We start from the raw sequence: 576,716 nt of genomic DNA on the forward strand, positions 1-576,716 counted from the left end.
CTACCGGTGTGATAGGCTGTTCCCGGAGGTAATGAGCAACTTTGTAGGTGTGCATAGAGGGGCTGGTTCATTCATTCTACGAACTGGCCGCTGGCCATGGTCCAAACAATATGCTGGGACTATATATTAAATAATTTTATGTATCCACACTACCGGTAACATAGTGTTCGTTGCTGCTGCTGCTGCTGTTATGGGCGCAGACGTGAACAAAGCTGATGTGGCTTCTATCTTCCTTTAGTTAATTTCTGAGTGGAGAAGGTAGACATTAATCAGATACCATTTAAATAATTTGTAGTAACTGCGTGGAAAGAACCCAGATTTAAAACTCGGGGGCAAGGGAGGGAGGTCAGGAGTTAGCCAGACGGAAGAGAGGCTGGTAAAGCCTGTGTGAAAGCCTTGGGTGGGGTGAAGCAGAGGAGAGAAGATTGCTCGTTGGGTAAATGGAAGATGTCCAGTTTGTCTGAAGCTTATTGTGTTGACAGAGAACAGTGTAAGTGAAATTAAAGCCAGGTAGGGATCAGATCACGGGACATTTAGTAATTCACAATAAGGATTTTAAAATTTTATGTAAAAGGAAGGCAAAGAAGGGGTGAAGGATATGGGTGATTTGACACCCGCCCCCCTCCCTTTTTTGAAGTATGATAGGAGTCGTGGGGAAGATCCTTTGAAAAAGGAAATGGCAACCCACTCCTATTTTCTTGCCTGGAAAATTCTGTGGACATAGAAGCTTGGCAGGCTGCAGTCCATGGGTTCACAAAGAGTCAGACCAAACCTTAAAAAAAAAAATAAAAGTATGCCATCTCCTATGTGGAGAATAGACAAAAGAAAGAGTGGAAGCATGGAGATTGGTTAAAACTTGGACTGGAGTGATGGTAGTGAAGATGGAAATAGATTCAAAGGACTTTTTTGAGGTAGTCAGCCTCAAGGCTTCATGGGGGAATCTAGGGGGATTCCCCAGTCTTTTAACTTAACGTGTCTGGGCCCATGAAAATGCTATTTTGTGAACTATTATCAGTATCAGTTGCTCAGTTGTGTCCAATACTTTGTGACCCCATGAACCGTAGCACGCCAGGCCTCCCTGTCCATCACCAACTCCTGGAGTCTACCCAAACCCATGTCCATTGAGTTGGTGATGCCATCCAACCATCTCATCCTCTGTCGTCCCCTTCTCCTCCTTCCCTCAATCTTTCCCAGCATCACAGTCTTTTCAAATAAGTCAGCTCTTTGCATCAGGTGGCCAAAATATTGGAGTTTCAGCTGCAGCATCAGTCCTTTCAATGAACACCCAGGACTGATCTCCTTTAGGATGGACTGGTTTGATCTCCTTGCAATCCAAGGGACTCTCAAGAGTCTTCTCCAACACTAGTTCAAAAGCATCAATTCTTCAGCACTCAGCTTTCCTTATAGTCCAACTCTCACATCCATACATGACCACTGAAAAAACCATACCCTTGACCAAACGGACCTTTGTTGACAAAGTAATGTCTCTGCTTTTTAATATGCTATCTAGATTGGTCATAACTTTCTTTCCAAGGAGCAGGTGTCTTTTAATTTCATGGCTGCAATCACCATCTGCAGTGATTTTGGAGCCTAGAAAAATAAAGTCAGCCACTATTTCCTCATCTATTTGCCATGAAGTGATGGGACTGGATGCCGTGATCTTAGTTTTCTGAATATTGAGCTTTAAGCCAACTTTTTCATTCTCCTCTTTCACTTTCATCAAGAGGCTCTTTAGTTCTTCTTCATTTTCTGCCATAAGGGTGGTGTTATCTGCATATTTGAGGTTATTGATATTTCTCCTGGCAATCTTGATTCCAGCTTGTGCTTCATCCAGTCCAGCATTTCTCATGATGTACTCTACATACAAGTTAAATAAGCAGGGTGACAATATACAGCCTTGAAATACTCCTTTTCCTATTTGGAACCAGTCTGTTGTTCCATGGCCAGTTCTAACTGTTGCTTCCTGACCTGCATACAGGTGTCTCAAGAGGCAGGTCAGGTGGTCTGGTATTCCCATCTTTTGAAGAATTTTCCACAGTTTACTGTGATCCACACAGTCGAAGGCTTTGGCATAGTCAATAAAGCAGAAATAGATGTTTTTCTGGAACTCTCTAGCTTTTTTGACGATCCAGCAGATGTTGGCAATTTGATCTCTGGTTCCATTGCCTTTTCTAAAACCAGCTTGAACATCTGGAAGTTCATGGTTCACATATTGCTGAAGCCTGGCTTGGAGAATTTTAAGCATGACTAGCGTGTGAGATGAGTGCAATTGTGTGGTAGGTTGAGCATTCTTTGGCATTACCTTTCTTTGGGATTGGAATGAAAACTGACCTTTTCCAGTCCTGTGGCCGCTGCTGAGTTTTCCAAATTTGCTGGTATATTGAGTGCAGCACTTTCACAGCATCATCTTTTAGGATTTGAAATAGCTCAGCTGGAATTCCATCACCTCCACTAGCTTTGTTCATAGTGATGCTTCCTAAAGTCCACTTGACTTCACATTCCAGGATCCAGGAACTATTATAAGGGGAATATATTGGGGGGGTGGGTCAAGAACTAAGTGTTGAACTTGTTAAATTTTAAATGTCTGTGTGTCAGCCAAATGGAGATCAAAAGATATTTTGATACAGACCTCTGGATTTTGGAAGAAAATGTCAACTATAGAAATCTAACCTAAAGAACCTTGAAGACCTATGAGACCTTCTAGAACACTAAAAAAAAGATGCCCTTTTCATCATAGGGCACTGGAATGCCAAAGCAGAAAGTCAAGAGATACCTGGCGTAACAGGCAGATTTGGCCTTGGAGTACAAAATGAGCCATGGAAAAGGCTAATAGAGTTTTGCCAAGAGAACAGCATTGGTCACAGCAAATACCCTCCTCCAACAACACAAGAGACAACTCTACAGATGGACATGACCAGATGGTCAACACCGAAATCAGATTGATTATATTCCTTGCAGCCGAAGATGGAGAAGCTCTATGCAGTCAACAGAAACAAGACCAGGAGCTGCCTGTGGCTCAGATCATGAACTCCTTATTGCAAAATTCAGACTTAAATTGAAGAGAGTAGGGAAAACCACTAGACCATTCAGGTATGACCTAAGTCAAATCCCTTACGAATATACAGTAGAAGTGACAAATAGATTCAAGGGATTAGATCTGATAGACAGAGGGCCTGAAGAACTAGACAGAGGTTCATGACATTTTACAGGAGGCAGTGATCAAGACCATCCCCAAGGAAAAAAAATGCAAAAAGGCAAAATGGTTGTCTGAGGAGGCCTTACAAATATCTGAGAAAAGAAAAAAAAGAAAAGGCAGTGGAGAAAAAGAAAGATATATCCATCTGAATGCAGAGTTCCAAAGAATAGCAAGGAGAGATAAGACAGATTTCCTAAGTGATCAATGCAAAGAAACAGAGGGAAACAAATGGGAAAGACTAGAGATCTCTTCATGAAAATTAGAGATACCAAGGGAACATTTCATGCAAAGATGGGCACAATAAAGGACAGAAATGATATGATTCTAACAGAAGCAGGAGATATTAAGAAGAGGTGGCAAGAATACACAGAAGAACTATACAAAAAAGATCTTCATGACCTAGATAACCACGATGGTGTGATCACTCACCTAGAGCCAGACTTTCTGGAGTGGGAGGTTAAATGGGCTTTAGGAAGCGCGACTACAACCAAAGCTAGTGGAGGTGATGGAATTCCAGTTGAGCTATTTCAAATCCTGAAAGATGATGCTGTGAAAGTGCTGCACTCAATATGCCAGCAAATTTGGAAAACTCAGCAGTGGGCACAGGACTGGAAAAGGTCAGTTTTCATTCCAATTCCAAAGAAAGGCAATGCCAAAGAATGTTCAAACTACTGTATAATTGCACTCGTCTCACATGCTAGCAAAGTAATGCCCAAAATTCTCCAAGCCAGGCTTCAACAGTCGTGAACCAAGAACTTCCAGATGTTCAAGCTGGATTTAGAAAAGGCAGAGGAACCAGAGATCAAATTGCCAAGATCTGTTGGATCATGGCGAGAGCAAGAGAATTCCAGGAAAACGTCTACTTCTGCTTCATTGACTACGCCAAAGACTTTGGATCACAACAAACTGTGGGAAATTCTTCAAGAGAGAGGAATACCAGACCACCTGACTTACCTCCTGAGAAATCTGTATGCAGCTCAAGAAGCAAGAGTTAGAAACGGACATGGAACAACGGACTGGCTCCAAATTGGGAAAGGAGTATGTCAAGGCTGTATATTATCACCTGCTTATTTAACTTATATGCAGAATACATCATGCAAAATGCAGGGCTGATGAAGCACAAGCTGGAATCAAGATGCCAGGAGAAATATCGATATCACCCTAATGGCAGAAAGCAAAGATAAAGTAAAAAGCCTCTTGATGAAGTTGAAAGAGGAGAGTGAAAAAGCTGACTTAAAACTCAAAATTCAAGCAACTAAGATCATGGCATCCGGTTCCATCACTTCATGGCAAATAGATGGGGAAACAATGGAAACAGTGACAGACTTTTATTTGGGGGGGCTCCAAAATCACTGCAGATCTTGACCACAGCCATCAAATTAAAAGAGACTTGCTCCTTGGAAGAAAAGCTACAACCAACCTAGACAGCTTATTAAAAAGCAGAGATGTTACTTTGCCAACAAAGGTCTGTCTACTCAAAGCTATGGTTTTTCCGGAAGTCATGTTTGGATGTGAGAGTTGGGCCATACAGAAAGCTGAACACCAAAAAATTGATGCTTTTGAGCTGTGGTGTTGGAGAACTCTTGAGAGTCTGTTGGACTGCAAGGAGATCCAACCAGTCCATCCTAAAGGAGATCAGTCCTGGGTGTTCATTGGAAGGACTCATGCTGAAGCTCCAATACTTTGGCCACCTGATGCTTAGAACAGAATCATTGGAGAAGACCCTGATGCTGGGAAAGATTGAGGGCAGGAGGAGAAGGGGACGACAGAGGATGAGATGGTTGGATGGCATCCCCGACTCAAAGGACATGAGTTTGTGCAAGCTCTGGGAGTTGGTGATGGGCAGGGAAGCTGGTGATGCTGCAGTCCATGGGGTCACAATGAGTTGGACACAACTGAGCAACTGATCCGAACTGAAGCTAAGAATGCTGTGAAAAGCAAATCACTGCACCACACTGAGGTTTGCAACAGCTGACATGCCTCAGTCCTTGGTTGTACACAGTGTACTCTCTAAAAATGTATTCCATTGAGTAGTACCACATGATGAATTGTCATTATCACAGGTTCTCGGTGAGGCCTGTGTTACCATGCAGCTTTTCTTTTATAAATGGAAAGAAAAACATAAAAACACACGCACCCTAAGCCCAAGGCCAACAATTTATTTTAAGCAAAGACAAAGTTGTACACACTCAGTCCAGTCCAGTTCAGTCGCTCCGTCGTGTCTGACTCTTTGCAGCCCCAAGAATCGCAGCACGCCAGGCCTCCCGGTCCATCACCAACTCCTGGAGTTTACTCAAATTCATGTCCATCGAGTCGGTGATGCCGTTCAGCCATCTCATCCTCTGTTGTCCCCTTACACTAGCTAGATACAAATAGCAGACCACTCTGACTTAGGTCAGATCAGGAAAGGGGAGGTTCAGACTACATCACACTACAGTGGGCATGATGATTTATCTCATCATCTCTGGCCAAAGCTGTAACATGTTTAATCCTTTGAAGGGTGTCCCATTGTATGAAACTGGCAGTCTCGATGTCTGTCAAAAAGCAATCGAAAGCCTGAGTTTCTGGATTTGTGCCAGCCAACATTACTGTTTTGGCATTTCTATGAAACAGTTAAGCCTTTCAAAGGAATGCAACAGCTTTCTACAAGAGCATGCTGTCTCTCTCATTAGTGGTACAAACATCACTTGCCGCATGGAAATGTTGTTTTTAAATGTAAGTGCTTAAATACAAAGGCATCATTTGTAAACTGCAGTTGAGTCCCCTCTTCTTTCTGCCCTCACCTCATCTGTGCCTGCCTTCATCCCACCACCTGATGTGTATTGATTTTTCTCCTACGTTAGATTAGAAAGGGCCTGCGCATCTTTGCGTTCTGGCACATAGTCGGTATTTATTGTAAAATGAGTAAGTATACCTACAGCATCTCCTTAATCATGTGAACATGATTTCCCTTGTGTTACAGAAAAGTGAGGCTCAGAGTGATTTGTCCAGGGTCCACATAGTAGACATCTGTCATTCCTTTTTGGCTGTCCAGTAGCTGAACTCGTGCCTACATTGGGGATTTCCCCATCCTGTGAACTTGCTGCCAATCAGAGCATGCCTTTCACTACAGAAGCTGAAATTGGTTTTTGTTTTGTTTTTTTTCTTTACTTTTCCACGTGACCCTGGCGCTATAAATTAAATATTCCTTGAACTTGGAATCAGAGATACAACAAAGTTGTATTTTGGAGTAATTCTCTATGGCAACCATAGCAAATGCAGCAAGATGTTTTCTGAGCAGTACTGGCTGCCGTGATAGTCCAGGGAACTGGGGCTTGTCAGGAAGCGGTGGCATCTAATCCTCAGCAAAGGTGGTGTCCTCACTGCTCCAGTTGCGTAGAGTGACAGAGGGGGATGTTCCAGTTGCCTAGTCTCCAGGCCTCCTGGTGATGCTACATATAATCCTTTTATAATGAATTACTTTTCTCCTTACACCTACCCAAACTGGATTTTGGTGTTTGCATGTTAAAAAATCTGACTCATAGAGTCACATAATAGCAGAACTGAGGACTTTGAACGGATTCTAGTGTTCCTTCCTAACATAAACCTGTACTCTTCAACAGCCCACATTTTCTACATTACATTTTGACGTCTCTGGATCACCCTTTATTCACCAAATTTATCTTTTAATGTCAGGGGGTTGTTGAATATTTCAGTCGCACAGTGAGGCAGCTGCCAAGGGAACAGTTTCAAATGTAGCAGCATCACTGTACAGTTGTTCATGTAATATTAAAATTTGTTTGTATTCTTATCCTTTATAGGCCTAAGCGGAAAATGAAAGTACTACTCATGTGACTGAGAAACAGGTGAAAATAATCAGAAGTGCTTAGAGCAGATCTTTAGGTTTAGCAGAATGCTTATTAGACTAAAGTCAGCTGTGTGTTTCTGAAGACCATTTAAGAACCTTTTAACTGAAAATATTTCATAAGGTACTTTGTTTAAAAGAGTGTGTAAGTGGTTGTGTAATGTTTTTACATCTCAACAACAGGTCGATTCAACTTTTAGGTGGTGATTTCTGTGTGTTTTGCACAAAAGCAGGCAAATGGCACCACCTAAGCCTAGCTGTAATACTGAGTACCCACAAGCAGCAACTGTTGACGTCTCCTGGGTGACGTCTATAGTAGAGTAGGGAAGAGCCTGGGTGTTTTATTTATAGTTTATTACTGTAGCCTCTAAAAAATACATTACTGAGGCTTTCTTGTGTTGCATAACTTGGAATTGCAGTATATATACCAGCCAGCAGATGTCAGGATGGGATCTCTTTCTTAAGACTGAAGTATGAAGACACGATAAACAGGAGTTCCTGAAACAATCAAAGGTCTTCTGGCTCTTCAGTGCTCAATCCCCTTCAGTCACACTTAACAGTCTTCCTTAACACATATACTTTGGCATTTTTTCGACCCCTCCTCCCCCCCAACACTTTTCCTGTTCATCCAAATCAGTGACTCCCACAGGGAACCCTCCCTGCATCTTCCCCAACCCAGGAGGCCAGGGCTCCCTTATTCCATCTTCTCACAGCCATGCTAGTTTACTCTCATAGCAGTTTACATAATGACTGAATTATTGATGGATTTAGATAATATCCAACTCCCCTGCTATTCTGTAAGCCTTTTAAGGATTGGTACAATGACTGAAATCTTCCCTTCTGTATCCCTCACCTACCACAGTGCCCGGTCCTCTGTAGTCACTGAATAAACAAGTATCTGTGAATGTGAACACCCCCACCAAGGAGACTGCGGATATTTTTCGGAGGCCTAGACAACAGGCAGTGTCTGAAAGCCACTGGTTGCTTTAAGGAATAGATTTCCTAAGCTCCATCCATAGCAGTTCTGATTCAGTAGGTCTTTGTTTAAAAGCTGCTTGTGTGGTTTGCAGCCTGCTTTGGAAAAGCCCTCTGCAAATGGTGCCCGACACTGCCGGTGTTCTTTTCCCTATCATCCTTGAACCTCTCCTTTGGCAAGAGGCATCTGTGTATGAAAAGTGCCCCTAGTATGCATTCTTTGATTCCCAAGTACCTGACACCTAGCATCCACTGACTCTTAAAATTTTATGTGAAAAAAAATCAGTTACCCATAAACATGAAGACATATTTATCGCAAGAGTCCTTTTCCTACCAAGAAATGAGTATTACAAATTTGCTATTTTAGTATCTTATTTACATATGGAATTGGAAGGAAGGAAGGAAGGAAGTGATAATCTGAGTCTACAGTATCTAGCACAGTTTCTAGCATCCCCCCTGCACCACCCCCCGCCACCCCGCCCCAAGTGCTTCCTCTGCTATTCACTGTAAACTCAGGAAAGGTGAAATTACTCAGAGTGGTCTAAGTTTGATGTGCTTAAGAAAACAGGCTGAAAAAAATTTAGCTCAGACGGTAAAGCGTCTGCCTACAATGCGGGAGACCCAGGTTCGATCCCTGGGGCGGGAAGATCCCCTGGAGAAGGAAATGGCAACCCACTCCAGTACTCTTGCCTGGAAAATCCCATGGACTGAGGTTTCTAGTAGGCTACAGTCCATGGGGTCGCAAAGAGTCGGACATGACTTCACTTTCACTTTCTGTCAGATCAGGAATAAATAAGCACCTTGCAACTTAAGGAACAATAAAGTAAAAAATACAAATTCTTTTTATGGTGATGAACTTCTAAACAGCAGAATGCTTGCTAACAACAGTGAGGTTTTGGTTAGAGGAAAAAGTAGATGTTAAATTAAATGCCCTTCTCTTCAGCTTCTTAAACAGCATCATTGTTTCACTAAGCTAACAACAATATTTTACTAAGAATGATTTTCTCAAGATTTAATAGGTTTAAGGTTTAACTTATACTTTTATTTTTATGTTCAATAAAGAATCCACGTCTTACACTTGTGACCAATGAAAACAATGGTTATTACAAAAATTGAGTGAAATTCTATTAATTGATGTGAAGGTTCAATAGTAAGCTTATTAAATTTTATTCAAAAGTATACCAAAAATATATAGGTGCTGAATTTTACTAATGATGGTAAGATGAGCAATTCATCAGATCATTTCCTGGTTCTAATTTTCATCTAGCACATTTCTAAACATTTTTTTTTATAATATCTTTCTTATTTCAAGTAATTTATATATTCTTTTTCTTCTGTCAGCTCAGATAATCAGAGACAACGCAATTTGAATTTGGGGAAGAAGAGCATCACATACGTTCCCACTGCTGCATCACACCCAGCAGGGGTCTTCATTATGTTTCCACAGTCCCATAAAAAGTAGTCTTCAGTCTCCTGGTATCACAAACATATGTGCACTTAGCTACTTTCTTCCCTCCTAAATAAACATACAAACTGGGGGAAAGTAAGTTATAGTAGGTCCACTGTGGTCCTTGTCAGATGACTGTATATACCTTAGCTGTGAAACCAGCAAGCTGACCCAATGGAACCAGCTTGAAAGGTCAGATTAGTGATACACGTCTCTTTGGAAAACAAAACTAAGGAATTCTGTTTTTTAGAACAGGGACTTTTCTCTCCACTGAAAGGAAAGGAAAGGTATTCTGGGCCAAAAGGTCAGATAGGAAAACCAAGAGTCAGTGCAGAATCTCTACTGTAAATACAGAGGACTGACGAGTGAAGCCTGGGACACCACCACTGTCAGAGGTTAGAGATGAAAAACCAGCAAAAGAATCAGGAAGGATGGGTGAGTGGAACAGAAAGGGTGGATAAGAGGAAAATCAAGAAGGCCTGCAAGGTGGTTAAAATAGTAAGGAAGTGTGTTGAATGCTGCTGAAAGGGCAAGAAAGGTTAGTTAACCTTGATAAGAGCAGTTTCAAATGATTGGTGGGGATGCAAACCTAACTGGAATGGGTTCGGGAGATAACAGGAGGAAGGAATGAAAATAGAAACAGCCTTCTTGAAGCATTTAACTGAGAGCAGAGAAGTGGGATGGAAGATGGAGAGGGGTGAGGATTCAAGAGGATATGGTGGGTGCTGTGCCAAACCACCCAGATTTCACCTTTGGATGCAGGAACTCAATCCGCCAGCAGCTACGAGGGTTGGCTACAGACGCCACACAGCTGCATCCCCCTCAGGAGATGCCTCAGCTGAAGGAAGCTGCCTGCAGACAGTACACTGGCCCAGCATCCCCTGAGTGGTGGCTAGGCAATGCAAGGGCAGAAAGGCCCTGCCTTCTGGCCTTGCTCAGCACTTCTCTGAAGGGCCATTTAGCATCAGATACCTGTGGGTGACTGCAGCCGTGAAATTAAAAGACGCTTACTCCTTGGAAGGAAAGTTATAAACCTAGATAGCATGTTGAAAGGCAGAGACATTACTTTGCCAACAAAGGTCCGTCTGGTCAAGGCTATGGTTTTTCCAGTGGTCATGTATGGATGTGAGAGTTGGACTGTGAAGGAAGCTGGGCGCCGAAAAATGGATGCTTTTGAACTATGGTGTTGGAGATGACTCTTGAGAGTCAATTTGGACTGCAAGGAGATCCAACCAGTCCATCCTGAAGGAGATCAGTCCTGGGTGTTCATTGGAGGGACTGATTGTGAAGCTGAAACTCCAATACTTTGGTCACCTCAGCGAAGAATTGACTTGTTGGAAAAGACCCTGATGCTGGGAGGGATTGGGGGCAGGAGGAGAAGATGACAGAGGATGAGATGGCTGGATGGCATCACCGACTCGATGGGCATGAGTTTGAGCAAACTCCGGAGTTTGTGATGGACAGGGAGGCCTGGCGTGCTGCGATTCATGGGGTCAGACACGACTGAGCGACTAAACTGAACTGAATCTGTGGGACTGACTAAAGCTGCTTTCTCAACCAGGGCGACTGTTCTGGCTTGCCCAGCACTGAGGTTTCTGGCTAAACTGGGACAGTCCTGCATGGCTGATCACCCTATTTGCATCTGCACCACAGTTCAACTTCTCCTCCCGCCCAGACTTGTTTCACTCGCTCTCGAAAGTGTTTCCCAGTGCCCCCAAATACTCCCCCTAAAACCTCCTGTACAAAATCTCAGCATCTCCTCCAGGGGAACAAATTTGCAACAGGGCTTTTTTTTAAAAGTCAGAGGAAATCACAGCCCTTCTGAATCCTATAGGGAATGATGCAATAAAAGAAAAGGGAGGGGGAATTGATGGGTCACGATTGTTGGGTAGCTGATGTAGGTGGGATTGAGGAGTTTGGCCTTAAATAGGAGAGGGCTTTCCAATCGAATCTTCCTGACCTAGGTATCAAACCTATTTTAAAGGTGTGTGCAAGAATGATTCCAACACTGGCTAGTGGAGCAAGTTGAGGCATGAAGGTGGTAAAGCAGAGACGAGGTGGCAGGATAAAGAGATCATGAGAGGGTCTAGTGGGGCTGAGCTGTTTGTATTGGAGGAAAGAAGTCACATCTAAATCTAGGCTATGGCTGTGGGGTTGAGTGATTAAGGAAGGCTGAGGTCTGAAAATGACTTTGCAGAGAAAGCAGATCTTGGCAGGAGGAAACTTTCAACTTTTTCCCACCAAATCTAAACCTTCATTACAAGTAGTAGGCAGAATGCCCCCACCCCAAAATGACTATTGTCCTAACCTCCAAACCTGTTAATATGTATCTCATATGGCAAGAGAGGGTTTGGAGATGTGATTAAGGATTCAAGGAAGATTCCCTAATTTGTAGTTTAAGCAGCTATGTTGATGGAGCCGTTTACTGAATTTAAGCAAAAGATTTCCAGTGAAAAGTAATGGGTCCAGTTTTGGACCTGCCAAGCTGAAAATACCTGAGATGGAGATGCTAGGTGGGCAGATGGATAGCCAAACACGGCCAACATTTCAACTGGAAATAAACTTTGGGACTTTCTTCTAGATAGATGGTAATTAAAGCCATGGTCACAGCTGAGGAAGTTTATGAAGAAAAGATAATCCAGGACCAGAAAGCACTTCAAGCCTGAAAAGTGAAAAATAAAATTCTGCCAAAGGTGGTGGAAGAGATAAAGGATTTACCCTAGATCTGAAGAGGAAGAGGCCACAGTAACAGGAAATGAGGAAGGAGTGCTATAATGCATCGGTTTGCTATTGCTGCTCTAATAAATTATTCAAACTTACAACAACACAAATTACCTTACGGTTGTGAAGGTCAGAAGTTTGAAACAGGTCTTGAGGGGTTAAAGTCAAGGTGTCTGCAGACCTGCGGTCCTTCCGGAGGTTCTAGGGGAAAATCTGTGCCCCACCTTTCCCAGCTCCTGGAACACAGAGGCGGCCCACATTCCTTGGCATGTGGCTGTATCATTCCAACCTCTGCTTCTGTTGCAACATCTCTGACTCAGCTTTCTTTCTCCCTCTTATAAAACCTGTGTGATGACACTGGGTCTACCCAGATAATCTAAGATACCCTGTACCTCCAGAGTCTTCCCTGAATTCTTTCTTTCCCCTACACTACATTCCTCCGAATCAACATGTACTGCTCTGCTCATTCCATCCTCTTTGATCTTCCCTTCAAATCTAGGCCCCACATTGCATCTAGGTTTAAGTAAGCAATTTTGAACTCCTCTTGATCAATATGATTTGAACACCGTAATCAATTCCTACCTGGCTCCCCGTTCTCTACACTTTCCCCATAAGATAACTATAGTTATTCCCTCAAATCTGAACCAGCAGCAACGTGAGGTCCTTCAGATATCCATTTGTGTGGCATCCTTTGATGAATTATAGACCCCAAAATGGCAGCCCCATGCTTCTAGCACAAGAGCATGGCATATAACAGAAACTATAACTGATAAATAAGTTATTAATCTCTGGGACTTTTGTCCATGGGATTCTCCAGGCAAGAATACTAGAGTGGTTGCCATTCTCTTCTCCAGGGGATCTTCCTGACACAGGGATTGAACCCGGGTCTCCCATGTTGCAGGCAGATTCTTTACCATCTGAGCCACCAGGGAAGCCCTTAAAAAGCCAGACCTTATGTTAAATCATCTTCCTTATAAATATTTGCAAGAGAACAAGCATCTCACTTTAAAATAATGAAACAGTTCTGTAATGTTGGAGGCTGTCTCACACTTTGCCAGATTCTGCCCTGAACTTTAGAGCAGGTGTCCCATAAGAAAATTCAGCTTGCCCCAAATAAGCCCTTTTTCCAGGAAAAACTTAAGACAAAATAGCATCCCTCATGACACTGAACACTGAACAATTTAAATACATGGCAAAAAGTTTAGCTGATTTAGTGTGGTAAGTTCAGAAAACTAAGCCTAGGAAAATCAAAAGGATATGCAGGAAAAGGCAACAACAGTGTTTGGAGTCCTAATGAAATCACACTAATAAGTACACAAAAAAGGAAGCAGAAATGAGATGTGTGAGAGACGGAGGTGAGGACAGGAAAGAGACATAGTCCTCACATGCAGGAGAAGTCAGCAGGTAACGTCCAAAACAGAAAAATCATAAAGTAACAACATAATTGTTATTTACAGACAGAAGTAAACTCAAGGTAATTCTTGAAAAACAGGTGAATGTCATGGTACCTGGGAGGAAAGTTAAGGACTCTCCCCTTCTCCCAACAAACCTGGAGAACTGCCTGACTTTAAAAATACAGCATTTTCCCCTTTGGTGTTTTTACATATTCTCAGCCTCAAGTAGTAATGCTGCCTTTCATAAAGACTGCTTAAGAATAGAACCATGTTGTTTTATCAGGACAAGCAAATTCTCCAGTCCCAAACAGGAGGAACTCAATTTAATGTGGTTTGTAATAGTCTCAATGTTACAGTAGTCTCACCAGTGATTGTTCATTTGCAACAAAAATGTGGGTTAAAGAAAAATAAAAGCCCTATTTTTCTTATTAAAAATATAGACTAACAGTCCTATGCTTAAATGACATGTTTGTGTGCTGGTTTCCATGAAACATAACTAATGGAGAGGAATTCTTCAACAAATATACTCCAAACAGAAGTAAAAAAGTACACAGAAATGACTCACAAGACAGGCCCATTGCAGACCTAATTCCCTTATAATTCATACTTGTTAGAAAATGTAGTTTGACATCATGATGTACAATTACACCAACATTCATCGAGACTGATATCACAGGTATAAGGGAATACTAGAACCGTAAAACGTCTCTTCATACTTGCCAAAAAGTCTTAGCTATAAAGGTCAGTTACCAGAGCCAGAATTGTTCTTAACAAGCAGAATTTTTATGTCCATTCAGTCGAAGAGTCTCTTCCATCTTTCTGGGCCTATTCACTTGCAGATAGGAGAAGAAACTGTAGCCAGGTTCTTCATACCATGCATTCACACGTGACACCCACTCTTCATATGCTGTCCAATTTCTTTAAGATAAAAGGAGCTGAAAGGAAAACAAACCCAGAATCTGTTTTCAGATCCAGATCATCACAAGTTACATTATGGAATTACAGGACTGGGAGATAAATTTCACAGTTCAGCACATTTTTCAAACAAATGATGGCTAAGCCTTGGCCTGTGCACCCAGCAAAAGCTAACTGCTGTCTTTCAAGGGAGCCCATCCCATCGTCGTGCAGCTACAACTATTATAAAGTTCACTTTAACGCTATATAAAATCTTCTCTTCACGTAGTTCTCCTCTTAGGACATAAAGAAGAAATCTAATCCTCCTTCAAATGACAAGTTTTTACTTTGTGATGTAACTGTCAAAGAACAAAACTCTTGACAATCCTATTTCAGTTATTATGAGTAGGGTGGTGTTGATAAAAATGGTCTAGCAAACAAGGAAGTGCTGTCATAGGGATCTAAAGAAGTGATATTATTGTTTTGTGTTAACAGTGCTATGGCCAAAATAAGCATGGGAAAAGATGCTCAGCATCATCAATCATTAGAGAAATGCAAAACAAAACTACAGGGACATACCAGTTCACACCCAAGAGGATGGCTACTGTCAAAAAACTTGGCAAGGATGTGGAAGAATGGTACTCTTGTACCCTGCTGCTGAGAGTGTAAAACTGGTATTGCTGCTATGGAAGACAGTATGGTGGTTCCTAAAATGAAAACGTGTTCTGGAGATGGTGGTGATGATTACACAATATTGTTAATGTATTTAATACATTAAATACTTAAAAAAAAACCTATTTCTTATCAGAAAAAAAAATAACAGTCATCAAAAGAATGGATAAAGTGTGGTATATCCATACAATGGAATATTATTTGGCAATAAAAAGGAAATAGTGACACATGCTACAATATGGGCAAACCTGGAAAACATTATGCTAGACATGGTCACATACTGTACAGTTCCATTTATAAAAGATATCTGGAATAGGGAAACCTCTGAAGACGAAGAGTCCCTTAGTGGTTGCCAGGGGCTAGGGAAGGGGGAAAATGGGAGAATGACAGCTAACGGGCATGGTGTTTCTTTCAGAAGGGAAGAAAATGTTTTAAAATAGATTGTGGTGATGGCTGCCCAACTCTTGACTATACAAAGAACCAATGAACTGTATACTTTAAATGGGTTAAGGGAATAACATGCAAATTATATCTCCATTTAAAAAGTGGTAAGGATCAGTATTCTGTTTTGTTTTGAAACTGATTCATCTCAAAGACAAAGGTCCCTGAAAAGCAGCCAATGTTTCACTGGCATCTAAGTCAACCAAAAAAAGGTACGAGGAGGAAATTAGTCAAGTTGAGAGTTGCAGGCTGTTGAAGGAGCAAGAGGACTTGGTAGTTTCCATTTTCCAAGGGCTCCCTCTCCTGGGGAAGCAGAGTGACACCACAGACAGTGAAAGGGACACGGGAAGAGACCCGACCTCGAGAACTCTGGCCTTAGGCTCAACAGGAGCCTTACACAGGGTGACCTTCATTTATGGTATGGCCTTCATTTATCAGCATCACCTCTGCCTCTCTATCCAGACCTATCAACAATATAGAACAAGGAACAATGAAAAGGAATACTGAACTGGCATCGAGCAACAGGGGCAATTCACTTCTAAGATTCCTGTCAGTAAAACCAGAGCACTGATCTAGAAAACTGTCTAGCTCTAGTACTGTGTGCCTATAATCCTACTACTTGGCGTTAAGTCCCCTCTGAAAGTGGAGTTCTCATTTGCAAAGAGGATATACAGAGACTTAGGCCAAGATCAGCCAATGCAAATAGTTTCTGCCAAAAGTGCAAAAAAAAAAAAAAAAAAAAGCTCAGGCATTACCATTAACCCTATCGATCCTTTCTTCTTCTTAAAAAAAAAAAAAGAAAAAGTAATTACCTACTTCACCCTCTGTACAAATAAAAGGAACAAAATCTTGTGGATTTCAGCGGTCAGCACTAATAGAAGCAAACTTGGCAGTCAGTTAAGAACTCTGGATTCTAGGTCAAGAGCATTCACCGAGTCGCTGAATGACCTTGACCCAGCTATTGCTCCACTCTAGACACCAGTCTTTCTGTTTGCAAAACGAGGGGTTGCTCCTGGAGATATAGTTAGTTTTGCTGTTTAGTCGCCAAGTCGCATCCGACTCTTTGCGACCCCATATACTTCAGCTCTCTGTCCATGTGATTTCCCGGGCAAGAACACCGGAGTGGGCTCCCATTTCCCTCTCCAGGGGATCTTCCCGACCCCAGGGGTCGCAGCCGCAAACCTGGAGAGGTTCTTTCAAGTCAATCGTCCTTGAGACGAGGAGGGGCCGAGTGATTGACCTCGTGGTCCGGCTCGCCGCGTGCACTCGCCCCCCGACCCTGAGCCGCCGACGCGGAGCCCTGCCCGCCCGCGCGCGCCGCCCTCGGCGCCCGCAGCCTCGCCCCCCGCAGCCGCGCGGCTCTGGCTCCAAGGCCCCCACAGGCCCGGGGGGACCAGGGGCGGCGAGCCCCCCGCGAGCCTCGCGGCCGCAGCCGGAGGGCGTACTTACTGACGCGCAGCAGGGCCACGTAGATGAGGAAGTTCCGTATGGAGCAGATCACATCCTCGCGCATCTTCCGCTTCATCTCCTCCGGGTCCAGCTTCGGCGCAAGGCCCTCGATCCGGAACATCGCAGCCCCTGCTAACGCTTCCAGCTGCCGCCCTCTCGGCCCTCCTCCGCAGCCTCCCGGCGCCCGGAATTCGGCCCGACCCCACTTCCTGTTCCCGCCCCTCGTTTTCACGCGTGGCGACGAGAGCCTGCGAAGGACAAACCTTCTCCTTAAGCTGAGCTGTTCCGAAGGCGGGCGGCCTGAAGAGGGTGCTCGCCGTCTTAGCGCCGCAGGACTGTTCTTCCAGGCCTTTGTCTGACACCCTCTGCCCTGGGCCCGGGGCGCGCAGCTGCAGGGAGCCCGTCAGAGGGGCAGGTTCGCACAGGCACCATCATAGCTAATAATCGGAACACTTACGGACACTCAGCACAGTGCCAGCCCATGAATTCGATGTTATAATCTTCATTTCCTAGATGAGAAAACTGATGCACAGAGACCTTTAGAGCAACAGCTTGCCCAAATTTGTTTTAAAATACCTCGGAGCGGGTAACGTATTGGGGAAGAAAGGTGAACGGATATTAGCAAACTACTGAAAATTACTTAAGCTGGTGATGGTATATCACTTTAGTTAATCCTGGTCTTCTATTTTGAGTATTTTTGGACTTTTTAATGATAAAAGATAAAGATGATGAAACTTGCTCAAGATTACACAACTAGTAAGTTGCTGAGCAGGGTTTTATACCTAGTTAGACTGATAGGGTCTGTTGACACAGAGTGTTCAACGTTTTCCACATTATTGTTGTCGTCTCATTTCTGGAGTTAACCGATCATCAAATTATAGTATTGGTCCAACACTATACTTTGACAATACTATCAAAGTGTAATATTGGACCAATAATACCTTATATATGAATCAAGTTTAGATCTGTTCAACATCTTACATGTTTACAGACTTACGGGAGAGGGTTAGAAACCACAAGTACTAAAGTCGGTCTGCTGGTGATGGGCAGAGGCAAGGTTCTAATGCAAATAATTATAATGTCAAGTTGAATTCTCTTTCCTGTGAACCCTGTTGTTCCTCTGTTAGTCTGATTAGCCATTAGCACTTGCTTAGATGGGCATCTCTGGAGTCAGAAGGAAGGAATTTAATGCAACCAGATTTCCTGTCGAAGAATCATGAAACAGTTGTTAGAAGGCTGCTGCCCCAAATTATGCACGCCAACCAGCCATATATATAATTCTTAGACACGAGCCAGATGACTGAACTGGTCACATAACTCAAAACCAGAATGCACTTTGCATAGTGACAGTGGATTTTAGACGAATTAGAGCAAGAATTTAACTACGGGAGGAACTGATAACTCTTCAGTGTTGCCGACCACCTTCCTGATTGACAGAATGGGTCAAGAAAGGGAACTCATCTGCCTATTCAGGCTTTAGTAACTTCTTGCATCTATAATTCATGCAGTGGAAGAGCAGAGACAGCTCTGAAATGGGAGGGGCTGACTCCCGAGGAAGAGCTCCACCCAACCTTTGAGAGCATTTAGAAAGCCTGCAGTGATGCCCGAAAGTAGCAGGGGCTGTGGAAAGAGCTTGAACCAGAAGACTGAAGACACAGCCTTCAGATCCGCACTACGTTATCCAGTCGTGTGAGGCGGGCCGAGTCTCTGTTCCACCGCAGCTGTGTTTCTTCAGTTATAAAGAGAGGAGATGTGATCCAATTCTCTTGAGAGTCCCTTTCGCTTCTAACAGTCTGTGCATTTGAATTATAATTGTATCATCTAGGGCGTTCTGGTCTGGAGGGTATGGACATCGAAATATTATCAGATGTGGTGAGATATCAGAATGTGTGTGTTTTCCGTGGTAGGAAGAATGTAGCATCCCACATCCATCTGAATAGTGAGGCAAAACGGATTGGAAAGGGGTGAGTTCTTTTTTTTTTTTCATTTATTTTTATTAGTTGGAGGCTACTTACTTCACAACATTGCAGTGAGTTTTGTCATACATTGACATGAATCAGCCATAGAGTTACACATATTCCCCATCCCGATTCCCCCTCCCACCTCCCTCTCCACCCGATTCCTCTGGGTCTTCCTAGTGCACCAGGCCCGAGCACTTGACTCATGCATCCCACCTGGGCTGGTGGTCTGTTTCACCACAGATAATATACATGCTGTTCTTTCGAAACATCCCACCCTCACCTTCTCCCACAGAGTTCAAAAGTCTGTTCTGTACATCTGTGTCTCTTTTTCTGTTTTGCATATAGGGTTATCGTTACCATCTTTCTAAATTCCATATATATGTGTTAGTATGCTGTAATGTTCTTTATCTTTCTGGCTTACTTCACTCTGTATAATGGGCTCCAGTTTCATCCATCTCATTAGAACTGAATCAAATGAATTATTTTTAACGGCTGAGTAACATTCCATGGTGTATATGTACCACAGCTTCCTTATCCATTCGTCTGCTGATGGGCATCTAGGCTGCTTCCATGTCCTGGCTATTATAAACAGTGCTGCGATGAACACTGGGGTGCACGTGTCTCTTTCAGATCTGGTTTCCTCAGTGTGTATGCCCAGAAGTGGGATTGCTGGGTCATATGGCAATTCTAATTCCAGCTTTTTAAGGAATCTTCACACTGTTTTCCATAGTGGCTGTACTAGTTTGCATTCCCACCAACAGTGTAAGAGGGTTCCCTTTTCTCCACACCCTCTCCAGCATTTATTGCTTGTAGACTTTTGGATAGCAGCCATCCTGACTGGCGTGTAATGGTACCTCATTGTGGTTTTGATTTGCATTTCTCTGATAATGAGTGATGTGGAGCATCTTTTCATGTGTTTGTTAGCCATCTGTATGTCTTCTTTGGAGAAATGTCTGTTTAGTTCTTTGGCCCATTTTTTGATTGGGTCATTTATTTTTCTGGAATTGAGCTTCAGGAGTTGCTTATATATTTTTGAGATTAATCCTTTGTCTGTTGCTTCATTTGCTATTATTTTCTCCCAATCTGAGGGCTGTCTTTTCACCTTGCTTATAGTTTCCTTTGTTTTGCAAAAGCTTTTCAGTTTAATTAGGTCCCATTTGTTTATTTTTGCTTTTGTTTCCAACATTCTGGGAGGTGGGTCATAGAGGATCCTGCTGTGATTCATGTCGGAGAGCGTTTTGCCTATGTTCGACCTTATCTTCGACAAAGGAGGCAAGGATATACAATGGAAAAAAGACAACCTCTCTAACAAGTGGTGCTGGGAAAACTGGTCAACCACTTGTAAAAGAATGAAACTAGAACTCTTTCTAACACCATACACAAAAATAAACTCAAAATGGATTAAAGATCTAAATGTAAGACCAGGGGTGAGCTCTTAAGTGATTCCAGTAACTTGGGTCTCTAATACTGACTGAATTTAGATAAACAGTTCTCATATGGAACTGCCCATTTTTTTCTTTGCTAAGATGCTCTTGAGTAACTTCTCTGGATTCATAGGGAACCAAAGAGGGGAGAAATTAATAGAAAATTATACTTCTTTGGTTAGCAAAGAAGTGGTTAGCATTTGCATTTTGTTCATCCAGTGTTTACTTGATGATATGGTAATTCGTGGCTGATTTGTTAAAGGACAATGTTACTCTCATAACAATTCTCTTCCAAAGGTCTGGTGCTTGCCTTCTTGTAGAGAGACAGGAAAGTAGTGGGTGGGAATATGGCATAGCTGTGTCTTGGGTTGAGGAATTGGTTCTGGATGCAGGCTAGAAGGTGAACTGTTGCTGTCTCAGAAATGTTCATCCTGATTAACTCTCCTCCCCTTGCATGGTTCCTCTAATTGTAATGGAGGAAACCATAAAAGAGGTTTGGCTATTTATCTTTTCTTTTCATGGTTTTTATTTTTTCGCTTTTTTGTTTGGTATGTAAGTGGTGGTATTGTCCAGTTATGGTTGGTGTAGGTGAGGTAAATTGAGAGACCATGCTTCAGGAAGTTAATACTGCAATTAGCTGTTTCACATCTTGGACCCCTCATTTTGTTCCTCATTGAAATGATGAGGGACTTGGGTCAAATCTGTAAAGTCACTTGCAGTTCTAAAATGCTGAAATTCTGTGTCTGTCTTTCCTGTTCTTCCTTTATAATCTTGCATTAAAGGCTAAAAGCAGAGAATTCCCTGTATTTCGCCACAGAAGGCGAAAATAAAAAGTATGCACACATAATTTAATATTGATATTTGTATTATTTAGTCTGATCAAATGGTAGTTGATGTTACAACCTGTCTTGTTTTTCATTTCCATCCCAGGAGGGCTTTAAGGGCTGTTTCCTTTGCCTCAGCTTCCCAGATGGTACTGCATACAAGCATTCACTGTGTACAGACTACCCAAAAATAATTAACCGTTTCAATGTCTATCACTGGGGAGGAATCTGTATTTACAAAGTCAGAGACTGCGAGGTGACTCATGATTGGGGAATAATTCCAGCATATAATCACAGGAACTTTGTGGTTTCTGATTTATAGGGGATGTGTCGTTTCCACGTATTGAACCTACAGCCCCTTCAGGTGAGAAACCTGAGGTCCAGAGGGAAGCTAGTTAGAGGCAGAGCCAGCTGGGGCTGGGTAGGAGTCTGTGCCCTCAGCTTGGCACTTTTCTCAGCATGCCTTGCAGCTTTTGATATCTTGTGGATATTCTCATTGATAATCCTCCACTCAGGGGTGTGGATTGTAAGCATGGGTTGTTGTTGAACCCATTTTGGAAAGGGCAGGCTGAGGGGAGCCCTTCTTTCCATGTTTCCACGTGCATCACCAGTAATTAATCTAGGCTGTGTTATTATCTAGCTCCAAACTTCTCCTTCCTCTTTTCTTCAGGAGATGAACGTGGTTTGGTGTTCCCCAAATAAACTTGACTTTGAAGCCCACTCAGGACCCATGATGAATGAAACAAAGGTCAGCACGAGGAAAGGCCACTTGGGCCCCCTGCTCTGTGACAAAGTTAGCCAGAGTCCTCCCCCATCAGACGGGGTGACACTTCTAGGAGTTACTGCCCAGCTAGAGGCATCTTTAGGAAGAGAGGCCTTCTGAGCCTCAAAAGATGAGTAGTATTTTGATAACCTTCATCTCACTAGCATTTATTTTCTATGATATCCTGCATGTATGTGTGTGCTCAGCTGCTCAGCCGTGTCCAACTCTTTGCGACCCCCCGGACGGCAGCCTGCCAGGATCCTCTGTCCATGGGATTCTCCAGGCAAGGATGCTGGAGTGGCTTGCCATTTCCTCCTCCAGGGGATCTTCCCGACCCAGGGATCAAACCCATGTCTCCGGGGCTCCTACTTTGGCAGCAGGATTCTTGACCACTGAGCCCCCTGGGTCCCGCATAATGCCCTGTTCTCTGTCTAATTTTATGACTTTGTTCTCCGGACTTTGTTGATCTCTTTCCAAGTGGACTGTAGGCACCTCAGGTACAAACAACATGTCCTTTAAGCCTCTAAACAATTCAGAACACGTGTTTATACATGGTGAAAACTCAGCAGTGACGCCTTGAGTGATTGAATGCTAACCTAGAATTTAAAAATTGGTAGCTTTGTACATTAGGTTGAAAGGAAACTGTCCACAAAAGAAATTTACCCAAAATTCCACATATTTTTATAGTTATTAATTTCTCATTGTTTTAGTATAACTTGTTTTTCTTTGGCTACATAAAAATTATTTAAATAATTTTAGAGTATCATTGACAAAGTTAAAGAATGAATATAAGATTTACTTGCTTTATTTTTAGCAATAGAAATATTAAACCCATATGACAAATTTGATAAATTTTTTTCCATAAAAGTACATTTATTATAAAATTTACAAAATACAGAATTAGAGAAGAAAAAAAAGTAACAGTCCCCCATGACTCAACAACCACTATGGATATTGGTGATAATCCTTTCAGGATTTGTTCTTCTATCATATACATATAGAATTCTCTCTGTCTCTATACATATGTGTGTGTGTGTGTGTGTGTGTGTAATTTTGTGGTATTCTCTATATGCTGCTGCTGCTGGTAAGTCGCTTCAGTCGCGTCTGACTCTGTGAGACCCCATAGACGGCAGCCCACCAGGCTCCACCATCCCTGGGATTCTCCAGGTAAGAACACTGGAGTGGGTTGCCATTGCCTTCTCTGATTCTCTATATGAATGTACCATAATTTACGTAATTAACCTCTACCTTTGAGCATTTAGATTACTTTGATATTTTCCCTATAAATATTACTCTGAGAAACATTCTTGTAATAATCTTTGTGGACCCTTAACATGTTTTGATCATTATAATTGTTACCTTAAATTCAGAGTTCTCAACTTCTCTCGGTGACCCTTCCCACCTCTTTTTTTCCTAAGGAAAAAAAACACTCTCTGGCCAAGAGTATAGGTGTCAGATTTCCAGATCTCTGGGAATTACAAACAAGAGATGGGAAATTTTGTTTGTTTTCAGAAGAGGTTTTCTCCCTTCTGCTGTAAATTCTTTTTATTTAGCAGCAGGAGAGGTAAAATATACTCCAGGATTTACTTTGCTTTGACATCATTTAGAGCACATAATAATTACCAGCCATCTCCTTGGCAGAGACTAGATGATTGATTTTGCCCCTACTCCCACCTCACCCCCATCACGCAAAACACACATAGTATATGTTGTAGAAATGTGCTTATACACAGCTGGATATAGTTTCTTGCCTATTAGTAAAAATGTAGAACCTGTTGTATGATAAGTGCTGATTTAATATTTATCAAGTGAAAGAAAGAGCTAGAAGGAAAAAGAATCTCTTATTGATTCAGTGACAGCACATCCACTTTTGTTAGACTTGCCTTCATCCCATGTCAGGAGACCTTTGCAAAAGCTGGAAATGAGCTCCTTACTTTTAATGTCCATAGGAAAAAAAGGAGGACTCTACCGGTATGAATTCTCCACACCCTGTCCCCGGCATTTTCCAGATGACACACCTGCCTGATCAAAGCGAACAAGTAGATACCCACAAGCATAGTTTCTCATCTTAGAAAACATAAAGCTTCCTAAAGGTAGGAATATACTTCGTTCTGCTGCTGCTGCTGCTGCTGCTAAGTCGCTTCAGTCGTGTCTGACTCTGTGCGACCCCACAGACGGCAGCCTACCAGGCTCCTCCGTCCCTGGGATTCTCCAGGCAAGAACACTGGAGTGGGTTGCCGTTGCCTTCTCCAAATATTTCGCTCTAGCATATCAAATTTGAATAGCTATATGTTGTTTGTGCACATCGTGAGTGAAGGAAGTGCCGATAAAGGCTAGGCCTTAATCTGTGACTTGTTTAGTCACTCAGTCATTCTGACTCTTTGTGACCCCATGGACGGCAGCACCCTAGGCTTCCCTGTCCTTCACCATCTCCTGGAGCTTGCTCAAACTCATGTCCATTGAGTTGGTGATGCCATCCAACCATCTCATCCTCTGTCGTCCCCTTCTCCTGCCTTTAATCTTTACCAGCATCAGGGTCTTTTCCAATGAATCAGTTCTTCGCATCAGGTGGCCAAAGTATTGGAGTTTCAGCTTTAGCATCAGTCCCTCCAATGAATATTCAAGATTGGTTTCCTTTAAGATTGACTGGCTGGATCTCCTGTCCAAGGGACTCTCAAGAGTCTTCTCCAACACCACAGTTCAGAAGCGTCAATTCTGTGGCTCTCAGACTTCTTTATGCTCCAACTTTCACATCCATACATGACTACTGCAAAAACCACAGCTTTGACTATACGGACCTTTGTTGACAAAGTAATGTCTCTGTTTTTTTAATACACTATCTAGGTTTGTCATAGTTTTTCTTCCAAGGAGCAAGTGTCTTAATTTCATGGCTGTAGTCACCGTCTACAGTGATTTTGAAGCCCAAGAAAATAAAGTTTGTCACTCTTCCCATTGTTTTCCCATCTATTTGCCATGAAGTGTTGGGACTGGATGCCATGATCTTTGTTTTTGGATGTTGAGTTTTAAGCCAGCTTTTTCACTCTTCTCTTTCACCTTCATCAAGAGGCTCTTTAGTTCTTCTTTGCTTTCTACCATAAGGGTGGTGTCATCTGCATATCTGAGGTTATTGATATTTCTCCCAGCAGTCTTGATTCCAGCTTGTGCTTCATCCAGCCTGGCATTTCGCATGGTATACTCTGCATGTAAGTTAAGTAATCAGGGAGACAATATACAGCCTTGATATACTCCTTTCCCAATTGGAATCAGTCTGTTGTTTCATGTCTCGTTCTAACTGTTGTTTCTTGACAGGTTTCAGGTTTCACAGGAGGCACGTAAGGTAGTCTAGTATTCCCATTTCTTTAAGAATTTTCCACAGTTTGCTGTGATTCACACAGTCAAAGGCTTTAGCATAGTCAATGAAGCAGAAGTAGATATTTTTCTGGAATTCTTTTGCTTTTTCTGTGATCTAACAGATGTTGGCAATTTGATCTCTGGTTCCTCTGCCTTTTCTAATTCCATCTTGGACATCTGGAAGTTCTCAGTTCATGTACTATTGAAGCCTAGCATGGAGACTTTTGAGCATTACTTTCCTAGTGTGTGAAATGAGTATGATTATGCGGTAGTTTGAATATTCTTTGTCATTGCCCTTCTTTGAGATTGGAATGAAAACTGATCTTTTCCAGTCCTGTGGCCACTGCTGAGTTTTCCAAATTTGCTGACATATTGAGTCTAGCACTTTCACAGCATCATCTTTCAGGATTTGAAATAACTCAACTGAAATTCCATCAGCTCCACTCACTTTGTTTGTAGTGATGCTTCTGAAGGCCCACTTGACTTTACACTCCAAGATGTCTGGCTCTAGGTGAGTGATCACACCATCGTAGTTATCTGGGTCATTAAGATCTTTTTCATATAGTTCTGTGTATTCTTGCCACCTCTTCTTAATATCTTCTACTTCTGTTAAGTCCATACTGTTTCTATCCTTTATTGTGCCCATCTTTGCATAAAATCTTCCCTTGGTATCTCTAATTTTCTTGAAGAGATCTCTAGTCTTTCCCATTCTATTATTTTCCTCTATTTCTTTGCATTGATCACTGAGGAAGGCTTTCTTATCTCTCCTTGCTATTCTTTGGAACACTGCATTCAGATGGGTATATATTTCCTTTTCTCTTTTGCCTTTAGTTTGAGCAAACTCCAAAAAATTGTGAAGGACAAGGAAGCCTGGCATACTGCAGTCTGTGGGGTTGCAAAGACTTGGACACAACTTGGAAACTGAACAATGACAATAAAAGATGAAATGTAAGATTTGAAACCATAAAACTTCTAGAAGAAAACACAGGTGGTATAGTCTTTAGCCTTGATCTGCGTTAATATTTTTTGGACATGTCCTCTCAGGTGAAGGAAATAAAAACAAAAATAAACAAGTGGGCCTACATCAAACTAAAAAGCTTTTGCACAGTGAAGGAAATTACCAACAAATGAAAAGGTCATGTACTGAATGGGAGAGGATATTTGCAAGCAATATCGCTGACAAGGGGTTCATATAAAAAACGTTCAAAAAACTCAAGCAATTCAACATCCCTTCCACCCAAAAAAACTCAACCTAATTAAAAAATGGGCAGACAATCTGAATAGACATATTTCTAAAAAAGACATGCTGATGACCAACAGGTACATGAGAAGATGCTCAATATCACTAATCATCAGGGAAATGAAAATCAAGACAACAAGACATCACCTCACACCTGTAAGAATGGCTATTATCAAAAAGACAACAAATAACAAGTGTTGGTAAGAGTGTGGAGGAAAGAAACCCATGTGCACTGTTGCTGGGGACAAAAATTTGGCAGAGCCACTGTGGAAAACAGTATGGAGAGTCCTCAGAAAATTAAACATGGAACTACCATACACGCCAGTGATTTCACTTCTGGGTGAAAAACATGAAAACACTCATTAGAAAAGATATATACACTGCCATTGTCATTACAGCATTATATATGATAGCTGAGATACAGAAGTATCTTCAGCGCCCATTGATAGATGAATGGATAGAGAAGAAGTGGTGTAAATAAATATACAGTGTAATATTACTCAGCCATAAAAAGAATGAAATCTTGCCATTTCCAGCAACATGGATGGACCTAGAGGATATTAATTAAAGTAAAATCAGAAAGAAGGAAAAAGACAAATACCACATGGTTTCACTTATAGGTAAAATTTAAAGAATAAAATAAAACAGAAACAGGGTCATAGACACTGAGAACAAATTGATGATTGTTGATGAGGAGGGGGTTTGGGAGAGAAGAGAAATAGGTAAGGGAGATTAAGAGATACAGAATTCTTGTGAAATAAATGTGTCACATGTATAAAAGTACAGTGTGGGAAATATAGTCAGTAGTTATATAATATCTTTTGGCATAGAGATCACATATCACAGTGATCATTCTGAAATGTACAGAAATATTGAATCACTATTTTGTGTAACAGGAATTTATATAATCTTGTAGGTCAACTATACTTCAAAAATAAACTCATAGGAAAGGAGATAGGATTTGTGGTTACAAAAGATGGGGTGTGGGGTGGGGTAATTGAAAGCATTCAAAAAGTACAAACTTCCAATTATAAGATGAATAAGTTCTAGGGATGTGATATACAACATGATAAATACAGCACTACTATATGTTATATATGAAAATTGTCAAGAGAGTAAATCCTAAGAATTGTCATCACAATGAAAAAAATGTTTTTTTCTATTTCTTTAATTTTGTATCTACATGAGATGGCGAATGTTCACTAAATTTATTGTAATAAGTTGATGATGTATGCAAGTCAAATTAGTAAACTGTTTGACTGAAGCATATTTAGTGCTTTATGTCAATTATATTACAGTAAAATTGGAAGAACTAAATTAAAAACAAATAAAATTAAAAATTAAGAAAAGCCTTCACTAACTTCTGCGCGGGCTTAGCTGAGTGTCTACATGACCTGTTCCTACTCCTGGGAGAATGCCAAAGCTCTGAGCACAATGTCTTGGCCTTGTGTATGTGCTCTTCTCCGTCCCTTAAAAAGGATAGCCGTCACGTCTCACCCATTTTTAATCTCATAGTACCTAGCAGATGGGGACTGTTCAGTAAGTGTCTCCTAGGCAAATGCTTGTTGCTAAATAAGTTGATTTTGAGGAATGGTATCAAAGCTTTTGTTGTCGGGTAAACCTGAAATTTTAAGCCTAGAAAAGACTTAGAAGTCTGAGACATTATAAATGACTCATAGGCTCTGCTTCCTTCTCAACCTGATGGACTTGGAAGACATGCAATGACTGATGCACATGAATGTCACATGCATCCCTGCACAGTGTGTATTTCCAAGTCACATGACACTCATTCCTCTTCAGGGAAAGAGCTCCGGGCCAACTGAGCTAGGTTCGTGCACTATGAGTGAGCCTTCCAGGCTGCCGGCACACCTCAAGAGGGTGTGGATATTGTGTCAAGTGTAGGAAAGCCAACTAGGGCAGAGAGTATGAGAACCAGTTGGAAGCAGGATGACACCCTAGGGAGATGAATCTCCTGTTCAGCAGTTCTAGTCTCAACTCTTTCATTCATGAGCTGTGTGATCTTGAACAAGTGTCTTCCTTTTTGTAGGCTCCAGTGTTCCTGTTTGTAAAATGAGGGCTTGGGTTGGCTGGTCTCTAAAGTCCCTTCCAGGATTGATGCTCTGGGATTCTGTGAGGTGTGAAGACTGCAGATATCAAGGGAAGGAAGCAGGTAAGTGTGTATTAGGAGCATGTGGCAGCCAGCCCATCTGCTCCAGGCCTTCAGCAAACGGGAGCCAAGCTAGTAGACAGATTCGCTTTAAGTCACCCTAGAAGTGGAGACATCTGAGGCACGATGGCTCACCATTGCGTCTCAAGGATCTAGCTCAGGTCTGTCAGAAGGAAGCATTTCCACGGATTGGAGTGGGGGGAGGGGTGGCAGAGCTGTGTTAGTTTTAACTTCATAATAAAACGATCACATTTGGGACAAGTTTTTATGTTTTTTAGCCAGTAGTTTTGATTAGTTTTTTGGCACTGAAATTATCCCAAATGTGAGTGTTGGAAATGATGTGAAGAGTACCGCCTGGGATTTAGCTGCGGGAGGCATGACTAATGCAGTGTTTCTGAGACCCCATGGCCTGCAGCCCAGCAGGCCCCTCTATCTGTGGGAGTCTCCAGGCAGGAATACTGGAGTGGGCTGCCATTCCCTTCTCCGGAAGTGTTTTTGAATGGAATTGTTAAGTGGGTGAATTGAGGGTTTTTTTTCTATTTTAGTCTGAGGCTATGAACCATTAAGTCATAGAAACTCATAGAAACTTGTCTTAGCCAAGTGAAAAAAATCCAATTTCTTCTGAAGTCTTAAATGGGTGGTAGTGCCTTTGATAATTAAATGAAAGATTCCTTGAGAAGCATAAAGAAAAGTGTATATATGTATATGTATATATATATGCCTAATTGAATAAATACTTCATAACCAACTCTTACGAGGTCTAGTACACTGGTCTAGTGTTTAGTACACTGGTGTCAGAATCTCCGAGAGGTGCATGGAAACTCCCACCTTTGTTCCTGGAGTAACCGGAGGTACGTAGGCACGAGGTGAGGTGTGCTCAGGAAGTCAGCCTTCTGGTTCAGGATAACTCCTTTCAAGTCTGGCCCTTCCTTTGTGTTGACCAAGAGTTTCCTCATCTTCTTAGAAAAATGCCTGTGTAATGACTCGGGTTCAGAAGGATGGATGCGTAATCTCTTAATTCCTGAGGGTGTTTGGGTTTGAATCCTAGTGGTCAAAGCCCAAGACGAGTGCTGGTGTGGCCAAGTTCTGTTTTTGGCCCTCAGGATTAAGTTGAGCCCGGAGCAAAGGGGAGCCCCTCCTGAGGGGACCAGCCAGGTGCAGAAAGAATGAAAGGAAATGGACCTCCAGGAAGAGGAGCCAAAACACAGAAATAGTGATAGTTAAATTCACTGACTGTTTACTCTGCGCCAAGCAGGATCCCAGACCACAATGATCGTAATCAGAATTACACTATTAATAGTTCTCACACCAGTCCTCTGAGGCACCCTCTCTTATTCCATTTTCTAAATGGAAAACTCAGGTATAGAGGGGTTAAACCGTCACCCAAGGAGAGGCGGGTGGTGATTGTAGAGCCGGGAGACAGATCCAGGTGGGGCTGCAGGGTCCTTGCTGTTTACCCCCGTACCTGCTGCATCCGTAACCTTTCAAGGTCACGTACATCTCTCTCTATGTATCTCCCGCATCCGGCCTGAGGCTGGGGAGGATACGGGCTTTGCGGAGCATTTGAGAACTGAATGGAACCCGACAGACCCAGCCTGTACCAACCTGGGCTCTGCAGGAGGCTCTGTGTGACCCGGCACAGTACTTGAGAGGAGCAGAATGCTAGCCGGTCCCTGGGGGCTGACAGCTGAAGCCCAGTCCGAGCAGCAGATGTGGGATCATGTGCAGGGTTCCCTCTTACTGCACAGACATGGGGAGGAAAACCATGGGTATACAAGAGTCCAGAGCTGGGGGGTGTGAGGGAGCAGCCTTCTGGTTCCACAGCTTGAACTGAGAACCCTCTGCACCAGCCCCTGCACTCGGCACTGGCCACTGTGGACAGAGTTGGATTGTCCGTATTCCACACTCCGGAGGAGCTCTATGCTAGTATTGGGAAGGGCTCCCTCTCTGATGGGACCCAGGGAATTGCCTTAGGAACCCTGTCCTGCTTTGCAGGGCCAGAGAAGACTAATTTGCAATCCCATTGTCTTTCTTACAGAGTTTTAAAACTCAGCTCATTCCCACTAACTGGATTCAGGAGATGGGTTATGTAACTTTCAGGCCTCTGGATGAACTTTCTGGATCAAGAATGTAGGGCTAAGATGGTGGCAAGGCCAGGTAGACAGAACTTGGAGAAGGGCTCTGCAATTAAAATGGCTAGAGAGATGGTTGGATAAGAGAAAGGAGGAAAAGAAAGATAGCTGTTCACGTGTTCATAAAACACTGCTGCTGGTGCTAAATCGCTTCAGTCGTGTCTGACTGCTTGCGACCTCATGGACTGTAGCTCGCCAGGCTCCTCCATCCATGGGATTCTCCAGGCAAGAACACTGGAGTGGGTTGCCATTTCCTCCTCCAGGGGATCTTCCTTTCCTAGGGATCAAACCCACATCTCTTAAGTCTCCTGCATTGGCAGGCAGGTTCTTTTTACTACTAGCGCCACCTGGGAAGCCCCACTTGAAGCCCCCCATTGAAGTATAAACACTAGGACCTATTTACCCAGTAGGGAGGAGAGGACATTTAGTCTGTGTGTTAATTATAGAACCATCTTTTGGGTCAAGTGTCTTAAGTGATGAAGCAATTTTGGCAGACTAGGGACTCATTTGGTGATGAGTGATGAAGATGATGTCTGTCTGGTTTGCCTGGATAGTCCCAGTTTATGCTTGTCATACTGCTGGCATTATTTATTTATATTGCATTGTTTCACTCTAAAAAGTATCCTGGTTTGGATGGTAAATTTTATGGTCATGCTGCCCAAGGAACAAAAAACACCTGCATTTTTTCTGGTGGGCTTGAGTTCTGCATTTTAAGACCAAAGAGATTGAAGTATAAACATCTCTTGCTAGATAGCGTTTTCCTCTGTTACCATCATGCCTGAATATGGTCAAAACTCAGTCCTTTCCCCCCTTAGCCTGGCTGGAAAATGTAAAACTAAAATTTACTCTAAAAATTAATAGAACCTCTCCCCACTTCCCGAAGTCTCTTTAGAAATAGAAAAACACGGGCAAGGTACAAATTCATTCAGCTTTTGCCATGTATCTCTTTGACTAGCTTCAGTTAGACTTATCAGTTCTCAAATCTTTTAGTGCTCCTCCACTTAAAGTTCTGGGGCCCACCGCAGACAGAGGATGGAGTAGGGTGCTGCTAGGCAACCACGGATGTGGAGGGGTCCTGTCAGCCTCTCACATGCCCTGCTGTTCTATAGGACCCTAGTCCTTGAGGTGTCACCTCCTGACTCCTCGGGGAAGGGAGGGAGGAGAGTTATTTTCTCATGTGGAGCCACCCCTGGAGATCTGCTTGAAACATACTCACTGTGACTGTAGCAATTGTTAGAAACTAGCAGAAGAATCAAGGGAAAGGAATGAAACTGGCGGTGTGTCATGGAATGTAACTGAGCATTGCCCTGCTTATTAGCATCCCTTCGCTCAGGTCATGTGGCCTCATTTACAGATGGAAGGAAACAAGGGTTTGGGGAAGGAGCCTCTCCGTGCGTCCTTCGCTCTCGCTCCCCTCGCTGGGACATCTACCCTTGCCTGTGTTTTTGTGCTGCTGTTGCTGAAGCCATCAAGCAAGACCTGTTACTGTACTGACCTTAGTCATCTATCTGTTACAGAAGCACCTTTGGACTGTTTCAGTGGCTTCATCACCTCATCCTTTTGGATACAGTTGGAGATTAGGAGGAATAGTAATAGACAATTATCGAGCATTAGGCCTGTCATAGATGTTGAAGGGAATTACAGGGTCAAGAAATTACAGTCAAAATTCAAAGGGATGCAAAAAGAAGGAGGTATCGTTTAGGTTTCGATGCTAGAAGCTCACTGTTTCAAAGATCTACAAGCATGTAATAAAACCATGCCAGCTCTTGTTTTCACCTTCTCAACATAAACTAGCTAAAAAAAAAAAAAAATCACTGAATAATAAGAGACAGCGAAGGTGTGCTTCTTCATGGAGAATACCCCGAGGAATCTAGCTGTTTCAGGGAGACATTGGTTGTGGGTTTTGTGAATCAGCTTTAAGAGGAGCTGGATGAGCTTGTGACTGGCAATAATATCTGGAGCTCCTGAAGTCGAGATGGGTAGTCAGTCAGTTCTCATGCTTTCTTCATGTCGCATTCATATCAGAGGGGCCACAGAGGGGTTGGAAATGTTTCCCTGCAGGGTCTTTGCTGATCCTCAGTTTCCTCCGATAAACTGGCTCATTCTTCACATCAAATTCTCTTTAAAGCAAAGTAGACTCTGGGTTGATGAAACAATACACTGATTAGTTAAGAATCGTGACATAACCTACCTGTGAATATTATTGAATGTGTGCAGAAGTCTTCCAAATTTTAAACTCTGGGGTATAGAAACCAATTCCAAACTACTGTCATTGCAGAAAACCTTGTTTTCCTTTGCAAATCATGCCCGAAAACTGTCGCTAATAACGACTTAACAACCTTAAAAGCAACCACACTCCTAACTTTATAGTAATGATAGCAATACTGAAAGTATTAAGTTTTGACAAAAACAATAGTTAAAATGTATCAAGGGCGTATTGTGTAGCAGATCCTGCCCTGAGAGCTTTACCTGCATTGTCTTGTTTAATCCTCCCAATAAAAAGTGTTCTTATGTAGGCATTATTATACTATTACCCTAATTTTGCAGATGAATATTATTACAGCCCAACCTCTCTCCAGACATCATCTGTCTACTCAGCATCTTTGTTTGGATATTTAATAAGCATCCCAAGTTTAAAGTCCAAAACTTGGCTGCTAATATTCCCTTTCTCTTTCCCCTCTTCCAGCACACTTGCATGCCTTCAATGTTCCCCATCACAGGTAACGGCAACTCCAGCCTTCAAGCTGCTCAGGGCAAAAATCTTGGAGTGGTTTTTGACTCTTCTCTTCTCACTCACATCCCACATCCCTCGTGGTTAGACGATCCTGACCCTGTACCTTCAAAGCGTGTCGGAACCTGACTGCTTCCCACTCTTCCACTGCTACTACCTGGCTCCAACTGCTACCCTCTCTCACCTGGATGACTGCAGTGATCGCCAAGTCTATGCCCTCGCCCCCTTCAGGTTCTATTCTCTTCATGGAGGCCAGACTGCCTCTGCTAAAAGGCAAGTTCAAAATCCTCCAGTGGTTACTCCTCTGACTCAGAGTAGAAATCAAAGCCCTTCCAAAGGCTGCAAAGCCTCAGTCAGGGCTAACTTCTTTTCTGATCTTCACCTTGAGTTCACCGACCCTGAGTTTTCTGCAATGTCTTGTGCATATATAAATCTGTGCATTCTTCTGGGAGAACCGATCTAGTGGTTACCAGATTCTTGAAAGGCTCAGCACCTCCCCAAAGCTTAAGAACCACTGCTTGGAGGAAACCTCATACTTGAAAATCCAATTTAAGGAAAGCATTTATTCAGATTATAAAATGTTTTGAAAAGGATTCTTGATTTGATAAAAGGAATCACTGAAAATGTCTTGTGCATTTACAATACAAATGAAATCAATATGTTTAATTATTTTACTAGACTCTTTGTGACCCAGTATCAGTTCTAAGAGGATTCAGAGTGTATCTGACTATAGTAAAATCTATGTGTAACAGATAGATGTTTAAGCGTTAGCTAACAGTTCTCTTATTCCCGTTAATATCAAACCTATATGCACAGTTTAGGGGCTGTTATATGTAAAGTGTTGTATTTGGAAATATTTTTGCCGTATTTCAGTTCACAGAGCCTCATGTAAAGCTGGACACAGATGAATGATGTCTATTTTCTGTATACTCTTCCTGCCTTTACCCCTTATCCTAGAATTTGAATCATTTCACAGATCAGCAAATGGTAAAACGAGGTTGGAGCCAAAGTGATTCTCTTGAACAGGGAGAGAGACTAGCAGTGTTTGCAGGGGGATCAGCCTGGATATGGGCTCTTGAGTCACTGAGACCCTGGAGCTCTATCGTTCTCTGCATCTCAACCATTTGTAGACCAGAAACCCTGGCATATACCAAGGGGTGTTGTGTGGATTAACCAGTAAACCATAATCAGTTATGAAATAAACGTGAATTATTGTTTTCATGGTGAGTTCTGGTCTGGGTTCCTGACCTGGAGAGAGGACCTGCTTGCACAGTAGCCTCTGCTGGAGTTCAGAGCACCCTCCAAACCCGTGAGGGCTGTATCCCCCTTTGCCATGTGTTGGGAGTACTCCGGAGAGTTGTGGAGCACTTGATTTTGCGCTGGAGACGTGTCCTGTGTGTGACTGCAGGGAACCCGGTCCCTGTCTCCAGCACAAGAAGGGCTGCTGTCGGGCAGAGAATTTGTTCTTCTTGGGCCCAGCGGGCAAAACCAGGACCAGTGGGGAGGCAGATGTTAGCCCAAGAGTGGGAAGAACTTCAACAACTGGAGCAGTCCAACTGTGGAACCAATGCCTGAAAAGGCGGGGAGTTTTCCCCAGCCGTGGACAAGTTTAAGGAAGGGCTAGATAACTTATTTTCAAATAACTTCCTGACTTATTACCTACCCTATGTAGGACATTATGCTGAGTGCTGGAGGAGCGCAGATGTGAACTAGACAAGTCCTGCGCTCTTAGCGCAGATGCTAAGAGGGAAGATAAACTCCATCCATCCATCCGTCAATCCGGTGAATCTACAGCGGTCCCTCAGTATTCACGGGAGGTTAGTTTCAGGACCTCTGCCCTCCCCACAGATACCAAAAGCCCAGAATGCTCAAGTTCCTTCCGTAAGATGGACAGCGCCATCTGTAAAACAGTATAGTCTGCCCTCCACATCTGGGGATGCAGAACTTTCAGATACAGAGGGCCAGCTGTATCCTGAGGTATCATAGCACTGGGTGCTATACCGTACTGAATAAAACAAAGAGTGTGTGTGTCTCACAGCTGGTAGATGAGCTTGACAATAACTGAAGCATGAAGTTAACGTCAGTCTTTGAGAACGAAACTAGGAAAAGTTAACATTAAACGAAAATCAACTGGCTCATGGCAATGTAATTTTAACTGAAAAAATTTAAACAAAACAAAGCATAACATACTTTGGCAACTGTGATGACAGCGTGAAGGGAGTGGTCTGTCTGGAGCTAGAGGACAGGGAGTTAAAGGGAAAGTGTTTGTGAATTTGTTCCTAGCATGATCTGAACACGGGATCATGGACCAAGGACTGAGAATATCAGGCTATCGCAGCTCAGTGACGCTGGCCATTGAGAGCGTATCACTCGTACTCTTTCCAAGGAGATCTCTTCTCCTGGCTGACTCCTGCTTATCTTCAGGTTTTAACATAAATGTGACTTTCCTGGAAAAGCCTCATCTGTACTCTCACAGTCCTGAGTAATATTTCTCCTATGTGGCACTTATTCCAGCTGTAATTTATTCACTCTTCCTTGGCATCTCTCTTCCCCACTAGACCATGAGAGTAGAAGCCCTGTGCGTCTTATTCATCCCTGTATCCCACTGCCTGGCACACAGAGGCGCTCAGTAAATACTTGTCAAATGGCTGGATAAATAAATGAAAGATGGAATAAATCTGATTTCCCAGGAAGATTTTTTTCCTATCAGGGAAGAATTTTCTGAGCAGAGAGATAACTTTTATTTCTGTAACTCTCAGAGACCTCACTTACAGCAGGATTCTAACATAAGGTAGAAATGTGAGTGGACAGGAAATGAGGTATGGGACTTCAGAGATGGAATAGCAATGGTAGAAGCGGTTATGTAAGAGAGGGTACCTGACCTGAGTACCGAATCAAAGATGGGATTTGGCAAGTGGAACTGAGAAGTAGATGGAAAAAGATTATTCTAGCTAGAGATAGACAGCATGAGCAAAGATACCCAGTTTGGAATTCAGAGTGTATGTAGAGGAGTGATGGAGCATAACACGGGGAGCGCAGGCTGGGATCCCCCGGAGGCAGGCAGGATAAAGGGTGTACACTTACTCATCTCTCGGCAGGCTTTGCCACAGAGGGGACCCCTGCTCTGCATGGGTGTCAGTTCCTTTTGTAGTGTTTCAAAAGATATGACGTGGACAAGGACTGGGTGACTTCAGGAGCAGGCCACCTGTCTGTCTCCCTAAATGTCCTCCCAGTAGGGCGTAACCATCAGGGATCTCATAGAGTTCAGATTCTTGCCCTTTATCTGTCAGGCTCAAAAATCTGTTTCTCCATACTCAAAGGCGGATCAAAGCTCACAAGGCTACCCTGTATAACCAGGATGCTAAGTTAGTAATTCATAGGGAAAACTAGCATTGCTACAGGTATCATATAGTCAAGTCCTAAAATGTTCCAACTCTGTAAGCAGATCACATAAGAGGTCATATATAATTAGGTGTTAGTTTGTTAACTCACAAGAAATACATTCCCCAAGGATGCCCAAGTCCAGTAGCTAGGTAGTCATTTCATGTCCGTAGATTTAGATGGGAAGCCAAACTACAATCAGTTGCTTGATACACTTGGAATTTAGAACAAGGGAAACTCATTAGAAGAATGCTTCAAATGAACTTATTTACAAAATGGAAACACACTCACAGACTTAGAGAATGCATTTATGGTTACAGGGTTGGGGGAAGGGTAGGAGGGGAGGGATAGATTGGGAGTTTGGGGTTGACATGTACACATTGCTGTGTTTAATATAGATAACCAACAGGACCTACTATACAGCACAGGGAACACTGCTTAGTATTCTGTAATAAACTAAATGGGAAAAGAATTGAAGAAGAATAGATACATGCCCATGTATAACTGAATAACACAATCTTGTTAATCAACTATTTGTTGTTTAATTGCTAAATTGTGTCCAACTCTTTTGCAACCCCATGGACTGTAACCCACCAGACTCCTCTGTTCATGGGATTTCTCCAGGTAAGAATACTGGAGTGGGTTGCCATTTCCTTCTCCAGGGGAATCTTCCTGACCCAGGGATCAAACCCTGGTCTCCTGTGCTCCAATATAAAATAAAAATTAAAAGACTGTTTCTAGACATCTGACCTCTGTAATCGGCAGATACGTCTCACCAGAATTACCTGGGTCACCTTTTTAACCAGAACCCCTCTTCTCTAGAAGGTATTAGATGGGCAATGCCAAAGTTTGCTTCTCTGACCTCCTTTCCTTGCATTTGTATGGCTGGTCAACCTCCCTTCTGACTGATGCTTGCCTTTTCTAGCTCTGTTAACACTTTCAATTCGATTTCATCAAGTTTTCCTGGTCTGAGAACCATTTTTTTTCTTTAGAGTGATTTAGCAAATCTCTCCTATAATTGGTGTTGTGTTGATGTCCCACTTTAATTCTCAGAGGGCAATCTTATTTCTAATTCTTTCAGGATCACTCACTGTTGGCCCTAGTACTGACAGCACTTTCCAGCCTCGAGATTCTAGGGCAACCCAAGCCTCCAAAGGTTTGGAATAATCTTATTTAACATTGTGAGATTGTTACAAACTATGTGAAGCCTCAGTGACAATAACCATTTCCATTCCACTCATGTGCTTTTTTGCAATCAAAACACAGGCTCCTGTCTTTTATCATTCTGAGATGAAATTCTTTACCTCTTGAGGTAAAGAGGGCAGGGATTGAGTTGCTCATGGTCACATAATTAACAAGAGACAGAAGCAGAGCTCAAATCCCAGGCCACTTTCTAGTATATCCCACTCCTTGATCATGTAACGGAAGAGTTTTCTTTTAAATTCCATTTACGTTGACAGGAAAAATCAAATTACACTAATGTTTAATTTATCTAACTGAAGATCATGCAGAGGAGTCAAGTCAATTCTCCATCATGAGTGATGGAGAATTCTAGTATCAGGACCAGGGCTTGATTAGCAGTAGATATGAAAATCCCATCCCTACCTCAAGGAGGCAGAACAAAGAGATTAGACAGATCACAGCTGGCAGGAGCAGTAGGAACAAAGACCAGATCACAGACCGGAAGGCCCTTGGGTGAGCCCAGAGCTGGGAAAAAGGGGCTGGTATTCCTGAGGGATGTTGCCTCTGCGCCCCAGGGAAGATTGGGTGAATGGTGCCTCTTAGCCTTTCTGGAATCAAAGCGCTCTTTCATTGCTGGAAATAGGAGGATACATTCACACTCTTTGAGTCTTTGCCCCAGACTTTATACAACACACCTCCTTTCTGACAATGACCATTAATGAGTGGGGATATGAAGGTCAGGGCTAGGGACATTATTTTGCTCCTAACAAGGGTGAAGATTGTATTGCCTCCAACCTAAACTCAGGGAACTGTAAGCCTTAGACGTTAAGTAACTTGAGCAAGGTCACTTAACTAATACATGTTGGAAATGGTTTCTAAGGTAGGTTGGTTTGGATGTAAAACGCAAACTTTCCCATTGTGACGTGCTGACCCTCAATACATTCATGTCTTTGAATGAGATCTTACAATTCAGGCCTCTTTTGTCCTCCAGGCCTGCAGGTCAGAGTGATGAGAACAAAAGACAGGAGAAAGGCAGGAAAGTGTTGCAGTCAGTCCACGCTAGAGTCATATCATCTGGGTTCAAGTTCTACCATCTGCCAGCTGTAGGACCAGGGGCAAGCCTCACCCTCTCTCTGCCTATTTCCTCACTTCTAAAACGAGGATAATAATAGTACTCACTTAAAAAAATAGTAGTACTTACTTCACAGGATTGCTGTGAGAATCGAATACATTAATATAACTATAGTGCTTAGAAAGGGCCTTCCCTGGTGGCTCAGATGGTAAAGAATCTGCCTGTGCTTTGAAAAGTATCTGGCACATAGTACACGCTCAATAAAATTAGCCAGTAATACCTTGATTAAATTGAGGTCTTGACCTCAATCCAGTCCGACCCCCTCAGTGGCTTTGGGAGACACTGCAGCCTCATGAATTCCATAATTCTAAACTCAACATTCAGAAAACTAAGATCATGGCATCTGATCCCATCACTTCATGGCAAATAGATGGGGAGACAATGGTAACAGTGAGAGACTTTATTTTTTGGGGCTCCAAAATCATTGCAGATGGTGATTATAGCCATGAAATTAAAAGGTGCTTGCTCCTTGGAAGAAAAGTTATGACCAACCTAGAGAGCATATTAAAAAGCAGAGACATTGCTTTGCCAACAAAGGTCCATCTTGTCAAAGCTATGGTTTTCCCAGTAGTCATGTATGGATGTGAAAGTGGACTATAAAGAAAGCTGAGCGCCGAAGAATTGATGCTTTTGAACTGTGGTGTTGGAGAAGAATCTTGAGAGTCCCTTGGACTGCAAGGAGATCCAACCAGTCCATCCTAAAGGAAATCAGTCCTGAATATTCATTGGAAGGACTGATGCTAAAGCTGAAACCCCAGTACTTTGGCCACCTGATGTGAAGAACTGACTCACTGGAAAAGACCCTGATGCTGGGAAAGATTGAAGGTGAGAGGAGAAGGGGACGACCGAGGATGAGATGGTTGGATGGCATCACCAACTCGAGGGACATGAGTCTGCTTAAACTCCAGGAATTGGTGATGAACAGGGAGGCCTGGCATGCTGCAGTTGATGGGGTCGCAAAGAATTGGACACAACTGAGCGCCTGAACTGGACTGAAGCCACCTGTTGGGGTAGGTTGCTTTCTAGATGGGTCATCTGAACTATTTTAATGGATCATCTTAACCATTTTAACACATCCCTACTGATGTAAATACTAGACGTCATCTAGAATTCTAGGGCCACACCATGGGTAGGCCCTACAGTTTGCCTCTGTTGTACCCTCTGCCCCCCTCTCCTAGAAATGCTTGTCCAAAGTGACTGATACATTTACTGGAGATTTGCCCTGATGTGGGTGCCTGCAGGTGGCTAGCACTCCCTAGAGGGCCCATTCCTTGCATGCTTTGTAGCTTAGCAGGCTCCTGCATCTTCTCAGCTGGTGAGATTCCAGATGCCTAAGCTGGCAGGAAGGGTGAGGCCGCCCCAGTTGATTCCAGGAAGGGAATCAGCTCTGTCCACACAGACAACTGCAGGCCAATTAAAACGGTGCATAAGCTAATTAAGGACTGAATGAGGTGCCACTTCCCTGAGGTGCCACATACGTGCCAGATAATGACAGCCTTGAGCAAGAACCTCCTATGACTTGAAACTGAATGGCTTAGGTGACAAGATTAACGCAAATAGGACCACAAACTGCAAGACATAACTTCATGCTTTCGCATGGAATCTTTAATACCGTTCAATTTCATGAGTATTTATGAAATGTGAACAGGGCAGGACACAGCGCTAGACGTTACGGGAACACACGTGTGTGACAGTCAGTCCCTGACTCAAGGTGTCAGTTCTCCATCCCTACTCCCACATGCCATCGGTACCCGCAGGTCCTCTCACACGGACCGTTGTAGCCTCTCTCAACTGGTCTCCCCGTCTCCTGTGCTTCCTCAGCCACAATCCATACAAACAAACTTTGGTCTCGTAACTCTTCACTCAAAATGGTTCCCGTTGCCTACACATTAAGTGCAAATATCTTGCCAATGTTAAAGACCCCCACAGATTGGTCCAAATTAACCTTTCCAGGTTTTTCTCTAACGACACTGGCCTCCTCCGTGTCAGCTTTATTGGTCTATTACGGTTTCCTCAAACATGCGGTCTTCATCTTCTCCCCATCTTCCTGCTTTCCCGGGTCTGTTACAAGGCACAGCATGCCTTCCCCTTGCATCTCTGACCAGGGAGATCTTGCCTCTGGGCTTCAGGGCTCATCTCCTGTGCCACTTATCTGAAGCATGGTCTGATGCTGGCCGCCTCTTATGGGATGTCCGCGATCCCCGTTATCCTCTGTTGTACTTGGTTTATCCTGCTCTCGTGCCTGAGTTTTCTTCCAGCAAGTCTCCTGAGGAACTGGTCCTGGGATTAGCTTTGCTATTTTCCTCTCCCACAGCTTAGCGAGCGTGGTACTCATGTGGAGTGAATTATACTGAATGGTAGGGGGCAGATAAACCCAGCCCAAAGTGACTCTTGTCAGCCAAAATGCTACAGGGTTCTATGCCAGAGCTCCAAAGTGGAATAGAATTCCAAGTAGGAAAGACCGGGAAAGGTTGCATTTTTTCATGTAAACCTTCCCTGATTTCTCCTCCTCTTGTGACATGTGTCTTTCTTGTATCCTCTCCCCCGCCCCACCACTGTGGTATTCACAGCCTGGTATTTTAATTGTTCCCTTATATTAATATATCTGTTTTAGGCTTCCCTGGTGGCTTAACGGTAAAGAATCTGCCTGCCAATGCAGGTGATGCAGGTTCAATCCCTCGGTCGGGAAGATCCCCTGGAGAAGGGAATGGCAACCCACTTCAGTGTTCTTGCCTGGAGAATCCCATGGACAGAGGAGCCTGGCAGGCTATGGGGTCACAAAGAGTCAGACATGACTTAGTGACTAAACAACAACAACAAATGTGTCTGATTTATCTCCTGGACTAGAAGACCCTTGAGGGCAGAGACCAAACTTTAGTCCCTGTTACATTTTTGTACCAAGCCCAGTGCTTGGCACATAGTTGGTGCTCAGCAATTATTTGTAGGAGGAGGAAAAAGAGGGTGGGAGAGAGGGAAGAGAGAGTTTATTCATGTAGAGATGGAAAAAGGTGAACACTATAAAGAAATTGAATCCAAAGAGGTATAGTCATAAGTGGGGCTCTGCCAAATTGTCTTGGTGGAATAGCTTGATGTAATGAAAGTGCTCACTTCTTACATACACTTTTTGTAGGTGCAAACTGGCACTGAGTAAGTAAGAAAAAAACCCAACTCAGTATTTCCAGATCCTTTTGTCCCCCTCTTCTTCCCACGTCCTAGAGTTAGCACGGCGATCCTTTCCTCAATAGAAGATAATGAGGAGGCAGTTGGCAGCCGCAATCCATTCCTCCTTCATTACAGACAATCATTGCGATTGCTGGAGCTTCCACCAACACAAAGACCCTTCAAATGGCCACTTAGGTTAACTCTTAAAAAAAAAAAACAAAGGCTTCCAGATGAGGCCGAAATTCTTTTTCCCTTGCTTCTACATAAGAGGCAAAATTAGGAGTGGAAGGGATTCCCAGGAGGCTCAGTGCATAGAGAATCTGCCTGCTACGCAGGAGACTCGGGTTCAATTCTTGGGTTGGGAAGATCCCTGGAGGAGGACTTAGCAACCCACTCCAGTATTCTTGTCTGGAGAACCCCATGGACAGAGGAGCCTGGTAAACTACAGTCTAGGGGTCCCAAAGAGTAGGACACAACTGAAGCGACTTAGCATGCACCCACTCTCCTTTACAGGCCTGCAGTCAGAGGGCCACAGCAAAGCAGAAGGAGCAGTGACTCTGGCTTTGCGCAGGCATGCCTGGCAGTTTCGCCACTTACAAAGCACACGACTTAAGCCCCTTAATCACTGAAGCTTATTTCCCTCATCTATAAAATGGGAATAAATACTATCTTCTTCACGGGACTGTTGTGAGAATTAAGTAACACATACCTTGGTCCAGCACCCAGCATAGAGCAAGTCCTGTGTAAATGGTTAGCTATGGGTCATTATTATTTAAAGTATTGGGTTGACCAAAATGTTTGTTTTGGTTTTTCCAGTAGATGGTACAGAAATACCCAACTGAACTTTTTGGCCGACCCAATATGTGAGGTAAGGATTCAAGGGCGTAACGTTGTAGACAGCTGTTATCAATACATATTTCAGAAATCCTGTTAGTTGCTCCAGTTGTCTGGTGGGAGAGTTTTAGAGCCCTTGGTATTCCTTTCACTCCCTGTTTTTATTTTATCCCATTCATGGGCCTGTATTTATATGCTACAGAAAGTACGGCACACTTATGTGGTTCCTTTAGCAATCATTAAATTCATTCCTGACCCCAATTTATCCTCATCTTGTTTCCTGCTGCCTCAGGCCCTACTAGGAACACAGGATCAAGCTCTTTCTTTTCTATAACATTTTAAAAAGTGCATGTTTGCAAGAGTTTTGCAAAAACTTTGCAACTTGAACTTTGAAGAGCTCCAATCCCAATAGACAACACTCTAGACTTTGGGTTAGAAAAATTATTCTGCTTGTAAGAAATTCTGACTTCCAATATTTTCATTATTGTAGTTTTTAAATTATTCTCAGTTTCCTTATCTATTTTGGTACAGAAAGTGAAAACATTTTCTCATGTGTATCTATAATGATAGCTGGAAATTTGTGGGAAGGAAGGCAGAGAGAAGTGACAGATTCATCATCGTAACTCTTGATAGCAGGAAGGTGGAAAAGAGAATCAATGAGGAGAGAAAGAAGCAGGGAACAGGAGAGCCTACGCTGGGGTAGACCTTTGACAGTCGTTTGCTGGACACATGAATGAATTGTAACTTGAGAGCATTAGACTGAAAGTTCCGGGAGAGAGGTAAGACACAATAGCTACAAGATACCCAAAGCTGTGAGACAGACCACCCTGAAGAACCTACCAAAAATTTTTAGCAGAAAAGTGGTTACATGACTCTTGCACTATCACCCCATCAAGGGTCCAGAGATGCCACACTCTTGGAAGATTTTGAAGAGGATTTCCTTGGAGGAAGTGATGAGTGTAAGTGCCACTTGTGGCCCCAGGGCTTAAGGGGTGGGGGTATGCACCTCATCTCACTGCAGCAAGATCAATAAGCGCGTGAGCTGTGTCTCCTGCAGTTATGGGCCCTGGGGACTGGGTCTGACTCCTTTCCCTAATTTACAGGAAAAGGGCAGGACTGGCTGATGCTTTGGCAGCAAATCAAAGGAGGTTGCTGCTGCTCCCAGATTCGCCAACACTCCTAGAATTGGTTCAGACAAAGAATGTGTGGATAGAGCCAGTATGGGAGGTAACTTAGAGGGAGTTCGAAGAGGCCCCAGATGAGGAGAAGCTGGGTGAGGCCTGCAGCATTTTCTAGAAACTCCTGCCTGAATAGAATGCTTTTGCTCAGGTTAAGGGACCCTCTCAAGTGAGAAACCACCAGGGCTCGGGAAGGGGGGAGATCTTTGAGGAACTGGAAATAACATTATGTAGGAGAAAATCAGTTTCAGACAACTGCCGGGCCTGCAGAGGATGAAACCTTCTCACCAGGGGCCCAATCAAGCAGGCCCTTTATGCCCACTTTTCCTCTCCTCCTCTCTTTCTCCAGGAGGGGTCAGAAACCCCATTTAGGAAGACAGGAGTGTAACAGGAAGGAAAGAGAAGATTTACATTCTGGTTTCCCACCTGTTGAAAGCCCCCTGAATGAGATTAGAAGTTTCTGTTACTATTCCATGGATGTGGATATTTTAATTTACTGAATTGAAATGGTTATTAGCTGTGACTTAAAGCCAGGACTTGTGGCTACTTAGGAGTGGCCACTAAAACCTAGGGTCATGCTTAAATTTACATCTAGTGGCAGAGGAAGCTCTGTCCCCATTCCACCCCTGCTAAGTTTAAAGGGTGGTGGAAGATTCAAAATAGTGTTTTTGTTATATTCCCTGAATTTTGGTTGTTCCACGTACTGGCTACAGAATGAATAAATGAACAGATTAAAAATGAATGAAAGAGTGTTGTTTATATTTAGGAAGCACTATGATTCAAACTTAGGGCTTTTTATTTTTTAATTTTTTAAAAGGCATTTTTCATGTGGACCATTTTAAAAGTCTTTATTGAATTTGCTACAGTATTGCTTCTGTTTTTATGTTTTTGATGTTTCGGCCACGAGGCATGTGGGATCTTAGCTTCCCAAGCAGGGATCGAACCAGCACCCCTTGCGTTGGAGGGTGAAGTCTTAACCACTGGAGAGCCAGGGAAATCCCAGGGCTTTTTAAAACTTGAATTCTTGTGACAGTTTATCGTCTTTGGAAGGTGTATGGTTATAGGTAGACACTACTGTTGGCTGTTAGCTGTACTAAGGTCCTGTATTGAAATTAGTACCATCCTGTTTCCTGTTACCTCAAAAGCTGTAGCAAGTGAAGTGGATCACCAGTGTTTGTTAAGTCCCTCACCTCCTTTTACTCTCTGATTGTGTTCATTTCCTGCTGAAAACCTTGGCTAGCTGTTCTGCTGAGAAGGTGCTCAGAATGCGTTCACACTCAGGCGTAGAAGAGTCAAGATCTGGGTACATGCTTATTTCCAGGGACATTTTTGCTTTAATTGTGCAATGCCCGAGTTCAAAGAAGTGATGCCTTCATGGTGGGTTTGGGGCATTTGCATCAGGCAAATGTGTATGGAGATTTCTTTGGCTGTGGCTCCCCAGCTCCCTGGGAACCTGGTCTCTGGGCATATGGGCAGCTGCCCAGGTGCATACCCGTTCTCCAGCTTAACTTGTCTGAGGTGGTAAATGGGAAAGTGTGTTGTGAACTATAACATACCCTGCAAATATGAGCCAGCATTATCATGATTCTTTAATAGCTTCAACTACTTACAAGAGACTTGTAAGCTCTTCTTAAAGGTCATTTAACCCACAAGATGCTTTTGCTGTCCTCACAAAATTATCTCCTTTTGGCAGGAATTTTGTGAGCATCCCAAAGGGCCTGGGACAACTCTCCTCCCTCATGACAGGCATGGTTCTGAAAACCAAAGACTTGGCCCCTTGTGGGGCATTTTTCCTTTCTTCTTGTCTATGTCCACCTGTCTGGAAACATTTCTGCTTCTGATGCTATCACTTCCATCTTGCAGCTGAGGCAAAACCTCCTGCCTGGCTGAGCTTCTTTTTGTGTTAGAAATGATAAGGAACAGCTGTCCTCGGATTGATGCCATCACCCCTGTTATGATTCAGCCATTCAGCTTGTGGCAGCAATTGCGTGTTAGATGAATGTCTTTCTAAATTCAATCACCCCAAAATAAATACATTGCAGTAGCCTCATTAAACAAAATTGGATGCAAGGAGAGGATGGGGCTGACTGATAGGAAATGAGAAAGAAGTAGAATATTTCAAAATTGCACGCATTTAATTGCCCTTCAGAAACCTCTTCTAGGACCTTGTTCAGCTTTAGAACACTTAAGTTTTGTTTTTTGTTTTAAAGATGCTTATGTATGTGGTACCACTTTCCAAAAGGAGATCTTTTTTTAAAATAGCATATGGTAAAATAATGTATATATCCATATTAAGAGACCGTCATATAAAATAGGCACGATGTTTGGCAGAAACCAACAAAATTCCGTAAAGCAATCATCCTTCAATTAAAAATAAATTTATAAACTAGGCAAATATGCAGATGTTTTATATACAGCATCTCATATAGGATATTTAGCATACCTTAGGCAGCTCGTTCAGTGATCATTCAAATATTTTAAAGTTTAGCCTCGAGTTTGCCCAGAATGTGTTAAATTGAATCCATTCGTGTGTTCATTCATCCAACCTCTTGCTGAGACCTACTGTGTGCTATGTCCTATGTCTTTATTAGTGGACCACCAGGTACTAGACAGTCTCTGCTGGGAAAGCTGCTTAGAATAGGGTGTGGGGTCGGATAGAAACCCGTAACAACATTAGAAGATTCAACATGCTAAGTGCCATGAGAAAGATGCAGAAAGACCCATGAGGGTTTAGAAGAGGAAGTGGCCGTTTACTAAGAAATAGAAAATCTTCAGGCAAAGGCAGCATTTGGGCTGAACTTGAAGTCTCTGAACAGTTTTAAAATTGAGGGCTTTTTTCAGAAAGAGGAAAACAAATATCCTATTAACATATATATATATGGTGGGGGGGGAATGGTACAGATGAACCTCTTTGCAGGGCAGGAATAGAGATAGAGACGCAGAGAACAGACATGTGAATGCAGGGGGGAGGGGAGGGGGGATGAACTGGGAGGGTGAGGCTAACACATATACACTACCATGTGTGAAATAGATGGCTAGTGGCAAGCTGCTGTATAGCACAGGGACCTCAGCTTGGTGGTCTGTGATGAACTAGATGGGTGGGATGGGGGGTGGGGGTAGGATGCAGGCTCAAGAGGGAGGGGAAATATGCACACACATCGCTGATTCACTTTGCTGTACAGGAGAAGCCAACACAACATTGTAAAGCAATTATACTCCAATAAAACATTGTAAAAAATAAATTTAAAAATCGAGGCCTTCCCTTCGAGGCTAAGGGAACGGTGTAGACAAAATGAAGATCATACATTTGGGTGAGGGGTTGGAGCCTGGAGGGTGTAGACTCCCAGGGGAGAGTACCGAGTGCTGGGCCAAAGGGTTTAAACCTTTTGCCGTAGACACTTGGGAACCACAGTAGGAATGATATGATCAGACTTGTGCACAAGGAAATTTAATCCAGTCGCAGGCTCTGGTTAGCATTGACTGGAGGTGGGAGGCTTTAGAGACCATCGCAAAAGTTCAGGCCAGGAATAAAGAGGAGCCCAAGGTAGGATGATGGCAAATAAGCACTGGAGACACAAACATTAATTATTAAAAAGGAAAAATCGATGAGTTTGTGACTGTGGATGTTTTAGGCTCAGTCTGTTCCTCTGGGCATTAGATTTATTTGTACAGGTTAGGGCTATGTGGGAGAGAGGTTTGTAGCGTTTAGGGTCCTGGGGGAAACTGAGGTGAGATTTTAATGACAGCCCTACTCGCAGAGGGGTGAGTGGGGTTAAGGGAACCAGCAAGAGATGGTGAGGCACCCAGAGATTAGCACGAGTGGGAAGCTTTAGCACACCTCCGGAGCAAGGGGAAGAATCAGTATTCCCAGTGTCCAGTGAGAGCTGGAGCCATGGAGGTGCTGTGGTCTAGGAGGGAAAAGCAAGAGAGTCGGAAAGAAATACCCTCGCCTCTCTCCATTACTGCCGCTTGAGCTGCTGGTTCCTGTCATTGGCCAAACTCAGCTGAAAAGGTGTCGAGGTGATGCAGTTACAGGGGTGGGCCTCTCAGGGCACATAGCAGGGGAAAGATGGGCAGAAATAATGATGGGGAGAGAGTAGGGAGAACAAATGGAGAATAACCAAGATACGGTGCCAAACTGTGCTAACTGTGTGGTGCTGTTTAGTGGAGATTCTTGAATCTTACAGATTTCAGACAGAGGGATTTCACCATGAATCCTGATTCTAATAAAATCATCACTACACTCTTGATAATAAAAGCAAGTAATCAAATATACATAATGAAAGGTGAGAACCAGGCTTAGGCGCATAATTTAACTATTGAGTCTCAGTTTATCTGTAGAACAATGACAATTCCTGCTGAGCCTACTCTGTAAGGTGATTATGAAAATAAAGTGAGATAAAGGTTGTAAAAGTGTTTTTTATTTTAAGAAAATATTTATTTATTTGTGGCTGTGTTGGGTCTCAGCTGCAGCACTCTGGCTCCTCTCTAGTCGTGGACGTGACACTTTAGCTGCTCTGCAGCATGTGGGATCTTAGTTCCCAGACCAGGCATCGAACCCACATCCCCCGAATTGGAAGGTGGATTCTTAACCATGGACCACCAGGGACATCCCGGCAAAGTGTTTTTAAAATTAACTTTTGCAGGCTTCCCTGGTGGCTCAGGGGTAAAGAAGCCACCTACGAGTGCAGGAGACGCGGGTTCGATACCTGGTCTGGGACGATCCCACATGCCGCGGAGCAGCTAAGCCCGTGTCACAGCTGTTGAGCCTGTGCTCTGGAGCCGGGGAACCACAAGTGTTGAAGCCTGTGAGCACTAGAGTCCATGCTTCGCAACCAGAGAAGCTACTGCAGGAAGAAGCCCGCACATGGCAACATAGAGTAGCAAGCATACCCTCTCCACAACTAGAGAGATGCCCGAGCAACAATGAGACCCAACACAGCCAAAAATAAATGAATTTTTAAAATTATTAAAAAATTAATTTGGGGCAAGATGTGAAGGGTTTTTCTTATCACCTGGATCATCCCGTTTTCACTTTGGTGCTCTCCACCCTACCAGCACCGTGCCTGGCCCTGGGGGCCGCTGTTCCATCCACATTTACAACATTTAATTAACTTGAATTCTGAACACATTTCTTTCTCCCATGATTCCTTCACAATCTCTTTCAATCAGCTTGTGCTACTGTGGGACTGTTCACCGTTTTCAATATATTCTATCCCTCTAATAGGCTGTCAAGAAAAAATTAAGACCGCCCAAAGTTAAAATGATCAGAAAATATTTCACTTCATCAAGGCAAAGCTCCTTCCTGTGTTCTTAGAGTAAGATATTGTGAATAACTTTTGACCAAGGATCCCAGGTGCTGGACTTAGGATTCCTTCTCTGAATTTACTAGTTTCCTTTCGCAGCCTAAAACTGCTGCACACACTGCAATCTGGAGGAGGAACAGTTGGAAAGATGGAAAGCCCTTCAAAGCAGTAGGAAATCTCTAAACCCCATGTGTGAAATGACTCAGTACTTATGCTGTAATTGCTTTTCTTAGTCTGGCCCTCAGGGACAGACCCTCGATGAGATGTTAGGCTGGTTCCATCTCCAGTACTTGTGATTTTGCCTTCAGAGCTCTGATTTTGCTGAAGTCTGTACAATGAAAAGCAGGCAGGGAGCTCCCTGCCGGGAAGTCATTTGAGGGAAGGCCTGTGATTGCTGGCCCTGCGAGGGTAGGGAGACTCCCGCGCTCTCGGGAGTGCTCCCCTTCACTGGTTCCCTGAAACGTCAGCACCAGTAACCTCTGCTGAACTCTGGGAACCTCTGAATATTTAGGGGGTCTCCTGGCCACAGACCTGTCCCAGGGCCTGTTGATATCCTTGCTTCCAGAGCTGAAGGACCTGGAGAAAATGTGGAAGTCGCGAAAAGAACTGCAAGTGTGGAGCATGCAGATGAGACAGCTGGGGTGGGAGACTTGAAGTGGCTTTCACCCTGCAGCCATCTCTGGGAGTGAGGGGGCTGTCCTCTCCAAAGCGGACACCCCTCTTGTGTCCACAGCTTTGCCCCTCCATGCCCAGGATTCTCCAGCCCCACGAAACTGGCTGTGTGAGCAGTGCTACTCAAAATGTGGTCCATCCATCAGAACCATCAGCGTCAACTTGAGGCTTGTTAAAAATGCAAATTTCAGGCCTCACTGCAGACTTATTGAATCAGAATCCCTGGGGGAAAGGGCCCCCAGGGAATTCTGTGTTTCAGCAAGGCCTCTAGAGGTTTTGTGTGTACTTTAAAGTTTGAGAAGCAGTGGTTGAGGGTGTAGAGGTTGCTTTGCCCAAGAGTGTGAAGAAGGTAAAATCATATGCAGTGAGGTGATTGTGTTTGCCTTCATTCCTTTTAGCATAATAGAGATTCAGACCAAATTGGGGTGGTTTTTTTTTTGGTCACAGTCAGTTCTTTCAGGCCATCTTTGCTATTCCAATTTTCCTTACATGTGCCTGAAATTGTTTATTTCAGCTCTGATGATCCCAAAGAAGTAAATTCTTTTACTTTCCACTCTTTCAACCCCAGTTTGAAACTACGATCTCACAGTCTTCTGAATTCCAGCCTGATCCCTCTATCTCAAACCCCCAAGTTTCAGAATTTCCCTGGTCTTTCTCCTTCCCTCCTGGCTTAAGAGCTGCTTTAGATCCCTGAGACTCTTTGCTCCCCTTCTTTTAAGGTTTTCTTTTTTGACTTCTACCTTCTTCAATTTCTAAAATAATAACTGTCCTGACAAAATTTTATTTCTTACTCTTTATATCAGTGGCATCTCCCCACATCACTGCCCATGAGAGTTTTAAGGTTCAAGGTCCTCTCCTTTCATCCCCAGTCATCATTTCCATTGTAAACAACCTGTTTGACTTCATGCCTTCCCCCAGAGTGGTGACTTCTAAATCTCTCTAGTTTGGAATGCTGAGGGGTGGAGGATATGTACTCAAGTACATGAGGTTGCCGAATTTTCTTTGGGAAAATATATAGCCTATTCTGGCTACAAAGTAATGAAAGTAATGGGAAGAATAGCAGGGTCCTAAGAGCTATCAGCAGGGCCCAACCAGGCTTGAGCTCAACTCAGTTCAACAAGCATTTATTGAGAGCCTCAACAATGAAGAGGATGTATATTATTAGGTACGCAGGAATAGGACCGTGATATACGGCACAGTTAAAAGCAGGAGAAGGCTCAGACAAAAGGGAAAACCCAATGCTGGTAGATCCTAATTACTGATGAGGCTTGCTCCTCTCCACAGAGTAGACACCGAAAAATCTTGGTCAAATGAAGAAAATTTTAAGGCTGATCTGCCTTTGATTATACGTGTCTTTTCCTCTGTTGCTGTGCATTTGGGTTTCGCAGAGCGGTTTTTGTAGGGCTTTATGTTGCAAGACTGTGTGTACCATTCCTGCCAGTCCTCTTATCATTCTGCCTCTGTGATAATGGACGGGGCAGCAGCAGGACGAAGTTTTACTGGAAAATGTGAAGGAGACACTTGGAATTTAGACAAAAAGAGAACTTGTAAACATATTAGTCTTTGGGGAAATCTTACTGCAAATTGCTCTGAAGAATACAGAGAGAAGAAAAAGGACAGAGAAAAAGAGTCAGGAAGGAGAAATGAAGTTTTAAAAGCAAACAGAAATAATAGCTTAGATTGGATGTATTTGTTGTACTCATCAACCTAATGACACGCGTCTCACTTGATTATTGGCAATTATATTAAAAATTTAAATATAAGACAAATTTTGTAGATACAAAGTGCTTATCAGACCCTTTAACTCTCTGGATTGGCAACTCATGTAACTATGTGAGGGGAAGTCACATGGCACACAGGTAAAGAAGAGGAGTCGTGCGGTTCGGGCCTGGCTTTGCCATGATACAGCGTGTGATCTTCAGCAGACCCCTTCCCTTCCCAGGGCTCCAGTTTCCATCCTGAGTAGTTTTGACCAGGCCAGTACTAAATGTGTGGTCCCTAAACCATCGACAGTGGCATCATCAGAACACTTGCTGGAAATGCCAGTTCCTGCTGCAGCAGACACTCTGGGGTGGGGCCCTGCTGTATCGTTTAACAAGGCTTCCAGCTGATTCAAGTCTGCGGCCCACTGGACTAGTCCTTCTGTGTTTCTGTAAATGAAGTAAGCCTGGGCAAAGCAGATTTAGACCATCGAGGCTGATGTCAGTGCTCCAGGCCAAGACACAGCTGCTGGGTGGTGGAGTGTCGTGGGGTGTCATGGGGTGTCGTGGGGTGTAGTGGGGGTCATAGGGGGTCGTGGGGGGTCATGGGGGCTGTTCTCAGTCATTCTGTCTCTCCAGTACCAGGTGGCCCAATCGTAGGTACACTGAGCATGTGCCCAGGGCACTAGCAAAGCACTTACCAATGTTATTTTTGTTTAGAAAAAATTCAAAACCTCAGTTTTCAAAAAAAAAAAAAAAGCCATTAAAGTACATAGACCTCATAGGAGAAAAATCAGAACATTGTTAGGCCTCTTTATATTTAGTTTGTTACTTAGTGCTTTTAGGCTTGAAATTCTCAAGGCAGAGATGGGGACATGGAAGGCTCTCAATGTAGCCGTTTCAAAGTTGAGGGTATTTAAAGTTCTCCATCCTGCCTTGCCTTTCTCCTTGTTTTTCCTTAAGGCTTGCAGTTAAGTAACTTACTATACGTCACAGACTTTTAAAAAAAGTGTATCTTTTTACTTCTGAGATTGGGATGTGTCTTACAATTCATGATGCCTTTGATCCAATGGAATATAGTATATTGTTGGCACTGTTGATGTTCCTTAGAAGCCATTCTGTGTCAAGCTTTCCCCCCTATCCTGTTCTGAAGTGTAAAGCTCTCTTAAAACCCCGTGTCTGGAATTAGAGTTCCCCGGCAGCGTGTGCCACGGTTCAGGCATTCGGACACACTCCAGCAGAAGGTATCCAGGCAGTTCTTGATGAAGCTCCCACGACCGTGGTGGCCCCTAGGTGATTCAGGGCTGGGTGAGCAGCTTCCTCCAGGCAGCTTGACTGATTATGATGATCAATCCAGAAGGACAATTGTTCTGGAAGAAAGTGTAGTTGGTAGGAAAGGCCTTGACATACAGCCGGCCCTCAAAGAGCTCACGTACTAGTGGACGCAACATGAATGTCCACAAACAATAATAAGGTCATAGGCTAAATGACATAATAGAGGCAAATATAAACTTCCATGGAAGGGAAGAATTTAGTCTGTCTGGGTTTCAGTTCAGTTCAATCGTTCAGTCGTGTCCAACTCTTTGTGACCCCATGAATCACAGCACGCCAGGCCTCCCTATCCATCTGGGTTTACTGGGTGTGAATTCACAGAAGGGGTGATACTGCTTGGGTCTTCAAGAAGAGTGGGAGATGGCTAGATGGAAAAGGAAGGCAGGAACAGCATGTTCAAAGCACTTGGGTACGTGGACAATGGTAATTTTTATGGTATGTAAATTATAGCACAACAAAGCCGTTGACAAAAAAATTTTAAAGGAAAGTGCTTAGAGCCTAAAGTGTACCTTGAGAAATGACAAGAAAATCTTTGTGACCAGCAGAGAAGGTGCTTATGTCAGCGGTAAAAGATGAGGAAGTCATTTTGTTGTAATGAGATTGTAAAGTTTTATTTGTTTTATTAAGAAATTGAAGTGGCCAGACATTTAGGAGGGAGTGTTGAGTAGAAAACAGAGATTTGGAAGTCGGCAGAATGGTCTGTGAAAATGTGGGATTTGTTGCTATGGGGCAGGAAAAACTGCTGCCATTTAGCACTCAATGTAACTCTTTCTTGGCGTCCGGGCACAAAGAAATGGGTGGTGAATTAGATAGCTTTCATTACTGATAAAGGGAACTATGTCAGTTTTTCAAAAGAGACAAATTGTTTTCCTAGTGCTCAACTCTGAGGAATTTCTGAAGTTCATCTTAGCATCAGGGTCTTTGAACAACACAGTTTAAACTAACGTCATGGATTGTGCTTTTCTGTTTTTTGCTGTTGTTGTTGGAGCATCGTTGCTTTACCATATGTTATTTTCTGTTGTGCAGCAAAGTAAATCAGCGGCACGTGTACATATGTTCCCTCTTTTTTGGATTCCCTTCCCATTTAGGTCACCACAGAGCCCTGAGTAGAGGTCCCAGCGCAATACAGTTGGTTCTCATTTATATGAACAGTTGAGACATTGAGGATGGCAACTATGTCGCGCCTCTCTGTAATTCCAGAAGTCGGGGCTCGGGAGTGTTCGCGGAATGACTGAGTGACTGTCAGAGGCAGTGGGAGACCTGGTGCTCAGAACCCCCTGCCTTCTGGAGAGGAGACTGACCCAAAGCCTAGCAACGGGGGCTGTGCTCAGTCACTTACGGCCCGCAGGGCAGGCAGCGTCATAGTCATCGTGAAGGAGAGGGGATCCCCAGGACTCACCCTGGGGTTCTGGGTTAAGTTCAGCTGCATGTAACAGACAATCCAAACTAACAGTGGCATTAACACATAAAGGGGCTTCCCTGGTAGCTTAGCAGTAAAGAAGCTGCCTGCCAATGCAGGAGACACAAGTTCAATCCCTGGGTCGGGACGATCCCCTGGAGAGGAAAATGGCAACCCACTCCAGTATTCTTGCCTGGGAATTCCCATGGACAGAGGGGCCTAGAGGGCTACAGCTCACGGGGTCGGGAAGAGTTGGACATGACCGAACACGCATGCACTGGCATTAACACATAATGAATTCATTTTTCTCTCCTGTATTTTCACAAAATGATCTCACCTATGTGTTCAGCAACCAGAGAGAAAAACAGAACATTACTCCTCTTATGCCTCTTTCCTGACACTAGCCCTACCCAAAGGTAGCAACTGTTTTGGCCTCTAACACACATGAATTTGTTTTTTTCTGGTTTTGAACTTTGTTAAATGAAATCAATAGTATGTACTATTTTTGTCTGGCTTCTGTTTTAACCTCTTTTATTGTAAAATTGTACATAGCTACAGAAAACAACATACAACTATGTAGTTCGATGAGTTCTTATGACCTAGGCCAAGAAATAGAACCCCGCAAGCCAGCTCAGGGACCCGACCCTGTGCCCTTCTACGGTCTGAACTCCACTCCTCCATAAATAATCACTCTCCTGATTTTAGAATGACAGTGTTCTGTACTTCCTGTAGCTTTATCACCTGACTCTCCATCCCTAGACGCTACATTTTTAGTCTTGCCCATTAAAAGAAGTTGATTATGTCATTTAAATCTTTTAGTCTACCAGCTTCCCTTCGATTCCTTTTTTATTTTCCCCTAACCATTCATCTGTTGAATAACCTAGATCATTGACCCATTGAGTTTTCCACAATCTAGGTTTGCTTATCACACTCATGGTGCAGTTCAGTATATTCCCCATTCTTTGCATTTCCTGCAAAACTGCAGCTGAATCCAGGGGTTCTGCAGACTTGGATTCATTCCCATTGGCAAGACCCTCAGTGGTGCAGGATTCTTTTATCAGTTGTGACTCCTAGTGTGATGTCCACAGCTGTGGGTGCCAAATGCAAAGATCTACTAATTCACTGGAAGTTGCAAAATGATGATTGTTCTAACTCCATCATTTCTTTTTCACTTATAGTTTGGGATATTTTTGATAAAGAGATGTTTCCCTTCACTGACTATTTTGTTACATAGAGAGAGAGCCAGCTAGCTCATGAAAGCTGATTGTACACATCTCTTCCCAACCCCGTGTTCACCTATGTTACATGACTAGCTTGAAATTGGCTACGGTATTATTTACACTATGAAAATTAGCAGATGATGCAAATCAGGGCTTCCTCCCCACCTCTGCCAGAAAACTAGTAGTTAAACTTTTACCAGCATTTAACTGTACCATTCATATAGGAAAGGCAGGGTAAACACTTCTTCCTTTTTATTTACTCCAGCATCACCCAAAGGTGACCAAATAGGTTTTTTTTTTTTTTTTTTTTTTTAATATATCATTAGAAGTCATGGATTTAAATATATTGGATGAGTTTCAACATAGTACTTTTATTATTCTTATTGAGGTTCAGAGTATCCCATCTTGGGCCAGAGTGTAGGTATGATAGCTCAGTTTCCAGCAGCAATTTAGGCTTGTGATATTTTCAAGTTTATTGCCACAATTTTACTATTTGTTTGCCGTTGATCCCACCTGTTTTATATTCTTTTTCCTATTCTTTGTTTTATTTTGGATTAATCAACTGTTTTTTATTGTTCCATGTTTTCCCTCTTTGAATTTCTTAATTATATGTTCTTTTACTTTAGTGGCTACCCTAGAGATTATAATATATAACCTCGACTTCTTATAAACCCAGATTTCTTTTATCTTGTTGTTTTTTTTTTTCACAGTCTTTAGCATAGGTTTCCATCTTCAAGATCACCTCATGGTCCCAATGGCTGCTAGAGTGCCAGCTATCACATCCACTTTCCAGGAAAATGGGAAGGAGAAAGGGAGACAGGCAAAAGGGAGCCTGGCACTAAAAAACTTTTCTAGGACAGTCTTCCCATGACTTCTCAAATCCTAGTGGGCACCTTTATCTAAGGCGTAGGCTAGGAGATATAAGGTTTTGGTTAGGCACAATACCTAGAACTCTACTACTAAGGAGGAAGCACAGAATGGATACTGAGTAGTTTCTGCCTTACTTTCTCTCTTTAGACCTCTTTTGAAAAATGCAGGCAGTTGGACTAGACAACATCTAAGGCAATTTACGAGTTCCAAATATAGTCAAAGAAACGTTATCTCTCTGCCTTCTTAATGATTTAAAGACAAACCAGCAAACTTCTGTCCTTAATGAAAATTCTGTTATCTTTCTGACCCTTTCTGAAACACATTTTTGTGTGTTGAAGAAAATCATTGTTGAAATCTAGTAGAAAAGTGAGCAATTGAACAAACCTCTGCATCTGGCTTTAGGAAAGAACAATGTTCTACACCTTCTCTCTCCATCTCTCATAATGATCTGGGTTTTGCCATCCAAAAATCTGAAGCAAGAGATTCTTTTGATAATTTGGATAGAGATCATTAGTGTTGTTCACGTGTTTCGGGAGTGCAGCAGTAGTGGAGTAATACCATAATTTGTCTGTGGGTGGGGATGGATGCGGTAGCTACAGGTACACGGAATTAGAGACGGGGAGCCTTAGGGCTTAATAGGACCTCAGTTTTCCTTGTAAGAGAAGCAAGTAGAGTCAAGGATTCCTGTGAACTCAGGCTTGAGTACAGGTGGATGCAGATCAAGTCGCTCCCCTTTACGGATAATACTGTGCGGGGTCTACCAACACCACAGGTGAAGGGACCCCATTTTGCTCTCATTGATTGAAAAGTCAGGCATTACCGCCTTGCCAGCATGTAAGAGGAGGACCCCTAGCCAGCCCCTACTCTCAGAGCGTTGCTCTTAGCGCCTGAGCTTGAGGCCCGGGAGGCAAGGTGTGGCCTTCCCTATGTGCCCCATCAAGGAACGGGCTCTGGGGAGCAGAGAAGCCTGACTTAACTCCAAAAGTCTTCCATCCGTTGGTTCCACCTCCTCACATTGGTTGTGACTTTGCCCTGTGAAACTCGGTTTGTTTTGTTAGCTTCCATGGAGTCGAAAACAGCCATCATCTTCCCTCATATTTCTGATGTTTCCCCTCTGACTGAGATAATGCCTTTTCATAACAGAGGACATCTGCTGATATTCACTGCAGATTGAAACAGCCTCTGCAGGGCTTGATATAAAGCTGTCACTTCACATGCCTCCTAGGAGCGCATCCTCACGAATGGGGGGTGCAAATGTCGCAGCAGTCCTTGCAGAAGCTGAAGGCCCGTGGGAGAGGAGCCCCCACACTTCTGAGGGTTTGCTGGACAGGCTCCCTTTGCTGATTTGGGTCCAGAATTGAAAGCTGCAGGGAAGTTTGTGAGTTATCTAAAAGTACTCACTGTATTCTGTGAGGGTGGCACATCATGAGACAAGTAGAAACTTTCATCTGTTTTTCTGATAATGGTGAGAAGCTAGACCCAATCATCCACTGACCGGTTCCTCCAGAGACTGCAGTCTGTGAAATATCTGATCCCAGACTGGGACTCAGCCCATGCTCAGGATACAAAGACAACCTTCCCATCAGTGACTCATAGAGTATCAGAGCTTGGAAGTAACCCCAGGGTTCATCTGGGTGCTCTCCAGATGAGAAAATGATGCATTATTTCATCCGCGGTTGTTCTGTATGCCAGCTGCTCTAAACAGCTATATAGACCAAATAGCCCGTTCTTTCCCCTTCTCTAGAGAGTTGTTTCCCATGGAAAAGAAACTCATCACCTTGGCTGACGGAGACGCCCTCAAGATACCCAGGACCTGTTTCAAGATCCAGGGCAAGTGAGGCTAGAGTTAGAGACCAACTGAGGAATATAATGCAGCATTCCAACTCCCAGCCCAGGGCCAGGCATATGCCTCTTGCCTCCTAGCTTGGTCTAACATGCATGCAGTGAAATAGGAAGAATCCTTCATTGCTTTTTTAGGACGATATAAAGCAATTATTTTGATTACTACAGAGAGCACTCACTACTAAACATGTGAATTCATTTTTCTGTAACACCGATATTCCATACCAGGGTCTTTTTAGGCTCAATTAGTCTCATGGAAGGTAACAGAGGGCAATTGACATCCATATTTTTAAATATACGAGCAGTTATTTAGACACCTTTTGTTTGTTTCCCACTGCTGCTCCATGGGAGAAGCAAGTGCTGGGTGAGGGTGCTTATATAAAAGCACAGTATTAATAATCAAAATGTTGCCTGATGAACTTAAGTTCTGACAGCAATAATATTAGGCAGGCACTTGATACAACTCTTCTGAAATATGAGCAATACTTAAATAGGACCCAAGACCACAAACTTAAACTAATAACTATTGATTAAATGTTGATAGATGCATGAAAAAGCATTTAAGGTGTGTGTACTCTGTCGTGTCTGACCCTGAGACCCCATGGATGGTAGCCTACCGGGCTTCTCTGTCCATGGGATTCTCCAGGCAAGAATACTGGAGTGGGTTGCCATTTCCTCCTGCAAGGGATCTTCCAGATCTGGGGATCAAACCCGTATCTCCTGTGTCTCCTGCATAGGCAGCTGCATTCTTTACCACTAGCACCACCTGGGAAGCCCATGAAAACCCATTTAAGTTTCACTTATAATCAAATAAAGTGAAAGTGAAAGTCGCTCAGTCGTGTTTGACTCTTTGCGACCCCATGGACTACACAGTCCATGGAATTCTCCAGGCCAGAATACTGGAGTCGGTAGCCTTTCCCTTCTCCAGGGGATCTTCTCAACCCAGGGGTCGAACCAAGGTCTCCCACATTGCAGGCGGGTTCTTTACCAGTTGAGCCACAAGGGAAACCCAATCGATGCAAGTACACTTTTAAAAGTAATGGGGTATCCATTTTGTAATCTCCAAAATTATCGGCCTGCTACACTGTGTGAAGAGCAGAGCTTGATTTCGGATAATGTCTTTCCAAGAAACCCTGGGACCTGAGAGAGTCCAAGGATGGAGAATAGGATGAGGAAGGCCCTCTCGTAAAGCAAACAGTCTGGGCCTCTGGGGAAGCTGGACCAGGGGCGTGAAGGCTCAGAGTGTCCAGATAGCTCAGAAGAGACTCGTCGGAGAGGGGTAATGACTCTAATGACAGAGTCTGAGTCAACAGGCCAGAACCCACAGAGGGGCAAGATTCAACTCAGCGGAGACACTCCCCTGTTTTTAAACACATGTTTGAGCCTTTTTTGCCGGTTAGGTCATATTTGCCATCGTAAAGCTTTCACAAACTACAAAGGGAGATACAGTGAAAAGGGACTTGTCTTCCTGCGTCTGCATTTCAGTCACTCAGTCCCCTCCTCAGGAATTGCTCATATATTCTCCCATAAATGGTCTATGTATATATAAGCATACCATAAGCAGATGATACGGATTATTCTACAGTCTTTTTTCATTCAAAACTAAGATGATTCTCTATCAGTCCATACAGTGCTACCAACTTATTTTTTCCTTATTTTTTTAATGAATGCATGCAACTTTTTGTATGACTGTATTGTAATTTATTAAGCTCTCCTCTGAGCATTTAGGATGTCTCCAATCCTTGGCCATTATATAATACACTGCAGTAAATATCTTTGCATGTATGGAACACATATGTAAATATACCTATAGAATTAGTTCCTAAAATTGGAATTCCTGAGTTAAAAGATTTTTTTCAGTACTAAAACTTAAAAATATTTAATACCATTATACAGTTCAAAATTCATAAGATTCAAAGGGTATATACAGAAAGTTTAACTTTCATTTCTGTCTTCAGCCTTCTAGTTTTATTCCCCGAGTTAACCAGTGTTATCAGTTTCATATCTATTCTTTAAGAACCATTTCTTTCCTTTTTTTATATACATATGGTACCACATTATATTCATGGTTCTGTGCCTTGCTTTTAAAAAATTAATATATCATGAAAAACATTCTCAGTGGTACAAAAGACCTTTTTTTTTTTTTTTTTTTACTGTTACACACTATTCCATTAAATGGATGTGCCATAACTCACCTGTCCTTTAATGATGGACATTTAGGTTTTTTAAAATGTTTTGATGTATACTTAAAATTTTTCATTGATATTGCCAAATTGTCCTTCACAGAAATTGTATGAATTTATACTTCCACCAGGGCTTCCCTGGTAGCTGAGCGATAAAGAATCTGCCTGCAATGCAGGAGACCTGGGTTCAATCCCTGGCTCGAGAAGATCCCCTGAAGGAAGGCATGGCAACCCACTCCAGTATTCTTACCTGGAGAATCCCCATGGACAGAGGAGCCTAGTGGGCTACAGTCCATGGGGTCGCACAGAGTCAGATATGATAGAAGCGACTAAGCAGCTGTATCAGCATCATATTCCACCAATAATATATGAATTGTTTCTCCACATTTCAACAGCACTGTATATTATGAAAAATTTTGATCTTTGACATTATGATAGGTAATGCATGACATTTCAATGTTACCTTTATTTGAATTTCTCTTGTGAGTGAGGTATTTCTATCAATGAGAGGGTCATTCATAATTGCTTTATCATAAATTATCTATTCTTATCTTTTGCTTATTTTTCTGCTGGGTAGTTGGTCTTTTTATTATTGATTTTTAGAAAAAAATATATAACAAGGATACTATCCCCGTGTTTGGCACATGTATTACAGATATTTTTCCTAATTTTTCATTTATCTTTTGAGTATGCTTATAGGGTTTCCCCTTCCCCTCTTATACAAGATTTTTTATTTTTATATAACAATATCTATTCATCTTCTCTTTAACGGTCACAATCTTTCCCATATTTTCTTCTAGTGCTTTTATGGTTTCATCATTTAAACATTTGATTCATTTGGATTTTATCTGGGAATAAAGAGTAAGATATAGGAAGCAAGATAGAGTTTCAGTTCTTTTATTTTGTCAGATAATCATAATATATTTTATGTAAATTTTTGAGTGTCTAGACCATGTCTGACGCCTCTCTCTGCTCCATGACGTCTCTCACTAATAGTGACGAGGACCTAATGAGCACCTTCGCAGACCAGGATGTCTGAGCATTCTCGTGCTGGATGCCGCCAGGGCCCTAGGACTTCCCCAGGACACTGCTTCCCCTCACCTAGCACACTCAAAGGCTCCCAGTCGGTGTGAATTGAATAAACGAATACATTTGCATATACTGAGTTTGGGCCGCATCTGATTCAGGTGAGCAATTCACAGAATCCAGGCAGGTGAAGTCAATACTTCTGCGTGGTGTGGGGCTATTACGTTGGACTGTGCTTTAGCTCTGCCACTTATCTCTGACCTCCAAGCAAATAGTTTCAATGTTGTGAGCTTCTGTTTTCCTTGTCTGTGAAATGGAATAACAATACGTAGCTTAGAGGAGTACTGTGAGAATCAAATGAGATACTGCCTGCATAAGGGGTCTGAAGGATATCAAGGTGGAGTGCTTTAAGGGATTATGGTTCAAGCAAGGGTAGTGCAGGTACCACTAATGACACGCCCCTATTATGCATCTTTTCCTGGTAGGACTGAAAGAAGAGGGGAAGATGAACAGAGGACAGAGTTATGGGGAAGGCAGGGCTATAAGTAGCTATTTCTGTTCCTCAAGTGTTCATTCTCTGAGCACAGACTCAAATTCCCTCTGGAGCCATACTAATGGTCACATTAGTATCAGTTGACAAAGTACCATATGCTTCTGAAATGTTCTCCCATTAAGTTCCATGGGAAATAGCAGGAATTCATGGTCCATTATAGGAAATCTGCCATGACTTCAGCCTCTATTAAAACACACTCCTAGATTTCCTAGGCTCTGGGATGTCAGGTCGTGCCCCCAGCTACATGATGATGCATAAGACAGAAAATCTGTGAAGTCAGGTTATCCTGTCAACTCTAGGCTCATAAAGTCATGTTTTATTTTTGAAAAAAATGAATGTTTTAATAAATATTATTAACTATTATTTTGTGGATTATTTTGTGAATTCTCTTGAGATCCAACAGGATCTCAAGCTAATTAGCATGTATAGCAGTCATTATTCAGAGTTCAGATTATGAAAATACACCATATCATCAGTGTCATTAACAAGTACACAGTTTTTCATAATTCACCACCTTAAATTTATGATACCTTCAGCATTCCTTTGCAAAAAGTATTGTCTCTTTTTGTATCAAAAAACCTTCATCAAAAAGGAAAAAAGAAAAAAGACAGACACAAGCTCCACAGCAGACAAAGTATTCGGATTTGGGAGTTTCAAAGTGCATAATAATAGCTGCCTTTATTAAATGTCTACAACACCCCTGATCATATGCTACGTACTTTGTCCTTATTATTTAATTTAGTCCTCACAACACCCTTCGAGGTCGGCATTATCTCCTTGCTATGATGAGAAAAACTGAAAGGTTACATTAGTTGTCCAAGGACACAAAACTCAGGAGGGACAGAAGGTGGAATTCAAGCCTTATCTGACTCCAGCACACATCCTTCCCGGAACATCCCGGAGACTCAAAGCAGGCTGAAACACAATGTTGCAATACACAGTACGTAGTAACAAAACGCGAATAAAGCCTCGTTTTTAAGAAAATCTAAATCACCCATCTCTCTCCCTACCGTGGACTAAAAATGGAAGAGAGTGCCTCCAAGACTCTCCCCTGTGCCTGGAGCATGTACCCTTTCCAGAATTTAGGTTGTAAAGGAGTGTTTTAACTGAGGGCCTCACTGATGACTCAGATCTGCCTGTAATGCAGGAGACCCTAGTTTGATTCCTAGGTCAGGAAGATCCTCTGGAGCAGGGCATGGCAACCCACTCTAGTATTCTTGCCTGAAGAATTCAGTGGACAAAGGAGCCTGGCAGGCTACAGTCCACGGGGTCACAAAGAGTCAGACACAACTGAGCAACTTCAGTCAGGTTCCCTCTGCCTTTACCTGTCTTCCACATTGGGCTCTGTTTAATAGGTTTTGCACTGAATGAAGGATTCCACTGTCTCCCCTCCACCAAAGATAGAAAAAAGCTGATGTAGCCCGATTCTCTCTTTTATAGATAAGGCAGTCAGACCCAGAGCAGCTTTGACCAAAATCATCTAGAAAGGTAGGACAGATCCCTTCTCTTTAAGGTTTTAATTGCTGAGTTCCTGCAGAAAAACTATTCGGGTGACAAAGACAATCATCAAGGGAAATAGGTTCCAAGAGCCTTTCTAGTTTGTTGACTGAATAGAGAATGGTCACTGACCCTGATTTAAATTCTGTCTTCATTGCCTACTAGCTGGATTTTGAGCAAGTTACTTAACCTTGCTGACTCTCTTCGTTTGCAAAACAGACACCCTGATATCTGCTTATTGGAGCTTTGTGATTGATTAATATTATATTTAAAACACCTTGCATATCATAGGTTTTCCGACCTTCAGGACCTTCTCATAGGCTGTTGTCTCTGCCTACGAGCTCTATCTTCTCTCTCCTCTCCCGGGTAGCTAACTTGTACTCATTCTTTAGATTCTCTCATTAAACTCCTTGGGTTTGAATCTAAGCTCTGCCACATACTAATTAAGTGACCTTGGAAAAGTTAGCTTTAGTTTTCTCATCTACAAAATAAAGGTACCAATTAATAATACAAATCTTATACAATTATGTTAAAATGAGATAACATGAATTGCTTAGAACTGTGACTAACAAGTATTAGGTCTCAATAAATTTTAACAATTTTTTGGGGTCCACAGAATAATTTTGGAGGGTTCTCTTTCCAAAATAAGTAAATAAGTTATTCAGAGTTTCTAGAAGCTTATGACATTTATACTTTATTCTTGCAGTTCAGAAAATTTACCAGGACATGCAAAATTCATTCTGTCAATCTCTGTTAACTGGTATATTTTAGACAACTTACTTCTAATGTAATTATTGAAATGTGAAGACTTATGTCTGACATTTTATTATTTATTTCCTCTTTATTCCCTAGTTTCATTTATTTTTCTTCTTTCTGCCTCCCTGTGAATTATTGGGCATTTAAAAAATAATTTCATTTAGCTATTTCTTCATTTATTTTTGGCTGTGCTGGGTCTTTGTTGTTGCTCAGGCTTTTTTTCTCTAGCAGTGGCAAATGGGGATACTCTCTACTTGCAGGGCGCTGGCGTCCCATTGCAGTGGCTTCGCTTGTGGAGCACAGGCTCCAGAGCCTGTAGGCTTCAGTAGCTGTGGCACACGGGCTCAGTAGATGCAGCTTCTGGGCTCTAGAATACAGGTTCAATAGCTGCGGTGCCTGGGCTAGTTGCCCCATGGCATGTGGGATCCTCTGAGATCAGGGATCGAACCTGCGTCTCCTGCATTGGCAGGCAAATTCTTCACCACTGAGCCACCAAGGAGACCCTACTTGGGCATTTTGAAGATTTTCAATTTGATTTATCAGTAGATTTTGTTTTTTAGTATAGTTTTGTATAGATTGTGGTTGTTGATTATTAATATTATTAATATAACTGCAAAGAGATCAAACCAGTTCATCCTAAAAGAGATCAATCCTGGTTGTTCATTGGAAGGACTGATGCTGAAGCTGAAACTCCAATACTTTGGTCACTCATGCGAAGAGTTGACTCATTGGAAAAGACCCTGATGCTGGGAGGGATTGGGGGCAGGAGGAGAAGGGGACGACAGAGGATGAGATGGCTGGATGGCATCACCGACTTGATGGACATGAGTTTGAGTAAACTGCGGGACTTGGTGATGGACAGGGAGGCCTAGTGTGCTGCGATTCATGGGGTCGCAAAGAGTCAGCAACAACTGAGCGACTGAACTGAACTGAACTGAATACGTACCTAATATGTCAGCAAATTTGGAAAACTCAGCAGTGGTTGCAGGACTGGAAAGGGTCAGTTTTCATTCTAATCCCAAAGAAAGGCAATATCAAAGAGTGCTCAAACTACTACACAACTGCACTCATCTCACACACTAGTAAAGTAATGCTCCAAATTCTCCAAGCCAGGCTTCAGCAATACGTGAACCATGAACTTCCAGATGTTCAAGTTGGTTTTAGAAAAGGCAGAGGAACCAGAGATCAAATTGCCAACATCCGCTGGATCATCAAAAAAGCAAGAGAGTTCCAGAAAAACATCTATTTCTGCTTTATTGACTATGCCAAAGCCTTTGACTGTTTGGATCACAGTAAACTGTGGAAAATTCTTCAAGAGATGGGAATACCAGACCACCTGACCTGCCTCTTGAGAAACCTGTATGCAAGTCAGGAAGCAACAGTTAGAACTGGGCATGGAACAACAGACTGGTTCCAAACAGAAAAAGAAGTACGTCAAGGCTGTATATTGTCACCCTGCTTATTTAACTTATATGCAGAGAACATCATGAGAAATGCTGGGCTGGAAGAGACACAAGCTGGAATCAAGATTGCCGGGAGAAATATCAATAACCTCAGATATGCAGATGACATCACTTATGGCAGAAAGTGAAGAAGAACTAAAGAGCTTCTTGATGAAAGTGAAAGAGGAGAGTGAAAAAGTTGTCTTAAAGCTCAAGATTCAGAAAACTAAGATCATGGCATCTGGTCCCATCACTTCATGGCAAATAGATGGGGAAACAGTGGAAACAGTGTCAGACTATTTTTTTGGGCTCCAAAATCACTGCAGATGGTAACTGCAGCCATGAAATTAAAAGATGCTTACTCCTTGGAAGCAAAGTTATGACCAACCTAGACAACATATTAAAAAGCACAGACATTACTTTGCCAACAAAGGTCCATCTAGTCAAGGCTATGGCTTTTCCAGTGGTCATGTATGGATGTGAGAGTTGGACTATAAAGAAAACTGAGCGCTGAAGAACTGATGCTTTTGAACTGTGGTGTTGGAGAAGACTCTTGAGAGTCTCTTGGACTACAAGGAGATCCAACCAGTCTGTCCTAAAGGAGATCAGTCCTGGGTGTTCATTGGAAGGACTGATGTTGAAGCTGAAACTCCAATACTTTGGCCACCTGATGCGGAGAGCTGACTCATTTGAAATGACTCTGATGCTGGGAGGGATTGGGGGCAGGAGGAGAAGGGGATGACAGAGGATGAGATGGCTGGATGGCATCACCAACTCGATGGACATGAGTTTGGGTGGACTCCAGGAGTTGGTGATGGACAGGGAAGGCTGGCGTGCTGTGGTTCATGGGGTCGCAAAGAGTTGAACACAACTGAGTGACTGAACTGAACTGATACATACTCAACTTGCCACAGTCTATTGGTGTTGACATTTTACTACTTCAAGTAAAATGTACGTTTAGGTCCCTTTGTTTAACCTCTCTCCCAATATGTGAAAGTGAAATTCATTCATTTGTGTCTGACTCTGTGTAACTCCAGGCCAGAATACTGGAGTATACTGTTCCCTTCTCTAGGAACAGTATCCCTTCCCAACCCAGGGATTGAACCCAGGTCTCCCGCATTGCAGGCAGATTCCTTACTAGCTGAGCCCCCAGGGAAGCCTCCTCTCCCAATATAATTGTCTTAAATATTACGTCTATATATACTGAGGACATCTGGCAATATTATACTTTTTGCTCCCACCAAATATAAATCTAAAAACTTGAGGAAAGCAATAATCTATTATGTTAACCAATATTTTTACCTTTTCTGTTATTCTTTCTTCATTGCTCATATTCCTAGTTTTCTTCTTTTATCATTTCCTTTCTGTTTGAAAAATTTCCTGTAGTCATTCTTTTAGGTGGATCTATTGTTCACGAGTTATATTGCTTTTTCATCTTAGTTTTTCACCTTCATTCCCGAAGGATTTTTTTTAAACTGAATACAGAATTCTGAGTTGACAGCCATTTTCATTCAGCACTTGAAAAACATTTCACCACTTCCTTCTAGTCATCATGATTCCAAATGAGAATTCTGTTATCATTTGATTTGGTATTCCTCTCTAAGTCATGTGTCATTTCTCTCCACTATCAAAATTCTTTTTTGTCTTCAGTTTTTAGAAGTATAATTACAATGCCTGATAATTATTGAACTGTTAGGACTTAAGTCTGTCTGTGGATTTCTTTAAGATTTTTTGAGTTTATCCCTTCTGGAGTTTGTGCAGCTTTTTTAATCTAAGCTTAAGCCTTTTGCCAATTTGGGGAATTCTCAGAGATTGTTTCTTTAACTATTTTTTTAGTCCCTCCCTCCCCTTCTCTCTCTCTCCTTTCCTGGGACTATGATGATATGAATTTTAGTTTAACTTTGTTCTTTTATTCCCCCCCAGGCTGTTTCACTCTGTTGTTCAGCTTGGTTAAATTCTATTAATCTGCCCCCAAACCACTGAATTTTATCCTCTGTTATCCCTGCTTTGCTACTGAGCCTATCCAGTGAGTTTTTCACTCCTTTTGTTTTCCAGTAATATATTATTTAGTTTTTTTTTTAATATCTATTTCTTTGCTGATAGTTTCTATAGTTTCACTTGTTTCAGTAGAATTCAGAAGTGCTTGTTTAAGAATTTTTATGATGGCTGCTTTAAAATCATTGTCAGATAATTCCAAAATCTGTAGTTTCTCCATTTTGGCATCTGTTGATTGTCTTTTTCTCACTCAAGGTGGAATTTTTCTGATTTTGGTGTGATGAATGATTTTTAAAAATTGTACTTTGCACGTTTTAGGTATCGTGTTCTAGATTCTGCATCTTATTTGCATCTTCTGTTTTAGCAAGCCGACACTGTGCTGGGGGGGAAGGGAACACTGCCTCCTTACCCAGGGGCAGGGGCAGAAGTCCAAGTTCCCCACTTCGCCTCTACTGACCAGAGGTGGGAGAAGAGGAGTCTTGTGCGTCATTTTTTCCTGGGGTGTTTGTCTGAAATGGGTTGGTGTTATCACAAAAGCTTCTGTCTTTTTTTTTTTTTAGTATTTACATATTTGGCTGTGCCAGCTCTTATTTGTGGCATGGAGGATCTTCGATGCAGCATGTGGGGTCTTGAGCTGTGCCACATGGGATCTGGTTTCCTGACCAGGGATCGAACCTGGGCACCCCTGCATTGGGAGCACGGAACCTTAGCCACGGACCACTGGGGCCGTTCCAAGGCTTCTGTCTTGTTAGGCTGCTCTTCCCCATTCCTTCAACAATGAAGGTCAGACTTTCCTTGAGGCTCTTTTTGTCTGTCCCTACTGGCAAGGGGACGACAGAGGATGAGATGGCTGGATGGCATCACCGACTCGATGGACATGCGTTTGAGTAAACTCCGGGAGTTTGTGATGGACAGGAGGCCTGCTGCGATTCATGGGGTCGCAAAGAGTCGGACACGACTGAGCGACTGAACTGAACTGAACTGGCATTTCTTAGCTGTGGGCTTCTCTAGCACTCAGTCTGGGATGTATAGGAGGCAAAAGGAAAATCGAGGGAATTCATTGTCATGTTGTTCATTGAGTCCTGAGGTCCCCGGCTGGTCTGCCTTCTCTGTCATTCAGAGTTTTCTTATGTTTGTTTTATACCTTAGGGGTTTAGGAGGAACAGGGAGAAATCACCTCCATCTTGTCCAGAACTGGAATTCCTAGCTGTGTAATTTAAATTACTACTGTGTACCATTTAATGAGTCTTTTCTACCTGAAAATTCCATTTTCTGAAATATTGTAAAATTCTCCTATTACTTCTTTGGCTGTTGCATTTTTCTTTTCTTATTTTTGCTCTATTTGGTACCCCTGTTATTTGCATGACTCCTAGATACTTCATCCATTTTTTAAAAAATATTTCCCTCATGTTTTCATTTCTTTGTATTTTGGGATGGGTTCTGTGGGATTGTTCTCCCTTTTAATCTTTCAGACCATTAAATCAATTTTCAGTGGTGTTCATTCTATTCTTTGCTTCCACAATTAAAATGTTCAAATTTGAATTTTTTTTTTTTACTTCTCCAAACCATTTTTACTTATTCTTATCACTATTCCCCCAATCTATACTTAAATTCTCTGAAAAATCTTATTTTCAAAGCTTACTTTGTCTTATTTTAAATCTGTCTGAATATGAGTCCTCTCTTTTAGTTATCTACCTTGGTCTTTTTCCTGTAAGTGATCGAGCCCCCTAACTCAGGTCTGTGAACTGGTACCTCCTGTCGGATCAGCAATGACATTAGGTTAGAAATAAAGTGCACAATAAATGTAATGTGCTTGAATCATCCCAAAACCTCCCCTATTCCTAGTCCATGGAAAAACTGTCTTCCACAAAATCAATCCCTGTTTCCAAAAAGGTTGAGGACTACTGCCTTAACTGATCTCTGATCTGCCCTGGCTACTCATAACAGCTCCTGGGCAGGTCAGGCTCTTGTGGCCTCTTGGGTCACAACAGCTGAACAATTGTGAAAAGGAAGAAAGGTTGCTATTTCTCCAGTGACCTGGTGGTAAACAAGGCTGGTCGGCTGGCCCACCAGGCTGAGGTGATGTGGGAGATATTCCTGGAATCTTCAGACACTCCCAGTATGAACGGGGCAGGATTAGGCTTCTGTTAATGTGTAAGTTGCTTGCCTCACAAGGTTACCTGGTTGAGAGAATATTAGGAGCTAAAATCCACTTGCTGAGCTATTTGCCCTGGTGTGGAGCTACATCCGCCTGAAAGAAGGAAACATTACTTCCTCATTTGCACAAAAGCATCTGAAGGTGATGCCTTTTTGTAACCCACATGAAGATGCTGTATATGCTAGAGGTGGCCCTGGGAGGGGTAGTTTGACCTACTTGTGACATTCCCCTCTAGGGAAGCAAGCCCCAATAGAATTCACTCAAGGCTTTGTGCAGAAAGTGGGCAAAGACCGTTCTTTCTCACAGCTAAGGGGTCCCATTCAGTTGGGCCTAGCTGGGCCCCTCAGGAAGCTTTAGAATTGGAAGTCTTCGCTGCAGGTGTGCTAGTGAAGCAGGTACTTCCCCGGCTCCTGGGCCTTGGTCCTCCCTGCAGTTTTAAAAACTGTGGCAGAGGCACCATCCTTCTCCAGTCCTGCACTGGCTCAGTCTCCCAGGGATGTGTGAGGTTTGCTTTAGGCCCCAGCTCTAGGCCCTAGCATCGTACCCTCTATTCAACATATGTCTCACAGTTTGAGTCACTTCTGCAGAGAGCTGGTTGAGAGAGTGTCAGCTGTAGGCTGCAAGCCCCCATCTTTAGAGAATTCCCTTGGATAGCCATCCTAAAATTATTTAGGAAATTTTCCCATATTGCAATTCTATTGCATTCATCTCCCTGTCCCACCCCCACCCCAGATAGAGATATATTACCTAGAAAAACCTGAACTCAAATCCCATTCACCGGGTCTGTGACCTCATACACATCATTTGACTTCTCTAAGTTTGTCTTAGCTTTTTTTGTAAAAGGAGGGTCATAATGTTTGTCTTCCATAATTCAAGGAGCTATTGAAAGAATAAAATGAGATGATTGCTCTAATGCTTTATAAACTGTAAAGTACAATGAAAAGGTAAAGGGGATGAAGAAACGGGTGATGGTGACATCCGTCCCTGGGGCCATGGGAAGCAGGGCAGGGGTGTGAGGCCATAGTCTCCCAGTAGAATCAGAGCAGGATCAAGCCTGTGGGAATTGCAGCAGACATGATTGGCAAGACCAGAGTAGGGCCAGCCCAGACCCTGACCACCACCTCAAGGACATGCTTTCTTCTTAGGAGCTGACCTTCCAAAACCTGAAGCAGCAGAGGAGAAGAGAATTTTTAAAAGAGATTAAAAAGGAAAGAGTGAAGATGCTAAAACTACTCATATTTTCAAAGCTGTCCCTCAGAACACTGAAAGATTTATCATCTAAAGAATGAGATAAAAACATCTGACAGGAGATATGAAGATCCTGAATATATAGTTTTTAATTGTGATAACCATTCCCTCTGCAAACATCCCATCTTTTTTCTCTGTTTCCAGCCAAGTCCTTTTTCTCTGTTTGCAACCAAGTCATTAAGTCTATCGAATTACAACAGATTAGAATACCAGTTTTATCAAGGAACAGAAAATATTATTAGGAACAAGAAAATAAATTTAAGCAGGCAAGGCTTATCTGAGAGTTAAGGTTTTCCACACTCCCTGACCCTTCCCCAAGAAGGGAAAATAGATCATCTTTGGGAGAATGACTATGATAGGTGAGCATGTAAGGTTTGGAAAGTACTGGGAGACTGATCTGTCTTTGCTAACACACAATGGACGTTCTAGCTTAACTTTTTTTTTTTTTTAGCCTAACTTTTATTCTTGATATTTTACAATGAACTGGACAATTCATTTTTAAGATGTGAGCAGTGAATGTCTGCCTCTGTGTCCGAGAATTTTGGGAGCAAGAACATGTTGTTATTATGCCATTGTTTTTCTCTGTAGGACAAGAATTTACTTGTCCTCAAGAGGTAATATAATCCACATGATAAGCATCCGGTTTCTTCTGCAGACAACAGCAGAACCTCTCTTTCGACTTAATAATATTTAACTTCCTTAAACTCAAAGGATCTTTTGGTTTAGGGCTCATGAGTCGTTGTTTGTCACAAGGTATCATTCCCTCCTTTTACAGAAGAGCCCAGAGAGGCAGTGTGACTCTCCTATAGCCACGTGGCAGGTTTAAGTACAGACCTAGGTTCTAGACTGCAGGGCGCAGCTTTTCTATAAGCAGCTGACCGCAAATGCTGGTGCGGATGTTCCTGACGGTCCTGCTGCAGCATCCCAACTGCCCATGATTCTTGGCTCAGTAAAATCTCAGGACACCGTCTCCATGGTAGTTCACTGTTAACTAGAGCTTGAGTGTTAAAAGCATGTCACCAGCTTATGTAGTGTAACAATACTGTCCTAACCAAACCATTCCATTACCTATCCACTCTGGATTTACGTTTGAATCACTGCACTTCAAAAGGCACGAGTTGCTAGGAGGGCACTCAACAATGCTGAATGAATGACCACTCAGAGGCTCCTTAAGGAACTACGTCATCTCAGATCTAAAAGAGACCTTGCAGGTCATCATGTCTTCTCCTCCTTTCTTCTGCAGCCTGAAGAGTGAGGGCATTTGAGCAAGTGGCAGAGCAGAGCTAGAACTCCCCCTCTTTCTTCTATTTCCCAGACCAGCTTTCTTTTCTCCACCTGTATTGCTTTTCATTAATTTGATACAAAGATATTAAAATAGTCAGTTTACTTGTCTGGTATCTAAAAGTAGTGTTTCTAACTCATTTAAAAACACTACTCCATACAAAATGACAGGGCCAGGTTGTTTTTTCCTTAATCCTGTGGAATTCGATCATCCTGATAAACAGCAGAAACTTATCCTATATCACTGCAGACAGTGAAGCTGAAACTTGAAGCAGTAAACGATTCTATTTTGGGGACAAGAGATATAAAGTCAGGAAGAGTTAGGCATTCTAAGAAGGAAATTTTATAGGAAAGCCTACTATGAAGTCAGTTCTCCAAAGTATTTGAATGCAAAGGAGATTAATATAGATAAGGGGAAGGTATGGGCTCTTAACAGATGACAAACGGCATATTCATGCCACAGAGAAAGCAAACTTTTAGCTGAAATGGTACTTATGGGAAATAAATTCAAACCTCAGATGCTTTAGTCAGGAAGTCTCATTAGGATGCTACACAGCTTCTTATTATGGATTATTACATAGTGTCCCTAAAAAAAGAAGAGACATCTGAGAGGGACAAGACACGACCAAATAGCAATTTGAGAAATTTCAGTCTTGCCGTGAAAGTGAAAGTCGCTCAGTGGTGTCCAACTCTTTGCAACCCCATGGACTATATACTCCAGGCCAGAATACTGGAGTGGGTAGCCTTTCCCTTCTCCAGGGGACCTTCCCAACCCAGGGATCAAACCCAGGTCTCCCGCATTGCAGGCAGATTCTTTAGCAACTGAGCTCTCAGGGAAGCCTTGCCTTGCCATAGCTTGCTCTAGAATAATGTTGGATCATTAAATGTCACCCTCTCACCAAAAATGACCTCAGAATGACAAAAACAGAGAGTAAACAGAGCTGTCACTATTGAAATGACAGCTGTGAGGGTAAAACTCCTCTGAGAATCTAGTATGTATTTTATTCACTGATTTATTCATTCATTCCACAAATATCTGTGGAGTTCTAGGAAGACAAACACTTTCCTGGTGGCTCAGTTGGTAAAGAATCTGCCTGCAATGCAGGTGACGGGGGTTCAGTCCCTGGGTTGGGAAGATCCCCTGGAGAAGTGAATGGCAACCCACTCCAAATATCCTTGCCTGGAGAATGTGTGGACAGAGGAGCCTGGGGTCTACAGTCCACGAGGTCACAGAGTCAGACACAACTGAGTGACTAAATCACCACCAACCACCATCAGGAACACAAAAAGAAGATCGTGTCTTTTTCTAGGAGGTCCCAAGAAAACAGACATGTAAATAAATCATTGTGGTGAGGTGTGCCTGGTACTTATCTGAAGAATAAACCAAGCACTTTTTGTTGCTCATTCAGCAAGTGTGTCCAACTCTTCACAACCCCATGGACTGAAGCATGCCAGCCTTCCCTGTCCCTCACCATCTCCCAGAGTTTGCCGAAGTTCATGTCCATTGAATTGGTGATCCCATCCAACCATCTCATCCTCTGTCACCCTCTTCTCCTTTTGCCCTCAATCTTCCCCAGCATCAGGGTCTTTTCCAATGAGTCAGCTGTTTGCATCAGGTAGCCAAAGTATTGGAGCTTCAGTTCTAGCATCAGTCCTTGCAAGGAGTATTCGAGGTTGATTTCCTTTAAGATTGACTGATTTGATCTCCTTGCTGTCCAAGGGACTCTCAAGAGTCTTCTTTAGTACCATAGTTCAAAAGCATCAATTCTTTGACACTCAGCCTTTTTATGGTCCAACTCTCACATCTGTACATGACTGCTGGAAAGACCATAGCCTTGACTATACAGACCTTTGTTGGCAAAGTGATGTCTTTGCTCTTTAACACACTGTCTAGGTTTGTCATAGCTTTTCTGCCAAGGAGCAAACCAAGCACAGCCCAGGCACAAACAAGGGACTGGGGGGGACCTCAGAGAAGAGAAGGTATTTTGGACCAGGATTTAAAGGAGGAAGAAAGTTTGGAGGGCTGTGGTAAACCCGGGGAAGTAGGGAAGACTCCCCAGTGAGGCAGTAGCTTGTGCAAAGTATTTCACAGCATGGGATGTAGAATCCTGGGTGAATCCCAGTGCAGCTACTTTGAAACTGTGGAATCATAGCTAACTGATGTTCCTTCTTGGAGCTTCAGTTTCCTTCACTGTAAAAGGAGCATAGTAATCCTCACTTCATGTACTGATTATAAGCATGACTAACAGTGCTAGCTACTGTTTCATCTCTAATAACTCTTTTTATAACATGCCTTTTTAGAACATGCAGGTATTCTTATTAAGTTCCCCTCTGTAGAGGAAGAAACCTGGAACTGAGAGCTTATGGAATTTTCCCAGCATAACACAGGATAACACGTGGCTTCTTTGGGATTTGAACTCAGGTGGTTTGGCTTGAGACTGTCGGTTTTAACACTGGGTTTTATGCCTTTTATTACCCGAGATATTGTGTGTAAAGCACTCAACCCAGTGTCTGACATAGAGTAATAAATTAATAAGTTATAGCTGTTTTTGCTCTTGTAAAATATGATTGCCCAAGGAACATGAGGTCTTTGGGTGAGGTGGAGATGGGGCTGCAGATGTGGAGATGGGGTTGGATCGCTTCATGCCATGCTAAGGAGTTAGAGCTTTATCACCAGGCCAAGAAGGAAAAATGGAGGCATCTTCAGCAGGAGAGGGACATCAGATCTATGGTTTAGAAAGGTCACTGGCAGCATGTGGCAGCACTTGGTGAAGCTGCTTCACTAAGAAATGATGAGGCTCCAACTAAGGTGAGGGCAGCAGGATAAACAGATGATGTGTATGAGAGATGTTATGGAGACGGAGTTAACTGGACTTAGCGGCCAGTAGGATATGAGGGCCAGGAAGATGGAAGAATCTAGAATGTTCCTTTGGTTTCTGGCTTAAGTCCCACCACCAGTTGAGATATGGAGGCAATGCAGTAGGGGAAAGATGTGAGTTTGGTTTTGGCTCTGTTGAGACTTGGGTACCTGAGGGGCATTCAGGAGCTGCAGCAGCCAGTTCTGTCTCTGGGTTTGGAGTGCAGAAGATCTCAGTCGAAGAAGAGAATTGCAGTGGATGGAACTTCTCAGAGAAGGTGAAGAGAGAATAGGGACCAAGAGGGGACACAAGCAACCTTGGTATTTAAGCAACAGGAAGACCAGGAAGGCCGAAGGGGGATGAGGGAACAGAATGGCAGTGGGAACCCAGGGTTCAAAGGTGAAATTGTTTATACAGATATACATAAAGCACCTGAAGATGCAGACACTTCTGGTATAGGCAGCTAGGACATTGAGAGGAACAGGACAAAATTCCATAGGCAAAATTTGTACTCACTGGACAAGAAGTTTGAGTTTTTATTTTCCTTCTTGACAAGTGACCTCTTCTTTGTTTAATCTACATTAGGGAGAGTAATTTGGTTATTTTTATCTACAACACATAATGTTAAAGCTTAAACTTTAGAGATAATTGTAGATTCACGCTCAGTTATAAGTAATAATATAGAGAGGTACAAATTTAACTTTTTAGCAGCTGACTTAATTTCCACCATGGCTTCAAAATTTTCCATTTTTGTCCACTTTCCCTAATGGTGCTGAGGGTGGGGGCAGAACTCTGTACATTCTCACTAGTGTGGAGATGGGCCCGGGAAGGAGGCCCCAAGGAGTGAAGGGCTAACTTCACTCCTGGGGCACTAAGAGAAGAGGGAGTTTTGGGCGGAGGTACCTAGGACACATTTTAAAGATGGAGCCTCTCAGGAGAGAGTTCTAGGACAGAAGCCTGGATTTGGGAATGAACCATGAGAGGGGGTCGCTGCTGAAAGGCCTTTCTTCATCCCGGCCAGGTGGGCTGCAGGCCCAGCTACTGCAGTGCTCCTGGGTGTTTTTGGATGTGTGTGGCGGGGGTGAAGGACACACGCTCAAATTTATATTTGTGCTCCATCCCACCACCAAAATGATCTAACATGCCAACCTAACACGCCCCTTCTAACATGCCCCTTCCCTTCTCAAAACTCCTAGCATGGTCCCTGCTGACTTTGCTGCTTCAGCCCTGGGCTCCTAACCCCTCCCCCCGGGCTCTCTCTAACCCTAGGCTCCTTGTTCCTATGGTTTATGTCTGGAAGGCTCTCTCCACATTGGTACCTTTCGCTGGCAGCCCCCTTGGCCCTTCAGGTTTCGTTTTGGAGGGCATCTTCTCCAGGAGGCGGCCTTCCTTCAGCCAGTGCAGGCTGCCTGCCCCCTTGGCCCCCGAGGATCACGCTACGGTTACAGAAACTGCACTGTGTTAGCAGTCTGCCAGGCAGTACATTCTGGGAGAGCAGGAACTGCGTTTTATTCGAGGCTGAATCTCCGGTGTCTAACACAGTGCAGGGGCCTAGTAGGTGCTGAGTAGGTATTTCCGCAAGAAAGAGTTCTGAGTGTCCATCCTGCAAATGGGTAGGATGGATGGAGGAGCGGTAGGACTGGAGCCGGTGGAGTGGGTGGGCCAGGGGATCAGAAGGGGGCCGAATGCAGAGTCCTGAGGGCACCCCAACATTTTAGGGCTTTGGGTTTGAGGAGCCCTCAAGAAGACTAGGAAGGAGTGGCTAGAGAGATCAGAGGAACCAGCACCCCAGAGACCGAGGAGTTTGCAGAGGAAGGGGAGGTGGTCCCTAGTGCCAAGTGTGGACCCACCCTTCTCCCTCCCCTCAGCCCGAGGGCGTGTGTGTGTGTGTGTGTGTGCGCGCGCGCGCGTGTCTGTGGTGAGGGTGTGGGGGGCAGTCGGGATCATCTGTGTCCCTAGAGTCCCGTGTAGCCGGAGCTCTTCAAAAGGCCTTGGAATAAGAGCCTAGGGAAGGGAGGAGTGGGGAGGGGACCGTGACTCTTCTGGGTTCTAGTTCTGGCTGCACCGCCGCCGGTCCGGGGGAGCCTGGGAGCCCCTTCCTCTCCCGGCCTCAGTCTCCCCGTGGGTACCCGGCGCTGCGCGCCCAGGCAGGAGCTGGCCGAGGCCCGCGGAGGCAGGGCCCGGGTGGGAGCGGGACCGCCCACTGCGGCGGGCCGGGACCTCCGGGGCCCGCGGAGGCGGCGCGCAGGGCTCCTCCCCCGGGGCGAGGGTCGCGGCGCCGGCAGCTGGCGGCCCCGCAGCTGCAGCCTCAGCACCTGCCGCGGCCAGACGGCGCGGGCGGGCGCGGCCCGGCCGTGCGCCCCCCCTCCGGCTGCAGCCGCGGCGCGGGAGGCGGAGCCCGAGCCGATCCCGAGCCGAGCCGCCGGCCGAGCCTTGCCCGCGTCCGTGCAGCCGCCGGGCGGGGCCGCCCCTGGCAGAGAGCGTCAGCCCGCCAGGTCCGCGTCCGCGCGGGCGGCGCTTCCTTGCAGGTAAGGGCGAGGTCCCGGCGCCGCAAAGTTTTGGGGGGGACTGCTGGTCCCTACGCCCCGGGCCTGCGCCTCCGGGAGCTACGGACTGCCTGCCCCCGCGGCTTCCTCCGCGCCGCCCTCCGCCGTGCGCTCCGCTTGCACCACCGGCCCCTGGTGACCCGCGCCCGCCTGCATCCTAGAGCCCCCTCTCCCGGCGCGGGGCGCGCGTCCCGGTCTCGCTCAGGGCCTGCGGTGGTTAAATCTTTACACTGTATCAATGTATTGCTTAAGTTTTCGAGCTCTGCATGACATAGTGCAAAAGAGCGGCAAACCGGGCGACCTGGGTTCAGGTGCGGCCACGGCCAGCGGCCAACTTTCTGAGTGACCTCAGACCAACCCGCCCTCCCGATCTCTACGGCCACATCTGGACCGGGAGGGGTTCGCCAGGGCCGATCACCTGAAGCGTCCTGCTTTATGCCACTTTGTGAGTCGCGGGGCACCCCTGAGTGTCTCAGCTCCACAGCTCCTTGGGGGTGTAGAGACGTGTTGGGACCTTACAGAAGTCAATCCCAGGGGTCAAGTTGCTAACCTGCAGCAGCTCTGGCTGAGCTTTGGGAGTGTTGAGTCAGCCTTTGGAAATAGCGGATGCTCCCAGGGTGGGGAGTCGGGGTCCTGGTTCCTGGTGGTTGCTCTGCCATCCACTGACTATGTGACCTTGGGCAAGTACCCCCCACCAGTTTTGCCACCTATAAAAAGGTGGGGGCGGCTGTTGAGTGCTCTAGCTGATCGTTGAGCTCCTTCGGCTGTAAACCTGGTGAAGTGAAATCTCCCGGTCTCTGTATTTGGGGAGGGACTATTTCACCAGGAATCCACGCAGCACTTGCAAATAGGCGTTTAGAAAATAAAGGAGACATTGAGTCCTGAAATAGACATGGTAAGGATTGGTGAATGCTCACCTTTCCCCCTTCAGAGCTTTGGACCATCATAAAATATTTAACAGCATAATGATTTGTTTTCAAAGTGGCTTATAGATCAGGAAGCATTTCTGTTTGTGAGTCGGTTATTTTAGTAAAAACCTCAAATAGTTGTGTGGGGAAAAAATAATGCACTGATCTAAGGGTCCTAACATAGAGGCCAGCATCTCCTAGTTTCTAGTCTAAAGCCACAGCCTGAGATGTTTTCCAATCAAGACAATTTAAAATCACTTATAGAAAAAAAAATAAAAAAAATAAAAAAAATAAAATAAAATAAAATCACTTATAGAGCAGATATCCTTTGGTGGATGTTTAACATAGCTGTGATTGGAGAGGCCAACAGTTAGGCAAGTGCATATTTTCCAGGACAGGTGAATTCTGGCGCATCCACGGCAGAACAGACTCAAGGTGGTTAACCGTGGCATCCTAGCCGTTGAACTTTGTCCTTTGCCCAGCCCCTTACCAACGCCTCCCGCCCCCCACCTCCTGCTTGTGCTGCAATTAGTGACTCCCCAGTGTGTGGGTGAGATCCATTACTATGAAAGGATTCTTATGGAAGTGATTTTATTATTTGATTTCCTTCCTAGACTTCCCGGTTTTAAGTTTCAAGCTTTATGAAATCAGAGGACTAATGAGAGTGTGTTTTGAGACTGGAGCAGGAAAATGGCAGAATTGTGGCACATAAATCATAAATTTGCCTTTCCTGGACAATACTCTGTAATTGAAGCTAATTTGTTCAGAGCCTTCGATCTCTCGGATGCCTTCCAGTGCCACCAGTCTTTCCCCTCTTCATTTTTCAGTGGTTTACCAAGAACTTTCTCAACTCATTGAGGAAGAAACAAAGAGGTAAAATGCTGTTGGGCTCTACCCTCAAGGAGCTCAGATTTTAGTGAGGAATAAAGAGAAATACTACAGGGCATTCTGGGAGCTAAACCCTGGGACCTCTGGGAATGCCACGGGGAGTGAATTCTAAGTGGGGAGATGGGACTTGTGCACCATGAGAAGTGGAAGGAAGAAGAGGATTCAACAGGTGGTGAAAAGTGGAAAGACCACTTTAGATCACAGAAGTAGAATGAGCAGAAGCACACACAGGAAAGCATGGGGCCCAGATGAAGAGCAGCAAGTCTGGTGGAAGCACAAGGGAGGACGGAACGCCTCGGAGCAGAGGCTCTGACCCTGGACTGGAGTCCACACTGGTTTGGGAATGTTGGACCTCTAAACCTCACTTTTCTCCTTTGTCAAAGGGGAATCGTCATAATTCCAGACTTACAGGGTTAAATGAGGTCTTGTGTGTAAAAGTGTCTAACAGAGTGTGCGTACAATGAGTGTTTGATAAGTTAGTTCCTTTTAATAGCAGGTTCGTAGGCAAGCTCCCTCAATGTTGGAGTATGTAAATAGTACTTTTGTTTTAGCAATCGGTATGGTGTTAGAGGGCTTCCCTAATAGCTCAGTTGGTAAAGAATCTGCCTGCAATGCGGGAGACCTGGGTTCGTTCTGTGGGTTGGGAAGATCCCTTGGAGAAGGGAAAAGCTACCCATTCTAGTATTCTGGCCTGGAGAATTCCGTGAACCGTATAGTCCATGGGGTTGCAAAGAGTTGGACATGCCTGAGTGACTTTCACTTTTCCTCATGTTAGAACCTCTCCACCAGGACGGAGTTCCTATGACAGTGTGATTTGTTTTCAAGATGCCTCCGGATTCAAGGCGTGGGCGCCTTTTGTTCTTTGGAGGTTGCTCGGACCATAACTGACATCAGTAGCCGCCAGTGACCTGCGAGTACTGCTCAGTGGCGGAAGACTGCAGAGGGGGTAAATTGGAAGGTGGACTCTGCCTCCCACAAGCTTGTCATTAGTTCTCAAGGACCCGGGTCTGGGGGACCTGACGGTCAGACACAGTTATAAATAAATCAGCGTTGTCCATATATCCTGGGAACTGGGGCCTGCTCTCATCTGCCCAGTGTAGGGAGGGGTATTTGTAGTAGCCAAGGAAGAAGAGGACAGGGGGTAAAGGGCAGCATTGCAATACCTGGGTAGCGCCGTGTAGCATCCAAAATACTATCCTTCATTTGCTCATTCAACGGTTATTCATAGAACACCTACTCTGTGCCGGAGAATTATTCTAGGTGCCCCCGGAATACACTGGAACAAAAGGCTAGATCCCTGCATTCCTGGAGTGTATATTCTAGTTGGACAAAGATAATAAACCAACAAATATATAAATAATTGCAGGTGGTGCTAAGGGCTGGGAAGGAAATAAGCAGGGTAATGTGCGAGAAGGTGGGTAGTGGAGTGCTCCATTTGAGGGTGGGCAGGCAAGGCCTGTCTGAGCCATGGAGAGGTAGCGAGAGAGGGAGTTATTCATGCCTGAAACAGAGAGGCAGCCCAGCTCTGAAAGAGGTGGGGTAGCTTTGTGTAGAAGTATGCAGACCCTGGGGCCACACCGCCTGGAGTCCTCGCCCCCCGACAACTAAGTTTATTCCACAGTCTTATATAGTCTTCTGGGTTTCTTCATCGATAAACTGGGGGTAATAATCCTACTTGACAGGGTTGCTTTGAGGTTTACATGTATTAGAATAGAGCCAGGGAATGTGGCAAGCTTCGAGGCAGAGAGAACAGCAGATGCAAAGGCTGGAGGTCTAAAGGAGCTTGGTGGGTTCTAGGCCTAGATGGGCTGTCTGGACAGATGTCATCCTCACTGTTGTTAAGGAGACTCTGGAGCAGGTTGTCTGCCCCCTGAATGCAAAACTATGTTTTCGGAGTTTTGGAAAGACGAACATCCAGCCAACCACCCTCTCACCTTCAGGACTGGGCCCCGGGGTGTGGTGAGCTGCAGCTACTGCTTTGGGATGTTTCACTGTAGACCCAGTTCTGCAGGCAAGGTGGGAGCTGGTCTGAGAGAACTGGCCACAGTGAGCTACAGAGGCTGCAGCCCTCGGGCATCCACGAGTCAGTCTGCTTTGGTGGACACAGTTCAAGTTCATTAAAGTTACTGACAGTTCACTTCCAAAAAAACCCCCTTGTCTCTGCATGTCTTCCCTGTCGGCGCCTCCTTTCCGCTCTGTCCCTCCTTCACTTCTCCTTTCCCTTATCTCCTCTCTCTCGCTGCAACTCTGAAGAATAGTGCCCATGGAGGTACCCAGGGCTCCCCCATAGATGTGCCCAGGGGAAGCTTGATTGGGGCTGAGCCCGTGGTGGCACCGAAGCTAGCCTTGCCTGCCCGCTGTGGGATCCCTGATGGCCAGCATTCCCCTCCCCCTCCAAGCCGGGAGCCGCACAGCAGGAGAGGATGGTCACCTGGGACCCCCCACTTCCCCTGATCCCTCCGTCCTTAAATCTGATCACTCATCAAGTCCTGTCATTTTTACTTCTAAACTCTCTCAAACACGTCCTCCTCCTTCCGCTCTCTCTCTGAGTGTCAGGCTTGTTTCTCCTAGCATGTGGTCCAGAGGCCTTCAGTGGGTCCCTTGTAGATGGAGGATGAAGTCTAGGGACCTCAGCTTGGCAGACACAATGGGCTGTCTTCATCCTGCCTCAGTCCCTCTCCTCCTTCACCCTGTCCTCCATGCATAATCCCCCAACCCCCGCCCAGGGCTAGGGCTTTGCCCACCCATCCATGTGGCCCCTCTGCCTGGCATTCCCCTCAGCCCTGGTGGTCTTGCCCTCTCCTGAAGGCCCAGCTCAAACCTGATTTGTCCTGGGAATTGTCTTCCTTGTCCCCTTGTCCCAGGCAGGATCTTCATCTTCACCTGACCTCCCGCCTCTGCAGTTAGTACCTCTTATGAGGCTGCATCACTGTCAACCTTGAAAGATTCTGTGTGTGGCCACTTGTGTGTTTGGCCATGGCCTTGAGAAGTCCCTGGGAGGGTGGGCATGACCCCCCTCTTACCTCTGCCCCACAGCCCTTCCCACAGAGCCCAGTCCTAGTGATGACTTTGCCGTACTGGGGTGACAGGAACTGGTGATTTTAGGAGTTCTGAAATGGTTTGAGTTGGGCCAGAGACATGATGTTAATTAATGCACGGAGGGGTGTGGTCCTCAGCTAAATTCCCTTGTGACATTGAGATGCCTCGAAATGTGGGCCCTTCATTTGACGAAGACTTGATGTAATCTCAGAGATGAGTCTGAGTTTTGAGTGTAGCTTATTCAGTATGGCCTATTTTTTTTTTAATGGGCCTCCCTGGTGGTTTATTGGTAAAGAATCTACCTGCAATGCAGGAGATGCAGGTTCGATCCCTAAGTTGGGAAGATCCCCTGGAGAAGGAAATGGCAACCTGCTCCAGCTTTCTTGCCTGGGAAATCCGATGGACAGAGGAACCTGGCGGGCTCTGGTCTACGGGGTCACAAGTGCACAAGCGTCAAATACAACTCAGTGACTAAGCAACCCATTTTAATAAATATGCTATGTAAAATTTGAAATTTCAAGTTAGACAGACTTGGTAATAATTGTTCATACTGTAGAAGGATCCCGCCCTATACCCAAAGAGTTGATGTGGGAAACTTTCAAATACCAAGCATGCCTGTGTACTTAACACCAATCAGTATATAAAATTCTGATTTATGCGCAGCTGTTGTAGCTGTACTTCTATCATAGTCCAAGATACACACCAGACTTACCACACATTCATGGAAGCAGGGTAAAACAGCCTTACATTTATTTTGGTAACTACAGATTATATTATGCAACTCTGCAAACGTAAGGATTTTTTACAAAGTTAACTATCTGCTTTGAAGGACCATGGGCAGCCTGATTTAGTGCCTGGCTGATGGATGTGAGGGCAGTAGCCAGTCATGTTCACTAAAGTGAAACAACATTTTCAGGGACCCACTTGATGTTTGGAGACCTTTTTGCCAGTGGTTAGAAATGGTTCGGGCTTCCAGTCATTTCACAAACTGGCTGCTAAATGATGTGTGTGCTTAACACTGGTTCTTATGGAAAAAAAAAAAAAGGAAAAACTCTAATTACAGGCTAGAAATGGTATGGTGGTAAATCTAAAAGCATGAAAGTGTGTTCTTTTGACCTCTCTTGAGGAATGATTGGAGAAGCTCAGCCTTTTCAGCAAAAGGGTAACATGGCAAACTGTCAAAATCCTGAACAGAAAGAGCTTTAGAGGAATTCACCCGGATGCAACAGTGCTCAGTTCTCCGAGACTTAGACTTAAGAGAAGACAGATGTGCAGGCAGATGTGAAATGCTGCACTTCCTGTTCTCTGAGTATCCAGAATGTAGGGTGTAGGCTAGAACTTGTAACAACCAGTGGTAACAATGCCAGCCGCTGTCCCCGCCAGTTACCTCTCTGAGGCTAACCTGTGAGCATCGTGTGAGCGTCGACACGGTTAAACTTCCGAGCTACTGCTTTATTGTTCAGTTTATTCCACATGTAGGATTCAGAAGGATGCAAGAGGAAAAGCGGCTGTCAAAATAAAGATGAGGGTGCCATTTATTTGTTCTTATGAAAGTAATTCAGTTGGTAGCTGGAGTCTGTGTTCTCTCTGGTTTTCCCTGGAGAAGGGCGTCAAGCCCAGGCTGTCCAGGGCTCCTCTGGGACTGGCGCATGTGCTCTTGGCCCCTGGCCAGCTTACAGGTGATGTCTGTACAGAAGTATATATTTTTCCTCTTCCTCCCTCCTTGGGGATGAGGGACATTTTGAATATAGAAACAGGAAGAACTGATTGTTTTCTTTTCGGAGCTCATTCCTGGATAGCAGCAGTATGCAGTGCTTCACAAAAGCTGTGTAATAAGTTTTAGTGAGAGTGTTCCCGGTCTGTATGCCGAAAACCTAGATTCACACGGGATATTTTAGCCACAAGGCACAGACCTTCAAACAAAGTTGCCAACCCTGGAGAAGATCAAGGGTAGCCTTTGTTTGGGGCAGGAATTTGCCCAGCGCACCCAGCCTCTGGCGGACCTGTCTGTCCCTGAGGCATCCCGAGACCCGGCTCTTCCTCCAGGCAACGGCTGCCCCGTTGGCCTTGATTCTGCTCTTTGAAGCCCTGTACCAGAATCCATTTCTTCTTTCCCATGACAGCCTTTCTAGCCATTTGGACATTCAGAGACGGGGATCAGTTCCCAGAGTCTACTTTAGTCAGAATGCCCCCGATTTATCCAGTCCCCTGGAAAGGACAGAGCTGAGAACTGGACGCTGCTGAGCAGGTGGGGTCCGGGAGCCTCATTCCAGAGTCTGCCCTTGTGTTAACACGGCCCGTGGCCCAGGCGGGCTCCCTGCACGCCCCTGCTGGTTTTCAGTCACTCAGTCGTGTCTGACTCTTGGTGACGGCGTGGACTGCCACATGCTGGGCCTCCCTGTCCTTCACTGTCTCTTGGAGTTTGCTCAGACTCATGTCCATTGATTCCATGATGCCATCCAACCATCTCATCCTCTGCTGTCCCCTTCTCCTTCTGCCTTCAATCTTTCCCAGCATCAGGGTCTTTTCAAATGAGTCAGCTGTTTGCATCAGATGGCCGAAGTATTGGCATTTCAGCTTCAGCATCAGTCCTTCCAATGAGTATGCAGGGTTGATTTCCTTTAGGATTGACTGGTTTGATCTCCTTGCTGTCCAAGGGACTCTCAAGAGTCTTTTCCAGCACCACAGTTCGAACGCATCAATTCTTCGGTGCTCTGCCTTCCTTATGGTCCAACTCTCACATCAGTACATGACTGCTGGAAAAACCATAGCTTTGACTAGATGGGCCTTTGTCACCAAAATGATGTCCTGCTTTTTAATACTCTGTCTAGGTTTGTCATACCTTTTCTTCCAAGGAGAAAATGTCTTTAATTTCATGGCTGCAGTCACAGTCCACAGTGATTTTGGACCCCAAGAAAATAAAGTCTTTCACTGTTTCCATTTTTCCCCCCATCTATTTGCCATCAAGTGATGGGACCAGATGCCATGATCTTAGTTTCTTGAATGTTGAGTTTTAAGCCAGCTTTTTCACTCTCCTCTTTCACTTTCATCCTGAGGCTCTTTATCCTCTTTCCTTTCTGCCATAAGGGTGGTGTCATCTGCTTATCTGAGGTTATTGATATTTCTCATAGCAATCTTGCTTTCAGCTTGCGCTTCATCCAGTCCAGCATTTTGCATGATGTGCTCTGGATGTAGTGTGCTATCAGCTGCTTCTTCTGGGCTTTACATGGGCCACGGGGGACTGCATGCACGCTGGTGTCACAGAGCCCAGGCGGGCCATGGAGGAGTGTCCCTGATCAGCGGCTGACACAGAGCGGCTCTGGGTGAGCCTGCCCCGTCTGCCTGGGACTCAGATCCCTCATCAGTCCCATGACTCCGTTACTTCTCTCTGGCTGCCGTGACAAATCCCCATAACTTTGACTTAAGACAACAGGAATCCATTCTCTCAACAGTTCTGGAGACCAGAAGTCTGAAATCAGGGTGTCAGCAGGGCCACAGTCTCTCTGGAGGCTCTAAGGAACCATTCTCTCTCTGCCTCTCCCAACTCCTGGGAGCTGCTGGCACTTACTGAGTTGTGGCTGCTTCACTCCAGTTTCTGCTTCCTCAGTCACACGGTCTGCTTCTCTTTCATCCGTCACATCTCCCTTTGCCTCACTCTTGTAGGGACGTGCGTGTGTGCTAAGTCATTTCAGTCTTGTCTGATTCTTTGCGACCCTGTAGACTGTGGCCCACCAGTCTCCTCTGTCCGTGGGATTCTCCAGGCAAGAATACTGGAGTGGGTTGCCATGCCCACCTCCAGGGGATCTTTGCAACTCAGGGATCGAACTCATCTCTCTTATGTCTCCTGTATTGGCAGGCAGTTCTTTACCACTAGCGCCACCTGGAAAGGCTGATAGATTAAAGGCCAACCTGAATAATCCATGATAAGACCCTTAACTTAATTACATCTGCAATGACCCTGTTTCCAAGTCATTTTCAGTTTCCTGGGATTAAGGCGTGAAGATTTTTTTTTTTTAGTGGGCCTTTGTCTACTTTTTTGCTTTTTTTTAACTCTACTTTTCCTACTTATGTGACTATCTTTTTTCTTCTTCTTCTTCCTTTTTTTTTTTTTTTTTTTTTTTGCATTTTTAAGCTGTATTTTATAGATGAAGAAATGTAAGTGTCAGGGAAATTGCCTAAGCTAAGGCCTCTCCGCTAATACAAGGTGGAGCTGGGGTCAAATTCAGTTCTCCTGACACCGCTCGTGACTGTTTTTCTCTCAATTATGTTTGGACCCAGCTCTCCAGGTCAGCCTTGGGTCTTCATTCTGCATGCTTCACGTCTCTTCCTTCAGCACTGGGGCTGCTACTCTGACGGTGCTGAGCCTGCTCTAAGCCACCCCACCATAGACGTAGGAGGGGCCAGGGATTAGGCTGCCAGGGAAAATGCGGGTGTTTCTGGTCCACCTGTCATCTTCAGGCATGCTCTGGCTGGTCAGGGGGAGTTTTTATCAATGGGAAGAAGAAGCTGTGTCTATTAAAATATTCATTACCAGGTCTTAGGCTTAGGGGAGATCCCACAATGAACATGCTCTGGGTAGAGAAGGGACATGAAGAGGAAGACTTAATGTCCTTGAATTTCCCCTCTAATTTGGTCCAAGATTGACTGACTGAACTCGAGGGAAATTATTTATATTCTCACTGCCCACGTTCGTGTCTCTTTCCATCAGTGATGAGGCAATGCTGCTCTGCAGCGCTGAACGCACATTGCAGTGTGATCCTCTTGCCCTTCGGCTAGCTGCAGTTCACAGTCCTGTAAGTGGGGTCTCCCATCTGCTGCTGGCTAATGAGCTCTCCAAATGCAATGCACAGAAAAATATGCCGCCCCGCCCCCCAGAAGTGCAGGCACCACGTCGTTTGCACTTGACATTGTAGAGTGCCAGAGAGGCCTAGGGCAAGCGGGAGTGTTGGGTCTGCTGAGGCAGGTGGTGGAGCTGAGAGGACGCGGAGGGAAGGGAGCGGCTGGGAGGACCTGGCACCGAGCAGCGCCAGGCTCTCTGCTCGTGGCCGTCACTGCTGCTCTGGGGTCGCGGCTCACACCTGCCCAGAGTGGCCTCCTGGACCGCTGCTCCACTCGCCTCAGGATGCTTTGCTCAGAAGGGCCTGTGCAGAGGTGGGGCCAGGAGGGTTGGGAGGAGAGAGGAGACAGGTGAGTCAGAGGGCTCCTGCCCAGCATGCAGGAAGTCAGTGTGGGGCAAAGCGCTGCGTGTTACAGAGGCTAGCAGGAGCCCAGCAGAGGGCTGGCCATGCCTCGGGTGATGGCTGGGAAGGCTTTGAGGAGGGACTGGCGTTTGAGCTGAGCCCTCAGGGGAAAGGCAGATAGAGCGGTCCGCCCAAAGGTGCCCGCGGTTGTGTCCCCACCAGGGCCCTAGATTTCCCCCTTCCTGGTCATCCCACTGGATGTGACCTGGAAAAACCTCAGGGCTGAGAGGGACCTTCAGTTCAATTCAGTTCAGTCACTCAGTCATGTCCGACTCTTTGCGACCCCATGAATCGCAGCACGCCAGGCTTCCCTGTCCATCATCAACTCCCGGAGTTTACCCAGACTCATGTCCATTCAGTCGGTGATGCCACCCAACCATCTCAATGACTAGTAAAGCAGATATTCCACTTTACAGCTTGGAGACCTAAGGGCAGAACAGGGGGAGAACTTCAGAGATTTCTACTCAATGTATTTGCTGGGTGTAAAGAACATCGGTTTCCCATTTTGACAAGACTTGTTTGATGTAGCCGCTTGGGAATATCCCCACATCAAAGTGTCCTGTACCGCCTGGGAAGTCTCTTCCAGGCTAGGAGAGCCCTGCTCCCCCACTCTGCCATCCCTCCGGGATAACACTCCCTGGGTCCTGTGGTCACGGGGTGTTTCCCTGTAACCTGCCCCTTGACTGTGAGCTTCTGCCGGATAAGGACAAGCCTGGTTCAATCTAAAGCTAAAAAGAGGCCTGGTCCTGGGCAGAGGCTCGGCACACAGCGTTGACTGATGAAACCAAGGGCTATGGTTGGGATTATGCGCTGCTTGCATCTGGCTCCCAGCTGCCCCACTGCTTTTCAGTCATCACTGGTATCCTCTACGTCAAGGGCAGATACAGGCCTCTTGTTTCTCTATCTTGTACCTGTTTCTGCCGTGGGTCTAGCCTGTCAGCCAAGTGCTCGTGAAGGGTGGTGCCTGCTCTCTGCCTTTCCAGAAGGTGGGGAGGCTGCAGACCTAACATTCAGCATCTGGAGCTGCTGCCTGTCACCCTGAGATATGGCCAAGGCCACCTGTGACCTCACGCAGTAGCAAACACCTGGGCTTTGGCATCAGTCAGACCCGGGTTTACTAGTTGTGTGAACTGAGACACAGAATTTCCTTGTTTGTTTAATTGATTATCTGTGAGTGTTAAACTTATAGAAAACACAGGGAGGACAGGATTGCTGTTTTCCACCTGTGTGTGGTTAAGTATTCAATAAGAGTCAATTTCCTTTTTATATTATCTGAAGGACTGTCATGGAGAAGAAAGATAAAGCTTGTTCTCTGTGTTAGAGGCAGTCCCAAACCAAAGTTAGTTATCCCCCAATTTGTCATCCTTTCCAAGTTCCATCAAACCCCTCAGTCTCCTAATTGCTAAAGTATTGCTAACATCTTTGATTTCTTTCTCTCTTCCACCTGCTAATTACCACCAGCTCTCTGTGTATTTGGAGAAGCTGCTTCCCATGTCTGAGCCTCTGTTTCCTACGTGTCTGTGTTAGTCGCTGAGTCGTGTCCGAATCTTTGCAGTCCTGTGGACTGTAGACCGCCAGACTCCTCTGTCCTTGGAATTCTTCAGGCAGGAATACTGGAGTGGGTTGCCATTCCCCTCTTCTGGGAATCTTCCTGACGCAGGCATCATACCTGGTCTGCATTGCAGGTGGATTCTTTACTGAGATATGAGGGAAGCCCATATGTGGACTAGATGATTTCTAAGGTCTTTTCCAGCCCTCCAGTGCCACACAGCCATGGACTTTGAGGAGCTACCCCACATCCAAGGGTAGAGAAGCCCAGGGAAGATGGTAGGAATTGTGAAGTTGCATTTAGACTCAAACCCCATACTTGCCAGAGGCGCTCAGAGGACTCAAATAAACCTGTGTGCACCAGGACCCAGAGACCCCACAGAGACTGAGACAGAACTGTGTCTGAGCGTCTCATGCAGAGGTCTGGGTGAGCAGTGGCCTGTTCCAGGGGCGGGGCTCTGGGTGCAGCAGACCTGGGTATGGCATAAGCCCTCTAGGAGGAGGTCGCCATTAACCCCACCTTACAGCTACCAGGACTTACACAGGACTGGGGGAACAGACTCTTGGAGGGCACAAACAGGACCCAGGAGAAAGGAGCAGTGACCCCACAGAGACTGACCCAGACTTGCCCGGGAGTGTCCAGGGGTCTCAGGCGGAGGTGTGGGTCGGCGGTGGCCTGCTGCAGGGCGGGGGCACTGAGGGCAGCAGTGCCTGCCTGGGACCTTTTGAAGGATGAAGCCATTATCTTCATCACCTCCACCATAGTCTGGCCTCAAGTCAAACAACAGGGAAGGAACACAGCCCTGCCCATCAACAGAAAATTGGATTAAAGATTTACTGAGCATGGCCCTGAGCATGGCCCAACCCATCAGAACAAGAAGTTTCCCCCTCAGTCAGTCTCTCCCATCAGGAAGCTTCCATAAGCCTCTTACCCTTCTCCATCAGAGGGCAGACAGAATGAAAACCACAGTCACAGAAAACTAACCAACCTGATCACATGGACCACAGCCTTGTCTAACTCAATGAAACTATGAGCCATGCCGTGAGGGTCACCCAAGATAGACGGGTCACGGTGGAGAGTTCTGACAAAACGTGGTCCACTGGAGAAGGGAGTGGCAAATCATTTCAGTATTCTTGCCTTGAGAACCCCATGAACAGTATGAAAAGACAAAAAGATAGGACACTGAAAGATGAACTCCCCAGGTCGGTAGGTTCCCAGCATGCTGCTGGAGATCAGTGGAGAAATAACTCCAGAAAGAATGAAGAGATGGACAACACCCAGTTGTGGTGATGTGACTGGTGATGGAAGTAAACTCAGATGCTGTAAAGAGCAATATTGCATAGGAACCTGGAATGTTAGATCCATGAATCAAGGCCAATTGGAAGTGGTCAAACAGGAGATGGCAAGAGTGAACATCAACATTTCAGGAATCAGAGAACTAAAGTGAACTGGAGTGGGTGAATTTAACTCAGATGACCATTATATCTACTACTGTGGCCAAGAATCCCATAGAAGAAATGGAGCAGCCATCATAGTCAACAAGAGTCCAAAATGCAGTACTTGGATGCAATCTCAAAAACGACAGAATGATCTCTGTTCATTCTCAAGACAAACCATTCAGTACCACAGTAATCCAAGTCCATGCCCCAACCAGTAATGCTGAAGAAGCTGAAGTTGAATGGTTCTATGAAGACCTACAAGACCTTCTAGAACTAACACCCAATAAAGATGCCCTTTTCATTATAGGGGACTGGAATGTAAAAGTAGGAAGTCAAGAGCTACCTGGAGTAACAGGCAAATTTGGCCTTGGAGTACAGAATGAAGCAGGGCAAAGGTTAATAGAGTTTTGCCAAGAGAATGCACTTGTCATAGCAAACACCCTCTTCCAACAACCCAAGAGAAGGCTCTACACATGGACATCACCAGATGGTCAACCCCGAAATCAGATTGATTATATTCTTTGCAGCCAAAGATGGAGAAGCTCTATACAGTCAGCAAAAACAAGACTGGGAGCTGATTGTGGCTCAGGTCATGAACTCCTTATTGCCAAATTCACACTTAAATTGAAGAGAGTAGGGAAAACCCTAGACCATTCAGGTATGACCTAAATCAAATCCCTTACGATTATACAGTAGAAGTGACAAGTAGATTCAAGGGATTAGATCTGATAGACAGAGGGCCTGAAGAACTATGGACAAAGGTTCACGACATTATACAGGAGGCAGTGATCAAGACCATCCCCAAGGAAAAGAAATGCAAAATGTCAAAATGGCTGTCTGAGGAGGCCTTACATGTAGCTGTGAAAAGAAGAGAAGTGAAAGGCAAAGGGAAAAAGGAAAGATATACCCATTTGAATGCAGAGTTCCAAAGAATAGCAAGGAGAGATAAGAAAGCCTTCCTCAGTGATCAATGCAAAGAAATACAGGAAAACAAAAGAATAGGAAAGACTGGAGATCTCTTCAAGAAAATTAGAGATACCAAGGGAACATTTCATGCAAAGATGGGCGCAATAAAGGACAGAAATGGTATGGACCTAACAGAAGCAGAAGATATTAAGAAGAGGTGGCAAGAAAACAGAAGAACTATGCAGAAAAGATCTTCATGACCTAGATAACCACGGTGGTGTGATAGATCACTCACCTAGAGCCAGGCATCTTAGCATGCAAATTCTAGTGGGCCTTAGGAAGCTTCAGTATGAACAAAGCTAATGGAGGTGATGGAATTCCAGTTGAGCTATTTCCAGTCCTAAAAGATGATGCTGTGAAAGTGCTGCACTCAACATGCCAGCAAATTTGGAAAACACAGCAGTGGGCACAGGACTGGAAAAGGTCAATTTTCATTCCAATCCCAAAGAAAGGCAATGCCTTTCAAACTACCACCCGATTGCACTCATCTCACGCACTAGCAAAGTCATGCTCAAAATTCTCCAAACTAGGCTTCAACAGTATGTGAACCATGAACTTCCAGATGCTCAAGCTGGATTTAGAAAAGGCAGAGGAACCAGAGATCAGATTGCCAACATCTGGTGGATCATCAAAAAAGCAAGAGAGTTCCAGAAAAACATCTACTGCTTTATTGACTACACCAAAGTCTTTGACTATGTGGATCACAGTAAACTATGTAAAATTCTTCAAGAGGTATGAGTACCTGACCGCCTGACCTGCCTCCTGAGAGATCTGTATGCGGGTCAAGAAGCAACAGTTAGAACTGCACATGGAACAACAGACTGGTTCCAAATAGGAAAAGGAGTATGTCAAGGCCGTATATTGTCACCCTGCTTATTTAACTTATATGCAGAGTACATCATGAGAAATGCTGGGCTGGATGAAGCACAAGCTGGAATCAAGATTGCAGGGAGAAATATCGATAACTTCAGATATGCAGATGACACCTCTTATGGCAGAAAGCAAAGAAGAACTAAAGAGTCGCTTAATGAAAGTGAAAGAGGAGAGTGAAAAAGTTGGCTTAAAGCTCAATGTTCAGAAAACTAAGATCATGGCACCTGGTTCTATCACTTCATGGGAAATAGATGGGGAAACAGTGGAAACAGTGTCAGACTTTATTTTTTTGGACTCCAAAATCACTGCAGATGGTGATTGCAGCCAGGAAATTAAAAGATGCTTACTCCTTGGGAGGAAAGTTATGACCAACCTAGATAACATGTTGAAAAGTAGAGACATTACTTTGCCAACAAAGGTCCATCTAGTCAAGGCTATGGTTTTTCCAGTGGTCATGTATGGATGTGAATGTTGGACTATAAAGAAAGCTGAGGGCCAAAAAATTGATGCTTTTGATCTGTGGTGTTGGAGAAGACTCTTGAGAGTCCCTTGGGCTGCAAGGAGATCCAACCAGTCCATCTTAAAGGAGATTAGTCCTGGGTGTTCATTGGAGGGACTGATGTTGAAACTGAAACTCCAATACTTTGGTCACTCATGCAAAGAGTTGACTCATTGGAAAAGACCCTGATGCTGGGAGGGATTGGGGGCAGGAGGAGAAGGGGACGACAGAGGATGAGATGTCTGGATGGCATCACTGACTCGATGCACATGAGTTGAGTAAGCTGCAAAGGTTGGTGATAGACAGGGAAGTCTGACATGCTGCAGTCCATGGGGTCACAAAGAGTTAAACTTGACTGAGTGACTGAACTGAACTGAACTTCCAGCCCTAGCATGACATTTGTTTCTACGACATTGATGGATCATTACCATGTGGAGGGTGATGTTCCAGGCCTCAGGGCACACAGGGATTGAAAAGCAGTCATCCAGCTTTAGAGGTCACAGCCCCCTGTGGGGACAGACAGGCAAAGCAGTGCAATGAATGCTGTAGTGGGAGATGAATCCAGAGCTTGGGGGGATCCAAACCAGAAGAGAAAGAGACCAGCCACTTGAGGGACATACGGCAAAGAGCCCATCTGTCCTTCAAGTGGCTGGTCTCTAAAGGACATGGCAACCCACTCCAGTGTTCTTGCCTGGAGAATCCCAGGGACGGGGGAGCCTGGTGGGCTGCCGTCTATGGGGTCGCACAGAGTCGGACATGACTGAAGCGACTTAGCAGCAGCAGCAGCCCTTGGGGAAGAATTATCTAGGAATGTTGCCTGCTTGGATGATGAAGATTGGTTCCTCCCAGGTCGCCTTAGGATTTTAACTTTGTACTGGAATTATCAGTCTGGAATATCTCAGCAGAGATGGCAGGTAGTGGAGGCCTTCTCTTCTCTCTTTTCTTCTTGCCTCCCTGCAAGGAAAAATATCCAAACCTCCAACCTACACTGACCTTTATGCACAGAAGTTTCTAGGATATACGGCATAGTTTAACAAGTACCATTTGTATGACTGAGAAACGACTAGGTCATTGCAGAATTACAGGTCTAAAGAGAATTAATCCGTCTTTTGCCGTAATTGTGTTCAGAAGCTAATTTTCACAGTTTCCGTTTTCCCGGCCATCTGGACTATAGTTAGATGCATACATGTGCACTCTCGTCCCTTTCCTTGTATTTATTCTGCCCAATTCAATTCGGTTACATTCTATAAGCATTTACCAACTGTAAGTTAAGCCCCATGTTGAGAGGCTATGGGTACAAGAGAATATATTACCATCCAGAGGTTTCTCTCTAGCTGGCCTGGTAAGACTTATACTTAGGGATCAGCAGAACAGAGCCATCTATTCACTGGGGGTTGCTGAGGTGACTGGTGTGAGGCCAGGATTCCTGCCCCAAGAAGAGAGGTGTAAAGAGATGGATCGCGTGGATGGGTCTCAAGAAGGGCTTTGGAGGAGTCTGTCTGCAGGGCAGGGAGTCCAAGCAGAGTTGAGATGCAGGGAAGAGTGCAGTTCAGTGGGTGAATTCAGCAGGAGCTAACTTTTCAGAATCGTTCTCAGCCCCTCATTCACACGCCTTGTTAATGAAAATATTCTTTCAACACCTGACTCTTTAGCATGCCTCAGGACCTTTGCTCATGCTATGTCCTTTGCCGAGCCTGCTCTTTCCCCTTCACCTGCCAAGGAAACTATGAGTTATCTTTCAGTTCAAGTGTACTTCTGCTTTCTGGGCCTCATTGACTTCCCTTCTCCTGGCTTCTTATATACTTCGTTTATATTAATAGTTCAGCGCCTGGAGCATTACAGACCCCCAAGAGATGGCAGGTGAATAGATGGCTGAGTGAATAAATGACTGATTATGGGGTTTTTAGTCTGATGTACTTCAAGAACTGTGAAATGTTTGTTGAGAAAGGAGTGAAGGGCACCAAGGTGAAAATGTGGGTGGCAGGTGCCGAGCAAGGAGACCCTGGGGCCGCCCGTGGACGTGGGGTGGCAAAAATACCTTTTGGAAAGGGGATTGGACTTTGGCTTTCTGATGAATAGAAGCACACAGTAAAAAAAAAAAAAAAGAAAAGAAAAGAAAAAAACTCTGCAAAAATACTGTAGACATAAAACATTTGGAGAAAAGTCTGCCTACAGAGTTTTCAAAGGACTACAAATAAAAGCAGCAATACCCCCTTTATAAATCTATTAAATTAAGGATCAATGAGCAACTGGAGGAAGTAGCTCTGATACTGCTAGGAAGAGAGCCTGGGATAACCTTTCTGGAGGCCTTCTGCCTGCATCTAAAGCCTTACAAACTTACGCAGGCTTTCACACAGCTGTGCCACTCCTGGGAATTTATCCTAAGAGAATAACTGGAGCCATATCATGCAAAGATATTTATCTCAACGTTATTTGTAATACAGACATTGACAAGATAAACCAAATGTCCAGCACTAGAGGATTGGCTTTACAAGTGGCACTCCTCTCTATAGGGCATAAAAAATAATACTGTAGAATAATAAAGAGACAGACACATGTATATAGCATATTGTTCTAAGCAGAAAATCAGAGTATAAGCAGTATGTACAGTAAGTTCCCAATTATGTCGAAAATGTACATTTTCACACAAAAAGGCTGGTAGGGTAATTTGCAACTTGTAGATTACAGTGGGGGCTTCCCTGGGACCTCAGCTGGTAAAGAATCTGCCTGAAATGCAGGAGACCCTGGTTTGATTCCTGGGTCGGGAAGTTCCCCTAGAGAAAGGATAGGCTACCAACTCCAGCATTCTTGGGCTTCCATGCTGACACAGATGGTAAAGAACGTGCCAGCAAAATAGGAGACCTGGATTCAATGCCTGGGTTCGGAAGATCCCCTGGGGTAGGTTTTGGCAGCCCCCTCCAGTATTCTTGCCTGGAGAATCCCATGGACAGAGGAGTCTGGTAGGCTAAAGTCCACGGGGTCACAGAGTCAGACAAAATGAAGTGACTAAGCATAGCACAGATGACAGTGGATAATGTTTATTCTTTCCAAATAAGAAAAAGTTTAAAATTTTATACCAGACACAGGTATCACTTTAATTATCCAAAGGGGGGAAAACGAATGTTATTTAAGAAAAAGAGAGAAGCTTTTGGAGAGCGTTGTTCAAACTTCAGTGGGTTGAAAGCACGCTGGACACATCGCTTATCTTGCAAATTCCTGACAAGTAGTGTTTTCATAAGGGAGAGTGGTCCTAGGTCCATTTGTGGGAGTGTATTTATAGAAGTGAGAGCTTTGGGGGAAGGAAACAGATTGATTTTTTTTTCCCCTTGAACTTTTTAAATTGTTGTTTCCACTCCATTTGTAATTGAGCCCAGGCAGCTATTCTTATTTCTTCCTTTCTGGACACTGCATGAGATCTAAAAATGTTAACTGGCTTAGGATGGGGGTTTTGCTTAAAATGATCCCCCTTGGAAGTCTCCACTAGACTTTCTCTCATGCTTAAAAGAGGGGGTCCCAAGAAAAGCTGCCTTTTGCATGTATTTTGCCCCCTCATCCTTGGGTAACCCTGGATATCCCCAGTAAGTAAGTTGGGAACCACCTTTGCCTTGCTGTGATCATGGGCGCCATCAGCCATGGTGGGTCAGGGACTCAGGAGGAGGTACCTGTGCTGGGTGCTGTTTGTTAGGAAGGTTTATTTAGAGGCCAATCTGGCATCACCTTATCCTGTGGACGTAACATTAGTCTGCAGAAAAGGAGATCAGAGCTGGGTAGAGTCTCTTTAAATTTTAATCGGAGTGATGCCTTTTGCCACACATCTCCAAAGAGCTTTGAGCATTTCACAGACATTACCTCATCATTAATTTTCATGGTGTTCTTGAGTGAGAAGCTGATGGCAGGTACTATGGTCTCCATTTGGGGCAGAATATATAGCATATACTTTATTTATTTATTTATTTATTTTGGCCATGCTATATGGCATGCAGGATCTTAATTCCCTGACCAGGAATCGAACCCATGCCCCCTGCAGTGGAAGCTCTGCTGGGGAAGTCCCAAGCATATATTTTAAATAGTTAAAATGTCCAGCACTAGACAAACTTTTAAGTGCTAATTAGGAGTTGTCCTAACTAGATATCAGCTGATTAAAAAAAAAAAATAGAAGTTTTTGTTTGTTTGTTTGTGGTGTCTTCGTTCAGTTATCCTGCTTCTTCCACGGATTAAATTGCCTTCACTGCTCTTTGTTTCACCAGCGTTTACTGAGTGCCTGCCGCGAGCAAGGTACAGTGCTGAGTACTGTGGCTAGCAGTGAAATTTAGCCTCCTTAATCCCACACTGAGGGCCTTTGATGAGATGGCTTATACCTGCCGGTGTACCCCAAAGGCCTCAGCCCTGCTTCACACGCCCTCTGTGCCTCACGGATCTTGCCGAGCTGGTCTTCAGGGTAGCCCGTGCCCAGCCTCCCCCTTCTTCCCCAGCCACTGTCCCAGTGCTCCTCTGGCCCCGGCCTTTTCGCAGCCAGGTCACCTCCTCCACTGGACCTGCCCTGATATCATCCTGCTGCATCCACAGCTGTGTGTCGGCTCCCACCATCAAACCCAGGCCTCTACCAGCCTCTTTGTTGTGATCCTTACTGATTTTTACTTTGTCTTTTAGTGATTTATGCACACTCTTGATGACACGTCAAAATTCCTAACTGCAGGGAGAGTCCATTCCATCTTTCTGTCTCTCTCTGTGACTTGTTCATGTTAGATGTGCAAGTCTTTGTTGTATAAGGGAATGAAATGGGTGTAATTTCAGGCCAGAGTTCACCAGTTTGGACAGGGCCCTGCAGGGTACAGAAGACAGAGATCATTGACAGAACCCTGCCTGGCCTGACCTCTCCTTTGATCCTAATCACCAAGGGCCCTCGCTGCCTACAGGCCTGTTCTGTCCTCTTGTTACACTCACACCGTTTTTCAGCTAATACGTGTATATTAAAAATCATTCCTCTCTTATGGCCTTCTAGGAAGACACAGGAAGAGAGACAGTTGGAGTGGTTTTAAAAAGGTTACCTCTGTGCTTATTTCTTTCTTGGCATCTGTTGTGCAGATCATTCACACTGCCTGGGACCCTAGAACTTCAAAGGTCTTCATCCAGAGCATCTCTGTTCATGAGCTGGCATGGGGGCTGGTATCATCCCGTGCTCCACCTGTAGCAGGCTGTTGAGGCTGGGCAGGTTATTTAATCTTCCCATGGCGTCATTTCCCCATCTGTTAAGGGGGGATAATGTGCTTGAGGGTGACCTCCCTCCCTGGGACACTGTGAGGCTTATCGACTTAATGCTGTTGCTATTAACTTGAACGGAAGATGGCTGGGCAGAAACAGTGAGACCAGGCACAGAATTAATTCTCCAGCCGTCAGATGGATGCCTCATGAGACCTCAGACATCACCTTCTGTGTTGCCCTTGGCACAGAGGAGGCCAGTGAGCTATTCAAGAACCTCTAGGATTTCCTCTCTCAGCCAGCTCAAGTGGCTGAGGTCTTGAGAATGGCATCTGGAGGGCTTCTGGGCTTGCTGAGCTGAAAGGAGAGAGGCCAGACTCATGTTGAGGACGTAGCTGCAGCTGCCCAGGATCAGCAGATATGTGGGACCCGAGCCACAAAGACCATCCAGCTTTGCCCACATGGCCCGGCGATCAGTTTTTCTCAGGCTCATTGAGGAACTCTGGGAAGGTTATTTGATATTCACATTCTTGTGGCCACAATCTTTGGAATGTGGCCTTTTATCTTTAAAAATAGCTGTGTGCTGAGAGGCCCAGGTGCAGTGTCCTGGGATGGGAGGGAGGTGTCAGCATTGGGAAGAGGGGCAGATTTCTTTCCTTGGAGGACTCCCTTTCACTCTGCTGGACTGACTGGTGAGTTGATGTTTTCTCTTTCTATAACCTATTCTGTTTTCTCTAGACTGTTCTCAGAAAAGGAATGGTGGTTTTTGGTTTTTTTTCTAATTGTAGTATCTTTGTTGTATATTTTTAATCCATTTTTATGGCATATTTGTTCTTGAGCATTTATTATTATACACGAAACCTGTTTAAGTAAAAGTCTTTCAGTCCTCATGACTGCAATTTATTTGTTATACGTTCTGAAATTTGGTAATTATTTCACATGTTTTGTGTTTTGAAACTGCAGTGTCTTTAACCATTTTATACAAAAGGCAGACACGGCTCAGACAGTAAAGAATCTGCCTGCAATGTGGGAGAACGGGGTTTGATCCCTGGGTTGGGAAGATCACCTGGAGGAGGGAAGGACAACCCACTCCAGTATTCTTGCCTGGAGAATTCCATGGACAGAGCAGCCTGGTGGGCTACAGTCCATGGGGTCACCAAGAGTCAGAAATGATTGAGTGACTGACACCTAATCTTTTTATATATAGATGGGATAATCATTAAATACTTTTGGGACTGAATTGCCAACAGGTTTTCAAAATGGTGAGATCATAGAATGTAAGACCTGATGCTGGAGATTTAGAGGTTGAATATCTGTTTCACATGGTGCAGTGATGTCCTGAGATGGTAATGAGTGACCGTTGGTTACACAGCTAACTAGTGACAGAGTCAAGACTTGACTTGCTTCTGACTTGTTTCTCCAAAACTCTCGGGTCTACCTTGTAGAATTTAACTTCTGAACTACACATGATAAGGAAAAAAGAAAATCACAGTCCAACTTAATTTTGTGTGTTTTAATCTAATTAAAGATGAATTTTCTAGCTTTAGGAATGCCTGTGCCATGTACCACAGCAAACCCTCCTCTGTTAAACCCTTGGATTCATTTTCCAGACTGCATGGGTGATCCTTAGGGTGTGGTCCCTATCAATGTTACCAGGAGCTTGTTAGAAATGCAAAATCCCAGCCCCACCCCAGACTACAGAAGCCAAACTCTGGGGTCGGGGCTCATTTGTCTTTTAAGGAGCCCTCCAGGTGATCCCTGCTCAGTTCAGTCAGTCAGTCCTGTCCCCCTCTTTGTGACCCCAGGGACTGCAGCACGTCAGATTCCCCTGACCATCACCAGCATTTGGAGCTTACTCAAACTCATGTCCATCGAGTCAGTGATACCATCCAACCATCTCATCCTCTGTCGTCCCCTTCTCCTCCTGCCTTCAATCATTCCCAGCATCAGGGTATTTTCAAATGAGTCAGCTCTTCACATCAGGTGGCCAAAGTATTGGGGTTTCAGCTTCAACATCAGTCCCTCCAATGAACACCCAGGACTGATCTCCTTTAGGATGGACTGGTTGGATCTCCTTGCAGTCCAAGGGACTCTCAAGAGTCTTCTCCAACACCACAGGTCAAAAGCATCAATTTTTCGGTGCTAAGCTTACTTTGTAGTCCAACTCTCACATCCATACATGACTACTGGAAAAACCATAGCCTTGACTAGACAGACTGTTGTTGGTAAAGTAATGTCTCTGCTTTTTAATATGCTGTCTAGGTTGGTCATAACATTTCCTCCAAGGAGCAAGCCTCTTAATTTCATGGCTGCATTCACCATGCAGTGATTTTGGAGCTGCAAAAAATAAAATCAACCACTGTTTCCACTGTTTCCCCATCTATTTCCCATGAAGTGATAGAACAGATGCCATGATCTTAGTTTCCTGAATGTTGAGTTTTAAGCCAACTTTTTCACTCTCCTCTTTTACTTTCATCAAGAGGCTCTTTAGATCTTCTTTGCTTTCTGCCATAAGGGTGGTGTCATCTGCATATCTGAGGTTATCAATATTTTTCCCTGCAATCTTGATTCCAGCTTGTGCTTCATCCAGTCCAGCATTTCTCATGATGTACTCTGCATATAAGTTAAATAAGCAGGGTGACAATATACGGCCTTGACATACTCCTTTCCCTATTTGGAACCAGTCTGTTGTTCCATGTGCAATTCTAACATTGCCTCTTGACCTGCATACAGATTTCTCAAGAGGCAGGTCAGGTGGTCTGGTATTCCCATCCCTTGAAGAATTTTCCACAGTTTGTTGTGATCCACACAGTCAAAGGTGTTGGTGTAGTCAATAAAGTAGAAGTAGATGTTTTTCTGGAACTCTCTTGCTTCTTTGATGATCCAACAGATGTTGGCAATCTGATCTCTGGTTCCTCTGCCTTTTCTAAATCCAGCTTGAACATCTAAAGCCAGCTTGAAGTTCATGGTTCACGTACAGTTGAAGCCTGGCTTGGAGAATTTTGAGCATGATTTTGCTAGCGTGTGAGATGAGTGCAATTGGGTGGTAGTTTGAGCATTCTTTGGCATTGCCTTTCTTTGGGATTGGAATGAAAATTGACCTTTTCCAGTCCTGTGCCCACTGCTGAGTTTCCATATTTGCTGGCATATTGAGTGCAGCACATTCATAGCATCATCTTTTAGGATATGAAATAGCTCAACTGGAATTCCATCACCTTCACTAGCTTTGTTCATACTGAAGCTTCCTAAGGCCCACTTGACTTCGAATGCCAGGATGTCTGGCTCTAGGTAAGTGATCACACCATCGTGATTATCTGGGTCGTGAAGATCTCTTTTGTACAGTTCTTTTCTGTATTCTTGCCACCTCTTCTTAATATCTTCTGCTTCTGTTAGGTCCATACCATTTCTGTCCTTTATTGAACCCATCTTTGCACGAAATGTTCCCTTGGTATCTCTAATTTTCTTGAAGAGATCTCTAGTCTTTCCCACTCTATTGTTTTCCTCTATTTCTTTGCACTGATCACTGAGGAAGGCTTTCTTATCTCTCCTTGCTATTCTTTGGAACTCTGCAGTCAAATGGGTATATCTTTCCTTTTCTCCTTTGCCTTTCTCATCTCTCCTTTTCACAGCAATTTGTAAGGCCTCCTCAGACAACCAGTTTGCCTTTTTGCATTTCTTTTTCTTTGGGATGGTCTTGATCACTGCCTCCTGTACAGTGTCATGAACCTCTGTCCATAGTTCTTCAGGCCCTCTGTCTATATCAGATCTAATCCCTTGAATCTACTTGTCACTTCCACTGTATAATCATAAGGGATTTGATTTAAGTCATACCTGAATGGTCTAGTGGTTTTCCCTACTGTCTTCAATTTAAGTCTGAATTTGGCAATAAGGAGTTCATGACCTGAGCCACAGTTAGCTCCCAGTCTTGTTTTTGCTGACTGTATAGAGCTTCTCCATCTTTGGCTGCAAAGAATATAATCAATCTGATTTCGGGGTTGACCATCTGGTGATATCCATGTGTAGAGCCTTCTCTTGGGTTGCTGGAAGAGGGTGTTTGCTACGACCAGTGCGTTCTCTTTGCAAAATTCTGTTAGCCTTTGATCTGCTTCGTTTTGTACTCCAAGGCCAAATTTGCCTGTTACTCCAGGTAGCTCTTGACTTCCTACTTTTACATTCCAGTCCCCTATAATGAAAAGGGCATCTTTATTGGGTGTTAGTTCTAGAAGGTCTTGTAGGTCTTCATAGAACCATTCAACTTCAGCTTCTTCAGCATTACTGGTTGGGGCATGGACTTGGATTACTGTGGTACTGAATGGTTTGCCTTGAAAATGAACAGAGATCATTCTGTCGTTTTTGAGATTGCATCCAAGTACTGCATTTCAGACTCTCTTGTTGACTATGATGGCTGCTCCATTTCTTCTATGGGATTCTTGGCCACAGTAGTAGATATAATGGTCATCTGAGTTAAATTCACCCACTCCAGCGCATTTCAGTTCACTGATTCCTAAAATGTTGATGTTCACTCTTGCCATCTCCTGTTTGACCACTTCCAATTGGCCTTGATTCATGGATCTAACATTCCAGGTTCCTATGCAATATTGCTCTTTTCAGCATCGGAGTTTACTTCCATCACCAGTCACATCCACAACTGGGTGTTTGTTTTGCTTTGACTCTGTCTCTTCATCCTTCCTGACTTATTTCTTCATTGATCTCCAGCAGCATATTGGGCACCTACTGACCTGGGGAGTTCATCTTTCAGTGTCCTATCTTTTTACCTTTTCATACTGTTCATGGGGTCTCAAGGCAAGAATACTGAAATGATTTGCCACTCCCTTCTCCAGTGGACCACGTTTTGTCAGAACTCTCCACCGTGACCCGTCTGTCTTGGGTGGCCCTCACGGCATGGCTCATAGTTTCATTGAGTTAGACAAGGCTGTGGTCCATGTGATCAGGTTGGTTCGTTTTCTGTGACTGTGGTTTTCATTCTGTCTGCCCTCTGATGGAGAACCATAAGAGGCTTGTGGCAACTTCCTGATGGGAGAGACTGACTGAGGGGGAAACTTCTTGTTCTGATGTGGGGCCATGCTCAGTAAATCTTTAATCCAACTTTCTGTCAATGGGCGGGGCTGTGTTCCCTCTCTGTTGTTTGACTTGAGGCCAAACTATGGTGGAGGTAATGAAGAGAATGGCTTCATCCTTCGAAAGGTCCCAGGCAGGCACTGCTACCCTCAGTGCCCCCGACCCTGCAGCAGGCCACCGCCGACCCACACTTCCGCCTGAGACCCCTGGACACTCCCGGGCAAGTCTGGGTCAGTCTCTGTGGGGTCACTGCTCCTTCCTCCTGGGTCCTGGTGCACAAGGTTCTGTTTGTGCCCTCCAAGGGTCTGTTCCCCCAGTCCTGTGTAAATTCTGGCAGCTCTGTGGTGGGGTTAACGGTGACCTCCTCCAGGAGGGCTCATGCCACACCCAGGTCTGCCGCACCCAGAGCCCCGGCCCCTGCGGCAGCCCAGTGCTGACCCGCACCTCCTCAGGAGACGCTCAGACACAGGCTGTCTCGGTCTCTGTGGGCTCTCTGGGTCCTGGTGCACACGTTTGTTTGTGCCCATACTCAGTAAAGTGAGATGACCTTTGCCCGGCAGGTCTAAAACCGCATCCCACCCCTACCGCCCCTCCCATGTTTGACAGCCAGTGTAGTGACACACTCTGGCTCTTTTGTTGATTTTGACTTTGTTCACTGAAGAAGGAGCTTCTCTGTTGCCAGTTTTTAATAATAATTCCCTTCCTTCACTCTTTCTCCCATCATCACAAAGCATACACGCAATCTAGCAGAAGAGTGAAATATTTGTGGCAAATAATGAAAGTAAAGAGAGGATATCAATGAAAACAGTTTTGTAGACAGCAAAATGTTCCAACCAGTGAGGTATATTTCTGAAATTTTAAGACTTGCTACCTTTCTAAGGACAGAGAAAATTAGACTACCACTGACTGTATTGCACTATGTTTTGCTTCATTTTTTAAAAATTTGTTCGTTCAACAGATATTTTAGTACCTTCTATTTTCATGGCATATGTTAAGCGTGAGGGGAAATGTATTTGAGTTTATAGTTTATCAGGAGGTAGAGACTAAATTCAGAAATAACTATAATATAAGCTGTGCATGCGTGCTAAGTCGCATCAGTCAGACCTGGCTCTTTGCAACCCTGACTGTAGCCCGCCAGGCTCCTCTGTGCATGCGATTCTCCAGGCAAGAATAATGGAGTGGGTTGCCATGCCCTCCTCTAAGGGGTCTTCCCTACCCAGGGATCGAACCTGAGTCTCTTACGTCTTAAGCCAGCCATTGACAAATGCATGAGAATCATCTCCAGTGAAAGGGTTATAGAGGCCTAGAGGTGATAGAGAGGATGTGTTACAGAAGAGGACATCATGGAATACTTCATGGAAGAGAGAGCATTTGAGTGAGTCTTAAAAGGAGGCAGGCTTTTGACATGGAGAGTTTGGAGATGCATAAAGAACATTCTGGGGCTTCCCTGGTGGCTCAATGGAAAAGAACCCATCTACTACTGCAGGAGACCCCAGTTTGATTCCTAAGTCAGGAAGATCCCCTGGAGAAGGAAATGGCAACCCACTCCAGTATTCTTGCCTGGAAAACCTCATGGACAGATGAGACTGATGGGGCTACAATCCATGGAGTTGCTGAAGAGTCAGACCGACTTAGTGACTGAACAACAACAAAAGAACGTTCTAGGCAGAGGTGGAAAAAAAGGCCTGGCAGGGCTCTGCGAGCATTTGTCTGAATCAGGGGTCATTTGAAGGTTAGTTAGCGTTAGTTGCTCAGCTGTGTCCGACTCTTCTCAACTCTATGGACTGTAGCCCACCAGGCTCCTCTGTCCATGGAATTCTACAGTCAAGAATACTGGAGTGTGTTGCCATTTCCTTCTCCAGGGAATCTTCCTGACCCAGGGATCAAACCCAGGTCTCCTGCATTGCAGGAAGATTCTGTACTGTCTGAATCACCAGGGAAGCCCTACGTGAAGGTGATTAGCGGGAAATGCGGAGAAGGCAGTGGCACTCACTCCAGTACTCTTGCCTGGGAAATCCCATGGATGGAGGAACCTGGTAGGCTGCAGTTACGGGGTCGCTAAGAGTCAGACAGGACTGAGCGACTTCACTTTCATTTTTTACTTTCATGCATTGGAGAAGGAAATGGCAACCCACTCCAGTGTTCTTGCCTGGAGAATCCCAGGGACGGGGGAGCCTGGTGGGCTGCCGTCTATGGGGTCTCACAGGGTCGGACACGACTGAAGCAACTTGGCGGCAGCAGCAGCAGCAGCATGAAATGAGGCTACACAAGTAGGTCAGCTCCTAAAGGAGGAGGATCTTCAAACACCCTCTTAGGAGTTTGTTCTTTATCCTTAAGGCAACGGGAGCCATTGAAGGGTTTTGAATGAGGGCTAGGCATGACTAGAGCTGTGCTTTTAGTAAGGCTAATCTGCTGTTAGTGTATGATGTAGACTGAAGTGTGTGGGAGGGAATAGGTGAGACTTCTGTTTTTATTCTGTAACTGTTTTGCAGCAGTATGTTGATATATTGAAAAAATCATCTCAATGTTTATTTAGGAGTAATTGGTTTTTCTTATGCGGATCATTGGATTTTTGAAATAAGCTCCTACAGCCTAGATTATTGTCCAAGGAAACACAGCTCTAATTTTATAATGAGGAATCTGCAAAATAGAAATTGCTTAACAGAATGGCTTTATAGAAAACTTTCAGAGCTCCTTCCTGCTTTGTTTTCTCTCCTGACATTTTCTTTTAAGCAAAAAGTATTTGTATTCATTTTACTCAGTAATGACCTGGTAATGCCAGGTCACATAGAATCTATAAATATTGAATTCCTAAAACATAAATCTTTCTTTTAAGATTTTTTTTGATATGACCATTTTTTAAAGTCTTTATTGAATTTATTACAGTATTGTTTCTGTGTTATGTTTTGGTTTTTTGGTGTGAGGCATGTAGGATCTTTTTTCCCCAGCCAGTGGTCGAACCCACACCCCCTGCACTGGAAGGTGACGTTTTAGCCACTGGACAGCCAGGGAAGTCCCTTCTGCTGCTTCTTACTCAGCCTCCAAGGCAGTTTTCCCTCTCACTGTGGCCTTATTTTGTTAACACACCTGAATAAAATTCATTTTCCAAGGGTCTGCCTTATTCCAATGGTGGCTCTAGTGGGAATAATGGTAGGAAACCTGAATATCATAAATTTCTTAATGTGTTGTTACTTCAACTGTTTGTAGTATTGAGAAGACCCTGTTCATTGTTGGGTTTTTTTTTCAGTAGGGCTATCTTCGTAGGGTTTGGCTTTGACTTGTTAGCACTAGGGTTCCCCCCTGGTGGCTCAGCTGGTAAAGAATCTGCCTGCAGTGTGGGAAACCTGGGTTTGACCATTGGGTTGGGAAGACCACCTGGAGAAGAGAATGGCTACCCACTCCAGTATTAGTCCATGGGGTCTCAAAGAGTTGGGCAGGACTGAGTGACTATCACCTTCACCTTTAAATAGCACCATTGGTTTTAGTCATTCAACCAGTGTTTACTGATTATCAGTTAGGCATTGAGGAAACACAATGACTTGCACAACCCCAGTCATGCTGACTTGGAGCTTATACTCTGGCAGGGGATATATAAGCACACAGTTCTGAGAGAGGGAAACTAGGTATGCATGGAATTACCCAACCCAGAGTTGGAGATCAGAAAAAGCTTAACAATTAGGATATAAACCAAGAGCTAAAAATCAACTAGGGTAAACCAGTGGTTTCCTGAGACTAAGAAGGCATTGTTGAGAGGAAAATGGGAGAGTGATGGCTAAGTGGGTATGGGATTCCTTTCTGGGATGATAAAAACGTGGTAAAGTTCATTGTGGTAATGGTTGCACAACTCCATAAACATACCCAAACTGCTCACTTGTACACTCCAAGTAGGTGAACTTTATGGTATGTGAATTACATCTCAATAAAGCTGTTTAAAAAAAAAATCAATCAGACAAGCCAGGCGTGGGAAAGGGATATCTGGCAATGAAATGGCAAGTGCAAAGGCTCAGCAGCAAGAGCGAAAATGGAGAGATTTGGTAGGGCTGGGTTCCCTGGGGGATGGAGAGCAGTGAGACAGAGGGAAGACTCTCCAGTGGATGCCAGGGTCCTGTGCTCGGGAAGCTGGGGTCGTGCGGGCTTTAACGGTGCCCATGATGCCATGCCACAGAGGTGCCCCAGTGTGGGCTGGTTAGGGTCTGTCACATGGGAGTAGTTCAGGCCTCTGAGCTCTCTGCCCATGAAAATCATGGAATCAGGGGTGGCAGGGGCCTTAGAGTCCTTCCAGGTCTAGAGGTAGAATTGGAGGTCCTAGAAGAGGAAGGGGCTTGCTAAAGATCGCACAGGGGCAGCGCAGGGGCAGATGAGGTGTGCCCCTGCTGACACTCAGGCTGGCTGCATTTGCTTGCCACGTTGCCAGTCCCAGAGCTTTGTTTCTCTGCTCAGAAGTTGTCTGTCTGATGCTAAAACGAGGTATCATTGTACACACACAATAATAATTGGAATGCAAATAAAAACAGAAGACATTTACAGCCTAAACCCATCATCCGTCAGATCAAACTTGCTGTTTCGTGTCTCCTGCCTGCCACTGCCCAACATCAATTTTACAGCTGTACCCAGAACACAGATGTGGCTTTATAGCCCAGAGTTTGCACTTTACATGAAAACAGTTGCTTTTCCTGAAATGTTATATGGCTCCTGGTTATCATTTCTTAAGTATTCAAAAAAGAGGATGTGCTGTAACTTACTTACCCTCTGTTGTCAGGTGTTCTGTTTTTCTTCCTTGGAGATACTGTCTCATTGAGCATCTTTGTTGCACAGCCTTTTCCTTCTTCCCTTGAGCAAAACTCCCAGCCAGGAGAGTGTCTCTGCCTTTTAAAGTGGGCTGGCCCAACTGGACACTTTTCTGAACTGAGGTCAGGGACAGAAGGCGGAATGCTCAGTTAGGGCTAAGTTTCTGTGTTTCTGGGCCTTACTGTCTTCACTGATTTCTGACTCCAGCTGGCATCTGTTCACAGTTGTCGGCATTGCTCCTAATGGCTGCCATCCCTGAACAGCTGACCTGATTCTCTGAGTCGTTGGCTATAAACTGGGCAATTGTATAGGATGGAAAGGAGGTTTCTGGACAGAATGCTTAACCAAGGCGTAATTAAGATGGCCAGGGTGGCTCGTTGGCTTGAACCCTTGCCCAGGGTCCTGATTGGCAGGTGACACCTGGCGTTCTTGGCTGTCTGACGGCCACCAGCCATCCCCAGGCCCCATGCAGAGATGAGCAAGTCACCTGCTGCCACACTGGTTGGTAGGAGCGCTTTCACAGACTCCCTGGAGCATTTTAGACGTCCCCTTCTCATGGGCCCCACGCTCTGCCTCACGGTGGTTAGGAGTTATTTATGTAGGTGTCGAATCCTCTGATAACACAACAAACTCTCGAAGGGCAGGTGCCGTGTCTGGCTAACCTTGATCTCCTCTCCCACACCCAGCACAGGGAACAGTACAAAGAGACTGCTTGGTATGAGTTGAATGGAAAGCATTGATTTTTGGACCAGATCCCTCCACTTGAGATAGTTGCAGGGACTAGACTTGAGAAATGCAGGGACTGGGAGCCGACAAGCCCGTGGCCCGTGCTAAGTCTACGGGAAGGGTGAATACTTTTTGAGAAGACTTCAAGATCTCTCTGGGCAGGACATAGTCTGATGTCACAGGTCATGGGGTAGGAGCTCTGAAGAGCATGCCTTGCACCCAGCTTTGGGAGCCAGTCTCCATTTTTTGTGCTGTACTTGTGGTTGTTATTGTTCTTTTAGTATGGTAGATTTGGAATCTCACTTTCTTTCCCTGGATGCAAACACATGGAGGCAAATCTCAGTCCACTTGGGTGGCAAGCTGCTTCATTTGAGTCACTCTGGGGTGCTCGGTCTGAATTTCCCAAACACTGTACTTGCTGTGGGTTTGTTTTTGGTGCCTGTGGTATCAAACATGCCAGAAGCTATTGAAATTAGTTGGCAGGTAATGACATTTGATGACTCATTTGATCATAAAAAACAAATCTTGCCTTTGAATTTACATTCTACAGTTTTGTTGAATTATACCCAAATGGTGGTAAAGAGAATTTTTCTTAACAGGTTCGGAACATTTGTAATAACCAACAAGTCTATGAAGGCAAAAAGAACTTCACGTTGAATGTCAGGGTGGTACTAAAAGCTGGAGGATCTTACGGTCTCTGAGATAGAAAGTCCCTAATGAGCTTCTGGTCCAGCACCTGGATACTTTGTGCGCCTGAGTAGCAGCAGGTAGCCCCAGGGAAAATGTGTTATCATGAAGGCCCCAGGCATCAAGACTTTGGCCTCTTTTCAAGATGGACTTTTGGCTATCTTGTATTTGAAATGGTTGGTCACATATTCTTTAATGTATGTGTGGCAAAATACACAGAACATAGAATTTACCTTTAAAACATCATTTTCAAATGCACAGTTTAGTGGCATTAAGTATATTCACAGTATTGTGCTATCATTACTGCTATCTAGTTCCTGGATTTTTTTATCTCAGAAGGAAACCATCAAACAAACCTAACCGTGTTCCCTCCTCTCCTGAGTCCCTATAATATATAGTATAATTAGATAACTAGATTATCTCATTTACTGTGAGGTAGGTGAAGTCAACCCACTTTCACTGATGCAGGTTCAGGAAGTTAAGGTACTTGTTGAAAGATGCACAAGTGAGTGAGCGCTGGGGCTGGAACCCAGGTCGCGTCCAGGCCTGGCACTTGACATGAGAAGCTGCTGGGGAAGAGCCGTGAGCCCAGCAACCCCGGCAAAGCACAGAGGGAGGGAATGAAGACGTGCCCGCCGCATGAGCTCTCCACGCCCCGGAGACTGCTTTGAAAACTGCAGAGGACAGTGCAAAACCTCCGCAAACTGTGCCCGTGTGTCTCCAGCAGATCACTGCTGCCAATCTGCCGTGAGTTACAATTGCGTGTTTATAGCTCCGATTCCCCCCAGTGAATTACAGACTCCTTGAGGATGAGGGTGAGAACTGTGCTCGCTTGTCTCAGGTCCCCCTCAGCCTGTGTCCTGGCACACGGCTGATCAGTGAGTATTTCCTGAGTGAGTGTGTGGGTGTACGCCTTGACTTGGAGAGGAGGAAAGGGAAACAGGTGCCAAGATGATGTCTGTCCAGGTATGTTGTAGCCAAGGGCTTTGACGAGGATTGAAAAGGAAGAGAAGAGCTCTCTGGCCTGCTGGAGATGTGGATGGGAGAACCCGTAACGGGAGAAGCTTTGGCCTGACCCCTGACTTCCAGCTCCATAGCTCTGATAGACTAATCTCATTCTTTTTTCTCTCCCTAGCACTTAGCAGTTTTTAACATGCTTAATTCATTTCCTTTATTATGTTTGTCATTTCTTGTCTAGTGAGAGCTTCCATGAGAAAGTAAGCTTCATCAGGGTCGTCAGTTTTGTCTACTTGGCTACAGTCCTCTTTCCCCAAGCCCCTTGACCTAAGCCAGCACTGATTCCTTTCTGTCACTATAGATTTGCCCCTTCTGGGCTCTCATATGAATGGAATCATATAACACGTATGTCCGTGGCGACTGGCCTCTTTCCCTGAGTGCAGGGTTTCAAGGCACATCCCTGCTTGCCTCTTTACAGGCAGGAGAGTTGAAACTCAGAGAGGGAACGTGCGTGACCTGGGTCCTGAGTCCTGTTGGTACGGCCGATTGCAGGTTTTCTGTCTCCCTGCCCAGTGTGGACTGACAGGCTTGGCAGCCACAGCCGATTCAGCAGTGCCATTTTGCCATCTACCTTCGGGGCTGACTATGGGGCCCCTGCAAGCACAGCCAGGGTGAGATGAGGCCTTGAAGACAGCATTATTGTTAGTGGCAGCTTTTCCCCGCGCTCTTTCCAGGGCTCACTGTCCGCCTGATAAAGTAGACGCCTTGTGTGACCAGTTTCCATCCCCCTGGGGTCCCTGGGCCCTCAGATCACTAGCAAGGGAAAGGTACAGCCCCACGTGCTGACTGCTCTGCTGCCCCCCTGTCGCTCCCAGGGCCATGCCGAGGCCATCTGCACCGGGCCAGATAAGAGGCTGTGCCCTTCCTGAGAGACGTCTAATCCTGTTAGGCAGATGTGAACTCTGGGTGGCATGGTGATGCCTTGCCCCTGTGTTTCCCAAAGGTTTGTTATTGTACCGTGTGGCACCCAGGGTGGTTTCAGGTGATTCAGGAACAAACACTTTTCTGTAAATAGTTGTATATTTACTTTAATATATACCAAGAAAAAACCCCATATCTATCAATAGTATGGTCAGACATGTGACTTAATGAATATTATCATTAATATTTAGGCTGAAGGGAAAGTAGGAGACGCTGTACCATAGAACCTTTCCTTAGGCAGGTGGCATGTCACAGGCATAGTAGTCTGGCTGACTTGCTCCCCCTACCTTTCTCACTTTCTCAGAACTGTCATTTTTCTGATAAAGCACCATCTTCATCTGAATTTCTTTTAGAAAATGAAGGCAGCCCGTTTTCTCCCACTGATCTACGATCACTGTAATGAAACAAGGTGATCTCAAATAATTAACCAGAAGTGTAAATATGCATTTCCCTAAAATATTTGCAATTAGTTTTTTCTTTTGGCTTAGAACTTCAGGAAATAAAATTGCTTATTGTTCTAGTGAGTCTAGCAGACTTACAGATATAGAGATATAACTATGGATAAAACTACAAACTAGTAGTTGCCAGTGGGGAGAGGGGGAAGAGGGAGGGACAACATAGGAGTGGGGGGGAGGGTTATTTTGGGATTATATGAAATCATGTGTGTGAAGCTTTCGAAAATTGTAAAGCGCCATCAGTTCAGTTCAGTCGCTCAGTCGTGTCCAACTCTTTGCAACCCCATGAATAGCAGCACACCAGGCCTCCCTGTCCATCACCAACTCCGGAATCTACCCAAACCCATGTCCATCGAATCGGTGACATCCTCTGTCATCCCCTTCTCCTCCTGCCCCCAATCCGTCTCAGCATCAGCGTCTTTTCCAATGAGACAGCTCTTCACATGAGGTGGCCGAAGTATTGGAGTTTCAGCTTCAGCATCAGTCCTTCCAATGAGCACCCAGGACTGATCTCCTTTAGGATGGACTGGTTGGATCTCCTTGCAGTCCAAGGGACTCTCAAGAGTCTTCTCCAACACCACAGTTCAAAAGCATCCATTCTTCGGCACTCAGCTTTCTTCCAACTCTCACATCCATACATGACCACTGGAAAAACCATAGCCTTCACTAGACAGACCTTTGTTGGCAAAGTAATGTCTCTGCTTTTAAATATGCTATCTAGGTTGGTCATAACTTTCCTTCCAAGGAGTAAGCATCTTTTAATTTCGTGACTGCAGTCACCATCTTCAGTGATTTTGGAGCCCCCAAAAATAAAGACTGACTCTGTTTCTGCTGTTTCCCCATCTATTTCCCATGAGGTGATGGGACTGGGTGCCATGATCTTAGTTTTCTGAATGTTAAGCTTTAAGCCAACTTTTTCACTCCCTTCTTTCACTTTCATCAAGAGCCTTTTTAGTTCCTCTTCACTTTCTGCCATAAGGGTGGTGTCGTCTGCATATCTGAGGTTATTGATATTTCTCCCAGCAATCTTGATTCCAGCTTGTGCTTCTTCCAGCCCAGCGTTTCTCATGATGTACTCTGTATATAAGTTAAATAAGCAGGGTGACAATATACAGCCTTGACGTACTCCTTTTCCTATTTGGAACCAGTCTGCAATGGGAGGCGGTAGTTCGTGGTAGATGGGTAAGCAGGAACCCACCTTGGACGTGGTGGAGCTCCAGCTGAGTTTTGAAGGTTAGATAGGATTTGGATTAAGTCTCAGAGGGTGAGGAGATCATGAGCAAATGCACAGGCGCGGCCACCTAGGGCTGTTGTGAGGGCCAGCTAAGCATTGGAAGAGAAAATTACAGGATTCGAGGAGGATGTGGCCTTGGGTTCCCTCGGTCATTTGGAGGAAGTTCTTTACCCTCTACAAGACTCAACTTCCTTGTCCTTAAAATGCAATTATGGATTCCCACCACACAGGGCTGTCATGAGAAGTCAGTAACACGCTATACATTATATATTTATGTTTGTTCCCTTCCTTTTCCAAATGTGTCAGGTGGGAAGTTGAGTTGGACATCTGGGTAGAGGTTGGATATTAGGGATGGGAAGCCTTGGAGGGCTTGAGGACAGAACTGATGAGGTCTAAAACATAATTTTAGAACTGGCAGATTCTCAGAGAAGTAGTTCAGTGCTTATAAAAGAAATAACCAGGAGTTTGGTGACTGGTGCAATTTCAGGCCTAATTAGGGTCCAAGTCAGGAAGAGAATCCAGGTTTCCTGACTTTTAGCTCAGTGCTCTTTTCAGATTCCCTAGCTTTTATCTAGAGGGATGTTAAAATGCACATTCTTGGGCCCTACTGTAGGGCAACTGAATTAGAAACTCTGGGGCCCTACAATTGATGTTTTAATCAGCCCCCTAGATGCTTGTAATGCTCTTCGGGAACCAGTGTTCTGGGTTTTACTAAAGAATGGGGGGAGGATATGAGGAAAGACAGGTTCCTTGTTGGAGTTGGATATTACTTACCATCAAGGGAAAGGGGACAGAAGGGTTAAGCTCAGTGGCAGAGAGAAACTTCCTTTAAAATGTACAATTCAGTGGTTTTTAGTGTATTCTCAAGGTTATGCTACCGTCACCACTGTCTAATTCCAGAGTATTTATCACTCCCAAAATACACGTCTTACCCATTAGCAGTCAATCCTCATTTCCCCTTTCCCACAGGCCCTGGCAACCACTGATCAATGCTCTGTCTCTATGGATTTGTACATTCTGCACATTTGGTATAAATAGAATCATACAATATGTGGCCTTTTGTGTCTGATTGCTTCTACTTTGTGTAATGTTTTCAAGTTTCATCCATGTTGCAACACCTCTCAGGACTTCATTCCTTTTTTATGGCAGAAATGAACTTCTTTTTTAATATTTATTTACATATTTGGCAGTGCTGGGTCTTAGTTGCAGCACGCAGGATCTTCGATATTTGTTGCATTTTGTGGGATCTTTAGTTGTTGCCTGTGAGCTCTCAGTTGAAGCATGTGGGATCTAGTTCCCTGACCAGGGATGGAACTCAGGCTCCCTGCATTGAGAGCATGGAGTCTTAGCCATTGGACCACCCGGGAAGTCCCAGAGATGAACTTCTCATAGTTCAACCTTTTGTTGCAGATTTGGTTATATAACTGAGCTTTACACTACCTCAAAAAAAAAAAAAAAAAAAAAAAGAGGTTTCCCTTGGACACATTTGTGTAGAACTTTATAGTTTTCAAAGAATTGTCACAGCATACTGGAATGTAAACCTTTAACCCACCCTGGAGCGTAACCGTGCCGGAATCATCGCAGTTGTTCTTCCAGACGAGAAGACAAGGTGGAGAGGGAAGCGTTTCTGCTTGCCCATGTACTGTTATGCCCGCACACTAAAGTACAAGCTGGAATTTGGGGGAGTTGACAGGCAGGGCAGGTGGACCGGGCAGGGGAAGTAGCATCTACAGAGGCATGGCGGTGTGAGGAATCAGGCATGACGGTATTTAGGGGACAGGGGCAATTCAGTTCTCACGGAGTGTGCAGTGTGAGGGAGATGCCAGACAGGTAGGCACGGGCCCGATCACAGTAGGCTTCGACTGCCACTCCAAGGCTGGGAGGAAGGCAGTGGGAGAGAATAGTTGAGTCCAGCTCCAGAGACCAGCAAGCTAATCTGATTTGGAATTTCATTTCTGCCACTTCCTTGCTATGTACTAAAAGGTCAAATAGCCTCTTCATGCCTCAATTTCCTCCTTGTAAGTGAGGATTGTAATAAGCATTAAATAGGGTAATAGGTATAAATTGCTTAGCCCAGTGTCTAGCACATAGTAAATGGTAGTATGTTAATGTACTTGTGTTATTAACATTATTGTAATTCTTGAGCTCAGACATCATCCTACAGATGAAGGGAAACCACTAAAGGATTTTAAAAATAAAAGTGACATAATTAGAGTTAGATTATATCATTTTGGCAGCCACATGGAGGATAGACTGATAGAGGGTAAGTCTAGAAGCATAGAGACGCACTAGGAGATTATCATAGTGTTTCAGATAGGATCAAAGTTTGAGCAATGGCTATAGAACTAAGAAAGGAGAGTTGGTGAGAGATGAAGGTAACTGGAGGGCTTCCCAGGTGGTGCTAATGGTAAAGAACCACGTGCCAATGAAGAAGATGTAAGAGAGGTAGGGTTCAGTCCCTGGTTTGGGAAGATCCCCTGGAGGAGGGCATGGCAACCCACTCCAGTATTCTTGCCTGGAGCATCCCACGGACAAAGAGCCTGGCTGACTGCGGTCCATAGGGTCACAGAGAGTCGGACATGACTAAAGCAACTTAGCACACACATGCACAAAGGTAATTGGGACAAAGTCAGTAGAACTTGGTGACTTGCTCAAACTGGGGCATGGAGCAAGGGGAAAGAGTCAAGAATGATTTTTGACTTGGGCAGTTAGAAAATTAAATAGTGGTCTCCTTCAATAAAATGTTCCACGCTAGAGGAGAGGATGTGAGGAGTGGAGCAATGAAAGACAGTGAATTCTGTTTTAGATATAACTGGCCCAAGTGCCTGTGGGACATCTTGGTAGAGGTCCTAAAGAAGCAGTTGATTCTCTAAGCAGCTGAACTGGGAGAGTAAATGACATCACCACGGAGAGTGTTATGCGGTAGGTTGAGCATTCTTTGGTGTTGCCTTTCTTAGGGATTGGAATGAACACTGACCTTTTCCAATCCTGTGGCCACTGCTGAGTTTTCCAAATTTGCTGGCATATTGAGTGCAGCACTTTCACAGCACCATCTTTCAGGATTTGAAATAGCTCAACTGGAATTCCATCACCACCACTAGCTTTGTTCATAGTGATGCTTCCTAAGGCCCACTTGGCTTCGCGTGCCAGGATGTCTGGCTCTAGGTCAGTGATCACACCACCGTGGTTATCTAGGTCATGAAGATCTTTTTTGTACAGTTCTTCTCTGTATTCTTGCCACCTCTTCTTAATATCTTCTGCTTCTGTTAGGTCCATACCATTTCTGTCCTTTACTGAGCCCATCTTTGCATGAAATGTTCCCTTGGCATCTCTAATATTCTTGAAGAGATTCTCTAGTCTTTCCCACTCTATTGTTTTCCTCTATTTCTTTGCACTGATCACTGAGGAAGGGTTTCTTATCTCTCCTGGCTATTCTTTCGAACTCTGCATTCAAATGGGTATATCTTTCCTTTTCTCCTTTGCTTTTCAGTTCTCTTCTTTTCACAGCTATGTGTAAGGCCTCCTCAGACAGCCATTTTGCTTTTTTACATTTCTTTTTCTTGGGGAAGATCTTGATCCCTGACTCCTGAACAATGTCACGAACCTTTGTCCATAGTTCACTAGACACTCTATCAGATCTAGTCCCTTAAATCTATTTCTCACTTTCACTGTATAATCATAAGGAATTTGATTTAGTCATACCTGAATGGTCTAGTGGTTTTCCCTACTTTCTTCAATTTAAGTCTGAATTTGGCAATAAGGAGTTCATGACCTGAGCCACACTCAGCTCCCAGTCTTGTTTTTGCTGACTGTTTGGAGCTTTTCCGTCTTTGGCTGCAAAGAGTATAATCAGTCTGATTTTGGTGATGGCCACCTGGTGATGTCCATGTATATAGTCTTCTCTTGTGTTGTTGGAAGAGGGTGTTTGCTATGACTAGTGTGTTCTCTTGGCAAAACTCTATACAGCACAATTGCATTCATCTCACATGCTAGGAAAGTAATGCTTAAAATTCTCTAAGCTGGGCTTCAGCAATACGTGAACCGTGAGCTTCCAGATGTTCAAGCTGGTTTTAGAAAAGGTAGAGGAACCAGAGATCAAATTGCCAACATCTACTGGATCATCAAAAAAGCCAGAGAGTTCCAGAAAAACATCTATTTCTGCTTTATTGACTATGCCAAAGCCTTTGACTGTGTGGATCACATTAAACTGTGGAAAATTCTTCAAGGGATGGGAATACCAGACCACCTGACCTGCCTCTTGAGAAACCTGCATGCAGGTCAGGAAGCAAGAGTTAGAACTGCACATGGAACAACAGACTGGTTCCAAATAGGAAAAGGAGTACGTCAAGGCTGTATATTGTCACCCTGCTTATTTAACTTATATGCAGAGTACATCATGAGAAACGCTGGGCTGGATGGAGCACAAGCTGCAATCAAGATTGCCAGGAGAAATATCAGTAACCTCAGATATGCAGATGACACCACCCTTATGGCAGAAAGTGAAGAACTAAAGAGCCTCTTAATGAAAGTGAAAGAGGAGAGTGAAAAAGTTGGCTTAAAGCTCAAGATTCAGAAAACTAAGATCATGGCATTCAGTCCCATCACTTATTGGCAAATAGATGGGGAAACAGTGGAAACAGTGTCAGACTATTTTTTGGGCTCCAAAATCACTGCAGGTGGTGATTGCAGCCATGAAATTAAAAGACGCTTACTCCTTGGAAGGAAAGTTATGACCAACCTAGATAGCATATTAAAAAGTAGAGCCATTACTTTGCCGACAAAGGTCCGTCTAGTCAAGGCTATGGTTTTTCCAGTAGTCATGTATGGATGTGAGAGTTGGACTGTGAAGAAAGCTGAGCGCCGAAAAATTGATGCTTTTGAACTGTGGTGTTGGAGAAGACTCTTGAGAGTCCCTTGGACTGCAAGGAGATCCAATCAGTCCATCCTGAAGGAGATCAGTCCTGGGTGTTCATTGGAAGGACTGATGCTGAAGCTGAAACTCCAGTACTTTGGCCACCTGATGCGAAGAGTTGACTCATTGGAAAAGACCCTGATGCTGGGAGGGATTGGGGGCAGGAGGAGAAGGGAATGACAGAGGATGAGATGGTTGGATGGCATCACCGACTCAATGGACATGAGTTTGAGTAAACTCTGGGAGTTGGTGATGGGCAGGGAGGCCTGGTGTTATGCGGTTCATGGGGTCGCAAAGAGTTGGGCACAACTGAACCGAACTGAATGGAGAGTGTTTAGAGCAGTGGTGCATCAAACTTTGCTGTTCATTGGAATTGCAGGCCAGGGTTGGGCGGGTTTTTAAAAACTAACAGAATCTGGCTTGAACCCTCAAAGAGTCTGTTTTAATTGTTCAAGGGCCTAGTCAGGGATTGTGAAAAGCTCCCCAGGTGATTCTCATGTTCCTGAAGTTTAGGCACTACTGCTTTAGAAATAATGTGTCCTTTATTCACATAAGAAGGGAGCTGAGAACCAAAACCTGTAATTAGGTGATGGAGGAAAGGGGAGTGTGTGAGTAGGTGTAGGCTGAGAGGCTGGAGGAATCTGGGGAGACAGATGTCACAAGAGCCAAGGAAGGAAGGTCACGACCTTTTAGCACTTAATTATTTGTTAGCGTATGAGAACATGCTAGTTTGGTCATTTGTTTTCTCTCATTATTCAAAAGGCTGGATGTTTGCCATGCATTTTGTTTTTTGTTTGTATCATCAGTTGGTGTATATCCTCAGATCTAGTGTATATTGGAGATTAGATGTTATAAAAAGATACATATATAAAAGCTCTTTCTCCACCTGGGTAGCCCAATGCCATTTTGGTGTAATAGCTCTGATTATGAAGTGTTTAACAAGGTGGACGAAATAAATAAATATTAATAAAAGCTACCTCCATGGGTGCATGGAGATGCATGATTCTGTTGTCTGATTTGTGTATGTTGTGAAATTTCTGTTAAGAAAAATTAAAGAGAAAAGTTATTTACATTGTTTTCTTGAGCTTAGATAAATTTTTACTTTAGGTTTTATTCAGAACAAGTTCAGGCACCTTTTACACGTCCCTTCCAGGACTTGTTATTGTCCATAAAGTCTCTTAAGTCTTAACAACCGAACAGTTTTGCCCAGGTTATTTATTATTTCTGATATTTTGAATTTGAGGCCCATATGCAGTCATGCCACCTCTAGGCACTGGTGATTTAAGCTCCTTTGCTTTATTTACCTCTCATTTCTCTTTCATTTTATATCACACTAGCCGGTGACCCTAATGTTGTGATGAACACTGTTATTTTTATTTTCCCTTGTGAGTGGAATGCTTTTATCTTTTATTCTAAAGTAATGTTAAATTGCCTGGTATTTCTGGTTTTTTAAAATCAAAACAAGGAGATTAGGTTACATAAAACAAATGATTTTCCAGAATCTTATGATGTTATCATCCATTATTTTTTTCTGTTTATGAGCTAAAACATATTAATAGTTTTCCTTAAATGGAACTTTTCTTTCTTAGGATAAATCCAGCTTGATTATGATATATTATCCTTTGAATGTGTTGTTTCTGGATTTTACTGGAGGTTTTTTTAAATAAAAAATAAAACAAGTTTATTGAGAAGATTTTAATGTGCACAAAAGTCAAGAGAATAGTAAAATGAAGTTTCAATACCCATCTGCTAGCATCAAGAATTTTTAACATTTCCGGCTAGAATCTTGTTTAGGAATTTCGTGACTCTTTTATGAGTAAGATTGGCCTCTATGTCCCTTTTTAGTATAAGCTTTGCAGATTTTCAGTTCAGGGCTACCTTTACATTATTAGGAGAAATTGGTCACCTGCTATTGTGTTTCTCTGTTGAAGAATATTGTCCATTAGTTTTTGAGAGAGAGTTTGAAATAATTCTCTGATAAACACAGCAGCAAGTTCTATATAGACTTTTAAATAGATTTTTGAAAAATTGGCTTTCAAAATTTCTTCCACAGGTATAGATTTACTCAAATTTTTAACTTTAATTCTGGTTGTTTGCTTTGGGGGTAAAGGTGTTGAGGTAGGGGCTGCATCTTACTCATCTCTCGTTCTTGGTCACCTGCATGGTGTGTTTTTTCAGTGAAGGTGTGCTTAGTAACTTGGATTCATATTTAAACAAATGGTATATATCTTCAGCACATCCAAGAGATATCAACATCTCAGATCCCCAGAGGCTACTGCCAGGGTGTTTCACTGTTTTCATCTTCCATTATGGGTCTTAGAGTCTTCTCCTTTTAACACCCAGCATAGAAAGTATTTCTTCCACTATGCCCAAAGAACTGGTCTAGGAAATCCCTTCATAGGTCCAAATGTACTTACATACCAAGGGTTGATATGGAAATCTTGGGAGACCCTATTCTATGAGGCTGGCCTTGTTAGGTAAAGTCTGCCCCTCAGGAAGACTGAAGGATTTACGGGAAGAATGCATCTAGAAAGATGCATTCCCAATAGATCTTCCAAAGCCACTCATATTCTTAGCTTATCTAAATTGTGTATAACATGTATAGCACTCTCTAGTGTTTTTCTTCCCCCTAATGTTTGTTTGTCTTTTTGTTCATTTCTCATTTTGTTCATAATAACTTGTACCAGTAGTTTACTGTTTTTTGTCAGTCTTTAAGAACCCACATTAATTTTGTCTTTATTAAGTGACTCTTTGTTCTTATCTTCCAGTTTATTTCTGCTTTATTTTAATTTTGTTCATTCAGTCATTCAACAAACATTTTTTCAGCCTATGTGACAGGTCCTGAGAGAGAATTAAAAGGGATAAGACATGTTCTTTATGCTCAAGTTTCTGACTGTAGTAATAAGAGAAGTAGTGAAAGAAAAAAAAAGCCACTAAGTGGACAAAAGACCTTCACTAGTAGGTTAAAAAAAAAATCACAGAATGACTGCCAGGGATATCTTTCAAGAACAGAGCCTCAAACATCACTTGTAAAGCTTTTCCATTCCCCAAAGAGAAATAACGAACTGAGTCTATGTTTTTACCTAAATAATATGTCACAATATATATGAGCTTAATCTTTTCTTTTTCAAATGATCATATTTTTTTAACTCCTTTAAAACAGATTTTAATGGTGATTCTTTAATCTCTGACACTTAAGAACTTGAGCTGATGTGTAAGGAAACTTCGTTGAGGCATATATCTGAGAGCTGCTTCTTGTGTTCTTTATATTTGAAATGTATTTTCCAGCTCAAGAAATTTACCTTTAACTCTTTTTTTTATTACAATTTTGTGCATTCCTTTACTCCTTTCTCTACTAGCTCCTATTATTTGTAAGCTGAATATCCTCAACCTGATTCTAGCTCTGACATTTTCACTTGAATTGCTATCTAAAGTTCAATTTAGTGTAAGTGATTTTTAGCTCTTCACTTTCTCTTCTATCCATCGCTGCCTCTGATGTTTTTCATTTCTCATTAGCAGTTAATGGTTTCCTGAAGTTCTTTATTATCACCTCTTATATCCCGTTTGAAGGGTGTATATCCTTAATTGCCTGTTTGCTTTATAAGATGATTATCACCCTAGTGTATTTGGTCTTTTCCATTTGCAAAATATTTTGAAAGAGTTTGTCTCTTCACAGTGCTTTGTTCCAGACAACAAGAAGTGTGTTCCCTTTGGGGATTCATGTTCTTTAAGAGATTTTGCGAAGTTGGTGGGTGCCCATAGGAGAACGATCTAAAGTCATCCTGTTGTGTGAAGAACTTTTGAATGAACTGAGGATGTTTGGTCTGGGACAGAAGGGGCAAGATTGCTCTGTTCAAGTCCAGAGAGACCGATGTATAGAAGAGGGAGCTGATTTATTCTGGTTGGTGTGCTGGTGTGGGGTGTGGAATTCAGCTTTATGTAAAGCAATTTTCTGGCAATAAGATAGTTCTTATTTATTAACAATAAATGACAGAACAATTAGAAGCTGGATGACTTCTTAGCAATGGGGTTGTAGAGAAGATTTAAATGTTTGGAAATTATCTGGGCTCTTATTTTCTTCTATTAGCTCAGCATTCCCAAGGCAAATGTTAAAACCATTAGCAGGTCATTTTCTTGACTTTAAGCTTTCTTGCTCAGGCTTTGCTGAGTCAGGGAGCACTTTTGATGGCTTGGTTGATGTCACTTGTTTGGTCTTTGGGTATCCCTCGATGAAGGCATGTGCCTATCCACAGTCCAGATATATACTGCAAATTAATTACTTTAATTAGAGCCGTATATGTTTATAGAAATCAGTTAGCTAGACTATATTTGGCAGCATTTGTAACAGTCTCCTGTAAGTTACCACTGCAGTCAGGTGACCTTTGAAAGAAATGGAACATCATTATGGATGCGTCTGAGATCCTTGGCCACTCTGCGGTCATTTGGAGGTTGAAACAGCATAGTGGTCAGAGATTTTGTAACTTCCAGAACCGTGGTGACTTCAGGAGTTCCAGCTACCCCCCAGGGGATGTAGGTCTTTGAATTCTGAGACAGAACACGACAAATACCATCTTGTCTGCTTTTTAGATCTAGTAGAGACCTCAAGTTCTGCAGAAGTCATCTGGTCCCTGTGCTCTATTGTAAGGTCCCTTCTGTAATCCAAGCAGAGTTATTTATTTACCTCTGCTTGATTGCCTTCAGTGACTTGGATCTTGCTAACTCTTGAGAAAACCCATTCCATCCTTGAATCACTAGGAACACTAGAGAGCTCTAACCTCAGTCTGAGCTGGAGCCTCCCTCTCTGTGACATTCCCCCATTAATCTTGACTCTGCACCCCAGAAACATATGGCATATGTCTCTTCTACCTGGTGGCCTTTAGGGCATTAGTGAACCATGACCGTACAGGCCACCTCCAGATCTTTGTTGAATAAACATTCTCTAATTTTTAAAAGAAACAATGAAAACAGTGACAGACTTTATTTTCTTGGGCTCCAAAATCACTGCAGATGGTGACTGCAGCCATGAAATTATGACACTTGCTCCTTAGAAGAAAAGCTGTGACAAAACTAGACAGCATATTAAAAATCAGAGACATTAATTTGCCAACAAAGATCCGTCTAGTCAAAGCTATGGTTTTTCCAGTAGTCATGTATGGATGTGAGAGTTGGACCATAAAGAAGGCTGAGCACCAAAGAATTGATGCTTTTGAACTGTGGTGTTGGAGAAGACTCTTGAGAGTCCCTTGGACTGCAAGGAGATCCAACCAGTCCATCCTAAAGGATATTCATTGACCTGAATATTCATTGAAAGGACTGATGCTGAAACTGAAGCTCCAGTACTTTGGCCACCTGATGCAAACAGCCAACTCTTTAAAAAAAGACCCTGATGTTGGGAAAGATTGAAGGCAGGAGGAGAAGGGGACGACAGAGGATGAGGTGGTTGGATGGCATCACTGACTCAATGCGCGTGAGTTTGAGCAAGCTCTGGGAGATAGCAATGGACAGGAAAGCCTGGCATGCTGCAGTCCATGCAGTCGCAAAGAGTCGGACATGACTGAGGGACTGAACAACAACCAATTTTTAGTGAATCTTCACATGACTTGGTTTTAAGTCTCCTTAGCATCCCAGACCCCTAGGGAAGGTGCTGAAAGTGTGATGTTTAGACATCAGGCAAACTGAATTAACATCCATATCCTAGAATTACTAGCTGACTCATTCCTGTTAAGGGTGTGGTTGAGGCAATTGATATTTGAAAGCAATATCCGGTGGACTTACTGGATGTTTATTTTTGGATCCTTTGAGATTACTCTTTGTGTTGTCAGGACACTGGAACCTCCATTCTTGACCCTCCTTGGCAGGTCTCACAGAAATATGATGTGGTTTAGTGTCCTTGGCAAAATGACATTAAATAATCCTTAGTATGACAGTGCTTTTGCCGTAACAGGAAGGCAGACATTCTAGTAGAAAGATAAGGAGAAAATAAAAATAAGAAAGTAACAAAAAAGAAACATCAGTGGTCATAGTGCATAAAAAATGTTCAGATATACACATAATCAGGTAACTTCAAATCAAAACTATAATGCATTCTAATCTGGAAATATATCTGCAGTGTATTCACCAATTTAAATATGGAAGATGCAGACACTGAGTATAGCATGATTCTATTTTTGTGGCCTAAATATTTTAATATATGTAATGTAGGTGTCTATAAGTTTAGGGCAAAGTTAGAGGGAATACCCACCAAATTGTTTTTATTTTGTTTTATTTTTTTACTTTTTTCCCATTTATTTTTATTAGTTGGAGGCTAATTACTTTACAATATTGTAGTGGTTTTTGCCATACATTGACATGAATCAGCCATGGATTTACATGTGTTCCCCATCCTGATCCCCCCTCCCACCTCCCTCCCCATCCCATCCCTCTGGGTCTTCCCAGCGCACCAGCCCTGAGCACATGTCTCATGCATCCAACCTGGGCCAGTGATCTGTTTCACACTTGATAGTATACATGTTTCGATGCTGTTCTCTCAGATCATCCCACCCTCACCTTCTCCCATACAATCTAAAAGTCTGTTCAGTACATCTGTGTCTCTTTTTCTGTCTTGCATATAGGGTTATCGGTACCATCTTTCTAAATTCCATATATATGCGTTAGTATACTGTATTGGTGTTTATCTTTCTGGCTTACTTCACTCTGTATAATGGGCTCCAGTTTCATCCATCTCATTAGAACTGGTTCAAATGAATTCTTTTTAACGGCTGAGTAATATTCCATGGTGTATGTGTACCACAGCTTCCTTATCCATTCGTCTGCTGATGGGCATCTAGGTTGCTTCCATGTCCTGGCTATTATAAACAGTGCTGCGATGAACATTGGGGTGCACGTGTCTCTTTCAGATCTGGTTTCCTCGGTGTGTATGCCCAAGAGTGGGATTGCTGGGTCATATGGCAGTTCTATTCCCAGTTTTTTAAGAAATCTCCACACTGTTCTCCATAGCAACTGTACTAGTTTGCATTCCCACCAACAGTGTAAGAGGGTTCCCTTTTCTCCCTACCAAATTATTAACAGTGATAACCTCTAGGATGTTTGAAGAAAGATTTATATAATTTTTAATGTTATTGAATTATATGTGACATTTACTTTTGTTTTCTATATTTCTCAAGGAATATATTTAAATTAATAATTAGATGCTACTTTCCATCCCATTAGCAAATATTTAAAGCATAGTATCTAATATTATATGAGAATGTGGATTTTGTTTACTTATATCTAGTGTACTTTTCAAAATAGAAGCATTTAAATCATAGGCACTATTTTCCATCCTGTTAGCAAATATTTTTCAAAAGTATTCTATATTTACAAAGGTCAGTCCTGGCTGGTGTGCAAATTGGTAGCTTCTTGGAAGCAATTTGATGTTATACATCCAAATTCTTAAAAATGAACATATGCTTAAATCCAGTAAATTCTATATCTAGGAATTATCCCAAGAAAATACCTGGAAAGTAGCCATTTACCATGAATAAAGGATATTCATTATAAAGCTTTTATAATAGTGAAAAATTGGAAATAGCACAAATATCTGATGATAGACTTACTGAATAGATTATGATATGACCAAAGAAAATAATACTGTGTAGCAACTTAAAATGATTTAAATGCTTAAATACTAATATGGAATGATGTTCATGAACTATTAAGTGGGAAATATATAATATCTCATTTTAATAAAAATATATAGCATGTATAAATGTAGAAAAAGAATGAAAATAAACAATTGATAACTCTGGGAGTTAGGACTACAGGAGATTTTGTTTTTATATTTCTCTGTGTTTATTATAAGTATATATACTTTTAAAATAATTAAAAGTAGTTAAATAGTTTTAAAAAATAGTATTAAGGGCTTATAATGGAAAACAGCACTCTCCACTCCACTCCTCCTCAGCCTCCAATTTCTTATTTTGGAAACAACCTCTTTCTACTCTTCTTTTCCTCTGTTTTATTCGTCCATATATATGATGCTGCTGCTGCTGCTAAGTCTCATCAGTCGTGTCCGACTCTGTGCGACCTCATAGACGGCAGCCCACAGGCTCCCCCGTCCCTGGGATTCTCCAGGCAAGAACACTGGAGTGGGTTGCCATTTTCTTCTCCAGTGCATGAAAGTGAAAAGTGAAAGTGAAGTCACTCAGTTGTGTCTGACTCTTCGCAACCCCATGGACTGTATGCTTAAATTACTTCCCTAATATATCAATTTAATAGATTATCTAATTATTATCACAGATGAGGATTTGGCTCTTTTACCACTGTACTAGCTTTCCTTTACTATATCCTCCCAATATCATCGTGTTACTAACTTTGAGAAATCATTTTTCAGTGATTATATTGTTATATTATTATTATTCGATACTGAGCCAATATTAAATATTAAATATTAAATATTATTCGATACTGAGCCAAGTAGTGAGCTCTAATGTTGTTTCCTTTCTTATACAACTTTTTTAGATTTCATAATTCCCTGTTTTTGATTTGTTTAGTTTTCCATGTACTTACTGCTAATACTTTTCACACTTTCCAACAGCATCTCAGTGAGATTTTCTGCAGAAACACATTAGATAATCTATCCATTCTTATTTCTTTTCCTTAAGACCTGTTTCTTCATGTACCAGTCTGTATAGGTTTCTCTCTAGGTCTTATCGACAGGCATCACCATAGTACATCCATTGATGGTCCTCCTGAGTGCTGCCTTAACTTCTTGTCTGTATTTCATCCCTAACTTCCTAGATCCCATTTCTTCTTTTCTTCCTTGTTTTGCTGGAATAAATCCTCTATTAGCATCCTGAGAAAGTGTATATGAGAAGTAAATTTTTATAGACCTGAACATTTTTGAGGTTTTTCCTGGTCATGTATGGATGTGAGAGTTGGACATAAAGGAAGCTGAGGGCCAAAGAATTGATGCTTTTGAACTGTGGTGTTGGAGAAGACTCTTGAGAGTCCCTTGGACTGCAAGAAGATCCAACCAGTCCATCCTAAAGGAGATCAGTCCTGGGTGTTCATTGGAAGGACTGACGCTGAAGCTGAAACGCCAATACTTTGGCCACCTGATGCGACGAGCTGACTCATTTGAAAAGACCCTGATGTTGGGAAAGATTGAAGGTGGGAGGAGAAGGGGACAACAAAGGGTGAGATGGTTGGATGGCATCACTGACTCACTGGATATGAGTTTGAGTAAACTCTGGGAGTTGGTGATGGATAGGGAGTCCTGGCGTGCTGCAGTCCATGGGGTCCCAAAGAGTTGGACACAACTGAATGACTTAACTGAACTGAGCTGAATGTTTTTTAATGTCTCTGCTATTTGATTGGTAGAATGGGTGAATTTAACACAGATGACCATTATATCTACCACTGTGGCCAGGAATCCCTTAGAAGAAATGGAGTAGCCATCATAGTCAACAAGAGAGTCTGAAATGCAGTACTTGGATGCAATCTCAAAAACAACAGAATTATCTCTGTTCATTTCCAAGACAAACCATTCAGTATCACAGTAATCCAAGTCTATGCCCCAACCAGTAACACTGAAGAAGCTGAAGTTGAATGGTTCTGTGAAGACATACAAGACCTTCTAGAACTAACACCCAAAAAAGATGTCCTTTTCATTTTAGGGGACTGGAATGCAAAAGTAGGAAGTCAAGAAACACCTCGAGTAACAGGCAAATTTAGCCTTGGAGTACAGAATGAAACAGGGCAAAGGCTAATAGAGTTCTGCCAAGAGAACGCATTGGTCATAGCAAACACCCTCTTCCAACAACTCAAGAGAAGACTCTACACATGGACATCACCAGGTGGCCAACACCGAAATTAGATTGATTATATTCTTTGCAGCCAAAGATGGAGAAACTCTATACAGTCAGCAAAAACAGGACCTGTGCTGACTGTGGCTCAGATCATGAACTCCTTATTGCCAAATTCAGACTTAAATTGAAGACAGTAGGGAAAACCACTAGACCATTCAGATATTACCTAAATCAAATCCCTTATGATTATACAGTGGAAGTGAGAAATAGATTCAAGGGACTAGATCTGTTAGACAGTGTCCGATCAACAATGGACGGAGGTTTGTGACATTGTACAGGAGACAGGGATCAAGATCTTCCCCAAGAAAAAGAAATGCAAAAAAGCAAAATGGCTGTCTGAGGAGGCCTTACACATAGCTGTGAAAAGAAGAGAAGTGAAAAGCAAAGGAGAAAAGGAAAGATATTCCCATTTGAATGCAGAGTTCCAAAGAATAGCAAGGAGAGATAAGAAACCCTTCCTCAGTGATCAATGCAAAGAAATAGAGGAAAACAATAGAGTGGGAAAGACTAGAGATCTCTTCAAGAAAATTAGAGATACCAAGGGAACATTTCATGCAAAGATGGGCTCAGTAAAGGACAGAAATGGTATGGACCTAACAGAAGCAGAAGATATTAAGAAGAGGTGGCAAGAATACACAGAAGAACTGTTCAAAAAAGACCTTCATGACCCAGATAATCACGATGGTGTGATCACTCACCTAGAGCCAGACATCCTGGAATGTGAAGTCAAGTGGGCCTTAGGAAGCATCACTATGAACAAAGCTAGTGGTGGTGATGGAATTCCAGTTGAGCTATTTCAAATCCTCAAAGATGATGTTGTGAAAGTGCTGCACTCAATATGTCAGCAAATTTGGAAAACTCAGCAGTGGCCACTGGACTGGAAAAGGTCAGTGTTCATTCCAATCCCAAGGAAAGGCAATGCCAAAGAATGCTCAAACTACCGCACAATTACACTCATCTCATATGCTAGCAAAATCATGCTCAAAATTCTCCAAGCCAGGCTTCAACTGTGCGTGAACCATGAACTTCCAGATGTTCAAGTTGGTTTTAGAAAAGGCAGAGGAACCAGAGATCAAATTGCTAACATCCACTGGATCATCGAAAAAGCAAGAAAGTTCCAGAGAAGCATCTTTTTCTGCTTTATTGACTATACCAAAGCCTTTGACTGTGTGGATCACAATAAACTGTGGAAAATTCTTCAAGAGATGGGAATACCGGACCACCTGACCTGCCTCTTGAGAATCCTATATGCAGGTCAGGAAGCAACAGCTAGAACTGGACATGGAACCACAGACTGGTTCAAAATAGGAAAAGGAGTATGACAAGGCTGTATATTATCACCCTGCTTATTTAACTTATATGCAGAGTACATCATGAGAAACACTGGGCTGGATGAGGCACAAGCTGGAATCAAGATTGCCGGGAGAAATATCAATAACTTCAGATATGCAGATAACACCACCCTTATGGCAGAAAGTGAAGAAGGACTAAAGAGCCTCTTGATGAAAGTGAAAGAGAAGAGTGAAAAAGTTGTCTTAAAGCTCAAGATTCAGAAAACTAAGATCATGGCATCTGGTCCCATCACTTCATGGCAAATAGATGGGGAGACAGTGGAAACAGCATCAGACTTTATTTTTTTGGACTCCAAAATCACTGCAGATGGTGATTGCAGCCATGAAATTAAAAGATGCTTACTCCTTGGAAGGAAAGTTATCACCAGCCTAGACAGCATATTAAAAAGCAGAGACATTACTTTGTCAACAAGGTTCGTCTAGTCAAGGCCATGGTTTTTCCAGTAGTCATATATGGATGTGAGCGCTGGACTGTGAAGAAAGCTGAGCGCTGAAGAATTGATGCTTTTGTGGTATTGGAGAAGACTCTTGAGAGTCCCTTGGACTGCAAGGAGATCCAACCAGTCCATCCTAAAGGAGATCAGTCCTGTGTGTTCTTTGGAGGGACTGATGTTGAAGTTGAAATTCCAATACTTTGGCCACCTCGTGTGAAGAGCTGACTAATTTGAAAAGACCCTGATGCTGGGAGGGATTGAGGGCTGGAGGAGAAGGGGACAACAGAGGATGAGATGGCTGGATGGCATCACCAACTCAATGGAGATGGGTGTGGGTGGACTCCAGGAGTTGGTGATGGACAGGGAGTCCTGGCATGCTGCGGTTCATGGGGTCGCAAAGAGTTGGACACGACTGAGCGACTGAACTGAACTGACTATATAATTCTGGAATCTATAGAATCTATAGTCTATAATTCAACCTGGAGATTGAAAATTATTTTCCTTCAGAGATTTGAAGGCGTGACTCCAATGTCTTCAGGCCTCTGTTGTTCCTGAGGAGTCTAATGCCGTTTTTATTCTCAGTTTTTTGTATGTGATCCATTTTTTTTCTCCCAAAGCTTTGAAGATATTCTGCTTCTCGTTTCTGAAATTTCACAATGTTATTTCTCGATGTGGGTATTTTTTCATTAATTATGCTGGGTAATTAGTAAACATTCTTAATCTGGCAACAAGCTTCTAAGGGAAATGTTATTGACTTATTTAACAATTTCCTTACCTCCATTTCCTTTACTCTCTCCTTACAAATCTCATGTTGGATGAATTTTGGACATACATATCTATTTTTTTTTTCTTTTTACCCTGTCTTTGGCTTGTGGTTACTTTTTCTATATTTATTGACTACATTTCTCAACTTTTTAATTGAATTTTTATTCCAGCTATTTTATTTTCAGCTTCCAGATTTATGTTCTCTGATTATTCTTTTTCAAAGAAAATTCTCTTCTTGTTTCATGGATGTCACATCTTATCTTTTTGAGGATTTGAATTGTAGATTGACATTTTTTCTTCTGTTTCCTGCATTGTCTCTGTTTCTTTGAGTTCTGTTTGTTTTGATCTTTTTAAAATAGTATAGGCTTCCTCAAATATCCATTCATGTATAAGAGTGAAGCATTAAAAGCAATTGGATGGGGCAGGTCGTCGACAATATGTGTGCATGGTCTTGGCATTGAGGTTATCAGAAAGTAAAAAGAGATCTGAGATGTTTTAGGGAAAAACCCCAAATGATTGGAAGCTTTGTAGGATGGATGGACAGATTTCAAGCCAGGGTGATCTGGCAGCAAGTTACCAGAAGTATCACTATCTAAAGGTCTTTTTCTGGTGCTCTTTAGGTCTCCAGAAAAAGATCTCTAGTCTCTTACTTGGATGTAAATTCCTAGCTACCTGGATTCTGGGAACTGGGCAAAGGAGTTCTTGTCATTGAGTAAGAAGAATTTTTCTTAATCCTTCTATTTCATTCCTATATCCTGTGCTGTGCCTGCTCTCCACAAATCTGCAGCCTCTCATGTTTGATTCTCTAAAGACCAAGCCTTTTGCCGCAGAAGGCTAGGGAAGGGATGGTTGTCTAGGCAGGCAGTAGTGGGATGGGGCCTGTGAATATAGTTGCCACATTATACAGACATGTTTCATGTTTTCAGCCCTGTCCTTCATCCCTGCTTCCTCCCGTACCTGCTGCCTCTGATTCCTGAGCCATCAAATGGCAATCGGCTCATTTTCCGTCAGAATCTCTCTCTGCAAGCACATTGGTTTCTGGTTCCTTTATTCTGCAGTTATATCCCCTCCAAACGGCTTACCTTCCAGACACCGTCAACATTGCTCCTCTGTGGTCTTCTCTATTCCATGGGTTTATTTTCTTTACTGTAATTTGTAAGGTTCAGAAGAGAGAAGAGATTAAGACATTGTTTCAATTCACCATGTTGAACCAGAAATCTTCTCTCACTTTTATGATTTTGAAAAGTGAGCTGTGTAGAACTGAAGATAGTATTCAGGTCTGCTGTCCCCATAGAAAAAAAGCTAGACAGACACATCCCTTGATCCAAGTTGAATTTATTTTTGGTGGCAGTCTATCTTTTATACCCATTAATTTGTGTTTGGCTGCCATTTGATGAAAAACGTTGTTTCTGTGTTTCCCAAGCGGTGAGTTTGGGTGTCCTGCTTTCATTTTTATATGAAAACGGTTAGTGCACTCCTAGTATAGATTCCATTATTATTCTGTAGATTACTGATAGATTCTAGTTGCTAATATTTTTATTTGGGATATTTACTTTGATAATTGTAAGGGACATGGTATTTCTGCCTATTGCAGTATGTGTATCAGAATTGGTATCAATGTTATAATGACTGCTTAAAAAATTTTAGAAGCTTTCTTTTTCTTTTATGGTCTAGAATAACTGGCATAGCGTTGGGGGAAATAAACTAAGTTGGCTAAAAGCAATGTGATATCCTAGATTGGATCCTAGAACAGAAAAGATGCATAAATGGAAAAGCTGATGAAATCTGAATAAAATCTACAGTCTAGCTAATATTAGTGTACCAATGTTAATTGCTTAGTGTTGACAAAGTTACAATGATTATGTAAGATGCTAACATTAGGGAAAGCTGAATGAAGAGTGTAATGGAACTCTCTGTATTATCTTTGCAGTCTTTGTGTTCATCTAAAATTATTCCAAAATTTATATTTAAAGTAAAACAAACAAAAAAAATCATAAGGGTGAGCTATATCTTATAAATTTGTGAGAGTTCACCTTTGAACCTATTTGCCCCTGCATTCTTTTGAGTGTAGCTCTTTAACAACTTTCTCTCCTATGGTAATTCTCTTTTAGACATTCTGTCTCTTCTAGGGTCATCTTGTATCATTTATATTTCCCTTGAAAACCATCTATGTTATTAAATTTTTCAAAGGTGTTTATGTATTGTTAAGCAACATAATCTCTTATAATGTTTTAGAATTTTTTCTCTATCCATGGCTATTTCCCAGTGTCATATATTATTTTGTGTGGGTATTTATTAGATTATAAAATTAACATGATGAGACAGTATTTTAAGAAGTAAAATAGAAAATTACATATTGTTTTAGGAAACTTTAATCTCAAGCATATATACTGCTTTTCTTGGTAACCTGATAATATCTATCGAAGCACAAATGCCTGTAAATTTTGACCTTGCAATTCAAAACCAAATAAATAATTGCATATGTGCAGAAATGATACTTGTGCAACATAACTGATTCCAGTATTACTTACAACAGAGAGATTGGCAATAACCCAAATGTCTGTCAAGGGAAGACTACTTCTTAAATTATAGTACATTCATACAGTGTAATACTCAGAGGCTGTCAGAAGGAATGAGGAGGCATTCTTTGTATTAATGTGAAGAGATACTGAGGAAGAAAGCTTGGTGCAGAACAATGTGTGTGGTGTACTATCCTTTGTGTTAAGAAGAGGATACCTGAATCTGTATTTGTATTTGCTTGTACAGGCATATAGAAACTCTGGAAAGACATACATCTCAAGTGGGAAAGCAGTGATTATGTATCAGTATGGGAACTGAGCGGATGGGGTTAGGTAAGAGGACAGGGGAGGCCTTTCACTGTATATCTTTTTTAATTTTTATGGTAAGAACATACTTAACATGAGATCTGCCCTGTTAACAAAATTTTAAGTGCACAACACAGTAACTGTATATGTTTCTTTTTTTAAATCTTGAGTTTGAATTATACAAATTCAGAATTGCCTATTTAAAAGTTAGATATAAAATGCTAAGCAAAAAAAAAAAAAAAATTAAAAAACAGCCCTCAGACGAGTGGGCACAACGTGATTAAAATGCTTCCATCTCCACGTGGTTCCTGCTGCGGTCAGAAGCAAGTGCAGTCCAGGGATGCAGAGCTGAGGTGGGAGGGCAGGTCACAGAGAAGGTGTGTCTCTGACAGTGGGTCATAGTCACAGTTTGAGAAGGCTTGCTTACATTTCCCAGGCCTTATCTTTAACCACTGAAAAAATAAAGGCGATCTCTTTGGCTTTATTACAAGACTGCATCACAGGGCTGTGGGCTCTTCAGGGCAGGGGGCCGCTGAAGTTCTTCACTCTGGACACTGAACCCATCTGTGTGTTCATTTCAGATACAAAGAAAGCCCTGGTTATTTGATCAGCATGTCTTAAAATTGGCAAATACAGGAAGCATCACGGTGATCTGTTAGAATCCTCTTCCAAGCATTTTGGTTAAGAAAACTCTTCTTCTTTTTAGGTAAATGGAAGAGCTGGAGACCAGCTTATTCCAGACACGGAAAGCACAGAGAATAGAACAAATGGTGGCAAGATGGCTCCGGCGCTCCCGGGACAGCTCGGCCCGGTAAGGCTCCTGGGCTGGCGCAGATTTCTGTCTCTGAGGGTTCAGTGTTCCCGTGGGAGGAGGTTTTGCAGTCTTGGCAGCGCCTGGGGATCACTGTCTCCGGCTTGCTTTGTTCTTACATCCTGTGACGGGAGAAGTGTAAATGGGTCAGCAGTTTTGCTGGAGTGCCTTTCTCTTGGTCCCTTTCCAGTTCCTCCCCTCTGCATCCTTCAGCAGGCACTCAGAGACATAGAGTCACTCACCCCAAACTCATGCCCACATTTATAGGGACACACATTCACACGCAGACAGACGTATGCACACTCACACCCACATGCTTGCATCCATGTGCCTATACGCTCTGAAACACACACTCGCACACGCACAGAGTTTTGAACACACACTCACACATGTTCACTGCTTCTGTCTGTCTCCCACACACCCCTTGACTTAGTACTTGATGTCAGGCAATCTGCTGTTTATACTCTTTCCCCGGCTTTGTTTCCAGCAGCTGTTCCTTCCTTGCAGTCCCTATTTCATTCTAAACAAAATGAAATGAAATCAAATACAGATCTGATTTGACTGCTACAAGAGAACTTAAAATATGTTCTGTTTCAAAGCACTCATTTTCCATCTCAGATTTCCTGTCTGGCCCTGACATGGAGATGAAATATCATGTGTCAGGTGTTTCTGATACACATATTCTTCCAAAGGAACTGGGAACAGCTGTCCTGCTGCCAAGCAGTACACTTGCTCAGAGCTGCGCTTCCCTGTGTCCACGTGCTCGGGTCCTCACACACTGCGATAGAATGAGGTTGGGAAGGACTAGCCCCATTTCACAGATGAAAACCTGAGGTTCAGGAGTATCTCGTTTACAGCCATCCCCACCCGCTCTGCTCTGAAATGTTTGCTGGGTCGTCATCTCCTATAGGATGAGTTCAAACATGATTGGTTAAACATTCAAGGCTCTCTACGATCGCCCCACAATCCATTACAGCTGTTTGTCTTACGCTTCTGCTTCGTTCACATCCTACTCCAGCTGAAATGACCTACTCGCTGTTCCCCTACCCAAGCACCCAACGTCCCCTTCCACCACCTAGACCTGGGTTCCTGTGCCACATCTCCTCCTCCCATCTTCATGTGTCTAGACCCTACTCACAGTTCAGGGTCTGGCTGAAATGCTGGGTCTTCCATGAAGTGTTCCACAGTCCACAGCCAGAATCAATCTCTCCCAAGCGGTCCCCTAGTATTTGGTTTGTAGCATCTGCATTGTGCTTCTCCAGATGTGTTCAGCTTAAACTTGAGCACATCTCTTTTCTTTCTTATGAGCTTCTGTACAAGCTCAGTGGAGGGCAGGGAAAGTATCAGCCTCACTTCATAGCCCAGACTGAGTTCCAGGAGATTGCAAGGAGTCAGGTAGTGCTTGGTGAATGAATGGGAAAACGCCTAGGTACATTGTTTTCTGAAGTGAGTTCTGCAAAACCTAGTTGTGTGTGATGTTCTCTACTAAAAACATTCCATGGCCAAATATGTTTAGGAAGCGATGCAGCCTATATCCGATTCCTACCCACCCACTCTTGGTAATTCATAGTGCGTTTTGGCACATTAAAGGTTCTGAGAAGTCCTGCAGAAAAAGACCTGTGTAACTTTGACTTGACCTTGCCTGAATATTTGACCTTGTAACTCTCTAATATCTAGTTTCTCTCACAGAATGTAAATAAAGGGCAACATCTAGGAAATTTTTTTTCTCATTTATTTTGAGATATGTTTCACATAACATAAAATTTACCCATTTAAAAATGTACAGATTTATTTAGTGTATATACAGTATATATTCAGTGTATATGTAGAATTTTGCAACAATCACCACAGTCTAATTTTAGAATACTTTCGATACCCTCAAAAGAAACCCCATACCCATTAACAGTCACTCCCTATTTGCCCCTCCCCCAGCTCTAGACAGCCACTCATCTCCTTTCTGTTTCTATAGATTTGTCTGTCCTGGATATTTCCTGTGAATAGAATCATACAATATATTGTCTTTGTGACTGCCTTCTTAGTGTAATGTGTTTGAGGTTCATCCGTGTTCTAATATGCATCAGCGTGCATTCCTTTTATTTAAAACCTTTTTATTTTGTATTGGAGTATAGTGGATTAGCACTGTTATAGTAGTGTCAGATGGATAGCCAAGCAACTCAGCCATACAGGTACATGTATCCATTCTCCCCCAAAACCCTTCCCACCTGGGCTGCCCCATAGCCTTGAGTAGAGTTCCCGGTCCTATACAGTAGGTCCTTGTTAGTTATCCATCTTAAATATAGCAGTGTGTACCTGTCCATCCCAAACTCCCTAACTATCTGTTCCCCCATCCTCCCCTCCCCACTGCCGCTGCAACCGTAAGTTCATTCTCTTAAGTCTGCGCTTCTGTTTCGGTTTTATAAATAAGTTCATTTGTATCATGTTTTTTTAGATTCCTCATATGAGGGATGTCACATGCTGTTTCTACTCTGTCTAACTTGCTTCACTCAGTACAACAATTCTTGCTGTGACCCCATGGCCTCCTGTCCTTCACTGTCTCCTGGAGCCTGCTCAAACTCATGTCCATTGAGTCCGTGATGCCATCTAACCAGCTTGTCCTCTGTCGTCCCCTTCTCCTCCTGCCTTCAATCTTCCCCATCATCAGGGTCTTTTCTAACGACAGTTTTAAGGTCTACATCCATATTGCTGCAAAGGACATTATTTCATTCTTTTTGATGGCTGAGTAATATTCGATTGTAAATATGTACTGCCTCTCCTTTATCCATTCCTCTGTAATGAACATTTAGGTTGCTTCCATATCTTGGCTGTTGTAAACAGCACTTGCATTCCTTTTTATTGCCAAATAATATTCTATTATGGTATATTTTCTTTGTCCATCAGTTAATGTACACTTGAGTTGTTTCCACTTGGGAGCTATTGTGAATAATGCTGCTATAAACATTTTTTATTTGAACATATGTTTTCATTTCTCTTGGGTTTATACTTGGATTAGAATAGCTGGGTCATATAGCAGCTTGATGTCGAACCTTTGGAGGAACTGCCAGGCTGTTTTCCAAAGCACTTCCACCAGCAGGATATGAGGTTTCCAATATCTGCACACCTTTGGCAACACTTATTATCTGCAATTTTTTATTATAAACATCCTAGTGGGTGTGAAGTGGTGTCTCATTATGGTTTTGATCTGTATTTTCCTGATAGCTAATGATGTTGAGCATCTTCCCATGAATTTATTAGGAAGTTTGTTTTCCAAGTGCTTTAGAGAGAGAAGAAAAAGAGGGAATGATTCCTGGAAGTGTCCATGGAAGGCATTATTTCTGTGTTTCTAGGATAAATCACATGTAGTCTTATTGAAATTGTTTCTCATCTCTAATCCTGCAACCTTGATTCAAGCTGGGTCCTTCTGTCTTCAGATCAGTTGAAAATGGTCAGGAATTGAAAAGCATGATTTTTTTTCCTGGAGTAGAGTAAATGGTACCAGCTTCCACAGAATTGCTTAACCGAGAGACCTGTGAGTCATGCTGAATTTTCCTCTCTCTTATACCCTGTATCTAGCCCATCAGCAGCTTCTGTCAGTTCATCCTCAAACCTGTCTCCACTCTGTCCAGCTCTCTGTCCCCGGAGGGCATTGCCATAGTCACTCACTCCTTCTCTGCGCCACCCTGAAGCCATAGTGAGCTTTTCAAAATACACGCTGCTCCTGTCCCCCAGGCTCGCTCCTGGCTCCACCCCATCCCAAACTTTCAGTGGCCGCCTGCCATTCCCATAGCCTACAAGCCCCTTTACCATCTGTTCCTGGGTTCATGTCTTCATCTTGTTCCTCCTACTTCCTTGCCACACTTTATAACAATATATCCATTTGTTTACTTGTTCTTTGCCTAACCCCCCACCTGTTTAATATATGACTCTTCTCCCCCAACCCTCCTGCCACATATGAGACCAAAGACCATAACTGTCTTGTCTAAAAAGTATCTTCAGCTCTAGAAGAATGCATACATAGCATGTAGTAGATATTCAATAAATGTATATTGATTAAGGGCTTTCAGAGTCAGGGACTATATTACTTATTTTTATTTATTTAAAATATATCTAAATTCTGCATTGTTTCTTCTTCCAAATGGAATTTTTGATGATTAACAGTGTTAAAACACATAAAAACTTTTAAATAAAGACTGGAAATTCTGTAGATAGATTGCAAACCAATTAGATGTAGGATGTAGCATTTGAGTACAAACACTGGCTCTGCATTTCCTGATAGCCAGGTCAAGAAATGAAAAAAATAGATTGAAGTGTTTTTTATCGTCCAGAGAAAAGGAAACAGAAATTAATCTGCAGGCATAAGTTTACATCCATCTTTTAACAATCTTGCTATCTTTTCAGACCTTTAAAAGCTTCTACTCATTTCAGCTGGTTGTACTTAATTATAATTGCCATTTTTTTCCCTTAAAGTTAAATTTTATCTCCAACACTAATTGAACTGTCTAGGAAGAAATTAGTCAAAAATAACAATTTCCATTTCCAAATTTTATTAAACAAATTGATAATTTTTATGAACCTGGGTAATGTTAGAGCTTTATAAGGCATCTTAAAATGGGTTTTTTCTGGGGAAGAGTGTCAACTTCCAAAGTTACTTTGATTTCTTCAATTTTAAATGAGTGGACAATCCCTAGTCAAATTCAGATAGTGGCACTCAGTTTGAATGTCTATGTGTGCGTGCAAGCTTAGTGATACCAATAATTGTAGAAATGCAAAATTACTCAGATATTATTAAGATGACTGCTATTTTACCACTTAATTTTACATTCCAATATAAAAGTAACATTTACAGTATCAGTGCTCTTTTAGAAATAGCTAACCCCCCAAATAGTCTCTGTGACATGTTTTGAATTTCTGTAAAAATAGTGTAATACAAACCACTTAATAAAAGCTGTAACATAGTGACATTGCATTATAAACTAATTTTTAACCATTTTGCTTTGAACTAAACTGTCATCTTCTTTACTGCTTTGTATAACTAGGGAGGTGATAAAATGAGATGAGAAGGACATGTTATAGAATGCCTTTTTCCTCAATTATACCTTTTTTTTGTCTCCTACAATTTTTGATTTTTATATAGTTAAATGATAATCTCTTGATGATTTCTTTGTTTCAAAGCTTAGAAAATCCTTATCCAATAATTAATTAATTAATTTTCAATTTGATAGTTTAAGATATTTTATATTTAAGTTTTTACTTTGGTGTCTATTTTAGTATAGGCTGTGAAATAAAGATCTAGCTTGGTTTTTTCCAAAATAAGTAGTGTTTGCATCACCATTAACTGTTAGTAACCTTTCCTTCACTGACTTATGGTCTCATTTTATCATATATGAAATTTCTGTGTCTGTGGGTGAAAACTTGTATCTCTTCCTAGGCTAGCTATTCTGTTTAATTGATCTAACTGCCTTCTTTCACACACCTGTATTAAAACTATTTATATTTATTGTCTGTTAAACTAGACTTTTATTCTCCTCATTTGCCATTTTATATTCTTATCTGCCTTTTCCATGTGAACTTTAGAATAATTTTATTGTATTATTAAAGCAATTATTAAAACAAGATTTACTGGATTCTCATATGTGTAATCTAGAAATGTTGGTTTTGTAAATCAAGACTTAAAACAATCTAAGGCGTTTGATGAATTTCATGCCTTCTTCTTGGTGCTCGGTTTTATAAACCTCAAGGCTTAAAAAGATTTCTTTCAATTTATATTTAATCTTACTATCAGTGTGTGTTAGTATTAATCTAATGTGTGCGCATGTGTGTTTAATGGATACACATATGCACACACTCACACATGTATACACAGGCATGCGTATTCACAAATGTGCACACATGCATCATGGCATCTTTGTGTCAGAAGTCTTGGCTATTGGTTTTTTCCTCCTTCTAAATTTGCTTGTTCATTATAACCATCGTCTGTTTACTAGTTATAGGAATGATATTTTTTACCTTTCTAATACTCCTAGTGGTGTAGAAAGACCATTTCAGGTACCAGTTTTTTGTTGCTATTGAGCATGGACAAAAGGGAAAGATTTTAAGAGAACAGGTTAGAAAGTTCCTATGCTGCGTCTGTAGGGTCACCCTTGTCTTCTGAACCTCCTTTTTAAAGTAGCAGTGGAATACTTTCTCCTCCTCTCAGCTGTAAGCTTTTGCCCTATAGCACTGTCCGCACAATATATACATTCAGTGGTCTCTAGAAACTATCACAGCCACAAGCCTAGTCCCGTGATTATGACTACAAGATAAATTTCTTTCTGGAACAGGCCACTCCTTCTATTTCTTCTTTCTTTGAATAAACTTTAGATTAAAAATTCAGTTTATACCAGACGTTCACTTTTAAAATCACTCAAGCTGAACATAATACAGTGTTTAAACATAGATTCAAAATAGTTTCTCCACATCCTGCTGGAAGTCAGAGGTGAATTCTTTGTTGTTACAAGATAGAGGCAAAATATATTTCATAGCCTATCAGAGAGCAGATAAAAAGCCAGAGAATATTTGAAGCCTAATCTGTCTCCATCTGGTATTTTCTTTTTTTCTCAGTGTTATTGATCAGCTCAATATGAACTTATGACCCATAAAATATAGAATGAGTCTACCCGAGGCTATTTTCATGATGAATTTAACATGTTTTTTCCAGTTCTACCTTAGAATCCAGTTACCTGACAAGATTTCTATTAGTGTCGCCAAGTCTTATGCTGTTCCGATGTAAAACCACAGGAATGATCCCAGATTTATGATTTAAAACCATTACAAAGCGGCAGACAGAGGGTTTTGGATTGTCAGCGCTTAGTTTGATATTTATAAGATTCTTCAGAGGAGGAAATTTTGCTGCAGAGATCATTTCCTTCAGTTCCCTGTCGAACATTTTTTTTGAGGAGAGACTATGGCTTCGTCCTGTCTTTAAGCAATCCCTTTCCAAACAAAAGCCTAGATGTGGCCTTTAGGGAAAATGTCAGATCCGGCCTCTGGGCCAAAGCTCCTGACGCTGTCCAGGGATTAGTCAGCACAGCGGGGCCTCGTTTGTCTGCCACTGTCGGGGAGCACACCCTTCCAAGTGGAGAAGTCAGATGAATGAAGACCACTCACTTGAAAAGCATCCAAATGAATTCTGTTCTAACCATGTGGAAAGGTTTGTATTTTTCTCTTGTCCTCTAAACATTTATTAAGCCTTACTCTATGCCTAGCGTTGAATTCGGCACGCGGGGGCAAGAAAGACGTGGTTATGCTCTATGAGCTATTGTCTAGAAAGGACAGGAGACTTCACACTGGTCATTACAAATGTGACGTGTGTTTCAACAAGTGATGTACTGATTTTGTGTACAGGTTCAGCAGAGGGAGAGGGATATTTCTGCCAAAAACAGAAGACTGAGTAGGAGCTGTGCAGGTGAAGTGTACGGTAGGGTGTTTTGAGAGCTGTGTCAAGGGCTGGGCGATATTCTAGCTGGAAGGGAGACCTTGTGTGTTTGAGGAACTCCAAGGGGACTCGTCTGGCTAGAACAAAAGTACTGAGAGAGTGAATGGCTTGGCTGCAGAGACTTCAGTGGCGAGCGGGGCTGTATTATGCCACACTAAGGTTTTTGGATTAAGTCATTCAGTCAGGACAGACATATGAGCAGGATTGCATTTATTAATATAATATCAATCTAGTTGCTGGATGGAGAATCGTTTAGGTGAGACAAGAATGAAAAGTGGGGAGGGACTTCCCTGGTGGTCTAGAGGCTAAGACTCTATGCTTGCAATTCAGGGGGCCTGGATTCAATCACCGATCAAGGAACTAGATCCCATATGCTGCAATTCAGAGTTTGCATGCCACAACTAAACGATTCTGCATGCCGCAACTAAGACCTGGCACAGCCAAATAAATATGTTTTTTTAAAAAAGAACGAAAAGTGGGGAGACCATCTAGGAGACACTTAGAGAAATCTGTCTGTAGGACAGGTGACAAGGTCCTGAAATAGAATGGTGGTCATGGAGATAGAGAGAAATGGGCATCTTTAGAAAGTTTTGAAGTCATGACTAGGGGTGAGAGCAGGGTAAAGTCAAAGATTACTCCCAGGAGTATGTCTTGAGCAACTGAGCACTGTTCTCCAGATACATTTATTGAGCTCTGGGATATGGAGAAGATGGGTCCTGATTAGGACTCATAGTCAAAAGGCTGAGCTGTATATCAAATTAAGCAAACTTACGGGACAAATGACAAACATTGAAGTCTGTCATATTCAAATTTACTGCTATTTATTAATGCTATATATACATTTCCACCTTTACTAATCATGTTAGGTGTACTATTTTGTATCATGCTCTCTATATTCAGTATTTTGCTCATATATTCACCTAATAAACAGAGATGTTTTCTATGGACAAAGTTCTTCACTTGGTACAGTGAGAAATACAGAGGTGGATAAAAAGTGGTTCCTGAATTCTGAGAATTTGCAGTCTATGCGGGGTGATGATATATGGAATCAAATAGCTATCACTGACAGTTGAGGTGCTCAAGGCTAGAAGGGCTCAGAGATGAGTGAACTTATGCCTAGCTAGGGAATCAGAGGAGGACCTTTGGAAGAGGTAGCATTTGAGCTGGATTTTGATTGGCCTCCCAGTTTCCTGTGAGGCAGCTGCATGAACTGAAGCCCAGATGTAACACTGGTGCAGCGGGTAAGGTTAGGCTGGAGTGAAGGCCTGGGAAGGAGAGTGGGCGGACAATGTTGGCTGGGACCTGAGACCTAAAGACGAAAGACCAAGAGGGTAAGGCTGAGGAGTTTAACTTTTATCCTGCAGGTGATGGGGAGTTGTAAGGGCAGAATAATCCACACGAAGGGGTTTGGGCAGTTTAGAAGATGCTGTGGAAGAATATTTTCTAAGCCATGTTTCCATGTATGTCTAAGTTTCACAGGCTTGTGGTCCTTCATTGTTGTAGAGTCTTGGGGCAATTCCTTACTATGCTTGATTTATCTATTCTCTGTTGGGTGGTTTCAATTTTTTCAACTATTCTAAATAAAGCTATGGTAAATATTTTTGAATACTCAATTGCCAGGGTGTTTTGAGCTCATACTCTGTTCTAGGGCTTTATGATACAAGGGAATGTTTGTCTTCTAGGAACTCATAGTCTAGTGCAGACAGTGTTTTTTATTTTGGGGGGGATGCATATTACTTTGAGGAATGTTATTCAGAATGGTAACAGAAGGTCAAAGAAAATGATCAAGTTTTAAATTCATATTATAATTTCCCTGATGACTTTCCAAAGAGAGTAAGCAGCCAGTTGATATGGTCACGCTTAAATCCCAGGGCCCACACATGTTGGACTTCATTATTTTTATTCCTATGTGGTGCTTTAATAGTCCTCTGTAGTCCATTCAGTTGTTCTTCTTTAATCACCAGAGTTGTACATTTTCTGTTATTTACCAGCTTTATTTCTTCATGTGTGAGTTTTCTACTCACTTGCTTTGAGGATGTGAAGTCTGGGTATTTACTGCATGTTCTTATGTCCATTCTGCATATATTTTTATTGTAAGTTTTTTCCCTCCAGGATTTTACAAGTTGATTCACTTATTTCCAACAGCTCTATCTATACGTTGCATACCATGCAATTCACTCACTTAAAATGTACAGCTCACTGATCTTTAGTGTTTTCACAGGGATGTAAGACCACCACAACAATAAATTTTGGAAGATTTCATCACCCCAACAGGAAACTCTGAATGTATTAGCAGTCACTCTCTATTTCCTTTCTAAACCCTCCTTCCCCAGCCCTAGGCTATCACTAATCTACTTTCTGTCGCTATAGATTTATCTATTCTGGACATAGCACATGAATGGAATCATACAATATGTGGTCTTTTGTGACTGACTTCTTTCATTTAGTACGATGAGTTCAAGGTTTATCCATGTTATAGTACATATCAGTATTTCATTCCTTTGTATTTCTGAATAATACTCTGCTATAGAATATTGTTTTTGTCATTAGTTGAGGTACACTTAGATTGGTTCCACTTTGGAGCTATTATAAGTAATGTTGTTATGAAGACTTGCGTGCAAATTTTGTGTGGGCGTATGCTTTTCAGTTTTCTTGGATGTATACCTAGGAGTGGCATTGCTGGGTCATTCAGTGTTTAAAGATTGTATGAGGGCTTCGTTTTTCTCCACATCTTGGTCAGCGCTTGATCTGTCTTTTTGATTATAGCCATTCTAGTGGGTGTGAAGTGGTATGTCACTGTGGTTTTGATTTGTATTTCCATAACTGCTAATGATCTTTTCACGTCCTTATTGACTGTCTATTTTCTTTGGTGAAATGTCTATTCACATCCTTCACCCAATTTTTATTTGGGTTATTTGTCTTTTTTTGTTTAACTGTATTATAAAAATTCTTTATATAGTCTAGGTACCAGGTCCTTAACTGACTCTTTGCATCCCCGTGGACTGTAGCCCGACAGGCTTCCCATGGAATTCTCCAGGCAAGAATACTGCAGCGGGTAATCATTTCCTTCTCTAGCCGACCTTCCCAACCCAGGGATTGAAGCCAAGTCTCCTGCATCCCAGGCAGTTTCTTTTATAATCTGAGCCACCAGGGAAGTTCCATTAGATATGTGGTTTGCAAATATTTTCTCCTATTTTGGGCATTGCCTTTTCACTTTTTCAGTAGTTTCCTTTGAAGTACAAAATTTTCAACTGTGAAGTTCAGTTTATTTATGTTTTCATTTGTTGCTTGTACTTTCAGCGTCATATCTAAAATGACACAGAAGCCACGAAGGTATATTCTTATATTTTCTACTAAGAGTTGTATAATTTTAGCGCCCATATTTAGATCTGTGATCCATTTTGCGTTAATTTTTGTTTATAAGAAGAAATTAAAAGCTTTTTGTCACTTAAATTTCTCTTTGTGCTTTTCTTTGTAGTTATCCAATTTTTTATTTCTTTGTTTTTATATATTGGTTATTGAAATTTCACATTCAAACCATCCCCCTTATATCTTATGCCTATCTTTAATTCTCCAATCCTTAGAAATGTGTCTCCTCTCCAGAGCTGGCACAAAGGGTCCACATTTATTTCCAGTTTTTGTAATTCTCTCTTTTGACCTTTTTGAAATTTAGTACTTTGTATAATGCTTAGTACCACAATGTGGTGGTTTTGTCACCATGTTGAACTATTTCTGGCTAGCCACATAATATTTTAAAAGACTTTCTGGAATTTCTGTTCACCTTCACGGGTAAAGACCATGCCACGCAGTTTTCATCATTGCTGCCCTCTGATAGGAGCATGAAAATAGATTAACTCACTGCCTGGTACGTAGTTAGTGCTCAATGGATGTTGCAAGTGATTATTGTTGTTGTTGTTACTGGTACTCTTACTGTCATCGATTTATTAGATTTTTTTTTTGTAATCTGGAAGGATTTTGAACTAGTGTTCCATCAAGTTTATATTTTCACTCAGTACTTACGTTCATTTTTGAATCTGTAATCTTCCCAACCAGGAATCCAGCATCAGTATTACTTGTATCCTCTGTTATTACATCAACTTTTTAAGAAAACCTAGCTCCTGATACACATTCAGCTATTCTGTCTTTAATGGATTGTAGGATGCTTTTTGTGGCTGTGTTTTATGTATTTTTCCTGCAACTCCGCTAAACTTGTTTTTTAAGTACTAACAATTCTTTTTGTGGATCATTTTCTCAGTGTAGGTTGTCATCTGTTTGGGGGAAAAAAAAGGTATGCTTATTATTCCTCTTATCATTTTTCCTTCTCCAATAACTATTCCAGGCATTTCTCCTGCCACTTAAATAGGAGTAGTGTCTAGGGTGTCCTTCCTGTTGCTTTTTCAAAGGAACGCAAATGTTGATTTTTGTTTTTCAGTGTACTATATTATTTATTTTATTTAGAGAAGCCCTTTCAAAGTTTTAAATTTTTCTTTTTAAATCAGAAATACCTATGGTTTTTTTAAAATTTTATTTTATTCATTTATTTGGCTGCACCAGGTCTTAGTTGCAGCATGTGGGATCTAGTTCCCTGACCAGGGATTGAACCTGGGCCCCCTGCATTGGGAGCTCAGAGTCTTAACCACTGGGCCAGCAGGGAAGTCCCTACCTATGGTTTTATTCAGTATAAATTATCAGAGTTTTCTGTCTCTTCTCTCTTGTTAGGTCTGGCTTCTAATACTTCTCAGTACTACCCATGTGCTTGCCTAGGAGAAATCCTTTCTTTGTTCCTAAGGGAGCTCCTTTATGGATAATGTGCATAATATGGCTTTATGCTTGAACTTGTCACATGCATGGTTTTTGAGGCAGTTTTCAAAAATATATTTCCTGGTCCTTGTTGAAACCTGAGATTATTATAAATGACAGAGAGGTGCTTTTCAGATAAGTGAGGTCCTATTGCATTAGGTAGAGTTCCTGACAGTATTTGGTAAATGGATGCGAATAAATGAAAAACCTTAACTGCAGAGCCCCAAGGAAGCTGTTACTCCTCCACATTTCTGTTGTGTATAATGACAATAAACACCTTATCTGTCACTATATGATCTTCCTCAGAAAGAACCACTGACCCTTAGAAGACAAAAGCCATTTGCCACAAATGAAAAATAGCTCGTAAATTCACTTTGTGGTATTGAGCGATAGAAGATACAACTTTCAACTTATCTGCTTTTAGATATACTGAAAACACACATATTTTTAACAATTAATTTAGAGGAAGTTTGTGTTCTCTGGGATTTTATCTTGGGAAAAAAAGAAAAAAATCATCAAAGAAACAATTCACCTATAAAAATGAGTCATCATCAGACATCCAAACTGAGCAACTGCTTGCTCCTATTCACAGTCCATGTTTTTCCTCTTTTGTACCTCTGCTGAAGCAGTGCCCCCTGCCTGGGTTGTCTGTCTGTCCATCCATCCATCCATCCATGCATCCATGCATCCATCCACTCAGCAGCATTTACTGCATATCTTCCTTATGCCAGGATTTGGGCTGGGTAGATATACCCTCGAAATCTCTCATCTCTTCCAGGTAGCAAATACTTGCCTGATTCCTCCTCCTCTGTCCCCACAAAGTTAAAACTGCCCACCTCTTCTTTGCACACTCACAGCCCTTTGTGACTTGTCTTCCAGAGCATGGTGCTGTGTCCTGCTGTTTTATTTGCTGCAGTTTGTGTCTTCTCTCTCTCTCGAGGGAAGAGTTAGTGTCCACTCAGCTCTGCAGCTTCCTCCTCCAGGGTGTGTGGGGCTGACCTGGTTTGTGCCACCCACTAGATTCCCCTCGCTGTCTCTTACACACTCCTTCTCTTCCAGGGCTAAAGTTGCCACAGCTGATGGGACCCCCGGGGTCCCAACCCAGACCATCATCCCTGTGAAACACACAATAAAAATAGACAAAGACACCCTCCTCCAGGACTATGGATTTCACGTCTCCGAGAGCCTTCCCCTCACGGTGGTGTCCGTCACAGCAGGTAGGGGCTGATTGGGAAATGAGAAGGACTTGGGCTGTTTGTGGGGGATTATCCCCGGCTCTCTTCCCGTATCTCTGTGCTGTAACATAATGCAGAAAATGCTACCCCAGGAAGTTAGAAAGGGCACGTCTCCTTTTGACCCAGTTCTGTCCGGGACTTTGCACCTTCCTATGGCCCAGGAAAGGTGAGCCCCCGTGCGCTTGCTGACCTGCATTGCAGGTCCGCTGGCCTCTGCTGAGGCTTTGCCCATCCATGGCCCCCTGGCCAGCCTCCGAAACAGTGACAGTTTGGGGATCAGCAGGCCCTCCTCTCTGAACCCTGCATGCTCTGAGCTGGGGAGAGTTTCTGGTCAGACAGTAATAGAAATTATTGATTTGTTTTCACTTGAGTCTCTGTAAAATATAGGCTGTATCAGGGGAAGAGGAGCAGGCTGGGAATGTCTCGAGTCTGTCTTCATTCTTCAGTTATGTGTTGATGTGAGATCTGGGACCAGTTAAAATCTATTAATCTGAACTTACACACACACACACACACCTACCAGATTTCTTTAGAGATGAATGTAGTAGATTTGTTGGCTGGCTCTGTTGATGCAGGGGATTTCTTCTGCTAGTCCTCTTTCCTTCGACAGCCTCCTAACACCCCTTGAAGGTGATGGATGGTAGGTATATTATCCAAGATTTGTAAACAGGGAAACTGAGATCCATGTGAGCCCAAGTCTGGCTAGGGGTGGGGGTGAGCTGGTGCCCCGGAGACCGGATCAGGCTGCCATTCAGCTGAGTGACTATGACACGTTGGGTCTGGGCCCTCCTGGCATGAGCACCAGGTATTTTCTTTTCTTTCCAACAGGGGGTTCTGCTCACGGTAAACTTTTCCCTGGTGATCAGATCCTCCAGATGAATGACGAGCCTGCCGAAGACCTTTCCTGTGAACGAGCAGTCAATATTCTGAGGTACTAAATTGTCTTCCATCATCCAGAGAGTCGCACAGATTATTACAGAGCAAGAATGAGTGACAGAGAGGGCATAGCTGATCCTTTGTGATTTAAGTAAGGTCCAGGCTCCTTTAAAGCAGCAACAGTAGCCTTGTTTTAGAATTCCATCTCGGTTCTCTCTGCTCCCTTTCACCTGCCTATAAATGGGATTAGGAGGCACAGGCCCTACATGCATCAGCCCCCTGCAAGGCCCAAAACACTGCTAGGTGCTGCGGGGAATGTAATTATGAATAAAACATAGGCCCTACCCCTTAAGTTGGAGAAGGAAATGGCAACCCACTCCAGTACTCTTGCCTGGAAAATCCCGTGAACGAAGGAGCCTGGCGGGCTACGGTTCATGGGGTCGCAAACAGTCAGACACGACTGAGTGACTTTACTCACCCCTTAGTCAGTCAGTTCAGTCGCTCAGTCCTGTCCGACTCTCTGCGACCCCGTGAATCGCAGCACGCCAGGCCTCCCTGTCCATCACCAACTCCTGGAGTTCACTCAAACTCATGCCCATCGAGTCGGTGATGCCATCCAGCCATCTCATCCTCTGTCGTTCCCTTCTCCTGCCCCCAATCCCTCCCAGCATCAGGGTCTTTTCAACTCTTCACACGAGGTGGCCAAAGTATTGGAGTTTTAGCTTCAGCATCAGTCCCTCCAATGAACCCCTTAAGGATGTATAATATAATGTTGTTAAAGATTCCCTGAAGCAGGAAATGACTCCCCTCTCCACTATTCTTGCGTGGAGAATTCTGTGGACAGAGGAGCCTCATGGGCTCCAGTCTGTGGGGGTCACAAAGAGTCAGAGATGACTAAGCAACTAACACTTTTATCCCTTATGGATGTGCAGGGCTGTTGTAACATATGGCAAAGATTGGACTAAATCGATGCTAAATCTACTTGTTGTTCTTTAACACTTTTAACATCTCTTCCTAAACCTCCTTGGTGTCGCCTGCTTGATATGTATGTGGTTCCATACATATCAAAGGTGGCACCCGCCACCTTTGACCTGGTGTCGTGGTGATTTTGGTGAATGCCTCACTTTCTGCCTTGGCTGTATCACCTTGAGACCAGGCATAGAGCAGGTGCTCAATGAAGCAAGTGAATGTGGTTGGCACTGACAGCTTAAGTTTTAAGACAGAGGAAATCAGCAACAGGAGTGAGGAGGCCTGACAGACGTTCTACAGGTCGATGCAGGCTTTGTCTTTTAAAACTTCCACCCAACTCTGTTGGAATGACTTTAGTATAAATAAAGGGAAGTGAGAAATAGAGCAAAGCCACCTTGAAGATGCTTCAAGTTTGTACTTGAGTTTGTGGCTTTTGGCGAGTGGCGGTTTTCCTTTCTGAGGGTCTGTCGTGTGCAGCACACACTGAGTCACAGGCAGTAACAGCAAAGTCAGAGAAAGAAAATGAAAATGCGGATGCAGTCTCTGCCCTCAGGAAGCCCACAGTCTCACTGTGGGGAAACACACACAGTGTAAGATTGACAGAGATCCCATCAAAGCATAGAAAATAGGATTGCCAGGCTCAGGTGAGTGGGTGAGGCAGCCAGGAAAAGGATTTGATGATTTCAGTTTGAAAAATGAAATATGGTTATGGAAATTGTGAAGTTTGCTTTCTCAATTATTGGGTGATTTTTCTCAAAGAGTTTCTCAATCCCAGCAAATGGGTTTCACATTTTCAGTGCCACTAGTATCTCTGCCAAGTTAGATCGAAGTCTGACTAATAAATTATTCACAATTTAAAACAGTAGACTAGAATTTGGGTGTTTAGGTAACATTGAACTCAGATCGGTTCACTGGGCAAGGAACCGTGTTGGGGAAGCGACTCCACTCCCCGATACTTGGGCTCATGATGCAGATACAAGTCATGTAAACCCCACTGAGATGGAGGGTAGACAGGGCATCCGGAGAAGCCGGGGAGGACTTCCCTGCTGGTCCAGGGGTTGAAAGTCCGCCTTGCGATGTAGGGGACGTGAATTTGATGCCTGATCAGGGGAGATCCCGTGTGTCGCAGAGTGGCTAAGCCCACCCTGAGCCTGCACGCTAGATCCTTTGTGCCACAGCTACTGAAGCAACAAGAGCGGTCATCGCAGTGAGAAGCCCACGCGCTGCAGCTGGAGAGTATTCCTCTCCCGCCGCAACTAGAGCAGCCCGTGTGCAGCGGTGAAGATCCAGCATAGCCAGAAATGATAAATGAGTTAGTTAATTAATTTAAAACAGAGAGCGAAACAGGGGGAAGGGGTGGTAAACGCTGGAGAGTCCTCCAACTTGTGAGGAAGTTGTGGTTCGACAAAACATAGAAGAGTCCAGAAGTATTTCAGCTGGCCAAATGCTAGCTTAAATGCTGGGCAGAATTTGTGCCTCAGAGATGGAGGTGAGGGGCAGATGAGCAAAGTGACCAGGAGGAGCCCCTGGCTGGGGGAGCTGAGTGCTTCAGTTTGCCCAAGGCACCGGAAGCCGAGACCAAGTTCTGACCAGTGAGGCCAGGGGGTGATGGGGGGCCTTGGTGCTGACACAGCGGGTTATTCCCCTCCTGGCAGGAGGAGCCACCCAAGGCGGCTGAGCAGGGGTGTGACCCCACGTTCGCTTGCCCCTGCACTCTCGGCCACATGCCTTCCGTGGGAGTGCCGGGACCGCTTACGTTTGTAGCATCGTCCCAGGTTCGGTAGCATTTACAGAAGGAAAACAACCTAGCAAAGAGAAAACCAGCAAAACCTCTCATTCCTCCAGTTCTCGACGAGGCCAGACTCTCCTCTTGAGAGCTCCTGGGCGTTGGTTTGCTGTTGGAAAAGACCTGTTCTTACATAAAATGGGGAAGAGGCAGTCTCCAGACCCTTAGAAACCTTGGGTTGAGTTTATCTGTTTGAGGCAGTAACACACGGCAGAAATAAGCCTCAGTGTTCATATTGCAAGAAATCAAATGTATTTGTTCGGCAAGCTGCTTTTCTATGTAGCAATGACAAAGGAAAAGAAAAACCTGAATCAGTTTTTCAGTTCTGTCCTCAAAAAAGTTGAAGTTTGGTGCTTATCTAGTTGATTTGATCACCTTTGGAACCTAAGAGATTATAACAAAATAAAAATGTCTACTATTTGATTACACGATTGTGCTCTTTACACTGACTTTGTTCGCTCAAACACCATAAACTGATTGACTTTAATCTGATAAGTGCTATCCACATTCTTTTATTCTGTTTCATGGATATTTAGCCAAGTTTTCTGAAATAGCAACCTAAGTTATCTGTGTTATTGCTGTTTTCTCTTCAAAAATATTTTGGACATAAACCTAGCTAGTGGTCATAGCAACTAGATGAGTCTTCCATCATATAGACTAAATGAAGGCGAAGTGACTTCATTTAGTGGTTGTAGGTATAGACAAGATGGTAGAGACAAGTATCTGAAGACTTTCTTAAGGTCGCAGTGGCATTTGGGACAACTTAAGTTCCTTCACAGATCACTGCTTTCTCGATGTCCTTCTCAGTTTTGCTGAGGCAAGAGAAGCTGCTTTGTAATTCTACCAGTCTCTTTGTCACCCCCAACCCCACACATGCACCCTCATGTATCACCCAGGACAATGACACTTTTTTTGTTTATTCTTTTTTTTCCAGGGAAGCTGAAGATTCTCTTTCAATCACGGTTGTTCGCTGCACATCGGTAAAGCTCTTTCTATGTCTTGTGTGTTAGTTACACCCTTCTTGGCCCCAAGACCCTGTACCGCCAGCAGAATATCCCTCAGAGAGTAAACAGGGAAGGCAGAGGGCATCAGAGAAGCTATCAGGCACTCAGTGTTCTTGAAGACCACCTTTGTGCTCGTATTATGGCGAACTCATAGGTGGGTCCAGGCTGCGAAAGCTCATGGTCTAGCGAAGGAGACAGACCTGTGATTATGCAGGTGACAAGGGTACCAAGCTCAGAGTTTCAGGACAAGGCTGAGTGGCATCACTGTGGAGAGGTCCCTTAGCGTCAGTTTTGACTTTTGTAAAACAGAGATGAGGACAATAACTGCCTTACCTATCTAATGGATGTTCTGAGGACCCAGTGAGGTGCTGGATGGGGATGTGTTCTGTCAGCCACAAGGCAAGGCCCAGGACAAGGCCCAGATGATGCACAGGGCAGCAAGAGTCATCCTAAACCCCCACACATCTAAGAGCCTTCTGTGTGTGGTGGAGGAAAAAGTGCATAGTCAAATTGTAGGGGAAAATTACCAAGGAGGAAAGGTTGACAGAAAATTCTCATCCTGAGAGACATTAGTGCATCCTTCTTAGCCCTTGGTCACTAATAGACAAAAAAATATAAATAGGGGCATAGAGAATTTTAATAATGCACTTAATAATCTAATCTAATTGATCCCATATCGGGCTACCCAAAAGCTAAATTTCTCAAATAAGCAACTGTATAAGTGTCTTCTATAGAATACAATAAAGCACAAATTGATAACTATCAAAAACTTAACACCACCCAGTTGTTTGGAATAAAATTGCAATTTCCTAAGTACAGATGGAATCAAATGGAAAATTAAAAATTATCATTATAGACTAGCTAGAAAATAATTAAAATTTAGAGCTCTACTTCTTAGAACATATTATATATAGTTGAGCTATATTCAGAGTAAAATTTGTAACCTTAAAAGTGATTTCATTATTTAACAAGAAGACAGGTCAGGAAAATACGCAGTGCCAGAGGCATAAAGAAAGACTAATGAAATAAGCATAAAGCAGATTAAAGAAAATGATAAAAATTTAAATCTAAATGATGCTTTGGAAAAACAGAAAAATTAGAAAGTTGATAAATCCAAGGGCAAGTTCTTTACTGGAGAAAGTAAAAAAATTGAAGAACTTGAAGGAAAAGAACTATGTAGGCCTTATGTGAAGGAAACTAGAGTAATACTGAAGGAAATAAAATGTTTTCTTTAATAAAAGAGGAGATACGTGTTATATTCCTTGATAGAAAGACTATTAATACATTGGATTTTCTCATATTAATGTATATGCTTAAAGCAAATTCAGATTCCCTGTGGGAATCTCATTTGGATTTTTACAATGTATGTCAAGGTGAGACTTATCAAGAAAATCTTTTTTTTGAAAAGAATAATGAGGATGGCCTTGAGGTACAAGATTTTAAAACTAATAAAGCTGCAATAATTAAAACAGTATGATATTGATGAAATGTTGGTTATATCAATCTAATCAAATAGAAAGTCCAAGAATAAATACTAGTATAAGAATTTGGTATATGATAAATATGGCATCCCTAATCAATGAGAGAAAAGATGATCATTCAAGAAATTGTACTGGGACATTTCTTTAGGTATTTGGAAAAAATAAGTCTAATCCCACACCATTTGGGGTTAAAAATTTAAATATAAAAAACAAATCATAGAAATGTCAACAATATGGACGGGCATCTATCTGGTCATAAGTTGCAGAAGGAATTCCTAAGCACATAGGGAGCAGGAGGAAGTACAATAGAACGGACAGCTATCTGATTTTGTGCAAAGAAATTGTTGTCTCTTCTCCTTATTTAACAAGTGTTATCTTTTTTGTTTGTTTCCTAGAAATAGAACAGGAAAAAAACTCACCTAAATAGAACTAGGAAGTTTGCCATAAATATGACAGTCCAAGTGTTTTACACACACATAAATGGAGATTCTTCTATTCCAAATAGAAGAATTTATCTATGGAATAATGTGAAACCAATACAGAAAAAGCAGTATAGTGAAAACTAATTGCTATAAATAGTCATGCAGGTGTTGAGAGATTCTTTTCATCTAGCTGATTATCATCTCAATGGAGAACATTTGAATTTTAATTAGGTAGTTCTTTTCCTATTCTATTTCCAAGAAATGAAAGCAGAAGGTAACACTTGTTAAGTAAGGAGAGAGGGAAATGACATATAGCTGCCTCCTTTTAAAAAATAAAATGTATAAAGAGAGGAAAATTAGCATGATCCAGTACCATTCCTGAGAGTCCTCTGAGGTTCCCCAGAAGAGAGGAGTGTGAATACTGTACTTTGGAGGTCCTGCAGGGAAAGCTGATACCAGCCCAGCAGATGGTCCCAGAGGCCCTGAGAAATGCCCTGAAAATTGTCTAGCCCACTCAGGCCTCTCATCGGAAGTGATAGGATCATAAGACAAGTACTCATATATATTTTACTTCAACAAGAATGCTCATTTTTGTCTGAGTGGATTCTTAGAATCCTCAAATGGTTTGAAATTGATTAGGAATTATAATATCCAAAGTTGGAATATTAATGACTGCTTCTCTAGAACATAGAATTTTATGGTCAAAATATATTTTGGTTTAATTGCCTATATCTGTATTTCTATTAATTATTTATCAGTATAATAAGCATTACATTATTTTTAATCATTTATTATAATATGAATGCTAGTATTTAATGTTTTATTTAATTTGTGCCAAAAGAAAATCCTACAAGGTAGATGTATTGGTCATCTCCCTTTTACGGATGAGGACACGATGACGTCACACACTCAAGGCTCACATTCAGAAATCGTAGAGCTGGGCTTTTTCCAGGTAGTTAAGACTCTGGAACCCATGCTCATTAGCATCATGCTGTTTTTACCTCCTGGTCCAACTCTCTATTGTGCAGGAAAGAAGACTGAAGGCCAAAGAGGGAAATGTAGACGCGCACACAGCTGGTTTTCTTCCATAATAATTTGTGTTTGAGGTCGTTCTCAGAACTGTTGAGTAGCCGCAGCTGGGTTAGAATTCAGGTCTCTTTGTTCACAGGCCAGTTCTCTTTGTCTTCATCGCACCACAGCCTTGGGCCAATGTGTTAAAGCTTTAGCTTTTCTCAGACACACAAGACATATGTGGTTGAGATCTCTAAACTTTATGAAAAGAGATCTTTAATTGGACAGCATCCTTCTCTGTGGTTTTAACTGAGTTCTCCGCAGCTGTCAGAGCTGTTGCTTTTGTTTTTAAGAAATGAGAAGATGTACATGGCCTTTCTGAAAGTCCGTCCTGTTCATGTTTGGCAGGGAGCCCCCAAGTCCTCCTTCCTGACAGAAGAGAAGCGAGCCCGGCTGAAGACCAACCCCGTGAAGGTGCACTTCGCCGAGGAGGTGCTCGTCAGCGGGCACAGCCAGGTGCGGCCCTGGTCGGGGTGGAGACCACTGCAGGCGGGCTGCCTCCTGGCGCTGCCTGCTGGGGACGCCGGGATCCACGGCCCGGAGGGGACAGGGTGGGGGTGTGGCGGGCTCGCCGGAGGCTCTGTGCTTCCTCAGTAAGGGGCCTGCACACCGTGGCCAGGCAGAGACGCGCTGGGTACCCCTGTGTCTTTCTGAGACTCCGTTCTTCTGGCTTGAGATTTCATGTTCCAGTTATTCACTTCTCATTCCGAATCTGCTGGCTTAGGACTCCCTCTGAAGGTGATACATTGATGGTAGAGATGGTGGCAGGGGTCGCTTTTTTTTAAAAGACCCTGTCATCTCCTGAATCTCTAATATGTGAATCAAAACATCTTGGGGACATAGTCCTTCATCATCACCATACCCTGCAAGGGGAGGTATTTTAACAAAGAAGAAACAGAAGCTTAAAGAGGTCAAGAGAATGAACTTCTGAGATCATATAGCTAGGAAATACAGGAGAACAGGTCTATGTGACTTTGGTTTTTTGGTTTTCCACTATAATATGCTGTCTAGTCCTTTTTGATATGGAATACCCAGTCTTGATGTGATTGAATATGGGGGTTCAGAAGACAAGACTGTCCCTAGAAGAATCTGAAATAAGAAGCTATGTTTGGTTTTTTTTTAGATTTTTAATCATTGAGGTATAGTTGATACATAAGTTTCAGGTTTCAGCATTGTGACTAACAATTGTTAGAGGTTATATACTGCATTTATAGTTATTATAAAATATTAGCTATATTCCCTGTCATATACAATATACCTGTAGCTTATTTATTTTATATACTATAGTTTGTATCTCCTAATGCCCTACCCCTACCTTGCGCCTCCCCTCTTCCTTCACCCTATTGGTAACCTGTAGTTTATTCTCTATATCTGTGGGTCTGTCTCTTTCTGTTATATTCACTAGTTTGTTTTACTTTTTAGATTCTACATATAAGTGATATCATACACTTTCTCTGTCTGACTTAAGGAAACCAACACTTCAAATATTCTTAAATTTGCTAGCCTTTAAAGAAATGCAAAGGAAAATATTAAGAACTGCCACTTTATAGTTAGTAAATTAGCACAAAAAAGGAAAATATAAGCCCTGATACTGAGAAAGTAGCTGCATTCATGTACTAATTGGTGGCTTTGTAAATTGATTTAATCTTTGGGAGTAGAAAAAAAGTTAATGGATGCCATAAAAATGGCCCAACAATCACATTCTTATTAATTTAATTCTATAAAATAATTTAAATGCAAATTTAAAGACATCTTTTGTACATATATATGTATATATGTCACAGAAATTTTTGAGAAAATGTTAAATGCTTAGGCAGAGAAATGGTTAAAGAAATTCCGATGTTTCAATTCAATAGAATATTTATAAGTCCATTAAAATTATAAACATTAAGCTCACATGAAGAAGTATATATGCGTTGAGTAAAAATGCACACATAGAATTGTGCATAATCTATTAGTGCAGTTCTCTGAAAGCTATTTACAGGTATAGATAAAAATTGGAAGAAGCCTTAGAGAAAAGTAAATAGTGTTAGTTATGTGGTGATGTTATGAATGTATTTTTTTGTAAATCACAAATAATAAAGTATCAAGGAAAGCAGTCATCCTTGGAAAATCCAAAGATTAAGATTTCTAAATACCTAAAACCAGAGTCAGGAGATGAAAGCAGAGTGAAGGGTTTAAAATCCCTCATCCCTGATTGAGTGTGAACTGGCCCTGGGATGTGAACATATTCCTTTTCTTCCAAAAAAGTACTCTGGCTTTCAAAAAAAAAAAAGTTATAGAGAGTGATGAATGTGTCTTGCTTAAAAGATACAAATGCCCTTATGTTTAGAAGATACAAAATTCTTAACTGAAAAAGACTGTCAGTTTCCTGAAAAAAGGGGATAAGCTTCTAACCTAGGTGGGCTTCCAGAGATGAGAGCTGAGGGGCAGCTGTGGCTCAAATCCTGGAGACTCTAGAGTCTCTTACAGGTTCTTGAGGGCACCAGCCACTTCTTTGTCTACAGCTCAACACTCAGAAGTCACTTTTTATGAGAGCCAGCCCTAGGGGTTTCTCCAAACCCAAAGGGAATGATTCTCTTTGCCCTGCTCTGCCTCAGGACTTCTGGCTGGCGTGGGGCCACCAAACACAGACCAGTCCGGTGCTTCCCTCCCTAAAAGCCCTCCAAGAGTGGCAGAACCCCTCAAGGGGTCCCATGAATCCAGAGTGATAGTTGGGATGAGTAGAGGCCACTTGGTGTGAAGAGCTGACTCACTGGAAAATACCCTGATGCTGGGAAAGATTGAGGGCAGGAGGAGAAGGAGGTGATGGGATGAGATGGTCAGATGGCATCACCGATTCAATGGACATGAGTTTGAGCAAATTCTGGGAGATGGTGAAGGACAGGGGAGCCTGGCATTCTGCAGTCCATGGGGTCGCAAAGAGTCAGACACAGCTGAACAATGGAACAAGAACAAGAGGTGGAAAGCAGCCCTCCGCCCTTTGGTGATGCTTGACTACAGAGAACGCAGCAGGGAAATGTTGAGGGGACTCTCAGGGAGCTTCCTACCCCCCATTTCACCCAAGCCTACAAGGTACAGTGTGAGAATCTCAGAAAGGCCCATTTGGGGCAGTGGGCATGCTTGTCACTTGATTTGCTGTAGATGCAACGAGCAGTGACGTGTCAGCAGATGGTATCATACATGCCCACACAATGCCATCAGCATGCCCGAAGCGTGGCAGGGCTCACTCCTCACCTTCCTCCCTCCTGTCAAACAGTTCTTGTGGCTGGCCCTGGAACAAAGCCTGTATCTGTGTGGCATAGGCCTCATCCCTTGCAGAAATCTCTGAATGTCAAGAGTCAACCTACAATGTGGTGAGGAGGCTGGGGAGAATCCTGCTCTCCACACCAAGGCAGGGCCAGGGAACCAGGCTCTGTCACACCCAGGAACGGGAAGGGAGAGTTTTGACACTGCTCTTGTGTTTTCCAGGGTAATTCTCTGCTGTGTATGCCCAACGTGCTCAAGTTGTACCTGGAGAATGGACAGACCAAAGCGTTCAAGTTCGAGGCACACACCACTGTGAAGGTATTCCGAGTAAACTTGAATCTCCTTCTGGTGAGAATTTGCTGGCTCTCAGGAACCCCGGGCATCTTGCCGGCAGCTGCCTCGGCGATCTCACAATCCCATGGTCTGAGCACCTGCAGTTGGCCAAGCACTGTGTCATCTCAGTTCACTGCACAAACACCCAGCAAGCTGGTATTTTAATCACCCTCTTGCAGGGGAGGGAATCAGGGTTCAGAGAGATGAAGTACCCAGTACAACTCATTAGCCTTCCCCATTAACCACTGGGATTTCCTGCCTCTTGTATGGGGCTCCACCTGCTTCCTGAAAGGCCAGAGTCACTAAAAACCCAGGCAAGTTATCAGGGCAGGTCCAGGCCCCTGGGAATTCTGTTCTGGATGGAAGTCAGTTTGAATTAGATTTAATTAGTTTCCCCCAAAGGAGACACTCTGAGGCAGGTGATACAGAGAGAGGTAGAAAGTGGTCTCTGTCCCCCCAGCTTGCAGTCTAGTTGAGGGAAAATGAACTTTCAAGGAGCTCCTAACAGTCCAGGGCAGGCTGAAGGAAGGGCTGTAAAGAGAGGCCGAGGGGCGTGCTTAGCATACAAGAGGATCACTCTGTGACCTCCCATCAGGATGTCAGAGAAGGCTTTGCCGAGAAGCTGGACCTGAGCTGGGCTTTGAAGATTGACTAAGAATTCATCAAGGGCAGGTGGGGGCACAGCTGTAGAGGGGTCAGGGGATTTCCATCAGGCTGAAGAAGCCCCGTGAACAAGGCAGAGAGCCAGTAAGACAGGCATTGCCTGGGAGGTGGTAGCCCATCCCATGGGACTGGAGCAGAGACCGTTTCCTTGTAGGAGGAGTGGGAGAGGGTGCAGACGGGCTGCAGGGATGGCCTTGAATGGCAGGCAGTGGAACTGGGTTTTATCCATAGACGATAAGGGATAGCACTATAGTTTTTCAGCAAGGGAGCAAATAGTGTTAGAGGCAGGCTCCAGGGGAGAAACAGACAAAGGGGTTGTTCAAACATTAGGAACCGTGTGGGAGCCAACGCTGAGCCCAGCTCCTCTGTTATTAGAGGAAGAGCAGGTTCAGGTGGGTGAGTACACCTCTAGGTACTGAACAACATCCACACACACACACACACATATTGCACACGCACTCGTGTGCACACATGGAAACATAGTTCACGCATACCCCCAGTGTTCCCCTGGCACCTTCCTATGGCAATTCCTATTGTTGTTCAGTCGCTCAGTCGTGTCTGACACTTTGCAGCCCCATGGACTGCAGCACGCCAGGCTTTCCTGTCCATCACCAACTCCCGGAGCTTGCTCAAACTCATGTCCATTGAGTCGGTGATGCCATCCAATCATCTCATCCTCTGTCATCCCCTTCTCCTCCTGCACTCAATCTTTCCCAGCATCAGGGTCTTTTCCAATGAGTCAACTGTTCGCATCAGGTGGCCAAAGTATTGGAGTTTCAACTTCAGCATCAGTCCTTCTAAAGAATATTCAGGACTGATTTCCTTTAGGATGGACTGGTTGGATCTCCTTGCAGTCCAAGGGACTCTCAAGAGTCTTCTCTAACACCACAGTTCAAAAGCATCAGTTCTTTGGGACTCAGCTTTCTTTATGGTCCAACTCTCACACACATACATGACTACATAGGTTTGATTATATGGGCCTTTGTCAGCAAAGTAATGTCTGCTTTTTAATATGCTGTCTAGGTTTGTGATAGCTTCTGTTCCAAGGAGCAAATGTCTTTTAATTTCGTGGCTGCAGTCACCATTTGCAGTGATTTTGGAACCCAAGGAAATTAAGTTTGTCACTGTTTCCATTGTTTCCCTATCTATTTGCCATGAAGTGATGGGACTGAATGCCATGATCTTTGTTTTTTGAATGGTGAGTTTTAAATGAGCTTTTTCACTCTCCTCTTTCACTTTCACCAAGAGGCTCTTTAGTTCTCTTCAAGTTTCTGCCATAAGGGTGGTGTCATCTGCATATCTGAGGTTCTTAACATATCTCCCAGCAATCTTGATTCTAGCTTGTGCTTCGTCCAGCCCGGCATTTCTCCTGGTGTACTCCGCTTATAAGTTAAATAAGCAAGGTGACAACATACAGCCTTGTCATATTTCTTTCCCAATTTTGAACCAGTCCATTGTTCCATACGCAGTTCTAACTGTTGCTTCGTGACCTGCATACAGGTTTCACAGGAGGCAGGTAGGGTGGTGTGGTATTCCCATTTCTTGAAGAATTTTCCACAGTTTGTTGTGATCTACACAGTCAAAGGCTTTAGTGTAGTCTATGAAGCAGAAGTAGATGTTTTTCTGGAACTCTTTTGCTTTTTTGATGATCCAACGGATGTTGGCAATTTGATCTCTGGTTCCTTTGCCTTTTCTAAATCCAGCTTGAACATCTGGAAGTTCATGGTTCACGTACTGTTGAAGCCTGGTTTGGAGAATTTTGAGCATTACTTTGCTAGCGTATGAGATGAGTGCGATTGTGCGGTAGTTTGAACATTCTTTGGCATTACCCTTCTTGGGGATTGGAATGAAAACTGTTTTTTTCCAGTCCTATGACCACTGCTGAGTTTTCCATATTTGCTCGCATTTTGAGTGCATACTTTAACAGAGTCATCTTTTAGGATTTGAAGTAGCTCAGCTGGAAGTCCATCACCTCCACTAGCTTTGTTTGTACTGATGCTTCCTAAGGCCACTTGACTTCATGCTCCAAGATGTCTGGCTCTAGGTGAGTGATCACACCATCGTGGTTATCTGGGTCATGAAGATCTTTTTTGTATAGTTTTTCTGTGTATTGCTGCCACCTGTTCTTAATATCTAATGCTTCTGTTAGATCCATATCATTTCTGTCCTTTATTGTGCACATTTTTGCATGAAATGTTCTCTTGGTATCTCTCATTTTCTCGAAAACATCTCTGGTCTTTCCCATTTTATTATTTTTCTCTGTTTCTTTGCATTGATTACTTAGGAAGGCTTTTTTTTTTTTTTTTTTTTTTATATTATTTTATTAGTTGGAGGCCAATCACTTTACAACATTTCAGTGGGTTTTGTCATACATTGACATGAATCAGCCATATAGTTACATGTATTCCCCATCCCGATCCCCCCTCCCACCTCCCTCCCCACCCGACTCCTCAGGGTCCTCCCAGTGCACCAGGCCCGAGCACCTGACTCATGTATCCCACCTGGGCTGGTGGTCCGTTTCACCATAGATAATATACATGCTGTTCTTTCAAAACATCCCACCCTCACGTTCTCCCCCAGAGTTCAAAAGTCTGTTCTGTATTTCTGTGTCTCTTTTTCTGTTTTGCATATAGGGTTATCGCCACCATCTATCTAAATTCCGTATATATGTGTTAGTATACTGTAATGTTCTTTATCTTTCTGGCTTACTTCACTCTGTATAATGGGCTCCAGTTTCATCCATCTCATTAGAACTGATTCAAATGAATTCTTTTTAACGGCTGAGTAACATTCCATGGTGTATATGCACCACAGCTTCCTTATCCATTCATCTGCCGATGGGCATCTAGGTTGCTTCCATGTCCTGGCTATTATAAACAGTGCTGCGATGAACATTGGGGTGCACGTGTCTCTTTCAGATCTGGATTCCTCAGTGTGTATGCCCAGAAGTGGTATTGCTGGGTCATATGGCAGCTTAGGAAGGCTTTTTTAAAATCTCTCCTTGCTATTCTTTGGAACTCTGCCTTCAGATGAGTATATCTTTCCTTTTTTCCTTTGCCTTTTGCTTCTGTTCTTTTCTCAGCTATTTGGAAGGCCTCCTCAGACAGCCGTTTTGTCTCTTTTGCATTTCTTTTTCTTGTGGATGGTTTTGGGTACCACCTTCTGTACAAAGTCATGAGCCTCCATCTATAGTTCTTCCGGCACTCTATCAGATCTAGTCCCTTGATCCTGTCACTTCCACTATATAATTATAAGGGATTTGATTTAGGTCATACCTTAATGGCAGTTCCTAGGGCTGCCCCAAATGCGCTATTCCATTCCTACTTCGGCGTGACTGAAGAGAAGCTGGAGAAAGCCTGTCTGGCCCTGGAAGTTCAAGCCCAGAGGAGGAATAGGAGGGATGAACAGATTTGTCCAGTGTCACTCCTTGTCTGGCATTCCCTGGGCACTTCTTTATTTGCTATCTCACTTAATGCCCCCAGTAACCTTGTAAGGTGACAAGCGTTAACCCACTTTTCAGATGAGAACACCAAGATACCCAAAACTCTTTAAAATCAGTTCCTCCAACTTGGTCTGTTGTCTCTGAACCCTGCCCTGAAGCTGACCGTGTTGCCACTCAGCATAGAAGTTGTGCAAATGCACTAGACATGGTTTCTACTTCTGTCACCTTTGAGCAGAGTGCGCTGGAATGGGGGGTGCTTTATTCCAGTGCACTGGAATGGGGGAGGGCACTGGAAGGGGAGGGAGTCCTCCTTCAGGGGCCAAAAAGACTTTGAGATGATTCACAATAAAAACACACCCCACAGGGGAACTAAAGCCAAGATGACACATGGAGTTGGGGAAATGGGCAAGGACTTAGCTAGTGTAGTGCTGGTTAATCTCACTTATCTGTACTAGCCAAACTTTTACAGAGCAAATCTTTTAGCTCTTTGTGACAGAAAAAGAGAGGGGGATATAAGCAAATCGTATGGGTAAAAAAGAGGAAAAACACTGTCAAGTCATCAGCGACTTCTCTTCCTCACTCCCTTACCAAGAGAAGCAAAGTTCTTACATTAGAAAACCTTCTTTCTCTAAATCAAGGAAAATAATATGTCATTTAGTGATACTTTTGTGTGCTAGGAAAGCTGTTAATGATACAGAAATAAACTCCCTAGGGTCACTCTCTTAGGGAGCCCAGAGTCTTCGGGTGGGGCTGGGGTGAGGAGATGGGACCTAGGGTTAATTCATGAAAAAACTATGCAAATGCAGTGTGTTCAGAAGCAGGAAAGTAGAATGTGAAAACGGGGTGCTGTGGGTTCCCAGGAGAGAGAGCTTCCAGCTAGGTAGCAAGGAACGGCCCCCAGGATGTGGTGGCCTATGAGATCAACTTGGAAAGATGGATAGGAATGGGTCAGGAGTGGTGTGTGAAGACAGATTTCCAGTCATGGGGAATGACACCAGCAAAGACCCAGTGATGGGAAAGTTTAGCAAGTAAATGGGGCTTGCAAGCAAAGTGCAACAGAAGCAGCAGCAAAGGATAAAGTGGAACAAATGGGTTGGCACCTGATACTTGAGAACCTTTAATGTTAAGCTGAGGGATCTGGATTTGGGTTAGTGGGCCATGATGGAGGAGGCACTGAATATTCTTGAGCCAGGGAGAGCATGAGCAATACAAGGCTTAGACATGTTCCTCTAGGTCAAGGGTCAGCAAACTCTTTCTGTAAAGAGCCAGGTAATGAATGCGGTAGGTTTTATGGGCCGGGGGCTTCTGTCACGGTTACTCACCTCTGCCACTGTAGAGAATGTGTGAGGCTGTGTTCCCACATGACTGTAATCACAAAAACAAGCAATGGGCTGGATTTGGTTTCCCACCTCTGCTCTAGACGTAGGGTGGAGGCCAGACAGGGTAGCAGGGGAGTCCTTAGGACGTGACTCAACAAAGCCAGGAGAAGTGTGTGTGCTCAAGCCAGATGGAGAATGGAGAGAGTGGACGGAGCCATGAGAGGGGCTCTCCGTCATGGCCAGCACACAGTAGGCATTGAATTGATGCTGTTGAGTTTTGGAGGTGAATAAACTTTAGGACCTAGTCACTGGTTAGTTATGGGGGGTGATGGAGAAAGCAGGAGGAGGATTCAGAGTGGGGAGCCGTGAGGAGCAGGTCGCACCCGATGGTTTGGCCCTTCCTAAATCTAAAATTCTAGCAGGACGTGTATGATGAGTCCATGATGACTGTTTATTCATTGAATGGAAGTCTATTGAGCATCACTGAATGCCAAGCTTTGCGGATATAATGGAGTACAAGACAAGCGAGGCTCAGGTTCTGGGGGAGTCTAGCATCTAGCAGGTAAATGACAATAAGCAGAAAAACAGATGTCAGCAGCTACCAGGCAGTGGACACCTGTCATCTAAAGGCTATGTATGGGGATAGCCATTTAATGCACACAACAGCCCCCGAGAGGGGTGTGACTGTTGTGACCATTTTAGAGATGAAACCACCGAGGCATGGAGACAGTAAGCGTGTTATCCAGGGACACAAGGCTAGTGAGTAGAAGTCTAGGTCTAGAGCCCACTCACTTCACTGTACTATTACTGAAGAACAGTGCTGTCATTGAAGAAGATCTCATAGTGATGAAGAAAATCAGCAGGACCCCGGGATGGAGAATAACAGGGACAGTCGCATTTAGATACAGAGACCGAGGTGGCCTTGGGAAGAGTGCAGGAGGAGTGTGCCAGGCAGAGGAAACAGCATTGAGAATGCCCCGAGGCAGCAAAGACCTTGTGATGCCAAGGGGCCCCTGTAGTGAACCAGGGGAGTGTGGCAAGGCAGTTCTGGTGGCCCCGTATCAGTTCTCGGCTCACCCCATCAGCCCCTCTAAATGGGCATCGTTATCCTCTGTTTCACAGGAAGAAACAGGTTCAGAAGCATCAGATTGATTTCCCTCAGTGGCATAGAGGGCAGGTGGTGGGGTTATGTTTGGTAAGCAATCGACAGTGCAGAGTCCAGAGATAGGATGGATCTGGAGACCTTGAAGAGGGGTGTGAGGCCCCAAGGGATAGCTCCAGCCTCCCAAGTAAAGCCAGAGAGGGCGGTCATACGGGGGTGGGGGGCTGGAGCCCTGAGGGGAAGAGAGCAGGGGGCACAGGGCCCTGAGGGGTGATGAGGAGTCCCACGTGTGGCCCATCAAGATTAGCCTCCCGTATTGGCAGTGGACCCAGCCAGCACGGGCCTTTCTCTCCCTGGCAGCACGGAGGAGCAGAGGGGAGGCCAGGGGAGCTCTCCCCGCTCTGTGCCTGAATGTGAGGGCCAGCCGCTCCTCGGTGACCCCTGTGCCTCTGTGCCCGCAGGACATCATCCTCACAGTGAAGGAGAAGCTGTCGATCCGCAGCACAGAGTACTTCGCGCTGGTCCTGGAGGAGCAGTACAATGTCTCACGGCTGCACCTGCTGCATGAGGAGGAGCTCATCCAGCAGGTACCACCTGCCTCTGCTCCCCGTGCGGAGATCTGGGCGGGGTGAGCTGCATGCCTCGGCCCAGCCTTCGGGTACGGGGTGCAGCACATCTGCAGGTTTGATGTGCTTTTTTGTGCGCAGACAGCGCAGAGCTCACTCAGCCTGGTTTGTGAACACAGTTAGGCAGCCCTCCGTTTTGCAGACGAGGAGAAAGAGGCTTAGAGCGGTAAAGGTAATTTACTCAAGGTAACGCAACCACTAGACCCCATCTTTTGCTTCCAGCTCTGATGACCTTCCTCTGAACCTCCCACCTTTGAGATGTCAGGGAAGCGTCTGTTGCCAGGTCTCAGCCCTTTCTGTGAGATTTGTCCTGAGCAGGACAGGGCTAACACCGTCAGTCAATCTGTACCACTCAGTCTTTTAGCCATGCAGTGATTTGTTATACCAGCTTTCAAAAGCCAAACACAGGTCAGTTCCATAAATTCTTGTTGAGTGTGTACAACTGTAAAGATGAGTAGGATTTCAGTAATTGGAAAAGGAAAGGGGGCTTCTTTAAGAAGAGGAGCAGCGTGAACAAGGCCTGAGCTCGTGGAAGCCGCTCCGAGTGCTCCTCATTGCAGATGAATCCCTACCGTGGTCACTCATTTCCTAACATTGCTGCTTACAAACTTTAAAAAAATCACTTCTGTTCCATTAGCACTGGAAAAAGAAATCAAGTTAAACCGCTGTGATAGTTGAAGTGAAAAAAAAGTAAGGTGCAGGGTCTATTTATTGTATATACCCATGTAATGTATTGTATACTATTATTTATGGGAAATAAAGGAATGTACATTCATAGGAGCATAAATACACATAGACTGTCTCTGGAAGGCTATATAAGAAACCAGATGCAGAGATTTCTTCTGGAAAGGGGAACAGGTTGATGGGGTCAGTGGAAAACAGTTCCTTTGAACTTTTTACATCTTGTACCCATGGGAAAGTCAATCAAGGGCAAAGGTCTGTGCTGACTTGGGAAGAACTAAAACTGAAATCTCTAGGGACCACCTTTCATTGTCTTTTTTTAGTTAAGTTGTTTTGTGGAATAGTGGAGAACAAGAACAGAAGATGAACCGAGTCTCCCTTATGCACTGCAGGTGGTGGAAAGGGAGGAGTCACATGACTGCCGCTGCCTCTTCCGGGTTTGTTTCGTCCCCAGGGACCCCCTGGACCTCCTGAAAGAGGACCCTGTGGCCTTCGAATACCTCTATCTGCAGGTGACTTGGGCTGCCCTTCCTAAAATAACAGTGGTTTTTCTCAAAGATGGCACATTGGGTTATTTTGAACATGAGCTCAAGGCAATTAAGCAACTGCCCAGTAGGGATTATCTTGGTCTGGGGGAGAGTAGGCCTAATTATCCCTTAGAATTTCATTTTATGGCACTGAGTTGCTATGTTGGGCGATTTGCAATATATTAATGAACTTAAAGCTTAGTCCTCAATGTAGTTTTACATTTTCTAACACCATTTAGGATCTTTAGAGTTACAGTTTTTACTGACAAAAGGGGCAGCCAAGGTCACACAGGCAAGAACTGGCAGAGCCAGGTCTCCAAGTTGCCTTTCCCCCGAGAGCACTAGGAACCCAATCTGTGTTCTTGTTTCCCAGTGTCTCTGATCTCATCTCTCCCAGAGCTGCAGCGATGTGCTCCAGGAGCGCTTTGCGGTTGAAATGAAGTGCAGCTCGGCGCTCCGGCTGGCAGCCCTGCACATCCAGGAGCGAATCTACGCGTGTGCACAGCCGCAGAAGATCTCTCTGAAGTACATAGAGTGAGTGGCAGGGGACTTCCGTGTCCCTCCAGCAGAGCTGTGTTGCATTTATCACTTGGCTGGCCCTGGGCTAGGACGGCCAGAATCCACAAGAAGCTGACACTCACCCACCTCCCCACCTGTCCATTGTCTTCCCTTCATTTCCCTCTGCACCCTCTCCAGCACACCCTGGCTTCCCGCGAGGTCAGAACCTGGATGCTCCCTCTGGGGCCCAAGCCAGCTCCAGATGGAATGACACAGGATCTCTTTGTAAATTCCCAGTTCCTGGGAGGATATCTCAGGAAATCAGTTGACAACTTCAGCATCAAGCTCTTCTGCAAGCAAGAATGCCTTGGAAGTTTATTTGCGGTGAACGAAATCCTGTTGTAGAGCAGTTTCAAGTCCTGAGGCTCTGACACCTCCAGATTCTTAGCTTAAAATATCACTTTGCTCTGGGTGGTATCACCCAGATTTGCTCATCTCCTTGCCAAATCTCAGCTGTGTTTTGCCTGCTGATGAATTATATTTAAAAAAATTTTAAAAATCCTTGGCCTTCCCCTTGACATCCTAGATGAAATCTCTAGAGAGTGGGACCTGAGAGTCTGTATTTTTAACTCGTTTGTTGGGTGGGGTGGTGGGAGATTAGGCTGGCATCATCCTCAAGCATGGCCTCAGGGATTCACATGTTTTGTGTGTTGCCCCCTGAGACCGTGCTGGACATGTGTAAGGAGTAATGGGCTCCTTGAATGATCATGGGGTTTAATTCCAGAACGATTCATTTTTGTGGTTTGTGTGTGTGTTTGTATAAAAAATAGGTAGATAGATATCACACATATACAGTCTTTATATTTACATATACTCCACAAGACCAGCCAGATATCTTCTGCTGAGAAAGAAGCTCATAATTACAGTATTCTTGGAACAATAACTACTGAATCAAATATAATTACGTTCTTCATTAGAGTCAAGTTCGCTGTAGACATGAGCCTCCTTGTCTCCAATGTCTCATGGCAGGAAGGATTGGGGAATCGAGAACTTTATATCTCCAACTTTACTGCGAAACATGAAAGGAAAAGACATCAAGAAAGCCATCAGCTTCCACATGAAGAGGAACCAGAACTTGCTGGAACCCAGACAGAAGGTAATTTAGCCACAGCCCCTGCCAACCACACGCTGACTATTGTGAAACCTCAGGGAGAGAATTTTCAACATTGCCTGCATTTTAGGCAAATGAATAGCTCTGACTTCAACAGTCTTTTTTTGTTTTCTTTTTTTTTTCACCCTTATTTAAGCAACTTATTTCTGCCGCCCAGCTGCGTTTAAATTACCTACAGATCCTTGGGGAACTCAAGACGTACGGTGGGAAAATCTTTAACGCTACTTTAATGGTATGTATTAAAGAACTTCTTATAAGGGATGCAAGAGAGCCTCTGAACATCAATGTATCTTTTAGTCTAAAATCCCTGAGGACTGTCATGGACTAGAATTTGTCTGGGAAAGTGAACATTATGACGTCAGGCAGCATCTGTCATGCCATTGCTTGACACCAGCCCTCTGACAGATGCTGGGGGAGGCAGAGCTGAATGAGACACAGTTCCCATCCTCAAACGATGCAACGAGGCACCAAACAGGGCAGAGCAGAGTCATGAGAGGCACAGGACCATTACAGGAAGTCAAAGACAGAGACCACCACTGCCAGCTTCGGGTTGAATGGGGAAGGAGAAGGGATTAAGGGAAAGCAAGAAGATTGCATTGGGCCAGATGTTGAGGGCAAGATACTGTGATCAGTTTACCCTGGAGCTTTGGGCATATGAAGGTGAAGAGGAAAAAAGGGAAATCATGAAGAAAAGATAAGAATGTTAGACTGGAGGCTGGGGCCCTGATCATTCAGGAGGGAAGAAGTGAGGAGTGGACCTGAGAAGGGAAAGCAAGAAAAAGAGTCCTCTGCTGTGTTACCCATTCCCCGCCTTGGTCTGCTTTTTGGAGCCTAGGCCTGGAGCTCTGTGCTCTGGTGCAGTCGGTGATGTGGGATGTGGCTTAAGGGAATTCTGCCCCCACCACTCAGCCCCAGAGCCCTCAGGCACAAAGCCAGACAATTTACTAATTAGAGATTTAAAATAATAATAATAATAGCAAAGCTCCTTTCAGTGGATTTGGCGTGCTTCTTAGTCATTTACAGTGATGGGTTAATTTACTTAGGCTGCTGACCTAACAGTGTAGATGGAAAAAGAGAATTGATGTTTTCAAAGAAAGGAAGTGCATCTGATTGTTTGGAGAAGAGAAAAATTGGTCCTGTCTTTGTACAAGTCGTGGACTAAATGGCAGAGGAGACAGTAGATCACAGAACGGAAACTTGAAGGTACAAGAAAAACTACCCACTTTTCTCTAGGGCTAATCCTGCCCTCTGCCAACTTTCTGGTTCCTGTCTCCAACTCCTCTTTACCTTTCATGTCTAAGGAAAGACCTGGGACTGGGAGAAGAAACCAATTACATTGAGCTGGCTCAGGGTGCTTGCTGGTCACTGGAGGTACAGACGTAGACATACACAGGCTCTGTTGTCAGGGACCTTAATGGAATATGCAACTCACATACAAATAATAACAGTAAGAAGTCTGAGCTTAGAAGTCCTAGAAATCGTAGTTCTAGACTAATCCCATGTTGTCTGAGAAGGACAGAGGACGTGGTGTGGAATCAACAGAGAAAAGGACTGTTCTGGTGTGAGGAGCAAATCAGGTGGCGTTTTCAATGGGCAGTAGGTGTTGATGGAAGCTTCTAAAAAAAGGTGGGTTTTCAGTAGGTAATGATAACAAGGGATTCCAAGTGGAGGGCACAATGTGAATTTAGGCACATAGGTGTGAAAGTATATGGTTGTGTTTATGGAACAGGTAAAAGTCCCGTGGTTGGATCCTCTATTGTGAAGAGTATTATGGGAGATAAATTTGTACTGAGTTTATCTGTAGATGGGGCCCAGGTTAGGCTGTCACCTAACTTGGTCATCTAGAGGGGTGGTGAGGGGTTTGCGGAGAGAGGTATCATGTCCTACGTGTATAATGTATTTTCTCCTAGCTTGTGAATGGAAACTAATTCCCCTTCCTGCCCTCTGCAGTTACAGGACAGAGAATCCTACATTGCTCTTCTGGTTGGAGCCAAGTATGGCATTAGCCAAATTATCAATAGCAAACTCAACATCATGTCCACGTTGGCAGAGTTTGCCAACATCAGCCGTGTAGAGCTGACAGAAGAGTCTGAGAAAGTGAGCGTGGTCAAAGTGTATCTTCAGGATGTCAAGGTAATGCATGGGGAAGGAAGTTTGAATCCAGCTTCTGGAATCTGGGGCTAAATTACTCGAGGGTAGTTTATGTGAGTTTGGATATTAACAGAGTCGCCTGTCCACCATTTTCTTAAGAGATGGAATTGTCCATCCTGTCCCATCAAAGGGAAAGTAATGAACAGGGTACATTTTCCCGGGCAGGTCCTCAAAGGTTTTTTTTTTTCTATAAACTGAGTTTGACTGTGTACTTTCCTGACAGGTTCAGCAACCTAGATGGGAGCATCAGAGGGTATTATCACACACATTAGACCAGAATGGCTGCCCAAGATTTGGGGTGATAGCAATTAAAATAGATCAGTGGTATAGAGTACTTCCTGTATCTCTCTGGAAGGTCCTACGTCTATCCTGCTTCCTTTGACTTAATCCCAGCATGCTCAGGACAGGTGCTTCATTCTTCTTATCCCCCTCTCCTTTCTTCTCTACTCGATCCTGCTCCTTTTTCTTTTCAAGGTCAGGTCTTGGAGAGGCCCCGTGGCATGAATGAGCAGGGTGGGGTGGTTGGGATGGGGGGCTGGGGCTGGGATAGAAGGACAGGAGACACTGTGGAGACTGGATGGGAGGAAACCACTGCATGTGTGAGTGCTTGTGTGGCTGTGTGTGTGCACGCTCACTTCAGATCTTGCAGGTATATCGTCGGGACACCAGGGGGCCTGTCTATGGACCGTGGCTGGATTTACCTGAAATCTCTCATGGGCCCTGCATGGCCTGGTTGCCCTTTCTGTCGCTTGCTGCCAGCCTTCAGACTTTGTATCCCTTGTTGCCAGCCTTAGCCCTTTATGCACCTAAGAGCCTCTTTACCTTCAAAGGTTCTGACTTTGCTGCTGGAATCCAACAGTGCAAAAGACCTAGCCTGCCTGATTGCTGGGTACTACAGGCTGTTTGTCGACCCGGTGACCTCCATTTTCCTCTGGCCGGGAAACAAACAGCATGTGCACCGGGTGTCTGCTGAAGAAGGTGAGGTGCTGAGGCTTGGACCCAGTGAGGACAGGCCCACTTCACTGCCTTGTAGGTCAAGGCAGCCTGCAAAGGGGATGGTGCATTGAGTGGAACTGAGGCTTCTACTCAAGGGGATGAGAGCTGTTTCTCCATTCATTTCTTGGTAAACAGCTGATCTGTCCAAAACCCTAAATAGAGAGGATTTCTTTGTACCTGAGAGTCTCATAAAGCCAAGGAAGGCTGTGGAAGGTCTCTGATTCCCTGTAGTTTTACCTAAAATCATCTCTAAGATCCACAGTATTTTATCTTTGACAGTAAAACAGGATGTCACTTATTTGTTTAGAAAGTATAGCTGATCTAACTTCTCATCTCATGCCTCTTTTGCTTCTCTTGAATTATAATAAACATTCTCTGCCTTACATGTTTATAAGAACAGGGTGCATGGAGATAGGAGGTAAAAATCATATGACATAAGGAATGAAGTAGGGGAGGCCAGATTAGGTGAACATTTTCCTAGTTTCCACCAGGCCTTTGCTTCAGCACTGTTGATGCAGCATTCTTCCCAGTGGTTTGCTGATAAATGTTTAACAACTGTCTCTGCAGGGGAAGAAACAAAATGAAACAGAACCCTGATTTGAAGCAATTGCCTAAACATTGGCAATGGCATAAACACTCCCACCGTGTCAGCTATACTTTCTAAACAAATAAGTGACATCTTGGTTTACTGTCAAAGATAACATTTCAAGCCCCTGACGTGCTGACACTGAATGTGGAGGTGGGGAGAGGTGCTCCGCAGCGCACCATCATATGGCATTTCCTCCATGTGGATAAGACAGGCATAAGTAATCTCAGGGGTTGGCTGATAGGAAACTAAGAATTCAGAAGGGAAGAGTTTCCTGTACCTATTCCCTTTAACACAGCTTATTAACAAGGGATGATGCCTCTGAGATGGCACCCCGTGGAGCCATGCTATTGTGGAGGTCTGGCGGGGTGTTCACAGGAGGCCTATTTCAACCTGTTTGAAATAGGTTATGACGAACATGGTGACGTTACCCAGGCAAAAAGGGGAGGAGTGATCCTCTGAAGCAGAGGGACACAATGGAGGCGTGAAGGCTGAGAAGCTCTCTGTGGTCGCTAGAGCATGGGGAAGGCTGCAGTGAGCGACCAGGCTGCTGAGGGTCACCCTGTGAGAGCCCCCAACCTCAGTAGGAGAGCTTAGGTCCTTCCCTGTAGGCAAGAGGAACCGTCCGAGGTTTAGATACAATGTGATGTGATCAGAGGGAAGTGGGGGTTTTTGTTTGTTTGGGGGTTTTTTTGGCTGTGGTGTGTGGCATGCAGTATCTCAGTTCCCTGACCAGGGATCAGCCCGTGCCCCCTGCAGTGGAAGCATGGAGCGCTACCCACTGGACCGCCAGGGAAGTCCCCAGAGAGAAGCTGAGAACAGGTCACACCTGGAGGTTTATGGTGCATGAGCGATTTGAGACCTGGCTCAACGCCCCCCAACCCTCTCACCATGAATCCTTCCAAGTACCAGCAGTGGGTCACTTTGCACTTTTCTAAAAGCCCTGTAGCACCAGTGGGTCGCTAGGCCAGGCTTCAGAATGATGCCAGCCTAGCAGCCTCAGGACCCCTGTAAAGTTAGTAAAAAATACAGATTCTAAGGGTTTACTCCCTAGATATTAGACTCAATACATCGGGGTGAGGTCCAAGGATATGTTGTTGTTTTGCTAATATGATTCCCTGCCTGATTTTGATACCCAGTCAGGACAGAGCTGAGATTTTTAGGAGGGGTGTAGCAAACCACCTAAATAGCCAGCTGTTTCCATAAACAGATAGATCTCCTCGGAGGTGGAGGTAATCCTGTCTCTTTAGGTGGCTCAGATAGATGTGGGGAAGGAGACATGACCCTTGTGTGGAGAACGTGGAAATTTGGAGTTCTGTGGACCCCGTGTCAGTCAGCGTAGCCTGGTCCAGGCCTGTCACCCGCTGGACCTGTGTTCTCTCTGCAAAATAAGAGGGCAGGCAGAGTGGGGGTGGGTGGACCCCGAGCACCTGCCAGTCCCCTAATCCTCTCACGTCACTCTTGTGTCAGGCTACGAGTCCAGGGCCTGCAGTGACTCCGAGGAGTCGTCCGAAGTGGACTGCGTGCTGGAGCCCCTCTCCGACGGGCGCCTGCCGAAGCTGGGCCCCTGCAGACCGCTTACAGAGGAGGAGCAGCCTCCTGGGGACAGCTCCGCGCCTGCCGTGGCTGCGAAGGGCCCAAGCACTTGCGGGGCCAGCAGCACAACAGACAGTGCCGAGTCCGAGGCGTCCGACTCGGCCAACACCGAGAGCCGCGGCTGCAGGACCAGCGGCTCCAGTGAGTCCATGGACGCCCTGGAGGAGGATGACCTGGATGCCTGCTCCTCCAGCAGGTCCGGCTTCTTCCACCTGGGCTTGCCGGGCTTCCCGGAGAGTCTTGATTCAGACAGCCAGGAGGAGAGGAGCAGGGTTGAAACCAGTGGCTTCCTCTGTCTCCTGGACCTGGCCCAGAGAGCCAACCCTCAGAGCCAGAAGACGGAGTTTTCTGAGAGTCCTGCTCCTGGGGCCTTCAGCTGGGGGCCGGAACTGAACGCGCTCAGGCTGGACCCTCGGCTGTACGAGGGCAGCCGGACTGACTACTACAGCCTGTGTGCCAACGTCTCCCCCGCCAGCCACGGGAGTGACAGCTCTGATAGCACGGCTGCCCGGCAGGGTGGGGGCACAGCAGCCCCGGGCCAGCGGGGAGGGTCTGAGGCCCTGTCCAGCTCCGCGCTGCAAGCCCTGGCCTTGGAGGATGGCAGTTCCGACGAGGAATACTATGACGCCGCTGACAAGCTCACACCCCCAGACGCCCTGTCCGGTGCACCCTCCCCGGCAGGTCTGTGCATCGTGCAGGCAGCTCCTCCGTCCCCAGGGAGGGCCGTGTGCAAGCCTGAGGGCAAAACGTTTGGGTAAAGCATGGGTGCGCATTCTCTTTTGAGGTGGGCATCCCAACTTCAAGTAAGGGCTACGAGGAGGTTCAGAGAACTGTGGACAGGCAGAGATGAGTGGCATTAATTCCACAGTGGGAATCAGGGGAGGCTTCCCAGAAGAGGCAGCAAGTGGGCCAGGCCTTGTGAGATGGACAGAATTCACAGAGAAAGAAAAGGTTTGATATGAGCCCCCAGCAGAGGGAAGCAGCTGCGCTATTGTTGACCTGGAAGCTTTAAATGAGGCCTTAAAACAAAAAGAACCTAACTGGCAGGCAACTGGTGGTCCTTAAGGAACTCAGACATAGGTGGGAAGATCAGATTCCTCATTCTTTCCTCCACAAAGAGTGTGGGGTGTCTTTCCTCATAGAATGACTTCCAAAGCTGACCTGAGGTCCTTGCAGACCATTTACACACACACACAACACACACACTCACACTCACACATACACTCTCCCTCCCTCCCTCCCTCTCTCTCACTGCACTCTGAAGGGGAAAAACATTGGAAAGTGGCACCCAGACATCAGGAGTGACCCACGAGGGGCGGGGAGCTGCGTCCTCTCCTGCGTGCCAGCCCCTTCCTGCTGCCCGCTGGGCTCTCGTGGTCCCCACTGCCCGGGGGGGAAAGGCCAGCTCCTTGGCAGCCCCTGTGAGGTTTCTCAAGGCCGTCTGTGACATGGCCTCGGTGTGTCTCTCTCCTTCCCCCTGAGCCCTGAACCTGCATTCCTGCCACACGGGCCTCCTTGCCAGTTTTAAAAGTGCCCAGTTCTTTCCTACCTCCAGCCTCTGCACATGCCGCTCCGTCCACCTGAAACGCTCCTTACCCTCATCTTTGGCTGCTGCCCTTCTATCTCTCAGGCCCCACCTGGAAATGCACTTCCTCTGGGGATTTTAACCAGATCGCCAGGACGAGGTCTCCCCACCGCCGTCACACACCCTGGGTGCTTCCTGCCTGTAGCTGCATATTTATTTGTGTGACCTTTGTGTGGATATTTCTCTCCTTCACTAAAGCGACAGCTTCTGTGATTCGGCAGCTGAGCATCTGACACTCACCTCTGTCCTGCCAGAGCTCCTGGCAGTTGCCGCTAGATGGATGAACGAATGGACTCCCCACCATCCACCCCGACCTCACTAACTGACTAGCAGAAACCCACGGCCAGGTTCTGCACTGCTCCCCAGAGAACACGGTCAGCTGCCATCCCTGCCTCCAGTCGTGTCCCGCTAGGCCAGCCATTGTGCTGGGGGCACGATGGGGGTGAGACAGACCATCAGTCAAGGCCTGCCTTGTGGGAGTCCAGTCAGGGAGATAAGGTCCACATCGGACACTTCCTCTTTCATGGAGAGTCAGTGAGGTGCTGGGGAGACAGCCCAGACCTGGGACTCACGGGCCCGAGGTCTGCTTGGGCCGCTGACTCACTGTGAGAGCCTCTCCCATTTTTAAGCTCCAGAAACACCCTTGGCCAGTGGCTGAGGGGGCCTAGAGCAGAGCAGCAACTTCAAAAGGTGTCTGGGCATCAAAATCACCCAAGGGGCCTGAGTCAAATACTATAAATTCCTAGACCCAGCCTCAGAGATTCTGATTTCAGAGGTGTGAGGAGCAGCGTAGGATTTGATGAGGCTTTTAATAAGGTTCAGCCAGGTTGGAAAAAACCAGTCCAAGTATAAGAGCCCTCTGATTCTCAGGCACTAGCGTGTGATCCTAATTCCTTCTGGCTGGTTCCCAGGACTTCTTCATAGAAGTGTTTCTCCGTTCAGAAAGATCCATCTCGGTATGCACAAGATCCCTCATGCCCGTGACTGAGAGTCGCAGTCACTTTTTGTCAAAAGAAAGCTCCTTCAGAACGCTCACCCTGTAGTGACGATCGTAACAATGGTGGCACGGGCTTCCTTTAGTGAACACCAGCTAGGCACAGGCGTGTGCTAGGAGCCTGATAGGGACTGAGTCGTCTATCCAGCATCTATCTATAGACTAAGCATCTATCCACAGTGGTGTTGATGGACATCACTGGCACTGCCTGACTTGGGTTAATGAGAGAAAGTGACATAGGGTTGGAAGGATGTCAGATGGCTTAGAGAATTGCCAGCCGAGGTGAAGCCCTGGTTCTGACACAGGCAGAGGCCAGACCAGGAGGCTAGGCAGCAGCGTTCCTCACTGTACTGTTAGGATACCGTGGCTGCAAAGATGGGTTGTACTGTTGTTGTTGTTTATTTTTTTCTATCAGTGAGTTTGAACTTTTAGGAAATTTTGTGACTGACTTTCTAGCTCATACCTCTGACCACTTGGCTGATATGGATAGGGCTCCTTCATTAATAGTTTCAGCAGCCTATAATGGTTGGAGAGATGTCATCCCCTGAAGGGAAGTTGACCAAAAGACAAGGCACGGGATGTTGGGCAACCCAGGATCAAAGCACATGTACCACAGTGCTCACCCCCACCGTTCAGAAGAGGAAACAGGAGCTCAGCGTTTAACATGCCCCAGGTTACACGGCCCAGCTGGGATTCAGACCCAGCCATCCTGCGTCCTGAACCCGAGGCCTACACGTCTCTTGGTTTTTCTGCTTTTCATGTTCTTTTTCCTTTCTTGATTCTCAGGGCTCAGAGCTGCTTCCGCTGTAGAAACCAATGCCACAGGATTGCAGAATGAAGCCAGCCCCTGCAGCCCTGAGGCCAGCCTGAATCCTGGGCCAGACGGCAGACCGCCAAGCAGAAGGGGAGGGGCGAGGAAGTACGCCAAGACCCTGAGGAAAAGACGGTCCTTCCTGCAGACCGACCACACCTGTCAGGTCTCCTTTCCCCTGGCGCCGTCAGCGTCCTTGGAGAGCGTGGGCGACGTGTGCTTCTATGCCCGGGAGCCCTGCCTGGCCCTGGCCGCGCCCTCCCCGACCGTGTCCTCTCTGCAAGACGTGCAGGGCGAGCCCGGCGTCCTGGAGACCAAGGCCCTGGGGCTGCTGACTCCGCTGAGGGAGACCAGGAGCACAAACCCGGCCTCCCGGGTCATGGAGATGGAGCCAGAGACCATGGAGACCAAATCTGTCACCGACTCTCGCGTGTCGTCTATTTCTGCCATTCGCCTCCGGACTGACCCCAGCCATAAAGAGAGCTCCGGCATTGCCCCTCCGACCTCCAGTGTCGCCAGTTCCCCGGCACACACCCCTCACGGCCTCAACCCAGGCTCGTCCGGCCCAGGTGCCACTCAGGCAGGGCCTCCCCAGACCTCACCTCCGTTTCAAGACTTGAACGACAGCGGCCCCCGAGAGCTCACCGCGGAGCTTGGGAGCAGTGCCTCCTCCCGCTCCAGGGCTGGTGTGAACCCAGACCGCGTCTGCCTGGCCGCCAGCCCGGGGCCACACACTCCTGCTCAAGGAGACACCCTGGAGCTGGGAGGAGCTCAGTTAGAAACAGGATTGGGATCTCTGTTTGTAAATGATATGCCAGAAACTGCCCCCCCGGACACAGAGCCTTTGTTGTCTTCTCGAGACGGACCTAAAAGTGATGAGTGCGGAATAAACTCGGAAGACACGATGGCGTCTTTGCCTGCAGAGGAGGGGCAAGGACAACTCTCTCTGGAATACGGTAGAGAAGACACCAACAGAAACGACACCAGCTCATTTCGTGATGAGTCTGGGAAGGATCCAGGTGACCCCAGGGTGGATGGGTTGGATGTTCTTCCTCAGACTACTGGTGTCAGTGCTCCAGCTGGTGGCATGGTAGCCTCCCTCTTCTTGGAGACTCCTGTTACAGGGACTGTGCAGACCCTACCAAGTTCCCCTACAGAACCCCAAGGACAAAGCAGAGAAATTCCGGGTCAAGCCTGCCAGGCCCAAGAACAAAAACTATTGGCAGAGTTGGATTTTAATTCAGATTTCTTGCTTAGAGACCAGACCATTTCATCAGCCTTCTCTCTAGAGGAGGTCAAGGCAGAGCCACCTAATCATGTGACAGGGGAAGACACCACCCCTGGGGACGTTCCCCAGCGGGTCTCTTTGAATCCAGGGCCTTCTCTGCCAGAGCCACTACCGTGTCCCCTAGAGGAGCCCCACCTAGAAGGTTCAAACCATTTTTCGGTGCCAGAAAGCCAAGGCAAAAGGCCCAGCATCTGCCTTCCTGCTGAGAAGCCTTTTCTGTGCTTTGCCCCAGAGAGCTATCCTAAAGGTTCTGCCAGTCTCAGGACAGCCCCGTCTTTGGGGTTTGCAGGTGTGAATGAGACGGGGGCCCCCAGGATGGGCATGGAGCAGTGCAGCTGCCAGTTTTCCTATGCCACGTGCTTCCGGGGCCTGCAGCCAGAGACAGAGGAGGAAGGCAGAGACTCGGAAGCAGGTCCCACAGCCCCCCTCACCTCGCCGCCCTCTGCAGGAAACCGGCTGAGCCTGCCCTGGAGGCCTGCCCGGGCCCACAGCTGCAGCGCCGAGCTCCCATCGAGGAACAGCCACATCTGGCCGGAGTACTGCTCCAGGGCGCTCAGAAAGCTGAGAGCTGCCCCTGCTAGCATCCCTGAGGGCTTCATCCAACTCATGGAGAGCTTGCTGGAATTACAGGGCATTTTAGAAGCTTCCTGGGGGAATGGGAATAAACACCCCCCCGAGAAGTGCACCTGGCACTTTGCCGAAAGCCGGAGCCGCCTCTGCATGGGCTCCCAAAAGCTCCTGTCAAGCTGTCAGCAGGTGATCAGGATGGACCAGACGCCGGATGAGATGCAGAGCGCTGTGCGGGACACCTTCCAGCACCTGGTCCAGCTGGCCGGCCTGTGCCTGCAGCTCACGGACTGCCGCCGCTGCTCCGGCCACCGCAGGGAGGCGGCGGGGAACCTGAGGGATGTGGTGCACACCTACCACGAGTTTGTGGAGGCCGCTCGGCTGACCTGTGAGCGAGGCTACCGCGACCTGAGCGTGAAACTCCTGGCCCGTCAGTGCACCGCCCTCACGGCCGCCGTGTTCTGTTTGACCCAGAAGTTCCGGGCTTCCACCGCCCTGTGAGCAGGCCAGGTGCCCCGGCCCCCTGCTCTGCCCCAGACATTTCCCTCCCCGCCCCTCTCAAGTGTTTACTATTGACAGTATTCAAATAAACGACTGCTTAATCTTTGCCTGAATTCTACGGAGTGATGACAAGTTTGGGTCACCGGCATTCACTCGTATTCGTTCCACAAACATTAACTGGATACCTCCTCTAGTCAGGGCGTGTACTAGGATCTTATTCATAAGGATGAGGAAGACAAGCCCCTGCCCCTGGCCAGGATGCTCACGGCCCCTCTGGGTGGGTACAGATAAGCAGATTGCCATCAGTAATGTGTGTACCCTAGGAGGCGCATACTCTGCGAGTGTGGACGCTAGAAGTCACATTCTGCCCCAAGAAGGCAGGGATGGGGAGGAAGGTGGAGTCGCTGAAAAATCGTTTTCACCTCTCCCAGCACACTGATTTGGCAGGAACCTCTGCAAGTAGGAGTGAGTACCTGTGGTATGTGATAGATGCCACCTTCACAGGTTAGGGTTTGCAGCACCTCTGCCTGGAGGCCTGGCATTCTTGGTGGCCTCACGGCAATGAGCACAGGCTGCCACGAGGTGGCAGTAAGCACCGTGGTTACATGGCCCCCGCAGCCAGGAGTGCTCCCTGCTTTACCTGAAGCTGACTGTCCCCTCTATCCGATTTAGGGCTTCCCTGATAGCTTGGTAAAGAATCTGCCTCCAATGCCTGGATCAGGAAGATCTGCTGGAGAAGGGATAGGCTACCCTCTCCAGTATTCTTGGCCCTCCCTTGTGGCGCAGCTGGTAAAGAATCTGCCTGCAATGCAGGAGACCTGGGTTTCATCCCTGGGTTGGGAAGATCCCCTGGAGAAGGAAAAGGCTATCCACTCCATTATGGCCTGAAGAATTTCATGGACTGAATGGTCCATAGGGGTGCAAAGAGTCAGACACGACTGAGCAACTTTCACTTCACTTAGGTTACTTCTATCTGTTTTAAATAGCTAAAAAGGCAAATATTAAAATCCTGAACTAGATTTGCCCTTTAAAGACTAATATTAGAGCAAAAGAAATATACCCAGTACCTTTCTCACTAATTCCAGTTGAGCCAGTTAATCCCTATTAATCTTGGTGGGACCTCAATTGGACATGGCTACCTAACTTCTCAGTGCTTTGGTTTTTCTCTTCTGAATATTGGAGAGATTAATAGTGTCTGCTTTGCGTGGCAGAAGCTAGTAAATGCTCAATAAAAGTTAGTAATCATCCCCAGAGTTTATGGATGCTTCTCCCCATCTGAAATCCTTTCTTGCATTTTGTTTCCCAGAAAACTGATTTCTAGATACCCCTGGGATGCCTTTCCCCCTGACTTCTCTGTCCAGGCCTAAGATAATTCAGACACTGACTTGGGGCTGTCAGAGTTCATTCAAACCCCGGGGCTCCTGATTAGTTGTGAGCTCAGTGCATCCTCTCCTCTGAGGCTCCCTAATTCCTCTCCTTCACCCAGAAAAGGCAGAGCAAAAGTAGGGATGTTAAGTGACATACTCAAGCTCTTGCCAATCAGAAGGAAAGCAGTATCTGGGGAGAGAAGGGAATCTTCCCATCACCTGTTAACCAGTTACTCATTAACTGCTGTTGCTGCTAAGTCGCCTCAGTCGTGTCCGACTCTGTGCGACCCCATAGACAGCAGCCCACCAGGCTCTCCCGTCCCTGGGATCCTCCGGGCGAGAACACTGGAGTGGGCTGCCATTTCCTTCTCCAATGCATGAAAGTGAAATGTGAAAGTGAAGTCGCTCAGTCGTGTCTGACTCTTCGTGACCCCATGGACTGCAGCCCACCAGGCTCCTCTGTCCATGGGATTTTCCAGGCAAGAGTACTGGAGTGGGTTGCCATTGCTTTCTCTGACTCATTAACTAGTAACTAGTTAATCAGTACTTGTGCCAGGAGATTTATTTTCTTAGAGGCATGTTTCTTTTCACAGAATACTTTGAATAAAATTTAAATAAGGCTCTTGAGAACAGATTTTAAGTGATTTCATGACCATGAAAGGTAGGAACAACAGGACACCGAAATAATAAAAATTGTTACGATGTTAAACAGGACTTGAATACTTTAACAAGCCGACATCTATGAAGAGCTACTGACTAATTTACGTGAACACAATCTATGTGTTCACAAGCTTAGGGAAGGAGCTCAGGACTTCAATGCAATCAGGTCTTGAATCCTGGTGATCAGGGAAGGCTTCCTGTAGGAGGCAACATTAATTAGAACTAGTATGTCAAGAAGTATTTGTTGAGAAGCTACTGTGTGTCGGGTCCTGGGTTTAGTAGATAGGAAGGTAAGTTATTCTCAGGAAAGGTGAAAAATCACTCATTTGTTTATCCTGTTGATGAATATTTACTGTGCATTGCCACTGGGAATATAATTATTGATAGATGTATTATCAGGGAAGACAGAAAAAATATTTCTGATAGGTGAAGGTGAAATAAAGAAAATGAAGAGTGTCAAGATGGGGCTGAGATGAGCCTATCTTCCCTAGCAGGGATCAGTAAAGGTCTCTCTGAGGAGGGAAGATGTAAGCTGAAACTTAAAGGGTAAGAAGGAGCTAGGCATTTAAAAAGTGAGACAAAAGGGAACCATACTTGCAAAGTACTGTTCAAATCATTGAAACATTTGGTGTGTTTTAATCATTTCAAGAAGACGGTGTGACTGAAACACAGCAAGCTGGAAGAAGAGTGAGCGATGAAGTTGGAGGTGCATCCAGGAACCAGACTGTGCAAGGTCTTAGGAAGGTCAGGTTTGACCTTCAAGTACAGAGGGAGACTGCTGAGAGGGCGGAAGGGACACACACAACCATCTGGCAAATGATGGGGTCAGAGCGGGGTGGGCCGCGACACCAGCGAGGTGCTCCTTTCTGTGGGGACGTGGTCATGAGCTCACAGGAAAGGTACTCAGCACAGCCGAGTGCAAGGTGCATGGGTTGGTAGGTGTGACGGGAGCCACGGAAGACCATTTTAGCCAATTTTCAAGTCCTGCTGAGTACAAAGCCAAGGCCAGCTTCTGAGCAAAGAAGAGACTTTAGAGCTGGGTTTCAGAAAAAAGCCTTCTGGGGGGAGGAAATCATGTTTGGTTTCAGTATTTTACAAGTTGTTCCACTGGCAGATAAAGGATGGGTTAAGGCAGGGACTGGGAGTGGGAGGTGCTGGAGAAGCTGTGGCAAGAAAAGGGGAGGGCCAAGGACAGATCCAACAAGGCTGTGTGGTTTTTTGGACGGGAGGTATTTCAGGCTCAATCAGGGTAGGGTCTCTCAAAAGGATGAGACATCTAAGACTGCAGGAATAAAGAGTGGCTGGTAGTTTTTATCAGGCCAAGGCGTGGGCAAGTCACTCTAGGTCGCTAAGAGTCAGTTTCCCGTGGATTTGTGAGATGGGATGAAGGAGGGAGAGTGGTCAGAGGCTAGATTCACTTGTGATCTGCCCAAGCCAGGATATCTGTTATCCTGGATGACCAGATCGTGGTGAGAGGAACTGTGTCATCCCGAGGGCTCTGCTGGTTACGGGGAAGCCAAGGGAGCCCGAGGGAAGGCAAGCCCCCCAGGATGCCAGATGAGGGGTGGTTCACGTCTGGTTTCAGTCCAGTTTCGCCGTGTTCAGACCATAACAGCCATCAAAGCGCCTGGCCATCTGCAGCAGCTCTGTGCGGTCGGCAAGCGGTTGGGAATGCACCCCCAGCGAACAGGCAAGGAGATCGAGGCTCAGCGAGGCGCAGGAACCTTCCAGCGGGACGCAGCTCCCTAGTACCTTCGTGCGCTTGGCAGCCTAAGCCCAAGCCTTCGCCGCACACCGACCAGCCAGGCTGAAAACGACAACTCCCAGAATGCTACTCGGAGAGGGGCCGGAACCGGAAGTGGGGTCGGAGGCGGGGCTTGGTGAGTGCCGCTTCCGCCGCGGGAGGAGACTGGTTCAGGTACGCAGGGTGTTCGTTGGCGTGAGGGGTCGGGGCTGAGGGTCCGGCCTCGGACTGCCGCCTCGTTTGACCGTGTGGCAGAAGCCTGGGAAGCAGGCGCTCGGCCTGCAGTTGTGTGGCCCCAAACTCTTGATGCTGTTCCTTCCTGCTTCCCGTCGCTTTCGCAGCCTGTGAGCCGTACGGGGCCTGTTTCGGGGTACTCTCGAGCTTGGGGTCAGGGTGTTCTAGTGCTGAAGGTGCCGGAGGAGGAGAGCCGGCTTTGGTAGCTAAAACCTAACATGAGAAGCTAAGAGAAGAGTTCAGAGGCTGGTCCATCACTTAGCGCCCAGAGATGTGTTCATCAGGTGGAACATGGGTTAGAAGAGTTCTGAGGCCTCCGTCAACTCAGAGATGGGGGTGGAGTGGAGGATTGATTTATTCAGCATGTCTTTATTGAGCGTCTGTTACGTACGAAGCCTGTTTCCAGGCATAGAGGATATAGCGAACAATACAAACATAACCCTTAATAGGAGTGGGGACGTTCAGACCAAAAAATAAGTACGGTGTGTGCCATGTTGGATAGGGAAAATTGGAATGTAGTGAGGAAGGTGGTAGTCATATAATTATCCAGGGGAAGAGGATTGAGGTAGAAAGAACAGCAAGTGCAAAGACCCTAAGGTGCTCTATCCTTGGTATGTTTAAGAAACAGCAACAGCAAGTAGACCAGATAGCGCAGACAACAATAGATGATCATTAACAATCAGTATAGGTTATTGTAAGTGTTCAGGAAAATAATCAATTAGCAATCTATAATAGGAATAGAAGAGAGTTTTATTATAGCCAAATTGAGGAGTGTAACATGGAGACATAAACTCAGGAAGCACTTGAAGTGTGTTCTACCAGACAACAAAGTGGGAGAACTTTATAAAGGTAAAAACTGCAAGGTTACAGTTAGTTACATGAGTTACTTATCATGAATTATAATTGGAGCTGGCAAGAAATAAGGGTGCTTATTAGTAAGGATTGGTTAAGGTCTGAAATGGTTGTGTAGTTATGTAAGGAGATCTTGAGACTGTAAGATTGCAGTTGGACTGGTGTTATTCTGAATATGACTGATCATGTCCTTGGGGGTCTGGTACAGTTCAAAGAAAGTTCAGGTTCTCAATGGTGCAAAGACTTGTCTGAGACCAGATCTTCAAGGGCCACCCAATTCCATTTTTGTTTGCCTGAACTCTTACTCCATTTTAGTTTCAATGGATCATTACAGAGGATTACTTTTTCAAAGATACACATTTCCTGCTATGTTGATAGCACACTGGACTCAGAGGAGTAGCCATGAGCAATGGTTATACCGTTCTTAGACTACAACTTGGCTGTAGACTAGAGCACTTCTTTTACATATCTTCCTCAGGGATTTTGAACTCCACTTTGAAATTATTACACTAGTTAAGTGTGCTGTAACAGTGATTCTTCTTATTTTTCTACCTCAGCTCTTCTGATGGATATTAACCATTTCCTCTATGACTATGGCTTTCTGCTGCAGTAAATATGTAGATCAGAGGAGGGAATATGTAGATTTGAAAAATGAATTCTGATACATCACCAGCACCTTAGAATCCTTGGTTGGTTGGATTTGGACTGCTCTTTACCATAATTTTTGGCCAGCTCTAAACCTTCCAGGATGTTTCTAGTACAGGACTTTGCATAGAGTAGGTGCTTAGTAAATATTTGTTAAAAGGATGATGTTGAAAATAAATGGAAATGTAATGGGATAGGTAGGTTTTACCATCTCTGTCTCACCCTCCACTCATACATGCATTCCAAAGAACAAGTGAGTTTACTGATGTCACTGCAGCAGGGAATAATCATTGCTTGGAGGTGTCAGGGGCCGTGCCTGTCTTCTAAAGAGCGAGTTTGGCTTCCTTCCTACGTAAAGGTTTCCGTGCTTACACATTTCTCTAGAAGACACACAGGCTTTTCTCTGTGTTAGTATTTCACACACTTCTACTCCTTCAGTAACGCTGTTTGTCATTTGGATGTAGGGAAATACTTCTGCAAGTATAACAGTTCCTTTTTCTAATCTGGGGACAAGGACAGAGGACTAAGCGCATGGACTGGAAATGGGAAGGGAGTGCTCAGAAAACAGAGTCACGGGCGCCGCAGGAGCACGAAATTGCCCTCGACAGCCCAGGTGAAGATGGCGTCTCTGAGAGCTTCCAGCTTCTACAGATTGACGTGGGATGTGAGCGTTGGGAGCAAGAGGCCCTGCCCACAGGCAGTGCGACTTGGTGCTCGGTGAGTGGAGCCAGTTGCCTGGTCACGGTCTTTGAGATGATGGAATGTCCCAGAGGCCCCTATTTCAAGGATAGATCCTGGTAACGAGAAGATTGGGAATGAGTTAGATGTATTCTAAGGGATGAGTTTCCTGTTACCTGGTTTAAGGTTTAATTTCATTTGGATCATAGAAAAAGTAAATTAAGTTCAGGAGGAATCTTTGTACACCTCAGAAAGGTCAGGAAATCTCAACCCTGTTTCTAATAAATTTACTGTGACCTTGGGCATGTCACTTCTCTTTTCTGGGGTTCTGCTTTCTCTAAACACAATCTAGTCCATTTTTGTTTTTAAGACTAACACCCCTTTTCTCTCCTAACCCTATATCTAAATTTGAAAAATAAGTAAGTAACTATTTCTAATATTCATTTTCCTTTCTGGTGCTTATGAAGTTCTCAAACAATTTTGTTTTCTGGATAACATAAGAAAAATGTCCAAAGAAAGCAGAGACACTGGGAAAAGATAGTTGCGGCAAAGAAGAGTAAAAGAAAACAAGAGAAAGAAAGAAGAAAAGCCAACCGTGTAGAAAATCCAGGTAATGGTAAATTAGATTGTTGGTGTAACTATTAGTACATTTATATCTTAGCAAACTGGTATCTGCTTGTTCCTGGAAGAGTGGGGATATTGTTTTTAAGTAAAAACGTCTGGGAGATATGACCTATTGTTCTGTTTTGTCGGGAATCAGAGTATCGAAGAAAGCAAAATTTGAGACTACCTTTCAGGTATAAGCGGCCTAGTGCATATGTGTGTTTATAAGCTCAGAAGTAGAAGGAATGATACTAACAACAGCTAATGTTTATTCAGGGCTGTGTGCTAGGTTCATTGCTAAGAATTTTACCTGGTTTACCATAAGGGGTAAGAACTTTTATTATCCTCATTTTCTCGGCAAAGAGGCTGAGGCTCAAAGCAGTTAAATAACATGCCCAAGATGATATAGCTAATACATGACCAAACTGAACTCTGACTTAGATCCAGCAGTGTGTTCAGAGCACTGGCTTCACTGTTCCGCTACACCCATACTGCCTAATGAATGAATACCTGGTGTGAGCTTCCAGTTTCTCTTCCTATGCAAGAAGTATTCACCTGGCTGGGGAGGTCTAGTGCTTACTGAATAATATTTTTCTGCTTTTCCACTTTGATTCCTCTCTGATATTTCTACCCTAGGCATCTACCCCCAGCACAGCAAACGTTTCCTGAGATCCCTAATCAAGGAAAGACTTTTGGAAGCCAAGCACTCAGGCCCAAGACTCTGTATCGATTTGACTATGACCAACCACATGTCTAAGAAGGTGAGGCATCCACTGAACTCTGAGTGTCTGCTCACGTGAGAGAGGTTCGGGCGGGAGCAGCTTTTACACAGAGCGTGACCAGCTCCAGCCTCTAGGATTCTCTAGTAGTCCAGCAAATGTGCTTAGGTTTCTACACATGGCTGCTAAGTTCCAAGAGGGCTATTGTAAATAGGAAGGGAATAGACATCCACTGGTTTAGTTTAGAATTTTTTTACCTTATATTCTGTTTTAAACCCAGCACATTTGCTGCTGTGTTCATGGTGTCCCAAGTCTAGAAGGAGCCTTTCAGGTGTAATTCTCCAGAGAAATCTTTGGCTTTCTGCTAGGGAGAGGAATGTTTGCCTGGTTGTATGTTGTGGGGAGATGACCTAGTGCGAGGTCTTTCTACACTGTAGGTGTTTTGTAAAGCCCTGTTGCTGAAGGATGGCTTTTCACCCTAGGATTCTGGGGGTGGCTGAACACACAACACTCCACACCAGACAGATAAGATTGATAACAGTTTATTGGTCATATGCACTCATCTGGAAAGGAGCTTGACACTGCACACTATTCGGGCCACATGGGATTGCGTTCGGGAACAGAATAAACAGCCAGGGGCCATAGAGGGCAGATTTTATAAGTTTCTGCAGGAAGATTGATTGGTTTGTTGGAATAATGCCATGGGCTGGCAGGAGCATTGAAACCCATTAAAATGCCCTGGAGAAGGGCATGGCGACCCACTACAGTATTCTTGCCTGGAGAATCCCATGGACAGAGGAGCCTGGGACACAGTCCATGGGGTCGCAACTAGTCAGAAATGACAGAAGCGACTTAGCACATACGCATGCATTCAGGGATAAGGAGGAACCCTTTATCAGAGGAATCCCTTTGATAAAAGAGTTGTTTGGCTTGCGCACCTTATCACATGGGAGCAGAATTTGGAGAGGAGCTTGCAGCTAGGCCCTTCAGAGCCCTCTCATTTTCACCAGGTAACAAGGGGGCACACAATATCGGACCTTGATTTGAGGCCTTATACCAAAAAACACGTCTTCGTTTCCCATCGTCCCTGTTGTAGGTGCTAGTGTCTGCATGTTTTTTAGAGAAATTAGGATCCGAGATTCTTCCAGGAAACCTCTAACTGTAGCCCACTGAAAAGGTCAACCAAGAATTTTCTACTGTTTGTATTCATTGAGATATCAGATTAAATCAAAGCCTGAGGTATTTTTTGTGTGTTTTTACTTTTTTCCTGTACTGAACCACGTCAGGCCAGATTGTGAAATGACCTTTCTGTAAAGGTTATGTCTCTGAATCGGGATGGAAAGTTAAAAATTCCAAACCTATGATGTTGCCTGGAGTTAGGGAGAATGTGCCGAGTTTACCTGATGGAGTATGAAAATGCCTATACAGTAATCTAACCTCTTTTTAATAAATAGTAAACATCACATGGTAAGCTTTTTGATAAAAGCTAACAGAGAAACAGAGTTACAAATGTAGAAAAGAAACTTATGGTTACCATGGGGTGAAGGGAGGGGCAAGGATAAATTGGGAGATAGGAACTGACACATCCACCCTACTGTGTATAAAACAGACACGTGATAAGGACCTACTGCATAGCACAGGGAGTCCGCTCAGCGCCTCGTGGTGGCCTGTGTGGGCAGAGAGTCTGAAAACGAATGGGTTTATGCACAGATGATTCACTTTGCCGTACACCTCAGACTTAATGCAGCATTGGACGTCAGCTATGCTTCAGTCGTTTTGTAAAAAGCTAAAAGAAGTATATATATGTGTGTATACATGTATGTTTTAGCCAGTCCAGAAGGAGGGAGAGGTCTTAGTTTTTTCATTAACTGATTGTTTCTGGGCTGGTATCATTACCTAACTTTGATCTATAAGGTGTGACGCCATGGGATGTAACACAAGTGCACACATACATGTACGCACTTGTGGAGTCAAAGGGGCCGTTGTATTTCATGAGATTTCCCAGAGTCATGTTCCGTGAACCTACTCTGTAACCATTTGTGGATAATGAATTTAGAAAGAGTGGGCATGTCACCACCTTAAGGTATTCTGGCTTCTTTGAAGGAGTTAAGTAGACTGGCTGGACAGATCCGAAGGTTGTATGGCTCCAATAAAAAAGCTGACAGGCCATTTTGGATCTGCCTCACTGGCTTCACCACAGACAGCCCTCTGTATGAAGAGTGTTTGAGGATGAATGATGGATTTTCCAGTTATCTGGTAAGCCTTATTTTGCATATTATTTGGATTGTCATTTGAAACGTAGGTTGGAGGGGATAATAGTAGGTTTTTTTAACTTTTTAATGTTTTGATATAATTTATATGTTTTCTCTTTTACAGTCTTAACAAATTTAGAACCTCTCTTCAGTTCTTACATTTAAAAATTTTCATCCTTCCCACTGCATTGGAAAACAGTATTACCAGTGTCTAGGGCTGTATTTTGTGTCTAGTGTATTTTACACTAGACTGTGCGTTCCAGGAGTGTTTTAGGGAAACGCCATGACTCTGTGTTCTTAAAGTGCAGGATTGGGAAACATGAGTCCTGGGGGGAAGAGAGAGCCCCTAAGGAAGTAATAAGGATTTAAGGTGAGTTTTAGGGAGTGTTAAGGGTTACTTTCAGCACTTCCCTTAGGATCTCTTAAATGTCGAGACTGACATGCAGCCAGGAACCCAGATGAGTGCCTAGGAAGTGACCCTGAAGGTGCCCTTGTGTTCGCATCGTGTAGCTGAGACTCAGGGTGACCTTTCCCAGGGAGGTCCTCAGAGGCCCCAAGTGTGAAAGGTGCCGTTTGCGTTGCTGCCTGTGGTGCTGTTACCTTCCTGTCCCCCCTGTAATGCAGCCGTTCCCAGCCTTATTTGTCCATGTTTTGTGGTTCCTGCATATGAGCCAAACAGATCCACTCGAGGGCCCGTGTAGTGCAGTCCTCTTGCTGCCCTGTCTTCATGCTTTTCTTAGGTAATTCCCTCCGGCTTGAATACCTTTCCCTTCTGTGTGTGTCGGCCTCCCCGCTTTTCAGAGCCCAGCTCCAGCATCCCCTTCACGGCAAGGCTGTTCCTGGCGCTGTCACTCTTCTCTGCAGTCCCAGGCCTGCCCCTGTGTCTGGCAGGGCCTCCTTACCGCTCTGTCTCGTTTTGTAAGGCTGAGTGTCTGCGCCCTTCTACTTCTCCGCCCCACCTGAGCCCTCTCTGAGAACAGGCTGTCAGACATGGATCCCTTTGATGCACCTGGAGCCAGGCCTGATAGAAACCGCTGCATGCCCCGTAAGGAACTGGGTGCTGCAGTGTGGGCGTGTCTTAACCTAGTAACACTACATTGGATTGTTTTCGTTTTTCAGCTAGACATAACAGAAGAAGACTGCTTTAGTTTATTTCCTCTGGAAACCCTTGTGTACCTGACTCCTGACTCAGAACATGGTATGTTCTTTATGCGTTCATTGCTTCTAGTCCTTTATTTCCTTATTCCTGGTGTCAGAATTTGTTAAAGCCAGCCGTGGTGTATCCAGGGTAAAAAAGGAATGAACATTAATTGCACACCTCTTACGGATAGAGACCTCTCTGGATGCATTGTATTTGTCCTGCCACATGTGCATAGCTGCACAGATTTAGGGTCTCCATCCTCAGTTGGGCCTTGTGAGCTGCTTGGTAATCCTCCTGAGTTTTCCTGGTCACCTCCTTGCATTGACTCTTTTTGGATCAATGTTAGATAAATATTTTTCCCCCGAAAATTATCTATTTCACATAATTGTCAGTTTTATTAAGTTGATCTCAGTAGTTGTCTTCTAATTATTTTATATTTCTCTGAAATTTTGCCTCCTTTCTGAATCCAAATGGTGATTTGAGTCTGCCTATCTGATTAGATATGACAGTGGTTTAATCTATTTAATTGAACTTTCCAGAGAATTAGCAAATCTATTATCTTTTCATTTCCTATTTCATTAAATTTCTACTTTTTAGCATTAATAATTCTTTCCTTTTACAGTCTTTGGATTTAGAAATTATAGAACAGATTGATCTTAATGGCCTTTATTTTTTCATTAGCTCTTGAGAATGTTGATCTAGACACAGTTTACATCCTTGGTGGACTTGTGGATGAAAGCATTCAGAAGGTAAGTGTACATTTTAGGCCTGATAACTGCATTTTGAAAAGTGAAGCTTTCTTTTAGAGGCACCTGCCCTGTTGTAATCTCACCCAAAAAGCATAAGAATCCAGAAGGAGTCGGAGGAAAGAGCCTCCTCTGCCTCAGTTGGCCCTCCTACTTTTTGCCAAGTTCCCTCTCTTCTCATCACCAATGTCAGCAATCCTGATACCTGACAGAATCCAGTCAGGGACTAGAGGGGGAATATTTGGTAATTACATAAATAGCCATTACTGAATTCCTTTCTTCTCTTGTCTTCAGTTCTGCAGGGATTACTCTGATCTTGACCAAGGAGCTTTTTTTTTTTTTTTTAATGGTTGGCTGTATTGGATCTTAATTGTGGCGCATGAGATCTGTAGTTGTGACTTGTGAGATCTGGTTCCCTGACCAGGGCTCACACCCAGGCCCCCTGCACTGGGAGCCAGGGGTCTTAACCACTGGGCTGCCGGGAAGTTCCTACCAGGGAAGATTTCAGCATTCTTACCAGCTCTCTGTTCTTTGCTGAAAGAGGAGTTTGTTCCTTCTTAGCTCATCTTCCCTGTTGACAGATGTCTTACCCATAATCTCAACCGCAATAGAATTGTCCAGGTTTCTTTTCTTGGATTTGAATTTTACGAGAATAATTGGAGTTTTGAAACGCACTTCTATTATACAAATATTTGTTGAGGTAATTTTTTATGCTTAATAATTAGGATATTCTGTAGATGTAAATGATGATATAATGGTTAAAATATATAAACAGGAGCACAGTGAAAAATAAGTCTATCTCTCATCTCTGTCACCCAGTGTCTGCCTGTGAGGCAGCCATGGTTCTCTTGTGTATCTCTTGATATATTCTGTGGCCACACAAGTATGTGTTTATGGGTTTGTGGTCGTATTAAATGAATATATTTTTTCATATATGAGAGTGTATTTTTTCATATGTATGTGAGATACATACACATATTTAACACAAAGGATATTTAACTGTATTGCATTTATTCTAAAAAAAGTCAAGTGTTCCATGACTCCATAGTGATAGTCTTAAAATATGGGCAGGAGGTAGGGGTAGGGGAGGGCTGTAAAGAAGTCAGCTAATAAAAAAAAATGAGAAGCTAATAAATGAGAAACGAGTAACAGAATTGAAAAATCATCATTTTGTCACTCCCAGTGTCATCACTGATTCAGGGAATTGACTGAAAGAAAGGTTGTGAGGGAACTAACTATTCATGTGGTCTCAAAGTACCAGCCCACAGATTAGAAAGGCAAAAGTGTACCCTTACAATGAAGTGATCTGGAGTTCACCATCCTAACAAATGATCAAACAGAATCACCAGTGGTGACATGTACCTCCTTATGATGGAATCTCACCTGTGATGTATTCTTACTAGAAACTGTTTAAACTGAATTTAATCATCAGCAGATCTAGGATGTGAGACATTCTGTAAGACAGCTGGACCAGACTTTGAAAGAAGTCAGTGTAATGAAAACTGATATGGCCACGGGGGCTATTTTAGATTAAAAAGACATAACAGCCAAATGCAGTCTCCCACAGCAGAATGACAGCCCCTTTTTTGAAGCAGACAGTTCTAGAGGGCCAGTGAGCAGTGTGTAATATATAGATGCCCAAATGTAACATATAGTCCTCTTTATTTTCCACCAACATTTAACCTGAAAAATAGCTGGCACAAAGATTTGTCAAAGGTATAGAAGTTTTTGGTTGCTACTTAAGAGTTTGGCTTCTTCACTGCTGCTGCTGCTAAGTCGCTTCAGTTGTGTCTGACTCTGTGACCCCATAGACGGCAGCACACCAGGCTCCTCTGTCCCTGGGATTCTCCAGGCAAGAACACTGGAGTGGGTTGCCGTTTCCTTCTCCAACGCATGCGTGCATGCCAAGTCACTTCAGTCGTGTCCAACTCTGCAACCCTATGGACAGCAGCCTACCAGGCTCCTCCGTCCACAGGATTCTCTAGGCAGGAATACTGGAGTGGGTTGCCATTTCCTTCTTCACAGAAATATGCTAAGAACAACATTTATTCAAGGGGAATCATTTTATCTTTAAATGTGGAAAGAACAGAAACTAGACTGTAAACTCCTTCAGGGCAGCATCCAAGTCTCCTACTACGTACTCTAGTTCAAAATGATCATAAAATAATGGAGTCGACTTTAATAACCATAGCTCATATATGCGAGAGGTTGTTAACTTTCAAAGAAGTCCTTTGAGTAGCTGTACCTTTATTCCATCTGAATTGCATCACTTAAAACATTTTTGGAAGGTCTGTCTTGGAATCATGTTTCATGTGAGTCTGAGACGCTAGTAGTCCAGTGTCAGAAGAAGGAAGGTGCTAGGCCTGCTCTATGCTGTTCCAGTTCTTTAGACCACATTCACAGTGGTCAGTCAATATGGGATGGTAAACGAAAAGACATTGAGAAGCTAGAACAAGTTCAGAAGAGGTTGACCTGAATAATGAAGGGACTCAAAACTAAATCATGGTCAAGGAAAAGTTGACAGGACTGAGACTGTCAGCCTGGAGATGAGCGGATTCATAGGGCCTGCTCCCTGCCTCTAGTATCTGAACGGTCATCCGGTGGAAGGGCCATTTCACTTGCCTGGCATGGCTCTGGAGGAAGAGAACCAGAACAAACGACCACAAGTCTCAGAGGAAATCGAAAATGTGCCTCGATATCAAGATTCCCTATTAACTGCTACTATCAGAATTGGAGTGGGTTACCCCAGAAGGCATGAACCCCCTGTCCCAAGGGTTGTCCACTTAAAGCCAGAGGCCACCAGGCAGTGAGGTCATGGAGGACAAACATTGAATGGGTGCTTGAAGTGGAATAGTTGACTGTCGAGGTCCCTTTCAAACCTGAGTATGCTAATTTTCCAGTAATATAAAACTTTAATCCTGAGATTCCAAATGCATAGATGACTTTCCTAGATCTTCTTAAAAGGTAGTGAGTATAATTTAAACTTCAGTCCATGACTCAGGGACATCCCTTAGGGGACATTAATGACTGTACTCTGCTGCTAAATGGCCTCAGTACTCTGAAGGTAAATGACCTTGGATTGTTGGATTTTTTGTTCTGTCTCCTTTTTGTAGTTTTCAGAATCTTGCCTTTTCACTGGGCTGTATGTTCTCGTACCTTAATGCTGTCTCGTTACTAGTGGTGTGCTTAACTCGAATCCCGTCTCCTTATTTCTAATTTGCTGCCACCAGTTGGCGGTGGCTGAGCACTCCAGAGAGCCAGAACTGGAGGTTACTGAGCTCGGGCTCGCGGTGTTCTCTGGCTGATTGGACTGCTGGGGTTTCTGGATGCAGGTTGTGGCTGCAGATCGGCCTCTTTTTACTTCCTTCCTTCTTGGTTGTATTGATAAGTGGCAGCAAGTAGAAGCTAGCAGATAAGTGGCTGCCAAATAAGTGAGTTATTGCTGCATAAGCCATTTCTTACTTGCCAGAAATAAATACTCTTCATTATCTGCAGTTTCTTCCTATTTTTTAAATACACTTATCATTTAATTATGATTACAGATGTAAATGGTAAAGGAGGATTCTGACAATTTGCTCTGCTGCATATTACATTGAGAATAACTTCATGTATTATTTTTATAAGAAAAATGTTTGTGATTTACAGAAGGTGACACTTCACAAGGCCCAAGAACACTCTGTTAAGACTGCCCGCTTACCAATCCAGGAATATATGGTCAAATGCCAGAATGGGAAAAACTACCATTCAGCGATACTGACCATCAATCAAGGTACTCCTCACATGGCCCACGCTTAACATGTTAGTCATGCTGCTGCTTCTGTGCATTGTTTAAGTACAAATGGCCCCTGAAGCAGCCTCCCCTGTGACTGATGTGCTCGGACTTTATTGTGTGCACTCTGTGACATGCATCCTGGCCTCTCAGAGGCGTTTTGCATCTTCTTCCTTATTCCCAACTGTGTTAAAGATGGTGGAAGTTGTTCCTTTGTCCTAGTATGCCATGCCTTCAGCCTGTCACTGAACAGTGAATTCCTGTTTGTCCTTCCTGATTCCATTCATGGGCATCTTGGCTCCCTTCCCCTTCCGGGCCTGTCAGGCCCTCTGATGTGTTCCTGGTGTACTGTGTTCCTCTCTGCTGCAGCATTGTCCATTCACAGGCCTCTATCTCTCAGTGCAGGCTGAGATCCTCGTAGGCAAGTAGGGCCTTTGTCTTTGCCTGTCTCCCCAGGACCTGGTACCATACGTGGTGGAGTAGATTTGTTGATTGAAATATTCCAGAACACTTTTTTCCCTGTCGCTACTGCTAAGTCGCTTCAGTCATGTCCGACTCTGTGCGACCCCATAGACGGCAGCCCACCAGGCTCCCCCGTCCCTGGGATTCTCCAGGCAATAACACTGGAGCAGGTTGCCATTTCCTTCTCCAATGCATGAAAGTGAAGTCGCTCAGTTGTGTCCGACTCTTAGCGACCCCATGGACTGCAGCCTACCAGGCTCCTCCGTCCATGGGATTTTCCAGGCAAGAGCACTGGAGTGGGGTGCCATTGCCTTCTCCGTTTTTCCTTGTTAGTCATATACTAATTCTCTTTTCTCTGTGTGGTCCGTTTGTTTTCCATTTATCCTTCTAACAGTGTTTGATATCCTGTCTACTTACTTTGAGACTCAAAACTGGCCTGAAGCATTGAAGAAAGGAGTTTCTTCCAGAAAAGGCTATGTTCTTCAGAACTCAGTGGAATGATGGAGAGCCTAAGGAGGCAGTTGCAGGAGCTGAAGTCGCTGGAGTTGTCTTGACCAAAGAGCAGAGCAGAGAACGGTGGTGGTACTTGACATCTTGGCTCTTCACTGGCATGAAGGACCGCATTTCATGCTCTTTTGTATCTCCCGTAGTGCCTGTCTCACAGGAAGTGCCCAGATACATGTTGACTGACTACAAAGTTTACATAACAATGAATTAGCCCTAAGACTACATGGCTTTGGATGTGTTTATTCATCTTTTTATTTTTTTTATTCATCTTCTGGACATCTATTTGTGAAGTACCTACTCATAAGAGTAGCTTAAATAAGTATTGTTCTATCCAGAGTTAAGTTTTCACTGCCCAGGCATGATCAAGCTGCATGACTGTCCAGCCATCGCAAACATGACTCTCCCCAGCTCAGTGATACGCTGTACAGAGTCTGCAGGGTCAGCCTGTCCTAACAGCCCTGCTTTGAGCCCCCACAGCACTTGTCCATCTGTGGCTCCTACTTTCTCTCCCCTATTCTGAGTATGGGCAGTGAGAGTTTCTCTCTCCCTAATGGTAGCCTTGTAACAATTTGTGGCAGTATCTTTGTATCCTTATGAGCTTTCTAACAACTAGATTCTTCATATATACTTGTGATTAACAGGTCAAATTGAAAAGCACACAGTATTGATAAGTTTAACTTGAAGAGACAGAAAATACATTGTATCTGACACAGGTATGTTGGGTAACCTAAATCTCAGTGATCCCTTTTTTTCATGTCCTAGTCAGGTAGAGTTGCTTCAGTTACTCTAGCCAGTTTGGGTTAGTAAACTTGATAATTTAGTTAGCTGCTAGCAAGTTCAGAAAATGTATTCTATATCTCAGAAGAACCAAAAGGTTACTTTTCTGCTCTGTCCCCTCTCCACAGTTTAAGTTCCTCAAGAGCTGTGATCACTTGATACATTTTATCAGTGTCCTTTTACTACTTACAAATGGCCCAGTCTTCAGGAAACATCTTTAGGAATATATAATGCTCCTTGGTCTTTATCAACCCACTGAATGTGTTCTATAATCTCTGTCATCCAGAAGGCCAATGGATAGGCTTCAGGGGTCTATAACTCTTACCATATATGGATATATTCTCAGGGAGGTCTCCTGAGAACCACTGACGTGGATCATCTGTCAGGCTTCATTTTAAAATACAAATTTCTTCTCCAACTCCCATCACAAACCTCTACTGTTTTTTCAAAACCAACAGGTAGTTTTTTTGTTTGGCTTCCCAGAAATGATTTTAACAAAATAAGATCTGGCTAGACTTGGAATCAGAGACCTTCATCATAGTGTTATCTATAGAACAACAAAAAACTACACCTATCTAAATATCCTATAACATGAAAATGAAATATTATACAATTGTTGAATTTTTAATAGCAATCACAAAATATATTACATGTTGTTTGAAGTGGACAAGGTATATAATAAAGTGATATATAAAGTATAATCCCATAGTTCCAATTTGAAAAACATACATTCACATATAGTAGTTGAGAATGTAGGCCAAGTTAATCCATGCCTCAGTTTCTTCAACTAGAAAGTTAAATGTCTTTGGAGTTACCAATAAGTGAATCAATCCATGCAAAACACTTGGAACCAATAATTGTTAGCTGCTACATACCCATTAACTAGTGGGATTACAGGTGGTTTTTGTTTGCTTTATATTTTTTTATGTATTCTGCATTTTCTTTGGTGAACATATTTTACTATCAGAAAATAATTTTATCTTAATGCTCACTTCCACTTACAGAAGCTACACTCTAGCAAAGTAAGGGAGTTAACATCAATTAAACCGTAACAGTAACTTTAGTAAACTTTATTGTCAAAAATAAAACCTACATCATGGCTTCATGATTTTTCTCACCCATAAGAATCTGGGTGGCAACCGGTAACTTTTTAAAAAATATTTTATTTAGGACTGTATTAGACAATATGTACATTCACATCTAGTCTCCTGAAGATTTACTGGGAAACTCACCTGAGAAACATCTTTCCCAGGAAACCCTGTCTCTTGGTTCTGCTGACCCATAAAAAAGCCCACATAGGTCTTCAGCTCTCTGCCAATCTGGAGAAGATTTGTTTTCTTTGATCTGTTGTCATGTGTTCACAAGCTTCTAAAATGTTTGCCAAAATCAGAGTCTGCTGAATGGTTTTTGCCTTAACCCATATTCTTCCATTCATTCCAAATACTATCTCCAGGGGGTAGAGTTTTCCCACTTCTTGTAGGATTTCGCAGTCTGGAGCTAACAGCCTGGTGAGGAAGGGAAACAACAAAACTTTATAAAGTGGCAGTGTGTGCCCTGACTTTACTTTAGGGGACTCCTTTTCTGGGCAATTCTCCACAGTCACTCAGAGTTCTACCAACATCATCGCAACAAGGCACATGAAAACATTTGCTCCCCTTTTTCTTCCAAGAAGCTTTATAACCTACAAGTATACCAAAGGTCACAATGGTGGGCTATCCTCTACAAAGAAACCAAACTCCCTATGCCACCAACTTTATATAAATATATAAAGTTCTTCCTTCACATTGTCAGAGCATCTTAATTCAAGACTTTAGAACTGTAGCTTTTTTATTGTTTCTGGTGCTAAAAAAACACTTTAACCTGTTTTCCTGACCATGTAAATCATTCTTTGGTATTAAATTCAATACTTAATTAAGAGTGTTGACTCAAACCACAAAATACTGCTTGTTTAATAACATGCTTTAAATGTCTTGAACTAATTCTGCAAATCTGCAAAATAAGTAGCAGAGAGAGATACACAAGATAGCTGTGAACCTCAGTAGCTTTAGGAGTAAAGCCCTTTAACAGGGCATAGCTTTGGGGAGGTAAAGATCTAAACCTAACAGAGTGCCTTTGGGAACTATTAAAAGGCCAGTAAAGCAGGAGCCTTTTGTGAATGTCTGCATAAGTCTGAGGGTCACATCACTCTAGCTTAATTTGGCTCCCATTATAAGAGAAATATGATTTTGTACAATAATAAATTGGATCTGTATTCAAGTGACTTAGAAGGGGGAAGGCCAGTTTTCACATTTGGTCTGAATATATATAAGGAACAACTGACCTACCAGCAGAGAAGTCCAGATTTCATATCAACACAGAAACTATAATGACAAACATGTCTGAATTTTATGTATTCACATTGAGAGGATGGGACTAAATGCAAGAGTTAACAACTGTGCTAAAATGGATACTGATTTTAACTTTGAGGAGATACAGCCACTGTTAATAGCCAAAGATTAGTCAGCTTTCTAAGAAGGTATAATATCAAAGACAATAGGCAAGCTGGAAAGCATCAGACTTACTTTCTAATTAAGCCCAAAGTCACTTTAAAAAGCAGACCATCCTGTCCAATCACACCCATTCCATTGGCTCGTCCACAGCTGTCAATACAGACCATCTCTGGTTCCATATCTTTATTAGCAACCACAAATTGGCCATAGATGAGATCTCCAACCTACAATGATAATTAAAAACATCATTCCTCTCAGCGAACCATGATAGAGGTGCTGCTGTTGGCTCTTTTCAATAGGCATCAACGCCACTCATCTACACTTCTGTGGCTAAACAGACTACACGCCAGGATTCTCACAGTCCCGCTGGAGTTGGGTCTTAAGGCAGAATTAAAGCATGTACCCTCACCCTTCCCGCACCAGAAAATCCCCAGATTGGGAGCCTCATCAAAGCCAGAGAATACCCACTGGGGTTACACTGTAAACTACAGTAACCACTACTCACGTGTAGTTATTTAAACTTACATGTAAATTAATTAAAACGACATACTTAAAATTCAGTTTTTCAGTTGCATCAGCCACATTGCAAATGCTCAACAGCCACGTGTGACTTAGTGGCTCCCACAACACTCAGTTCATGTGTGAAACACTAAGCGTCACCGTGGAGTTTTACGCACAGCCCCGCTTTAGGGAATTACAGAAGAAATCCCTGGCATGCAAATTACTCAAAGCAAAACAGAACACTGGTAATCCACTGACTGTTCTCCATACAAGAATTACTTTAAAAACCTCAACAGTTGAACTTCAAAATGACGAAAACTGTGGAAATGGAGAGTAAACTTGTTCATTAAGTAACAACTGTTGGTGACTCAAGGAACTAGAGAAAGAACATTCTCTGCCTTTTGGAAGCATTTAGTTTCAGAGGGCAGTGGGGATATATATGTAAACAAACTTCATTCACAGCTGAATCCAGTAAGTAAGAAAAACGACTGAAAATCAGGGATGTTTTTACAGAGGGGTAGTGGTGCTCAGCCTGGGTCTTGAAAGACCAGAATGTGTTCCACAGGTTGAGAAGAGAATAAAGCAATCCAGACAGAGGGAACAGCATAAGCAAAGGTACAGGAGCGGGAAGTTATGAATTCAGTGGTGCTCTTAAATAGTTCGGTGTAATTCAGGCAGGGCCACATGGAGATACAATTATGGATGAGGGAAGACCTCTGGAAATAGTAATATGTAGGCTTTGAAGAACTTTTTCTTTTGAAGAAAAGTTTGAGAGGCTGTCAGCTCTTAAAAGCCTGGATAAAGGGGCAGAAGTGTATAGGGAGGATGCTACTAACGAGGTCACTGACTTAAGTCCAGTCAAGAGGCAGCCAAGGCCTGAACTTGCAAAGTGGAGATAAAGGGGTGGACACGTGGCAAATCAGAGAGACTTGACACGAGGGATGAGTGAGAAAAGGCAAAGAAACCAAATTTCTGGCTTGGACGGACAGGAAGTGTGTGGCCCTCCTAACCTGAAAAGCCCAAGTTGAAACTTGAAGTAGCAAGACTGCTCCTCTGTCAGCTCCAAAATGGTACTGTTGGGAAACAGTGATGTAACTGAAGCTGTGAGATACAATTCCCAGGACCCACATCCAGGAAAGATGGATGAGTGATATGGCAACTTCCACCACTGTTCCTTCCTTCCTCCCTAAGCCTCTGGCTTACTTCTTTGTCCAGTGTATATGGATGTAACAAAAAACAGATATAACCTTTCAATTCAGCAGAGATAAAAACATCCCCCAACACAGCAAATGTAAACTAAGTATGTGGCTCTGGTCCCAGAGGTGGAGCATCTGAAAGAACTCTTGAAGCCTGGAGTGATTACAAAGATGCTCCAAGATCATCCAATAGCGCTAGGAAAACAGGACAGTTCCGGTAGCCTTCTGGATGTATGACTGTTTGGGAAATGGGTATTTGTTACTTTTGAAACCAAAGGTCCTACTGTTACCTGCACATTAGGTCTGTTTCTTTTAGTTGCACCTTCAAACGCCAAGTAAGACAGAGAAGCTGGCTCACTCCCTCCAACATCAACTTTGAATATGTCTCCAGACTTAGCTGTCACTATGCCAATCACATGGTCTCCTTTCACTGGGACATACTACAAAAGAAAGAATGAGAGAACAACCATAAATGACAATCGTTTTTAAGACATTTTCAGCAAGTCCTCAGCGGTTGTTACATTTGTCATTGAAATATTTAGAAAATACTTTAAAATCCATGTGTACAAATCAACACAAACCTTACAACAAACCTGATCATATGTCACACTCCCTAAAAGAAAACCAATCACATAATAAAACTCTCAGATTTCCAGCTTCTAACAGTGGTCATTAAGTCTGTATCATCTTATCTCTGGAGAAGGCAATGGCACCCCACTCCAGTCCTCTTGCCTGGAGAATCCCAGGGATGGGGGAGCCTGGTGGGCTGCCGTCTATGGGGTCGCACAGAGTCGGACACGACAGAAGCGACTTGGCGACAGCGGCAGCAGCAGCATCTTATCTCTTTATTATCGTCAGAAACTCCCTAGCTTTTGTTTGCAAGAGTCCAGTGATAGAGGGGTCCTCACAATCAAGCAAGGCCATTCTGTTGTTAGTTTCTTCCTATGTGAAATGTCTTATTTATTCTAAGAGAACCTGAACTCCCTGTGACATCCATTCATTGAACTTGATTCTTTGGAACTCCGAAAGGCAAGTCCGCCGCTCCCTGACCTATGGGGTTTTGAAGACAATGGCCACGGCTCTGTCTCTATCCCCTTATGTGCCCTTACATTCCCAGGCTCCTTTTTCTCCTGGTCGCCCGTCTAGGGCCACGTTCCAGCTGTTCACGGTCCCTCTGAAGGAGTTGTAGAAGTACGTACAAGCCTCCGGTGGCGTTTGGCTAGCTTTATGAGAGGAAGGCTCCAGGGCCCCTTCCATGCTTCCGAAGAGTATGCTCAGCCTTCTCCCGGCCTGACAACCCCTCCGGAATCCCAGCTCACCCGCTTCTGCTGCGAGTCCACCCAGTAAACGCCACCGCCGCTGCAGCTGCCGGGTTCCTTGTGACGGAGCCGGCCGCACTTGGTGACCAGCAGTCGGTCGCCGCAGCGCCGCAAGCCAGGGCCGCACACCACGCGTCCCCGGGAGCGCGCCGCGGCGTTTAGGCGCAGCGGCCGCTCCCCTGCACCTCCTGGGCCTTCTCCGTCCTCCTGCTCTGGCAGCAGCAGCTCCTCGCCCGGCAGCACCACTTGATCTAGCACCGTCCGCGCAGCCCGCGCCCTGCAGCCAGCCGGGGACTCCGCGGGAACACCCGCTGCCTCGGCCATCGCGGCCGTCGCTATACACAGTTTCCGGCTTCCGGCTCCGCGTCCAATCGCCAGCCCGCCCAGGGCTTTCCGTTTCCGGCCGCACAGGCTTGTGGGACTTGAGCCTGTCTTCAAAGTCCGATCGCGGGGGCTCGGCGGGTTCCCTCAAGGTGGCTATGACTGTGTCTGCAGCTGGCCGCCCACCCAGCAGTCTTTCCGCAGGTCCGCGGAGAAACGCGTAGCTTGAGTCAGTCGCGGAGCCTCCTCTCCCGGTGTCTGAGAGGCACAGTGGGACATGAGACGCCGCCACCTTTCGTTTCGTGGAAACCTTGGGAACTGAGCAGGCCTTCGGGAGTTGGCTCTCCTGACTCTGCCCTCAGAGGGACCGCTCACCTTCTACCAGGAAGAGTATTCAGCATTTTCTTTTGCATAGGAAACTTTTATCGATTCACGTTGGGGAAGACCAGAGACGAATAGAAAGAAGATGAAAAGCGTTAGCCTTGCTCCCTGTTTGCTTTCTGCTAGGCTGTCAGCTAGTTCTCACTTTTTTTCTAGCGGAGGTCCTGGCACGAAATAAATAATACCTGGTGAATGAATGAATGAAAATGAATGTTGACGTCTTGGAGTGCGTTTCCCTCCCCCCCCCCCAAGATATTTACATATCACACGCATATTTCCGTATAACTGAGCTTCCCCTCCACGGCCTGGGAAAATCAGTAACTGCAGTTAAATCTTTGCTGCTGTTTTTCTTGGAGCACGCTTTAGTTGCCCAGGTGAAGAGCAGCTGAAGTGCAAATCAATAGCACATCAGGTCTGCCCTTCTGCCTTTCAAGGCTCTCACTTGAAATCACAGTTTCCTCTGTCAACCGGTACCTCCAATTAGCGTTGGTCAGATTACCCAGTAGGAGTCGGAACTCCTGGGGACTTGGGAGGGCGTGGCCCTGACCGATGGCTTTTAGCTGTCCTCTATTTCTACTGCTCATGTCTTTGAGGTATCTGCTTCCAACCTGAGTCTTTAGATTTTTAGGATTTTAGGCCATCTTTAACATCCCTTCACAATTTTATAAGACGCTGGTGAATCAACTAAATACAACGAAGTGAAAGTGAAAGTCGCTCAGTCGTATCAGACTCTTTGGACCCCAGAGACTAAACAGTTCATCGAATTCTCCAGGCCAGAATACTGGAGTGGGTAATCTTTCCCGTCTCCAGGCGATCTTCCCGACCCAGGGGTCGAACCCAGGTCTCCTGCATTGCAGGTGGATTCTTTACCAGCTGAGCCACAAGGGAAGCCCCAAACACAATAATAGAGGCCAACTGAAATGTAACTTTGGTTTTGCGACAGATTATTGCAAGAGCTATTCTTGTTTGGTTACCTTTGCAGAGGGGATGGCGTAGATAGTTTTTCTCTTCTCCCCACTCCAGCCCAGTTCCAGAGGGCCTGCATAGAGCAGGTATTCAGTGACAAGACTGCCTCTATCGCAGCTGGCCCAAGGCCCCGCTGTATGGCACTCCATGACCTGAGGTCCCGGCCAGACAGAGGTCAGGAAATGACCCCTGGATTGTCCCTCACGCACCCTCACGTCAATAGAGGAGCCTCTGTCCGAGACGTGGCCCAAATCTGGCTGAGGAGGTCTACCAAGGGCACTTCGGGGCGGTGTGTCCGCACGTGGGTGTCAGTCTGGTACAGTGGCAAGCATGGGTCTGGGAAAGAGCAGTCACCTGAGACGGGAAGCTCAGGCCCGGAGGGCGGGTCGAAGGCGCCTGGAGGGCGGTGCCTGCGCGACACGCCCAGAGGGCGGAGCACGCCCCAGGCATCCTGGCCTGCGTGTCGCGGGCCGCAGTGTTGGTGCTCTGCCGTCTCGGCGTCGTGCACGTGGCCGTGGTCGGCGCGGCGGGCAGGCCCCGGGGTGCTGAGGTCAGCCCGCGTGAGAGGGTGGAAGCCGAGACCGCAACCGAGAGTGCGGAGCCCGGCCCAGAGCCGCGGACCCGGACTCAGGCGGTGCGGGTGGGGTGTGGGGGCTCGTTGAGAAGCTCGCTTTTAGAGTGGCGCATGCAGCCTTTTTGGATGTGAAAGTGGCCGCTGCGATTGGTCGACGGCGCGCCTTTCAGCGTTGAGGCCGCGCGTGGCTTTGCGCTGGTGCGTGGGGTCTCCGGGCGTGTCCACCAGGGGGGATTAGGCCAGCTGCCTGTTTGGGGCACTTGCGGGCCTGGAGCCTCTGCAGCAGGGGTGGAACTGTAGCCCTCGACTGCCGCTGGGACATACCGCCCATTTCTTAGCGTTTCCCTCGAGAAAATGACCGAATTGCCCTTCGGAAAGGTTGGTCGAGAACATGGCCTTCTGGACTTCTGTTTAGAAATCTGGCTGAGAAGCTGGAAAAGTGCTATCTCACGGTTGCTCTTCTTTGTTGACTGGTGAAGTTGGGCGTTTTTGTAACTTTCAGTCAAGACTAGTTGAGCTTTTGCTCTGGACCAGGAATTGAGCTGGGCAATGAGCCGGGAAGCCAGCTGAATCATGGTCCCTGCCCTGGGGGAGATGACTGTCTCCACTTGGAAATACCAAGTGTAACTGACTATAACAACCCGATTAGGGTGTCAGCCCCGAGAGTACAAAAAGATTAAATGATTGCCTCTATGTGGGAGGAAGGTAGGAGTCAGAATAGATGTCCATAAAGAAGTAGAATTTAAATGAATCTTTAAAATTTTTTACTTCACAGGTTTCTAAAAATTACAAATGAACTGCATGCTAATTTATATACAGAAATTAATAGGAAAAGAATCCATGGAAGTGTTAATATTTTTATTCAAGTAAAGAATTTGAATGAAATGCTCACAATTATCACTACACAAGTGAGAATCTACTTGGGATAAACATTTTTTATCACAAATGATCATGGCTTGTGAAAACTAAAGAGAGCTTTAAAGGGTTTAAGAATAGCAGATGTGAGGAACAGCCATTACTCGTAGTACTTAGCTTACCTAAGCAAAAATCTCTCTCCACTGGCCTGGCCTGATTGAGACCTTGTTGTAGAGGACATTGTCATGGCTTGTCAAATGGCAGGAAGTCATTAGAAATCTGTGCCAGACTTCCCTGATGGTCCCGTGATTGAGAATCCACCTTGCAATGCAAGGGACACCTAGTGTGATCCCTGGTCCTGGAAGGTCCCACATGCTGTGGAGCAGCTAAGCCCATGCACCACAACTGCTAAGCCAGTGCTCTAGAGCCCCATGAGCTGCAACTACGAAGCCCACATACCTAGAGCCCGTGCGCCACAAGAGAAGCCACCACAATGAGAAGCCTGAACTCTCCGCAACTAGAGAAAGCTCACACGCAGCAAGGAAGACCCACCACAGCCAATAAATAAATAAATAAATCTGTGCCAGTGGAACTTGCTGGAAATCAACCCTTCAGAACTTGCTGGCATTTCTAGGAGGCGAGGGAAAACTATTCCTGGGGAGGTGTCTCTTGGAAGCATCTGTTATAAAACTGCCTAACAGCATGCTGTGATTCCACCCACCAATCAACACAGGAGCTGATGCTGGAGAAGCTGAGGTACTGCAGGAATAGGCCAGAGAGCACAGTGGAACCACCAACCAAATCTCATTCCTTCTGCAATGCTTCTGCAGGGCATTCTGCCTACAAAGCTTGTCTTCATGATAGATAGCAAAGGAAAAATGTTTTAAAGGCCCAGATCCATTTTCTCAGAGCAGGCAGTAAAGGGGGAGTTTAGAGTTCAGTGGCAATGCATTGATAACGGCCTGGAGTCTCATGAGAGGTTGTAAGATGAACAAATTCATCAGTAATAGCAGTAAGATGGAGTCTGCCTGGGCCCAGATGGCTTCACTGATGAGTTCTGCCAAATGCTTAAAGAATTAATAGCCATTAATACAAACTCTACCCCAAAAATAGAAGAGGAGGGAACATAGCCTAATTCATTCTATGAAGCCAATATTACCCTAATATCAGTACGAAAGATATCACAAGAAAAGAAAATCATAAATCAGTATTCCTTATGAATATAAACACAAAAATCCTCAACAAAATACTAGCAAACTGAATACAGTAACATATAAAAAGGGTTACATACCATGACCAAATGGTATTTATCCCAGGAATACCTGGTCTTTTAACATCTGAAATCAATCAATATAATATACCAGATCAATAAAATAAAATCCACATTATCATCTCAGTAGATGGATGAAAGCATGTGGAAAAGTCCAGCATCCTGTTATAAAAAAAATTAAACTGAAATTAGAAAGGAACCACTTAAACCTAATAAAGAACATTTATAGAAAAACCCACAGCTAACATCATAATTAACGGTGAAAGAATGAAAGCTTTCTCCCTCGGGTCAAGAACAAGACAAGGAGGTCTGCTCTCTTCACTTCTGTTCAGCGTTGTATTCAAGATTCTATCCTGGGCAGTTTGGCAAGAAAAATAAAAGGTATCTAGATTGAAAAGAAAGAAGTAAAACTTGCAGGTGCTATGATCTGGTATATGTAAAATTCTAAGGAATCTATTTTACAATAGCAAAGAGAATTAAACATTTGGGAATAAACTTAACAAAAAAAACCACCTTAAAACCTTGGGAACTACAAAACACTGTTGAAAGAACTTAAAGATCTAGATAATTGGAAAGGTACCCTCATGTTCATGGATCAGAGGAGTTAGTGATAAACAGATTTAAAGCAGTCCCTGTCAAAATCTCTACTGTCTTCATTGCAAATTTTGATAAATGGATCCTAAAACTCATATAGAAATGCAAGGGACCTAGAGAAGCACTGCACACCCCCCCCCAACCAAAAAATACTGAAAAAGAATGAAGTTGAGAGAATTATACTTCTGCTTTCAAGATTTACTACAAAGCTTACAGTAATTAAGATAGCCAGAGGCATAAGCATAGATGTAGATGAGCAGAATACAATTGAGAATACAGAGGTAAACCCTCACAATTGTGGTCAATTGGTTTTTGACAAGGGTGCCAAGAAAATTCACTGGGAGAAGAAAAATCTTCCGGTACTATTGTCCCAAGTAGTGTTGGGACAACTGGATATCTACATGCAAAAGAAAGATGCTGCATCTGTCTCTGTTGAAACTACCAAATTTATACACACCCCTAGGATGCAGACTAGTCAAGGCTATGGTTTTTCCAGTGGTCATGTATGGATGTGAGAGTTGGACTGTGAAGAAAGCTGAGCACCGAAAAATTGATGCTTTTGAACTGTGGTGTTGGAGAAGACTCTTGAGAGTCTCTTGTACTGCAAGGAGATCCAACCAGTCCATCCTAAAGCAGATCAGTCCTGGGTGTTCATTGGAAGGACTGATGCTGAAGCTGAAACTCCAATACTTTGGCCACCTCATGCGAAGAGTTGACTCATTGGAAAAGACCCTGATGCTGGGAGGGATTGGGGGCAGGAGGAGAAGGGGACAACAGAAGATGAGATGGCTGGATGGCATCACCGACTCGATGGACATGAGTTTGAGTAAACTCCGGGAGTCTGTGATGGACAGGGAGGCCTGGCGTGCTGCGATTCATGGGGTCGCAAAGAGTCGGACACGACTGAGCAACTGAACTGAACTGAGCTGAGGATGCAGAAACTGGTATATCAAAGTCATCGCATGAAGGAATTTCTATGCCTGTGATGGAGTTTTATAACAGAAAGAGCCCCATTGCCTTACTCTTGTCAGATAATTCTCTAGCTTTATTAATACTTTATGTCACATATCCCTGCAGGAACTACTTGGTTTACTTTTGCTCTAGGCTAAAAATATTTTTGAGGAAGAACATGGTTCCCACCCTTGAAAATGTGTGTCTCACTTCTAATTTTCCTTTAAATAATGTAGATGACGAGTTCTAAAAGTCTACAAGGTTTTCAAAGGAAAAAAACAGTGGTGGCTGACAGGGGTAGGGGGAAGGGGAGTTAAAGAGTTTCTGTATGGGAAGATGAGAAAAGTTCCTCTAGTCCCTATCCGAAGAGGCAACCACCTCTTCTCCTGTACATTTAGGTCAGACTCTAGGCATTACTTAGTTATCAGAGTCTTAAAACAACTATGGCAAAAACAAAACAAAACTAAGGCAGGGTACAGAAGTTTGCTCTTCTTCCATTCTGGCAAAACCTTTTTCAAATATCACTCTAAAACTAAACATGACATTTTATACCCCCCGTACATGTAGGATTTTAAAACTGCTATACGGGCTATAAATTTCATGCACTTCAAATATACAATTAAGTTAGTTTTAGTAAATGTATCAGTACTGCAGCCATCACCAAAATCCAGTTTTAGATCACCTCAGTCACCCTAAAAAGATCCCCCATGTCCATTTGTGATCAACGTCTTTCCTACCCCAGCCCCACACAGCCACTAACCTACTTTCTGTCTCTCTAGCCTTTTCTGGACACTTTACATAGATGAAATCATACAACATGTAGTTTCTTTGTGTCTGGGTTTTTTTGCTTAGCATGATGTTATTTAGGTTCATCTATGTTTGTAGATCACTTCATGGGAAATAGATGGGGAAACAGTGGAAACAGTGTCAGACTTTATTTTTGGGGGGCTCCAAAATCACAGCAGATGGTGACTGCAGCCATGAAATTAAGACGCTTAATCCTTGGAAGGAAAGTTATGACCAACCTAGATAGCATATTTAAAAGCAGAGACATTACTTTGCCAACAAAGGTCCGTCTAGTAAAGTATGGTTTTTCCAGTGGTCATGTATGGATGTGAGAGTTGGACTGTGAAGAAAGCTGAGCACCGAAAAATTGATGCTTTTGAACTGTGGTGTTGGAGAAGACTCTTGAGAGTCCCTTGGACTGCAAGGAGATCCAACCAGTCCATCCTAAAGCAGATCAGTCCTGGGTGTTCATTGGAAGGACTGATGCTGAAAGTGAAACTCCAATACTTTGGCCACCTCATGTGAAGAGTTGACTCATTGGAAAAGACCCTGATGCTGAGAGGGACTGGGGGCAGGAGGAGAGGGGGACAACAGAGGATGAGATGGCTGGATGGCATCACTGACTCGATGGACATGAGTTTGAGTAAACTCTGGGAGTTTGTGATGGACAGGGAGGCCTGGCGTGCTGCGATTCATGGGGTCGCGAAGAGTCAGACAGGACTGAGCAACTGAACTGAACTGATGTTTGTAGAATGTATTAGTAGTTCATTGCTTTTTATTTCTGAATAGTATTCTACTGGGTTTGTCAAAGAGTTTGTCCAGGTTTTTCTGTAATATCTTATGGAAAAATCCAAATACACTTTTGCCACCCCAGTATTTCATGGATACACTACGTTTTGTTTATCAGTTTACAAGTTGAAGGCCATTGGGGTTGTTTTCACTTTTTGACTGTTATGAATAATACTGTTAGCATTTGCATACAAGCCTTTTTGGATGTATGAGTTCATTTCTCACAGATTGAGTACTTAAAATAGGAATTACTGGGCTTGTGATAAATTTATATTTAACTTTTTAAGAAACTGCCAAACTTTTCTAATGATGCTGAGCATTTTACATTTCTCCCACCAATATATAAAAGTCCTAGTTTCTCCACATCCTCACTAATACTGGTTATTGTCTTTTTGATTAAAGTGGGTGTGAAGTATTAATTTATTGTGGTTTTATTTTTAATTTCCCAAATAAGTAATAATGTTGAGCATCTTTTCATGTACTAAATGACCATTTGTATGACTAATCTGGTGAAATATCTATTTACATCTTTCACCCACTATTAAAATGTGTTATTTGCTGTCTTATTGAATTATAAAATATTTAAAAATATATTCTGGGTACAAATCCCTTATCAGGTACATGATTTGCAAATATTTTTTATTGGTCTGTGGATTGTCTATTCATCTTTGTAATGGTGTCTTTTGAAGCATGTTTTAAATTTTGATGATGTCCAGTGTACCAATTTTTTTCTTTTTGGATTGTGCTGTACTGGTTCCAAATCGGGAAAGAAGTACGTCAAGGCTGTATATTGTCACACTGCTTATTTAACTTATATGCAGTGCACATCATGAGAAACGCTGGGCTGGAAGAAGCACAAGTTGGAATCAAGATTGCCAGGAGAAATATCAATAACCTCAGATTGCAGATGACACCACCCTTACGGCAGAAAGCAAAGAAGAACTAAAGAACGTCTTTATGAAAGTGAAAGAGGAGAGTGAAAAAATTGGCTTAAAACACAACATTCAGAAAACTAAGATCATGGCATCTGGTCCCATCACTTCATGGCAAATAGATGGGGAAACAATGGAAACAGTGTGAGACTTTATTTTTTGGGCTCCAAAATCACTGCAGATGGTGACTGCAGCCATGAAATTAAAAGATGCTAGCTCCTTGGAAGAAAAGCTATGACCAACGTAGACAGCATATTAAAAAGCAGAGACATTACTTTACCAACAAAGGTCTGTCTAGTCAAAGCTATCGTTTTTCCATATGTATGGATATGCGAGTTGGACTATAAAGAAAGCTGAGTGCTGAAGAATTGATGGTTTTAAACTGTGTGTTGGAGAAGACTCTTGAGAGTCCCTTGTACTGCAAGGAGATCAAATCAGTCCATCCTAAAGGAGATCAGTCCTGAATATTCATTTGAAGGACTGATGCTGAAGCTGAAACTCCAATACTTTGGCTACGTGATGCAAAGAACCAACTCACTGGAAAAGATCCTGATGCTGGGAAAGATTGAAGGCAGGAGGAGAAGAGGACAACAGAGGATGGACTGGTTGGATGGCATCACTGACTCATGGACATGAATTTGAGTAAGCTCCGTGAGTTGGTGATGGACGGGGGGCCTGGCGTGCTGCTGTCCATGGGGTTGCAAAGAGTCAGACACGACTGAGTGACTGAACTGAACTGAACTGAACTATAACCGCTGGTAGTGGAACCCTGAGGCTGGGAAAGATTGAAGGCAAAAGGAGAAGGCTGTGGCAGAGGATGAGATGGTTAGCATCGCCAAGTCAATGGATGTGAATCTGAGCAGACTCCGGGAGATCGTGGAGGACGGGGAGCCTGGCGGGCTGTAGTCCACGGAGTCTCAAAGAGTCGGAAACAACTTAGCGACTGACCAACAGCAACAAAATGGAACCCAGCGTCTATATTTTAGAATCATGAGGCATCTGATATTTTTACAAAATTAAAAGAACTTTTAACCTGTAGTTCACCAATAACAGCTGTCATTTTATACTCATCTAATGTCAAGTACTGTGCCTGTGACATAACCTCAGACAGTTTCATCAACTGGCTTTTTATGTTAGCAGATGTAAGCTAACATTTTACAGACTTTTTAAAAATATGTATTTGTCCCACAGGTTTTTAAAAAATAATTGTCATTTTAAATGTGTTTTGTTATGGAAGATTCCAAACATAAAAGTTGGCAGACGACTGTAGTGAGCTTCCATGTAGCCAAAATAGAGCCCCACTGGCCACCAGTCCTGCCACATCTGTGCTCATGGGAAAAACAGTTGAGTCAACATTTAATAATCAGGCAGTTTTACTTGAAAATTTCTGATGAGCTAATCCAGAACACCCAGTATGAGTTCAAAGATTGGAAAGAATAATATCACCTTTAGGTTGTTTTTATTTCAGTGTAGTATCAAACTGGCAAACAAGCAGGGCAAACAGTCAAGGACACAGAATGACAGAATCAAGGACATAGCTGCCCCCCCCCCCCCACTTCCACAGAGATGTGTCCACAGTTCAGAGGCGGCTGTGCCAGGGGGAAAGTCCAGCATCTGGGGCTCAGTGCCCTGTGAAACTGGAAGATGGAGCTGGCTGTGTTTTCTGATTTTACCCACAATCACAGGAGGTGCTTCCTTGCTGTGCTAGGTACGTAGTCCTATGTCCTGTTTCTTGCTGCATCATCAAGCAGACAGACAGCAGGCCTTATTTTGAACTTCAATTTCCAGCTTCTCTTGAAAAAGATGTGACAGTACTGATCTTGAACTCATTCATGGTAGCTGAGGTCCAGTGTGCCCCAATGGAGGAATGTACAGTGGTGACATTTCATTTAAAGTTCAGAGGACAATACCTATAAAGCTCCTACCAATAAGCCTGGTGAAGTGCTAATGGAAGTTGTCTTTTTTAAATAGTATTCTGGTTATCCAAGGTTCAGAATGAAAATTTAGAAAGTGTTTAGGGGAATAGGAGGACAAGACCTGACATTTATAGATTAGTTTGGATTTAGGGATTAAAAAAAAAAAAGGTAGTAGTTGTCCTTGTCGATGAGCTTGTATATACAACAGAGCACAAAGATTATGAGTGAGGACTTGAGAGGTAGACACCCTGGGTTTGAATCCTGCTCTGTGACTTGTAGACTCTTGTGACTTATCTTTCCTGTGCCTATTTTGAGATAGCACAAAAAGGAGAAATGTTTTCTCATTTCTAAAATGAGAACAAGAACAGTACCAACATATCTTGAGTTAATATATAGATAAAGCAGCCAGGATAATATTAGGCATGTATTTTTAAGCATTTTATGAGTGTTTACTTTTTGTTTATTTTTAAAACAAGCTTATGTGATAGGAGTTGTTTACTTCCGATGCTATTGTTTTCTTTGGGTTAGAGAAGGTTCATCAACTGAGAAGACATGTTTCCTTTCTTCTTGTCATTCTGGTTCTTCTTGGCAATGCATGAATCCTGTCTCGAGTATTATAAATGTAAGCATCATGTTACATGTAAACTGATACCAAGAGGTCATTTTGGTACCTCCGAGGACCTCTGCAGCCAGACCCTGGGAACTGTGTCACGAACAAGTCTGTTACTCAGTCCTGCTTCTTGTCTGTCTGCATCTCCTCCTACCACCAGTGTTCTTCCTGGACCTCTGTCCTGAGTCTTTTCCCCCTCTCATAGCTGCCGTTTACTCCTGATTTCTCTCTTGCTCCTTTGGTGCACAGCTGACCAGCACGACCCCAGTGGCCTGGCTTTACCTCATGACTTTGCAGCTCCAGCTCTCACTGCCCCCTTGCTCACTTCTGATCTCCCAGTTCAGATCCCAGAGAGTATGAATCTATGTGGGCAGAGCTTTTTGGCCTAGCAGCCTCATGGACCAGTGGCCAGTCTGTGGCCCGAATGCTCAGATACTTGCCCCACCCTAGCTAATGGGTAGGGAAGACTAAGGTAGAAAAGCTAGAGTTTCACAGCCTAGGCCTTCCCCTTTAGTCGGATGTATATGCTGCACATAGGTGAGGTGTCAGATGTGAAAGGCAGGCAGGTAGGCTGCTACATACAGTAGATAGAACCCATCAGGGGTCCCCAGAGGATGTGAAGTTGCTAAGTCGCTTCAGTTGTGTCTGACTCTGTGCGACCCCATGGACTGTAGCATGCCAGGCTCCTCTGTCTGTGGGATTCTCCAGGCAAGAATACTGGAGTGGGTTGCCATTTCCTTCTCCAGGGGACCTTCCTGACCCAGGGATCAAACCTTAAGTCTCTTGTATTGACAGGTGGGTTCTGTGAAGGGAGCTGTCCAAATCTTTTCTGTGGGTCTCATATTGAATATGTAAGCAAATGTCAATTGATAGATCCATAATGTACCCAATATACTTTAATCACACCTTTATTTTAAACCTGTAACACTTCATTTAATACACAGTATTTAATAAGCTCTGTTTTAAGAGCTTTGTGTGTATTAACTCATTAAATCCTCATAACAGCTCTATGAGTTGGTTTTATTATAATTCATACTTTATAGATGAAGAAATGGAGGGACAGAAGTAGCGTGCCTCTGATCACATAACACATAAGTAGCAGAGTCAGGATTTGGACCCAGGCAGCTGGGCTTCAGACAGCCCTATATTATGCTGTCTTTCACATTTGGATTCTGACCAGACTGAGTTTTCTTAGGAAAGCATAATCTTGTTTTCTTGCATCCATTTTAGAACCTTGTATGGTAAAATGCATGAACAGGCTACCCATTACAAAAGACCTAAATAGACATTTCTCCAAAGAAGACATACAGATGGTCAATAGGCACCTGAGAAGATGCTCAAAATCTCTAATTATTAGAGAAATGCAAATCAAAACTCTAGTGAGGTACCACCTCACACCGGTCAGAATGGCCATCATTAAAAAGCCTACAAATAGCAAATGCTAGAGAGGATGTGGAGAAAAGGGAATCCTCCTACACTGTTGGTGGGAATGTAAGTTGGTGCAGCCACTGTGGAAAATAGGATGGAGATTCCTTAGAAAACTAAATATAGAATTACCATATGATTGAGCAATCCCACTCCTGGGCATATATCCAGATAAAACTGTAATTCAAAAAAATACATGCATCCTTATGTTTATAGTAGCAGTATTCACAGTAGCCAAGATGTGGGAATGTCCACTGAGAGGTGAGTGGATAAAGAAGATGTGGTACATATATGCAATGGAATACTACTCGGTCATTAAAAAGAAAAAATAATGCCACTTGCAGCAACTAGAGATGATCATTCTAAGTGAAGTAAGTCAGAAAGGGAAGCCAGATACCGTATGATAGCACTTATAGGGGAACCTAAAACATGACACAAATGAAGCCATCTGGAAACAGAACCATGGACATAGAGAACAGACTGGTGGTTGCCATGGGGAAGGGGACTGAGGGAGGGATGCAGTGGGAAGCTGCAGTTAGTAGACACAGACTACAAGGTCCTACTGTATAGTACAGAGAACTATACCAGTATCTTATGATAAACCATAATGGAAAAGAACATTAAAAATAAGAGTGTGTATATATATATGTATGTATGTATGTATACATGTATGTGTGTATAACTGAATCACTCTGCTGTTCAGCTGTAATTATCCTGACATTGTAAATCAACTATAATTTTTTAAATGTAAAAACAAAGAGGTTGCCCTTTTAGATTCATGTTGGTTTTTCGCAGTTTTCATTTAGAATAAATGTAAAATTGTTAGTTTTCCATATTTTTTAGTTAGATTCTTTTTTAAGAGACAGGATTGTAAAGTGGGAATAATGAAGACTTTGGAGTCAGATAGACCTGAATTTTATCTCTGTGTGACCTAATCCATCTGATCCTTAGATTTCATATCTGTAAAGTACAGGATTGCTGGGAGTTTTGGGGAGTGTGTGCAGAAGACCTGACACATACTAGGTGCTCATTATATGACAGTTAAATTATCATTGCTATTGACAGCAGGTGATATATATAAATCCTGGCCATCATTTGGTAGCCTTAAAAGGCTTCAGAAAGTCTTCATGGCGTTGAAGAACCCCAGGAGGTTCTATTGTTATTAGGTGGTATCTGAGCTGGGCTTTAAGGCAAGCATTGTATATGTTATTTGGACCATCATGCCCTAATATCCTCTTCTCATGTCAGACATTATCAATGGATTACGGCATTATTTCTTGTTGAGCTCAGAATCCTTTTCATGATTGCTCAAGAATTGCTTGTGATTAATGGGAATTGACCCAGGAGGCACTGTCTTTTCTTTAAGTCCAGATATACAAACAAGCTATCCAAGCCATGCCTTTGGTGGCCCACTCCAATCCTGCCTTTGCTTCCTTTCAGTCTCGTCTTTGCCTTGTGACCAACAGGTTTTGGAAAAAGTTCCCTCTGGTGACCCTGAACTTGCGCCTTTATGAGGCTCAGCAGCAGGAAGAGAAGTCCAAACCCATCAGCCGTTACCCAGTTCCCTACGAAAAGGACCTGCCTTTTGATGTTTGAGAGCTCTTGGAGGAGATAGAAAAGAAGGGAGACGCTCGCCTCGTGCAGAGAGCCACAGCCAGCGCAGACCTTTGCTGGCTGGAGGGTAACCCCTGGGGCTGGCTGCTGCGGTCCGCCCAGGTTCCCACTGGGGGCGACCCTTCCTCCGGGGTTCCCAGGCAGGAGAACATGCACTTTTTCCTCTTGTCTTAGGCACAGCCTTCTAAGTTCTGGGAGTCTGTCGCTCAGTTCTCCGCCCACTGTGACTGAGGTGTGTTCCGTAGTTCCCTTTAGCGCTGAAATATGGTGTGGAGATAGAACCATGAGATACGTGCCAGATGCTTCAATAAATGTGAGCGGTACCTTGTTCCTTCCTGCAATTAGGTACTGAAAAATTAGAAAAATAAGCAAAAATTTCAAAAATAAAAATTCCACCAGTCAGCCACTCGTAGCACTTCTCCTTCCCTATTTTTTTAAAATAAGTATACATGTAATTTTTTTAACGAGGTCATGTTAACATGAACATTTTTCTAGGTTAACACATCATGTTTAATGGCTGCATGATATAGCACTGTATAATAGAGATGTTTTAATTTATTTCAGCAATCTCCCAATCTTGGATATTTGTGACTTGTAACAGGTGTTTATACAGGTATCTTTTTGAACATCCCAGAATTATTTCTTGAGGAAACTTTTTATTTATTTATTTAAAATGTTTTATTTATTTGTTTGTGGCTGTGCTGGGTTTTGTGTTGCTGCATGCAGACTTTCTCCAGTTGGGCTAAGTATGCAGCTTCTCATTGCAGTGGCTTCTCTTGTGGAACACGGGCTCTAGCGTACAGGCTTCAGTAGTTGTAATACACAGGCTTAGTTGCCCTGAGGCCTGTGGGTTCTTTCACAACCAGGGATCGAACCTGTGTCCCCTGCATTGGCAGACAGATTCTTAACCACTGGACCACCAGGGAAGTCCAAGGTATTTTTAAAGTTGGTGCTTTATATTGTCAAATTATAAAACCCTTGTCTGAATGCAGAGGTTTACTCTAAACTTTTGTTTTTGAAACTTTGTGGATTTTTTTTCCAGACAGAATCTCGTATGTAAATCCATTGAAATATATATATATAGAAACCCAGATGCTCTGGTGGGAAAGGTTTGGAGCCCCCAGCCTCTCAGTACCTTTCTATACCTCCTCACATCACCTCTGCCCTAGCTCCTACCCTGGCAGACATAAATGGTTCTTTTTACCATGTCTTCTAGATCAGTAATGAACTTTAGCATCTATCATCAGTTAGAGTGCTTTCAGCTACAGGTAACAAAAAGCTCAATTCAGCTGATACAACAGCAAGGACAGTTCAGTGTCTTGTATACCAGTAGCTCCAGACACAGGGTGATTCCTGCATTGTTAATCCAGTGGCTCAGCAATATCAAGGATCAAGTTCTTTGCCTTTTTTAGCTCTGACTTCCTTGATATGATAACTCTGTGCTCAGACTTGTGATCTCCTGGTCCCTGGGTATAACAGTAGCAAACATTACATCCTTGCACAGCTGCTAGAATGGATGTGGAGGTCACACCCTTTTCTCATATGCCTTTTGGGGAGAGAAGGCGCCCATTTGATTTCCCTTCATTTCTCATTGGGCATAATAGTGTCACATGCCCATTCCTAGGCCAATCACTGACAAGTAGAATAGAATCACTCTAATTGGTTTAGATCAATCAGGATTCACCCAGTGGGGTTGGGGAAGGGTTTAACCTTCCCTGGAGCCCATGGCAGTCTGATATCTGAACAACATCCAGTATCCACTGTCAAGGGAAGAGGGAAGAAATGGCTCCTGAGTAGCAGTCAATAGTTGTCTGCCATATCATCCCATTGGCAAACATACTGAGGGACTTCCTGGTGGTCCAGTGGCTGAGACTGCACTCCCAACGCACAGGGCCTGGGTTCCATCCCTGGTCAGGGAGCTAGATCCCACATGCTACAACTAAGAGTTCACATGCCACAACTAGATCCTGTGTGCTGCAACTAAGCCATTGAGCCACAGCCAAGATCAGAGATTCCACGTGCCACAAAGACCCAGAGCAACCAAATAAATAAGTAAATAAATATCTTCTTTAAAAAAGAAAAGAAAACATACTGAAAACCCAATGTCAAAATCACAGACCTGCCTTTTAGATTTGTTTTGGCCTTGTGCAAGTCACTCAACCTCTCTGGGCCTTAGTTTTCTTATCTGTAAACTGGGATAATGATCCTTGCCTTACTTACCTTAGAGAGTTGTGGAGAAGAAAAAATGAGATTGGATGTATGAAAGAACTTTACAGAGTACTTCTAATATCAAATCTTCTTACTGATTTAATTTTTAGAAATAAATGAGAACCACCAGCCCCTCTGTGAGCAGGAGGGTAATAAGTATAGCCTAAATTCTAAGAAGTATCATTTAGTTTACATACAACTCTCTAAATTTTATAAAATACCTTAATAAAAAGAAGTTACATATGCCTTTAGAAATAACCCTTACAATCCCCTAAAACGTGAAAGAATGTGTGGGTTGTGCTTTGACACAAGGCTGTGGCCTTCTTAAGACTGCATCTGGCATTCAGCAGACAGTATGGGAACTACCAGTTACTATTTGCCAATCCTGTTCTTAGTGGTCATTTTACATTTCCCTGTGTCTCTCCTTCCCTGCAGACAGGATTTTTACCAAATGTATTTAAAGTGTTGTCTCACCGGCCACTGGAATTCAGAGCCTTCTTTGCTTATTACAATGTCATCTGTAACAAGAAAACAGGTAAGTGGGGAGCAGGGGGAAGTGCTAAGTCATTTTTAGATAAGATCCAGGTGCCTGCTTGCTAGAGTTCGTTCCCACATAGTCCCAGATTACTGTGGAGCTAGGGAGAAGCTCAGAAGGACTGGAGCTGGCAGAGACATTGTCTGCATTCTGATGCTGAGGTCTGCATGTTACCTGATGGTTATAGGTATAGAACGGAAATAAGTTAGATGATAACTCTGGCTCAACTTCTTTGTGCGCAAAGACCCTCCCTGGCTCCCTCCAACACCCTGGATAAAGGTCAGGGACTTTAGATCGGTAATCATAGATTTCTTGCTTAAGATTCAGGTTGGGCTGCTGTTGCTCAGACCAAAGACACATGGGTTTAAACAAGGTATTTTTTCTCTCTGTCTCTCCTGTAGTCTCATGTGAGCTTCTGAGGGGCAGTGTAGTGTTGTTTGCTGTCTGGAATTGCCCTTGCTTACCTGCTCATGTGGATTTACCACTACCACCTGCAGAAAAAGAAAGAAGGGTATGTGTGGACACATAGCCCTTCCTTTATGGTCGTGACATGGAAGCCACACCCATCAGTTCCTTTTACCTCCCATTGGCTAGACTTGTATCACATCTAGCTGCAAGGGAGGCTCTGTGGCCATGTGCCCAGATAAAACTAAGGGATTTTATTATTAAAGGAAGAGTGAGCAGCAGAGATGGGAGGCAGCCTGTCACCATGACTCTCTATGGCCTGACATCTGCCTCCCAGCCTCATTTCGTTCAGTCTCTCTTTATGTTCTATCCATTCAAGTCACAGTGAACTGTGAAGTCTGCTTTCCTCTCCCAAGCACTCCAGCCTCATGATCTCTCTCCTCTTTAACTTGGATCACACTTGACCGTGCCTCTGGGCTGCCTTGTCTCCTGTGCATGCTTTGTGACTCTGAACTTTCCATCAGAGTCCATCTCACCTGCCTTCACTTATGAGGGACTCTTCCTCCTCTGAGCTCCCACGGCCTCCCTCATCAGTCCTTTTCCAATGGCATGCAGAGTGCTGTCTGCTGTATCTTCCACAACTGCCTCAGCCTCTCCATCCTAGAGGGAAGAGACAGGTCCTGTGTTCAAATCTGATTCTACCATAAATCATGATGTGAGCTTCAACAGAGTACTTAAATGTCTCAGTGCCTTGGTTTTCTTACTAGTAAAATGGTATTAATACCTTCTCTGCAGAGCTGTTGTTGTGAAGATTAAAGTTCCCAGATGGTACCAGCTACCAAAGTGGACTCTCCCCTTCTCTGCCCTTCTCTATCTAGAAGTAGCATGGCCCTTGAGGTTGGAAAATATCTTTTTTTTTTAAACCCCCTTTTCAAAAATTGTCTAGTACCTGATGGGCCTCAGAAAATACTTCTTGAATTAGTAATTCATTCACATATTTTCTGAGCAACTACTATATCTGTTAGGCATTCCTCTGGGTATACAATGGTGAACAAATCAGAAAAATACATAGATTTGCAAGCATATTCCAGAGAGGAGAAAACAGTGAACGACTAAATAAAAGAACAAGTTGACTTGAGAAAGTGTTCAGTATTGTGAAGAAAATAAAATAGGTTAGCTCACAGCACAGGACCGGGAATGAATAAGTGAGCAGGTAGGCGGGCAACTTGCTAAAATATGGCCGAGCCTGTTTAGGTTCTTCTGGGCTGCTGTCCAGGCTTATGGCAGCTCTCCTGTCTTCTCCCTCCCCAGGCCAGCTCAGCAGAGCTGACAAGGAGCTCATCATTTTGGTGACCAGCCTGGCCAACAGGCGCTCATATAGCATGGTTGTCCACAGTGCCCGGTACAGGGTCTTCTCGAAGAACCCAGTGCTCTCTGACCAGTTGAGCGCCCACCTCCCCGTGCCAGTTTCCCATTCCTGCGCCCACCTGCTTCTGTGTGCACGTGATGTTTGGGACAAGGGGATAGCTAAGCTCTAGCCTTGTGCCAGACCTGACATTCTCTTAAATGCACACAACTCCCTAAGTTGAACCTTATTATAACCCTTTTACCTTTGAGGCTCAGACCTGGAATTAATGTGGGGTGCACAACTAAAACGGTAGAGTCCACTTTCAAAGCTTACACTCTCTCTGCTACACTGAATAGTATGCATTTTCTTTTATTTTTAATTTTAATTTTTTTTGCCTTTTTTTCCCGTTTATTTTTATTAGTTGGAGGCTAATTACTTCACAACATTGCAGTGTTTTGTCATACATTGACATGAATCAGCCATGGAGTTACACGTATTCCCCATCCCGATCCCCCCTCCCACCTCCCTCTCCAGCCGATTCCTCTGGGTCCTCCCAGTGCACCAGGCCCGAGCACTTGTCTCATGCATCCCACTTGGGCTGGTGATCTGTTTCACTATAGAATAATATACATGCTGTTCTCTCGAAACATCCCACCCTCGCCTTCTCCCACAGAGTCCAAAAGTCTGTTCTGTACATCTGTGTCTCTTTTTCTGTTTTGCATAGAGGGTTATCGTTACCATCTTTCTAAATTCCATATATATGTGTTAGTATATAGTATGCACTTTCCAGCATGAGTTTAGTCTATGCGTGCGTGTCCAGTCACTTCAGTCATGTCTGGCTCTGTGTGACTGTGACTGTAACCCAGCCTGTAACCCAGGCTCCTCAGTCCATGGAATTCTCCAGGCACAACTACTGGAATGGGATGCCGTGCCCTCCTCCAGGAGATCTTCCCGACCAGGGACTGAACCCGTGTCTCCTGCATCACAGGCAGACTCTTTACTGTCTGAGCCACCAGGGAAGACCTTGTGAGTTTAGTCTATCCACTAGTCATTCCTAATGGGCCCCAGTTTTTTTTTTAATTATTTATTTTAATTGGAGGCTGATTACTTTACAGTATTGTAGTGGTTTTGCCGTACATTGACGTGAATCAGCCATGGGTGTACATGTGTTCCCCATCCTGAACCCCCTCCCGCCTCCCTCCCCACCCCATCCTTCGGGATCATCCCGGCACACTGGCCCTGAGCGCCCTGCCTCATGCATTGAACCTGGGCTGGCGATTTAAGATTTCTTCTACTTCGCACAGCGGGCCCCAGGCTTGGCCTTGTCAGTCTCCCGTTCTGGAACTGCCCCCACCTGCTCTTCCCCACCAAGACTGGCTGTGAAATGGGTCTCAACCCCCAACCAGCAGCTTACTCTTAACTTGTTCCATCCAGAGTCAGGCTGTTTTGAGTGTCAGAGCTCGTGCCAATTCTTCCCAGAGAAATGAACCAAGGATAAAGACACAGTAAACACGGGTTTGTCACCAAGCTTACAAAACCCTACTCGTCCCTACAGTGAAATTCCTGATCTTCTGAGCCAGATGTTTCTTCAGAAACAGATGTTTCTGTTCTCTGCGTTTATTCCTGAGGGAGGGTCATCAGTCTTCTCCTATCCTCCAACCTTCTTTCCTGACCCCACCTGAGTGGAGACCTTGAAAATTGTTCCGAAGGCCTCTGTTGCCAGCCAAAAGCTAAACAACACAGGTACGTCATCACCTTTGCCCTTCTCAGAGCCGCCTGTTTATTCGCCAGAACTTTGCTCATCCAGGACCAGTCTCAGACACAGTCTCCCTAAAGATCATAGGACGCACTATCTCACCGTGGTTGGCTCAGCTGTTCTTCCGATTTTTAGGTCGTTAGTGTGTGTGTGTGTGTGTGTGTGTGTGTGTGTGTGTGTGTGTGTGTGTGCGCGCGCGCGCGCGCGTGTTAGTCACTCAGTTGTGTCCGACTCTTTGTGATCCCATGGGCTGTAGCTCGCCAGACTCCTCTGTTCATGGAATTTTCCAGGCAAGAAAACTAGAGTGGGTTGCCATTCTCTTCTCCTGACCCAGGGATTGAAATTCAGGTTTCCTGCATTGCAGGCAGATTCTTTACCGTCTGAGCCATCAGGGAAACCCCAGGTTGCTAATGGTTTCCAGTATTTTGCTTTAGCAAAAAGGGTAATGATTATCAGTATACTCACTGGAATCAAATACACTTGGATTCATATCCCAGCTCTGCCACTCTCTAGCAGTGTGAACTTGGGAAAGTGTGAACTCTCTGAGCTTCAGTTTCTTTGCCAGTAAAATTGGGAGTGACTAATAAAAAACATTACTTCCTAGGATTTTTATAAGAATTACATGAGATAATGAATATGAAGCATTGAGCACATTCTTAGCACATAGTCATTGCTTAAGTATCAGCTATTAATTTTGCAAATTAATAGCTGTTATTTGCGATTCAGTGGGGACAAAGGGATAATTATCTGAGCTTCACTTTCTTCATACAAAAAGATTGATATTTGCGGGCCCTTATGTATTAAGAGTCTCTGAATCTTGGTTCTGAGGTTTTTGATGCTATGGGTGTTCAGAGGAGAAAGAAGTACTTGTAGTTGGAGTGAGCAAAGATTTCCTGGCAGAGCTAGAGTTCCATGTTTGCATTATATTGAACTTGACCAAGATACTTCCTGTCTGTAAAGTTTATTTTGGCCTCACTTCACCTCTTTAATCTTAGGTTTTTTCATTAATGCTTCTTTTGTTAGACCATGTGTTTTATTGGCTATGTTGTGATGGACAGAGATTCTGCCCCTAACTGTGTTTTCTTACAGGTCTGTATCAACTGGAGAAAGTCTGACCTCCCTGCCCGTGAAAAGGCAATGCTGGAATTTGCACTTGCTATTTCCCAAGCTGATGACATAACAGATGACCATTTCATAAAGCTCGAGGTGCATGGCTTCAACCAGGAAGATGCCTGGGATATAGCTGCAATTTCAGCTTTTTATGCCATGTCCAACCGCCTTGCTCATTTTGTCAATCTTGTTCCCAACAAAGAATTCTATTTGATGGGCAGAACCAATGATGTCAAAGAGATCAGGAGTGAACCTGCTGCTCCTAAAATATAAAAACCTAAAGGCCAGTGTTTACATTTCTAGCACATTTCATTATAAGACACCAGTTGGGAAGTAATTTTTAAAAAAATATTTAGTCAACGGATAGGGAAGAAAGTAAACAAATTTGTTCTCTGCCTCCTTGATGAGATTGATGTGTTTTTGCTTTTTTTTTTTTACTTTGTTGTGATTGGAAAGGTGCATCGGGATTGGAAAAGAGTATTGGGGCAAAGGATTTCAGGAGATGCTTCAGTCATTTCTATTGAATTGATATCTGTGAATTTCAGTGGTTGAAGTTGAACATTTTTTAGTTTAAAAAAAAATAGCATCACATAGAAATTGATCTATAGACTGCAGTTTGAAATAAATTTCTTGTTAACACAGTGGTGTTTGAGGGCTCTGAAAGGCAGTGGGTAAACAGAAGCAGGCACAGATTTGTTCTGTCTTTAGTGCCTTCTCTGGTAACCTCTAGTGATTTTTATTTTTTTCACTGAGAGGTTTTAAAATAATGGTGAAACATTTTAAGTATAAGTGTAAGAAAAAACCCCAAACCTCACATTACTAAATGATATAGTCCATGGAGTTCTCCAGGCCAGAATACTGGAGTGGGTAGCCTTTTCCTTCTCCAGGGGATCTTCGCAACCCAGGGATCGAACCCAGGTCTCCTGCATTGCAGGCAGATTCTTTACCAGCTGAGCCACCAGGGAAGCCCCAAGGCCTGGAAGGGTTGTCATTTCTTATACCTACCTCTTCTTATACCTCAAGGTTCCCTTCCTTGCAGACTGTCCTCTCCCCATGAAACACCCCAGTTCTAGTTAAGCTTTTTCTGCAAATGAATTCTATGTATTTATCTTCAGCAGCACTAGTGAAGGATTTTGCATCTCTTATGCCCTCTATGCCCTGCTTGGCAGGTGTAAGCAGGATTGACCCTGGGTTCTGTCGCCTGTAAGGTTGAATTGATTCTGATTTCGGCTCCTCTCAGTGGCTCCTGGCTGGGTATATGCTTCTTGCAGAGACGAAGGCTTTGGTAAAGGCTTGACCTAGTAGGTCAAGTTGCTGGTAACTGGCCAGAGCTCCAGCGCAGCAGTAAGCCCCAGGCACTGTACCAACCAGGGCTTTTTAGTGCCGAAGTTCACCTGAGCCCCTGGATTCCCAGGCTGAGTAGGCAGTAGCTGTGTGAGCAGCACATAAGATGGTCATTTCTTACCTTCGTTGGTCTCAGTGTAAAGTGGAGATGATTATGTACACAGTACCCAATCATACTCAGCCTCCTGGACTCACCAGTCAGACCCTGTCATCCCCAAAGACACAGTCTGGTCGCTGATAACCACATACGGACAATAGCCAGGCAGTTCCCGGATGCTAGCGCATCCTAGGATGCAGCCTAGGCCCTGGGCATCCTCACTATCGCGCACACACAGGAGCTCTAGACGCCAACCCTGCCGTCTGTGGCACCGCTAGAAGAACGGTGTCGCCGCTTTCTTGGTCCCCGGCGGATGATACCGAGAGGCGGCGCGGGTTTCCCAGCCGGAGAGGTTAGGCGGCCGCACGCCGGAAGTGGCGGCTGGAGCGGGAGTACTGAGGTGTTGGCCGGCTGGGCAGCGGCCGGGAGCCGGGGGCGGGGGCGTGGGCGTAGGTCATGTTTCCCCTCGGGCTCCGTAGCCCCGGAGGGGACAGGGCGGCTGGAGCCAGGGCTGAGGAGCCGGCAGCCTACGGGAGAGAGGCGGCTGCTGCCAGGCCGCTCCCTTCCCCGCCCTCGCCACTACAGCCCGGGGCTGACGCAGCCCCTCCCCCGTCGCCCAGCGGGGGCCCTCGCAGTCCCTGCGCCCCTTCGCAGCCCCCCGGCGGGCGCGCGCGCGAGCTCGGGCCGCTCGGAGCTCTCGAGTCCTCAGCCGCTTCCGCTAAAGGAGATCCTTCACCGCCTTCCCCGCCACGCCGGCCACCCGGGCCTGACTGCAGGGCCGGGAGCCGTGGCCAGCCCTGCCTCAGAGCCCGCCTGGGCGGCCCTGGCGCCCGGCTCTTCGGGTGGCTGAGAGAGCGCAGCCTGGGCCGTGGGCTGTTTGTGGACCCGGCGCGGGACAATTTCCGCACCATGACTAACCTCTATGGTTCCATCCACCCCGCGGATTCGGTGTACCTCAGCACCCGCACCCACGGGGCAGTCTTCAACCTCGAGTACTCGCCCGACGGGTAAGCGCGGCGCCTCGGAGGGCGGGGACCCGCCTCCGCCCGGCGCGGCTGCCCGGGGCCCGCTCGCCCAGCCAGGCCTGGGGTTTGCGAGTGCCTGTGGGGCGGCCGGCTTTCGTGCCCCTGACCCTTGGTGAAGCGCTCTGTCGCTGTCGGAGGCGCTGTCCGGCACTTGGAGGTAGGCGAACCCGGGGCCGGTTTGCTCCTCTTCTGGACCAGAGCTCTGTGAAGTGACCAAAGCAACCCCGGCAGGTTTGTCAGAGCCAGTCCAGAGCTAGGGTTTTCTGGTACGTCGTAGATGCTCAGTAAGTTCACTTTGAATAAATGCCCCAATCCCCCTGACACCCTAGGCGTGTTTTTCCCACCTAAGCTTTGTCAAAGGTATTGAGCATGCAGAATCCCTGTTCCCTGTGCCCGACCTGCGCTGAGGGGGCAAGTGTGGGTTTCTTCGTTGCTTTTCTCCAGTAAGATACTAAGATCCAGCAGAGAGATATCTTGTGGGCATCTGTGAAGTTCCCAGGCTAGACTACATGTTCTCTTAACGGTATCTAACCTTTTTCTTGGATAATTAAAATACTATGTTTGGCTTCGGTTTACTTTGAGCTATGGAGAATTTTCAAAGTGATACCTGTGTTTTAAACTTTGTTTTTTGAGTACAGGAACAAGTTCAACAGCAGTCAAAGGAAAAACTTTACACAGGGTTGCACCATGAGGGGACGTAAATAATACAACTCTTACCATATCTGGGCCTCTGGGTTCCTGGTCATTTGCTTAGTTATTCATTCACTCAGTCCCTCATTGAACACGTATTTGTTGAGAGAGGTGGCAGTGGTGAGCAAAACAACAAATGGCATTGCGTTCATTAGTCTTGGGACCTATTGGTTCAACTAGACATTAGTAAACATACTAGATGATTTCATGATACATATTTACAGGTTGAGATAAAGGCTGGAAATAACTTTTGTGGACTAGGGTGTTCAAGGCTTCCCTGAGAAAGTGACACTTAACCAAGATGGAAAAGATGAGTAGGAGATAAATTAGCCAAGACAGTGTTGGGGAGGGGATAGAAATATTTCAGATGAAGGAACTGGTATGTCAAACGACCGATATTAGATGATATGTTAGAGAAACCGAAAGACCACAGGTTAACAAAGGAAAAAATTGTGCTGAAGAAAGACATAAAATATGCTGACGAAGGAGCAAAGTGTCAATCTGGGGTCACTGAGCAGGTACACCCTATTCCATTTCACTTGCAAATGCTTTTTCTTAATATAGTAGTTGACTTGAAACAGTGACTGTGCACCTGAATACAGGGAAGATTGGTGAGAGGAGAAACTAACTATTCTGCTGAAGTTTATCTATGGAACCTCCTCTTCTCACACCTTCCTCCAACCTGGTGCTATTCCTAAAGTTTCTCCCCAAATACCAGCAGTTTGTTCTTCATAACCCTTCTGTTCCTCTCTTCAGCATATCCCAGCTCCTTTCCTTCCAGCCTCCTACCTGTTCTATCAGGCCTTCAGAAATAGTTGTTTCTACTCTTTGAAGGTGGAATTTTAGGTAGAGGGTGAGAGGGATAGAATGAGTTATGAAGAAGGAATTCTCACTACCAGTACTATAAGAATGAGGAGTATATTACTGATAGTTCTTGTTTGAATATGGGCTATGTTTTCCTATAGTAACATTTTTGTAAAAGGTGGTACTTTATTTAGGTACTCTGATATGTCATGCAATAACATGTAACTATACAATTACTAATTACTTACTGTAGAAAACCTAGGCAGTAAATGAAACTAAAATGAGCTAAATATTCTTTATGATCCCAGAGAGTAAATGGATATCTAAGGAATCTTTTTCTTTGTATATATCTTTTTAATTTGTTTACAACATTTTTTTCCTTGACTGCACCATGTGCAGCTTGTGGGTCTTAGTTCCCTGACCAGGGACTGAACATGGGCCATGGCAGTGAGAGTGCCGAGTCCTAACCATTGGACCACCATAGAGCGTCCTTTGTATGTTTATTTTAACATAAAAATAGAACCTACTGTTTTGTAGCCTGCTTTTTTTCATACATTATGAATAATCTATGTTACTGAATATATTTCTACAGCATTGTTTAAATTTTTTCATTAGTTAAAATAAAACCTTTAAACTGATATTTTAAATTTATGTCCCTATGGTAAGTCCTTAGAATGAGTAAAAGGTTATGAAGATTTTGGATTCCTATTATTAAACTGCCCTTTGTGAAGACTGTACCAGTCCTTATTCTTATCAGTTCCAATGAAAGTGCTTGTCTTTCTATACCCTTGCCAGTATTGCACATTGCCATTCTTTTTCATTCCTGTCAAGGTAATAGGTGAAAATAGTTCAGTGTTGTAATTTTTTAGTCTTCTGACTATATCTAATATGCCCCAATATTTAGAGGACTTAAAATGATTTTATATAAATTGACATATCTTGTTAAGTGAGATGATTTCTCATATCCTTCAGTTATATATAAGTTAAATCAGCTTACTGGATACTGTAGCCACTGTCAAGGACTTCTCAGTGCAAAAAGAAGAGGTGATACAGAAGATAAGAATTAAAATTAAGAATTTTATAGAGACCAGACTAGAAATTTGGCACTAAGAAAGAAAAATGAAGGATACATGGACCAGAAGGTAATCTGTAAAGAACTGTAAAATGTTTTAAGCAATAGCAGCATTGTCAAGATAAGTGTGTCACCTCCTAAAATAACATTTTGAAAAAGGAATTTTGATAATATGCAATAATATGGACTTTCTTACTCTAACCTCTATAAGAATACATTAGGCACTGATGTAGAGAGAATTAGTGTATTGGAAAATAGAAGTAAAGAACTTATCCAGATTGCAGATAAGAGAGGCAAAGAGACTGAAAATACGAAGGAGGCTTGGTGACACAAAGCCCAAAGAGAAAAATGTATACTGTGTATCTGGTCAGTTCCTAAGGAAAATGCAGTAATAGGATAAAACAAACTTGAAGCCACAATAGCTGAGAACTTTCCAGAATTGAAGAAAGGTATCAAATGATTTAAGAAACTGGACACACCCCTAGCAGGAATTCTCCCTTGCCATATAGGAAACTGTAGGACAACAGATATAAAATAATATAAGCCAGAGGGAAAAAGACCTTCAAAGGAGTAACTGCAAGTGAAAGCCAATCAGTCATCAATAATAGTGTAAATTAGAGGATAGTGGTGATTACATTTCAGTATGCCGAGAAAAACTGCCAACCTGAATGTCTGTACCCAGCAAATATGAGTTCTTTGTTCTTATCAAGAACAAAGATGATATAAATACATAAGCATCCAATCAAAGTTCAGTAAGTTTGCCACCAGACCTTCAGTAATGGAAGTCTAAGTTCAGAGAGAAGAAAGTGTTTTCAGCTTAAGGTCTTAAGATATTAGAAGGAATGATCAGAGAAAGTGGGAAATTTGTATGTAAAACAATCTGATTTTGTCTTTTGGGATTAACAAAGATGTAGCTAAAATAGAAGACAACAATAGCATATAAATTATGAAGGGATGTTCGAAGTTCTTTATTTTTTTTGAGGGAGAATTGTGATATATTAATTTTAGGCTTTAATGTGTACATATTGAAATTTACAGGGTAACCACCAAAAGACAAATAAGTGTATTATTTCAGGACTAGAAGAAGAAAAAATTTTGGAATGAGGAAAAACATATTGCAGAAGACAAGAAAGGGAAAGGGAAGAAAAGTAGAAGAGGTGTAATAAAGCACAAAGAATCACTGAAAATAAATAAAAATGTTACTAATTATAATACAGAAATACTAAATGTACTTCTTGTACATAAGATAAAGAGGATATGTCAAACACCTAAGCAAAAGAAAGCTGCTGAGTTGTATTTAATATCAACAAAATAGGCTTTAAGGCAAAAAAAATTACTAGAGATAGGTTACTTTATATTCAGATCAATTCACCTGAAAAATAAAAAAATTCTGAAATTGAGTTTTTTAACTTATATACATCCAAAATTGATAACTTCAAGGAGAAAAGAGAAAACTTATCATAGAGTTGATTTTAATGTACATTATAGCATACCTCAGTTAATCAGACAGACACAGAAATAGTACCACTTCTAAAGAGTATGTATAGAGTACCGCATTCAGACCTGATGTTCAGCTAGTACACATTGGTTCAACTGTACCAGTTGTTAAAATATTAATATATATCCATGGTGGTTGAATAGTTAGTTACTGCCCCAAGTCCAGAGTGCCCTCCTAGTACTTAAGCACCTTCCATAGGATCTCCTAGAGTAAGCCATTTGTGGTAACTAGCCTCTTGGGTGGAGAAGGCACTGGCACCCCACTCCAGTACTCTTGCTTGGAAAATCCCATGGACGGAGGAGCCTGATGGGCTGCCGTCTATGGGGTCGCACAGAGTTGGACGCAACTGAAGTGACTTTAGCAGCAGCAGCAGCCTCTTGGGAGATCCAGAGGTAAAAGGAGCAGTCAGATGAGAGTAATGCCACTACTGGAGGCACCATTCAAACATTCATTCTCTTGACAAAGTGTGAACACCCACTGCAGGATAGAACCCGTGGCAGGTAAATGATGTCGGTGGGGTGGTTTACAGATGAATACCATATGGATACAGATCCCTAATCTTATCATTCTTACTGAATTTCACCTTTATTTAGAGGTATAATTTTGCCAAAAGCCACTGAATACATTCCCACCATAGGTATTAATAACACTCACTTTATTAATGAACATGACTGCCAAAATGTCTTCTCTATATCAGAAACACTTGGTTGAGAGAACTGAAAAGGATTTGTACTCTGGTTTGTGCTTTTAACTGCTGTATTACATTATGTCTCATCTGGGCTGAAGGATTAGCTTTGATATCATTAAATATGATGTATCAGTTATTTTGTCACTTAGTTATTAATATAATTGAATATAAAAATTAACAGCAAGCATTATAAGGGCTAAAATTTTTCCAGTATACTTATTGTTAACTGCAGCAAAAGCTAAAAAGAGGATTCAGCTCCATGAATAATTTTATTGCTATTAGAGTGATTTTTTTTTTTTTTACTTATCAAGACCAGAAATTACTTAATGACTACCTATTTATAAGGAATTTTTAAACTGAAGTATAGTTGATTTACAATATTGTGTTAGTTTCAGGTGTATGGAAGAGTGACTTAGTTATATATATATTTTTTTCAGATTTTTTCCATTATAGATGTTACAAGATATTGACTATAATTCTTTGTGCTATATAGTAAATCCTTGTTGCTTATCTATTTTATCTGTAGTGGTTTGTATCTGTTAATCCCCTACTCCTGATTTATCATTCCTTCCTTCCTCTTTTGTAACCATAAGTTTGTTTTATAGAATGACTACCTGTTTAATGTGGAAATTCTTGGAGGGTCTTTATGCAGTTTCCTATGGCAGTTCATGGTCCAAACAAAGGCATCTGGGTCAAAGAGATAATTATGGCTACAATTTCTAAAATTAATAAATGTTTGGGAGTTACTAGAACAACTTGATAAACAATTTGAGTTAGAATTAGTATCACTTGGCAAGCATTTTTATAACCTATAGGTTAGCCTATTTTTTAATGTTTTAAAATTTAAATTTTTATTCATATGTAAATTTATATTATTATTGAATATTTAGTATTTTTTAATATCACACTTATGTAACAGCTGCCTCATGGGTTTTTTTTTTCCCCCACACACACAAAGACAAGTTAAATATTCCTCTCTTATAAGGCCACATATTTCAAAAGATTGTCATTAAATAGTTTCTCAGGATAATGTGATTGCTACAAATTAATAGCATGTATTTTCAAGTTAAATATTTATAAGTAAAAATTTATAAATAGCTCATAAGTCAAAGTAGAAATGATAATGGAAATTAGAAATATTTAGAACTAAATGAAAATACCACATCTCAAAAGTTGTGGGATATAAATAAATCTGTACTTAGTATGAAAATTATGATCTTTAATAAACTAGAAAGGAAGATAAGGAAAATTAATTAGCTAAGTATCTATCTCAAGAAATAATAACAGAATAGTGAAGTTATAACAAAGTAAATCTGAAGACAGCCAAAGGAAGGAAATACAGAAATACAGAGTAAAATTATTGAAATTCTAAAAATAAAGTAGAAATACTCAACAGAAAGATTTGTCTTTGAAAAGACAAAGAATAATGAAACATGCTCATTAAATTGATCAATAGAATACCCAGATAAACAATATTTAGAATGAAAAGGGGGGTATAATTTCAGATGCAAGAAGCAGAGATTGTAGCTTTCCAGAAGTAGCAGAATAGATGGTTTGGACTACCCTCCAACTGAGAATAATTAGAAAAGCTACAGAAAAACAAATATCTAATATAAGATATAAACAGTTATGTTTGAAGGGAGTGGAGAACTGAGGCAGTGAGGAAATTGCAGGGCCAAGCTCTGCAAAAGGAGGGTAGCCAGAGATGGGAATCCACCTTTTTAGCCAACTGAATGTAGCAATATGGTAGAAATGAAAGATTTATTTGACACTAGAAAATATATTAATTGTAAATCACTACATTAGCATAAAAAGAAAACTATAGGATAATTTCAATAAATGTTAGAAAATATTTCATATACTTTAGCAATGGCAACCCACTCCAGTACTCTCGCCTGGAAGATCCCATGGACTAGGAGCCTGGTAGGCTGCAGTCCATGGGGTTGCTAAGAGTCAGACACGACTGAGTGTCTTCACTTTTTCACCAATGTATATTAATGAAAAAAAAAAAGGAACAGATTTGAGGTAGAAGAGAATTTCCTTAATCCAGTAGTAGGAATCTACCAAAACAAACAAAGCCTGTAACAAACATCGTGCTTAATGATGAAATTGTGAATGTATTCTTAAAGATTAGGAATAAGATAAGAGTGCTTGCTATATAAACATTTCTGTTCAACATTGTTCTGAAGGTCCTAGCTGGTGCAGCAAAGAAAAAAATATTAAAAATAAGAATGCCGTTGTTTGTAGATGATTAATGATAATTGACAAAGAAAACCTAAATTAACATATGATAAATATTAGAATAAGATTGATGAATAAAAAATCAGTTGGCCTCCTGTACACCAGCAACAAATGAAACAAAATTTTAAAAAGAACATTTACAAAAGCATAAAAAATATCTCAAGTACCCAGGAATAGATCTAATGAAAGATAGGCATGATCTACATGGAGAAAATCTCCATTGTAAATGGAGATATGCCATGTTCAAGGACTGAAAGTCTCCATATTGTAAAACTATCAACCCTATGCAAACTTTTCTATAGATTTATTACAATCTCAAAATCCACAGGTGGATATGTGTGTGTATGTATAACTTCCTGTGTCAATTCTAAATGTATAAGGATGTACAAAGAATTGTTATAGTTCTCTTGCTAAGAATATCTTAAATATATGGAAAATTGCATATTACTGATGAGATGATCCAATGCTGTATGATATAAATTCTACCAGATTAATTTGTAAAGCCACTGCATCCTAATAAAAATACCAACAAGATTTTTTAGTAGGACCTGACATGCTATATCTAAAATTCATTTGGAGAAGAGTGTGACATTAGCTTCCCCTAAAAATGTTTATTAGGGCAGTGAGGGGGCCTTGCTTTGCCACTTGCCAGACCTTTTAGAAATTGTATGAAATAGAATATAGAGTCCTAAAAGAAAATCTATATATGATAAAGATGGCATTTACAAAGGTATAGGGTTTGATGTTGGGACAAATGACATCCAGTTTTAAAAGTTACAAATTATGCCATGTACAAAAATAGATTATATTAAAATAAAAAAATGACTATCAGTCTTATTGATCTCTTAATAGCACTCTTGTTTATAATGTTTAATATTAAGACTTTCCAAGAATCATTGATTCATTACTTTTATGCATGTAAAGAAGACAAGTTCATTTCATGACTCTTCTAACAAAAAGAAATATTTATGCATCTTCTAAAATTACATATATTAATTTGAATATTTTTATTCATGGTAGTCAACTAACACAAAAATCCTCCAGGTATTATCAAATTTTTGAAATCCAGGTACCTCACAAAAGGATTTAGGCAGACACTCTTTAAAGGATAATTTCATGATTTCTAAATATGGAAAAGATTTCAATTTAGTAGATGTTTCCCCTTACCATGTAAAACATTTGTTCTGAGTTTTAAAGTTTGCCCATTTAGAATTCTATCTTATGCACTTTCATCTTAAAGTGTAAACATCCCATGTGCTATTGGAATTATAAATTGAAAAGACTGCACTTTCAGAATTTCATTTGAAAGTAAAATCAATCAATTTCAATCCTGAATTGAAATCAGTTCAAGATTTCATTTGCTAGTAGATCAGTCTTTGCAGAAAACTAAGACAAAATCAATAAAAGACAATAGATTTTCAGAAATCAAAATGGTGTTTGACTAACAGACATAAAAGGAGAAATTGACAGTAACACAATAATAGTAGGAGACTTTAAACACCCCCACTTTTGATGGACAGATATCAAAACAGAAAATAAGGAAACACAAGCCTTAAATGATACATTAGATGAGATGGATTTCATTGTTATTTTCAGGACATTCCATCCAAATGCAGAAGAATACACCTTCTCAAGTGCACTTGGAACATTCTCCAGGATAGACCACATCTTGGGTCACAAAACAAACCTCAGTAAATTTAAGAAAACTGAAATCATGTCAAGCATCTTCTCTGACCACAATGCTTTGAGACTAGATATCAATTACAAGAAAAATGTAAGAAACACAAACACATGGGGATTAAACAACATGTTTCTAAATAACCAACAGTTTACTGAAGAAATCAAAAGGGAAATAAAAAAATTTCTAGAAACAAGTGACAATGAAAACATGACAACTTAAAACCTATGGGATGCAGCAAAAGCAGTCCTAAGAGGGAAGTTTATAGGAATACAGTCGTACCTCAAGAAACAAGAAAAACATCAAATAGACAACCTAACACGACTGGAAAAAGAAGAACAAAAAACCCCCAAAATTAGTAGAGGGAAAGAAATCATAAACATCTGAGCAGAAATAAAAAGAAATGAAAGAAACACTAGTAAAGATTAATAAAACTAAAAGCTGGTTCTTTGAGAAGGTAAACAAAATCAACAAACCTTTAGCCAGACTCATCAAGAAAAAAAGAAGAATCAAATCAACAAAATTAGAAATGAAAAAGGAAAAAAAAAACTTAAAAAAAAAAAAAGAAATCTGAGGCACGTCACTCAAAAAAAAAAAAAAAAGAAAGAAATGAAAAAGGAGAGGTTACAACAGACAATGCAGACATAAAAAGGATTATAAGAGACTATTATGAACAACTATATGGCAATAAAATGGATAACCTGGAAGAAATGGACAGATTCTTAGAAAAGTTCAATCTTTCAAGACTGAACCAGGAAGAAATAGAAATTATGAACAACCCAATTACAAGCACTGAAATTGAAGCAGTGATCAAAAATCTCCCCAAAAACAAAAGCCCAGGATCAGATGGCTTCATAGGAGAATTCTGTCAAACATTTAGAAAAGAGCTAATGCCTAGCCTTCTAAAACTTTCAAAAAATTGCAGAGGAGAGAACACTTCCAAACTCATTCTTTAAGGCCACCATCACCCTGATACCAAAACCAGACAAAGACAACACAAAGAAAGAAAACTATAGGCCAGTATCACTGATGAATATAGATGCAAAAATCCTCAACAAAATTTTAGAAAACAGAATTCAGCAACACATCAAAAATCTCATACACCATGATCAAGTTGGGTTTAGTCCAGGAATGCAAGGATTCTTCAATATATGCAAATCAACCAATGTGATACACCATATTAACAAATTGAAAGTTAAAAACCATAAGATACTCTCAGTAGATGCAGAAAAAGCCTTTGACAAAATTCAGCACCGCTTTATGATTAAAACACTTCAAAAAATGGGCATAGAAGGAACCTACCTCAACATAGTAAAGGCCATATATGATAAGCCTACAGCAAACATTATTCTCAATGGTGAAAAACTGAAAGCATTCCCCCAAAGATCAGGAACAAGACAAGAGTGTCCACTTTCACCACTATTACTCAACATAGTTCTGGAAGTCCTAGCTACAGCAGTCAGAGAAGAAAAAGAAACAAAAGGAATCCAGATCGGAAAAAGAGGAAGTAAAGCTCTCACTGTTTGCAGATGACATGATACTGTACATAGAAAACCCTAAAGATAGTATCAGAAAATTACTAGAGCTAATCAGTGGATTTAGCAAGGTTGTAGGATACAAAATCAACATACAGAAATCACTTGCATTTCTATATACTAACAATGAAAAATCAGAGAAATTAAGGAATCAATCCCATTCACCAATGCAACAAAAAGAATTAAATATCTAGAAATAAACTTGAATTAGCCAGGAGAGATAAGAAAGGCTTCCTCAGTGATCAATGCAAAGAAATAAAGGAAAACAACAGAATGGGAAAGACTAGAGATCTCTTCAAGAAAATTAGAGACACCAAGATACCAAGAGCCCATGCAAAGATGGGCTCAATAAAGGACAGAAATGGTATGGACCTAACAGAAGCAGAAGATATTAAGAAGAGCTGGCAAGAATACATAGAAGAACTGTACAAAAATGATCTTCACAACTCAGATAATCATAATGGTGTGATCACTCACCTAGAGCGAGACATCCTGGAAGGTGAAGTCAAGTGGGCCTTAGAAAGCATCACTACAAACAAAGCTAGTGGATGTGATGGAATTCCAGTTGAGCTATTTCAAATCCTGAAAGCTGATGCTGTGAAAGTACTGCACTCAATGTGCCAGCAAATTTGGAAAACTCAGCAGTGGCCACAGGACTGGAAAAGATCCGTTTTCATTCCAATCCCTAAGAAAGGCAATCCCAAAGAGTGCTCAAACCACTGCACAATTGCATTCATCTCACATGCTAGTAAAGTAATGCTCAAAATTCTCCAAGCCAGGCTTCAGCAATATGTAAACTGAGAACTTCCAGATGTTCAAATTGATTTTAGAAAAGGCAGAGGAACCAGAGATCAAATTGCCAACATCCCCTGGATCATCGAAAAAACAAGAGAGTTCCAGAGAAACATCTATTTCTGCTTTATTGACTATGCCAAAACCTTCGACTGTGTGGATCACAATAAACTGTGGAAAATGCTGAAAGAGATGAGAATACCAGACCATCTGACATGCCTCTTGAGAAACCTGTATGCAGGTCGGGAAGCAACAGTTAGAACTGGACGTGGAACAACAGACTGGTCCACATAGGAAAAGGAGTACGTCAAAGCTGTATATTGTCACCCTGCTTATTTAACTTATATGCAGAGTACATCATGAGAAACGCTGGGCTGGAGGAAGCACAAGCTGGAATCAAGATTGCCGGGAGAAATATCAATAACCTCAGATTTGCAGATGACACCACCCTTATGGCAGAGAGGGAAGAGGAACTAAAAAGCCTCTTGATGAAAGTGAAAAAGGAGAGTGAAAAAGTTGACTTAAAGCTTAACATTCAGAAAACTAAGATCATGGCATCTGGTTCCATCACCTTATGGGAAATAGATGGGGAGACAGTGGAAACAGTGTCAGACTTTTTTTTTTGGGCTCCAAAATCACTGCAGATGGTGACTGCAGCCATGAAATTAAAGGACGCTTACTGCTTGGAAGGAAAGTTATGACCAACCTAGATAGCACACTTAAAAGCAGAGACGTTACTTTGCCAACAAAGGTCCATCTGGTCAAGGCTGTGGTTTTTCCAGTGGTCATATATGGATGTGAGAGTTGGACTGTGAAGAAAACTGAGTGCTGAAAAATTGATGCTTTTGAACTATGATGTTGGAGAAGACTCTTGAGAGTCCCTTGGACTGCAAGGAGATCCAACCAGTCCATCCTAAAGGAGATCAGTCCTGGGTGTTCATTGGAAGGACTGATGTTGAAGCTGAAACTCCAATACTTTGGCCACCTCATGTGAAGAGTTGACTCATTGGAAAAGACCCTGATGCTGGGAGGGATTGGGGGCAGGAAGAGAAGGGGATGACAGAGGATGAGATGGCTGGATGGCATCACCGACTCGATGGGCATGAGTTTGAACAAACTCCGGGAGTTTGTGATGGACAGGGAGGCCTGGTGTGCTGCGATTCATGGGGTCGCAAAGAGTCAGACATGACTGAGCGACTGAACTGAACTGAACTGAACTGCAGGAGACAAAAGAACTGAACACAGAAAATTATAAGACACTGATGAAAGAAATCAAAGATGACATAAACAGATGAAGAGATATTCCATGTTACTGGGTAGGAAGAATCAATATTGTGAAAATGATTATACCACAGAATGCAATCTACAGATTCAATGCAATCCCTATCAAATTACCAATGGCATTTTTCACAGAATTAGAACAAAAAATTTCACAATTCATATGGAAACACAAAAGATTCCAAAATAGCCAAAGCAGTCTTGAGAGAGAAGAATGGAGCTGGAGGAATCAACCTTCCTGACTTCAGGTTATACTACAAAGCTACAGTCATCAAGACAGTATGGTAGTGGCACAAAAACAGAAATATAGACCAATGGAACAAGATAGAAAGTCCAGAAATAAACCCATGCACCTGCGGATACCTTATTTTAGACAAAGGAGGCAAGAATATACAATGGGGCAAAGAGCCTCTTCAATAAATGGTGCTGGGGAAACCGGACAGCTACATGTAAAAGTATGAAATTAGAACACTTCCTAACACCATACACAAAGATAAACTCAAAATGGATTAAAGACCTAAATGTAAGACTAGAAACTATAAAACTCTTAGAGGAAGACATAGGCAGAACACTCAATGACATAAATCAAAGCAAGATCTATGACCCACCTCCTAGAGTAATGGAAATAAAAACAAAAGTAAGCATGTGGGACCAGATTAAAACTTAAAAACTTTTGCACAGCAAAGGAAACTATAAGCAAGGTGATAAGACAACCCTCGGAATGGGAGAAAGTAATAGCAAATGAAATAACTGACAAAGGATTAATTTCCAAAACGTACAAGCAGCTCATACAACTCAATGGTGGAAAAACAAGCAATCCAAAAAGTGGGGAAAAGACCTAAACAGACAGTTCTCCAAAGAAGACATACACATGGCTAATAAACATGTGGAAAGATGATCCTCAACATCGCTCATTATTAGAGAAATGCAAATCAAAACCACAATGAGATACCACCTTACACCAGTCAGAAGGGCCATTACCAAAAAGTCTACAAACAATAAATGCTGGAGAGGGTGTGGAGAAAAGGGAACACTTGCACTTTCGGTGGGAATGTAAATTGATACAGTCACTATAGAAGATGGAATGGAGATTCTTTAAAAAACTAGGAGTAAAACCACCATATGACCCAGCAATCCCACTCCTAGGCATATACCCTGAGGAAATCAGGTTGAAAAAGACACATGTATCCCGTTGTTTATTGCAGCACTGTTTACAATATCTAGAACATGGAAGCAACCTAGATGTCCATCGACAGATGAATGGATAAAGAAGTTGTGGTACATGTACACAATAGAGTATTACTCAGCCATAAGAAGGAATGCATTTGAGTCAGTTCTGATGAGGTGGATTATCCTAGAACCTATTATATAGAGTGAGGTGAGTCAGAAAGAAGGATAAATATCGTATTCTAATACAAATACAGAATATAGAAAAATGGTACTGAAGAATTTATTTATAGGGCAGCAGTGGAGAAACAGATGTAGAGAATAGATTTATGGACATGGGTAGAGGGGAGGAGAGGGTGAGATGTATGGGAAGAGTAACACAGAAACTTACATTACCATGTGTAAAACAGATAGCCAACGGGAATTTGCTGTATGGCTCAGTAAACTCAAACATGGGCTCTGTATCAACCTAGATGGGTGGGATGGGGGAGGGAGATGGGAGGGAGTTTCAAAAGGGAGCGGATATAGGTATATTTATAGCTGATTCATGTTGAGGTTTGACAGAAAACAGCAAAATCCTGTAAAGCAATTATCCTTCAATAAAAAAGTTTAAAAAATGGTGTTTGTACAGAAAAAGAGACACAGAAGTACAGAACAGACTTTTGAACTCTGTGGGAGAAGGGGAGGGTGGGATGCTTCGAAAGAACAGCATGTATATTATCTCTAGTGAAACAGATCACCAGCCCAGGTGGGATGCATGAGTCAAGTGCTCGGGCCTGGTGGGCTGGGAAGACCCAGAGGAATCGGGTGGAGAGGGAGGTGGGAGGGGGGATCGGGATGGGGAATACGTGTAACTCTATGGCTGATTCATATCAATGTATGACAAAACCCACTGAAAAATTAAAAAAAAAACAACAACATAAAAAAACCCCCAATAGCTCAATATTTCAAATGTCTCTTACCTGAATAAAAACTGGATTACAGAGAAAAAAAAAATGGTGTTTGTAAAAGGTTTATAAAAACGTAATTTTGTAATAGGAAAGGGCTGAAACAGGAAACAATACTAAAATCCGTAAAGGAGAAGGTTTAGTTTGACTAAAACTGGTTTGGTAGGATGTGTGCTAGACCTTTCAATGCATTTTAATTGATGGTGATGAAGAATTGCCTAATTTATATGATCTTTTCCTAAGTTGCCTCATTTAAGCATGTCTTTCTGAAGCCAGCTTTTCTCTTGTAAAAATATGTTTTAGGCTCCTTTATATGCATATAAAGTTATCCCATTTTAAGTATTGCACCATTTTGCAAAGTATTACATACTATGGCTTATATAATCGATCTTTCTTTCATGTACATTTAGGTTACTTCCAATTTCTCCCTACAATGAAGCATATCTTTATATGTGCCTCTTTGTATTTGGAAGTTATTATTTATCAAGATTGAATTCTCAGAAAAAAAGAACACTGAGATAAAAGATATGCACGTTTAAAATTTTGTTAGATACTGATACTCTCCATACAAGTTGCAGCCAGCTTATACTTCACCATTGGGTATGAGAGCACTGTTTCCTCCTACTGCTTGCAACAGTGCTTAGTCTCAGTCTTTTAAATATTTGCTACTAATGTGGACAGAAGTTATTCATCTATATCTTATATAGTCATAAATCGATGAATATCAGTAAAACAAGAGAATGCTAAATAAACTAAGAGAAATGTGTCATTTGCTTCCAGGTCAGTGCTGACAGTTGCTTGTGAACAGACTGAAGTTCTACTTTTTGATCCTATATCTTCAAAGCACATAAAAACACTTTCTGAAGCTCATGAAGATTGTGTAAATAATATAAGGTTAGTATTATAGTGAGAAAGTAAACTTTATTAACGTGACCCAAAATATTCTGTCTTGGAAGTTAGTGAAAATTTATAATGCCTTGACCAGCAGTACTAGATGGTACACATTTGTGAACTGTGCAACTTATCCTTTTAATTATAAAAGTTACTGTTAACCATTTTGGATTGGATCTTTCTGAAATGCATTTTTATTTCCATATGATTTTACCTTTTCTCTTTGTGTATTAGGGCCATCATTATGAACCTCAGCCATGTATTTTGTTAGTCCTGTAATGCTTTGTGGCAGTGCCATTGCTTAGCCTCTCTCACCACCAGCCCCCAGATTCAAACTGTTCAGGGGAAAGAAACAGACAGGCACAGAGAACTTCTTTGTTGTGTGAAGCTCCTTAAGTTCTCAGTCATGTGGGAAGTGACAGGTGCGTAATTTGGCGGACTAATACACCGTCACTAAAATGATGACTACAGATGCTGGATATCCCCACGGACAGATGCTTGAAATAGTACAGGTTAAAATCATGAAAACTATAGGTATGACGTGATGCAGAAGAAAAAGATTAGAGAAAGTATTTTAAAATGCTTACAGTGGATGTGTTAAAATGAATGGATTATGAGTAATTTTCTGTTTTCAAAACTTTATATAATGAGATTATATGACTTTGATAATGATTACTTTTAATCATCAAAAAGAAGAAATGCTCCAAACATATAGAACAGTAGATTAAATAGCACAAAAGATACAGCTAGGCTCTGAAACAGCATAAACATCTTTGTTTATGGCCAGACTCGAACACACACAAAAAGGTGTTACGGAGTTGAAGACACAAGCCCACTGGGTTTTCAGGCAGGCACTGACATGTAATAGTTTAGCTCCTGTGAGGAATCAAAAATGCTAAAGTATTTCATGTGAGGCAGGAACCAGAGCCAGAATTATTACACAAAGCCAGGGGTTTAGTTGGAATGTCTGTCCCATTTGTGAAAGGGTGAAAAAAGGAAAAAACTGTTAAATTACCTGGGGCTGTAGCTTTTAGCTGATGAAGATTTATATAGCCTCATGACCATGAACTGAGTGAAGCCATTGCTGAGTCGGTGATTGAAGGTACATACGTGATAGCTCCCGTAGCATCATGACACTGGAGGCTTTGATCTCAGTGAGACCTAGTAGTGAATTTGGGTCCAGAAATCCAAATAGGACAACTATAAAATCATTAAATAGGAAGAGAGAAAGAAATTTTTGTTTTCATCTTTCTTACTCAAAAGGAGTCTACAACCAAAATTCTAAAACTCATTAAGATAATCTAATATTAGTATAACAAAATCAGCAACTGGAACAGGCATTTTCTCCGGATGAAATTACTTTTATGGAGTAGTCCAACAAAGACTTTATTTTAAAAAATAAATTATTTGTTTTTTTTGACTAGGTAGTACACGCACATGGTACAAAATTCAAAGGTACAAAAGGGTAAACAGTGAAAAGTAAGTCTGTCTCCCACCTCTGCCCCCGAGCCACCCCGTTCCCCTCCCCAGAGGCAGCCACTGTTACCAGTTTCTTGGTATCTTTGCTGAGATAGTTTATTATGCATGTACAAACATATATATACAGACACTCACAGACACACACACACACACACATATACTTTTATATAAATGGTACCATTCTACCTTGGCATTTTCACTTAATGACATATTTAGAGATCATTCCATATTTGTACCCATGGGATGATTTTATTCTTTTTAACGGCTGCATGGTATTCCATTGATTGGAAGACACTTTAAAGCATCTTTAGGATGCTCGAATAAGTTAACAGAAAAAGAAAAAAAAGTTAACATACTTTCCATTAATAGCTCAAAATTATGAAACAAAAGAGATGAAACAAGAATAGGTTAATATGGAAAAGAAGTAACTAGACCTTTTATAAATTAAAAACATAGTTGGTATATTAAAAAACTTAATCGATGGGATAATTATTACCCTGTACACCGCTGATGAGAGAATTAATGGGTTGGAAAATATTACTAAGAATTTTACCTAGAGATTAATTGAGATATGTAATATATCAACTACAGAAAAAAAAAAATTGCAGAGATTGGAAGAGAACTAAATTTTGAAGACACAAAGGCTGAGAGTTTTTTGCATTGAAGAAAGACCTGAATTCTTGAATTAAAAGTAAAATGTAATGTTTAGTGGGTTAAACAAAGATAAATTCACATCTAGACAGGTTGTGATGAAACTCTAGGATATCAAAAGTAAAGAAACTCTTCCCACCAAAGTTAGAGGCCAGATTATCTATTGAGGTATTATAATTAAACTACCTGGTTTCTTATCACCAGTAGTTGATGCTAGAAGAAAAAGGAGTAATATCTTAAATATCAGTACTAAGTCAAAATAATGTTTTATACCATTTCATATCCAGATAAATTCTTATTCTAGGATAAATAATTTCAATCATATATAATAATTATAAATGTTATTATTAATAGAAGATAGGTCAGGATTTTAGGGGCAAGAAGGTGCATTTAAAACAAAGTTAAAATGAAAACTCTAGATTAGCACTATCCAATACAATTATAATGTTAAATTAAAAATTGTGTAGTAGTCACATAAAGACACTAAATTAATTTTTAATAATTTATTTGCTCCAGTATGCCTAAAATGTTATTATTTCAACATGCAATCAGTATAAAAAATACTGAGATGGTTTACTTATATTTTTTTTCATGCTAAATCTTTAAAATCCAGTGTATACTTTAAATTTGGAGCACACCTTAAGGCAGACTGGCCACATATTAAGGACTCAAAAGCAGCATGTGTCTAATGGCTCCCAAATTGCACAGTGTAGCTCTGGATGGTGACAACAAATAGCTTTGTGGGTGGAGGAGTTTTGTTCAGCGGGAAGGTATAACATTTAAGGTTCACATCATGTTTAGGAAGAGAATAGAAATACTAAGTAATTTCTGACTCTTTCAGAACAATTTATAATTAAATATATACGATAAAAAAATAATAAAAATTTCATTTATAGCTTTCAAGCCAGCAAAGTGGGGCAGGGGGTGGCAGAGACTATTACAAACTTGATCAGTAAACAGAAGGAAAGCTTAAAAAGTAAAAATAAAAAAGCAAAGGAAAGGAAAGATAAATAGAAAACAAGAAGTAGAAATAGGTCCAAAATATTAATAGTCTACATTTACATATAAATGAATTGATCTTCTTTATTAAAAGACAGATAGAAATTTGAATAAAAAACAAGATCACACATACTCTTTGTGGAAATACCAAAAAAAAACTACCCAGAAATGGGAAAAGAAAATTGATGTAGGTTATCCCTATTGAACAGATGAAAGACCAAAAGCTTTCTTTAATAAGGATAAAGGGCAACTACATATTAAAAGAAAAATCCACCAAGCATATATATAATAATCATGAACTTGTATACAACTTGAAATTAAGAAAGCAAAAACAGAATAATAAGGAATTACTAATACATGTCTATGGAGAAGGAAATGGCAGCCCATTCCAGTATTCTTGCCTGGAAAATTCCATGGATGGTAGAGCCTGGTAGGCTACCTTCCACGGGGTCGCAAGGAGTCGGATACGACTGAGCGAGACCTCCTCCAATACATGGCTATTATCATAGTAAGAGATTTTAATACAGTTCTGTACAAAAACTGGTAAATCAACCAAATAAAAATTAAGTTGTAAAAGATTTTAAATACTTTGAATAACCTTTCTGCTAAAAACAGAAATGTTGGATAAATTTTTTTTTAATATTGTTTTAATGTAGAGTTGAGCTGATAAGAAAGGAAGGACTCCTAGGGCCAAAAATGAAGTGGAAGCAAGAATGCAAAGAAGTAAACTTGTATTCAGCTGGCTTTTACCCTGGAGGCATCTGCTAAATGCCTGTGACTCTTTGAGTTTCTGTTTTGACAGGTATGAGAAGTACAAAGGACAGGAGAGTTAATTCTACATCCAGTTCAAGGTGAGGAGTCTAGTAGAAAACTCTGCATAAGACTCGGGCTACAAACTCTGCAAAGGGCTACAGTTCCAGCATCAAGGTTTTCTAGAAATAAACCACCTTGTTCACCTAGTCTGTGGCAGTGGGTAGAGGCATGTCAGAAAATCTCTGTAAATTGCTAACCACAAGCTAGCCTTCATGTAGCCTTCACACTGCCATATGGTCCAGACCCCTCCAGCCAGCAGCTTTACATTGGTTCCAGCTTAGCAGTGCTGTGAGGTACCTGTAAGAAGAAATGCAAATCTTCTCTGGAGGAGAAAACTCAGTATTATAAAGTCAGTTCTTCCCCCAAAGTAGTCTATGAATTTAGTGCAGTTTTAATAAAAATCCCAAGAGGATTTTTTATTTTTATTTTTTAAAAAAAAGGGTTTTTTTTTTTTTTTTAAACTTGATATAAAGTTCATACTTAAAAATAAAGCACCAAGAATGTCTGAGAAAACTTTGAGGAAGACTAAGATGATAAGAGAACCCACCCCTCCAGATATCAGACCTTATCTTAGGACAGGGATAAATTAAGTGACCAATGAAATGAAATAGAGCTTCCAGAAAGAGACACATGCATACATGAACATTTGATTTATGACAGCAGGTTATTTACAAACCAGTGCGGGTAAATGGAAAAGAGATTGGTTTTGTGTGTGTGTGTGTGTATATATATATATATATATAAAAGATAAAAATGAAATTAGATTTCTACCTCATATCATAACTAAAAGTAACTGCCCGTTTCTTTTTAGAAGAAATATAGAATATATTTATATTCTAAATACAACAAAGGATTCTTTTTAAGACACACCAAAAAAGTATAAACCATTAAGGATTGATAAAGTCACCTGTATTAAAATTTAAAACTTCCTTGTAACTAAAGACATAACAGTGTGAGAAGATGAATGATAAGCTGGTGGGAGAAGATATTTTCTATGCACATAGCCAAGAAAAGGATTAGTATCCAGAATATATGAATAAATTACCTTAGAGCAAAATAGGCAGAGAACTCAAATAAGAGAAAATACCAATAAAATGAGCAATAAATATGGAATGATTTTCAAGCTTACTAGTTATCATGGAAATTCTAATAAAAATAGCAATATAGAACAAGTATTGGCAAAGGTGCTGAAAAATAGATACTTAGACGTTATTGATGGAGTATAAAATGGTAAAATTATTTTGAGCAATTAAACAATATCTGGTTAAAATTGAATATCAGTTGTTTAAAAGAAACCACATGTGAATAAAGCAATGTGTAAAGAAGTTTCATTATAGCATTGTCAGTTATAGAAGTTGGAAACAAATCTCCATCAAGAGGACTATAAATTGTATACTCATACAATGGAATACTATACATCAGTTAAAATAAATGAAATAGAAGCATCAGTATCTGAGATGTACCTCAGAAATTCAGGATTGAGCCAGAAAAACAAATTGTAGAATGAACTGTACACAGTGTGATACCATTTATATAAAGTTTAAAAATAAACAAACATAAACTTGATGAGGGCATGTATTTGTTCTCTGCTCTATCCGCAGCACCTGGAACTGTGCCACATTTGGGTGCTCATTAAATACTGACAAAATAAGTTGAATGCAAAACAAAACTAAATTGCTTATGGATGGATATACAGTTGTGAATTCATAGTATTAAAAACTTGCAAGTGGAGTAACAAAACAAATTTTGGATAGTGGTTCCCTCTGGGGAGGGAGGGAGGGGAATGGGATTGGGGAGGGTTATACAGGGTTCTTTGATTGTGTTTGTAATGTTCAAAAAAAAATCTAAAAGATAACCAAATGTTAAAATTTGATAAAGCTGGGTGGTGGGTATCACAGGTGTTTGTTATATTCTTCATAATTTTCTTTATGTTTCTAATATTTTACCATTTAAAAGTTTCTCATCTCAAAAAGAAAAGACATGTCAGTTTCTTTGCCCCTACTCAAAATGACCTCTGACTAATTTGCTGTTAGAATCTGTGTCCATTTTCAGTATCAGTTCTCATCTGCTGCTGTCAGTGTGCTTGCTCTAGTACCTGACACCTACAGATTTGGATTTGCTTATCTGTTTGTTAGAAAAACAGATTATGAAGCCATTTAGAAGTACATATCCCGTAAGTGTTTTGAGTAAACATCAGAAAGATCCTCTGGCATGAGCTTAAGTGTGCATTACTTATTAATAATACTAACTTCCATTTTTTGAGTGCTTACCATGTGCCAAACCTTTTGTGAAGCACTTTTAATACACTATATTGTTTAATCCTCACAGTATCCTGATGTGAGACAGATATTGTACCCATTTTTAAGGAATGAAGAAACTGCAGCTCAGATAAAGAGATTTGCCTGGGCTCTTATATATAGTAAGTGATAGAGTTGGAATTCATACTTAGTTCCATTAGACCACTTCAGTGTACTGTTCAGAGATGCAGGCATGCATTTCCCATTTTGGTTCTAGGTAGTCATCTTCCACATACTTAGTACTGTTTTGTAGTTCATTTCTTAGTTTTGAGGTTTGCTTATCTTGTAAAGTTAAAATATTGATATTTGTAAAGAGTATTTTCTATTGCTTCATGTGAAAGTAAAGGGGAAAATATGTAATTCAAATTCTTAAGCCCATTATACAGTCTTCTTTCTCATTCATGAGGACTCTGTATGAGGATTTGAGTCCATATAATAATCAAGGTTCCCTAGTTATGAGGTTGCAAGAGGAAGTGAAGTTATTTTAAGACTATTTACTTAGCGACTTGGCAATTAAAAAAGTCAGAATATTTAAATATTCTAGGATCTTCTTTTCCTTCCTACTGTCTTTGTTGGTCTTTTTCTGATTGTTATATTTCAGACAATGTAGGTACAGTCCTTATCATGGGGAACATGAAATTTCTGATCTTGTAAAGGATGTACAGTTTTGCAAGACCCTGAGAAGTGATATTAAAGAACTGGTCAAAATCATTGGCAAATGAGGATATGATAGAGTTAGACTAGTTATCAGTTAGAAAAAAGAGAACGACAGAATTGATGACGATAGAAACTTCAAAAAATTAAGTGAATATCTTATAGGACTAAGGGAAAGGCCTTTGGGAAAATTGATGAAGATCTTGAGTATTATACAGAAATGGCCCTCTTTTTATTATAGTACAAAATTGTGAAGTAGGGATGTCATATTCTGTCATAATTTCATTGGAAATGTTATGTAAAAACCCATACATTTAACTTATTCTTTTTCTAAAAATTTGCATATAATTAAGTGTAAAAAAGCTTATTACATGATTTTCATTTTAAGATACTTTTCCCTTATACAATGAAATGTTGGTACCTGTTTTAAGAAAATTCAATTTCAGTTGCTGTTATCCTTTACCAGTCATCCTCTGATAATGAAAACCTCAATTTATCCAGAGCTCCTATAGTCATATGTTAGAGTTAAATGGGGTCCTATTATATCCTAGGCTTCCTTGGTGGCTCAGTGGTAAACAATCTGCCTGTCTGTGCAGGGGACACAGGTTCGATCCCTGAGTCAGAGAGATCCCCTGGAGAGGGAAATGGCAACCCATTCCAGTATTCTTGCCTGGGAAATCCCATAGATAATGGAACCTGATGGGCTATAGTTCATGGGGTTGCAAAGAGTCTGACACCACTTGTCAACTGAGCAAGCATTATGTCCTAGAGCCAGACATTCCGGAGTGTGAAGTCAAGTGGGCCTTAAGAAGGATTATTATGAACAAAGCAAGTGGGGGTGATGGAATTGCAGCTGAGCTATTTAAAATCCTAAAAGATAATGCAGTTAAACTGCAGCACTCAATATGCCAGCAAATTTGGTAAACTCAGCGGTGGCCACAGGACTGGAAAAGGTCACTTTTCATTCCAATCCTTAAAGAAGGGCAATGCCAAAGAATGTTCAAACTACCATACAGTTGTGCTCATTTCACATGCTAGCAAGGTTTTGCTCAAAATCCTTCAAGCTAGGCTTCAGTAGTGTATGAACTGAGAACTTCCAGATGTACAAACTGGGTTTTTTGAAGAGGCAGAGAAACCAGAGATCAAATTGCCAACATTTGTTGGATTGTGAAGAAAACAAGCGAATTCCAGAAAAACATCTACTTTTGCTTCATTGACTGTGCTAAAGCCTTTGACTGTGTGGAGCACAACAAACTGTGGAAAATTCTTAAAGAGATAGGAGTACAGACCACCTTACCTGTCTCCTGAGAAACTTGTATGCTGGTCAAGAAGCAACAGTTAGAAATGGACATGGAACAACTGACAAGTTCAAAATTGGGAAAGGAGTATGACAAGGCTATATATTGTCACCCTGCTTATTTAACTCATATGCAGAAATGCTGGGCTGGATAAATCACAAGCTTGAATCAAGATTGCTGGGAGAAATATCAACAGCCTCAGATATGCAGATGATACCACTCTAATGGCAGAAAGTGAAGAGGAACTAAGGAACCTCTTGATGAGAGTGAAAGAGGAGAGTGAAAAAGCTGGCTTAAAACATATATATGGAATTTAGAAAGATGGTAATGATAACCGTATATGCAAAACAGAAAAAGAGACACATGTACAGAACAGACTTTTGGACTCTGTGGGAGAAGGTGAGGGTGGGATGTTTCAAGAGAACAGCATCTAAACATGTATATTATCTATAGTGAAACAGATCACCAGCCCAGGTTGGATGCATGAGACAAGTCCTCGGACCTGGTGCATTGGGAAGACCCAGAGGGTTTGGGTAGAGAGGGAGGTGGGAGGGAGGATCGGGATGGGGAATACATGTAAATCCATGGCTGATTCATGTCAATGTATGACAAAACCCACTACAATATTATAAAGTAATTAGCCTCCAACTAATAAAAATAAATGAAAAAAAAAAATAGTACAAATTTAACTTTAAAGAGTAAAAAAAAAAAAAAGAATAAAATTTTTCCAAAAAAAAAAACAACCTCAGCATTCAGGGACTTCCCTGGTGGTCCAGTGGCTAAGACTCTGCACTCCCAATGCAGGGGGCCTGGATTCAATCCGTGGTCAAGAAACTAGATCCCATATGCTGCAACTAAGACCCGGTGCAGCCAAATAAATAAAGCTTTTTTAAAAAAAAAAACAAAAACTCAGCATTCAAAAAGCTATGATCATAGCATCCAGTCCCTTCACTTAATGGCAGATAGATGGGGAAAGAATGGAAACAGTGGCAGATTTTATTTTCTTGGGCTTCAAAATCACTGCAGATGGTAACTGCAGCCATAAAATTAAAAGACACTTGCTCCTTAGAAGGAAAGTTGTGACAAACCTAGACAGTGTATTAAAAAACAGGGACATCACTTTAGGGTTTTCCAGGTGGTGAAGTGATAACAAGTCTGCCTGCCAATGCAGGAGACACAGGTTCGCTCCCTGGGTCGGAAAGACCGCCTGATGAGGAAATGGCAACCGACTCTAGTGATCTTGCTTGCAAAATTCCATGGACATGGGAGCCTAGTGGGCTACAGTTCATGGGGTTACCAAGAGTTGGACTTGACTGAGCTCCTGTGCTTTGCTGACAAAGGTTCATATGTCAAAGCTGTGGCTTTTCCAGGAGTCATGAGTGGATGTGAGGGAGATGGTCCATAAAGAAGACTGAGTGCTGAGGAACTGATGCTGCAAATTGCGGTGCTGGAGAACGTGAGAGCCCCTTGGACGGCATGGAGATCCAACCAGTCAGTCCTAAGGGAGACCAACCCTGAGTGTTCACTGGAAGGGCTGATGCTGAAGCTGAAGCTCCAGTACTTTGGCCACCTGATGCAAAGAGCCGACTCACTGGACAAGAACCTGATGCTGGGAGAGACTGAAGGCAAGAGAAGGGGACAACAGAGGATGAGATAGTTGGATGGCATCACCGATTAAATGGATGAATTTGCGCAAACTCCAGCAGATTGTGAAGGACGGGGAAGCCTGGCGTGCTGCAGTCTATAGGTCTATAGGGTCGCAGAGTCGGACATGACTGAATAACTGAACATATACTTTGAGGCAAAAAATGAGAAAACTAAAGTCTAAGTACTGAATTTTTCATTAAACTTATTCAGTTCAAAATAACTTTTTTCCATGATTATTTTCTGCATTACTGATAATGAAAATATCCTTTTATACAACAATGGTAATTTTTTTCAGTGACCTTATTGACAAAATGTTTAAACTGATCCCTCACTTTATTTTTATGAATATACTTTTGGAACCTGGTCAGCTCAGAGATTCTTCTGAAAGTCTTAACCAATCATGTTACTTTCTTGCTTAAAACCCTTCAGGGTGGACTGGTATGGTCTACAGCAGTATAATCCCACTGGGGTTTTAAATCCATATGTACATTATGTATTTTCTATACTAAATAAAATATCTTAGGTTTTTTCCCCTAAATTTTTCAAATGTATTAAGATGCTTTTATGATGATAATCAGTTTAAAAAGTTTGACTGACTTTCCATTAGCTAGCCCTTGTCATTTTGTACTTTTTAAAATCATGTAACTCCTGTCAAGTGTGGAAGTCTTTGAAATACTTTTACTTGTAAAAGCCTCATCAGTAAATTTAAAACTATAAGGGGAAAAATGAATTTGATAATATAATTAACTTTTTCATATAGTAAAAAATATAAATTATATTTAAAGATAGAAACATGTAAAACATTCAACATACTGTATTTGAAAAACAAGTATATTATCCTTATTATAAACAGATTTTATAACTCAATAACATAATATTGCAAGCGGGAAATCAGTAAGGAATATGGGATAACAATTCCCAGAAGAAATATAATCTTCCAATTAATATGAAAAAAAAAGTTTAACTTTACTAAAAATAAACATTTCAGCTCAAAACAAGATGATATTTTTTTTCATTGCACTTAACAGAATTAAGGTATAACTTGTGTGGGAAGGATTTGGAGAAACAGACACTCTTCTAACTGCTTGTGGAACTAGATATTAGTATGTTCTTTTGAGGACAGTTTGGCTATTTATATTCAAAAGCCTTATATTTAAAAAGTCCCTTTTGGGGGGAGAGGGAGGTGGGAGGGGGGATCGGGATCGGGAATATGTGTAACTCTATGGCTGATTCATGTCAGTGTATGACAAAACCCACTGAAATGTTGTGAAGTAATTAGCCTCCAACTCATAAAAAAAATTAAAAAAAAAATACAAACTATGAAAATAAATAAATAAAGTTAAAAAAAAAATAAAAAGTCCCTTTTTACTTAGCAATACATTTTTCTGCAAATGTATTTAGAAAAATAACTAGAAATGTGGTTAATATTTGACTGTTAGGATGTTCATCATAGTGTTTTGAATAGTAGTAAATTGGCAGCAATCTAAATATCCAGCAATTTGCAAGTTAGTTTAAAAAAGAGAAAAGATTATGATTCATCCATAGTGAATGCTATTCAGCCATTAAAAATGGTTTTGTCAATAAATAATTACATGCAAAATATTTATGAAATAATATTAAGCATGAGATACATGAATTAAGTGAAATATCAATTTCAGTGGTTATTTTTGGTAGTGGAGTTTTTCCATTTAAAAAATACTTTCAGTGGACATATAATTAAGAAATAGTTATTGGGAATCACTATAGAATGATTCAATGGTTTATTCTCTACTTGTCTCTAGTTTTTCTACACACAGCACATCTAACTGCTGTTGCCTCAGAGTACACCAGCCCTGTACACACCTTTATACCTTTGCTTACCCCTTGCCCTTGGGGAGTTCCTGCTCATTTTTTAAAAAAAATACACCAGCAAGACACATTTCCTAACTGTCCTCTTTTCTTTGCTTACTCAACATATTTATTTTGTATAGCTATATATTTATAGCTTCTCCACTAGGCAGTGAAGTGCTCATTCATTTAATAAATATTTGTGAGTTTGTGAGTAGGACTGTGTGTGTTGGGTACTACAAGATCTAACCATGAGTTACGAACACAGGTTTTGCCTTTCTTCAAGGAGTTTATAGCCTTTTAAAGTTATTCCTTAAACTGTAACATTAAGTGTTGTGATAGAAATGTAGAGTGCTTTGGGAAATTAGATCAGTAAATCTGGCCCAGATGATATAGAGAGATGCCTTCCTAGAAAGGCTAATTGTTGAGTATTAAAAAGGAAGCAAGTGTTATCCAGGTCAAGAGGTAGGGAGAGTGTGGTTTCAGGTAGCAGAAACAGCCGGTACAAAAGCCTGGAATTTTTTAAATTGTTGTTTCAGGAAGGCCATTATGGTGCTTGTGGATAGTGATTTCTGATAGAAAATAATTCTATATAATTTTATCTTGGAGGAAGCTCCAGAATTCTTTTCTTTGAGAAAGAAGGTAGTTACATATAATAGTATATGTTAGAGAAAGCATCCTAATATTGAATTAAGCAGAAATTAAAATGTGATAGGTTATAATTTTTAAATATTTGTAAATATTTAAGATTTCTCACTGAGAAATTAGTGTAAAATAATTAAAATCTGAATTATAGAGTATTTTAATTGTTCTGTTTTTGTTTTTATTGAAGTATAATTGATTTACAATGTGTTTTCTGGGGTACAGCAAATGATTCAGTTATATATATTCTTTTCATATTCTCTCCATAATGGTTTTTTTACAACATATTTAACATAATTCCCTGTGCTATACAGTAGGATCTTGTTGTTTATCTGTGTTATAAATAATAGTTTGTATCTGCTAATCTCAAACTCCTAATTTATCCACCCCGTTTTCCCCTTTTGTAACCATAAGTTTGTTTTCTTGGACTGTGAGTCTGTTTCTGTTTTGTGAATAAGTTTATTTGTATATCATCTTTTAGATTCCACATATGAGTGATATCATATGCTATCTTCATTTAGTATGATAATCTCTAAGTCCATCCATGTTATTGCAAATGACATTATTTCATTCTTTTTTATGCTGAGTAGTATTCCTTTATATATGTGTGTATATATTAACATCATCTCTATTCATCTGTCCACAGACATCTGGGTTGCTTCTGTGTCTTGGCTCTTGTAATAATGCTGCTATGAACATTGGGGTACATATATTTTTTTGAATTAGAGTTTTTCTGATATATGCCCAGGAATGGGATTGCTGGATCATATGACAATTCTGTTTTTAGTTTTTTAAGGAACCTCCATACTGTTTTCCATAGTGCTTATACCAGTTTACATTCCCACCAACATTGTAAAGGGTTCTCTTTTCTTTACACACTCTCCAGCATTAATTATTTGTACACTTTTTAATGATGGCCATTCTGACTGGTGTAAAGTGATACCTCATTGTAGTTTTGAATTGCATTTCTCTGTTAATTAGCATTGTTGAACATCTTTTCATGTACCTATTGGCTATCTAGATGTTTTCTTTGGAGAAATGTCTGTATAGGTCTTCTGCCCATTTTTGGATTGGGTTTTTTGTTATTAAGTTGTACAAGCTTCTGTAAATCTTGGAAATTAAACCCTTGGAGGTCACATCATTTGCAAGTACTTTCTCCCAGTCTGTAGGTTGTCTTTTTGTTTGGTTTATGGTTTTTAAGCTATGCAAAAACTTATAAGTTTGCATAAGTGCCATTTATCTATTTTTTCTTTCATTTCTATTGCCTTGGAAAACTGTTAATTATTTTGTAATCTTGACTGATCCTAATAAAATGTCGCTAAGTGAGATTATTTGGGGAATGCATTTGAAATAATGGGCTTCCCTGGTGGCTCAGATGGTAAAGAATTGGCTTGCAGTGCAGGAGACCTGGGTTTGATCCCTGGGTTGGGAAGATGCCCTGGAGCAGGGAATGGCTACCCATTCCAGTTTAATAGTTTAAAAATGATGGCATGTTTTCCCCCTTTTTCGGTGAACAAAGATTTAAAAAATTCTGTAGTGCTTTACAGTTTTAAGGGCTTCTCTGGTGACTCAGTTGGTAAAGAATCAGCTTGCAATGCAGGAGACCTGGGTTCGGTCCTGGGCTGGGAAGATCCCCTGGAGAAGGGAAAGGCTACCCACTCCAGTACTCTGGCCTGGAGAATCCCGTGGCCTGTATAGTCCACGGGGTCGCAAAGAGTCAGACACGACTGAGCAACTTTCACTTTTACTTTACAATTTAAAAAAATTTCACATAGATGATTTCATATAATCCCGTAATAACCCTCCCCTTTCCCCTTCCTATCCCTCTTCTGCCCCTCCTTGCTTCCCTCTTCCCACTGCTGGTAACCACTAGTTTATTCTCTGTATCTGCTCATCTGCTTCTTTTTTGTCTTATTCACTAATTTGTTGTATCTTTTAGATTCCATTTGTAAATGATATCATATAGTATTTGTCTTTCTCTGTCTGACTTATTTCCCTTAGCATAATGCCCTCCAAGTTCATCCATTTTGCTGCAGGCAAAATTTCATTCCTTTTTATGTCTGAGTATTCCATATATATACACCACATCATCTTTATCCATTCATCTATTGATAGACACATGGGTTGTTTTCATACCACAGCAATTGTAAATAATGCTGCTGAGCACATTGGAGTGCAAATATATTTTTGAATTTTTTTTTTTCAGACATATATCCAGGAGTAGAACTACTGGGTCATATAAATCTAATTTACTTTTTTGAGAAACCTCTGTTTTCCACAGTGCCTGAATCCATACATTCCCACAAGCAGTGTATAAGGGTTCCTTTTTCTCCACATATATACCAACATTTGATATTTGTATTCTTTTTGATGATAGCCATTCTGACAGGTGTGAGGTGATATCTCATGGTGATTTTTAAATTTATGTTTCTCTGATTATTATTGATACTGAGCATCTTTTCATGTGCCTGTTGGCCATCTGCGTTTCAACTTTGGAAAAACTTCTGTTTTCCTCTGTCCATATTTTAACTGGGTTGTTTGTTTTTTTGATGTTGAGTTGTGTAAGCTGTTTATGTATTTTGGATATTAACCCTTTAAGAGTCATACCATTTGCAGTAACTTCTCCCATTCAGTAGGCTGTCTTTTCAAACTACTTTGTCAGTAATTTCCTTTACTGTACAAAAGTCTTTAAGTTAAAAATTTTTTTTATTAATTTATTAATGTGGTTCACAAATTATACATAGCATAAAATTATTTTGAAATATATATAATCACTAAGGAACAACATCTTCCAACCCTAAGTTCTTTTTTTCATTTAAAAGCAATTTTTATTTTACATTAGACTGTAGTTGGTTTACAGTGTTGTGTTAGTTTCAGGTGTACCGCAAAGTAGTTTAGGTTTTATATATATTTTTATATATAGTTAAGTGTATGTATGTATGTATGTGTATATATATATGAGGGTCCTTGTTGATCATCTGTTTTATATGCAGTAGTGTGTCTATGTTAATCCCGAACTCCTACCCCCTTTCCCCTTTGGTAACCATAAGCTTGTTTTCTAAGGCTGTGAGTCTATTTCTGTTTTGTAAATAAGTTCCTTTATATCATTTTTCTAAAATTCCACACATATAAGTGACATTATATGGTATTTGTCTTTCTCTGACTGATTTATTTCACTTAGTATGATAATCTCTAGGGCTTCTCAGGTAGCACAGTGGTAAAGAATCTGCCTGCCAGTGCGGGAGATGCAAGAGACACAGGTTCAATCCTTGGGTCAGGAAATGGCAACCTACTCCAGTATTCTTGCCTAGAAAATTACACGTATAGGGGAGCTTGGTGGGCTACAATCCATGGGATCACAAAGAGTGGGATACCACTGAGCATGTGTGCATGATACTATCTAGGACCATTCATGTTGCTCCAACTGGTATTATTTCATTCTTTTTTTTTCTATTTATGTTTCTTAATATTTATATTATTTCTATGCATCTATTTTTTTATACTGAATTCTAGAGTATTTCATTCTTTTTTATAGCTGAGTAAGATTCCATTGTATATATGTACCACGTCTTTTTTTTTTTAATTTGAAGTATAATTGATTTATACAATGTTGTACTAATTTCTGCTGTATGGGTGACTCAGTTATATACATATATACATTCTTTTTTTTATGTTCTTTTCCATTATGTTTTATCCCACCAGATTAGAGATAGTTCCCTGTGCTATACAACGTATACAGGTAGGACCTTGTTGTTTATCCGTGCTAAATATGTTAGCTTGCATCCACTAACTCCAGACTCCCAGTCCCTCCCTCTCCTGCCCGGCACCCCCAGCCCTCGGCAGTCACACGTCTGTTCTCTGTCTGTGAGTCTGTTTCTGTTCTGTAGATAGGTTCATTTGTGCCATATTTTAGACTCCACATGTAAGTGATAGCATGTGTTATTTCTCTTTCTGACACTTCACTTAGTATAATAATGTCACTTAGTATAATAATAATTTCTCTAATAATTAGCAGTGTCCAGCGTGTTTTTCAAAAGATTAGCGTCTTTTCATGTGCTTTCTGGCCATTGGTATACCTCATTGGTATGCCCCTGCTGATGGCATTATTTCTTTCCCTTTTATGGCTGAGTAGTATTCCATTATATTGGATTGGCCAAATGAACTTTTTGGCCAACCCTGTATATATATATCTTCTTTATCCATTCATCAGTCACTGGACATTTAGGTTGCTTCCATGTCTTAGCTGTTGTAAATAGTGCTACAGTGAACATTGGGGTGCATGTTCCAGATATTTTCAAAGCACGGTTTTTTCCTGGATATAGGCCCAGGAGTGGGCCTGTTGGATCATATAGCAGTTGTGTTTTTAGACTTTTAAGGAACCTCCATACTGCCCCATAGTGACTGTGCCAGTTTACATTCACAGCAGCAGTGTAGGAGGGTTCCCTTTTTCCCACACCCACTCTAGCATTTATTGTTTGTAGACTTTTTGTTGATGGCCATTCTAATTGGTACCTCATTGTAGCTTTGATTTGCATTTCTCTAATAATTAGCAGTGTCCAGCATGTTTTTCAAAAAATTAGCATCTTTTCATGTGCTTTCTGGCCATTGGTATGCCCTCTTTGGAGAAATGTCTAGATTTTCTGCTCATTTTTTTGATTGGGTTGTTGTTTTGATTTTGAGCTGTGTGAGCTGTTCGTATATTTTGGGGATTAATCCCTTGTTGGTCAAATCATTGGCAAATATTTTCTCTCATGTCTTTTCATTTGGTTTATGGTCTCCTTTGCTGTGCAAAAACTTTTAAGTTTAATTGGATTCTATTTATTTTTGTTTCCTTTGCTTTAGGAGACAGATCCAAAAAAAAAAGTAATACTGTGTTTTATTTCAAACACTGTTCTGCCTTATATTTTCCTCTAGGAGTTTTATAGTATCTGGTCTTACATTTAGGTCATGATTAATTTTGAATTTATTTTTGTATATGGTGTTAGAGAATGTTCACATTTCATTCTCTTAGATGTCTAGTTTTCCAGCACTACTTACTGAAGAAACCCTCTTTTCTCCATTGTATACTCTTGCCTCCTTCTCATATATTAACTGACCATAGGCGTGTGGGTTTATTTCTGGGCTCTCCATCCTGTCCCACTGATCTGTGTGTGTGATTTGTGCCAGTACTATGGTGCTTTGACTATTGTAGCTTGGTAGTATAGTCTGAGGGCTTCCCTGGTGGCTCAGATGGTAAAGAATCTGCCTGCAGTGCTGGCAACCTAAGTTCGATCCCTGGGTTGGGAAGATCCCCTGGAGGAGGGCATGGCAGCCCACCAGTATTCTTGCATTGAGAATCCCCATGGACAGAGGAGCCTGGAGGGCTGCAGTCCATGAGGTCGCAAAGCGTCGGACACAAGGAGTGACTAAGCACAGCAAAGGATAGTCCGAAGTCAGAGAGCATGATTCTCACACCTCTGTTCTTTCTCAAGACTGCTTTGGCTATTTGGGGTCTTTGTGTTTCCATACAAATTTTAAAATTATTTGTTGTAGTTCTGTGAAAAATGCCATTGGCATCTTGATAGGGATTGCACTGAATCTGTAGACTGTCCTGGGCAGTATGGTCGTTTTAACAATAATAGTAGGTCTTCTATCCCAAGGACACATATCTTTCTGTGTCGTCTTCTCATCTTCAGTTTCTTGCATCAGTGTATTATCGTTTTCTAAGTATAGGTCTTTTATCTCCTTAGGTAGGTTTATTCCTAGGTATTTTATGCTCTTTATTTTACATGATGGTAAATGGATTGTTTCCTTAATTTCTGTTTCTGACAGTTCATTGTTAGCATATAGAATTGCAACAGATTTCTGTATATTTTGTATCCTGCAACTTTACCAAATTTGTTGATGTGCTGTAATAGTTTTCTGTGGTATCTTTAGGGTTTTCTGTTATGTAGTATCATGTCATCTGCAAGCAGTGAGTTTTTCTTTTCCTATTTGGAGTCCTTTTATTTCTTTTCTTTTTCATCTCTAATTGCTGTGGTTAGGACTTCAGAATGGACATCCTTGTTTTGTTTCTGATCTTATCAGCTTATGGACTGGGGGATTTTGCAGAAACTAATGCCTGTGGCTGGTAATTTGTTATGTAAATGAATATTGAAATGTCTCTGGTAAACAATTTTTGGGTAACAAAAGACATATTGATATGTGTCTGATCGATAATGTGGTAAAAGGAAATGCCCTCAGCTTTTTACCATTGTGTATGATGTTAGTTGTGGCTTTGTCATATATTGCCTTATATTAAGCCAGATTCCCTCTATACCTTCTTTCTGGAGAGTTTTTAATCATAAATGGATGCTGAACTTTATCAAAACCTTTGTTTGCATATGTTGAGATGATCATACGGTGTTTATTCTTCAGTTTCTTAAGGTGGTTTATCACACTCATTGATTTGTGGATATTGAAAAATCTTTGCATCCCTGGGATAAAATCTGACTTGATCATGTTGTATGATCCTTTTCATATTGTTGTATTTAGTTTGCTAATATTTTGTTGAGGATTTTTGCATCTGTGTTTATCAGTGATACTGGCCTGTAATTATTATGTGCATGTGTGATATCTTTGACTGGTTTTGGTATCAGGGTACCAACTCATAGAATGAGTTTGAGAGTGTTCCTTCCTCTGCAGTTTTTTAGAATAGTTTGAGAATGATAGATTTTAACTCTTCCCTAAATGTTTGGTAGAATTCACCTGTGAAGCTATTTGGTCCTGGACTTTGGTTTGTGGGGCAGAGGACCCTGTGGGCTACAGTCCATGGGGTCACAGAGTAGGACACAACTGAGTGACTAAACACTTTCACTTTGATTAAAAATTTTTATATGTAAAAAATTTTAAAGAGAAATGTACACTAAATAGAAAGCGATGTTATGTGTAGTAAAGTAAATATCTGTCATAATTTTGAGCACTTTATGCTTAACATGTTTCACCTGCAATTAAGTTTTCAAAATCTCCTTCGTCTCCTATTGTCGACCATTTGTGTTTTCTATACAGATTCTAAAATTCATTTTCTCTAGCACTGTTCTCTAAACACCCACCTCTATTCCTGGTTTTCAATAAAATAATTTAACACAAGTAGATAAAATTACATCATGGTCCTCATTAACTCCTAGTATCCTCTGGTTATGTGAAATATGCTTACTACTATTATATATTAGAATCACTGGGTTTATACAGTGAGTTTGTAGTCCTTTGGTTTGTTTTCTTGATTAGGTAACGTAGCAGTTTTCTTTAATAAGAGATTAAATAAACCGGTTTTTCTTTTCTGCTTTGTAGATTTCTTGATAACCGGCTGTTTGCTACCTGTTCTGATGACACTACAATAGCCCTGTGGGATCTGAGAAAGCTGAACACGAAAGTATGCACTTTACATGGTCACACTAGCTGGGTGAAGAACATCGAATATGATACTAACACAAGACTCTTAGTAACGTCAGGATTTGATGGAAATGTCATTATTTGGGACACCAACAGGTTTGTGAATAGGGGACTATGTTAGGGTTACGAACAACAAAAAAATGTTTTTAAAAAAGAAACCTCAGTGTTCTGTCTTAGCTCTCACGTTTCTTTAGAAGAAAGAAACTGGCTTTGGGGAAAACAATCAGAAAGTGATTCTTTAGTTCTTTGCAGTTAGTCATATATCGTGACTAAAAAATTTGGAGAAAATTATGTAGAAAAGAGACCAAGTACCAAATACTTAACCAAGATCAAGTTAATGATGAAAACTGGTTTATGAGTTTCCTGAATTTAAGGAAAAATATTTTGTTATTTCCTTCTTGGAACTGAAATGTTTTCCTTTGATCCTTCAATTCTAAATGTATTTTGTAAATTTTGAAGTTTGTTTTCACGCATTAAAAGAGCAGTTTCTCAGAGTAGTACTGATGTTAGGGGAATGTTTAGAAATAATGCGTGGTGCAGTTTTACTTGTCACTACAGGAGAAGAGAAGAGGATTCCTACTCACATTTAGTCAGCAGAGATCAGAGTTTGTAAACACCCTGCAGTGCATGGGGTCGTTTGCACAGTGGACCCGTCATCCCATCTAAGTTGTCAGTAATGCCTGTGTTGTGAAACACTTCGATAGAGTATCTCCTGATAGAGAACTGAAAGAGCTTAAGTTTGGGAAATAATTGTAACATTTCTGAGATATTATTTTTAGAGCTCATATGTAAAACTAGGGGAATATTCTTAAACATTTCTAGTTATGCATAGTGTTTGAGCCAAGCATAGAGCTATTAATTATTTTTAAGACAAGCATATCGAAAAAAAAAAAAGACAAGCATATCTGTTTAAACTTAGAACTAATTATTTTTTAATTTAGAAGATTTTAATGTTATTAATAACATTGACTTAGTTGGCAGATGTAGAATTCTGCTGCCAAATAATAGTGAATACATCCTCTGAAGCAGAGTTTGAACATGTACAAAAACTGAGTGTGTTCTGGACTACAAAGTGTAATAAGTCTCAACCAGTATCAAAGAATTGTTATCACAGAAATCTTTTCTTTGACCTCAGTACAGTTTAATTAACTACAGGTAAATTAAAATTCCCAGGTTTGGAGACCTATAAACTTACATCCTAAATAATTGATGGATCAAAGAAAAAAGTCATAATGAAGTCAAAAGATAGACTAAAAATTAATGAACTAAACATCTTACTCAAAAAACTTGAAAAAGATAAAAAAGTAAATCTGATGAAAGTAGATATATAGAAATGATTAAGATAAAAGCAGAAATTAATGAAATAGAAAATGAAAGTACAATAAAGATTTTTTAAAAGCTTGTTCTTCTCTGGTAAGATACATTAAGGAAAAAAGAGATGACACAATCTTAACAATGAGAGACAATAAAAAATACAATATAGAATAAAATAATAAGGTCACTTTTCTGCCAATATACTTGAAAACTTTGATGAAACTGACAGATTACCCAAAAAAATACACCTTTGCAGAAGTGATCAAGGGAGAAATAGAAAACCTTCAATAGACATGACCAGGGCAGATATTTAACCGTTATGCACTGGCTCAGCTGAGAAGGTTGCTAAAAGATTGAGTTTCTTCCAAACTAATAGATAGTTACTGTCATGAATCATCCTCAGGTGTCATATCCTAGCACCTTCTGTGTACCCTCGAACCTCTCTGGAGATACCTCCCTCAAGATCTCTCTTTATGATCTAGTAGCCAAAGTCCCTCTTACATTGTAAGCTAATTGCAGGATCCAGTTCTAGCACTGAAACTCTGGAACTCAGGATCCAATTCCAGCATCAACTCTGGCTAGTTTTCATGCAGGGCTGGTTATTTAAATATTCTGAACATCACCTCTGCTTTAGCCATTAGAGAAATGAAAAAAAAAGTCAATTAAAACATATCTACTAATAAAACAGCAGCATGTCAGTTTTACAGGTGACTACTACCAAATATTACAAAAAACAGAACATTCCAATTTTATTAAACTGTCCAGATTGCAGAAAAATGGAATTCTCCTTACCTTAGTTATGAAGCTGGTGTGACCTTGATACCTAAATTCAAAATGAAAGTTCAGTCTGTAATATGAATGTAGATGTGAATATTCTAAAAAAAAATGATCCTGTAAGAAATTAATCAAAATAATCATGACCACTTTGGGTTTATTCTAGAAATGAAAAGACAATTTATCACTAGAAATTCTGTTAGTATAATTTATCACATTAACAGATTAAATAGATAAATCTTTATGACTGTATCAACTGAAGAATAAAATTCAACAATCATTCATAATTAAAACAAAAGGTACATCATTACAGAAATTAAAAGGATTAAAAAGGAATACGTGCTTAGTTGCTCAGTTGTATCCTACTCTTTGCAACTCTTTGGATCGTAGCCCACCAGGCTTTTCTGTCCATGGGATTTTCCCAGCAAGAATACTAGAGTGCGTTGCCATTTCCTCCTCCAGGGTATCTTCCCAACCCAGGGACTGAACCCATGACTCCTGTGTCTCCTGCATTGTAGGCGGATTCTTCACCCACTTAGCCATCAGGGAAGCCCCACAAAGGAACACAATGAACAACTTTAAGGCAACAAATCAGACAACTTAGATAAACAAGTACCTGCAGAATCACAAATTATTTAAACTAACTCAAGAGCAAACAGAAAATCTCTAGACCTACTGACCTATATAGCAAGTAAAGAAATTGTATTGGCAATTTAAAAATCTTCCCACAATGAAAAGCCCAGACTCATAAGTCTTCACTTATGAAGTTGGGTGAATTCTACCTGACATTTACAGAATAAATAATATCAATCTTTCACAAAGTATTACAGAAAATAGGAAGGGAGAGCACTTACCAATTCATTTTATGAGGCTAGTATTACTCTGATACCAACCCAGACAAACATCATAAGAATAGAAAACTACAGATCAATATCCTTCTCCTGATAGTTTGATAAAAATTCTCAACAAAATATTAGCAAATCTAACCTAGCAACATATATAAGGGATTATATGTCACAACCAGTGAAATTTATTCCAGGAACATAGATAGGGTTGGTTAAACATCTAAAAATCAATTAGTGTAATATATTAATAAAGGTCAAAGCCCATATATATGATCATCCAAGGCAGGAAAAACACCTGACAAAATCCAGTACCCATTGTGATGAAACTCTTAGGAACTTTTTCAGCTTGATAAAGGACAGCTCTAAAAAGCCTCCAGTTCAAATCATGCTCGGTGTTGAAAGACTAAAAACACCCCCACTAAGACTGGGAACAAGGCCAGGGTGCCTCCTCTCACCACTTTATACAGCATCTTACTGGACATGCACTGGAAGTGCATTCAGACAAGAAAAATAACAGGCATTGAGATTGGAAAGAAAGAAGTAAAATTATCTATCTATGTAAGATATGGTCTTATATATTAAAAATTTTGAATTGACAAAACTACTAGAACTAATAAGTTCAGCAAGGTCATAAGATAATAAGATTCATAAATAAAACTGAATTTCTGTTCATGAGTAATGAACAGTTCAAAAAAGAATGAAAAGAAAAATTCCACTCATTAATAGCATCAAAAAGAATAAAATATAAGTGAATGGAGAGACCATTCCATGCTCATGGATCTCAATATCATTAAGATGGCAATTCTCTCAAATTAATATATAGATTGAGTGCAATCCCTATCAACTCTAGCTGCCTTTTTTTTGGACAAATTGTCAAACCAATTCTAAAATTTGTATGGAAATACAAATAACCCAGAATAACCAAAACAATCTTCAAAAGGAAGAAAGAATTTGGAAAATTCACACTTCCTGATTTCAGAAATTTCTACAGAGCCATAGTAATCAAGGCAAGATGGTACTGGCATAGGATAGATATCTAACATAAATTAAGGGAACAAAATTGAGAGTCCAGAAATCAACCCTTATATTTATGATCAGCTGATTTTCAACAAAGGTGCTAAGGTAATTCAGTGGTTCAGGAAAGGATAGTCTGTTCAACAAATGATATGAGCAACCAGATACCCACATGCAAAGAGATGAATTTAGACCATTATCTCACATCACAGAAATGAATTCAAAATGGATTTCAACCTGAACATAAGAGCTGAAACTATATAACTCTTAGAAGAAAACATGTGAGTGAATTTTCATATAACACCAAACTGATTTTTTAAAAACTGATAAAATGGACTTCATTAAAGTTAAAAAGCTTTGTACATCAAATGACACTAAGTATTTCTGTAGAAATACTACAGAATGGGATAGCATATTTGTAGATCACATTTACTTAAAGGATTTGTGTCCAGAATGTATAAAGAACACACTTCCAGCTCACTTATACGTATACAAATAACCCACTTTAAAAATAGGCGAGATATTTACATAGACGTTTCACCAAGGGCAATATACAAATGATTAATAAGCACCTGGATAGATGTATGACATCATTAGTCTTAAATGCAAATTAAAACTGAAATAAGATACCACTTCATATTCAATAAGATAGCTCTAACCAAAAAGACAGCAACAGAAACTGGCAAGAGTATGAAGAAACCGGAATCTCACATATTGTTTTTGTAGGAAAATAAATGATACGGCCATTTTAGAAAACAGTTTGGCAGCTTCTTAAAATGTTAAACATAAGAGTTGCCATGTGATCCAGCAGTTCCACTTCTAGGTATCTACCCAAGAGAAATGAATACATATGTCTGCACAAAGAATGCTTATAATGGTATTATTCATCATAGCACAAGAAAATAGAACCAGTTCGAATACTTATCTACTGGTAAAAGGATGAACAACATGTGATGATATACTTATACAGTAGAATACTATGTGATAATGAACAAACTGTTAGGTGCTACAGTGTCGAAGAAGCTCAGAAAAGTTAATTGAAAAAGCTAAACAAGAAGACAATTTACTGTATGATTCTATTTATATGCAATGTCAACAACAGGCAGATCTATAGAGACAGGAAGTTGTACTGGTTGCCTGTGGCTGGGAGTCAGAAAGGGAGCAACTACTAACGGGGAAGAGGGATTTTTAAAGTGATGAAAATGTTCTAAAATTAGGTTATATTGATGACTGCACACAACTCAGTAAATTTACTAAAAAAAATCATTTAATTGTACACTTAAAATGAATGAGTTTTATGGTATGTAAACTATACCATGATAAAACTGTTAAAAATAATCTGTTAATTAGCTAGACATAGAAGGAAACCCATTAATAGTATGCACTAAAACCCCATAGCACATTTTTAAATGGTGAAATTTTAGAAATTTTCTCTCTAAAATCAGGAAGGAGAAAATGCTTGCTATTACTATTACTGTTCACTATTGTTTTAGTGTGGAGGGAGGCAGGGTCCTAGTTGGTGCAGTAAGATAAATAAGGATTGGAATATATAAGGATTGGAAAAGAAGAAATGAAACAACGTTCACAGATGATCTGACTGTCTACATCAGGGGTTGGCAAACTTTCTATAAACGACTGTGTAATAAATATTTTAGACTTTGTGTGTTCTACTGGGGCTTCCCAGGTGGCGCTAGTGGTAAAGAACCTGCCTGCCAATGCAGGAGACTTAAGAGATGCAGGTTCGACCCCTGGGTTGGAAAGATCCTCTGGAGGAGGAAATGGCAACCCACTCCAGTATTCTTGCCTGGAGAATCCCATGGACAGAGCAGCCTGGTGGGCTACAGTCCATGAGGTCACAACAAGTCAGACAAGCAAAGTGACTTAGCATGCACACACATTCTAGTGTCTCTGAGCAGTCATAGATAATACATGAATGAGTATGGCTGTGTTCCAACAAACTTTCTATATAGAAACAGGCAATGAGAACTTCCCTGGTAGTACAGTGGCTAGGAATCTGCCTGCCATCGTAGGGGACACGAGTTCAACCCCTGGTCCAGGAAGATTCCACATGCCACAGAGCAACTAAACCTGTGCACCACAACTACTGAAGCCCATGCGCCTGCCGCCTGTGCTCTGCAACCAGAAAAGCCGCCACAGTGAGAAGCCCCTGCTCGTTGCAACTAGAGAAAGCCCATGTGCAGTACTGAAGACCCAGCAACCAAAAATAATAAATTAATTTTTTAAAAAAACAGGCAGTAATCCAGATTTTGCCCATAGGTCGCAGTTTTTAGACACATGGACTAGATAGAAAACCCTAGAAATTCTACTGACAAATTATTAGAATCAGAGTTAATACAACTGTTGATATAAGATCAAAATATAAAAATCAGTAGTGTTCCTATACATCACTTTAAGTAATTTAAAATTTTTAAGTACATAAATTTTAATAATTAAAAAATTTAGCTGGGGACTTTCCTGATGGTCCAATGGTTAAGACTCCATGCTTTCAGTGTAAGGGTCATAGTAGGTTCAATCCCTGGTCTGGGACCTAAGACCCTGTATGCCATGTAGTGTGGCCAAATTAAATAAATAAAATACTCTTAAAAATTTTAGTTGGTACACAGGAATAAATTACAGCAGAAGATTTGTATAACCATTATGGAGAAAACTAAAATTTTATTTACGTTATTATAAGACCTAAATAGAGCCTGTGAATGAGAAGATTCCTCTAAAATACAAACAAACTTTAAATGAAGGGTATAAACTCATAAGATGGGGAAACAGGAAAGAAAGCAATGACAATAAAATTTTAAAATCTGTAAAGCAGAAGGATGAGTGACAACCATCTTAGCAACTTACTTAAACTTAATAAGTACAAGAAAGCTGAATCCTAAACTAGCAGTGGAAAATGTTAAGGACTTAAGACAGTTTATACAAAATCCTCAAACATCACAAGAACTGGCAACGCTGAGTACTCTGTAGTAGAAAGGGTAGCTAAAACAAGGAATTAAGTGAAAGATATTTAAGAACTTACATCTCTTCCCTTAATCCATACTGCTAGATGATTTACCTCCTTGTATTTCAGCAGAAATCTTAAATCTTACTCTCTAAAGACGGTAAAATAGAAATCCCTCTATATTAAAGGATGCCAGACACAGTTGAAGGCTTTGAGTACCTGACCAAAATCAGGGGGACTAAATAACCATATGCACACTGAATATTGAATTCAGAGATCCTGAGAGTTCTTTCAGCTATTGAACTAAAGATACTGACATTAGAAGTTCCTCGAAAAATGGCGTCTCCCTATTTAGTGAAGCTCAAGCCTGCGCTTGCAATCAGAGTTCCCAGTCACCTTTTTAGTTCCCCACTCTTAACTACGAGCAGACAGTCAAAAGATAATCAAGCATTTGGCAAAAGTGTCTAATATAAAGACCTAAACAAATGAGATATTTTGGAAAATAGAGACTGCAGAGGGAGAAGAAGACTTAAATTTTAGAAAAACTATACTCTCAGATAAGAAAAGACATTGCATGCTTGAAGCGCTGCAGGCTGACTGAAGGATGCACCAAGGGGAGAGAAACAGGAGACTTTTAAAGTACTGGTATTGTTCTACTTCTTAACATGGGGGTGAGTCACAGATGTTCACTTTTCTTTAAACTCTACAAGTGTTTTATCTATGTACTTTTCTGTAAGGATGATACATTTCACAGTTTTAAAAATAATTAACAAGGAAATAAAGTGGGGAATAAAAAAATTAGGCAAGGAATAAAAATCTATCCAAAAGATCATGCAGATTTGAAATAAAGCCAAATAGAACTTAAAGAAGTAAAAAAAAAAAAAAAAGTACTGTTGAAATTTATAAAAACAAGTGGCAGAAACAGTTTATACAACAGATTAAGAGAGATACTGAAAAATAACCCAGAAGGCAATATATGGAGGTGAGGAGATAGAAAACATGAAAGAGCAGTTATGAGACAAGAGTCTTAGGGGAGTGTTTCAAGTATCTATTTAAAACTTCAAAATAATTGAGAAATAGGTGAGAGGCAGCATTGGAATAATGACGTACAATCTTCCAGAATATACAAACAATTTGAATCTTAAGATTTAGAAAGTCAAACGAATCTCAATGAAGATCAATAATAAGAAATCAACATTTATGAGTGTCAGAGTGAAACTGCAATACCCCAAAGACAAGGGAAGATTAGTCAAGGAAAAAAAAGTATCCAAAGTAACAATTCAAGTGATAACTTTAAAATAACAACAATGGAAGCCAGAACTCAATGAAATATTATCCTATTTAGAAAGAAATAACTATCAACCCTTATAGATAAGCTCAGCTAAACCTTTAATCAAAAACAGTGAAATAAAGATTTTCAGAGCAATAAAAAGTGAGTTTTCCTCAACAAAGTTTTACTTAATATACTTCAGAAAGAAAGAATAATCTTTTTTTTAAAAAATTAAAGACATGGAAAAAGGAATGGTGAGCAAAAATTTTTCATCTGTATAAGTCTGAGTGTACACTGAGTGTAAATTCTAGCTGGAAGGACAAAAATATAACTATCACTGAATGCTTATGTTTATCATAACTAGGTTTTGTTGGTTTGATTTCTTCTGAAGGTGTACAGAAGATGGATGTCCACATAAGAAATTCTTTCACACACGTTTTCTCATGCGGATGAGATTAACACCAGATTGTTCCAAAATGTTGATCTCAACATCCTCTGGATATCTCTTGATTCTGCATGATCTTGACTTAACCAAGTCTTTAGAAGTAGGCAGCTATCCCATTTTGAGGGCAAGAAGAACAACGTCAAGTTCAGGTAAGCTTTCCTTTTTTGATTAAAAGAAAGAGTTTTCTAAATAATCTCAGACGTGGGGATGGTATGCATTTCTATTTTGAGAATGATAACAGGAAGAAGGGAAGAAAATTAAAAGACATTCTTTGGAAAGCTCAGTGAGAGCTTTTTTCCCAAAGAAGTATAATGATCTATATGTATCTTTGATGTGGTATTAGTTTGTGCCTCACAAATGATCTAGGAATAATAACTTCAAACTCTAAAAAAAAATTTTTAGCCTTCTGCTAGCCAGAAAATATTCATCAGTGTTTGTAAATCATCATTATCTCAAATATTAGTGATAGCCCAAAGTACTGTCAGTCTTTTTACGTCTTTCTGATGAATTGCCATTTAAAATCAGCTTCAAATGGTTGGAACCTTTCTCTGTGCATGTGGCCACTTTTGAAGATCTTTGGGAATGTATAGGCTCTTTGTATTGCAGTTGCCTAATTTCACTGCTGAAAGTAGGTATTTAAGTTTTACCGGCTTATTTGCAAGCAAGAGATTTCATTAACATGTAAGTACAGTCCTTTTAATATCAGAATTTGTTAGGTTAAACATTAATAATCAACTTAAGCTTAGTGAGAAGTAGTGATTTAGGATATCTAGTTGGCATGTTTTGCTTAAAAACCACAAAGGTTTTCTGTCTTTTAAAGGTAATTCTGATACTTAATACCATCAAAAGAAATTAGATTAATAAGAAGTCCCCACAGATGTGTGGGGCTATAAGAAAAGTGTGACATAGAGACTGCTGTTTGAAGTAGTACATCAGACTCCCCTATCTGATATTCATTTTATTTTCTCAGATTTCAATGTTACGTTTGTATTGCATTTCAAAGATAGTATTCACATAATTTTAGTAAGCATGATAGAAGTTGTTGGTATGCTCTAAGGAAGATCTGTTCGTGTTTTCAGTAATGGGCCTGTTTGGATGCTATTCTAACATAAAACAACAGATTGAGCAGCTCAGTTTTCATTCATGCTGAATTTTCTTATTCCATTTCACTACAGAAATAATGGGGAACCTAAGATGTTGGAGAAGGAAATGGCAACCCACTCCAGTATTCTTGCCTGGAAAATCCCATGGATGAAGGAGCCTGGTAGGCTACAGTCCATGGGGTCGTGAAGAGTCGGACACGACTGAGCGACTTCACTTTTACTTTTCAAGATGTTCCTGTGTTTATTTGGTTTTTCATTTTTATTTCACTTAAGGAAGTCATTGGTGTAAAGAGTTTTAGAAAGGGACTAAGCCTTGGAATGGACAGGACATCCCAAAGAAATATCTTGTCCACCTCAATCTTAGTTATTTATGGACCACTTTTAGGTGGGTATGTCCTTGGCATGCTTCAGATGAACTTTAAAAATATGACTCAAGTAGATTATTAAAAAGTTGAGACACTACCAGCATTCACTGTTAGAATGTTTTGTATTTTCAAGATCTTACCACTTTGTCAAGTTCATCTGGTCCTAGAGTTTCTGGTTCACCTTGTCATCACAGTGATTCTAATTCATCTTCTGAGAAACACATGTCACGCACCTCACAAAGAGAAGGTAGGTTAAAAGTTGGATTTCATAATCATGTGTATAGATGCTAAAATAGCTTTCTTTGATTTGATTTTAAGTCAATAGAATGAGGTTATTCCTTGCCCCTCAATAATCATTTTCAAAAAGCTAACCAGGGAATTCCGTGGTGGTGGTTCAGTGGCTAAGACTCTGCACTTCTACTGCAGGGGGCACGTGTTTCACCCCTTGTCAAGGAACTAAGATCCCACATGTACCTCAGTTTTTGGCCAACAAACAAACAAAACCCCACAAAGCTAGCCAGAGTCTCTAGGTTGAATATCGTGGGCTTAAATTTTTGTTGGAATTTGAATCTTGGTTTTACTTCCTGGATTTAGTTTGGTCTACTTTGGAAAGGGAATAGTTGGGAAATACAGACTCCAGTGAATATTGTTACAGAAATTAAATGAGAGAGCATCATGCAAAATGCTGGGCTGGATGAATCACACACTGGAATCAAGACTGCTGGGAGAAATATCAACAGCCTCAGATATGTAGATGATACCACCCTAATGGCAGATATTGAAGAGGAACTAAAGAGCCCCTTGATAGAAGGTGAAAGAGGAGTGAAAAAACTGGCTTAAAACTCAGCATTCAGAAAATGAAGATCATGGCATCTGGTCCCATCACTTTATAGCAAATAGATGGGGAAAGAATGGAAACAGTGGTAGATTTTATTTTCTTGGGCTCCAAAATCACTGCAGACAGTGACTGCAGCCACAAGATTAGAAGACGCTTGCTCCTTAGAATAAAAGCTGACAAACCTAGATAGCGTATTAAAAAGCAGAGACAATATTTTGCCAGCAAAGGTCCATATAGTCAAAGCTATGGTTTTTCCATTAGTGATGTACAGATCTATAGTGATGTGAGTTGGACCATAGAGAAGATTGAGCACCAAAGAATTTATGCTTTCGAACTGTGGTGCTCGAGAAGACTCTGTCCCTTGAACAGCAAGATGAAACCAGTCAGTCCTAAAGGAAATCAAGCCCAAATAGTCACTGGAAGGACTGAAGCCTGAAGCTGAAACTCCAATATTTTGGCTACTTGATGTGAAGAGCTGACTCACTGGAAAAGATCCTGATGCTGGGAAAGATTGAGGGCAGGAGGAGAAGGGGGTGACAGAGGATGAGATGGATGGACAGCGTCATTGACTTGATGGACATGAGTTTGAGCAAACTCTGGGAGGTGGTGAAAGAAAGGGAGGCCTGGTGTGCTGCAGTCCCTGGAGTTGCAAAGAGTTGGGCACGACTTAGCAACTGAGTAACAACAATGGATATGATAGTGCTATATAATACATAATACATAATACATAATATAAAGGGATGATTTATCAGGTGCTTGTGAAAGTCACCTGGTTGCAGCCCAGTAGGCTTCTTGCTCTGCTGTTTCCTTACCTCCGCAATGCCTGGCAGCCTCACAGGGGTTGTGGGGTAGAGTGAGCTACAACGTGGCCCCACTTAGCTTTTGCCCGTTTTTCCCCAGCCAGTCTGGTAGAACCATCTGGTTAGTCTAGCCCATCTACCCCTCAGTTGAAATGCTTTCTACCTCACAAATTTCACTCTCCATCCCTCTCCATAGTAACCCATGTTTGAGGTCTTACAACACTTCTTGTTTGTTCTCCTCCTGGTGGACTGATGGCTAATACAGGGGGTTTTGGTTTTGTAGTTTTGGGTCACCTCACCTTTTGGAGCTCTCTTGTACCTAGAAATTTAGAGAGACCGTACAATTAGACTTCTAACTAAGGTTTTTCCTGGGGGCTTACCTGGTAAATGCCTATTTGATTACTTGATCACTATCAGCCATACAAATGGCTACTCCAAGAATGGTTTCAGAATCTTTCCTAACCTGACCTGTTGACTATCCATCACCCGGTCCTCTGGATGTTAAAGGCTGTGCTGTCTCATTTTAAGGTTAAGTATTCCTCCTCTTAGAGATTTATGCCTGGATATGTAACGTTTCTCCTGTGGATTTTTAGGGATGTAGCACGAATAGCAGGAGCAGCAGCAGCAGAAATAAAAGTAGAGTAACTGATCCAGGAGTAATCAGAGAGGCCCTGACCCTCCAGTCTCCCTACCCCATCTCTCCTCGGACCGGTGTGGTTCCTCCCTTAGGCAGCTCTTAAGCAACCTCCAAGGAGCAGAGACTCAAAAACCCCTGCCTCCCTATTCAGAATGAGTTTCTTTTCTGCTTTGGTTGTAGATTTTCAAAATTAATTCTTGAAATACGATTTTTTTCCTAAAATTGTTGTTAAAGTTTAATCACATGGGAAATTATTTATATATAATTTGGTTGTAACTTTAATTTATAACATCACAGGTTTTTGTCAGTGCAGTAATCTAAAGGGAAGCTTTCAAAAGAAGAGACCACATCTAAGTGAGAAATAATTCACAAAGGGTCTGACAGAGGCAGTTCATTATTTTTAAATTAACTCCTTCTATAGGCACAGAACTGCTGAAGTACTTCACTTGGTATTAAATTTTAAGTTGCTTCCTTGCAGTGTTTATGAAAGCGGTTTCCCACGCGCCTGAGGGACATGGCACGCTCCCACTTGTAACAGTGGCTCTCTGCAGCAGTCACTGTCCCTGGTGGCTGGGCAGAGAGAAATGACGGCCACAGCAGAGCCCCAGCCAACAGTTCTCCCAGCCCTTGTCTTGACATGTCTCTGTGTGAGTTGTCCTCTGTTACCTCCAAAATTATAGGTCAATTTGTTGTTTATAGTACATTCCTAGGGGCTGTAAGTCCTGCTCCTTACATACATCTTTAATGTACGTAAAGGCAGTCCTCATGGCTTCCAAGTATTTCTTTCTCTGGACTAGAGAGCATCAGATCTTCTGAGATGAGAATTGTTATCTTTTACTTTTCCAGATTCCTTTCATACCATATAGCTTTGATTCTTATATAGCTTTCTGAGATGTAGATCCAAATCAAAAGGACTCCTAGTCAGCTTGACTGCCTTGTGTGTGTCAGTCACTCGGTCGTGTCCGACTCTTTGCGACCCCATGGACTGCAGCCCACCAGGTTCCTTTGTCCATGGGATTCTCCAGGCAAGAGCACTGGGGTGGGCTGCCAGTTCCTTCTCCATCACTGCCTCAGCCGTAGGTTACGCTGATTCCTGCTGCAGGAACTTGGATTCTTTCGTTCCTGTCATAGCCTTTCCCCTACACCCACCCCCAGAGACACAGCCCACACAGTGCAGGGCACCTCGGTGTGTTCACGTGTGGTAGCAGAAAGGGCAGGTGAAGAGACAAGAAAAGCCCAATGGGGTAGCTGCCAGAGATCAAAGCTCGGATGAGCTGCCTTAGTCTTTTGATAATGGGAATTCCACACGCTAATATTCTTATGTCTCAGGAATTTCACCACGAAATAGTCTTGAAGTCTTAACCCCTGAAGTTCCTGGTGAGAGAGACCGTGGAAACTGCATCACATCCTTGCAGCTGCACCCAAAAGGCTGGGCCACCCTTCTCCGGTGCTCAAGCAACACTGACGATCAGGAGGTACGGGCGGCGGCACTGCGCCTGCCGCGGGGCTGGCTGAGCGGACCGCCGTTGCCATGGTGCTCGTGGTGTCTCTGTCCCTTCAGAATCCTTCTCCTCCTCTCTGGCCCGGGTTTGGCAAGTGGGAGATACTTTAAAGCAGTCATCAGCTCAGATTAAGCCCAGTTTAGTTCTTGCCTCCTTCATCTCACTGTAAAAAACCTCTTACATAGTAAACCCAGGACTGAGCTAAGCTGACTAAATGGGAGGTTTTGCTAAGTCAATGGAGTGTTATGATTTTCTCTTTTTAAAAACTAGGGAGGGAACTTCCCTGGTGGTCCAGTGGCTAAGATTCTCTGCTCCCACTGCAGGGGGCCAGGGTTTAATCCCTGGTCAGGGAACTAGACCCTACATGCCACACTAATATCCTGCATACTCTAACTAAGACCCAGCACAGACAAAAAACAAACAAAAACGGAAAGCTTTGGGAAAGGAAGGGATTGAACTGATAACCAGGGGAAAAGATCTTCTATGACCTTATGATCCTCCTTACTCTAGAAAGCTAGTATCTTCCAAGAATCTCACTGGCCCCAGAAGTCACTGCTAACAGAAGGAGAGAGGAGTCTTCGAAGTGTGTAGGAGAGGTAGTCTAGGGCTTAGATATCTTAACCCTAAAATATCAAGATTGCTGTTACTGTCAGAAAGGGGAATTATTACTTTAGAAGTCACAGTAACCTCAGAGAATAAAATGCTTCCAAGTGTCACAGTACAGCAATAACCTTGATTTGAATGTAGATAAGACAGTGTGGGGCCTACAGATTTTGTTAATTGGGAGAGGGGTAGCATTCATCTGGATGTTTTCTTGCAGCAGGGATGTAGCTGTGGCATTCTGTTGAGCCTTTGGGAGAAAGAAAGATTATTTGTAGCACTGTTTGGGACTCTATAACTTTGTTTTTGAATTAATTTTAGTTGAAGTATAGTTGCTGTACTGCATTATATAAGTTACAGCTGACTATAGTTATTCACAATTTTTAAAGATTATACTCCATTTATGAGGCTCTGTAACTTTGACTTGTCTCTCTTCTCTCCCTCTAGTGGACTTGTGTCTATGAATTCCAAGAAGGGGCACCCGTGAGACCAGTCGCACCTCGCTGTTCTCTACGCCTGACTCATTACATTGAAGAAGCCAATGTAGGCAGGGGTTATATCAAAGAACTTTGCTTCAGCCCTGATGGGCGAATGATTTCGTCCCCACACGGATATGGGATCCGCTTACTGGGGTTTGACAAACAGTGCAGTGAACTTATTGACTGTTTGCCCAAAGAAGCCAGTCCCCTGCGGGTGATCCGTTCTCTGTACTCTCACAATGATGTGGTACTGACGACAAAGTTCTCTCCAACACATTGTCAGATCGCCTCTGGGTGCCTTAGTGGACGGGTTTCTTTGTATCAGCCAAAGTTTTAGGCACAACTTATGTCAAATAAGGAACTCTACTGGTGTTCAACTTCTATATACTTCAATTTAGGTGAAGTATTTTCTTTTTAGAAGATCTTAAAAGTTTGGGTCAAGATCCTGGTTCTTATGGGTCCACGAACATACCTGTGACCTGAGTACTTGATCATCCAGCATCACGAGGCATCGCCAAGTTAGACTCCAGGCAGCAACATCTTTTGCAGCGTTCCTCCGCTCCTGCTGACCTGTGCCACTACACTCCAGCTCTGCTGGTAGCTTTGTCAGGTCCCTCTCTTTTAATTCTCTTTTCTGTTTTTGATTTTGGTGTGAATTTTGTGGACATTTGGTAGGAGTTTTGGTTGGATTAGGAGAAACTCGTGATGCTAGTATTGAATAAAACCCGGAAGTCTGATGTTGGCAATACTGGTTGCTGAAAAGAAATTTCATCTTCACTCATCAGTATTCTTGGTCTTTAAAAGTTACTTGTTAGTTTCTCTATAATGAGCACAGATGATGGCATTATCCTTTACGACTGTGACAGTCTTGCAGCAAAATGTCTTTTAGGTTTCCTGTCACAATTATACATGTTTTTTACCATGAGAGGAATTTTGTTGTGAAATTCTAGAAAAAACATTACCACCTCTTTGTAATTTACTGTATTTGTATGCATTTTAAAATCTACAGCATATGTCCTTAGTTGATATTTTGTTCCTGTCAACAGCATTAGAAAGGAAAAGAGAGGAAGGAAGGGGCTTGGGTCATTTCTATTGTATAAAGAGGATTTATTTATTAAATTAGTATACTGTCTATCTGGCCACAGAGTGATGAGAACAATGTAGCTTAGATTTTTTGTTTCCTCCACCAGGTTATTTGCATCACACAGAATGACAGATGGAGGGAAAATTGAGAGTAAAGAGAGTTGTGTTTTTCTCATTTTCCTTGAGTTCAACTCTTACTATTAATGAAGGGAGAACTTCCGTTTGTTTTCAAGCTGTTGTCATGACTGTGGCAGTCAGTGACTTGGTTGTCAAGACCTTTTGTTGTGTTTTGTTATGGAACACAGCAAGTAAAAAGCATCATGCAGGGGCCAGGCATAAGACTGACTACTCTGCTGACGCAGGCAGCTTTTTTCTAGTCTTCTCCACTTTGAATGGGATTGTCTTTAAAGGAGTTTTTGCCAGAGGTTAGAGTAATTTGAGCCACATGCTAGTTTTTTCCCTCTTAGAACATATTCTCTTAGGCCAGTGGTTCTCAAACATTTAGGGTGCATTATAATCATTGATGTGAAAGTTGCTCAGTCGTGTCTGACTCTTTGTGACCCCAGTGGACTATATATAGTTCATGGAATTCTCCAGGCCAGAATACTGGAGTAGGTAGCCTTTCCCTTCTCCAATAATCATTGAGGAGCTTGTGAAAAATAGAGGAATCTGACCCTCACCTTAGGAGGTTCTGATTCAGCCTGGGAGAGGACAGGAATCTGTATTTTTAACAGTAACCCCAAATAATTTATATTCAGATGGTTCCTAGATCACAGCTTGAAACATTACTACATCAGTAAATATTTCTGTACCCATCCGGTGCTTACCACAACTCCCAGAAGGTGTTTTGATAGTTTAAAAAATAAGCAAATGAAAGCAATTTTAGAGGTCTTAAAATGGACACAATCTCATTATTTGATGAATGTAGAAGTTAAGTGACTTAGCTAAGGTCATCCTGCAAAATTAGTGGCAGAGCTAGGACTTGAATTCAAGTCTCTCCATTCCTTGCTCAGGGCAATTTCTACTGTATTATGCTGGCTGTTAAAGATTTATGAACACTTTTTTTTAGTCTTTAAGTTGTATTACTGTGGATACCCTTAAACTGGCCAATAGACTGAAAAAGAAAAGCATGGGAGTATTGATGCTGAGAATTCCAGCAATAAGGAGAAACTGTTTTAAATCTTAATAGAAATATTTAAGCAACCCAAATGCATGAATAAAAATGACATTTTTTGTAGAACCTACCAGACAGCCATTTACACACATAGAGGTTACATATCACTTGGATAATGTTGGCTCTAGGACAAATTTTAAAAATTAGATCTTTTTTCTTTACCATGGTTGTTAAAATAAAAATTGTAAATTTTTTTAGTCATCATAAAAAGTACACAGTGAAAAACAAGTTTGCCATAAACTTTTAAAAAATACATATTTAAAAGAAAATAAAGTTTTGGAGACAAAAATACCTAGTGCTGATAGTAAAAATAAGCTACTAAGTACAATGGTTATAAGAAGTTTCTATATATTGCATCTCCTTTGGAGAGCACTCCATGTTACATACTGGGCCGAAATGTTGCCCAACTCTAAATTTCAGCACATGATTCTTAAACCACTATAGAGTATCTATCATATGTCAAATAATGTACATACCTTACTACTAACCTTCACAAAAACTGCAAGGTAGTTGACATGAGCACCCACTTACTGTGGAGGAAATGGAGACTCAGGTTAAGTGATTTGTCCTGAGCAGAGCTGGCATGTACTAGATTTCAAACCCCGTGTCTTGGTTCCCAGCCTGTGCTTACCACCCAACCATTTTGCCCTTTAGTTTGTAAAGGATGGTGAACTGGCCTATTTATTTACCTATTTAACACCCTCTGGCAGTCCTTTATTACAGAGCTGGCTTATCTTCTTTACTATGCAAAAGAACATTTACAAGACTGACAATTTCTATTAGAATTAGTGCCATAAACTGCAGGGCGTACATACAGTCCATACCTAACCAAAAACCCTCAAGTAGGATAAATAACTATAAAGAAAAATGGAGGATTAATAGCCTTGTACAGAGTTACACAGATGAGAATTAAATATTAATAGCCAGCAAACTCAGTAAAATTTTTGTCTTCTTTGAGGTATAGAAGGAAAACGAAGTCACTCAGTCGTGTCCGACTCTTTGCGACCCCATGGACTGTAGCCTACCAGGTTTCTCCATCCGTGGGATTTTCCAGGCAAGAGTACTAGAGTGGGTTGCCACTTCCTTCTCCAGGGGATCTTCCTGAACCAGGGATCAAACCCGGATCTTCCACACTGCAGGCAGATGCTTTACCTTCTGAGCCACCAGGGAAGCCCCCTCTGAGGTATGATCATGATCAAACAGTCATCAGGTAATATTAAGAAATTAAAGGGCATCAGGAATGCCACTATTAATATTGGGGGATATTACACTTAAGATTTTGAGGTCCCCTTTCACTTACAGTATAAAGTCTAATTTGGTGTTTTTTAACACAAAAATTTTATTTCGTTATTTTTTATTCATGATAATTGGTAAATGTATTATAATTGATAAGTAGTATAATTGTTGGTAAGTATAGTATAAATTATACTTCTGTTTTTAAAAGCTTTCTGCAAAGTAGTATATTTATGGCAAAGCTATGTTGAATGACTTTAAAAACATCAACTCCACAGTAGTTCTTTATTTGAAATTGTGAAAATGAAATGGCTGATGCAGAAGAGACCTGTTATTTTAATCTTTTGAAAATGTCTGTGGTCTTTTTTTCTCAGAAGCCCAAAGAGCATGTATATTTTGTTGTTTCTCCTTGTTACATCCCTGAAGAGAGGCTATACCAAAAACTTTAGGAAAATAAGCATGGAAAAGGTCAATCACCCATTCTGCACTCCTATATCTAGAACCAGGATCACATCACATCATTGTTAAAGCTGTTTTCTAGAAAGTGCAATATAGGAAAAGCACTCAGAGGATCCTTTAGGAGCCTAGTGTTTCCCATATCAGAATATATGGTGTTGGCATCCGTAAGTACCTGTTAAGCTTGTGTTTAACAGGATAGTCTGGTAACTTACTGGTGACAATCATCCCCATTTAATGACCAGCAGTCACGAGAGCTATGAAAATTCACTCAGTAACACCGTGTTGGTCACGAAGAAAAACATATATATTAATTTTGGGGTAATAATGCATATCTCTTTAAGTGCCAAAATTTAAAACCTGTAATTATTTTTGATGCAAGTCTTTTCAGATATGTCAGTATACCTTACCTGCCTTCTTCTTAAACAGCATGCTCAGTATAATTCACTTTTTCATGATAAAAAGTAAAAGTTATATTCATGTGTTATTACAAGTATCTGATGAGCTCTGATGTATGTAAAATAGTTCATAAATTGTAAAGGGCTATAACAAATTGGTATTATTATAAAGTGGTTCCCTCAGCCCCAAGGTATATATAATCATTTGCCTCAGACTGCTGGTGTGGTTTTTTTTTTAATGTAAAAAATTTTATGTCTGCTAAGCAGTTTGTTTTGCTTATATAGTGGTTTCTTACTATACTTATCAATACACCTGCTTCTAACAGGCTCCCACTTCCTTCTAAAATGCTGTGTTCACTTGTTACGAGCTGGGAGGTGAGATAACCAAGTCTGCTTAGGGTTTAAAGAGCTGGATGAGCTCTGGATGCACAATCTGTGAGACAGTTTTTTTGGCTGCTCCACCTTCCTGACAGTTCCACAACAACCTTCTGAAGTTCCCAGTTAAAGCCCAGGCTAGTGATTTTCTTCAGTTGCCACTAAGTAAAATATTACAAAAGCTAAGGATGCTGCTTTATTAAGGAAAGCAATGCACCGAAGTACAGGGAAGGGGAAGCAGGCTCTGTGTTTGCACAGGGCCTTTCATGCTCTGAAGGAAAAAGACGAGTGCAGAGTGAGAAGATAAAAATCCAGGTGGACTTAAGAGTATTCTTGATGCCATTAAATTTTGTCAATAACTATTAAAATATATGGTTATCACATTGTACAAAGACAGTTTAATCTCAGTGCAAAATGAGATTGTACCAAAATTTATAACCTAAACACAATGCTTAAGAATTTCTCCCATTCAAATGATATGAAATTATTATCAAAATGAAAGTCTTAAATTTACCTGTGTGCTTTTTTTAGTTGTAAATGAATTAGTGATGGAAAAATAGATTTTATTAATGGATTTTATCAAAAGTTCCAGGGAATATATCTCCCATGCACATACCCTCCTCTATGTATGTGTATATAAATGTCACTATAAATGAAAATGCCAGAGATAATAAAATAACTTTTAAAGTTTAAATCTGGTCCAAAGTACTTAAAAAAGAATTTTCAGCTTTCCTGAGTTTTTTCCCTTAGATTTCAGTTTTTACATTAAAGGTTGAATATTTGAATTTTCTTTTAAATTTCACTGCATCAAAAAAAAAAAAAAAAAAAAAAAATAAATAAATTTCACTGCATCTTTTATGTCTTCACTGTGCTTTCTGAAAATCTTAGATTTAACGCTTTCAGGAAATTTAGAGTGTCTCACATAATATGCCAAACACCAGCAAGTTTTCTCACTAGATTCTTACACCAGACTGTAAGAGCCTTGAGGGAAGGGACTTTTTATTCCCAGTGCCAGCAGGATCAATCAAACGAACTGAATGTTGGATGAATCAGATTCACCATATGTGGCCTCAGGTTCCCATGAAGCCAGAATTTTGATGTGTAAATTATTCAGTACTACAGAAGTTCATCATTTATTATAATGAACAGACTATTCATTGGAGTAAGGTTTTTTTCCTGACCATAGGTCAGAAAAACTAAGCATTTCTCATTGTTCTGGAAAACGGCAAGATTCAGTTTTTCATTCAACAGACACGTGACTCCCTACTAGATGCCTAGTCTAGTACTAGAGCTCAAGGGACAAAGATAACTAAGGTTTTGGTATTCCATAACTGCAGGTGACACAGACTCAGACCCAGGGCTGGCTTCATGGGTGTGTGCCCTGTGCAGTCACAAGGGCCCTTCACTAGGAAAGCCGCACACTTAGTTTACTGCTCTGCTGAAGCAACCCTGACATTCTTAATTTTTTGAACAAGGGGCCTGCATTTTTATTTTGCACTGGGCTCACAAATTATGTAGCTGGTCCTGCTTGGATAGTATCATTTTGACCTAGTGAAAACAATAAGCATTAGAGTACCTTTTATCTACCTTCTAGTAAAGATATTCACATTCATTGAAAACTAGCCATAAAATAATTTAGTAAAGTAACTTCTAAAATCTAAAATTGAAACAAAACTTCCTTTTTCCTACAGTTTTTTAACAGATCAAATGTTATTCATTTCAGAATTAGAAAAGCTTTCTATAAACATATTAATAGGTTTTTACCTTTTCTGAGTTTTCAAATGGATGGTAGAATTGTAGGTGAACTTATCTACATACATACCTACATCCACTTTAAGGTTTTTAATAAATGTTTAATATATGCAATGAATAGTTTAAGTCTACCTCATAATGTGCTTTAAAAAAATAAATGCTACTTTGAAACATCTGACACACGTTTTGTGTGTGGTTAACCTATTTAAAAGATTGATAGCAAACTTGGATTTAGTATTAGTTTGAAAACTTGTTTACATGTTGTTCATTTTTAGACCAGAATCAACCATAAGGCTATGACAGAGGCAGTGGTGGTTCTTGTTAGTGGTATTCTAAACTTTTTTGATCATGTAATTCCTAACAGAAAAAGTTAAGAGAAGACACTCTAAATTTTGGTTATTTATAAATTATATACATATTATACTCATCTATTATATACATCATAAAACATGTATAAAGGAAACTTTAGAAGGATAAGATGTCTAAAAAAATCAAAGTTCTACATTACCTCCTGCACTTTCATGGTTCACCCTGTCTTTCCACTGGCATATGACACTTCCCTTTGTGAAGGCTGCTGCTCTAAAACACAGAACTGGCATTTTACACTGAACACACATTGAGATCTGAACCATTCACATCTGTGCACTAAAGTTCTGGCCATTTACAAGTTTATTCAATATGAATGTGTATCATTTCATAAATGATTTATTCTGTGAAAATTATTCATACCGATAGGAAGCAGTTGATAGTTTTTTGTCAAGCTGTAAACAGTGATTAGTTCTCATACAAATTTAGAACATGTTTTATTTTTCACACTGCTCCCTAGAATGACATCTATATTATTTAACAGTGTGATTGACAGTTCATTTTGCCATACTATTTTAAATTTACTAGAAAAATGACAATCCTACTTGGGATGCTAACTTTTGGTAAGTCATTGAAAAGGAAAATAGAGTGAATCTCCTTCCGATTATTTTGAGAAATTAATCATTCTTTAGATAATTTTACCATAGCATTAATGATCACTATTTCAATTATTCCTGAAATATGACTGACATATTTTAGATTATTTAAATATAATTTAAATAGAAGAGATTTGGCATGCATTAATACTAAAGAATTAATGATTTATGTTAGTTTCCTATTACTGATATAACAAATTTCCAAAAACTTAATGGCTAAGAGATTTCCTTCTAGGCCCTTCCCTTCCAGCAGAGAACAGGAAAAGTGGTGCAGGCATTAGCAGCACCAGGAGGGCTTGTTAAAAGGTTGCTAGGCTGACATCCAGGGATGTTGACTTCACAGGTCTGGGGTGGGAACCCCTGTTTTGTATTTCTAGCCAGTTCCCATTGATGCTGTAGATCTGGGGACCACAGTTTGAGAACCAGGGATATAGAAAATGTAGTTTAGGTTTAGTTTTTTCATGGATGACAGTTCCATGAACCTCTGTGAAAATAAAGAAAGCCAGTTTGGAGAACATCTTAACTTTGGAGGTTGAGAGAGGGATAACCATGCTTCCCGTCAGCTACAGCGTCCTCCTTCAGCGAGAGCTAGAGCTCAGACTTCCCTATTTTCAAATGGTACTTATGTTACTGAGCAGTTAATTATGCCAAGATCATCTTATCTTCTCAGGAACAGACCTGGTGCTGTGTGGCCTATCTTCTAACTACACGAGAGGAGTCACTACAGAAACACAGGGACCTCCAAACAGCTTGCAACAGCTGCGGACATGGTAACAGTTCAGGGACAGAAGTTGTAACCAGGGCACAGACCACGCAGAAGTTTTTAAACCCTTTTTGGTGGGTGGGGGATGGATGGCTGTCTCTTTTGAAAGCTATTTAAATTATGGGTCCATGAGCCTGCTCTGTTTAAATTAACTTGCAAAAGCCCATCACTATAAAAGATTAGTTTTTGGGTAAAATGAAAAATCCAAATTTTGTTCTAAAAGGATTACTTTCTTAAAGTTAAATACAAAAGTGTCTGATCGGTTCTGAATACATTATTCTTAGGGAGCTATTACCTTAAGAGATTTTGTGGATGTATACAATAAACGTTTGTATAAAAGAAGAACTTCCTGGCCTTTATTAAAAGTTGCAGAGTACTGGCAGGAAGATCATGATGCCCACCTACCTCAGTCACTTCAGGTGTGAGTAAACCACTCACTTGCGGGGTAGTCTTAAGGAAAACGCTAATAACAGCGTCAGCTTATCACAAGCCCTGTCCCAGTCTGGCATGTGTCCTGGGCCTGAGGAGAGGGAGCTGGTGGCCACCACATCATTAGCAGGACGAGTGGGAAGGCTGAGTGAGTAATATGCCACAGGCTCGTGTTCCCCTCCAGCAGGTGTTTCCATGTGGCGTCCTGACTTCATGGCAATCTAAGAATTAGCAGTATAGTAAAAGAACCGAATCGAGTCTCTCAATATGTTGCTGACATCAAATACTGTGCTAACACCCTAATGATTTTTCTTAACACTTTATTATGAGATGTTCAAAACATACAGCAAGGTTGGAAGAATCTCACAGGGAATATATGTTTACCAAGACTCAGCTGTCAACACTTTACCAAGTTTGCTATGTCATTATCCAATAGTCTCTCCACCTATCAATCCATCTTCATCTTTGATGTATTTTCATAAATGAATTGCAGACATCTACACCTATGCTTCTAAAACTCCTCGGCAATACATATCATTAACTAAAGTTCAATATTTTTCTTTTGTTAAATTTCCATACAATGAAGTGCACAAATATTAACGGTACTTTTGCTAAAGAAGTTTAGGCAAATGCATACACCTATATATCCACACCCCTATTCAAAATATATTCTTATTTACCATCACCCCAAGAAAGTTCCTTCATGCCCCTTCCCAGGGACAACCACTTTTTTTCCCTACCAGATTTGCCTGTTCTAGGACTTCATATAAATGGACTCAGACATTATGTATTCCCCATGACGATTTTTAAAAGACAAATTCCTAAGAAATTCAAAGTGTCTCTGAAACAGGTAGAATAGTGACAAAGACAACCTCTGGGATCAGACTCTGACGCACTTGCTGAGCAGGTGTCATGAGTGCCTCTACTCTGGGGATACAGACGAGACAGATCTCCTCTGCCCTCAAGGAGTTCACACGGTCTAGGGGACACAGCCCACACGTCCTGGTCAGAGTCCTGGAGTTGAGACGGTCATCACGTGCCACAGAAGGAGACCTAATCCACTCTGGAAACCAGTAGGGAATCAAGGGAAATTTAACGTTGTACCTAGGAACTTGTCTCAGGCAGCCAATACTCTGTACTATCCGCAGTTCTAGAATCTTGTAACTCAAAATGATTTGCCTTTAAAAGGGCAGTTTTACAATACTGAGACGTCAGGCGTTCTGCCAAAAAAACCGATAAACTGATATTGGGGTTACTGTTTTCTCTAGTTTAAATTGATATAAACTCAGATGCTGTATTCAGCATTGCTTCCAAATGTAAAAACACCATGCTTTTCTGTTCCCGGACCACAAGTGGCAGAAGTTTTGATGGGCTCCAAAACAGCAACAGCAAAGCTTTAAATCTTCCCTGACTTTGCCTTAGCTTTCTCAAGGCTTATCACACCCATTATATCTCCAAGTTTAGGTCCTCACTTCCTAACTCGTTTTCACTCATTACCTTCAAATTTTGCACACAAATTAAAAATGAAAAGTACTTGGATCCCTTATATACCAACTTTCCCCAATGGCTGTTTTCTAGTGGGGAAATAGGAGGAGGGGAGCCCAAGAAAATGTGATGGTATTGGAATTTGTTTAATCTTTTTCCAGCGAAGTATGACAGGGTTCTTTTATCCAAAGGGAAAGGAGAAAGCTATCCACCAGGAGCCACCTATTGCTACAGATACGATGACCCTTCGAAGAAATTAGTTTCTTTTTCCTATCATTTGACACAAAAAGTTGGCTAGCATCTCAGTGTAACTAAATGCATTCCCCTTTTTTGGTGTTCTGTCAGAAGCAAGTCACTGCTGACTAATGACTGGAGAGAAGTGAACTGTACATTGATGGTAAAAGGAAGAGCAACTACCGAGGTGGTCTGCTTTAAACAAGTCATGGCATTTCTGCAGTAACAAAGCAGCAGACAGTGACAAACTCATTTTAAGGATACCTTCTTCTTCCCCTTCTCAGTCAGCCTGACTCAGCGGAGTTCCACAGTTCACAAACAGCTGCAAGAATAGAAAAATGAAGTGCCTGTCCATTGGAATCCTGCTGCAGTTGCAGACCTCCCCAGGCCTCCCACCCTGCGTCACACTGTGAGAAATGCTCTACTCCCCTCACTCTGCCTGCAGTTTACAATGACATTTCATCAGAGGATGTGCTGAACACCCCTTTTATGATAAATTTCTTAAAAAATTCTAAAACTGGAATGTTTTAGAAGAATTATTAATATATGGCAACTGCTTCCTCATCTGGCGGTCCTCATCAGGCAAGCTCAACTATCTGTAGGGTCAGGGAGCACCTTACAATTTAACGTGTAAACCAACAGTGCAGCTCATGATTTCACAGTCTCCTAACAGAAACAAGCAGAATGAAATTAAAAGCAGATATAAAAAGCTCAGAAAGCACCAATATCCAGACCATTTAGCTTGGGAATAAGCATGACCTGAAGATAAGTGAAGTTGCTCAGTGGTGTCTGACTCTTTGCAACCCCATGGACTGTAGCCCACCGGGCTCCTCCATCTATGGGATTTTCCAGGCAAGGATACTGGAGTGGGCTGCCATTTCCTTCTCCAGGGGACCTTCCCAACCCGGGGATCGAACTGGGTCTCCTGCACTGCGGGCAGATGCTTTACCGTCTGAGCCACCAGGGAACCAAAGCCTGAAGACACATTATTATAACGCAAAGTATTAGTAAGCTGACTTTACCAAGACCCTTTATACTCAGTAAGGGAAGAGCTCATTTGGAAAAGAACCTTAAAAACAAAAAGGCTTTGCAGTCAACGTATTTAGAAAAGAAACTTACTTGTAACTTTTCTTGACCAAACAAAATGGATCAGTGAAGAACTGTTTTACCTACAAAGTTATCAGGTGGAGTCACTAAGAGTCAAGGTAGCATGCTAAATGGTCTACCAAGAAAAAGACTAAGAGACCAACCTACTACAAAAAGCAAAGTGCTAGTAACTGTAACCCACACAAGAGAAGACCAAATAGAAAGGCCTTTAAAAAAGAAAAACAAAAAACTTTATTCCAAACAGAAATACCAAAAGAAGCACATTAACTCAAACATTTAACAGATTTCATTTAAAGGCATATAGTCACAAAACTCAAAATATCAAACAAAACCAGCTGTGTGTGCTTAACCACCTTTAATAATGAAACTTTAAAAAAGGAAACATATAGAGACTCCCCCACAATCTGGGAGCCAGTTAGGCAAGCATATATTCAGTATTAGGCAAAAAGGCAGCATTAAAAACTAAAAATCCTCAAATTTAAGGAGAATGCCTATTCAAGTCTTTGATACTCATTTATAGCACACGAGAAAACAGATTATTTTCAAAGCATGAAGTCTGAGTGCTTACCCTTTCTTTAAATGTGATCGCCACTGGCCTTCATCTTGACTGCATACCCCTCACACGACAGTACTTCATCTACACTGAATAGTCGTGGTCAGTCTGACTGGCTTACCGTGAAGGCCTCCAGGACCACTGTCGTCATCCTCTTAAGGTCTGTATGGCCTTAGTTATAACTGAGTCTCACCACGTTCTCAGCTAGGGAACTTCAGGTCTTCAAAGCTGTTTATATATACACAGTTCTGTTTCATTGCACAATTCACAATATATAGCAGGTGATTATATGTAATATTGACTACTGAGACAAAAGCACCGACTGTCTCCAACTACAAGAGAAACAAAAGACACACTCGCCACCACACAGAGGCTGTGTTTACTCTGTAGTGCGTCCTGAGGGTTCACACCACGCTAAGGGTGTTAAGTATAGAATCTATCACGTATTTTTGGTGGCATCAGAATGAAGTATAGGAGGCAAGACCCAAACTGCCCTCTGCTCGGAGCCGTCTGCCCCACGTGTGTAACAGAAAGGCCACTTTTAAAGCTTTTCAGATAAAGTTATTCAATCATTATATGCCTTTTCAAAATTATCACTAGTTCATACTAAAGGTAAAAACAATAGTTAGAATCTCTTACTTACTAATAACACATTTTGACTTCTTTTAAATTTCAGACAAAGCTGTTGGCTACCACAAGTTCTGTTGAGTTTTCCTCAAATTTAAGAAACTATTAGGACAACACAAAACCATCCCTGGTAATGTATTTGCAGTTTGGTCTTCAAAAGCTGTAAAGAGTAACAAAGAAATCAATAAAGTGAGTTAAAACCATTAAAAAAGATTTATTGTTTTTAAATGCCACATGTTTGAGATAGCAGAAGCCAAAGCAGCCTTCCAATTTTCACTTTGCTTCTATTTCACCAAAGTGCTTTAGAGTTTAGATTTCTGTCACCTACATGGAGTGTATAGGCAAAAGGAAGCCCTGAAGAACTGAACAAAGTGGAGCCCACCCGCAGGGCCAGGGCGTGACCGCAGGCTGACCCACCCGCTGCAAGTCGAGCACCCAGACACGCCCGAGAGCGCAGGACACACCAGAGAACCAGAGGTCCAGGCACCGCAGAGCCTCTGCTGCCCATCCCTGAAACCGGTTCAAATCCTGACTCTGCTCCACAGGCCAAAAGATGCCACTCGCATTTACCTGGCGTTAAATCCTTTCTCAAACGCTTGCACCTGCACCTTGGTTTCTAGAATGAACTGCCATTCCAGCACAGCATCACCAAAGAGCCTCTGCAGAGCTGGTGAGCTTCATCACCACCTGGCAAACACGTGACGACGCCCCCTGACCCCTCACAGCGGGAAGGATGATGGTCCTGTCGCCTGGCCAGCCGTCCCGCACTGAGACGTAAACATCTTTTTTGGACTGCCTGTCCAGGAACTGAGTAAACTACCATTTGAGGCCCTAGTTTGGTTTTGGTCAGCATGTGCACATGTTCACATGCCATCATCCAGAGCGATGAAAGACTGATAAAAGCTAGGCGCCCTGCCCCAGGTCACATGCTGGAAAGCCGTCTTAACCACGTAACAGCTACACATGTGGGTTGTTTAAAAGCTGATAACCCATCTTTCTAGGATATCTGGTATGTTTTACTAGTTATTCAATACCAACTGAATGAACCAACTTTGCTTTTTTATCTGGAAAAAAATATTTTAAAATCTGATTCCTTTGACAAGCAAATTTGTCTGTTAGGTGACGGATAACTATGCTACTCAGCTATCACCAACTTCTAGAATTTAAAACTAATATTTCAAATATCTTTATTTAGGCCTTATCCTCTCAAACTCTCTTACTATTTAAATGATAAGATGGTAAAACTGGATTCCCAAAATGTAAAGATCCTAACAGAAGTTTCTGTTTCCAAGACTAAAATTAAAAAAGACAGCTTAACACTGTGGGTGAAAGTTATCCTGAGTTTTTTCCCCTCCTTCTTGGGAACACTTAGAAACCAGAAAAAAAAAAAAAAAAAAAAAAAAAAAATCTGAGGTCCAATTAATAGACTTCCAAAATAAAATGGAAGCACTTTTGTTGTTTTTTAAAGGGAGTTTCAAGAGAATAGGATACCTGAAAATGACAAACTAAAACTCAAAGGAAAAAAGAAAAACTTCAGAGTTCTTCACTAAGTTGGCAGAAACAATTCAAAGTTGAGCTAAGCAGAGCTAGATCTGAAATACAATTTCAGGTTTCCCCTGCATTCCCACGGAACCTTTCGTAAGCCGAAATGGCACAGAGTGAAGCAGCAATTACTTTTTGTAAAAGCAAAAATCATCTTCAGATTTCTTTTGGTTAGTGGAAACAGGTACTAATGTAGGTCTTATGTAAAAAGCAAAGTGGCATAAAGGAAACTCTGGAAAAGTGGGGATACCTATAATATGAAATTTAACGGGATGAAACAAAATTAACAAAATTTAAGTCTCCAGATCTTTTGGCAATGAAATAAGTGAAATATAAAAATATTTTGGAAAGGTTTAAGGTCAAGTTCAGAACTACACAGAAAACTTTCAATCCTAGAAAGCAAACCTTAAATGCTTGAGTCTACCATGTCTAGACAAATAACTCAGAAAATGACCATCACAAGAAGTGCTTAGCTTCAAAACAAATACAAGCAATTTATCATGAAAAGCCTACACATAATAAACTACTTTTCTTCTCTCTTCTGCTCCATTGTTCTACCATGTACATGCTTAAGTTCACAAAAACTACCCTTTGCAACTCCCCCTAAGAGCAGAGAAGCAAGAAATAGAGTAACAAAAGGAAGCCTGAGAATTCATGGGACCCTAAAAGCCTTTACTCTGGCTGGTCATGGCCACTTATGTTTCGGTACAGAAGACTTCTGGAAAAAAGAATCACACCTTGGCTGTTTGTTTCCTTGTCAAAAAAGCTATCAGAGAGACAGCTACTAACAAGGCAACTGGCCTAAAGGTCTCAGATAATGATTTAAAAAAATCCCACCCCGCTGAAAAAGAACCTTTAAATTTTCCAACTGAAACCTTTTATTCTGAATTTGTTGGGGCTTAAGGAAAATAGCTTTGCCCAGAATGCACTGTGCCCTGGAGTTATGACACCAATTTGCATTTGGCCCATTAGAAACAAGGCCAAATTGCATCCATCTTAGGTCTATTCAGTCGACAAATGGCACTGAACCAATTTCTTTCATATAATCTTTAACAAGAACTCGTAAGTCGCATTAATTATGCCCCAAGAGATGAGGGACCGGTGGTAATTCAGATGGGCACCTCGGAAAAGATTTGTCAGCTTCCTGTCCCGTTCTAGCCAGATTTTTTGGAAAACCTTGGGGAAAGACTGAAACTCCCCGCCAATCTGAGACTGCATGCGCGTCTTTACGACATTGACTGGAAAAAACAAGATTCCCAACATGGCGCCCAGCAGGCCCCCACAGATAAAATCATTGACCAAGTGAGCGCGGTGAGTCGTGGCGGTAGGCAGCTGCTCCTTTATGGGGCCGCGCAGGCCAAAGAAAAGCACATTGCTAAATCCGTTACGGAAGAGAACGGGCACCAAGCCTCGGTAATACTCTCGAATTCCATGGCATTTCAGTGCCTTGAAAGCCTGGTACGTGTTTGTAAATTTGTCATGATGCTTGTGGTCCTGAAGCAATGTTTGGACTCTTTCCAGAGGAGTGAAAATTGCTTCTGTTGTCCCTGCAAGGACTGCGGCCATGCTGCGGGTTGCAAACTCTGGGGAACTGATATGCTTACGGAGAAGGCAAGATAAATCCTCATACAGACCAAACATGAGTGCCAGTGTGGTTGTCTTCTGCATTAACGGGGGGAGGATTCCGCGATACAAGTTTCGAAATCCGTCCCTCCTCAACTGCAGTACGGCATCCCGGGTTTTGATTCCATACAGCTGTTGCCGAAAGAGGACCTTCTGGATGGGAAATGTGATCGCGATGTTGTTGAAGGCCGCACAGCAGCCGCACAGGTAATGCTTCATCTCACTGACACTTGCAATGTGAGGTGCTATATCTTGCTTTGAAGATGTTAGGATTGGGGGCCTCTTTTCATGAGCTTCTGAATCCATCATGTTGCTTAAGATCTTTCTCCGTCACAAAGGACCTTTTTAACCTACAAACAACCAAATGATAATAGGTAAACCTTTATATACAGTACTTAACATATGAAAAATTCCCCTAACCTTTCCTCCAATTTTTGGACTCGGGGGGGGGGGGGCAGGCGGCCTGAAGCCCTTTCAGCAGTCCAGGGGGTCCTCTCTTTTCCAGCTACATATCTGCATGAGCCTGGATTTTCTGCATATACTTCAACCAAAACAATTTACTACAACAGATCAAATGCAGAGGTAGATATGAGATCCCACTCACCTTTTAAGCTGTACATTAAAGAGACTTACAAAACTGTAAAACATATTTCTCGTTAATTTTTTGGGAGGGAAAATAATTATTTTTCATGAAAACGTGTTGCTTATGTTAACATGTAATGGGTTTATTGCTGTTATTCTAAAGTGAATTAATAAATATTTTAAAATTTTGTTTTTATTTCTAAGACCATGAATATTAATTCATACAAATAAAGGCTCTTTGGGGGTTCACAAAATTTTTTTAAGTTTGTAAAGGGACCAAAAAATCTGAGAACCACACGACTAGATCATATGTAATGCCTAAACTACATAATGGTACATGCTATTATCCTTCTGAAACAGATTCAAAGGGCTCTTGTAAGTAATAAAATAACAAGACACACATTCAATCATTCTGCCTGCTAACACTTACTTAGTATCTACTGTTAACTAGGTCCTCTGCTAAGTGCTAGATATTCAAAGACAAGGAACTTGCAGTCTAACAGAGGACTGCCAAGGCAGACACCCACTCCAGGCAGCACCTCCTGTGATAAGCATCTCCTGTGGGGACACAGCTAAGGGACAGCGAGCGCATACTCTGTGACGTGGAGGCTGGGAGGACAGAGTCAGACGGCCTGCAGGTATACGCTACACACCACTGTCACATGCTCAATTCTCAGAAACAGCTCCACAAACACTACCTTCCCAGCTTTACCAACGAAAAACCAGTATCCCCTTCATCCAAGGTACAGTGAGCAGCTGGTGGAGCTGCCGCCTTGAGATGAAGTCTGCCTCCGAGTTCCCGCTCCTCTGGTCACACCACAGACGGCAGTGGCGTTGGGAGGCTGTCCCGGGACAGGCTGGCTGTACCAGACCATGCTGAGAAAGACCCGAAGCCTCAATACCGAGGCTTAGCCCACTGAATAGAATGAAGGCAAGGTCCTACCCCTGGAATACATCCGCTTTCTAAAAAAAGCCAGATTACTCCTTGCCAGTCATCCACAACCTGATTAAAAACAAGCAAAGGACTTGAACAGATGTTACTCCAAAGATCTACAAAAGGACCAAGAGACATACAGAAAGATGCTCAACATCACTTATTGTCAGAGAAATGCAAATGAAGACCTCAGACTCATTAGGACAGCTGCTATTAGAAAAGAAAAGGAAAGAGCAAGTGTTTAGCGGGGATGTAAAATGGTGCATCCATTAGGGCAGAGAGTATGGCAGTTCTTCAAAAAACTAAAAACAGAACTACCATATGAGATCATCACCAATCCCACCTCTGGGTACACATCCAAAAGAATTCATCGCAGGGTTTCCAAGAGATTTCTGCACATTCAAGTTCACAGAACTATTCACAGAGCCAAGAGGTGAAAGCAACCCCAGGGTCTGGATATATAAACAAAACATGGCACATACATACAATAGAGTATTATGTAGCCTTAAAAAGGAAGGACATTCTGTTACATGCTACAACATGAATCAACTGTGAGGATAAGGGGAAATAAACCAGTTATAAAAGGACAAATAACCATGTAATTCCACTTACACAAGTACCTAAAGTAGTCAAATTCATAGAAATGAAAAGTGGGATGAATGGTGGTTACCATAGGCTGGGGGAGGTGGGAACAGAGTTCTACTGTTCACTAATGTGTATAGTTTCAGTTCTACAAGATGAAAAACTTCCGAGATCTGTTTTGTAACAATGTAAATACATTTAATGTTACTGAATTTACACTTAAAATTGGTTAAGATGGTAAATCTTAGGATACTTTTTTTTTAACCGCATACCTAGAAAGAATACATATAAGAGTTTCGATTATAAATAATTACAAGAATAAAATAGGCCACTTAAACCATCTAGGTCTTTGACATGTGACCAAAAAAAAAAAAAAACCCCACCTCCCTTCCTAAACAAATTTACTGTTCTTTCCTCCCCATACCACACACATGCTGCTGTAAACTGCTAATCATTCAGGACAGAAGATGTTAAAGAGAAATGTCATCACGTGAAGTTGGAGCAGAGTGAGGCGCAGAATCAGAAAGCGTAGGTTCAGTTGACATGTGCAGGAGCCACAGACACGGGTCAGAAAACACAGAACATACCTACACGAGTCTAGTTTTCCTTCTAGAAATACAGCTTGGGGACATAGTTATTAATAGAAGAGGTACACGAAGACTCAACTACAGGACAATTGCAACAAGGCTCTTAACAGAAATAGAGAGTCAAAATTAAAATGTGGAACAGAAAGACGCGCACTGCATAAATGAAGATGTAGCCAACTGACAGGATGTCATACAGGTACTCAAAGGAGTATTTACATTTAAGGCTCAGTATATTCATTTGAATTGTTAATGGTGTTAATGAAGTGTTGGATAGCAGTGAGTCCTTTTTTGGATAAAGTATCACAGAAAAAATAAAAAATAAGGGAGAATACTTTTATTGACATGGCACAATCACATTTTTATTAATATATTTAGATAAGAAATAGAAAAGCCAAAATTAGTTTTATATTTTCTGATTTCATAATAATGCTGTATTTTCCTTTTCTATATTTTTCAAGTTGAATTAGTTGGAGACAGTGATAAATCTAAAGGTCTAATCAGGACAAAAGGCCAACAGTGACAGAGGGACGTGACCAAAGGCAAGCTGCTGCAGCTCCCCGAGGCTGCTTCCACACGTACAAGCAGCCAAGGCCACCCACCCTCACTCAGAAGTCAGCTGCCGAGGACAGCTGCCAGGACCCGTGTGTGCTGGGGACACAGCGAGCTCTGAACTGGGTTCTTCTGCTTGCCTCACTCAGACTCGCATGATAACATCATCAAGATGTCTTCATTCACTTCTGTGAGGAATGTCTTCTTCTTTGCCTGCTTTTACACTGGTCTCCTGTCTCTAAGAGATTTTAATTCAACGCCTTTATTCAAGTCCTGTAATGTTCAGAGGTTAGGGATAAACAGGACCTTGGCCTCAGGGGAGACACGACATGCAGATGACTGGGTCACAGTGTGATAAATGCAACCAGAGGAACACGGGCGAGGTATAAGCTGTCTGGAGGGACAGACAGGGTGGGCTGGGACTCCCGGGCAGGGCTCTGAAGGTGAACAGGACTCTGGCTGTACGTAAGCGTGAAGCACATTGGCCAAAGGCAGCACTGGCTAAGACGGAGGCCCCGTATCAGGGAGCAGCAGCATCCTATTCCTGAGGAGCGGGTCTGGCTGGAGCTTACTGTGGAGGGCGACGGCTGCGTGGCAGTCTGACACAAACGCTGGCTGGGACCGCATCACCAGAGACCTCATGATGATCCAAGACCCTCCGATGCTGTGATGTTTTGTTTTTTCCCCTTTCTCGTGTGAAGCCAATAGAAACAAACTATTTTCCTTAGGCATGTTATACCAAGATCTGTGTGCCCTTTTTCCAGAAGACAGGACAGACTATATTAAGTAGAAAATGTAACACCTATAAACTCTAGCCCAATGGCTGTTAGCAGTTGGAGCTGGCTTGCTATCACATTTCTATTAGAAAAGATAAACATGCCCTCAGTTGAGAAGAATTATGCCTGGAAACCACTGCAGCCCCAATGGACTATAGCCTGCCAGGCTCCTCTGTCCATGGAATTCTCCAGGCAAGGATACTGCAGTAGGCTCCCATGTCCTTCTCCAAAGAAAGCCTGCCCCAAAAAAGGTAGTAACAGGAGTCAGGAACTCCCCTCTCTGCAGTCACCCGGTCACACCTGCAAAATCAGACAGCGCCAGGGCCCTAACCCTCCCTGTCCACTCCCATCACCAGAGAAGCTGCACTGCCCCTGGACACCAGAACACTGTGTCCACCTGAACAAACGGCACCTCTGGCAGAGGCTGGAGGACTGCGACTCGTCTCTAAATGCTGCTTAGTACTATCACGATGGGGAATAAAGGGACGGTAAAAACGGTGGCTGCTGAGGGGGTTGGGAGAGGGATGGAGCACCAGTTTAGGGTCAGCAGATGCGAAGCTATTATACAGAGAATGGATAACAAGGTCCCAGCATACAGCACAGGAAATTATGTTCAATATCCCGGGATAAGCCGCGATGGTAAATACGAAAGAGAAAGTATATATACAAACATAGATAATGGAATTACTTTGCTGTAGGGTACAAAATTACACTGTAAATCAACCATGCTTCAATAAACTAAACTAAAAAAAACACACATTTAAAAAAGATGTATATTTCTCAAGAGAAAAATAGAAGTGCAATTAATAAAATACACGTATGTCCTCTCCTCCAAGCTCACTGCTCTAGTCCAGGTCCTCTTCCTCTCCCGCCTGACCACTGACAAACCCTCTTTACTAGTCAGCCTGACTCTAATCACACACTCCATCCCATCCCCACCAACCTCTCCATCATTAAAAAACCTGCCAACAGCAGCAGATACCCCAGTGTTTTGAATGGTCATATACTAGTTTATCCGGAGAAGGCAATGGCACCCCACTCCAGTACTCTTACCTGGAAAATCCCATGGACGGAGGAGCCTGGTGGGCTGCAGTCCATGGGGTTGCGAAGAGTTGGATATGACTGAGCGACTTCACTTTCACTTTTCACTTTTATGCATTGGAGAAGGAAATGGCAACCCACTCCAGTGTTCTTGCCTGGGGAATCCCAGGGATGGGGTGGCACAGAGTCAAACACGACTGAAGGGACTTAGCAGGCTTAGCAGCATAGTAGTTTATCAAATGGATATATTATATGTAATTTATTCTACCTCTTATTCATGGTTGCTGTTTCTGATTTTTTCCTTTTAAACAATGCTGCAATGGGCAACTTTGTAACTACACCTGGGGAACTCTCACAAATTTACCTGTAGGGTAAAATCTTTAGAATGGACTGCTGGTCAAACTGCAGTACATTTTAATTAGAAAGCTATGCCAAATTGCCCCCAGAAACCTTACCTGTGATTTACATTTCCATTAAGTGTATGCGAGTTCCCAGTTTCCCTACCATTTCCAGCACCACATGTTAAACAGTAATTTCTGCCCATCTGATGGGTGAAAAAAAACTTGCCACTGAAATTTCTTGATCAAAATTGAGCATTTTTAGTATTTATTGGCCATTTGAATTTCTTTTTACTGTAAAATTTCACATTATCCATTTTTCTGAAGGCATTTTGTTTTTCTGTTAAGTTGTAAGATTTCTTTGTATCTGAAGAAAATCAATCCTAGTACATTAAGTAAGTTGTGGCAAATACTTTCTCCACTTTGTATCATCTTTGTGATACTGAAGTTCCTACTATGGATACGACACCTACTGATTCTGGCCTCGAGGTTGTGTGTGCTCCATAGAAGGCCTTCACTATTCTTGAAGTATAAACACGGATTATAAGTAATCCACACTTCCTTCTGCAACTTCTGTGGTTTTCATTTACCACTTTAAGTTTCCAGGTACACTTGAGTGTATTTTTGTCATATTCTTCTCCAAAATCTTGGTATTTCATAGAAGTGACTTTATAAATTTAAATAACTCACTTTCTCTAAATTGAACCTTTAAAAAAAAAAAAAAAACGTCCCTGACAAGGATGTGCTTTCTTCCTATTTACTTTTTAGAAACTTTAGCGGCATTTAAGATTTTGTTCACGGATCTTGAAATTTCTCATGACCAGGTATTTTACCTTTTTAGTCCCTATTATGAAAGAGTTATTTTCTTCCAATTAATTTTCTGCTCTTTGTCTGAGTATGAAGCAGTTACCAGTTTCTGTATATTAAGGCTAAAGGCGGCCAACAGCCTCTTATTTCTCAGGTTTTTTTGGTCGATCTGCTTGTTTCCACTACATAAAATATCAAATAACTTTGCCTTCTCCTTTATAGTATGTATCTTTCTTATTGGATTGAAACTACGGTAATAGTAAACATCCTTATACTCTGACATCTGTGGGAATTCCAGTATGTGAAGCATGATGCTGGCTTTTGGTTTGAGGAACATGAAGTTCTTATCATCTGACTGTTTATAACCCAAGTCCTAGCAGTTTCAAGTTTATGTGGGGAAACAAGTCATCATGATACAAAAATATTCACTGATCAACTGGACCATATAAAATTTGTTCCCACTCAAGCAATCTGTTTACCATCTCTCCCTGCCCATCTTTAGGACTGGGCTGCCAACATGAAGTGATAATGTCTTCCCAGAGCTATTACACAATTTCATCTGACAAATTACACTGTAACCCCCAACACTTCATTCTGCATTCACTCTAAGAATTAGTACACCTACAATGATAATTTCAGCCCCTGCCCCCTGCCATTTACTAGGAAATTTGTTTCCCATTAAAAATGGATTCCATTTTTCTAACACTCAGTTCAGTTACTCAGTCATGTTACTCCTTGCAACCCCATGGACCGCAGCATACCAGGCCTCCCTGTCCATCACCAACTCCTGGAGCCTACTCAAACTCATGTCCATCATGTTGGTGATGCCATCCAACCATCTCATCCTCTGCCATTCCCTTCTCCTCCTGCCTTCAGTCTTTCCCAGCATCAGGGTCTTTTCTGATCAGTCAGTTCTTGGCATCAGGTGGCCAAAGTATTGGAATTTCAGCTCCAGCATCAGTCCTTCCAACGAATATTCAGGACTGATTTCCTTTAGGATGGACTAGGTGGATCTCCCTGCAGTCCAAAGGACTCTCAACACATGTAAATCCATGGCTGATTCATGTCAACGTAGGGCAAAAACCACTACAATATTGTAAAGTAATTAGCCTCCAACTAATAAACGGGAAAGAAAAAAGTGAATCTTCTCCAACACCGCAGTTCAAAAGCATCAATTCTTCCATGCTCAGCTTGCTTTACAGTCCAACTCTCACATCCATACATGACCACTGGAAAAACCATAGCCTTGACTAGACGGACCTTTGTTGGTAAGGTAATGTCTCTGCTTTATAATACGCTGTTGGAAAAGACCCTGATGCTGGGAGGGATTGGGGGCGGGAGGAGAAGGGGACGACAGAGGATGAGATGGTTGGATGGCATCACCAACTTGATGGACACGGGTCTGAGTAAACTCCGGGAGTTGGTGATGGACAGGGAGGCCTGGTCTGCTGCGATTCATGGGGTCGCAAAGAGTTGGACACGACTGAGTGACTGAACTGGCTGACTGAATGAGGTTGGTCATAACTTTTCTTCCAAGGAGCAAGCGTCTTTTAATTTCATGGCTGCAGTCACCATCTGCAGTGATTTTGGAGTCCCCCAAAATAAAGTCTGTCACTGTTTCCATTGTTTCCCCATCTATTTGCCATGAAGTGATGGGACTGGATGCCATGATCTTAGTTTTCTGAATTTTGAGTTTTAAGCCAACTTTATTACTCTCCTCTTTCACTTTCATAAAGAGGCTCGTTAGTTCTTTGCTTTCTGCCATAAGGATGGTGTCATCTGCGTATCTGAGGTTATTGATATTTCTCCCGGCAATCCTGATTCCAGACTGTGCTTCATCCAGCCCAGCATTTCGCATGGTGTACTCTGCATGTAAGTTAAATAAGCAGGGTGACAATATACAGCCTTGACTTACTCCTTTCCTGATTTGGAACCAGTCTGTTGTCTCATATCCAGTTCTGTTGCTTCTTGACCTGTATACAGATTTCTCAAGAGGCAGGTCAGGTGGTCTGGTATTCCCATTTCTGGAAGAATTTCCCCCAGTTTGTAGTGATCCACACAGTCAAAGGCTTTGGCATAGTCAATAAAGCAAAAGGAGATGTTTTTCTGGAACTCTCTGTTCTGATGATCCAGCGGATGTTGGTGATTTGATCTCTGGTTCCTCTGCCTTTTCTAAATCCAGCTTGAACATCTGGGAGTTCACAGTTCACGTATTGCTGAAGCCTGGCTTGGAGAATTTTGAGCATTACTTTGCTAGTGTGTGAGATGAGTACAATTGTGTGGTAGTTTGAGCATTCTTTGGCATTGCCTTTGGGATTGGAATGAAAATTGACCTTTTCCAGTCCAGTGGCCACTGCTGAGTTTTCCAGATTTGCTGGCATATTGAGTGCAGCACTTTCACAGCATCATCTTTTAGGATTTGAAACAGCTCAACCGGAATTCCATCACCTCCACTAGCTTTGTTTGTAGTGATGCTTCCTAAGGCCCACTTGACTTCACATTACAAGATGTCTGGCTCTACCATCGTGGTTATCTGGGTCATGAAGATCTTTTTTGTATAGTTCTTCTGTGTATTCTGGGACCCCTTCTTAATATCTTCTGCTTCTGTTAGGTCTATACCATTTCTGTCCTTTATTGTATTCACCTTTGCATGAAATGTTCCCTTGGTATCTCTTAACTTTCTTGAAGAGATCTCTAGTCTTTCCCATTCTATTGTTTTCTTCTATTTCTCTGCATTGATCGCTGAGGAAGCCTTTCTTATCTCTCCTTGCTATTTGGAATTCTGCAAATAGGGGTATCTTTCCTTTTCTCCTTTGCTTTTCATTTCTCTCCTTTTCTCAGCTATGTGTAAGGCCTCCTCAGACAACCATCTTGCCTTTTGCATTTTTCTTGGGGACAGTCTTGATCACTGCCTCCTGTACAATGTCACGAACATCCGCTCATAGTTCTTCAGGCACTTGATCAGGTCTAATGAATCCCTTGAATATATTTGTCAGTTCCGCTATATAATGGTAAAGGATTTGATTCAGGTCACACCTGAATGGTCTAGTGGTTTTCCCTACTTTCTTCGATTAAAGTCTGAATTTAGCAATAAGGAGTTCATGATCTGAGCCACAGTCAGCCCCTGGTCTTGCTTTTGCTGACTGTATAGAGCTTCTCCATCTTTGAGCACAAAGGATACAATCAATGTGATTTCTATATTGACCATCTGGTGACGTCCATGCGTACAGTCTTATGTGTTGTTGGAAGAGGGTGTTTGCTATGACCAGTGCGTTCTCTTGGCAAAACTCTGTTAGCCTTTGCCCTGCTTCATTCTGTACTCCAAGGCCAAATTTGCCTGTTACTCCAGGTAGCTCTTGACTTTCTACTTTTGCATTCCAGTCCCCTATAATGAAAAGGACATCTTTTTGGGGTGTTAGTTCTAGAAGGTCTTATAGGTCTTCATAGAACCTTTCAACTTCAGCCTCTTCAATATTACTGGTCGGGGCATAGACTTGGATTACTGTGATACTGAATGGTTTACCTTGGAAACAAACAGAGATCATTCTCTTGTTTTTGAGATCACATCCAAGTCCTGCATTTTGGACTCTTTTGTTGACTATGATGGCTACTCCATTTCTTCTAAGGGATTCTTTCCCACAGTAGTAGACATAATGGTCATCTGAGTTAAGTTCCCCCATTCCAGTCCATTTTAGTTCACTGATTCCTAAAATGTCAATGTTCACTCTTGCCATCTCCTGTTTGAGCACTTCCAATTTGCCTTGGTTCATGGCTCTAACATTCCAGGTTCCTGTGCAGTATTTTTCTTTACAGCATCGCACTTTACTTCTATTACCCGTCACATCCACAACTGGGTGTTGTTTTTGCTTTGACCACTAATAATCAACTAATAAGGGCCTCTTCGTTTTTTCAAACATTAGAAGGGAATACACATTTATTTCTGTTTTACCATCACCTCCACCCTTTTCCACCACCACTACACTAGGAATCCATCTTGAACTCTGGTCAGTTGCTTTCAGGAAGCTACTGAGAGGATCCTATGGACCCTGGAGACAGAGCCAGTTAACATTTAACAGGTACAGATAATTGCCTGTGTTCCTGAGTTCAAATACTGGTTGAATTATGTATATACTGTGTGACTTTCGACAAGTTACTTCATGTCTCTATGGCTTAGTTTCCTTGTTTATAAAATAAGAATGCTTATCTACCTCACAGGCCAGCCAATTAATTGAATAAATACATAGGAAGCACCCAGGAAAGTAATCTACGGCACAACAGATGGCTGGACAAGGATAAAGTGCTATTGTTCTTTTCTGATGTGTTTGTTTGGTATACACGCGAGTGCACTGCTTGACAATTTGTCACCCTTGCAATCCTACTTGGCCACAGTGAAACATTCGTTGAATGTACCACTACAGATGGCTAATATTTTAAAATTTCACATCATTATTCATAACATATTGAGTTTCCGATTTCAGTACTACCTTCATGTAAAGTTCAGATGTCAACGTTCCATTCCCTTTGTAAAAGAATTCTGTCATTTTTCCTTCTTTAAGCTGGTAAACAATTTAAATCTTATCATAATTATCTTTTTCTTGAAAGTTAAAAGAATTCACCTGAAACACCATCTGGGCCCGGTGTTTTGGGGGATGGTAGCGTTTCAAAGACCTTCTCAATTTCTTCCATTGTTACTGGTCTGTTAGGTTCACTTTCCAGAGCCAACTGTGATAACTGGATTTCCCTAGACAGAACAAAAAAAAGTCTGATTTATTTAGTTTTATAAAGCACTTGTTATTTAAAAGAATACTTTTAACCTTGTGTGTCTATATTCCCTTTTTTCTTGAGCAAGGCAGCCAGTTTAACTAACTCACATTCCTCTCATCACAGCAAAGAACCAGTTTTTAAATTTACCAATTTTACCATGTTTCAGTTTTCAAAAATTTTCTTTTTCTTCTTCATCATCTTATTTCTCCTGCTCTGGGTTTATTTTCTTCTAATTTCTTGAAGGGAAATTTCTTATTTTTATGTATTCTTTGTTTCATAATTTGAGTATTCAAGGTTTTGTATATTTTGCTTTAATCAAAACCTTTACCATTCCTTTTTAAGCCATTCCACAGAACGTTTTGGTCTAATTGGTGGTTACCTTACCATCTGTATCGTCTCCTGTTCTTCACCACAGTGGCTTTGATCTGGGATGACATGCACCCTTTCCAGAGTCCAGGCCTGTTTAGGGTTCATGCATCACAGCATATCTTTAACTTATGCTCAGGAGAAGAGAATCTTTCTTGTGTAGGAAAGATACTATATGGATGAACCTTGCTATCTGACAACTACCCTCTAGTCTGAAAAGGTCCAATGACAAAACACCCTGAGGGTGACCTTCACCAGTGGGAGAACAAAGCAGCTGCAGGCAGCCAAGCTCACCAAGTCCACGGCTGAGGGTTTTGACCACAGTGGGACACAGTCACGCGTGTACATGAGCCTGGAGTATCCAGGCTCCATAACAGACTCGCCACAGAAAGAAAATCAAACAGAGACTTTTCAAAGTGGCCATCTTTCTGCCGGATCATGCTGAAATACAGAGCGAGAGGGAAAGAAACTGAGATCTTAAAATGAAGCCAGGAATGTTAAAAAGTCCCTGTTCTGTTCTGAGCTTTTAGTCCATCCAGGACAAAAAGGATTTTCCAGCACAGATACGAGAAGCTGCAGATCTGGTATCTAGCTGGGGCCTCCTTGACCTGCTGATGGCATTATTTTGACTTTTTTCCTGGAAAAGCACTTTTGATAAAAGCTGTATAGACTTCCTCCTTCATACTGAAAGTAATTTATATAGTACTGGCATTGTGCCATGGAGTATTTGAAGACTCAATTTTTAAACTTGTTAACCTGTTTCTGACAGTGCTAACTCCCCTTTCAACAGATGTCTCCCTTAATTCAGGATATGATCTGTATGTATGACAGCTGTCCTTCACACACAACTTTTGTGGGTATGCATAAATCTGACTTTGGGAGAACTAGAAAAAAAACAATTTTTAAACTTGTTTAAAACAGATCTACTATTACAGTTTGTGCTCTTAAACTAAAGGCATCAACAGCATTTTTAGTTAAAGAAAAATTGTCCTATAAACGCTTGAGAAGTTTGCCAGGGCATAGAGTTTGATAATTATTAATCGATCAGTCTTCTATATCCTTTCTTATCGTTTCAGTTGCCAGACATGAGTTTAAACTCTTACTAGTACTACACTTGTCAATCTAAGATTAACCAACATTTTAAAAACAACTTATCATAGAAATACTTTATATCCATGTAATGCTTTGCTCTTCAGTTTCAGGAATAACCAATGTTAAAACCAACAAAAACATCCAGATTCATGTATGCTGTTATGCCACAACACAGTGACAATTTGTAAATGTAAAAAAATTTCATTTTTACATACAAAACACATGACAATCTAAATTATAAAGTCACAACCTACAAGCTGTTTATACATCCCTGATAACACAAACCAAGATACTTGTACATCTGAACAACAAAATTTTGTTCATGTTCACTCTTAATTACTGGAATGGTACTTGCATTACTTTACAAAATTTTGCAAATTAAAGTACTTCAACTAGTTTTGTCATGACCCTTTGGGTCTGCTATTAAACAAACAGAAAACTGTGGTTAATAGAAGCCAGTCAGTCATTTCTTGACTACTGTACTAAATTATTTTAAGAAATCTAAAGAACATATGTACATTTAGGGTTTCAGAGTTTTAAAAAATAAGCCTGGACTTAGGAAAAAGGAACATAATGAAATCTTTCCAGACTTCACAGATTTACAGCTTTCTCCCTCATTTCATCCTACACACTAGGATAGTGTGAAGAGGTTTTCAATTCAGCAACAGAAGGAAGGCTACTGTGCAGGATATTCTTCTGTAGCAAAATGTAAAATTTTGCATGTTTATCTAGAGTGTGAACATGACTAAATTTCTTTGCTAAACTGATCTATATACTTAAATTCTTTAACATGGATAATAATTCTTTGCAATTTATTGCAAAACTTATTTGCCATAATTTTACATTTGCTTGCTACCTAAAACACTCAAACTATGTCAACATTAGGAAACAAAGTTAATTAAGCTGACTTTTATTAAACTCCAAGTGTCAATCAAACTTCTGTGGCAGAAAAAAACAGTGTAAAGTCTAAATGCTCACTGTAATTTACAGCCCACGGGATAAGACCAAGATGTGATCCAGCACAAAGGTCTTTGTGCAAAAACTGGGGAGAAAGCAACTGTAATTCTCAAAGGATGTTGACTCCCGCAAGTCAGCAGGTCTGAGTCAGCATTCAGAGCAAGATTAATCTGGGTTCTAGTCCTAGTTAGGACACTATCTTGCTACTATAAATACAAAGCAACGTCTATAATTTAAAAATTCCACTTCTCTGGGCTAACTTTAATCTACCAAAGGAGAAACCAGATAAATGCACTCTCTCTTAAAGGTAACAGCTTGTGATCTTTCCTTGGGATGCACTCGAGGTGACTCCAGATCCAAAGCGCCTAACCTGTGCTCTGGAACCACTAGCGGGCCCAACCAGTGCTGACACCTTTTGATTTTATGGAATTCTTTCAAAACAAGGGCACTACAGAGTTACTTTACGGGCTTCTGTTTCTCTGCTTGCAGGTGGGGATTAAGACCAGGTGTGTACAGCTGTAAGGGGCAAAAAAGAAAAGCGTAAATAAAGCTGAGACATCAACACGCTCCACCTAGATAAGCTTAGTAATTGGTACAGAGATTTTCAATTAACAATGCCCACCCCCACTTCTCCACCATCACCAAAAAAATAAAAATAAAAATAAAAAACCAGCCTAGTACAACGGAGTTTCTCGCAACGCGAAGCAACATGGTGTCGCAGAACAAGCATTGTCTGGCCGGGTAGCTGAACTTACCGCTCCGCTGGCGTCCATTTCCCCGGCCTGTGGCTAAGGGGGAGGGGAGGGGAGTGGACGGGATCGTCCAGGCCTCTCCAGTCCCTGACATTCAACGGAACCAGAGGTCCCGGAATCCCAGGCCCCGAGACGGCAGGAGCCCTTCAGCGGTCCCAGCGCCGCGCTCCCAGGACTCGGGCAAAGCCCGGCCCCTCCCCGCCCCGCTATCAGGGCTCGCCGGGAGGCACCTCCCCGCCCGGGGCGCGCCCAAACGGACGCACAGCCTCCTCCGCCGAAAAGGCTCTTCCCGGCAGCCAGACGGCGCCCTCGGCCCGGAAAGGCCCGGTGGCAGGCGGCAGAGCAGGGAGCCTAGAGCTGGCCCCGGCGACCGCGGACCCCACCCGGGATGGCGCGCGCGGGAACTGCGGGGCGCACCGAGGGGAGGCAGTGCGCGCGCGCGGACGGGGGTGGGCGCCCAGCAACCGCGCCAGAGGGCCGGGCAGACGGCCTCCTCAGAGCCGCCTTCGTGCTTCCACTCACTCCACGCGGAGGCCGGGGACACCCCGTGCTTTCCTCTCGCCTGCCTCCCCACTCACCCATCGCCGCGGGCGCCCGGCTTCCACGCCCGGCAGCGGCCCGCCCGCAGGTTGGTGAGCCCGCGAGCCGGCGCAGGCGCAGACCTTGACCGACCCAGCGCTCTGGGCGGGGCGTGACGCGCGGGCGGGGCGTGACGCGTGGGCGGGGCGTGACGCGGTGGGCGGGGCGTGACGCGGCCGGCGCCGCCGAGCCCGGTCACGTGAGGGAGACGCTGACGCACCACCTCTCCGTAATCCCGCGGAGGGTCAGGTGAGGCCGGCTAACTCCTGGCAGCGGTTCGCCGCCGCGGGGCAGGTGTTGGGTCACCCATCACACCTGTCGTCGGGCTGTGGGGTTCCGCTTGCTGGACTAGCGCGCCCCTGGTGTACGGTGGCCCTGCCGCGCCACAAACAGCCAACGCTTTTGCTCGTGCGCGGCCTGTGGGAGGACCCCTGGGAATCGGCAGTTGTGGATGCAAGCTTGCACGTGGGCCTAGGCCTGCAAAGCCCCCACCTCGCTACCGTTTGTGCCATTGGTTAGATTTCATCAAACGCTTGGAGCTGCCTTTGGTCAGCTACTGATACTGCAGTTCACAGAACACCGTTAGAGTTTACAAATGTGTGTGCTCTAAAACACACAGATGATTTTAAAGCCCCGTTTCCTTCCATTTCAGACAACTTGCACGTCTTGGACTCCACTGCACTCAGAGTTAGGAGGCCTGGGTCAAGTCATAGCGACCCTGAGCCCCAGATCTCTGGAAAGGAACGCCTGCCTCGCATCTCTCTTGGCCTTTGTAAGAATCACTGGGAATAACGATCTGACTCTTATCAACTGGAAGGCACATGGATGTGAGGGACCGAAGGAAATGGAAAGGTCAGCCTGGGAGCGAGGTCCTCTGGAGGATCATCAAATATGTGATGGCGTACCAGGTGACTCGTTGCTAAAGAATCTGCCTGCCCATGTAGAAGGTGCAAGAGCCCCTGGTTCCATCCCCGGGTGAGGAAGATCCCCTGGAGTAGGACATGAAAACCCACTCCACTATTCTTGCCTGGAAAATTCCATGGACAGAGGAGCCTGGCGGGCTACAGTCCATAGGGTTGCAAAAAAGAGTCAGACACAACTTACAACTAAACAACAACGACATGCTCTTGACTTGGGGTTTGTTCAGTGAGCAGCTCCACTGGGTGAAACAAGGTGGGGTGGCTCTCTCTGTGTACCTCCCCTGAGAGCACTTGGTAGATACTGACTGCTTGAGCTGGTCTGCTGAACTGCTTCTTGTGATGTGGGAGGCCATGCTACCTAATTTCAGCCAGGGCTCTGCTGAGGTACCTACTGTGTACCACTGTGTTCTCTTGGGGGAGCTTAGAGTGCAGAGAAGGCTGTAAAAGCCATAACTGAAAATTCAGAAGCATGGGGGGGCCTTTCCCCTTAAGAAAGAAACAGGGATGGCTTCATAGAGGAGGAAGTGTTGAATTGGGCCTTGGAGGATAGTGAGTGAAATTTGGACTAGTGAGGGAAGTCATAGCAGAAGGAGATAAGATTGTAAAGGTCAGGAGGTGGGGTCTGATGTTGCAAACCTTGACAGTTAGATGCAGGCATCTGGCATCTAACTAGTGTGCATAGATAGATTTCAGGCTCCACGGATAATGACAAGGCCATTCTGTACCTTGAAATCATTAAAATTGGGCAACAGTTGGGGAAAGGCATTTATGCCAGAATTATGTTTGCCCTGTCGTGTGTGAATTCCTATTTGGATGTATTATTTGAAAAATAAATAAATTAGGCAGGCACCCAGTGTGTTCATAGCATAAATAATTCATTTCTGATTAGAATGGAGAGGTTATTCTCCTGTGGCAAAGCCTGAAGAGGAGGCAAAAATGGAAACTAAACACACAGCTGGGTCACAACAGACTCAAAAGAGGGGGGAATCCCCTCAAAAGAGGGCAGTGTCGACAGGAACACTCAGCTCGGGAGCTAAGCCAGTCTTTCTTTTATGCAGCCGGTCACAGCACTGGCCTCTCCCCCACCAGCTCTTAGGTCCTTCTTAGAAACCTCCCAGATCCTTAATTGGCTATTCTTGGGCGTATGAATATTGGAGGTCAAAAACCTCTATTACCTGATTCAGGATTCATCATAAAGTTATCCTTTCATTTCTCTATCCTCATCCACCCATTGTATTCTTTCTTCAGTCTCTTAAAGTATTTTCTATACCTCCAGCTTCCACAGCATCTGTCAGATAACATCCTCTAACCGAGTTTTTTTTTTTCAGGTTGCAAATATTAATCATTTAATGGTTTTCTTTTATTTATTTGGATGGTATTTTATGTTATTTTGTCTGATGGAGAAAGTGAAAGTCCTCAGTCATGTCCAACTCTTTGCAACCCCATGGAGTATACAGTCCATGGAATTCTCCAGGCCAGAATACTGGAGTGGGTAGCCTTTTTCTTCTCCAGGGGATCTTCCCAAACCAGGGATCAAACTCAGGTCTCCCGCATTGCAGGTGGATTCTTTACCAGTTGAGCCACAAGGGAAGCCCAAGAATACTGCCCATCTGATGGAGAAATCATCTCTTTTTCATATTTTTTTCACTTAAAAATTTTTTTAATTGGAGGATAATTGCTTTACAGTGTTGTATTGGTTCCTGTCCTATAACAATGCAAATCAGCTATAAATATGTATATAAATATACATACTTATAGCCTCCCTCTTGAGCCTCCTTCCCGCATCCTACTCCACCCCTCTAGGTCATCACAGAGCGTCAGGCTAGGCTCCTTGTGTCTAACCCAGTTTTGATTTTCCCACTCCTCAGCTTAAAAACTTCTAAGGGCCCCATCTGGTTTCCGCAACAACTCCAAACTCCTCAGCTTGGCCTGTGGGCTCTCGGGGTCCTGCTGCTTTACTGTCCGCCCACCTCATCTCTAGCTTCCTCCTCTGCTTCGGTGTTGCGCAGTCTCTCAGTGTTGCAAGCCCTTGTTTCTTAAACCTTTCTCCCTCTTTCATCATTGACTCTCAGTAGTCAAACATGTTAACCATTTAAGGCCCTCTGCCTTCTCCCTGGAAAAGCATGTCTTGTTAACCTGGGCAGGCATGGTTGCCCGCGCCCTGCCCATCGCACACAGTTTGGGGCACTTCTAATGTCTGTTTATGTGACAATCATGTGTGAAGGCGGCTCGCTTTTCTACTAGGGCAGAGCTGTCTGACGTTTCTGACCCTCCGACTCAGTGTTTGGCAAAAAGGGTGTTTCCCCAAGTGAAATGCTGGTGGAGAGGGTCTGGGTTCTTGGAAAAAGGGCCATGGGAGTGTTGCAGATGAGTCTTTGCTTAAGCACCCTCTACTCCCCGTTGAACCTCCCCCTCCCATTAAAATGCTTCCCAGAAGTGAGTCCAGTGCAGTGATGGGCCCTTTTGTCCACAGAAACAGCTCTACGCAAGCTGCCGTCAGTGGAGCCTTGGCCACCTTGAGAGGCTCTGCCCAGATGAGGTCACCGGCTCTGTCCCTCGCACGGGGTCAGTGCCTTTTCTTTCCCTTTCTGGCCACTCCCCTGCACATCCCCAGGCTCCAGCCACGGGCCAGCCACTTCTAGGTCCCTTCGCTGAAGTTTCACTTCCCTGCATTCTTGACTTGTCCTAGAGCCATGTCCATTTTGTCCTCTCCTCCTCAGAGGCTCTGCCTGCTTCATGACAAGGCTGTGTTCACCCTTCACGGCTCAGCGTATGCAGAGGCTTCCTGCTGCTCTTCCTGACCTTGCTGCCTGACACAGAGCTCCCTCACAGGGCTGTCCTCTGTGCCTCGTATGCATTTTACAGATTAACAAGTTAGATCCTGGCAGATGCACTGTGAAACCAGAATTTCCAGGGGAGAGTCATGTTGGCCTCTCTAGCTCAAACACACGCCTCAGGTGGCTCCTTGTAGACACGTTAGGGGAACAACAGCTCTAAACTGATATCCTGACCCATAACAGTAACCTGAAGTTTGAATTCTTCAGTGGCAGGGCTCAGGAATGCAGCCCGGAGAGGAAATTGGGGTTTAGTCTTAACAAGAAATGATCAGGGCTTGAAACAGACATATACCAAGCACTGTGAATGCTAATAGAAGAATGAAAATGTCCTGGCTGCAATCAGGGAAGGCTACCTGGAAGAGGTGACCCACAAAACATAACTAGGACTTAAAACAGGGTTCAGTTCAGTTCAGTTGCTGAGTCGTGTTTGACTCTTTGCCACCCCATGAATGGCAGCACGCCAGGCCTCCCTGTCCATCACAAGCTCCCAGAGTCCACCCAAACCCATGTCCATTGTGTCGGTGATGCCATCCAACCATCTCCTCCTCTGTCGCTCCCTTCTCCTCCTGCCCTCAATCCCTCCCAGCATCAGGGTCTTTTCAAATGAGTTAGCTCTCCGCATCAGGTGACCAAGGTACTGGAGTTTCAGCTTCAGCTTCTGTCCTTCCAGTGAACACCCAGGACTGATCTCCTTTAGGATGGACTGATTGGATCTCCTTGCAGTCCAAGGGACTCTCAAGAGTCTTCTCCAACACCATAGTTCAAAAACATCAATTCTTCAGCGCTCAGCTTTCTTTATAGTCCAACTCTCACATCTATACATAACCACTGGAAAAACCATAGCCTTGACTAGATGGACCTTTGTTGGCAAAGTAATGGCTCTGCTTTTTAATATGCTGTCTAGGTTGGTCATAACTTTCCTTCCGAGGAGCAAGCATCTTTTAATTTCATGGTTGCAATCACCATCCGCAGTGATTTTGGAGCCCAGAAAAATAAAGTCAGCCACTGTTTCCACTGTTTCCCCATCTATTTGCCATGAAGTGATGGGGCCGAATGCCATGATCTTAGTTTTCTGAATGTGGAGCTTTTAGCCAACTTTCTCACTCTCCTCTTTCACTTTCATCAAGAGGCTCTTTAGTTCTTCTTCACTTTCTGCCATAAGGGTGGTGTCATCTGCATATATGAGGTTACTGATATTTCTTCTGGCAATGTTGATTCCAGCTTGTGCTTCCTCCAGCCTGGCATTTCTTATGATGTACTCTGCATATAAGTTAAATAAGCAGGGTGACAATATACAGCCTTGACGTACTTCTTTTCCTATTTGGAACCAGTCTGTTGTTCCATGTTCAGTTTTAACTGTTGCTTCCTGACCTGCATACAGGTTTCTCAGGAGGCAGGTCAGGTGGTCTGGTATTCCCATCTCTTGAAGAATTTTCCACAGTTTATTGTGATCCACACAGTCATAGGCTTTGGCATAGTCAATAAAGTGGAAATAGATGTTTTTCTGGAACTCTCTTGCTTTTTCGATGATCCAGCAGATGTTGGCAATTTGATCTCTGGTTCCTCTGCCTTTTCTAAAACCAGCTAGGACATCTGGAAGTTCACGGTTCACATATTGCTGAAGCCTGGCTTGGAGAACTTTGAGCATTACTTTACTAGCGTGTGAGATGAGTGCAATTGTACGGTAGTCTGAGCATTCTTTGGCATTGCCCTTCTTTGTAATTAGAATGAAAACTAACCTTTTCCAGTCCAGTGGCCACTGCTGAGTTTTCCAAATTTGCTGGCATATTGAGTGCAGCACTTTCACAGCATCATGTTTCAGGATTTGAAATAGCTCAACTGGAATTCCATCACCTCCTCTAGCTTTGTTCATAGTGATGCTTCCTAAGGCCCACTTGACTTCACATTCCAGGATGTCTGGCTCTAGGTGAGTGATCACACCATCCTGATTATCTGGGTCGTGAAGATCTTTTTTGTACAGTTCTTCTGTGTATTCTTGCCAGCTCTTCTTAATATCTTCTGCTTCTGTTAGGTCCATACCATTTCTGTCCTTTGTCGAACCCATCTTTGCATGAAATGTTCCCTTGGTATCTCTGATTTTCTTGAAGAGATCTGTAGTCTTTCCCATTCTATTGTTTCCCTCTATTTCTTTGCATTGATCGCTGAGGAAAGGTTTCTTCTCTCTCCTTGCTATTCTTTGGAACTCTGCATTCAAATGGGAATATCTTTCCTTTTCTCCTTTGCCTTTTGTTTCTCTTCTTTTCACAGCTATTTGTAAGGCCTCCTCAGACAATCATTTTGCCTTTTTGCATTTCTTTTCCATGGGGATGGTCTTGATCCCTGTCTCCTATACAGTGTCATGAACCTCCGTCCATAGTTCATCAGGATCAGATCTAGTCCCTTAAATCTATTTCTCACTTCCACTGTATAGTCATAAGGGATTTGATTTAGGTCATACCTGAATGGTCTAGTGGTTTTCCCCACTTTCTTCAACTTAAGTCTAAATTTGGCAATAAGGAGTTCATGATCTGAGCCACAGTCCATGCTGACTGTATAGAGCTTCTCCATCTTTGGCTGCAAAGAATATAATCAATCTGATTTCATGACCATCTGGTGATGTTCATGCCTAGAGTCTTCTCTTGTGTTGTTGGAAGAGGGTGTTTGCTATGACCAGTGCATTCTCTTGGCAAAACTCTATTAGCCTTTGCCCTGCTTCATTCCGTACTCCAAGGCCAAATTTGCCTGTTACTCCAGGTGTTTCTTGACTTCCTACTTTTGCATTCCAGTACCCTATAATGAAAGGGACATCTTTTTTAGGTTTTAGTTTTAGAAGGTCTTGTAGGTCTTCATAGAACCGTTCAACTTCAGCTTCTTCAGCATTACTGGTCAGGGCATAGACTTGGATTACCGTGATATTGAGTGGTTTGCCTTGGAAACGAACAGAGATCATGCTCTCGTTTTTGAGACTGCATCCAAGTACTGCATTTCAGACTCTCTTGTTGACTATGATGGCTACTCCATTTCTTCTAAGGGATTCCTGCCCACAGTAGTAGATATAATGGTCATCTGAGTTAAATTCACCCATTCCAGTCCATTTTAGTTCGCTGATTCCTAGAATGCCAATGTTCACTCTTGCCATCTCCTGTTTGACCACTTCCAATTTGCCTTGATTCATGGACCTAACATTGCAGGTTCCTATGCAATATTGCTCTTTGCAGCATCGAATCTTGCTTCTAAAACAAGGTGGGCTCCAGAAAAAGCATGGGACAGGAAGGAGTGTGTAAGGAAGGAGACAGCAGGCTTCTCATTCTCCTTGATCTCATCCCTGTCCCCCAGCTTTGCTTTTCTCCCAGTCACATCTCTGAGCAGAGCCTATGCCCCTGGTAGCCTTCAGGGCTCAGAACATTGTTGACCTTGGGGTGGGATCCTGGGACACCTTACTTTGTATCTAAGTGACACATACTTGTGAAATACAAACACATTTCTATCTGGCAAGGGCCGAGTCAATAGAACAACATCAAACATTTGCACAACAGTCTTTGAATTTTCCAAGCAGTGACGCGATAGCTATCCCCTCTGGTTTTTGTGTAATTTGTGTGCGCAGGGAAGTCCTGTGACCTGCTTGTTTAGTAGGCATCCAGAGGTGAGGCTGGGCGGCCCCACCTCCCACCGTCTCTGAGAACAGAAGCACTGTTGAGTAGCTGGTGCCTGGCACTTGGGGAAGAATCTACGGGTGGTGAGCTGCAGAGCAGCGAGGAGACTGGCCCTTCACCCAGGACGCGCTAATCGTGAGGCACCCGAGTAGCTTGTTACCAACACAGGCTCCTGGTGCCCGTCAAGACCTACTGGCTCAAACTCTCCCGGAAGAAGGGCTTAGGAATTTGTAATTTACAAGAGGCCTGAGTGAACCGTATGATGAGGCTAAGGTGGGACCCACTGAAGTAGATGTGGCACGTTGCGAGAGCAGCAGACCCAGGTCTGAGTCCTAGACCTACCACTTCCTGGTCGCATATCTGGGGCAAAGCTTGCTCTGTCTCAGAGCCTCGACATCCCCACTTTAGAAGGAGGCTCCTTCCTGAGCCCACCTTCTCCTTCCCCGAAGGAGACTTCCCCAACGGCAGACCCAGCAAGACAGAGGCTCATTCTCCTTCACGTGAGGTATGGAGCAGGCAGAGGAGGCTCAGGGACTGTGTCACCTGATGCTGCAAATGTCACCCTTCTCTCCTGATCCTGGGAAGAAGGGACTGTACTTCTGTCTGCGTGTGTGCAAGGTTGCTTTAGTGGTGTCTGACTCCTTGCGACACTGTGGACTGCAGCCCGCCAGGCTCCTCTGTCCATGGGGATTCTCCAAGCAAGAACACTGGAGTGGATCCCCCTCCTCCAGGGGATCTTCCCAACCCAGGGATTGAACCGTATCTCTTAAGTCTCCTGTGTCAGCAGGCTGGTTCTTTACCACTAGCATCACCTGGGAAGCCCCGTACTTCCCTCTAGACCCTGCTAACCTCTGGGCTATGACTCTGCTCTGGGGTGTGAAGTACAGAGGAACACAGGGCCCTCACCACTAAATCTGACTTCTGCTTTTCCTCACAGCCACTTCACCGTCTAAACCTCCTGCTCTCACACACACAGACCGGTGTGTGTGCACAGCGTGTGGGGCACACACAGCAAGCCCCCCATATGTGGGAACTTTTATCATCGTTATGTCATTTAACAAATACTTATTAAGCACCTACTATGTGTCAGGAGCTCCCCCAGACCTCCGCTTGTGTGGCATGCACATGCTAGTGGGTGGAGACAGACAAATAATGAACATGATATGTCTTTAATAAACAGTCAAGACACTGCATGGATTTGATACTTAAACAGAAAAGACAATAAATAGGTTTAATATTGAAATAAACAGCTGTGATAATCATTTAAATGGTAAACACAACAGCTGCTTATTATTTAAGTAACATAGTATGTGAGCATTAATTTAAATGCATAAAGATGAGACAGCGGAAGATGCAGAGGTAGGGGGATGAAGAGAGCAGTTCTGGACTTCAATCCGGACAGAAAAAGGATCTTGAGGCCTGATCCTTCATGATGTTCAGTAGTGCTGGGGCACTTCTGATTGGTAAAGCGGACTCCTCTGTCACCTCCTACAGGAAGCCTCCCTAGAAACCCAGATCCTCTCCTTTGAAATTCTGTGGCTGTAATGACCCCTGCCTTTGCAGAAAGCACGCCTTGTTCTCATCCTAGCTGACGCTGTCTGTAGGTTGAGAAAAGCTAAGACACGTGAGCGGTGTTTATCCAACACTGCGTATAATCTTTGCAATAACCCCGTGAGCTCTCTTCTGACGCCACTTTCCAGCGGGGAAAATGGAAGCTTTTTACACCGTGCTCAGGTCGCTCAGCTGGAAAGCAGGAGCCTGGGCTTCAGGTTCTGTCTGTAACAGGCCAATGGGCTTGCAGCTGCCTTCCCTTCCCGCTGAGACCGGCCGCGATGCTGAAGAGAACCACACGAGGGCGCCGAAACCACACTGGTGACGCCCTGCCGCCCCGTCGGCTCCCGGTCCCTTCACCACCGCCCCCCGAAGCCAGAGATGATGCTAGTCGCTGCAAGCCGGGGCGCTCCCACTCAGGACGGGGGAGAGGGGAGGAGCTGGCTCACAAACTCTCCTGGAACAACTCCTGCCCCAGCCTTGCCAGGGCGGCGGCCCCACACCCACGGCCTGCGGAGCCGGGCCCGCGGCGCGGCGCTGGGCGGCCCCCTGCCCGCTGAACGCCAGCCTCCGGCGCTCCATGCCGGGCCCGCTGCAGAGATGCGGGGCGGCGGGCGGCCGCCGCTTGCTGTCGGCCGGTTAGGGAGCGCGTTACCTGGCCTCACCTTCCTGCTCCTCGCCAGCTCTTCCCTGGCCCTGTTTTAGCCTCAGTGTCTGCTAAACCGAACCAAAATAGAAATTGGAAGACTCCCCCAAACATGAAATAGGCAGGCAGACGTGACCGCCGGAGACATTTGCCCCTCTCTTCAGGAAACATCCCTGGTTTCAGAGCGCTGGTGTTTGCCAGTGTCGGGCCGGGAACGCGCCGGGGCTTCGCCCTCCCGTGAACGTGGGCCGCCCACAGCAAGCCGTGTGTGCGTGTGTGTGTGTGTGTGTGTGTGTGTAAGCCGTGTGTGTGCGTGCGTGTGTGTAAGCCGTGTGTGTGTAAGCCGTGTGTGTGTGAGCCGTGTGTGTGCATGCGTGTGTGTAAGCCGTGTGTGTGTAAGCCGTGCGTGTGTGTGTGTGTGTAAGCCGTGCGTGTGTGTGTGTAAGCCGTGTGCGTGCGTGTGTGTAAGCCGTGTGTGTGTGTAAGCCGTGTGTGTGTGTGTAATCCGTGTGCGTGCGTGTGTGTAAGCTGTGTGTGTTTAAGCCGTGTGTGTGCGTGTGTGTGTGTGTGTAAGCCGTGTGTGTAAGCCGTGTGTGTGTGTGTAATCCGTGTGCGTGCGTGTGTGTAAGCCGTGTGTGTGTGTAAGCCGTGTGTGTGTGTGTAATCCGTGTGCGTGCGTGTGTGTAAGCTGTGTGTGTTTAAGCCGTGTGTGTGCGTGTGTGTGTGTAAGCCGTGTGTGTAAGCCGTGTGTGTGCGTGTGTGTGTAAGCCGTGTGTGTGTGTAAGCAATGCGTGTGTGTGTGAACCGTGTGTGTGTGTAAGTCGTGTGTATGCGTGTGTGTAAGCCGTGTGTGTGTAAACTGTGTGTGTGTAAGCCGTGCATGTGTGTGTGTAAACCATGCGTGTGTGTGTAAGCCGTGTGTGCGTGTGTAAGCCGTGTGTGTGCGCGTGCGTGTGTGTGTGTGGTGGGGAGGGGCGTGCTCGACGGGCTCAGGAGCTGGCCCTGTGGATGGAGTGTGGAATCAAGGCCTGAGCCTGGGGGCGGCGGTGCGGGAAGCGGCCTGCGGGGGGCAGAGGGCCGCACCCTCGGGAGGGCGGGAGAGACGGGAGTCCCCGCGGCCGGGCGGGCGGGCCTCCACAGCGGAGCAGGCTTCCCGGCGAGCTGGGGTGGGCGGCGGGCGGCGCGGAGGGCCTGCGCCTCCTCAGCTGCTGAGTGCGACGGAGGAAGGAGCTGGGGCTGCAGACCCGGGCCTCCCTGGCTCAGGCTGCATAAGGACGACATGTGATCGTGACTCGGGAACAGACAGCGGGAGACTGTATGCCCGTCTGTCCGACCGGCCTCTCCCCAGAGAGCAAAAAGCGGAAGTGTCAGTCGCCCAGCTGTGTCTGACTCTGTGACCCCATGGGCTGTAGCCCGCCAGGCTCCTCTATCCATGAAATCCTCTAAGCGAGAATACTGGGGCGGGCTGCTATTCCCTTCTCCAGGGGATCTTCCTGACGCGTGGATCAAACCCGGGTCTCCCGCACCGCAGGCAGATTCTCTACTGGCCGAGCCGCCGGGGAAGCCCTCAGCGGGCCAGCATCTCTCCGTCCTCAGGAAGACCAAGAATGGCTCCCTGCCGCAAGCGATGAACGCCCCTCTCCCTGCCTCCAAGTGATGAGCCCTCAGAGGCCCAGAGGCCTCGCCATCTCCTACTCTGCAGGCTCCGCTACACCGGGACCCCCCACCTGCTCCCTCTGCTGGGAATACCAGGCTTTCAGGCTCCTGACTGTCCTCCAAGGCCGACTTTGCCTGAGTGCTGCAGATTCAGTCCCCCCTCATCTGCCCCCGACCCCTGGCCCGCCTCTGTTGCATCACGTGTAGTTCCCGTTTCCCCTCCACACTGGAAACTTCCTGAGGGCAAGGCTTGGGTTCTGTTCTCTGTATCCACCAGGCCTGAGGACTCAACAAATGTTTGCTGAACAAATTAATTTGTTTTCACTTAACAAGCTCATTAGGGCTCTAGCTTCCTCCTAATTATGAAGCAGGAAGTTTCCTTTTTTTCCTTAACGATCCATCTTTGGGGAATGATGGCAGAACTTCAACTTCTGCAAGAAGAAGGCAATCAAACTAGACCCCGGGCACACGTTTGCATTTGAAAGAAAGAAAACATGCAGGCTCAGTGAGGTACAGTTTAAACAAAACACGTGTATATTAAAAGCTTCACATTAAAAATGCATTATCATACAGCTCATCACACAGAGTTAGATCTTTACAGGACACTTTCAGCAGGAGGCGGTGGGCACGAGGCTCCTGGCAGTGACGCAACAGCCCCGAGGAGAAGGGGAGAGGCTGGGGGCCGTCGGTGCCCAGGGGTGCCTGAGTGGGTCTCTGTGGGGTTCTGGAAGGTGCTCCTGCGTCTGGGCTCTGGGTTGTGCTGGTTCCACTGGACAACTTGCCCCGTTTGTCTCTGCCGGCAATCGCTGGGGGCAGGTAAAAGGACAGACGTGGCAGCTTGCTGGATGACCATCTGAGCCCGCCAGGACGCTGCACGGGCAGCGACGGGCCAACTCCAGCCGCCAGCCTGCCCTATCTGCCCGTTTCCGCAGGCACTGTCCTTGGGGTCTGTGCGAACACAGGGTAAGCCTGGCTGGCTGTCCCTGCCGGGCCCTTGATCAATGACATCAGCCCTGAGCGTGTGCTGGAGAGCCGGTCGGAGCTCAGTGCTCTGAATCTTTAGAAAGGCAAGCTGCGGGGCCTGTAACTGCAGAAGCATACCACCTACCAGGGGCCCCACCTGTTGGCTCCCGGGCCCCCGCCGGAAGCTACATCAAGATGGCCCTCTGCCTGCCCACCAGAGCCGCTCTGGGAGGGGAGGCGCAGCTCAGCTGGGATTGGCCCGGCCTTCTGAAGAGGGGCCTTTTCACCTCTTTCTTTAGAAGGGCTGCTCTGTGAGCCTGTCTCCTGACGGCAGGTGGGCCCTCTCTCCCCACAAAGCCTCCTTTCTGGGTCGCCATCTTGTTCTGGAGGGGCTGCCCAAAAGGCCTTGACTCCTCGGTGCTCAAGGACATCACTGCTGAAGTGGCTGGGCCATTATGGTCAATAATGAAGCCAGCAATGGAGGGAAAGAAAAGGGGGAAAAAAAAAACCCAACAGTCCTGTGGCTCTGAGCAACACAGCCTGTTAGGGGTTGGAGGCTGTGCTCTGAGACAAGATGCTGAGGCGGGATATTGTGTGGCAGGGAGCTTTTTTTTATCCCCCCTCTAAGAAATCCAGCTCATTTTCCCCCTCATTAATTGGCAGCAGATGAAAAAAAAAAAAAAAGGCAAAACAAAACCCAAACCAACGCCAATAACCTGAATGTGAGTGTTTCTGAAAGGGAAAAGCTGTTTCAATTGTTAGATGTCCAAGAAAACATGAATACACGCCGCCAGAGGAAATGGTCACAATTAGAGGAAGAAGAGGGAGAGGTTCATAAAATTAAGGAAAAAAATTCCTTTTAGCGGCTCCCATCCTGTAAGCTGGCTCCTCTGCCGACCTCAGTCCCCAAGGGGAGCTGGAGGTTGGGCCTCCCAGGGAAACGTCAGGAAGATGGAGGCAGGGCCCAGGAATCCCTTAAAAGAGTAAAGGCAAAAACAGAGAGTGAAACATTCTTGTTTTCCCTCAGACCATGGGGCGGAGCCTTTTCTGAGGAGAAGTCTGTTCTGAAGTCTGTTCATTGAGGATGGTCCTGGGCTCCTGCAATGCCTGACCTGTGGTTCTTAGGAAGGGCCCTGGAGAAATCTGGATTTGCTGGTGGAGGGGCAACTGTGAGGTTCATCCCGACGCCCTGCTCCGCAGGCTACCTCCCCCGTCTCCAATCTCTAACTGGGTCCTAGGGGTCCAGTCTCCTTTGGCACCTCTGTTTGGACAAGTGCCAACACTTCACTCATTTTCTCACTCACTAGGGAAAAAAAAGAGGAAAACGTGACTCTAGGTACTGTAGCCTCAAAGGATGTTTTGGAAACAGCAAAGGAAAGCTCAGGATTGAGGTGTTGGAGACTAGGCCCAGGTCACAGGCAATGAGGCAACCATGAGGTGCGTGGGCCTGCGGGATTCATGGATGGGAGGGGCTGGGGCTGCCTGGACTGAGACAAGGACTCGGAGACTGACCTGATTGGCTGAACTGGGCAGGAAGCAGATGCTGAGGGAACAGCTTTGGCCATAGCCTGCTAAAATCCACCAGACACCTAAAGAGACACGGCTTCCAGTCCTGCTTTGCACTGGCTTAATGGGCGGCCAGGGCAAGTCCTCTCCTCTCATGAGGCCTCCATCTCTCATCTGGACAGTGAGTTGGGAACATCTCGAAGGCCTGGCAGTGCTGGTGATGGTCAGACTGGACTCAGCCCCCTCCTAGTGGGGACGATGGTGACCAGACTTCCATTCCTCTTAGCCCACTGGCAGGCAGGATGACACGTGCTTGGTGAAGGTGCTGAAGCTCGTGATGCATCTGGACCCCTCGCACCTCCTTCAGTAGGTGAAAGCCATGCCTTTCATGCTATTCCATGAGATTCTTTTGTTTCTTCCATTGCATTTAACTGTGGTATGGTGGTGGGTGGGTCGGGGAAAAGGAAAGGGAGCAACCTCGCTGAGTGTCTGCTCTGTATGAGAAGGATCTGGCCCCTGTGAAGGGCAGGGGCAAGATGGGGGTGGAGTGTGGGGGTGTGTGTGCAGATGTTCCCATCTGTGTGGAGGCAGCGCAGATGACCAAGAGGACCCCATGTCCCCCGAGAGGTCAGGATTTGCCTTCCTCCAGGAGCAGGGTGACAGCAAGAGACAAAGAACTGGCTCAGAGTCTCCTCTGCTTGTGGACTGGGTGAACTTGGACAAATCACCCTCCTCTGAGCCTCCCTTTCCCCACACGTGAAGTGCCTCCTGGGTTGGCCCTGACCCCAGTTAATGGGGAGAGCGCGTTATGGACTGCTGGGTGCTGTGTGCCTGTGGGGTTAACACAGACTCGCCATCACGGGGTGGTGGTATGCAGAAGAGGGCGCGTGGATGCTGGATCAACACTGGAGGCTACCACTGCTGGAGCCTGAATGCCCCTTCCTGCAGGGTGACTCTCAAGGGGGCAAAGAAAAGCCCTCTGCCCTGAGCTGGGGGCTCTGCCTCCTTCCCACGTGTCCAGAGGAGTTGCACCTTGCTCTGGGAATGAAACTCGCAGGTAATCACTTGCCCCCGTCAGAGACCCACTGCAGTATATTAAAAAAAAAAAAAAAAAGGGATAAGAATATATATTAAACGACTATTTTATTTACACACCCTATTCATAAATAATTGAATCCTTTTTTTACTGCACAACGACCCCTTGGAGATCTCCTAGTGATTACACTGAGTGACTGAAAGTGGATTAGTGGGCTTACATCTGTGCGTGGTCGTGTTCTCCCACCAATGTGCTCACGTGCGCGCGCACACACACCAGAAGGGAGGTGGGACTCCGGGGCCTTCTGGGCTCTCCAAACACCAGCACTCGGCTCCCAGCGCCAGGGGGGCCCCCGGTGGGAAACACCGCGCCCGGGACACAGGTGCGAATTCCTGACGGCCGGGGAACAAAGCGCCGCGACCCGGGAGCTGCCGCCCCGCCCCTCGGAGCTGCTCGCCTTTGTTCATCCCGGAAGGCATCTCTTTGGATTTGCAAATATTTTAATTCACAGAAACTCGAGGAGGGGGTGGGGTGGGGGCTGGGCGGCGCGCCGGCTGTCCTTCGGCCTCTGTCCGGGCCTTCTCCAGCCCCCGCGAGGGCGACAGCATTCTAAGACATGCAGTGGTGCGCTAGTACCATACACACGACACGAAGTGGCAGGCCGCGGGGCGCGGGCTCACAGGGTCCGCACCGCCACGGGGTAGAGCAGGGACAGGTGCTCGGCGCCTTTGATGGGCAGCTTCCTGGTGGTGTAGTAGTGGATGACCTCCGGGACACTGTCGAACGGGGGGCTGTTCTGGCCCAGGACGTACTTCTCTTTGGTTTTGGCCAGTTTCATGTGCATGAAGCCCTGGTTGCTCCTGTGAACAAAGCGCAGAGGCCGGTTAGGGTCCGCAGAGCGGCCGCGCCGCCCGGGAGGAGGGAGGCGGTGGGAGGGCCGAGGGTCCCGCGGGGAGGCGGCTCCCAGGGAGCCTCTGGCTTCTGCTCCGAGCCAGTGAGTCACGAACTCACACTCGTTACCCGAGAGAGCTCTCCCGCTGGCCGCCCTCCCGTGGAGGTGCGGAAGACTCCCTGCTGCCTGGGACACAGGAGAAACAGCCCCGAGCTGCCCCTCTCCCAGCCGGGAATGGGGCCCAGGCCCAGCTGAAGCGGGCCGCACCCGAGAGCCCCTCAGTCCTAGCAGCAGACACGGCTGCAGGAGCGTCGTCACAACTCAGGGGACTTGAGGGACGTCCTCGGGAAAGCAAGCGGCCCCCCAGACGAGGCTCCCCTCCCTGTTACTGACGCAGAGAATTTAAGCCTGGCCCAGCAGGCATGCTTACATCCCCAGCGCCCTGACAAGTGGGCATGGCAGGGGCTACACCCCCAGTTTACCGACAGCAAACAGAGTGTGGCAGGATGAGGGGTGAACTGTTTCCAAAAAGCTGATGCTCTCCCTTCAATAACATGGAACTGTCAGCAGGAAGGGGCTGCCCAGCCTGAGACTACATTTCCCAGCCTCCCTTGCACCCACTGTCGTCACGTGACTAGCTGTAGCCAATGGAATGCGGGGAGACCGTGTGCTCCCCAGCTTTGCCCCAACGCCGGCAGCCTTCTCTGCGTGCTTCCTCTCTCTGCTCAGTAAACCCTGCCTGCCTCCTCCAAGGCCCAGTCTGAATGTCTCCTCTGCCAGGAAGTCTTCCAAGTTCCCACTGGCAGAGCTCCTTCCTTCCTCCAAGGCACCAGGGAGGTAATGCCTCCACCAGCGCTGGCCCTCCTCAACTGTGATTGCTTATCCATCTTCTCGCTCCCCCTGGGAGCTCCAGAGCAGGGTGCAGGCTCTGTGCCCACCATGCTTGGCATCTGCTGAGACGGGCAGTGGGTGGTTCCTCGGGGATCAAAGCAGAGCCCTGAGCCCGTGACATGCGTGCTGGGTGGGGCGCCGCGTCCGCCTGGCCCACGTGGACCTCCCCACGTCCCACCGAGGACTCTGACCACATCGGTCACTGACCCCCAGCTAACCCCCCTTTGCTCAGGCTGCCCATCCCCTGCTCTCTCAGCTACAAGCCTGGCCTGGCCGCCACACCTGTGGATGCTTGGTTTCCAAGACACCGTCCAGATTTACTGTGTCAGTGAGAAAGCTGGGGCTCTGACCTGCGCCTTCTCCAGAGCCCATCTTTTGTGAGCAGCCCTAGGGGCCGGCTTCCAGACCAAGCCCATCCCAGGCGAGGCCGAGAGCGCTGCGTGGACGCGGGCGTGCAGCTTGCAGCCCTCCTGAGCTTTGCTGCTTGTTTCAGCTGCTCCCGCATCTCTTCCATCCAGAACTGGGTTCTCCTCGCTTACCGGTGCCCGCTCTATTAATGCATCAATTTGGACTCCAGGACCATTTTCAAATGGGCAGAGCAAATGCTTAATGAAGTGCAGGCACTGAGTAATACATCTGCTCATAATAATGTATTTAGAGATGTCACCCTCGGCTTAAAGGAAATCGTTCAGAGAGCAATTATGTTTCAAGAGAGAATAATTCCTGTAAAGAACTGAAATTTAAATCAAGATTTTTAAAGGCTGACAATGTTCTAATTACAGAGCCTGTGGCAAGCTCTGCTCCTCAGTGAAGGGTCATTTCACTGGAGAATTGCCTCATCTGAGAAGCAGGAGGCGCACTTGCTTAAGCCGGTGCGTGCATTAAAATACGAGCAACTCCCTCTGAGTCGAAGACTCAGCTACCTGCTACCCACCTCCATGGAGAGATGGCAAATCTGTGCTGGCCAAGAAGAGTCTGTAACTGCTTGAATGCAGGGCTGAAATTGTATGGCTAATAAAACCGGGGACAGTTAAGAAGCCTTGCAGCCTTGGAGGCCATGTGCTCAGTTTTACCTGGATAAGGGGTGGGTGGGCATGGGGGCAACAGGGCTGGAGCAGAGGTGAGTGACCTGGGTGGGTGGGTGTGGACTCGGACATGTCATGCCCTCTGCCTGGGTGATATTTTGGGCTCTACAGCTGGTGCTGCAAAGCACGGGATGTGTTAGGTCTCAACAACTAGCTGTGAGCTGGCCTGAACACCAAAGCTTTCATGGCATTGCAGTATGAAGTCGCTAGGGGAACCAATTTAGTATCTAAGGAGGTTAAAGAAAATAACTCGTGGGTTAATAGGATATTTTCACACCAGTTGTTCTGAAAACATTCAGTGAGGGAAGTGGGCAGGGATGCTAACACAGGGGTGCAGAGCCAGAGAAGGAAGCTGAAGCTCCTCTGTGCCCAGCCCGAAGGCTCTCGAGGTCACCACGTACTCGGAACTCCACACCAGTGTCTCCATCTCAACACACGTGGGCGGGCACTGGGACCTCCCGCAGTCCTTCCTCACTCTCCAGGCCCACTGGATTTTCCTCTGATGCTGGTATTTCAGTACATACTAGTTTATAACCCTGAGATGGGCTATGCTGAGGGGGCAGGCAGTCACCAAATTCAGAGCTCACGGCAGAGAACTCAGGCCTGTGACTGTCCCCGGCAGAGGGAGAAAGGCCCACGAGCTGGCCCTCAGGCTGCAGTCCCTGCAGGACGGCCCTTCCCCTTGGGCTCATGCACTGCACTCTGGTTCTCTGGACTCAGGCTCTCCTTGGGCCCTACTGGGCTCTGTCTCTACCCACACTGGACCCGGGAAGGCTAACTGCATGGCCTCTGAGGGCGCTTCTAGGCCTAAGGTCCTAGATTCCACGTCTGTGAGCATAATCTGCTGCCCATGAGGTGAGGGCTTCCTGCAGGAAGGGATCAAGTCAGCCTCATGCTCCCTCCTCTGCTGCCCTTGGCCTCCAGTCCCGCTCTCTCAGGGCGCTGGCCTGGATGGCTCTCAGGGCTGATGTTTCCTCGGCACCTCCTGTGAGCCAGGCCATGTGCCCAGCACTGAAGCTGGGCACATGGGAGGTAGCTGGGAGGATAGGAGGTAGCTGACTGGGGGTCACGCAGCCATCAGCTGCTGCTGCTTCCCCCGCTGGGGGCCTTTCCCAGAACCCACGCTCCTGACCTCAGCACCGTGAGCTCCAGGAGAGGGCCCAACCTAGCCCCCAACACTCCCCGTGAGGCCAGCCGGGGGCAGGGGGGCGGGTGAGAGGCATCAGACCCTGAGCAGGTGACTTCTTGACTGTCAGCTTCCGTTCCCATGGCACCCACCCTGCGGTAACAGTGGCTCAGAGCAGCAGAGGGGCTGGCAGTGAACGGCCGTCCCGGGGACCAGGGATGGTGTGTCCCGACCGGTGGAGTCCGCAGCCACGGAGGGACCGTCACACAGAGTTGGTGGGCCTCGAGAGGTGAGCGGGGCTTTCTTTCTGAGACAATCTGTCAAACCCCGACTTAATGCAAACGTTGGGCAGAGCCTTGTCAACACACACCCAGGAGGTGTGCTGCAGTGATATATCCTGATCGGTCACAAGGTCCCCACGAGTGAGATGCCACCTAACAACAGCTGAAGATTTAAAAACAGCTGCCAGGGATGATTTTAATAACTGCCAACTCAGAGGAGGAAACCCAGCACAAGATTAAAATTCTCAGGGAGAAGGGAGGGTACATCGGATACCCAGCAGGCACAGGGGTGTGTGGGGCTGTAGGAGCAAGAAGTAGCCTGGGGACCACGCGCCCAGGGCCGGGTTCCTGGCCCGGCCACCTCCCCATCATGGCTTCTGAGAAGGCATGGGTCCCTGGGGAGCTCAGACAGGCTGCCACCTCAGCCAAGCTCCTGCATCAGCCCTGTCTCCTTTGATAGGACATCCTGAGAGAGCTAAGTCACAATTAGGGGTGTCTCCAGCGGGTGACCTGTCTAATGAGCCTTGTAAGGCTGGTGGAGGCCGGGGATGCTGGGGCTGTCAGGGCGTTCAGATCGCTCATTACCATCACAAAAAGCACCTCCTTGTATAAGCGGGATCATCAAACGTGCCCGGCGCGTCAGGCCTAATAACAGGCCCCACCTCACCTCATAATCACGGGCTTTAATAAAACATCACTCAGCCCGCAGCTGCCGGCCCGAGCAGCGTGCGAGGCCTCACCTCACGCTTTTAGACCTAATTGCTTGATGCATATTTCATGAAGAATCTTGGGTAATAGTTATGTTAAATCGCTTCTTTTCATGATGAAATGACTTAAAAAATACTTGATATAATATTTATGTGGGAGATGTCCAGGAAATTGTCCTCTGGGATTCGTGTGTAGGACCTGGTTATAGGAGTCCATGCTCAGAGGTGTGATCTCAGGTTTACCTCTTTTGAAAGGTGGTTGGGGAGCTGCTGTCTTCACGGAGATGCCCCAGCACACTGTCCCTCAGCTCAAGACCATCCAGGGGTGTCCTTGGGACCCTGCAGAATGAAGGCTCAGCCCCACCATGCACGAAGCTTCTGCCACATGCTATCTCATTTAGGCCTGTGGCAAGGCTGACACGCTGCTTGGTGTAACTACCGTTGTTGACAGATGGGGAAACCGAGGCTGAAGCAGGCTGTGTGCCTCCATGGGCACCTCGGGGCCCACAAGACAGGTACGTCCTGCGGCAATGCTGCGTCTGCAAGCAGATGGCTCTGATTCAGCACATCTGCTCTTTGACCTCCAGGGAGATGTCTACAGAGAAGACGCTTTTCCTCCTCATCACACCTGTGAGCAAGCCTCTCCAGAAACATTTGTGTCTGCAGAGAAGCATGCTCCAAGGAGAGCCCTGGGGCTGCTGTCGGAGAAACCACCCAGACCTCCAGTGATGGGGGCCTTCAGGGGAAAGGCACTGGGGTGACATCTCCTGAGGAAGTTCCGCGTGCAGGCTGGCCCTGCACCAGCTATGAACTCCCTGCTTGGGGCCTGGGAGCCTGGCAGAACAAATGTGCCCCACGTGATCACCACTGCTGCCCTTGGTCGGTGACTGGACCAACCTGTGGTTTCACAAAGAAGCAGGCAGGGCTGACATTATCTGCAAGAGCACCAAGGGGCAGAGGGAGAAGCAGCCTGCCTGGATCGCAGTGAGAGGACAGCAGGGCTTCCTGAGTCTTACAGCCGTGTGGTGGGGTTCCCCAACTGTGCCATGCAAGGGGTGGGGGGCACGAAGGCCCCTTCCAGCTGAGACGTTCTAGGGGCCGAGGGAGCTGGGGGAAGGGGTTTACGCGGTCACACACCTTTTGAAATCGCAGTCAAGGGGGACAAGCCAAAGACACATGCAGCAGGTTACAGAGCACAAACATCTAGATGTGAACACCGCTGAGCCAAATGACTTGATTTACAACCAAATAATCAGACTTTCAATAAGTGCATTGGCAGCGACTAGCCTCCCCAAGAAGCCCAGGTATTTCTCAAGCTCTAAGTTGGCGGCTCAGGGTGAGATCTTCAGTAAATCACGGTGAAAAGCCATCTCCAGGGGGAAGGAGGGCGGCCGATGCCTTCTGCAGTGAGGTTGGTTTGTGCCGCACAATGCAGCAGGTGGGTCAGAATGAACCCATTGGGGGCGATTTTCTCAGGAGTAGACTAACAAAGTGTCAGACAGGAGGACTGCAATGATCCAGACAGCTGAGGACGTGAGCCTCCCGTCGCTGGAGGTGTGTGACTGGGAGGGTAATGATGCTTGGAAGACTTTGGTAATTCCTCTGGTTGGTGTCCCTACATAGGCTTCAGCAAGAGCACATGAAAACCACAAGGCGACATGTGGATGCAGAACGAAGGGTGACGTGTGAACTGTCTCAGAACTTTAGGAAGAGGAAAGAGGACTTTTCTAGGAACACGAAGACCCTTTGGTGATTGAAGCACATGGGGCTGATGGTGATGGCTGGACTGAAGTCAGATGCCTGGGTTCAAACTCTGATCCCACTTATGTCAGTGGCTGGGTAGGTCCCCTCTCCCTGGGCCTCAGCATTCTTGTCTGGAAAAGATAGAGGGGGTTCCTCCAGCCCTGAAGTTCTCAAGCCAGTGAGAGGCATCACAGGGGCGTGGGAGCTGCACCAGCATTGCCAGTAGGACTGGCATACTCAGCCAGTTACAGCGCATTTCCGGGCTTGGGGACAGCAAAAGCAGGCAAAAGCAGCACAAGTGTCAAAAGCAGGCTTCTTAGTATCTGTGTCAATGGGATGGACAGAAAGCATTCAGGCCTGGGGGGTGGGGTGGGGGTGTCTCCTTCTACAGGACAAGCCCCTCTCTACCCATACTCTCCTTGGGGCATGGGTTTACCTCCTTCCTTGACAATGTCTGGAGACAGGGGAGCCACTGGCATCTCTAGGCAGAGGTCAAGGAGGCTGCAGAGGACAGATCCACAGCACAGAATGACCCGGCCCAAACTCACGGGTCGCCAGTGCCTCAAATCCTTCATCTGTGAAGTGGGGCTAACACGAACAGATGTGAGGGAGAAGCGAGAATGTGCATGTGAAGGAAGCAAGGACACCTAGAAAGGTTAGTTGTCCGGCTTCTCAGTCAAGGGCTGAAGACACGGCTCAGAATTTGCCAAAGGGATGCAGAGGTTCCAGGCTGTTTCCAAGGACCAGCCCCCACCGTGACTCCAGCCAGCAGCGGCAGGGGGAACCTGAAGGCAGGTCCAGGACGGGGCGGGCAGATGCTGGGCAGAGGCAGCTGCCGAGGCAAGCACGAGCTGCCGCGGAGAGGACTTGGAGGGGCACAGCGGTTTTCATAGGCAAAAGGAGGGCCGGAAACCTGAGGCCGAGCCAGGTGATGCTGAGAGGGAGATGAGGGGACCACTCCGGGGTGAGGAAGGTCAGACAAGGGCAAAGGGATCACTGCCTGCAGATCCAGAGGGACCCAGACCTGGGCTGAGTCTTCCAGGTCTGAGAGTCTCCCAGACTGCCACTTCTGAGCGGCGCCTCTCTCGGAGCCTCAGTTTCCTCATTGGAGCTTCCATTGCCCACCCGTGAGGACGGTCCTGAGGTCCCAGCTGGGTGGGGCATGAGCAAGTTTGGCAGGAGCTAAGGTCTGGGGTTCTGGCATGGCTTTGTTCCCACCCACGCGCTGCAGGCGCCCTCAGAGAAGGTGCCTCCCCCTGCCTGGTCTGCCGTTCGTGGCCATGTTGGCGGCAGGCCCACCTCCTCCAGGCAGCCTGCCTGGCTCAAGTGGGAGGCCCAGGGTCTGGCCCCAGCTCTGTCACCAGATGACAATGGGCATGGTGTCTGCATCCCCAAGATCAATTTTCCCAAACACTGAGTGGTATTTCTCAACACTCTCAAAAGCACACTGTTATACACCGGGGTCCACCTGAAAATAGAATGGGGATGATGAGGAAAGAGCCTTCTCTGCTTAAAAAATCCTGGTCTAAGGCGGTCCTGCGGGTACTGCTTTGCAGTCAACGTTTCTGAGGGACACGAGACGCCAAGCAGAGGCTTTTGAGGCCATGTGTTTCCCTGACCTTGTTTTACGGATGACGTGAGGCCCAGAAAGGGGTGGAGGTTTGCTCCCCTTCTCCAGCGAGCCTGGTATGACCCCCACGTTGTGCCATCAGCCACAGGGCACTGCCCATAGCCTCCGTATGCTCTGAGAAGGCAGGGATGCCGCACTGGGTGGAGGGTGGAGGTGGGCGTGCAGGGAGGGCCAGGGAGACAGCAACCCACCCACACCCCAGTTCTCATCTCCGTCCTTAAAGCTCGGCGCTTGCCCTCGTTATCCTAGGACCCAGCTCCTTTCCTGGTGGGGCTGTCCTCCATACCTGAACAATGGATTCGTTAGCACCGCAAAAGAAGGGGACTTGCCCACAAAGCATCTGACCCAACTCACAGTTTTACTTAAAAAAACAAAAACAAGTAAAGAAGGAAAATCCAGAAAGGTCTTTAAAAACTGCAAACTAAAACAGATCTGTTCGCTCAGCAGCCCTGCCTCTAACCCGAGGATCCATTCTTCCTCCCCGGAATTTCAAAGGCACACACTTGACTCTAAGCCAAAGTGGCCCCGGCCAAAGGCCTTTTGCAAATCATGTGAAAGACAGTGACCGGTGGTTTTCAGTGGAAAAGCTCCCAATAAGCCTTGGGGATCTGGGCCACAGTCTCCTCATCTGTGAAATGGGGAGATCTTTATGATGTTCCCTAAACTCACTGAAAGCAAGGGAAAAGAGCCCTGAGCAGGAAGTCGAGACCTGGTCCCACCCCTGGCTCTTGCCCTCTTGGGCCTTGGTTTTCCCATCTACACAACAAAGGGAGAGGATGAGGTGACCACTGAGGCCCCACAAACTTCTAAACCTTTGAAACTTAGCACATAGAAGATGCTCACACCATGCGATAAGGAAAGAATGACTTCAGTTATTAAACAGAATGATTGACCTTCACTGCAGAGGCCCCAGAGTTCCAGGGCTGGAAGAGAAGTGCAGGTTTCTCAAACACAGAGTTTCTTCAAATGTGCCCTGGAACGCCTACATCAAGGTCCCCGGGGATTTGCTAAGCCTGTGGCTTCCGGGGCTTCTCTGGAACTAGAATCAGCCTTTAACAAGCTCTTCAAGAGATTCTGATGCACATTCAAGTTTGAGAACCACCATTCTAGCTCTTATCTGGTGATGCAAAGTCCACATTCACATCTCACGTCCAGCGTTTGCTTTTTGCTCACCCACAGCACTGGGCAGCTCACTCCTTACAGGGACGACCTTTCCCAACCTTTGATGGCTCTCCGCATGAGAAAGTCCTGCTATGTTCTGAGCTGAATTGTGACTTAGCACGGTCCCGCAGGCCACAGCTGCTCCGCCTGCCCTGAAAAGGCCTGCCTGAAGAGCGGGGCCCAGAGCAGGTACAGACCCGAGGCTGCTCCTCCAACTGTGCTCAGAGGGCAGAAGCTCCTAGCCCTTCCCACCCTGGCCCCCCTGCTGCTCACGATCTCTCATACGCTGGGGGCTGCAATTGGACATTGCTCCCGTGGGTCTCTCCCACGTGGCCATTAGCCCAGCTGTCTGGACATGACTGCACCATGTCACACCCCAAGCCTCCGCGGAACTCCTCTCTGGTGTCTGCTGACCTCCAGAGTCCACTGTCTTCCTCCTCCTGATCCCAAAGGACAGGATCTCACTGGCTTGAGAGTGTCAGTGGGTCAGGCAACATGCACCTCTTGACCCAAACCCCAAAGGGCACCAGCCCAGGAACATGAAGAAGCAAATGCCCATGGGCTGTGGCCACTTGGAAGGTTTGCAAATGTAATTGTGAAAGGTCACTGTCAGCCCTTCGTGATCTGGGCTCTGGAGGGCGAATCCTCTCACGTTGGGCATCCATTCTGGCAGCTCCTTGACAACCTCCGTCCACAGGGTAGAGCGTTCTCTCAAAATTAAATCGCTGGCTCTTTGCTCCCTAATGAAATTGATTTCTGCCTTGATACACAACAAAGCTTTCATTTTATTATTTGGCTAGGGTTTGACCACATTAATTACAGTTTTTTTTCAGCATGGCTGCAAGTAATTGAGTTCCAAAAAGTTACTGACTATTGGAACTGATGGCTTTTTAAAAGCATAACTACCACAGAAGTGAAATGGTCCACTTTCATTTTGTCACAGAAAATTTCTAGGGGGTAAGACTGGAACAATTCAGGACAAGAAGAAGCATTTTTCTAGTCTGAAAATCTGAAGACAAAATGGGATTATGCTCACATTTGGAGACTGTTTTTGAAATGCGGGTGTGCCCGGCACATACGACCTCACGCATTTGCCGCCTCAGTGGTCTGATCATCACTTGTGTCAGAACTCATAAACTGCCCCAAGTTTTTAATCATTGTTATTGGCACAAGTCTACCTGCCTTAGAGGATACACTGCGGAAGCCTCTTCAAATCAGTTTCTGACACCAGGTACCAGGGACTGCACAGCGCCTACCTGGCACCGTGTAAATGCATTCCCCCCCCCGGGAGGCTGTGTTCAGCCAGGGTGGGCTGTACCCCTTAGTGTCAGCTGGAAACGATGGGCACACAACCGCTCTGAGCAAGCTGGGGGGTGGGAAAGGATTGTGGACGGGAGAAAGGGCCAGAAATGCAGAAAGCTGTGGGGAGAGAGAGAGAGCCGACCAGGACTTCAGAGTTTATGAGGCACATACATCTTTGTCCACCTGGGCCAAATGTCTAGTCGCCTTGGCCAAGGGGGGCTGACATGGAGGGGACAGCTGAAAACTCAAGCTGGCACCACAGGCAGAGGGGACACTGCAGAGACCCCTCCCCTAACGCCAAACCCAACTGCCCTTTGGCCTTGCTGTTACTTCCCAATACATTATTATCCTCCTAGGCCCTGCTCACACACCACCTCCTCCAGGAAGCCTTCCAAGATGCCACCAGTCAGACTCACTTTCTTCTTATTTACTCCCTGCCACGCTTCCCTCCACCACAGCCCTCACCTATTCTTGTCCTTCTGTCTCCCTGTCCAGCTGGAGGCCTGGTGCCCGGCGGGAATGCAGCAAGGACACCCAGGCTGCTGACCTGTCACCCTGCCCTCAAAGTCTGTGCTGAGAATGGGACAGGCTGATCCCCAAGTCGCCTGGAGCCGTGAGCAGCGTGTGGATTTTCAAAAGGAAAATAGCAAGCAAAAAAAAAAAAAAGTTCTAATTAAAGCATTTCTAATAAGCCAGCTTTGCCAAAGCCAATTGTTTCTTATATTCCTCCTGGGTGAAGCAATTTTTTTTTTTTTTTTTAAGGCATTAAAAGTGGCAGAAAGCACCCTCGGCTGGAAGGAGGTTGGGGGGGTGGGGCGCGCCCAGCAAAGGACGGGTTTGAGGCACAAAATGTGTGCGTGTGTGAGCGTGACACACACTCAGACACAGCAGAACATCGTTTTTATAGCTTTAGAATTTGAACGGTGGGAGCAAAGACGAGAGCTGTAAAATCTGACATCCGATTTTATAAACCTGCCGCAAATACCAAGAACGTTTATGGAGAAAATGAGGGAAGAAAATATAGTGCTACGGGGCTTCAGAAGGGTAATAACCCTGGGTTGGGAGCCGAGACAGCTGGGCTCTGCCAGCATCTCGCTGCGGGACCCTGGGAAGGTCTTTTCCCTCCCTGTGCCTGTTTCTCTCATCCGAAAGCCAGGGTCTTGACCTGGATGATTCAAGACTCTTCTGGTTGCAAGGGCCTGAGGGTGTGGGGAACAGGAAACCCTGAGGTTTTACTGAATGAAGCCGGGTGCTTCAAGCCCCACCAAATGCCTCAAGGAGGGGGCTGGTTATATTTCCTCTGGGGAACATCTAGTTATTTACCTAGCTACTAGCAAAATAAGACCCCCGTACTTCCCTGGGGAAGGCACAAGTCTCTGTAAATAACCCCACCTGCATTTATACAGCCCCTCGGGGTTTACAAAGAAACCTCCCTTCCGCTGTGTCCCTGGACCTCGGGGGTGAGGCTCAGAGACGTGAAATAATTCGCTGGGTGACCCCCACGGCCGGCAGAAGCAGGGGGATTCAGGCCCGGTCCTCCGGCCCCTGACTGCGTCGTTCACATGTCTGCCCGTCCCCTGATGGCAGGGATGAGGGCTGTATCTGTCACCACGGCCTGGACCTGCAGTGCCCTCCAAGTTCCCAAACAAGCCTTTCCCAGATGGCTCTTGCGAAAACATTGTTAAATAAATCCTATTAACAAGATGTTAGAAATGTGACTGGAAAGAAACGTTTTTCACATTTGGAGAGACCAGTGCCTCAGAAAGGAAGCTGTCCCCGGGCACGGGAGGCTTGCTGGCGATGGATGGGCAGTTGGAACCGCCCCCCACCCCGCTCCCCGACTGCCACGCGGCAGGCGAGCCTCGCAGGCAGATTTATGTGGGCTGATACAAGACAATTAAAAACCAGCTGGAAATGTAATCGGGGTGGCTCAGACGCTGGCGAGGGCTAGGGAGCTCTCGGGGGAGTAAAGGGCGGTGTGGTGTGCCTGGCTGGGAGGGGCACGCGGCAGGTCAGGAGGAAACCCCAGCCCATCAGCGGGCACCCGGGGCGCTGCCAGGCCGGCCGGTGCTCTGGACAACGGGCGGGCAGTGAGTGCAGGCGCCTCTTGCCTCTGGGTTTGGGGCAGCGATTGGGGCAGGGATGAAAACCCGCCCTGAGTTAGGATGAGTCTCCTAGGTTTTTCAAAATTGACAGTTCCAGGTCCGTGTTGCAGCTGGCGGAGTCACCACTCACCGGCTGTTCAGAAATCTGAACGAGGCCCCAGGCTCCCTGCTCTTTCTCACCCTCTTCAGTTCGACCAAGACACGACCTCTGCTTACTCCCACCGCCCGAGTCCTTCGCTGAACTGCTGCAGCCTCCTCGGCAGCCAGCGCTCCACCCCGACCTGCCTTCCAGATTCAGCCACCGTCAGACGGGGCTTCTGAAAACCTCTGTCTCTAGAGTTCACCGTTTTCATTCCGTCTCCTGCACAGAACGTTTGAGGAGCCTCTTGTTTTGCCTACAGCAGCAGCTCCTAATTGCACCATTTCCTTTAAACCTTTTAGAGAAGGCGAAAACATGCTGTCCACTAATTGAGCAGAAAGTTCATTTTCCCTCCATCAGCCCTGAGAGGATGTGAAACCCTCCGTGTAGCAGGAGCAAGGACACAGACACCCCCCTCCTCTGCTTGCCCTTTGTCTCAGGCTGCCGCAGACGCTGCCGAAACACGGGGCCTAGCTGAGAAGCTAGGAGGCAGACAAGCTTCTTCCTCTCTCTGGCCTTCGTTCTGCCTGCCTGTTGAGGTGGTCATCATCTTCAGGAGCTGATGAGCAACTGGCAGATCAGAGAGGTTAAGTGACTTACTCAAGGTCACACGGTCATCAAGAGGGCAGCCTGGATTTAACGTGAGCCCTGTGATTTGTCTCAGTCATGGCATGCAGGATTTTCTCCAGAGGCAGTCTGCATGGACTCTGAGATCCTATCACCATAAAGGGCAGTGGATGTGGGCACGGACACTCAGGTAGTTCTCAAGGTACTGAGCCACACCGAGCCCTTTTCTCAATGACCCACGGCGGTAACCAAGTCTGTAACAAAGACAGTGACTGCCTGCTGGGTACAGGCCAAGCACTTCGCAGACATCACCTCTTCATGAACGCCTCTGCAAAATCCATTTTACAGATGAGGAGACCGAGGCTCAGAGATGTTGAGTCCCTTTGTCCAAGACCGTCCTGCTAGTAAGCGGCAGAGCTGGGGTTCAAAAGCCCAGGCCGGACCGATCCAGAGCTCATTTCTTCTGCTATCCCGAGCTGCCTCCATTCTGGGGAGATGGGGGAGGATGCTAGTGACTGGGTCTACTGAAAACTGGGCTGGGAAGTAGGCAGCTTCTCTCCTCCTGCTCTGCTGTTTCCCCAGCATGGGCAGCTCCTTACCCTGCCCATCCCCAACCGTCTCAACCCTCCTCATTCCCCGAGGCCCAGGTCAAAACCCTTCCTTATCGCACCCTCTCCTGCCATCACTGTCTGCCTGGAGTCAGCCAGCTACCTCTGGGCCAGTCTGCCTGACCCCCGCCTCTCTTTCTTTGGTACCCCCCCTCCAGCCCTCACACCCACCTGGAAGCGCAGAGAGTCAGGGGGTCATGGGGGCAAACAGCCAGGAACTAGGGCCCTGGTCCTCAGAGCCGGGCAGTGCCCCGGGCGGTACATCCCCGCCTTCCTTGAAGCCCTCAGGGGCAGCCTGGGGAGGAGGGCAAGTGGGGACAGAGCCCCACAATCTGGGGCAGGAGGTCACACTGAGCAGGGAAGCCCACAATGGCGGGAAGGCCTCCACTGTGGTCTGGGAGACCACCCTGGGGGCTCGCCCATGGGAGCAGCCACTGCAGAGCTAAGAGGACGAAGCCTCAGACGTCCACTCAACAAGGGGGAGCTCAGACGGCAGAAGGAAGCGAAGTCCGTGCTCCCTCTGATGATCGAAGGGCGAGCAGTCTTCGCGTTCCCCCACCTCTCCCCACCCCACAAACTGTTATTATTTCTTGCTCCTGGCTGTCAGCAGCAACAAACTAAGATTAATCACTCACCCGCCTGCCTAGACCCAGACATGCCTACTGTTTGAAAACTCTCTCCTTTACCATATAAATCAATGAGGGGAGAGAAGAAAGAAAAACAACCCTAACAGAAACGCGCCCCCAGCGCCCCTGGAACACAGCCCATCACCTCCTCTGGCCCTGCCACACACACCACCCTCCCAGGAGGCATATGCTGGGTGAGGACTGGCTGCTCAGCGGTCGGCACGCCCTCCCAGCTCCAGGCGGGAACCTGAAGGGCCTCGTTTGGCAGTCAGACCAGGAGGCAATTTCTTGATAAATTGTCCCGTCCCCTCCTCCCCGCCTGAAGAAGGAGGTGGGGCCTTCCCACTGTCCTCAGGACGGAGCAGAGAGAGAAGCTGGCCCTGACCGTGGAGACCGTGACCCGGAAGCGGATCTATGAATCAAACGCTGGACCCTCTTTCTAGGCACTGGGGGTGGGGACAGACCCCGGGGCAAGTCACCCGGAGGCAGCCAGAGCCCAGACACTCGCCCAGCGAGGGTGACCCGGGGCAGCCGTGCCCCGCGCTGGCTCCGCGGCCGTGTCTACAGGCTCCGGGGAAGCCGCGGGGAGCGGGGACGGGCACACGCCGAGGGCCTGCTGTGGCCGGACCTGCTGGGCTGCGTTAATTGTTGTAGGAACTTCATGGGAGTGGCCCACACAGCTTTCCCAGTGCTGGTCAGGGAGGTAAGTTCATGTGGCTAGAACCACACAGCAGTTGAGCGTGCAGCCAGGATTCGAACCCGTGTATCACTGGCTGCAGAGCCCATGCTTTTCACTCTACATCTTCACTTTTTTTAAAAAACAAATTTTGGCCACACCATGCAGCATGTGGGATCTTAGTTTCCCGACCAGGGGTTGAACCTGAGCCCCCTGCACTGGAAGTGCAGACTCGACCAGTGGACTGCTAGGGAAGTCCCTCCCTCTCCATCTTTACAAGTGGTCTCCCCCGGGACTCCCGCCCGCTTCCTGGACTGTGCCAGCTTCAGTGGCATGTCTGTGACATGCGAGGGCACGGGCAGGCAGTGAGGCTCCACTCGACACCCGGCTCATGAATGGTTCTGGAGCACAGCTCTGGGGTCCTGACTGCAGCCCTGCTCAAACCCCCAGGAATGCTCCCTGACGTACAGGATAGAGCCCCAACCCCTCGGCTGGATGACCGGCCGCCTGTCTCCTTGGCTCCGGCCAGCGCTACTTGTTATTCCTACACAAGCTCTGCATTTTCCTGTCTCTGTGCCACCTTCTCTGCCTGGCTGTCCTCTCTGCCCTGTCCACGGTCTAAGACCTGCCCAGCCTTCCAACACACACTCTTCCGGTTCCTTCCCTCTTTCACAGACCTGAGCACTTTCTGCCTTGAAAAGTGAAAAAGTGAAAGTGTTAGTCGCTCAGTCGTGTCTGACTCTTTGCAACCTTATGGATTGTAGCCCGCCAGGATCCTTTGGGATTCTCCAGGCGAGAATACTGGAGTGGGTAGCCACTCCCTTCTCCAGGGGGTCTTCCCGACCCAGGGACTGAACCCAGGTCTCCTACAACATAGGCAGATTCTTTACCGTCTGAGGCACCAGGGAAGCCCACTTTCTGCCTTAGGTAGCCCTAAACATGTTCTGTGCATATCTGAGTCACCGGTGTAAATACCGCTTCTTTCCCACTTGGGCTATGAGCTCCTGGAGACTGGAGCCCAGTAACTGACAAGAAATGAAGGGGCAGAGCTTATGGGCCGAGGAAGACTCTTGAGAGATCTGGGCTGAGCTGCAATCTGATGGAAAGGTCAGAAATGTCTCTTGAGGTCGGAATCTGGGCCACATTTGCAAGGTTGTTGCGCAGTTTGCCTGTGGGGATTTGAAAGCTGAAGGCACCTTTCGAGGCCTCCCTGGGGCTGTGTACCCTACTGGGGACGGCAGCTCAGGGCCTAAAGAGAGCTGGGCTGGGCCCAGGTCAAAGCAGCAGGGGCATCTCTGCTGAGGCCAGGAGGGTCGCTCTGTCTGTCCCCTTCCCAAGCATACGAGGAGGCCCTGGTTCACCCTGCCTCCCAGCTGTAAACCCTCCAGCCTTTGAAGTCCTGTTTTCCTCATCTTGTCCTGATTCCTTTGCAAAAACTCATGAAACTAGAACTCGCAAAGAGTCATTCATACTCCAAAGTGCCTAAAGAACCCTTTTAATGAATTTTTTTTTTTTTTTAAATCCCTTTCTCCCACTGCTTGCCTTTCCAGACAGGAAACTGTGTAAGAGGGTGATGTTTCCTTGCCAACTTCTAAAAGCTCGACCTTCTGCTTTCCCGAGGCTAGAGTGAGTGTAGCAGGGGTCACGGGTGTGTGCTGGCGGCCGATGGCCCAGGGCCCTGCTGGGTCAGGCTGGAGATGGGAAGGCGGAGAGTGCTGCAGGAGGGGTTGAGGACAGGGTTGAAAAGTGACGAGGCAGGACCTCTGTGAGGCTGCTTCGTGGTGGGGGCGGCTGCCAGGGAGGGACGTGGGAAACTGAGGCAGGCAGGCACCGCGTGATTACCGCGGGTGCAGGGAGACGTTTCTGGGGAAGGGGCTGCTGGGGGGCTGCTCGGCCTGGCCCAGGGGTCCGCCTGGTCCCCACAGTGGGACGCAGACACCATCTCTGCTGTCTGTGAGGCCACCTGCCGCTGGGGAGCTGGGTTGGTCGTGAGTCCCCTCTGGGTCTTGGCCTCCCTGGCCACAAAGCCAAGGGACTGGACCAGCTGGGCATCTAAGGTCGCTAGAGGTTCGACACTGATGATGAGGGTGGTGATGCCTGCCCCGACCACCCCGCGGGGCTGTCCCGACACCAAGGTGCAGGCTTTCTAAATTGTGAAGCACTGTGAGTACTCAGGGTGAAGTGGGCTTTAGGCATACTGATGGAAGCCTGAGGGTGGCCCCGTCACTAAGAACTGAGTCTCAGCGCCTCTGTGGGGCCTGAGCCCTGCCTAGGCTCTTCTGCATCTCCAGGGCTTTGCCTGGTGTGTCCCCTCCACCTGAGATGCCTACCAACTGTTCCATCCTAGGGAATATCGACCCTCTCCGTAAGGTTCAATGTACCTCTGCCCTGCGGCTTCTCCAGACCTTCTCATCCTTATGCCAGCTCCAGCCCCCAAGCCCTCTGCAAGTAACAAGGCCCAGACTGGGAGCTCGGCTGCCTGGGCGAGACTGTCTTCACCTCTGCTCCCCCCTCTGCCAAGGGACGGATGGATGAGCTCTGTCCTCTGGGCTGGAGGGGTGGAGAGCCCTGTTCCCTGGGGCCACACTCCCCCAAACTCTCTCTCTTCCCCAGAACACCCTTGCAGCAGGGCCCAAGGCTCGCATGATAACATAGCTAGAATTCCAATGTCACTATGCCCTGCAATCCTGATAATGCCACTCCCCACCCCGCCCCTGCCAGGCAGCCTTCGGCATCAGAGAGACCCCAAACCTCCATGGTGGCTGGCAAAGCTGGCACCTGCCCCAAGCAGCTGGGATGTTCAGTAACAAGGCGGTTCCCTTTGGGGTTGAGGTGATGAATGCCAGGTGTCTCTCCCTGGTTGGCAGCCTGGCTGGATACTGGGGCTGCTCTGGAAAACAAGCCCAACTCCCCTTAGTAGGTTGCTCTGGCCAGCCATGGACTGCCCAACCCTCCTCCCCACTTCTGGCCTCCTCTGAGGGAAAGCTGATCAGGTAAGACCACCCCTCTGGCGTTTGGGATCTAATGGCTCTAGACAAGCATGCAAAACTAAACCCTCTACCTCGGCATCCGTGGGCAGAGACCAGCCACCCAGACTGCACTTCCTGATAATGAGAGCAGACAGGACGGTGCAGGAAGGCAAACCCGGCTTGATGGCAGAGTGCTCTGACCCAGGTTCCAGCACAGGCCCCCCTGAGCTGTGCCCGCGGTCTACCCCACCTTCTCCTCTTGCCCGGGAGGGGATCTGGCCGCAGCAAGCCAGGGGAAATCCGGGGAGCCAGGGGCACGGATGGGCCTCTCTGTCTACGCGGAGAACAGCACTGCCTCTCGTGCACAGGTGAGGACACTGAGGTCAGAGAGCTGAGTGGCTGCCGAGGCCACGAGGTCGGGGAGTGGGAAAACCCGCCCCCGGACTGTAAGCCCTGAGAGCAGGAGGGTCCGGGGAAGGGAGCGGTCCAGGGACGCAAAGGGAACTACGCCCTTAGAACCGCGACACACACTCTTCTGAAGACCACCTGTCAGCCAGCATTTGCGTCTGTCCGCGTGACGGATGGCGCTGGCTCAGGGTGCCGGGGAGCGGACCCTGCTGGTGCGAGCAGTTCCCACCCACGGTTCCAGACTCCTCGTGTGCTCCCAGTGAATAAACAGAGGCACGACGGGTCCCTGCTGCTCACAGCAGTGACTGGCCCCACCCCCGCCTCTGTGCCTTCAATCAGTCCTCCAGGGAAGACGCTTCCGGCCTGGGCCCAGATGACGGGATTCCAGGAAGAATGAAACACACTGAGGAGCTCAGAGACGGCCAGTGTGACGAGTGTGAGGAAGACCAGGGACTGGGCAGTCTGTCCAGGTCAGCAAGGAAGGGTGGATGGTGACATGGAGGCCCATCTCTGATGTTACTCACCTCTCTCACCTCCTGCAGCCCAGAAAGGCACAGTTCACCTTGAGGCAGGAAGGTGAAGATCTGGAGGCATCATTCATGGACCTGGGTTGCTAGGTTACCTCGAGCAGTGGGGGCGGGAAGAGGCAGCATGGAGCAGCGGGGAGTTCAACCCCCCCCCCCCCCCCCGGCCCTAGCAGCGGGGTGCACCCCTCCCCCGTTGCCCCCTCCCCTGGGCAGGGACAGCCCTTTGACTGTGGCTGCCACCAGCCCAGCTACAGGTTAGCGCACTGAATTCTCCTCGGCTGCAATAAAACCACCCTGACTCTAAGCTGTCAGGTCTGATGGTGGAGAAGGAAGTATCCATGTGCCGCTTGCCCTGAGTGCCCTCCCAGAGGCTCAGAAATCCCCTTGACGTCCTCCCTGGCAAGGCAGTTGTCCAGCTCCTGGTTGCACACCCCCAGTGATGAGACACTCACTACCTCCTGAGGTGGCTCTGATTCCTGATAGGCTTGAAGGGTTAGAGAACCGCGTCTCTCGCTGACCTGGAATCCACTTGCCCATAACACCCCATCTACCACTTCTGCCCTGATGTCCTTGAGAGATCTGTGGCAGTCTGTGCTGGCTGAAGGACCTGGGTTTATATCTCAGTTCTGTCACTAACTCTTTAAGTCCCTCCTCTCTCCCAGCCTCACTTTTCCTATCTGTAAAATGGGTTTTAGTCAATCTGTTGAGTTCCATCCAGCAACAGCACTGAAGGATGAAACCCTCAATCAAAAAACCCTTTTCTTATTTCAGGGCCACCTATCCTGAAAGCAACATCTTGTGGATCACAAAGACCCAACAGCTGACAAAGCAGCTGCAGGTGATCATGTCAGCAAGATTCTTCCTGGCTCTCCGTGGGGTTCCTCACAACCTTCGTGCGACGCATAAAAGGGAGACTTTCCCAAACAGTAGCCAAGGACACAAGGAAAGGGTGGTTCTCACGGGGGCAGCAGGAGCAGAGGGGCGTCAAACACCCGGCCTTGAGTACTGACCCAGCCCCCGCGGGCAGCCCTGGCCCCCCTCTGAGCCTCAGTTTCCTCATCTGCACAATGGGGACAAGATGTTTCTCCTCAAAGGGCTGTTGTGAGGCTTGAAGGAGGGAGGAGACACGCTAAGTGCTTCTACAGTCCCTGGCTCACGGCAGATGTGGAAGCTATTCTTGGATATTTAATATAAGTTCTAGGAAAATGCCCCTCCTCTTCAAGGGAGGCAGAAATGGAGAATAAGAAAAAAAAAACCCAACTCCTTTGTGTCCCAGGAGAATGAAATCAAATTGGAAAAGCAAGGCTTGAAATCACTCATGCTGGCAAGTTTCCCCGGGGGACGCCGGCGGGTCTTTCTGCCCAGACAGCCGGGCCGGGCCGCACGGCGCGGGAGGCGGCCGAGGGCCGGGGGCGGCCGCGGTTACTCACTTCAGGGAGAGGGAGTAGTCGTGCCTGCTGGTCTGGCTGTTCCGGACAAGGTAGCTGCACTCCTTACAGAGGCGCAGCAGGTTCTCAGCGTCGCCCCTGCTGATGGCTCCGTGATACCATCTGCGGAGGAGAGACGGGGTCAGAGCTCAGAAGGGACAGACCCCCTGAAACCCCGCTGCCCCCAGGAGGCTCAGCCCCGCTGGCGGGCAGCTGCGGGCGTGCTGGCCTCCTTGTCACTAGGTGGCGTCCCCGTCCCTGTCCCTGCCGACCCGTGTGCGCTCGCTCACTAGACATCGGCAGAGTGCCGGCCGCGTGCAGGCCTCGGGGACAGGACGGTGAGCAAACCCGGCCTCCACGCCGCGCGGCTCACAGTCTAGTGTGGCTGCCACGAAGGACACGGAGCAGGGTCGCCGGGCTTGGAGCTGGCGGGAGGGACTGCTGTCTCAAGCAGCAGGGAGGGAAGCCTTCTGCAGGGGTGACATTTCAGTATGGACCCGAAGGAGCTGAGGGAAGATGCCCCAGAGGAGGAAGCTGGAAAACAGCCTAGGTGGCAGAAGAAAGGCAGCGAGAGCAGGATGCCCGGCATGTTTTGGAAACAACAAGAAGGCCAATGATGGTCAGAGTGAGGCAAGGGGGCGGTGTGGGTGCTGGGGCCCAAGAGGCCCCGTGGCAGGGCCGGGTTGGGGGCCTGGTGCACGAGGTGATGCGAGGACTCTGGTTTCTCTGAGAGACGCGGGAGCCGTCAGAGGGCGCCGACAGGCGGGACGCGTGCTGGCTCTGCGACATCTGCGGGACCGAGGGCGGTGCTCGTCACTCAGGAGAGCAGGCGGTGGGGTGGGGTGGCCAGACCAGTGCTCCCGCCAAGTGCATCTGGCATCGGCCGGGCACGTGGGGATCCCAGCGGTTCTGCTTCCAGGCAGCACGTGGTGAGCGGCAGAATCACATGGGAGGGGTGCTGTGGCAGACGCCTGGCTAAGGCCCCGAGTGCAGGACAAAAGGGGGACGTGGGTTTTCAAGATTGGAAGAGTTCAAGGTAAAATTTCAGCGGCAGAGTGAAGATCCTAGGACGCTGGTCAGTAGGTGTACTCAGAACAGGTCTCTGTTTACTTACATGACGGTCTCTGAGGGATCGGATCAGTGCGAAGGCCAGATGTGGTTAGGAAGGGAACCAGAGGTACCAGTGGTCAAGGATAGGTCATGCTTTAGCTGTGGAGGCGCAGACCTGGCTCTGCCACTGAATGGCTGGGAGTCTGGGGTAAGAGGCTAAATCTGGGTGCACCTCAGTTTCCTAAGTTAGGTCACTCTATTGCTGTTTTGGGGTTGGGAAGATTAAACAGAATGATGCATTGAAGGGCTGATGGAAAGCCTGCAGTGGGGTGGGTTTCAGCAACTGGCAGCTACCAGCCTCAGCCAAAAGAGAAGTGAACTTGCAGACAGCCAAAGGTCACTTCCCCAACTACCAGTACTTCAGGCTACCGCTGTGTAGACTGCATTTTAATGTCGTACCTCCCCCATGGGTACGGAGGAGCCTGCCTCCAGGACCTGGCCCAGGACTGCCCTGGGAACAGTACCCATGAGAGTGCTGGGACAGACATCCTGTGTGGAGAAAAGCATCACAGTGCCTTTCTCTGCACGTTCTGCCATTTATAAGGCAGTGTTCTAAACAGTTAGCAGCAGTGAAGATGACACAATTATAACCAAAAAAAAAAAAAAAGCCCCCAACTCAACCAGCTCTAGGAAAGCAAGGACTGCAGAGAGAGACGTTGAGTATCCCCGTCCAGTGAGCTTGTGACAGAGTCACTGATGGCCCCAGAGGTGACAGCTCACAGGTCAGACCCGAGGTTGGACATCTGGAGGGGGATTTGCCGAGGGAAAAGGCAAGGGAAGTGGACACTGCAGACCCGCCTTCCTGTCTACACTTACACAGAAATTAACAGGATGTGACGCTGGGAATTGTACGGGCTGCCATAATTAAAACATTCCCAGAGATGTGAAGGGCCAGTGTGTGTTTAAGAAAAGATACATGAGTGTAACTGGGAGACGTGGTTAGACACGGATGGAGCTGACTTTAGAGATGAGAGTTAACAGTTTTGCCAAGGTTGTTTTCCAGGAAGTTTCACCTGTGTAACACAGCCCCAGTGAGCTGACAAAATGCTGTTTTATTAGCCAAGCAAGTTTCAGCTATTTGCAGCAGAGCCGTCCTCAGGGAAGGCCAAGAAGTGGTCTCCAGGGAGGTGCTGCCTGAGCCCGGCTCCCGGAGCACAGGCCACGTGGCAGTAAGGGAGGCAGTGGCAGATGGGCCTTGGGGGGCTCTGGATCCTCGTTAAGGGTGATCCCTGGTGGGTAAACAGAGTAAGTTGCTGGTTCCTTCCCCAGCTGCTCCAGCCATTCCACGTATAGAGAAAGGCAGGGAACTCGGGATCGAGGATCAAAAGAGAAACAGGAGGAGCTGGGGAGAGAATATGCAAAGGGCACTCAACTGGGGGATGGGGAGAGGGCAGACTGTCAGGATGAGGATTGTTACCAGGAGACAGGATGGGCCTGGCTGGTCCTCAGGGCTGGGGGGCAACTCCTAGGCCCAAGCAGGACCTGCCTGAACTGAAAAGACAATCCAGGCAGGAGGCCATCTTGGGGACGCCTTGGACTTTGTAGAGCTGGCCACTCAGGCCTGAACCATGGGAATTAAGAAGACTCAACAATCGCCACCCAGTCCATCCAACACCCATGAGATCATCCAATTATTTACTCACCACTTACTATATCCTTATTCTCAAAGGGCTGATGCAGGCAGATAGAGTCAACCAACAGATTCAGGAAACAATTTCAGATAGTGACAACCGCTATGTAGGGATACTGGGTTTGTGATAAGGCAGTGACTGGGGTCCGGGAGGTGCCGACTGTGGAATGAATGGACAGGGGGGCAACCCAGAGGAGATGACATTTGACCTGAGAATCTGCACTGAGAAGGAGCCAATCATGTGAAGAGCCAAAGAAAACACGTTCACTGCAGAAGCAGCAGCAAGTGCAGAGGTCCAGAAGTGGGAATGAGCTTGGGGTGTTCGCGGAGCAAAAAGGCAGCCAGAATGGCCCAGTGCTGGACTGTGGGAAGTGGGACAGGATGAGGGTGAACGGGGGTGGGGGTGGGGGCGTGGGGGCAGGGCCCAGTTCCCGAGGCTGTGTGAGCCGCAGGAAGAAGTCTGATTTCATTGTAAGCATAAGGAAATGCAATGAGAGTTTTAAATAGAGATGTTAAGAAATACTTGCTCTGGATGATTTTACAAAAGGTTAGCCAGGCTACCCTGAAGAATGGCCAGAGGGGATGTGAAGCAGGAGACAGGCGAGGAGGCTCCTGCAGTGGTCCAGATGGGAGGACCCGAGGTGACAGGAATGGATGGATTCGGGATGTGTCCTGGATGGAAACCTGGCAGAGCTTAGTAATGACCTAGATGCTGGTGTGACGCCAAAAAAGGCATCAAGATGACTTCAGGACTGTGACTTGAGCAACGTGGTGGATGTGATGCTGCTGGTGTGGGGTGGGAAAGGTGGACAAGTTGGGGAGGAGCGGGTGTCCAGGAGATCAGGAGTCCGGTTTTGAACGTGTTAAATTTAAGACGCCCGTGCGTCAGCCAAGTGGAGATGCCAAGGAGGCAGCTGGCGGTAGGAGTTAGGAGTTCTGGGAGAGGTGTGGGCTGGGGATGACTCACCACCAGCGTCCTGAGAGGCTACCCAGGAAGAGCACGGAGCCCTGGACAGTCTAACCTCCAGGTCAGCTTTAGGTGAGGAGCCGGCGGGGAGGGCAGAGGAAAACCGGGAGCAGAGTGCATCTTAGCAGGAGTGAGCCACTTACGGTGCTGGCTGCCACAGGGGCCAGAAGAGGTCAGCTGGTTACCCGGGCAGAAAAGGGAAGCAGATTGGGGTGGATGAGAGAACGGGAGGTGACGGAAGGCAGAGAGAACGCGCTGACGGCTCTTTGGGGACTTTGTTCACCGAGGGGACAGCTGCCTATTCACTGAGCACCTATTACGTGCCGGGCACCCATCTAGGCTCTGGGCACACAATGGTGACCCAGACAAGTTCCTGCCCTCATGGAGGTTACGTTCCCAACAGGGGCGGGAGCCAGATGGGGGTGTCTAGTCGAGATTTATTTATTTATTTGTTTCAAGAAGTTCATAAAGAAGGTGAGTGCCCAAGAATTGATGTTTTAGAACTGTGGTACTGGAGAAGACTCTTGAAAGTCCCTTGGAGAGCAAGGAGATCAAACCAGTCCATCCTAAAGGAAATCAAGACTGAACATTCACTGGAAGGACTGATGCTGAAACCGAAGCTCCAAAACTTTGGCCACTTGATGCAAAGAGCTGACTCATTGGGAAAAAACCCCGATGCTGGGAAAGATTGAGGGCAGGAGAAGGGGGTGACAGAGGATGAGATGGTTGGATGGCATCACTGATACAATGGACATGAGTTTCAGCAAGCCCCAGGAAACGGTGAAGAGAACAGCGAAGCCTGGTGTGCTGCAGGCCATGGGGTCGCAAAGAGTCGGACATGACTGAGCGACTGAACAATACTAAGAAGTTCATGACTAGGACACGTTTATGTGCTGGTGGTAATAATAATGCAGAACAGAGTGGGTGGTGGGCTGCCTCCAGGAGGCTGGGGAGGAATCGCCCCTGAGTACCTGAGCAGCCTTTCCACTGTCCCAGGAGGGCCAGCGAGTAGTTTGGGTGCCTGGGCAGAAGTGTGACTACCCACCCCTGACAACCCTCTAAGATGGGGTGCATGCTCAGCATGCCCACCTTCCCTCTGCCCTGCACCAGGGTGGGGAGAAGTCGGGATTTGGAATGCCTACTAAATTCCGAGGTAGCATCAGCCCGGGTGGGATACAGTGAACCTCTCGGCCTGGGTCCTGGGTCCTCAGGCTCTACTGGAAGTGGGATCTTACCTAAGCCCACCACCCTACTTCTTGGGTGATGAGGCAGGCCTCTAGCAGGCTGGAATAATCCCAGGGAGATGAGACGATGGGGAGGAAAAGCCAGCCATGGCTCTGGATTTGGCTGAGGGCCTTTTGGGCGGGAATGGGAAAGGAAAGGCAGACCTGCCCTCACGGGATTCACGAAGTTCCGTCCGGGTGTGGGCAGAGAGGGGGGCTGGGCCGCTGACCCCAGGCAGACCTGGGTCAGGATGCCTGCTGAATAGCTCCCAGGCGTCTCTGGATTATATTTTGTTTGTTGATTAAAAAGCACACAGTCTGATCAGAAATAAGCGAAACCTGCCACCCAATCTGTGTGGCTGGGAGATGTAAGAGATTAACACAACACCTGCTGGGCCTCCCCCTCCCCGCTCCCCCCACGTGCTCGGTAAGGCAGGCACGGGGCTGCCACAAAGGGGGCTGCAGCACACGCTTAGAAAGGGAACACGGGCTCATGACATCATTCGGAAAACTCCGCATCCTGCTCAGCGAGGGAGCACTTCCTGTGAGGGACGCACGGCCGGCTGCACGAGCCCAGAATCCCCTGGGTGGAGACTAATATAGCACGTGATGCACTCGCGCGGTCTCACAGGGAACCCGCTGAGTGTCCGCTAATCTCTTGGCCTTCCTGAGTGCCTACTCTGTGCTGGCCATGTGCTCAGGGCGAGGGAAAATTGCATACAGGAGGGAAGTGAGAGGAAGGTGTGGGGTCGAGTCACGGAATTTGAATCCTGCCTCGGCACTCTGAGCCAGGAGATCCTGGCCGAGGCTCCACATCTCTTGGGGTCCCGGTTTTCTCACTTTGCAGTAAGATGACAACCCCACTTATCCTACATTCACTTGTGAAGAGGGCGATACACCTGATGGTAGGAGCATGGGATCCAGGACGCGCTCTGTTACGTTTCTGGAGAAACTTACTTTAGGGCAGGTATGTGGAATGACGAGAAACTGAAAAAGCAGTCTGGGGGGTCATTCACAGAGCGAGTGGCAATTTTGGGAGGTGGGATTTTATCCTGGAGGCGATGGGGAGCCATGGAAGCTTTCAGAGCAGAGCAGGGACCCGAGACCCCAGCAGAGAAAGGAGACGACCACCTCAGTCAAGGGGATGGAGACGACACGGACCAGAGTATCGCAGAGAAGCAGGCGGCAAGGGGCAGCGGGGGTGGGACTCGGCTGCTGATTAAAGCTGGGAACTCTCTGGGGAAAACCCAACCAAGACTGCCAAGGTCTTGTCCAACTAAGACCAAGCAGATGTGGGGCAAAAAGATCACTCTTGCTATAAAATAAAGCTAACAGGCAGCAGGATTTAGCACGTGTATGTATGTGTTGGTCGTGTCCGACTCTTTCCAACCCCACGGACTGTAGCCTGCCAGGCTCCTCTGTCCATGGGATTCTCCAGGCCAGAGTACTGGAGTGGGTAGCTATTCTCTTCTCCAGGGGATCTTCCCAATCCAGGGATCGAACCCGGGTCCTGTATGGCAGGCAGATTCTTTACCACCTGAGCTTCCAGGGATGTAGGGCAAAAACATCACTCCTGCTATAAAGTAAAGCTAATATGCAATCAGGCAGGAGGGTTTAATATACATTTAGCTTTTTAAAAGCTCACTTGCTGCTTGATGAAACTAGAATGGAGGATACGAAAGGAGAACACCATGTGGATGATCTCACTGTCCTTCCTACTAGCCATCCAAAGGCAGGCAGGTGATACAGAGGAGAGAGAGGAAGCACAGGGCCAGGAACCAGGAGAGGTGTGCTTTAATCCTGACCAGACAGACTTGACAGTGGCCTCGGCCTTCCATGAGCATCGACAGCGACCCCGTGAACTGGTCCCCGAGTCTGAGCTTCGCTCCCTGCGGACTTACATTTGCTTCTCCAGTGGCACAGCGGGATCCACTCTCTCTCCCAGGATCCCACAGAACTCGGGGCTCCCATGTTTGATGGGCTTGAAGCCCCCTCCAGGAGCTCGAAGCTGGCGCCGCCGGTCCCGGGAAGGCGAGGGGGATGACTGCCGCTTCTCACTGCCATTAAACTGGGCTGTGGGGGAGAGAGAAAGAGCACAGTTACTCGGTTACCCAGAGCTCAGCCCCACAAGTTACGGGCGGCACACAGTGGGGCCAGGAAATCAGCACGGCTGGTTGATGATTTACAGTTTGCAGGCAGAAGAGTTCCAGGCAATGAACAAACACGGCTCAAAAGCTGTGGGCTTCCCACATCCAGGATGTGAGGTGCCGTCAGTCAGATGGTGCAATCGAGGGGCTGGCTCACTCGACAGAGGCCACTGAGCTCAGGCTTATCCCCAAAGGAACCCTCCCGCAGCCTCCATCCAAGGGGACACGGTACCCCCAGAGGGGCTCTGCTCCCTAGACAGTTGTCAGGGGCAAAGTTTTTCTTTATTTTGTGCCAGAAACCTGCCTCCATTCTCCCACCCTCCCCCCAACCCAGGGCTGCACTGGCCACATCTGCCCCCTTTCTCCTGGGACAACCAGAGAGTTCCAGTCGAGGGGTGCGTTGCATCACAGCCGTCTGCTCCCCTACACTCACCCCACTGCGTGGGCCCTCCGCACAGCCAGCCCCGTCCTGGACGAGTCCCCAGGTGAGGCTGGAGCAGTGCCCAGCACAGTGGGATGGGCCCTCCATGTGCCTTCCTTCCAGCCCTGGACCTGCAGGAGCATCCTTCACCCCATGGGCTGGGGAGGTACCTTTGGAGGGAAGGACCCTGAAGACACCCCACAAAGAGTGGAAAATACTGAGCGAAAACTGGAGTTCCCAGGACACCCCTGGTGGTCCAGTGGCTAAGAATTCACCTTCCAATGCAGGGGATGCAGGTTTGATCCCTGGTCAGGGAACTGTTTCCCACATTCCTCGGGGCGACTAAGCCTGCATTCTGCAACTACTGAGCCCACGTGCTCGGGAGCCCCTGTGCCACAGTGAAAGAGCCTGCATGCCCCAACTACATAAATAAGTATTTAAAAACAAACAAACAAAACTGGAGTTGCCAGAAGTGTGGAAGAGGCCAGCAGTCCACCTTGCGAGTCATGACTCTGGGCTTCGGTGGCCTCTCTGAAAACGAGGGATGACGACCGTACCCAACGCGTGGGGCAGCTGTGAGGAGTCTGCCAGGGGATGCACAGCCGTCTCGGCAGAGCGCCTGGCGTGTGGTTAGTCTGTGCTCGGTCAGTGCTATCACAAAGGCTGCTTTCATTACTCTTATCATGCCTACTCAATGTGGACACGTACTACGAACGTCACAGAAGCTTCCGAACTGCCCCGAGGCCCCCTCTGAAGTTGGCCATGAGCAGCTGTGTGCCTTGGCTAAGCCTCTCCACTTCTCCGAAGCCCTATTTCCTACCGTACCGACTGCCGTGGGAGTCAGGTGAGGGACTACCTTTGACTGGAGCAGCATATACTAAGCGCTGAGTAAACCGGGCCAGCGCCTGCGGAACCGCGTACCCAAGGCCACGTCCAGCTACAGGCCCGCAGACACACAACGGTGGAAATCTCCCCAGCCCCAGCCAGCAGGCACGGACGTGGAGAGCCGGCCTCCGACCCCAGCCACACAGCGATCAGCCTCATGTTCACGGAAGGTGGTGGGAAGCTCCCGCCCTGACAGTGGTGATGTGCGGTCTACGGACCACCGAGGATGGTGAATGAACCTGTGGCGTGTCTCTGCCACGGAGCCAGATTACCCATTAGGGCGGTGAAGCATTTCCATCCCTCTGAGACAGGCTTCTCTATTAATCACTACAGAAAACAGTGGGGAGGGAGGGCGGTTCCCGCCAGTGGAAGGCTCAGGACAGGCTGGACCCACGTGCTTGGTCACTGGCATGACCGCCGCGGGGTCTGGCAGGCTGTCCCTTCCAGACTCATGTTCGCGGGGGCCAGGCGTGGTCCGCGGTTGGGGAACAGCACTGAGCAGAACAGAAAGCCCCACTTCTGGAGTTCAGGGTCCGAGAGACAAGTAAAGTCAGTCCGATCCACAGCACACCAGCTGGAGCTAAGTGCTCTGGAGGAGAGGCCAGCAGGACAAGGCAGGCCTCTCAGAGGACAGCATCTGAACAGACGCCTGCAGGAAGCGGGCCGAGCAGCGTGGACGGCTGGGGGAAGGACACTCTGGAGAGAAGGAGCAGCAGATTCCAGGCCCTTGACTTCAGGCACGGGCTGAGGGTGACTGAGAAATAACACAGCCCAGGGGAACGGGAGCGGATTGCACTGGGTGGGGTTTGAGGCCCAGGGGAGCGGGAGGGAGCAGGGCTGTGTGGTTGGGGGTTTTGTGGACCCTGGGAAGGACTTCGGTTTTATTCTGAGAGAAATGAAGAGCCATTCTGACTTCTGATTCTGAAGTCAGAAACCTGAAAGCTTCTGGGAAAGCGTTCGACCTGGTACTCTTTAACAGGACTGCTGGGCTGAAAAAGGGACGGAGGGTGTGGGTCTATGGGAACTCTCCATAATTTCATCTCAATTTTGCTGTGAACCTAAGACGACTCTTAAAAAAACAAAAGTGTGTTATTTAAAAAGAGAGAGAGTGAGATGGACAAGGAGCAAGGCCGAGCGGTGAGGAAGCGCCTGGAGGATGGGCTGGCATTGGGGAGGTGGGTGAAAGTGACTGAGAATCGGACTTGTGTATGTCTTCAGAATGGAGGGTGAGAGAGACAGAGGGTCAAAGTCACTACCGGCTTTCAGCCTGAGCGTTGGAGGATGAGGCTGGCCAGTCCAGGTGAAGAAGGCCAAGCCCCAACCTCCAGATGCCCACAGCCTATGATGCCAGGGCTGGGGGCAGAGTGGGGGCCCGCCTGGGGGCTCCCTGCCCTCGTCTCTGGCTACAGTTCTGTCCTGTGTCCAACCACGGGGACAGGCAGCCAGGTGGCCATGATCTCAAGGCCCTTCTAGGGGACAGGTCCTGGGGTTGGATGTCTGAGAAACAAACACCCTCCTCCATCCGGCTGATGAGCTGCGTTTTCACAGTGGTGATAAAGGGGTGATGTATAGAGCTGGGGCCCCCACACGCATGTCATCACGGGCCTTCCCCCAGCTTCCCAGCAGCCCAGCTCCCAGTCAGAGCTCGCAGGGAACCACACCAGCCCTCGGGGCAGCCGGTCAAATGGGGTGCATGTCCTGGGAGGGGGTGTGAGGGAGCGGTGAAGCAGGTTCTGACCTGAGCCACCTAACTTGCAGAGCTCGGGATGGGTTGACCTCGGGTAGGGGCAAGCGCTGGGATCAGGTAGACAGGTGAGGGCCTGGTCACCTTTCTAAAGAGCTGGGACTTGATCCTCTGTGTGGGTTGGATCAAGGAATGCTATCCTTCAGACTGGGCTTTAAAGACCTCTCTGACTGCTGACGGAGAGAGGGTTTAGGGGTGACTCTGGAGGCAGAGAGGTAGGGGAGGTGATGGAGGCTGAATCCCTCAATGGTGACAGGGATGAGGGAGGTGTCTCCAACAGGACTTGACTAGTCGCGGGGCAAGTCCGGGAAGACCCCTGTGCAGTACCGCACTGCGAGGGAGACCGGGGCACAGCGGGAGGTGGGGTCGGGGAGAACGGGGCCAGTGTGCACTTCCCCATGAAGCCTCCCGTCGGCACCTTTCTGGTTTTGGGGAATGGAGAGAATGGACACAGGACAGCGCAGCAGGCCTCTGGCCCCAAGCGGTGAATGGTGCCCCAGGGGGCAGCAGGGTGGGGGTGTGGGAAGGGGTAGGTGAGAGACGAGGTTCTGGGCTTAGTTCTGCCCCAGGCAGATAAGAGCGAGGGACCAGATGAACTGTAAGGCACTTTCGCCTCGGTCAATCTGGGTGCTCGAAATCTGGGAATTTCTGCCAGCATAAAATCCTACTACACACCTCCTGGCGCAGAAGGTAAGGGGAGAGGCATGGAGCATGCAACACGATCATAGAAGGAACGCAGGTTCTTAAGACCAACGACGTGGCAACCTGTCTAGTCTCAGGTCTCGCCACGCCGCCTCCCAGGCTCTGTTCTTTGTGTGAATCATCAGGGCTCTTGACTTTCTCCTCGTCCAGCTGCCTGACTCCACGTGTTCTTTAGGAGTCACCTCTTCCAGGAAGCCCTCCCTGGCTTCACCCCTTTCCCAGACTCACCTTGATTTCAGCCTCAGTTCAGTCGCTCAGTCATGTCTGACTCTTTGCGATTCCATGAACCACAGCATGTGAGGCCTCCCTGTCCAACACCAACTCCCAGAGTTTACTCAAACTCATGTCCATTGAGTTGGTGATGCCATCCAACCATCTCATCCTCTGTAATCCCCTTCTCCTCCTGCCCTCAATCTTTCCCAGCATCAGGGTCTTTTCCAATGAGTCAGTTCTTCGCATCAGGTGGCCAAAGTGTTGGAGGTTCAGCTTCAGCATCAGTCCTTCCAATGAACACCCAGGACTGATTTCCTTTAGGATGGACTGGTTGGATCTCCTTGCAGTCCAAGGGACTCTCAAGAGTCTTCTCCAACACCAGAGTTCAAAAGCATCAATTCTTTGGCGCTCAGCTTTCTTCACAGTCCAACTCTCACATCCATACATGACCACTGGAAAAACCATAGCCTTGACTAGATGGGCCTTTGTTGGCAAAGTAACGTCTCTGCTTTTTAATATGCTGTCTAGCTTGGTCATAGCTTTTCTTCCAAGGAGCAAGTGTCTTTTCATTTCATGGTTGCAGTCACCAACTGCAGTGATTTTGGAGCCCCAGAAAATAAAGTCTGTCACTGTTTCCGTTGTTTCTCCGTCTATTTGCCATGAAGTGATGGGACCGGATGCCATGGTCTCAGTTTTCTGATCTCAGCCTGTGGTACCGTAATGGCCAGTTTCTTTGTTTGGCTCCCCATGAGCCCCTCAAGAGCAGGGGCTCCACCATATTTGCCCCCATCCCCCCATCCTTAATGCACGACCATGACATAATAGGTGCTCAAAGAATGACTGAATGAAGAAACTTAATGAGCTGCTGTTTCATTTTGCTGGGGAAAAATATCGGTTTTCATACCAGATAAATTGGATAAAACCTAATAACGTCCCAGTCAACACTGCAATTCCCCACTGAATTAATTTATACATTCGCTTGCAAGCTTAATAATATAGCCATATATTTTAGAGGGAACAGGTGGTGATGAATGACAGGCTTAATTAGGCAAATCATTTCACCTAAAATAAAAATATACAAACTCCAAGTGCAGTGATTCAGCAGCACAAGGGAAAAAAATAAAAAGTTAAGAACAAAAGCTCCAAACACAACTGCTTTCATTCCTTCTAATTAAGTTTCTCTTTAATCTGCAATTTTAAAAGGCAATTCTTTTAATTTAGTGATTTTCTGTAAAAGATAAAGGAAGACACAGCCCTCAAAAGAATATCTGCATTTAGAGAAAAAGTATACCACCCCTGTGAGTTGTTAGAATGACAGTATCTAATTAATTCCACCGATAGGCAATTACAAAGGGAAGTCAGGGTTCTGCGGGAGGGAGGGGAGCCTCAGGACGGCAGGGCCAGGCCTCTGGGGCTCCTTGGCCTGATGACGGGACCAGAGCCCTGGCGGCAGTGATCCAGTTAACGGCTCCACCAGCCTCTGTCTCCAAGGCAGGTGAGGTGGCCCTTCGTGATGCCCTAAATGTCCTTCCAAAGCTCTCATCTGATGAGATCTTTAAGACCCAGCTCAGGTCTCCTGGGAGGCCTTTCCTCCATCCAGGTTAGCCTTTGCTGTTGGTGGTCCCCTTCCTACTTGTGATAAAGATTTCGTATCAATCAGTCCTGACGTTGGGTCAGTGTCAACAAGCACCCATGCTAGCTCTAACCCTCACGACAAGCCTGCCACCTGTGAGTGAAGGGAGGGGGTTACCATCTGGGCCTCAGAGCTAAGCGACAGGGCCGGCCAGGCAGGCACTGCATCCCCCTCATTTAGTCTTTGAAATGACCACCAACTGTATGACGTCTGGAAGCTTCCAAGGTCTGGCGCAAAAGCCTGCCTTCCACAAAACCTCCCCATCCCGCCTTCTGAGAGCGCCCCTCCTCCAGTACAGTTCACAGCTCTCCACCCTTCTCTTGTAGCTCAGCAAGCCCCCAGCCACCCTGCCCCTGGCAGCCCATGGGGTTCTCTGGGGGACAGTACCCAGGACTTAATTTCCTCTCCAATATCTTGTCTGCCTCTAAAGTGCCTGCAGTGCTTGGCATAGAGCTGGTGCTTAGTAAATGTTTGCTTAGATGAAACAAATGTGTTCCTTCTAGATCTGCTCCTTCCTGTTTATCATTCAGGGCTAGCCAAAGGGATCAGGTTCCCAAATTCCCATAAGCCTCTAAAACACAGCTCTCTGGGTTCAGAAACCCTTGCTAGCTCCTAGGTCCCCAGGACAGGAAAGGACAGAGAACTCACTCTGGTGCTTGCGGCCCTCAGTGACTTGGTGACAACCCTTCTGGGTTCCACACCCACCCCTCGGCTCCAGTCACAAAGAATAGCTGGTCCCCCATCCCACATCTTTTGCTTCCAGGCCTCTGCTCTGCTGTCTGCCCTGGATCCCTTTCTTCACCATCTCTGGGTGCAGAAATCCTAGCCGTCTTCCAAAGTTCAGCTTTAATGCTGCCTCCTGGGGGAAACTTTGTCAGGACCATCCAAGGTGGAAGGCTTCCCAGGTGGCGCTAGTGGTAAAGAACCTGCCTGCCAACGAAGGAGACAAAAGCGACATGGGTTCGATCCCTGGGTGGGGAAGATAGCATGGCGGAGGGCATGGCAACCCACTCCAGCATTCTTGCCTGGAGAATCCCATGGAGAGAGGAGCCTGGAGGGCTACAGTCCATGGGGTCGCAAAGAGTCAGACACGACTGAAGCAACTTACACATCCGCAGGCCCCAGGAGAAAGGAATTCCTTTCTCCTTTCCGGAACCCAGCCTCCGATGTCTAAGGTACTGTCTGACCCCACCCCAGTCCACGTCAGAGTGCAGGGCACACAGGTGTCCTCTCAGAACCAGATGGAGGTGAGGCTTCACGCCTTAGCCTCTTCTGAAGTTCTCTGTGCCTGACACACAGTCCCCGGGATGCAACGAGGCCGGAGAACAGAGGAACTGCAGCTCAGCTTCATGGAGGGGATGTGGACTCTGGAGTTAGGAAGATCCAGCTTTGAATCTTGCCTCTGCCACTACTGTGTGGCTTTGGGTAAGTTTCTAAGCCTCTCTGAGCCTTAGCTGCCACTTCTGTAAAACAGGGCTGACAATGCCTATACCATAAAGGATTACGGAGGTGATCAGTAACAGAGGACAACCAAAGCCCAGGACCATGTACGCAGTGGTCCCTTCTCCCCATGGTCACATCCACGCTGAGAGCAGCTCCTTTTCATGTACTCAGGAGGGTTAAGTGCCTTGTATCAGAATCCACCTTCTTCTCCAGCCTGTGCTGAAATTCCTAAGGTGGAGGCTCCAAGAAGACAAGACAGATTCTGTTTTTTTCAAAGCTGAATTCCCAGTGCCTAGGACGGTGCCTGTGTTGATGCTTAGACTCTATTGAGTGAATGAATCTCCACCCAGATTTATAGTCAGCAGGTCCAAAAAACACCTCATTCATCAATCAAGAAAGGAAACTTAGGAGCTGGACTCCCCCCTCAAATCATTTTAAAATAGTTTTGAAAAATGACTTGACCTTTACGGAGTGCTTTCTGTCCACAAGCAGGCATGTGAGGACCCGATGTGGCATTCTCTGACCCTCACAACAAGCTGAGGCGGTTGGTGGGACTTTATGTTTTTACAAACGGGGCCTGGACCGGGCAAGCAGACTGCCCAGCAGAGAGGAGCAGGCCATCAGGCCAGGCGGGGGCCCCAGCCCCCAGCCCCTGACCCTCTGCTTTGGGATGAGAGCCTGGGCAGCCTCCCCTCACCTGGGGTGCTCCAGGAGCGCCTTTCTCTGGGCCAGGCAGGGAGAGAAGACTTGACAGTCTGCCAAACATCCCTGAGTCCTCCGGGCTGATCGTGAGTGTGGATGTTGGCCCCTGAGGATGGTTCACAGGGAATTGGAAGGAAGGGAAGGGGACTCAGGGCCTTGGGTCCCCAGGTGGGGCCTGTGGATCGGTGGCTGCATCTTTCTGGCTGGCCTCCGGCCTCCCCAGCCCTCCAGCACAGGACAGAGTCCCTTACGCGGGCGCAGCAAGGATTAGAGAACTGAGAACAAAACCACTGCACAGAGCTCTCAGGCGCTGGGAGGCCTTTTAAGGCCCCATGTGGGTGAGGCGGGAGCAAATACGGGGCTGACGGAGGGCCTGCACAGTGTTCCAGGTCTGGTGTTTGCTCACCGATATCCTATTACACTGAAAACACAAGGGCAGAGAGACCAGAACGAAGGCGCCCAAGGCGCCCCTTCCACACGGTCCAGGGTGCTGATTCGCACACTGCTGGCCTTGACTCTGGCTGGTTTTTGGTAGAGGGGCAGGTGTGGAGTGGGGAGGGGTGGACAGGCATATAAGGGGCTGCAGCCCAGGCAGTCATGAGCCCCCAAGAGGGGGCAAGGAGGGAGACTGCGCATTGATCTGGGCAGGTGGGGCCCCCATGACTCAGAGGCTATGGACCTTTCATGACGATGCGCAAACACTCCTACTTGACGAAAACTCTGTTCCCGACAACGGTCCCCTGCTGCTTCAACCTTCTAAACACACGTTCTGCGTCATCTCGCTTGTTTCTCAGAGATAAGCATTAGAATTTCCATTTTACCAAGGCCCGGAGAGGTGAAGCTCCCTTCTCCCCTGTGGTTCGAGAATAGGCCTCACTCCCTCCTCTCCCCAGGCAGTGAAGGCTGTACCCGCAGACAGGCTGTCAGACAAGGTCTGGCTGGCTCCTTTAGCATCACCAAACAGGCCTCTGTGTTCCCCTCACAGGCACACGCGGGCCCCAGGACACCATGCCGCCCCATCTCAAGGGCAGTGCCTGAGAAGAGAAGCTCCTCATTATACGAGGGGGTAGGGGTGGCTCCCCCAAAGCAGGGCATGGGGAAGCCCGTGAGGCAGGCGTCTGGAAGCCGCCTGGGCTCCAGGAATGCCAGCTGGGCTCCAGGACTGCTGTCCATGCATGCACACCCAAGCCTGGGCTGGGGAAGGAGGGCCTGGCTCCAGTGAGCATGCCTTTATCCTCCTAGCCTGCACCCCACAAGGGAAACATGGATGTGGCTGCCTGGTACAAAGACCCCACCCCGAGGGCTGCTGCTTGGCTGCAGGAAAAGTAGGGATAAATCCCGATGAAAATGATAAAATGACCTAAACGCAGAGGCCTTTACAGCTGCTGAAGCAAGCCATCTCCACCAGCATAACTCATTTTAGAAATGAAAAATGACCAGCTGTGAAAGGGACTGACTTGTCCCATGTCAACAGCTTGACTTGAACTTGGACTTGAACCCATATCTTCTGAATCCCAGGGGCCTCTAACAAGTTCAGCACAAATCCTGTCTACGGTGCAACAGGTTCTCAAAAACAGTAGTGATGATAAAGATACCAAAAGCCAGCGTCCACTGAACACTCACTGTGCCCCCGACTCCTGGCACCGATTCCAATTACCACCTGGTTTTACAGGTGAGGAAACAGGCCGTCTGCCCCAGGTCACCCTGCTAGCAAGGGCAGCCCAGGGGTTTAGATCTAGACCCGGCAGCTCTGCCCGCTCTGCGCTGGGCTCCCTGTCAGATGGAGAACGCCCGCTCAGAGCTAATGCAGTGTGTCCCCTAACGCTTTGACCTGCAGACACCCACAGACACTCAGAATCAGCCCTAGGGCCTGGGAAAGGGACTTCCCCCATCCACACGCCCCAGAGGATGTGCAGGAAGCAGGCTGGGCACTTGTAGAAATGAGTCTTCCCTCCCGGGAGCCCCCAAACCTCAACCCAGCTGCTCATATGTTTCTGCTGCTGCCCATCCACAGATGGAATTGCAGGAGCGGGGTGACAGGAGGGGACAGGTGCCGGCTCTCAGGGCCCTGCTTGCCACCTACAGGCACACCAGCCTCCCCACCCACAGCATGGCAGGTGGATTCACGGGCCAGTCCTCAGACATCCAGCGACACACTCTCGGCTTCGGGATCAGACCGACGGCAGCAACCACAGCCGCCACCAGCCGCTCACAGACGCCCCTCTTCTGTGCAGGCCCCTCTTCCTCATTTGAAGAGAGATACGTGTACAGCTGGAAAGAGTGATGTGAAAACATAACCATCTCTGTGTGAGCAGGCTGTGATACCCCTCAAGAGAACTTGGGGTTGGTTTTCCTGAGACCTAATTTACTCAATAATTTAATAAATACTTGTGCGTTCGTTACATGCCAGGCACTGATCTAAGGCGGGGACTTAGGTGTCAATAAGGCCGGCCGAGTCTCTGGCCTCACAGAACTTAAAAACCTCTATCTACACGAAGACCACTGTCCTGCCAAGCAGAAGGGCAAAGAGATTCTACTAAACCTTTGGGTTTTTTTCCACACAGGAGACAAAGGCACTTGAAGAAGAAACATTTCTATCAACATAATTAGCAGACAAGCCAAAGCTATGAAACACCAGTGTTTTTCTTTTCTTTTTTTTTTTAGGTTACTAAATGAATTCATTCATATGTCAAACAGAAAAACCAACTGGAAAAACCTGTCCCTCAGTAACATATCAGCCAAAGGAAGCGAGTGATCCCAGTTCTCTCGTTTAAGCCCTCCCCCTCCTCTCTGCAGAGACCTGCTGTTCACACGTGTTAAACATTAATTACAACTGTTACTCATTACACAGCAAAAAGCTCGGCGCACCAACACAATTGTTAATTTCCTCCCTGGCCCGAGGCATTCTGGGAGGCGGAGCAGGGGGCAGGAAGCAGTGCTGGAGCCCCTCTGGGGCCAGCGGGGAGGAGGTGGCCCGCGCGGGGGTGCCAGGCGACGGTGGCAGTCCCCGTGGAGTCCTCTGCCGAGGCCGAGGCTGTTTACTCGCAGCACACGGGCGTGAGTCGTGGGCCTGGTGGGAGCAGCGGGCCTGGAGCGCGCTGACACGCTCAGTGGCAGGGCCGCCACCTTCGGGGCGCTTCGTTTCTGGTGACGACACGTCACCAGCGCAGTGTGGAGTGGGCACAGCGGCCTCTGCCCCAAGAAGAGCCGCCTCGCCCCCGCACAGGTGACAGGAGGTTCAGACCTCCCGCGGCATGCTCAGTGTCCAGGCGGCAGTGGGGACAGCGCCGGACCCCACTGGCTGTGTGATGGTGGGCAGGCCGCTCACCGTCTCTGGGCCCGAGGGGCCATCTGTGCGAGGACCGTGAGACCACACCCTCCCTTGCAGGGCCTCACAGGTTAACCCACGCCAGCCTCCGTAACCGGGGCTCACTGTCTCTTACCTTCCTGCCCCTCCGCCACCACCCCCACCTTCATGGGCTTATCTTAAATTAGCCAGCTGAGCCGGCTCAGGGATGACTCACAGATGTTTAGGAAACAGACATACCTGGGACCTTACTTTCCCCTTCCCCTGCCCTTTGAGCTTCACTTGATGAGGCTGGGAAAATGTCAAAACTCAAGAGGGTGCCTGCCAAAGGGGTGTCCAACAGAGCAATAGCACCCCGTCAGCTGACAGTGACAAGGGAGCATCTGGCTGTCCCAGAATAAACCAACGCACACCCATAGGGAATGAGGAGGGAGCGCAGAGGGGCCCCAGCCCAAACTGGGATGGGGGTGGGGAAGGGAGTCAAGTCAAGGGGGGCTTCCTGGAGGAGGCGGCACTGACACCCCCCAGCCGAGCTGCGATACCCCTCCCTGACCCCAGCACCTAACATACAGTACGCACCGAGTGTGCTGTAGGTTCTCAAAGCGGGTCCCCAGATCAGCAGCCTCAGCAAGATACACCTGGGATCCTGTCTGAGATGCAGGTTCTCTAGCCTCATCCCTGGAACCTCCTGAATAAGGAGCTCTGGGGGTCGGACTCTGTCATCTGTTTGACGCTTCTGGCAGGTGACCCTGCCACATGCTCTGAGCAAACCAACCAACGAACGAGCATGTCACAGCTAGAATCGAGAGGGGTTTGGGGGAGACTGGCAGTGGGGACCCTCTCACACCTGGGGACCGGTGGCCTCGTCCTCGGGAGGGGCTGAATAAAGGATGGAAGAACTGGGTGGTTCATGGCGAGAACTGTTGCTGGAATCCAGATGGGAGTATCTCCTACAGAAGTGCTGTTTTCCACACTATCCATACCTCTCATTGCCTGGAGTAACTGGGAATGAATTTCATACATGGGCCCTCTGTGCCCCCAAAGTAGCTTTTTATGCAGTACTGTTTTAATATATAAAATTAAATTTTATTGGATACAGCAAGCCTTCCCTGAGCACCAGTAACTATTCTCTCAGGCATAACCCTGTAGAGTTTATGAAGTTTTTTCAGCCAATCTTCTCCCTTGATCACCACAGAGATCCAGGGTGATATGGTTTGTGACAATCCCCGTTTTACAGACAGGAAAACTGAAGTTCAGGAGGCTGAGAGCCTGTCTGAGACCCCACAGCTGGTGACTGGTGGAGCTGGCATGTGAACTCGGGATTTTCTGACTCCTGCTACGGTCCCAGTGGCTCCTGACACCAAGACACTGTGTTGAGCTTTCAAGGGCAGAGAATTTGGCCAAGGAGCTTAGTAAGGAAGACAGATAGGTACTCAAAATAAGTATATTCAGCATTGAGTCATGTCTGTCTGCTCTTTTCGCTAGAAGGCAGGCCCGTTGCTGGCTGAACCCAGGACATTGCTTTAAAAGTAACTTCAATGGGGACAAATCTGCAGACAGTGAGTCAAAAACAAAATCACTTTGTTTCTCTGAAAGATCTTTTTTTTTTTTTTTAATTTGACTGTGCCAGATCTTAGCTGCAGCACATGGATCTTTGGTTTTCATTGCGGCATGCAGAATCTTTAGTTGTGGGACATGGGATCTAGTTCCCTGACCAGGGATCAAACTTGGGCCCCGTGAATTGGGAGCAGGAAGTTTTACCCACTGGACCACCATGATAGTCCCTCTCTGAGACATCTTAAGGGTGCCCTTCACCCACTCTCTTGCTGCCTGGCACCTTTAGCAAGCACTCTGATCACTTGCTTCTTCTCAGAGGCAACTGCAATCATTAAAAACGTAGCTTTTAACTCGACCCACTGAATTAAAAAGAAACGCTGATCCATCCTCTGTGTATGGCCCAGCTGGCTCTGCCATGAGGTCTCCAGCAGTTCCCAGCCCCTCCCTGGGCCTCAGTTTCCTTGGCTGGACAAGAAGGAGTGGGATGCCGTGGTGTGGGGACCCCTCCCGGTGCAGAGCCGGGGCAGAGCATGACCAGCCCGTGGGACGTCTCTGCTCATCCCCGTGCAGTCACGAACCTTCCAGAACTTGGGCCGCCACAGGCTCCTCAGCTGGAACCATTCCAAGTGGAAACCTACACCCCAGGCATGTCCTACTCGCTGTGGACACAAGGAGAAACTGGAGACACTGACAACAAGGTCCGTCTAGTCAAGGCTATGGTTTTTCCAGTAGTCACAAATGGATGTGAGAGACGGACCATCAGAGAAAGCTGAGCACCGAAGAATTGGTGCTTTTGAACTGTGGTGTTGGAGAAGCCTCTTGAGAGTCCCTTGAACTGCAAGAAGATCAAACCACTCAATCCCAAAGGAAATCAGTCCTGAATATCCATTGGAAGGACTGATGCTGAAGGTGAAACTCCAAAACTTTGGCGACCTGATGCCAAGATCTGACTCATTTGAAAAAACCCTGATGCTGGGAAAGATTGAAGGTGGGAGGAGAAGGAGACGACAGAGGATGAGATGGTGGGATGGCATCACCAACTTGATGGACATGAGTTTGAGCAAGCTCCAGGAGATGGTGAAGGACAGGGAAGCCTGATGTGCTGCAGTCCACGGGGTCGGAAAGAGTGGGACACGACTGAGCGACTGAGCGACAACCCAGGGGCCCTGGGAGGGCGAGGGCTCCAGCACATCACATGCAGTGTCTCAGATGGTGTCAGAGACTCGTGACATCTACAGGGTAAGGGCTTGGGTTCTAAGTGGGACTTTATAGGTTCAAATTCTGACGCTGCAGCTGACTAGCTATAGGATCCTGGGCAACTGTTTCTTCTCTTTGGACTTCAATTTCTGTATCTGTAAAAGGACAAAACTAAGACCCCAGGGGGTGGTTGGGAGGATGAAATGAAATAATGCATGCAGAAGTGTTTTGTAAATACCAGAACTTCCCAGTACAGGGCCCTGGAAGCCTCACCAGGACCCTCTGCAGCAGACACATTTCCCCAAAGAGAGCACAGAGGCCCCAGGAGAGGTTCGATCCCTGTCCTTCCCCTGGCCCCCAGAGATGGGGAGACTCCACATCCATGCCCCTGCCGCCCCCCGAGCCCAAGTCTGCTTCTCTGGGTTACCCACCCAGTCCTCGGCCCCCTCCCCGTGTGGCCCCCTTCTGGGTAGGCTCTGTCCATCTTACAAAGCCCAGAGGCCGGTCAGACCCTCTGCACCAAGCGGCGCCACCTGAGACAGCATGGAATCACTCCGGATGCTTCTCCTGCCCCCACTGGTCAGGGAGCTGCGTCGGTGAGGGGGTGGACCTGCTGCCTATAAAGGCTCTGGGGGGGTGAGTCAAAGCAGCGGGGGATCCGAGTCCAGCCAGCTCTGAAGGCATGTAAGTCTGCCAGGGGGCAGGGGGCTGACAGCCTGATTGTAAAACTGATAAGGCATCCGTTTTGGGGGTTGGGACCAACTCAGGCCAGGCATGTGCGCTGAGACTCCGGTGCTGGGTGCATGGAGGCGGGGATCCTGGCTGAGGCTATCAGCAGCTTCCCATACAGAGGGCGGGCAGGAAACCTCCTTCACCTGCCACAGAACTCTGAGAGAAGGGAAGAATATCATTCCCAGGAAGTGAGGACCACCTCACACCCTGCAATAGCTGTTTTCACGACAACCGTGAAAGGATGATCGAGCCTTCCCGAAAGGCGGCACTTGCCAAGAAGGCTACCTCCTGTGGGGAGTGCCGAAGCGCCCCTTCCGAGAGCCTCCCTCCACGACTGCCGTGGACAGCACCGTGAAGGGAAAGCAGTCTTGCTTCATAGACTGAACCACAGAGAGAGTGCAAAGGGCTCCCCTTCCCCCAGCCTCCGGCCAGCACGCTGGGGTGCTGACGAAATGAAGCATGGAAGGAGCCTTGGAAGTGGGGGGTGGCAGGCCAACCTCCCACCACAGGGCAAAGCCCTCCGGATTCCAATCCTGCCTCACTCAAGCCTCTGCTGGCCGAGCTCAGTGACAGGAAGCTCACGACACGCTTTCAGGCGTATCTGAAATTCTTACCACTCACCGGGGCCATACATCCCCATAGCTCCTCCTTGGTAGGCCCACCTCTGCCCTTTGGGGGTCCCCACGCTGTACACCTTTGGAAATCTGAAAACACTGCCCAGGTGCCCTGCCCAGGTTCCTCATGCGAGCTAAACAGGCAGAATCAGAATATAAGGGATGGAAAGAGATGACGACAGTTTTGCCCAGTGGATTTTTAGCCCGGCTGCAGATCCTGTCCCCAGGCTCACGGGGCCCATCACAGCACCTACGGGCCCAGAGAACTGGGCGGGGCCCCTCAAACAGGTGTCCTGGAAAGGAGGACGCCGCCCAGCTCAGCGCCGCGTTGCTCCCTGACACCACCAATGACGTGCTAAGGCACGTGCTGCCACCACTCACTCAGGCAGGAGGTGGGAACATTCCCCTTTGTTTCTGAGCAGACACCCTTCCTGGTTTACAAACGGGACTCTGGCAGCACTTCAGCAACCCAATCGAGCTGTTTCCATTCGTGCTGGTTACTTGAGAGGTGCTGCATCCACCTCACTCCACCTGCACTTTGGGTTAGGAAACGGGAGGGTGCTCCTCACCTGACAATTTCTGGTCAGATGTGGGGAGGGGATTTGGTCAGACTCAAGACTGGTGCTCACGGCATCCCTCCAGTCAAGGGAAACAACTTCCTTCTATGCCCCAGAAATCAGAACGGAGCCAAAAGCTTCTTGGGGAAAGTACCATAAGTATCCAGGGCGTCCCCGGGGGGCTCAGCAGTAAAGAATCCACCTGCAATGCAGGAAGCCCGGGTTCGATCCCTGGGTCGGGAAGATCCCCTGGAACAGGGCATGGCAACCCACTCCAGTATTCTTGCCTAGAGAATCCCATGGACAGAGGAGCCTGGTGGGCTACGGTCCATAGGATCACAAAGATACGATTGAGTGCCTTAGCACACACCCACAATGCGTATCCACTCCAGAGCAGGACACACAGTTAATGAGGTAAGTGACTTGATGAGACACAGGTGGGGACAGGATTCTGCGTCTGCCTCCTATCAGCCGCCTAAGAAGTTGACCTACAATGACACATATGATAGCAACTCAGCAACAGAAAACCAAATCCAGAATGGAGACCGGTGGCTCAGAAACTTTTGTGGGGACCAGTTCTACCTGAGACCTTGTGATCCTTTGCGAAATGTATAGTAGTTCTAAACCAGCTTTGGGCAGAATTGGGCGAGTTCTGGGCTGAGAGCCTTCTGAAGGGAAGATGTCGCGGGATAAGTGCTTTTCATTTTAACAAGCCTGAGAACCCCCTGGGGGTCTTTTAAAACTTATTGACTCTGCAGGTCTGGGGGCTCCCCTGGTGGCTCAGATGGTAAAGAATGTGCCTCCGATGCAGGAGACCCAGGTTTCGTCCCTGGGTTGGGAAGGCCCCCTGGAGAAGTGAATGGCTACCCACTGCAGTATTCTTTCCCGGAGAACCCCATGAACAGAGGAGCCTGGCAGGCTACAGTCCACGAGGCTGCAGCGTCAGAGCTGACTGAACGACCAGCACTTTCACTTTCTGCAGGTCTGGTCTGGGGCCTGAGACTCTGCATTTCTCACCAGCTCCCAGGTGATGTGATGTTGCTGGTCCAGGGACCACATTCTGAGCAGTAAAGCACCAGCCTAGACCAGAACATCAAAGGTAACGTGACCTGCAAGGTGGTCAGCCCAGGAGAGGGTGAGACGCCCCACCTGCCTGCAGTGTCATCTCTTGCCACGGCCTCTTGGTGTCTAGAACAGTTGTCACATGAAACGTTCGGCCCTTTAATCAAACTGGCATTTGCAAAGAGCCACCTCTGGAACAGCATCAGTCCCATTCTAGCTTCTCCCACACCCAGGATCAACCATGCCAGGGGACAGTCCTTGGCTTTCACTGTGCCGAGGGTGGAGCAGGCTGCGAAATGCGCTGGAGCGACCTGAGCTGACCAAGGACCTTTCAGTTACCCAATTACTCAGCCCCGGCTCTGGGCCGGCACTCACCGCCTGGCAGACGCGCCCGGCGCCTACAGCGCTGACTCTATATGGTGAAAGAACGGCCCCACCAGGGTCACGAGCGGGAGGCTCTGCAGGCCCAGAGAGGCAGCAGGGAAGCCCGTGGGACGTGTGGATGTGCCGGGAGGGCTCACAGTGATGGCAGGGGAAGCGCAGGACTTCTCCAGATAGGACGCAGCTGGGAATGGCACTTAGCAGAAGGCAGAGACTGCAGAGCGCTGCATCCAGGGAACCGAGCAACACGTGTCGGAGAAGTCAGAACCTCAGCTGAGGGAATCGAGACAAGCAGAGAGCGCAGGCCTCACTGCTGAGCCCCGGGAAGGGAGGAAGCGTCTGGGTGCGCTTGAAAATGGGAGATTCTAAACAAAATCAATGTTAAAAATAAAAACTCTTCCTTTATGACCTTCATTGTGATAAGAGCCAGTCACTCCATGTTTCTCTGTTCATATGCCAAAACTCTTAGAAGCATAGAAATTTTTTTGCATCTGACTTTCCCCGCTTAACATTAAACACAAGCATTTCCCAAGGCTGCTATAAACTCTTAGTCAACGTCACTTTGTAGTGGCCGCTCAATATTCCATTTAATCAATGCCCGATGCCGGATATCTAGATCGTTCCCCATCTCTCATGATCATCATGCCTTTTTCTGAGCTTCTGATCATAAGTTTGGATCCTAAGGACTGAGATTAGGATCAAAGGGTGTGAACACATCTTAAGACGGGAGACACGTATGGCATAGTGCTTTTCAGAAGGCTGTGGGAGCAGAGAGGCACCTGAGTCGTTCAAGGGGCTCCGGGCCAGGGGCGAGGTCAGCCTCTGCCCACAGCCTGGCTCTGTGAACGGGCTTGTGCTGAATGAAGCTGGGACAGGAAATGCGGTGGCCCTGGATGCAGGCAGGCCGTCGCCGCTGAACGACAGGATGGAGTCAGTGGGATCCACGAGGCCCAGCAGGAGTCACTCTGCAGACTGGTTTTCTCCCAGTTTCTAAAATTTCCTTCCAAACTCTTGGCTTCAGTGAACTAGAGCATTACCAACAGGACCAAGACGGAGTCAGACAGTGAGAGCATCTGGGCTGTCTAGGCCTGGCCTCCCTTGCCTCCAGGATCTTCTTCATCTGTGAAGGGCCCAGCCGCACCAGAAGCCCTGTGGCTTACCTGAGCAGACAGGGACCTTCTGCACAGGTGAGGGCCATGCGGTGAGCAGCCGCCGCTGAGTGGGGCCGCTGGCTCCTTACCTGCCAGAGCTGGGAGAGTGACCCGGTTCCACTCCCACGGCTGGTCGTACTCGTCGGCGGGCCTGTCGTCGTCCTGGGGCAGCTTGCTCTCCCGGAGCCGGGGGCTGACCGTGCTCTCCGGGTCCGAGTCCACGCTCTGGCCCTCGGGCTCATAAGGGGTGTCGTACAACTGGACGCCTTTGTGCTGCGACCGAACGCTCTCCTGCCTCTGGAACTCTGCAGTCGGAAAGGAAGGGAGCAGAGATGTAAAGCATGCCCAGCACACGCCTCCTCACCTGGGACCTGCCGGGTGACACCCCAGCCAGGGAGATGCGGACTGCACAGAACAGACCCCTCGCTGCATTTAACTGCTGCCCTCCCCTCGAGAGCGGTGTTTCTGCTCTCATGGTTCAAGGCTTCCTCACAAAGATCTCAGGTTCTGGACCAAACAACAGAACCAGAACACTCCCTGTCACCATCCGCTATCTTCAAGGGCAGAGTCCAGACACAAGCGTGATGTCCTGGGTGTGTTCCAACACCAGCCCAGGACACGCAGAGCTCTCCGCAACCCCCAGCTTCCCGCTTACAGATGCGGGGGAGGTGGTCTTCCCACTAGGGCAGCTCCCTGGTCTCTGGACTTGTCTGTCCCCATCTATAAGATGAGGAAAATGAAAGTGAAAGTCACTCTGTCACGTCTGACTCTTTGCAACACCATGGACTATACAGTCCCTGGGATTTTCCAGGCCAGAATCCTGGAGTGGGTAGCAGTTTCCTTCTCTAGGGGACTTTCCCGACCTAGGAATCGAACCAGGGTCTCCTACATTGCAGCCCGATTCTTTACCAGCTGAACCACCGGGGGTAAGATGAGGAGACTGGGTCAAACGCCCCTCAAGTTTCCACACAGCTCACGTATTCATTTTACAGCCCGAAGAAGCCAGAACCACCTCCAGAGAACCCGGGCCACCGACTTCTCCCCTGCAAAGCCCGAGTGACTCTTTCCCTGAATTTCTACCTCCCTCGGGGCCTGCCTGTCTCCTAACACGCTGGACACAGCCAAGCCACTGGAGAGCAGAGGTCCAGTTTCACTTCTGAATAAGGAAGGAACGCTCTTAATCTTCTGGAGAGGACGCCAGGGCCCGGCTCCAGTGTGGGCTGAGCAGCGGCCGCCCTCCGAAACGAGGCCCCACACAGGGCACGATCCTTTCAGCGACTGCTCATTCCTGGGAGGACGGCGGCGGCTGAAGGACAAGCACCAGGATGCCACAATCGGGCTTTTCCTCATCAAAAAAGGGGGCATTTTTCTGGCTTTGATCACAGACACCCGCTGTGTGCAGGGGGACAGGAGGGGTCGCCTCCAGAAGGGGGACAGTGGGCACCTAAATCAGCAGAATACTCTTTTCAGGAAGGGGGCTCCTACAGGGCCCGTGAGGGATGAGGCAGGAGGAGAGATGACATTTGAACTGTCAGCTGTGACAGGTGGAGGAACGGGATGAGGGACTGGATTCCCTGTGGTAGGACCAGGGCAAGCCAAGGCGGTCCAGCTGGAGAAAAGGTGCTCACCGCCCACTTTCTTGTTTTACTCGTAAGATATATGTATAGACAAATAAATAAAACACTTGCCATTTAACCATTCCTAAGCGTGCAAGTCAGTGACATGAAGTATGTTCACACAGGCATGCAGCTCTCACCACCACCCATCTCCAGAACCTTCTCATCATCCTAAACTGAAACTGTCCCCCACCACCCCCTCCATTTCCCCTCCGCCAGCCCCGGGCAACCACCATTCCCCTTTCTGCCTCTGTGAATCTGACGACCCAGGCACCTCATCCAGTGGAGCCATGTAAGGTACTTGGCTGGGGATATTGGGTCTTCTTGGGCAGTCTTATTTCACCTAGCACAGTGACACGGAGCATGTGTCAGCAGTCCGTTCCTTCTTAAGGCTGAATAGTAGTCCATTATATGTCTGTCTGGGGCTTCCCAGGTGGCGCTAGCGGTAAAGAACCCGTCTGCCAATGCAGGAGACTATGAGAGATGGCGGTTCAATCCCTGGGTCAGGGAGATGCCCCGGAGCAGGGCATGGCAACTCACTCCAGCATTTCTGCCTGAAGAATCCCATGACAGAGAAGCCTGATGGGCTACAGTCTGTGAGTCAGACACGACTAAAGTGACTTAACAGGCATGCAAATGTCTATTTACTGCCTGCTTCTGCTGGAGCACCAGGTCCAAGGGGGTGGGAAGAGGGGAGGTGGGGCTTGACACAGAAGGGGTGAGGGTCTTGAGAGTGAGCTGTCCAAATGGAGTTATGAGGCATTCTCCAAATCAGAATTCCAGCACCACAGAGATACAATAGGAACTCATGGGAGTCACACGTCTTGAAGAGCAGTTGACAAAACACAGATAAAGTCAGCCCTTCCAAGGAAGAGCATTCTTTAGACTAGGCTTCATGATCCAACACTAGCTCACAGGGCCAACAAAAACTCCACCCTATGCATAGCATCTGATACAACAGAAACTAACTGATGCTGGGCAGTGACCTTCAGCGTTTTAAATTAAACAGCACTGTGGTGCTATCTTTCAGTGTCACATCCTTTGGCCTTTTCATGCTCATAAAGAAAGCTGAGCACTGAGAAATTGATGCTTTTGAACTGCGGTGTTGGAGAAGACTCTTGAGAGTCCCCTGGACTGCAAGGAGATCAAACCACTCAAGCCTAAAGGAAATCAGTCCTGAATATCCACTGGAAGGACTGATGTTGAGGCTGAAGCTCCAATACTTTGGCCACCTGATGTGAAGAGCTGACTCACTGGAAAAGACCCTGATGATGGGAAAGATTGAAGGCAGGAGAAGAAGGGGGCGATAGAAGACGAGATGGTTGGATGGCATCACTGACTCAATGGACCTAACTTTGAGCAAGCTCTGGGAGATGGTGAAGGACAGAGAAGCCTGGCGTGCTGCAGTCCATGGGGTGGCAAAGAGTTGGACATGATTGAGCAACTGAACAACATCAACAATGGTGGTATCTCCCAAAATTCACTGAGTTACATCCCAACTTCATGATTTTGCCATTTTCTAGTACCACCTGGGTTTTAATACCATTTTTATTGATGCTGCCTCATTTTTTAGAATAAATAAATCCACTTGAAAAGGAAACTTTTAGTCACCACCCCATAAACCATTACCTTTTACCAAAAAACAGATGATAAACAAAAAAAGAACGAATAAGAACAAAACCAGCTAGGTAGGTACTTCTCCCAAAGCCCCAGACTCGCTTTCTCTCTGCTGAAAAGGTGGACAGCAAGCCCTGGAGAGCTGACGGGGGGTGCAAGCAGCAAACCAGGATACCTTCTTTGGCAAATAAGAGTAACTTTCTCTCTTTAGAAAGAAAAAATTGAAAAGTGAAAACCTCACTATGTGGCCACCTAAAATCACGTCTCCTCTGACATGTCCCATACTTTGGCAACACGTGGCTTTATTGGGTCCCCTGAGTAAAGTGGGATGATTTATTAGTTTTGAGGATGATGCTTTCATTTTTATGGGGGAGTAAGGGAGGGAAGAGGTTTCCCAGGTGGCGCTAAAGGTAAAGAATGCGCCTGCCAATACTGGAAACGTATGAGACCCAGGTTTGTCCCTGGGCCGGGAAGATGCCCTGGAGAAGGGAATGGCAACCTACTGCAGTATTCTTGCTGGGAGAATCCCATGGACAGAGGAGCCGGGAGGGCTATGGTCTATGGGGTCACAAAGAGTAGGACATGACTGAGCAACTTAGTACATAAGAGGAGAAGAGTTATAAGAGGCAGGACTAGGCCACTTTCAGGCAAAAACCAACTGGAACGTACTGGAGACAACTCTGTAAATTAGGAAATCTATCAAGCTATTGGAGCAGTGTTTTGTGGGGTTGTCATCATCTGCATCACTGCCATCCTGATTCTAAAGACTGCAGTTTCGCCTCCTGTCTTTGGAGAATTCCAAGGGCTTGGGACACCGGGAACGCAGCTGACAGTCACTGACCCAGGAAAACCACCTTTCACTTTATCCTCTTTCACAAGGAGGATCAACAACCAGGAATATGTGCTCTACAGTATCCAAAGCACTTCGCATGAAAATTCACCATTTAATCCTGGGCCTCAGAGCAACTCACGGATGCTCTGTGGGCCGCCAGTAACATGGATCATGAACATCCTTGCTCATTTTCTGTCTTAGAGTGCACCTGCAAACAGATACTCATGAACATGGGTGGGATAAATGAACAAATGACAGGCAGAAACTCCTCTTTACCCCAAATTCCAATTAATTTATGAAAGTCTCTGGCCGCAGGGTTAAGGTACCTGGAACAACATGAAAAATGAATATAGTCTAGTATTACACAATATTCAGAAGAGATGGATATTCTACATAAACACCAGCCTAAAAGGAAAACATGTGCAGGGAACAGATTAGCTATTAAATCAGAGGGACTCATGCATACACCTCTCAGACAGGATTTATTGTTCTGAAAGCATCTGTGCCTTACCAAAGCTGGGTTAGTAATGGCATGCAGTCAGGGCAGAGGATGTTAGAACGGTAATCATTAAAACGAGCTTCCCCCGGTATTACATGGTGAATTCAAATTTTCATTAAGGCTCCAACAATAGGGAGCAGTTAAGTAAATTATGGCACGCTAACTGGATGGAATATTAAGCAGCCATTAAAATGATAAATCTGAAGATTATGTAGCTACATGGAAAAGCGTGCATGAAATTATGCTAAGTTAAAAAGTGAAATACAAGACTGTTTATGTGTTGAGCAGACCCTATCTCATGGGCTTTCTAAACAAGTCCTGGGCAAGGTGAACAAAGCCCCAAATGAATTCTACTCCTTGTTTAGGAATTGCTGGATACTGTCATCACACATTTTGCCCATAATATCTAAACTCTGATGACAGCTATGTTGTAAGAACCGATACACATGAATAAAGGGTGTAAAATCTGATACGGGAAGGTAAACAGTTACTGTGTATAGAGGGAGGAATTATTGCATAATAATTTTTGAAAGTTTTAAATAATGAATAAGGATGCTAGTAAAGAAAAAATGTAATTAAGAGAATCTCACATGAAAGTAAACGCGACTTTAAGCAGGTTGGGTTTATAGGAGCCGTGTGTTTTGGAAGCAGCTGCTTTTGCCTAAGAAAACACCCATTTAGGGAGCATCTCTGCTCCTACTTAGGAAACATCTCCTCTCCTCTTTCCAAGAGTCCCAGCAAGTCAAGTGCTGTTGCACCATGCCAGCCCATCACTGTCCCCTGCCTAATGAACAGGTCCATCCTCCTTATTACTCTGACTGATCTGTGACAATCCAGAGGCTGATCTAATAGGGAGCTGTAACCATATGTGTTAAGTCACGAGTTATCTGGACATCACCATCTATAAACTCATGAAAAATGACCTTTAATATTGGGTGGCAGGCTGTGATTTTATGCCTCTTAGGCAGGGAGCAGAAACATTAAAATGACAAGGCAGGGATTTCTGTTGACCTCTGGAGCAGAAAGGTTTTCAAGTGGAGCTACATATGGAGGAAGCGCAAAAAAAAAAGCACTTTCTTTTAGAATCAGAGACTGTTGAGGAAGGCGCTCTGAGCATTCACCAAGGGCACAGAGTCCAGAGGGTGAGGCTGGTGTGCCTCTCAGGACTGTAGCCCTGAGAGGCAAGGAGGGCCGGGGGTTCATCTGAGTGAGGAGCCCAGGACAGAGATCGGGGCAAACCAGGGGCCTCCTCACTGGCTCTGAGAGCTTTGAGTTCCCCAAGTCCACGGGCAACAAGTTACACTTTGCTCCGGTGCTCACCAGTTCCGTGCCTCCCCCCCACAGTTTTTTGTTTGTGTGTTTTTATTTTATTTCCTTTGTCTGTTGGGAAGCTCAGAGTTAATTCTGATGCTTAACCGCAATGGCTCGATTAGCTTAGATATAGATAGATTCGGGTTCACCTGCCCTTCCTTCTAATATGTGTATCTTTATATCTATTATAGCAGCCTCATTATATACATTTCTTTGTATTACGCACAGCCTCAAATCTGGATTTTGAAAGCAAGCAGACACACATCTAAAGAAAAAGACTAGAAGGAAAAAAAAAATTCATCTCTTGACCTTCCTTTTGGGAACAGAAACAAAAGGGCAGGACTTGACTTCCCCTTTCGGAAACAGTCTAAAAAATCAGCGCACATCGCTGGTGTACCCAGCCTTCTCCAGGAGCTCGGGTATCCTCCTGTCCTCACATCCAGGCAGGCATCTACTGAATGCCCAGCTCGAGAGCAGATCGAGATGAAGCAGACACAGTCCTGGTCTTCAGGACTTGCTCCTCAGGGACAGAGGGTCAGAGCCCCCAGCACAGACAGAGGCAGCTTAGGGTGCTCAACAGGGGGCAGATGTGATCCTACAACTTAGTTGGGGGAAATGTGGGATGGCCTTAACGAATTCAGACACGAGGGCATGCATCGTGGTGTGGCAGGGAAAATGGGCGTTTGATGAAGGAAGGACAGAAGCAGGGGCACAGCGGCTGGAACCACGAGGTGAGCGTGGGGAAGGCGGGCCGTCCGGGGGCTCAGGCGGAGGGGAAGCTGAGGCAGGTGGAGGTGGTTCTGGGTGGCCTTCAACGCTGCAGGATGGCACCCCCAGAACTGTCTGAGGACAGGTGCCCTAGAACCTCTGGGCAGGGCGGAGATGGGCGGGGAGAGGCCGGCACAGACGTGCAGAAGCTGAGCTGGAAATGACAGATGCTGGCCTGCAGGCCCCTCACCTCTAATTCTGCCAGCTGGTTTGTCTGAGAATCCACACCAGATCCCAAATCATAGGGTGGCAGAGCTCAACAGAAATATGTGGCCAAGGAGGCCTCCATTCCCAGGCCTCACCATCATCTCTCAGCCCAAGAAACCTCTACTCAGCCAGGGGTGAGCATGCCGGCCCTCAGGCCTCCATGGCCAGGGCTGTATAATCAGGACAGCGCAACTGCCACTGCCCAGGGCTGCCCCACACCAGCCAGCTGGGGGACAAAGTCCAGGCTCCAGGTAATGGACAGCACCGTGTGCTGGCTGAAACCACGATCCCCCCAGACTGCTGGGGCTCAAGGTCTGACCCCAGTGGGGGACCCAGAGCAAGTTGCCCCAGTTTCCTCATCTCTGAGGCGGGCAGTGGTATCCAGGATGTTACAAGGATTAAACGAATCCATGCACCGTCAGTGTCTAGGACAGTGCCTGGCCCACAGAAGGCACTCCAGGAATGTGGATTTCACTTCAGTTACCACTACCGGGGCATCTCTGGAATACCATGCCGAGAGCCCTCCTTCTCTGAGATCAGCCTTCATCCCCCAGAGCCACAGAAGTCCTGCTTACAAACCCTAACAGGCAACCCTGCGTTGGAAATGGAAGGGTTTCATCGCCCATCTATGAACCTGCCCTTTCTGGATCCACAGCTTCTGATTTCAGCTGCTGCTTTGGCAATCTCCCGTTTCCACGTGGGAGCTTTGCTCTCAGATCCACTCTTGCACAGAAGACAAAACACACAGCCCAGGAGTCTAGTGACTACATTTAACACCTTTTTATTTTACATTGGAGGACAGCCAACTGACAATGTTCTGGCAGTTTCAGGTGGCCAGCTAAGGGACTTGGCCATACATGTGGATGTATTCTTTCACACCCAAACTCCTCACCGACTCAGGCTGCCACCTAACATTGGGCAGAGTTCCCTGCGCTGCACAGGAGGTCCTTGTTGGTTATCCATTTTAAATATAGCAGTGTGCAAACGTCCATTCCACACTCCCTAACTATCCCTTCCTCCCATCCTTCCCTTACCGGCAACACAAGTTCATTCTCCAAGCCTGTGAGTCTGCTTCTGTTTCGTAAATAAGCTCTTTTTGTATCACTCCTTTTTAGATTCCCCATATAAGGCATGTCATACGCTATTTCTCCTTCTCTAATGACGATCGTTTATAGATGGGGAACCTGAGGCCTGGGGAAGGCATGAAGCTCCAGGTCCTCTAATTCCTAGACCAGGCTCTGCTTCCTGCCTTTCCCAGAGGCTTCCTCACACCTCCTTTATCAGACTGTCTTGGTTGTCATCTTCTGGAGGAAGGGGCAGCTACTTCGGTCAGGTCTGAGGTGTTAAAAGTCACACCCAGCACCGCAGCCTGAGTGAGGCGTTCCCAGGAGGGGCGGGCGGCTGTTCCCAATTAGACACACAGCCCAAACCCAGCGAAGACCCAGGCAGCACATCAAAGGGAAGGCACGGGATGCTCTCCTCCTCGAAACTGTTAAAACATCTGCTGGAGAAAGACCCTCCTCCTAACCGGGGGCTTCAGGGCTGGGCCTGAGTTCAGGGGTCCCCTGGCGGCTGAAGTGACAGCATGGGGAGCAGGGGTCCTCGGGGTGGACGCCCCCCGGCAGCAAGGGCCGGGCAGCTGGGAGCCGGGTCCTGGACGCAAAGCCGGCTCAGCCCAGGCGGAGGCCCGACCCTCCCCACCGGTCTGGTTTCCGGAGCTGTCGAAAAGCCAGGCGACTGACTGATCGGTGTTCCCTGACCGCCTCCTTTGCAGGCGTGCACAGAAAACCCCAGAACAAGGGCGAGCTCTGTGGGCGGAGGTGTGGGAAAAGGACAGTGGTCACAGCAGCGGGAGCAGGTGGACCTGTCACTGCCCGCTCCTGGACGCTCAGCCCAGGCTCGAGGGGCAAGCCCTGGTCTGAGTCAGGGAGCGGGGCCTGCTCCCTTCCCCCGTCCTCTGTGCACGGATGGGGTCTCCCCCGAAGGGCCCCGTTCTGGGGTCCCCGCAGGGAGACAGGCTCGCACACCTGCTGACACCGATTGTGCTCTGCTCACAATTTAAAAGGCCACGCGGGCCGCTCTGCAGGGCTCTCGGGAGCTGCCCGCAATTACGGCAGGCCCTCAGCCCTGCCCGTCACTCTGCGCTCTTCCGGTGACTGCCTTCGCGTGCAGAGACCTCTCTGAGCTGCATCGCCATCCCCTGTGGAGACTCACTGAGGTGAACTGGCCACTCCGGGGTCCGGCTGCTCCGGGCTCAACTCAGTACATGAAGGAGGGCCCATATGGAGCAGCAGCCTCCTCCGGAGCCAGCTCTCTTGCCTCCATGTCGGCGGAAGATCCACATTCATAGGCAAGCAGGGGGCCTGTCTGCTTTTCTTCCTCAGACCCATCACCGAGTCCTCACTGGGTGCCAAGGGGGACCCCAGGCCAATGCTGAGCACTCACGTGGCATGAGACAAGGCCCCTCGACCCCAAAGAGCCCAGGGTTCAGCAGGAGAAGCGGGACGCCAGCACCCATAAGCACTGGGTGAAAAGCCATGAGGAGTTACAGAAGGCCCGCTCGTGCCAGACTCAGTCCTGGGTGCTGGCTGCGCGTCCTCCCTCATCGCCATGAGACAAGAGACATGGGCGGCTGGCGGCCTCGGGGCCTCCACAGGGGCCAGCCCAGTTCCAAAGCGGTGCAGACGCTGGCAGTCCTCGGAGGCAGAAAGCCAAGGCGGTCCCAGGGATTTCAAGAATCCTTAGGGACGAGGTGGCACTTAAGAGGAGCTCAAGTCCTAGTGCAAAGAGGCCCCTCAAGGGCCACAGAAGCCAAGAGACCTCCCTGGCATCACAGGCAGCGAATGGGGAGCCCAGCGTAGAATGCGTGCCTGAGTCCTCAGTCGTGTCTGACTCTTTGTGACCCCATGGACTACAGCCCACCAGGCTCCTCTGTCCACAGGATTCTCCAGGCAAGAATACTGGAGTGCGTTGCCATGCCCTCCCCCTCGGGGATCTTCCCAACCCAGGGATCGAACCTGCATCTCCTAGGGCTCCTACGTTGCCGGTGGATTCTTTACCACTGAACCACTGGGGAAGCCCCTCAGGGAAGAATGTGCTCAAGGAAAGGAGAAAGATTCGGACGGGCGAAGACAGGGCCCCAGGATAAAGGGCAAGGGGTGCAGGTTGAACATAGGCCAAGTCATGGATGGAGCAGAGATGGAGAGATTGTGAGGCAGAATCAGAGTCTGTGAACTGTCTTGAGCCCAGGGCTCCCGCGGAAAGGATGTGGGGCGTGGCTAGAAAAGGAAACCGGGGCTGGGTTATGGAGGGCCCCTAATGCCAGGAGGAGGGTAGGAAACTGGAAAATGTGGCCAGCAGCCTTCATCAGGTTTGCGCTTTCAGGGGGAAAAAAAAAGCCTTTATAGAAGCTGGCAGGAAACACCAGGGCGTAGTGATCAGCTGCTGATGACCTGAAGGTCTGACCCTCCAAACAATTAGGGCTCTACCCGTTCAAAAAGTGGAGGATGCCCAGGGCTCCAGAAGGAAAAACACACTCCAGTGAACAGATCCCCAAAGGGGAGAAGCCAGCATTTCCACTGGGCTAACAGGCAGAGGTCGGGGTGGCACAAGCACCTTCAGGCCAACCTTGAGGGGGTGGGCGTCCGCTGACCCCTGTGCTGTGGACAGAGGCTGGGCCTCTGGGGACTGCCAAGGGCCTCGGACGTTAGCCAGACGTGATCCAGCCATGTGTCTTCTGAGTACTGATGGACTGTACTTACAGAGAGGGCTTGCCAGCCCCTCTGGTGTGATCTTCCAGTCTGCTGGGCATGGAGTGGTCTCAGCTTCCAGAGAGGCCTTGGGCCACATCTAATGAGATAAAGCCACGGGGGACAGGCTTTCCTGCCAGACCAGCTGGGCTACACCCCTCACGGAGCACCATCAATTACCCTTTCTCAGGCAGCCTCCCAGAGTGAGCCTTGGAGGAGCCATGACCACGCCCAAGCCCCTTCCCTACCTCACTGATGTGAAATCTGCAACTCAGATAGGCTGTGTGGTTCAGCCAAGGTCTGGGAGACTCAACTCTCGGTAATATACTTTAAGAGTGCTGAGTATGTGTGATGTACCAGGGTCTGTGCTAAGGGCAGTGCCTCCAGGTTCTCATTTAATACTCAACAATTCTGTCCAGGGGTGATGTTGGTGTTACCGCTTTAAACTTGGTCACACAGCAAGCCAGTGATGGAGACAGCCTGGCTCCAAAGCTCATGCTTTTCACCATGCAGCTGTCTATGCCAGCTTTCCAACACTAGTTGGTACTCCCTCCCCTCCACCAGATACAAAATAGCACAAACATGTTTGGGTCTGCAGGGGAAGAAAGAAAGCGCTGGAAGAAGCGAGTCCTAGCTCCAGCTAACTTGCTCCTGGCTTCACCGTGCTAAGTGATGCCGGGCAAGTTACTTCCTCCCTCTGGTTACCACTTTGCTCTTTAGTCAGAGTAACTCAAGTCATCCTGGATTTTATCTGACTGGTCAACATACAGGTCCCTATAGGAATTGTTAGGAAAGCAAAGGGGGATATCAGGAGGAAGAGGGCTGGTCACTGAGGAGGTATTTAAGCACATTCTAGATCTTTAGAGGGTTGGCCAATGCATGCAACTGGTCCCAGGCTGGCTGGATCTAAGCAAGTGGTTACAAACTGGATGCAGGGTGCCAGCCTCCCAGGGCAGAGCCAGGGCCCCCTACCAGGCATGACCCTTCACTCCATCTGTATCTAACACCCCCCCTTGCCACGTGTCAGGTTTGCAGCCCAAATTGGTCAAACCCCACCCGTACCCATCTGGTGGAGGCGGCAGTCCCGGGGCTGGTCATGGCTCATGCTGGGGGGTGTTGCTGGCGTTGTGCCCCATGCCCAGCACAGCTGTCTGGCCGGAAGCAACTTGCTGAGATCTGGCATGCTCTCTGCCCCAGCCTTCCTTGCTTTTGGAACTGCTTCAAGAGAGGAACTAATGTCCCTGGGGACTTGTAGACAACCTCAGCCTTCTGGATGGTGATGATGAGGCTGCCGGCCTGGGACCAGCCCGGCCCTCCGCTCACTGGCCTGCTGCCTCATCCACTGGGGTCTAAGTTTTCTTGCAGGCGAGGCAGAAGCCAGTAAAGCAGACTCTTTTTGGCTCCAGAGTCCTCAGTCTGATTCTATGAAGACTGGATGTTCACACAGGCTTCTTGCTACACTGCTGTGGGCTCCAGCACGTGAAGGAGGAGGGGACATACACAGGAGCACCCATCCTACCGTGGGCAGGTTCCCTGGCCTCGGCATCCTGACCACCTTCCAGCAAGCCCCTCCCAAATTCAAGCCCAATACGCACTTAGAATCCTCTGCAGTGAGAAGCTCTACTCCAACACAGAGCTGTGTTCTCCTGCCTGTGATTAATTTTATGTGTCAACTTGAGTGGGACACAGGGTACCCAGATACCTGGTCAAACATTATTCTGGGTATTTCGGGGAAGGTCTTTTTGAATGAGATTAACATTTAAATCTCTAAGTAAAGCAGACTGCTCTCCCTAACATGGTGGGCCTTGTCCAATCAGTTAATGATCCAAACAGGGGAAAAAAACAAACAAACAAAAACCCTCCAATGATAAAGAGAATTCTTCCTGCCTGACAGCATTTGTACTGGGACATCAACTTTTTTCTGCATTCAGACTCATACTGAAATACTGGTTCTGCCTGGGTCTCGAGTCTGTTGGCTTTTGAGACCCAGGAACTACACCATCAGCTCTCCTGCTTCTCAGACCTTCCAACTTCGACTGGAACTAAACCATTGGTGCTATGGGGTCTTCGGCTTGCTCACTCACTTTGGGACTTCCCAGCCTCGATAATCACACTAACCAGTTCCTTGTAATAAATCTCTCTTGTCGGTCTGCTTCTCTGGAGAACCCTAACTTACACCTCGATGAAGAGTCCTTCCTCAAATGTCTATTTGTGGTCCTAGTACGGGCTGCTTGTCTGCTCCTTTTATCAAACAGATCCTGCAAAGACCGTGTGTCAAAACAGAGAGCCAGGTCCTCATCACAATGCAGAGGGGCCTGCACTTTTCCTGACCCTGAAGGACGAGGGCTTCAGCCAAGCAGCAGCTTCCTAGAAGGAACATGAAGCGCCACGAGATTCCACCCTCAGGAGGCCTCACAGCAGCAAAGCCATCACGAGACTGGGGATCTCAGCAGAGATCCCCACTTGGTCCAGGAGTGACCCGAACTTCACAAAAAAGACCAACAGCAAGATTCCCTCATTCCATATAGAACGTTCTGATCCACAAAGCCCTTTGTGCGATTTGGCTCTTATGATTTTCTGACTATAGACAGATTTGAATGCTCAGAGCCAGCATCCGCATTTAACAGGGCAAACAGGAAACCCAGAATCAAAGTGATTTGCCAAAGTCAGAGTGAGAAATCTACATGATTCCTACTCTACTCGTCTTTCCGACTTTACAATTTCATCTTGTACTTCATGGCACAAAACGCCCCGATGAAGTGTTTTTGTTTTGTCTGAAAGGGGAGCGGGGCCGGGGAAGGTGTGTGTGAGGTGCTCCACACCAGACTTAGGAACCCGAAAGCTACCGCTGGTGAGGACTGCCTTCAAGCGGCTCTTTCCTGTCGAGAGCTATCACAGATGACGCCATCCATACGGCCATCTCAAGAATTTTTGGAAGGAAACATCTGGATAATGAATGCTCTCATACCGGGAAACGTAAGAACAGCCCCTCTTGGGGCCCTAAAAAGGTGTCCTGGAGAGACACCATACTGTGTGAAAGCTGCTATCAGTACCTGGAACGCAAGAACAGAGGCCGAGTGATGCTGAGCCGGACGGCCTTCTCACTGTTGGTGGCCTTTCCCAACCAGCTGCCCTCTGGGAGTCCCCAGGCCCCAAGTCCTACCTTCTGTTTGCGTTGGGACCCCACGTATCGAACCCTCACTGCGTGTCAGAGACCCCTTACTGTCACTAGCTCTTCCCTTCAAGGAGCTAGGAGGGTGCTCATCACTCCCACACGCCCGCAATGTTAGTGGGGAGGCTCCGTCAGCCCAGGGGCCCTGAGACCCTACCACACTTCTAGTCATCCGCACACTCGGCCCTCACTCCCGTTCCAGCTTCTGAGGGCTGAGTTCAAGTCCAACCCATCCCGACACATCCTCTGTGGGTCCTAACACAGAACGAGGTTCTACAGACCCTCTGTAAATACTGGTGGAAAGAACAACGTGCAGTCTTTTGCAAATTCAGAATTTAGCACAGTGAAAAATATTTTTAAAACATCTGTTTACCTTAGGAAGAGAACTACACTCATAGACTGTTGGAGGGAGTATAAACTGGAGATGACCTTTCCAGAGGTAAAATCTAACAAAAATTAAATACCCTTAGGCCTCAAGTTCCACTTCTGAAAATCAATTCTACACAAATACCCAAACCCACAAGCAGAAATAAATGCACATGGCTGCATGCTGCAGAATGTAAGAATAAAAAGCTTGACAGGAGTTAAAAGGATATAAATAGGGGAACAACTGAATACACTGTGTTACAGTCACATTAGAGAACCAGTCAAAAGGTTCTAACCAGCCTGAAAGGTTCAGACTAATGACCTTGGACAAGATGTGTGATGCAAAATGATGTCTAGTAGGATAGCATTTGTGTAGGAAAAGAATTGCTGGTACTATATAGAGATGTGTATTTTTGGAAGCTGGTGGGAAAAGGGCTAAAGGAATACAAAACAAATTATTAATGACAATTCTTGTCTCTGAAGAGACACTTCATTTTTTATTTTCTATATGTCTATATGTTTTTCCTACCAGAGCACATGGTTTCTTAATGGAATAGTTAAGAAAATCCTTTTAAACGAAATTTCACGTTTTGCAAACATGGCACTTTATTATGGTTCAAGACCGCACTTGCTGTGGGTCTACTTTAAACCCCGCCTGGTGCCAGCAGCTTTACAGTAATTGCAGGACAGATGGGGAAACTGAGACTGAAGCAGGAAGGACAGGTAAGTGAGGTCGGGGCGGGACTGGGACTTATCAGATGTGCCTTCATCAGAGTCCATGCACGCTGTCCTCCTCGCTCCCTGCTGTTTCTGGGAAGCACCACGTCTTTAGAATTCCTTCATCTCCTACTTAACATTCCTGTGGAACAGGCTTCCAATCAACAGCTTCTGCTTCTGTAACTGTTTTTAAACAATTACCATTTCGCGTCATGTTTACACATTTGAAGTTTAGGAAATAAGAGTGTGGAGGCGATCATGTTTTGGTTTCTAACATGAAGATGTACATTTTAATTATAACACGGCTCCCAGCTATGCCCCGGTCATCTGGGGAGGCACTCCATGTTTAAAGACACATTAAAGAACTGTAGTTACAGTCTCGGCAACCACAAACAATGACAGCTTTCCTAAAACACAGCTACAAGGGCTGGCCTGATCACTATTTGGGTCCCGTGGTTTCACTGCAAACGGCCCCCACCCTCTTAGGTGCTTGTTATCCTTTCTTCCAAGTGATGAGTCAAGGTGATAATTCCCTTCAACCAACACTGCTCAGCAAGCAGTGGACCAAAATCAACTTGGGATGTGTGATAGCAAGCAGGCTGCCCTTTTATGGGGAACAGATATGCAGGGAAGCAGGTCTAGACCTCGACGCCCAGCTGCAAAAAGAGGGTGCCTTCTGAAAGATGGCTCCTTGCCAAAGGCATCAGAAGGGATTACAAGCAGCCTGACAAGTTCTTATCCAGAGAAGTGACACAGGATTCCGGCTCCTCCAACACAGGAAAGATGCTTCGGGAAGTGGAGTGAGATCCTGGCACCAGAAACCCACACGGCAAGTGGGCGAGGGTGAAGGTCTGGACACAACAACCTGCTTCACTGGTTCATCCTTTCCCTTGCTCGCTCTCCCTTACAGAGCCCCCTGTGTCACTGGTTTCTGGAGAAATGCTGATCAGTCAAGCCTGGTCCTCGTCCGAAAGAAGCTCACAACCTAAAATACAGTCTTCTCTGGGTAGTTATGTGTTGCCTGCTTAGGTACCACCAGGCTAAGAGGACCACACTTCAGTGGAGAGGCAACGGGGAGCCATCGAAGCCTTCTGAGGAGGCTGAGAGCTAGCCGAGCCTCAGGTCTGCCCCGCCTCACCTAATCCTGTGCCAGGAGGCTGGGCTAGTCAGCCCAGGGGGGCCGTTTCCTCAAGGGTTAGATGCATTCTCACTGCTGCCTCGCCACTGCACGCAGGGGCGCATGAACTAAATGATGACAGCGTATCATATCAACCACGGGTCCTACTGCAAGTGTTACCTGCGGGGTGCCCATGGGCAGAATCAAATGCTACAGGTGCCAGAGATGGAAACAGGGCTGCGGAGCACCGTGTGTGTGTGCACTTACATGTACAAACATCCATGCACACACATACATGTGCACACACACGCACAGTCACGTGCTCACATGCCAGGCCCTCTACAGTCTGGCAGTCCCCCAGGCCACTCTGGTCAGGAGGTTCTCCCTGCAGAGGTGGGGTGGGGTGGAGTGCAGAGGCCAAAGTATTTCCTACCAAGGGCACACAGGGTGAGTGACCGGTGAAGAGACTCTCAATAAAGCGACAAGCAGCACCCATGTGACACGGGATATTCTAGGCTTGCTGGAGACTCTTCTTCCTTTTTCCTGGAACAAAATAAGGCTTAGCACTTGCCTTTGGATTAAGTCTTAGGACCCAGTGAATGAGAATTGGAGTTGGGGGGCGGAGCCAGAAAGAAAGCCTATTTGAGTGTGTAATAAATTCGGAGAAAAGAGAAATTATAGGAAGAAAAATGAACCAAGCTAAAAATAAGGTAGCTCCAACGTTATTGCTAGAGAGAAGACATAACTCCTGTTAGGCAGGGAAGCCAAAGTGGTATGAAAAAGAAAATATAAAGTTCCCACCTAAAAATAACTGGTGGACTAACAGACTCACCGTTGAGAAATATGGAATTTCTGAAATGAGCCCGAGATTGCAGTCTCACTCGGTAGGGAGGGGTTGCCACAGTCTGGAATTTAAAGTTCTCTTCCAACTATGAAGCTGGCAATAGAGGACGGAGATCAGCTCAAGAGCATTCCTATCTGTTGGCTCAAAGACTCGCAGAAAACTCAGATAAGCTGGTGGGCAAGAGGCAGAACTTGGGCTGAAGGTCAAAGGCCTGGCAGAGCGCATGGCCAGTTAGACCCTGGGCTCCTTGCAGCTTCCACATCTGTAAAGTGATTCAGTGCTGGGTGCTGGTTGACCTCGCTGGTTCATTTATTTACTAAATCACCACTTTCCATACTGCTCCTTCCTTTTCACATTTTATATTTACATGTGGTTGTATGATAGCAACCCCGTAGCACAGAGAGTAGAAAGCGTCTATGGGATCTGGATTTGACTCTTACATTCAGGCCACTTTCAGGCTGTGTGCCCTTGTGAGCCTTCCAACCTCTCTGGGCCTCCAGCTCCTCAAAAGCCAGATGACGTCACTCAACCCAATGAGTAACGAGGGAGGAGTGCTGCGCATGGAAACAGAACTGTCTTCTGCCTTCCCTGGCTTCCAGGGCGCTTCAAACCTTACACTCATGGAGTAAATGCAGATGACTAGCCTCCCACTCCCCCAGTAACGCAGGTGCGTGGCGCATGCATGCTGTCGTGTCTGACTCTTTCTGATCCCACACACTGGAGCTCGCCAGCCTCCTCCGTCCACGGGATTTTCCCAGAAAGAATACTGGAGTGGGTTGCCATTCTCTTCTCCAGGGGATCTTCCTGACCCAGAGATCGAACCTTCATCTCCTACATTTCAGGCAGATTCTTTACTGTCTGAGCCACCGAGGAAGCCCAATAATGCAGGTACCAAACTCTAGGAGACCGACCCGTGTATCCATTTTGGAACCAGGCTCAGCAGCCTTAGGTCCAAGACCTGGTTCTGCCATTTATCAGCTCACAGCCTTTGGGGCTCGACTTGCCCCAGTGGAGCCTCGGCCTCCTCTGCTGTGGAGCAGGGAAAATATTAATATCAACTCCACAGGGTTGTTACAAAATAAAACCAGACAAAGGATATAAAGACAGCCTTATAAACCATAAAACTGTACGCAGACGTTCCAGACTAGAGCGGCACCTACAGATGCGCGCACACACACGGCTTGTTTCTGGCTGACATCTGGCACAAACGACTCGCCATTCCATCAGCTTACATCCCATTTCATTTTTCTTCTGTCATTTCAGTCATGTGCCAGGCCTCTCACTGGTGCTGAGCAAACAGAATCAACTTCTACCTCACTATTCAATACTTTCCATTTCTCATGGCCCAAAGGAAGACCCCTACCACGTGTGGCAAGATTCTGAAACGACATGATCTGATTCCCGGGTTCTGATTCCATGACACATTTTTCTGGCCTGGCACCTATCACTGAACTGTTCAGAAACGCTCTGGGGGAAGGAGTGCCTTGATGTTATGGAGAAAGGCCCCAGTAACTGGAACCGACGCTTTCTTCCTGAGTGTTTCATCAAGTACATCATCTGCTCACGTTTGGCGCTTTTCCACTAGCGAGGAACCTACGAAAACTGATGTGGGATGACAGCTGCGTTGCTGCTGCCAGACAAGCTTCCTCACCGGCTCGGAAGTGGGGGTGGGGGCGGCGAGAGGGGAAGGCTTGGGGCGGTGGGAGTGGCAGCTGTCACATCACACGCTGGCTCTTCAGATTTCTCTCACTTCCCCCCGACAGACGCACCCGCCACGTGACCCCTACGGCCCCACACTCATCCATCCCGGTGAGACAGAGAGGCCGTGCCTCGCCGGGGACGTCCACCCTCCCGAGGCACTCCTCAGCCCGCCTCCAGCGCAAGCCCTCCTCTGGGCCTGGTACCGCAACCATCTGCCTGCCGCCGGCCCTGAAAAGGCCCTGCCCTTCAGCCTTCCTGCCAGCCCAGCGGGCCGACCACTGCGTCCTTCGGCCGGTCTGTGAAAACGCCCCCCGAAGGCCGTGGTCACGTGTGTCTCGAGCCCGAGGCGGGGACAGGGCCTTGGGGTCCTGCTGAGGTGCCTTTGGTTACCTGTTCTCTCCCCCAAGTTCATGAAAACCTCGTCCATCCTCACTCAGAGGAAGACTCCCTCCTGCTGGCCTGCTGTCCTCACTGACAAGGTTGGGGACATTAATAGTGGGGTGACACCGTGGGGGGCAGGGAAGGGGGAACAGACAGAAGGGTGCTCCAAGTTCTCCCATCCGCTCTGTAAGGAAGGCCGTTGCCATAGGACGCTCCACGCCACTCCCTTACATCTGCCAGAAGGAACGCTCAAGACCAATTACTCTAAGAGCCAAATCATCGTCCCAGGCAGACGTCTTTCAACATCCAACTGGCTCGCGTCCAACAAGTCTATACAATAGGTCAAATCATTCTGTTTCCTGGGGGTTTAATTTGCAACTAATTCCTCTTGCAGGGTTCACCAGAAAGCTCCCACTGTTTGAAACGAGATGTGCCGGGTACTTTACGGAGATTGTTCTACGTGGTGGGCAACCTGACATCACTGTTGTGAAAAATGCCCGAGCTGGAATGACCGCAGCCAGCCACGGTCCACAGGTGGGAGAGGACGCAGGGCGGGCCACCTCTCCACAGGCTTGACTGGCTGTCTCAATTTGCAGGAGGATCTGAAGCCCACCTCTGCCCTCATGCCCTAGAAGAGCTTCCCAGCTTCTCCTCTGCATGACAGCCTTCAAGCTCAGCTAGGGATCCCAGGGGAAGTCTGCTCCGGAGGGAGAAGGAGCATATTGGAAGGACAGTCCTGCAAGCTAACTAACTCTGGATGGAGGGTGCCTAACCCAGGCCCGTGGGCTGGCGGTGTGATTACATGCATGGGTGCCCAGACGGCAGAAGCCTGCTTTAAGGACTTCAAGAGTGCAGCAGCTCTTTAAAAAACACTTGGTAGGTCAGCTAACACTTAGGTGAGTCTGAAACGTTCATGTCTACATGAACAGCAGCTGGCTCCCCACCCTCTGAACGCTGGGCACGTCCAGAATCACAAAGTTAGCATGTGTCAGGCCAGGGGCCAAGGTCAGGGCCTGCTCCCCATCCCACGTCCCCCACCAGTAATCACCTCTCCTTTCGGCTCCCCGAGGCCTTGCAGATCAGGCTGAGCTCATCTTCTTCAAGGGCTGCCCCTGGACACCCCGGGGAGGCATTCTGTCCCTCTGCTGCCCACTCCAGCACTGATGACCCAGCCTATTCACGCGTCAGTTAATCAACGCAAGGCCTCCAGACATTTCCTTCAGCGCTGGTTTTAACTGCCACAGGACTCTGTGCCCCAACTTCTTATTCTAGACTTAGTTTTCCAACGTGACCTCAGTTTAGAGCAGAGGCTCAGTGGGGTCAATCTGGGTGCCCCAAGGGGCCCACTGACCACCTGGTCCCCGACGGCGCTCGACTGATACAGGGGAGAGAGAAGCTGATGGGTGGGAAGTGCATAAAGGCTGAGTTACAGTTCAGTAACTCCCAACAGCCACTGAGGAAAGGCCCAGACTCCTTTCAGGGGCTCAGAAAGCCTCCTGGGACCTGCCAGCAAGCAGCCACAGCTGCGCATCTTCCCACACGCTCTCCACAGGCCTCGAAGCTGCAGCCACACCAGCCCCTCGGGGCTGCCCTCTTCACTCCGGGGTGGCACAGGCTGTCTCTACCCCTCCCTCACACAGCACCCACCTCTGGGCTTCCTCAGGGCCCAGCGAAGCACCCATGAAACCACTGGTGGGTCCTCTCCTCCCAGCTGGCTCATCAGTCAAGACGTGGGTCAAGCTTTACCTCTTGGGAAGCCTTTCCTGCCTCTTTCCCTCGGAACCCAAGAGACTGTGTCATCTTGGCGAGGATGGCCCCCCAACGAAGTGAAGTCCAAGACACGTCGGCGCCTCCCAGCGTCTCACTACGTCCGGGCGGCAAAGTGACTGGGGCAAGGACGAAGGGCTCCTGAAGTCCTGCCAGCCCGCGCCCACCCCCGCCACAGCCACCTTTCTGTGGCTGACCCTATGACCCTGCAGGCCCAGAGGGCAGTGTCTAATGCCACCCTCCTCTGGCCCCTCCAAGGCCCACCACCCCTCAGGATGGTTTCCGCCTGGCATCCACGCAGCCTAACAAAACCAGCAGGGTCAGGAGGCAGGGAAGCCATCTCGCCGCATTTCGCTGGGGCAGAGCTTTTTCCCCTTGTCAAGTGATGCCCCCTCACCTGCCTTCTTGTAAAGGGGAACGTGTAAAGGGGATTTAGTGTTCCTGTTGCTCTGAGATCTCACCGCTGCGATCTCAAGGCACTAGTGAGCAGCAGCCGGCTGCTCGGAGGGACGGGCAGGCACTAAGGCCAAGGTCAGACCGGACTGTTACCCCACCAGCCTGGACCTCCAGACCACAAACGGCTCCAAAAACTGTAAACTTCCCTGAGCCGCAGACACTCCGGGGACCCGTGATACCTCCCCCAGAGTGAGGCCAACTGTTTTCTGCATCGCCTGTTTTCATATTCAGGAGAGTGTGTGCTCTGACACCCTCAGAATCATTATTTATGTGCGAGTGCTCATTTTTCAGGGACAGACAGGAGCTCTAAGAGCCCAACTGATGATTACATTTGCAGCCATCACACCAACTTCAAAGGCAAGCCTCAGACGCGTGCAGAGGAAAGGCCTGTTTTCATCCCGTTTCGACAAGCTCTTGCCGAGTGCAGGGTCCCATGCTAGACTCTGCGGGAAGACTCAGGTCTGGTCCAGGCTGCTGGAGGAAAGAGGGGCTCAGTCGGGACCCAGAGCAAGAGGAAGTAGAAGCACTGTCTGAGTCCTGGCCGGGAGATGGCTCCTGGGGGAAGGAGGTTAGGCTGAGAACTGATGCAGGAGGGCAGAGGTGTGCCTGGAGCCTGGGGTCCCTGGGAGGGGCTGGGTGCAGACGGAGGCATGGCTTGAGGAAGACCTGGAAAGCCTGGGTCTGTGGGGCTCGGTCAAGGTGTTTGAACAGGGGAGTAACATCATCGGGCCATGTGCAGGGAAATCATCTGGGGACAGCAAGAAGGAGGGATCTGGGAAGGGTGAGCAGGCAGGCTGGGCTGGGGCCCCTCACTTGACCCTCGACAGGTCCCTCCTCCCCGAGAGCTCCTCTGACGTGTGCCCTGGGGACACGTACCCCTCCTCTTTACGGGATGATGTACGTGCAAAACAACAACGTTTTAAAATGTATATTTTAAAACATTTTTTTAAAAAGTAGGCATGGTGAGATCTGCTCCATTTGGAAGCAGGCTTCTCTGGAAAGACAGACCCCAGGATCGCTGGTGTGGCTTGAGCTCTGGTCTGCAGGGTGAAACGGGCCGTGCGGAGGTCGGGTGGTGACTGGTGACAGAGAAAAAGGCTGCAGTCCTGCAGCAGTGCCCGGGAGGGCACCTGTGTGGGGGGTCGAGTGCCGGGGCCGGGGGGCTCCGTGGATTCCACTGTGCCTCACTGCTGCTACCGCCACCACCGGTGGAGATGAGCACTTGGATCTCCTCGTGACCAGGTCCGCGCTCTGACCTTAGAGATGGGGAAACTGAGGCCCCCGGGGGCAGTGCTTTGCCCCTTAAACCAGGAGGCTGTGGAGCTGGGATGAGCTCTGGAGTCCTTCAGCTCACAATCCCCCACCAAGCCACAAAACACCCTCTACCCTGGCCCTGTCTCATCCGGTCACTCACAGATTTCTAAGATTCTAGCCATAACGTCACAGCTCTGTGAAACTAACAGGATGAGTCTGCAAGGCTGCCCCCTGCCACTGACAACTCCCAGAGGAGGGGTTTCTGCTCCTCTCTGCAGCCCCCAGTGCTCAGAACTTGCAAGGGGGAAGGGATGTCAATGAGATGCCAGAATGGATGTCCATGTCCCTGCAGCAGAGGCAGAAAGAGGAGGCAAGAAGTCAAGGAGCGCAATGCTGCTGGCAGACCAGACCAGAGGGCCAGGAATTGAAAGAGACCTCAGGTTAAAGTGAAGCCTCTCAAATCAGGGGACCATCTGTCCCAGAGTCATGGAGCCAGCTATTAAAAGGCAGATTCCTGGGCCCCAGCGAGAGCATCTATGGGTGCAAGGCCTCGGAATCTGCACTTGCAACACCTACCTCCCCTGGCTTCCCCATGTTGACTCTGACACAAACTGACAATGGAAGGCCCTGAACTCACAACTTCAGGGCGGCCTGCCCCTCATCTTGACCCAGGGTGGCGGGCAGGGTGTTGGACTGACACCCTTCATGTTTCACAGACCAGCAGAGGTGAGGGGCCTCTTGGCCACCAGAGAGCAGAGCTGGGTGCAGAGAGCGTGGGTGGGTGTTCCATGGAGCCTTCGTGTCTCCTGCACGCTCCTGCCCCGGTGGACCTGCTCTGAGGCAAGCAGGATGCTGTCTGCAACTTGGGGCTAACCTGTCATCTGGGGACTCTGGCATGGCTTGTCCTCCAGAGTCACTGCAGGCCGCCCGCATCACACCCCTCTAATGTGCAAGGTACTCTGGGCCAGAGCAGCTTCTCTTGCCCCCGAGTGCCCCAGAGCAGCAGGGATGAAGAAGCTCCCACAATGAATCACGGAAACTGCACTGTGTGTGCAGAGGCCAGGCTCACGGTCAGCCCTGGTTTCACCAGCTCCAGCCCTGGTCTCCCGTGTGTTTTCAGGAAAGTGCCTTAACCTCTCTGAGTCTTCATAGCCTCGCCTACATAACAGGGATAAACACCACAGGTCCCATCCTGTCTACCTCCCCAGGGTGATGCGAGAATCAAAGGAGCATGGATATGCTCAGGTCGTGAACACAAGGGCTATTGTTATGTGGTTTTTTGCTATTCATTTTTAAAGCATTAGGAAAAAGGTGTGTTCTTTTCTTCTAACGCTAGAGATCAAGTCAATGCGAGGTAAGTTGGCAGATTTTTTTTTTCCAGCAGCAGGCAAGAAAGCACTTGGGTGGCTTCCACCTGGCTGGCCACTTTCTCCAGGAAAAGAAGCCAGGGGTCCTTGTAGACAACTCTGAGTGGGCCTTTCATAATTCTGAAATCCCAAGTGCGTGTGTGCTGTTTATGTCAGTACTTGTAAAGGGAAATGGAACCTCCCTTGTCAGGAGAGGAGATAATCGTCCAGTTTGTCTCCCTGGCAGAGGTACTGTCGTGTAATTAAAGATGATAATTATAGCTCCGCGTCTAGTGTCAAATCCGGGGCTCTATCCAGACGCAACTGCGCCTCTCCTCGCGCTGTGTGAGCAAAACCACACCAGCTGTGGATGGGAGGGCCCAGGCAGCCCCGTCCCGGAGTCGGGCGGCTCCTCTGCGGCCAGCGCTTTGGACGGTGTGACCTGGAAGCTTTGTCCGGGACAGCGGGGTCCTCTGTATTCCCGCCTCACTGCAGGATGAGACCAGGTGTCTGGGGACATGGTCCCCAGACCTAAGAGCAGGAAGGAGGGCTGGCTGGCTCCAGAGGGAGCCCGGCTTGGTTCCCTTGGAGGGCACACACTCGCCGGCACAGAGCCCCCCCCTGTGTCCACCCACAGAGCCCTCCGAACACTGACTTGAGCTCCCGGTCTACTTCTCTGTCCGTGGGAGTCTCCAGGCAAGAACACTGCTGTGGGTGGCCATGCCCTGCTCCACGGATCGAACCTGGGTCTCCTGCATTGCAGCAGATCATCTGGGCTTCCCAGGTGTGGTGAAGAACCTGCTCATCAACGCAGGGGACACAGAAACTCAGGTCTGGCTGGTTTGGTCGCATGAAACCCTTGAGATTCACAGCCTCCCCAGACGTGGTGCCCACAGCCTGGAGTCCACTGGATGTAGCGCTTCAGCTGAAGCCTGCCATCCGTTCCTAGCTGACTTGGACCTGAACTCTGGGTGGTGTTATCGGAGACCGAGGTGACTCCTTGGTCTCAGCCTCAGAGAGGGGCTCTGCCCTTCTCCTGGGAATGTTCAGGACTGAGGCAGGGTAAGGGGCTCGGGCCCAGAGGGCAGCCTGGAACTCTCCATTAGCACTGGGAGCTTCGGGATTTACAGCAAATCTTTGTCCAGATGAAAATTAGTTTCATGTCTAGGGGGCACATAGGCTGTGTGTATTAATAACAAACAAACCCTTCCTCCTAATTTCTGGGTGCAAATTATGAAAATCATAAAAACACTGCCTAGTTTCCTTTGAGGCTCAATTCAACAAGATTCCTTTGCACGAAAGCCTAGGCAAAGCTTTGATAGAGGTGGGCTGCTGCGCTGGGGTGGAGGTGGGTTGAAGGCAGGGTAGAGGTGGGGGAACCAAGAGCCGAGGCGACCGCCTTGGGTGGGTGTTTTTCGCAGTTCAGAGGCCTCCCTGCTGTCTGTGGCCAGCGCTGCAGCTCCACCTTCCAGGCCCCCTTGGCGCATGGGCTCAGCCACGACCCCAAGGCCTCTGCTCCCACGATGCTTCCCAGCCCAGCCACCAGGTAGGGAATCTGTCCTAACCCATGCCACCCCCAGCCCAAGCAGGCCAGCCCATATGCCCTCCTCTGCAGTCACCAGGGGTGCACTTCTATGCCCACATCTGACACCCTCAGCCACTGACGCAGTTCCATGGCATGGGCCACCTCCCACTGGAGTGGCCTTCCAGGGGCCAGGCCCATGCGTCCAAACTCCCAGCGCTACAGGAGCTTCACAGGTGCTGGCAAAACCCCCTCCTCAGCTTCACCCTGAAGGGTGGGGCCGCCCCTCCTCTGTAACACCCACCCGCCCGACCCTCCAACTAAACCTCCCCTTCCCCCCAAGAGCAGCTGGGCCAGCACTAACCCTCTTCCCAGCAGACTGTCCGCAGAAGCAGCGCTGAGCTAGGCAGTGGGAATAAAGCCCCAGAGGAGGCCAGGGAAGGCGGGGGCAGGGCCGGGGTGTGGGGGGTTGGTGAGCCCACCGGCTGTTTTTCAGTTCTGCTGGCTTGCGAAGTTGTGTCTGGAGCACTGCACCCCCCACTTTCAGGTTTCTGCTTCTTGTCACCGAGGAGGGTGGGAACTGACCCCCTCAGATCCATCCAGTTTGACCTGACAACTGCCCATCCCTCTCCACCAGCCTCAGCCCAGGGTCCTCCCCCTGCCTCCCACCCCTGCCTGGCCCCTGGAACACAGCTCCCAGGATGCCAGAAATCTCCCTCATGGCCCCTGGTGGTACTCAAGGTTTTGCTTCTGGGCTTCCTAGCCAGCAAAATGGAAACAGCCCCAGGTACTGCCTCCCTGGGCCCTGGGGAGGGTGAGGAGGGTGCTCTGCAGACAAGGTTCCCGATGGAAGGCTGACCGGTCAGTTCTGAATTAGAAAGAAGCTGGTGGGTGGGATGGGAGGGCTGCGGGAGAGGGCGGCCCTGAGCTGGCAGGCAGGGCTGGGGTCAGAAGTGGGGCAGAGCATGAGCAAAGTGCGGAGTTAGAGTTGGAGCCCAGTGAAGAAGAGATGGACGGGGGCAGGCGCTCCCCCACCTGGCACAGGGCCAGGCCCGCTGGCTGGCAGGGTCGGGTGGGCGAGGCCAAAGACGTCCCTGCTTCTGCAGGCAGGATGCTGGTGCTGAAGAAAGGTGTGAGGGAGAGCAGGGTTCAGACACTCGGGCGCCCAGCTAGACGGGGAGGCGGAGGGGCAGCTGGAGACACCCTGAGCCGAGGCAGGGTGACGAGCGCAGTGCAGGCGTGAAAGGCTCCCAATCTGGAGGACGCTGCGGCTGGGGCCCGGGGACACGAGTGTCTGTGCTGGTCCCCGCGTGGAGACCCAAGGCCGGGGAGTGAGCCTAGAGAGGCACAGGCAGTGGGCTGAGCCCAGGATCAGAGAGAGGGACAGGAGGGGCCAGTGACCAGGGCCGAGGGGCGAGCTGGCCGGGGCGTGCGACCCATCTCTGGACCTGGAAGCCTACAACCTTGGAGGGAGAGTTTACCGATTGTTTCACAACATTCCACCCAAACCAGCACATTCTGACCCGGGGACATTCTTCAACAAAGTTCTGGGCCAATATCTCAAGCACTGGACGCCAATAGTCTGACAACAAGAGTTCCAAGCCCTGTGGTCCCTGTGGTCTCTGCCCTCCAGGGGCCCCCAACCCAGCAGATAAATTACAAAGCAACGTGTTAAGCTCTGTATCAGCAAGACTTCACCAAGAGTGACTGGAGCCCACGGAGAGGCTCGGGCCCCAGGAGGTGACCCCTTCTCCAGTGCGTCACTTCTCAGGTGGCCAGGTACAATGAGAAGCGTGCATTCTGGAAGGGAGGGAAGAGAGACGCTTTATTTATTTGTGCTCACACTGCCAGTTTCAGAAAAGGACCAAAAAGGAGGCAGAGTGCCATGAAAACACACAGACCAAGCTAGGTGAGAATGGAAAGGCAGGATTCCCCAGGAGGAGAAGGGTGAGGAGGTGGAGGAGGAATAGATCTCAGGCACCTGCCAAGCTGCCCCACGGACAGAAAGGTTGCATCAAAAAAATGCAAACCCATTGTTACTCAGCATCCTTCTCTCGAGCGCCAGGCACAAACCCCGCAGGGAGAGGGGGCCTGGAATGGGCACAGTTCCAGGGAGCCTCCATGACTCAGCTTTCCCATCTGCAAGATGGAAATAATGGCACTGCTTCCTCCCGGGTGCCTTAAGGAGATTCTCGGCATCATCTATAAAAGAGCCCTTTAAATACAGCACTCTGTCATCGTTACAAACTTGCAGAAAGCCAAGCTGAGCCCTAGTTAGAGGAGGGTACTAATTAATTAGTCAAATAATAGGGTGTGAGGGCAAATCACTAATCTCCCTCTTCAGGCTTCTGGAGGGGCAGAAACTCTGGTGGGCGGTCTCCTTGGGTAGGCCCTGCCAAGCAGCTCCTCTCCCCGGGGGCCCTCCTCCAAACACGTGGAACACAAAGGCTCCACATCTGAACCCACCGAATCCCACCCCCGCCGCCCCGAGAACCTTCCTCCCCTTCTCAGATATGACAGGCCCCACTGGGTAACTGACCCGCTCATCCTCCCACTCCCCAGGATCCCAGCTCCTCCCTCCCTCTCACCCACTGCACCCGACGACAGGCAAGCTCTTCCATCCCATCCACCGGCTCCCACCCACAGCACCCCACAGCCCCGGCCCTGGCTCCGGCCTCAGCCCCCTGGCCCGGATGACTGTTGCAGCCACAGAACCAAAGAGCCAGTCGTCCTGCCTCTTGCTTCTCTTTGCTCTAATCCGTCCTACGCACCCAGGCGGCGCCACTTCCTAAACAGCTTCCTAACCTGCCCAGGATGGGTGGTGTTTCCCCGCAGCCTCCGTGCCCTGCCCACACCCGAGGTGCGCTGCTGGGTGGATAGGGGATGCAGGAGCTTTGCTGCCAGCTGCCCGGCGTCCACTGCTGGACAGCGTTCCCATCAGTCTCCGTGCCTTCAGATCTCTTAATGTCTCTCTGGAATTCGAAAGGGCAAGAGGCAGGGCTGGGGAGGTGAGCGCCTTAATTTCACATTCCCATTCCTTCATTTCCACCTTTGGGAGGATGCCCGTTTCTCTCACAGCTGCCAGGAGACAGAGAGGAATTAGGCGCTGCGTTCCTGGGGTCTGGAAGCTCACACCTATGAGGCTGATGCCAGCACACAGGATGGGGCTTGCTGCTCTGGGAAAATTCACGACAACCCCTAGAGTTCGTGCTCCCGCCCTGAGGCCAGGAAGAGAGAGGAACACAGCAGCCAGCCCCTGAGCCAGAGCTGTGCCCCTCTAACCCCAAAGACAGCACTGAGGCCATCCTGCCTCCTGAAGGCGTTCAGGGCTCTGGGGACACGTCTCCATCCTGCCCTTGACTCTGAGAAAGTCCTTGAGCTGCAGTGCCCAGAGGCTGCAGAGTGTCTGAGAAACAGACCTCCCAGGACCAGAGTTCCCAGAAATGAGTTTATGGGAATCACGATTACATAACACCCCCCTTTGATCCTGTATCCAGAGCGAAAGCTTCACAAGAACAGGGACTCGGCTTGTACACTGCTCAACCCCGAGAGCACAGAATGGGGCCAACGCACAGCAGATGCCTGCAAACGTCCATCCAACGAACACATGCATCGCACATGGCTCCCTGATTAAGGCCCGGTGACTTCAGACAACTGCGTCTTGGCAAAATAGAAAAAACTGTTTACATCAAGGAGCTGTTTACTGTTTGCTTTCTTTTCATTCATTGATTCTCCACCTAGACTTGGATTCCTGGGCTCATTCATTCACCTGGGAAATAGGTACTGGGCCCAGAGGAGATGTGAGGATGGGTAACACCCAGTCCTCGCCTTCAAAGAGCTCTCAGGCAGGGAGGGAGCCGAGGGAGGAGACAGAACTGACCTCCAGGATAGAACAAGGCACCAAGCGTCTCCTGCCCGACTCCCACCCAAGGTCAAGTCAGCTCCTTCTCTGCCTTCCCACCGACTCAGTAACTGGTTAACCTGGGACTTCCAGATCTGTCGCCCTTCGAGGAGGATGGGATGTCTCTGGGCTCCTGAGGGCGCCCCAGTATGTCTGTCACCCAGCCCCTGGTCCCTGGAATTAATTAACAGCCTTACACATTCAAGGACTATTTACTGAGTCCCGACTTTGTGCCGCACACAGCTTTAGCTACTGAGGTTACGGCAGGAACAAAGCGGACATTTCTGCCCTTGTGAAACCCACGTCTCAGTGGTAGACAGACTATAAATGGATGAAGTGTGTTAAATAGTGAGCAGAGTTGAGGAACGAAGTCAACCAGAGAAGGAGGGGCGAGAAATGTTGCAGACGGGTTGAAGTTTAAGGCAAGTGGCCGGGAAGGCCTCCACGGGAAGACAGTTTTGAGTCAGGATGTCAAATGTGGCTCTGCGTGCTGCACCCCCCCACTCCCGTGCAGCCCACCCTGGTCTGCAGGAGCCCTTCCTCTGCTCTCTCCTCAGGGTCATTCTGCTTGGCCTGCTTCATACCAGACACCAGTGTTTGAGGCCTGGTCAAGCTCCCCACGCGACAAGGGGCCCCTGGAGGGCAGGGCCTGGGGTCTGGCACACTCAGGAATGCCACCGATGACTGTCAGCCCTCCATGGCCTGCCCCAGTCCTGTCGCAACTTTCCTGAAAAGCTGAACGAGCTCCATGTCGAGGGTCAAAAGGGCAAGGGGCACGTGGGGTGCGAGGAGAGGAAGGGACTGCCAGTGTGGCCCGCCGGTCACCATGGAAACCTGGACTTCCTGCGGTCCTCCGCAGCAGCGCCTCTCCCCACCCGGCCTCCCCAGGCCTGGAGCTCAGCAGGTAAGCCCACTGGGCGTGTGTGTGAGCCGTGCTGTTTCTCAAGAACAGGAAAGTCATCGGGTGACTAATCCAAAATCTATTTACACTTGATTATCTCCTTCCTGTCTGGTAGGTAAGCCATTCTGGTAAATGACGGACCGGCCAGGGAACTCTGCACAGTCCATGACCAAGCCTTCTATCTGTCAGGCGGGAGAGTGCCTGGGCAGGTTTCCAAACGTTTCAAAACCAGGGCAGGAGCCCCGTGTCAGAAGTCGGGAGACCTGCTCTGTGGCTTGCGGCTGTGCAACTCTGGCCAGCTGGGGCCCCTCTCTGGGCCTCAAGGGGAAAGGGGATGGATGCTCGGCAGAAAGACTGCTCTTTAAGGGCAGCTCCCTCTGACACCCCCAGCCGGTGGAGACCCGTGAGCTGCCCCCTCCCCAGGACAGGCTGGAGCCCGAGGCAACTAGGAGAGCGGGCCGGAAAGGAGCGTGCGGCTTGTACAGGGTGAGGGGAAGGGCGTGCAGACTGTCCGGGCAGCAGGGCTGAGGAGGAGGCCAGGTGAGGAGAGACAGTGGACAGATATCCCGGGAGCAGGGCCACGGGCGCTGCCGAGCTAGGAAGGGCCTGGGCGCAGGGGCCCAGACCCAGAGGCCCTTTCCTTGCCCGCTGCTAGAAGGACAGGACAAAGCGCTGCCTCAGGCTGTTTATTACACAGAGAAGAGACCAGCAACAAGGCCCCACCTGCGTAGCGCAAGGCCTGTATTCACTACTCTGATAAACCATAGTGGAGAAGAATATTTAAAAAGAACGTAAGGTATGCATAACCGAATCACTCTGCTGCACAGCAGAGATGAACACATTGTAAATCAACTACACTTCAATTTAGAAAAAGGACCGCCTCACGTGAGAGCGCAGAGATGACCGTGAACATAGAAGCAGAGCAGAAATCTCAGGCAGGAGGCAGCCCCTCTCTCTGATGGCCAGTCTAGACTCAGAGGGCGCCTTCTCTGAGAAGCGTTTGCTAGTGTTTGGGGATTTTATTCTGGGATTCAAGAATAGCAGCTCCAGGAAGGGCATCTGGAGGTGGCCGTCCAGAGGGTGCAGACTTGAAGCTCCTTCCCCACAACCTGGCAAGACCTGGGCTGCTGCTATGAGGAGGGCGGCGGCGGCGGGGCGGGGGCGTGGGTGTCAGCTCCGCCAGGACAGCCAGAGAAGCCTGATGCGACCACAGACGCAGAATCTGGTTTTTCAGATGAGGCAACGGAGGCCCAGAGAGAGAAGCAACCGGTCTCAGGTCACACAGTGGACCAGAGCAGAGCTGGGGCTAGAATCCACATTCCTGCCTCCTTCCTCCAGAAACAGGCCACCAGTAGAATACAGACTTGAAAGTGGTACAACAAGCGTCATTCTCTCAGACAGTACACCGTCACTAGGAGAGGCCACGCCAGAGGATAAGACGATATGAAAGAATGCCCCCGCCTGCATCTCCACCTTTAAAATCAGAGACGTCCCTGGCAGTCCAGGGGCCAGACTCCCACACTTCCATTGCATGCGGCACAGGTTCGATCCCTGGTCCCGAATGCCACAGCCAAAATAACAGTAATGAAATCAAACCAGTAACTGGCTTTACCTGGAGAGTGCCCATGAGCACATGGAGTTTTAAAGGGCATAAGGCAAGTCGTGAGCACCAGGGCTCTGTGTGAAATGGTTTTCTTTTAATTTCCTCTTATTATGCTATAAAGTTGATTTTGTAATAAAAACACGCTAAGATCTTTTTAATGTATAATTGCTTACATATTAAAAATTACATGAAATGCTTTCAACTAATGCTTATATGATTCATCCTGTGAGATGACACTCTGAACAATTTTATATAGGATGGGGGTAGGTGGGAGGAGTCACCCCTCAAAATGAGGCCCAAGTAACTGTAAAATCCCCAGTTATTTTTGCAGACCCTCTGGGAGTCCAGGACAGAGGTGAGTACATTTTAGCTAAAGGCAGGGGCTCCAGAGGGTGCTGCTTTTCCTGGTTCTGCTGCTTACTTAACCTTTCTGAGACTCAGTGTTCTCATCTGTAAAATGGGGATGATGGTAGAACTTATACCTCATAGGTTCCTTGGGAGGACTGAATGAGCGCATCAGGGGAAGGGTTTGGAGCAGTGCCTGACACAGAGGAAAGCCCTGTAAAAAAACAAACTCCCAGCTTCCTTGTCACCAGCATCACCGTGGGCACCTCTGAGAATTCCTGGGGTTGGGCCTGGGGAGGAAGGATCCCTGGTGAGAAATATTCTGCGCCTTTAGGCTAACAAGGGCCTGATGATCTGATCCGTCTTTACATGCTCTTGCCCCGTGCTTTTCCTATCAGGATCCTATCAGAAGCCTCATCTCCTGCCACTCCTCTCAGGCAGAGAGTTCCCACACCTCCATGCCTTTGCTCAAGCTCTTCCCTCTGCCTGGCTGCCAGGCCCAGCTCCACCCCCCCCACTCTCACCTCCCACCCAACTGGGATGGCCCAACCGGAAGCTGCTGTCTCTGCTCTCAACTCCTGGAGGTTTACTGCTCACCTCCTCGCACCAACCAGCCCCCGGGTCCATGCCTGTCTCCATGCTTCACAGATGTTCCCAGGGGGAGAGGCGGTATGTGCCTAGGCTACACGGTCCAGACGCCAACACAGCAGGCTCAGCACAGGCTCCGGGTACCAAGGGGACTGCAGCGAGCCTGGGAACCAACTGCTCCAGCGGCCTGCTTGTTTGGCCACCCACCTCCAAGTGGGTTGGAGTTAGAAATGCAACCTGCTCCAGCATTCTTGCCTGGGAAATCCCATAACAGAGAAGCTTGGCAGGCTGTGGCCCATAGCATCGCAGAATCGGACATGACTGAGCAACTGAATATGCATGCATGCACTCCAAATGGGCAGGGCCCCGACGGGGACTGGTCAGAGAATTCAGCAGCACAGAAAACCACGTGAAGGACCAAACAGGCTCCAATATCAACAACCTCAAGCACATGTGCGAAGTTTGTTCCTCCACCCAAGACTCACATCAGAGTTACATGCCTCGTTTTACAACGCAGCCCCCAACACGCTAAGCACACTGGCCCACACAATCACCCCAGTGGGCCTGACTCAGCCCGACACGCTTCCCTCTGCATCAGGAGGTGTCTGGGCATCTGCAGCCCTCGAGTCCCAGGATCAGGCCTCAGGGAAGAAGGAGTGAATGGGCTGCAAAGCAGGGTTTTGGAGAGGGGTGGCCTGATTCTACCAGCTCGGTGGGAGGTTTGGCCTGGGGACACTAGAGGTAGACACAGGGGCAGGATGGACACCAAGAAGTGGCATGATCCATCCTCTTCAGGGCACACGTGGAAAGGTCAAGACCAGAACCTGACCTCAAGGGATGGGCCGAGGAAGAAGAAAAGGGGAACCAGGACCGAACAGGTGCTGTGAGTCAGGCTGGCACCGAGAAGGGAAGTTGCCAGCCCTAACCAGATCCTCGCCTATTCAGAGCTGGGTGCTCGGGTGCTCCGTCTGTGGGACGCATCCTAGGTGTGTAATGACAGGGCAGGGCACGGTGAATCAGGACATCCTGGAGCTCAGGGCTGGCACAGACCTAAGAAAGAGGTAGCTTGAACCAACCACACACCTGAGACTTCACTACTTTCACGTCATCTCCCAGTGCTGGTTGTCTTGCCTCTGCTTGGATGCTTCTACGGATGGCCAACTCAGTACTTCACAAAGTAGCTTCATATTTAACCAGAATGTTTAAAAAAATCTTAAAAGGACCTGACCTTTTTGAGCTCCAGTCTCCCCACCTATAAAAAGGAAAGCTGGGACCGGGTCAGTAGCTTTCCAGCTGGGTTCCATAGAGCCCTAGGTGTTAACTCTTTAACACCCAGGTGTTATCTCGGGAGCTGCTGTTGGGTGAGAGAGCTGATCAGGACAGAAAGCGAGGTCCAGGCATGCATGGCTTCTGAGGCTCCATGGAGACCTGAGCCTCCATTTGGGAGCCACAACCTAAATGCTGTGGATGACACCAAGGGGGGCCAACGGGAGGGGGTGAGCTGAAGCAGACGAGAGGGACGTGGGTAAGGGGAGCCCCCGGAAAACGGGCCTGGTTCTCCATGCACGCCATCCTGGCTGCAGCCAGTGGGCTGGGCTGAGTTCTCTGCTCACCAACTCACACCTCCCACAGGCTCTCTACCGCTTGCTGCACACTGCCAAGACTGAGGAGAACAAAACCTTGCCAGTCGATCACAGGCCACACGGGCATGATGAGGAGTCTGAGAGCCAAGCTGGACGGACCCTGGAAAGAAGTCCTGTGTACCTGAAAACAGGGTGTTGGCGGACAGCACCCCCAACTGACTAGCTGGCTGTGTTGCCTTGGAGCAATTACTTAATAATATCTCTGTGCCTTAGTTTATCAGGGCAGTGGGCACCTCCACTTCAAAGAGTAATGGTGAAGATCCAATGAGGATTCACACCAAGTGCTGTAAACAAGTATGAGAGCGCTTGGCCGTGGCCTCCGCTGCTGCTGCTGCTGTTACTGACCTATCCTTCCGCAAACCAGGAAAAACAGACTCACAGAACGTGCTGCCCAGGGTCAAAACAGCTAGTTCACAGCCAAAAGCAGCCACAAGCACGACTGACTGTCCACTCTAAGGCTACTGCTTCTCAGCGGGAGCCTCGGGCCCACTTGGTGGCAAGCGGCCACCCCGGATCTGCTTGACATCAGCCTGGTCTCCGTTCAGACCAGTGCAGAGAGGCCGTGCTCGTCCCAGGAGCGTTATTCTTACACACCAAAGAGGCCTGCCCCATTCATAGAAGCTACGTGCACTCACACACATAAATGTTACAGCATCAAAAAAAAAAAAAAAAAGAAAGGCCACCCTGAAAGGGTGAGCGTAACTTGTTCTGTGCCACCCCTTGCTCGGCTGCCGTCCCCAGCATCCACCTCTGTCACCTCCCCTCCCCTGCGAGCTTCACGGCAGCTGAGTGAGCTACTTCCTGGAACACCGACACGGTGCTGGCTAACCCAGCCCCCAGCCCCGCCGTCAGGCACTGCGGTGATGGTGATGTCACACGCAAAGAATTCCAAGTCAAAGAGAGCTGCTGCAAGGTCATTACACCCAGAAAATGTCCAGTTCCCCCATTTCCTTAAAAACATAAAAATGTGGGTAAATTTGAGCATAGTCTCCAAGGTACGAAGCAAGCACAGAGCAGAAAATAGAAGGATGCTGCTTTGCAGAGAGAGTGCCTGAGATCTTAACAGGCTTCTGGTAAACTCAAACTGCCCTGCGTTGGGCCTGGCCCCTGTGGGTGTGCCTCATTAAAAAGCCAAAGTCCCTCAGGACAATTCCACCCGGCAAATCAGCTCCTCACCGCTGCGGTCCGCGGCAGCACCCAGGAGGAGCCCGGCTCCACTCCAAAGACGCTGAGCAATTGTAGACTCTCCCCAAAGTCTGGCTCGTGGCAGATGCTCCCACCCATCCCTGTCAGCTCCCTGCCCCCATGTTCTGAAGATGCAAGTCTGGATTTGTAATACCTTCTCCTTTTTTTGCTGGTGGGACCCCAGGGAAGTGACTTGTCCAGAGCCTCCATCACCTGTGAAATGAGACAACACCTCCTTTGCAAGGACACGGTGAGGCTTAATGAGCATGAATGTCAGAGTGCCCACAGAGGCTGCTCTGCCAGGAGAGACCAGGAAGATGGGAGAGGGCATAAGAGGCGGCCCTCGGGAGTCTGACCAGTTGCTTCCTGCCTCAAGCCCTTCACAAAGCAGCCAGCTGTTCTGGAGCCTACACAGGTAGCCAGAGAATTGCTTTCCGTGAGCAGGAAGAACATGAGGCAGAGTCCTGGAAGCAGGGCCTGGACTCCTACCCAGATTCTTCAGCAGTTATCCTAGAGGGTCTCTGCAGCCAGAGAGCAAACATTCAGCACGGGCCCAGCGTGTGCTAAGAGCTCAGTGACTGGTGCTTCCTCACCCTTTCTCCTCCTCCTCCCCCTCCTCCTTCTTCTCCTCAAGATGTTCTTTTATTTTTTATTTTACTTTTCGGCCACACCACACACAGGATCTTAGTTCCCCAATCAGCGGAAGCACAGAGTCTTAACCATTGGACTGCCAGGGAAGTCCCTCCCTTCCTCCTTTAAATTCAGAAGGAATCAGGAGAACGTGCTCAAAAACAGGAACACCAAATAAACAATAAGAGGGTCACAGGAGGAGGCACCTGAGTCCCAAATCCTGAGACATACAGGGCATCAACTCAACAGGACCCAGAATTCAGGGCCACCTGCCCGCGTTCCGCGGTCCATGGTGCCCCTGCTCACATCACTGTCTTGCTCAGGGCCAGAGCAGGCCAGCCCACGAGTGCTCTTCCATGCCTGGACCATCCTCCTGAGCCAGCGGGACCCTCATGGGGGCTTTCTCCCCTGCTTGTGATCTCCCTGCCACCGCCCATGCCTGGGGTCTGCCAAGACGGCTGCTATCTGATATCTGCTCATTCTTTAAAGATGCTCTGGAACTTCCCCGGTGGTCCAGGGGCTGTGATTCTGCGTTCCCCACGGCAGGCGGCCCAGTTCGATCCCTGGTCTGGGAACTAGATCCCACATGCTGCAACTAAGGATCTCGAATGCCGCAACAAAGACTGAAGATCCCTCATGCCATAATTAAGACCCAGTGCAGCCAAATAGACACTTTTTTTTTTTAAAAAGATGTTCCAAGTATTATTCTGGTGAAAACAGACCCCCCAGGATACCACATACCCGGCCACATTCTCCTGGGCCCCACACTGCTGCTCTGACAGGTTTCATCATCAAGGGCCAATAGGAAAACAGTTAAAGGAGAAAAGTCTCTGTGTTTCCTATAAACCTGCCACAAAGACCATGGTGCTTTAAGCTGCTTCCTGTCCTAAAACAAAGATTTTCTTGGTTGGAGGCACGGATAACTTTGTCCTTAATGACCTAGTCTGCCCCCTTCTACTAAGTAATAAGCAAGGTAACCCGGCCTGTTTCTCTTATTGCCCTGGTTGCTAGGAAGCTCCAAGCTTTCCATCTCAAAAGCTGTATCCTTTTTTAACTAGAAATTCCTAAGAGAAACTCCCCCCACCTCCCCACTTACTTCTTTCTCTCCCAATAAACTGTACTTAGTACCCTGCTATCTCTGGGCTGTCACTGTGCCCTGCCGGATTCTTTCTGAGGTTAGTGAAACCTGAACAGATAACCTGTGGCAAAGATTCAACACAGTGCCAACCGCCCAGCCACCACCTCCAAAGCACACACCCTCCCCTGCAGAGGCGGGCGGGTGACCACGTGACCCACCCACCTCCCCGCGGAGTTGCAAGAGTCCATGCTTACCAGTCATGATCCTCTGGGCCTCATAGGGCTCCATGTAGCCTGCGCTCTCTCCCTTTCCTGCTTTGCTTTTGAGATCATTCTTGGCATCAAAGGGATCCGAGTAGTCATCAGCGATGGTCACCTGCAGGGAAGATGGCAAGGGTGTGAGTCCACCTGCAGCTTCCTACTTCACTTCTGTTCACAGCCAGGCTTTGCTCCAACAAACATAAACCGAGTCTGTGCCAGATGGGCAAGGGAGGGGAGGCGGAGGCAGGAGTCTGAACTGGCGCCCACCAGCAGGGAGTCCTGACTCTTGCAGGGGGACCAGGAAACCCACGTTGCCATGCTCCATCCTGAGGGAGGGTCCTGGGCCTGCACGGGCAGGACGGCTGCTCCAGGCACAGTGACTCAGAACAGAAGCACAGAGGCAAGAACCTGGGGGGCGTCTTCGGGGGCTGTGACTTGCTTAGGGTAATGGAATGAATGGAAACGGAGGAAAGCTGGAAAGCAGCTCGCAGAAAGCCCAGAAACGCTGACATGCTCCTGGTGCTGGCTGAGGCATAGAAGAGCTTGTCTCGAGATAATTATGTCCAGCGTTCCACTTTCCCAAATCTGGAACACAACCATGCCTTGGGTAATCAGACAACAATTCGGTGAGATCAACGCTCTGCAAAGATGACTGAGGCCCCAGCCGGGCCTGGTGAAAACACAAGAGCAGCTCGGGGATGGCCAGGCAGCTAAGGGCAGCAAGGGCCTTGAAAGCCACACATCAGAAGGCTCTCCTGTGACAGATGGGGAAACTGAGGCCTAGAGCGGGCGGGGGCTGAACCGAGGCCCTCTGCTGGCTCCTTTGCCTCCTTCCTGGACTCCTCACTTGTCTGTTTCCCAGAAAACAACGGAAGTTCCACAACAAACAGAGCGGTCACCTGGGGCTAGGTGGTGGGGGTACCCGGGGGGTCCCCCGAGACCACAAAAGAAATCTGAGTTTTGAAAACTTCAAAGCTTTCTCTTTTCCCAGGAGAAGGGTAAAAATTCCCAATTGCAGGCTCAGAGCAAACACAGCAACTTTTCCTCTCATTGGAGGTGCCCTCACCTTCAGGAGGGGCGCCCTCACCAGAGCGGAAAGCACAGGTCCCTTTTCAACACACCCTCACTCCCCCAAAACTCACTGAGACGTGGGCTCCTTTGGCCCCAGCTCTGGCAAAGGGCAAGTCCTCAGCCTCCCAGCCAGGGCCACCCAGCTGCCTCTCTCGGGAGGAGGGGGGCAGGCTGGCCTGTCTCTCAACCCTTGGGGTTTCATGAATTGTTATTTAAATTGTGAGTTTAATTAGAAACCACAGGAGCCTCCACTCTCACCCGGCTCCTGGAATGTGAGGCATTTGAGGGGCCTGTAAACCCAGGGGAAGGGAAAAACCCCCCTTTGTCTGCCGGGGAAGTGGCAGTTGGTGGCAGCAGCCCCGGCCGGGTGAGCAGAGTGACCTCCAGCTGCCCGGAATGTGATGCCCGCGGAAGCACCGTGGGCAGCCGCCCTGTCACCAGCGTGTGGCCAGGAGGGCCGGCGGGAGGCATCGCACACAGGAGTCACCGCTCGCTGAACAAGGGCAGGCCCATCGGTGAAAGACCCAGGGCTGGAGCACCGTCTGAGCACGTGCGGGGCCGGCTGCCACCGCTCCGAAGCGGCTGTGGGTCAGGCTCGGGTCCCAGTGGGGGCGCGTCCAGATGCTGACACTGCATTCGTGGCCTTTCTGGGGACTCCCGGAGCTCGGATGACACCGGGCAGGGGCAGATGGGGGAGAGGAGGTAGCCTTCCTCTGCTGTCGTGTCTTCTGTGTGATATTTCTACTCTACCATTTGCAGGACACATGAGGGAGAAAATTAGACACGTGAACCACTGTCCTACAGCACAGCTCAGATGCAGATCTGGGGCGCCTAGGGTTTTGGGTCTCAGAGTTCAAGGGGCCAGAAGTCCAACGGAGAAAATGATGAACCTGCCGTGGATGACAAGTAATGTCATTTCTCTCGTCCTCGCCTTCCTCGTGGTCTCTTTTCTTCGTGAACACCCTCCCGATTATTCTGCAACGAGGAAGGGAGCAAATATTTCCCCAAGAGAACAAAATCACTTTGTGGGGGGGATTAGCTGCGGAGGGTGCTGGGCTGCATAATCTAGAAATCAACATTCTGGCTCCTCCCGGAAGTGCTCAGTAATTTGCAAACACAGAGGCAAGCAGGATACAAATCAAATCTTTGTTCGCCCTGGGACGGGAGCTCTGGGAGGCCTTCGGTTCAGCAGGCGCTATCTGTATTTTCTAATTAAAATGAGATCTGAGCTCAGGCTGTCACGGAGGCCCTCAGGCTGCCTGCCCTGCTTGCTTCCGTTTCAATAAGAATTTACAAATCCTGAAACCAGGGAAAGCTCCTGGTCTCCGCTGACATATGGTTCTAGTTATACCTGCTGACAGTTGAAAATCCTTCCGTTTACAAAAAAAAAAAAGTTTAGAATTCTGTTAGTTTAAGAAGCAAATCGGAAGGTTCCTAAAATGTATAATATTTAATCAATTTCCTTTCAAACTTCAAAGTAAGGTTGGTAGAGGGGAGGGAATTTGAGGTTTAAGCAACGAGAAACTCGACAAACACTCACTGAGCTGTCTGACCTTTCACAAAATCACGACCTGGTTTTTGGAGTAAAAATTTAACCAGGAGTTAGGAGAGTTGAGTGAGGAGCTTAGCCATGCAATGTACCACCGGCCTCAAGGGTGGCCACTATCCCAGCTGCCCAGGGACACTGCTTTGCTTTAAAACACCCCTGTTAGTGGACAAGTATCTTAAACATAATTAAACAGTTTAAGCAAAAGTGAGCCGACCGGGACCCGTCTGGAGGTCAGGCCACTCAGGTATACAAGAAGCTTTCCTCGATTTTGATCTTGAATTGGCAAACACCCAGCAGGGCGCTGGACCCTTCAGATGGCCTGCTTGCCTTACACAGGGCAGGTGCAGAGCTGAGAGGAACCCAGGCCACGGGGCCCGCCGCTCCCCCAGGGAGGAGAGCAGTAGAAAGGCGGCTGTTGAGTGTGCCTGCCTAACACATCTTCTTTCACTGTTTTGGCCTCCTGGGATGGGCATACTGCCTGCCCCTCTCTGAGAAAAGAAGCCAGGTATGGCTAAAACCCAGGTAAGTCTTCTTGCTTTCAAACAAAACTGCAGATGCCCAGGCTAGCCAGTGGCCCTGAAGGACGTTCATAGGCTTATAGAGCGGTGACACTGGAGCGGGGTGCGGGGGGCGCTGCTGTCCTCAAGAGCCCTGTCCCACCCCCATTTTTGTGCATGGCCTACAGCAGTCCCTGTGGCTCAGTAAAGAATCTGCCTGGAGCGTGGGAGACCCAGGTTCGATCCCTGCGTCGGGAAGATCCCCTGGAAAAGGAAATGGCAACCCATTCCAGTATTCTTGTCTGGAAAACCCCATGAACGGAGGAGTCTGGCAGGCGACAGTCCGTGGGGTCGCGAAGAGTTGGCCACGACGGAGCGACTTCACTTTCCTTTCCTTTGCACAGCAGTCCAGAGGATTCCAGAATCCCAGCACACTCAGTGCCTCTCTGACAAGGCTCTGGAGTGAGCGCCACAGGCCTCCTTTCTGCTTTGCACACACGGCTGGGTGGAACTGGGCCGGCCCTGACAGCAGTCTGAAGCCTGGGTTTTCCTGAGGATTTAGCTCCACGACAGGAGGTAGCCTTTCAACTCACCCCCAAAGGGAAGCGCTAGAGGAAGCGGGCGTCTCCGCCTGGCCACAGGCCCCAGGCTTTGACGAGACAGTGGCGCCTGTAGGGGGGCCCGGGTCCTCTCTCTCCACAGGCTCCGGGTGGAAAGATAAACGGGAGAGCCGCTGTGAAGGTTAACTTTGGGCAGAATCCACTAAACGCCAAAAGTGACCCAACGGTTCCACTTCTCTGTATTTATTCCCAAATGTGCACAGGGAGACTTGGCAAAGATGCTCAGTAAAGCAAGTAATAAAGAGAAATTTCAAGAACCTTCTATGTCCATCAATAGGGGAATTGCTAAGTAAACCAGGCCAGTTTCTACTAAGGAATATTATGTTTTAGATTAAAAAACAGAAGCAGTCACTCTAACTGAGCACCAAGACAGTGCTCCATGACACAGCTTTGAATAGAAAAAAAGCAGGTGTTAGAACGATAAATACAAGATGATACCTATGTATGAAAATTAAACAGAAACTTGTATCTCTATTTAATGTAGCAAAAATGTCTGCGGAGACAGACTCTTCAAACTGACGCCTCCTCCGAGAGGAGGGAGGGACCGGGATGGGGTGATGAGAGAAAATAAAAGGAGACTTCTCTGTAATATTAATACATTTTTCAAACAAGACAAACTTATTACTCAATTATATGGAAAACTAAATTTTCCAAAGCACTCCTCTTCACAGGTTATTTTTGGTAGAGGAGATAAACTACTTAAACTAGTCTGAAGATAGGCGTGACCTGGAATCCTTGTTTTATGAAACCCGGATTCCTAGCCCTAATAACTTGTATATTTAATAAGTAACCCAGGTGATTCTTATGAGTAAAGTTTGGGAAATCTTAAGTGAGAGTCAGCCCCCTCGCCCACCAATGTAAAGCTAAGCCTCTCGATATGACTCTGGAATTCCACTTTTCCCAGATGTTTCTCAGCCTTCTTCATTAAAGCGAAGGAAGAAGTCAATGTAAAACGCAGCTCTCTCCTGCTTCCTTCCCTGGGGGTTAAGTGGAGTAAGAGATGATCCAACACACCTTGGTCCATCTCCAGGATCCAAGACGCGGGAGTGATGGCATCCTCTGTGCAATCCTGAGGGCTGGTCAGATTGAGCAACATGCCTGAGCTTGGGGGAGGCCAGACCCTGCCCTGCCCCCTGAGGGGAGCCAAGGCCGAAGCTGGGGCTGGCTGTGAAGATGGGCAGAGCTCTCTGTTCAAAGCATAGGTCCTTTCAGAACAAGACTACTGCTCAAACTCTCCAGGAAGGCTACCTGGCTCCAGGGAGGGCTGGTGGGACTGTGGAGAAGAGCTGAAATGCACAGGTGCCCCTGCTAAAAGCATGCAAGCCTGCTGAAAAGAAGGGACACGAGACGGGCAGCTCCACCCTCCAGGAGTGGGAGGCCTGAGCTGTCCCCACTGCCCCGTGGGCACCTCCTCCAAGCCAGACAGGCACCTCCTATGGTCTGCTGCCTGGGAACTGGCAGCATCGGGCTGCCCCAGCTCAGCTACTTGAGGGATGAGGCAAGACCAGTTTCCACCACCCTCCGCTGCCCTCCTCTTCCTGGAAAGGGAGCGGGTGGCAACCCATGGGGCCCTGTGTCCTTTCCAGGAAAGGGGCTTTCGTCTGCTCTGCTCTAAAGCAAACTGCATGTGAACACACCTGGGAACGTTCTACATGGTCCCAATTGGACCATTTCCTTATCAATTTATTCTTAAAACTGTGCTAGCTTTCTTCATGGTTTGGGGGTCATGGATCTCTTTGAGAATCTGATAACTGATAAAGTTGTTCCCTCCACCACATTCATATATGCCTGCAAAGTGTCAGGCACTTCTCAAAAAGGTCAGGAGTCCCAGGTTAAATGACTAAACCTCCCCACTGCATTTGAACCACTTTAAAGAACAACTAAGGGGCTTCCCTGGTAGCTCAGTGGTTAAAAAAAATCCGCCTGCCAATGCAGAAGACATGGGTTCGATCCCTGATCTGGGAAGATCCACATGCAACTAAGTCTGTGTGCTGTAACTACTGAGTCTGTGCTCTGGAAGCCTGGGGACTGCAATTACTGAGCCCATGAGCGGCAACGACTGAAGTCCGAGTGCCCCGGAGCCCGTGCTCCGCCGTGAGAGAAGCCTCCGCAATGAGAAGTCCGCTCACTGCGACAGAGTAGCCCCAACTCGTGGCAATTAGAGAAAAGCCCGTGCAGCACAGAAGACCCCCCAAAATAATCAATAAATTGTATTTTATTTATTAATAGAGCCAAAAATAAATAAATAAATAAAAGAGAGAACAGCTAAGACAATAGGAGCTCTCTCTGCCTTAGGGAGGTGATGGGTGCTGACTCTAGCATAATTCAACACACCTGGCTGAAAATACAGGCCAGTGTGTGACTGGCCTGCCTTTTGACTGTGCAGAGGCAGAGGGGCCATGAAGGACAGCCTGGGGTGCTGTGTCTTGGCTTGCCAGCTGGAAACCCAGGAGCCACACAGGCAACCCGGCCCCCCATCCACTCTGGGGGTCAGGAGGGCTCCTTGAAGGTGAGTGAACAGCGTGCAGGGCGGCAGCAGCCAGCGGCTCCCTGCCTCTGCCCCCATCAGGGGACTGGCAGGCTGGAGTCCTGGTCTTCCTCTGGGGCCCACCGTGACACAGGCCCTGGCAGCCCTGACGTCCTCAAGAGGGAGACTCGGTTGCCATGCTGACCAAGAGATGGCATTAACAGAACAGGGATTTGGGGGTCTGGAGAGGGCTTCCAATGAGGAAGGGCTGCCTGGAGAAGAGGAGGTAGACAGATGCTCCACACAGACCCAAACTCCACAGGGGTAAGCTCGATGAGTCAGGAAGGACATCTGACAGCCAGTGAAAGGAGCAGCTGCCTGGGACCTGGAGCGCCTGCCATTCAGGTGCCCAAGCAGAGGCCCTAAGGTGGGTGTGTGGTCTGGGGAGAGGTCAGAAAACTGGACACCACCTGTCTGCGCTCTGTCAGTGCGCTTCAGCTGCTCCCCAGCAGGGCACCAGCTTCAAGGAACACCTAGCTGGGTGGCTGTTTGCAGAACCCCAACCGTGACCAAGGTGGGTGGCACTGCCAAAGCCCCAGCAGCAGGCCAGAACTGAGCAAAAACGGAGAAAAAAGAGTGGCTCCACAGAAGGGACCCAGCCAAGCAGAGAGGTCCCAGACAGAGCGTTCTGGCCCGAGCTGACTCTCCTTCATCCTTGCTGGGGAGCTTTGAGCAACCTTCTTTTTATCTCCCCAAGCTTCAGCAATTCTTCTGTGAAACAGCACAGAACTATTTGCTTTCTCAACTTTACGTGAGTATCACGAAGAGCAGATAATGTCATGACTTGGGGACGTGTCAGCAGTTTATAAAGAATAGGCTATGGTGGCACCTCCTGGGAGCCCGGGATCAAGCTGGGGTCTCTGCCCACGAGAAGCTGAAAACCTAGTCGGGAAGACCAAACAGAGACCCAAGAAGAAGCCCCAGAAAAGGCCCCAGTGATGATTACAGAGAGAAAATTGGCTGCAATTAGGCGTGACAACAGCTGTCACATTTCTCAACCACAAAAAGAAAAATGTTTGTGAACGATCCTTTTTTTCGCCTTCTATGTTTTGGGGAGGATGCACCTCGTCCGGGGACTTGGTTAAGAGGTACAGAACCTCCAGGCCACCCTCGATGTGCTGAGACGGCAGCATGTTCCGGGTCTGTGCCCACGTCCAGGGCTCCGAAGGGTCCAGAACAGGCTGCAACACACACAGGGCTGCGGGGGACACCTCGCCCCCACGCGGAGACACAGGCAAGCAGTCCCTGCTCGCCACCCCTGTCCCTGGCTTGGACCATCACAGACCACCTCTACGTACAGGCACACCAATAAATCATTTCTGACATGGTAAGAAAATTAATCTGGGGAAGATTAATTAGTTACATTCAGGCGTTCAGCCGAAACTCCTGGAAATCAGATGGTGGGGAGGGTGCTTTTCCGCACCAACCTAGGACACGCCCTTTCTCTCCTCTAAGGTCCGACTCAGCCACGGAGAGTCACCCCGGAGTGCGAGGCCCCTCTTTCACTGATGGAGGTCAAGGGTTCTGCCCCTACGGCTGCAGGGGCGGGAGCTCACAAGCCTGGGCTTCAGTCACGCAGGACAGTTGTCAGAATCCAAGCAGCCGCCGTCCGCTCCCTTGTGCAGACCTTGGGTGCCTTGTAAACGCTTCTTCACAGAGCAGCCACTTAGCTGGCCCGTGTGTCAGGAGGCGGCGGTCTCCACGGGTCTTTCCAGTCCTGCCCCTCCCACGGCCACAGCTGCTTACATAGACACCTGCAGGCTCCAGCTTGTCAGGAAAAATGCATCCAAATTACAGCCTTCGTCAGCGCCTCTCCAGCCCTGCGTGCCCGCCTCCCCCCTCCTCTCACACGCACAGCTCACCCGCCTTCAGCTTCACCCCATGGAGCAGGCTGTGGGCCCTGGGTGGGAGGTTGCTGGAGTGGAGCCTGGCCGGCCCTCTGTTTATCTACCCCAGAACCTTGCTGCTATGCGGTAGGCACCAGCTTCTCAGCATCTCTCAAGCAGTGGGAGGCTCTATTTTGAACTCAGAAATAGCTCAATCCTAGTATTTTTTCATTGCTTTTAGCCAGAACCTACGGACAGAGAATTCAGTGCCTCCCTCCTGAGGACAGAAGCATCTGGGGGTCTGCAGAGTCACTACATGTGGGGTCAGAGTTCAGAGGGCCTCGGGAGACAGTCTAGTCCAGTGGATTTCAAACTTTCCTGTTTCTAAATTGTGCAAAGGAGATCTCACATGGAGCCCCAACACGCTCCACTTTCCACAGCCTGAGAAGCACGAATGCCCTGCGGAGCAGGAGGTCTTGGGGAACGGGGAGTGAAGGTCAGTGCCAGCAACAGACAACCAAATGTTTCTTCACGCCCAGGTCCACACGGCTTCCATGCTACCTGGGTGGCCATCTAATTTTCTCTTAAAGTCTTTCTTAAAATTTTCGGGGCATATTCACCACCATCATCCCCAGGAAAGGCACACTAGCTCCTCTCACAAGAACCTTCATCCATCCCCGCAGACAGTCCTTGCGGAGGCAGCCCCAGGCCAGGCTCGGTCCACCCGGGGTCACCCACTGAGCATCCCTTTGTCCTCCTCTGAGCTCTGGCCCAGCACGGCGCAGCCCACCTGCAAACCCCAACCACCCGCACCCACCTTCGCAGACAGTCCTCCCTCCCCAGCTTCCTGCTCAAGAGGGGACAAGTGCCCCTCCTGGGTTTGGGGCCACTGCCTAGAAAGCGCTCTCAGATCAGACCCGGGACAGGAAGGCTAAGAAGGGGATTTTCTTCTTCCCTAGCAGGGCTCTCCAGACTGGAAGTGTAGGAGGCGGCAACATCAGGAGCAGGGACAGGGGACAGTTCTGAAAGTCAGTCACCTCTCGGGGCCTCAGGCCCCTCGTCTATAAAACGACTGCGGGGTGGGGATAAAATGATCCCATCTGAGAGATGTACTTAGAACGGGGCTGGCACATGGTGAGTCCTGAGAAATGTCAGTTCTGATGATCATCATCTCAACCCATCATCCAGCCTGATGGAGTCCCTCCTCTTATGGAGGAAACTGAGGCCAGGGGAGGGTGGGGAAGGGTCCTGTGAGTCACCTGGATGTCCAGTAACAGAATGCTCACTACCAGGTGACAGAGCCAGACTCCCGGCAAACCCCAGACGCACGAGAACCTAAGTCATGCGGTGACCTACATACATTTTTATAGCTGCCTGCTTCCAAAATGGGTTTTAGATGGCTGAATTGGAGTCATTTTTTGGCCCCATCCGCCGTTCCCTTCCCAAGGAAGGATCAGGCATGCCCATGGGGCTTTCTCACGGTAACAGGAGGCTGTGTCCAATAAGAACAACTTCTCCAGTGGACTCAGAGGAAAAGTATGTAAAGCAAACGCAGCGTGCAAAGGAAAAGTATGTAAAGTAAAGAAGCCAAGGCCTTTCCCGAGGTCTCGGGCACTTCTGAAGACCAGGCCTCCATGTTCCACGCAGGGCCCCGGAGAGAGCAGGAGTGGAGGGCAAGGGGGCCTCTCCCAGCAGCCTGTGCTCTGGCTGGATCAAGGGGGGACGGGGCCCAGGCTGGCACAGCGCATTTCAATAATCAGCAGCAGTGGTGCAGGACCATACTAAGTGAAGGGTCACTCTCTCTGAATGCAGCCCATTAGGATGATTCATGCACTTTTCCAACCTGGGAGCCGCAAGGCAGGCCAGGCCCCAGGGCCTCTAAGATGTGAGCACTAAACAGCCGCCCCCCCACCACCCCCAGTCACCGCCTTTTTATGGAGGACACCGGCATGGCCATAATTACCACCACCGCATTTCCAAGTTTCCAATTATATTCAGCTTAATAGTGGGTGCTCAATAAACGGTGATTCACTTTTGAAAACGATGCCATGTTCTCAAATCCTTCAGCAACCAAGCCTCAATTAACTCTTTCTGAAGTGCAGTCCTCTAAGTTAAGCAGCTGTCCCTGAAGCCCAAAGCACGTTTTCTTACATGTACTTGGCACCCTCCTAAGGTACGGGAAAGTTACCAGGGACAGAACACTGCAGTGTCATACCTGTCTGTAATGGTGTCAGCGGCTTGTTTAATCAGAGTTACCCAGCGCTCTTGATGTGCTCTTTGCTGGGAGGCAGACTCGGGCGGGTCCTTCCATAAGGCGATCGGCCCCTGGGCATAGCAGGGCCCTCACAAGATGCGCTGGGCGGGGATGTACCGGGCGGGCCTGGATTCAGGGACCCGGGCTTCAGCGCTTCCTGGATTCCCCCCAGGTGTGGCGGCCTGGGCACATCTCTTTCTCTTCTCTGAACCTGAGCTCTCACCCCTTCACTGTGAAAACATCTTCCTCCAGGGGTGGGAAGAAACTGAATCAATGGACTGAGGGTTAGCACCATATTGGCATGGGCGAGAGCACTGGAGAATCGGGGAAGGATGTTGTTCCCACCTGAGATGCCACAGGCCAGGTATCTTAGTCTGGGTTCTCCCAGATGCAGAACCGGAAGCCAGGACTCAGGTGCAAGTGGTGTATTTGGGAGCTGACACTTAGGAGGGATGGGGAAATGGGTCAGGGAGGCGACAGCAGCAGGAATGCTGGGTAATGAAGTCAGCTACCAAGGTGGACCACCCAAACTCCACCCAACTGGGAAACTTCTGAACACTGTCTACATAAACCCACTGCTCAGAATCGCTTTACCAAGGTGAGGAGGACAGGGGAACCAGACACCAACTAACTCTGGGAGGGCCCTTTGGAAGCTGTTCTTGAGCCCTGACTTCTGGGCGGCCTCAAGAGTGGGGGGGGAAGGATGACCACCCCATTGCAGGCCCTGCACAAAGCCTCGGGGAGAGATGCAGGCACAAGCCAGCTGGAGGAGGCTGGACTGGTGAGCAGGAAGGACACGGTGGAGGCTGACAGCATCCGCTGCCGGGGGCCAAGGAGAGCCTCCCACCTGGTGAGTTTACCCCCAGCTGCAGCAACAGGAGGGCCCATCAGATGGCCCCAGACTCCTGTCCCGCTTGGCCCCTAGCCTGCCCACACTGCTGTTCTCCTCAGAATTTGTTTCCTTATCCATGCAACGGGAAGAGGGATCTCCAGGTCCCATCTCCCTCCAAGGGTTCTGAGCAGATGACAATGGCTTTGAAAAGGTGGTGGAAACTGTACAGACTCGTGGAAGCAGGCTGTCCCTAGAAGCCACCCTACCTAGCACAAGCAGTGTTCCCACACCGAGGCCCTGGGTCATTTTCTCCTGGGCGAGGGCCACTGTTCCAGAGAACAAGTAAGCCGCACCTGTACAGAACCAAGTGGGGACCCTGAGGGCCACCAGTCCCTTCAGAGGCCTGCAATGTCGCCTGCAGCTTCAGGGAGAGCTGAAACTCCCGTCCAGTGGGTGGGCTGGTGGAGCACGTGAATGCCTGGACAGGCCTTGGGGGTCACAGACCCCAGCAGGGTGAGCCTCTGTGCAGAGGGGCCACAGCCCCCTGTGACTGGCTAACGGAGCCCCAAAGCACTGTGGGGCCCACACTTCACCCTCCCTGTGGCTGAGGACGCTGGCAGCCCGTGCCGGCTCCTGACCCCACAGGCAGAGAAGTGAGGGGTCTGCAGTGACACTGTTCTCAGCAGAGTCTAAAAACGCAGCTCCTTCTTGCAGACACCTATGGCTCAGACCACAACCAAAAGTGCAGAAGGAGACAATTCTGAACCGGCAGCTGGAGTTCTGACTTGTTCTAGGATGGGGTGAGCTGCCTGAGAACCCCCACTGTGCAGCCAACAAAAGAGGGTAACAGAATCTTTTCAAAATTTATTTTTGATTTATTTATTTATTTTGACTGTGCTGGGAGGTCCCAGTGGCAGCAGGCGGGATCTTCGATCTTTGTTGCAGCATGCACGATCCAGTTTCCTGACCAAGGAACCGAGGCCCCCTGCACTGGAAGTGTGGAGTCTTAGCCACTGAATCACCATGGAAGTCCCCAGAATCTTTACTGGTTTAAAAAAAAGCCTTATCCTTGGCACTTCTACAATTGACAAAAATCCGATTTCAACGCAGAAACTAGGAAAATTCAATTTTTCTAAAATATAACACCAAAAAAAAAAAAAAAAAAGAGAGAGAGAGAGAGAGTGAGAGAAAGAAAGAAGCATATTTAAGTACACTAAAAAAAGGACTGCAGGACTTCCTGGCTAGTGGTCCAGTGGTTAAGACTCCAAGCTTCCAATGTAAGGAGTGAAGGTTAGATCCCTGGTCTGGGAACTAAGATCCTACATTCTGTGTGGATCAGCCCAAAAGAAGCGGGGGATGGGGGGAGACCGGAAGGAAATACAGTAAATAAGCACAGCTGGGCAGGCACACTTGCTGCCTCCATCCCATCACCCATGGCTGTACAAGACTCCTCTCTGATCAGGCCCTCCAGAGCCCAGGGGGTAGACTGTGGACTTAGGATCACTGAGCTTTCCAGGCTCATGGACACATTTTCCCCATTCTCTTTGCCCCTGGACCCCCTCCCCAGAGGTGCCAGATCTGTAAATACGTGAGTGATTTCAGACCTGCAGCCTTTGCCCTGAGAACCCCAGGCTGAAGCCACAGTGCCCAAAGCTTTCAACACAGGGGGGTCCTATCAGCTCTGCCCATCTACATCCCAGGGCTCAGCCCCAGCCTGGCATAAAGGGGGCCAAGTAAATGCCTGATGGTCAATGAGCTAATGAATCCGTGGAGGGTTTGCTGGGCCATTCTTCTCCAGGGGGAAGCAGGAGTTCATGCCTATAAGGGGCCCCTTTTGCTTAGGGTACTAGAAACAAGCACATTTTCACTCAAGCTCCTGCACTCTCTCTGGCTGGGCCACCAACAGGTTGCATAAGCTTAGGCAAGCTACACAGCTTACACTTTGTCCCGAATTTCCTCATTTATAAAGGGGGAATAGTACAAAGATTTACCTCAGGAGATTGTTACAAGAATTGTGTCTTAAATATCTGTCAAATGCTTAGAATCATGCACATAGCACGAGGTAGACATCATTTAAGTGTTTAGTAAATAAAATAAAAAATAAAATAAATATATACACACATGCCTAGCATATGCACCTGCACTTAGACGTGAATGTACAAGCATGTCCATAAAGGCACAACATGCCTAGCCTCCCACATGCTCCAGGAGGCCAAGGACCTCAGTTTTGGCTTTCCCCCACCCAGATAAGCTGTAAGGTCAGATGTGTGACCCCTTCCACAGCCAATGGTCAAAGAGAGAAGGGCTCTGGTCTGCCCTAAACCAAAAAAAAAAAAAAAAAAAATCCAATGAGCAAAGTCTAGTCGGGGCGCTGACCAACAGCCATGGCTGTGAACCTTGACCTTTCACATCGGCTCAGTTATCTGCCTGAGCCAGGGCCCTGTGACAGGTGACCCCAGCCCCCGGGTCCTCAGTGATGTACAATATCTCTCCCTGGAGATACAGCACCACCAGAACAAACTCTAGCAGGTGAGATGTCAGGAAAAGCCCTGATAACCAGTTCACCTGTCCAGCCTTCTTCCTCCAGGTTTATGAGGGGCATTTCAGTTTTCTCAACACTGTTTTAAAAGTCAAGCCCTCCTTTGGATTTCAATGATCTGGTATACATCCACTACTTAGCAGGGTCCGCTTTTCCCACCGCTTACTCCAAGGGCACACTCCAGACCACGGAGAACTGGTCTCTATGAAATGCCGACACGGTGCAGGACAGTAACCTCTTGAATCAAGCCGGAAGTGGCCTTAACTACTGGTGCACATTGTAAAATCTCCTTCCAAAGAAGGTCATAAATCACGCCACTGGAAATGTTCTATCCTTAAAGAGAGGCAAAGGTATCTTGAACAGAGTCCCAGACTTATCAATTTCAAAAGAGTAAACTTTGATCCACTGCTGCTGAGTTAATCAAGCGATCGCGGAGGCTGAGTGCCTCTCTGACAAGGCACCATCAGGAGATATCCCCAACATGATATCCCGTCATCAGCCTCCTCGCTTCAAACACTTCTCTGCCAGGAAGTGAGACCCTGCTCGATCGACTCCCTGGAGGTGAGGTCCGCTGGTGCCAGGACCTGAGAACCTTAAACCAGACCCTCCAAGAGCCTGAGCACGCTCAAGAATGAGAACTGGCAAGAGGCTCAGACGTGATGCTGAGGATGGAGGGAACAGCCACTGTCAGGCAAGACTAAGGTTTTAACACCGTCTTACTTCATCCTCACAATTATATTGTTTTCGGATGAGATAAACCAGAGCCCAGAGAGGTTTCCTGGTTTCTCCAAGGCCTCAGAGCACGAGGTGGTGCAGGTTTCGACTCTGGCCTGCCTCCCTTCCAGTCTGTGGCTCTTCTGTGACGCCCACGGCCTGCCGCCTGAGTTTCAAAAACCCTGGGTTCCTTCCCGACAGCAGAACGAAATCTCTGAAGGGAGGTTTGAGAGGAAGGAGAGGAAGCTCTGCCAGTTTGGCTCAGACACACACCCACTTGGGCAAGGGCCACCCTGACACTCCCTCATCAGCTGGGCGCTGGAAGTCTCCCTTCCTCTTCCTCGGCCTCCCTGTGACTGGAACACACCCGCATCTGCCAGGGCCACACCTGGGAAGCAAGCGCTTCCGCCTGGAGCCATGCGCTCTGCCAGGCTTCGAGCAATTGCTTCCCTCCATTGCTTCCTGCCTCCTCCATCCTGCCCAGGATCCCACCTCCTCCAACTCCCCACAACCTACCACCAAAAATAGTGCAGGCATGTCCTTACACTAGAGGCAATGAGCACCAGCATTGCTCTGAAGGTGTTCACAGCAGCTGTGGCGCAGGAGAAAGGCCCGGGGGCCCCATCCACATCCCCCACTTCTGCACACAGAAGCATCAGTCAGCACAGGAGGGGGCTGAGAGCTAGAAGGTGAACCTGAACACAGGCCCCTGCTTCATTAACAAGAATCAATACCTGGCTGTATTAACTTTGCCAACAAAGGTCCGTCTAGCCAAAGCTATGGTTCTTTCAGTAGTCATGTATGAATGTGAGAACTATAAAGACTATAAAGAAAGCTGAGCACCGAAGAATTGATGCTTTTGAACTATGGTGTTGGAGGAAACTCTTTTAGAGTCCTTTGGACTGGAAGTCCAAGCAGTCCAGCCTAAAGGAAATCAGTACTGAATATTCATTGGAAGGACGGATGCTGAAGCTGAATTCCAATACTTTGGCCACCCGATGGGAAGAGCTGACTCATTTGAAAAGACCCTGATGCTGGGAAAGATTGAGGGCAGGAGGAGAAGGGGGCGACAGAGGATGAGACGGTTGGATGGCATCACCGACTCGATGGACATGAGTTTGAGCCAGTTCCGGGAGCTGGTGATAGACAGGGAAGCCTGGGATGCTGCAGTCCAGGGGGTCACAAAGAGCTGGACTTGACTGAGCGACTGAACAATCTGGGGAAAAGGATATGAACCCCAGAAGGATGTACTCCCTGGGGACATTTAAACCATCACCCCAGCCGACCAGCCAGTATGAAAGGGCTCCACTTGAGTGGTGGACCTGAGTGGTCCACCTCCACCTGCCCTCTCCAGGGTTCCGTCAGGCCCTCCTCTGATCTGTGAGCAACAGGTCTAAACGGATGGCCCTGAGCACCCTATCATTCTGGACCCCCTAACTGGAGCCGCCCTGGCCCGGCGGCACTGGCTTAAGGACCAGCTTGGGCAAGCTGCTGCCGCTTTCCCGGAACCCCTGGCCAGCTGCGTCAGCTTGGTGAGTAAGGCAGGGAGGGCCCTCAAAGGCTGCCCAGAGCCCCTTCCACCCAAGAAACAATTTTCTCTAAAATATTGACACCCTCCCCAGAACTGCCTCCCGGATTTAAGAAGGGGAGAGGCTGCTTGGCTTTAAAAAGGAAATTGGATTCCCATTCATGAACTCCCCACACCAGGACACCTAACAGGTAAAACGGGTTCTGCCCTTGATTAATGAGCTGGGGTAATAATGGGGCTCACCCTTCGCCATTAAGAGCATTAAGCTCATTCCTGGCCCAGGGATGTCATAAACCCAGGGCCCACGAAGCTCTCTCAAGACCACACTACACATCTGCCAGGTGAGGGGGCTGGGTGCATGTCTCTAACCTCCAGGGCAAGTCAGGAAGGGACAGAGCCCCTTGGAAGCCCATGGACACTCCACCAGGCCCGATGTGGGCAGGAAGGAGAAATAATGCCATAACTTACCATAGATATGCAAGAACCCAGGGATCTCAGCTGCCTGGGACTTATTAAAGTGACGCTGTGTTCACATTGTCTAATGGCTTCTCAAAAGCCAAGCTGGCTACTGGTGGCACTGACAGCGGTGTGGCCTTATGACTTCCACCACCAGGGAAGGACTGTCTCCCTCCATTCTGCACAAATACGAGGGATGCAGGAGAATCACGTCCAGCTCTGGGCCCTGCACTTTAATTAAGAGCTGCCACCAGGATGATAAAGAGCCTGGACTCCATGTCTCATGAGCATAATTAAAGAGACTGAGAAATGTGTATGTTCTAGATAAGATTCAGGGGTGTGTGTGTGCAGTGCAGGACGTATAGTTAATTCCTGGAACCAGATGTAGACATGTTCTGTGGGGCCAGAGATGACAGAATGAGGACCAACTGGTGGAGGTTATAGAAAAGATTTCAACTCAAGGTTAGGAAGCCTGTTTGATCAAACACAGCTGTGCAGAATAGCACAGGATTATTTTAGGAGGCAGTGAGCTGCCCGCCACAGGGAGCTCTGGGCAGAACCCGGGTGAGCCGGCAGAAGGACCTGACTAAGATCCTCTGCCACTGGAATCTCTATGCTCCTTCTGCGATTTTTACGGTGCCCCAAAGCAGGGGACTGGGGGTGGTAGAGGCAGCGGTTGGTCCAACCTTTTAGAAGTATAACCCCTTCTCTCACTTCCTCAAGAAGACCCCAAGCTTGAGGGCCCAAAGGGTGCTGCTCTGCAATACAACTGGCTCATTTCCTAAAAGTATGTGAGGGTGGGAGGATACACAAGCCTGCCCACAGAGAGGCAGTGTCACCATCCAGGAAAGAGATGAGACAGATCTCCAGATTGGGACCAGGTCACTCAGTGGGGGAGGGTCTCAGCCTAAGCTAATCAGGACCTCTTCTCCCAACTGATGGGCTGGGACTAACGCAGGCCACTTCTGTTTTGGAATTCAACAACGCCCGTGGTGATGATCTAGAAGGGGACAGGAGGGAAAACAGCTCAGTGCCTGCCCTCAAAGAGGGAAAGAGTCTAGCGAGAGATGTCAGCAAACTTCTTCTGTAAAGAGCCAAACAGTGGCTAATATTTTGATTTGCAGGGCATACAGTTTCTGTGGCCACAACTCCACTCAATTACCACTGTAATGCAAAAGCAGCCACATGCACAACTAAATAAATGTGCACGGCTGGGTGCCAATAAAACTTTATTTCAAAAAATAGGCAGCAGTTGGATTTGGCCCAAGGGCCGCAGTGTGCCCACCTCTGGGCTAGTCTTACCGTTCTCAACAGGCTGTGCACTAGAATCCCTTGGGGAGTTTTCACAAAGCACCAATGCCTAGGTTCTGCCCCAAGTAACATCGAAATGGTGTAAGGTGGGGCCTGGGGTGAGTGTTCTCTAAAAGCTCCCCCAGATGATGGTACCATGCAGTCAAGATTGAGAATCACCGATCTCTAGCAGAAGAGAAGTACGTGAAATCCCACTATAATCTCACAATAATCCATAGGATTTCACAAACCCAGCCCAGGCGAAGTGACTGGCTCAGGCTCATAAGTGAGTCAAGAGGCAAGGAATCCCGGCCCACGAGCTCTCCCTAAAACATAGCAGACAGCATGGACTCACACCCCCAACCCAGCGTTCGGGATGCAGGTGCTTTTTAGCACACGACCCTCTGTTCCAGAAAGACAGGACCCTGTAGACAGAAATCCATACCAAACACGTTCACAAGACACACTCTAATGCATGGGACCAGGCCCTCTCCCCAGACCAACCTCGATGACCCTGGACTAACAGGGGGACAGAAATCCCCAGACAACTCGTTTGTCTGTTTTTCAGAAGCAGCATTTAAAGCAAATTTTAAGCAGTTTGTTAGCATCTGGGAAGAACAAAAGGGGGCTATAAAAACCGTGTTTCCTCAGTCCTAACAAGCGGAGCCACAGGAAACTCTTTACCAATGACACCACTGAGGACCTGCCAAAACGTGCCGCCTGCCCGGAGCTCTGCCCACGCAGGACTGGGGCACAAGGAACCCCCAGAGCCCTGGGGAATGTTGCAAGAGCTTGGCTGAGGCTGGGCGGCCACTGGCAGCGATGATCTCAGCATCGACAGAGCAAACGTGCTGGGTAGGTGGGGCAAACCCAGGCATCCCTGGCCTTGCAGCAGCTCTGTGGGTGGCCAGAGAGCCTCTGAGCCCCAGACCTTCCCCTTCCACTGAGTCACGGGGTCAGTCAGGGGGCTGGAGACAGCAAGGATGGGACAAGCATGCTCATAAGACAAAAAATACTGAGAGCAGAGACCGGGGGCTGTGTGCAGTTCTTCTCATGTTCCCAACAACTCCTATGGAGTAGATTCACACGTTGTCCCCATTTTGCAGATGGAAAAACTGAGGAACCGAGTAGCTGAGTAATGTGCCCACAGTCACCACGGCAGCAAGTTAGAGTCAGAATTCAAACCCAGCTCCTCTGTCCCAGACTCTGGCTCTGAATGTTCTGCTCCAAGGACTTAAAGAGACGCCACTAAGGCAACTCCTTCCCTGCAGAGGTGATGGAACACAACCAGAGTGAGGAAGGGGCTGGCATGGGGCCACACATGGGGGGCTGGGGCAAAACCAGTTCCTTGTACCACCCTCTCTCTCTGTAGAGAAGGGTTCCCGCCAGTTTCTCCGAGGATGGGCTCACTAGGATGCTGAGGGCCTGCAAATCTGGAGAAAAAGTCAGCTTGAGGGCTCCTGTCTGCCAGCCTGTGTGAAAGAAAGCCTGTAAGGAGACCCCACATCACTCAGGATCTTCTGTCCCACCTGCGTGGCGGAGAGGCCTGCTTGCCAGCCCCTCACTGTCCACCACGGTCCACACTCGACTGCAGGAGTCACCAGCCAGCTTCCCCGACATGGCTCTCTGCCCACCCAGCGCCCTCCAAGGACGTTCCATTCTCCAGTTACTGCACATCCAGATGCTACCTAGGCTCCAAGGCACAGTCCTCGAGAGCGTGAGCTCTGGGGTGGCCGCTGAGCTCGCATCTGAGCTGTGTCGCTTTGGGAAGCTTGCTCAACCTCTCTGCGCCTCTGTGTCTTCATCTAGGAAGTGAGGATAATAATGGCGCCCACCTCAGGCTCAGCAGTAAGCGTTCTACTGTATTATCATCATCATGGTTCAACCTGCATATACCTTCTTCCTCTGAGAACTCCCCCTCCACGGTTAGACATGAGCTCTCCCTCCTCTGAGCCCCCTAGTTCTGTCTGTACCCCCACTCAGCCCCCAGGGCTGACTCTGGGGCAGGGCCCGTGTGCTGGGCTCTGGGACAGGCGGAGTGAGACACGACTCCAGTCCTGCAGGAGCTCCCAGACCAGCCTGGGGGACAGACAAGGCTCGCAAATAGCTGTGAGCGCTGAGAAGTGACACTTCACATCCTGTGACACTCTAACAAGAACTGTTTTCTTTTTTTTAAAATCTGGCTCACTTCCCACTGACTAAAGGCAGTTTCACTAACTCCTGATGAGCTGAATAAGAGGTTTAAAAAATCAGGTCAAATCACAATTGGAGAATTCCAAATGGCTCCCAGAATTTCCCCCCTGCCTTACTTCACAGTCTGGATTTAGCCATTCAGGTCCCTCCTTCTCCACCTCTGCACCCCCCATGCCTGTGCACCCAGGCCCAAGCGCTCTACGCGCGCTAGGGCTTGGATGCCACAGAACAGGGTGGGTGCACAGGCACCAGGCTCGAAGGGATCTCCAGACTCAGGACTGGCGCTGCTCTGTTACAGAGCGATGGGCCCGGGAGCCCCAGCGACCAGCGCTATTTCCACCTGCGCTGCCCTTTACAGCACACGGCGGAACGTCCTTGCTCTTCCCATGAAGTCATCTCGCCGTGATTATTAAGACCTCCTAAACTGGGGTTCCAGAGCAAGGTTTATGACTCCTTATCTTTCTGGTACCTGTGCTTAACACAGCACCCAGCACATACTAAGGTGCTCAGTAAGTAAAAAAAAAATATATATATATATATATTTTTTTACAAGTGGGGAAACTGGTTCAGAGAGACTAAGACACTTGCTCAAGGTCACGCAGCAAAGGAAAACAGCCGGCCTGCCCAAGGGCAAGGGGAAGCCGAGTGTAGCAGAGCAGGGCAGTGGGCAAGGGGCCGTCCACCCAGGGCGGGTGAGTGAAAGGTGGAGTGGAAACAGGCGGACGAAGCTCCGGGAAGGGAGTGTCTGACCAAGACAGAACAAAGGCCCCGGGAGCAGGATGAGAGGGGCCAGAGGAAGTGAGGGGACGGGAGTTTCTGCGACAGACTGTCAGCCGAAAGAACAAGTTTCTGAACTCCTGAGGTTTATCAGGCAGGCCGGGCTGGCAGGAGGGTGTAACAGCCCCGGACGATACAGCACAGGAAAGGTCTTTATAGTTGGCTTCATTCTTTTGAAGAATGTGGATAATTTGTTGTTAGAATGATGAAAAGCTGTCTTAAGATAAAGTGCTCTGTCAAATGTCAGGCCATTTAGACCTCCAATACAGTCCCCAAACCAGGCAACAGGAGTCTTTAAAAATTTCAAAACTATTCCTGGTTTGTCACTGCATCTAAATAAGAAAATGAACAAGCTAGGCTTTTTCACCAAAAAAAAAAAACAAAAAAAACAAAACGGGTGCACTTTAAATGATAAGCCCAAGAGAAAGCCAAGTGCAAGACTTTATTATAGCCCTGGAACCACTCTGTCATCAGTCTATTTGTGCTACTGCAGATATCAAGGCTTCGAGATCCAAAGAAAGGGGGTCATGGCCCCTGGGCCAAAGACTCCATCCTATTTTTGCAGCCCAGAGGTGTGTGAATGAATGGATTCCATGATTCTTGGTGCAAAGCTCCTGATTTTATGATCGATCCCCTGTCCCTCCCCCATCTACAGAGCAGGGGTCACAAAGCCACAGGCTCCCTCGTAATGCTACTTCCTGCAGATGCGCAGTCTGGCTTTCGGAACAACCTCTTTAATTTGACCACACAACCCACAGTTGTCCAGAAACGACTCCGATACAAGAAACATCTCAGGGAAGCTCAGGCACCTTGTGAGTCCAAGACGTCTCTGGCTCGGGGCCTGCCATCAACCACTCGCCCTGGCAGGGGCCATGCCCATCAGCTTGGTCCCAACAGGCCAAGGGCCCCAGCCCTCCCCTGCCCAGCCCGAGGGTAGCGCAGGGCTGACTGCAGCGGGAGCGAGGGAGGAGGAGGAGGAATTCCACCAGAGGCTCCTGGCAGAGGGTCTGGCCGCCCTGCCCTGCTCTCCACCATCCCTGGGCCACGTTCTTATTCTGAGCCAGAAAGGCTGGTTGGGGTTCTGAGGTCACGTTCTAATGCTGCACCACAGACGGGAGTGTTGATAGCAGCCCGAGCCTCGCAGAGTGATTGTTCTCAGAGGACAAGACTTATTATCTGTCCTCTCCTCTCCTCCGAGTTCTCCCCTTGGAGGCTCAGCTCCCTCAGAGAAATGCAAAGAGTGGCTGAACTTCCAGGTTCCGAGAGGCAGAGAGAGCCAGGAGAGACTGCGGTTCCCACCTGGGCCGCCGGCCGGCAATGAGTCTGACCTGGGTGAGGCTCAGCTGCTTCTCAGGGAAAGCAGAAACCATGGTCACCTGAGGGCTGTCTCAGGTGGGAATGAGACCGCGTGTGAAGACACACGATGGCTGGCAAGGCTGTTATCACCGAGGCCGACTGCAGAAGGGTGGCCTCAGACGTGCATGAGCACCTACGGAGTGGGAGGAGGGTGGAGATGGGGATGCAGAGCGGGGACCGGCCCACAGGCTCCAGCCACTCTGCTTACGGAGATGAGATACGGTCCCCAGAGGGAGCGGGCAGGCAGGCGGTACTGGTGGGGGTCGGGTGGCCTCCTGGAGGAGGCACATCGCCCGTGGGCTCAGGCGGGAATGACTGCACTTGAGGCGGGTGGATCAGCGGGAAGGCATCTGGAGGGGGCGTGGAAGTGAGGGAAGGAAGAGTAAAGTCCCAGGCTACACTGCTGAGAAGGTTGTCCGGTGGGCGTATAACAAAGACACACAGAAACGGAGTTTGGGGGGGCGGCGTGGATTGAGGGCTCTGCTTTGGGGCTTTACTGTCAACGGAGACTATGGTAACATTCTGAAGCAGAGGGGTAACCAGCTAGGTGAGGGGTGATGGAGTGTGTCGGCTGGGAGGGGAATGCAGCTGTCCCAGGGAAAGGAGACAGGTTGATGTAGAAGATTCCTGCTTAGGGGGCAGTTAACTTCCAGAGGACCTGGCGCTTCGGAGGCTGGAACAGAAGAGAGCCTGTGACATTTATCCTCACTCAAAACCTCTCTTAGAACCTCCAGCCAGGGATGAAAGGCCGAAGTACAGTCACCACCAGGCTCACGGTTTTCTACACAATCAGAAATAAACCCTTCATGCCTGATACCCAGAAAGCCCTTCTCACTAATCAGGAACCTTCATTTGCCTTTGCCCATAAAGTCTCTATTTGTACTGTTTTTCCCCATCACCCAGCCAGGAGCTCTGTACAGGGGAGGGGCAGTCACAGCACCACACAATTACCTGTGAGGCAAGTCAGGTCATCACAAGCAAGGCCCAGAAGTATGACCCATGTTTGGGGGGGGGGGGTGGTGAGGGCGGGGAGCAGAATAAAGAGACTGCGTCCATGTTCTGCCAAGAGGCAAGATCTGAGCTGAACCTGTCTTGGTCAGACAGGATGCAGTGGAGGGAGGGAAGATGGGCATGCGAGCCTTGGGGGAGCCGGGGCAAAGCTCAGAGGGGTAAAAATTCAGGGAGTTTGGGTAAGGATGCTCCTGGCATATCAGGAAAAGGACTGGGGGGCCACCTTGTAAGAGGTCTTGAATGCCAGGCTAGAGCAACCCCACATTACACCAAAAGGCAATGGGGAGCCACTGGAGGCTCCGAGAAGCCAACGAGCAGAAAGGAATCGTGCTTCTACTGCAGCGACATGATGTCAGCTTCCCCCATAACGGGGTGGGGGGGGGCTGGCACGGGATGCACCAAGGACCGCAGAGGAGACAGAGTTACAGCGGGAGCCAGCTAACTGCCAAAACGTAGCCCGTTGAAGTCGGCTTGCAAACATACTTGTTAAAAATAGTGCTTTGGGCCTTAGTGGAAACAACCTCATTCTATACTATTTCCTTTCTTCTTCTTGTATATTCTCCGGAGCGTCTGAATACGCATCTCATGAGGAAGTCATTAGCAGAAGCTCGGTCTATTCTAATTATAAAGCAGGAAAGGAGTCTGCTGAGGCCAATGAGGGGCTCATGCCCACGTCTGGCCTCACAGAGACACCGGCCATGGGGTTAGTGCAGGCCCGGGGGTAGCACCATTAGGGCTCAAATGCCACGTCCGTCCTGTGCTGGCTTGTCACGCAAGTCACTCAGATTCCTGTGCCTCAGTTTCTACTCGCTGGGGATAAAAAAAAAAAATATATCTACAGGGAACTTCCCTGGTGGCCCACGGTTAAGAATCCACCTTCCAACGCAGTGGACACAGGTTCGATCCCTAGTCAGGGAACTAGATCCCACATGACACCAAACAACTTGGCCAGCGCGCTGCAGCTACTGAGCCCGCACACCCTAGAGCCCGTGCTCTGCAACAAGAGAAGACACCGCCATAAGAAGCTTGTGTAACGAAGAGTAGCCCTAGCTCGCGGCAACTAGAGAAAGCCCGCCTGCAGCAACCTGAAGAACCAGCACAGCCAAAAAAGAAAAGTACCCACTGACAAGGCCGTCGCAAGAATGAAGCAAAAAAAAAAAAAAAGCTTAACACAGCACCTGGCACACAGTAGGAACTTAACATGTATTAGTGAAGCCAAAAATCACCCCCCACCTTCAGCTGTCTAACTGCAAACCTCCTCTCCTAACTGTGCGAATGCCCTGAAATTACCGAGGACTGTGCTGAGTGCTGAGTACCACCCTGGGCTGGGAGTGGGGAGGCCCAGCCCTGTTCGGGGTCGGAGGGGGGACCTCCCTGACCTTGGGGGGTGGTGCTTCAAGCAGTTCACTTCCCCATCCCTAACATGGGGACTGGAAATCCCCATCCCCACCTCCCGTGCTCTCTGCCTCCTGGAGCAGCTGAGACAATACCAGCTGAGGGCCCGGGGCAAACCAAGGCCCCGTGTGAGGGTCAGCGCTCCCCTGCCTGGCTCTTCCGTCTTGCCCATCTGCTGGCTCGCCTCAGAAGCCACTGTGACAGGCTTTCTCAAGGCCGGCCCAAGCAAGCAGATGCCACAGGCAGAACAGCAGGGGCTCATTTCCAGCCTGGCCAAGCATGGGCTTTCCTGGGGTGACCAGGCGCAGCCTAGACATCCAATTCCTGCTAATTCTCACCAGGGGCCAGGCCCTGGGCTTTCCCCGATGTCCCTGAGTGACAGAAACACAGCCAGGGGTCCCTCAGACCCATGACTACAATGCAGAATCGCCTGGCTAAGTGCCGAGCTGGGCTCTCAGAGCCACTCAGAGGCCCCCATCGGCCAGATAACCCGCAGCCCCACCTGCTCCAGCTGTGTGCTCCAGCCCCACGACCTTCCCACCAGACGCCAGCTCTGCTTGCTGACTTCCACGACTTTGGTCGAGCTGTACCCTCTGCCTACAGCTCTTCTCAATCTTCCTGCAGCCACTTTTCAGGGCCAGACTGGAGCCTCGCTCACCCGCCCCCAGTATCAATGCCCCCGAGACGCTGACACTGGAGCCTCGCCCGCCCGCCCCCAGTATCAATGCCCCGAGACGCTGACAGTTCTGCTGTGTGATGGACGCTCCGTGCCTGTGGCCCTGCCCCCGCCTCTCAACCTACTTCCACAACGCCCTGTCCTGCATACTTCACCATGCCCACACCAGGGGGATCACCAGTGCACATGTGGGGGCCCGAACCACTAAAACAGCCCCCTGTGAACAAGGCAACGGTTCTGCAGACTTAGGTTCCAGGGATTCCTGTCTTTTTTATTTTTTTAATTGGAGGATAATTGCTTTACAATATTGCGTTGGCCTCTGCCACACATCGACATGAATCGGCCACAGGTATACATCTGTCCCCTCTCTCCTGAACACCGCCCCCCTCATCTGCCTCCCCACTCTCGGTTGTCACAGAGCGCTGGGCCGAGCTCCCGGTGTGTGTCACGCGGCAAATTCCCACTTGCTGTCTATTTTATATACAGGAATGTATATGTCTCCACACTCTTCTGTCAAGTCGTCCCACTCTCTCTTTCCCCTACTGTGTCTACAGGTCTGCTCTCTATGTCTGCGGGACTGATGTCTTAACTGCATTTCCCAAGCTAAAAGCAATGAGTTGCATCTTTCCTGGAAAAGCGGTCTCTGGGGGATGAGGGGGTGAGAGCACTTAGCTGTGGGGCCAGCTGCCTTCAGAAGAGAGAAGCCCAAGGTGACCCAGGCTGGGAACGCAGAGCTGGACGGGCGGAAAGAAATCAGAGGCAATGGGACTCCCAGCTCCCCGGCCACAGGAACCGTCAACTGAGTCAGCAAGTCCTGGGAAGAGCTGGTCGGCTGCCTTTAATCCTCCCAGAACACGCTAGCAGCAGCGAAAGCTCAGAGGGGCAGACCCTGCGTCAGGGCCGCAGCGCCTGGGCTGCAGCCAGCAAGCCGAGGCGGCGACATGGAGAGGCAGGCAAGTCCTGGCTCCGCCCGGCAGCCCACTCCAACCTGCCGCTACCCATGAATTACAGGGAGGAGGCTGTGGCCAGCTGGCTTCAAGGCCGGCCCTGCCTCTCTCAGGCACAAGGAAGCGCTTTGTGCAGCCCAACACCTCATTATCTGGCATCTCGGCCACACCGGAAAGGGCAAATAATGGGGTAAGCGTGACACATGTTGCAGAGATGCCCCTCCCTGCACAAACCTGTCCTGGAGTCCCCACTGCCTATGGAGCAAGGGCTCAACTAACTCCTTAAGAAGGCATCCGTGGCCTTCCATCTGGCCACAACAAACCCTTCCAGAAAAACCTCCTTCTAGTCTAATTCACTTATTCATTCCAAAAACATTTGTTGAGCACCTAGGTGCCGGGCACGATGCTGAAAGAGCTGAAGGATCCCTAAGTCCTTCCTTCTGCCCTGGGCCTGAGCAGATCACACGCAGGTCCCCGGCTGAGAGCTGTGCCTATGGACGGTGCTCAAGGTTGGGCACCCGTTATGATCATCACGCCCACCTGTCCCTGAGAAGGGAGGAAGCTGCTCTTCCCTCATGCCCACCTACCTGCCCTCCAGCGTCACCACCACACCAGAGGCGGGCACAAAACTTACTCTGACCGTTGGAGGCCCCCAGGTGCCGTAGCCTGGAGTGTGCGGCTGCTCTGGGGGGTGCTGGGCTTTGGGGCTTTCCCTGTGCTGGAGTCACAGAAGGCTTGGAGACTCTGGGGGTTTGGAGCACCCTGGGTCCTCAATCAGCCCCACTGAGGCCACTCATGTGACGTGCGTGTCTGGGCCCCTCCCAGTCGGGCCCTGCCTAGGTGCTCCCACTGGGAAGGCTGAAGAAGGTAAAGGTTAAAGGTACACAAGAGGTAAAGACGCAGGGGCGCAGAGGTAAAGTCCTGGGGAAGCAAGTAGCTTCCAACTGGCTGGCCAGGAATCACGGAACAAGAGCGACCCTTTCACAGAGGTAAGGGTCAGCTTGATCATCAAGTTGTGAGTAAAGACATGGAAGCTATGGAGACTGTTTTAAGCCATGACATGTCTGGAGTCACTTTTGAAAGACAGAAGATGAAGGACTGGTCTGGGGCTTCCCAGGCAGCACGAGTGGTAAAGAACCCTCCTGCCAACGCAGAAGACATAAAGAGATGCAGGTTTGATCCCCGGATCGGGAAGATCCCTTTGGAGAAGGAAATGGCAATCCATTCCAGTATTCTTGGCCTGGAAACTCCCATGGACAGAAGAGCTTGGCGGGCTACAGTCCACAGGGCCGCAAAGAGTCAGATACAACTGAAGCGATGTAAAGCAAAGGCGTGGCCAGAAAAGTCAAGACTCAAGCACTGTGGAATGCCAGGGATGGAATTTTTCTTCTGACAGCATTTGAAAAACCCGTAAGAGAAAGCAACTGGACACTCTATCAATTTCTTACATCTTTATAAAGAGCCAGACAATACAACAAGAGATCTCACACAGGACTACACAGTTGGAGGGGAAAGTAATACACTTTCAAAGACATACTTTTTGACATGAGAACGTGGGCTACTTCTATGCAACTAAATATTGATGAAAGCTCTTATAGCAACTTTAGGTCAGAGACAGCTTGCAAGAAATCCATGAGTATGGGGAGGAGCGGTGGGTGAGGAACTTCCATACAAGCAGGAGGTCAAATCAAGTATGTACGGAAGGAACAAGCCAACATGGGCTGTGATTCTGAAGAGATGTGCCTAACATATGAGGCCAGAGGTACGCAAACTTTTCTCTAAGTATGCTGGGTCTTGGTTGTAGCACACGGAATTTTTGATCTTCATTGCAGCCAGTGGAATCCCTTTTTTTTTAGTTGTGGCATGGGAGATCTTTTCGTTGAGGCATATGGGATGGGATCTAGTTCCCTGAGCAGGGATGGAACCCAGGCCCCCTGCATTATGTGTGTGTGTGTGGGGTGCCACTGGATCACCAGGGAAGTCCCTGTAAAGTTTTGTTTTTATAAATAAAATTTTATTGAAACACAGCCATGCCCATTCATTTGTATATTATCGATGGGCACTTTCTAACAAGGAAAAAACTGAAAAGCTGCATGTTGTCCCTCAAGCCTAACCCTAACCCTAACCCTTCCCTGGCCCCTCACAGAAAGTTTGCGCTGCGTGGGGATGGACACATGCAAGCAAGAACAAGAGCCACGCACCCCCACCCTGGGAGGAACAACCTTGTCCCCAAAGCCCCTCTGGGCTCCTCTCTGAGTAGGGCCCCCAGGAAGGCCACACACTTCTGTGAACATCTCAGGGTGGTACATCTTCCATCCTTTAGAGTGGATTTGATTTCTGGAAACTGCCCAAGGCTTTTCAAACCAATTCAGGTGAAAAGGTGGGTGATCACGCCAAGGAATGAAACACAAGAGCTTGCCAAGGGCAGGACGCGTGCCTTAAACACTGGGTGAACTGAAATGGTAGTGAGAAACGTGGTTTCATTATGACGTTGCGTAACTTTATTTCTTGTGTCTCGTTAATTGGGGACATCAGTCATCTGATGTTCGGGCCTCAGCCCAATAGTAAAAGACCTCTTACAAGACCAACCGCATTCCACAAGCATCTGCAGTCTGGGATGGCTGTCCTGAGAAGTCTTTTACGTCTCCTGAAAAGACCGAGCCTGGGAACAGAGGACACCTCGCCGTTACAAATGGAGACACTGCTGCGCAGAGGGGAGACGGGACTTGCCCAAGCCGCCGAGCCATGGAGCCTCAAGGTTTAATCCATCCAGAATGGTCAGAGTGCTTCAAGTTCTGAGCCACGAGTTAAAAGTTTGAATCAAAAATGTGTACATGCTGAATCCCTGGTCTCCAACGAGACAGGAATGTCAATAAAAACAAGGAAATTTGACCACTTGACCTTGGCCACTCAGGTCCCCTGACCTGAGTCTGTTTTCTTATACAAAAAATGGACAATAATCTCCTTGTAGAGTTCCTGGAAGGATTACAGTTTAGTGATGCACCTAAAACACAGCAGAGAACAACATACAATGGGTTCTCAATACAAAGGAGCTCGGAATCTCTGGTGCAAGGGCAAGCGCAATGGCAGCAACATTGCCCCATCTTTACCCACAGTGGGTGTGCACACACACCCTCCCATGCAGCACACTCCAAGACTGCACCGCTTGAGTGGGCACCTGTCCGTGCACAGCCGAGTTTGGCCTGCCTCCAGCACGGAAGTTTACAGGGGAAACTGCCATCTGCCTCTGGAGGAGCCATGCTCCCAGCTGGAGGGAACTGTCCCCTCTTTCGGGGACTAACTCCATCAGCAGGACCACAGCTGTAAACACAGACAAACAGGAACCAAGAAACCACAGCAGATGAAGAGCAGGTTAGCTCTGGCTTTTGGACGAGGCCAGGATCGATGTCTTCTGAAGGGGCAAGGGAAAATCCCCACACCTCCCCTGGTGAAATAACGCCAGTAAATCCCTCCGTGCTGGCCTCTCTCCTCACATGTAACAGCCAGACGTGTCCGCGGGAGTGAGGCAAGAGAGGGTGTGCGTTGTGGGTTCCGGTGCCTGGCCGCGCAGCTCCGGTAACAGGGCTCTGCCCAGCCGAGGGCTGTGACCACAGACACAGACAGACGTCGTCCTGATCCCGCACCAAGGGCCAGCGCCGGCAGCGTCCAGCAAGACTGGTGAGCTTACATAACAAAGCGCTTGTCATCACTTCCTGTGAGCCCCATCGCCCACATTCCAACACAATGAGACGCTCTCTCTGCCCTGGCTTTGAAGTTCAACAGCTCATTCACAAGGCCGGGCAGAGCTCTGCTGGGAGGCAGAGAGCCTGCCCTGGCTCACCTTCCCATTCCCCCTTGCCCTTGCCAAGTCATTAGTTTATTTGGGGAAAAAAATGTCCCTTTGTGATTAGTGTTCGCTTTTAAAAACTGAAAAATATCCAACCTTGCAGTGACAACTACTATTCACACTTGGGTCTGTCTACTTCTGGCCCTTTTTCTACTTTTGTAAGTGGGCATGGAGTAGAAGGAGAATACAAGTATTGGTTTTTTAATATCCTATTTCGAAAAAGTCTTCTGTGGTGAGCCTTTCCCCTGTTGACCCTCTGCAGTTGAGTTACTCAGCCCCGCTTTGGATGGCCGCATTCCTTTCCACCCCACAGCTGGGTATGTAGGTGATTTCCACTCTTTTGTTTTTTCCAAATGCTGTAGGATACTGGTAGCTAAATCACTGCGACTCTCTTCACTCTCTCCTTAGGATAAACTCCTAGTGAGGCCACAGAGTATCAACTTCTCAGCTTCTCTGCGTTATTTCCTCCGTTTCCCAACACTCCTTCTGACCGGGAACCAAGTCTATAACATTTTTGAGGCAAGTATGATTTATAAGGTCCTTGTGTGTGTGTGCGCGCACAGGCTAAGTCACTTCAGTTATGTCTGACTCTTCTGTGAGCCCACCAGACTCTTCTATCCATGGGATACTCCAGGCAAGAATACTGGAGTGAGTTGCCATTTCCTCCTCCAGGGGATCTCCCTGCAGGGGATCACACCTGCATCTCTTAGGTCTCCGGTATTGGCAGGGGGGTTCTTTACCACTAGAGCCATCCAGGAAGCCCCATAAGGTCCTTTTACAATTGGCTTACTGACTGACCTCATGATAGGGATGAACACCCTCATTTAAAGATGGGAAAACGGGCTCAGGGAGGTGAAATGACTTGCCCAAGGTCACAGGCCCTCAACTTGAAGCCGGACCAAGTCTGAGCAGTCAGGGCTCCTCTGCTCCACATGGCTCCTCTCAGGCCCCCAGGCCAGTGTGACAGCAGGCATGACAGGCCTAGTTTAAAGCTCAGTGCGCAGAGATCTACGATACGCACAGCTTGCTACAAATCCCAGGCTCCACCTGTCTACGCTTGTCAGTCTTGACCATCCAACCACAGACCAAAGAAGGGAAACACCCATAGTTCTTCAACCACAGGGTTCAAGCGGTCTTTTGTTCAGCAATGGGGAAGGTTCTTTTTCACCACTAAAGAACTAATGAGTCGAAAATGGCTACTAGTGGCTGCAGGGATAAATTGATAATGGCAATCTAACTCACTTCTTTCTGACTTTTAGTTGTAAATGCAAGATGACCTTAGATTTAACATTCAAACAAATCTTTGAAATTCATACACACAGATCTTCTAAAGAAGCATGGCTTCTTCTTAGGAGGGACACCCCGATTTCCCTTCTCAAATTTTTTAAAGAGAAGTCTGGGGAGAACAGGATGGCATGAATTTATTTCATTTCAGTACCCTTTGCAGATGTAAAATCTCGTTCCTACCTATCAGCAATGTCCCAGACAAAACAATCCTCTGATTGAATGAAGGCATACAACTGATATTTACTTGCAGAATAAGAAACGTTTGAGCTCAGACAGAAGTACAGCTGCTGAACTTGAAAAAAATCCAGTGCTCCAAAGCACTTGCTATGTTGTAGAAAAATAGGTAAAACCAGAAGAAACCATCAAAAGCCAAAGGAGTTACGATATTTTCTGGAATAACCATTCCCCAAAGGATCTGACGAGTATTAAAAAAAAAAAAAGGCATTTCTAGGAGAGGAATTAAATAGTTTGTCACGTTGTTGTTTAGTCGCTAAGTCATGTCCTACTCTCTTGTGACAACACGGACTACAGTCCACCAGGCTCCTCTGTCTATAGGATTTCCCAGACAAGAATACTGGAGTGGGTTGTCATTTCCTTCTGCGGGGGATGTTCCCAGTCAAGGGACCAAACCCCGTCTCCTGCATCGGCAGGTGGAGTCTTCACCACTGAACCACCAGGGAAGCCCAGTACTCCCCAACGAAAAAAAAAAATCAAGAGTGCCCTCACCCCCATCCACTGATTTCTTGCTTCCAGACTCCTTATCCAGGGCTCCCCTGTAAGCCGTCACTATGAGCAATTTCTGCTTTCTCTGGAGGTTTCATGTCTGATCATTTAAAGGACTCTCAACAAAGGATTTGCCTGGATGGAGAAGAGTTGCTCAGCTTTTTAAAAACCAGGCCCACTTCTGCCTCAATCTGTGGGTGATAAAGAACCAGAATCAAGGGTGCAGACAAAACCCAGAGTAGGGCAGGACGAGAGAGAAGGCAAGACCCCAGACACACGCCTGGGGTGGGGCTCTGCACTTGGGCAACGCCAGGCCCGAGGCCTGCACGACTGATCTGGGCCTTGACAACGCTGTCAGCTGTCCTGCGGGTGATTCGGAAGTGATGACACCGATTCCCACCATCTTGTCACTTCAGTCACGCCACAGATGGCTTTCAGATGGGCCCTGAGCCCTGCGGAAGCTCAGTGAGCAGGAGCAGAGTGACAGCTGAATTCCCCCAGCGTGTGCCCCACGCACATGGCAAGAGCCCCCCGAGCTGGCCCGATGGCACATTATTCCTAGATCTTTATTTACAAAGCATCTCTTCGGGAATTGGGAAGCATGCTCTGGGCCAGAGGGGCCCTCAGATTCAGCAGTGAATGAGGGAGGAATTGGTCAGAGATCCTCAGGGGGCCCTTCAACTGAGACCAGCAACATCTTCATCTCCAACAAGGCTAATGTTTCTCCCCCCAGGAACTCAAAGGCTCCCGAGCACTTACTGCTCCTCAGATCTCCTCCCCTGGGGGACGTCCTCTGAAGGTCAGCATCCCAGCGGCAGCCAGAGCGCTGGCGCTCCCGTGTCCCGTCTGCATTCCTTTCTTCTGAAGGCTCCAACTGAACCGGCAGCAGCTTTACTGTGGCTCCCCTGACCCGCTATAGTCTTTGTTGGACACCCTGGGATGCCTCCAGCTCCGCCCCCCACCCTCCCAGGTGCTGCCATCAGACGGGGTAGCTGAGTCTTGGCCTCAAGGTCTAGCCCTGCAAGGACTAGCCCTGCGGTACCCCAGAACAAACACTGAGCTCTCCCCTACCTCCTTCACCACGCACAGCTTCCCTCAACAAGTAGCGGAGGTGCTGCCTGGTTCAAACAAGACCCCCACCCACCCAACTCTTGGGAAAGGCACGCGTGGAGATGCACCTCTGTCCCTGACCCAGGCCTCGGGAAGCGCGATCCGTCTGACTCTGACAGAATGTGGCCTGGGTAACTTACAAACTCCTCAGCTGCTGATGACTGATTCAGAGAAGCTATTCCCTAGACTCAGCTGACTTCCTTCCATTGACCATTGTCATCTGAGAGCCCCTTGAGGCGTCAGTCACAGGATTTCATGGCTGAAGGATGCAGACTGGGGCCAGGCCCTTGCTGCCTCTGCCTAAAGCATTTGATGTCCTCTTAACAGGGCTCCCCACCCTCAGACCCCACCCACACGCTCTCCGATCTGTCCTCTCTAATTCATCTTCGTAAGATGCGGATGTCACCTCCCGGGTTCAGATGGTAAAGAACCTGCCTGCAATGCAGGAGACCCGGGTTGGGTCCTTGCGTCTGGGTTGGGAAGATCCCCTGGAGAAGGGAATGGCTACCCACTCCAGTATTCCTTCCTGGAGGATTCCGCGGACAGTGGAGCCTGGTGGGCTACAGTCCATGGGGTCGCAAAGAGTCGGACACGACTGAGCAGCTGACACTTTTCAAGAGGCAGACAGATAGGTCTCCCTAAAGCAGAGATCTGATCTTATGCTCCACCATCGTTCACTACCCACAGAGGACAGACCCAACTCTGCTGCCCGGCCCTCCAGGCTTTCTGACACCTGGCTTCATCTCTCTCTTGTATCTTTTCTGTCTTCTCACAGCCTCTCCTTTATTCGCTATGGACCACTCACAAGGCCCCTCCCAGGAAGTCCTCACACCCATCAGTCTCTAAATATCCAGATCCTCTGTTTCCAAGAAGGCCCGCCTCATGCGCCCCCTCTTCCATGAAGCCTTTCTGATGCTCCTTTGGTAGCGTTATCCTGAGAAGACACAGGGAGAGTACCTGGCCCAAACCAGACGCTTTATAATCAGTAGAGAGCTTTTAAGTGGCTCTGGTGTCGTGGTTTTGGGACCACCAAATAATACAAGAACTGACCTCTGTCACTGTCCTCTATAACTGTGTAGCACAGAGGTTACGGGCAGACAGAAGCCAAACTAACTTCCTGGGCTGGACACCTCCACCTGCAGCTCTGCCCATTCCTAGCTATGCCACCTGTGAGAAGGTACTTAATAATAGCAATAAAATAAAAAACCACACGTCTGTTTGCCCCAGTTTCTCCATCTATAAAATGGGACTCTTAATAGAACTTACATTCTGGGGTGTGTCAGGAAATTCAGTAAGTTAATATTCATAAGCACTTAGAAGAGAGGGTTAATCCAGGTAGATCCAGGAAGTTATTACCTCTACTGTCCCACCTCAGGGAACCATGGGTCAACCACAAACTGACTGTCAAGGACAGGGTCACTTTTTGAGGACAACCTCACCAGGCCAGAAAGGGAAGTCCCATTAGCGTGACTGTGGGTGTAGGAAGCCCAGAGTTTGAGGCTGGGCTCAGGTTCAGAACAGCCTGTGGCCCAAGGAAGTCATAAAGTTCTTTCCACACACCAAGCATTGTGCTTAGCCATTCAAACAAACAATTTTATTGTGACCTTATGTATTGCCCCTGAACCTCATCTCCAGAATGTTGCCTCATCCGTAAAAAGGGGATTCTAACAGGACCCCCTCAAAGACCGGCCCTGAGGATCCCACACAGAACACGCTCCACAGATGCGAGGCACAGAGTGAGCAGTCAGGAAACTCCATCCATTATTATCACACCCACGGCGGGACAGATGGGGCATTCCAGGCCTGGAGAAACTAGTCACGGGTCCCAAAGTACTAAGCTTCTGAGACCAGGAGCCAGGACTGGAGTCCAGACTCAGACCCCAAAGCCAGGGCCCATTTCACATCGCCACAGTGGGCATTGCTAGGGTCCCGCCGCGTTTGACTCAACAGCTCTGGGCACTTGTGGTGGGTAGTGTCACTGGCTACCTCCACAGAAGGCGGAGAACCCGGACAGAGAATACTGCGCCCCCAGCACCAGCCCACTCTCAGCTGGGCAGCGGCTGCTCTGCTTGCTGTCTGCTCAGCGCTGAGGTCGTGATGGCGAGATCCCCCGGCCCCTGCTCCCCGGGAACATGCTCCTGCCCGCTGCTCCAACGCTCTCTTGGCCTTGGGAACCGAGCCCCCCGCCCCGCTCCTGGTCCACCTGGGAGTCGAACCCAACCACGCCCCACGTTCAGCCACACTGCCGCGTGATGGACTCCTCAGTGGCAGCCTCAGCCCACCCGCTCAGAACCCGCTCTGCGGCCGAAGCTCCCGGACCGGGCCCACCAACGCCCCCCACACTTGTGATGCTGAAGGCTGCGGGCCCTCAGCAGTTGGTGTCCTGGCGGGGAAGCCGGCTCTGTGGGGAAACAGTACAGCCTGCAGCTTCCGTCTGCCTTTGAAGATACGATCGCACATCTGAGGGTCGTCATGTGGAAGACGTAAGGTTAGACTGGTTCTGCTTGACCTCAAAGAGCCCAACGAAAACAATAACAGAATCCGCAGAGAGAAAGAAGTCAGCCAGCAGAGTGCCCATAAACACCAGGTACTCAACAAACCTGTACTAAATTGGAGGGCATAGCAGAAAAAACTTGAAAGCCCAGCTGTGCAAAGGAGTGTCTGGTTATGTGACAAACCCTCTCATCACTGCACGTTTTCAGGCATGGGTGTAGGAGGTTGGACTGGGTGATCTCCAGGCTCCCTGGGAACCCCAAACCAAGGTCTAGGATAGCAACTTGCATTTGGCTCCATGGCAGAACCATTGGGGGACCTTTCAGAACTACTGATGTCTAGGCTCTGTCCCCAGAAACTGTGGTGTCATTAGTCTGGGCTGGAGCCCAAGCGACCAAAACTTCTGAGAAATGCTCTCCCGGCGATTCTAACAGGCTCAGGGCTGGTGTAGGCAGGGCCTGTTGACGTCGTGATACACAGCATACGGGATCAGGCAGACACTCTCAGCCCCTGAGAACCACAGAGATGTCGTTCAGTGTTCAAAAATCTGCATTTTTTCCTCCCTGATTTATTCACCATGAACACTCCTGGGTTTAATCTGTTCTGTCAACACGATACATTAATGTCACAAACCCCACGGCAGACACCGCAGAATGGATTATCCTGACACTGGCCTGAGCCAGGAAAAGAAGAACACGGCACAGAGATTGGGAAAGGCTGTCTCACTAATTGAAGACATAAGGACCTCTGGGTTGAGGGGACAGAAAAGGCGGGGAGTGGGGAAAGAACTCTGTAAATTCATGTCACTTGCACTGGAGTTGGGTGGGTGTGAAAAAAAAAAATTTTAATGACTAAAATAACATAGTCCCCACACGCCACATCTTTAAGTTCTCCCCATCCTTCCAGACTGAGCTCGGCTACTCAAGCTCTACGCTAAAAAAATGCCTGCTGCACGGATGACGGGATGGTGCACGCTTTCCCCACAAACGTCACCACCGTGTAAAAGCTGAGACGGATACACTCAGGTAAGGCTGCACAGGCAGCGCAGAGAGTAATTGGCTGCCCCGAAATACATCTAGACAGCCAGCCCCCCGGTCCTGGAGGTGGAGGCTGACTCCATCAGCGGTGAGGCGAAGCTCTCCTGCCCTCATCCCAGGAAAGCTCTGGCATCAGAGCTGGCATCCAAAGTGAAGTGCTATTACCCAGTTACTTTCCTAAGGTGTCAGGAGTTGAATGTGTAATAAGTGCATGGGTATCTGCAGATGAAAGGTGTCATTTTATAAAGACAGGTGAAATCATCATTATCATAATAGTTGATGAGAACATAACGCAGCCAGGGTGAGACGGAGTCAAAATATTGAAATCTAAAAAGGCACCTGAAGAAATACAGATAGCTGATGGAGCAAGCACAGAGGAGAGGATGTCCAGACACAGACTGGTCATGGTCAGAAAAATAAAATTAAAACCCTACCTTGTACTCTGAAATCAAACTCCAGATTAAAATGTCAATGTTCAAAAAAGAAAGAACCCATCAAAGTGCTAGAAGAAAATACAGTGGAGTACAGAAAACTTCTCTAAGCAGCACGCTGGTTACACTGCGTAAAACATCAAGAAGGATCCAGGAGCAGAAAACAAACAGTTCAGTGTAAACAAGCAAAGCAATCTCTGGATACAGGGCTGAACGGCAAATTACAAACTTGGAAGAAGTATCGTGCAATCTAAACGGCAGGCAAGGGACTGCCATCCTTAATCCACAAAGAGCTCGTATAAGTCAATAAAATGATAAACCCTACGGCAGAAACGATGGACAGATAGAAATACACAGCTTTGGAAAAGAGACACCAGTGGTCAACAGGCATATGCGCTAGTAACCCAAGAAGCTGCAAATTAAACTAAACTGCATTACAGTAAAGCAGGCAAAACTTATAAGGCCTTTCTAGAATACAATTTGAAAGCCTGTATCAAAATTTTTACCTTCCTACTCAACAATTCTCCTCTGGGAACCAATCCCAGGGAAATAATCACAGACTTATTTATGCAAAGAATTAAGTTACAAAGATGCTCATTACAGCACTGTTAAATTAGCGAAAACTAGGAGAGCCTAAATAGGCGAATAGAATACTATACAGACATTAAATTACTGTTGCTGAATGTTTAAAACAATGTAGATATCTTTCCATGTCATTAAGTGAAAAGTATATAAATAGATACATATAATATTGATTTTTGTGAAGGAAAATACACGCACACATACATGCACTGAAAAAGGCTAAGTGGAAAAACAGCGAAACGTTAAAGCTGTTTCTTTGAATTGTAGAACTGAAGTTGGTTTCTATTTTGGTTTTGCTTATCTGCATTTTCTATACCAAACCTTGTCTTAGTTTTGTTGAAGGGGAAGAAAAGAGTTAACACAGATTTAAAAGAGTTAACCTTGGTGGTGGTTTAGTCACTAAGTCATGTCCAACTCTTGCGACCCCAGACTCCTCTATCCACGGGATTTCCCAGGCAAGAATACTGGAGTGGGCTGCCATTTCCTTCTCCAGGGGATCGTCCCAACCTGGTGATTGAACCCACGTTCTCCTGCAATGCAGGCGGATTCTTTACTGCTGAGCCACTGAAATTTATAAAAAAAAAAAAATCCAAGCTTACTGTTCTGAGGAACTGCCCAGAACACGGGCAACTGGCATTTGCTCCCCACAGGAGGGCAGGTAGGGGCTGCATCATTCTGAGAATGCCACACAGGCCCCAAAGCACATGCATGGCTTTGGAATGCACCAGGGGGATTACAAGGCTGTCTGGCTTTCTGAGGGTGCACGTCCCAAAAAGCAGAGAAGCTTCACTCTGAAGAACTTTTGGGACATTTTCATTTTTAGAATTTAGCCATGGCCTGGAGAAGCCAGGAAAGTTCCATCCCTCCTACTTCTGTTTGCCTCTCCCCCATAGCCCACGTTCTGGTGAGCCCCAGACAAGAAAGAACTTTCCCAACAATCACAAATGCCCCGCATCGAAATGTTCTGCTGAGCAAAACAGGCAAGCTCCAGCCTCATATTCACCCTGCCCCAGTGCCGAGCTCAGGCAGACAACACAGCAGGTGGCCTCCCAGTTTAGAGAATTGGGGCAATTTTCGACCAGGGGCAGGCGGCCCTTCACACCCAAGCCCCTGCCTCCTTCCTTTATCACGAGCAATTCCACTAGGCAACCTGGCGGCTCTGGCCACACTTGCTTGAATCCAGCAGGGCTCCCATCTCAGTCACTGCAGACGGGACCCCTTCTGTCTGGGATGCCCCACGTGCACCGTCCTCTGCACCCAGTTCCCAGATGACTTCCTCTTACTGGTGGTTCTTCCCAGCCCCTGACAGAGGCTACTATGCTTCAGAACATGTATGGCTCTTAATCCCGGACTCACTTGCTGGATCAACTCTACTGCCTGGACTGTGACTGCACTGCCGGGGTCCTATTCGTCTTGGCTAATGGCAATTCATCCTTCTAAACGCTCAAGTTAAAACCTGGAGTCATCGGCGACTCTCCTCCCCCATCACAACTCATACTTCCTCTGTCAGGAAACCCTTTAGGACGTGTCCTGAATCCGGTCTCCTCTCATCACCTATCACCAGCGCCCCAGTTCCTGCGGCTGAAGGTCATCTTAGTTGGCCCCCCAGCTGGTCTATTCTCCACTCGGCAGCCAGAGTGATCCTTTTGAACTCCAAAAGCCAGATCATGTCATTGCTCTGTTTAGAGCCTCCACTGACTTCCCATCTCACTCAGAGTTAAAGCGAGAAACCCTTTCAGCGCCTCCAAGACCCAAAGCTCTCAGCCTCCCCATCCCAACTCATCTCAGACCTCTGTCTCCCCACTTCCTCCCCACCTGCTCCGCTCAGTCACGCCGATCTCCCTGAAGCAGCCAGGCATGCTCCTGCCTTGGACTCGTGCCCTGACTGTTCAGTCTGCCTGGAACGTACTTCTTTCTGTGGGCCGTGTGAATCACACCATCACACCCTTTAGCAAAGCCCTCTGGGCGTCCATCTGAAGCAGTTCTCCACCTCAAACTCAGGCCCACCCCAGTTTTACTCTTCTCTACACTCTACCGGACATACTATATTGGCTTGAATCCTCTCCTGAGAGGGTGAACTCAGGGGAGCATAAACGCTTATGTTTTGTCCACACTGAAGCCCCAGCATCTAAACAGAACAATACCCAGCACGTAGCCTACGCTCAACAATGTCTGTTGAATGAATGAAGAGAAAGGACTTGGTGTGGGCTCTCATGGCCCAGCTGAGGACTTGGAGTCCAGCCTGTAAGCGAAGGCCCAGCAGTGCACCAGAAGTACCCATCTCCCCGCCAACCCACCCACCTATCAAATCATTTTTCCACTCACTGGCCTCGGGAAACCCCTTTCTGACCATTACTCTAAAGTCTTGCTTGGAAAAGTCGGCCTGAGTCATTCCCTAGGGCTCTGACTAATTCTCTCTCCATCCCTTGAACCCACCTCCAAGATCCTTCCTCTATAGCATAATGGGAAATCCAGAGAGAGTTCCGCTTGGAGAAAATGGAAAGGAACTGAATGATTTAGAGGAAAATTCAATTCTTCCCAGCTCATCAGTTGAGAAAGTGCAAACTCTCGGGAAGCCAGTGCCTCCGAAAGTGAAACATTAATAGAAATATTAATGGAAAATACCAAACAGGAAGAGCAGGAAAATTCCATTGTGGAAGCAAGGTCCTCTGTCGCTGTTCCTTCATGGTCTCAGCAACTTGTTTCAGAATCAAAACACAGAAAGAACCGGAAATCAATCAGGCTGTCACCCTTCCTGTGGACTAGAGCTTTGGCCAAACCATCTCCACATCACCCCGGCACAAAGGGCGTTAGACTCAGAACACAAGGTCAGCAGCCTGGCCGCTGTGTTGGCTGGCACGTGCTGTGTGGCAGGGCAAGCTCCATCCCTCCTGGGACCCTCAATATTTCCATCTGTAAAATGGGGGTTACAGCACTTTCCTCAGAGTGACTCTGACAGTTAAGGTAATTATGGGTGTGAAAGTTTCTTTTAAGCTTTGGAATACTTATGCAAATGTAAGAATCTGTAGGTCCTATAATGCTAACAGAGGAGATTTTTATAAGAGCTTAAGTCTAGCCACAAATAAGGCAGAGAGAATCAAGGCATGAGATTGTGCAGCCTGAGCTGGCATGGCACAGTGGTTCAAAGACCCTAAACCCGGTTTCAGGTCTCACCTCTGCCTTTCATGGCAAGGTGACCTTAGATAAGTTACTTAACCTCTCTGCCTCAGCTCTCTCATATGTCAAAGGGGAATGACAATAGCATCTACTAGACTTTGGGGAGCAGTATGACTAATTCTGCTCCTGTGGAAAGCTCCTTCAACTCGAATGACTACTCTTCCTTGAGTCAACTGCCTCCTTCTCCGAGATGCCTTCCCTGCTTCTCTCACTTGAAATGAGCCTCCTCCTGACCCTGCTTCTCCTTGAGTTCCATGGAGTCAAGGCTCCGCTCAGGACGGCTTCTGGGCCAGGATGGCTCCCAGCTCACCCACACCACTCTGTTTACAGACGAACTCCGCCACCCAGAACTGTGGTCCCTGTGTCCTCACCAGAAGGTGAGCTCCTTGCGGGCGCCTTACGCTCTGCCCTGTTATCCACAAGCTTCTGACAGTGGCCTGCATGTGGCAATCCCCCAGTGCCCACAAGCCAAGCAAGGTGTAAGGCAGGCAGGGGGGCAGACACCACCAGCAGCCCGCCTCCATCCTGCAGGAACAGTCCCCCCTCCGAAAGTGGGCGGAGATGCCACCATCAGCCAGCCGGCAACCCAGCTTTCTGCTTCAAAGCCACAGATCCCAATTTATTTTCTAGGGCGCCGCCTGACCTCTCCCTTCGCCACAGGCCACTGCCACTTGGCTCTCCCATCACAAGAGGAGAAAGTCAACCCCGAGTGAAACTGCTCAAGGGAGCGTCTGACCACAGGCATGTTCAGCTTTGCTTAAATGACCAGAGGAACGCACACCTTTTCAAGTTTGCCTTTTAACCCCTACTTTATGGGTCAGAAACGCTTTGGGGCTGGGGAGAGGACGAGGTCAAGGCTTGGGGGTCAAGTCTGGGGAAATCAGTTATGTTACAAGGTGGTCAGATTAGAAGACAGTCATCTGATCTCCCTCAAGAACACTCAGGTTCCTTGCTGACAAGGGCCAGGGTACTGGGGTTTTGGTTTTTTTTTCCCCTTGAAAGAGTGCACATGCAGGCTCGCCAATCCTTCAATGAGAAGACATGACAGTTACAAGACACGTTTTGTGCAGCTGTCCCTTGGAAAGTGCCAACTCTGTGCATGGAATTTCTCTATGAAATAACTCGGGTGCTGCATTAACATCTCATTTAGGGAACTCAGAGTGAGATGAGGGAAGGGGAGAGAAAAGCTGGCTCGGGGGCCCCTTTGGGGACCACCAAAGCCCAGACTGAAAGAGATGGGAATTGGGATGGGGTGGTATAAGAAGAGGAACATTAAGGGGAGGAGGAGACGTACAATGCACATTTCAGCAAATATCAGAGCTTTACTATCTCTATCTAAATCACTGAAAGGAGTTAAACAAGTTGATAGAAAGCATACAGACTTGTAACTCAGACTGAAGGTGTAATCCTGGCCCGTCACTTGGTAGTTTTGTGACATTAAGCAAATCAATACCTCTAAGCCTCAGTTTCTTTATCTGTGAAATGGGGCAACAGTGCCCAGGGTAGAGGAACAGCACTAAGCTCCCTGATTAATGGCCCGCCTGTATCCCCACCCTCTGCCACAGGACTTCACAGCTTCCCCTCTCTCTCTGGATACTGGCTGGCCTTATAACTTGCTTTGGTCAACAGAATGCAGCAGAAGGAACAGCAGGCCAGTTTCTAACTTCAAGAAACTGTACGGGCTTCTGTAATTTCTTGGAACCCTGCCACCATCATATGAACAAGGCTAACTTGCCGGAAGAAGAGAGACCGTGTGGAGCAGAGCCGGACTGAGGCATCCAAGGCCATCCTAAACCCAACACGTAAGGCAGCCGGGCGAGGATGGGCAGGGCTGCAGACCAGCTCCACACTGACCACAGACGCCTGAGTGAGCCAACTGAGGCCAGAAAAACTACTCAGTTGACTTGAAGACTTACCATTTAAATCAGGGGTTGGAAACTGCAGACCACAGGCCAGCTGCCTATTTTTGTAAATAAAGTTTTATTGGAACACAGCTATACTCTTTAATTTACATACTGTCTGTATGCTTTCAAGCTACAATGGCCGAGTTGAATAGTTGTGATGGGGGCTGTCTGGCCTACAAGCTAAAATTACTCACTAACTGATTGATTCTTTTGCTAACCTCTGGTTTACAACCACCGACTTTGGAGTAACTTGTGATGCAGGGATAGCTAACAAATACAGTACCTAAACCCCTTCTAGAGTGACTGTGAAGATTAAATGATCAATTAAGTGGTCAGTCTGAAGCCTGGAGAATATATTTCTTTTCTGAGGAATCAATGGGAAAAACTGGATCTGATAGGCAGCATTTCTCTCACACTACTTTCAAGGGACAGGACTTCAAAGTGTTCCAAGCCAAACCACAGCTACCAAGCTTGATCCTTACTTTTTCAATCAATTACTTTCTAAGAACTGGAGAATGTGGCTATTAACCAAATGGAAAATGACTCTCAGCTCATGCTTCACCCTGGCTTCAATCAAGCTACACATCACCGATTTGATGTGAAAAGGACACAAAGACCCCAATTCCCAACTCCTCCAAAAGATACACGAGACATTCTCTTCCTTTTGCGGCTCCAACCTCTCTCTACAATGCCCCCACCACACCCACCTTTCAGAGCCTCCATCCATTCTCTTGGCACCAGCTTCTACCTGGAGAAGCTCAAATGCCACCACCTCGTGAAAGCCCTCCTTGAATTCATAGACAAGAGTTGTGAATTCCTCTCAGCCCTCTGCACACACTTCTGTTCTGACATGCCTCATGTTGTGACACTGCCTCATTACCCGACTGTCTCCCAGACTAGATCTTAAAAAGCTCATTTCAACTGCAGGTTGAGAAGCTTCCCTCTCGGAAAAGCTCTCCACCACTTATTCTCTCTGAGGTCCCCCCTGCCTCGTATGCTGCTCAGAAACTGTCTGCTGAGTATTTTTTTAAAAAAAGTTGAACATGATATTATTTATTTCTTTGGAAGCATGTTATTTAACTCAACTCTGTGGATGCTGACAAAATACAAAGTGTTGGTACACATCAGCCTGTATTTAAACTTGGGAAACTGATGTCATGGTGCATCTCGACTTTCTCAGCTGCAGTGGAAACATTTACTTAATTATGACAAAAGAAACAAGACTTCAGCAGAAAACATAAGTGGATAAGACTTGTCTGGCTGCACATAAGGAGACCTACCAAGTTACTGGCCTCTTTGTCATCATCTTTTTTTTTTTATAAAGACAACCTGGGGGAATAATATTTCCACCTACTAAAGTTTCATATTTTCTTCCCAGGAGCTCAGGCCCTCACTGTCTCTCACTGGGACTATATTGTAATTGCCTCCCAACTCCAAACCCATCGACCCCAGATTGCAGCAGCTTATAGCCTGGGATGCTCCTCAACCACGGCTCTGAGTCTATCCTTTTCCTGATCCAACAGTCTTCCAGGCTTTCCCTGTGGGGTCCAAACTCAGGCCCCCACCTTTCTCACACTGTCATCTCTCATTGCCCAAGTGAGGCCCACTGCAAGAAAGCTTTGGTTTCCAAAAACACTCTCCACATTAAGGTTTTATATACACACGTGCACACACAGGCCAACACACAGACATACATGCATGCACACAGCACATATACCTAAGGGCTCCCACAGGCTCCAGTCAGCCTTTCCCGGCACTGAAATTACACTTCCATCCCTGGATCCAACTCACAGCTGCCTCCTAGGTGAAGATCTCACTAAATTCCCCAAGACAAAAACACGGGGAAACAAACGATGAAAAGGTGACGGGTGTCAGCAGCCTTCGGAGGCTTAGGCCAAACATTACTGTCAAGTCTTTTTGCAGCCTTTATTCTCTTCCTCCTAGCTTGTCCGTGTACTGAGAGATCTCTGAGCACAAAATATGTGCTGGGTAAAAGTTGGTTAAATTGAAAACGTGATTCTAAAAGGGAAACTAGCCCAAACTGGAGACTGGCTGGTAGCGGGGTATGTGTAGCCAGGGGTGTGTGTGCCCTGGGATTCACCCAGGAGAACAGGAGGACGCCTCAGTATGTGTCAGAAGGGGGCACAGTACTGAGGGGAGCCCCCAAGATAAAGGTGGGTGGGGGTGGCAATGGAGGCCCTGAAAGGAGGATTTGTGGACCCACAGCTCCTAGCCCCATGCCACAGTAACTCTCAACACAGACCGACATTAAAACACAGGTCCCGACACAGCTGGGGCATCCAACAGCCCTGCGGGTACTTGTTCTATTCCCTAACAGCTGATAAGAGGAAGCCTGGCCAGAGATTAAGTGGGCTAGAAGTAGGTTTTCCTGGATCTGTGGGTGAGGGGCAGAAGGCGGACTCTAGTGTGTTCAGGGCTGGACCTTCCAAAAGCTGTCTGGCTGCAAATAAAGTGAAAACCAGACTACCGCCTGGCTGCTTGACCAGGAATGCAGGGTGGGTATGGGCCCCGGGCTAGATGGCAGCCCCACCGAGGGCAGAGATGAAGAGGGCACCCGGAGTCTCTGCATCCCAAAGCGGCTCCAACCAGAAGACCCAGAGGGAGGGCTAAGAAGCCACTGTTGCACTGGTGTGGTCCCAGGATCAGCTGCGAAAGATCACCTGGGAATTTGTTAGAAATACACCTTCTCAGGTCCCACGTGTTTTGACCAGTCCTTCAGCTGCTGGTTTGAGAACCACTGCATAGGATGACCCTTCCCGGTTCCTCCTCCTCCTGGCTAGGAAGAACATCTGGCAGTTGCAATCCCTCTGACTCTGAAGATGGCAACAACCTCTTAAAAGATCAAAGGGCTCAAAGTCACAGTCTAGTAGGTAAAGTGCACTCCAGAGAGATCTTTTTTAAAGAAACCATATCTGCTCATACCATTCAAGAGCTGAATCCCCTCACTGCTTAAGTTACAAGGTTCTCCCCGACCCAGGACCTCCTGCCCCTCTGGGGTCCTGGCCAACGCTAACCTCTCAATTCCTGCCACAAGGCCTTTGCCTACAATCCCCTAGAGCACCAGGTTCTCTTCTGCAACCAACCGTGAGTGGTCCTCCCTGGCCACCTCCCATTAAGCCCCGCCATCGCAGCACTCATCATGTACACCGCAGCTTGGACCACAGGAGTCCCTGGACCCTGCTCCAGGGCCCAGCGGAGGGGAGCAAAGAAGAACCGTAAGAGACATCTGGTGAAACAAAGCCAAGTTGTCAACACACTTAACACTCCAGCCATTAAACTTCGTATTCCTCGGTATTTGAAGTAGTCTTATTTATAGTTAGGAAAAAACATTTACTAAAGTTTTGAAAACCATAAAAGAAGATCCTAGTGAGTAGGCAGAACCACAAGCAGCGGGAGAGAAAGGAGATTTGCCCACCGGGGAGGTGGTCATGGAATAACAGGGGAATGGCGGGATCTCTCTGGAGAGCTAGCCTAGGCCATCCTTCCATTTCCAGGGACTCCAGGTTCTCCCAGATGAGCACCTAGCCAAGCCTGGGCCACACATAAGGCGGCAGGGAGCCTCTCTGTTGTTTCCCTTACAGATGGACCACAAACCCAGAACCTGGGGGCTCCCAGAGAAACCTCCTCTGCCCCCGAGGCAGCGCCAAGGTGGCCTCCCGGATCCCAGCCCCTGTCATTTAGGTGAGGCACCCCAAGTGCTGAGGAAGCCCAGAGTCCATGCAGACGCATCCCCAAACCGGCTCCAGAGGGAAGTGGAATCCATAGGTGACCCGTGCTGCCTTCAACAGACCCAGCGAGAGGCAGAGGTACGCTAGGGGGGCCTGGGACCCTGGGGAGACGAAGTCAGGCAGAAAAAGTCAGGAGAGGCACCGGCTTACTTCTCCTGCCTGGAAAACGGAAAGTTCGCTTCCCAAGCACCAGCTGGCAGGTAGGGGCCGGTCTCCCGCCTGTCTGGACATCCAGTCCTAAAAGAAACTCAGACTCTATCAGTTTCCCCAGCCCACATCTGGGTGAAAAGTTTACCTTTGGGAGAAAGCAGGGCGGTGGGAGAACAAGAGGCACAGCGGTCTAGGAGCCATCGCAGGTCACTGGGCCTCAGATGGGAGGAAGGCACCGCCTCCACCAGAGGCAGACAGAGCAAGTGTTATTTTATGGGGGAAAGGAGAGTGCCACAGGAGTGCGAAGGGGGAAGAGGGGGCCCAGTCTGGCTGTAATTAACCAGACTGCTCCAAAGGTCCCGGGGATCAAGACAGTCTGATCTGTTAGGGAGGAGAATGTACAAAATCGTCCCCCTCATCCTTGGGGCTGTAAAGGGTAAGGTCAGGAAGGAAGATGAGGATGGGAGGGGTGGTCTCCTTCCAGCTGGCCCGGTAGGCGGACCCCTCTTCCCCCAGCCGGACTGGAGGAACTGACAGGTCGAAGTGGAGCGCTCTTCTAGACCAGCGCACTTCAACCGGAAAAGCACGCGTGGGGGTGGGAGGTGGGGGTCGTGTTTCTCGGTACAGCTCCAGTACAAAAGGCTGCCCCATTTGGAAACCTGGAGCGAGCAGGGCAGGGCATCTAGAGGGATTTCCATGTATCCGTTCAGAGACAGCCGGTCTGGATCTGCCATCGAAAATGTGTAATATCCGGCGGGTCCCTTCCCAGCTCTAGACCTCAGTTCCCATCTATAAAGTCAGGGGCGGGAGGAACGGGGGCAGACAAGAATAAACACTCTTCTAAATACGTGGAGAAGGAAATGGGAACCCACTCCAGTATTCTTGCCTGGAAAATCCCATGGACGGAGGAGCCTGGCGGGCTACAGTGCATGGGGTCGCAGAGTCAGACATGACTGACCCTCTAACACTTTAATACCTAAGGGCTCTGACTCCCTGCCTTTCCTCCTCGAGGGGCTGCTTGGCTGTCTCTTGGACCAGGCTGGGCAGAGAGCTCTCTGGTCAGGATATTTCCAAAGAGGGCACCTGGCTGTGGGTTCAGACTGAGGACCTTTGGGAAGCAGCAGCGTTAAGAGACTGTCAGGCCAATGATCGGGGCAAAGTGCGTGCAAGGAGGCAGAATTCGGTAGCATAGTGGAAGGCCTGACCTCGAGTCCTAGCCCGAAGAGGATGCAGGAACTCGAAACGAGAGCGGTGCCTCAGTTTCCCCGTGCGCACAGTGGCTCTGGAACCTCGAGGGGGGCCAAGGGCGTCTTACCTTGTCCTTCTTGCCGGCACCGCTCTCCTCCGCGGCCGAGGCGCCGCACTTGTTGAGTAGTTTCTTGCCGCCGCAGGCCGTCGGGCTCCAGGTACGGCCGCCGGAGCAGGCGGCCCCTGGGGGGTCCCCGGCACAGCCCGCGGCGCTCTCCACCTTAATGAGGCGATGCTTCGGGGAGATGTAGCGCACTTCGGCCGGGGTGGCGGGCCGCCGCTCGCTGCTGCTGCGGTAGAGGTGCGGGGAGCCAGAGGACGAGGACGAGGACGCGGCGGCGCCCGCGCCGGAGGCGGCACAGCAGCAGCCCGCGGCGCCCGACGCGGACGAGGCGGAAAAGGCGCGCTGGCTCCCACCCGGCTCCCCGCCGCCGCAGTAGTCCAGGCGGCACATGGCGCGCAACTTGCGCAGCGACGAGCCGGGCCCGTTGTAGGGGTCCTCGAAGTCGCGCTCCTTCTGAGCGCGGTAGGCGCGGATGAGGTCGCTCGTGCTGCCGCTGTCGTCGGGCAGCGACCCCGACGAGGCCGAGAAGCAGGAGGCGGCGGCGGTGCCGCAGGACGCGGAGGCAGCCGCGGGGGCCTGCGGCGCGGCCTGGGGGGGCTGCGAGGGCCGCTCGCCTCGGCGCCGCTGCTCGCGGTAGTCGGGCCGCGGCGGTTGCGGGGGACTCTTGGTCTTGCTGTTGCCCAAGCTGAAGTACTTGTTCAGCCACTTGGCCATGGCGAGAGGCCGCCTAGGGCCGCGGCGCGGGAGCCGGGTCCGCCGCCGCGGCCATTCGGGGGGCAGCGGTGCCGCCCAGGTCCCCCGGCGCCCCGGCCCCGGCCCCGGCCCCGGCGAGGGGCGTCCGGGGCGCCCGCTCCCGACGCCAAGTTCAAGTTCTCTCCGCTGCCTCCTGCCGGCCGCTCCCGGGCTCCGGCAGCTGCAGCACCGCCCTCCGCCTCCGCCGCGCGCCGCCCGGGCTTTGGATCTCCTGCCCCTTGCGGGCGCGTCTCATGGGATCCCCGCCGCGGCCCCACGGATGGCGAGAGGCCCGGGCGCCCCCCGCTCCTCAGACGCTCTGGCCGTGCGCTCTGCCACGGAGCGCGCTCCTGTCCCGTCGGGACCGCAGCCCCCGCCTCGGCCGGGATCCGCGGCTGCTGCTGGAACTTGTCTGCGTCCTCGGCCCCCAGCCGCCCCGACTTCTTCCTTCCCGAGAGCGCTGGAGCGAGCTCGGCCCCCGGCCGGCGAGCAATCGGGCCGGAGGGCGAGCGAGCGATGGAGGGAGGGAGGCAGCCGGCGCCCGCCGAGCCCGCGCGCCCGTGCCCGTCCCGGCGGCGCCCGCCGCTGCCGCTGTCGCCGCCTCCCGAACCGCCGCGCGAGTGACACTCGGCCGCCAGAGCCCGCCCCGCCCCGCGGCCCCGCCCTCCCCGGGCCCGCGCGCGCCCCGCCCCCGCCCGCCTCCCAGGCCCCGCCCACCCCTCCCAGGCCCCGCCCCCGCCCCCCCACGCGCCCTGCAGCCAGACCTCGGCCCTGGCCCGGCCCTCCAGCGCCCCGGCTCTGGGCAGCCGCAGCTCTCCGCTTCAGCACGCGCCACCTCCTGCGGCCGCCTCGGCGCCAACCGCCGGATCGCGCCTGAGGGCGCCGGGGTCCCGCGGCGCAGCCGGCCCCGCCTCGCGTGCAGCCCGCCACCGCCTCGGGCGAGAGAGTGCCAGCCGAAACCTGCAGCGCGTGGAGGCCAAACCTTCCCCACCCCGGCACCCGCGCGGTGTGCTCTCCAGGGATCCCCACTTTAGGGGACAAGGGGCATTTTTAGTCTACGGCGTGACCCTCTTAGAGGAAATGCCGTGCCGAGACGCTTAGGAACAGGGTGTCTAATTTTCTGCTTAAACGGACGAAGACTTCGGTTCAACCCTCGGTGCCAGACCCTCGGAGGATTCTTTATGCAAATGAGCGCTTTAGCCTTCCGGACGACCTGGATTGTCTGGGGGCCTGGCCCCTCGCCAATTGGAAAGCCAAGCTAAGGGGAGATCGGATTGTTTGCTTACCTTTTCACCTCTGAGGAAGTCTTGGCTTTTACCCTGATCAGTGCCAACCTGGCAGAGCTAGCTGTGGGAATGTTTAATGCCTAAAACCGTAGGGGCTAGCAACACGCCATTTAATCCAGGGCCCTCATTTTACTGATGGAGAAATTGAGGCTCGGAAGAAGGTCACCCAGGTGGGTCTGGATGTCAGTTCCTGGTCTGGTGGTACCAAAATTGTGTCATTTCCACTTGTCTCTACTTTGTAGTTTAAGATCGTCCTCTGATTATTAAAATGAGGAAACTGATGCCGAGGGAGGAGCACAGTTTGCTCAGGAAGCCTTTTCCTGAGAGGAGCATATGTTCTGCGGAGACCAAAGGGTTAACTGCCTCTAGAGCCGGTGCTCCTTTGAATTTGGCTGATCAAGCCCCAGACTATGACATACCGTTAAGGTGTAAGACTGAGAAATTCTCAAAAAATGCTGATTTATTAAGATGATAGTCCAAATCATTATCACCACTTGCAACCTGCCTATTACAGATGGGCTTTGGGGAAATCTGTTTCCTGTATCCTGCAGGAAAAGCAGGTCCTTTTAGGGCAGGGAGCAAGGTCGGTGGCTTCTCTGGCCAGGACTGGAGGTGGAGGTCAAACAGTTTGAGGCTCTTGGGTAGGTAGGGCCTCTTCCCCTGCCTGAGGCCACAGTGGGGAAATGGCAAAACCAGGAGTCCAACTGGGATCTTACTCTGAAGCCTGAGCTGTGTCAACTCAGCCACCCACAGTAATCCAGTGTAATTGACTGCAAACTCCCTTTAGGATCAGGCTGTTCACTCTTTCCCTCTGGTGAGACAGGACTGTAGTCATCTATGAGCCAGTTAAAGTTTACAAACCCAATATATGACACACAGCCGTATATTACCAACTACACAGCCCCTTCATTGCCTGAGATCTACTTATTTGGAATTTCATGGGAAATAATCTAGGATGTGGGGGGTGTGTGGTGTCTGGGGATGGTGGGAGGACCCAGAAGTTGACCTGGACTGAAATGTTCATTTTGAATGTCCCTAGACTTAACTGTCTCAAATTACCCCTTAACTCATTCCTCTACTTTATAAGCAGTTAATTATCCCTCAAGTAAGGGAAGCTCCAATAGAAAACCTGAAAGGTGAGGATATCCTCACTGTGCATCCCACCTTTCAACCATCCACAAAGCCTCCCCTACTCCCTCCCTTCCTATCTCTGCTTCCAGGTTTAGGAAGGAGGAATGGTCAGATGCTGGCAACAGGCCAGGCCACCCTGGGCAAGACAGGCTTCTCCAGGATCTAGAAACTTGTTCCCTGCATGTGGGTTGCACATGGAAGAATTATCTCTGCCTTTTCCAAAAGTTTAGGAAGAGAAGTTATAGTTCACAACTTATTTTTTCCATTTCACTTTCAGCGGGCCATGGGGTCAGACCCACTTTTCCATGTGATGTCTCTGCTGGGGTATAATTTGCAAGCCAAAATTATTGTAATGCTATAGTATTATGCCAAAAACTTCCAGAGCACTTGTGTATCTGCTTAGCCCCTACACATTCTGTATATAATTAACCCTCCTCAGCATCCCTACAATCTGGTGTTATTCCCAGTTTACAGATGGGGTAACTGGCCTAAGGTAGTGTTTATTTCAAGCAGGCAAAAAAACCACATGGGTGTTTTTCTTTGGGAACTAATAGCAACATCTTACAAAACTCAAGAGTCAGAAATAATCACTGTGAAAAGAAACAGAAAATTTCCTGAAAGATGATGTTGGAGAAGCACTGTGTCAAATGGCTAGAGAAGAGGGGAACTTGTAAGAAAGGGGTCAGAGCCCTACAGATGGTTAAGCTAGATAGACTCGTTTTAGAAAGCCAGTGACCCCATTTCACAGGGAGAAACCTGGGACCAATGAAGAGAAGAGATTGAATCAGGAGGCACGACTGGGATTGACACCCAGTCTCTTTGGTATCACAAATCCAACCCTATGCCTGTCATTCTTGGCATTTTTAACCTTTAAATCCCCCTGCCTGCCTCTTGTCCCCGATATTCTTATTGGAGGGGTTGGGTATGCTCCTGTTTCTGTCTCTGCCCTGTTTCAACTTCTCACTTTTCTCTGCACCCTCAATATCTAGAGGTATGCTCTGCCATTGGTAAAGGCCTGGAAAAATGATGCCACCAACCCAACAGATTCATCTACTTTTTCAGTTCATTTCATCAAATGTTAATGTCAGTTCCTTGCTGTGTACCAGCCCAGGAGTCTGAGCTAAAAGCATGGATTCCAGAGTCATTAATCCTCAGTGAACATCTGAAACAAATCCCTCAGTCATTCTTGACACCTTTTTTTTTTTTTTTTTCCACTCCTGCTCCATCTAACCATCAGCAAAGCATATGCAGAATCCTACCACGTTTCACCACCTCTACTGCTTCCATCCTGGTCCAACTCCTTAATCTCTTGACTGAATCATTGCAAGTGTCTCTCACCCATTTCCCTGTTTCTCTCTCAAAACAGCAGCCAGTAATCCCATTAAAAATGAATCTGGGGAGTTCCCTGGTGGTCCAGTGGCTAAGCCTCCATACTCCCAATGCAGGGAGCCTGGGTTTGATCCCTGGTTGGGGATCCCACAGGCAGCAGCTAAAAGATCCTGCATGCTGCAACTAAGACTTGGCACAGTCAAATAAGTAAATAAAAATAAATATTTTTTAAAATGTATTAAAAAATGAATCTGATTATATGTCTCCCCTCTTCAATGAGTAATGAGTTTATGTGCTCAGTCATGTCCAGCTCTTTGCAACTCCATGACTGTAGCCCACCAGGCTCCTCTGTCTGTGGGATTTCGCAGGCAAGAATAGTGGAGTGGGTTGCCATTTCCTTCTCCAGGGGATCTTCCCAACCCAAAGATCAAACCCATGTCTCCTGCATGCAGTCATTCTTGACCTGCTGAGCCACTGGGGAAGCCCTCCGCTCAAATCTCCCATTGAATCCCCATTTCCCTAAGAATAAATGTGAAAATCCTTTAGTGGCCCATAAGACCTCAGATGACCTAGTTCTCTTAAATTTCTGACTTCATCTTCTACTGTCCTCTCTCTTGCCCCAAACAGGCAGCCTCTTTGCTGTTTCTTGAACTTCTCTCAGGTTGGGCCTTTGCACTACATCTCTGCCTGGAATGCTTCCTCCAGCTGGCCCCTGGTTCAACATTCACTCCCTTCTGGTCTTTATTTAATTGATAGTTGCTGTGAGACCTCCCCTAGGCACCATATCCAGAGGTGTCCCCACTCAACACTTTCTGTCCTCATCTCTGCTTCATTTTTCTGAGTATCACTCATTCCCTTTTCACATACAGCATATTTGATGTACCTTTCTTGTTTATCTTGCCCCACAGTGGGGAAGGGATCTTTGCTTTTTGTTCTCTGTATATATTCCGTGTCCAGAACAGGGTCTGACACGTAGTAGACTTGTGATAAATATTTGCATATTGAATGAATGAACGTGAGTGATTGATCGTGGAGGGTAGAAAGGCAGAGGGCTAAAAGTACATCATCTCTCTGCCTCAGTCCTGGTGCTCGTGGCTTGGGCTTTGGTCTGGAGGTGTGAGCATGTCTGACTTGCTGCATTTTTAAAGCAAATGTGCTAGAGTGTTCTGTTCCCAGAGGATGGCTCCTCCTTGGAGGAAGCAGAAGGAGATTCGTCCCTGTTTTCCCAGCATCTGCAGGGGCTTCCAGGAAGGTTGTGGAATCCAGGTAGCCCCTTCCACACAAGTCCCAGTCATCCAGACACACAAGCCTGTCCGCAGTGTCGCTGAGCCGGCTCTGTTGTTCCCTCCACCTCAGGTACAACTAATCTTAGGAATCTCATTCCTGGCTGAAAGATAATCCTCTGTATCTAGATTAAAGGCTGTGTTTTGACCATTACTGTGCATTGAACATTGAGCCGACAGTTTAATTGAGCTGTTTATGCCGCTGCCTTGATCTCTTCCCAGAGAATTTACAACTAATTCCAAGTGTCTCTGTGAATTAAGTGGGCCTCTCCCAACATTTTCTGCCTGTCGTTTGCCTGTGCCAAATCCCACTTGTCCTTATGTTACCCAATTATGCGCTCTCGCTCATAGCTGTATCTGGCCGGGACCACTTCCAGCCCGCTTCCTCCCTGAGATGGCCATTAGTGACATGCCCTGAGAATGACTATACCCCAGGACAGCCTCGGTGGTACCTGCAGCAGTAGAAAGCGGGGTGTAGGTGAGGACTGGGACAGTAGCAGAGAGGACACAAATCAGACTCAACCCTTTGAAGTCACCTCCAGGCGACTGATAATAACCCCCTAACAAGAGAAGGGTGCAAGTGTCTTTAGCACTGTTCGGTGTGATGGAAGGAAAAGAATTCTAGATGGAGTTCAAGACTCCTGATTTCTTATCCTGGCTCTCCTGTGACTTCCTATATGACCCCTGGGACCTTGGTGTTACTATTTATACAATGGAAGCTGGCGGATCCTTGTTTCTCATTCTATGTCATGGAGCATCTAAGGGCAGAGTTGCCAGAATTAGAAAAAAACAAAATAACAATCACAAAAATGGACATCTATGCAATATTTAGAATATTCCTATAGTAAAATATTGTTTGTTGTTTATTCGGAATTAAAATTTAACTGTGAAACGAAAGTCACTCAGTTGTGTCTGAAGATTCTTTGTGTCCCCATGGACTGTAACCCACCAGGCTTCTCTGTCCCATGGAATTCTCCAGGCAAGAATATTGAAGTGGGTTGCCATTCCCTTCTCCAGGGGAGCTTCCTGACCCAGGGATTGAACCTGGGTCTCCGGCATTGCAGGCAGATTCTTTTCCATCTGAGCCACAAGGGAAGCCCCAAATTTTATTGAGTGTTCTATATTTTATCTGGTGATCTCAGGTAAGTGGGCCCACAGAAGGTGAAGGGGGCTCCCCATGCCTAGTGCAGCCTCTACTGATGAAATGGACCAGAGCAGACTTCTCACGTCACGCTGAGTGTAAGAATCACCCACAAAGCTTGTACAGTGCCTCGTCTCCAGTCTGCTATTGTTTAGTCCCTATGCTGTGTCTGACTCTTTTGTGACCCCATAGACTGTAGCCTGCCAGGCTCCTCAATCTGTGGGATTTTCCAAGCAAAGAATACTGCCATTTCCTTCTCCAGGGAATCTACCCAATTCCTGAATCTACGCTTCTCTTGCTTTACAGGCAAATTCTTTGCCACTGAAACACCAGGGAAGCTCCAGTGACCCATCTGTATTTCAGACCAGTTAAATCAGAATTCTGAGCGTGGACTCAGGCGTTAGTCTACCCTTTTCTTAACTCCCCAGATGAGTCCAATGGACAACCGAGTTTGAACACCACTGAACTGGAGCAAGGATTTTTTTTTTTTTTCATTTATTTTTATTTGTTGGAGGCTAATTACTTCACAACATTTCAGTGGGTTTTGTCATACATTGATATGAATCAGCCATGGAGTTACATGTATTCCCCATCCCGATCCCCCCTCCCACCTCCCTCTCCACCAGATTCCTCTGGGTCCTCCCAGTGCACCAGGCCCGAGCACTTGTCTCATGCATCCCACTTGGGCTGGTGGTCTGTTTCACCATAGATAATATACATGCTGTTCTTTCAAAACATCCCACCCTCACCTTCTCCCACAGAGTCCAAAAGTCTGTTCTGTACTTCTGTGTCTCTTTTTCTGTTCGGAGCAAGGATTCTTAAAGTGAGGCCCCTGGAGCTTTCCTCGTGGTCCAGTGGTTAAGAATCCACCTTCCAAAGCAGCAGACGTGTTTTAGATCCCTGCTTAGGGAACTAAGATCCCACATGCCACAGGGCAACTAACCCCACGCACTGCGACCAGAGAAAGCCCATGTGCTGCAATAAAGACCCAGTACAGCCAGAAAAAAAAAAAAAAAGCTGAGGTCCTTGGACCAGCATCAGCCTCACCTGAGAACCTATTAGAAATACAAATTCTGATTTGCCGACCTTCAGAATCAGAAACTGGGTGTTCTGGCGCAGCAAGCCCTCCAGGACCTCTGCTGTAACTGAAGTTTTAGAGCCAGTTCAAAAGTTCCTTTGATGACAGTAGGGCGCCTGATCAGCAAAGGGGTGCTAGGAAACTGAATTAGTTGAATTGCTTTGCAGTGATGCATCTTAATAGAGAAACTGCCTGAGCTCTGGCGATTGCAGCCTAAACTATGGAGTTTGCACCCTACCAAGTAGGGTGACTGTCCCAGTCTCAAACTTCGGTCTGAGGGCAGTCTTGGAGGCCCCCACACCTGGCAGGCTCCAAGCCTGTCAGGATGGGCCAGAAAATGCCATCAGTGGGCCTGAGACGTCTGAGGGCGTAAAATTCTGGGTCAGGGAGAAGGGGCTTGGAGCCTGTGGACGAGGAAGCAAAAAGTGTGACAGAAAAGAACCAGACAGGGTCAGAGGGGCCGGAGGTCAGTCCAGGTCCCAAGGAGGCCTTGAGACACAACGATAGCTCCAGGGCTGGTTAGACTCAGGCACTGCCTCTGCAAGGAGCCAGGGCCACGGCAGGCCAGAGCTGAGCTCACCCGGAGGAGGTGGGAAGGGCGGCTGTTTTTGCTTTGCGTGAAGAAGCGAGTGATGATTCAGAACAGGGCAGCATTTTTCTGCTGCCGGGGAAGACTAAAGTATAAGTCCATGAGCCCCGACAGGCCTTTGTCTCTGTAGGCGCCGCAGTCCCTGGCTGATCTGCTTTGGGGGTGCTGTTGTCTCTGTAGGCCCCGCAGTCCCTGGCTGATCTGCTTTGGGGGTGCCACTGTCTCTGTAGGCCCCGCAGTCCCTGGCTGGTCTGCTTTGGGGGTGCCATTGTCTCTGTAAGCCCCGCAGTCCTGGCTGATCTGCTCTGGGGGCGCCCGCTGTCCAGGACATGTGACTTTGGTGTCCTGGAGAGAATCCTGGAGGGCCAGGAACAGGGGCTGTGCCCACCCCCGGGGTTCGCTCAGCACCGGGCAGACGTTAGGCCCTGAGTGACTGTGTGGAATTGAATCCAATAGAGATTCAACAAAGCGGGGGAGTCTTAAATATGAATGATCACCTCAGGCCTTATTAAACCACACCGATGAGGAGCCACAGACGTCCCACATGCAAAAGGGCACGTGTCACCCCTGGAGCATCATTGCAGACTCTCCTCCCGGCTGGCTGCCTGCCTTTCGCCCTTCTCTCTGCTCAGCACCCTTCCTATCCGAGCCCGGCTCCACCGCACTGCAGGCAACATTTGAAAAACAGGCGCACAGGCGGCAAACACTGAACCCTCCCGGGTGACACTCACCTGGGTTCTAATGCCAATGACTTTGTGTGCAAAGCTCAAAACCTGAGGTCTTTAATCTGATTCGCCTTATCTCCGAAATACACTTTGGAGTTTCTGAAAAGGTACGTGTGTATGTGCGTGCAAAGTCGTTTCAGTCGTGTCCAGCTCTTTGCAACCCCATGGGCTGTAAACGATACGATATTACTTTAAGTCCTACAGTTGGGAAAGGGATTTATTTCTTCAGTGTTAAACTGCACACACACATGTTCTTCTGATGCAATTTCCATCCTTTCCTTTTGATTGTAATATTTAAAGACAATTTTTAAAAGTCACTTTCTTTCCATGCATGATTTTCTCCTGCTACATTTTATTTTTTTGCCAAGCTGTCCTGTGAGATTTTCCTGGGGGGTGCATTGTTCTTAGCCAGAGCCAGGAAAGAGTTAAAGCTGTAACTGACAGTCTGTCTTCCGTCTCAGCTTGAGGGTGGGGTGGGGGTGGAGACTACCCAATTGTCTGTCCTTCTTTTCCCCTCCCTGGGGCTGAGTGCAGGATGTTGAATCTCCCAAAATAACTCGGACCCTGTGAGTAAATGCCTGCCCAGAGCCTGCTTGGAATAGAAGATTGGCAGGGTCAGAGAGGAGCTTAAATAATCTGATCTCCTGGCTGGAAGAGAGAAGGGCCCAGCACCTTCCAAACCAGATATCCGCCACCACGTCGTCAGCGGACCGCAGGAAAACCAGGTGACCGTTGTCAACGTCTTTCCCTCAGGTGGCATCCCATAGTGGACTGTCCCCAGGGAGAGGCCTGCAAGGCCAGTGGGGGCGGTCCCATCAGATCCCGGGCAGAAGCTAAGTGAGCCTCTCCATCACTGGAATCCCTGGAGGTTTGGGAGTTTACGTGAAGCTGTAGGATCACCGCTTACTGCACATGCCCAGAGGTTGGAACTGTTGGTTTTTGCGGCTTCCCAGAGTCACAGTGAGTGGACGGGCTCCTTCTGCCCAGACCTTGAGCCCCTCTGATCCCTCTTGTCCCAGAGTTCAGACAGTGATGGACTTAGGAACAGCGTTTCATTCATACACTTTGAGTCTGGAGCCGGCAAAGCCCAGAGAGAAACATTGTTTTCCTTACTGTCCTGCTTTTATCTTTATGCACAACTCCATTCGTATTTCCGTTTGTTCCCATTTGTGGGCATTTTTGTGGCAGACATAAACTTTCTATGTTATTATTAGGCTGTAACCACAGGAATCCACTTCTCCCGTGGACCTATTTAGCTATAAAGTAGCACGTTCACCGTGGCCACGACGTGGGTCAGAGGGGTTTAAACTAGTAAACGTGCCCCAGGGTAACCTAGGAACTGTCTTAGAATTAGAATGTGCAGTGGCAACTCACTGGCGAGAAGCTGACTCAGAGCCTCAGGGGCCCTAAAATCTACATTTTTACATGAACTACAGCCGATTCTGCTCAGACGGGCCAACTATCCCACTTTGAGAAGCTCATGACTCCCACTTTGAGAAGTTCATGGCTAGTCTCTGAGCTCTGATCCATAGAGTAAACCGGCAAGTCGCGGGTAGAGGCATTTTTGACTTTTGTCCCCAAGATGCGATGTTCAGAGGGCTGGACTGCCTGTCTCTCATGCAATAAATGTCCCTGCAGGGCTCCATGTCTCCTCAACTGTGCATTCTACAGGACACACAGTTGTTCTTATTTATACTGAGCAAGTCTCCCTCCGTGGCCAGTGTAATGGATTCTAAGAAGTGGGGCTTAGGCAGGAGGTAGGAAGGAGAACAAATGTGAACACAGAACACAAGAGGATGCTGAGCCCAGCTGAGGACCCGAGGATTCAGGGGTCACAGGGCCAGTAAGTGCTGGACTCAGGTATGTTTGACTTAAAGCCCTCCTTTTCTCTATCCTTGGTTTCTTTGTTTTGTTTTTTTACTGAAATGGGTGCATTTTAAAACCTTTTCAACTTTTTTTTGGAAAAATTTCAAACTAGAGAGAAGTTGCAAGAATAGTACAATCAACTCCACAGACCCTTTAATTGTTAAGGTTTTATTGCATCTGCACTCTATCTACTGTTGCCAGAAACACAAAAACCAAAACCCCTTGCCATGAGAGCTGTAAGTTCAGTTTTATTTGGGGACTCACTGAGGACTATAGCCCTGGAGATAGCCTCTCAGATAGCTCTGAGGAACTGCTCTGAAGAGGTTGGGGTCGGAGGGGAGATGATAGGATTTTGATGAAGGGGATGCGTACAATTGAGGATATATCTCTGCAGAAAGATATACCAGTTGCCGCTGGTCACAAGAAGCAAATGTCTCCATCAAGGATTATAGTGCTTTTCTAGCTATGAGAAGATGTAGGAAATCAGGTTCATAAAATTTCCCCCTGAAAACATCTCACTCTCTGAAGGCCTGTTCTGCCAGTTTTCCAAGATCAGAGTGTCTCCTGATTTCCACGCTGAGCTCCTTTCAGGGTGTGTTAAAGGTCAGTGACTGCAGTGGCTAGTGACTTCATTCTGGTATAGCCAGATGGTGAGCAACATTTTTTAGTTGTATCTATCCATCCATCTATACATCCGTCTGTCAGTTACGCTAATCCATTTGAGAATGACTTGGAAGTATTTGATTTACTCTCAAATATTTCAGCTCATCTCCAAAGAGCAATGGCATTCTTCCACAAAACTACAATAAAATGATCCCACTTGGGAAGTTTAACATTAACACATTACTATTTGATATCTGGCTTACTTTAATAATTGTTTATAAAGTGTACTTTATAGTATTTCTTTCTTTTTTTTTTTTAATATAAACCTCCAATTCAGGATCATTCATTGTATTGAGCTGTTGCATTTCTTTAGTATGTTCTCATCTAGAGCTTGGCTTTCCAGTCATTATTTTTTGTCTTTTATAATGCTGACATGTTTTAAGAGACCAGGCCAGTTGTTTTGCAGAAATCCCTCAATTTGGATTTGTCACATTGCTTCCTCATGATTATAATCTCCTTTAGGCTTCATGTCAGAGGGACAAAGGCTTTGCCCTTTTGATTATTCTCCACTGCCTCTCACCAGGTGTGGGTCAAAGTTGGCCTTTTGTGCTGCTGTAAGGACCAATGTTGGAAGAAAAGCAACATCAGTTCAGTTCAGTCACTCAGTTGTGTCCGACTCTTTGTGACCCCATGAATTGCAGCACGCCAGGCCTCCCTGTCCATCACCAACTCCCGGAGTTTACTCAAACTCGTGTCCATCGAGTCGGTGATGCCATCCAGCCATCTCATCCTCTGTCGTCCCCTTCTCCTCCTGCCCCCAATCCCTCCTAGCATCAGGGTCTTTTCCAATGAGTCAGCTCTTCGTATGAGGTGGCCAAAGTATTGGCGTTTCAGCTTCAGCATCAGTCCCCCCTTCCAATGAACACCCAGGACTGATCTCCTTTAGGATGGACTGGTTGGATCTCCTTGCAGTCCAAGGGACTCTCAAGAATCTTCTCCAACACCACAGTTCAAAAGCATCAATTCTTTGGTGCTCAGCTTTCTTCACAGTCCAACACTCACATCCATACATGACCACTGGAAAAACCATAGCCTTGACTAGACAGACCTTTGTTGGCAAAGTAATGTCTCTGCTTTTTAATATTCTGTCTAGGTTGGTCATAACTTTCCTTCCAAGGAGTGTCTTTTAATTTCATGGCTGCAATCACCATCTGCAGTGATTTTGGAGCCCAAAAAATAAAATCTGACACTGCTTCCACTGTTTCCCCATCTATTTCCCATAAGTGATGGGACCAGATGCCATGATCTTAGTTTTCTGAATGTTGAACTTTAAGCCAACTTTTTCACTCTCCTCTTTCACTTTCATCAAGAGGCTTTTTAGTTCCTCTTCACTTTCTGCCATAAGGGTGGTGTCATCTGCATATCTGAGGTTATTGATATTTCTCCTGGCAATCTTGATTCCAGCTTGTGCTTCCTCCAGCCCAGCGTTTCTCATGATGCACTCTGCATATAAGTTAAATAAGCAGGGTGACAATATACAGCCTTGACATACTCCTTTTCCTATTTGGAACCAGTCTGTTGGTCCATGTCTAGTTCTAACTGTTGCTTCCTGACCTGCATACAGGTTTCTCAAGAGGTGGGTCAGGTGGTCTGGTACTCCCATCTCCTTCAGAATTTTCCACAGTCTGTGGTGACCACACAGTCAAAGGCTTAGCATGGTGGAGATGAGTGCAGGCCTCGGTGAGCAGTAGAATTGAGCTCAATTCCTGGCTCTGGCCTCTAGATGATTTCCCTTGACATATCAGTCAATATTCCTGGCCCTTGGTCTTCTCAATCATAAATGTAAATGGTTCCTGACTTGCAGGGTTTTATCTAACATAAATGAAAAATTTAGCAGACCATCTGATGTATAACTAACTATAATTTTATAAATGGCAGCTATCATTAAGTCCTTAAATGTGACATACCAAAATGCCTTATTTCTTTTTTCAACACACCTCTCAGCTGCTCTTTTCTTGAGCTTTCACCTCTCTCCCATTTTAGGGCGTCTGTTGTCCCTGTGTCCCTCCGGGGCCCCACTGCTTGCCCGTAGCGTGGGCCTTGCCGTCATATCCACCCGACCTCCTGTTTCCTCATTGCCTTAAGTCTGCAGGCCTGACGTTCAGTGCCTCCGTCATCTCGCCTCATTCCACCCACCTGAACTTGCCTCCCACTGTTTTTCACAGGGAAATGTGGCTGCTCTTGACTGACTGCTAGCAAATTCTTCCTCTCCTTCTGTCATCAGAGTCCTAAATCCTACCCTACGCTCCACCCTTGGGGTGTATGCTTGTATCAGTTAGGATATGGTCATAAACAGGAACTGCTCAAGGTATTTTAAGAAGGAAAGGACTTTATAAAGGACATTAGGTCCTTAAAAAATCATTGGAAAGTCTGGACAAAGGTCAAGGAAGGCCACCAGCTTTTACAGACAGGAATTTGAAGGAACTCAGGAAACCAGTAGGAATGATCATAGCTGCCTCCCATCCTGAGGCCCGAGATTTTCAGGAAAAAGCTTAGAGACCATTGCAAAATGTCATGTCTGCCGAAGCCCAAAGTTTGACAGTGCCAGAGGAGGGAAAAATCTGGCTTCTGCCTTGTTTTGCCTTTCACATCTTGGTAAATGCTTCTGCCTGAAGAACTGCTGTCTCTGAAGGCAGGGATTCTGGGACATACCCCTCCCAGGCTTCTAGCCCCTTGATAAAGAGAAGAGCATAGGAGGGTCAGGATCCCCTGTGGCTCAGCTGGTAAAGAATCCACCTGCAATGCGGGAGACCCGGGTTCGATCCCTGGGGTGGGCAGATGCCCTGGAGAAGGGAATGGCCACCCACTCCAGTCTTCTGGCCTGGAGACCCCCATGGACTGTATATCATGGGGTCGCAGAGTCGGATGGGACTGAGTGGCTTTCACTTCGCTTTATAGAAGGGTTATCAGCTCTATCACTGGGCCAATGGAAGCCTTTCCCGGGGACTCTTCTGATGGAACTAGTGGGGAAGACTTCTAGGGTCACAACTAGAAGTACATGAAACTGGCTACCTTGGTGGCCATTGTCCCTGACGTTCAGAGGAAACCAAGCTATGATAGAAGAGAACGAGGCCCTCAAAGAGAGGAAACAGAGTGAACAGTGAAAGACAGGTGCAGACGGAGTGAGAGGGAGGAGAACAGGAGGAGAGAGGAGGAGAGAGAGCGATGCCGCGAAGCTGATGACGGGCGCCGGGTGTCAGCCCTGGGTTTGGTCATACCTTTGCCACTGCTGTCTGTGTTCGCCTCAATTATTTCAATTCATAAGCTTCTTTTTTGTCTAAGCTAATTTGTGCTGCTGTTACTTGCAACCAATAGGGTCCTAATGAATAGCAGAAAAGAGATTAGTAAACATCAGAGTCTGAGGGCAATGTACGCTCTGCAAAGTGGTAGGAAAGTGCTAACAGCGCCCAAAAAAGATAATAAGAGAGCTTCTCTCTCTTTAGTCTTTTATCTTGTAAATATTGTTTTAACCATAATTTTTTTCTTAGCTGTTACTTTTCAAGGCTGTTACTTCCTTCCAGAATACTCTTCTTTTTTTCCTTCTTGTGATGCTATGATTTATAATGAGAAATATATATACATATATATTTGGTCTTTGTCCTGTTCCTGCCACAGAGCTCCTAAAACCCTAGGAATATCTTAAGTGTTAAGAGCACAGAAGTGAAATGGGTATCCTTTGTTATTCTGAACAAGCTCCTTTCAACCACATCCGAGTTTATGTTAAGGAGGTGAGTTTTGAGAAGCTCCTTGGGCTGGGGACAGGTTGCCAGAGGTACTAACCAGGTGATTAGAGTGTTGAAATTTTCAGCGCCCCCTTCCAGAAAGGTGAGAAGGGCTGGAGGTTGAATTAATTATCAATGACAAGAAAATGGCAACCCTCTCCAGTATTCTTGCCTGGGTAATCCCATGGGCAGAGGCGCCTGGCGGGCTACAGTACCCGGGGTTGCAAAAGAGTGGGACACAATTTATTGGCTAAATAACAGCATTTAATCTGTCGTGCCTATGTAGGGAAACCTCCTTAAAAACTTGAAACAATAGGGTTTGGAAAGCTTCTGGGTTAGTGACCACGTTTGCAAAGGCCAGTGTCCTGGAGAAGGCACGGGAGCTCTGTGCCCCTTCCCACATGCCTTACCCTCTGTCTCTTCCGTCTGGCTGTTCCTGAGTTATATTCTTTTATAACAAACGAGTAATCTAGTAATTCCTGAGTTCTATTTGCTGTTTCCAGCAAATTAATCAAACCTGAGGAGGAGTAGTGGGAACCTCCACGTTATAACTGGTCTGTCAGAAGCACAAGAGACTGGACTTGCAATTGGCCATCTGAAGGGTTGTTCAGTCACTCAGTCTGACTCTTTGCCACCCCATGTGGCCAGGCTTCCCTGTCCATCTGAAGGGGGAGGGGTACAATTTTGTGGGTCTAAGCACTTAATTTATGGGATCTGATGGTGTCTCCTGGTAGAGCCAGAATTGAGTCAAATTGCTGGATACCCAGTTGTTGTCCCAGCATTGCTTGATGTTTGGAAAACCCACACATCTGGTGCCAGAGGTAGTGTAGTGGTAAAATGAGATTAAAGGAGACACATAAGAGTATTTTCCTTTATTTTATTTTTGGCTGCACTGTGCAGCTTGCAGGATCTCAGTTCCCCAACCAGGGATTGAACCTGGGCCATGTCAGTGAAAGCCCAGAATCTAAACCATTAGGCCACTGGGGAACTCCCAAGAGTGTTTTTTTCTTTACACTTTTGCTTCTGAAATACTTCCTGTCTTCCAAACATTAGTTCAAAGCTGCTGTCTCCAGGGAGTTCTCAACTATTTGACCTCATTTCTGAATTCTTGGAGTTCTTGGCACAGAATAGTTGAACATTAAATTATTAAAAATTTTCTGTGTATTTTGACTCTATTTATTGCTTCTGAACTCCTCAAGGTCATGGGCTACATCTCACATCCCTTCTGCAATCCTCCATCTGCAGGCTTATCACCACTGACCTGTGCTCAATTAATACCAGGGAGTTGATGGAGTGATTGGACTGATTGCTCAATGAGGATGCTGAAGTTCCCATGGGCAATAGACTGGAAGAGTAGGCGTGGAGGAGATGAATCCTGTCCAGGTGCCAGCCATCCAGGAATAAAGAAGCATTTCCAGAAAAAGTAATCAAGCTGACTCAAAAGTACTTGGCACACAGGTGTGGACCTTGAGTCCCAAGCAGCGCACCTCTTGTGGTGGCCACAAGGGGGCGGCAGAGGGCACAGTCCAGGTAGCAAGCCGTGGATAATGGCACCTGGTCAGCTAACAGCCCTACTGGGCAAGAGCTCTTGGTCTAGGTGATTTGCACGGGATAAAGTGGGCTTCTTACTAGAAGACCTGAAAGCAAGGTGCCTGGACCAAGGTTGGGAAAGCCAGAGGATGAACAAGTGGTTTGCAGACATCAGTAACTAAGAAAATGAGCTGAATTCTCCAAAATCAAAGCAGTGAGTGATCTTTAAAGATATCTAGATATTCTGCTAAGGACACGGGGACTGCCTCAGCGTTTTGGCAAAGGAAAAGGACACCCAGGCATCTTATCATGGACAAGGAAAAGTCCAGGGGCGGGGGGACTCATCTCAAAGCCCCTAAGTCCTCAGTACCTGATGACCTAGGGGATGACCTGCCCCTCTCTGAGCCTCCAGTAGCTCATCCTATACAAAGAAGATTGTGTCCAGACTCAGAGACTGGCCCTGGTTTTTGCACTGGTCTCCACCATGGCCAGGGATCCTTCTAGCTTAGATAGTCTCTGGATTTACAAGAACAAAGAAGTTCAGTTGGCTACAAAAACCTTTATTACCGTGGCCACCTGATCTTTTTAAACATTTTGATGGGCCCCATGGGACCGAGGCTGTTTCAGTCCCTCTTTGGGAGTCAGGCAGTCTAACCTTTAGAGGCACCGCCCCATGCCATAGTACAAACCAAAATTCCCCCAATATTCCACCACAAACGCAATTATTTTGCTTTAAAATAGTCTTGAGGGCATTTTTAATAATTCTGTTTTCAAGATTATTTTGCCAATTTAATTTTCAGTGACTGTGATTTCTCAGAAATCATCGGGCAGTTTTAGGGATTCCTTGAAGTGAAAGAATCCACTAATCATTTTCAAATACTGTATAATAATAACACTTCTACAGATACCAAGTTGAACAATTTAGGGAGTTGGACATAATACTGTATTTCATGGACATGTAGTTAAATTTCAATTTTGGAATTTTTATTTTGTATCTTGGAGTTGGTGAGAACGTTTGTGGTGTGCAAGGATTTTCCTAGGGCCTTACAAAGCTTGCATGTCCTCAGTCCTGTGTCTGTGGCACCTGATGAGTAAAACCCTCCTGGGCAGCAGCTGAGATGGGGTTGGATGCGGGGTGGCTTCCTTCAGTGACTGCGTTTTGTCTTGTGTCTTTTGGCCTGGGAGCCTGAGCAGGCTTTGCGTGCCTCGATGAGAAAAGGACACCTCCTCCCACTTCCCTTTAACCTCAGAAATTTCACTGTCACCGTATCTTTCAGCTGAGTCAGATAGGCAGGCTCCAAGGTGGCAGAGTCTGCGGCACCTCCCAGCCCTCCCAGACAGACCACATTCAAGCCAAACGCTGGCTCCATCGCCAATGCCTCCACAGAAGTAGTTATCTCACAGAGGGCAGCATCTCGCCAGAGAATTTGTTTTCTCCTGCTGATAATTTCTCTCCATAAGCATTTTTGAGAGAGATGAATAGGTGTACCTTTCTGGAACAGCAGGCAGATGCTGGGGCGTGAAATGACTTTGCGAGCCATGTTTTATGGATGAGGGAGGGGTGAGTCCTGAGGACCATCTTTTGTTTCTCCAGCCTCCAACTTGCTGCGGATGGCCAGGTTCCTCTTCTGCAGGTGGTGATTCTCTTCACTGCTGCACTCCTGAAGATTTAAAGGCCCAGCGTGGGTGGAAGCTACAGAGAGAGACCCCCAAAGTATTGGCACAAAAGGCCAATAACACTCTGGGTCCACCGTGGAGCCCTCGGTTTTCTTGGGACATTTCCCAGCCAGGCCTACAGTCTTCAGATACTCTGTTATGCTGGTATTTAAAATTTTTTTACTGTCTCTTTTTTTCTCTCTAACAGCAATGAAGAGAATGAATTCTTTTCCAACATAGAGTTAATGAATCTTAAAGGAAAAAAAAAAGACATGGTCTCAGAAAAATAAGGAAACTAACATAAAAACAGCAAACCCTGTGACCTTCAACAAAATGAACAAATGTGGGATTTTTCCATCATCTCTGTCTGGGAGATGGGGAGGGTGATTGTTATTAACAAAGTGGCACCAAGTGATTCACCAACAGTTCACCAGAGTCCCTCTGGAGTCTGGAGTGAACAACGCCAAGTGATTCAGGAGTGTGGCAGACCACACACGGGTGAGGTGGGGACATAGCGTGCGTCGGCCCAGGGCTCAGGCTTCCAGAGGGCTTATTTTCTCCCCAGGGTCAGGATGCCAGATTCAGCCAAAATAATATATGGCGCCCAGTTATATTTGAATTTCAGGTAACAAATAGTTTTTTATTTTTAGCAAATAGTTTTTTAGTATATTTGTGACATCCTTGCGCTAAAAATTTTTATGTTTATCTGAAATTCAAATTTAACTGAGAGTCCCTGGTTTCCCCTGGCAACCCTCCCTCAGGGACACAATACTTCTTTTCATTTCCCAAGTACTTACCTATTTCTAGGCTCAAGCTCCGCTAGGAAGCGTCTCTCTCCAGTGTCAGCGTCTTGACTCTTGGGCTGTCTTACAGTGTTCAGTTCAAAGGCCACACTTCTATGAAGTGTGGGCCAGTCTCTGAGTCTCCAGACACCGATCTTTGTATAGGATGAGCCACTAGAGGCTCAGAGAGGGGCAGATCATCCCATAGGTCACATAGCAATACCATTCATGAGTAGCATTCTATGAAGACTTTCCCCCTAAAGCAGCTCCTCCTTTCTCTCTGTCCCCTTGCCTCAGAGCATTTTATTTCCTATTTTGGTTTGTTTTCAGTTGCCTATAAGTCTGCTTCCCCCACTTGATGGGAAACAACTCAGGACACTTAGTCTAGATTCTTTTTTCTCATGGCCCCAGTATAACTTTATATAGTAAGTAGTCTGATGAATATTTGATGAGTGAACGACCACACCTAACATACTGTGAGTGCTGGCCATACGTGCCAGGCTTGGGTCTCAGCATTTTATTTTATTTTATTTTTTGGGGGGGAGCGGTCTCAGCATTTTACATAGATGTAAGTCCTTTTCTCTTCGAGTAGCCCTTTGAAGTAGGCTTTATTTTTATTTTCACTTTAGAGGTGCAGAAATGGAGGCACAGAGAGGTTAAGTAACTTGCCCATGATCACACAGCTAGGAAGGGGCAAAGCTGGGATCTGAACCCAGATAGCATGACTCCAGAGTCTGTGCTTGTGACCTCTAGGATGTAATGAGTGAGTAGATGAACAGAAGAGTGTGTGGAAGAGCAAGTGAGGGAAGGCACAAGCAGAGGCAGCAAACAGGTGTTAAAATCCGGCAGACAGGACAGGTGGGGTCAGAGTGGGTGGTGACGAGCAGTGGCTGCAGGCGCCGGAGAGAGATGGAGAAACTGCGGAGGCCCTCGTGGATCCGTGGCGTACACTCGGGAGGCAGTGTGCGACCAGCCGCGGACGGGGCTGATTCCTTCTGGTTTCTGCTTTGGAAATCAGTTCTGGGTCCCGTCCCTTCCGCATCCCTGCAGGGGCCTGACTGTCAGTCTTTTTCTGCTCACAGCCGTCTTCTGTCTTCGGAGGCTCAGCCCGGACGAGTCCTGAGGCCGGTCCCTTCTGCTCCCCCGACCCCACCCCTCCGGGGCTCTCAGCTGGAAGTCTTCATTCTGGGGCTCCAGGCCGTCCGTGTCTGGGGCACCTCTGCCTGGCTCTGCCTGGGCTGTGTGTTACACAGAGGAACCGATATGATCCAAGAGGGTGATGGGGAACTCGAATGAGCGCACTGCCCAGGTTATTATGGTGATGTAATAAGCTTTCCCCGTCAAGTCTGCGGAAACAGTAGATAGTAACTTGCTAATGCCTTCAACCTAGTTTTTTATTTATTTGTTTTCACAGTGGTTTTTTAAAAATAAAGGTTTTACAGAAAAAGAGACACAGATGTACAGAACAGACTTTTAGACTCTGTGGGAGAAGGCGAGGGTGGGATGATCTGAGAGAACAGCATTGAAACAAGTATACTATCACGGGTGAAACAGATCACCAGCCCAGGTTGGATGCATGAGACACGTGCTCAGGGCTGGTGCACTGGGAAGACCCAGAGGGATGGGATGGGGTGGGAGGTGGGAGGGGGGATCGGGATGGGGAACACATGTAAATCCATGGCTGATTCATGTCAATGTATGGCAGAAACTACTACAATATTGTAGAGTAATTAGCCTCCAACTAATAAAAATAAATGGAAAAAAATTTTTAAAAATAATAAAAAAGTAAAGGTTTTATTATTTTATTTATTTATTTTTATATATTTTCTTGGCCATGCCACACAGCACGTGGGATCTTTGTTCCCTGACTGGAGATCCACCCCCATGCTCCCAGTTTTGGGACACAGAGTCTTAATCACTGGATTTCCAGGGAAGTCCCTAGTCTTTTTGTTTTTAACTGTGGTTTAAAAAAAAGGACAAAAAAAACCCACATAACATAAAATTTACCACCTTAACCATTTTTAAGTGTACAATTCAGTAGGGTTAAATATATTCACACTGATATGAAACTGATCATCAGAACTTTTTCATCTTGTGAAATTGAAATCCTATACACATTAAATAACTCTTTTTCTCCCTCTCTCCCCAGACCCTGTTAACTACCACTTTATTTCTATGTCTATGAAATTTGCTTCTTTACATAACTTTTCTTTTTTTAAGATGGCCATTTTTTAAAAAAGATGTATTTGTTTGTTCTTTGGCTGCGGTGGTTCTTCACTGCTGGGAATGCTCTCTCTCGCTGCGGTGAACGGGGCTACTTTTCACGCAGAGTGCGGGCGTCTCTTGCGGCGGCCTCTCTTGCAGGGGAGCGCGGGCTCCAGGACACGCCGGCTCCAGCGGCTCCAGCCCGCGGGATAAGGAGCTGCGGGGCCCAGGGTTCGCTTCTCCGAGACCTCTGGGACCTCCCTGGGCCAGGGATTGAGCTAATATCTCTTGCGTTGCAAGGCGGATTCTTAACCACTGGACCATCAGGGAAGCCCTAGATACCTCTTATAAGTGGAATCGTGCAGAATTTGTCTTTTTGTGACTGGCTTACTTCACTCAAGTTTCATCCATGTTGTAGAATTCCCTTTCTTTTTTTTCAAGGCTGAAGAATATTCCATTGTATGCATAAACCACATTTTGTTTATCCATGTATCTGTTGAAAGGCATTTAGGTTGCTTCTCTATCTTGGCTTTTGTGTATAATAATGAATAATAGGTGTACAAATATTTATTCCAGTCCCTGTCCCTGCTTTCAATTCTTTTAGATATATATATATATATCCAGAATTTGGATTGCTGGAGCATGTCATAGTTCTATTTTTAATTTTTTGAGGAAACTCTATACTGTTTTCCATAGCTGTTGCGCCCATCCCATCAACGGGGCTCTAGTTTCTCTAATCTTTGTCAGCACTTGTTATTTTCTGTTTTGCTTTTTGATAGCAGCCATCTTCATGGGTACGAGGCTGGCTGGAACCTAGTCTTTATTAGGAGGCTGTGTTTCTGAGGTGCCTTAGGACGTTCTTCACTGGCACCGAGCAATGGGGCAAACAGCACAGAGCTCTGGGCAGACAACCCGATAACCTGCAGACAGAGCATATCCTAATTTCGCCAAAGACTTGTGACTCTGGGAAAGTCATGCAAGCTCTTCGTTTCTACCTGCCCACTGGGGACAAGGCTTTCTTGATGACTTAGCCTCCTCCCTCCTTTCCCCAATGTTTCCTCCAGGAGAAGACAGGAAGTGAGAGATGGGAAATGACTCATAAGATAAGCAGCTTCATCTCCGCTGCCGTCACCCTGAGTGCATTTTTTCCTTTCTTTTTATTATAAAAACAAGTCATAATTATTTTTTAAAAAATTAGAAAGCTCAGAAAAGCCTTAGAATCAAGGAAGTATTTATCCATCCCTCCATCACTTGGAGGCAACCCCTGATAATATTTCAATCTATTTCTTGTAGTTTTTTTTTTTCCTAAATGAGGCAAACTTCTTTAATCTTTGAAAGTCCCTCTTTTCCTAGAGATGAGCACCTCATTTTCACAGCAATCAAAAGCGAAGTTAACTGAGCTCTCAATTTCTTAAATATATCTTTCTTTGTGGTATTTCATGTCTTAAATGTGTCACTTTGAGTGAAAGGCAATTAATTACAGTGGAAACGCTGCTTGGAGACGTCTTATGAAACTGTGTTTAATCTGTGTAGAGAGAGGGAAAGGGAGGGGAGAGGGAGCTGATGGGCAAAACAACTAGTCTAGTTAAATGGACAATCTTCTTCCCTTTCAAGTTTCAGAGTGGAGGGTCTCTTTATGAAAGGATTGGGAAGTTATTATGGTTGTCCCAATTTGTCAAAATCATAAAACTCCATCGGAAAAGCAAAGTTGATCAACCAGTAAAGAGGTAACAAACAACAAAAAATATTTTAAAATGAACACTGTCAGTTCAGGAAAAAATCTGAAGATATAAAAAAGATGTGGTGTGGGACTTCCCTGGCGAGCCAGTGGTTGAGACTCGCATGTTCAGTGTAGGGGGTGAGATTTCAGTCCCTGGCCAGGGAATAAGTTCCCACATGCCACGTGGTGCGGCCAAAAAAAGAAGGAAGGAAAAAGGTGGAATGTGGGAAAGCCTGGAAGGTAAGGCACTTTCTTAGGAAGTTTTGACCTCAGGAAATGGTGCTTGAGGATCTTCTGGGCTGGTGTTGTCTAAAGCAATTGGACTGTGGGACTGTAGGCGACCTAGAAGTGTTTATCTTGATCGCTTGGCCTGACCAGGACCGTTGAGGATGGCAGACCTGCCTCCTAGGCTGCTAGAATAATGCATGAGAGGAGTTGAGCTCCAGGCACAGAGGAGGTGCTCCAGAACCGCCCTGTATAATCGCTGTTATCTGGGGTGGAGGAGGAAGTGGACTTTTGGATCTTCTTGGCAATGTGCCAGGGGTCAGAGCGTGTCACACTTGCAAGTCAGGCAATGGTGGGGAGTGGCCTGGTCCTTTATCTTCTTCCCGCATGCGTGTGTGCTAAGTTGCTTCAGTCGTGTCCGACTCTTTGCGACCCTGTGAAATGTAGCCCGCCAGGCTCCTCTGTCCATGGGGATTCTCCAGGCAAGAATACTGGAGTGGGTTGCCATGCCCTCTTCCAGGGGATCTTCCCCACCCAGGAATTGAACCTGCCTCTCTTGTGTCTCCTGCATTGACAGGCAGGTTCTTTACCACTAGCGCCACCTGGGAAGCTCAACTTCTAATTCCTCTTTAATCTAGACTTCTGGGTCCTGGTTGGGAAAGGCATGTGTGCATATATGTGTGTGTGTTGGGCACGTAGGATGAGGAAGGCTCCAGGAAGTGGAAGAGTCAACTAGTATAATTAAACTATACACCAGACACCATTCTAAGTGTTAAAAAGCCAAAAGACACCAATCTTGCAAGAGAGGTTAGGTAACTTGACTGCACATTTGGACCAGGCTTGTCTGTCAGAACCTAAAGCCTGAGCAGAGACATTCTCTCCATTTTCTGTGTACCATTAGAGAGATTTTCTCCATTAAGTTTCAAGAGTTCAAGTCTAACCTTGCCTTGGGTAAGGTTGTAAGAAGCAGAAGTTTCCCCATTTGGGGAAAAGATCAGAGGCTCTCCAGTTTGGGATGTTGAAGTTTTCTGCCAGTGACAAGTAACCACACCATCACTGGCACCCGTTAGCACTGAGGGCCTCTCCTCAAAGGGGCTGAGTGGGGTGTCCTGATACAGGCGTGCCATGTGGGCCATGTGGGAAACCAGGCAGCCCGCGGCCCCTGCCTGGTCTGATGCAAGCCCTGGGTAGAAGGGAAGCAAGCTGCAGCCTGCAGGCCAACCCTGGCACACAGTGGGGCAGCGGGCACCCAGCCATCCTTGGCACCACTGGAGCCAAATCTCTCGCCAAATGGGCTTCAGTTTCAGCACGTTGGTGAGCGCAGGAGCCTGGGAGTGTAACTTTGCCATCAACCCTGATGCTGAGCCAGAGAAGACCCCAGAGAGTTAGCACAGTGGGTGGAAGGCATGGCCCGGAGTGCGGGCTCTCGGGGACCCAGCCCTTCCTTGGAGATGTGATACCATCCACCCCCCAGGGACCTGCTGTGACAGCGGGGTGTCACACGCCCTCCCAGGACGGAGGTGGGCTTTCATCACCCGCTCTACCCGTGAAACCTTAGAACTTAGACTAGGAAGGGTTTTGTAATGATCTCCCATTCTTGTTCAGCCTGAATCAGGAAAGGAGGTGAACTGTACTTAATAGATCTTCTAAGAAAGCAAGACATTTTACAGTGTGCTTTAGAAAGATTTACATTCAAAATGATTGTAGTTCTTAATTTATATCCAAACTAATGATAATTTTTAATATTTTGGCCAATGGAAAGCTTCAGTTATCAGCAAATTTCATTTAAGTGGAATGGAAAGTGTCAGATTTTGCTAGGTGATGATAAGAGTCACACTTAATGAATGCTTACCATATCTCAGGCCCTATTTTAAGCGCTTTACTTGCCTTAACTCCTTTGGCCATGTAACAGTCCTATGCAGTGGTATACATAATCTTACTTCACGAAGGAGGAAACTGAAACACAGAGGAGTTTAGTAACTTATTCAAGGTCACACAGTTCATAAGTGTGGATTTATACTTGGATTTGAACCCAAGGAATCTGGCTTCTGAGCCTGTGCTCTTAAAGCACTGTTCTAAAGTGTCCCAAATAAAGAAGACTTTTCTTTGGATATTTTACTAAGTGATCATTTACGTAAAGTTTTCATGGGAATTTTCACAGCAACAGTTCAGGGGTCAGAACAAATTGGGAAGACCAAACACTTGACATCTTAATCCCATCCTGCCTCCCATGCAATATTACAGATGAGAAAATGAAAGCCCAGAGAGGTGTTAGTGACCTATCTAAGATTACACCATGAAGTCGAACTGGAAGTTAGAACTTAACATCCACGCTGGATGTTTCCCAACATGTCATTCTTTGTGATTTTTTTTTTTTTTTTGGACCCCCCCGACCAGGCACTGAACTCGTGCCCCTTACAGTAGAAGCGTGGAGTCCTAATCACTGAGAGAAGGGAACCGACCAGGAATTCCTTATCATTCTTTGCTCTGAATGACTTCTATGTCAGTTTCTCAGAGTTCTGAGTTCTGCCCCTGACCCCCTCTCTTTCTCTCCTCTCTTTCACAGCCCAAATTCTTGTCAACCAGAAAGTGTCTATACTTTCCTCTCCTGTACACATAATCCCTGGTTCTGATTCCGTCGCAAACACTCCCGGGCCCCTCCGTGTCTGTCCTGCCTGTTTTGCAGAGGCTGTGTCTGAAGGAAGAATACAGGGTCTGTTTTCCTCTTAAAGTCAGGATAGAAACGGAGTGGCCAGGAAAGGAACTTAAAGCAGTAAGGTCCAGACCACATGATCAGATGATGGAAAACAGGGCCTGGCGACAACCAGAGTTATGCAGGGCCACGCCCATCACCCCGTCAGCCCCTCCCTCGGCTATTTATCAAATCACTAACCATGCTGAGATGCCACTGACTCAAACGTACTATAAGAAACAAAGATTTGGGTGTCATGGCTAGATGCTGGAAATACTAGAAGAGTTCTAGACCAGTAACCAGGAAGCCTGGCTTCCAGGCTTGGCTCTTCCACTCTCTAGCTGTGTGGCTTTGGGCAAGTTGATGTGCCTCTCTGGGCTTCTTGTTTCTCATATGTTCCATGGGTTAATGAGTTGCTTGTCCGACCTCACAGGATTTCTGTGAAGCTAGACTAAGAGAACAACAGTGCTTTGGAGACGACAATACAGTGTGACGATGCAAGGAATTATTTTTGTTACACTGAACTAGATCCAAACGGCCCGAGGCTCCAGATTCCCTGCCCTGATGAAAAATAGTGGCATGAAAGACTTTATTCACTCTCATCTACCATACTGGGACTCGTTCCCTGGAAGGGATTTGGGAAGTAGAAAACCAGAGCCCAGTCTGGGGCTGCGTCCAACCCCACGGATTCGTTCTTTGGAGCGCTGTGCCAGCAGCCAGGAGCCGGGGCTCTGGACACCACCTGTGTGCCCCGTGAGGCTCTTAGCCTCTCTGTGTCTTGGCTGGTTCTGAAACTCTGATGCTGCCTTGTCAGCTTGAATGCAGGGAGTTGGAGCAACTCTAGGATCTGGGGAAGGAGGAAAATGGAAATGTATGCCTTGCAAGTGCCAGGTCCTTCCCATATTATCTGTCCCCTTTTGTTCACTCAGCCCCTGATTGTGCCAGACTCTGTGCTAGAAGGCTGGGATCGGCTGTCAGTCATCAAGACAGACCCAGCTTTCTGGGGATTCTGGTGAAGCAAGAGAGACAAGCATAAAGCCAAAGCTCACACAGATACAGGAAGAAAATTGCGAGAAAGGATAAGAAGGAAAATAAGTACTGGGGAGACCAAACCAGCCCATTGTGGAGCTGAACTTGACAGATAACAAGAAGGTGGCCAGCTAGAAGGGGACAAAAGACTGCCGAGGGAACAGGCGTGCAGGACCCTAGGTTGAAAGGGGCCCGGCATGGCCCAGAGACGGAGGGACACGGCAAGTGTGACCCAGCGGCGCTGAGCACGGGGGCGACTGCTGTTGGCGTGGACGCCCAGAAGCTGACTCAGCCCTTTCTTGTAGGCCACGGTCAGAAGCGGAGGTCTTGATCCGATTTTTGAATGCACCTGGGAGAGTTTCCAGGAAAAAAGTATAATTTCAACTGAGCCTTGGACAATGGTAGGACTTAGTATGTTTTTCCAATTTAAAAGTAATATATGCTTCTTAAAGAAAATTTGAGAAATGCATAGACGAAGGAAGAAGATAATTATAACCACATTTAATCTGGAGAAACCATTGTAAACGTTTTAGTGAGTAAGCTTCAAGGCTTCTTACCTGCGTTTTAACAATGCTGAAGACATCACGTAGCTATAACTTGGCAGCACTCCCCTTTTTTCACTTCATGTGTTGAGTCTTTTCCTATATCATTAAACATTCTTCAAAAACATGATATGGAATGGCTGTTCACTATTCGATTTTTTTTGGATTTGTGTAACCAATTCATTATCACCGGGTATTTTGGTAGTTTCCAAATTTGTTGCTACTATGAATAATGCTGGAGTGAGCGTCCTCATACATGAAACCGATGACAGCACCTGGGTATTGCCTTAGGGCCGATCCTGAGGAGTAGAATTCCCGAGGGAAAAGAGTGTGAACATTTCTCTGGCTTTGGATTCACACTCCCACCAGTAACATCAGAGCTCTCCTATCTCACTGCACATTTGCCAACACTAGTTTCTGATTTAAGTCCTTACCATTTGCTGGGGGAGGGAGAGCAGCTGTGTTCTCTCGCTGTTTGAGGTGATCCTGACCTTCGCCAGCAGAGGAGGGGGACTCGGGGGGTGGGGAAGAGCACAGAGCCATTTGAGGGAAGTCCTGGTCGGGCCCCTCCCCAAGCAGCTCTTCAGAAGAGTCTGGAGTGTTGAGGGAGTCACACAAAGGCTGCCTTGCTGTAACTCCTCCTCTGCTGTCTGTGGCCCATGACTCAGGATATGTCACCGAGGACAGGTGGCTGCCTGAGACGCTGTTTGTCCCAGGATGCACCCAGAAGGCTGCTCCCCTATAGAACAGACGCCCCCACCCCAAAATTTCCCCAGCGAGGGGAGACTCTACTTTCAATCTCCATAAAAAGTGAAATATGGTGAGGTGGGATGTGGGAGTAAAATTTTTTTGGCAAATGCCTTCAAATTTAGGACTTTATTATAGACTCCTAGGGGAGTATAAATTAGTTCAACCCTTTTGGAGAGCAACTTGGTAATCAAATTGTAAAGTACTAGTACTCTTGAACTCAATAATTTTACTTTAAGAATGTGTCTGAGGGAATAAGGGGTTTCCCTGGTGGCTCAGTGGTAAAGAGTCAGCCAGAGAATGCAGGAGACATGGATTTGATCCCTGAGTCAGGAAGACTCCCTGGAGAAGGAAAAGGCTACCCACTCCAGTGTTCTTGCCTGGAGAATCCCTGACAGGCTACAGTCCACGGTGTTGCGAAAGAGTTGTATCAGTTCAGTTCAGTCGCTCAGTCGTGTCCTACTCTTTGTGATTCCATGAACTGTAGCGCGCCAGGCCTCCCTGTCCAACACCAACTCCTGGAGTTTACTCAGACTCATGTCCATTGAGTCGGTGATGCCATCCAACCATCTCATCCTCTGTCGTCCCCTTCTCCTCCCACCTTCAATCTTTCCCAGCATCAGGTTCTTTTTCAATGAGTCAGTTCTTTGCATCAGGTGGCCAAAGTATTGGAGTTTCAGCTTCAACATCAGTCCTTCCAATGAGTATTCAGGACTGATCTCCTTTAGGATGGACTGATTGGATTTCCTTGCAGTCCAAGGGACTCTCAAGACTCTTCTCCAACACCACAGTTCAAAAGCATCAGTTCTTTGGTGCTCAGCTTTCTCTATAGTCCAACTCTCACATCCATACATGACTACTGGAAAAACCATAGCTTTGACTAAATGGATCTTTGTTGGCAAAATAATGTCTCTGCTTTTTAATATGTCATCTAGCTTGGTCATAACTTTTCTCCCAAGGAACAAGTATATTTTAATTTCATGGCTGCAGTCACCATCTGCAGTGATTTTGGAGCCCCCCAAAATAAAATCTGTCACTGTTTCTACTGTTTCACCATCTATTTGCCATGAAGTGATGGGATTGGATGCCATGTTCTTAGTTTTCTGAATGTTAAGTTTTAAGCCAACTTTTTCACGTCTCTCACTTTCATCAAGAGGCTCTTTAGTTCTTCTTCACTCTCTGCCATAAGGGTGGTGTCATCCTCATATCTGAGGTTATTGATCTTTCTCCCGGCAATCTTGATTCCAGCTTGTGCTTCATCCAGCCCAGCATTTCACATGATGTACTCTGCATATAAGTTAAATAAGCAGGGTGACAATATTACAGCCTTGATGTACTCCTTTCCCTATTTGGAACCAGTCTGTTGGTCCATGTCCAGTTCTAACTGTTGCTTCTTGAGCTGCATACAGGTTTCTCAAGAGGCAGGTCAGGTGGTCCAGTTTTCCCATCTCTTTAAGGATTTCCCACATTTGTTGTGATTCATGCAGTCAAAGGCTTTGGCATAGTCAATAAAGCAGAAGTAGATGCTTTTCTGGAACTTTTTTGCTTTTTTGATGATCCAGTGGATGTTGACAATTTGATCTCTAATTCCTCTGCCTTTTCTAAATCCAGCTTGAACATCTGGAAGTTCATGGTTCACGTACTGTTGAAGCATGGCTTGGAGAATTTTGAGCATTACTTTACTAGCGTGTGAGATGAGTGCAATTGTGCGGTAGTTTGAGCATTCTTTGGCATTGCCTTTCTTAGGAATTGGAATGAACACTGACCTTTTCCAGTCCTGTGGCCACTGCTGAGCTTTCCAAATTTGCTGGCATATTGAGTGCAGCACTTTCACAGCATCATCTTTTAGGATTTGAAATAGCTCAACTGGAATTCCATCACCTCCACTAGCTTTGTTTGTAGTGATGCTTCCTAAGGCCCACTTGACTTCACATTTCAGGATGTCTGGCTCTAGGTGAGTGTGAGTAATCACACCATTTTGATTATCTGGGTTGTGAAGATCTGTTTTGTATAGTTTTTCTGTGTATTCTTGCCAACTCTTTTTAATATCTTCTGCTTCTGTTAGTTCCATACCATTTCTGTCCTTTATTGTGCCCATTTTTGCATGAAATGTTCCCTTGGTATCTCTAATTTTCTTAAGAGATCTCTAGTCTTTCTGATTCTGTTGTTTTCCTCTATTTCTTTGCACTGATCACTGAGGAAGGCTTTCTTATCTCTCCTTGCTTTCTTTGGAACTCTGCATTCAAATGAGTATATCTTTCCTTTTCTCCTTTGCCTTTTGCTTCTCTTCTTTTCACAGGTATGTGTAAGGCCTCCTCAGACAGCCATCTTGCCTTTTTGCATGTCTTTTTCTTGTGGATGGTCTTGATCACTGCCTCCTGTACAATGTCACGAACCTCTGTCCATAGTTCTTCAGGCACTCTGTCTATCAGATCTGATCCCTTGAATCTATTTGTCACTCCCACTGTATAATTGTAAGGGATTTGTTTAGGTTACACCTGAAGGGAATGGCAAACCACTTCAGTATTCTTGCCTTGAGAACCCCATGAACAGTTTGAAAAGAGCTGTACATGGCTTAGCAACTAAACAGCAACAGCAACAACTGAGAAAACAAATAGATGAGGATGCAGAAACGAGCACATAGGCTTGGGCCTAGAAGGAGCTACTGTCGATAATCGTGAAAACCACCTGAGTGGGTATCTTCTCCATGCCTAAGAAATAGACATTTGCGTGAGAAATATCATGGGAGTCTGAGTTGAGGAAGGGGCTGATGCCAGCTTAGAAAAAACTATCTGGAGACTATCTGCAGGATCCCTGCCCAACACCCCAGAGGTGCCCCTCCTCCCAGCATGGCACCTAATATGGCAGTCACACGATTCGGGAAGGGCACCAGGCTGGCTCTCTTCAACCTGCGTCCATGAACAGGGAGAATAAGTCATTCTGCTGGAAGGTGAGGGTCCTGTCGGGCTCCAGTCCCCCCTGGTGCCTCTCAAGCTGCTAACATGGCCAGTAGGAGAACCGTTCATTCATCCTGGCCTGAGACATTCCAGCAGGAAGTGGAATACCCCTTATCAGATGTCTTTCATGTGGTTAAAAACAATCCTCATCAGGGGACCAATTGGACTAAATGTCTTTTCTGGAAAGAGATACATCACAAAGAGTAAAAGAAAAAAGTATTTAACTTCAAACGACAGCAAGCTTTGAGAGGACGTCATTACAAAAAGCAGGCAGGGCCCCCACCCTGTGCTGCAGTGAACAAGGCGGGCACAGTCCCTGTCCCCGTGGCGTTTGATTCTAGGGGGGCGCCAGGGAAGAAGGGAGGAAGCAGACGTACGTGGTGGCTCCGTGGAGCGCATGAACGGGGGCCTGACAGACCTGCCTGAGAGTGAGCAGCCCCGCAGGGAAGGGTGCTCCAGGCAGACGGACAAAACAGGGGCCAGTGTGGCTTCTGAATAGGGCAGGGAGAGTAGTCTGGGCTGGGGGTGGGGTAGGGTGGGTCACGAAAGGTCTGATTCAATCTGAAAGCAACTGGCAGTTACTTGTTCAGCCATTCAGTCATATCCAGCTTTTTCGACCCCGTGGACTGCAGCACGCCAGGCTTCCTTGTCCTTCACTATCTCCCTGAGTTTGCTCAAACTCATGTCCAATGAATCGGTGATGCCATCCAACCATCTCATCCTCTGTCACCCTCTTCTCCTGCCCTCAATCTTTTCTAGCATCAGGGTCTTTTCCAATCAGTCAGCTCTTCGAATCAGGTGACCACAGTTATTGGAGCTTCAGCTTCAGCATCAGTCCTTCCAATGAATATTCAGGATTGATTTCCTTTCAGATTAACTGGTTTGATCTCCTTGCAGTCCAAGGGACTCTCAAGAGTCTTCTCCAGCACCACAGTTCGAAAGTATCAATTCTTCGGTGCTCAGCCTTTATGGTCCAACTTTCATATCTGTACATGACAACTGGAAAAACCATAGCTTTGACTAAACAGACTTTTGCTGGCAAAGGAATGTCTCTGCTTTTTAAGACGCTGTGTAGTTTTAAACATGAGAAGGAACAGATGACTTTTTTTGCTAACCCTTCCAGCTGGGCAACAACAAGGGTCCTCCTCTCTGGTGTCATTCAAGCACATAGAATGAGAGGAAGTTCAGTTCAGATGCAAAATTTTATTCTTTTCTTTTTCAAATTTATCCTTTAATTGAAGGAAAGTTGCTTTACAATGTTATGGCAGTTTCTGCCATACAACAACGCAATTCAGCCACAACAATGCAAATACCACCTCCCTCCCCTCCGCACCCCCTGGAGGCTTCACACAGTTCCAGGCTGAGCTCCATGTTACAGAGCAGCTTCTCACCAGCTATTTGTGATGGACAGCCGCGCGCCCATACTCTGGAGTACACGCTTCCCCAGCAGGCTGAAAGATGTCAGTCAGTGGGGAGGGGGTGGAGTTCTCGCGAGGCAAGAGCAGCTCTAGGGCTCCCGCTGCAGATCTGAGTGCTGGGTGCAGCGTCTCTGCACGTGGCTCGCTGCCTCCATTTCGAACTGAGTGTCGCGTGCAGCTTCTGCACGTGGTCCTCCGAGCTGAGGTGTCGGCAGAGCCATTGTGCACTGGGAACTTTGTTCTGAGACATCAGGTGCAAGGTCTCCGCTGTCGTCTGGTGAGCAAGTGAAACTAGACAAAGAACAAAGAAAAAAGAGGTTAGACTTTTCATCCAAATTCTATTTTTTTTTTTTTTTGGAGTGTGTTGCTCTGCATATGGGATCTTTGTTCCCCTGCTGCTGCTGCGTCGCCTCAGTCGTGTCCGATTCTTTGCAACCCCATAGACGGCAGCCCACCAGGCTCCCCATCCCTGGGATTCTCCAGGCAAGAACACTGGAGTGGGTTGCTATTTCCTTTTCCAATGCATGAAAGCGAGAAGTGAAAGGGAAGTCGTTCAGTCATGTCTGGCTCTTAGCGACCCCATGGACTGCAGCCCACCAGGCTCCTCCATCCATGGGATTTTCCAGGCAAGGGTACTGGTGTGGTTGCCATTGCCCTCTCCTACCAGGTATTAGTTAAACCTGGTCCCAGTGCAGTGGGAATGTAGCATCCTAACCACTGGACCACCAAGGAATTTCTTGCAAATTTCATTATTTAATGGGCTTTGCCAGAGATAGTTTATGCTTATTGCTACTGTTGCTTTTTGAGTTTTGTTGTTTGTCCTTTTAGTTTACTAAGTATTTTTTAAAAATTAAGATATAATTGATATACTATAAAATTTACCCTTTAGAGTATAAGTTGGTGCAGCCACTGTGGAAAATAGTATGGAGGTTCCTTGGAAGACTAAAAATAGAATTACCATATAATTTATCAATTCCACCCCTGGGCCATATACCCAGACAAAACTATAATTCAAAAAGGTAAATGCACCTCTGTGTTCCCTTCACCCCTTTGTTCATAGCAGTACTATTCACAATATTCACGACATGGAAACAAATGTCTATTGACAGAGGAATGAATAAAGAAGATGAGGTTCATATATACAGTGAATAATATTCAGCCGTAAGAAAAGAATGAAATAATGCCACCTGCAGCAACATGGATGCAGCTAGAGATGATCATACTAAGTGGAGTAAGTCAGAAAGAGAAAGACAAATACTGTGTGATGTCACTCACATGTGGAGTCTAAACCATGGCACAAATGAGCCTATCTGCAAAATAGGAGCAGACTCGCACACACAGAGAACAGACTAGTGGTTTCCAAGAGGGAAGTGAGGAGGGAGAGGGATGGAGGGGGAGTTAGCGGTTAGTAGATACAAACTATTATATGCATTTAGAATGGATAAGCAACAAGGTCCTCCTGTATAGCACAGGGGGTGGTATCCTTTCTCCTGGGATAAACCATAGTAGTAAAGAAAAAAAATTTTTTAAAGAATGTATATACATACATATGTATATATATATATAATAACTGAGTCACTTTGCTCTACACCAAAAATTAGCACAACATTGTAAATCAACTACACATCAATAAAAATTCACGCTTTGAAAGTGTGAAAGTCAGATGTTTTTATTGTGTCACATATTTGTGCAGCCATCCCCATTGTCTATTTCTAGCACATTTTCATCACCCTAAAAAGAAACTTCATATCCATTCACGTAACTCTCAGTTTCCCACTCCTGTCAGCCCTTAGCAAACACTAATCTACATTTTGTCCCTATGAATTTACCTGTTCTGAATATTTCGCAGAAACAGGATGATACACTATGTGGCTTTTCTGACTGGCTTCCTCCATCGAACATGACTCCAAGTCCATCCATGTTGTAGCTCGTATCAGCACTTTATTCCTTCTTATGGCCAAATAACGCTGCAGTGTATAGATATACCACATTTCCCCTTTTCTCAATTGATGAATATTTGGGTTGCTTCCACATTTGGGCAATTATGAAGAATGCTGCTATGAGCATCATGTACGAGTCTTTGAATGAAGAACATACGAACATATGGTTTCCCTGAATAAGTGTTCCTTGGATTGCTGCAAGCCTTTGATTAATTTTCAGAGTTCAGAAAAGGTTGATTTTGACTATTTTTGCCAATTTTAACAATTTTCACTGCGTGTATGGTGAGGATTTTTGGAGATCCTTACTCTGCCATTTTGCCAATGTCACTCTGAATCACTTTATTTTAAACCCTATATTAGTATTTGATGAATCAAAATAAACTGAATTTTAAAGGTAAGTGACCCCAAAGATTGTCTTCTAAGACCTGCCTCTGTTTTTAAATTTATTGTTTCTGATGGGCCAACTGTTGAGTGAAATAAGGGGCCAACTAAGCGAGTTAGACCTTCAATCAGCCTCTGGGTAGGGCTTCAGGGCTGGGAACAGTGCAATTGTATTTCTTGAAGCGATGGCCGGTTCCCGCAGAGCAAGCTGCCGCCATGGGGGATAAGCGCGCTTGGCCAGTGGGAGGAGGCTGGCTCGTGGCTCTAACTGGCTGTAGGACCTTGTTCCAGGCTTCGAGCCCCCAGCTTTATGATTTACCATGATCAGGGGCCCCCAGAAGCCACGAGGATGCTCCACTCTGGGAAGGCCAGGTATTTCCAAGTTTTTATGGCAACTCCTGGGGGCCCTTGGTTGTCATGGGGCCTCTTGGTTGCACGTGAGGACACTTTTGCACATGGTAACTTCTGTAGAATTTCCTGTTCAGATAGATTGGGGGCGTTGTCTGGCAGCAGCGGGATGTGTAAGTTGACCTCTGTAGGTTGATCTCTGCTCTTCCTTGGGGATGGGGTATGGTCACTTCTCTTGGGTTGGCAGGAAAGCAGATTATTTATGCCCATATGGAAGATGGAGGAGCTGAGGCCAGAGCAGGGCCAGACTATCTCAGCTGCCCCTCACTTGCCTCTAAGTCCTCAAAAGGGCATGGCTGGAGCTCTTCGTGTTCTAGTTTCCAACTGGTTTGTCCTGTAGATGACCCCATGGCAGGGTGGAGTTTATCCAGGTCAATATCAAATCTTACTCTTGGAGATAAAGATCCAATTGCAGAATTCTGGCTCAGTAGAGATAAATGAGAGAAGGGCTAGGTGATGGAGTTAATGGAGATAAGTGGGAAATATGAGGCGCTACCCTTGGGGGCCAAGAGGATCTCAGGATGTGCTAATGAAATAATGTCTAGAAGGAGGGACGTTAAATTTCTACACACTCTGGGTTGCGTCAGACTTTCCTGGGGTTTGTGTCCTGGAGTATGTCTAAGGTAGGGAGGGCAGCCTGGGAACTGTATTGTGTTAGAACAAGTGAAGGATTAGGAGCTGTCTAGCTAGAGATGGTCAGATTCAAGAGACGTGGTCTACAGATCTCTAATGGGCTATCCTGGGGCAGAGAAAACCAATCAGAGAGACCCCTTTGAGGGCCAAGTTGGATTCAATGGAGAAAGCTGCAGGGAGGTAGCCTTAAGCTCAGCATTGAAAAGACCTCTGTAACAGGTTGAGTGTCCACATAGGTAAGTGTGGGTTCAAGTCCGTAGGCAGTAATCCCCCAGTCAGCCCTCAGGGGCCAGAACAAGAGAGTTCTAGAAAGTGTTCTGTACCACATCTGAAATAACGTTCTCTTAGAAACATGTTGACGCTGGGCAAGGTTATTGTACCTTCAGATCTAGCCTTCCTACATTCCAGATCTACAAAGGGATGTCCCTAACCCCTCCCTGCCACCCCCCACCCCCCCGCCAGTTTAGCATCAGCCAGAAACCAGGCATTCTCCTAGACTCCTCCCCTTCTCCCACTCACGTCAATAGATCAGTCAATCACCAGATTCCGGCCACCTTTCTCCATCCCACTGCTGCTGTCTTAACTCTTAACTCAGATTTTTGTCATTTCTTGTCCTGTCCTTTATTACAGATTCATGTCTGTTCAGGGGCAATCTTAACTGATGATCCTTAAATGCAGTCTGATCATTTTAGCACTTTGAAATATCTACCATCTCTCCATACTCTCCGGATAAAGCATAAACAGTTTAACATGATATTCAACCCACCTTCCTGGGATCACTCTTCTCCAGGTGCTTCATGCCCCAACCACATGTCATGACCACATGACCTTTGTTTATGCTGGCTTTTTGTATAAAGTCCTCTTTCCTGGCTTTTTGTTTTGCTTGTTCGTTTTTTAGGTTTTCAGAAAGATTGATCAGAAAGTGCAGAGTTCTCACACACACAACCCCATCTAGTTTCCCCTGTTATTTACATCTTGTGTTAGTGTAATATATTTTCCCACAACTAATGAACCAGTGTTGATACATTATTATTAAGCCCATAGTTTACATTAGGGTTCACTCTTTGTGCTGTACATTCTGACAAATGCAAGATGATATGTTTCCACTATTACTATATCATACAGAAAAATTTCACTGCTCTAAAAAGCCCCTGTACTCTTCCCTCTAATCCCTCAAAACCAGGTCAAAATCTATCCATCTTTTAGGATCTTATGTAGATACTACCTCATCCAGGAAACTTTCACTAATTTTGTCGATTGAAAATATTTACTCTCTTCTCTTAATAATCAATAGCATATATGGCACATCTTTTCAGTCCTTGGTGCTATATCAATCCTCTCTCTCTCCTATATACCAACTCTGCTGGATAGATTCTAACTTCCAGATGAAGAAACAGAGGCTCCTTTATTGAAATGACTTGCTTAAGGCCCTACAACTAGCAAGTGTGAAGACTTGAGATGTGAACCCAGGTCTGTTTGCCTCCAAGCCTGCCAAGAGGCCTTTTCAGTCCTTGACCTCATTCATTGTTTGGTTTCCACCCCGGACTGAGAACTTGAGTTCAGGTGCCATTTACAATTCATCTCTGGGTCCTTAGAATCCAGCACAGAGCCTAAAACAGATCAAGATTTTCAGGTAAATGTGAACAGATTGAGAAGTATTTTATCCATGGGAATTCTGATAAACTACTAGCGGGAAGTGCTGAAGGAAAAAATTCGGAGTCTTTGGTCTGTCTGCAGGAAAAATTTGCCCCATTCACTCCAGCAAATGCTCTGGGCTGAGCCTCTTGAGCAAACCTGTTAATTCCAGTGACAATGACCTGAAGTTGTGTGTGAGTCTGTTAGCGTGGGAGGTCCCTCTCCCCCACTCCTAGGACACTCTTAGGAGGGAAATGGGCTCCTTTCATCTCAGCCTGGAGAGGGCTGGAGAGGCCCAGCCTTCCCGCTGGGCTCTGCTGGAGATGGGCCAGGCCCTGAGTGTGCTCACGTGTGTGCACTTGAACTCCAGCGTCTTCTCTTCCTCGAGATCACACCACCAGATGCGTAGTTCTCTCTGCTAATGCAATTTATATGTCTGAACATGAACGGAGGATTTGTGAGCCTTCAAAGCTGGGGCTTTGGAAATTACCTCCGCAGGCCAGGGCTGCTGGGTAGAGACCTAGGGTTTTAGGAGACTTTGGGGGAATTATTTTCAAAGGTGCTGAGGCTCCTCCTGGTGGGTGGAAGGGCCATCCTCATTCCACATCCCCCCCCTGCCCCCAGGCCCTTCCCAGGGTCCATGTTGAAACAAACCCAGTAAGACTTTCTGGTTTAACAGTGATCACGAGGGAGCTACACAACGTGGTAGAACAAAGGCTCATTTGACAGGTCAGCTGGGCAGGGAGTGAGGGGAAACGGGAGTGGGTCGAGCTTGGGCTCCCGTCCAGCATTGGGCACTCACCAGCTGGAAGCATCAGTAAAGTTTTAAATCTCTGCCTCAGCTCCTACCCGAGGAAGTTGAGAGGGATAAATCACGTACACCAGGAGGCTGTCTCATTTTGAAAAAGACGCCGGCTTTTGTATCCGAAAGATTTGTGTGGTCTCAGGCAAGCTATTTCACCTCTCTGAGTCTCCTTTCTGTTATTTGTAAATTTGGAAATAGCAACGGTTACCCTGCAGGGTGGCTTTTTATTATTACTGTATTTAGTTTTTCGGCTGCAGCACATGGGATCCTCGTTCCCTGACCAGGAATCACACCTGCACCCTCCCTTGTAAGAGTGCAGAGTCTTAATAACCACTGGACACCAAGGAGGTCCAGTGCAGCATTGCTCCGAGGGATGAAATGAGGTAGCATGTCGGAGGTGCCCAGAGTAGCGCTGGTACCTATTAAGGGCTCAGCATCAGCTGCTTTCTCTCTTTGGCACATCAGTCACGCTCTCCCACCCACTGCAGGGCCTCAGCCACCACCTCTGTCTGAAGTGCTCCTCACTCACTTCACACAGCGCTCCAACCCCCATCATCTCTCTTGACTGACAATCCTGAGTCTGTTGATTTTCTCCCCACTTGTGGGGACCTTATTGCCTTCTGTTCTGCCTACAAAAGGCTCTTTCTGAACTGCTTTGACCATGTCTTTTTCCTGCTGATAAAACCCCTTACGACGTCCATTTGCCTACACGATAAAACCTAACCTCCTTTCCACCTTTCACCTTCCCAGTCTTACTTTATCTTCCTTTAAGTAGATGTCATACTGCTGTATCAGGTCCAGGGACTGTGGCTTCCTGTTTTAAGCATCTGTTATCCCTGTTTCTTGGGTGTCATTGATCTTTCTCCCTCCCAAGATGAGGATGGTTTCTGTACTGAATTTTGAAGATGATGATTGCTTGATCTAGTTTAAGAAAGTATTCTATGGAAAAACAAAATAGTAATTTTTTTCTTTATACCTCAGAAGCCACCTGAGTTTTGCCATGGATTTATTCACTGTTTTCCTATGAGCCAGCTGTAGAAAGATCAGAACATCCCATTTCTTTGTAATTTCCCTGTGCTGAGTTGCAGGCCTGGAAAATGATAGATGCCTAAAATTGATCAGGGTAATCGATGCTACGTGAAGTATTTACACGTGATGGGTGTATCATCTGCCAGATGTGAGTCTTGGCGACGGCTTGCTTGTTTATAAAACCCCTGAGATCTCATTTGTATTAGTGACTAATGTTTGCACATGGAGCTGTTTGCAGTGTTTTAGAAATGACTATTTATTCGACATGCCCACCTTTCTCCTTTACTTTCCCATTTATCACAAGCCTTGCTGCTCTTTCCTACATAACGAAATTAGGGTTTTCTTCAACCTTCTTTCTCCTTGACCTTGCTGGTACATGGGAGTGTTTTTACTTTGCATTCCCAACTGGGCTTCCATTTCCCCTCTCCCTCTAATTAAAAACTTATGTGTTGTTGGTATTATCTCCTGAGGCTCTGACTACTCATTACCCATTACTGTACCTACAAATAAACTCCAACACCCCTCATATGGCATTTAGAATCCTCCCCAACCTGGCCTCTGCTGATCTTTCCAGCTGTATGTCTTACTGAGGATCCCAGCATTGGACAGGGTATTCTTGTAAGTGACAGAAACGCAGCCTGCCTGACCAGCTTATACCCATGGAAGTATTTATTGAAAGATCCCAGTCTATGAAGAAAGATCTGCCCGAATGAGCACAGTTCTGGGAATCTCAGAGTCAGGAACCAGGGTCTCCAAGACTGTCAGTAACTACAGTTTCTGCTTCCTCTCATTTTTGCTTGTCTGGGGCGTCATTCTCTCCTGCAGGTAGGTTTTCCTGCGCCTGGCAGGCAATAAGGCCACTTTCAGCCAAACTCCGTAATCGGGAATGTGTACCTTTTCCCAGTTGCCCTGGGGGAGGAGCTCTGAATGGCCTGGCTTGGGCCCCCTGTATTCCTGGGTGGGTCTCACTATCTGGGGCAGGAGGAGTGAGAACTGGCCTCGCCCGCGTTGCTGGCCTGACTCTGTGGCCAGGAGGACAGGGCTGGCTCCCAGACAGAGGGGATGGACACAGAACTACCCGGCTACCGCTCCTATTTCCCGGACTGGCTACAGCGTGGGTTGCATTCAGTGGCGACCACCAGCGCTCTGTGCCGGGTTCCGAGCCCTCGGTCACCTGAGCTCACAGTCCGGTGGAGGCAGCAGATACTCAAAAGTCGTGACAATGCAGAGCGCGGCGTGCGGCAGCAGAGGCAGACTCCGAGCGCTGGCAGAGCGCAGGCGGAGGCCTTGAACTCAGCCTGTCTCCGTCAAGGAGGATTCTTCTGGAAGAGTGACAGCAACCAGAGAACACCAGCTTCTCATAGGACAGCAGGAGGGAACGAGGCAACGAGGGAGGAGGGCAGGGCATTCCACGTGAACACCTGCGTGAAGGCCTGAAATGGCAGCCTGGTGCCCGGAATTATAAGGGATTCAGGAAGGCCAGGGCCTCGAGGAGGACCTGTGGTGATGGTGATGGGGGTGGGGGTGGGAAAAGTGGGTCAGGCTCTTAAGTGCTCACTCCTGGCTTTGGCTCCCCTTCTCCCCCGGAACTGAACTCCAACTTTCGCCTTCAAGACGAAACTCTAAAGCTGTCCTGTCTTTGAATCTGGAGGTAGTGAATTATAGCTTATCACAGCTTCCTCGGGGACTCTGCAGTCTCAGGTGCCTCTCTGCTAGACTTCTGTTCTGCCTCCTTTCAGATATTTATTTACATATCTGAGGTCTTTACCACATCAAAAGACCCTTGAATGCAGTAACCATGCCCTAAACGTCCTTCTCTCTTACACAGCATGGCTTAGCACAGGTCCTTGTTCATTATCCAAAAAATAATTCTTGAATTGTGATCACTTGGCTAATTGGGCATTTTCCCCCCTTGGGATCAGCTAGCAAAATGCTATTGGCTTCATGTGAGTAGAAAGAATCTTTAAAATTATCTATCAACATTTTCTCAGCCTAGCCAGTTTTTGTTCTTCTGCCAAAATAAAAAGAGCTTTATAGATTTTAGTGATTATAAAGTTGATTCATATGCATATATAATATAAGTAATACATAAAAGCATTAGAATAAATTTAAAACTACACAAGATACCATCTCCCAAAGGCAACCACTGTTGATATTTCAGATAACAACTTTCCAGACATTTCTCTAAAAATCCAGCTGTAATTAATATATTACTTTGTAAGAAGGTGGTGAAAAATACAACATAAGCTAAGTTTCAGAGTTATAAGTTTAAAATAATTTAATAGTTGAATAAAATGTTTTTTTCTAGATCTAAATGAATTCTTGATGTTCTCTGAGGGATTACGCAACCACTCAATATTTGCTTTGGAAAGTTCTACCTGCTCTTTTTCATTGAAGTGTAATTTACATACCATAACATTCACCCTTTTAAAGTGTATAACTCAGTGGATTTTAGCAGGCTCACAGACTGTACAACTCTCACCGGAACATTTCATCATCCCCTACACCCTTTAGGCAATCACTCTCCATTCATCTCTCCCTTTAGCCCCCGGCAACCACTAGCCTCTCTGTCTCTGTGGATTTGCCTATTTTGGACAAATTTTGTGTCATGGAAATGGAATCCTATAAAGTGCTGCATTTGGTGTCTGGTTTCTTCATGTAGTATAACTGTTCAAGGTTCATTGCATTCTAACAAGAGTCAGTAATTCAGTCCTTTTTAAGGCCAAACAATATCATGTTGTATGGATATACCATATTTTGCTTATCCATTCATCAGTTGATGGACATTTGAGTTGTTTCTACTTTTTGGCTATTATGAACAACATTGTAGTGAACATTCATGTAAAAGTTTTTATCTGAACATATGTTTTCACTTCTCTTGGTACTATACCTAGGAGTAGAGTATATGGTCCTATGGTAACTCTCTGCATAATGTTTTAAGAAACTGCCAAACTATTTTCTAAGGCAGTTGTATCCTTTTACATTCCCACTATCTATGCATAATAGTCTATGATTTCTCTACACCCTCAACAACAGTTGTTATTGCCTGTCTTTTCTGCTATGACCACTAAAATGGTCATAACAGAAAAGACTGTGGGTATGAGGGGGCTTCTCCAGTGGCTCAGCTGGTAAAGAACCTGCCTGCCAGTTCAGGAGACACAAGAGACGTGGGTTTGATTCCTGTGTCGGGAAGATCCCTTGGAGGAGGAAACAGCAACCCACTTCAGCATTCTTGCCTGGAGAATTTCCTGGACAGAGGAGCCTGGTGGGCTACAGTCCACGGGGTCACAAAGAGTCGGGCACGCCTGAGTAGCTAACACACTCAGTATTCTTGCCTGGAAAATTCCATGGACCAGAGGAGCCTGGCAGGCTCCATTCCACGAGGCCACAGAGAGTAGGACACAACTGAGTGCACATGTGCACGTGCACACACACACACACACACAGAGACACACATACACGTGCACACGCACGCACACACACGCACACACACATACACGCGCACATGCACACACGTGCATGCACACACACACAGGGACACACACGCGCACACGCATACACGCGCGCACACACACACGCGCGCACGCACACACATACACGTACACACACGTGCACACACAGACACACACACGCACACGTGCACACACACACACAGAGTAAGAAGTAGTATTTCACTGCAGTTTTGATTTGCATTTCCCTAATAATAATATTCACGTGTTTATTGGCAGTTTATATATCTTCTTTAGAGAAAAGTTTATTTCTTCAAGTCCTTTATCCACTTTTGGTCTGGGACATTTAATCTTTTTATTGCTGAGTTTTAAAAGTTCTTTAAATATTCTGGATACTAGACCTTTATCAGATACAGGATTTGCAAATACTTTCTCCCATTCTGTGGCTTATCTCTTTAGTTTCTTGATACTATCCTTTGAGAAGCAAACATTTTTAAGTTTGATGAATTCTAATTTGTTATTTTTCTTTTGTGGCTTGTGTTTTAGATGCCAGTCTAAGAAATCACTATTTAATACAAGGTCATGAAGATTTATACCCATATTTTATTATAATTGTTTTATAGTTTTAGCTTTTACATTTAGATATTTAGTTCATTATGAGTTAATTTTTGTATGTGGTATGAGAGAGGGGTCCAACTTCATTCTTTTACATATGGAGATCTTGTTCAAGGACCATTTGTTGAGAAAACTATTTTTTCCCCATTGAACTGTCTTGAGGAAAATCAATTGATTATAAATATATGGGTTTATATCAGAACTCTCAATTCTATTCTATTGATCTATAGGTATACCCTTATACTAGATCCAAGTAATCTTGATTAGCATAGCTTTGTAATAAATTTTAAAATTAGGAAGTATAAGTCCTCTAACATTTTTCTTCCTTTGCAAGATTGTTTTGTCTGTTCTGGATCTCTTACATTTCTCTATGAATTTAAGGATTAGATAGTTTCTTAAATACAAACAAACAGTCCAGCTAGATTTTGGTAGGGATTGAGTTGAATCTATGGATTAATTTGAAGAATATTGCTATTTTAAGTTCATGAACATGAGATTCTTTGTATTTATTTAGCTCTTAATTTCTTTCAATGATGTTTTAGAATTTCAGTGTATGGATCTTAAATTTCTGTCTTGAATTTATTCCTAAATGGTTTATTCTTTCAATACTAGTGCACATGGAGTTGTTTTCTGAATTTCATTTTTGGATTCTTCATTGCCAGTATCCAGAAACAGAACTGTATTTTGTATATTGATCTTGTATCCCACAATCTTGCTGAATTTATTAGTTTGAAAGTGTGTATCTGTGAATTTCTTAAGATTTTCTTTATATAAGACTAGCCATCTGATAGTTTTACTTCTTTCTTTCCAGTCTGGATGTCTTTTATTTCTTTTTCTTGCCTCATTGCCCTGGCTAAAAACTCCATTACAATGCTGTGAAGTATTAAGAGAAAATCCTGATCTTGGGAGAAGGCTTTCAGGCTCTCACCATAAAGACTTCTTCTCATTTTAATGTTTGGCAATTTCTTCAGATAAAAATCCTATTCCCTAAAAGTTTTCAGATTATTTGCATTTAAAATGTCTGGAGAGGCTGCTAGCGCGAGGCTGTGCAGCGCTGAGCCGCCGGTCGTGCCCTTCGCTGCCCAGACTAGCAAACGATACAGTCAGGGTGGCTAAAGGTGATCCCAAGAAACCAAAGGAAAAGGTGTCTGCTTATGCCTTCTTTGCGCAGACATGCAGAGAGGAACATAAGAAGAAAAACCCAGAGCTCCCTGTCAATTTTGCTGAATTTTCCAAGAAATGCTCTGAGAGGTGGAAGACCAAGTCCGGAAAAGAAAAGTCGAAATTCAATGAAATGGCGAAGGCGGATAAAGTGCGCTATGATCAGGAAATGAAGGATTACGGAGCAGCCAAGGGAGGCAAGAAGAAGGACCCCAGTGCCCCCAAGAGACCACCGTCTGGATTTTTCCTATTCTGCTCTGAATTCCGCCCCAAGATCAAGTCTACAAACCCTGGCATCTCTATTGGAGATGTGGCAAAGAAGCTGGGCGAGACGCAGAATAACTTAAGTGACAGTGAGAAGCAGCCGTACGTCAACAAGGCAGCGAAGCTGACGGGGAGGTTTGAGAAGGATGTCGCAGACTATAAGTCTAAAGGGAAGTTTGATGGCGCCAAGGGTCCTGCTTAAGTTGCCCAGAAATGGGTGGAAGAGGAGGACGAAGAGGAGGAGGAGGAGGAGGGAGGAGGGAGAGTGTGAATAAAAAAACTAACGGTTGGTCTGTCTCCTTGTGAATGCCTTGGAGTAGGGAGCGCCTTGACTGACGTGTCTGTTGCCCTCATTATGTTTAATTACCCGATTGGGTCGTGATCATATCGTCGTCTCTCCACGTGCTCTAGCAATTGTCAGCGGTTTACATTAAGTGGCCACGGGTGTCCGGAGCACCTGGAAACTGTATCAAAGTTGCATATATTTCCAAACATTTTTAAAATGAAAAGGCTCTCCTGTTCTCCTCACTCTTGCACTTTGCTGTTGGTGTGACAAGGCATTTAAAGATGTTTCTGGCATTTTTTTTTTTAACTTGTAAGGTGGCGTGTTAATTCTATGGTCATTGGCTAGAAATCCCGAGTGCTCAACTGTACATATCTATAGTTTGTAAAACGAGCAAAGCCACGGAGACACACTCTGGATGCTCCTTGCTTGGTGTGGAGGCTGTGGGGTGATGCCTTCCGGAGGGGCCGTAGCTCAGGGCGCCACGGGCTGGACCCGTGGACACTGCAGCGGGCATCCATTTAGCTTCAGGTTGTCTTGCTTTTGTATACAGCGACATAGCATCCCGCTGCCATTCTTAGCTGTGGAAAGGGGCGGGGGCGGTCAGCAGGCATGAGAAGTGTTTTGGATCCTTCTTAGCTGAAGTGTGGTAGTTTTTAATTTTTTTTTTTTAAAAAAACAAATGGTAGAACTGTTTATTGTCAGCAAAACCAAGAGCCACTGCACCAGTGAAAGTTCAAGAACCTTCTGTACTAAACATGATCTGCAATGTTCTGTTATTTATTTTTGTATGTTTAGAATGTTGAAGTGTTTTTAAAGTTAAATAAACAGTATTGCATTAAAAAATAAATAAATGAAATGTCTGGAATCTGGAGGCTATAGCCTTGGTACTGCTGTAACTCAATCGGCTGCAGCTCGCTACTGAATCGATTCAAAAACCTTTCAATTAATTCACAAGCATCTCTCTTTGAATACCCCACGTTTTTGAGGTTCAAGATGATTTTGAAACCCCTGCAGTTTTTCACCGATAAGGTTGAGATGCAACACCTTTTCATTCTTCAGTTTTCCCTTTTTTTCTTGTTTGTGGGCCTCTTAATTTGAGCTGCTTCTTTACTGTATGTATGGATGACTATTTTCTTGTCCTAGACTTTTTCCCTTTGGTGCTTTAGGCTAAAAGAAATGTTAGTTAAAACTTCTGGGCTTATTTGGTGGTTCAGTGATCGGAATCCGCCTACCAGTGCAGGGACACCGTGAAAATACCTGCTCCAGGAAGATTTCACAGGCCCCGGGGCAACTATTTAAGCCCCTGGACCTGGAGCCTGTGCTCCTGATAAAGCCCTCATGGCGAGGGACCTCGAGATCTCCGACTCACATGCCTGCACTCACCTTCGGTGGCAGCGGCAGTTCACCAGGTGACTCGCTCTTTTTTAATTCACTTTTTAAGAATTTCTCTTCTTCAGTTGAATCATCTCAGTTGAGCTAACTGCAAGTTTGCTGATTCTTACTTCTGCCTGCTCAATTCTGCTGTTGAGTTCCTTTAGTAAATGTTTTTATTTTGGTTATAGTGTTAATACTTGTCAACCTCAAATTTCTATTTGGTTTGTCTTTATCATTTCTATCTCTTTATTGTTATTCTCTATTTGCTGAGACATTATTCTCATTCTTTTATTTAATTCTTTAGATATGGTTTCTTTGCCTTCTTTGAACGTAATTGTGTGTGTGTCTTAGTTGCTTAGTTGTGTCAGACTCTTTGCAACCCCATAGACTGTAGCCCATCAGGCCCCTCCGTCCATGGGATTCTCCAGGCAAGAACACTGGAGTGGGTTGCCATTTCCTTCTCCAAAAGGAACGAGAGAAAGAAAGAAAGTGAAGTCACTCAGTCGTGTATGACTCTTTGCGACCCCATGGACTGTAGCCTACTGGGCTCCTCCATCCATGGAATTTTCCAGACAAGAGTACTGGAGTGGGGTGCCATTTCCTTCTCCATGAACATAGTTACAAGAGCTAATTTAAGATAACTGGGTTTCCTCAGGTAGAGTTTCTACTGATGGCTTTTCAATTGAGGAATATTGTTTCATCTGCTTCACTATATGACACAGTCTCTCTTTTTCTTTGCATACCTTCGATTTTTTGTTGTTATTGAAACCTGGACATACCTAATAATACACAAAGCAACTCTGGAAATCAGATCTTCTGCCCGTCCTCAGAATTTGTTTCTGCCGTCCCCTGGAGTGTGGCAGGGCACGCTTCCCGACGGGCCTTTGTGGATCCGATTGTTTCGGCCTTGCCCTAACGAGAGCTCTCACCTGCGTTCTGACTCCCCCTTCTGAGTCTTGCCGGCAGCCCAGGCACCTTCAGACTCTGGGATTTCCTCTCACCCACGGATCCTCCGTGTTCACAGTGATCAGCACATTTTCACACAAGACACTTTGGACTGACTTCAAGATTTGTCTTGACATTTGGCTGAAAACTTCCTCCAGCTTTGGCTTCTGTGACAAAGACTCTATTTATTCTCCCTCGCCCTCTCTCCGCTCCTCCTTGACTCTTGGGCTCATCGCCTTGCTTGGGGTTGCCATACTCTCATTTTTCTCTCCTCTCTCCGTCCAAGTATATCTAGTCTTCTTCAATTATCTCCTCTCCGTAGGTCTTCCATGATGGAGTTGGGATGCAGTAATAATGAGAGTAAGCTTTGGAGTCGGCCAGACCTGGGTTTGATATCTGGCTTGGACATTTACAAGCTGGGGAATCTTGGATGAATTTGCTGACAGCTCCATTTCTCAGTTCCTCATCTATCCAATAAGGATAATAATTATACTGCCTCAAGGAGTTTCATGAGGCTTAAAACTGACATGTGCTCGTGACAGAGTAAATGCTCAAAAAATTAGCTTTGGGGTTCTGCCGTCACTTAGACTCAGCCTACCCAAACCGAGCTCATAATTTCACTCCAAATAAACCCTTCTGTCTTCCACGCTCTCCAGCCTTCCAGTCTCCTCACTTTGTGGGTCACCTGTAATCTGGACTTTGTTCACTAAGGATGATGACTTCCCCCATGGATCTAATATCACCAGAACTTTTGAATGCCCAGTTTTTTGTTTTCTTTATTCTTGGAGCATCATTCACTTAATCCTGCTAACTTTTCCTTCAAAATATCCCTCTCCCCACCTTTCCTTTCTGCCTTCACTGACTCTGCCCTAGCTCCACCCTCACTGAACTCTGAGTTTCCAGAGTTCTCTGGGACTCCGACACTTCCTGACACCACAGCTTCCTATCTGCCTCACAGGAGCTAGATTCCCCGCAGCTTCCTGTGGTCCCTGTGGCTCTTGTCCTTTTTTTTTCTGGCAAGGTGGAGCCACACACTAGCCAGAGGAACTATGGGAGGGGGTTAACTGTGGGATTTGAAGGCAGGAGTTCCTGACTTTAGACGAAGCTCCACCTTGGATTTACTAGCGAACCCGGGCACGCCCTTCATGCTCTTTGGATCTTGGTCCCCATCCATGCCGAGGGGATGCAGAAGTGAACTGATTCCAGGGCTCCTGCCAGCTCTGACGTATGCTGATTTTTCTCATGTGATTTCTTTCACATGCCAGGCTCTTTCATGGGGGTTCTGAGAGGTGGGTCTTCCTTCATTCTCTCTCTACGTTGATAGACTTGTCTTCTAAGGCAAATTCTCCTTTGCCAAGTTTTATTCAGACCTCATTTCCTGCCCCTGACTCACTCTTGGCTTCTTCCCCGACCCTGTAGCATAGGGTGTGTATGCTGATACACAAATTTACTCTGATTGTTGGCACAGCTTCTACTTCTGTGTTCTCTTTGTCTTTCCAAAGCATCTCTGCATTATGCCTCTCCTATTCCATCCAGCTGCTACAATGATATACATAGGACTTCCCTGGTGGCTCAGACGGTAAAGTATCTGCCTACAATGCGGGTGACCTGGGTTCGATCCCTGGGTGGGGAAGATCCCCTGGAGTAGGAAATGGCTACCCACTCCAGTATCCTTGCCTGGAAAATCCCATGGACAGAGGAACCTGGTAGGCTACAGTCCAAGGGGTCGCAAAGAGTCAGACACGACTGAACGATTTTGTTTTCACTTTCGCTACACTGATGGCCTGCGAGGTCTTTCTAAAGCATAAACTGGAACTTGTCACCGCCTTGCTGAAAACCCTTCAGTGGCTCCCACATCCCCAGGATAAAGTTCATCTCCTTAGCCTCCTTTCGTACGTTCCCATACCCCTCTACAGTCTGAACTCAGCTATTTCTCTGTTCAGTTGTTTCTCAAGGAATGGTCCTTTTAACCTTTTGCTCTCCGTTCCCTCTGCCTGGTTTGCAGCTTTCCCCAATCCAAAGAAGGACTGCATACTTTGTCTATTGAAATCCTGCTTACCCACCAGGTCTCAGATCAGCTATCACTTTCTTGTGAAGCCTTTCTTGATGTCTTTTTTCAAAACAAAGCCCTTTTGCTTTTGGATCCCCGCAGAATGTTACTCATCCACTACAGAAGAATCACTTTATTTCTTCTTCATATTATAATAAAGGCAAAGACAGTGTCTGTTTTAGGACAGGTGGTTGGCAGATATGGTCTTCCCTTTTGACTCAGACAATAAAGAATTTGCCTGCAATGCAGGAGACCGGGTTCAATCCCTAGTTTGGGAGGATCCCCTGGAGAAGGGAATGGCAACCCACCCCAGTATTCTTGCTTGGAGAATCCCATGGACAGTGAAGCCTGGAGGGCTACAGTCCGTGAGGTCACAAAGAGTCAGACACGACTGGACAACTAAGTGCACACACTTGGCAGATAGGTGGTACTCAGTACACATTTGTTGAAAAAGTGAATACTTTTTCTCAGGTTATCTGGCTTTAGACTCACTTTGCAACCAGGCTCCTTGAGAGGCCACCTCCACTTCATCTATCATAGAAAGATCTTCCCAGAGGGCAACTTAGTTTACCTGCTGCCAAACCCAACTCCTGTTCATCCACATTTAAACAAAGGAACAGGAAGAAGCAAGGATTAGTGCAAGAGCCTAATCCCTGAGTGCAGAGACACCTGCTAGCGTGGGGCACTCTGGTGGAATTCCCTGCCACTGTGCACAAAAGCAAGTGGTTGATGATGTCACAGCCAGGGTTTGCATTGGTTGAGCTGGGGAATCTGAACATTTGGATCCTTCCAAATACTAGGTTCTCAGAGCTGGAGCTGGCCTTCGAGATCACCGTGTCCAAATGGATGCAGAAGCTAAGGCCCCAAGAAGGCTTCCCTCGGTCACACGGCAGGTTGGAGCAGGGCTGAGAAAGAAACCCAGGGCTCTCACTCCTAGGTCTGAGCTCCTCCCTCTCCACCAGGCTGTGAAGTTTTGTAAGAATTGTTGTAACTCCTGAATGTCTTATTTCATGAACGGGGATTTTCCTAGAGCTGGACTAATATGACCTTGAAATTGGCACCAATGCTTTAAATTCCAAGAGCAGAAACAAGGAGAGAGGGAGGGGGAGGGAGAGAGAGGGAGAGGGAGGAAGGGCGGGAGAGAAGAGAGAAGAGGCAGAGAGAAATACAGAGGGAATGAGATGTGGACAAAGAGACAGAGACAGAAAGATAGAGAGATGAAAATGATCAATGATCGACAGGCAAAGAGGCCAAAAGAGAGTCAGAAAGAGACAGTGTGTGTGAGACAGAGGAAGCAGAGATGGAGGAAGGCTATGCTAACAGAGTCCTCCCTCTATTCTTCCTAGCTCCTCCTTCTACCCAGCCCTGGGAAATGCTTTGAAGGTTTTTCACTTTGGGTTCTCTGAGGCTCGTAGGATGACACAGCCCCAGACGTCCTAAGACTTCTTTATTGGGAGCTGCAGCTTCAGCTGTTTGGGTGTCATGTGCCTATGAGGTGAGGATTCAAGAAACGTGTTGGGATTTATCCAGTAGCTTCTTCCAGGTTTTCTGGGGCTGAGAAAGAGCTCAGCGGGGCAGGGACGTCAACAACTCAGGCTCTGGTTTGAGTTTGGCACTGCCTGGCTGGGCGTCTTGAGGTGTTCAACCCAGGCTTTGGACCAGCTGATCCCTGAGGCCTTCTAGTTATAAAATTCATGACTGAGCCTTTGGATTTAAAGATAAATGGTTCTAGCTCTTCTTGGATGCTCAGCCATTACTTTGGAATTGTGTTTGCCATCAAGGATGTGAAAAGAGAGGGATTATACATCCAAGGAGACAGACTCCACATGTTGATACCTCCAACAACAACAACAACAACAACAACAACAAAATCTTCTTGGTAAAAATGTTAAGTTACAGACCATCAGAGCTGGAGGAGCCCGAGACGTACCTTTGCTAATTTACTCATTGCTCAGATGGGAGAGAGACACAGAAAGCCATTGTCAAAGCAGAAGCTAGAACTTAGATCTGCTGGCTTCCAGCCATGTCCCAGGTGTCAGACTAAATGTGGAGTGGCAGGGGCTGGGGAAGTGGGGAGAACATAACTGGGGTTTCATTGGCAATGAGAACAGCCAAGGTGCCAGAAACACCCCCAGATTTTGGGTTGGGCAGCACTTCTTTACCCTTCCCACCCCACACTTTAAATTAGGTTGTTATTCAGAGCTCGTTGCGGAGTCCCACATCATTGCTCTGGGAGCTGAGAGGCAGCTGGCTGCACACTTAACCTTCATTCACAAAGAACTCCAACTTCCAGCTCCCCTGTCTCAAAGCCTTGCCAACTGTTTCATCACTCTCTTGGAGGAGGTGGCTTCAAGCTTTGGAGAGGGTTTGACAGTGGCCAAAGAAGGTAGCAGATGGGATAGTTGGGAAAGTGAGAGGGATGTTAAAAAGATGAAGGTTGGTAAAAACTTATTTACATTGCACACCACAAATCATCAAGTGATGGAACTGACTTCCAAAGGCATGCTGGGGCTATCCTTCTCTTCATTCCCTCACTTATTCATATACTTACTCATTCATCCGTGTAACAAAGCAACCAGTCATTCATGATGTACATGCCCAGGAGTGTTGACGGTGGTGGAGGTGGGTGGCATTGGTGGTGGTTGGTAGGGATAGGGGGTGCCTTTACCGGTGGGTGGTATTGTTGAATGTTAGTAATTGTGGAGGTACTGATGCTGTGGTGGTAGTGGGTGGTAGTGTTAGGTTGGAAGTGTAGGTAATGACGGGTCCTGGTGATGAGAGATGGGTGTTATTTGGGGGGGTTCATTGATGGGCAGTGGTGACTGCAGTGTTGTTGATGGGGTAACAGTGGTGGTGCTGAGTGGGTTGTGGGGGTGTGAGGGGGTAGTCGTGACAGGTGGTGTTTTAGGGTAAAGGTATTTTTAATGGGGGTAATGGTAATAGTGATTTGTTGTTAGGATGCTCATGGTTTTGGAGATGGTGATTGTGATGGTGGTTTTTAAAAATAACTTAACAACTTTGTTTATTTTGGCCGTGCTGGGTCTTCATGGCTGCGCAGGCTTTTCTCTGGTTGTGGTGAGCAGGGGCTTCTCTCTAGTTGCTGTGTTCGGGCTCCTCATCGAGGTGGCCCCTCTTGTTGCTGAGCATGGGCTCTAGGGCGTGCGGGCTTCGGCTGCTGTGATTCCCAGGCTCAGTAGTGGAGGTGCATGGGCTTAATTGCTTCTCAGCATGTGGGGTCTTCCTGGACCAAGGATTGAACCTGGGTCTCCTGAGTTGGCAGGTGGATTCTTTGTCACTGAGCTACCAGAGAAGCCTTGTGATGGGGTTTTTAATGACGATAATGGGGTGCTGTTTGAGGGGTAGTGATGGTGGCTGAGTGGTTGCGACTGTGGCAGGATTGTTGATGGAGGTTGTGTTTTCTACTGCTCTCACAAGTGACCACAAATTTAGTGGCTTAAAGCAGCACAGAGTTATTGCCGTATAGTTCTGTAGGTCAGAATTCCAGTGCAGGGTTCCATAGGTTGAAATGAAGGTGTCAGCCAAATGAGTTCCTCTCTGGGGGCTCTAAGGGAGAATCTATTTCTGGCCTTTTCCAGCTCTTAGAGAACACCTGCATTCCTTGGCTCATGGCCTCCTTCTTCCCTCTTCAAGGCCAGCAATATCACAGCTCTCTGACCCTCCTTTTCTTGTCAATCTCTCTAACCACAGCCAGAAAGAGTCTCTGTTTTCATGTACAAATGTTTAGATTGAACCCACACAGATAACCCAGGACAATTTCCCCATTTCAAGGTCCTTATCCTTAATCACACCTACAAAGTTCTTTTGCTATGTAGGGTAATATATTTACAGGTCCCAGGGATTAGGCTGCGGACCTCTTTGGAGAGTAACTGTTCTGACTGTCATGGGGGTTATAGTTGTGGGGGTGGAGATGGTGGTAGTGATGATGATGATGGTGGTGGTAACTGGTGGTTTTGTTGACTGAGGTGTCAGTGATAGTGAGTGTAGTAATGGTGGTGGGTGACCGTGTTTGTAGTCACAGGGGAAGAGGTGATGGTGGTGATGTTCACGGGCAGTGGGTGTGCTAGTGTGGGCAGGTGGTTTTTGAAAAGGGGAATCGTGGTGGTAACAGTGGAGGTATGGGAGGTGGCAAGCTGGGCAGTGGAGACAAATCACCCAGTTTGGCTCAGTGCCCTGGTGGTCTGGTTGGGAAGAAGGTATGACCTGGATGCTGCTGCTGCAACACCATAACTGCAGATGTACAATGCTCAGGGATGTGGAGAGGGAAGTGAAGACCATTGGGGGCGTGGAAGAGGTAGAAGTTTTTGCTGGTTAGGGCTTAGAAGTTATTCCTGGCTCCTGAAGTGTAAGTAGCCATAATTAAAGAGGAAATCTACATAAAAACAATAGTTTTATTGCTTTTATATTTGCAATACCTGCTAATTCAACAGAACCATGAAGTACAGAAAAGTACAAATGAGAAAAATTTTTGATTAACCGAAGTCTCACTTCCTAGACATAATGATGGGGGAGACAGGTCATTTTTACATTCGGAAATGTAGGGTTAGAGGTTCTGGACTCAGGACATTTCCTTCCATATGGAAGAAGCTGTGTGAGTGATGGCCTGAAAGTGCCAGATGGCAGGGGTTATTCCAGAGCAGCGATGCCCATCAGCAGGCGTGAGGACCCTGCCTTCCCTTGGGGAAGAGAGATGGCATATGGGGCGATAAAAGTGGACGTACTGCTGGCAGAGTTGGACAGGGGTGGTTGGGGCAAGGGTGCAGCAGAATGGGCTCTCCCTCTGCCTGCCCTTTGTCCTGTGACCCGCCTGGGTGAGCAGATAAGCTTCGCGGACCATTGCGTTCTGCGTGTCACTCCCCAGGAGCATATTGAAGTGTATCGAAGCAGGTTGCTGCAGCATCTCAATGAGCAAGGGAGATCTGGAAAGGAATAAGATCATAGGCCTTTTCTCTGCTCCCTTTGCACCAACCCCTCCCCTTCTGTGCCCATAAACAGAGCCTCCCAGAATCCCTGACATTTCTGTTTATTTATGGATCTGTATGATGTCAAAGGAGCATGCTTAGCAATGACCTTGAGGAAAAAGATCTCTTCGGGTCCTACTGAGACTAAGGGTTATTTGGAAGTTTTCAGTGCAGTTTGAGAGCAAAAATGTATCAGAATTCTAAGAGCCTTTAAAAAAATTATACATTTCTTTTAAATTTTTTATGAGCGGACAGCATCATGTGGCATGTGGGACCTTAGTTCTCTGGCCAGGGATCAAACCCACATCCCCTGCACAGAGTCTTAACCACTGGACTCCAGGGAATTCCTTTAAGAACCTCTTAAGGGTGATCAAGACCAGATCTTTCCAGCCCTTCCATCCTTGTTATTTTATAAGTTGTGACAACCTTTTGTCAAGCAATGTCTTCAGTGAAAATCCAACATGGAGTAGCCTCCAACAAAAAGGAGGCTTCTCTGGTTGAAGCAAAGGAAGAATTTCTTGCCTAGCTGGGTCCTTGATCAACTCAACCCCAGCCAAGGATTGACGTGTGAGATGGGGACGATCACATTTGTCTTTCAGGCTGTAGGAGGCTGGCATGTGATGGTGCATGTAAAGTTCCCGGGGCGGTGTATGTAGAGCTCCTTGGCATTGTTGTAAAGCCTCCATGTGATATCTCATTTGGTGCTCCAAAAACAAACTCTTACAAGGCAATATTATTATCCTACCATTTTATACATGAGGAAAATATACCACAGAGAGGGTATGATTTGCCCAAGGTCACACGGGTCCCAAGTAGCAGAGCTGGCATTTGATGTAGGCACCATTGTGCCAAGACCCACAACCAACAGGGGCTTCTCCATTCCTGGAATCTCAGTTGTCGCATCTCACTCCCGGGCTGCAGCTCCCCTCTGCCCTTGCTCTTTCACCTTAGAGACACTTGTAGGTGCTTTTGTATCCTTTCCCATTTCACCCCCTTCTATTAGCCCTTCTTATCTTCACTTCATCATCCCAAATCCTTAGATTTATACTGGCAACCTCATCGGCTCTCTGAGCCCCAGACCTACTACCACAGCTGGTGAAAATTCAACTTCGTCTGTCTGGAATGAGATAAAAATCTCTTGTTTGAGAGCTGGCTGCTTTGGAGCCTTCTAGAAGGGCTGTCAAAGTCTTCTTCCAGATAAAACTGCTCCTCTGCTCAGAGAAGCTCTTTTAAGAGCCTTTAGGTGAGACCCAGGGGATGGGTGGAGCAGGGGCTGTTAGGGGAGGTTACTCTCAGGTCATGCCTTGGATGCCTCTGGGGGCCGCTCACAGTGCTTCTACATAAACGGGGCTCAGCGCGTTGTGAAGGGTGTCCTGCTCCCTCCTGCCACCTGCACCCAGAGGAGCCTTAGCGGGAGAGAGCACGAAGGACGCTTTTCAACACTACCTCTGGAATATGAGAGGAAGTTATACTCTTATCTTAAAATCCTCAGCCGTCTGTAAAATGGATTCCAGTGCCCTTGCTTTGGACTCAAGGCCCTACAGAATCAGGCCCCTGCCTATCCCGTAGGATCACACAGCTCCACCCACACCAACTTCCCATCTCCCCTCAAACACCGAGCATAAGACAGCCTCGGCCTCTGCCTTCACACCTGTGGCCCCTCTGCTGGGCCACAGACCCTAGATACCCAAACAGCCTGCTCCTTGACTTCATTGTCTTGGCTCAAATGTCATATCCTCAGGAAGGCCTCCCCTGACCTGCCTAGCTAAAATTGCATACGGTCGCTAACTCCTCACTCTGCTTATATGTCCCTCAAGCCCTGATCATTATCTGATGTCAAAGTATAATTTCCAAAGAGTCAAAAACATGACTTTCACACAAGCATCCAGTGGGAAGTGCCAGTGATTTATTTAACTCACAGCGAGGGTATCGACAGGATGACAAAATTGGTTCAAAGAAAGTATGAGAAACTGATATATGTGATCAGTGGAGAAAGAAAGACGGAATAAGATTGCAAAGTTAAGATACTAAGTTGGTTAATGTCCCATTGCACAATGAAACTGCAACCTTTGGGGTCATCCTTTCCTCTAGACAGAAACTATTTGCATCTCTGCTGGACAAAAATCACTTGCTGCTTATCAATCTTCTTTAAGTTAGCGTTTTACTTCTTAGAGTCTGGGTCCTAATCAATAGTAAATAGTAAGTCAAACAAAAGTTACTTTCCTAGAGCAGTGCTATCCAAAAGGACTTTCTATTATGAAGGAAACATTCTGTTCAATCTAGCTATGCCATCCAATATGATAGCCCCTCATGGGACTAGTCAGCTGTTGAAATGTGGTTGGTGTGACTAAGAAATAGAATTTTAATATTTAATTAAGTTAAATGAAATCTCAATAAATTTAACTGATAACATTAAATATACCTTATGTCTCTGTCTATACCAATGTAATATATAATAATGAAATATAAATATAATATGATATAACTAATTTAATATGATATAAATATAAATTACATGTAAATGTATAATTTATTATATTAAATATATTTCATTAATTAATATAAAATTGATAAGTTTAAATTTAGATGTCCACCATGAATTTTAGTGGCTACCCTATTGCCCAATTGGACAGCACGTCCCTGGAAAGTCAGATGACAGCTTGTTAGGCAATGCTGTAGCTGAAGGGGAATTATTTTCGTATTTTGAATAATTTTTCTTAACTTTGACATCATATATTTGCTTTTGTCTTCTGTCCCTACTAGCAAGTAAGCTTCAAAATAGTGGGCACTTAGTCCTGTTTTCTACACGTCCCCAGTACATAGGAGGGGTGCCCAGAGCGTGGAAGTCAAGGGAATAAGACTCCAGCTTCTGGAGTCTTACCAGAAGCTGAAGCAGTAAGGGGCTCCCCACGGTATGCTTGGCTGGTAAACTTTAGCAAGAGTGATGCCTGCTGTTTAATTTTAAATGGCTTTCTTACTCCGTAGAGTAATTTCCTTCCATCACCCGCAGACCCTCAGTGAACGTATGCGGCTCTAATGGCTAATGGCTTTGGGTGGAGGTGGGGATGAGGTCTGTGGGGAGAGGCCAGGCCTGGAGGCAGGTGATGACGTGCTGGGGATAAGGAGGTGGTTGATTTGGGTGCAGACAGGTAGCACTAGAGTTGGACAGAGGACTCCCCAGAGAAATGGGAGTGCCTCCTGGGGATCCTAAAAACCCCAAGGAGAGCCTCAGGCAAGGCACCATGAAGTTAAAGAAAGATGAATCCAGTTACTTACTTTGCATGATGTATTAATATTAGAGTAAGTGACCTATGGTAACAAACGTCTTACAATCACAGTGACTGAACATCAGCAAAGTCTCAGGACAGGGTCTAGATCTTAGAGGACAAGGTCTAGGGGAGCAGAACTAGACCCTGTGGTAGAACATCTATTCACGTAGAGTGAAGGTGTGGTTGATGAAATTCACAGATCACTTTTTCCATCTTTGGGCTGCCTTGGGGCCTGTGTCTAAATGGGGGTGTGTTTACTCAGGGAGTTTACGTGGGGTCTGCCAGGAAGCTCTGATGCTCCAGGTGCAGAGAAGCTGGGAGACCACAGCTCCCCTTTCTTAGGCCCCCCCTTTCTTGATCCCCCGCCTGCCTCCACTTTTGGCCAACCTGAGACCACACAGCTGACTCTTAGATCAGCTGAGCTGCTTGCTCTGCTGGCTTGCCTTCTCTGCCCAAACCCCTCTCGCCCCACTTTTCTGAGCCACCTAAAAGATGTGGCCTGTCTCCTAAGGATGGGAATGGTGGCAGAGTTGGCATAGGGAGGTGGCTCAGGTCTCATCTGTAAGGCACCCTGGCTGCCCATGGATGGTTGAAGATCATAAATGGAGTGAAAAGGACTGTTTCTCTCTCCTATTCAGGATGGTCATCAAATGCACTGGAAAATGTGGTTATGAAGTTATCAACTGCACCATCCCTTCAAGAATGAGGCCTGGAATCATTCCTGGAGCTCCTCCCAGAAAAACAGAATGTCAGATATGGAGGGGTCTCACCTCTCATTGTACAGAGACCTGGGCCTGGAGAGGGGAAGGGACTGTGTGGGGGCCCAGAGCAAACAGTGGCAGAACTGGGCCATGAACCAGGGTCTCCTGTCTCCCAGCCAAGCACTTGTACCCTCTCCCCTAATCTCAAAGCCTCCCTCAAAGGTGCCTGTTTTATGGACTTGTCCCCGGGTCCTCCCTGCCCTTCTCCCTACCATCAGAAGGGCCGAGATGAAGTGGCGTAGGAGACACAGTGGAATGCAGAGAGATGCCCTTTCAGGCTGCAGGGGCTCCCATTCTGGGACTGGAGCTGAGAACTTGTTTGTGAGGGCCTTACCTCTGGGTATGGGCCCCCCATGTCACTCTTCTGCCTGGACTGAGGGGCTTGGGTGGGGCAGCAAGTGCTGGTTGCAGGCTGTGCCTGGGACTGGGACCTCAGTGGCCATGTGGCTCCATACGCCTAATATCTGCGCTCTATACTCTCCTCCCTGCCCGGGATTCCTGTTACCTCTCCCTTCCCATGTGGCAGGGAAATCCACCATCATCAGAGTTAGGAAGGCCCTTAGAAATCTTCCAGCCCCCCTCATTTTGCAGCTGGAGAAAGAGAGGGGAAGGGGCTTCTGCTTGGCTACATGGCCAGTCAGGGCAAAGCTGGGACTAGAGCCTGAGGTTTCTGAACCAGCCAAGAGTTTTCTGGTGCTTTATGTTGCCTCCTGCTGATCATCTTGTCTTGTCTCACCTTGTCTCATCTCATTAAGGGTGAGGGGCTAGAGAGGCAGCACCGAGACGGGATCCTTAAAGTGACTTTTGAGAGCTCTTGGCTTGTATCGCGAGTGTATCATCTGAGACAAACCCTTCCCCAGTCCCATGCCCCTTACCCAGAGTCCCTCCTGGTGGCTGCTCTGTGGGCCAGGTTGTCTGTGCGGGGTTTCAGGACCAAGTCTAGACGGGGGGGAATCAGTGATAGTGAGTATGCTACTCCTCTGGGCTTGTGCTCTTGGAACAAAGGAGGATGGGCAGGCAGCCCCCGGTTAGGATAGGTCCTTTGGGATTTCATGGCGTTCTGTAGACGGGAAGGTAGAGGGAAATTAGAGCAGGTGAAGAGGGAGCAGGGCCATGGCTCAGGCCTCATGTCGCTGCAGCCAGTTGAGGGGTTTAATGGCGCCTCTTCCTATAGGAATTTCTCCAAGCTTGGCTTCCGGATTCCTTAGGCGAGAGGCAAAACTCAGAATGTGCTTGGCTCACTCAGTCAGGATGCTTTTGGTTATCACAGAAACCCGGTTCACGTAGGTGTAGGACAAGGGGGAGAGGAGGTTATGGGGAAGAAGCTGGACTTTCCCCCGCCACTGAACCATTAAAGTCCTTCCTCACATCTACAGGCTCACTCCAGGGGTACGGGAACCTGGATGCAACCAAGCCCCTCCTCCCATCTTTCACCCCCACTTATCTGTACGTCAGCCCTGGTCTCTAGCAGCTTCTTGCATTTTAGGGGACACAGCACTGACTATTCCCCAGGGCCCCACGACTCAGAGCTTTGCTCTAGGGATGGACGACTCCTCTTTCCTTGGGTCCCGTTGGGGGAGTCCCCAGGAGGACTCACACCATCCTGGGGCTGGGTGAGAATCCATCCATGGCCTGAACTGTATGGTGTTGGGATCCGTCTTCAGAGAACAGAACCCATGGTGAGCTAAGGGAGCCTCCTTCCGGAGCCTATACCAGCGGATTTCTTCTGAGTGCTTGTGGATGTCGCCTATAAGCCATACTCAGGTGGGGCTGAGCCGTGAGCAGCCTCAGATTCAGGGCCACTGCAGTGGACCCCAGGAACAACGCAGAAGGCAGGAGGTGCTCCAGGGCTACAAGAGGCAGAGGTGGTGCTCTGGGTTGAGAGCAGTTTTAGAATCAGAGAGAGCAGAATACATAAAAACTTGGAGGAACCGGGAACCTCTCGTGTTTGGGGCAGGTGGCGTGAGATGAGGCCACAGTTTCAGATTTGTCCTGGAGGCCAGTGGCGACTCAGAGGACAGGAAAGTGACAGGGTCAGGCTTGTGTGACTGTCTGACGTGGGTTGGTGATTTGTCTGGCACGGGGTTGCTGAGTGGCCTGTTTGGGGAACTTGGTCTCAGTGATGTGTGGAAAGAAGGGACTGAGGTTGAAACCAGAAGAGGGGGTGGGTTGCAGCCGTGGCCTTCTCCTAGGATGGCCTCAGCACTCCTGCACAATGATGGAAAAACTGTATTAGGCTAATTGAGTACCCTTGTTCTGTGTGACTGTTTCTCCAAGGAAAGGGAAAAGGAATTGCTCTGTGAAACTTAATCAACCAGAGAAACTGCTTTTGGTCAGATTCTAACATCTCACTTAACTTTGCTTCCCTGGCCTCGGCTCTGCCGTCAGCTAGTTGAAGCAGGCAGAGTTGGGTTCTGTCCTTTAGGGACTGGAGTAATCTGCAGTTTCGGCCAGTCACTGTGGTGAGGGGGGAAATCTTGGCGGCTTGGTTGGGTGACAGGAGAGCACCTGAGGCTCTGGGGATGGGGAAGGCAGGGAAGGGTCAGACACACGGCCTCCCCTCATAGGGATTCAGGTGTCTGGGATTCCCTCCTGGGTCAGAATACACAGAGCATCTTCTTAGAGCATCAGTTGTCATCAGAGATTTTAGAAGAGAAAAATCATGTATCATTTTTATATTAAAGTCAGATGGGTATATTATGGAGTAAAATGACATTTTAAATACTTTAAAAAATTTTTGGTAAAATGCATGTAACGTAAAACTGACTACCTTAACCAGTTTTAGATGTACAGTTCAGTGGTGTTAAGCATATTCACGTTGTTGTGCAGCCAAAATCTCTAGGACTCTCTTCATCTTGCAAAAATGAAACTCTGTACCCATTAAATTAAAACTTCTCATCCTTACCTCCCTGCAGCTCCTGGAAATCACTTCTACTTGCTGCCTCTATGAGTCTGACGATTCTAGATACTCCATATAAGTGGAATCATACCATAATTGCCTTTTTGTAAATGGCTTACTTCATTTAGCATAATGTCCGCACGTTTCCTCCGTGTTACAGCGTGTGGCAAGATTTCCTTCCTTTTAAGGCTGAATAACATCCCATTGTGGGTTTCCCTGGTGGCTCAGTGGTAAAGAATCTGCCTGTCAATGCAGGAGATTTGATTCCAGGGTGGGGAAGACCCCCTGGAGAAAGAAATGGCAAACTACTCCAGTATTCGTCCCTGGGAAATCCCATGGATAGAGGAGTCTGGTGGGCTGCAGTCCATGGGGTATCAAAGGCGTCCAACTCAACTTAGTGGCTAAACGACAACAACAACCTCCCGTGGTAGGTATAGGCCACATTTTGTTTATCCATTCTTCATCTATGGAATATTTGGGTTGCTCCTACCTTTTGTCAATATGCTACTATGAACTTGGCTGTGCAAATATTTGAGGTCTTTCTTTCAATTCTTTTGAGTATATACCCCAAAGTGGAATTGCTAAATCATATAGTAGTTCTATTTTTAATTTTTTGAGGAACTATCGTACTGGTTTGCACACTGGCCGTATCATTTTACATTCTCATCCAGTGCGTGAGGTTAGTTTCTCCATGTCCCAGCCAACCCTCGTTATTTCTGTTTTTTTTTACATGGTAGCCATCCTAATGGGTGTGAGGTGGTCCCTCATTATGGTTTTCTGCAGACATCTTTAAAAGGAAAAGACACGTCTCACCCCTCATGGCTACTTTGAGCCTCACCCTCAGGGCCTGGGACTAGTGAATCCAGGAGCTTTCAGATCAGAGGCAGAGAGAGCAGCCAGGCCTGGACTCAGCGTGCTGTGTGGGTCTGCAGGAGTCGCTCCCTTCCTCCTTCCCGCCTGCTGTCCGTCTTGCTCTCGTAGCTTAGAGGGCAGGATAGACCACACGTAACTGTGATGCGCGGCAGGATGAATCCCTTTTGGCAAGAGTCAAAGTGTTAGGCTCAGAGGATAGGACAATCCCTCCCCTCTGGGCACATCCAGGGGACAGCTTTATGGAGAGGTGATATCAAGCTGGACAGTGAAGATAGAGAGCATTTTGCAGGCAGAAGGAAGTGGCATTAGAGAGTTCTCCTTTTATGAGTTACAGGAGCAGGTTTGAAGGATTTCAGCGTCTCCACACTGTCTTGCCCTCCCCATCCCTGCTGGCCAGACTGCCCTTCCTCTAGGTCAGGGGGGCCAGTGTCTTCAGGCTCCTTCTCCAGCCCTCTCCTCCACCGTGGCATTTAGCCCTGCAGATCACTCTCTTTTTCTTGAAACTCTCTCCTTGGTTCCTCAACACCTGGCTCTTTCGATTTTTCTGCTCTTCTCAGACTGCTCCTCCCTGTCTTCTCTGATATTTCCTGTAGCTCCTGAAGTGTTTCTAAGGGCAAAGCCTTGGCAGCTTTCAGTTTGATGGGCTGTGTGAACCTGCCATCAGGATCCCAGAGCAGGGGCTGTCCGTGGTTGAAGGGGTGACGAGCCCACGCATTTAGCCTTGATTGCCGGTGTCCCCGGGGGAGCCCCACTGTGTCCTGTTGCCTCTCCTGCCCTAGATAAAGTAGCAGCAGCAGCCCCTTTCTGGTTGAGTTCAATTGATTTCAGCTCCCACAGGCACCTGGGCATCTGGTTAGGAGGACATCAGGCAAAAGCTCCAGGGGTCGTTCTTGCATCTAGTCTTGTCATGAAGACAGAGACGAATCTTCATGGCCCTGCCCTCCAAGACGAGAGCCGGATTTGGTAAAAGGCAGTGACAGTCACCGTGATAGGTGGTGTGAGACAGAGGTGCCCCATTTTAGTGGGAGCTGGAGGAGGAAGACATCCATCCAGCCTCAGGCAAGGCTTCAAGTAGAGTTGACAGCCTCCCTGGAGAGATAAACTGTGTGAACTCGCAGTAAAAAGGCACTATGTTCTCAGAGGCATTAGAGAAACAAATGAATACTTTGGGTTTTGGAATAAGAGGACATTTTTCCCTATTTGGGCATGAAGTTGTCACAAAGACATCCTGGATGAGACAGATTGAGCCACACCCTGGAGAAAGGAAGCAGAGAAGAGGTGGAAATAGAAGGATGAGGTGCAAGAGTCAGAAAGGCCCCAGGGGCAGGAACCTGTGCATTATGTTCAGGAAATGGCATGAATCTTGCATGATGGGAGCATTCTGGTGACAGAGACGCACAGAGGATTCTAGAGGAGAGGTGGGATGGAGTGGGAGGTGTGCAGTGATTAGCAAGTCGCTTATAGTGACAGAGTTGAGGCTGCCATTAGCTAAAAGTATCAGGTTTGAGAAAAGTGAAATCCAATCTGTGCGGACTCATTAGCAATGATTTCTAGGCCAGTGAAGTGGAAGCAGGTCTAACCTTTTGGAAAGCAGTTGCTCGAGGCATCAATGCACAGCTCCTGTTCAGCGGACCCTCAATCTTTCTCAGGATGCCATTTTAACCTAGTTTCCTGGAGCTTGTACAACTGAATATTTGATGTTTTAGCAATTGAATCAGAAAACTTCAAACAGGGTAGAAAGAGCTGTCATTTTAAGCTTCCTGTTGGCTCAGTGTTTGCTGGGTGTCTAGCGGCTGGAGAGGCTGAGAAAAGAGACACAGATGGAGGAGCAGGTCTGCTGGGGGAGCGGAAGGCATGTTTAGTTCTGGCCTGAGGTGCGCGGTGACGCCCAAGTGGGGATTTCCAGCAGACTCTTGTGTTTACAAATGTGACGTCTCGGGTATAGATTTTGAAGCATGTTAAACAGGGTATTTCTACTTGTGAGAGACATAATCCTAACTTTAACTACATGAAGCCAAAAAGGCTTTTTTTTTTTTTTTTGCTCATGTAAATGGAAAGTACAAAGGATGGTTGGCCCTGTTAGATGTGGCTGCGTTTAGGGATTCAACGATGTTGTTAGAACTTTGTCCACATTCCCAGTTCTGCCAGCTCAGCCCCATTCTGCAGGGAGCGTCTCTCTATCAGACAGCTTTTAGTATCACAAGTGGAAAGAGGCTAATTTCTTCTAGCAGTAAAGTCCTGGGAGAACTTTGATTGGGCAGGACTAGATATGAATGAGGGTACTGAGCACTGGGACAGAGGGAGGAGTGATATTATGGTTGGTATTTCCACTCTGATCACGTGAGATGGGGAGAGAGGGATTCTCCAAAGCAGGTGTGGGGTGTGTTGCTGGGGATGCTCGTGGGCCAACGAACGCTACGGCATCCATGGGCTATGTCTGGGCAGCTTCGTTGCACAGGTGGTGATTCTGAAGCTAGAGGAGTGGATGAGGTCATCTTGGAACACTGAAGAGATGAAAGAGGAGAACTAAGGCTCAACCTAACCAAGCTCAGAGCAACATTAGGCACAGAATACTGGCCCTTAAGAGTCTTCAGGAGCCAAGACAGGCAGTAATGGTCTAGCTCAACGGAAACCCCAAGAGGAGACATTTCAAGGAGGAAACAATGATGGGATTCACTGCAGATAGCTCCAGCAAATCAGCAGTGGAAAAGTGTCCATGATTTAGCAATTAAGCCTCTGATCAGCTTGGAAAAAAGCTAGGGAGGGGTAGGGGTAGAGCTTGGGGCTATGAAAGGAACAAAAGGGTGAGGGAACCAGAGAGGTTGGTGCATTTTTGCTTTTGTTTTTGTCTTAATGAGGGGAGTACTTGATCTTGTGTTAGTGCTTAAGGGAGGGGTTAAAGTTTGGGGACAGGGAGGAGATGCTGGAGGAGATGGGCAGGGCTGGAACTAAGGACAGAGGCAGCAGGATTACCTTTGTCTCCAAAAGACCCCCTGCACACAGCCATGCTACATTCAGAGTGCACTATTCATCTTACTTTTTAAAATTGTTTTGGTGACAATATTATATCATATGAATTTCCCATTTGCCTTACAGTATTTATACTTATCTTTTAAAATTAGTTTTTTAATTACAAAAATAACATTTGTGCATGATAAAACAGAATTTCAATAATGAAGAAAGGAATAAAGACGTAGAATAAAAGTCTTCATCATTTTCCTTCAGGCTGTCTTCTTCAAGGTAACTGCTTTTTAAAGTTTTCTCAGGAATTCTTCCAAAAACTTTTCATGCATATGTAAGTGTATATGTGCATATATTTTAAAATAGACACGTGGGATCCTACAGTGCATTGTTTTGCACCTTGCTTTTTTTACCCAATGATGTGTCTTTGGGTAAATGAGATCACTCATTTTGTTCCAGAAGCAGGATGGTGTTCTGTTGTGGAGTGGAGCAGGGTCTGTTCAATCAGTTTTCCACCACATGAATTTACTGTTGTGTTCAATCTATCACCATTAGAAATAATATTTCAGTGTACATTTTTACTACAGGTATCTGTACACTGAAAGAACTATATTTGTTCATTAAATTCCTAGGAAATGAATTACTGGAGTATATATGCACTCGTGGTAAGGACCCCGCCTGCCACAGGAGACGCAGGTTCAACCCCTGGGTTGGGAAGATGCCCTGCAGGAGGGCATGGCAACCCACTCCAGTGTTCTTGCCTGGAGAGTCCCATGGACAGAGGAGCCTGGTGGGCTGCAGTCCATAGGGTCGCAAAGAGTCAGACATGACTGCACAGTCCATGGGGCCACAAAGTGTTGGACACGACTGAAGCGATTTAGCTGGCACGTAGCACGCATGCATAAAAACATACATTTAAAGAGAATATGTATTATTAAGTGGAATTTTTGGAGTACACACGAGAATATACTTTTAAAAGAGTGACAAGGCTTCCCTGGTGGCTCAGGGGTGAAGAGTCCGCCGCCAATACAGGAGACACGGTTCGACCCCTAGTCCGGGAAGATCCCACATGCCTCGAACAACTGCGCCCCTGCATCACAACTACTGAGCCTGTGCTCTAGAGCCCAGGAACTGCAACTGTTTAGCCCACGTGCTGCAACTACTGAGCCCTCTGTGCCCTGGAGCCCATGCTCCTCAGTAAGACAGGTCACCACAGTGAGAAGCCTGAGCCCCACAACCTGGGAGTGGCCCCTGCTCGCTGGAGCTTGAGAAAAGCCCATGCAACCATGAGGACCCAGCACAGCCAAAAATAAACGAACACATTTAAAAAATTAAAAAGAATGATAAGGACAAGTTGCACTTCAAAGAAATTCTATAGATTTTTTAAAAAATTAATTGATTTATTTTTGGCTCTGCTGGGTCTCTGTTGCTCCGGGGGCTCCTCCCTAGTTGGGGTGCCTGGGCTCTTCATTGTGGTGGCTTCTCTGGACACTGAGCCCTCGGGCGCGTGGGCCTCCGCAGCTGTGTCATATACGCTCGGGAGTTGTGGCTTCCTGGCTCTAAGGCACGGGCTCAGTATTGTGACCCAGGGGCTTAGCTGCTCGGCAGCATGTGGGATCTTCCCGGATTAGGGATTGAACCCTTCTCTCCTGCGTAGGCAGGTGGACGCCCCACCACTGAGCCACACAGGGAAGCCCTATAGATGTTACTATTTCAAAAGCCGAGTCAAAGATATACAGATGTTTATTATATTCCTGTCCATACATTTCTGTGTGTTTGGATAGTGTATACACACACACACACACACACACACACACATTTATACTCCCATGAACAGTAAATGAGCATGCTTCCATTTTCTCAAGAGGACATTAACAAAATTTTTAATCTTTACCAGTCTGAAAAATGAAAAATGGTGTATCTCTATTGCTTTAATTGCATTTATTTAATGACAAGGGTGGCTGATCATTTTTCAATGAATTGCCTTTTCCATTTCTAATGAGTCACACTCCTTTAAGGCTTACAGAATATTCCATTGTATGTGTCCTAATTTACTTAACTATATTCTTATGAGTTATTTATGATGTTTCCAAATGACTGTGAACATCTTTGTATATAAAGTTTTTTTCTCTTTTATTTTCTAGACTTTTTTCTTTAGTGTACCATTTCAGAAGATGAATTGCTGGGTCAATAATGTGGGCATTTTTATGCTTCAATACATATTGTCAAATTGCTTTCTCAAGGGACAAAGCAATACATAGTACCCCCAATTTCATTATACTCTTATCAGATTGGGTTTGTTAATAGAAATTAATTTTTGCTAATTTTATAGGTAAAAATAGGGTCTTAATTTCATTTGTATTTTATATTACCAATGAAGTTTAATGTTTTCTTTATGTTTGTTAATTGAATGAATTTCACTTCTTCAAACAGTCCTTCTCTCCTCATTTGACGGATAGCACATCCTTGTACAAAGTGAAGGAGTCTTTTGAGCCTAGAAAAGAGAACTACAGTCTCCCTTGCTGAATCATCTAGCTTCGGAGAAAACAAAGCATAACTTTAGTTCCATCCTGATGCTCCAGGCCAGTTACATCTATCTGGAACTTATCACCTCCTGTCCGGAAACCTACCACCCCCTACACCCGCCCAGAAGACTTATCACCCCCTGCCCAACTACAAGTGTCATCTCAACAAAAGAATACTCAAAATATCCCGCCTGATTGACGTTTCCCTTATCGCTTCCACAAACCTCCCTATAAGTATGAAGCCTCCCTGATCCCTTTCGGCGCTCAGCCTGGTCGTTTGGCCGACTGTCGCCCCTTCTTGCCTGGATAAAGGTAACCTACTTCTGTTGAGGTCGTCTTTCCTTTTCTGCCTCGCCGGAACCATGCCTTACACAAAGAAAATAAAATTATCTGTTATCAGGGAAACCCTTATTTCCTCAGATTATCAAGTTAACCTCTTGCATGAGCACATGGGGGAGGCAGTGGTTGAAAAGACTTGGACTAGTGTGGGCTGAGAACTGAATGGATGCCTAGGACTCTAGGTACTCAGAGTGGGTTGCAGAGAGAGAGGTGAGAAGGAATTTGTCAGTTAGGATAAAAATTCATGGTCAGCATAGAGAACATGCTGGACCCTGTTCTTCACCTCTGAGCTCCCCGGTGGAACTCTGGGCGGACCGGGTGGCCATGCCTGTGTTTCAGAATTCCAGCCAGGTCATCATCGCTGCTTGTTGAGGCTGTCTCCCAAGGCCAGTGCTGCAGAGCAGATAGAAGATTGGAATAAGGGAGGGTTATTTTGCTGCTATCAGTTACTGCATGCCCTCCCCCAGCTTTATCCAGATACTTACTAATTTATACATACATATTTTTAAAAATTTTATTTTATGTTGAACTATAGTTGATTTATAATGTTGTGTTAGTTTCAGGTCAGACAGCTATTTATTGATAGTTTCACCATTATTGAACAATCTTTGTCAATTAGTTTAATATCTAGAGTTATTTTAATTCTTATTTCTTTTATCACTACTTTTTATATAGAGATATTTTTATCAACTTTCATATTTAGGTATATATATATAAATTATATTTATATATCCATACCATTTTATTACTTCTTTTCATATCTGTGTGTGTGTGTAGTCTCTCCAAAAGAGAGACTGTTCATATTCACTTTATTTTCCTTTTAGGATGTTAATTTTTATTCATTTCCAAATAATCTTTATATATTAGAGTTATGAGATTGTCGTCTTTAACTAACATTACTTCTAATTTTTTGTTTATCTTCCGATTTTTTCTTTCACTTGTTACTACTGAGATGCACAGAGTATGTTGTGTTCGATGAGTTTTGACAAACGTGTATACCTGTGTAACCCACATTTCTGTCAAAGTAGAGAATATTTCTGTTACTCCGGAGGTTCCCCGTGACCCTTCCCAGTCAGCACTCAGCCCCCGCCTGCTCTGATTTCTGTCCCCGTGTATCAGTCTTGCGCGTGCTAGCATTTCATGCGGAGGGAATAAGAAGTGTGTACTTTTCTGTCTGACTTTTTTCACTCCAGTTGAGATGTAGCCATGTTGCTACTGCTGATAACACTCTGCTCCCTCTTATTGCTTAGTGGTATTCCTTTGTAGGAGCAGAGCAGACTTTATTCATTCTCCTGTCCACTGACATTTGGGTTGTTTCTAACATTTAGCTATTATGAACAATGCCCCAATGAACGTTCTTGTTCCAGTCTGTTTGCAGACATATGTTTTTATTTTTCCTGGATAAGTATCTAAGAATGGAGTTGCTGGATTATATAATGTGTATATTTAGCTTTTTTAGAAACTGCCAAACTATTTTTCCAAAGTGATTATACCAATTTACATTCCCACCAGCAATACTTGAGGTTCTAGTTTCTCCACATCCTTGCCAATATTTGCTGCTGTAAGTCTTTAGTGGGTTAGTGGGGTCTTATAGTAATAATAAGTTTCACTTCCCTGATGACTTAGGTTATTGAACACTTTTTCATGAGCTTATTAGCCATTCATATAATAATAAATTTGACTTAGAGACTTAAAATTTAATGTAGTCAGGTTCATTAATTATTTTATTAATTTTAAAGATTTATATTTAGAAATTCTTTTAAAAAACTAGCAAATATTTTTACTTATATATCCTTTTACTACATTATTGATGAAATACCTAAATGTTAAACTCTTTTTAGTATACCTACAACTTTTTTAAGTTGAAAGGAAAGTATTTGTCCTCATATAATTAACCAAATGAACTAAATATTAAATAATCACTTCCTTCTTTATCCCCTTATTTGATTTACTATATTTCTCTTAAACCAATCTTTAAATATACTTGGATTTATTTCTGTGCTACTGTGTTACAGGTGCTTTTTCTACTCACAGTATACTTTTGACATTTGGAGTTTTAGAGTTTAATTATCAAGTGAGCAAGTTTAATTTCATTCCCCTTTATCTCATCAAAAGTTTCTTAGCAATTCCAATTCATTTATTTGTCTAATCTAACTGTGTTATTGTTGTTTAGTCACTCAGTCATGTCCTGCTCTTTTTTTTTTTTTATGTCCTGCTCTTTTTTGACCTCGTGGGCTATCGCTCACCAGGCTCCTCTGTCCATGGGATTTCCCAGGCAGGAATACTGGAGTGGATTGCTGTTTTCCTTCTCCAGGGGATCTTCCCAATCCAGGGATCGAATCTGCAGTTCCTGCATTGTAGGTGGCTTCTTTACCACTGAGCCACCACTGAATCTAACTATAGCAGACTGAATAATAGCCTCTCAAAGATGTCTGTGTCCTAATCTCTGCAACCTGTGAATGTTACCCTACATAGCAAAAGGGATTTTGCAGATGTGATTAATTTAATGATATTGCTATGGGAAGATTACCTTGGATTATCCAAATGGACCCAGTGTAATCACAAGGCTTCTTATAAGAGGGAGACAGGAGTAGTGGAGAGAGAAGATGATGGGGACACAAGCCGAGAAATGTAGGCAGCCTCTAGAAACTGGAAGAGCTAAGGAGCAGATTATCTCTTGGAGCCCTCAGAAGAAACAAGCCCTGCCAACATCTTGATTTTATTCGTTAAGCTTCACCTCTTCTGAACCTCCAGAACTGTAGGATAATAAATTTGTATTATTTTAAGTCCCTACATTTGTGGCAATTTGTTATAGCTGCAACAGGAAACTGATACTCTAGCTTAACATTCCTTTCAAAAACTAAGTTCTAACTGTTGTTCTTAGATTTGACTGGATTGTGTTTTTGTTTGGATTATATTAAGCAGAGACTTTAGTTTGGGTAGGGCTGGCATTTTTATGCTATTCAGTCCTGCTATGCAGACTGCTTCAGAAAGGTGCCCCCACCATTTCTACCCACTGACTGCTATCTTTGTTTGGGTTCCCCAGAGGTAGACATGAATGCAGGCAGTAGGAGAAGGGGAGGCAGCCAATAGAGATTCACCATCAAGCATGCAGCTCTGGGTTCCCTGAATCTTTTTTATTTAACTAAATTAATTAATTTATTTTTTGACTGCGCTGAGTCTTCATTCTGTGTGAGGGCTTTTTCTAGCTGTGGCAAGCAGAGGCTGTCCTCAAGGTGTGGTGTGCGGGCTTCTCAGTGGGGTGGCTCCTCTTGTGGCCCAGCACGGGCTCCACGATGCACAGGCTTCATTGACCTGCAGCACGTGGAATCTTCCAGGAGCAGGGACTGAACCCAGGCCCCCTGCATTGGCATGTGGTTCTCAACCACTGAGCCACCAGGGAAGTCACCCCAAATCTTCTTGAGACGGCAGATGTATGACGTCAGCCTTGGGAATGGAGGGATATCAGGACGAAGAAAGGCCATCAGACCTGGTGATGGTGGCAGATGGATACTGTCCTCTTTGCTGTTCTTCTGTCATGCAGTTGCGTCCAACTCCTTGCGACCCCATGAACCGCTGATCGCCAGGCTTCCCTGTCCTTCACTATCTCCCGGAGTCTGCTCAAACTCATGTCCACAGTGACTGGCTATTAAGGCACTCACTTTTTTCCCTGGGGCCCAGCGTCCACACATTCCCTGCTCCCTCACATGGAGGCAAGGTTACAAAAGGGATCAAGCTGGCCTAACTCTGTTCAGGATGTGGTAGCCAGACAGCTTCCCAGGGGAGGTGAGCTGCTTGCCACGTGCCTAAGTAGCTGTAGCACATGATCCCTTCACCCTTCCCATTGCGATGCATATCCGGATTCCAGTGTCAGCGTCTGCATCTCTTTTCCCAGGGGCTTATCCTGCTGGCCAGAGCCCATGGGAGGTCAGAAGTGCCAGAGAACTAGATTTCCTCGCCAGCAGCTTCCAACCAATGACAAGGGGGGTAGAGAACTCTGATCCCCAGAGTGCCCCTGCGAGTTGACACTGGACTATGCACACTTATTGGCTGCCTTTCCTTCCCTGCCTTCAAAAGGTGCTTCCTGGGTTCATCTCCCAAATAGGTATTTATGCCCAAATTCTTGTCTCGTGGTCAACATCTGGGAAAACTCAAGTAAGCACAGTAGGCAATGGACCTAAGTGGCCAGAGGGGTGAGAGGAAGGCATTCCAGGTCTAGGGAATCAAAGGCAAGCCCCTTGGAGCTGAGACATAGAGATTCTGAGCCTAGGGTGTCAGCTGAGGGGATTTTGACCTTCTTTACACTTGATGCTTTTATGGCTTCCCTGACATATTTTTATGGCTCCATCATTATGATGCTTGGCTGGCTAGTCACTATTTCTGCTCTTTGGGGGTCTGACCTGAGACTAGGGTCCTAACTTTGGTTCTGGCTACTGGGCTAGCCCCTTTGAGGGGCAAGAGTATATGGAAAGTCATTCAGTTTCATTGAGGCAGCAGGATCCACAGGCCACCTAGACTTCATTTTGGCAGGAGAGCTGAGAACAAAGGCTTCTGGTAGAAAGAACTCTCCATTCTGGAGGATTTAATGCATTCCCGGGAGGGGAAAAACATCAGTGGAGAGTGAGCTAGTGCTCCAAGGAAGACGTTCCGCTAGGCCCTCCCTGGTAACCATGGGGATGGAGGAGAGTGGGAGCCAGGCAGGATCCATATCCCATAAAAACGTTGGCGGCTGGATTGCAAGATGAAGGGCCTGCAGATACCCTCTGACACCATATAATTTATGGGGTAATCAGAAGTCCTCCTGAAGGGCTCTGAGGGAAGAGGCGCTGTGATTCAGAGCCTTCAGGCCTTGGACATTTAATGAGGCACTGGGAGCCCATAAAGATTAAGATCAGAATGATTTGCCCATTTAGGGTGCTGGTTTTATCTTAGCATTGCCCCTGAAGGACGCCACTTCTTCTCTGAAATGTCTGGAAGACCGAATGTGAAAATCAACAGCCCAGAATTTGTGGGGTATCTTGTAAGGATATGGTCAGGGGATGCTGAACTCCTGGAATTTCTGGATGCTGAAACTTCATTTGACACTGGAAGCTGCCTACTGCCAAGAAATTGAGAGAACCTAAGAATCTCAAGCTGGAAAAGCCCTTACAGAAAAGGATGCTGAAGTCCAGAGAGGTCAGGTGACCGGTTTAAAATCACACAGTACACCAGAGACTGTTGGTACCAGTTATAAGATCAGGTGGGAGAAAAAAGGACCTTCAGTCTGTGTAGGGGAAGGAGCTGGCATGATTCCTTTTTAGAAGGCAAAGAGCAGTCTGCAATGTGCAAAGGGCACATATAGTATCATTTGGGGCTTTAAAGCTTGAACATTTAAATTGGTTTCCTAAGCGCAAAATACAACATTTTCAGAATCTCTAATGGTTGGTTGAGCAATTAAGAGACAGCTTATTAATATACAGTGACTGACTCATGAAATTGATTTAAAATGAAATCTGTGTGCCTTTAAGTCGAGATGTTTTCAACATCTGGAGACATAAGGGCCTGAAACAAAATGCTGCAGGAATATTCACGAAATCAAAGGATGAATGAGACTTGGCCCTCTGAAGGGCACCTGGCCTTGGTCAGGGAATCTTAATTTTTTTCCCTTTCTAATTCTAAAGTTTATTGTAGAAAATTTGAAAAATACAGAGAAATATGTAGAAGAAAAACAAAAAAATCACCTATTAACCAGCCCCTTCAAATATTCCCAGAAATAACAGTTCTTAACATTATGATATAGTTCCAACAAGCATTTTTTTTTGGTATACATGTATTTTTAAAAATTGTATTTAAAAATCTCAGCTTTAAGAGATTTGCATTTTGCCTTGATTCTAACTTACCATTTAACAGTCTCCAAAGAGATTAATTTAGGTAGCAGTATTATATTCCATTGAAAGGTTGTGGTATAATTTATTAACCTGTTTCTAGGTCATTTCCAATTTTTCAATATTATAAATAACACAATGATAAACATCCTGGTGCATAAATCTCAGATGCCACTTCTGACTGCACTCAGAGTCCATTTCCAGTGGTGGGAACCATCGGACAATCGTCACCCTCCCTGCATGTCTGGCCCCAGGAGCTTCAGCCCCAGAAGGGGAGAGACAGGGTCCCATGGGGGGGAGGAGACAGCTGACTGTACTGTACTAAGCTTAACACCATTAAGCACCTGCTTTTTACTATATTCATTATTTACATGCTTGACAAGGTAGCTTCTGCATTAGTTGCATTGCCCCAGGCTCTGCTCCCTTCTTGGAACAGCCCTGCCTGGTTGCACCCTGCCTAGTGAACCCTGAGATCTGGGGTGGCTCCCCAGAGCCCCAAGGTCCTGCAGACCCAGTCTGAAACCGGTGGCTTCTGTCCTCTCCAGGGACACCACGACTGGCGCCACTCACGCTGCTGTTATTTCTGCCAGCCGCGCTTGTCCCCCGAGTTCTCCCTGCTGACCAGGTACCATGGTCAGTGCTTTATATGCATTAACTCACTCAGTCCTCACGGCCTTCTGGAGGTGGCGCCTGTCAGCATCCCCATCTTAGAGATGGGAAAACTGAGGTTCAAGGGTGTTAAGCCCCTTACCCGAGGTTACAGTCCATTTGCCTCCAGAGCCCATGCGCCTGTCAACCACACACAGTGCCTCTGCGAGCTCCTTTTGATGCCTCAACCCACGGCAAGACCCCCCCACTATTGGCTCGTGCCCAGCCCTCTGCAACCCATCATCACATCCACGTGCACTGCAAAGAAGACCGAGAGTGGGGCCTGTTAGGTGGTGATGCTCGTTCCATCTGGGACAGCCGTGGGTCTGCATGACTGGGTCTGAACAACAGCGTGAGTCATTAGCTGAGAGACGCAGATCGCCTGTGTCTACCTGGAAGCCCTGACCCACCCTGAGCCCTGCCTGATGCTCACACTGCCTCCCCTCTGTGGCAGAAAGCTATTGGCAGCTTCTCCTTTCCTGCCATCTCAACCCAGGGTCACAGTGAACCCCAAATTAATTCCTGGCAAAGACTAACCAGGAATTGAATCTAGGGTTCTCAGAGAACTCTGGCCAGGGAGATCTGGGTCCAGCTCAGCCACCTACTGCCTCTTGAGCCCCAGCTTCCTTGTCTATGAAACATGAGGCTGACTACCCTCCTCCTCTTTATCAGGACTTTGGGGCTCAGAGAGATGCCCGATGAGAACATGCTTTGTGAACCTGGAGTCTTTTTTTTTTTTTTTAATTTTTTTTTTTTTTAACCTGGAGTCTTGCACTTGTAGAAGGAAGCCCAGCTGTGGCTAATGGAATGAAGCTACAGGAAACGGTGTTCACAAATAGATGCAGTCCTGCAGATCTTTAGGGTAATGCCAAGTCGCCCCCTTCCGGCTTGCAGAGCTTGGTGATTGGCCAGCGGTGACCCCTGTAGCCCCTCTTTGAGTTTAAGTCTCCTTATCTGAAAAATGGAGTCATCCTACCCACCCCAGACGAAAGTCGTGAGGATGAATGGAGACAACAGGCAGGAAGGTCTCAGCATTAGACCAGAACCTAGTAGGTCCACAGCAGGTGGGAGTCCCAATCTCTTCCTCCCCTTCCCCAAGATTCGTTCCCGGATGGAAATGCCCGAGCAGGTGACAAGCCCCTGGGGCTGCGGGAACAGGCGTGAAGGTCAGTGGCCAGGTCCCCAGGCAGGCCCTGGTTTAGGCTGGGTGTAAAAGCAGCGGCTACACCAGGGCTGTGGCTACTGTCCAGTGGGCCTGGGGGTGGGGTGGGGTCAGGAATGGGAGCCTGGAGCGCTTTTGTCTGTTGCTCCCCAAATCTCAGGAACCCCGAGGGATCAGCTACTAAATCTTCAAGATTTCTGCCTTCGAAACTGGGGAGAGGGGTGGGATGTGAAGAGGGAGCGAGCATTTGGGTTCCTGTCCTGGTTCTGCCGCTGACTCTGTGTGACCAGGGGCAAGCCCCTCCCTACTCTGGCACACAATTTCTGTACCTTGGTTCGATGTGTGTTTAGCAGTTGTGACTCACAAGTCTGTCTCCCCCACCTGGCGCCTGGAGATGCTTTGCCAGTGACTGAGCCTTGGGTGTTAGTGGGGAAGGGATGGGCCTGCAGCTCACGGGTGCCCACTGGCCTGTGAGATCCCCAAGGAGAGAGACTGTGTCTGATCCATCTCGTCCACGCCCTCCAGGGCCCTGGGGCTGCTCAGTCGTGTCTGGCTGACGAGGGAAGGAAGGCCCGCTGTGGCGGAGTGGAGGGGGGCTGGCCACCCAGTGTTGCCGTCTGCCTGCCTTCCCCCGTGACCCGTCAGGCTCCCAGCCTGGGGGTGGGGTGGTAACTGTCGAGGGGACAGGCAGGTTTTACATGATTTCATTTTATTTCCCCGTGTAGGGGGGTTTGTCTGGGTGACACTGGACAGAGCACCCAGGGTTTCTGTTATCAGCCTCCAGATCTGTCTGCTTGGCCAGGCTGGGCTTCCAGAGGTCAGGGGCCTGGTGGATTCCTCTCTGCGTCCACAGTGTCCATACAGGGTCTGGGACAGAGGCGGGGCCCGGTAGTCAGAGAACCTACTTCTGTCTGACTCCATTTAAACCTTCATTTGCTAGCCCCTTACTGTCAACAAGAGCCAAGTCCATGGTCAGGCTGTCCTGTAGGGGGACCGAGATAAACCTGACTCCTGACCCTCGAGGCACTCCCCATGTACCTACGGAGACCTAAGTGAACGATGGGCGGGTAGGGGGGTGATGGGGGGCAACCCAGGACTCTGAGCACGTGGCCTGGCGCATGAAGCAAGCCTCTGAAACCGTAAGCCCCGGAGCCAGCCTGTGTGTGTTCACATCCCGCTTCTGTCCTCTCTCAGCTCTCAGCTCTCAGCTCTCAGCCTCGAACGAGGCATTTCATCTCTCTGGTCTCAGTGTCCTCCTCTGCCAAAGAAGTACCAGAAGCAGTGCCTTAGAACCGTGCTTGGCGGATAGCGAGCAGTCAGTAAATACCAGCCAAAGGAAGACCACAAGCGGCCAGCACTTCTTAGGGCAGGAGAGGGACCCCGCCTCCTCCCTAGAGTTACCAGGACCACGCGCTCCAGGCGTCTCTTCACGATTCTGCCGCCTGGCTTTAACCCTGCTGATGCAGGCGGAGACAGGCCCAGAGAGGGGCAAGGACTGGCCCTGGTGGCTCGGCAGTGCAGGAGACCAGGGTTTGATCCCTGGGTCGGGAAGCTCCCCTGGAGGAGGACATGGCAGCCCACTCCAGTCCTCTTGCCTGGAGAGTCCCACGGACGGAGGAGCCTGGCGGGCTGCAGTCCGGGGGGTCGCACAGGGGAACACAGCTGGGTGACCAAGAGCGGCAGCAGCAGCAGCGCATAGCCAGTGGCAGAGCCGTGACTGAACTCATGGGCTCCCACCTCCCAGCCTGAAGGATCGTCTCTTTTGCAGGTCACTTCCCTTGTAAAAACCCCATGTCTACACGCTTGGATTGATCCCTTAAGGCCCATGTGAAATGCAGCTGGATACTCTTCAAAATCTGGCTCAAAAGGGAGTGTGCAAGCTGGCTTTCACTGATCATTGGGCCAGCCAGAATCTTGCTGGTCTTCTAGGAATTTAAAAGAGTTTCTGTTTTTAAGTGAAGTATTTTGGTTGGCTTTTGCCATTTAAAAACATATCCAGGGAGGAGTGATCAAATGGTTTCTTTTTCCTGTATATGTCATCTGAATAAGACGGAACCTGGACTGTCCTTTTTGAAAATTACCTGCTCTCCTTCTGTGTCCCTTCTCTTCATGTTCTCTGCCAGATTTAAGGCCTTTGTGAGCATCTCTCCACCTGACTGCTCTTCCAGGATCCATTCATCCTCATCTCTTCAGGTGTTACTGTATAACCACCTCTTCCCTGTATCCTGGCATATGGTTTTATACTTCCCATTTCCTTCTCTACTGAACTGAGGTGTATTTTAAAAAATCTACTCATATCACTTCCTTATTCTAAACGTATGGCTTCCCAGAATCCTCAGGGAAAGGACCATAGTCCTTGGATTGTCATTTAAGGTCTTTGGTGATCTGGCCTCAGTTTACCTATTCAATTTCACTTCCCTTCCTCCTGGACACAAATTCTTTATCCCCTTTAGATAAGCCATGCATGCATGCTAAGTCGTTCCCATTGTATCCAACTCTACACGACCCTATAGACTGGACTGTAGCCTGCCAGGCTCCTCTGTCCATGGAATTTTCCAGGCAAGAATATTGGAGTGGGTTGCCATGCCCCCCTTCAGGGGATCTTCCCAACCCAGGGATTGAACTTGAGTCTCTTACATTGGCAGGTGGGTTCTTTACCATTCGTGCCACTTGGGAAGCTCCACAGAGAAGTCAGGGCAAAACTAGTTACCCAAACCTCTGAGGCTAAGAAGATTGCTGTCGCTGAGGTCAGGTTTCTGGCAATCAGGGCTTGTCTTAGTCTCCTGTGGCTCTCCTGACAAATTGCCTCAAATTTAGTAGCTTAAGATCCAGAAATTTATGCTCTTAGAGCCCTGGAGTTAGGAATCTAACTTGCATCTTATCAGACTAACTCCCATCCTCTCGAGATGCTCCAGGGGATGCTCCGTGTCCCTGCCTCCTCCAGCTGCTGGTTTCTGTGAGCATTCCTTGGCTTGTGGCTGCATCACTCCAAACTCTGCCTCCAAGGTCACGTTGCCTTTTCCTGGTAAAACATCAAATCTTCCTCTGCCTCCCTCTCAGGAGCTTCCTTATGATCACATTTAGGGCGCACCTGGATAATCTGAACTCAGCATCCTTAACTTAATCACATCTGTGAAGCCCCTGTACCATATCAGGCAACATTCCCAGATTCTAGGATGAGGGCCTGGATATCTCTGGGCTCATTCCTCAGCCAACTGCAGAGCTCAGAGGGTACCAGGCTGCATCTCAACAGTTTTCTCATGGACGAGACAGACTTTTTTTCTGCCACTCTGAGGATTGTTACTTACCTGCTGTGTGCAGCTTTCTCTCCTTTTAGTTTGGATTTTATGGGATAGGGGAGATAAGAATTGTTTCTTTAAAGTGGGCTGGGTTGGGTTTTGGCTACCACTGGATGTGCAACAAAGGAATTCTAGAGAAATTAATTGGTATCTTGTTTTGTTGACTTCTGTGGGCTTTGCAGAAGGAATGAAAGTATTTTTCTCCCCAGGCTCTACCATAACTCTGCGTTTCTCTACCCAGGGAGGAAATGGTCTGTTTTTCCAAAGGTCTGGGCCTTTTCTTTCTTTAACCATTCATTGGGGAAGGAAGCAGGTTTCCTGGTGTTCCCTGGCCAGAGTGGACAATTGGCCTCCTGGAGGTTAACTGCTGCTGCTGCTGCTGCTGCTAAGTCCCCTCAGTCGTGTCTGACCCTGTGCGACCCCACAGATGGCAGCCCAGTGGGCTCCCCCGTCCCTGGGATTCTCCAGGCAAGAACTGGAGCGCGTTGCCATTTCCTTCTCCAATGCATGAAAGTGAAAAGTGAAAGTGAAGTTGCTCAGTCGTGTCCAACTCTTAGCGACACCATAGACTGCAGCCTACCAGGCTCCTCCGTACATGGGATTTTCCAGGCAAGAGCACTGGAGTGGGGTGCCATTGCCTTCTCCAGAGGCTAACTGAGGATCTCCTTGAATGGGGATGGTTACCCTGGGGCATCTGAGGACAAGGTGTGAGGTTTTGTGCACTGGGAGTTAGGTTACACTGTCGGTCCGTTTCCCTTCCTCCATTTTCTACCCTGGGAAGGGTGGTGGCGTGGTGGGTTCCAATAGCATGAAGAAGCCTGAATCTCACCACAACATGACTCCTAGGGGTATGGCTGGGGTGGAGATGTCCGCATGGAAGCCAGGAACCCCAGGAGCCTCAGCATAGACTGTCTGTCCACCCTGATAGGTTTTCTTGGGGCAGAGGGGAGTAGGATGACCAGCAGAGTGACCTGACTTTGAATGGCCCCACAGGCCTGAGCAAAAACCCAGGCAGCCATGACCATGAGGGGCAGCAGCCCCAAGACCAGGACTAGTAAACCTGGGCTTCCTGTACCATCCAAGGGAGGTGGAGGGACTTCTTGTTGACCATGGACATGTGTAGGCAAATGGGCTCCATTATAGAAAGCAGGACACAGCCCCTGACCCCATGAGCCATGGAGCAAACCTCAGGCCTGTTATCCATGTGGGAGGTGAATGGGGCTAGCACTCTCCCTTTGAAGCGGAGTGGAGATCCATGCCGGTGCAGCAAACTAGAGTCAGACGCTGTCAGGCGCAGCTGTGCCCTCCAGGGCCTCTCTGTTGGCTGGGGCAGATGCAAACAGCTGTGAAGCCATGGGGCAGAGTTTGTGATCCTGAGACTAGGACAAAGAGCTGGAGTGGGGGTGAGGGGTGGAGAGGCATGGGGCAAGGGCATGGTTATATCCCTAGCTGCTAAAATCAGAGAAGGCTTCCTGGAGGAGGGCCCATTCTGCTGAACCTCAATGGGAGAGAATTTTGGCCCAGAAGAGAAAGAGTTGGGAAAATGATGTCCCAGATGGGGGGCGGGATTAGTGGGGTGGGAGCCAGAGGGAGCATCCAGAGCGGAGCCACGTTACAGGGTGACATGAGGGAGAAGTCAGGGCGGGAGGTTGGGAGTTGGCTTTGAAGGGCATTGGATGCCAAGCCAAGGAGGTAACAAAGAGAAGGCGAGAGTATTGTGACCACTTCCAGCGATGACTAATGCTAAAGCTGGAAATAGCCTGGCCGGGAGTCACTTTCTAGAGTGTGGCCCTTGGGAAGTCACCCTCTAAGGCAAAGCCGTGGTTACCTGACTGTGTGGCCTTCCTCACGCTGGCTGTCATCTATGAGGGACTCTCTCTTTCTAGATTCTGTGCTATATACAGGTATCATTTCCTTCAATCCTCCCAAAAATCCTATGAGACAGATACTAGTCCCATCCTCATTTAACATTTGCGGAAACTAAGCAGAGAGAAGTCAAGTAACTTGCCCAAAGTCCCCCAGACCCTTCTGGCAGGACTCTCAGCGGAGCTTGGCATCAAGGTGCCAGGACAGTCACCAGCACGAAGAAGAAAGGCTCTGAGCAAGGACCTGCTCTCACCACGTTTGGACAAATGGAGAAACTGAGGCTGGGGGGGTGACCGAAGTCACCCAGTAATTAGAGGCAGAGCTGGAAACCCCGGGGCCCTGGCTTCTGGGCCAGAGGTCTCCCTCAGGAGCGGCCATGCCTGAGGATGCAGCAAACAGATAGGATGCCTGGACGTGGTGCTGGCCAGGGTCCAGCCCACCATCTTCTATCCACTCCTGGCTCTCAGCCGCAGATATGTGTGTGAGCAGAGCCCACAGAGACTGCCTGAGGACGCTGTTTGTTGGTCATAAGCTAGTTTGTGATTAAATTTTTCAAGATGTTTATCATGTAATTATATATGTCCATACACACAGAAAGAAACCAGTATTTGTGATGTATATGTTCACGGCAAAGCTTGATAGTAAGATTAGCGCCTGTGACCCACTACCCACATTTGAAATCAGAATCTTCCTGGCATTCTTGCATGTGTCTGGATGCATCTGCCCTATCTTACCTCCTTGTTACCCCCAGGGGGGACCATGACCCAGATTTTGGTGTTCGTCATTTTCTTCCTATTTTGTAGTAGTTTTAGCACACATGTATAGATTCCAAAGCCATGTTATTTACTTTTGCCGGCATTTGAACTTCATAAAAGTAGTATTATCACCTATATTGTTGTTTAGTTGCTAAGTCATGTCTGACTCTTTTGCAACCCCATGGACTATAGGCTGCCAGGCTCCTCTGTCCATGGGATTTCCCAGGCAAGAATACTGGAGTGGGTTGCCATTTCCTTCTCCAGGGGATCTTCCCGACCCAGGGATTGAACCTGCACCTCCTGCATTGGCAAGTAGATCCTTTACTACTAAGCCACCAGGGAACCTCTATAATCTATATTACCTTCTATGCATTCTTTCCTAAACTCAATGTTTTTTCTAAAATCCATCTATAGTGATGCATGTAGCTACAGTTAACTCATTTTCCCCACTGTATAATATTCTGTTTTATGGAATGCTGCATAGTATTGATCTGTCCTTTTACTGTTGGGTATTTAGTTTGGGTCTAGTAGTTTGCTATCATAAATAATGCTGCTATGACCGTTCTTGGACATGTCTCCCAGGGCACATGGAAGAGTTTCTCAAAGACACACCCTGGAGTGGGACTTCCGGATATATATAGCACGTGAACAGTTAACCCTATTAGCTAAGGCGGAATCAGCAAGTGCTCCTACCTGCCCGTGTGCTTCCGGTTCTCTTTTACCTTGCGGTCTCCCTCTAGCGCCCCCTTTTGGCAGAAGCTAAGAAGGTTCCAACTGGCCAAGCCCGGCAAAAACACAGTCCCAGGTCCGGCATTACAATGCAGGATTTAGAGGACTAGGGTTAGAGATGAAAGGCATAGCAACTAGTTTAGAGATGTGTGATCTGTGTTCACCAGATAAAAAACAAGGCCAATGTGGCCCAAGGGTCGTCAGTTTAAAACTTCTGCAATGTAACCTGATTTCCTACTGATCTTTGCTCAGTCTTTCCGCCCTTGCCAAAAGGAATGGCTAATCTTTCCCCGTACATGATGCCCTTCCACCTCCAAGCTTTTATTTCTATTTCTTTTCATCTCAGTTTCCCCCTTTGCCTGGATTCCTTGCTCCTTGTTCTTCTCGGTGCTGAAAGCCCATTTCAAATGCTGTGTCCTTCATGGCTTTTTCTCTGATCGCTCCAGTGGAGGTAATAAAAATATCCTTCCCTTGGGTTCCATGGCCTGGTATCAGGCCTCTGGGCAACAAGCCCTGTTTCACTCATTGTCACAGTTGTTTGGTTTGTGAGTCATCTCCTCACTCAGAATTGTTCTTAACATTAAGAAAAGCAAGGCAGCATTACGATAATAGAGAAAATAATCACTTAATATTCTACCGCTGGCGCGGTTTTTACCACTTCTGTGTATTCCTTTCTTCTTTTCCTGTCTGTGTTTTGAATAGGGAGGACACTTGTAACATCGCAGCTGATTTCTTTTTTATCCTTATTAGGTCAAAAGCTTTTCTCCCCTTTGTTTCTGTACTCTTCATCACAGTTTCTAGTAGTTGTGCATCATTCCATTGTGTGTTAATAACCTTTTGGCTCTAAGTGACAGAAACTCAGTCTAAATGAGCTTCAACAGAAAGGGGATCTTCATACAGAGGATACTGGGATCTCACTATAGCCAAGGGTAGGCTTCTGGCTGGACCCTGGGGACCCCCAGAAGAGGGTTGCAAATACCATGAGGTATTGTCCTAGGTCTGTGTCAACTTCATTCTTTCTTCCTTCCCCAGCTGATCTGCTCTCTCTGATTTTCCTCCACATGGCAGAAAACATCCACACACCAGGCCCAAGCTTTACCTGTGATGATCCAGCCAGCTCTGAGACCGGTCCTTCTTTCTCCGCGGCAGACTCCGCTTGTATAGCTAGGGACACATTTTACCAAGGTCGGTCATACTTGAACAACCAGGTGGCTGGTGGAGAAAAGGGATCCTGGTAAGAGAATCCCATGGTGAGATTTTTATATTTCCTCCAGATAACTGCTACAGTAGTCATCGCGTGTATTAGCATATACATTTTTCCTTATTTTGTTATTTTCTTTGGTCCAGTTCTTAGAAGTGAGATGACTGGATCATAAAGTTCATACATTTTTATATATGATATTATTACCAATGGGATTTCAAAGAGTTATTCAATTTCACTCCCATTGTGTGAGAGAGCCATTTCTTTGAACCACTGAGAACATTGGGCATTATGACTAGAAATAGATTTTTTACTATTTTAATAATCATAAAAAGATATCTCTATAATTTTTATTAGCATTTTTCTGGCTACTAGTGAGGCTGAAGATTTTCCCATATATTTGTTTTATTAGAGTATATTCCCTTTTGTAAATTATCTTTTCCTAGCTTTGCCCATTTAACTAGTGGCAAGTTAATTCTGTTCAGATTTAATTGCTCCTTTCTTTTGTGTGTGCATTTCACTTCTTCTACCTTTTTCTACCTTTAAGCATGGTCCAGCTTGTATCATAGTTACTTGTCTGATCTTTCTTATTGGACTATGAGCTCCTGGTGGACAGAGCCAGCCCTGAGCACTAGCCTAGCATGGAATCCTAGTAAAGCCCTCAATGATGGCTAATTGGATAAAATAAGCCTACAGTTATGGTCCATTATGCAGAAGTAATTGTTCAGTCTGAGTGGTGTGCACATAGGTTACAAGGATGCAAGAGACATACACTTCATCCATTTAGACTGAAGATCTGCTACATGCTGGGATCTAGGATGTCTTGGAGCCACGAGGCAGTGGAGGAGAGAGAATTAAGAATCAGTTACACAGCTGTGAGAAATCCTGCTTATCCTACAGAATTCCAGAGAGTTCTACGAGCTCTAATGGGGGAGGAACATAGATCCAACATTAAAGCAGAAATCAGCAAACTTTCTGTAAAGAGCTAGATAGTTTTTTAAATTAATTTTATTTGTTTGGCTGTGCCTGGTCTTAGTTGGGACGTGCAGGATCTTTTAATAATAGTTGTGGCATGCACACCTTTAGTGGCAGCACCTGGGATCTATTTCCCTTGCCAGGGAATGAACCCAGGCCCCCTGCATTGGAAGCGCAGAGTTTTAGCCAGTGGGCCACCAGAGAAGTCCCTAGATAGTTTGTTTAAGGTCTTTCAGGCCATATACAGGCTTCCCAGGTGATAAAGAATCTGCCTGCCAATGCAGCAGCCACAGGAGATGCGGGTTGGATCCCCGGGTCCGGAAGATCCCCTGGAGGAGGAGATGACAAACCATTCCAGTATTCTTGTCTGGGAAATCCCATGGACAGAGGAGTCTGGTGGGCTTCAGTCCATGGGGTCATGGGGAGTCAGACACGACTGAACTGCATACAGTTTCTGTCACGTAGCCTTCCTGTGATTTTCGTTCTTTCTTCATAGCTCTTTAAAAATGTCAAAATAATTCTTAATTCAAGGCCACGCAGACACAGCTATCAGTTTGATTTGGTCTGCAGGCAATCGCCAACCAGGTCCAGACTCCAGAGTTAAAGAGCACAATGGCTGGGAGAGCCAGCGCCCTCATTACTATACAGATGGGGAAACTGAGTCACACAGGGCCCAGTGCCTGCCTGTGGTAAGAGGGCAGCTAAGGGCTTTGCTTGGACTTTGGCAAGGTCCTTTCTGCCTGTCTTCTGGGTAACCTGCTCCCTTCCCTGCTTTTGCGCTGGGGCTGGTGCTGTCCCTGGAGGTTAGAGGGCAGTCTGTTAACAGAGTACCCCTCCCTGTCCCTCCTGCCATGGGATTCTTCGACCCTATGTTTTCCCATTGAATTGGGGTTGAGGGTGACAGAAAAGACGAAATGGCAGCATGATTAATTAATGCATGTGTATCCTGAGGCTGAGAATTTTGTTGAGTATAGAAGTATGTCCCTTATTACAATTGATTTTTTCAGGGAAGGTGACATTCTTTTCTCAACTGAATCATGTATGGGGCAGAAAATGCTAAATATAATTGCTTCTTCTCTCCCGAGGTAACTCTCCTGATCAAATACGCATAGCGACAGATGGGACCTGAAGATGCGGGCTCAGTCAGTCTCCAGAGGTTTCGGCAGGCTGAGGGCCTCACTGGCCTCAGAGTTGGAGGGGCCGTGGGGCTGTGGGGCCTACCCCACCCCCCTCCCTCACTATGCAAAGGGGGACAGGCCAGGGGGCAGCCTCCTGGAGTTGCCCCGGGGGTTGTGTTCCTCTAGGGCCACAGGCCTGGGCATCTGAGACGTGCGCTGCTTGGAAGGGCAGGCCTCGTGGGAACCAGCGCCCGTTCAGCCACACATCTCTGCCGGGCTCCCATCTCTGCTATCGATGGGCTATCTCCTACAAGCAACAGCTCCCACCCTCCCCGACCCTGGGCTCTTACCATTCTGCACAGGAACATCTTGATACCCCAGTTTGGGATGGGTAGAACGTGCAAGCAGCGAGGAATGATTTAATTTGATAATCAGATCATGAGTTAGGGGCTGAGGTTCTGGTGTTCACACTGCTTCTGCCAGCAACATGACCTTGGGTGAATCTCAGCCTCTCTCTGGGTCTCAGTTTCCCCTTTGGTGCTAAGAGAGGACTGGCTTTGTTTTCTTTTTTACACTATTCCTGGCAGCCTTGAGACGAGGCTGACTTAGGATCAAGTTCAGCCCCGAGGACCAGCAGAGTGCTCCTGGGACCGAGGCTGCCCTTCCCCCATGCTGCCCTCCTCCTGCCTCCATGGTGTCTTTGGGCTTTTCTTCTGACTCCTCTCCTCCGACATTTCTGCGGCGCTCACGATCCAGCAGGGCGCTCTCCCCTCCTGGCCTTTGCCCTCTTCCTAAAATGCTCTTCCTCCCCGCTTCACAGGACAGCTCCTGCCAGCCTTGCTGGGGTATGCCCTCCTCTGGAAAGGAGTCCTCCGCCGAGTTCCTGCTGCTCCTCCCACGCTGGGTCGCAGTGGTGGGTGTTGAGGGGAGGTTACCACCTCCCCAGGTTACCAGGTCCCAGCTCTGACTGCTCCTGGTACCCTTGTCATGGATCTGGACTTCAGGCAGGGAGAACGGGCAGACCTGATGGGGGCAGAGCAGGCACCCAGAGCAAAAACAGTTTCTGAAGGGACTGAACCGTATTTTAGTTTCTAGAGGAAGGAGGTGCTGGAGCGCTGTCTGCCTCCCTGCTTGCCTCTCTGCCTGCTCCTTCTCCTGGGTCCATCACCCTGAGCTCCAGGGATCCAGGACTAGTGGCTCATTTGAGGAACCTGGATGTGGACGTGAGAGCTATGGGAGGAGGCACCTCACAGGCTGGACAGCAGTACCTCTGGCCCCTCTTGACTGTGGTCAGCAGCTCACTGGGCACTCCTGACCACTCATCGCTGTTATCTTCTGCTGTTTCCCCAAACTTTTCCAGGAGGGCCAGCAGTAGGATCAGGACTCCAGTAGGAGAGAAGGGATTCTCTTGGGGGCCATGAGATTGAATGAGCCCTGGCCCTAGAGTTTGGGTTCAAGTTCAGCTCTGCCTTTGCTGGGTGACTTTGAGCAAATCCTACCCTTCTCTGGGCCTCAGTCTCCTCTCTACACATTGAGGAGGTCAGAAGGGATGAAATCTAAGACACCTTTCAACTAAAAAATGATGCAACTCACATCCTGCGAGGGAGGGTAGAGGTGGAAGGTACTCAGTGGCAAGATGGCAAGCTCTCTGGTGATTCACTTATCCTGAGGCTGTTCTGGGAATGAGTTGCCACAGATGGGCAGGAAGGCGCAGCATAATTCCAGCAATATGAATGAAAAGATGTGGAGATAGACACATACTGGCCATGAGAGCAACACGTGGCATTATCAAGCCTGGAAATGAACCTCTGACTGCTGCTGACGTGGCACATCCATTACTGTCACTCGGGAGGCGGGGCAGATGTGGTATTCAGGGCCTGGGTGTACATGTGAGTGCTCGTGAACATGTGTGTGTTGGTGAGTGAGTTGGTGTGCCTATGATGGTGGCCCTCCGTGTGGACATGGGCCACTGCTTGTGCATGAGAACCTGTGCGCATGAGTGAATGAGTGTGAACTGAGTGTGTATGTGTGTATTGAGGACAAAGCATTTCAATTAGCTTGGCTCTATCCAGACACATCAAGATCTAGTGTTTCTTCATTTATTTTCAGATACCTGTGTGCGTGCACATATACACATACCACACCACACCCACCCACACACACACACACACACACACACACACACACAGCTTCAAGGAGTCAGCTTCAAGCTGGTACAGACAAATCCCCAAATGCCTGTCTCAGAGTGGTAAGTCACTTTTGACATGAACCCTTTTACAGTCTAGGTTTTGAAATGCACTGGGAATAGATTCTCCTGAGATGGCCAATTTAATCTAATGATTGATGTGGAACAAACCACATGTTAACAGATTATTTGCCAGCTTGACCACTTATTCAAGACGGTAGCCAATAAACAGAGCTGATGTTAGAATTCTCCAGCTCATCTTTATCTTCTTTTCCTGCATTTTTTGGTTCTATTCGCTTCTTCCCTCCTTAAATATCTATCAAACTCCATATCATAAAGGGAATTGAATGGGATGATTAAAAGCTTCTACTTAATTCTGTGATTCGCAAGAAACCCCTGGAGTTTTCTAAATGAGTGAGTAAAGGGGTCAGGGCTTTGGGCACTTGCTCTTTAGTGGTTTGGATCTTGGCCTTGAGGAGATGGTGGTTGGCCTCCGTGAGACCTTTTCTAAGGTGATGGCCATGTGATGGTAAGAATCGCTGACACATGGCTCCTGTGAGCTGGGCGTCGTTTCGGTTGTTTCGAGTCCATGAACTCCTTTACCCTCCACAGCCCTCAGCGATAGCTGCTGCTATTATCCCCTCTTCCTGGATGTGAAAACTGAGGTCCAGAGCAGTCAGAAGACTTGCCCTTGGTCACACAGCTACTAGGTCAGGCCAAGATTTGCATCAGGCAGTCGAGCTTCATAACGCACACCCTTTGCCATCTACTCTCCTGTCTCTTAGGGCGCAGGGGGAACAGAGGGAAGAATTGGGGGGGCATAAATAGGTCTTATGATTGCTGGGGTATGTGGGCAAGGGAGAGGGCAGTTCTGACACACTCCCAGCTTTCTGGTTTGGGCCACAGAGGACGATGGAATGATTTGATTCAGTCTCTAAGGTTTCAGGGCTTGCCTTGGCCTTGGCCTAGAGCAGTGAACCTCAACTCCATTCAAGGTAGAATGTCCGGACATCATTGTACCCTTTGCAGTTCCCTGGAAAAACTCAACACATTTAAGCTTATCATGCAAATGAGAACCATAAACAGCTTACCTGTAGGAAACATGGCTGTGTTCTATGTGTGCAAAAACTGTAATAAAAACCATACGCTCGTGGAAAAGTTGTTGAATTTGCAATTTTATTCTGTTTCCCATTAATATTCATTACTCTGTTTGCCATTTGTTCACTTGTTTTTGTTGAAAAAAATCTTTGCTCATAAGTAGACAAGCAGTTGCAAGAGCTAGTTTTAAGAAAATGTGTCAAATGAAAACTTTTAATTCAGAAAATTCTCCCCATGAGCTTAATGTTATTATCATCATTTAGAAACCATTGAGGAGATGACCCTTTCCAACGTCCAAAGCCTTGAAGTTAGAAAACTGTGTCTAACTGTCTCATTTTCTGTAGAGAATGAACCCCTGGAAACAATCTCCTTAATTCCCTGGTCCAAACTCACTGTCCAAATAGGAAAAGGAGTACATCAAGGCTGTATATTGTCACCCTGCTTATTTAACTTCTATGCAGAGTACATCATGAGAAACGTTGGGCTGGAGGAAGCACAAACTGGAATCAAGATTGCCGGGAGAAATATCAATAACCTCAGATATGCAGATGACACCACACTTATGGCAGAAAGTGAAGAAGAACTAAAGAGCCTCTTGATGAAAGTGAAAGAAGAGAGTGAAAAACTTGGCTTGAAACTCAGCATTCAGAAAACTAAGATCATGGCATCCAGTCCCATCACTTCATGGCAAATAAATGGGGAAACAGTGGAAACAGTGGCTGACTTTATTTTTGGGGGCTCCAAAATCACTGCAGATGGTGATTGCAAGCCATGAAATTAAAAGATGCTTACTCCTTGGAAGGAAACTTATGACCAACTTAGACAGTATATTAAAAAGCAGAGATATTACTTTGCCAACAAAAGTCCATCTAGTTAAGGCTATGGTTTTTCCAGTGGTCATGTATGGATGTGAGAGTTGGACTATAAAGAAAGTTGAGTGCCCAAGAATTGATGCTTTTGAACTGTGGTGTTGGAGAAGACTCTTGAGAGTCCCTTGGACTGCAAGGAGATCCAACCAGTCCATCCTAAAGGAAATCAGTCCTGGGTGTTCATTGGAAGGACTGATTTTGAAGCTGAAACTCCAATACTTTGGCCACCTGATACGAAGAGCTGACTCATTTGAAAAGACCCTGATGCTGGGAAAGATTGAAGGCGGGAGGAGAAGGGGACGACACAGGATGAGATGGTTGGATGGTATCATTGACACAATGGACATGGGTTTGGGTGGACTCTGGGAGTTGGTGATGGACAGGGAGGCCTGGTGTACTGCAGTTCATGGGGTCACAAAGAGTCAGACACGACTGAGCGACTGAACTGAACTGAACTCACTGTAGGTGCGAAGAAAGTTACATTAACAGTAATAATTTAAATTCTGCTGGTTTGTCAGTATACCTCTTAAATTCTCTCCAGGTTGTTCCCTGAGTGTGTCTCACCTGTGTTCCCACAATGGGATATAAATAAAGATGGTGTATAAACCTTAAAGAAGTGCCTTTAAAGTGGGAAGATTGCTCTCCTTTATTACTTCTCGGTTGCTGGAATGTAGGTGTCATGGCTGAAGGTCCAACAATCACATAGGATCATGAGTCAACTTTGGAAATACACTGTAGAGTTAGAGGATGGAAAGAACATGGGTTCTTGATCCTGTGGCATGCCATACTAGCTCAGTATTTCTTATTGCTGGACTTCTCAAAAGCAAGAGAAGAATAAACATTTATCTCGTTTAAAACCCTAATTTTAGGGTTTTTGTTTTCTGCAAAGTTGGACTTTAACTCAATCAATACTGATGCCAAATGGAGCTTGTTATTCTCAGTCCTCCCGACCAGAGCCTGTCTGAGTCCACGTTGGAGGGAGGCCGTGTGTCTCTCCCCAGATCTGCTGCCCACTGTCTTACCTGGGCTCCACGGCAAAAGGTCTTCAGCTCCCCAGAGTAGCCCTTCTCCTTACCTTCTTTTTCTCCCCTTCCAATGTGTTATTCCAGGCTCCTCATACTTCGGGGTATGTGGATCACCTGGGGACCTGTTAAAATGCAGATTCTGATTCAGTAGGTCTCGAGGTGGGGCCAGACAGTCTGCATTTCTAACTCATTTTCAGTTGCCATTGCTGCTATCGGTCCAGAACAGGCTTTGAGAACTGGAGCTGTTGGACGGCTTGGCTGTGAGCTGCTTGCAGGCGTGGACGCCATGTGGAATCTCACCTGTTTCCACATGCTTGGTGCAAAGTAGACGCTCAGTGTGTGTAGAATGACTGACAATAATAGGCCATTAGTATGCAAGATGCCAAGAATTCCTGTGGAAAGGAAACTGACTCTCTGTTTACTATGCATATCTCAAATTTATTTTCACTGCAACCCTATTTTCAAAAATACCTATTGACATCCCATGGAAATAGTGCTCTGAGAAACCCACTTTGACTGATCCTGTAGCTAGAGTGAGGCTATTTCCATATGGGACCCTTGTATCCAGGATTCTATTTGGGTGTCTGCTTCAGCAATTAGGAGAAACTGTTTCTGTTCAGACTCCCTGTATCCCTGAGGGCCTGCAGACTCCTAGCGGGGACATATTTGAATACATTGAAGCATAGGTGCCTGGTGCTCTTGCCAAGGTGTTCATTTTTTCTCTTCCCCTGGCAGTGCCCAAAAGACCTATAATCCCCTCAGGGCAATGGAGAGCTTGAGTTGTTTGCCAATTAGCATGTTCCTGTGGATTTGTACAAACGTCTTTGTTCCCAGGCTGAGGCAGGGAGGAAGTGCTGGGGAGAAAACTGAAGGAGTTTGAAGGTGGGAAACGGCTGAGTCTCCCTCCAGGGATGATGTTGACTACGTGAAGCCCTAGAGCTTTTTCCTGTAAAAGAACCGTCCTGGGCTCTGGCAGGTCTGTGTTGCCAGCTTCAAGGGAGAGAAAGAAGCTAGGAGGTGGGGCTTCATCATCCCTCTGTGGGTGCTTTCTCAGAGATGTGGGAGCTATTCCCCCAGGAATAGCCCTGCAGCCCCCAAGGAGAGATTCACACGAGTAAGTTGTGGCGTCTACAGAGCTGCACCCTCTGAACTCGGGCACCCAGGCTTTCACCCTCATTTTGGATCTTAACATCAACTCTGGATCAATAAGGAAAAACCTATTCTACGCTCTGTTACCTATGTCAAAAGATACGTCCCCTATGAGATAAAGGTGGAAAGTCATAGGAATAGAGAGACAGACATTTTTAAAAACTGCAGAATGAGAATTTTTTTTAAAAAATTAAATGAGAAAGGAATTAATGAGAAACGGAAACTCTGTGATAGAAACTAAAAATGTAATCACAGAATTAAAACTCACCATTAATCCCTTGGTGAGATTAAAGAACAGAGCTGGTGCCGTGAAATATTAAATCAGTGCTGTAGAGGTCAAGGTTGAAAACTCTCATCAGAAATTCAGGGGTAAAGATAAAGAAATTAAAATGACTAGAAGAAAGTTTATAGGTATGGAGACCAGAGAATAAAGCAGTGCCAAGCAGACATTCCCTGCTTGTGTGGGTGAGATTGGAGAGAAGCAATCATCCAACAGACGAGAGAATGCCACACGAATCCTGAGTGTGCAGCTCAGAAGAGATCAGCGTGTGCCAGGCAAGCATCGCTGGAGATGGAGCAATACCTAGACATCTCACAAAATGTTTGAAGGAGCAGGATTTTAAAAATCCTACAAGTATATGCACAGAATAAAGAAGGACCTATGAAGGAAGAAAAATCAGACAGGCTTCAGACTATTGTTGCCATCAATTTCAATGGAGTACCTCTATACAGTTTTTAGAATAATAAAGAAAAAGATTGCAATACAATTATTTGATACCGCACCGTGGTTAAATAATGTTTGAAGTTGCAACAAAGATACTCTCAAATAGAGAACTTGAAAAAGTATTAAAAATTGTCAAGAGATGAAGCAAATTTAAGAACTGAGAGTGGTGAAACCACTCCCTTGTGCAAGCTACTGTCTTGTACGTCCTGTACAGAAGGACAGGGAACAGGTGTCTGTCTGTTTAACAAAGAAAAAGTACAAGTTGTGAAAGTGGCACAAAGCAATGAAAGTTAAAAGTATTCTCAAAGAGAGCCAAAGAGGACTCGGGAGGTACAGATTTACTCTTGTTTGATACTTAGGAAACATGTGGATTAAAGGATAGTTTTTAAAAAATTAAAAAGTTGAATTGTAGACAGAATATATATCTCATATATATTCATATACATAATAGAAAATATATTAAAATGTATAATAATGAGATGTAATGTAATATGTGCATATGTTTACACACATGCGCACACACACACATACACACTCCCCCATCTCTCTGGAAGACAAAAAACAAAGAATACATGATCCCACATCAAAGAGCAAGGAAGTAATACAATAATATTTAGGTCTTTCAAGATCTACTCTCAGTAACTTTCAAACATGCAATCCAGTATTATTATAGTAACTGTTCTGCACATTGCATGCAGGGACTTACTTATTTTCTACCTGGAAGGTTGTGACTTTTGACAAGGAGAGTAGATCTTGAAAGTTCTTATCAGAAAAAAGAGCTTTTAATCATCTTTAGGTGATGAATATAATGTACCAAATAAATGTTACAACAATTAATGTAAAGGTATTACATTTCTTTAAGACAAAACTTTTTAGATTTTATGCTATCTATAAGAGAAACTTTCAAAACAAAGTGGAACTGGAATTAAAAAGCAAGTGGAATCTAGCAAATCCTTGGTGCGTACCGAAAAGCTGAAAGCATGAACTAAGACTTGTGTGAACAAGTGAACAGTGAACAGTGTTCACAACGGTGAACACTAGGTGGGAACAACCCAAGTGTCCATCAACAGATGAATGAATAGACAACAGGTGGTGTACAAATATAAAAGAATATTATCCCTACTATAAAAAGGAGCGAAGTTCTGATATATGCTACAACATGGATGAGGCTTGAATTCATTATGTTAATTGGAAGAAGCCAGACATAGAAGAACAAATACTGCATTAGTCCATTTGCATGCGTTTCCCAGGATAAGCAAATTCGCAGAGACAGAAGGTAGATCAGAGGCTGGCCAGTGGATTTGGGGTTGGGTAGTGCCTTTAAGCTGGTTCCTGTGCCTCCATCGTCCTTTGAATACTTCCTTACTTTCAAGCAGGACAAGATGTTCCAGGCTCATTTGTACGTTCCCTTTCTAAACCCCGGACATTTCTCCAAGGCGTCTGTGTTCCTTTAGTGGAGGCTAGTATTACGAAGCCAAGATGTGAGTTCTAGGTATGCTTATTGCTATTGGAGTGCTGCAGCTCCCACTGCCTTCACTGGAATTAGGGAATTGGCCTGGCTAGTTCTCCACAGTGGGGTCCCAAAGGCTCTCCCTTGGTTGTGCTAGAAAAGGGGGGACATACACCAAAGGAGCTTTTTTCTCAACTTCTGTCTATAAATGGAATAATTCCGACAAAAGCTTCCATTTGAGCCACCCCCCACCCAGGAGAATAGTAAAACCTCCTAGATCACTGTCGGCTATTGACAACACCATTTACCTATCCTACACCCTTAGGCTCCATCGACGGCCTTACTCTTGCCTTGCCTCAACTCCTTTCTCTTCTAGTTGGTGTTCACAGAGCTGAGGCCAGCAGGACCCAGGCCTCCTCCCAGAGGGAGTGGGAGGTGGGGCAAGGGAGAGGGTCATCAGGGAGCTCATGTCCCTCGGCCAGTCTTCATTCCAACCAGAGGCAAAGAAAGGAGGGACAGTCCAAGTCTGGGGTTTCCGCTGCCTGCTTCCAGTGCAGGAAGGCTGCTGGCGTTTGGGTGCCCGCAGCACAGCCAGGGCTGGGAAGAGGCTCAGATGGTGCAAATCCAGACGGAAGCATGACTCCAGAGTTCTTTTCTAAGAAGCAGCCCTTCTGCTACCACAGGGAGGTACCTGCAGACAAAAATTATTCTCTCATAGAAATAGTCCTTCTCAGTCTCCCTTCCTTATCCCCAGAAAGAACCGAGTGATTCCCAGAGAGGGGAGGGCAGGAAGAGGAGTCCTGTGAGCTGGGGGGGCAGGGGATGCCCTTCAGCCCGAGTACCTGAGTAGTCATGATCCCGCTCCTCCCATACTTCTGAGGTCTTGGGTGTGCTCCATGCCATATCATCATCGATTGGAACCTTCCCAGCTGCGCCATTGCATGGGTCAGATGGTCACTGAGGATTTAGACCTCTCACGCCTAGACCTACTGTGCCTTAACACACTGCTTTTCCTATGCACTGTAGCTGGGAGCCCCCCCCCCCTCAGTAACTTTATTAAAAGATAATTTGCATACCATCCAATTCACCTCTTAAAAGTGATTTGAGAGAATAGCACTGAAACATGTACATTCCCATATGTGAAACAGATGACTGGTCCAAGTTCGATGCATGAAGTGGGGCACTCAAAGCCGGTGCTCTGGGATCACCCTGAGGGATGGGATGGGGAGGGAGGTGGGAGGGGGGTTCGGGATCGGGACACATGGACACTCATGGCTGCTTCATGTCAATGTAAGGCGAAAACCACCACAACATTGTAAAGTAATTAGCCTCCAATTAAAATAAATAAATTATTTAATGTATGCAATTCAATGGTTTTTAAGTAAGTTCATAGATATGTGTAACTATTGCCATAGTCAATATTGGAATATTTTCATCATATTAAATATAGAGAAATCCTGTACCCATTAGTTATCACCCCTCTATCCTCCCACCCTCTGCCCCAGCCCTAAGAAACCACTAATCTACTCTGTTGCTGTAGATTTCCCTAGCATGGACTTTTAGATAAATGGAATATTATAGTACACACAGTCTTTTGTGACTGGTTTCTTTCGCTTAGTATTAGGTTTTCAAGGATTGTCCATGTTGAAGCCTGCATCAACATTTCATTTCTTCCACATTCCTCTTGAGAGTAATGAGCAGGCCAAGTGTGGATCCATGGAGTAGGGGACTATCTCCAGAGACCTCCACATTCAGACTTGCAGTGAATGTGGCTCATTTCAGAGCATTTCATTTGCTTCCTTCTTAGGCAGTCGGTGGATCAAAGACCCTTAACATCTCCCAGAAACATCCTGCCCGTCTGGTGCAGGTTGTCTTTGTACTCTGCATACAGGTTTCTGCTCAAGGCTACCATGGTTACCACCTTGATCTTGCCAAAGGACATTGGCTAGTTCCAGGTGTTTTGAATGTCCTCAGCCTGCTGTAACTGACACTGGCAATGAAGAGAATCAGATAGTATTTGTAGGTGCCTACACACTTCTGAAGCTCTTCTGTGGGGTTCCAAGTCTTAAACTTTTCTTGGCAATCTTAGGTAAGGAAACATTCTTGACAGACTTGGACTTGAACATAGGCTGCCCACACTGTAACAGAGGTTTTAAACTTGTAATAGGTTGGCCTGAACTTTTTAAAACCAGAAGTAACCAGAAAGCTATATGATCTGTTCAAATGTCAATATGGGGCGGGAAGAAGAGATTAGGCAGAATTTGTTTGAAAGTTATTGAACAGACAGAAATGCTTATGTCCTGCTGACTTCAAGTTGTTTGATAAACTGGTTCCAAACTTAAGATCCTAGAGGCAGAAATCCCGAATGAAATAGTGGTCAACCCAGTGGTATGTTAGAAGAATAGTATCTTATAGTTAATCAGTTTTAAGAATGTAAAGATGACTCAGATTGGGAAGTGCATTGATTCAACTGATCACAACAACAGGTCAAAAATCTTGGCAGGATTTTGGAAACCTGTTCACACAAGGCATTTTTATTCCTCTAGCACAAGTGTAAACAGAAGCGAATGGACAAAGGTGATGTCAGTTTACCGCTTTGATAGCCTCAAAGATGCCATTTATTTTTGGGGATGATGACAAAGGTGCTTCATGTGACTAAAAAGCCACCTTGCTTCATTCTGTAGCAGCAGAGGAAGTTCAGCTGTGGGTGAATGATTTCTTGAGTGTGGAAGAAAGTCCCAAAGTTAAGGTGACAAGAAATGCACTTGAAAAACTCTTCAGGCTCCATCTATAATTCTCAATGGAGTTTTACAAGGTGCTTCCAAGACCAGGAAAGGGAAATTGCTGAATACTGTAAACAGCAATACACACACACACACACACACACACATTTACTGCAATATATACATATATACATATATATACACACACATAGACATATATATATAATCCAGTGAATGAGGCCAGAGGTTATCACAGCAAACACGGACATGGCTTCTAGACATCTCAAGGCCACAAGTGATTTTGCTGCTTGATTTATAGACAGTTCTATTGTGATATAATTTACATACACTATCACCAGTTTTAAGTGTAGAATTCAATGGGTTTTTGACAAATATTTTCAGTTGTGTAATCATGACCATGATCAAGGTATAAAACTTTTCTGTCACCCCCTAAAATTTCCTGGCATTTCTTTACAGTCAGTTGCCTTTGCACAACTTCAGTCACGAGCAGCCACTGGTGCACTTTCTAGTTCTGTCTGTTGTGGGTCTCCGGATCCCCCTTGGAACATCTCTGCCCTCTTCAGCATTCTATACGGCAGATTCTACGTGCCTTCACCTCCTTGAACTCTGATCTGTTCTTCAACTCCATAGGTTTGCTGCTCTCAGTTTGGATCCCCCTCCCTGGGCTGTGGCTTGGAAAGCCTCTCTGGGCAGACAGCTAGGACAGCTGTAGCCTCATAGGTGGCTTTTCCTGAGGCCAGAATTGCAGTCCTGCAGCCTGTGTGATATGTGTATGAGATATTTTTGCCTGGTTTTTAATTGTTTAGGCTAGGATGGCAATTTCTGAAACTATTAATTCTTCATGAGCAGAAGCGGAGCTGCTCTGACTCAGAGTTTACTGTTTGCGCAATGATCTCATGTTACCTGGAGTCACCAGAAGGTACATTCAGGCTGATGGCCACTCCCTTGAGGCAGGTGTATAGTTTCAGCTAAAATGGAAAAACTGTGTTTCCAGCTTGGCATCCATTGTCTCCTCAAGGCATGAAGAAGCATACAGATACATTTTAACTTTGCCCTAAAGGATAACAACAATAGAATAATAGCTATTCATTATGTGAGCATTTATTATGGGCCACGCACCATGCTAAGCACATTTCGTATCTTAATTTAATCCTCAAAGACTGTGAATTAGACACCACTTTTATTCTCTTTCACAGATGAGGAAACTGAGTGTGTGGGCAATGACTTGGGGCACACTAGTTGCCAGCTGGGACTTTGCGGGTGGCTCAGTGGTGAAGAACCTGTCTGGCAATGCAGGAGACTCAGCAGACGTGAGTTCAATCCCTGGATCAGGCAGAGCCCCTGGAGAAGGGAATGGCAACCCCCTCCAGTACTCTTGCCTGGAGAATCCCAGGGACAGAGGAGCCTGGCGGGCTACAGTCCATGGGGTCGCAAAGAGTCAGACACGACTGAAGCGACTTAGCGCACGTGCAAATGCCACCTATTTGGCCTTCTTGACTAAAAGAAATTTTCCAGTTATTCATCCCCAAAACTGTTAAAGACATTATATAAAGAAGAATTAAGAGAACGAAACAGAAGTGGTTGGAATTTTCCCCTTGTATCTCAAATAAATCTGTTTTTGGCAACTAATGACCCAGAGGTCCCATTTGATGCTTTAGTAGATAATACTCCTTCAAATCTGCAGCCAGTTAAAAATTGGGTCAAAGACACTTATTCAAAGCCACCAAAGTTGTCAAAAATAAGCCCCACTAAACCTTATTACTTGTACTAATGTTAGGTCATAAAAGGAAAATGAAAGGTAAAGACTAAAAATGTCACCCTAGCCAATGCCTTCTGGAAATTTGCCAATGCAGGGACCAACCCCAAAGAGACCTAGGCTACTATCTCTATGTGCAAAGAAAACCCTATCACAGGCATTATTAAAATATGAGAATTGATGGAGCAATTTTGATGTTGGTAAAAAATTATGACACTAAAAATATTTTCAAATATCCTTGTGAAAGGGACCATAATTTTCTCATGTATTAATTATAAATTAAGCACTGTCTATCAGTCTCTGCCTCAGTTCTTAATGAGTATTTTTATCTGAGTTCATTTTCATTGGATCTCCCATGGGAGAAGAATGCTGGATTTACAGATATTTTACTAGGGCCCATTTATCATGGGCCATTTGCTGTGGCCATAAATTTTGTGGTTGAATGACAATGAATGAAGAAGGACTACAGCAAGAAGTGGATTGAGGTTGAGAAACAGGATGGGATTAAAGGTGGGTTTACACCAAAAGCAGTTTTTACATTTTGATGCAGCTCAAAATGACCTGGTAAAAGTGCCACATCGAAATGTCCTTTGAATGAAAATAGCAACATTAAAATGGACTGCTTCACTTATATGCCCATCAAAACCCTCACCTCAGCTCAGAAGACTGACAAGCACAACACACATTATTTTGCCTTTTCTGAAAACCCTAAAAGCTGTGATTGGAATCCTGGGTTGTGAGACCAATGCGCTGAACCAAGATCCTGAGCTAGTGAGCGAACCTGCCTGACTCCTGGGCACTTAATTCCCACTGAGGTTTTCATGTCCTCAATTTATCACTTAGGGAATGACTCTACCTAAGTGAGACACACTTTGTTGTGTTTTGGGTTTGTTATATGTGCATGTGTGCCCATGTATGTAATAAACGGAGATAAACAAAACTTTAATGAAATCTGCAAAAGGCAACTAATCAGTAATGGTGATAGGAACAAATAAGAACAGTAAATACTAGTGTCATGTTGGAAGTGATTCCAGGAATCATGAGCCTACATATCTGAGTTCATTATTTTGGTGATTCAGACTATTTTGGAAACTGTGGCATAATGACTGATTTTTCTTTCTTGTATATGATAGATGGTTGTTTAGTGGCTCGGTGGTTTCCGACTCTTTTGCAGGCTCCTCTGTCCATGGAATTTCCCAGGCAAGAGTGCTAGAGTGGGTTGCCATTTCCTCCTCCAGGGGATCTTCCCGACCCAGGGATCAAACCTGTGTCTCCTGAATTGGCAGGTGATTCTTTACCACTGAGCCGCCTGGGAAGCCCATACAGTAGATAGCTGCGTTTTTGCTGTGGCTTCCCAGAAGAAAGAATACATTTCCCAGACTTCTCCACAGATAGTTAATAGAGTTAATAAGGCTTTCTAATAAAGTTCTCCCCATGGGATGTAAGTCATATGTGCAACTTGGAGGTCATGCCCTTGAAGGGAAGAGGCATGTTCTCCTCTGGCCCTTCTCGCTGACTGGAATATGGACACATGGGGAGTCATTTTGAAGCGGGTGAATGCGGAAACCCCAGGACGGAAGAGCAACAGGAGCGAGGAAGCCCGGCTCCTGACAACTTCATAGCCAGGGCTGCCATCCTGCCCAGACTTACGGTTTCTGACCTGTTTCTTAACTAACACCGTAGTAAGTCCAGGATCGATTGTAATGGTTTCCATGCTTGTCTCCATTACCAGGCTGTGAACTCCTTACGAAGATCTCTCCCCGAATTCCCAGTTCCGCACTGTAGCCCCAGAGCTGCTCTGGGTCCTGGCACAGAAAAGGCCCTTGTGAATGTTTATGGAATGAATGCATGAATGAATGAAGGTTCTGTGACATATGCCAGCTTGTGATGGAAGTCGTGACAGACGCATCAGAAGAACCGTGGAGTCTACGGCCATACCACCTTGAACGCGCCCGATCTCGTCTGATCTTGGAAGCTAAGCAGGGTCGGGCCTGGTTAGTACTTGGATGGGAGAAGAACTGTGGAGGAAGAGGCACCTCCCATTTGAAATGTATGTCTAGGAATTTATGTTCAGCTGCTTATAACAGAAAATGCAAACAAAAGTGACCTACAGCATAGCCATTCATTTTCTTCACATGGTGAGGGTGTGGGAGTGGGTGATTTCTAAACCGGGCCTAGTGCTATCAGGCCTGTTTCTGCCAGTCACTTTGCTCTTCCTCATGGGGCCAATATAGTAGCCAAACTCCAGCCACCATGCCTCTGTTTCAGAAAAGCAGGAATGTCAAAATGGTGAAAAGGAAAGTCAGCCAAGCCTTTCCCCTCCTAAAGGGCTCACGCTGCTCCAGGTGTTTGCAGGGGCCAGGACGAGAGTATGAAGGGAGACCCAGCTACTGTATGTTTGTCTGTTTAAAACTTGTTAATTCAAGTCAGCAGACTATTAAATAACATATTGTCATCTTATTGCTTTGACAAAAATACCTTCAAAATGACAAGTCTAGAATATATGTCAAGCTATAATTTTTATATGGCTGAAAACCAACAAACCACCAAAGATGAATTTAATTATGACTGAATATATCTGTGTATTCTTTTGATGAGCTGGCAAAGTCTGATGAATAACAAAATTAAGGTACACATAATTCATAAGTTATTATATATTTATTCCATAATTTTTAATTTCATCTCAACAAAATTAAATAATTATCATCAAGGTTTTCACAAATTTTTATTCTACTAATAGTAATGATCTGATGATCTAAAGCAGAGGTTGGCAAAATATGATCTGCAGGTCTATTGCCTGTTTTTGTAAATAAACTTTTATTGGGATTCAGCCAGACTCATTGTTTTACGTGTTGTCCATGGCTGTTTTCACGTTACAATGTCAGAGTTGAATAGTTGTGACAGAGACCGTATAGCCTATAAGCCTGAAGTTGTTACTCTCCGGTCCTTTAAGAAAAAGTTTGCAAACTCTTGTTCTAAAGGGTTAAAACATAAAATGTACTTACAGTGAAAATATACAGAATTTGCACATATTTTTATCAAAACGTGTCAAAAATAAGTGAACGTAGGGAATTCCCTGGCAGTCCAGTAGTTAGGATTCTGTGCTTCCACTGCCAAGGACCCAGATTCCATCCCTGGTAGAGGAACTAAGATCCTGCAAGTTGCAGGGTGCGGCAAAAGAAAAAAGAAAAAGACAACAGCAATTAAAAACAAGGGAACATAAAAGCCAAAGAATTAAGATCATTTTTCATATACACATTCTAGAGAAGTTTTTTCTAAAGAAGTCATGATTATTGAAAACTAAAAGGTAAAATATAAACTATAATTCACGTATAAGAGCAGTATTATTTAAATGCATTTATTTCATTTTTAAAAATTTAGCTAAACAAATCTTATTAAACATTTCTATATTGCTATAAAAATAGAACTCGGCACTCTGTTATTCAATATCCACAGATTGCTGAGGTTAACACCTCATGTCATGTTTTGTGTCTAAACCTACACATATACAAATTTGAGAGTAACATGAATTGTGGAGTTTGGCAAAATGTTCTTAAGCTCCATATACAGCTGCTATGAATAGTGAGCAGTAATAGTAAGAGTGAACTGCTAATAGTGAGGACCCCCAGGAAGCGGACTGAAACTGAGAAAGGAGCGAGAACGTGGATGCTTGGCACAACAGGGAACTAGGATGCTTTGGTCTGTTAGGATGTGATACTCATGCTATGTACTGGGAAGGAATTGACGATGTTCCCTGTTACCTAAGCTCTTCTAACAGTTGACCCTTCCTGATTTCAGAAGCAGCGTTCATCTCCAGCGTCGTCAGGCTCAGGCACAACATTTCCAGGCTCAGTATCGCTTCAGGGAAACAGGGCAAGGGGCATGGAAGTGTATTTCCCTGGGGCCTGAATGGTGTGTAATAGGAACAGATGTCTAGGCCATGCATTGCTTGGGTCAGTGTTAAGCATGTGATCTCCAATGATAGAGAACATCTCTGTGTTCATTAAGAAAAGTGTGCGCTTATACACGCCTGTGCATGTGTGCATAATATGCAAGGCCCACTAAGCCATGGGGCCCAGAGTGGGGCTGAGGACAGACAATACTAAACAAGCTTTCTTGGAAATCCACCCACATGGTTTCTGCCTACATTTTATTGGCCATAACTATATGCTCTGTCCATTGATGGCTGCAGTGGAGCCCGGGCACATTGTAAGTTGGAAAACCAGGGAGAAGGGGAAAAACCATAATGTTGCCCGTGAGCAGTCTCGGCTACACTTCCCTCTCTGCTCCTTCTATCTGGCCTTGACCTTCTCCTCCAACATCTTTTCCCTGCCCCCACACACAGGTCCTCCCTGGAGTACCTCTGTCTCTCTGTCACTCAGCTCAAGCTCCCTGCTTGAGGGAGTGTCACTCCCCGCCAGGACTGAAATGCTCTGGACAAAGAAACTGAGGGTGGGGAACCCCAGGGGGCCCCTCAGATCTCCCCCAGGCGGGGCCTCCAGAAGCATGTCACTGTCCGTGAGCTGTCACAGAGCTAACTGGGGGGAGCAGTGCAGGGGCCAGGTGCCACCTGCCTCCCTCCCTGCTTCCTCTTCACCCAGGTGTGGAAGGACCTTATCACCAACTGGTTATGGGCTATTGTCCTCCCAAGAGCTGCCAGAGGGTTTTGCTGCATTCCTGTAGATCAGCGAGCTGTGTCTCTGCAGGAAGATGAGGGCCCCACCCAGGCCAACCACAGGGATCCAGCTCCAGCTGAGGGGTGGGAATGGGGGCCTCAGGCAGTTCTCCTCCCCTCTGGGACCCTGCCCCTTTCAATGTTAATGTAATAAAGAGAAGGAGATTTGGGGGAGCGTGACTCAAGTCTGGGAAGGAAAGAGATATCTTTTTACATAATTTGTTACTGGAGGTATGCCAAGGAGAATCACCTTTTGTGGGTGCAGAGGTATGCCAGACTTTAGGTATTTTACCTGAGGCTAGATCACAGTGATCTCACCTTGCTCCCCTTTACCCCTGAGACTTAGAGCATCCGCTACTGAACTCAGGCAAAGTAAGGGGTGACTGACAGCTGAATCTGGAGGCTTGGATTTAGAATGAAGTAGAAACTCTGGTGGAAGAAGTGGAGCTCAGAGGAACCAGGAACTGTCGGGGAGAGAGTGGGCATGTGTGGGAGGTTGGCTGCGGACAGCCCGTATGTATTTGCCTGCCGAGGCAGCGGCCAGGCCACTTCTTCCCTTGTAACTTCCTCTTTTTGGGGGGACCTGCAATCCTTGAGATGCACATGTGGGCAGGGTAGTGAATTTCCTGGGTGTCTTGATAGGCAGCCTTTTCAGAAATATTAATAGATTTGTGTGTGTGTGTGTGTAAATGTGTGTAAACCCGTGTTGATGGGCATGTCCAAGAGTGAGTGTGCAAGTACCTGTGGGTGCCTGGGTGCAGTCAGACCCTCTTGCCTTTCTCGTGACTAGCCTCTATCAATTTCATCTTTCGCTATGAATGCACAGGTGGAAGAGCTGCAGTCCCTAAACTGCTGCCGCTCAAAAAAATGAATATACAGAGCAGCAACTCAAGCCAAAGCCTCAGGGAAGCCGCTTTGCAAGCTGAATACCCTGCAGAAAAATAAGCCAAAGGGCTCGTGCCAGTCAGTGGCTGGTTCTCACTTTGCACTGGGGAGATCTGCCAGGTGTCAGTGATGAATATTAGGGAAGCACGGAGTGGCCGCAGACCTTGAGGGGCTGTGGTGGAGGTAAAATGAGCTGCTTGGACAAGTAAAACAGGGAGACTTTTCTCGTGACTTTCTGGCTACATCTTGTGCAGAGGCGCCAACAAAGGTCTTGGTATTTCTGTAGGAAAATTGTGTTGTGTGTATAGGTTTAAGTACGTGTGGTATCAGTGTAAGTATGCATGTGTGAGCGCACACACAGAGCATATATGCAAGTATAGGCACATGCATGCATGTGCACATGTGAGTGCGTATGTTTATGTGCATGAGTATATGTGTACACACATGTGCATGTGGATGCACTCTAAAATACTTACGACAATTGTCGTAAAGGCGGGGGACCCATATTATGCTTTTAGCTCGAGAGTTCATACCAGCGTCCATGCTTGTGAATCCCCTGGGGTTACATGCAAAAATGTTTTTTTGTGTGTGTTTTTCTTCAAACAAAGCCCTGGTTTCCCGTAGGTTCTCCAACTTCCAAGATGATGTAGGACTGTGATAGGCAGAATAATGACCTCCAACATCCGAATCCCCAGAACCTGTGAATATGCTATGTTATGTGGCAAAGGAGAATTAAGGTTGCAGATGGAATTAAAGGTGCTAATCAGTTGATTTTGAGATGGAGAGAGCATCCGGACATCCAGGTGGGCCAAATGTAGTCACAAGAGTCCTTCTAAATGAAAGACGGAAGCAGGAGAGGCATGCGAGAGTAGCAACATATGAAAAAGACCCAACCAACCATCACTGAATTTGAAGAAGGAAGGGGACCATGATCTGAGGGACGTAAATAGCCCCTACAAACTAAAAAGGCCAGAAATCAGATTCTCCCCTAGAGCCTCCAGAAAGGAAGACAGCCTGCCCGCACCTTGATTTTAGTCCAGTGAGACTCATTTCAGAGTTCTGACTTCCAGAGCTACAAGGAATTAGTGTTGTTTTAAGCCACTCAGTTCAGTTCAGTCCAGTTGCTCAGTTGTGTCCGACTCTTTGTGACCCCATGGAATGCAGCACGCCAGGCTTCCCTGTCCTTCACCAACTCCCAGAGCTTTGTCAGATTCATTTCTATTGAGCTGGAGATGTCATCCAGCCATCTCATCTTCTGTAGTCACCTTCTCCTGCCTTCAATCTTTTCCAGCATCAAGGTCTTTTCAAATGATTCAGTTCTTTGCATCAGGTGGCCAAAGTACTGGAGTTTCAGTTTCAGCATCAATCCTTCCAATGATTTTTCAGAACTGATTTCTTTTAGGATAGACTGGTTTGATCTCCTTGCAGTCCAAGAGACTTTCAAGAGTCTTCTCCAACACCACAATTCAAAGGCATCAATTCTTTGGTGCTCAGCTTTCTTTATAGTCCAACTCTCACATCCATACATGACTACTGGAAAAACTATACCTTTGACTAGACGGACCTTTGTTGGCAAAGTAATGTCTCTGATTTTTAATATGCTGTCTAGGTTGGTCATAACTTTTCTTCCAAGGAGCAAGCATCTTTTAATTTCATGGCTGCAGTCACCATCTGCAGTGATTTTGGAGCCCCCCAAAATAAATCTGTCAGTGTTTCCATTGTTTCCCCATCAGTTTGCCATGAAGTATGGGACCAGATGCCATGATCTTAGTTTTCTGAATGTTGAGTTTTAAGTCAACTTTTTCACTCTCCTCTTTCACTTTTACCAAGAGGCTCTTTAGTTCTTTGCTTTCTGCCATAAGGTTGGTGTCACCTGCGTATCTGAAGTTACTGATATTTCTCCCGGCAATCTTGATTCTAGCTTGTGGTTCCTCCAGCCCAGTGTTTCTCATGATGCACTCTGCATATAAGTTAAACAAGCAGGGTGACAATACACAGCCTTGACTACTCCTTTCCCGATTTGGAACCAGTCTGTTGTTCCATGTCCAGTTCTGACTATTGCTTCTTGAACTGCATACAGATTTCTCAGGAGGCCACTCGGTTTGTGGTAATTTGTCACAGCAGCCACAAGGGGCTAACACAAAGACTGCTTCTTTACTTGATCATGTTACTTCACGCTTCCAGGCCCTGCGCTGGCCTCCCCAGTGCTCCCCACGACTCTGGGGGAGGTTCTTTGCTCCTCCCCTTGGAGCAGTAAGGAAACTGGCTCAGTTGGGTGAAATCATTCAGATGCTAAGTGGGGAAGGTCCCTTATATGCCCAAGGTTGGTGAGGGGTGGATTTAGCCAAGAGGCAGTGTGGAGAGGTGGGCAGAGCAGCCCTGGCAACGGGGAGACCTGTGTCTTAGCCTAGGCTCCATCCTAACTTGTCGTAGGACTTAAGGCAAGCCACCCACCCCTCCCTGCGCCTCAGTTTCCCCATCTTTAAAGGAAGAGAATTGCAACAGAGAACTCTCAGGCCTGAGGCTCCGTGACCCCAGGCAAGAAGAGAGATGTGTATGTATATGCATATATGTAGGTACACAGATACTAAAGTGGCTTATCAAGACTCTAGGAACAACTAGAAGGAAGGAGGCACTGCCCTTCCCCACCTCTCACGTCTTATTTTATTGCCTGGGACCAAAGCAGCTGCCAGGGTGCCCAGCAGTGGTGGGAGTGGTACTGCTGCGGAGAGCAGAGTGGAGTAACTGGCTGTGTGTGTTCGTGGCTCAGTCAAGTCCAGCTCTTTTGCCATCCCATGGACTGTAGCCGCCAGGCTCCTCTGTCCATGGGATTCTCCAGCCAAGGGTACTGGAGTGGGCTGCCATTGCCTTCCAGGGGATCTTCCGATCCCAGGGATCGAACCTGTGTCTCCTGCTTGGCAGGCTAATTCCTTACCACTGAGCCACCAGGGGAACCTGGAGTAAATAGTCAGGGTATGAAATTAGAGCGTGAGAGAGAGCAGGTAAAGGGGAGAACCCCAGGGGGAGCACAGTGTCTCCCCACCTCCAAAGCTCCTGAGATGCCACCTGGGATTATTCTAGTTCTGCAGTTTTGATGGTGACGTTGCTCTCACGAGCAGTCATACGTACTTAGGAAATGACTTGATTTCCCAGAGATTCTCTGTGGCTCAGAGAGTAAAGAATCTCCTACAATGTGGAAGATCCAGATTCAGTCCTTGGGTTGGGGAGGTCCCCTGGGAAAGGGAATGGCAACCACTCCAGTGTTCTTGCCTGGAGAATCCCATGGACAGAGGAGCCTGGAGGGCTGCAGGCCATGGGGTCATAAAGAGCTGGACATGACTGACACTTTCACTTTCACCTGCTCCCAGGGTTTGGTGGTCTCCTCCCAGGATCAGACAGACAAAGAGCCTGGACTTAGACTCAGGAGGTCTGAATCTACCAACCTGCCTGGTCATCGCCTCTGTGGGCTGTAGGGAGGACCTGTGAGCTACGGAGGTGAGAATGATTTGGTCTTATCGGAACCTATTATTCCTGAGCTCTTTCCCTCATTCTGGAGAACCATAGCTCCCCATGTATTTTACTCATCAAGTGGCAAAGAAGACAGCATACAGCTTATATGGTGTCCATCCACCCTTGGACCTGGGCCTAGCACTCCAGTCCCTTGCTACTCCCAGGGTGGTTTGTGGCCAGCAGCATCTGCATCCCCTGGGAGTGTTTTTGTTTTGTTTCGTTTTTTAAATAAATGCAGGGTCCCCTGATCCACGTGCACACAAGTGTGAGAAGCCCTACTGCAGAAGCCCTATAGCTCTGCCATCCTCCCCTGGGCCTCCCCACAGGTGACGAGGACCACCCAGAACCCAGGCCCTTTCTGGGCCTCATTCTGGCACTCTCCACCCTGGGCTGTCCTGCCCGAAGGGACCAAGCCTGCATGTAGGACTTGTACTGCCCTCTTCTGTAAGGCTGTTGTACCTCCAGCCCCAAGGGATGGTCAAAGGGTGACTATGGGAGTAGAGAAGGGGTTAAGGGGGTGTGGGGTGGATCTCTGGCATGAGGGCTTAAACAAGAACTGACATGTGCACAAGATCCTAACTGTTCCTGGTGGAGTAGGGCAGGAGGGTAGAAAGAGGGGAGCAGGTATTGTGACTGCAAGATTCCTCTCTTACTGGTCCTGGGTTCTTAAACAGTTGAGAGTGGGCCTGTGCAACTTTATAAAATAATTATCCCAGCAACGGATTGGGTACATATCTGTCTATGACCGTCTATGAGTTGACTTTTAAGATGGGGGTAATTAAAAGGTTTCTTCGAAGAAGGGACATTGGAGCTGGGCTTTGACAGATGAGTAGGAGTTCAGCTGGTTGAGACTGAGGAAGATAGAACTATGTGAGCAGACATGTGGAGGTAGGGAAGGATGAGGCATTTGTGGGAAAAGATGAACTTTATGCTGGAGTATTTTTGCTTTGGGACCAAATCATGTAGGAGAGGAGTCTGTGACTCCTTGAGGATTATGAGCTGGGAAACTGCAAGGTGAGCTCAGCATTTTAGGGGATGTTTTGGGTGGAAGCATGGGGAGTTTGGGGGAGGGATACTAGCAGCAAGGGGCTTCCCTGGTAGCTCAGCTGGTAAAGAATCTGCCTGCAATGCTGGAGACCTGGTTCGATCCCTGTTTGGAAAGGTCCTCTAAAGCAGGGAATAGCTACCCACTCCACTATTCTCGCCTGGAGGGTTCCATGGACAGAGGAGCCCGCAGGGTACAGCCCACAGGGTCACAAAGAGTCAGACACGACTGAGCGACTTTCCCTGCACCAGCAGCAAAACGCTGAAATGTTCTCCTGTGACTCCTCCTTCTAAATTTCTTGCTGCTAAGTGGAGAGCATAACCTGGATCACAGATCCGAGTGTGAAGATCTGCAGACCCCACACCTACTTTCTGATCCTTTATCCAGATCCAGGAAATAGGCTGAGAGGATCAGGGGAATGGCTGCGTCATCAGCAAACCCTCAACGCGTCTTTGAGGACTGTTGCAGATTGCTCTGTCTGTATTGGAATATTAATGCAAGGGGAAAGGTCACATTTGTAATTAATCAACCAGCAGCGAGAGCAAGTTCAGGGAACTTGCATTGATTCGAACGCATCAACCAAAATGGCGCCCAGCAGCCAGCGATAGCAGCCTTGGAGAGGCTGGTCAAATTGGATTAGCAGACCAAATGTCTGTTCTAATGCCTGAGAGATGGACGAGGCACTTATTAAATGGTCCACAGGCGGGCATGTTTCGAGTACTTAATCAACCCTTCATTTCCCTCCTCCAGGGATGGGGGAAGCCTCAGTGCCACCCACAGTGAAAAATTACCCATCCCTGCAGGATCTCTCCCTGCCATTTCCACTGTACAATGTACATGAATTATAGAGAGTGCAGGGAAGACTGTGAGGTCAGCTGCCAGTGGAAAATGCACAGGTCTGGGGTCGGGAGGCCCGGGTGCATCCCGTCTCTCCCACCTGCTCACTGTGTGGCTGTGTGTCCGCCATTCCCCTTTCCAGGCCTCCGTGCTCCCTTCGAGGCCTCCTTGCTTTTACGAGCTTGAAACAGTTCTCTGAGGATGCTTACAGGAGGCAGCAGGCAAAGTGGCTTGTGTAGCCAAGTGGGTTTTCTGGGGTGAAGATTTGCTCTGTCGGGGGAGAGAGGCAGGGTGCCCTTGGGTTTTCTCTTTGTGACTTGAATTCAGCCTCAGCCTACAGGTAGAAAGCCGCCTCCATCCTCTTATCACCTCCCCTTCCTCTTTTCTCAATTAAGAGACTTATATTTTAGAGCCAGAGAGCACCAAAGAAGCCTTCAGGCCCCCTCTGTCAGAGTCCTGGGGTCATCCCTTTCTATTCTCTGTTCAAATCTCCCCCAGGGTGGCTTTTGAGGGGGGATCCCCCTTCCTTGGCCCCACTGCTCTTGCCTAATGATGAAATCCTTGATTAAGCTCATTTTCCTTCTCAAAGGAAACACAAAAGGTGGGGGGAGATGGCCCCCCGTTAGACTTTGCACCAAGGCTCATTACTGCCAGCTACATGGTGACCTTGATGTCAGTTGCCCCAGGCCCCTCCTTTTATGGTTTGGGACGTGGAAATGGCTTTACCCAAGATCCTAGGGTGAGTTTGAGTTTGCTGTGGAGCCAGGGCTGGTCCTCTCCAGTGCATTCCTTCCTTCCCCTCCCCATAGACCTGCCCACCTAAGCCAGGGGTGGGGCCACCGCTGGGCCTGGTTGGCAGAGGACATAGTCACCCCACCATGCTTACCTAGAATGTCTTTCTCTCAGTCCTGAGGCCTGAGATCCTTTCGTGGTCACATGGATGTTCTCTTTGCAGGCTTCGTGTGCACCAGGAGAGTACAGTTTATTCCTCTCCTCCCAGAAGCATTTCCTACAATTAGAGTAAGCACTGCCACGCCCACCCCAACCCACAGGGACCCACCAGGCTCTAGGTGGGTCTACTTTACTTCAAGGAAGATTAGTAAGCCTTCTCATAACTATCCTTATTAAGAGCCAAATATAAACATTAAAGAAAGCAAAATAAAATCTTGGGGGAAAGTCCAACGAATAAATCCCAGAAACTTCTAGTGAAAATTTGGGCTCCATCACTCTAATTCTACTACCCAGCAGTGGGCTTCCCTGGTAGCCCAGATGCTAAAGAATCCGCCTGCAATGCAGGAGACCCTGGTTGAAGCTTCAATACTTTGGCCGCCTGATGCGAAGAGCCAGTTCATTAGAAAAGACCCTGATGCTGGGAGAGATTGAAGGCAGGAGGAGAAGGGGACGACAGAAGACGAGATGGTTGGATGGTATCACCAACTCAAAGGACATGAGTCTGAGTAAGCTCTGGGAGATGGCGAAGGACAGGGGAGCCTGGTATCCTGCCTGCAGTCCATGGGGTCGCAAAGAGTCGGACACAACTGAGTGACTGAACAACAACAGCAATTCCATCACTGCTGAACCTCACCCCCGTCATCACCGCAGTTCAGTAGAACGCTTCTTTCAAGCTGGCCAGAACATTTTTTTTCAGGCAGAGTCAGACATTTTTACCTTGATGATCCTGGTAGCAGTAAGGATGGGCCCCATCCTTAATCTCTACTGATGGGGTACCAGGCAAGACCTCCACCATCAAGCCTCTCTGACTCCACAAGAATGATGGACAAAACAGCCAGAGAGGGGAGTGAGACAGCATCCCCCTTGGTCTCTAGCCACCCCTCCTTCTGCCTTTAGAGGATCAAAGGGAGGGATGAGTTATTGCCTCAGCAGGTTGGGGTGGCCCTGCACCCTGTCCTTTCCGGTAGGAGCCGATTTCTTAACTGATTTATTTACCTCCCTGGCCCTTTCTTCATCTGTCTGATTAATAGTTTAGTTGGGGGTTCTGGGAAATTTACATTCAATTGTTACCATAGCAACCAGCTCTCTTGCACAGGATCCCATAGAAAATGCATTTTGGGCCTTCTGAAGGAGCTGGGTTTCTAAGATCTCAGCGTATACCAAAGCAGAGTGGGCACAATGATGTTCTACAGATATGAGCAAAAATTATGAGCAAGGACATGGGATGGTCTTGCCACACCATAAACTGGGTACCTTCCCTCTCCCCTTTTTGTGTCTCTCTTTCACTGACAACCCTCCTCCTCAATGTTCTCTTCTAGGTCCCCAGAAGGTTAGTTCCCCGCAGGACAAGGCAGGGCCAGGAGGTCACGGGGAGGCCCATCTTTAATGGAAGAATTTGTAGCAGGCTGAACCATCTGAAGATACATTTGCTCACCTTGGGACGGAGTGGTCTCCCCATCACTGGAGGTGTGTGAACAAGGACCTGGATACGGGGCTCTAGGGAGGTTTGCACGGGGTGAGGGGTGGCAAGTGTGTCCCTTCTGCCCTGGGATGGCAGAGTTGACTTGAGCCTGCTTGTGAGTCCAGCTCTCACCTTCCCCCAAGCTAAGCAGAATGTCAGGCTTGAGCATTTTAGCTCCTTGGGCACCTGGGGTGTCTTCTGGGTCCTCATATACTCAATGCCTAGCACCCTGCCTGGCCCATGAGTGAATGAATGAATTCCTTAGGCTTTTATTAAGTGTATGGGCAGAATCTGCTGACTGTTTATGTGTTCTTTAATTATGATAATAAAAATCTACACTTTAAAGCATGGCCAAATAACAACTTGAACTGGAAACAAAAGAAACATGACATTGCTTGTAAAACTCCATCTCTTATGCTGGAGTCATTCTCTCAATTACAGGTGAGGCATGAAAGTCTTTGTCCTCTGCAACCATGTGGAGGCGAGGAAGCATGTGGTGTGGGGGAAAGCTCTGCCCAAAGGGACGGGAAAACCCTCTTTGGACAAGTCCCTGACCCTCCCTGGGCCTCCATTTTCTCCTCTTTGAATTGGGAGGAATGGAGACCATCAGGACTGACCGGCCGCCTTTCACCTACGGCTGACTCTGACTCCTGGGCAGAGGCTGCCCGCGGTGCCATGTACGGGAGGATTCAGTTGTTTCTCAGCTTAGCCAAAGAGTGTGTGCTAACAGATTAGCAATGTCTGCCCTGGGCGCCAGATGGGGCGGGGGCAGACTGTGTCTAATATATTTTCCACCCCCGAACTAGGTGATCCCAGAAGGCCCTGATGGCTTCAGATGCCAAGACAATGGTTCTAAGTCACTCCCATCATTTCTCTGCCTTCCAGCCAAACTTCGTGGCCCTTCTCTACTCTTGAGTTTGTAAAATTTTGAGAAAGTTGAGCGTCTACTGCTGCAAAGCTTGATTACATTTTTTTTGCTCTAAATAGACTAGTCTGTGTGGAAGACCTCAGAACTAGTTTGTAAATGATGCAGATTTGTGGAGAAACGCAGGATTTAGATCCCAAGGAACACTTGGTTTACAGCAGCTTGCAGGAGAGCCATCTGCAGCGGGGGGAAAGTTGAAGTCTTTGGGAAAGAGGACAGTGGATGGGCTACTGCAAGGAGTGGATGGAATCAGGTCTGTAGGCATTTATTCTGGGTGCACAGCTGTGTTCTCAGACTGAAATTTCTCCTTGGTAACAAGTGGCCATAACCTGCAAGAGATTGAGACCTGCCTACCTTCTTGGGTAAAATGCCCTCCACTGTTTTCCCCCAATATCCTCTCTGGCCTCATCTACCCCCTCTCTCTCCAACGCCCACCACCCCAACCCTGGGCTCTAGGTACACTGTCCTCAGCACCATTCCCACTTTTAATGTCTTTTCTAAACTCCACACTTCTGCCAGCACTGTTTCTGGCACCTGGCATGTTTTCCTCCACCCAGCAGACTCCTATTCATGCTTTGAGATTCAGCCTTGACATTCTCTCTGAGATGCCTCTCAGCCTTCTGGGCCATGTAGAGCCCTTGCATCCCCATCCCCATCGCTGTGTTTAGACTGGCAATGTCTGGTTTCTTGGCAAATCCCTACTTTGTTTGGTTCTGGGTAAGCCTGGACATAATGGCATGAAACATCTAATGAAATCATTTTGTGATAGAAAATAAAGATGGCTTAATTCTCTGATGACAGCAGGAAATTCAGTTTCTGTAAGAGCTCTCCCTGGAAGTTCACCCCTCAGCCGAGGGCTGCTTGAGGGTGTAGGATGGATTCCTTTGGCCCTTGCACAGACCTCTCCTGAGGGCTAGGCTATGCTGGGGGATGGCAGGGGGGCCCTATGGCTGGGCTGACCTCATGAAAGTTCTCATATTTCGCCTTTGATGCTATCTCCAAGGCAGGTTATGTGGGTTATATATCCCATCACAGAGGTAACCTGACCTGATCAAAGCAGAAAATGCTCAGCCAACAAAGTAATATTTGCATCTTATTATCAAACCACACCACTTGTGGTTTACTATAAATTAATAAGCTTTTCAAATAAATGTGTGATTATCTTGTGATCAGCAATTATACGGCATTGCCTTTTTCTTTGATATTAAAAGTGATAACTTAATAAATGTAAAAATTTAAAATACGTCGCCATTTGTGTAATTGTTTCTTGATATATTCATTTACTAGTATATGCTGCTGCTGCTGCTAAGTTGCTTCAGTCGTGTCCAGCTCTGTGTGACCCCATAGACGGCAGCCCCCCAGGCTCCCCCGTCCCTGGGATTCTCCAGGCAAGAACACTGGAGTGGGTTGCCATTTCCTTCTCCAATGTGTGAAAGTGAAAAGTGAAGTCGCTCAGTCGTGTCCGACTCTTAGTGGCATATTACTAGTATATAAATCACCTCAACAATGGAAAGTGGCCCAGGACTCTTTTAGCCTCTGAGAAACCCCGCTTGCCTTAGGTTAAGAAAACAAAAGCTGCGGAGAGGCCTTCATCCTGGAACACGGGGCGCAGCTGAAAAGGTGGCTGCCCCTCACCCGTCACACACCTCACTTTCACGTGGAACCTGGTGCTAAACCGTTCGTAGACGACCTGCTTCTGGGTCGGGGTTTACTGTGATCTACTGAAAGTCAGTCCTTGACACAAGGGTTTGAAAACAAACAAAAACTAAAAATGTAAAAAAAAAAAAGAAATTAATAATAATAAAAAAGATGAGAAAACAATAGCTGTGTGACTTTGGGCAAGTTGCATAAACTGTCTTCATAGCCTCAGAATCCTCATCTGCTCCACTTGCAAAATGATGAAAATAACTCTGCGTTTCGATGGTAAGATAACACTGCACGGAATCCATAAAGTAGCCAGCAAAGTTTCAGATACACACAGTTCCCAATAGACAATAGGTACCCAGTGATTGGTAGTGGTGATTATCATGTTTTTATGGAAGCTTATTTCCAGCTGCTCTGATGCAGAATACTCCTATATCTGTTATCTATTACTGTGTAACAAATCACTCTACAATTCTGTGGTTTAAATGAACAGCCATTTGTTAACCTCAGGATTCTGCAGGTTGGCGGTTTAGGTTGGGCTCAGCCAGCAGGTTTCCAGGCATTCCTCCTGCTTCTGGGGTCAGCTGTGCTGGCTTTGCTGGCTTTGACTGAGCTCTTCACATGTTTGGGGACCTCTGCTGGGACAACTGAGCTGACTCATTAATCTATAGAAGCCTCGCATGGACTTGTTCACAGGGCAGGGACAAGAGTCTCAAGAGAGTGGCAAGGATAAATGCCTCTTGAGGCTAAGGCTTCAAATTAGTACAATGTCATCTCTGCCACAGTTCATTGGTCAGAGCTAGCCAGTCTCATTTGGTGGGGAAACAGGCTCCATGATTTTTTGATGGGAAGAGCCTCAAAGTCACATCTGTGAAGCAGCACAGATACAAAAAGGAAAACAATATGGGGGTCACTTTTGCAAACAATCTACCATAACTCCCCCCTTTTTAAACAAAAACCAGAGCCTTGTGTTTATTCCCCATGTGCTCAAGTGAGCAAGTGGGGATGATTTCTGTTCTTTTCCACTGTCTGATTCAAGCCTATTTTTAGATCTAGCCTAATAAAATGAATTTCACACCTGGGTTACTCACCCACCAACAAACACTTTGTTGTTATCAATGCCTGGGACAAATACCTAGGCAGCCGGGATTTGTAGTTCCATTAGCTCCAAGCACAATAATTGTTAATTACTTGCTTTATTTGGTTCTGTCGAGTTTGCCAATAGTCAATTACTTATGTTAGGGTTTCTTGTGATCAGTGGGGCTTATCCAATATTGCAGCTCAGTTCTGTTTTTGTCTCAAAGATGTCTTTTCCAAGAGGGTTAAAGAAAACTCTTGTTCACTAGTTTATTGAATATTAGCCTTTATCTGCTTATTTCAAAGGCTCCTTATTCACTGCTGAAAGTACCAAAGTGCTCAGGCTGAGCTCTTAGAATTGAACAAAAGACTAAAGATAAGCCTCCCCTTTGCCTGATCTGGCTAAATCCTGGTACATGGAATAGAGGAAAGAGCGAATCGTGGGATCCTGGGGCATTTGTTTAGCTCAGGCCTGAGTCTGAAACTGCTGTATCCCCAAAGCGAAAATGGAGATATGCAGGCAGGAGAAGTAACTGGACCCCGATGTTGCAAGGTTTCACCTGGACTTTATGCTTCAAGCTACAGGAGGTGTGCACCTGCAGCACTGTATGAGGCAAGTCATGAGCATAGGGAGCGCTGAGGAGCAGCGTCCACCAATGCGCTCTTGCACAAGTGATGTGGTCAGATCTCTGCGTTAGATCTCCTGGCCACAGTGTGAAGGGTGCTGCAGGTGCAAAGCTTTGAATCCAAACTAGGCCGTGTGATGTCCTCTGGGCAACAGAGTGAGGTGGAAGTGACAAGTGCCAGTTCTGAGCCCAGGCCTCAAGATGCCTTGCATATCCCCTTTTGCATTCTTCTGCCCCTGCAATTGCCATGAGCAAGATATGCCAACGCTGGCCTGATGGTCCCAGGAGGAGGATAAGAGGCTCTAGAAGAACTGAACCAGTTCATCAAGGCCCAGCCAGAACCAGCCACCCCCAGGTGACTCCAGATGGGTAGGTCATGAATACTAATTGTTAAGTCACTGCAATTTGGGGTGGCTTATTATGTGGCAAAAGCTGATTCATCATTCTCATAGTTAAACCCCAACACTGGTCTCCTGTAGCTTGAAGCATAAAGTCCAGGTGAAACCTTGCAACATCTGGGTCCAGTTACTTCTCCTGCCTGCATATCTCCCTCTTCACTTTACACTTTAGCGGTGACTCCCAAATGGCTTGCAGTTCTTCAAATTCATCATGGTTTCCATGACTTTGCACCTCATTTGCCCATGCCTGGAATGCTCTTCTCCTCTCCTTCGTCTGCTGGGAAAACTCCTTTTCAGCTGTCAAAACCCAGCTCAGGAATTGTCTTTTCTAACAAATCTCACTGTACTCTCCTCTGTGGTAAATCATCTTCACTCCTGTGAGAGGTTTGGACTCAAATTTGCTACCACGTGACATAGTATTATGATATGGCCTTTTTATTTTGTCTTTGCCCATTTTTGCCATCTATTAGACTGATTCACTTGAGGACTAGGGTGACCCTCATTCATCATTGTATCTCAGTGCTCAAAGCAGTGTCTGGTTCCAGCAATGCTTGATGACTAAAGGAGGTGTTAGGATCCCTCCTAGCTGGGGGAATTGCCCACCATGGGAAGGTGGTTATTTCTCGCTTCCTTCCCACCTACCCCCACTCTCACATGGTGGAATTTACCTATGTTGCGTCTCTGCACTGAGGTTCGGACCCCACTGTAGGGGGCGCTCACGTGCTGGGTGAACAAATAAGTCCTTGGTCCTCTGGGATCCCTCCCCACTAGGCTATGAGCTCCTCCAAGGATGAATCTGGGTTTGTCTACCTCCGCATCCATTATGTAGGCACTGAGCCTATACACGAGAAGTGTCAGAAAATCCATTTATTCAAAATATTTATATTCCTGGAATGTCCATCAAGTGCCAGACACTGTTCTGTGTGCTGCTGTTAGCTGATGACCGAGATAGGCACAGGTTTCCCACCCTCCTGAATTCCAACCGGGGAGACAGGAAAGAGAGTAAAAGATGTCGTTAAATATGTTCCCGTGGCTGTAGGAATTTTCTTTGCATTTGGAGGTTTTTGGTGAGTAGTGTCCAACTTAAAAAATTAGCCATTTGTGAACAGTGCTTGGGAGGCTGAAGGGCATCTCCAAGAGGGAGCAGTTAGCTGCTCTCCAGAAAAGTGAGCTCTGAGATACAGCTGGAGGTCAGCGACGGCTGATGGCACTTCCACGGCCAGGGTGCGCTATGAACGGAGAAGGGGTGATGGTGTGAGGGGGCAGCCGCGTGGTTTGGAACATGAGCCCCTGTTCCGAGTGGCTCTAGGGCACATTCCAAATCGCAAGTGCTGCTCTGCAGTCGAGCTGTTTTTCACTTGGACAAGTTTATATATTGTGCTCCAGGGTGAGCTGTAACGGCGATGTATTTACTTAATGATGTGGGGGAGGCCAACCAGTAAATAAAATAATTGCAAAGTGTGACAAGCACTTTGTAAAGGAGCCTGAGATGAAGTTTCAGGGGAGGCAAGGGCCAGATTATGTGCAGCCTTGAGACTTGAGGGCTTTGGATTTTAATACAAGTGCATCGGAGACAAGGGGAGAGAGAGGATCTGGCGCATGTTTGAAGAATATCACTTCTGCTGCCGTGTGGAGTAAATTTTTATTTAATTTAATCAATTGTTTCTGGAGAGCATGCCAACAAATTGGCTTCTAGTTCTTGAAGCCATCACCTCCCTTTGCTGAATTTCACTACCTCATAGAACTTGGGACCCTAATTTTTGAAGGAGACAAACATTCAATTTCTGCTTTGGATTTGCATTAGAAAGAGACCTTAATTACTCTGATCTCTAACACCTCTGAGAAGCTGATTTGAGCTTTTCAGATGCAAAGAGTGTTAATTGGCTGAGGGGCCCAGCTGAGCGGAAACCCTCTGCCACCAAGTGGGTAGGGAGGATGAGGCTGGGAGATGGGGAGGGGGGTTAGAGAGACAGAAGGGGATGCCTCGCATTTGTCAAGTTGCCTGGAAGTCCGCAGAGGGGAACAGGGGAATCAACACACAGCAGTTTCCTCCTTGTCCTTCAAGATCCAACTCACTCCCACTTACTCCAACAAGTTCCCCCGCGCCGTCGCTGTTTCCCCAAACCCAGGACTCCCCACCTTGCCCCCAACTGCTTCCTGGGTGGGCAGTGCCTCCCTGGGATCCTGGTTTCTAGCCACAGCACTGCCCCTTGTATTGGATGGTGGGTTAATGGGGCAGCTCTTCCACTTAGAGGACAAAGACCCATCTCACGCAGCTCTGCATCCGCGCATAGCTCTTAGTGGGTGCTCAGGAAATGTGAAATGAATGAATAGAACAAATAATAATGATAATGTTAATAATAACAGAATAATAGAAACCATCGTTTATATAGGGCTTCCAGTTTCTATGGTGCTCCCCTCATGGCTCAGGCAGTAAAGAATCCACCTGCAATACAGGAAGCCTGGATTCGATCCCTGGGTCAGGAAGAGCCCCTGGACAGGGGAATGACTACCCACTCCAGTCTTTTTGCCTGGTGAATCCCACGGACAGAGCAGCCTGGCGGGCTACAGTCCATGGGGTCGCCAAGAGTTGGACACGACTGAGCAACGATCACTTTCACATTTTCCAGTTTTTATGCCATTAGTCTCAGAGTTAGAAGACATTTAATCCTGTTCTCCAGTTTTTGCCAGAGTACATGTCCTGTGTGAATCACCATTGATAATTGTAGATTTGTGGGATCATTTAATTTTTGCCACCTCATGAGAACAAGATGCCAGTCTTCTTTATTCACCCCTTGATCCGCAGTACCTAGCCCAGCATCTGCCATATAAAAGCTCAATAAATACTGTTGAATACCCCAAGTGTCAGGGAGCTCACTGTCTCTTGATAGTCTTGTCCATCTTTGGCACCTTTTCCTCTTAGTTCTTCCTTTTACTGAGGCTCCATTTGTTCCCTGGAGCATCTCTCTATCTAGTCCTGGCTCCTGGACTCTCCCAAAGCCAGCTTCCCCTTCCTCCCTGAGGCTGGAAGGCTGTGACCTATAAATGTCTCCTCTTGACCCCTCTGTTCTTCCCCGGGTATAGCGCAGCCAGTTCCTCCCGCATATTACTCAGCATCCAGTCACCCCTTGTCCTGGCCATCCACTCTGGACGTAGTCCAGATTGCCCTGCTCCCCCTCACAGTAATGAGATGGATGTAAAGATGGGAGTCTCATTTCCCAAATTCTGAGAATTACTTTTTATTAGTGCAACCCTTTCAGTGTGTTTACCTCTACCCTATTTAAATCAAGAGACAAGGCATCTGGTATGGAAGGTGGGTTGACCAAATGAAGTCTTTTTATTCCTTTCTATAGGAACAGAAACCGTTGATGGTATTCCCTAAAAAACATACGGTGTTCCCTAAAAAACTTTTTTGACTTTTTGGTATGTTTGACATTTTTCATAATAAAATGTTGGAAAGAGAAAAAATTCAACAGAGTAACTAAAAGAGAATACTAAAGATATTTTAACTCCAAAGAAGATAAAAGAAAAAAACACAGAAAAAGAAAATAGTACAAATAGAAAGTAAACAATAAAGTGGCTATTCTAAAGGCAGCCATTATAAAAAATAACACCATATGTAGAAATAAATATTTCATTTAAAGGCACAGGCTTTCAAACTGGTTAAAAGAAAAAGAGTTAATTAACTGATGTTTACAAGCGTCTGCTTTCTGTGGACACTGCTGTCTACAAGTGAGAGAAAGATGGAAAGTAAAAGGATAAAAAAAGATGTACTATACAAAAGGACTAATTAAAAGAAGGCTGGAGTAGCTATATTAAAATCAGACAATACAGATGTCGAAGCAAGAGGTTTTATCAGAGATAAAGAAGTAAACTTCCTAAAGAAAAGTTGGTCAGTTCATCAGGAAGACAAAAAATTTTTAATTATGAATATGGGCAAAAACAGGCCTTCAAAATACATGAAGCAAAAATTGATGGAGAAAAAGATAAATCTATGAATAGTTTTTACTCTCCTGGTAATTGGTATAATTACTAGAACAATAATAGGATAGAAAAGATCTCAACAACATTATTAAGCACTTTGACATTCAACAATGTGGAATACTTATTTTTGTCAGTTCGCATGGAACATTCATCACAATAGACCATATGCTGGGTCATAAAATATCAACAAGTGTTGATAAATTTAAAAAAATAAAAAACACAAAGAGTATGTTCATAGATTACAAATAGTGATGAATATAAAGGTGTAGATTAAGCAACTCAATGAGCTCCAAGAATAAGAAAAATGAAGAAAATGACATCAAAGCATAGCATGATATAATTGCTCAAAAGCATTGATAAGGAGAAACTTTAAAGAGCAACAAGAGAAAAAAGACATATACAGAGAACTAAGATGAGGACAATAGCAGATTTCTTATCAGAAACAGTATAAGCAACAGTGCCTTTGCATTCTGTATGATTTAAAAAAAATCTGTCAACCCAGAATTTCATGTTCAGCAAAAATATTATTTAAAGCCATTGGCAAAACAAGGGCTTTTTAAGACATATAAATGCAAGGGAATTCATCATTAGTACACCCACATTAAAAAATTCCTTTAAATGAAGTTGATTAGACAGAAGAAAAATGACACCAGACGGAATTTTGAATCCACAGAGTAATGAATGGTGTTCAAAATGGTAACTATATGGTAAGTATATGCAATATATATTTGTATTATTTAAAATTCTCTTAATGATATTTTACCGTTAATATGAAAATAACTACAATGTAATGTGAGACTTATAATATATGTAAATGTAAAATGTATAAAACAGTAGCTCAAATGTTGGCAGTAGAGAAATGGGTATATACTATTGTAAAAATTTTATAAATTAAATTATATATTACTTGAAGGGAACTGTGATAAATTAAAGATGTATTCTATAAACCCTAAAGCAACTACTAAAACAATAAAAGACAAAAAAATGTTATAGCTAATAAATCAACAAAGGTGACAAATGGAATCATAAAATATTTAATTAATGAAGAAGAGACAGGAAAGGAAGAAAAAGGGAATAAGAATAGCTGAGTAAAATAGAAAAATATCAAATGATAGATTTAAACCTGACCACATCAATAAGCACATTAATATAATAGGTCTAAATGCCTAAACTAAAGGGAAGAGATTACTAAGTTGCATAAAAAAGCAAGCCCCAACTATATGTTGCCTTTGAGGAAAACATTTTAGGGAATTCCATGGCAACACACTCCAATATACTTGCCTGGAGAATCCCGTGGACAGAGGAGCCTGGTGGGCTATAGTCCAAGAGGTAGCAAAGAGTTGGACATGACTGAGCGACTAATGATATGCAGATAACCCCACCCTTATGGCAGAAAGTAAAGAAGAACTAAAGAGCCTCTTGATGAAAGTGAAAGAGAAGAATGAAAAAGTTGGCTTAAAGCTCAACATTCAGAAAACAGAGATCATGGCATCTGGTCCCATCACTTCATGGCAAATAGATGGGGAAACAGTGGCTAACTTTACTTTTTTGGGCTCCCAAATCACTGCAGATGGTGATTGCAGCCATGAAATTAAAAGACACTTACTCCTTGGAAGGAAAGCTATGAGCAACCTAGACAGAATATTAAAA

The 576,716-nt window shown here is 46.1% G+C and overlaps 7 protein-coding genes and 1 pseudogene across 22 annotated transcripts; 4 read left to right on the top strand and 4 right to left on the bottom strand.

Annotated features, from left to right (window-relative positions):
• Window positions 1–14,134: 14,134 nt before the first annotated feature.
• Window positions 14,135–17,243, bottom strand: TOMM5 (translocase of outer mitochondrial membrane 5). The gene is made up of 2 exons (XM_065907990.1): window positions 17,034–17,243; window positions 14,135–14,512 (listed from the first exon to the last, which is right to left on the bottom strand). Exons 1-2 carry the CDS (start codon window positions 17,152–17,154, stop codon window positions 14,478–14,480), a joined length of 156 nt encoding a protein of 51 aa, XP_065764062.1. The 5' UTR covers window positions 17,155–17,243; the 3' UTR covers window positions 14,135–14,477.
• Window positions 17,244–134,732: 117,489 nt separating this feature from the next.
• Window positions 134,733–180,634, top strand: FRMPD1 (FERM and PDZ domain containing 1). Its single transcript, XM_065908394.1, has 15 exons — window positions 134,733–134,833; window positions 148,164–148,321; window positions 149,168–149,270; window positions 152,905–152,950; window positions 156,297–156,404; window positions 159,420–159,515; window positions 166,518–166,643; window positions 167,756–167,875; window positions 168,288–168,424; window positions 169,418–169,544; window positions 169,696–169,791; window positions 171,510–171,692; window positions 172,541–172,688; window positions 174,763–175,551; window positions 178,254–180,634. The coding sequence occupies exons 1-15, from the start codon at window positions 134,733–134,735 to the stop codon at window positions 180,632–180,634; spliced, it is 4,719 nt and encodes a 1,572-aa protein (XP_065764466.1).
• Window positions 180,635–184,530: 3,896 nt separating this feature from the next.
• TRMT10B (tRNA methyltransferase 10B) lies at window positions 184,531–197,235 on the top strand. Of its 7 annotated transcripts, none has more exons than XM_065907774.1 (9): window positions 184,531–184,579; window positions 186,651–186,853; window positions 187,316–187,424; window positions 188,054–188,178; window positions 190,240–190,392; window positions 191,508–191,586; window positions 192,211–192,278; window positions 195,921–196,044; window positions 196,901–197,235. In XM_065907774.1, the coding sequence occupies exons 2-9, from the start codon at window positions 186,668–186,670 to the stop codon at window positions 197,005–197,007; spliced, it is 951 nt and encodes a 316-aa protein (XP_065763846.1). In that variant the 5' UTR covers window positions 184,531–184,579; window positions 186,651–186,667; the 3' UTR covers window positions 197,008–197,235. The 7 variants fall into 7 exon arrangements, with proteins under 7 accessions (XP_065763846.1, XP_065763851.1, XP_065763852.1 ...); XM_065907779.1 differs by having other exon boundaries at window positions 196,930–197,235; XM_065907775.1 differs by having other exon boundaries at window positions 184,554–184,579; window positions 186,601–186,853.
• A 1,610-nt stretch (window positions 197,236–198,845) lies between these two features.
• Window positions 198,846–203,650, bottom strand: EXOSC3 (exosome component 3). The gene is made up of 4 exons (XM_065907781.1): window positions 203,296–203,650; window positions 202,267–202,416; window positions 200,352–200,503; window positions 198,846–199,295 (listed from the first exon to the last, which is right to left on the bottom strand). The coding sequence occupies exons 1-4, from the start codon at window positions 203,617–203,619 to the stop codon at window positions 199,094–199,096; spliced, it is 828 nt and encodes a 275-aa protein (XP_065763853.1). The 5' UTR covers window positions 203,620–203,650; the 3' UTR covers window positions 198,846–199,093.
• Window positions 203,651–226,468: 22,818 nt separating this feature from the next.
• DCAF10 (DDB1 and CUL4 associated factor 10) lies at window positions 226,469–286,167 on the top strand. 3 transcript variants are annotated; one of them, XR_010659503.1, is made up of 8 exons: window positions 226,469–227,089; window positions 242,278–242,391; window positions 262,004–262,201; window positions 270,670–270,872; window positions 272,325–272,438; window positions 275,796–275,941; window positions 277,016–280,487; window positions 285,151–286,167. XR_010659503.1 is itself a non-coding variant. In XM_065908018.1 (7 exons), exons 1-7 carry the CDS (start codon window positions 226,539–226,541, stop codon window positions 277,382–277,384), a joined length of 1,695 nt encoding a protein of 564 aa, XP_065764090.1. In that variant the 5' UTR covers window positions 226,469–226,538; the 3' UTR covers window positions 277,385–282,569. The 3 variants fall into 3 exon arrangements, 2 of the variants coding, with proteins under 2 accessions (XP_065764090.1, XP_065764091.1); XM_065908018.1 differs by lacking the exon at window positions 285,151–286,167 and having other exon boundaries at window positions 277,016–282,569; XM_065908019.1 differs by lacking the exons at window positions 272,325–272,438; window positions 285,151–286,167 and having other exon boundaries at window positions 277,016–282,569.
• Window positions 286,168–288,705: 2,538 nt separating this feature from the next.
• On the bottom strand, window positions 288,706–307,655 carry SLC25A51 (solute carrier family 25 member 51). 8 transcript variants are annotated; one of them, XM_065908021.1, is made up of 5 exons: window positions 307,549–307,655; window positions 306,589–306,734; window positions 304,464–304,610; window positions 303,656–303,780; window positions 288,706–293,193 (listed from the first exon to the last, which is right to left on the bottom strand). In XM_065908021.1, the coding sequence occupies exon 5, from the start codon at window positions 293,150–293,152 to the stop codon at window positions 292,259–292,261; it is 894 nt and encodes a 297-aa protein (XP_065764093.1). In that variant the 5' UTR covers window positions 293,153–293,193; window positions 303,656–303,780; window positions 304,464–304,610; window positions 306,589–306,734; window positions 307,549–307,655; the 3' UTR covers window positions 288,706–292,258. The 8 variants fall into 8 exon arrangements, with proteins under 8 accessions (XP_065764093.1, XP_065764095.1, XP_065764094.1 ...); XM_065908023.1 differs by lacking the exon at window positions 307,549–307,655 and adding an exon at window positions 306,974–307,542; XM_065908022.1 differs by lacking the exon at window positions 306,589–306,734 and having other exon boundaries at window positions 307,549–307,653.
• Window positions 307,656–319,358: 11,703 nt separating this feature from the next.
• SHB (SH2 domain containing adaptor protein B) lies at window positions 319,359–455,155 on the bottom strand. Its single transcript, XM_065908160.1, has 6 exons — window positions 453,805–455,155; window positions 405,936–406,056; window positions 368,655–368,870; window positions 350,019–350,190; window positions 343,191–343,310; window positions 319,359–323,177 (listed from the first exon to the last, which is right to left on the bottom strand). The coding sequence occupies exons 1-6, from the start codon at window positions 454,513–454,515 to the stop codon at window positions 322,994–322,996; spliced, it is 1,524 nt and encodes a 507-aa protein (XP_065764232.1). The 5' UTR covers window positions 454,516–455,155; the 3' UTR covers window positions 319,359–322,993.
• A 30,673-nt stretch (window positions 455,156–485,828) lies between these two features.
• LOC136148369 (high mobility group protein B3-like) lies at window positions 485,829–530,106 on the top strand (annotated as a pseudogene).
• The last annotated feature ends 46,610 nt before the right edge of the window (window positions 530,107–576,716 follow it).

This window comes from Muntiacus reevesi, chromosome 17 (assembly GCF_963930625.1).
Source record: "Muntiacus reevesi chromosome 17, mMunRee1.1, whole genome shotgun sequence".
NCBI lineage: Eukaryota > Metazoa > Chordata > Mammalia > Artiodactyla > Cervidae > Muntiacus > Muntiacus reevesi.

Excerpts from the sequence above, each read along its gene's own strand:
- SLC25A51 (XM_065908021.1), bottom strand. The coding sequence starts at position 293,152 with ATGATGGATTCAGAAGCTCATGAAAAGAGGCCCCCAATCCTAACATCT.
- SHB (XM_065908160.1), bottom strand. The coding sequence starts at position 454,515 with ATGGCCAAGTGGCTGAACAAGTACTTCAGCTTGGGCAACAGCAAGACC. Across the intron at positions 350,191-368,654 it reads CACTCTCCCAGCTCTGGCAG|CCCAGTTTAATGGCAGTGAG; the intron begins GTAAGGAGCCAG and ends TCTCCCCCACAG. Across the intron at positions 323,178-343,190 it reads GACTACTCCCTCTCCCTGAA|GAGCAACCAGGGCTTCATGC; the intron begins GTGAGTAACCGC and ends CTTTGTTCACAG.
- DCAF10 (XM_065908018.1), top strand. The coding sequence starts at position 226,539 with ATGTTTCCCCTCGGGCTCCGTAGCCCCGGAGGGGACAGGGCGGCTGGA. Across the intron at positions 227,090-242,277 it reads CTCGAGTACTCGCCCGACGG|GTCAGTGCTGACAGTTGCTT; the intron begins GTAAGCGCGGCG and ends ATTTGCTTCCAG. Across the intron at positions 272,439-275,795 it reads ACGCACCTCACAAAGAGAAG|GAATTTCACCACGAAATAGT; the intron begins GTAGGTTAAAAG and ends CTTATGTCTCAG.
- TRMT10B (XM_065907774.1), top strand. The coding sequence starts at position 186,668 with ATGGACTGGAAATGGGAAGGGAGTGCTCAGAAAACAGAGTCACGGGCG. Across the intron at positions 191,587-192,210 it reads GACTCCTGACTCAGAACATG|CTCTTGAGAATGTTGATCTA; the intron begins GTATGTTCTTTA and ends TTTTTTCATTAG. Across the intron at positions 196,045-196,900 it reads GATACTGACCATCAATCAAG|TGTTTGATATCCTGTCTACT; the intron begins GTACTCCTCACA and ends TCCTTCTAACAG.
- EXOSC3 (XM_065907781.1), bottom strand. The coding sequence starts at position 203,619 with ATGGCCGAGGCAGCGGGTGTTCCCGCGGAGTCCCCGGCTGGCTGCAGG. Across the intron at positions 200,504-202,266 it reads GAAACAGACCTAATGTGCAG|GTTGGAGATCTCATCTATGG; the intron begins GTAACAGTAGGA and ends TTATCATTGTAG. Across the intron at positions 199,296-200,351 it reads ACTTTGGGCTTAATTAGAAA|GCTGTTAGCTCCAGACTGCG; the intron begins GTAAGTCTGATG and ends CTTCCTCACCAG.
- FRMPD1 (XM_065908394.1), top strand. The coding sequence starts at position 134,733 with ATGGAAGAGCTGGAGACCAGCTTATTCCAGACACGGAAAGCACAGAGA. Across the intron at positions 134,834-148,163 it reads TCCCGGGACAGCTCGGCCCG|GGCTAAAGTTGCCACAGCTG; the intron begins GTAAGGCTCCTG and ends CTTCTCTTCCAG. Across the intron at positions 148,322-149,167 it reads GGTGGTGTCCGTCACAGCAG|GGGGTTCTGCTCACGGTAAA; the intron begins GTAGGGGCTGAT and ends TCTTTCCAACAG.
- TOMM5 (XM_065907990.1), bottom strand. The coding sequence starts at position 17,154 with ATGTTCCGGATCGAGGGCCTTGCGCCGAAGCTGGACCCGGAGGAGATG. Across the intron at positions 14,513-17,033 it reads CGTGGCCCTGCTGCGCGTCA|CTCCTTTTATCTTAAAGAAA; the intron begins GTAAGTACGCCC and ends TTTTCCTTTCAG.